Here is a 576,716-nt window from a genome sequence, read left to right as displayed (position 1 = left end):
AGTGTTGTTATTAAAATAGTTTTTTAATTATCTCTCCATGGAGGTTGAGGAAAGAAAAACAGGTGTCAGTTAATATATGAGAAATCTTCTCAAGAATATGTTGCATATTTAGCTTTCGGAATTATGGGAAAGTCATAATAGATGCTTTGAGTATCTCATATTGGTTACAGGCAAACTACAAAAATGCTGAATATGTTTGGGCTGGGAATGTACTCTTTTGAATAAATTAATTTGAGATTATGTTGTATTAGTCAGCATGATGTGGCCACAAAGATGATTTACTTCGCAGCATTGCTAAAATTTGTCTTCTCAAACAAGATAAAGCAGTTAAGCAACAGTAATTACAGCCCTGGGTCGCTCAAGTGGATTTTACAGAAAATGAACCAATGAGAGATAAGCTCTCAATTCACATTTAATAGTCATGGCAGAGATCCTCCCCTGCTCTGGAGGATGGGACAAGGGGTCTGTGTTAGAAGAGGGGATAACATTCTATGACAGCTCAGTCCCTGGAAGCTGGAGCTGTTCTGAGTGTAACTCATGGGATGTGATGTGTTTGTGTAAACTATGCTTTGCACACCTGAGGCTGGGTCATCCAGATGCCAGGAAAATGGTTATCGCCATCATGCCCATTGCCAGCCACATCCCTCCAGAAGGGAGGAGAAATAGCAGACCAGAATAGTGCCATGCCTTGGAACCAACATTAGGAGAAGGGGAGTGTATTAGTTCACTACGGCTACCATAACAAAATACCACAGACTGGATGGCTTAAACATCAGATATTTCTCACAATTCTGGAGGCTAGATGTCCTAGATTAAGGCGCCAACATAGTTGGTTTCCTCTGAGGCCTCTCTCCTTGGCTTGCAGATAGCCAGTCTCTTGCCACCTCTTTACATGGTCATTTCTCTGTACACGTGCATCCCTGACATATCCCTGTGTGTTCTAATCTCTCTTTTTAAGGACACTAGTCTGGATGGATTAGGGCACATCCCAATGGCCTCATTTTCACTTAATCACTGCTTTAAAGGCCCTATCTCCAAATACACTTATATTCTGAGGTAATGGGGATTAGGGCTTCAACATATGTATTTTAGGGATCACAACTCAGCCCATAACAAAATAAGGGAAAGGATGGGGCCACTTCTCATTTTTCCTTTATAGAACCAACAAGCATGTACCTTTTCTCCCTTTATTAGTCGTGGCTGCTAAATGTCTCATTTGACCTGTCTGAGCTTCAAACTGAGGGTATTTAAGTGGGTCACTCCTATTCTGCTAGCTAGCTCAGAGCTCATTGGTCCGGAACAAAAGCTGAAACTAAAGACAGTGTTTAAGGGGCTTCTACCACAGCTGTTTTCAAGGTTGGGGTTGGCAGTCATAACAGAATTACCTGGGGAGCTTCATCAAACTCCTTCCCCAGGCCTGCCTTTCTCATTGTTTGTATGGTATTTTGCTACATCCCCCAACTGAGAAGGACTACTTCTCGTGACATACATCCTTCCTGATCCTCAGAGACTTTTGCTCCTTTTAAGAAATCAGCACTGTGAGCCTATACTCCTGATCTTTTTCACCATGGCAGGTAGGTGAACAATAGGACAAAAGTCCTCAACATTGGCCAAAGGGTGCCAGACTGCTAGGGTTTGGTGGCATGAAACTCACAAGCTTTTCTCATTCTCCTTCTCTGCGGGAGCTTGACACCTGGTGAGAAATTTGAGAAGCCATTGAGAAGTCCCATATCTTTAACATAAGCTTGGCTGTAATAAAACAATTCCATAAAGGCCAGGTAAATGGCCCCTTAGTGCTAGGAGCACACTTTCTCATCATTACCCTGCCACACAAGAAAATAAAGAACCCACCGCTTGATGTGATACATCATGTTAATCATATTAATGATTTATTCAACCACAGGTCCTTATGTGTATTTTTAACCTATTCCTCAAATAATAATGACTTCTGTAATGATTCCTTTTCTAAGAAGTTTAAATGAAATCTGTCAGACAGCTTGGAAGTACTTGAGAATAAGGAAAAAGGTAATTTTGAGCCTGAAAAAAGAGATTTTACTAATTGATAACAAAAAAAGTGTTTATTGTTGCTCACTTTGTGCAAATACTTCGGATTCAATGACAAGCATTCTAAGTCTGCTAGAAAAAGATAAACAAATAAACACTTGCTATAATGCAATGTAGGAAAGGCAACGTTAGGAGTATACACATGGGGAAAAGGAAAAGGACATATTTCACATTTGATGTGACATTTGAACTGAATCTGAAAGCTGAGTGAGCAACGCAGAGCATTTCAGATATCCAAATGGGAAAGGTGGAATAAAAATATGACAATGGTCTGGCAACAGCGAGCAGCCAGGGTGGCTAGAGTCAGAGGGCTATAAAGTGTCAGCAGGTGAGAATGAATACAAAGGCAAATTGAGGCCCAATCTTGAGGAGCCTCAAATTCCATGCTAAGGCCTACAATAGCTATGAGGGTGTGTGGGGGTGCATTGAGGAGCTTTAGGCAGGATCCCATGTGTTAGGTAATGCTGACAGCACTACTGAAGATGGTTTAGAGACTCTGGAAGTCTATTTAGGAAGCCACTGCAGGGGTCTCAGCAAGTGCTGGTCAGAATCTAGAGCATTCCAGCAACAGTGGAAACAAACAAGAGCCAGAAGAGAGGGTTCATGGGGCTCACCACTAAGTACTCAGGTGACAGAGCATGTCAGTACATGAATCTCTGGGTTCCTCACTGCAAACACCTGTCACTGGCTACAGAATTGCATTTGGATTGAACAAAGTTCTCTGTAAGTAAAAGAGCTGTAAATGAGTTAGGACAGGAACCACTAAGCCTTTTTTTTTTAATTTTTTTATTATTATACTTTAAGTTTTAGGGTACATGTGCACATTGTGCAGGTTAGTTACATATGTATACATGTGCCATGCTGGTGCGCTGCACCCACTAACTCGTCATCTAGCATTAGGTATATCTCCCAATGCTACCCCTCCCCCCTCCCCCCAACCCACAGCAGTCCCCAGAGTGTGATGTTCCCCTTCCTGCGTCCATGATGAAATTGGAAATCATCATTCTCAGTAAACTATCGCAAGAACAAAAAACCAAACACCGCATATTCTCACTCATAGGTGGGAATTGAACAATGAGAACACTAAGCTTTGTCTGAAAAGGGGCAGAGAGAACGTCTTCATTTTTGCAGGCCATTCGATCTGTTACAACTACTCAACTCTGCCACTGTAGCATAAAAATGGCTCATAGACAATATGTAAGCAAATGAGAATGCCTTGCCTGCATTCCAATAAAACTTTATTTAAAACAACAAGTAGGGCTGAGTTTGCCAACCCCTAGGCCGAAATATTAAATGTGTATAATATTTTCTGTTTTCCTCCTTAATTAAATCCGGTTTGTCAATTGGAAATTGGGTACATGTTGAGATTGAACCCAGAAAAAAATTATGATTTCTGTTTGGCATGTAGTTGGTGGCTGTAGTCGATATTAAATAGAACAGGTGGTGGTCAAAGTGTTAATTCTCCTGCAAAGTCATGTAAGAACTTCAGGAAGGCTGTCATGAAATATATTTTCTGTGAATCAATAATCAACATTATTTTTGAAGGAAACAACTTTAACAGGAATATGCATTCTGCTCTCAGGGTTGCCTAAGAAAAACAAGTGATAGAGGAAAAAAATACGTATAAATCTTTAGACCTGAAATTGCCCCCAGCAGGACTGTAGGAAAGCATGGTATTCTGGGCCAAAGGCCCCAAGACAATTGTGCTTAAATGATGCACTTGAGGCTCCCTTTAAAAAGCTGAGCGCCATCATTGGTCATTCTCTAGTCAAATGGACAAGGTGCCCCAACGAATCTTCCTAACACTTTTTCACTTATATTTTAAAGATAAAAGGCAGCAGTTCTTTCTAACACATTTGATCAAAGATGCTGGACAAACAGAGAACAGAGGACAATAATAAGTCTGCATTTATCTACTTCTATGCCTGATACTGCCCCAGCCAATATTGATGGCTAAAGATTTCTAGGTGACTGGCTTAACTCCACAAGTTCACTACTCCAGCGAAGCTTCCACTTCCCCAAATAATAACAATAACCAAAAAAAGCTAATATGTTTTGAGAGTTTACTACCCATCGACATTGTCCTAGGTGCCTTATGTATATGAACTTATCATCATCATAATCCTAAGAAGCCCAGTATTAACATCAGCATGCCATTTTGCTCATAAGAAAAATGAGGACAGACAGGTGAAGTAACTTAAGATAACAGAGCTAGTAAGTGACAAAGTTGGGAGCTGGACCCAGCCAGTACAGCTCTGGTGTCCACTTGTGTTTACACTGCCTTGCCAAAGCACCTTGTTACCTTGCAGAACATCACCCCAGCTACAAACTGGAGGTACTTACTACCTCCTCCTACTTCTGTCCTTCTTAGTAGCAAACAAATGACTCTCTAGGCAGCTTCTTGTAGGTTTTTAAAACATAATTGTATTTGGATGTTAATCAAATTAATTAAAACCAGGAAGTTGGCCACATTTTTCTCTTTGTGATGCTTGTGTACTTATCCTCTCCCTCTGGACTTAAAGCCCTTTTGAGAAGGTGGATCATTTGGCAAAGGGAGCAATCATGTACTGAGAGCCTACTTTGACTGCCTTGACTTCCTGGACTTACACAAGTCCGGCTGCCAGGCACTGCGTTCGGCAGTTTGTAGAGAGGGATAATGAAAAAGATAAATAAGCACAGTCTCTGCAAAGAGCTGACATTCTAATCATAGTATTTTTCAATGCTGCCTGCACATTAAAATCACTTGGATTCAGATTAAATACCAGTGCCCTTGCCCCACTCTAGATCATCTGAATCAGAATCTCTAGGGTGAGGACAAGACAGAGGTTTTCTTTCTGGAACTCTCCAAGTGATTTGAATGAACAGACAGAGAAACACACATGTAAATGAGTAATAATAAAACCTTATGGTTAGGGTAAGAGCAGAGTCCTATAAATAGCATGAAGACAGAGCCACTGCTGACCCGGAACCCTGCAGAGGCCTTCACAGAGGAGACACTGACTGACCTGGTCTAATTGGGTGAACAAATGTTCACTGGGTAGAAAGGAAGGGGAGATTGGATATCCAGGAAGATTGAAAAGCAAGTCCAAAGACACAGAATTAGGGAGAAAAAAAAGATACATTTTGAAAAGAAATATGGTACCCCATGGCGAAACAGCAGGTGAGTGTTTCCAAGGCAGGAGCCAGATCATTAATGGCCTTGGGTGCCATGCTGGGTGCTGCACTGTAATCCTATAAGCCAGGGTCCTGGCTATTGTAGCCTAGGTATGAACCAATACCCTTCTTCCAATACCCTTTTAGGTCATCTAAAAGAGAGCTCAATGTTTTTCTATAGGAATTTTACTATAAAACTGAAGGACGAAAAATAGAAGTAAAACCAGAGAAAATCAAAGGTATAGACACTAATTTTTGCTATATAATGAATGTATGGAACACATATTTATCATCCCTGAAGAACTTTCGGGGGCAGGAGTCCTTATCAAGCAAGGACCATCATCCCATCTTTCTCATGGAGTGTCTTTTAGCTCATGTTAACATGTTAACCTCTAGAAGAAAGTAGAAGAAATTTCTTCATTTGATTTAAATTATCCTGCCTTCTCCCCCTTCTCCTTCTCCTCCTCCTTCTTCTTTTGAGACAAGGTCTCACTCTCTTACCCAGTGCAGTGGTGCCATCATAGCTCACTGCAGCCTCTACCTCCCGGGCTCAGGTGATCCTCCCACCTCAGCCTCCTGAGTAGCTTGGACTACAGGCACACACCACCATGCTCAGCTAATTTTTTTGTATGTTTAGTAGAGGCGGGATTCTGCCATGTTGTCTAGGTTGGTCTTGAACTTCTGGGCTCAAGTGATCCTCTGGCCTTGGCCTCCCAAAGTGCTGGGATTACAGGCATAAGCAGCCACGCCCAACCTAAATTATCCTGCCTTCTAATGATAATGCGAGGAGTCTCCTGTTTGTGGAATATGGACTGCTTCTAAACCTCATTTAATTTCTCAAGGAGGGATGATGGTCAAAGCCTTTCATCTGGGTTGTAGGGGGGATCCTATTGTTTTCAGTGCTCCAAGTACTTTTAGTAAATCTCTCCATGGGAAATGGGGGCCTTGCCAAATTCTAACTCTTAGAGTTTAATAATATGATTATTTTGCACCATCAGTAGCAACAGGAAACTATATTAAGGATGGTCATTCACTAGTTGCATGACTTACTGAAAGTCATTTCACCTCTTTGAGTCACATTTCTCAATTGCATAACGAGAGTTTATATTCAGCTCCTACCGGCTCTGAGATTTGGTGACCTCTATGGATTGTACATTTTTTCCAGCCTAAAGTTTGGTGATCAAAATCACTTCTGATATTAACTCACTATGATTTCTGACAGCCCATGAAAACTATTTTATACCTTGACACCCCACCCCCTAAGAAAAATCAACTTAAAATGTTTATCTTTGACAAAAACACAGGCTTAGAACTTCAAAATGCTGTCAGGTTGCATGCAGTTTGATGGAGCTGCTTAAGAAATCTGTCAACAACATCCTGGGTTAAATTGTTGAGCAAGCGAACTGATCCTGGCCTAATGTAGTTGAATATTTTCTGACAGCCTGCTATAGCTTCTTTGGCTCTTTGTGTTCTGTCAACTACTGGACAAAAAGAGGGGTGAGCCTTCGTCCATTAAAGATGTCAAATGTGGTTCAGTCACTTGCATTTCAAGGGCATTCTATGCTATGCAAGGCTACTCTAGGTCTCTGCTGGAAGGCTCACAATGGTTCTTCTACACCTTGTTCAAAAGAAAACTATTCTAATGTTTCTTCTGAGAAGATTAACTCATCTAAAGATTTGAATTTCACCAAAAAGGTTAAAATCCATAGCTATTGCTCAGTACCTGATTTGGGTGTCCCAGTATCTTACCCTGAAAGAGTTTCATACCCTACCTCCTCCATTCCTAGTGCCAAAGTGACATGATTACTACTATTCAAGTGTTTATGATAGGTCCATGTTCATGTAAGTGCTCCAGGCTCCTGTTACTCAGAGAGTGGCTTATGGACCACCAGTAGCAGCCTCATGCAAGACCTTATAAGAAATAATAAATCTAAAGCCCCATTCCACACCTGCTGATTCAGAATTTGCATTTTAGCAAGATGCTATGTGATTTGTAAGCACATGAAAGTTTGAGAAGTGCTTGCATATCGATTTTGGAGACAGGCTAGCTGTATGGCTAGGCAATGGAAATAAAGCTTGACACTTACTGAGGGCTTAGTGGTGCCAGAACTGTGCCCAAGTCACCCTTATAACACCTTTGAGCCCCTGTGTTTTTTTTCCATAGAACAAAAACAAACTAAAGGTATATAACTTGTGTGGCAAATAGCACCACCAAACTGTTCCATCCAAAAACCAGGCATCACCCTTTATTCCTCCCCTGCCCCCGACCTTCATCCAATCATGACTGCCCTGCCTACAGACTCTTTGAATCCATCTAATTTTCTCCATCATACAGCTAACAACCTTGTCCAAGTCATCATTATTCTTGCCTGGGCCACCATCTACTTCTCTCCCTCTGTGTGGCTAGCAGCTTAATCTTCATCATCATTCCCCTTGCCTGGACCACTGCAGTAACCTGTTGACCAGTCTCCATGAACCATCCATCTCAACTCAATCCATTCCTCACATAGCATTAAATATTAAAATATACATGAGTTAAAATCTTAAACACAAAATGTCACAGAAGCAACATAACATAAAAACCGATTTGTAGGATGTAATAATTTCCAAGTGTAAGCAAATTATCCTGGATGTAACTTTGGAAAGGCATATTTAATCAAGTTCTCATGGACTCTAGGAAAGGAGAGACCGAATTGGAAGAATCTGCACATGTGACTTCAGCCCCTCCAGGGAAGAGAGGCTCTGACCACTCTTGGATATAGTTGGTCTCGGTCTCGGTCTCTCTCTCTCTCTCTCTCTCTCTCTCTCTCTCTCCCCCTCTCTCCCTCCCTCATTTTTAAGATCTACCATGCTATTGAGTAGATGTGGATGCAGCAAGTTAGCCCTGAGACCAAGCAATCACCACCCTCACGCTGAATTTTTGCTATCTAGGCTGCATTTTGAGTATAATTTGGCTTCCCATGAAAACTCTCCTAAAGAAAAAAATGCACTAACAATCACCCTGTCTATCTCTCAGTCTTGCTACTTAGTATGTTAATAAATGTGTATGGTTTCATTCATCCGTCCTTCATGAGGTCATCCCCCCAACCCTAGATAATTGAGTACACTGACAAAATCATATTCTTGACATCTGTATTAATTTGGCTGAATAGCAAACCATCACAAACATGCAGTGGTGTAAAGCCACACTATATATTGAGCTCATGATTCTGTGGGTCATCAGTTTAGGTTGAGCTAAACTGGCTGGTACTGCTAATTTGAGCCAACCTGGCTGACCTCTGCTGAGGTCTCACATGGGCTCACACATGTAGCTGTAATTTACTGTTAAGCTGACTAGAGGCTAGCTGATTGTCAGTGGGGGTGTCTCAGCTCTCCTCCACATGGTATCTCATCCTCCAGCAGGCTAATCTGGGCCTGGTGGCAAGATTCCAAGGGCACCAAGAGGACAAGCCCCAGTGCATAAGCACTTTCAAATCTCTGCTTGTGTCGTGTATGCTATTGTCCCATTGGTCAAAGCAAGCCACAAGGCTAATCCTAGAGTCAATGTGGGCACTATTAAAGGAAATGAATACTGGAAGCCATGAACAAACTGAGCCATCCTTGCAATCAGTCTACCAAATACCCAAAGCTGAGAGCCAGGGCATAGTGATAACACCAAGGAAACATCAGGAAACATCCTGAAAACCAAGTAGCTTCAGACATTCTCGAATTATTGTCAATATTCAATACACCCAACAATTGCAATATTCTACATCATTTTCTTAAAGCAAGGTGAATTCAAGCAAAACAGCTCTTAAGCCACAGGAAGCACCACCACCTCTGTCTGCCCTATATTCGGGTGTTGTTACTGTGGACATGAAGTGTTAATGGCATGGCCCACATTGATGCTTCATCATCAGGAATGGGAGCAGGCAATGGAGATCCAATTCTACCCCTTGGCATATAAGGAACCACAAGTTTCAGCACCCAGAGAAGATGTCAAATTTTTCTGGCCTTTCATGAAATTTGATTCACTGTGTTATGCTACTAGAGCAAAAAGACTAAAAAAAAAAAAAAAAAAATGTATGTTTCCAAAATACAGTCGGTGAGGAGAACTCTGCACTAGAAAAACTAAATTAAAAGCTGTCTAAAGCAGTTACATCTGAACAACATGGCAGATTTCAAAAAAAATGAATTCAATAAAAGCTAGGTTATCTTCTGGAACATTCCATGAGTATTGTGCACAGGTGGGGGCACCCTGTGAAGTTTCTCCCCAGTGTCCTAAATAGGAGGTAGGACATGAATCCCCTTTGTTGGGCATCACCCAACAAACTATGTGGATTTTTTTACTAATGCATATCCAGCCATTAGCATGGGAAGAAGCAAGGATACTGGTGACTGATCTTTTCAACAGCTTTCTCTTTCCTTTGATCTTTCTCCCAGAACCTAAAGAACTTCCTGTCCCAGTGGAGAGGATGCATCTCTCCCCCATTTTCTCCTTCTTTGTGTATGATCTTTAATTCCTCCCATTTTTTCCTTGGCCATAAATCTTATGACTCACAAGAAGGTGGAAAGGGAAATAAATATATATTTTGAGTTATTGTTTTCAAAATGTTGTCCCCATCTGTTTACAAAATCTTATTGCTTTAGCAGAAATGAAAACATTTTCCAGGCACAACATAAAAGAAGAATATATGATAGCAAGAATATCCCAAAACTTGATGCTAAGTTAAGCCAGGAAAGTATTTTTGTTTACAGCCTCAGTCATACATCTTCTCCTCTTCATTTCTATTCCTTTTCACTCCCTTCCTAGATATTAATGAATGCAAAAGCTGTATACTGGCAAGAAGATAGCTGGAAAGCTGGCTTTGAATCTCAGAGTCTCAATTTGGTAATCATATGATAAGGAACAAATTCGCTGCATTTCCCTAAGCCTCAGTTCCCCCTTCTATAGTATAGTATAGTATGGAGATTAAAAATGCTTTCCCTTGTGTCATTGTGATGAAAAATGGAATAAGAAAAGGTATATAAGCAGATGCGTAGTTCAGGACCTGTCCTATAGTAGATGCTTAGTAAATGGTATTATTACACCTCTGGTTGATGGATTTCTCTACTCAAACCATAACGTCTAACATCTCCATCCATCTCATCCCATGACACGCCGTTCTTGTCTGCAGGTGTTATCAGTTTATGTCATCGACTCTACTCTTTTAACAGCTCAGCCTTTCTCTGCAAAGTCTTCCCAGCAGATCTGCACTCAAATTCTTCCCAGCACTTGAGCAGGTAGGAGGGATAGAGAGGAAATTTCTCACCACCTGCCTGCAATGTGGATGCCATTCTGTTTGTGTAATCTATTCCATGCCTCAGGTCCAAATAGCTCATGAAGCACTTTATAAACTTTACTGACTCCACAAAGCATGTGGCAAAGAGAAAATACTGGACTCACCACTGAGATGGCGCCCCTCCAGGGTACAGTGAAGAGGTTGCAAAACCAGGTACGGTAGCTCTTCCCAGCAATTAGGAAAGCAAGTGAGGAGAAATGCTCTAACTTAACCTCAGGGCACTAGGGAGCTGGAATCTTAGGAGGAAATGACCCTAGTTGGAAGTATAATAAGAAAAGAGAGATGCCTGGCTTTCATAACCACGGGTAGCTGAGAAATTAGTTTTGTGATGCACCCAGAGATTTAATTTGTTTTCTTGAAGCCAGCATAACACTTGGAAAAGAATAGATCAGGGTTTCTCACAGCATTGTTTGGGAGGGCTATAACAAAATCAGTTGGAGAATGTTTAAATATACAGTTTCCTGGGTTCTTCCCACGTTTCAGCCTTACCAGAGGCTTGATCCTGCGAATCTGCATTTGAAGACTGCCTCAGGTGGTCATTAGGTCCCAAAAGGTTTTGTCTTTGTTTTGTTTTCATCTCCTTATACCACTCTCAGGAAAGGGTGGGGGAGCAGCAGAGGAACCAGACAGACCCAGAGAACCCAAGAAGCAATACCAAGGCACTGAGTAAGGACAACAGAAATCAGGAAAATCTCTTCCCCCTCTCCCATCCCACCCTCAAGAGAAAGGGAACGTTAAAGAGTACAGCATTCTTCCCTCTCACAAATTAGGAGACTTTCATGGGCCTCCTCCATGGACATCTCTATTAGCCTCTTTTTATATTTGTATTTTCAAATTTCTTAATGTTTTTCAAGTCACAGAGTGCTTGAAACTGATGGAAACAATGAATCCTCTTCTCCCAAAAATGTGCATGAACACAATATTTAGCAGATAGCTTAACGTCTGGTGACTTAATGTATGGTCCCCACACCAGGAGCATCGGCCTCACCTGGGAGCTTGTTAGAAATGTAGGTGCTTGGTCCTCACTCCAGACTGACCAAAACAGGATCTGCATTTTAGCAAGATCACCAGAGGATCCATTTGCTCATTACATTTTGAGAGGGCTTGACTCAAGGTACAACTAAACCTGTGAGATTCAACCTGGGCCAGTGCACTGTTGAAAAGCTCCCACAGATGATTCTAGTGCACAATCAGGATGGACAGCCGGAGCTTTAAACAAGTGCTTGTCAAAATTCAGCAAGCTGGAAAAAACACAGATTGCAGGGCCCCACCCCAAGAATAATTTAGTATGGCTGGGTCAGGGCCTGAGATTCTGTGTTTCCAAGTTCCCAGGTAATGTTGCTGCAGCTGGTTGGGACTACACCATGAGAAGCACAATTCTAAGCTCATCGTCCATAGCCCAAAGTCAAACACAGTTTGAAGAAACAGAACGATTCTGGGGATAAGTAGAATTATCTTCCACAATGATTCTCATTCTCTCTGGGTTTCAGCTATGGCCACCAGCTCAGGCAGAGGGCAAAGTACCCTTGACTTGGAATTTGGCTGAACTAGAGTAACACTTATATTGCACAGTTAGGACTCCATATGATACAATGGAAAACAGCTTCATCCCCTCCACACCCACACTGTTACTATCCAGAGAGCTGAGATTTTTCTAGCAGGTTGAAAAAATCCAGTCCTGGGCCAGTGATTTTCTTTATTACTCTTAGATATTTTTAAAAAGCATCTTCTGGCCACTTTAGTCCCCCAAACAGTATAAGTTCAATAACTAGTACTTACAGTCTAGCTTAATAATTGAAATGCCTCACTTCACTTACAGCCTTGCATTTCTAATTCTAGAAATTAGGAACTACTTTCTAATTTCTTTCCCTTCCCTCAGCTCCCAACTTTCCTATAGAGAAGGAGCTCAGTTGGCTCCTCTCAATGCCCCTACCTGACCCCCAACCTGCCTTTTCCTCTTCTTTCTCCAGCCACCCACTGAAGGCTGCCTCTGGCTCCTCCAGGTTTGAAGGAGTATGGGTAGAGATGAGGGACAGGAAAGGTCTCAACCCATACTATCACCATCAGGCATTAAAGGGCTCTGTGCTTTAGAAGACAAAATTCCAGGAAGTACCACTGAGGTGGAACACAAAATAAATACCTGCCCCCACCTCTGGGAGTTGAGAGCCTGTACTTTCCTGATATCGACTGTGTCCTCTCCCGCTGACCTCTTGAGAAACCTCCTCAGCTCCTCCTCAAAAGCATCTTACTGATGGGGCTCCCTCTACCCGGGAAGCTGCCCTCTTGGCCATTCCTTACGGGAAATGCCAGCCCAGTTCTCCACTTGGATACCAAGAATGTCATTCATTCTTATCACATCATATAGAATGGCCTGCTGTTCCCACAGATGGCATAGCTCCCACCTCCCCCATAAGCAGCTCAAGCCACTTATTTTTAATCCTTTCAGCATGAGTCAAACACCTATTACTTTGTACCCTCATATTTCAGAGCATTTTATTATTGCCCTCACCCCACCCCCAACGTGGCTGCCTGTAGTGGAGTATGAGGTATGGTTGGCTTCTCTCTTTTCTCTGTCAGTTCTCTATGCACCTCACCAACTGTGGACTTGGATCACCCGAGGATTGGAGAATGGAGAAGCAAGAGCAGGAAAGAAGAGAGGTAAGAGATGGAGAAAAAACTTTTTCTTTCATGGGGTTCTTTGAGGGAGTCCTTGAAAATTCCCTCATAAGGAATCTGCATTTCATTGCTCCTGACCTGGGTAATATATGTCTTCTGGTTGATGGCTTACAGTGCTGAACCCCAGCCCCTGTGCTTCCAAAAGTCCACATTTGGGCAGAGCTTTTAAAGGCAGCTCCAGGCTGACAAAGATCTGGTTCCCAAGAAACACTTAATTTTCTCCCCTTTGGTAGAGATACAATTTGCTCAAATGGATCCCTGTTCCTCTGTTGCCAAGGGCCATCTTATGGGTCAAGCTGTGTCCCTCAAAAAGATATGTTGAAGTCCTAACCCCCAGTACTTCAGATCATGACCTTATTTGAAAATAGAGTCATTGCAGATGTAATTAGTTAAGATGAGGTCATACTGGAGTGGGAGGAGGGCTTAATTCACTATGATTGGTGTTCTTATAAGACAATATGAGGCAAGAGACAAACAGGGAGAAGACAGAGGCAGAGTTTGGAATGTTGCTGCTACAAGCCAAGGAATACCTGGGGCCACCAGAAGCTGGAAAAGGTAAGGATGGAGTCTTCCCTAGAATCTTCAGATGGAACATGGCCCTGCTGACAACTTGATTTCTGACTTCTAGCTTCCAGGACTGTAAAAGAATAAATGTCTATTGTTTTAAGCCACCCTGTTTGTGGCACTTGTTACAGCAGCCCTAGGATACTCCTACAGGCTACTTCAGTTATCCCCTTGACTATATTCTTTCTTTCATCATAGGTCTGGCTTCATTCTCTACATGGTCTGATTCCAGAGGACAGGAGGAACACTCTAAGAGGTGCCCATGATGCCCCATCGCTGACTGAGGTGAGGGTGAAGCGTCTGCCTTCCCCTTCACCATATGATAAAGAGGAAATGTCACACAACTGCAGAGTCCAAATAACTTCCCTGCCCCACAACCACTTCTCAAGCATTAATCCTCTTATATATTTGAGTTGATGTTGAACAAAGAGTCCAAAACTCTATGTGTGTTGGTGGGGGATGTGCATGCTAATCTGCACCCCATGTTGAAACATTAGAATGTGAGTGTACTTGATGCTTTTTATTTTTTGTTACCAGCCTTTGAGACATAAGCTAAAACTAAAACAGATAGAATCCCATTTTAAACTCCTGATACATTGGAGGGCAAACACCTTGGTTTTCAGTTACCTTGGAAACTACTTTCTAATTTCTAGTCATGAGAAACTTAAGTGAAACTATGATCTGCAGCTAAGGTCCTCTCGTTAATTGCCTAAGTCAAAGAAAATGAAATGGTATTCTGAAAACACCAAAATTCATGCTCCCATGAGTTCCCATAAAAATCACTACATCCGCATGTTCTGCACATATATCCCAGAACTTAAAGTAATCACTACATCCACTGAATTCATAACCATGTACTATTTATGAAGTGAAGTCTTTAAGTCCAAAGGATAAAGAAAAAATATATATTTTTAATAAGAACCATCTATGACAAACCTACAACCAACATCATACTGAACAGGCAAAAGCTGGAAGCATTCCTGTTGAGAATAGGAACAAGACAAGGATGTCCACTCTCACCATTCCTATTCAACATAGTACTAGAAGTCCTAGCCAGAGCAATCAGGCAATAGATAGAAATAAAAGGCACCCAAATAGGAAAATAAGAAGTTAAATTATCTCTTTTCACTGACGATATTATTCTATACCTAGAAAACCCTAGAGACTCTGCCAAAAGGCTCCTAGACCTGAGAAATGACTTCAGTAAAGTTTCGGGATACAAGATCAGTATACAAAAATCAGTAGCAGCTCTATACACCAATAACATTCAAGCTGAGAGCCAAATCAAGAATGCAATCCCATTTATAACAGCCACACAAAAAAATACCTAGGAATACATCTAACCAACGAAGTAAACCATCTTTACAAGGGAAAATACAAAACACTGCTAAAAGAAATCATAGATGACACAAATGTAAAAATATTCTATGCTCATGGATTGGAAGAATCAATATCATTTAAATGACCCAAAGCAATCTACAGATTCAATGCTATTCATATTAAACTACCAATGTCATTTTTCACAGTATTAGAAAAAACTATTCTAAAATTCATATGGAACCAAAAAGAACCCAAATAGCCAAAGTAATTGTATGCAAAAAGAACAAAGCCCGAGACATCACAGTACCTGAGTTCAAATTATACAAGGCTATAATAACCAAAACAGCATGGTATTGGTACAAAAACAGACACACAAAACAATGGAACAGAACAGAGAACCTGGAAATAAAGACTCACACCTACTAGTATCTGATCTTTGGCAAAGCCAACAAAAACAAACAATAGGGAAAGGACTTCCTGTCCAATAAATGATGCTGTGATAACTGACTAGCCATATGCAGAACAATGAAACTGGACTCTTTCTCTACACCATACACAAATATCAACCCAAGATGGATTAAAAACTTAAACATAAGACCTCAAACTAAAAATCCTAGAAGAAAACCCAGGAAATACCCTTCTTAACATTGGCCTTAGCAAAAAATGTATGGCTAAGCCCTCAAAAACAATTCCAACAAAAAAAAAATTGACAAGTGGAACCAAATTAAACTAAAGAGCTTCTGCACAGCAAAAGAAATTATCAACAGAGTAGACAGACAACCTACAGAATGAGAGAAAATTTTCTCAAACTATACATCTGACAAAGGTCTAATATCTAGAATCTATAAGGAATGTAAACAAATCAAGCAAACAAACAAACAAATAGCCCCCATTAAAAAGTGGGCAACAGACATGAACAGACAGTTCTCAAAAGAAGACATACAACAAACATGAAAAAATGCAAGTCAAAACCACAATGAGATACCATTTCACACCAGTCAGAATGGCTATTAAAAAGACAAAAAATAACAGATGTTCACAGGGCTATAGAGAAAAGGGAATGCTTATACACTGTTGGTGGGAATGTAAATTAGTTCAGCCACTGTGGGAAGCAGTTTGGAGATTTCTCAAAGGACTAAAAATAGAACTACCATTTGACCCAACAATCCCATTACTGGGTACATACCTAAAGGAAAGTAAATCATTTTACCAAAAAGACATATGCACCCATATGTTTATAGCAGCACTATTCACAAAAGCAAAGACATAGAGTCAACCTAGGTGCTCATCAACAGTGGATTGGATAAAGAAAATGTGGTACATATACACCATGGAATACTACATAGGCATTAAAAAAAAACAAAATTGTGTCCTGTCCAGCAACATGGATGCAGCTGCAGGTCATTATCCTAAACAAATTAAGGCAGAAATGAGAAATCAAATATTGCATGCTCTCACTTATAAGTGGGAGATAAACATTGGGTACACATGGCCATAAATATGATAACAATGGACACTGGGGACTACAGGAAGCGGAGGTAGGGATGGGGGCAAGGGTTGAAAAACCACCTACTGAGTGCTATACTAACTACCTGGGGGATGGGTTCAATCGTGCCCCAAACCCCAGCATCACACAATACCCCCATGTAACAAATCTGCACACTTACCCTCTGAATCTAAAATAAAAGTTCAAAAAAGGCCAGTGCGGTGGCTCACGCCTGTAATCTCAGCACTTTGGGAGGCCAAGGTGGGCAGATTGCGAGGTCAGGAGATCGAGACCATCCTGGCTAACACAGTGAAACCCATCTCTACTAAAAAAACAAAAAATTAACCAGGCGTGGTGGCATGCGCCTGCATTCCCAGCTACTCGGGAGACTGAGGCAGGAGAATCACTTGAACCCAGGAGGCAGAAGTTGCAGTGAGCCGAGATCACACCACCACACTCCAGCCTGGGCAACAGAGTGAGACTCTGTCTCAAAAAAAAAGAAAAGAAAAAAAAAGAAAAAGTTTGTTTTGTAAAATGTGCACGAGTAGTTTCTAGTTTTTGTATAGGTTGTGTTCCAAGAGTTTATTTGTAAGGTTTTTGAAATTTAGAACACATTTTCTAATAAAATAATGTCCATAAAAGTGATTAATTTTTTCAGATTAACCCCCTAAACTTAGTGCAGTTTGATTTTGTTTGCTTTGGTGCAAGAAATATATCTTGAGCCACAACTTTGTACCAGGCACCAAACTAAGCATTAGATTGTAGCAATGGCTGCTGATGTCCCATCCCATGTAAACTTGGCCCACCTCTGAGTTCTCTACAGCCACTTCCCACGTGAGGCACTTAAATCCTCCAATTCTCTCCCCTGGGACATTTTGCAGTATCTGGAGACATTTTGGGCTGTCACAACCGGTGGTGAAGGGGTTACTACGGGCATCTAGTGAGGAGATGCTACAGATGCTACTCAGCTTCCTACAATGTAAAGGACAGCCCCCTACAACAGAGAATCATACAGCCCCAAATATCACTAGAGTCAAAGTTGAGGTATTCACAGGCACACAACTTGGTGATATGCCCTCTTTCTTCTGTCTGACTCCAGCCACGCCCTTGCTCCACTCCACTTCCAGCATCTTTAGGATCATGGAATCTTAGTCTTGAGACTTAGCTTGATTCCCCCAGAAGAAGAATTCAAAATGACGTTTGAGTGTTAGTTATCTGGGAGGTGGAGGAAACAACAGGAGCATGGAAACATGAGATGAGTCAGGGAGCAGGAGAAAGCTAATAAAGGATGAAGAGTCAGCTGCCAACGTAGAGCCAGAAGCCAGGGTAGGACATGCCTCAGACTTATCCCACCTTGGGACAAGAGAATATTTATCCATGAAACCACAGCAATCAGGAGTTGAGGGCTGCTGTGGGGGTTGTTGATTCCCTGGCACCTTCTGTCTTCCACATGAGTGGTAAAGTAGGATGGGAGCACAGAGAGCCATCAAGCAACAAAATGCAAATGCTAAGAGTTGGAAATTGGGCCCATGTGCCCTGAAGAGATAAGAGTGATGGGTTAAGGGCATGACAGCAACAGCATTTGCTACATAGCTTTGTCTCCATGGCTTTCCTCATGAGCATGGGCTCTGGAGCCTGAATGCTTGGGTGAAAATTCTGAATGCATCGTTGCTTGCTCTGTGACCTTGAACAAGTTACCATTTTAACTTCAGTTTCTTCCACTGTAGAAGAGAGATGACAGTGGTGCTAACCTCATAGGGCTGCTGTGAGGATTAAACAAGAAAATACAAGTGAATCACACAAAGTGCCTTGCTCAGACAGCCTTAGCTATTATGGTGATAGGTCATAATAATAGCTAACTACGGTGGAAATTTACTTTGTGTCAGGCACTCTTTTAAGTATGTGGCATGCACTAACTCATTTCATCTTTCCAATGACTGAGATAGAAACCATCATTATCCCTGTTTTGCAGGTAAATACAAGGCACTAAGAGATCAGTCAGGTAAAGTTGTGTTGACTGAGATAAGATCTGAAGGTTGAGAGCCATTCATTATATAAAGGAGAAAAGGACATTCCAGAAGTTGGAAGTATGCTGTGTTCACGTATGCTAAATCAGAGTCCTCTTTAAAGTCTTTCCCTCTTCATGTGGTGACAAAGTCAGACACTGTGAAATACGACCAAATATTTCCTGATGATCCAAGTGCCAGGTACAATCATTCACTTGAATTGCACAGTGACATTTTCCCCAAGCCCTGTGCTCTCCAAAGCAATCGGTGGGTGGCAGCTCATTCCTAAGGAACGTGGTCTTTTTTCACCATAGCCTGCAATTACAATGAAACCTGACCTTTGCAGTTTCATTTTCAGGCTTTTGAAATGAAGATGTCAGGATTCAAAATTGGGCAACGTTGTCAGTAGGGAGACGCCTGGAAGCAGAAGAATATTTATGGTAATAAAAAACTTGAGCTCTCAAAGGACCAGCTAAATTACAGTTGGCACAAGGCATATTAGAGCTTGTCCAGATTTACTGTCAGCCCTCTGAATTCATGGCCTTAAAAGGCAATAAATTGTTGGAGGAATACACCGCTTAAGCAGATCAGAGGTAAAAATGAATATGGAGAGCTTATAAAATGAAAATTATTGAATTCCAAATTTTTCTCCTAAATGTTGTCAAAATGTAAGATTCCCTGACATGAACCAAGGTGTTATTTAAAAGCTGAAATGTCCGTTGCCATTTTAGTACTTAATCTAATTCTCCCCTACACAGACACTTTATCCCCATATAGGTGGAAGGAGATGGGTCTCCAGCTGTTTGAGGAAGAAAAAAGATTGAGCAGGAGCCAGCAAATGAGTTAAGATCAGTTTTCTCATTTCTCCTATTCTACTTTTGCCCTTCAGTGCTATAAAATTGTGAATACTAAATCTAAAAATTGAGAAATATTTTTAAAAGGAAGGCTCAACATAAATATCCTGTTAGACATTATGATATTAAGCATAGATTTTATTCCCTCATGACACACCCGTCTGCAATATAAATATCCTTAATTTGCAAGTAAATGTAACACATTTATCGAGTGAGAGAATACTGTATCAGCCTTATATGCAGTACAATAAGGAGATGATAATTAAACATCTATTCACACCACCCTTAATAAGCAAAATGTTTCTCCTAAGAAAGAAGCTAAGAAGAAAAAAGGTGAACATAAAAGAATGCAGAACAAAGTATAATCAATGGTGAAAATCCGTATCTTAACCCTGCTTAATAGGATGACAGCCTTGTGCTGCCTCAGCTCCATATATCCTCCTATGAAGTATAAACAATCAGCCAACCTGTCTTCGCTCTTTCTCTTTCTAAATATACACCATCCGAGTTCTCTAGCAACAGTGCAAGCAAAGACAAAAAACACAAGATAAATAAGAATCATGAACAGCCTTAAAGCATATTTCACCTAGGATAACCATGCCCAAGGAGTCAAAAGTGATGAAATTCAGTCCAGTTGGAGGAATGTAACGATAAAAGCCCTTTTTTTCCTCATAGCAACTCTTGGGAAATGAGATTTCACATCCTCCCATTACAACTCAATCCAATTTCTAACAAGCAGGACCATGAAAGAAGGTCTTCCTTATGTCTAAATTAAATCCTTAATCTTGCACTTTAAGCCACATTTCCCTTTGATTGTCTTTACTAGAAACAGAGAAACTTTCATTTACCTAATGTCTATTCTCTTACTTTCTTTTATCTTCTCTGAACCACTTAAGTTCACTGTTATTCTTATTCTCCTACAATCTAGGCATTTTCTGGGCTGCGTGTGAACTCTCCAAATCCTAAAATTTCATCAGTTTTGGAGTTCAGAATTATACAGGTTATTTAAAAGAGATATTAACCAAGATTCTATGTAAGTTCTTTTTATTTCAAATTTATTATAGACACAAATACATTCATTTTGTCAAAAAATCAAACAGTATAGAAGCATATAGTTTAAAAAATAAAAGTCCCATTTCATCTCAAACTACTTCCCTTCCTGGAAGTAACTACATTTAAAAATTTGATATGTATCTTCTTGGAATGTTGTCTTTCTATGTGCAGACTTGTGTATGTATATAAACATATATGTGTTGAATTTTATATAAATTATTTTACACTTTTTATATCATTTATCTGTATATTTCTTGGCAATTTTATTATATTGGTACATAAGATGTACATGTTTGATGCTAAAATTCATACAACTTCATAGGTTAGGAATTGTGTTCAGCTTCTGGGAACAGAGGCTAGAAATAACAATAGCTTTTAAAAAAAACTAAAATATCATTTCTCTACCATGGCAAAAACTGGCTTGTTGTTTTCAAACCATCTTCCTTTTCCTCCTGGGCACACAGTTAAACTACCCTTCCCAGAGATAGTGGGAGGGTGAGGGGAGAGGTGGGGATGGTTAATGGTACAAAAAAGATAGAATGAATAAGACCTAGTATTTGATAGCACAACAGAGTAACTATAGTCAATAATAATTTAATTCTACATTGTAAAATAACTTAATGTAATTGGATTGTTTGTAACACAAAGGATAGATGCTTGAGGGGATGGATACTCCATTTGCCATGATGTGATTATTATGTATTACATGCCGTATCAAAACATCTCATGTATTCCATAAATATATATACCTGTGTACCCACAAAAATTAAAATAAACTACCCTTCCCAGACTTCTTTACAGCTGGACACATCATGTGACCAAGGTTCGCCAATGAGCTATGAGTGAAAATGATGTGTGCTGTCTTCCGGACTGGGAGATAAAATCCTCCCAGAGGGATACTCCACTTTCATCTGAATGGAGTGGACTCTAAGACTCAGAGGATAATGGAGTCTTAAAATAGAAAATCAGATGCCTGTGTTGCCACTTTCAAAGAATCTGTCAGCAAAGTCATTCAACCCAAACACCTAATTTGGACATTTACATGAGTGAAAATAAACTTTCATTGGGTTAAACCACTCAAATAGGGTTGTTGTAGCAGTTAGCCTACCTTGAATAAGATATACACGTACTAAAGAAAACCTAAGTTGAGCAGTCCAGGACTGGTGTGATGGCTCAGCAGAGTCATGAGAATTCTGCACTTTTATCATTCTGCTTCACCATCCTTAACAAGTATGGCAGAGCTTAGCACCGTCTGTTCTGCTTAGTCTCTGGACCTTGTGGGGGCCTCCAGGCTATTATCCTTTCCACGATTACAACATGTCTGAAACCTATTTATTATTATGTAACCTGTGAACAGTATATCAAGATGATATTCATAGCATAGAAAGAAAATGTAGGTGAGTCACATATAATCTCAAAAAACTGTTTAGAGTCTTAGACTGACATCATTGGAGAGTATAAGAGACTTGGCAAAAATTTTTTGCTAACGATCCAAGCTTATCTCTCATGAGAAACTGAGGAGACTTGAGAAGGCATGCTCACAAACATCACCTAATTTTATAACATTTGGTGACAATATATCTTATATACTTAGTACAGTAAAACTTCAATTCCTATAAAATTTATGTCAATACACTCTTTCACCAAGCTACCAAACCTATCCTTGATGAAAGTGCTTTAGCTCAGGCTTCTTCTATAAAGATTGTCTCATGGTCTTAGATGTCAGCTAGAGCTCCAGCTATTAGATCTAAATTCCAGGAAACTGAAGCAGGTTAGGAGGGAGATAATCTCAAAAGACAGAGTATTGAGTGTCTTACTGAAATACTTGCAAATATTAAGTTCCAGATAGCTCTCAAAGTCACGGTGACACACATATAAACCTGAGCCCTTCCCAAGTGGGTAAAAGGGAGGAAAGTTACATACAGTGAATGCAGAGAGGACTCGACTTCCTCGGTATTCTTAGACTCTTTAAAACTAAACATGAAAAATTTCAGAAAATCTACAGAAGAAAGAAATTTCAAGGTATACTGATCACATCTGTGCAGAAGAAAACTCCCAACAGCTTTAAGGCACACTAGGAGAGAAGTCCTTGCCCAGAACACTTACATTCTTTTATTTTTAATAGCACACCTTCATCTTCAATATATCCAGGAAACAATGTTGGCCTGCCCACCAGTGGGTGCCCTCATGCTGCCAAGATGTTTCATTGGTCACACTACCTAAATATTTGTATCTTTTAAATCCAAGTGTTTTGCTGAGCTCTGAGGACAAGCCCAAACCTCCTCCATGGGTATACTTGCATTGCTGTCAAAGAAAACAAGTTTTGAATTAAGAAACTGCTCACTTTGTCATGGTCATTTGTCTTACTGTACATTTACTTAATGATATGAAAACATGTAAAAATCCATTTCTAAAATCTCAGCAGGGAAGAATTTCTTTCTTTTCTGAGGCTATGTGAAGGATAAATATGTCACCTATTTATTCTAGTTAGACTCATGCATAAAATAAATCCTCAATTATCATTCATCAAACTTTGTATCATCTGTGTCTTCTCAACTTGAAGAATACCTCATTCATATAACTAAAAGTTCTAGCCATAAATCCTCATCCCCGAAACCCTTGCTTAAATTCAAATCTTGTCTCTATCATTTAATAACTGTAGACTTTGACAAGTCCCTTCACCTTTAAAAACATCAAATGGTGTAAAAAAAAAAAAAACCTCCATCTGTAAAACAGGCATAATAATTATTATCAACATCATGGAGTTGTTGTTGCAAGAACTGTGAATGGTCTGAGATTTGATCCTACTTTCAAGTTAAATGGCTAATTTGCCACTGTTTCATAGAGGCAGACAGAAGACATGTGACTCCTGAATCACGTGAAGACTTCATTACTCAAGATACAGAATATAGCATGAGCTTCATTTTCGCATGAAACTTGTCCCGTTAATTCCTCAGGGTGCAATGCAGAAGTGGGTCAAAGTAGATGTTACCTGTACAGTGAGTTTTTGCCACAGATGAGGAACTCCAAATTGAGAAAACCACAATTCTTTAAAGGTCCTGCAAGTAAATCTGTCCAACATTTGTTCCAAATGGAAACATTCTCTTTATTATCCTGGCCAGCAAACAAATATACCCTCTTCTTCAGAAGGAACTACTATATCTATCTTTTAAAGCTATAAGCTATTTTCGACAGAAATCTTCTTGGAAAGATAGTCTGAAACAAAGAAAGCCAGTGCCTCTGCCTGTAAGACATGCAGAAATGCAAAAGAACTGTGGAGAATTGTCTCCCAACAGTTGTGAAGATTAGAGAATGTGGAGCAGTGTGATGTTTTCTATTAAGTGTCAACTTGATTGCATTGAAGGATGCAAAGTATTGTTTCTGGGTGTATCTAAGTGTTTCTGGGTGTTGCCAGAGAGATTAACATTTGTGTCAGTGGACTGGGAAAGGAAGACCCACTCTCAGAAAGCCCCACCCACAATGTGGGTGGACACCATCCAACTGGCTGCCAACATGGCTAGAAAAAGTCAGAAGAAGGTGGAAGAAGCTGACTTGGTGAGTCTTCTGGCCTTCATCTTTGTCCCATGCTGGATGCTTCCCTCCCTCAAACATCACTGGACTTACACCAGTGATTTGCCAGGGGCTCTCGGGCCTTCAGCCACAGACTGAAAGCTGCACTGTCAGCTTCCCTACTTTTAAGATTTTGGGACTTGGACTGATCCACTACGGCTTCCGTGCTCCTCAACTTGCAGACAGCCTACCATGATACTTCACCTTGTGATTATGTAAGCCAACTCCCCTTAATAAACTCCCTTTCATATATACATCTATCCTATTAGTTCTGTCCCTCTAGAAAACCCTAATACAACCAGGTAAAGCATTTAGCACAGTTTCTGATGCACAGTAAGCACTAAATAAATGTTAGCCATTATTATTATCCCAGGCATACAAATTATTTCAATGTCTTGAGGTTCCTATTTGTAGTACATTGTCAAGGAATCTTCCAGGGTCCAGAAACTCTTGTACTGCTGAAGATTCTCCCTTAATCTTTTCTGCAGTCACTGCTGATGTCATCAGGAACATCCAAGAAGCTCCAGAACAATTCACCTGTCTACCTCTTCATACTCTAGGAGCCCCTCTTTTGCCATTTCTTTTCAGAAAGCTGCTGGTGAAACACAAGGGAATTGTGGTCCATGCATGTCAAGGGTTTCCTGTGCCCTGCCTTAAGCCATGCCCTACTTGAGGTTGGCCTTCAGTATTATGGCTATCCCAGCCCCTGCTGAATAGTCTTGATTCCTAGCTCCTCACCAAGGGCATAAACTCAGCCGTCTATGAAGATGTTAGCTTTCTACTCATATTTAGTTGTGGCAGAGATTGGCAAGGTGTTCACCAAACCCATCCCCTCTTCTTCTTGGACACAGAGCTAGACGACATTTCCCTGCTTTCTCTTGCAGTCAGGTGTGGCCAAATGCTCTAGTTCTGGTCCATAGATTGTGTCGAATGGAGGTGTACCACTTTTAGCCCTGGCCCATAGAAATATCCTACAGGAATCCTCCACACTCTTTCTCTTTTTTCCTTCACGTTCCAGCTGGATGCAGAGGATATGGCAGAGGACTCTGAGACCCTAGGGAACAGTGGAGCCACTAAAAGGTAGAAGCTCGGTTCCCTCATTTATTGAGTGCATTCCCATCAACATTTTATTATGTTAAGCCACTAAGATTTGGGGGGTTATTTAATGTAACATTTAATGTAACAGCTACACTGCCCAGAGTATTATATGTGCCTTACCCTGAGCTTATGGCCCTATGTACCCCAGCTAGGTCCCAGGTGATTAGGCTACCAAGAAACTCTTAGTAGAGAAAGACAGCTCACACCCCAAAGAAATCTATTATTTCCTAGCATGGAGCGGGGAGGGGGCGCGTTCATAGAGAATTCTCTGAGTTCTATTCCACAATCCAAATATGATGCAGCAGAGTATCCTTCTGGCTGTTGCTTCCAATATCTGACCACTTTCTTCCCACCAGGGCCCTGAATCTACATTCTCTGGGACCCCAAAGTCTTGAACAACATCTTATCATTTGAAATAAATGAAATAAATGTTCCCACTCCCTTACAGCATCAGACCACACTCCCCTTTGTCATTAAACCTACTCCTGGAATATTCAATTTAGGAAAAAGGGGCTGCTCTGGGCATGATCTTCATTGGGCTTTCAATATCAAACCCTTCTACTCAGCAAACTTTCCCTTCCTGTAGGGCGCCCTACAATCTAATTCATAATTTAGCTATTTCCATATGTAGGATAAGTCCTGGTTTCCATCGAAAAATGTGATACAACCACCATTGTTACTCACTCCCTATCTCTCCTTCCCCCGGGCTTACATTTCCTGTGTCCTTTTCTGAGTGAATATGGCCTCCACCTGAGGATATCCATCAGCTTTCTAAAAAACATGGACAGATTTTTCATGCCTAGATAAGTAAAAAGTTGTGAGTTAAGAGTGAGAGGAACAATTAAGACATTTCAGGAGGGAAATAGGAAATAACAGATGAGAATGACTTTTTTAAAAGAGAGACAGAATAGATGTTTATATACATGCAAAACAAAGACCTGAAAAAAACTCTCTCAGGACCAGATAGCTTGCCTAAATCATATACCAAATCATATCCTATGGCTTAAGATGAATCACTATTCTTATTACATGTTATACCCCACCAACAGGTATAAAGTTTTATGAGAGGGCTAAAGTGTGACTCAATAACAAACACCTGGATTAGTGGTTTTGGCAGTAGATGAAGGTAGTAGGATCACATTCTGGCTCTGCCATTTTTTCACTGGGTGATTTTGGACTAATTAGCTACTCCAACCCTCATTTTTACACCTTAAAATGAAGATAAAAATACTACTTATCTCATTGGTTAAATGAAATAATGCCTATAAAGTGCTTGGAACAGTGATATGCACAGTTAGTCCTTATTAAATAAATGAGCTATTTGTGGTCGAGACGTTTACTGCCCTCTGAATATCCATGTGTTCTCTGATTTTTCTTAGTCCTTTAAAGTTGGAGAGACTATGTACCTATTTCTGTCCAACGGACCATAAGCATGTAATGTATGTCACTTCTGAGCCAAAGCATTTGAGAACGAATGTGTGACCTTTTGGTTCTCTTTGTCTCTGGAGAATTGATCATAGAGGCGACAAGACAAGCTGGCAGTGGCACAGGATCGAAACAGTCTTGGTTACTTGGTCTCCACATGGAGGATGGCTGCCTTGAGAAGTCACCAGTTCTTATCAGATTTTCTGTGAATGGGAAACATGCCTTTGTTGGGTTAAGTCACTGAGACTTCAGGATTCGTTTGTTACTGCAGCATGACGTAGCTTACCCTAAATAATACTGTTATAATACAGTCATATCTTAGGCACAATTAAACAAATTCAATTATATGAATTTGGCCAAAAAAATGAGAAAGAAGGAAATAGCATTTTGCCCCCTTTTCACTCAGTAAGTGCATGTCCAGGTGTGAGTATCAGATAAGAGAGATCAATGTATGGCTGCATCCTCATTTGGCCCTTATTTTTACTGCTTCTTATAGTGTAAGCATCTCACTGGCTAAATATAAACCTAGTTTTTAAAGATACATATTTTTATATACAATACAGCCCCTAAAAAGACAATTCTTTTATCCCATGTTCAACGGAAAAGCAAAAATTAGAATTCAGGTTCAGGGCTGAAGAGAAATATGGCTATGCTGTGCTTAGTAAGAGAAAGGAAACCTCCCCTAGTGTGGCACTTTTCCTAAGTGATTTTCAAGGAGAATTTTTACCAGTCTTCCTAGCTAACTTTAGACCCAAACCTCAGTGTGAGATATAACTGCACTTCATTCATGTAAGCATTAAATTATAATGATGAAATTAGATACTTATATAGAATTACTGGAATTGAGTAGACACTCGATAAATGTTAACTTCTAAACTTTGCCACTATATTTAATGAATGACATATTTCAGAGACCCCAAATCAGTGGATGCCCTTCTGATTGGGGCTACCAAATCCAAGGTGGGATGGAAGAAAAATGTTTATGTCATTCCTCGGCATCAGTACCCACCCCCCCACACACCCCCACACCCCAACCCCGGCAAAACCACCTCGCTTTGTGCTAATGTACAAGAAGTGACTTCCAGCCTTTTTGCCTAATGGCCAAGAGTTAGTGAGAATATCTTCAATCTCTCCCTCTCCCCAAAGACTACTTCTAACAAAAGGCATGAAAACCCCAATTAAAGTCTAGGACATTCATAGAGTGATATTTTTCTTAATCAATAGGGTATTATGTTATCCCAAAGGCCAGAATCCAGTCAAGTACTTTCTGTCTTTGTCCTTTATGAGCTCAGGTGGCATTTCAGAAAAGAGATCTTCATCTTTATATCTCTCACCCATGGGATGGGCCCTCCTAGACAGGACTTCTCTGCGAAGAAGCAACCCTCCATTCCTTCCTTCTCAACCAGCCACTCTGTGAATGGGGCAGGCCTGCATGCTCTGAAGTAGTCTGGGTTCGTGGACATAAAGACTGCCCTGTAGACCCTACCCTTTCAATAGGGAAATACAAGGGCCTGGGTTCAAGATGGAAGCATGAGGCTCCACATTGGGCTTCTAATATGTATTCTCCATTCCAGAGAACTCCACATTGTACATTAACAGAATTTTGTCCTGCCATGAGTAATGATGACACAATTTGCCTTGTGGTACTTTGCTTGTGTTCTCCATCACCCAGAAACTTGCAAAGAAGAGTGACTGCAAACCTCACCTCAATCTCTGGCATCAAGAAAGGCACACCTAGTCTTGGGACATAACCTGTTACACGTTTCCCTTATAAACTGCCCTAGCTCCCTTTCTTATCCTTTGCAGAATTACAGAGCTATGATTAAAGATTCATCTGCAAATAAGTTATGATAGCTACATGTAGTCAAACTCAGTCTCTTTCCTAAAAATTGTTATGGGAAAGGGAGCCTCATATGTGGTTACACAGTGAAGTCTGTAACTTACAAAAAAAATTATATTGCCATGTTATGATGCATTTCTTTATTGCACAATAGAATAAAATATGTAAAATCTGATATATTTGATGTGCACAAACCAAAACTGTTTCTGCTTGGTCTTATTATGAAGATAAATGCCGCAGAAATGGGTGTTTATATATTTCTATTATATACAATAAAATGTATAAGTATACTTATACAGAATACGTAAAAAGTATTTTGGTGAGTCATAGCCTAAAATACCTAATATAGCAAAATGAGCCAAAACTTTTATGTTTTTATGAATTACATGGAGCTCATCCTCAGATTAAATCATGATATAGCCATGAGGGTCATGGAGGCAACCAGTATATTTCAAATGAGTTCATTTTAAATCACCACTACATGCAAAAATCCTGAACTATGAATCTGTAAAGTGTTCATTCCAAGGGTAATGTTGCATATGTATTTTTAATCTCATGTGGTAAAGGAAAAATAAAACATACAAATGCATATTTTATGAAAGCTACGCCATACACCTTATTAAGAAATTACAGGCTCTGTAGTACACGCTCCAAACCTGTGGGATTTGCTTTATTTATTATGAGGTAAATTGCTATCTTATACAAGTTTCTAATAAGATTATATATGCCAGCTGATTCCTGGCCCTCCCCAAACGCACCAGTGATTGCAACAGTCCACATACATCTGCTGATTTATTTTGGGAGAAAGGTCAGTTTCCATTTGTGATAAACTACCTCATGTTAGTTAATATTATGCCATATCCAGTCAAATTTCTAAAAATACACCGGTGACTATTGATTGTATTTATCACATTATGTTGTGACTAAAGTCCACTCAATTTCTTTTTTCTTGAAAGGAAATTTTCTTTCTTGTGAGCTCAGAGGAAATTTTCAGAGGAAAGCTAGTAAGAAGCAGTATGTATGAAACAGGAGGTCTGCAGCCCCACCCTCTGGAATCTCTACCTGAAGCATAAATAATACCCATGTACCCATCAACACACCTGAAGTCCCCAGTGCACCCTTCTCCAATTTCATTTGTCTCTCTCCTCTGCCCCCATAGAGTCACCACTCTACTGAAATTGGTAGTCAGCATTCCCATGCATTTCTTTATGTCTTTACCATATATGTATCTATAAGCAAAATGTTATTGCTTTGCATGTCTCTAAATGCTACATAAATAGTATCATAGTTTGTGTATTTTTCTACATCATGCAAACTCAGCCAGGACAATATTGCCCCCAAGGGGGTGAAAATTGGTTCTTGTTGGGGGGATCTTACTCTTCCGATGTATAAAGCACAGATATACATAGAGTACATAAACAGCTATGCAATATATCTTAGCTATTAAAATTTCATGGGGAGGATTAGAAAAAAGTCTAGAAAGGCTCTTTGGGAGGTGATAATGAAAAAAAGGTTGACAAACATTATTCTACATTTTACTATTTTCTCTTAATTTTGTGTCTGTGAGGGGTGTCCATGTTGATATATGTAACTCCAGGTCATTCCTTTTCCACTATGCAGAGCATTCCAGTGCATACATATACCAGGAATTATTTCTCCATTCTGCTGTGGATGGCACTGTCGGTTGGTTCTGTAACTGAGCATTCTCCAGCATGTCTCCTTGTACACACATAAGTGAGTTCCCCTGGGATGTACATCCAGCAGTGGCATTTCTGGGCCCTGAGTAGCTGCACAATCAGCCTTACTAAATGTTGGTCAGACAGTCACAGAACCTGCCCAGACCCAAGGGAAGAGACACAAACCCCACCTCCTGAAACTAGTTTCAAAAAATTTGCAGGTATCTTTAATTTATTCCTGGGGTGGGGTGGGGTGGGGCACGGGGAAGACTTTCTCTCCACCTCCTCACTGTCCCACAGCACGAAATAAAAGAAAAATCACTCCTTCTCTCAACCCTATCTTCGCCCAGTCACCTATTTATGTAGACATTGTATATGTATGTTTGTATGCATGTCCTTAATAGTGGTTTCTGTGTATAGAGAAGAATATTCTGTGTGTGTGTGTCTGTTTTGAAAATCAACATTCTATTTATTAAAGTTACAAATTCAAAAATCTAATTATTTAAGTTTTTAAAGGCTTAAAATTGTGTTCTATGTATAAGGTACTAAAACTTAGGAATAACCTTTTAAAAGCCCTTGAAGAGTGTTGGTTCCATGTAAAACTTAAATGAATGCTTTTAAGCATTTTAAACTAAATTTATAAATTTATAGATTAAATTTCTTCCTCTTTTTGAAAACTACAATTGTCTGGTTTTGCAAACCTTTCAAGTACTTAAGTCATGCTTACAAATCTAATAAATTAAGCTTATAAACAGAATACTTAAGCACATTAAATATTCTAAATCAGCTTATAAACTTATTAAGATTTCAATTTAATATCACAAATCTAAATTAATTACTCAATGACATAGTTTAAAATTGGAATTAAAAGGCTGAGCCAACACTCTAGAGAGATTAAATTTTTTTAAACATTAAAAATACTTTAAATTCTAAATATGTAATAATGCTTTAAGACAAAAATATGATAATATTACTATTCCGATTATCTGAAACACTTCTATCCTCAATCCTAAATTCTCCTGGAGTTAGAGGCTACTAATCCACTAAAGAAGTTTATGTCACTCCACACAATTTGGAGATTCACTTCCCATGTAATTTTTGGGATTGGCCAGGACATTACTGATTTTTTTACTGTGATGCTGATGGGACTAACCAGGCCATATTTATTCTAACAGCAACTTCAAAACTTTCAAATGGACTGGCACATCCTATTCGTCTGATATAAGTCACATTTTCAAGCCAGATTAGATTTTGTCACCCCCACTGAGGTAATTTACCTCACTTGATTTAATTTTGCACATCTTTGGCTCATGAGATAAATGCATACACTTTCCCTCTAACTCAGAAAAGCTTCGAACTTGATTCTGTTCATGTAATTCTCATCTCCTAGGACCATACTCCTTTGCAGAAATTGAAAACTCCGCTTGATGAACTCTAGATCTCTCATGAGGTTATCTGACCATTTGGTCACAGGCCCCAAGATCACTCTACAAAGGCAGAGCCAAGCTCCTCTGGGCCCATGTATGGGGCCTCCCAGATGGGGCAGAAGAATGACCCCAGTCCTTATGCAGTGGTAATGGTTTCTAGACACACACTGCAGCTCACTGCCCCCACCCTTCCTTCCTCAACAAAGGTATAGGGAAAAGACTATACTAATTGTCCAAAGTGTTTCAGAAGTGTACGGTTTTCCCTGAAATCTCCACGACCACTTTCTTTGAAAATCAGTTTTACAAAATGAGTTAACTTTTTTCTGGCTAAGCAACAAACAGAACACTGACATCTAGGGGGTGGGGGGAGTAATTTACTGAATTTATATCATGTACCCAGCTCTATGCTTTAGACACATCCTCTCAACTTTACATTTACACTAGCCCTATTAGGTAGATACTCTCCCACTTTTACAGAAGAATAAAACTGAAGCATGGAGAGGTATATCATGTGAAAATAGGTCCAGCAAATCTTATAATTGATGACTAAAATGAAACAGATTTTATCTAGGTAAGGCACATTTCATCAAACTGAACAATTTTTAAGGTTTTCAATGTTTTATCTTACCCTTTAAAGCAGGATTCGCCCATTCAGATGGGTGAATTTTATGGTATGCAAATTATACTCCAATAAACCTTTTTTTTTAATCAAGTAGTTAACTTCTGGTTTTTAGATGGCATAAGCACGTGCACTGGCCACTAACAATTCTTCTTACCTAGAATGAGCCACCTCTTGTCTTTTTATAAAGCTCTTCTTCAAATATATTTATGATCTGTTTCTCTCAGGATCATCAGAAAAAGCAACAGAAAACCTACTGATGAACTAGACAACTCTGCATGCAAAAGATGTGGCCTGGTAGTTCCTTGTTGATACTTTTTCTTAAATGTACTCCTTTGGCTAAACAGAGACAGCCAAAGCCATATGGCGAGATAGAAACAGTTCTGAAGGATTCTTCATCAGCTCACCTATGGAAGGGAAAATTCATGCTTATGACTTGATGTCTATGACCTCAGCAGTAAATATCTGTCACCAAACCACATGGGCATATTTGATCTTTTTGAAGCAATTAAATACGAATCTTTGTTTTCATTTATAAATCCCAGTGCATGATAACTAAGAGTCACAGCGTGGAGCTACTTTCACTTTATTTTAACATCTGCTTGGCTGAGTAACAAATGTAAAAAATATGTAGTTTAGCATAGAAGGTATTCCCTTTATCCTTATAGAACTCTAAAAGATACATAGAAAGGTTTTAGTCTCCTCAGGGTATAGCTCAATTGGTGGCAATTAATGAGCATAGAACATTCAGCTGCTTCCTTCAAGGGTATTACTAGCTGGATCAAGGAAAAGGGGTAGCTTTTTCTGACTTTTCCAAGTTAGAGTTGTATAAAAGCTCCTTGAAGAGTGAGTGTGTCTCATCAGTGGAAAATGCCAGAAAAGAAGCATCAGGCAACCTCAAGAATATTGTCAGTCTCGGGCCTCTCCTACAAACTCACCAGGGTAAGGTAAAGCTTCAAAAGAAAAGGAACAGAGAATCTCAAAAATCATTTCCCCTGGGCAGAAAGCAGTGGTTTTCTGTCGCATCAGATGCTGGTCACTTCCCAGTGAGCCCTTATCAGGCTGTTAAAACAAAATGAAAGAAAACAGTCTCATCTTTGTAATTAATGTGCTTGTTTCCTTACTTAATCTGCACTGCCCAGGCAGTTAATCTTTGCACGATATCCTTTTGTCTTCTCATGTAATTAAAATCTCCCTTCTATGTTTAAAGACTCAGGGCGCCACATGCTGACTAGGAGAGCAAGCATCAAGGCTTGTGGAAGATGAAAAATGATAGAGGGCAGAAAAGAAGTGGGGAGAGAAAAAAGGAAATGAAAGGATGATGAGGCTGAGGAGGTGACAAGGGAGGGAAAGGAGAAAAGTTGGACTTTAATAAAAGATACAACATCAATATTCTCCCTGATGGACCATGTATTGGAAGCCAACCCAGAAGAGATTTTTAAGAAAAGCGTTACCCCGGCCTATAGGTGACCACTGGGTGGGTGTGCCTACCACCGTGCAGAATCCAAATAGGTTTCTTTTCAAGCAAATATTCAAGTTTCACAACAGAAAGTTGAAGTTACCCCTGTCTCTGCTTATTTCAAAGCATCTGAATCCAACTACATTGATAACATGGAATCTCTGCATGCTGACTGCTTGCCAAAGAGGACAGCTACACTGCTATGGTTTGAATGTGTTCCCTCCAAAATCCAGGCATTGCCAATGTGATGGTATTAAGAGGTGGGGTCTCTAAAGAGGTGATTATGCACTGAGGGCTCCTTCCTCATGAATGGAATTAAAGCCCTTATAAAAGAGGCAATGTTTGGTTGGCTTGCCCTTCTATGTGAGGATCATGGGAGGACACAGCATTTCTCCCTTCCAGAGGATACAGTGACAAGGTGCCATTTTGGAAGCAGAGAGCAGCCCTCACCAGACAAGTGAACCAGTCAGTGCCTTCATCTTGGACTTCCCAGCCTCCAGAACTGTGAGGAAATAAATATCAGTTCTTTGTAAATTACCCAGTCTCAGATATTTTGTTATAGCAGTACAAATGGACTAACACAACCATTCACTTAGCAAAAGTGAAATTTTAAGAAATAGTATTTATAGATCATTGCCAGCATGCTCTGCTGTTTATTTTACTGCATGTACCCTAAATTTTGTTCTTGGAGAAACCAGATCAGACTTGTGCTCTGCATCCATTTTATTTTGGCTCTTCCTAGTCTTAGATATACAAAAACTGAACAGAGTTTTGGTATAAGCCATCAAGCAAAGTCAAAGGAGTTGATAAAAAGTGGCCCAGATTGCTTTAATGGTGGCTCAAGTTGTGATTATGGACCCAACTCTCTTAGCGTGCTGGATGCTATAGCATGCATTTGTATACTAAAGTCATCCATAGTTTCATGTCATTTTTTTCTACCAATAATTCCTTTTACCATAATATTTCTATCAATCTTAGTGCTTACTTTCTTGAAACAAATGAGGTACATATGCATTGTAGAAAGTATAGAGAATACAGAAGAGAAAGAAGAAAAATTATCACCCTCCTTCTCTCTCCCTTCATTCCTCACCCCTCAATACCTCAGTTAACATTTTGGAGTCGGGGAGGAGCCAAGATGGCCGAATAGGAACAGCTCCAATCTACAGCTCCCAGCGTGAGCGACGCAGAAGACGGGTGATTTCTGCATTTCCATCTGAGGTACCGGGTTCATCTCATTTGGGAGTGCCAGACAGTGGGTGCAGGTCAGTGGGTGCACGCACCGTGCGCGAGCCGAAGCAGGGCGAGGCATTGCCTCACTTGGGAAGCACAAGGGGTCAGGGAGTTCCCTTTCCTAGTCAAAGAAAGGGGTGACAGACGCACCTGGAAAATCGGGTCACTCCCACCTGAATACTGCGCTTTTCCGACGGGCTTGAAAAATGGCGCACCACGAGATTATATCCCGCACCTGGCTCGGAGGGTCCTACGCCCACGGAGTCTCACTGATTGCTAGCACAGCAGTCTGAGATCAAACTGCAAGGTGGCAGCGAGGCTGGGGGAGGGGCGCCCGCCATTGCCCAGGCTTGATTAGGTAAACAAAGCAGCCGGGAAGCTCGAACTGGGTGGAGCCCACCACAGCTCAAGGAGGCCTGCTTGCCTCTGTAGGCTCCACCTCTGGGGGCAGGGCACAGACAAACAAAAAGACAGCAGTAACCTCTGCAGACTTAAATGTCCCTGTCTGACAGCTTTGAAGAGAGCAGTGGTTCTCACAGTATGCAGCTGGAGATCTGAGAACGGGCAGACTGCCTCCTCAAGTGGGTCCCTGACCCCTGATCCCCGAGCAGCCTAACTGGGAGGCACCCCCCAGCAGGGGCAGACTGACACCTCACACGGCAGGGTACTCCAACAGACCTGCAGCTGAGGGTCCTGTCTGTTAGAAGGAAAACTAACAAACAGAAGGGACATCCACACCAAAAAACCATCTGTACATCACCATCATCAAAGACCAAAAGTAGATAAAACCACAAAGATGGGGAAAAAACAGAACAGAAAAACTGGAAACTCTAAAAAGCAGAGCGCCTCTCCTCCTCCAAAGGAATGCAGCTCCTCACCAGCAATGGAACAAAGCTGGACGGAGAACGACTTTGACGAGCTGAGAGAAGAAGGCTTCAGATGATCAAATTACTCCGAGCTACGGGAGGACATTCAAACCAAAGGCAAAGAAGTTGAAAACTTTGAAAAAAATTTAGAAGAATGTATAACTACAATAACCAATACAGAGAAGTGCTTAAAGGAGCTGATGGAGCTGAAAACCAAGGCTCGAGAACTACATGAAGAATGCAGAAGCCTCAGGAGCCAATGCGATCAACTGGAAGAAAGGGTATCAGCGATGGAAGATGAAATGAATGAAATGAAGCGAGAAGGGAAGTTTAGAGAAAAAAGAATAAAAAGAAATGAACAAAGCCTCCAAGAAATATGGGACTATGTGAAAAGACCAAATCTACGTCTGATTGGTGTACCTGAAAGTGACAGGGAGAATGGAACCAAGTTGGAAAACACTCTGCAGGATATTATCCAGGAGAACTTCCCCAATCTAGCAAGGCAGGCCAACGTTCAGATTCAGGAAATACAGAGAACACCACAGAGATACTCCTCGAGAAGTGCAACTCCAAGACACATAGTTGTCAGATTCAACAAAGTTGAAATGAAGGAAAAAATGTTAAGGGCAGCCAGAGAGAAAGGTCGGGTTACCCTCAAAGGGAAGCCCATCAGACTAACAGCGGATCTCTCGGCAGAAACCCTGCAAGCCAGAAGAGAGTGGGGGCCAATATTCAACATTCTTAAAGAAAAGAATTTTCAACCCAGAATTTCATATCCAGCCAAACTAAGCTTCATAAGTGAAGGAGAAATAAAATACTTTACAGACAAGCAAATGCTGACCGATTTTGTCACCACCAGGCCTGCCCTAAAAGAGCTCCTGAAGGAAGCGCTAAACATGGAAAGGAACAACCGGTACCAGCCGCTGCAAAATCATGCCAAAATGTAAAGACCATCGAGACTAGGAAGAAACTGCATCAACTAACGAGCAAAATCACCAGCTAACATCATAATGACACGATCAAATTCACACATAACAACATTAACTTTAAATGTAAATGGACTAAATTCTCCAATTAAAAGACACAGACTGGCAAGTTGGATAAAGAGTCAAGACCCATCAGTGTGCTGTATTCAGGAAACCCATCTCACGTGCAGAGACACACATAGGCTCAAAATAAAAGGATGGAGGAAGATCTACCAAGCAAATGGAAAACAAAAAAAGGCAGGGGTTGCAATCCTAGTCTCGGATAAAACAGACTTTAAACCAATAAAGATCAAAAGAGACAAAGAAGGCCATTACATAATGGTAAAGGGATCAATTCAACAAGAAGAGCTAACTATCCTAAATATATATGCACCCAATACAGGAGCACCCAGATTCATAAAGCAAGTCCTGAGTGACCTACAAAGAGACTTAGACTCCCACACATTAATAACGGGAGACTTTAACACCCCACTGTCAACATTAGACAGATCAATGAGACAGAAAGTTAACAAGGATACCCAGGAATTGAACTCAGCTCTGCACCAAGCAGACCTAATAGACATCTACAGAACTCTCCACCCCAAATCAACAGAATATACATTTTTTTCAGCACCACACCACACCTATTCCAAAATTGACCACATACTTGGAAGTAAAGCTCTCCTCAGCAAATGTAAAAGAACAGAAATTATAACAAACTATCTCTCAGACCACAGTGCAATCAAACTATAACTCAGGATTAAGAATCTCACTCACAACCGCTCAACTACATGGAAACTGAACAACCTGCTCCTGAATGACTACTGGGTACATAACAAAATGAAGGCAGAAATAAAGATGTTCTTTGAAACCAATGAGAACAAAGACACAACATACCAGAATCTCTGGGACGCATTCAAAGCAGTGTGTAGAGGGAAATTTATAGCACTAAACGCCCACAAGAGAAAGCAGGAAAGATCCAAAATTGACACCCTAACATCACAATTAAAAGAACTAGAAAAGCAAGAGCAAACACATTCAAAAGCTAGCAGAAGGCAAGAAATAACTAAAATCAGAGCAGAACTGAAGGAAATAGAGACACAAAAAACCCTTCAAAAAATTAATGAATCCAGGAGCTGGTTTTTTGAAAGGATCAACAAAATAGATAGACCACTAGCAAGACTAATAAAGAAAAAAAGAGAGAAGAATCAAATAGGCGCAATAAAAAATGATAAAGGGTATATCACCACCGATCCCACAGAAATACAAACTACCATCAGAGAATACTACAAACAACTCTACTCAAATAAACTAGAAAATCTAGAAGAAATGGATAAATTCCTCAACACATACACTCTCCCAAGACTAAACCAGGAAGAAGTTGAATCTCTGAATAGACCAATAACAGGATCTGAAATTGTGGCAATAATCAATAGCTTACCAACCAAAAAGAGTCCAGGACCAGATGGATTCACAGCCGAATTCTACCAGAGGTACAAGGAGGAACTGGCACCATTCCTTCTGAAAATATTCCAATCTATAGAAAAAGAGGGAATCCTCCCTAACTCATTTTATGAGGCCAGCATCATTCTGATAGCAAAGCCTGGCAGAGACACAACAAAAAAAGAGAATTTTAGGCCAATATCCTTGATGAACATTGATGCAAAAATCCTCAATAAAATACTGGCAAAACGAATCCAGCAGCACATCAAAAAGCTTATCCACCATGATCAAGTGGGCTTCATCCCTGGGATGCAAGGCTGGTTCAATATACGCAAATCAATAAATGTAATCCAGCATATAAACAGAGCCAAAGACAAAAACCACATGATTATCTCAATAGATGCAGAAAAGGCCTTTCACAAAATTCAACAACACTTCATACTAAAAACTCTCAATAAATTAGGTATTGATGGGACGTATTTCAAAATAATAAGAGCTATCTATGACAAACCCACAGCCAATATCATACTGAATGGGCAAAAACTGGAAGCATTCCCTTGGAAAACTGGCACAAGACAGGGATGCCCTCTCTCACCACTCCTATTCAACATAGTGTTGGAAGTTCTGGCCAGGGCAATTAGGCATGAGAAGGAAATAAAGGGTATTCAATTAGGAAAAGAGGAAGTCAAATTGTCCCTGTTTGCAGACGACATGATTGTATATCTACAAAACCCCCTTGTCTCAGCCCAAAATCTCCTTAAGCTGATAAGCAACCTCAGCAAAGTCTCAGGATACAAAATCAATGTACAAAAATCACAAGCATTCTTATACACCAACAACAGACAAACTGAGAGCCAAATCATGAGTGAACTCCCATTCACAATTGCTTCAAAGAGAATAAAATACCTAGGAATCCAACTTACAAGGGATGTGAAGGACCTCTTCAAGGAGAACTACAAACCACTGCTCAATGAAATAAAAGAAGATACAAAGAAATGGAAGAACATTCCATGCTCATGGGTAGGAAGAATCAATATGGTGAAAATGGCCATACTGCCCAAGGTAATTTACAGATTCAATGCCATCCCCATCAAGCTACCAATGACTTTCTTCACAGAATTGGAAAAAACTACTTTAAAGTTCATATGGAACCAAAAAAGAGCCCACATCGCCAAGTCAATCCTAAGCCAAAAGAACAAAGCTGGAGGCATCACACTACCTGACTTCAAACTATACTACAAGGCTACAGTAACCAAAACAGCATGGTACTGGTACCAAAACAGAGATATAGATCAATGGAACAGAACAGAGCCCTCAGAAATAATGCCGCATATCTACAACTATCTGATCTTTGACAAACCTGAGAAAAACAAGCAATGGGGAAAGGATTCCCTATTTAATAAATGGTGCTGGGAAAACTGGCTAGCCATATGTAGAAAGCTGAAACTGGATCCCTTCCTTACACCTTATACAAAAATCAATTCAAGATGGATTAAAGACTTAAACATTAGACCTAAAACCATAAAAACCCTAGAAGAAAACCTAGGCAATACCATTCAGGACATAGGCATAGGCAAGGACTTCATGTCTAAAACACCAAAAGCAATGGCAACAAAAGACAAAATTGACAAATGGGATCTAATTAAACTAAAGAGCTTCTGTACAGCAAAAGAAACTACCATCAGAGTGAACAGGCAACCTACAAAATGGGAGAAAATTTTCGCAACCTACTCATCTGACAAAGGGCTAATATCCAGAATCTACAATGAACTCAAACAAATTTACAAGAAAAAAACAAACAACCCCATCAAAAAGTGGGCAAAGGACGTGAACAGACACTTCTCAAAAGAAGACATTTATGCAGCCAAAAAACACATGAAAAAATGCTCATCATCACTGGCCATCAGAGCAATGCAAATCAAAACCACAATGAGATACCATCTCACACCAGTTAGAATGGCAATCATTAAAAAGTCAGGAAACAACAGGTGCTGGAGAGGATGTGGAGAAATAGGAACACTTTTACACTGTTGGTGGGACTGTAAACTAGTTCAACCATTGTGGAAGTCAGTGTGGTGATTCCTCAGGGATCTAGAACTAGAAATACCATTTGACCCAGCCGTCCCATTACTGGGTATATACCCAAAGGACTATAAATCATGCTGCTATAAAGACACATGCACACGTATGTTTATTGCGGCACTATTCACAATAGCAAAGACTTGGAACCAACCCAAATGTCCAACAATAATAGACTGGATTAAGAAAATGTGGCACATATACACCATGGAAGACTATGCAGCCATAAAAAATGATGAGTTCATGTCCTTTGTAGGGACATGGATGAAATTGGAAATCATCATTCTCAGTAAACTATCGCAAGAACAAAAAACCAAACACCACATATTCTCACTCATAGGTGGGAATTGAACAATGAGATCACATGGACACAGGAAGGGGAACATCACACTCTGGGGACTGTTGTGGGGTGGGGGGAGGGGGGAGGGATAGCATTGGGAGATATACCTAATGCTAGATGATGAGTTAGTGGGTGCAGTGCACCAGCATGGCACATGTATACATATGTAACTAACCTGCACAATGTGCACATGTACCCTAAAACTTAAAGTATAATAATAAAAGAAAAAACAAACAAACAAACAAACAAAAAACATTTTGGAGTAAATTGTTTCCTTCTTTCTTCAATGCATATGCATATATAAAGTTCTTTTACAAAATATGATTAGGTCATAATACTGTTTTATAAGCTACTTTTGAATACTTTCCCATGTCATTATGTATTTTCATATAGCATTATATTTAGTAGTTGCATAGTATTTTATTATTTATCGAATCTATCATCTTTTGCTGGATATTTCAATGGTTCCCAAGTTTTCACAAAAAAGGTACTACAGTGAACACCCTTGTAGCTATTTCTTCATATATGTTCAAATTCATTTGCTTCCTCTTTCGTAATAAAAATAGAATTGCAGACCCCAAAAGGATGCAAAATTTTAAAGCTTTTGATATTTTTGCCAAATTATTCTCTGAAAGGGTTATATCAATTTATGTATCAATTGACAGTATACAAAAGTATCTGTTTCTTAACCTTTGGCCACACTACATACTTTCTTGTTTGCTAAGCAAAAATCCATTTCAAAGTTATTGGATTTTTCATCTCTTTGGTAATTGGTAGGAATGAAGTATTTTTTCATTTTCAATTTTATATTATATATTTTTCCTATTACTTACCTGCTGTTACTATCCTTTGTTCATATTTTTCCATTGAAATGTTCCTCTTTTTCTTATTGATTTACAACAGCTCTTTATATGCTAAGAATCACAATCTTTGTCTGGCATACACATTACAAACATTTTTCCAGTTTGTCATTGTTAAAGTCAGATTTTGACAGACAGACCTTTAATTTTTTTTACTCAAATCATCAATTGTTTATTATTTCTAGCTTTTGTGTGATGCTTATATAGTTGGAACTTGAATAAGAGTTTTTCTGTGGCCAGAAATCAACACTGGAGCCAAAATGCTAACTACTCCCTATTCTAAAGAGAGCCACAAATACTTAGAACCAGACACCTCCCCACAGAGCTTCCTAAAATGGAGCTGAACTGCTTTTGCTGCCCTCTGTCTTCAATTCCTCTCCCACTGTCCCTTACAATGGGAGAAGATTGCGGAAGGGTGGGGGATGGGAGGGCAGGTGGTAACTGAGTCAGAGCACACAATAGCTTTTTCCTCACTTCCTCCATGGAGATCCTCACCAATTCTGAATCTAAATGAGAGACAGGCACAAAGAGGACCACTGGTTGCATGTGCGTACAAGAAGAATGCAAGGAGAAGAGACTGGCATCTGAATATTGGTTGGACATGTGCTCAGGCAGATGTGCTTTTCTATCTTTGGTTTACCCAAGCAGGGGAGAGAAAACAGGAGGGAGATGCCAGGAAGCAGGCAAGGGGCTAGCTAGCCCCCTTGCTGCCCTCCATTTTGGTGGTCAAGTGAATATGGCCAACCCCAGAAGGCAAGAGGGAAGCCAGCAGCAAGTTGCTGTATCTAAAAGGAAAAATACAAGAGAATGTGCTGGGTTCAGATTGCCACATCAGAGAACTGTGCAGTGAAGTTCACATCAGTGAACTGCACATCAGGGAACTGTACAGTGCCCATGAAAGAACCCATTGGTGCCCCATGGAGAGAGCCCAACCATTGGGATGTATGTCACACAGATGACCCAGAAGGAGAGTCAGTGTTGGCCAAAAAACAAGCAAAACCATGAGAAATAACAATTGAAAACAGTTAGGCAAAGAGACTTTGTCTCTTTCCTTTTCCATCTTCGTTGATGTAACAGGCCAGAGGGGTCATGGGAAAGGGAGACAAGGCATCCCAAAGAAGAAAATCTTCTCTGATCTTGTTTTCCATGTTTCACATTAGCGCCACTCTAAAGACAAGGCATCTGTTGTTGGGGAGATATGATATTGCTAACAGGCTAACTCATTCTAAAGGATTAAAATCCAGTTAATACATCATGAACATTTTCTTGAGGAAGGGGAGGAACCTGAAAAAATGGACACAGGCCAGGTATGTTTTGATGAGGAAAAGAAATCCAACTAAACCTGATCATTTTCCAAGAAAGGGAGGCAGACGAGAGCCCTAAGACAAATGTGCCCTGCCTCCTAATTCTGGCTACTGCTAACCCTGGTAAAAATGGCTGTCCACAGGACACAAAAGTCAGGTTTGACTTTATGGGTTGTGAGATTGGGCACGTGGTGTTTTTTACTGAACTGTTTATTCAGGGAATTCGCTTTAAATGTAACCCACAGAGCACCTGCAATTGCCTGGGGTCTCTGTGCTAAGCTGGCTGATGATGCCTAACCCACGCCATGGAAGCAAAAGGGAATGTTCTTCAAACAAAACAATTTTATCAGAAAGCAGTAAACAAAAGACAACAAAAGTGTTGGCTCTCATCGCTCCACTTCTCCAAAGGCTGTTAACCCTGAGATATAAGAGTAATGTGGACGCTCAAACTCCAAGTACAAAGCAACTTTAGTCTGCTTTTTTCTGCAGCATCAAAGGAACTTTTTCCCTGTGCCCTCCATGTGCATAATGGGTAGCAATACCATCCTTTGAACCCCTAGAAGTTATCAAAGTATCTTCCTCATAGGTTTGTTGGAGGGTTACATAAAGCATTTTACATGTGTGGCACAGCACCTGGTATATAATACGTCCTCGATAAATATTATTATAGTATCATTAGCTCTGCTCCTGTTCCTTTAAGAATGACCTTCCATCAATACAAACTAGAATAATCAATGACCCTCCAGTGCTTTAAATAATGTCAAAACCATGTCCTTTGCAGCAACATGGATGCTGCTGGAAGCCCTTATCCTAAGTGAATTAACACGGGAACAGAAAAACAAATATATCATGTTCTCACTTGTAAGTGGGAGCTAAACATTAAAGACATACAGACACAAAGATAGGAACAATATACATCACAGCTTACTTGAAGGTGGAGAGTGGGAGGAGTGTAAGGACTGAAAAACTACCTATCAGGTACTATACTCACTACCGGGGTGATGAAATCATTTGGTATACAAACCCCAGTGACACACAATTTACCCATGTAACAAACCTGCACATGTACCCCCTAAGCCTAAAATAAAAGTTGGAAGAAAAAAAATAAAGTGAAAATAATGCTGGGCCTTGTTAGGAGGACATGGTGAACTCCTTGTGATCTATTTCCATCCATGTGTTGAACCTCATCTCTTGTCACTTCTCACCTCAGATTCTAGTTCTATCCAGGTTGAATAACTTGCACCTAATTGAGAGGGCCATGCTTCTGAGCACCAACAGGCCTTTGTATATTCTACTTTCTCTGCATGTCACTCCTCCCTATGGAACCCTTCCCTTTTCAAATTCTTGTTCCCTTGCAATTTCCTGCCCTCCCTGCCACCATCAACTGCCGTCGGCAGACAAGGGTCAGATAGTGTTACAATGTGATCCTCCAGCACTCCGTGTTTATGACTGACCTGACACTTCTTTACCTGTTGTCCTCAGCTTTTCACTTGCCTATGTTTTCTAGCCAGCTACTTCCTAAACTTTAATGAACACAAAGATTACCTGGGCTTCTGGTTGAAATGAAAATCCTGGGCCAGGCACAGTGGCTCATGCCTGCAATTCCAACACTTTGGGAGGCCGAAGGAGGAAGATCACTTAAGCCCAGAAGTTTGAGACCAGCCTGGGAAACATAGCAAAACTCCATCTCTACAAAAAAAGAATAATAATTAGCCAGGCATGGTGGCATGCACCCTTTAGTCCCAGATACTCAGGAGGCTGAGGCAGGAGGACTGCTTGAGCCCAGGTTTTTGAGGCTGCGGTGAGCTGTGATCATGCCACTGCACTCAAGACTGGGTGACAGGGCGAGACCCTGTCTCAAAAAAAAAAAAAAATCCTGATTCAGTACATCTGGGTGGGGCCTACAAGCCTACAGTTCCAACAACCTCCCAGATGACATTGATGCTGCATTGATGATCACACTTTGAGTACCCAGGTGCTAGACAGTGAGCGCCTTGATGTCAGTGAGCTCCTTGATGACAGGAATCCTGCATCCTGAAGTCTTTATATCCCCAACACCCAGCCCATTCTCCAATAGGTAAAATCTTCTTGCTGAATGTGAGTAAAATGAGTATATGATTGAATGAACACACCGGGATGCTCTGTCCCAATTACCTCACTTCTGCAACAGCTGAAGACTTTTGCCTCAGCTTCCTGTACTTGCCCAGGAGTGTTATAAAAAACATTTACTGCTATTGTGCAGCTCACTTCATATCTCATTCTCTTGTTCCAACATGTGATTCCCCTTCTCCAATTACTATCAGTGAGAAGATGAGAGACAGGACAAACTGGGATAGACAAGCAAAAGAAAGAGACATGGAGGAGAAAAGGAAGAGCAGGTGGGGAGTATAGATAAAAGGAGAGGAATAGAGAACGTTGGAGGAAGGAAAAATAGCCACTTCCTCCCCTCATATAATTTCAGCTCACACACTCATTATCTTTACACACCTGGACTCCCTCTCACATACCTTCTCCATATGCTGATCTTGACTTTCTTCATTTCTTCATTTATCCATTCATCACGTCTATCTTGCATCAGCCACTGAGCCAGGAATATATTCATAGGCAAAAACTAATGTAAACTTGGAGTTTACAACCCAGAGAGTAAGTAGAGAAAAACACTAATGAAATAAACAGCCAATGTAAAATTACAACAATGTTAAAAGCAAAGGAAGAATATGGAGAAAGAGTCAGAGAAGATTTCTCCGGGAAATAGATGGTTGAGCTGAGAGCTGATGGGGAGCAGCAACTAAGCAGGTGAGGAAGGGAATGGAGTTTCATGGGCAGATGGCACCATATGTGTTAAGGCACTGTGGCTAGGGTGAGCATGGCACATTAAAGAAACAAAAAGGCCAGAGAGTGTGGGGTCCTGGAAAAGAGGACTGGCCAGACAAGAAACTGTGTAGTAACCAGCCTCCAAGATGGCAATCAATGATCCCTACCTCCTGGTATTCACACCCTTGTGTAGTCCCCTCCCAATTGTACCAGGGTCAGTCTGTGTGACCAACAGCATGCAACAGAATTGATGGTGTGGCACTCTCGAGATTAGGTTATAACAACTATGGCATCTATCTTGGCCACTTTCTCACTTTCCTCTCTTTTACAACACTCACTCAGAAAAGCAAGCTGCCATGTTTTGAACAGCCCTAAGTAGAGGTCCACATAATCAACAGTCAGCAAGGAACTACATGAGTAAGCATAGAAGCAGATTCTACAGCCCCAGTCAAACCTTGAGAAGAAAGCAGCCCTGGCCAATAGCTTAACTGCAATCTTGTGAGAGACTCTAAGCCAGATCCACCCAGCTAAGCCACAACTGGATTCCTAATATTCAGAACCATGTGAAAGAACAAATGTCTGTTGTTTTCAGCTGCTAAGTTTCAGGATCATTTGTTACACAGCAATAGATAACTAATGCAATAAACCATGAAGTACCTCTTTAGCATGTTAAAGAGTGCAGGCCAGGCACGGTGGCTCATGTCTATAATCCCTGCACTTTGGGAGGCCAAGACAGGTGGATCACAAGGTCAGGAGTTCGAGACCAGTGTTGCCAATATGGCAAAACCCCGTCTCTACTAAAAATACAAAAAAAAAAAAAAATTAGCTAGGCATGGTGGCATGCCCCTGTAGTCCCAGATACTGAAAAGGCTGAGGCAGAAGAATCGCTTGAACCTGGGAGGCAGAGGTTGCAGTGAGCCGAGATCACGCCACTGCACTCCAGCCTGGGCGACAGAGCAAGACTCTGTCTCAAAAAAAAAAAAAAAGTGTGCGGGCCCTTGTTAACTTTTTTCCATGAGGAAAAAACAGGATATGGCAGTTAGTATCACTTCAGAAAACAGAGCGAAGCTCCTGGAAGTTCTGGGGGAAGTGGCAAGCCTATTGTGAATACAGAGTTAACAGTAGGGCCCCTTCATTTGTTCCCTGCAGTTCATCATCATCCATCAATCTAGGTAGAATCCAGGTACCATGAGCTCAAACAAGTTACAATAAAATATGTCTTTCAAAAGTTTAATATCTTTTAGTGGCTTTTAAAACTTACTTTAGTAGTTAATCATAAGACCCTAAGTTATAGTATTGAAATTTAAGCAAACAAAAGGATAGACTGTTGCAGTTGTTCTACACACATGGTGTGTGGGAAAGGACTGCTAGCTAGGGGTAATGCCTGCAGATCCCTTAGGGCAGAGGGAGTACACCTGTAACACCTAAAAGGAAGGGCACCAAGCGACTCAGTAGAATGGCACTCTCTCACCTCACTAAGGGTTGTCACTTGCAAAGCCTGGAGCTGAATGTCTGGATTTTAAGGAAAAACTTTAACAGCTTGGCATCATAACAGCTATGAATCCTTGAGGAATCTTCCACTTACTGAAGAGAAAGAGAGACCTTGAGGAGATAGCTCACTTTCAAACTGATCCCTTATTAAGTCTTATTAACTCAGATGTTAGAATATTCTTCAGCACCCCGCACCTTTTCGCAGGACTTTAGGCTCATTTTTCTGCCTTAGCGTTCACTTTGAAAATGAACTATCTCCTCAAGGTCTCTGTTTCTTTTCAGTAAGTGGGAGATTCCTGGGAGTTGAACAATGAGAACACATGGACACAGGGAGGGGAACATCACACACCGGGGCCTGTCGGGGGGTGAGGGGCTAGGGGAGGGATAGCATTAGGAGAAATACCTAATGTAGATGATGGGTTGACGGGTGCAGCAAACCACCGTGGCACGTGTATACCTATGTAACAAACCTGCACGTTCTGCACATGTATCCTGCCCCCCTCCAAAAAAAAGGAACCAGATTTATATCTGTTAACACAGACACATTTCAAAATATGTACTTTTTAATATAAAATCAAACTGTATAACTATAAGAAAAAACTAAACCTATCTGTAAATCAAGTTGAATTCAGCTGTTTTGTGCAAAAAGTAAATTCCCTTACCTGTGACTAACGATTAAAAATCCTAATCACCAGTGAACTTTGAAACATGCACTAGAAACTTTATCATAATGGGAGATTTTTATTAAACATTTGTATTAAATGTTTCTATTTTTATTAAATATTTCTACCTAGCAGTAAAATTAGTTTTCACTGGGGAGAAGAGCACCATAGGTATAAAGATACTCAAGACGCGTATATAAATCTTCTGACGCTAATAGTTCTGTTCAAACCCTCACTTCCAGGTCAAAAAGAAAACCACGGCCTTGATAAAGACCCCACTGGAAGACTTTTATAATAAATTAGCCAATGTATGGGGTATACTGCCTTCATTCCCAAATTCTTCTGTTTGGAAAAATAAATTCTATAACACTTCACTCATATGAGAAAGGAAATGGGTGTGACAATTGTACAATTCTGAGAAATAGAAGCTCTTAAGAGTAGCTTTTTAGATATCCATTGAAATCATACCCAATTTTTAGGTCACATTTTTTTTCTGGCTCTGTCTCCTTTTCAAGTAAGAGTGATTGGGTTGAAGATGTGGCTTTGCAGAGTTTGACTGAAGCAAACCTGCTGTTTCTTTAGTCATGTGCCTATCCCGATCACCACCTTTCCCAGATCCTTATGCCTAAGGTGAGAACTCACAAGGCCAGTGAAATTAAAAGCTATAGTGGACCACTGGCGTTTCTACAACAGTCTCTGAGCAGAACCGTAGGGTCCTCAGCAAAGCAAGGTATCTCCTTAGCAGTGGTGGCTTTGAGAGGACAGGTAGAGCATAGCAGACCAGACAAGGAAAGAGAAACAGGTCAAGCTTCTGCTGAAATGCTTGTGTTTATTTTTTCCTTAGAGGCTCAAGATTTTAGTTTTCCATAATTAACCACGATACCGCTCCTCAAAGACGGAAAATGCCTAGGGAAATTGTACTTAGAAGGAAAAATCTGTAATGAATAAAATTTATTTTACATGGTAGATTACTGGGAAGCAAGAAAGTAAAAGGTACCGTTACTTCCGAGTTACAAGGAACGCAAAGATGTAGCACGTGACCTGTCCAGGGACATGCAGTGGTGCCTGTGCATGGTTTTCCAACTTGCAAGCCTAATGTTGTGATAGGTACAGTTGCTAAACAGTCTCTCGTGTTAACTGCTGACGTTCCAAATGAAGGCGGATGCAGGAAGGAATCAACCACGTTCTGCAGTGATCTCTGGCGGACATCTGCTGTCACTGCACCTCAATTATTCATGCGTACACTGGAGTGTACCAAGGGAAGAAGCATTCTGTGAAGACCAGAACTGGACGACGCCTTAAGATATGATCGGGTGTGAACCCCTCATTTTACAGAAGGAGAAAAATCAACTCTAGAAGAATGGGATGCTTCAGGGATGATTTAAAACCTTAAATAGCTTAGGTCTCTTTACCTCTTCAGGTGGCAAACTATCAAGTAACAATAGGTGTACTGCTTCTACCTTAGGGACTTAACTATTTCCTCTAATCCTGCAAGGTGGATATTATTATTATTTTATTCCCCCAAATAAATTCACCTGGGTATAACAGTGAATAGGAATCTTTCTTCTACCCTGTCTCTCTCTGTCCCTTTTTTCTTTTCCCATTTATCTTTTCTCTGTACTTCTCAGGCATACTAAAGGTATAAATGGCTATGCTGCTCAATCCATGTGCCCAGATATTGGAAGGTGAGATCACTAGGCTCTGCTTCCCTGTAAGTGGTCTTTCCTGACATGGTGGCAAAGATGGCCTCTGGCAGTTTCAGATCTTTCTACCACTTTCATAAGCATAGTGGAGAAGAAAGCATTTTTCCTGAGCAATCCCCAGAGTCCTGCATAAGACTCTCCTAGTTCAGGCCTGGGCCATGTGACCACTCAGAATCAAGGCATGGGTCACCCTGTCTGGACCACATGGCTCCCCAACTGTACGCTGAGCAGGCGAATAAAAAATTACCTACTACATTCTGAGAAGTATAAAGGTGACTTCCACTCTGTTCTCCTAGGTGTTTTCAGGTCAAAATCCCTTCACGCTACAATTTAAAATTCCTCGGCCTTGATGCCACCCTTCCAAGGAGGATCAGGTGTGCTCAACCATATCAGATAGCATCAAGGGCTAGAGAAAAAAATGGGCCAGGTATCTAAACCTTAAAGAATAACCAAGCAAAAATATTCATATAAATTAAAGTTTATATTTCTCACTGTACCTCTGAATCCACCAAATGGTCCGGACGTGGAGAAAGCTGGCTGGAGGGTCATAGGAAACAAGTGACATCATCACTAGTAGAAAACCTTTAGGCTGGTTCACACAAGAGACTTTTTCTCCTTTTCCACTCTGTGCCAAGTGTACTCTGTGAAAAGCAGTCACTAGCCCTTCAAGCCAAAACTCCAGCCACACACTGGCCTAAACACTGAAGAAATAAGGCAAACTCTGGCGAAGGACACAGACAAGGACACCTATTTTTAACATAGAGGCATGGAGGGTCACAAGAGCCTAGAAGAGGATGGGGTCGTGTCTGTCTAGAGATGAGATCAACAAACATTTTCTCTAAAAGGCTGGATAGTAAATATTTTAGCCTCCGAGTGCCATATGGTCTCTGTCACTACTCAACTCTGTTGTAGTGAAAAAGCAGCCATAGACAATATGTAAACAAATGAGCATGGCTGTGTTTCCATAAAAGTTTGTCTGCAAAAACAGGTGATGGATCAGTTTTGGTTGATGAGCTGTCATTTGCGAACCTCTAGCCTAAGGGTGAGTTTATTTTACATTTGTGTTTCATATACGAAGACATTTTTGGATCTTTGACATATTATGACTCTTCATTTAAGCCATTCTATAATTATGGGGAGTAGACTTACTGCATGTAAGTTCTATTGTTTCCTGCAATATTTTCAAAAGAATCCCTCCCTCTGGCTGCCACAACTTCATTTATAACATGACTTTGCAATGTTGTGTTTACATGTTCCTGTCTATTGTGTGCCCCTTGAGGGAAGGCTGCATGCCTCACTCACGTTGTCTTGCACAGTGTCTGACCACTGCTCAAAAAAATGTTTCATGAATGAATGGATGGATAAATGAATAAATCCTAGTCAAGCCTCATGAGATCATGAGATGAGGTCATCTGTTATAAACTTACAAAATTTTATTCAAAGCTAAACTAAAAATCACGATCACTTTTAGGAAAACGTGCATTGTCCCAAAAAAACAAAGCCTGTAAATTGCCAAAACCATCCCATTTTACTAAGAGAAGGTGAGATACAAGAATGATATTTTTGTCTTTGGAGATAGAAGATATTTCGCTATCACAAAACTCCCAAACAGCTTTAAGCACCAACTGGAAAGTTAATTGGCTTAACTGAAGATTGAATAATCTCTTTACCTAGATTACAATGACCCTGCCCTTTATTTCTCCCCACTCCAATTCGTCCTTCCTACGAAAGAATGTCTCTCCTCTGCTTAAAGAGTTCTATGGGCTTTAAGCAGACAGGAGACAGGCAGCATGCCACATGGGGTTATTTGCAATCCTGGCTCTAACCTACTGCTCCATTTTATCTCCTTGCATTCATATCCAAAGAACAAGGACACTCCTCTCCCATAATATTGAGCTTTTCACCATTTCCGTACTACAGCCTGAGGCTCCACATGCTGGTGTATGGAATACTGCAGCAGAATCTGCTGTTCATTGACTCAATATCCCTTTCTTCCTTTTCTATGTTTATGGAACCCCGATTATGTTTTGGGTTAGAATGAGCCTAGCTAAGTCTACCTAGAACAAGGAAAAGGACAAGGTGTTAAACTCCTTGCTAATGACTAAATTTTGCTAATGAATAAATTTTGAGTAATACATAAAAAGTAAAAGAAACTATCTGTTTCTTACCCCTGACTCAGAAAACTGGTATATTCCTCCTTTTAAATGCTGTTCAGTTTGGACGGGGGGCGGGGGGGTGATAGTAATGTTCATGACTTTAGCTGAGAAAAGGAATATTTTCTAGACTTTGTGTTGCCTGGAGGAATCCATGAAATTATTTAGAAGTATTTTTGCCCCATGAATTTCCCCTGCATTCCACTACAAATGGCATCACATTGAAGGGCTTAGATAAAATACTTCCTTTATCAAGAAAAGGTTGCTTGGCCAAGACACTCAGCAGGTAGAATCGCTGCTATCTGATTCTTTCATGTCCCCTACAGTTCAATTACATCAAGTTACCTGTAACTTCTAAAGTTACATTTTTTAAAAAAGATTGACTTTAGCATTTTTATCGAGTGGTTTCATGAACAGTAAGCATGCCATAAGAGCGAGTTCTACATTTCAAAACTCTAAAATGGATGGAGCAAGAATTTGGAAAGCAAAAAATCTAAAAGCACTTTATTCAATGAGGTAAAGGAATCCAGGCAGTTATTTCAAGGAAGCTGTTTTTCCACTTGAAAAGCAGAACTTACCCAAGCTCTCCAAAGCCAGGCCAAGCAATTTATCAGTATCGTCACTTCATTTTAGAATAAGTGATAAATGATATAGTCATCCAAAGGTCTTGGGAAGAGTCAACTTTTTAAGGATGATAAATCTTCTGATGCTAACAGTTCTGTTCAAACCCTCACTTCCAGGTCAAAAAGAAAACCACCGACCTCGATAAAGACCCCACTGGAAGACTTTTATAATAAATTAGCCAATGTATGGGGTATACTGCCTTCATTCCCAAATTCTTCTGTTTGGAAAAATAAATTCTATAACACTTCACTCATATGAGAAAGGAAATGGATGTGACAATTGTACAATTTTGAGAAATAGAAGCTCTTAAGAGTAGCTTTTTAGATATCCATTGAAATCACACCCAATTTTTAGGTCACATTTTTTTTCTGGCTCTGTCTCCTTTTCAAGTAAGCGTGATTGGGTTGAAGATGTGGCTTTGCAGAGTTTGACTGAAGCAAACCTGCAGTTTCTTTAGTCACGTGCCTATCCCAATCAGCACTACCCCAAACTCTCAGGCATATTAGCTTTGGCTTTAATGCTATGGTACTATGGAGAGTTCCAAGTTCACCAGACATCTTGTTGAAATTTGATGTCTCCATGTCGTGGTTTTTCATCACTAAAGTTTTTCATCACTAAACCACATTGTGGTTTTTCACCGATAAAGAGGTCAATGCATTGTAATTAATTAACTATTCATATCATACCTTTTAGATCATCCTGAATGCAGTTACCAATATCAGCAATTCATATTTTGGGGCACATAGTTGCAGCTTATAAGAATATTAACTACATCTGGAGGGGAAAATATATTAGACCCATCAGGGGAGCAAAATGCTCTTGAATGAATAATTGTACTCCTAGTGTCTGTGAGATGTAGAACTCTAGATGTCATATATACTCTCTTTATTCAATAGCAGCTGAACAGGTTAGTAGAAGAACTAAAAGATAAAGTGATGCAAATAAAATATGCACCTCAAGAAAATCCTACACATTGAGTTTATTGGGTCATTGCATTTGTCCCTAAGATAACAGGCTTATAAAAACTGATTTTATGAGACACATGGGCTATTTCACCATTTCAATTACATTTAGTTTTATGACTGAATAATGAATGATGTTTATGGTTTGGGAAAGATTATAAATACTACTTGAGTTGATATTTTCAAGAGGTCAACATATTTTAATTGCTATGTATAATTATTCTCATTTTCACAAATGAGACATATGATCCACAAAATAGTAGCCCCAAGTAAAAATGATATGCATAAAGAATCATTTTTCTCTTGAAAATGTGACCATCGTGGTAATATATTCAGAAGTTGGCATCCCATGAGGCATATCTTGGTCTCCACCCAAAGGAATTTATTTCCATACTGATGTTCGAAAATGATCTTGTAAAAGAATATCTCATCTATAAATAAGCCCTACAGAACACATAACATCAATATATGACTGTGAGACTTGAGTAAATTTTTTAAAGCATTGCTAACAATAAAACTTTTAGGGAGAAAGAAAAAATATCAGGGCCTATCATTAAGCCTTTATATTGGTTTGGAAATTTTTTTCATCCATCTGAATGAACCCCCTCTGTGAACCAAGCACTATCAGATACTTTATCATAACCTTTGCCTAGTAAGCTATCTCCATCTTTTGCCCATTCCCTATGGATTTTTACAAATTTTTTGCAGAGATGGGATCTCGCTATGTCACTGAGGCTAGTCTCAAACTCCTGGCCTCAAGCGATCCTCTCGTCTTGGCCTCTCAAAGTGCTGGAATTATAGGCATGAGCCAACATGCCAGCTGGCTTCCCTAATATTTATATGCTAATCAACTCTTTCTGCCTTTTAGCTACCATTTCCTAAGCTTACTGAACTACACACTTATTCCTTCTCTCCCCCTATCTTCCACAAAACCACCCCTATCACTCAAAGGTCTATTTCAGAAATTAGCTCCTCTGAAGCTTTCCAGCTTAACCCCACTTAACTGCGAACAATCTTACTTCTGGTTTCCCTGAACACTTCTTTTAATTTGCAAAATACTGTTTTGTGCTGGGTAAAATACTCCCTCCTCACAAAGACCTTCCCTAACACAAATCTAAGTGATTTTCTCTACTGTTATATTCTGATCATTTCTTTCATTGGATGTATCATAATTCATAATTGTATTTTCATGTTTACTTAGTTATTTTATGTCCAACACTTAGCACAGTGGCTAGTGTATAGTAAACACATGAATAAATAAATAAATGAATCCATGGTCCTAAAACTATTACCTTTGTATTTTATTGGACCCAAATTCAGTGGCTAATGTGTCTTCTTGAATATTCTGTAACCCCCTCCCATTACTAGGCATAAGTAGGCATTCAACAAATGATTAAGAAAACACCTATATTCAAACTATAACAGTATTAATTGATACATGCCTACTAAGTACCAAGCAGAAAACTAGATGCTTTAAAAACATTGTGCCTGAGATTCTCAAACTGGTATCTTAGGACCTCCTTGGACACGTTATAAAGGGTCTGCAAAGTCTGGAAAAATTTAGTTTTGTGTTTTATTTAAAATAATAATGTATAAAATTTTAGTATGCCGCATTTTAGATCAGAGTGTCCTCTTTAAACCAGAAACTATCTCTTATTTTCAGATCTTTTGTTTTTTCACCATCACTTTGGCCTCCAAGCAATTTCCCAGAGTTAACAGTGTTTAGCTTGCAGTGTGTTGATAAGCAAATCTGGCTTCCTCTGGGTTGGCATGCCCTTAATGTTCCAATGACAGCAATCAGCCCACATCTGCCTTTTGAAGTCATCCTTAATTCTTGTACTAAGGAGAAAGGCAAAACTTTATATTGTGGTAATAATTTGTGCTTGAAAGACATGTTCATAGAATTAGACATTTGTTTCTAGAGTGCTTGTTTTTTAGAAACTAAGACTTTGTTTAACATAATAAAATTTTCATAGTGTAATGGAATAAAGTATGACATTAATAGTCAAGAGTTAATATGAAAACAGAAGAATTCATTGGACTTTCTCAATAAAGGATAAACAGCCTCACAGGGCACTGTAGAAACAAAAAATTTTGAAGCAATTTAAAAGAGAAAAATGGTGGGAGAGTTGAAATAACACTCAACAGTAATAGAGTCAAAGCTGTCAGTGTTCACAGATTCATGCTTAGGAATGATATGTTGCTCGAGTTTTCTTTTTGTTCATACCAATTTACAACATTTAGTATTAAATGAAATAAAAAAAATAAAGACTTTTTTGTTAAACCAATTCTTTTTTTTTTTTCTCAAGACAGAGTCTTGGTCTCTTGCCCAAGCTGGAGTGCAATGGTGCAACCTTGGCTCACTGCAACTTCCACCTCCCGGGTTCAAGCGATTCTCCTGCCTCGGCCTCCCAAGTAGCTGGGACTACAGGCATATGCCAGCACGCCCAGCTAATTTTTTGTATTTTTAGTAGAGATGAGGTTTCTCCAGGTTGGCCAGGCTGGTCTCCAATTTCCTGGCCTCAAGTGATCTGCCCACCTCAGCTCTCAAAGTGCTGGGATTACAGGCATGAGCCACAGTGCCCAGCCGACACCAATTCTTTTCAATTTTTCACTATTGTATTTTGAGGTTCAACCCAAATTGATTATCACATCAAAACAATGAATTAAGTTTATTATTAAATAGGAAAAATAATGACAACAACTATAATGACCTAAGTGATGATCTGTTATGCTTTAAATATAAAGAATCAAATCAAGTAAAACCTGTCATTCCAATGTCTTTCAGCTATTATATACAACATCAGTAAATTGATTACAGCAAAACTTGATCCACCCAGTTTATTTAAAACTATTAATTTAGATTGTATTGGTCTATATCTACTTGTGTTGGTCCACATCTACTTTTATTTGTATATGCTTAAGTGTAATCCTGTGAAAGCTGCATCCTATGTGATTCAGCCTCAGAGCATACCAGACTCAAAGAATCCCAGTGCAAATATCCATTCCAGTCTTTGCCCAAGGCTCTTGAAAAACTTAAAAGATATCCACAAAGAACTTCTCTACACTTATTTTTAAATTTCTTGGCTTCTCCTATTCACTAATATCTCAAAACTGGTGAAGTTCTCACTTTACCACCTCGGAAGACATTTCTCCCTTCTATTCATGAGTTCATCTCCAAAACCTTTCACAATCACCTCTTCTCCCATTTCCTCTGCATTTAGCCCTTTCTCCTAAAGTTTTTCAGCTAGTTTCATCCCTCACCACCACTATTCTAGACTCCTGAAGTGAATGCTGAACACACAGTTTCTCCCACCCTGAGAACATTTTTCTCCATGATTCACTCTTGTAAGGGTTGGGAGACAAGGTACGCACATTGGAGAATCAGAATTGTTTTAAAAGGGCAGAGACCAAGTTGACACTTTATTGAGCAGGGGAAGAAAAAGGCTGAGACTTATGAATCCCATCACCTAGATAACATTATAATCTTAAAAAATAGTGTTAGAAAATACCCATGGGAATTTTCTTTTAAAATAAGTCCATATGATCTCCTCCAAGATATACAGTTAACATTTATAAATTCCAAGGTGCTAAACAATACTAACAGTATGCTAACACTTGTACTTCTAAAAGGAATGTATATCAATATATATTTTCATTTAGATAGCATAGCTTTGCATATATACCAAACAATGGTAACAATGGTGGCCTCTGAGGAGGAGAACTGGAGAAATGAGGGTCAGAAATAGGAAGGAGACTTACTTTTTATCATATGCCCTTTAATATTTTCAAATATTTTATGACTTATATGTATTATCTATCCCAAAATAAAATTGCTTTAATTTTTTTAAGGGAGAGTGTTATCCACACATTGTTACTCAAGTTCTGGTAACATTGTGTTCTGTTGGATAATATTCATACCAACTAGACAAGATCAATATGATCATCCCCAATCTACCGACAGAGAAATTAAGGCTTATAGAGTTTAAGTGACTTGGCTAATTTACACAGCTAACAAGTGACAGGACAGGAATTCAAACTTGGAGCCAAAGGGCTCCAAACATTCTAAACTCACCTCAAGAAATGGAGAAAATACATTCTAAAGAAGTGTGGTAGATTTACAATAGCATCAGAAACTTGAAGTACCTAGGAATAAATGTAATAAAAGGTATAAAGCACCTATAGCATGAAAATGGTAAAACATTCTGAGAAAAATTAAGGAACACTTGAATAAATGGAAAGCTACACCACGTGCATTGATTGAAAAACTCAGTATTGTTGTCAATCCTTTCTGAATTGACCTACAGATTCAAGGAAATCATAACTTAAAACCCAGCCCATTTTTTATAGAAATTGCAAGCTAATTTTAAACTTTATACAGAAATACAAAGAACCAAAATTCCTGAAAAAGAAAAACCAAGCTAGAGAACTTATATTCCTGACTCCAAGACTTACTATAAAGTTACAGCAATCAACACAATGTGGCATTGGCATATAATCTACAGATATATCACCAAAATAGCATAGAGAGAAGAAAGAGCCACACACCATGATCAAATAATTCTTGACAAAGGTTCCAGAACAACTGAGTGGAGAAAGTACTTTCAACAAATGGCACTGGAACAAGTGGGTGTCTGTTATGATCTTAATGTTTGTGTCCTCTCAAAATTAATATGCTAAAATCCCAACCCCCAAGATAATGGTATTAAACGATAGACCTTTTGGAAGGTGATTAGGTCATGAAGGTGGAATGCTCATAAATGGGATTAGCACCTTCATAAAAGACCCTAGAGAGATACCTCACCCTTTTAGCCATGTGATGTTACAGCAAGAAGGAGCCATCTGTGAGGAAGTGGATGTCTCACCAGACATTTAGTCTGCCGGTGCCTTGATCTTGGACTTCCCTGTCTCTAAAACTATGGGAAATAAATCTCTGTTGTTTATAAGCCACTCAGTCTATGCTATTTTGTTCTAGCAGCCTGAATGGACTGAGACAATAACCATATAAAAAATGATGAACTTTGTGCACCATACAGAAACTATCTCAAGATGGATTGGAGACCTGAAATTAAAGGCTAAACAATAAAGCTGCTAGAAAAAAGGCAAAGAGTATTTAAACTGAATGCAAAAAGCCCTACCCTTAAAAGAAAAAAATATCCTTCACCCACTTTTTGATGGGGTTGTTTGTTTTTTTCTGGTAAATTTGTTTGAGTTCATTATAGATTCTGGATATTAGCCCTTTGTCAGATGAGTAGGTTGTGAAAATTTTCTCCCATTTTGTAGGTTGCCTGTTCACTCTGATGGTAGTTTCTTTTGCTGTGCAGAAGCTCTTTAGTTTAATTAGATCCCATTTGTCAATTTTGTCTTCTGTTGCCATTGCTTTTGGTGTTTTGGACATGAAGTCCTTGCCCATGCCTATGTCCTGAATGGTAATGCCTAGGTTTTCTTCTAGGGTTTTTATGGTTTTAGGTCTAACGTTTAAGTCTTTGATCCATCTTGAATTGATTTTTGTATAAGGTGTAAGGAAGGGATCCAGTTTCAGCTTTCTACATATGGCTAGCCAGTTTTCCCAGCACCATTTATTAAATAGGGAATCCTTTCCCCATTGCTTCTTTAACAAACAACCCCATCAAAAAGTGGGCAAAGGACATGAACAGACACTTCTCAAAAGAAGACATTTATGCAGCCAAAAAACACATGAAAAAATGCTCATCATCACTGGCCATCAGAGAAATGCAAATCAAAACCACAATGAGATACCATCTCACACCAGTTAGAATGGCAATCATTAAAAAAGTCAGGAAACAACAGGTGCTGGAGAGGATGTGGAGAAATAGGAACACTTTTACACTGTTGGTGGGACTGTAAACTAGTTCAACCATTGTGGAAGTCAGTGTGGCGATTCCTCAGGGATCTAGAATTAGAAATACCATTTGACTCAGCCATCCCATTACTGGGTATATACCCAAAGGACTATAAATCATGCTGCTATAAAGACACATGCACACGTATGTTTATTGCGGCATTATTCACAATAGCAAAGACTTGGAACCAACCCAAATGTCCAACAATGATAGACTGGATTAAGAAAATGTGGCACATATACACCATGGAATACTATGCAGCCATAAAAAATGATGAGTTCATATCCTTTGTAGGGACATGGATGAAATTGGAAATCATCATTCTCAGTAAACTATCGCAAGAACAAAAAACCAAACACTGCATATTCTCACTCATAGGTGGGAATTGAACAATGAGATCACATGGACACAGGAAGGGGAATATCACACTCTGGGGACTGTGGTGGGGTGGGGGAAGGGGGGAGGGATAGCACTGGGAGATATACCTAATGCTAGATGACGAGTTAGCGGGTGCAGCGCACCAGCATGGCACATGTATACATATGTAACTAACCTGCACAATGTGCACATGTACCCTAAAACATAAAGTATAATAAAAATAAATAAATAAATAAATAAAAAGATGTGAGGAAGCAGAAATTTATTTATTTTATTTATTTATTTATTATTTTTCAGAAAAAAATAATAAATGAAAACCACACAAATTTGAAACTTCTACTCATCAAAAGATACCATTAAGAAAATGAAAATGTCAGACAGTCTTAGAGAAAAAAATAATACATATATCCAACTTGTATCCAGAATGTGTAAAGAACTCCTGCAAATCAATTACAAGAAAAACAAACAATTCAATAAAAAATGAATAAAAGATTCAAATAGACATATCAAAAAAAATTCATATGAACAGCCAATAAATGCATGAAAAGATGCTCAAACATTGTTAGTCATCACATAAATGCAAATGAAAACCAGAGACACATGACATAGTCACTACATATTCACTAAATTTTAAATTTAATTTTTTAGCATAAAATTTAAATTTAAAATTCAAAAACTAACAATACCAAACAAACATTGGCAAGGATTCAGAACAATGGGAACTCTCATACATTACTCATGGGAATGTAATATGATAGATCCATATGGCAGTTTCTTAATAAAATTGAACATAAAAATGCCATGTGATCCAGCAATGCCCAGGCACTGAACAAACAAAAACATATGCCCTCAGAAACTCTCAATTAAGAGTGTTTATTGCGGCTTTATTCATAATAGCCAAAAACCACAAACACACCAGTTGCCCATCAATAGGAGAATGGAAAACAAATTGTGGTATATCTATATCTACACTATGAAATACTACTCAGCAAAAAAGATGAACTATTAATGCATGCAACAACACGGGTGAATCTTATTATACTGAGTGAAAGAATTCAGACACCAAGGAGTATATGCCCAATGATTCCATGAATATGAAGTTCTAGAACAGACAAAATTAATCTATGGTGATAGAAATCAGAATAGTGTTAGCCTGGCAGAGAGGAGAATTAATTTAGAAGGGTTACAAAGAAACTTTCTGGAGTGATGGAAGATTCTATATCTTGACTGGAGTGTTGGTTATGTAGGTGTACTTATTGTCAAAACTTATCAAATTGTACACATAAGACTAGAACATTTTACTGCATATAATTATAGTTCACTAAAAAGAAAAAAGAAAACAGAGGTGTGGTAGGAACAGCTGGTAAAACATTTTTTATGACATTGTTCCTTGTGTTTTTTATTTTTGTTCAACTGTGGTAGTCCTGTGAAATGCTACTTTTAGAATGTAAGTCACAGAGGTAGGAGCTACATCTGTTTAACTTGCTTCCATAATACCAATTCCATTGCCAATTACTGAAGAGGTTGTATGGTGAGGGGAAGGAAGATAGCTAATGATTAAAGAACAGAAACTTGCCTTTAGTGTAGAAAAATAAATTAGCAGAAATTGAAATGATAAATATCTTAGAGCATTTCAATTTAAGGTATATCACTTACGAAGCAATCTGCAAAATCCAAATATGCAAAACATCAGTTAAATAGTTTCTAATTGTGCGAGTAAGTTTACATTCCATTTCTCCTCTACTTCTGTTGAGTTCAAACGGTACCATCTGTTATTTGAGTTTAAAACAGATGTCTTTACCACCACAAGTGTCTTATGTTCTCTATCAGAAAAGGGGGAGGGAGTGTGGCAGGTAATACACTGATGATATTTTGATGTTGTTTGAGAAGTAAAACATAAAAGCCTATGGCCACTTCTTCCTAAAAATATGGCATAATTAAATGAAAATGATCAGTAAAGCTCCTGACCAACTTGTTTGGTAGTTCATGACCAACGAAGCTTAAAAATACAAAATGTTTTGACTGGGTGGGCTACGATTGCTTAAAAAGTGAGAGTGAAAATATCTGTAGTACTATTAGATATCCATGGTAGGAATTCTATCTTGAGATAAGAACAAGGTCAACACTTATTCAATAAGCCTCAAAGGCAATAGAAAACAGCCAAGCAATGCAGATTCATGACCCACGGGTAAAATTAAGTATCTATAACAGACAAAAACATCATGGGTGAAATTGAGTATCTATAACAGACAAAAACATCAGAGTACAGTACCTGAATCCTCAATCCCAGGGGTGTCAATAGAGAAGAGATGTGAGGGGAATCTGAAAACTTGCAGGTGTTTGTGGAATCTCCCCCTAAATACCAAAGAGAGCCTACTATAGAGGGATACATCAGAAACATAGAAAATGGGATTAATGAGAATGTCGATGACAGAAGCTCTAGTTGTTTTCTCAAATTTCCACTGAGAGATAAGCTATTGTAACTCAGGCAAGTGAGAACTGTTCCTTAAATGATGTGTACAGAAAAGGTAGTAGCAAAACAGCATAAGAAAACATGTATCAGTCCATTATACTAAAAAAGAAAATGGAATCATCCTGTCGAGGAAGAGTACCAGATAAACGTAAATTACTGTTATTATTTTCAATAATTCTGTCAAACTCATCTTAAAAGATCCTTCCCGCTATAAAGGCACTTTGGTATATTTAAATTTTCTAGTTGTGATAAACAAGTGGTAACATGTGTCGTTATGATGGGTTATCAGTAAAACAGAGTGAAAAGCAGCACTTTGCAAACTATTTTCGGATCTGCCTTTAGAAAGTTTGCCCACAGGTAGAAAAGGATTACAGTGAATCTCAATTCAAATAGCTGATGCAAAATTTTATAGCTAAGGCAGTGTGTAACAAGACCAATAAACATTCCTATATATTTTGAACAGTAATTATACACTAAGGAGTATATTTTTAAATTAATCAGCAGAAAACAAATAGTAAGCATAAAGGTGTTTATGCATCAATAATCAAAGTAGAAGAAAACTAAAAATAACGTATGCCTAACAGAAGAATAGTTGAAAAAAGTCACAATATTTCAATTTAAATACCATTTGGCCATTAAAAACTATCATACTAAAGAAATATATAATACAAGAGATTTTGAAATACCATGAAAAATGCACAGTTAAGTAAATAAAGATATATATATACATATATGATGCAAATGCATGCGTATATATACAGAGAAAGACATAGGGAAGTACTCAAAAATTGATATAATCAGGTTTCTTCTCTTTTTAAAAAATTTAATGCTATTTTATATTATTTTGTAATAAATGTTTATAAATTGGTATTTAAAGCACAATTATGACATATTTTGTTTAAAATGTTGACTGTAATAGACACAGTGCTAAATTCCTGACACAGATAATTTACCCTCTAATTTAGTCAAACCTCCGAGGAATCCAATAATAATTTAAGGCATATCCTGCTACATCTCTCACCATGCTGGCATACAAACACATGTATGTGGGAAAGAGGGCCTATTTTTTTCTACAAAACTTATACTCTACATCTTCCCCTGAAGACAGTTTTCTCCCCTTACTTGGTAATATATCACTGCATCTCTCCAGGTCAATATACATAATTTTTCTAGTAATAATTCACACTAAGAATTTGCACAATGAAAACGGCCATTTTTCTATTGTGAAACATTCAAGTTGTCTCCAAGTTTACAGCTACAAGAAAAAGCTGCCTGGATATACATATACCTTACGTTATGGTATGTTTAATTTAATAGGATACATTCCCAAAGCTGGGTTGCTAGATCAAAGACATATCCATTTTTAAAATTTTGACAAATATTAAAAGATAACTTTCCATAAAGGTTTTTTCATTCACCTTCCCATCAGCAATACACAAATGTCTGTTTCCTCAAATTGTTACTAATACTGAATGTTACCAATCTTTTAGGTTTTGCAATTGGACAAGTTAAGATTGTTTCTCAAATCCACATTCCCTTGAATATTAAGGAGATTAAGCCACCTTTCATTTATTAACCATTTGCATTTTTCTATAAATATGAACATTCTTTTTTATTGTGTCATTTTTCCAATGTATTTGTGCAGGTTCCTTGTAAATTGAAGGTATTAACGTTTTACCTGTCATATGACTGCACATATTTGGCCCAGTTCATTTGTCTTCTCGTTGTTTTATTATACATTCTTGCATTAAGAAACATTTTTAAGTTTGTACATCTATTGATCGTTTTCTTGATTCCCTCTAAGTTTCCCAACTTGATTCCTAATCTCTACTCACCCACAAGTTTACAGAAACAAATATTTTTCTAAATTTTCTTCTAATATTCATAAAGATTTCATTTTACATTGAGCTATATTAATTCACCAGGTATATATTTTTATAAATGGTATAAGGTAGGCATTTATATTAGTTTCCTTCCAAATGGATAGCAAAATTATACCAACATAATTATTTATTTTCCTATTGAATTATAGTGCCAGATTTTCCAAGATTAACTTCTATATTATTGGATATGTGCTGAGGTTCTATGTCCCATTGTCCTGGTTATTATTTCTTATGCCATTGACATTTTGTTTTCATTACCATAGAATTATTATAAGTTTTATCTGATAACACAAGATCCTTACCCCAATTATTCTTCTGAAACATAAATTTTTTTGGCAACTATCATTTCTTCTGCCTATAATTTTTCTCATTCTAAAAATGTCTTCATTTGGATTCTGATAGGAATTATTTTGCGTTTACATATGCTTGGCAAATAATGACATTTGTATAATAATGTCCTTATTTAATAATTAATAAATGTCAGTATTCTAAGTCTTCCCAACAGTACATGGTGTGTTTCTTCATTTATTTAGGTATTGTTTCATGTCCTTCAATAAAATGTTAAGTTCCTTACTCTTACTATCTGATATAATGTAGATATTTTATAGCTTGAAGTAATATTGTGAATTAAATTTGTTATCCATTTCTTACAAGTTAGAAACTGATGTTTTAGACTTGTATTGTGCCTTGTTCCTACACGCATAGACAAGACCAGTTCAGCAAGAGGGCCAGTCTAGATATGTACCAGTAAGTGCCTCATCCCAGCTAGGATACCCCTCATCTATCTTGGAGTCATATGATTTACATTTGGTTACTGAGCAAAGAATAATACAGAACACTCAGGCATGAACACAAACCCCATTCATCATGCCCAATGTCTGCAGTCTGCCAGATCAGCCTGGTCTAAGTACTGTTCTGGTCATAGTTCTGTGCAACTAGAATGAGGGAAATTTCCCAGAAGTACCTGGGAGCATTGCTAACTAACCAGCCCTAGACTGGCTGTGGCAAGATTTCATATAATCATTTGTTGAAAAGTTCCTTCTCTGTTGGTTTTGAAGCTATTAAGTATGTTATATGTGTGTGTGCATGTGTGTGTTTACTTCTAATATAAAACCATTTTGGGGATCTATTATTAGGGGAAAAATCAGCAACCTGGTCAAAAATTCATTTTAAAAAAGACTAAAGACATTTCACCTAAATGTCTAAAAACATAGAAGTAGTTAAATAAGTTATGGTACATCCTTCCAGAGGAATATGATATATCCATACAAAGAATAATTTCAGTCTATATAAAAGATATTTCAAAGAACATTTCACAGTATTGCAAATGTCATGCTAGCATATTAAGTTCAAGAGAAATCTTTCAAAATTGCATATATAATTTGATATGCTTTTAGAGATAGAACAGAAAACAAAATAGGAAGTGTATACTAATATGCTATATGCAAAGGGATCAAAGTACTTTTCATATGTGTAAAGGGATTATACTGCTTTTTATTTTCCCAATTTTTACAATAATCATAATTAGGAAGAAAAAACTTTAAAGGATGCACTGTCTTTTACATTCATACTTATAGGATGATTTGGGCTGTTTGGACTTTCACTTAATCTTTTTTTTTTCCTCATTTACAATATGTATTAGTTTCCTAGGGCTGCCATAACAAAGTACTGCAAACCAGATTGCTTAAAACAACAGAAATGTATTATCTCAGTTCCTGAGACTGAAGTCTGAAATCAAGACATCAGCAGAGCCACGCTCCCTCGGAAGGCTCTAGGAAAGGGTCCCGCCTCACCTATTCTAGCTTCTGAGGCTTGCCAGCAACGCTTGGTGTTCGTTGGTTTATAGATGTGCCATTCCAATCTCTGCCTGCGTCTTCACATGGCTCTCTCCTGTGTCTGTGTCCAAATTTCCTTCATCTTATAAGGACACCAGTTACTGGAGTAGGGCCCACCCTAATCCAATATGACTTCTTCCTAACTTAATTACACTTGTGAAGACCGTGCTTCCAAATAAGGTCACATTCACAGATTCTGAAGGTTAGATTTTAACATATCTTTAGAGAAGACACAATTCAACTCATAGCATCCCACCCTCTTGCCCATCAAAATTCATGCCCTTTCCACATGTAAAATATGTTGAACCCATTGCAACATCCCATCTCGGGGATTTGGGGGTCTCTCTCTTTCTCTTTCTCTGTCTCTCCTAAATTCTTGTGATTGAATCTGTAAACTAAATGCAAACATGACTATGTCCAACTACTGGACAACCAATGCCAATATAATCAGATCTTTATGAGACTAAAATTAAAGCAGAATGGTCAGCCCAGACCTTTGCTCCCAGAAAAAAACCACTATTTCTGTTAGTGATATAAAGCCAAGGGTGAAGTCCTCACTTGGCAGAAGCCCTCATCTCTCTCAAAGAACTGTGGAAAAAATTTTATCAAGGGCTTCATGGGCCAGCATGAATAATGTGGATTTGCTATCTGGGCCACTAAGCATTACTTTGACTATTTGGCCACCAAGCAGTTCTCCCTGATTTTAAAATCATACTGTTTAGCCAAATGTTTCCATGTCTGCAGAAAAATTAATATCACCCCTTCAGGAAGGGGGTTATAATTCACAGTTCATTCCTGACAGCAGCATGAGCTAATTAGCCAAACTCAGAAACAAAATAGAGTAGTTTTTATTTTAAATCTATTTAATAAATATGATATCCATAGCTGCTGAGGAAATAGCCACAGCTAGGATATTATTATGAACATAAGTTAGCAGAGCAGTTTGTCTAACCCACAGGTAAGCAAGTTTTTAGATTGTTTTTAAAACAGAAACCAAAGTTGTCAAGGCAAAAATTACATGCAAAAATGCTGAGGTATTGGTACAGAGCCAGGAAAGTCAAGTTTTTTAAAATTAAGTCAACAGATTACAAGGTTGGATACAAGTTACAGGTTTCAAGATTGATGGAAATATGTTGCAGTGTACCAGAAATTAGAGTAAACTCTAAGTCAGGAAGCACTAAAAGCCACCCAACTGCACAAATTCTATGTAGCCTTGTGTAAGCAAGGCAAATGCTCCAGGCAGAACCAGCTTCATAATTTGTGAGACCCAGTGCAAAATCAAAATGCAGGGCCCGTTGCTCATAAATAATTAAGAATTTCAAAAAGGTTGAAAGAGAACATTAAACCAAACACAAGGCTTTTCTAAGCACAAGACCCTGTGTGACTGCACAGGTTGCACATGTCTCCAGGTTTCAATTTTTTAATCAGTGAAATGGGAAAAATCAAGATTATATGTGCCTTGCCTCCTTCATGGAGTCATTGGGGTGACAGAGATAATATTAGTAAAAATGTTTTGCAAGTTTTAAAGTTCTTTATTCAGGCCAGACATCATGGATAGATAGCATGAAAACATAAGTAGGGGAGTCCCTTGGAAACCCCCTGCCCACTAACAGGAATTTAATAATTTAATAAAGAATAGCCAAATACTTCACCTATATTTGGTGCTTTATAATTCACAAAATGGAGATTGAGTCCACTCTAAGAAGTTTTCACTGAATCAAAATAAACCAGCTCACTAAATTGTAATGTGATTCCTTGGATTGGATGCTGGAACAGAAAAAGGATATCAGTGGGGTAACTGGTGGAAACCCATAAAAACTCTTATGTTATTGTTAGTTAACAGTAACATAGTGCTGTTAATTTTTTTGTCTTGACAAGGCGCTAGAGCCATATAAGATTTTAACATTACAGAAACCTGGGTGAAGTTTGTGCAGGAATTCTCTGCACTATCTTTGCAACTTTTCTGTAAATACAAAATTATTCCAAAATAAAAAGTTTGACTAAAAAAATAAAACTAGTCCAGTTTCTGCGTAACTGGGAGGAAATGATGATTCTTATTTACTTGATGGCAAAATAATGATTAGCTTCTTTATTAGAATATAAAAACCTCTCCTAAGTTATCTTAGATAGCTGTTTAAATTACATGTACCTAGATACAGAGATTTGATTGATAGATAGATAGATAGATAGATAGATAGATAGATATGGGGAGGGAGTAGGGGGGAGAGGAAGGGACAAGGGAGAAAACATAAATGGATGATGGATAAACAGAAAAATAGAAATGGCTTCAAGTTTTACTGTGCAGGTGTATACTATACCTTTGAAATATTTCTAATTTACCCAAAGATTCTTTAATTCCACAATCTTCTTCCTTTAACAGGCATCACTTTATATTTTCTATTAATGTTTTTCTACTTGCAAGATTAATTCCTGCTCATTCCAAAAAATACAGAAACAGACAATCCTCCCAAAATTATCTATAATCCTATCCCTGAGAAGTCGACCCAGTCAACATTTTAACTCATTTTCTATTACACCCTGTGTGTGTGCATGCATGTGTACATCAAGCATCCTGTAGAATAATGGAGGCCATTCTGTATAAACTGGCATTTACAAAATTACATTTCATGGAACATTGGGTTCTGGGGACAAAAAATTTGAGGACATGGTGTACCATATTCTTCCTCTTGAAGATTCACTCTGCAAAATAGCATAGTAAAAGCTATGCTGCATAACTTTTTAAACTCAGATTTTTGTCAATGTATGAAATTCCATTATCCAACAGAATAATCCTTGGGAAACTCTAGTATATATGGTTCTGTTCCAGATTTTTTCCACTTGATATGATGTTATGAGTATTTTCCCGTGTTACCATAAATTAATCGCAAATATCATTCTCATGGCTACAAATATCACATCATGTAAGCATACCATTATTTATTATACCAGCAGTTGGCAAAACATTTCTGAAAAGGACCAGGTAGCAAATATATGAGGCATGATGGGCCCTATGATCTCTGTCCTACAAGTCAAGTCTGTTGTTCAAGTGTGAAAGTAGCCATAGACGCCGGGCGCAGTGGCTCACGCCTGTAATCCCAGCATTTTGGGAGGCCGAGGCGGGTGGATCACCAGGTCAGGAAATCGACATCATCCTGGCTAACACGGTGAAACCCCATCTCTACTAAAAATACAAAAAAATTAGCCAGGCGTGGTGGCGGGTGCCTGTAGTGCCAGCTACTCAGGAGGCTGAGGCAGGAGAATCGCTTGAACCCAGGAAGTGGGGGTTGCAGTGAGCCGAGATTGTGCCACTGCTCTCCAGCCTGGGCGACAGAGCGAGACTCCATCTCAAAAAAAAAAAAAAAAAAAAAGTAGCCATAGACACTACGTAAACAAATGGATGTGGTTATGTTCCAATCACACTTTCATATAATTTTCATGTCATAATATAATATTTTTTTAAATTTTTTCAACCATTTAAAAGTGTAAAAAACCATTCTTGGCCCACAGACTGCACAAAAACAGGTGGCAGAGCCTATTTGTCCTGCAGACCATAGTTTGCCAACCTGTGTTCTGTTTTGTTCCCCAATTTTAAAAATTATTATGTTGGGCATTTTGAAAAATAAATCTGTGTCTGAATTTCCAATCAGTTCCTTTAAATAGATTCCTAATAAATTTTTAGAAGTGAACAACTAGGCCAGGGAATGTATGAGGAACTGGATGCATGTGGCTAAACTGATTTATTGAAATGATGTACAATGCTCAACAGCACTGTCCAGAAGTGTCTGTCTCACTGTAATCATGCCAGTTCTATTACCATATTTTAACTTTTGATAATTTGATAGATGAAAATTAATATCATGTTTTACCATTCATTTCTCTGATTACTAGTGAGGTTGATCAACTTTTCACATTTATTGATCATGTTCACTTCCTCATTTGTGACTTATCTGTCATATTCCATTTTCCCATGTGTTACTAAAATATTGTTTCTTTGTTAAAGTTTACATGAGTTTTTTTTTAATATACTGGTCCTATTATTCCTTCTTATCCTTAGCAAATGCCTTTTTTTTTTTTTTGAGACAGGGTCTTACTCTGTTGCCCAGGCTGGAGTGCAGTGGCATGATCACGGCTCACTGCAGCCTCGACCACACAGGCTTAAGCGGTCCTCCCACCTCAGCCTCCTGAGTAGATGGGGCCACAGGTATGCGCCACCATGCCTGGCTAAGCATTTAAGTATCTGTAGATATGGGGTCTTGCTATGTTGCCTAGGCTGGTCTTGAACTCCTAGGTTCAAGCAATCCTCCTGCCTCGGCCTCCCAAAGTGCTGGAATTACAGGCATGAGCACCCAGCCAGCAAATACTTTCTTAACCTGTCAACATTTTGAGTTTGATATTTTCTGTTGTAGAGATAATTTTGAACTTCATACATTGATTATAGATTGACTACAGACATGAACTATAGATTGATGTACATTTATAAATCTATCAGTTATTTCCATCTTGGCTTCTTCCTCTGTTTTTATAGATGGAAAATAATTTTCTATCAAAGATTATTTGAATAGTTAACCAAATTGTCTCAATTTTATTATAATTCTGTATCTTACATTTAATTCTTCCTATCGTCTGGCATTCATTTGATGCATGGTGTGAGGTGAGGTCCTAAACTGGTTTTCTCTGAATTGCTTTTTTTAATTTTCCAAATTCAGTTTTCCCACCACCATTTATTATATAATCTACCCTTTCCCAAATGACCATTATTTTCTCTTATGTAAATATAAGGGTCTAAATACAGGTAAAAATGAGATCTAAGATGGGGGTACATACAAGAGGCATATTTGAGCCATCCCATTTATCTATCTCCCCTTCCTTACCATAGCTCAACACTATTTCAGCTATTGTCACTTAAGTATACATTTGAACATCTGTGTTAAAATATATGCTAAAAGACCACTCTACTAATTACTCCAAGTTCTTACTTCTCAGAAGAAATTAAGGGCATCTTGGGGGTATTTGTGTTAGGGAAGACATTCCCAGCATATTAATGAATAATATGTGACAGAAACCATGCACAGATAATTGGCATCAAGTTTACTAAGAGAAAAGAAACAGACGTGAACTAAAACAAACAAACAAACAAACAAACAAACAAGAAAAGCTGAGAGTAAGTGTAAAGGACACACATCATCTTGGGAAAAACTATTTACCTATAGATAACAGTCAATTTTTAATTCCTCCAGTTAAATCTGCTACCAAAAAAAAAAAAAAAAAAGTGGCTAGAACTCCATGAATCATCAGTCCCATGTTAGCTATAACTTTACCCTAGTCCTTGGCCAAATGCATTAGCAGAGTCAACAGAAAATGTGCTCTGTGTGAACAGTATCTTTTTCTTCCCTGGTCACTTTCCTTGGGTAGGTTATAAACACAGAAATCCTCAAAAGTGTATCAGCAAGAAAGGAAACAGCAGCAACCCTGTCCTGACCAAACCTCAGATTAATTGTGTAGACCTGGACTGACAAACTATGACCCCCAAGCCAAATATGGCCCACAGCCTATTTTTGCAAATGAAGTTTTATTGGAACACAGCCATGCTCTTTCATTTACTTATTGTCTGTAATGGTTTTCAAAATGCAATGGCAGAGTTGAATAATTGCAACAGAGACTTTATGGCCTACAAAGCTGAAAATATTTACTATCTGTCCCTTTACAGAAAGTTTTCTGATTGTGTCATGGAACATCTCCTTCCCTACTTCCCACTAGTGCAGGCCCTCACAAATATGCTTCACTGATTATAAAGACAGATTCTTATTTCTCTTTTACTTTCACCTCAGTAGTTCCTGTCTGCTTTTAATTAAAATCAAATCCAGACCTCAGTCACTCACACAGAAAACCAAAGGGTAATGCAGTCACAACTTTTAATTTCCCTCCACTATGCTGCAATCAGCTCATAAATTAAAACAGATTGTCAACGCCTGAGAAATGCTCAAGCTGTGGCCCAGAGAAATAAAAGTAAAAGAGCTGAGAAAAGGGCAAGATGCCCCTTTTGTTGTGCTATTTCTGATGCATAACAGAAGCCTAGACTAAGGTGAGAATAGCAATGTGGAAACGTCCACGTTTCTGGATCTCTAAAATAGATGCATTATTTTTAAGCACATTTCTTCTGCCACTCTGAAACCTCTCCAGTGTAAGAGCCAAGACATGTATAGGCCTTTGATATCAGCAAGGTAATTGCTGCCTCTGGCCCAAGAAGCTCAGTCCCTGAGCCATAAATTGAGAGACACTTTTTACCAGTAATCTTGTTTCCACAGCAGCAAATGAGAATAGCAACAGACCAAATGATAACGATGTTCTCAGTCTTATACTGCATTTCAGACTTCAGTTTCTCAGCATGTAAATTATTTTTTTCAAATCCTTTCCTAAGAGGTCGTGTACAACATTTGGTGAACAAAATTATAAGAATGCCTTGCTTAGTCTACTTTATGAGAAAATGAGCTGTTTCATATAGTTTCCAAATAAATTTGAAAGTTCAGAACTTTTTAGTCATAATCACCTTGAAAAGAATTTTTTCCAAAATATATTATTTCACTTTGCATTAAACGCAAAACACTAGATTTTTCAGTACCTAAGGGCCATCATTTTGAACATTTAAGGCTCTGCCCTCAGACAACTTATCCCTCTCCTCAAGGAGTTTATAGTTCAGCAAATATTTTCTGTAAAGAACTAGATGGTAAATATTTTACACTTTGCAAGCCACAAACACAGTCTTTGTTGCATGTTCTCTGATTGTGAAGAAATAAAATTCTACCTGGAAACATCAGGCTTTTTGGAGGACCTGAGTTGAATCTTCAAAGAATAAGACTCTTTGTTTTCAAAAGTAAATATATACCTAGAATACATAAAGAACTCTTTCAACTCAACAATAAAAAGGCAAACTACCCAACTGAAAAATGGGCAAAGGACTTGAACAGACATTTCTTTGAAGAATATATACAAGTGACCAAAAAGCACATGAAAAGAAGTTCAACATCATAGTCATTAGGGAAATGCAAACCCAAACCACAAGATCCCACTTCACTTCACATTCACAAAATATGGAAAAGAATAAGTGTTGGAGAAGATATGGAGAAATTGGAACATGTAAACATTGCTGGTGGAAATGTAAAATGTAAACTGTGGAAAACAGTTTGTTGGTTCCTCAAAAAGTTAAACAGAGTTATCGTGTGACCCAGCAATTCCTAGGCATATACCCAAGAGAACTGAAAAAAGGCAGTCAAACAAGCACATGTACATGCATGTTCATAGAAGCTCCATTCACAATAGCCCAAAGCTGGAAAAAGCCCAAATGTCCATCAACAAGTGGCTACCAAGAGCAGCGGGAAGAAGGGAATAGTGAGCAACTACTTAACGGGTACAGACTTTTGTTCTGGAGTGATGAAACTATTTTGGAATTAGATACAGGTAGCGGTTGTACAACCTTGTGAATGTATTAAGTGCCACTGAAATGTTCACTTTAAAATGGTTAATTTTATGTTACGTAAATTTCACCTCAGTTGTTGAATAACTAGAAAATAAATATACAGGTAGTCATAAAGTCAGGAATCATAGATGTTATTATATTGTGATATAATATCGACAATCCATTATGTATGTATATTTGCCTGTATTTTTAGGTTTTGTGGCCACTTTGTACATGCATTTTTTTTACTATTAAGGTAATTCATGTTTGTTGTAAAAATTAAAGGCATATAGAAAAATGTCATAATGATTACTAAAATGTATTAAGTCCTGGCTATTTGGTAACAGTGTGCTGAAATATAACAATACATATACACATGAATCCTCATAAAGGCCCTGGGATCTAGACACTGTGTCTATGCCCAATTTGGAATATGAGAAAATAGAGCAGAAAAACAATTACGAAAAAGATCTAAAGATAGGAAGCTAGTAAACAGCAGAGACAAAATTTGAAACTCCACAGTCTGACTCCAGAAGTTTGTCTCTTAAACACTGCCTTCCATTGCCTTGAAAGAAAAGATAGCATCTTCCTTAATTCCACTCCCCAGAAGGAATCACCATTGACTAAGTATCTTCAGGTTCTTTTTTTTTTTTTTTAAGAAAATAAGTATCTCACTATAGCCAATATGCCAAAAGCCAGTTTTTAAACTTAATATATCAGAAGCATGTTTTCATGTCTATATATTTATTTCATCTGCATGATATGCTATTGAACAGATATATCCCCATTCAGTTATCCAATCCCCTAGTGTTGGGCGCTTGTTTCCATTTTTTCCACTCTTACAGTGTTATGATAAAAATTCCAATATCATTATCCATTTGCTTGATAATGTTGTCAGGATAAATTTCTACAAGTGAAATTGCTTGGGTAAAAGGTTATGTCTATTAGTCACAGTGATGAATGTCGCTGAATTGTCCACCCCAAATTTGATATGGTTCTAGATTCCCACCACTAATGTGTGAGAGGGTGTCTTTTCCTCATACCATCACCAATCCTGGGTATTGTTGATCTTTTTAGTCTTTAATAACTGATAAGTCAACGTTTGTTAATAATGAAAGAAATGCAAACTTATTTAAGTTTATGTTAAGTTACTTAAGTTCACATTTCTTTCATTAACAAACTTGAGCATACACTCATATGTATTTGACATTGAACTGCTTTTAAGAATTGCTTCTTTGGCTGGGCGTGGTGGCTCATGCCTGTAATCCCAACACTTTGGGAGGCCAAGGCGGGCGGATCACGTCAGGAGTTCAAGACCAGCCTGGCCAACATAGTGAAACCCTGTCTCTACTAAAAATACAAAAAAATTAGCCAGGCATGGTGGCGCACACCTGTAGTCCCAGCTACTCGGGAGGCTGTGGCAGGAGAAACGCTTGAACCCAGGAGGTGGAGGTTGCAGTGAGCCGAGACTGCACCATTGCACTCCAGCCTGGGTGACAGAGCAAGATTCCGTCTCAAAAAAAAAAAAAAAAAAAAAACCATAAACAAAAAGAATTGCTTCTTTATGTCCATCCTTTGCTTATTTTTGTATTCAGCATTTGTTTTATTTATTTGTAAGACTCTTGCTACATATTATAGATATTAAATCCTCTGGTTTTGTTCTGTCATATAAGTTGCAGCTTCTTCTGTGGGCTACTATTTTTCTTTTAACTTATGGTATTTTTAGCCACCTATTAGGTTTATTGTGTTTTTTTAATGAAGTAAAATCTCTCAGTATTTTAATTTAATGTTTCTACCCTCAGTGACATGCTTTAAAGGAGGGCAGAGGGCTCCAAGTCAAGATTATGAAAATATTTTTTTCTGTTTTTCAGGAACTGTTTTACTTTTCGTAGTTAAGTCTTAGCACACCTGAAACTGATGTTTGTATGTGGCAAAAATCAGGGCTCTAACTTGAGAGATGAGGACAGCAGAAAAGATTATTCTGATTTTGCTTTGTATTTGATTGGTTGGATGGTTAATTTGAGTTTTGAAATTTGGTTTCGTTTTTGGAGGAGTGAGTTTTTTTTAATTCTAATTTTTTTCAATTCTCTTTGTGCATTTGTTTCTATGGAGAGTGATTTTAATTGCAATTCACAACAGAATTTATTCAAGAATAAAGGTCAGAGCCTAATTTTGCCTATATTGTACCCCGTTTTCCTTTCCATGGATGTGTTTTATGATTCCAGATTTGGTTCCTTGGGACTCGAACCAAAGTAGAGAGTGTAGATGTGAATAAAATCAAGATCAGATAAAAGAGAAAAAAGGAAAAATGCCTGAGGGGTGACACTATGATTACATGGTATTGACACTTACCTACAATTCAGGTCTATGCTCACATGACCAAGTCTTGCAAAACTGGGTCTGGGGCCAAGTTGACTCGGCCACCCTCAGAGCTATTCTGAGCTTGTAGTGCATTCAGTGGAGATAAAATATTGGCTGACAAGTTCATCTTTGCTTGTGATGATTCTTAATTCACAGGTGTCAACAAGGAGCTGGAGAAAGAACAACACAGTAATAGTGGTAGGTTCCCAGAGTCCACAGGGAACACCTAACTCCTCAGAGATGCCAACTCCCCTGGCTGGAATTCCTGTGCAGGACAAGGAAGATCAATGAAGAAGTGAACCCATAGTCCTTCAGGCACATCTGGCCCAACTGGCAGACAGAATTCGTGTGTCTCTCCTTTACTCCTTTAGTTTATCACTCCCCCTGTGAGATTCAGCACCAGCCTACTTGAGACCTGTCACTGTTAATACCATTGCCTTGCTTTATTTTCAAAGCACTTTCTGAAATTATTCATCTATTTTTTTTACAGGTATACATGTTGCTATGGGTTGAATTGTGTCCCCTAGAAAGATATGTTGAAGTCTTAATCTCTGATTCCTGTGAATGTGATCCTATTTGGAAATAGAGTCTTTATAGAGGTAACTAGGTGAGGTTATACTGGAGTAGGATGGCTCCTCAATCCAATATGACTAGTATGCTTCTAAGAAGAGGGAAATTTGATATGTTGTCATTCCACCCTGAATGTGTCCAATCTTATCTGATCTTTGAAGAACAGGGAAATATGGTCACAGACACAGAGAGGTAATATGGTCACGTGAAAACAGAGGCAGAGATGGAGATCAGAGTTATGCTACCACAAACCCAGGAAGGCCTGGGGCCCAGAAGCTAGAAAGAGACCAGGAAGGTTTCTTTTCTAGAGCCTTTAGAGAAAGCATGGCCCCACGGACAACTTGATTTAAGATTTTGCTAGTGTACACACAGGAATCTAATACTCATGTTTACAATCCATCTTTCACCCCTGCCCTCAACACATACACCACAAACAAACCGAGGGCAAGGACCGGTCCTGTATCTCCAACACTTAGCACTATGCCTAACACATAGTTGGTACACAATATTTATCGGAAAGAAATTATTGTAGCATGCTTTGGCTCTGTACCTGAGAAGATGTGGATGTCACTTCCTGCACTATCCACCCCTCCCTCTTGCCTGTCTTCATGTCCCTTGACTCTTCACAAATTTGTCTCAAGACCTTTGCTGGAGAGCTTCCCATGACTGCCTCTCACTGCCTCTTTATAGCTTAGAGCTGTGCTGCCCAGGTCAGTGGTGACTAGCCACACATGGCTGTTGAGCACTTAAAATATGCCTAGTGCATCTGAGGAATTGAATTTTTAATTTTATTCCATTTTAATTTAAATTTAAATATAAAAATAAATGCTCAATTCAGTTACCAGAAAAATTATAAGTGTGCCTCAAACATGTGAATCTCCTTTTTCAACTGTAATTTTAATGAAATCTAAATATGAGCTAAGTATGTTCAATAAAAATTTAGCATCCAAATCAAGATGTGCATTGAGTGTAAAATACACACTGGGTTTTGAGGATTCAGTATGAAAAAAATGTAAGAGATCTTGAAAATGTTAATATTGATTATATTTTGAAATAATATTTTAAATATATTGGGTTAAGTAAAATATATTATTAAAATTAAGTACACCTGTTTGTCTTTAGTTTTTAATGTGGCTACTAGAAAATTTAAAATTACAGATGTAGTTCACATCGTATTTCTATTGGACAGCGCTGGCTTAGAAGTTAAGAACTCAGCATGTAGTCAATCAGAGCCTGGTTTCAGTCTCTACTTACCAGGTTTATGAATTTGAGCAAATGTCACAACTTTCTGTTTTTTTGTATAAATGTAAGGGGTACAAGTGCAATTTTGTTACAAGGATATATTGCCTAATGGTGAAGTCTAGGCTTTTAGTGTAACCATCACCCAAATAATATACATTGTACCCATTAAGTAATTTCTCATCTCTCACCTCCCTCCCATTCTTCTCACGGTTCAGTCTCCAATGTCTATTATTCCACACTCTATGTCCTGTGTACACATTATTTAGCTCCCACTTATAAGACAGAAGATGCAGTATTTGACTATTTCCGAGTTGTTTTACTTAAGATAATGGCCTCTGGTTCCATCCATGTGGCAGCAAAAGACATGATTGCATTCTTTATGGCACAAATGGCACGACTTTCTGAGTGTCAGTTTTGTCATCTATGGCTTGCAGGGTCTTTGCTAAGCTTAAAAGAGATAAATAAGGCAATGTGTACAGTGAGTGGCAGGTAAGAGCTTAAAAATGGTAATTCTTCTTAAAATTTTATTATCATTATTACTTTTCCTGATGTGAGCATTAAAATGTTTCCTCATGCTCTGACCTGCTATAGCAATCTCTCTATTTAAAATTATCTCATCTTGGCAGGGCGCAGTGGCTCATGGCTGTAATCCCAGCACTTTGAGGGGCTGAGGCGGGCGGATCACTTGAGGTCAGGAGTTCGAGAACAGCCTGGCCAACATGGTAAGACCCCGTCTCTACTAAAAATACAAAAATTAGCAGGCAGTAGTAGCGCATGCCTGTAATCCCAGCTACTCAGGAGGCTGAGGCAGGAGAATCGCTTGAACCCAAGAGGCAGAGGTTGCAGTGAGCGGAGATCGCACCACTGCACTCCAACCTGGGCAACAGAGCAAGACTCCAAGAAAAAAAAAAAAAAAAAAAAAAAAAATATATATATATATATATATATATATATACACACACACACATATCTATATATCTCATCTTGACCCAGGGCTGGCTATACAATTTGTAGAGCTCAGTGCAAAATAAAAATGAGGCTCCTTGCTGGTGTGGGCGGGGGGGGGCGGCGGGGGTGAGACAGGAAAAAGTGCTCTTAACGTTATTATAATATGAAACTTTTTTTTCCCTTCTTCACAGTTTCTCTCAATCCGTGGTGGTAACTTTTATTTGCTATTTCACACCAGGTTCAGGCACAGGGTAATGAATAAGGTGAGTTACAGCCCCTCTCAGGCTCCAGGGCGGGGGTAGGGATGGGGGGCGTCTAGGTTGGCTGGGTCTCAAGTGTCCTTCTGGCGGGGATCCATCTCCCCTTCCCACTCGACCGTCATAGCCACCCACTGCTGAAGAGCAACCCCCTCAAGGCATGAAAAGCCAGAGGCCAGGACCCCCTCAGGCCCAGGGCTACTGATGGGTGGGCGTCCCACCCCTCCTGACGGGCCAAGGTCCGTGATGACGGCAGCCACGCCTCACCCGCGAGACATCGCGGGGCCTGCACTCAACCCAGCCCTCTGCACGCCCACGTGCTAGTGCCCCAAGCAGAGGGTGGCCGATGGGCAGGGCAGGTAGGCGCGGACACCAGGGACTGGGAGGTAGGGCTGCCCCTGCCCACCCCCATGCTCCGTCGTCTCCCCCCAACTTCGCTTACAAAACACATTGCAAGAGATAACGCTGCAGGCTTCAAGATGGCAACTGCAGAGGCTTGAATCCCAAGGTTCTTCGAAAGGCAGGGCCCTGTGCTGCTGCGGTGGCTGCAGGCCCCTGAAGTCGGCCCTTCCTTGACCTAGAAGTAGATACTGTCGTCACACGGCCTGCCCCTTTCAGATTCCCTTTCTAGGACCCGTGCTTCCATTGCCGGGTCCCAGCACTGTCCCTCGACTTCTGTAGCCACTTCATCGTCTCGTCCAGGGAGCAGAAATGCCTGGGAGCTCACTTGCTCCAAAAGCCAACTGCAGCCAGCAGTGACCGTAGGAATATGGAGGCCTAGCTCCCTGGCCTAGAGGCTCTGAGCCTTCATTGATCCTCCAGAGCTCCCCAAGGATCAGGCTGAGGCAGGGACTTCCCTGGCCTGTTCTCCTGCCCTCACTTCCTGAGAAACTCACTGGCTCTTAGATTCTCCTGTCAGCGTCTGCTGCCGGGGAACCTGACTTCAGACAGACTTTTCTTTCACTGCTTTTAGATAATCGTATCATTTATTCAGCGCTGTCGTGTACCAGGCATGGCGCTGAACGTTTCATCCCATGAGGCAGCCCGTGTCTTCCTCGGTGTGCAGCACAGCAATCGATGATTCGCTTGGAATGAATAGCGCAAACGTAAGAGAGCAGTCGTAATTTACAGAGCTGAATGTTTGCATTGAGGGAGTGGTGTGACTCATCTTGGGTTAGCAAGGCGCTTCAGATAAGGAATTGCCAGTCATTAAGGTTCTTCTTTCAGTGTTATTCAGACAGTCAGAGTGCTCCCTAGCTAGGATTTAAAGAAGCTGAAGACTTCATTTGCTGCCTTTAAGCCAAAATATTAAGATAAGCATAAAGTCCTCACTTAGACATGACCATATGTGACACCAAGGAGCAGAATCATTTATTTTGCTCTAATGGAGTAAGTGAAAGAAACACCATCAAAAACAATACACTGAATGCAAAGGCACAGTGCACTCTGTTATTCTCTTAAAAAGCCACGTTTTATTCAGATGGATAATACTAGCTATCCTAGAGAGAACAGAAGGTGGGGAAAGGCCTCTCTTAAGGAGGCAATTGGATCATCAAAGAATGTCTTTGATTCGCAAGAGTTTGCTTGAATTATGGAATTATGTCTTAACACTCTTCACTCCTGTCATCAGACAATGTCATTTTTCTCCTTTGAAGTCAAAGCCTGACTTTTCCCTTTTCAACACCAAAAGTTAGCAGCTGTTCCCACATGAAGGTGAAAATGCTGAACAAAATGCTTTTTAAATTGAGTCATAGGTATATTTTACCTAAATGATGACTACTTACAAAAGTTTTAGTTATGTTCATTTAATAAGTCTATATTTTAGCAAACTTGGAACATATAATCCCATAGAAATAGGATTCAAGGGCAAGACAATCAAAAGGCCAGTTTAATCCATTAGGTAAAGAAATTTAATATGATAGTATTATTTTGACTCCAACTAATTCCCATTAATTTCTATGGGATATTTGTCCACAATGTCCACATGATATGCCCCAAATCTGGCTTCTTGGCAGTAGCACCTTGAAACAGAAGGGTCATGGGGTACGGTAGACAGATAGTCCAAGGCAAAAAAAAAAAATGTTTAACCATTTACATCTGTATAGGTATTATGTAGATAATTTTTAATTTTTGAATACATGCTAAATTTCCAAGGTTCAAAATTCAAAGTTACAAAAGGGCATACAGCAAAACGTCTTCTCTCAGCATGCCCATACCTACCCAATGTCTTTCTCATGTTTCTTGTTTTTCCTCCAAAGATTTTCTCTGCATGCCCAAGCAAATATGAATCCTTTTTATTTTCTTTTTATATCCATACTGTATACACTGGAATGTTTCTTGCTCTTTTCCACTTAAGGATAATGGCCCATTTTAATCAGAGGCCACATCAAATTTAATGCACTGCCAAAACAGGAGTTACTCAAAGTGACATCCACTGTACAACCAGTATGAGAATCACCAAAAGCAGATGCCTGGACCCAGCTTAGACTTACAGAATCAGAAATATATACACACTAGAATGTGTGATCTGAGGAAGTAGAGAAAAGTACATTGGCTTTCAAGTCAGATCTGAATTGGATTCAAATCCTGTTACTGTGGGTGCCGCTTGGCACTCTCATCTGAGCAATGGGGATAATGATGTCTACCTTTCCATGCCACTGGGAGGAAGAGAGATAAGTTGCATATTTCAATTAGGAACAATCTCAGGAACTGGTTTATGAATTCACAGGCACCCATACCCAAAGGTTGGCTCTGCCTTTCCATTCCACTCTACTAGACTTTCCTTTGCCTCCCAGATAAACTGCTTGCATTCAAATTCTTGTCTCAACAGTCTTCTAGGGGAATCTAAGCTGAGACAACACCTTTCCATAGCAGGAAGGATGAAGAAGGATGCTGTGAAGATTAAAAGAGTGAATGTCTATAAAGTGTTAGAAAGTTGCCAGGTATATAATAAGCACTACATGTGTTTGCTTCATTAGTATTATACTACTATTATCACTACATCTTCATTTTTAGTGGTGGCAAGCTTACTCCTAATAATTGTCCCAAATGCATCCTACCTTGTTTCACTAAGGAATAGTTTGTTCACCAAGCAATTGGACATGGCCCATCATTTGCATTCCCCATGGGCTATAGCAGGCATTTATCCTTGGTGATAATTCATAGAATTTCAATCGCATGTATCTGAATTACATTATTTTGTTGTAATCAGTCTCCAAAGCCTTCACGCTCTTCCCTCTCACTCAGATATGGGGCATGCATTATTAATTAAATGACAAAGTTATTACAGCCAGTAATTGAATTACTCCATAGCTCCTGCCTGCAGTAATTAACATCTATCAAAATAAAAGAGGAGGAGCTGTGTCACCCTTATTACAAATGGTTTGGTTTCATGGGTTTTTGATCAAATTAAATAGAATCAAACTAACAAGCGATTGGATTAAGCCAAAAGTCATTGTACTTATATTGCCTTTATTTGTTCCTGGGCACAACTGAACACTGAGAATCCACTTTATAGGCTACATATTTTTCCTTAACAAACTTCCTCCTTCTCAGTGCAGACTCAAGAATGTGACTGGGCTTTCAAACTGATGAACAGTATTCTCATCAGACTATATTCAGTAGCTGTTTTGCACACAAGAAACTATTTAAAAGTAAGTCAAGAACAACCAATTAAATCTAAAAATGATTCTGCAGCCACTGTACCAATTATAGGCATAACCAAGGAGCAGTTTATGTACAAAAATACTCATAAAATCAGAATCATGTCAGAGTCGTTCGACAGCTATCAATTGTTATTAGTGTACAGAAACAGTAATGCCGGCAAGTGCTGAGCAGGCCAAAAAATGAATCAAAAGGATGTTTTCTCATGAATAGGCAAACAGATTGTCTCTCATAAACAGACACACAATTACATGCAGGAAAAGGATGGAGAGAAAGGGATAAAGGAAAGGGAAAGGAGAGGGAGCCCTAACTGTTGAGTGATACATGAGAAAGAGAAGATATACCACCCCCCCAAAAAAGAGCTGTCCATCAAAGCATATCCCCACCAATATTCAGAGCATCACAAACCACAAAAAAATAAAATTAAATCTGTATTTGTAACAATATTCATGACAGCTATAGACCTCAACAAAAACGTGGACTACTTTTGCTCTTTACTGCAATCCACAAAGACAAAGCCTGCTTTAATTGGAATCTTCCTCTTTTTAGATGCTGTTCCCTCACCCCATTCTGGTGCATAGGCAAACACACATGCAATCCCTCAACAGTTGGCTAAAAGCAGCTTACATAAACTTGTTCTAGTTTAGGTTGCCTGGGATAGTACTGTTTATGGCTATTGTGTCAGCTACATTACTAATAGTAGCATTTTCACTCTCACAGGTGTTCTGGTTCAGAGGCTGGGGATGAGGAATTAGGAGATGTTGGTCAAAGGATACAGTTTTAGTCAGATGGGAGAAATAAGTTCTGGAGATCTATTGTACAGCAAAATGACTATAATTAATAATGTACTGTATATTTAAAATTGCTAAAAATAGATTATAAATGTTCTCAACACAAAAAAATCATAAGGATACGAGGTGATGAATCCAATAATTAGCTTGATTTAATCATTTCACTATATATGTATGTATGTATATATATATATATAAATATATAGTGCCCCATAAATACATACAATTTTAAAAAGTAGTCTTGGTTTGGAAAATAAGTTATTTTCTCCTATTGTGTCAACATTAAAGGCCTCCAATGTATATATTAATTCTCTTCTGATCTGGTATAATAAAGAGTTCTGAATCCAGTCACCATTCCTGAACATCTCCAAATTTCCTTTGGAATTATCTCTCAGGTTGTATTAGTCCGTTTCCATACTGCTATAAAGAACTGCCTGGAACCGGGTAATTTATAAAGGAAAGCGGTTTAGTTGACTCACAGTTTAGCATGGCAGGGGAGGCCTCAGGAATCTTACAATCATGGCAGAAGATGAAGGGAAAGCAAGACACCTTCTTCACGAGGCGACAGGCGGAGAAGTGGCAAGCAAAGTGGGGGAAGAGCCCCTTATAAAACCATCAGATCTCGTGAGAACTCACTCACTATCACAAGAACAACGTGGGGAAAACACCCCTGTGATTCAATTACGCCCACCTGGTCTGGTCTCTTCCTTGACACATGGGGATTATGGGGATTACAATTCAAGATGAGATTTGGGTGGAGAAACAGCCAAACCATATCACAGGTGCTAGAGCATGGGGGGGCTTGCAAAATAAATTAGAGGAAAAGAAAGGGCTTGGAGATCAGAAAGTAAATGATAAAGGAATGAGAGAAAGGGATAAAGGAAAGGGAAAAGGTAGGGTGCCCTAATTGTTGACTGATACACGATGCAATGTTGTGATTCTCTATTTGTGAACACCTGTTCCTCATAAGAATTTGAGATAATTCATACAAGTTTCTTGACAAGTTATTTCCTCCCTAGTTAATATGTAAAGGACACTGAACTAAAGGCAAAGCATCATCATGGAGCTGAAGTGCTTCATGCTTACAATTTTTAGAAATAATAACAGGAATTTGACATTAAAGAAAGTAGCGTTTCACACATGCAAACAGCTCTTTAATTTCATTTTAGAAAATAGAATATTTAAACTATAAAAATATTACTGATCTAGCAATAGGATCAAGTGAGTTGAAGAATATTTTAGAAGTCAATAACCTCAATTTGTCCTCAACATAATAGTATTCCACCTGGCTTTTACCTGCCTCAAAGAGATCTTCTAAGTAATCATCCATCAATATGACAAAGTATTATAAGAAGTTGGCTAAAGAAGTGGTAAAGCCTGGCTCTATCCCTAGATGTATACCAGAAGAAAATAAATAACCACCCCTCCTGAGTGCTACAGACATCAATCTTTTGGGTCAGCTTATTGTTCAAGTTACTTTCCAGCCATACGAAATCTATAATTCATTGGAACTTTGAAATCCTCTGTAGGCAATATGCTAATACAAATGTTAGAGCATTAAGTACATTCAGAGAAAATGTGACCTTGTATGGACATAAATTTGTAAATAGCCAAAATATTAAAGAATATTAGCTTGCCAGCTCAAACAACGAAACACAATTTATGTCTTAAAAATATATTCTAGTTATCCAAGAAATGCAGATTCACTGGGAAAAACTTGGAAAACACAGATATCTCAAATAAGAAAACAAGATCATTCCATTCCAACATGGTTAACATTTTGGCTTCTTAGTGTACTACTGGATGAATTACGATATACATATAAGTAAACTCCACCCAAATCAAGAACTACAAGATTCCCACTCCCCCAGAAGGTTCCCTTATGATTCCTTCTAGTCAATCCCTACCCTTCATAGGCAAACACTATTCTGATTTCTATCACTGTGGACTAATTTTGCCTGTTCTTGAACTTCACAAAAGTGGAATTACACAACATAATGTTACTGAGATCCATTCATGTTGTTGCCTGTGTATGTATTTAACTCATTTATATTGCTGAGCCATTTTCCATCATATGAATATAGTAATATTACATTGTATTGCTATGCCACATTTTGTTTACCAGTCTCCTAGGGATAGCGAAGGGTGAATAGACTCTAGAGTGGGTAGTAGAGGAAGGCGCCGATAAGTGTCCGTTGTGGCCTCAAGAACAGCTGCAGAAATAAAGACCATAGTGAAGATTCACTAACCTTCATCTTAAAAGTTTTTGCAGGAAAGGAGACCAACCAGCCTTGTAGAGGAGCTGTTCCCAGAACTTGTTGTAAAATGCAAGGACATCCAAGTGGCACAAAGGGTGGATGAGAGTGAATGCTCTGAAGCACCAGCCAGATCCCCTTTAAGAACTGAAGCACTAATTTCCCCAGCTGCTGGAAGTGCTGGTAGCTGATGGCCCTCAGCTGAAGAATGTTGACTCACACAAGCTTGTAGCCTCTCCCTGACGGAAACCAGCAGCCAACGGGTGGTCGAATTGAGGGTATAAAAGTCAGCACCTGCCCCCGCATGCTTGCTTCAAAGAAGGGCAATTATCTCAATTACAGGGTTCCCTGAGCCATGGACTGAAGCATCCACTGTAACTCGTTCACCATTCTATTTCTTCCTCTGTGTAATCATGTTTTTTTCAATCCTCACAAGTGTTATTACTGAGAGCAATTTCCAATAAAGTTTCTGTCTACAAACATCATAGTCTCAGAACCTTTTCCTCATGAAATCTGACCCACAACAAGCACGTTTTGAAGTAAGGCCTCCAACTTCATTCTTCTGTTTCAAGATGGTTTTCGTAATTCTAGGTCTTTTGCATTAACATGCAAATTTTTGAATCAGCTTGCTCATTACTACCAAAAGCCTTTTGGGATTTGAATTAGAATTGTGTGGACTCTGTAGATCAATTTTAGATTGAGGTTCATCTTTTTCCATATGGATATCCAGTTGTTCCAGGCCATCTGTTTAAAAGACTATGCTTTCTCCCATTAAATGACCTAGGCACGATCATATCATCTGCAAATAGAGATCATATTTATATGCCTTTTTTGTATTTTTCTTGCCTTATTGCGCTCTCTAGGACATCCAGTACAATATTGAATACAAATTGCAAGAGCAGATATCCCTGCCTTCTTTCCAGTCTTTGGGGGAAGCATTGGTCTTTTACCAATGAGCATGTAATTGTAGATGCTCCCGCCCCACCACCAACTTGTAATACTGTCTTTATTAAATACCAAATTCCTCTATGTTCACAGGTCTATCTGCATTGATCTGTCTTTTCCTTCACTAGTACCATAATGTTTTAATCACTATAGTTTTATAGGTCAGTTTTATGTCAGGAAGAATAAGTTATTCTTTTTAATTTTTTTGGTCATTCTCCGTTTATTCTTCTAGATACACTTTAGAATGCTATTTGTTTAATTTGTCTCGTATGTTTTTGTTGTTGTTTCTTTCTTACTTTCTATTTGATTAATCAAATATTGTTCTATTCCATTTTAATTCCTCTATTGACTTTTTATCTATACCTCTTTGTATTACTTTTAGTAATTATGCTAAACATGACAATACACACCCTGAATTTATCAGAAACTATGTGGATTTAACATTATACCACTTCACATCAAACATAAGAACGTGTAGCAGTGCAATTTTATTAACCCCCTTCCTTGTTACCATTGTTATGTATAAACACATATGTTAGAAACCGCAAAATAAAATATTACTTTTGCTTTGAAAAGTCAGTTGTATTTTAAGGGAATTAAGATTAAAAACAAAAAGAGAAAGTCTCATATTTATGCAAATACTTCATTTTTAGTTCTTTTTATTCCTTCTCTTATATTTGAGATACTATTTGATGCCATTTCCTTTCAGCCTAAAGAACTTCCTTTTTCATTTCTTGTAATTCAGTTGTGCTTGGAACAAATTCTCTCAACTTTTCTTCATCTCAAAATATGTATTCGGCCGGGCGCAGTGGCTCACACCTGTAATCCCAACATTTTGGGAGGCCGAGGAGGGCAGATCACTTGAGATCAGGAATTTGAGACCAGCCTGGCCAACATGGTGAAACCCCCATCTCTACAAAAAATACAAAAATTAGCTGGGTGTGGTGGTGGGCGCCTGTAATCCCAGCTACTCAGGAGGCCGAGGCACAAGAATCGCTTGACCCCAGGAGGCAGAGGTTGCCGTGAGCTGAGATCATGCCACTGCACTCCAGCCTGGGCGACAGAGTGAGACTCCATCTCAATAAAATAAAATAAAATAAAATAAAATAAAATAAAATAAAATAAGTCATTCCATTGTCTTTAGGTCTTTATTATATCTGATGAGAAACTGGCCAATATCTATATCATTGTTTTCTGATGTGTCCCTCTCTCCACCAGCTGCTTTTAACATTTTCTCTTTATCTTTGATAATCAGCAGTTTGACTATGATGTGCCTAGGTGTGGTTTTATTTGTATCTTTTCTACTTAGTGTTCACTTAATTTCTTGGCTCTGTAAATTGATTATCTTCAGCATTGGGAACTTTTCAGCCATCATTTCTTCCATTTTTTTTCTTCTCTTCCTTTCTCTCCAGTCCTTCTCAGACACAATTACACATATGTAAGATCACTTGATATTGTCCCACCTGCCACTGAGACGTGTTCATTTGTTTCAATCTTCTTTCCTCCCTATTCTTCAATTTGGGTAATTTCTATTGATTTTTCGTTAAAATACATTGATCCTTTCTTCTGCCAATTCCAAGCTGCTGTTAAGCCCATCTGGTGAATTTTTTATTTCTGTTATTGTATTTTACACTTTTAGAATTTCATTTGGTTCTTTTTTATAGTTTTTATTTCTCTGCTTTGGTTCCCCATCTGTTTACTTGTTATGATTTTTTTTCACTTAAGTTCTTGGATGTGAGCATAATAGCTCCTTCAAAGTTCCTGTATATGAATTTAGTCTGTTTATATTCACTGCTTTCTTTCCTGACCTTAGGTTATATGTTTCTGTTTTCATGCATATCTTGTATTTTTTTGTATGTTAGACATTGTGGATGGTATGTTTTATAGAATCTGGTCTCTCTTACTCTCTATAAAATATTATTGATTTTTGTTTTATCATGTAGTTAAATTACTGGCTGATAATCTTGAACTTATGGAGACTTCATTTTATACTTTGTCAGGGTAGATCTGTTTTGATTTGTCCTTAGTTTTAGGGTAAATCTTAGTCCTATGACAAAGTTTTAACACCCTAAGTATGGCCTTTCTGGGATTTCAAAGAAAATCCAAAGTACATACCAAGCTGACATAACTTGGCAGGACTCAAATTCCAATCTTTATCTCCCTTGTTTGGGCAGAGGCTTAAATCCCTGCTCACATTTTTCAGCCTTCCAGCTTCCTTTCACTGGTACCCTTGGATTCTCCTTAAGGCAAGTTCAATTCAGGGATCAGCCTGGGACTTAAGAAGAAATTGTATGCAGATTTTTATGCATATATGAGATACGTAGATAGGACTTAATGGGAGATTATATGCAGCCACCTCTGTGACTTCCTCCTTTCTAGAATTTTACATTCAAATTCTAGCCACTTTTGCATCTCCTAACTCAATCCTCTGATACCTCTAGCCAATGTGACATCAGCTTTCTGCTTGAGTTTTAACCTAGACTGGAGCATCCCTTCAGGGGAAAAGCTATATAAACTTGGATTTTTACCCAGTGCAGTTCTCTTCTTTCAAAAGCCAAATCCAATTTCTGCCTCCTTTTTGTCACTCTCTTTTGCCTTCCAATAATTATTTTGCTAATATCATGTCAAGAATTTAATGTAGTTAGAATTTTCTTCTACAATATAGTTTTTCAGGTTCAGGCATAACTTGAATGGATAAAGAAAACATGATATATATACATAATGGATTACTACTTGGCTATTTTGAAAAGTATGAAATCCTGTCATTTGTGGCAACATGGATAAACTTGGAGGACATAATGTTAAGTGAAATAAGCCAGACACAGAAAGACAAATACTGCATCGTTTCACTTATACAAGGAATCTAAAAAAATTGAGCACACAAGAGTAAAGAGTAGAACAGTGGTTACCAGAAGCTGCGGAAGGGAGGGGGGAATGGAAGAGGTTGGTCAACAGGTACAAAGTTTCAGTTAGAAAGGAAGAATAAGTTCTGTTGTTCTACTACATAGCATGGTGATTAGCAGCTAATAACAATATATTATATATTTCGAGATAGCTAGAAAAGAGTATCTTAAAAGTTACCACCACAAAGAAATGATAAAGGTTTGTGGTAATGGGCATGCTAACTGCCCTAATTTAACTATTATACAATATACGCATGTACTGAAATATCACACTTACCCTATAAACATGTACAATTATGCATCAATTATAAACAAAATTTAAAAATTTTTGAAGTATAAAAAACATAATGTTTCAAATAAACTTACTACATTTGTGTCAGAATTGTGGAAAATACTAAAATACCTAACTTTAGTTTTCTTAGAAGATTATGATGATAGTCTGGTTTGCAGCACCATAGAGATGGCAAGAAAATATTAAGTGACCTCCGTGAAAATTCAGAACTTTACAAACTATTCCACTGAGACAAATAACTTTTGTGTGATTTCTGCCTTCTGAATGTACTTTGGCTGATATACCAACCTTAAGGATATTCAAAAACTATGACTCAGGTTCTAAAGAGAACCCCTCCCTCAAAAAATTAAAAGCTCTATGCATCTTTCAGGTATTTTCCCATTTCTTAGCATGTCTTCCCTTTACCCACAAGTGTTTGCCTTATGGGAGCTCTAGGTAAAAGTGTAGGAAGAAATTGACATTAATAGCAACTCCTAACCACACATCAGAGCTCACCATTACTTGATATTTCAAGTGCGCTCTATGACTTACAAACACAGTAAAACAAGAGAGCTTGACAGAATGTGTTAAGTCTGTGGGGGACCTCTTCATACATAATACTGACAGATAAACACCCTATCTATCAGAAACAAACTGAGGTGCTTTCCCTAATATACTGTTTGGCAACGCTCACAACTTACAGTAAAGATTTCAAGCATTAGTTATCAGTTCTGACAAGATTTATATTCAGGTTTTTTTTTTTTTAATTCAGAGTTTTCTAGGCAATTCCATCTCCTGGAAAAAAATATATTCCTTCACAGTTTGTGCTTGTGTTTATTATTCACCATGGAGAGTAAACAGCTGAAATGAAATGACTACAAAATGAGGTTTCTCTTTAGTCATTTGAATGTGGGACACAGATTTTCCTGCATTATCATTCTGCTATTGGGGGTTCAGAAGTGGAGCTGTGATTGTCTTTACTCAGGACACCTGAGCCCCTGTATTAAAAAGCTACACATACTGGAAAATACAAGATTTCCCAGGCCTCAAATCATTAAATACTCAGTACCAAATCTGCAAAGATCCCACTGCAGCTCTCCATTGCTTGGATAGAAGTGCTGGCTGAAAATACAAGTAATAAATGTGATAAATTATATCATGGTGCTTACTCTAAGCTTTTTAATAAGAAACATACATTTTGAGGGACAGAAGTCATGTTTATCTTTATTTCAATCAGCACACTTTCAATTAGCCACATACACGGATGAGTGGCTTGGACGAAACACCACCACCACCACCCAAAGGTAAAGTAGCTGAATTTAAGGCAAGGTAGTATCAGGGATGAATAAAACACTTTTAATTTGAATCTTCAAACTTTAAGTAATCATGCTATCCATGAGGAAAATCAGACATCTGTCTTGTGGCCACTAGAGTATCCCGTACACTCTGAACTTTTTTAAGAAGCTATAGTCAAAGCCCTATAATTCTAGGAATTTTTCTATCCTACTCTCACGAATAGGTTCATTCTTATGTACAAGAATGATCTTCAGGTACTCGCTTGACAACAAAACATAGGCTAGAATAAAAAAGAAACACGCAAAAAAAAAAAGGTGCAAATAACATATTTTTGCCAAAGGTAGAATGTACTGAATAGGCAATTCATGGTACTTGAAAAGCAGAAGTAATGACAACAAATGGAAATAAAGGCCACTGGCAGAAGAAACAAGGACAAATGATTGGGTAAACAAGACCCCCAAATTGGTTAAAATTTATAAAAGTGGGGCTCATAAGTGTACAGCAATAAGCCCATGTGAGTTATAAGAGAGAGAAAAAAAACTGAGACATGGTTATGGATAAAGATGAAAGACGAGCCTAGATATTATAAACAGCAGGCTAATATAAGTGCTGTACTGCTGCATGTCAGTTCACTGTTCCTAGAGGTGATACCCATATGCCATACAGAGAAGGGGAAGAAGGAAAGACCTCATATGTCCCAAGAATTTTCTGGGGCCCGTCTGCGTTTACAGTGTAAAATGATATAGCTCCAATAGGGTCTAGAAGAAGATTCCCTTCCTAAGAAGGAAAAAAATATGGCATTTGGGGAATGCTCACTGTGAATCAGGAGCTTCACATGTTACTTTACTTAATCTTCAAAAAAAAAAAAAAAAAAGGAAGAGTATTACAATAGACCCTTGAACAACATGGATTTGAAATGCAAGGGTCCACTTATTTGTGGATCTTCTTCTGTCTCTGCCACCCCTGAGACAGCAAGACCAACCCCTCCTCTCCCTCTTCCTCCTCAGCTTACTCAATGTGAAGACAAGGATGAAGACCTTTGTGATGATCCACTTCCACTTAATGAATAGTAAAAATATTTTCTCTTCCTTATGATTTTTAATAGTGTTTTCTTTTCTCTAGTTTATTGTAAGAATACAGTATGTAATATGTATAACATACAAAATATATGTTAATCAACAGTTCATGTTATCAGTGAGGCTTCCAATCAACAGTAGGCTATTAGTAGTTAAGTTTTGGGGGAGGCAAAAGTTATACATGAAATTTTGACTGCAGGTGGGGGTTGGTGCCCTAACCCTCATGTTGTTCAAGGATCAGCCATATATTCATTTTAAAACCATAAAACTAAAGCTTTATTAAGCTCTTACTATGTATAAGCACTTCACAAGCATTATCTCATTTTATCTTCACAACGATCCTTCAAGTAGGTATTACTGTCTACAGTTTACATACAAGTATTAGCTGTACTGACCCTTGCTTTTGAGATTTATGTGAGTCTGAAGTGAACCCCCATTTTATGAAAAACAAATGTTAGCTACAACTTTCTTAAGGGCTTACTTTATCATGGTTTCCTCTGCCTCTTAGCTCCTGCTTTACTGAATTTGTTTAGCTTATTAACTGTCTAATCACTCCATGTTTTCCCTTTTCCATTCCATTGTAGTCTAAACATTAGGCTTATTCCCTTTACTTAATACACACACACACACACACACACACACACACATCCAACCAAGACATTTATGTTTACAGCAAACTTGACCCAAGGTTTGGAAAAACAGCATGGGTTCACAACAGTAATACAAGTAACTGAAAACTAATATTAGCTCTCCCTATTCCTAAGAGTCCTTTTGCCACCCCCAACATTCCATGTAGCCCCCAAACTTTCTTACTGGCTCTTCTTTCCCTTTCTTCCCTTACTCCTCCTCACTCAGAGCCAACAATAAATGAATAATTTCTCCCATATAATTTCTTATAGAAAATGACTTGGTCCTTCTTGAGTTCTGCATTTCTTCTCCAGACCCTTCTCTGAAGCCTTGGTTTTGATGGCCAAATTACCTATTGAGATATTTTTTCAAACAAGGACAGTTCCGTCTCTAACAGGAATTCTGGTGCCAGCACACAAGAAATACAGATGAGGGAACCAAGGCTTGGAGGTGTCTAGAAACTAACCCTGTAAGGTTTGTTCTTGAGAGCTGCTTGTTCAATATAGAAGCCACCAGCCTCGTGTGGCCACTCAAATTTAAATTGTACTTAATTAAAATTGAATAAAATTAAAATTTCAGTTATTCATTCTCATTACCTCATTTCAAGTGTTTGAGTGCTCTTGTGTCTAGTGGCCATTGTACTGGACAGTGCAGATGTAGAGCAGTTCTACCAACCTGGAAAGTTCTATTGGACAGTGACACTTCCACAGTAGCCGTGTGGTTCCCAGACGCTGCTATCTCTTGTCCATGTGCCACTGCTGAAGATGGTGACATATCCCTCTCCTTCTTTTTATGTTGGACTGCCATCTGCTGTGCCATTTCTAAATGAAAAGAAATACACTGTCCAATTACAAGTATGGAGTCTATGAACAAGTCAGCCGATAATCTCTGCTGTCTGTGTGAAGGCCGCCTCTTACGCTGCACGGTGTCCTGCCTTCAGATGAAGAAGTCCTCAGACCATACTCTGCCAAGGTTTCTACCTGCCCTGGAGGCCCATTGAGACTGCTTATCCTCCAGAAACAAACGCCTTATTTCATAATCAAGGCACAGACCAATTTATGAACCTGAAGAAGCAGCAGGTCTTTTAAAGAGTGTTGGTGTTTCCCGTTCACCCACCACACTCCCCAATCCTGGCTAACCTTTCATTGATAAAGTCTGACTGTCTCAAAGAAAAAGTGCTGTTAATGGTGTTACCTTGGTGATGATGCCCCAGTCCACTCCCTCTGTAACAGTTCTCACTGAATCCTTTCTTCTGATCTTTGAATTCTACTGAATTCTCTGATTCAGTTATTCAAACTGCCACCATTTCTTCATTGTAAGCTATGATAGCAAAAGAGATGATTCATCAGGATTGAATGCCTTTAAGCCAATGGTCTCAGTGTGGCTGTACATTGCTGTCCCCTGGGAAGGTGGGAAAAATCCAGATGCTTAGGCACACTGAAAACCAATGACATGGGAATGTATAGGGTTGGGATCCAGGCAACAGCATTTTTAACACTCACCAGATGATTCTGATGTGCAGCAGTAAGACAGGCACCACTGACTTAAGTGGAATGACTGTACTATAGAGATCCTCAAACCTCTGTAAGCAGTGACTAAGAAAGCTTTGCAAAAATACAGACTCCCAGGCTCCTCACCCACCAACTGAGTCACAGTCTTAGGACTTGGGATCGAGCTATTTGCATTTTTCTAAAGACCCACAAGAGATTCTAAAGGGAAGACAGATTTGTAAATACGTGCCTAGGTGCAGTTGCAGCCCTGCAGATATCAGGGCAAAACTGCAAGGCGAGAGAATTCTGCCTCTCTCTCTCTCCTGCACCTCCTCTCCAGCACGGTGCAAGAGCCCGCAGAGCCCTTTCCCACCTCCAGGTTTGGGTTTCATCTCTACTTTCTAAAAAGGGAAACAAAAATAAAGCTTGAGTCTAGAAAATCTTCAGTTTGAAAGTTCCTAAGCAACGGATCCTTTTCTGTTTATAACTTTCCTGCTTCAGGATCAGCCTTTCTCTCTAGCACCCTGCCAATTTTGTAATTGAGTTCATCATGCCATAATCTTGCCTTATATGCAGTAGGTGCTCAATAAATGTTTGAATGTGAATTATAAATGTGTAGAAGTAGTCCTGTATTCATAATTTGACATTCAATGATTTTTTTAAAGGGCTGGATTTTTTTCCAGGAAAATAAAATCTCTTTTGTGTTGATCAAATTAGTTTAGGAGAACATCTCTGCATATGAAAGAGATAAAGCAAAATTTAGGGAAATTATTGAAATTAGCAGAAGATGGACCCTACAAGCTGTCTAATTAATGCCTTGGGAATTAACATCAATCCTATTTTAAATCAATTTTCTGAAGTAAGTGGAAGAGCCCACTGAAACTTTCTTCCACGTATTTGTATGAATTTTGCTCTTAAATACATCTAAACTAACTAGAAGACCAAATGAAATAGAAGATGTTACTTTTCTCTAAGGGGATTTCCTTGGAGAAACCCCAGCAGTTTCAGAGCTCATGTGGCATTTATTCAAACTGTCCATAGGTTTAGGAAAAATGCAACTTTTCCTAAAATTTCCAGATCTAAGCCAAGGAGGGTGAGGATCAAAATACTACCTATCAGGTACTATGCTGATTACCTGGGTGACTAAATAATCTGTACACCAAACCCCCATGACATGTAGCTTACCTACATAACAAACTGCACATATTCCCCTGAACCTAAAATAAAAGTTAAAATAAATAAATAATAAAACAAAAAAAATAAGAAAATGGCAATGATTTTCTCATTCCCAGGAGGGGATTTTTCTTTTATTTTTATGTATACATATTTTTTGAAACAGGGTCTCGCTCCCTTTGTTGAGCAGGCTGGTCTCAAACCCAGAAAGAGATTTTTCTTTCCTTCCTTTTGCTTATATTATCTGGCTTTCATACAATACAAATCCATGTTTAGGTAATAATAAATGTAAGTGTACCATCTTAATAGTGAATATTGGCATACACCTAAGTTTAGTTTTATTCAAGTGAAGGCAGGGAGAAGCTATTCATCTCCACTCAAAGATGGGTTAGGTAGCCAAACTAGTGTTCACTGCCTGTTTGAAATTCTCTTTTGGGGAGCTTTCTCCCAGTTTAATCCTTTAATGATAATTATTAATCCATTTTACAAGTTTCTCCATTACACAAAATTTTCCAGTTGCACATTCCTTTATGCATTCTTCATGGACAAAGAAAGACTTCAAAATAGACCTTGAATGTGGCTTTAAAAATAATCCATTTATCTAATTTTTGCTTTTGTTGCCTGTGCTTTTGAGGTCTTAACTAAAAATCCTTGCCCAGCTCATTGTCATCAAATGTTTCCCAACGTTTTCTTCTAGTCATTTCATAGTTTCTGGTTTTACATGTAAGTCTTTAATCCATTTTGAGTTAATTTTTGTGTATGGTAAAAGAGGTAGGGATCTAGTCTCATCCTTCTGCATGTGGATATCCAGCTTTTCTAGTACCATCTTTTGAAGAGACTATTCTTTCCCCAGTGTGTGTTCTTGTCACCATTATCAAAAATCAGTTTGGTCATAAGTGCATGGATTTATTTCTGGACTTTCTGTTGTGTTTCATTTGTCCGTGTGTTTATTTTTATGCCAGTACCATGCTGTTTTGGTTACCACAGCTTTGTAGTATATTTTGAAGTCAGGTAGTGTGATGCCTCCAGCTTTGTTCTTTTTGCTTAAGATTGCTTTGGCTATTTGGGGGTCTTTTGTGGTTTCCCATGAATTTTTGGATCATTTTGTTCTATTTCTGTGAAAAAGATCATTGGTATTTTGATAGGGATTATACTAAATCTGTAGATTGCTTTGGGTGGTAAGACCATTTTAACAATATCGATTTTTCCCATCCATAAACATGAGCTATCTTTTCATTTATTTGTGTCATCTTCAATTTCTTTCAGTGTTTTATAGTTTTGATGTAGAAATCTTTCACCTCCTCAGTTAAGTTTATTCCTATGTACATTTTATAACTATGCTAAATATAATTGTTTTCTTGATTTCTTTTTCAAATCATTTACTATCAGCATTACAGAAATGCTACTGATTTTTGTATGTTTGTCAAACTAAGAAGCTTTTCCACAGCAACAGAAACAACAGAGTGAAGAGACAACCTATAGAATGGGAGAAAATATTTGCAAACTATACATCTCACAAGGGGCTAATGTCCACAATATATAAGGAACTTAAACAACAGCAAACAAAAACATAATCTGATTTTTAAATGGGCAAAAGACCTTAACAGACATTTCTCAAAAGAAAACATACAAATGACCAACAGGTATATGAAAAAATGCTCAGCATCACTAATCATCAGGGAAATGCAAATGAAAACCACAATGAAATGTGACCTCATTCTAATTAGAATGGCTATTTTCAAAAAGATGAAAGAAAACCACTCTTGGCAAGGATATGGAGAAAAGGGAACCCTTACACAGTGCTGGTGGGAATGTAAATTAGTAGAGTCATTATGGAAAACAGTATGGTGGCTCCTCAAAAAGTTAGAAATAGAACTACTGTATAATCCAGCAATCCCACTACTGGATATATATCCAAAGGAAATGAAATCAGTACATTAAAGAGATATCTGCACTCCCATGTTTACTGCAGCACTATCCACAACAGCCAAGACTTGGAATCAACCTAAATGTCCAAAAACAGATGAATGGATAAGGAAAACGTGATATATCTACACAATAGAATAGTATTCAGCCATTAAAAAGAATGATATTCTGTCATTTGAGACAAAATGGACAAACCTGGAGGATATCATATTAATACATGAAATGAGCCAGACACAGAATGACAAATACCACATGATCTCACTGTTATGTGGAATCTAAGAAAAAGTGATCTCATAGAAGTAGAGAGAAGAACAGTGTTTATATCAGAGACTGGGGAGGGAATGGGGAAGGGCAGGATGAGGAGAGGTTGGTCAGTGTGTACAAAGTTAAAATTAGGCAACAGGGATAAGTTCTGGTGTTGTATTACACAGTAGGGTGACTATGGTCAATGGCAAAGTATTGTATATTACAAATTAGAAGAGAGATTTTTTAATGTTCTCACCATAAAGAAATGATATATGCATGGGGAGATAGATATGCTAGCTACCCTGCTTTGAACATTATACAATCTGTACATATATCAAAGCATCAAATTGTACATCACAAATATGTACAATTATAATGTATCAATTAAAGAATAAAAAGTTTTAAAAATAAAATAATCCAAATATTTAAAAATCTACATGCAGAAAAATCTACTTATAGTGGTAAAAAATTAGAAACAACTTAAATATCCCCACATAGAAGAAAGACCTAGCAAATTATGATATAGCCATTTGAAGAGACATTTTGAAGCCATACTAAAAACTATTGAATTGTGTATTTTAAATTGGTGAACTATATGGTATGTGAGTTATACCTCAATAAAGTTGTTATAAAAACATGCATAGTTTTGTGCACACTATGAGTACAGGAAAGCATATGCATAGAGAAAAATTCAAATTGTGTGATATGATTATATAATTATAATGACAAAAATTAAAAATGAATCTGATTCATGGACAGCAATCGACTTAGGAATTTTCTACCTAATTTTGTGAGCATTCCATATTGTCTTCAGTAAAGATTCATTTATTAGTTTCAAGCCAGATTCAGAACACTTGGGGATGAGGACTGTGAATAGGAAGTGACTCTCCCTAAAAGCCAAATGTAGTATAATAGATTAGAAAGGTGACCGGCAAGCACACAGTAGGTTTGCACTAACTATTAGCTGAGCTTTATTTCTCACATTACATCCTGAGCCCTCTTCTCTCTTCTCCCTACAGTCTCCCTTGAAATCTCATTCTTTCCCATAACTTTGACTCCTTCTGTAGTAATAAGTCCCAGATTTCTATTTCCAACACAGAGCTTTTTTTTCCCCGAATTTCAAACTCCTGTTGCTATCTGCTTCTTGTTAATAATAAATATAAAGTTTACAAATAAACCGTGTTAATCAGAAAACCAAGCACCACATATTCTCACTTATAAGTGGGAGCTGAACAGTGAGGACACATGGACACAGGGAGGAGAACAATACACTGGGGCCTGTCGGGGGATGGGGCCGAGAGCATTAGGGAAAAGAGCTAATGCATGCTGGGCTTAATATCTAGGTGATGGGTTGATAGGTACAGCAAACCACCATGGCACATGTTTACCTATGTAACAAATCTGCACATCATGCACGTGTACCCTAGAGCTTTCAAAAATAATAATAAAATAATAAATAAATAAACTGTGCTCATTGCTGTTAAGCACTTTCCCTTAGAACCTGTACTTACAAGAATCTCTTTGACTTTTATTTGGCTGAATACAAGCTTTTTATTTGAATACTCCAACCCAATACAATTGTCAAGCTAGTGGTGAGCTGGGGGAGGAAAGTGAAAAGTGGGAGAAGGAATTTAACAGTGTGCTGTGTAACTATCTCCTCTGAATTCCCACTTAAAATTGAAAGCATGTACATGTTCAAAGACAACTCCAGCCTCCAACCCCTTTTTCTCTTCTCCCACTGAACCACGGAATATGAACTCAGATTATCAAGAGATATATCAAACAAATTATCTCAGGGATACTGACAAAAGGCCATAAATGCCCCAGAACAGAAAGACACATATTGTGGTAATAATTTGCACTGTATTAATGCTCCAAATGCATTATCCCATTTAAACCTCCCATCAACTCCAAAGTGGGTGTTAATAATATCTGCATTTTCACATGGGATTCAGGCAAGAATACATTGAGTAAATTGCTCAAGATTACACAGTTAGGAAGCAGAGAAATAAGACTTTGAATGCAGTCAGACTCTAGAGCCTCACTCTGTAGATCAGGGTTCCTTTACCTCAGCACTAGTGACTTTTGGGGCCAGATAATTCTTTGCTATGGCTCTGTCCTGTGCATTGTAGGATGTTGAGCAGCATCCCTGGCCTCTACCCAGTAGATGTCAAAAACAACTCCCCAGCAGTAACAATCAAAAACATCTCCAACATTGACAAATGTCTCCTGGTGGGAAAAAATTGCCTCCAGTTGAGAAATACTGCTATAGATGGGGCAGGGGGAAACTTGCTTAGAGATTAAATACATTGCCAATCTATGACAACTGGTAAATAGCCCAATCTGCATTCAAACTGAGAATGACCTGACTCCATATGCCATTATGCTATATTGATCAACTTGGCAAAAATAAAACAAAATGAAACAAGAGCAAAGAAAAAGAGATAGGAATAAAATAAAACAAATAAACTATTATTTTGGAATGATTTGCTTCCATTTAAAGAAAAAGAAACAGAAACAGTCCCTAAAGACTGTTTAAGAAAAAGACTGTTAATGATTGTTAAAGAAAGAGTCCCTGAAATACTTAAACTTAACTAAGAGTAAGCAGAGATGTTCTATAAAGTAGTATTTCTCAAAGTTGGCTACATATTAGAATTATCTAGTGAGCTTTAAAAGTACTGGTATCTGGGCCTCATCCCCAAGAGATTCTAGTTTAATTGGTCTGGGATGTGACCTGGGTTTGGGATTTTTAAAAGCTGTTCAAGTGTTTCCAATATGAATTCAAAGCTAAGAACCACTGCTGTAAAGGATTCAACTAGTATTTTATTTCTATGGGTCTTATCAATCATGCATATTAAATTGATTACATACATTTAGTTTAATAGAAAACCAATGGATACCTAATAAATTGAGAGCGTACATTACCCTTAACATTCACTGAGCTACTGATCACCAAATTTGTAGATGTTTATAGGATCATATAGCCAGAAGAGAAAGTATTCTCTAGTTCCTAACCTTTGGACCATCTTGTCCCCCATCATCATTTCCAACAAAAAATTAGCCAAAATTTGAAAGGGTACTGTTATTTCATGATTATTCACAGTGCTTTCAAAGTGTGATGGAAGAATATTTTTTCAGTTATTGGGTAAAATGTGATTTTGGAATGGTTTCAAGACTCTAAACACTTTATTTTGGCTTATTCCAATATGTGTGATTAAGTAATTTTTCCAAACATTAACCTTGTCACTACCACCATGAATAATTCAGAATTCAATAGATACATTCATTTCTAATATGTAATATGCTCAGATAACAATAAGACACCTTAGGTTTTCATTACTGTAGCCATCAAACTACGGAAGTGATAACATTTGCTTAAATGGCTTTCTATAACAATGACCAGCAAATCTAGCCTAATGTAGACAACACTGTTATTCACTCCAAATATACTCCCTTTCCTTCCATAGACAGTCTATGCCTGCACATGGCAAGCAATAAAACAGTATGAACATTCAGATAATTTATCCAGTGTTGATGATCATTTCTAATTATACTGTATAATAATTTGTCCAGTGATTAGCATTGATTATTACAAAATGGTCACTTCTCAAACATTAATCTAAGCTGACAGGCTCAGAACACAATACCCCAAAATACAGTAGCTTGGCAATTGAGAAAATGGCAGAGGCAGGAAGGTCTCTCTCATCTTCTCCCACCATTCTCCCCTGAAACAGGCCATAGAATCTAGGAAGGTCAGTCTCTGACCCTCTCCTTCCTTTCTCCCCTGAAGACCCTCATATGACAGGTGTCCTGCCCTATACCTAGAGGAAAGAAATGTTACACAGAGAGGCCAAAAAGAATCTGAACAAACAGGCCTTGCTAAGTTCCCCCAAATTTACTACCACTATGTGATATTATTTTGTCCTCCAATCACACTTCTGCATGACTGTCCACAAAAATACGGTTTTCCCTTAGTCTCTGGGTTTTCATTTCTGAAGCTTCCTGTGTTATGTAAAATTTATATTAAGTAAACTTGCTATGCTTTTCTCCTTTTAATCTGTCATTTGTTATTGGGGTGTCAGCCATGAAGGAACCCAAAATATTCCTGTCTAAAACACTGAGGACTATTGACCTGAAGAAGGTTAAAACACCAGAGGACACTCTGCCCCTCCCTCTGCCTGCCTGATGACAGGACAGCAATTTACAAAGACAAAGGTCTTCCTGTCCTCCTCCCTGACTTTTCCTGCCTACACTTGCTTATCAGCTGAGAGACAACAGTGCCAGAGGACCTAGGAACAAACTTGACTCTTCCCATAAGTTTACCTTCCCACATTTGCCCACCTTTTGGAAGCCTGAAAATGCTCTCTTCTTTGTCTTGTCACTATAGGATTTAAGGCTCTTTGTTGAAATACTATTTAAGCAAGTCCCCTAAGCCACTGCCTTAAGAGAGAAATACTTTTGAACAGAGGCCTCTCCCAAGTGATGGGTACAGAACGTGTCAATAAAATTCTGCTGGTTTTTCTCTTGTTAACGTGACTTTCGTTTTCAGGAGTGTCTCAACTAAGAGAGGGGTAAAAATAAGAAATTATATTTTCTCCCCTATAGTCATGAACCTTATAATGAGTGAGGAAAGACACTCCTTCTCCCCTACAAAGTGTAGATGACTTTTTATACATTGATCCTTGGAATCTGTAAGGTTCTTGAGAATTAAGCAATAGAAACCAAAAATTATGTCCCATTACAAGTTATCTTCCAACCACCATTCTGAAGATTAGGAGGTGGGTTTGCTTATTCGTTTTGTGGTTACTGCAAATTTTGTTGGGTATTTTTTTTTTTTTTGGAAGAAAGAGAAGGCTTGGAAGTGTAATAAATTTTCCCAAGCCCTGGAAGTGCATAAATACTTTCAAGAGCAGGGTGAAGCTCAACAAATTATAGTATAAACTCTCTTCAATAAAATACCCACACATCCATTGTGGCTAAGGTTGAACTGGAGTCTTATTTTAGACAGCAGAACTAAAAGAAAATAGCACTCACCCTGGGTAGCAGAAATGCCTGAGTTTATATAACACCTATATTCACAGAGTTAATGTACAATTTAGTGAAATTAAATTAATTAATTTTTAATTGCACAGAGGGTCCACTCTACTCCTATTTTTAATTCTTTTGTAGGAAGGAAAAAGAAAGGCTCCAGTGAGTTGTAATTGTGCCACTGCCCTCCAGCCTGGGCAAAAGAGTAAAAGCTTATCTCTAAATAAATAAATAGGCCAGGCAGGCTTGGTGGCTCATGACTGTAATCCCAACACTTTTAGAGGCCAAGGTGGGCAGATTGCTTGAGCCCAGAAGTTCGATACCAGCCTGGGAAACATGGCAAAAACCCATCTCTACCAAAAATGCAAAAATTAGCTGGGTGTAGTGGTGTATGCCTGTGGTCCCAGCTACTTGGGAGGCTGAGGTGGGAGGATCACTTGACCCTAGGAGTTCGAGGCTGCAGTGAGCCGTAATCGTGCCACTACACTCCAGCCTGGGTGACACAGCAAGACTCTATCTCAAAAAATTTTTTTTAATTAAAAATGAGTGAGGGTAGGGAGCATAAATACATCCTTCTTTTGAGTCTCCACAGCACCTAGCAACCTGCTTTACACATTCAAAATATGTCTTATATATTTGAAATATGGGCTATTTATTGATTGGCTGAAGGAAAAGATCCTTGAATTCCATAAATTATGATTCTCTAATTTATCTTTTATCATTTCTTCTTTTCCTCATTCCATTGCTTCTTTCTCAACTGGAGGTAAATTTGTCCCAGGATGAAATCTATGAATGGAATGGATGAAGTGTCATGGAAACAGAATGGAGCAAATCCAAGTGTGGGGTTTTTTTTTTTTTATATAACTATTGATTTCTTGACTCTGCTTTCAGTTTCCATTGATTTGTTGGTGTTAACTGGATTTATGACTACTATGCTTTGTTTCTGTGAGTCAGTATTCTATTTTCCCTGAAGCAACATGTCTGTTGTACACAGGCCATCTCCCTGAGACCTCAACGCATCCAGAAAACAGCCAAGAGCTGAGAAGTAAGCAAAATATCTCTGAACAACCAAAACAGGTATCACCATGTCTCCACTGTCCAAACACTTACATAAGATGGAACACCTTTTGGAGCTCTCTGCACATAATTCTAGTCAATTCGTTTGTGTGATTTTCCTAACAAGGCATGTTAGAAGCAGCAAATTTGTTGGCAGGTTAGGAAGGATAGGTTGCCAAAGGCTGGAACACTGACAATCATTAAAATGACACCTGATAGACTAAAAGTGAGAAAAAGAACAAACAACAAAAAAAGAAAACATGTAAAAATAAGAACCAAGGAATCAAAACTCAAAAGAGATTTGATCATGCCATGTAGAGGCAAATAACCCTATATTTGTATTGCTCGTTGCATTCTAGTGTGGGAGAGAAATTGACATTCATCATGGTAAGCCTGAGATATAAAGACAAGAATAAAATGTGCTCAGGAAACTGTTGGAGAAGACAGGAAAGTACACAATAGATTTTAGAAAGATTTCTAGCCAAAATGGTTTTGTTGTTGTTGTTTTTGTGTTTAGAGGAGTAAACATCAGTTAATGGGGAAAAGAAGATTCATAAGTCATTTAAATAGGCCACTTCTTTCCTAACAGACTGGACAAATTGGGCATTACTGTATTTCAAACAAAGCACGAAAAATCTCTTTAGAAGTGTCTCATTCTACAAATATACTATAACCGCAATAATGTGATTTAGGAGGGAAAGAGAGAGACACACACACAAAGACTGCTACTAACTCCTGGACAGGTTAGAAGTTATTACCATTCCATCTTTCTTGCCATTGTTCCCCAACCACATATATTCTCAACTTTTACATAGCTATTAACATAATATATGATTTATTTTGCTTTGATTTGACTTATCATTCATCACATACTTTCCGTGTGCCTATATAATATTCATAATTTTCATTTTGATGGCTGCCTAATAGTCCATGTTCCTAAATTGCTTTCAATTTTACCAATTATCAATAAACAATACTGCAATAAACACCTTCACATATACGGCTATTCTGTCCTTGTGTAGTTTTGGATTACTATCAAACAATAAATTCACCAAAGTGAAATTAGAAATATATCTAAATTAAGAAATGTATTTGAACAGTGACTTGCTTTACAAGGTTGTGGTGAAAATGAGGTTGTAATACCAGTCAAAGCCCTCCTCCCCAGATTAGCAGAAATTTAACTCCTCACTTGACTCTCCCCTACTTCCCTGAATTGCCCAAGAACCCAGAGATTCATTCAGTCAAACTCTTAGCAGAGGGAAAACTAGAGAATCTGACCACCGTCCAGTGGACACTTCTTGACGCCTGCTGTTGCTTCAGTTACTCAGTTACTCCTGTCCTATGGCACATGCATCTAATGAGTGGATATCCATGGCTCTTAAACCATGAACTCACAACACCCATGTGTGAAGAGGGCCCCGTGGGCATCATTGTTCCTCTACTAACAGATGAAGATAGGCAGGCTCTGAGAAGTAGTGACACAACCAGGAAGGGACAAAGACAGACCTTCCATCCCTCGGACAGGGATTCATCCATTTCACCGTGCAAGCTCATCATGTACAAGATCCATGCCAAGAAAAATCTGACAGTATACAGGGACAGGACCTGATTTTTTTTCTTAATGTAGAAGGGTGATTCTGCACAGTATATGTAGTTGTGCTTCTATGTCAATGACCCATAAAATATCTTGTGAGGACAGAAAACATAACATATGTAAAATTATGCTCTAAAAAAGCCTTACACATTGTTGGCCTCAAATTATTTTAGCCGGTTGAAATGAAAATTATTTAGAGATTAATTTTAACCTAATTCGGATTTTGTTGAAGATGTAGTAACTTTAAAAACAATGTGAAAGAATAGAGCTGGAAACGCAGTAGTGAAATATCATCTAAAAACAATACACTATTGAATTTTAGATGTATAGAGTCATTTACATGTGACTGACATGTGTCACTACAGCCTATGACTGAGAGATTAATGCACTTCCTTTTAAAAGCATTTCTCCAATACTTTGTACAATTGTGCCCTCTGCTGGATGCACATGGGTATTATTTTACAGGGCTATACATAGGAAACAATGCTTTATAATCACATCTTTCTAAAGTAAAACTTTTCAATACTTGAATTCTGTGTATATTTCAGCAATTAGTTGGTTCTATCCCACACAAACTTCCTAATCCTCTTTTTAAATTACTGATAATCTCATTTACAGAAATTCAAAACATTGTTAAAGATTAGCTCAGTACTGTTTAGTGCTGTCAGCTGAGTAAATTGTTACTTCTCAAAAAAGAACTCATAATTAAATATAAATATGGATAAATCTCTTGAAAGTTTCTCATATCTCAATAAAATGCATAATGAAACCATTTATTATCGTATTTAAGTTTACAAATATCCACCCAATTATTGTCTCATTTCGTTTCATTATTTAAAAATATTTATTCCCATGTAGCATACTGGATTTCAATGATACACAACAAAATAATATGTGGTCTCAATTCTCAAGAATTTTGTTATTAAATGGAAAATGGTGAGAAGTAAATGAACAACTGCAGAGTAGCACATGCCATGAACACTGGGATGTTCCAGATTCCCCTTCAATGAGGAACTTGTGGCTCCAGTCACAGAGAGCCTCCTTACGCAATGTCTCACCCCTTTTCAGGAGCCCACATCCAATGACTGATCCATGCTGGAGAAAAAAGTGCCCACCATATCAGCCCAACTTTCTACAACTCAGAAGGGCCATTCTGGCTCCCTAAATCCCCTGGGGTTTACCACAGTTGTTAGGCACACATCCAAGCTCAGCCCTTCTCTCTACCCCAGTGGTTTTCAACTGAGGGCAATTTGCTATCCCCTCCTTCCCCACCACCAGCATATTTTGCAATGCCTGAAAACACTTTTGGTCATCACAACTGAAGGGGAGGGAGGTGTGTATGTGTGCTACTGGCATCTAGTGGATAGAGCCCAGGGATACTGCTATGCATCCCATAGTGCACAGGAGAGCCCCACAACAAAGTGTTACACCTAGTCTGAAATGTCGTTATGCCACAGTTGAAAAACCCTGTTCTACCCAATCTCGTGCTTTCCTTTCCCTTTCATAGGTGTTGGTCTGAGGTCATTCTTTTTTTTTTTTGCGGGGGGGGGTGTTTTGGTTTTGTTTTTCAACTTTTGTTTTAGATTTGGGGGTACACACGCAGGTTTGTTACAAAGGTGTATTGCATGATGCTGAGGTTTGCAGTACAATTGAAACCATCACCCAGGAAGTGAGCATAGTACCTAACAGGTAGTATTTCAACCCTTTCTCCCCTCCATGTCTCCCTCCTCTTGTATTCCCTGGTGTCTATTGTTCCTATCTTTATGTCCATGTGTGCCCAGTGTTTAGCTCTCACTTATAAGTGAGAACATGTGAGATTTGGTTTTCCGTTCCTGCATTAGTTCACTTAGGATAATCACCTCCATCTGCATCCATGTTTCTTCAAAGGACATAATTTCATTATTTATTATGGCTGTGTAGTATTCCATGGCGCATATGTACCACATTTTCTTTATCCAATCCACCATTGATGGGTGCTTGGGCTAATTCCATTTCTTTGCTATTGTGAATAGCACTGCAAAGAACATACAGGTGCATGTGTCTTTTTTGGTAGAATTTCTTTTCCTTTGAGTATATACCCAGGAATGGGATTGCTGGGTCGAACAGTAGTTCAACTCTCACTTCTTTGAGAAATCTCCAAACTGCTTTCCACGGTGGATGACCTAATTTACAGTCCCACAAGTAGTATATAAGCATTCACTTTTTTTTTTTTTTTTTTTTTTGTGAGGGGAGACGGAGTCTCGCTCTGTCTCCCAGGCTGGAGTGCAGCGGCGCGATCTCGGCTCACTGCAACCTCCGCCTCCTGGGTTCAAGCGATTCTCCTGCTTCAGCCTCCTGAGTAGCTGGAACTACAGGCACGCACCACCACGCCCGGCTAATTTTTGCATTTTTAGTAGAGACGGGGTTTCACCATGTTGGCCAGGCTGGTCTCCAACTCCCAACCTCAGGTGATACGGCCGCCTCAGCCTCCCAAAGCACTTTCGCAGGCCCACCAGCATCTGTTTTTTGCCAAGGTCATTCTTTACCGAACATCCTGCACCCTAAACTCCATCAAAGAGTTGGCTTTCTGGGAAACAGTTACAATAGTATCCATAAGAAACCATTTGGTCTTATACGTGTGTATGAGAGAGACAAAGTAGTATGTATGTATATAAATTTATTAGTATGAACAAAACTAGGAGGACATACGCTAAATATAAAGAGTGGTTATTTCATTTTTTAAATGTTTTGTTTTTAATTATTGTGGGAATATAGTAGGTGTATGTATTTATGGGATACATGAAATGTTTTGATATAGGCATGCAATGTAATTATCACATAATGAAAGATAGGGTATCCATCCTCTCAAGCATTTATCTTTTGTGTTACAATCCAATTATCCTCTTTTAATTTAAAATGCACAATTAAATTATTATGAATTATAGTCACCCTGTTGTGCTATCAAATACTAGGCCTTATTCATTCACTTTATTTTTTGTGCCCATTAACCACCCCCACCTCCCCATCACCCCCCACTATGCTTCCTAGCCTCTTGTAATCATCCTTCTACTTTCTATCTCCATGGGTTCAATTATTTTGATGTTTAGGTCCCACAAATAAGTAAGAATATGCAATGTTTGTCTTTCTTTTCCTGGCTTATTTCACTTAACATAATGACTTCCAGTTCCATCTATGTTGTTGCAATCTCATTTTTTTTTTTATGGCCGAAGAGTACTCGGTTGTGTATATGTACCACATTTTCTTTATCCATTCATCTGTTGATGGACACTTAGGTTGCTTCCAAATCTTGCCTATTGTGAACAGAGCTGCAACAAACATGGGAGTGCAGATATCTCTTCGATATGTTGATATCCTTTCGTTTGGATATATGCCCAGCAGTGGGATTGCTAGATCATATGGTAGCTCTATTTTTAGTTTTTTGAAGAACCTCCAAACTGTTCTCCATAGTGGTTATACCAATTTACATTCCCAACAACAGTGTATGAGGGTTCCCTTTTCTCCACATCCTTGCCAGCATTTGTTACCGCCTGTCTTTTGGATATCAGCCATTTTAACTGGGGTGAGATGATATCTCATTATAGTTTTGATTTGCATTTCTCTCATGATCAATGATGTTGAGCACCTTTGCATATGCTTGTTTGCCATTTGTATGTTTTCTTTTGAGAAATGTCTATTCAAATCTTTTGCCCATTTTAAAAATCAGATTATTAGAGTTTTTTTTCTGTAGAGTTGTTTGAGCTCCTTATATATTCTGGTGATTAATCCCTTGTCAGAGGGGAAAATATTTGTGTGCAAATATTTCCTCCCATTCTGTGGACTGTTTCTTCACGTTGTTGATTGTTTCCTTTGCTGTGCAGAAGCTTTTTAATTTGATATGATCCCACTTGTCCATTTTTGCTTTGGTTGCTTGTGTTTGTGGGGTATTACTCAAGAAATATTTGCCCAGAATGTGGTCCTGGAGAGTTTCCCAAATGTTTTCTTGTAGTAGCTTCATAGTGTGAGATCTTAGACTTAATTATTTAATTCATTTTGATTTGATTTTTGTATATGGTGAGAGAGATAGGAGTCTAGTTTCATTCTTCTGCATATGGACATCCAGTTTCCCCAGCACCATTTATTGAAAAGATTATCTTTTCCCCAGTGTATGTTCTTCCCCCCTTTGTCGAAAATGAGTTCACTGTAGGTATGCAGATTTTTTTCTGGGTTCTCTGTTCATTGGTCTATGTGTCTGTTTTTATGCCAATACCAAGCTGTTTTGGTTACTATAGCTCTGTAGTATAATTTGAAGTCAGGTAATGTGATTCCTCTAGTTTTTTTTTCTCTTATGATAGCTTTGGATATTCTGGGTGTTTCGTGGTTCCATATAGATTTTATGATTTGTTTTTTCTATTTCTGTGAAGAATGTCATTGGTATTTTGAAAGGGATTGCATTGAATCTGTAGATCACTTTGGGTAGTATGAACATCTTAATGATATTGATTCTTCCAATTCATGAACATGGGTTTCCATTTTTTGGTGTCCTCTTCAATTTCTTTCATCAGTGTTTTATAGTTTTCATTAAAGAGACATTTCACATTTTTGGTTAATTCCTATATATTTAATTTTATTTGTGGCTATTGTAAATTAGACCACTTTATTTCTTTTTCAGTTTGTTCACTGTTAGCATAAGAAAAGCTACTGATTTTCGTATATTGATTTTGTATCCTACTACTTTACTGAATTTATCAGTTCTAATGTTTTGGTAGATTCTTTTGAGGTTTTTTGGCATGAAAGGATGGTGAATTTTATCAAATGTTTCTTCAGCATCAATCTAAATAATCATACGGTTTTTGTCCTTCATTCTGTTGATATGATGTATCACATTGATTGATTTGCCTATGTTGCATCCCAAGGATAAATCCCACTTGAGCATGATGAATGATCTTTCTAGCGTTTGATGAATTCAGTTTGCTAATATTTTGTTGAGGATTTTTGCATCAATATTCATCAGGGATATTGGCCTGTAGCTTTTGTATTCTTTTTGTGTTGTTGTTAGATGTGTCTTCGTCTGGTTTTGGTATCAGGGTAATATTGGCCTTATAGAATGAGTTTGGAAGTACTGCCTCTTCCTCTATTTCCATTTGTTTCAAGACATTTTTCAATTTCCTTCTTAATTTCTTCATTGACTCACTGGTCATTCAGGAGCATATTGTTTAATTTTCATGTATTTGAATAGTTTCCAAAATTCTTCATCGATTTCTAGTTTTATTCCATTATGGTCAGAGAAGATGCTTGATATCATTGTAATTTTTTTGAATGCTTTAAGACTTGTTTTATGACCTAACATATGGTCTATCCTTGAGAATAATCCATGTGTTGAGGGAAAAAAATGTGTCTTCTGCAGCTATTGGATAAAATATTCTCTAAATATCTATTAAATATTTGGTCTATAGTGCAGATTAAGTTTGATATTTCCTTGTTGATTTTCTGTCTGGAAGATCTGTCAAATGCTGAAAAGTGGGGTGTTGAAATCTCCAGCTATTATTGTAATGGAGCCTATCTCTTTCTTTAGCTCCAATAATATTTGCTTTATATATCTGAATGCTCCAGTATTGAGTGCATATATATATATATAATTGTTATATCCTAAAGAGTAGTTATTTTAAAGTAATGGCATTGCAAGCCATTCTTGTTGTTTTCCTTTGTACTTAAGTGCCTCAGTTGTCCAAGATTTGTGTTTTTATTATTGTATTTTTCTTTTTTGCAGTAAGCACATGTTACCTTTGCAGTCTGGGGAGATAAAATCTTGTAATTTTAAAGAAAAAGGGCATGGACAATAGTATTAAATACTGCAGAGAGGCCAAAGTATAGTAGATGGAAAGTCAGCCGTGATGCCAGTGAGACAGTTGTACCGGAATGGACATGCCTGAAGAGAAACAGCTGTGGGATGAGTGGAAAGTAGGTGAGGAAATAAAGGTATCTCACTTTTTACAGAAGTATAACCAAAAAGAGAGGTGGAAAAATAGAAAGGTGAGGAGAGGAGAGTGAAAAATCTGCCCAAATGATTTTAAAGATCAGAGAACCTGAGCAAGTTTGATGCTGATGGGGAAGAAGCCAGGAAAGAGAGAGGCAATGATACGAGAGGTGTACAGTTGAGGGTGTGAGGTGCCTGTGAGGACATGGAATTGGATCCAGAGAACAACCCTTGACGGGGTTGGCCTAAGCACAAGCAAAGGCATTCATCATGCCTCTTTAAACCAAGAGGCATGGTGAGTGCAGATGGCAATATATTTCAAGGTGATGAAATCCATGCCTGGTCATCTCAATTGTGTCAATAGGAAGTGGTCATCTGCTGAAACGAAGGGTCTGGGGCTGGTGAGGCAGGGGCTTGAGAAGGTGAAATCAAAGAGAAATTATGGCAGAGGACCTGAGCCGGACCTGAAGCGAGGGCCTGCTAGGGGGTGCTCCTGGGAAACTGCTCTTTCCTTTACCCAACTTCAAAGTAAGAATTCAGGACTACTGTTTGCAGGTGGTTTAGCACCATTTACTTGATCCAGGTAAGGGGACTGGTTCCCAAGCTGTTTCTTCACAACACTTAGGTGGCAGATGGGTCCCAGCTGGGGGACAGGGGAGGATCCAAAAAGCCCCATGAGATTAGCTATGGCTTCCCACAGCTGGCAGGATTTCCACACCTGGCACCTGAACTTTGGGGCCCCAGTAACAGAGTTTGAGATTCGTCTGTGCTACTTCCTGTGTTAGGTAATAACCTCTATATATTTCCTTACCATAGGGCCTTTAAAGAAACTACATCATGTAGCCACGCCTTTTGGCTTCTCTCCCTCAATCTCATCTCCTATGGTTGAGATAAACAGGAGCGAAATTCTCCAAAGTGTAAACCAGAGGACACGTCCTGCTGCATCTGGTGCCGTTTTCTCCCAGCACTGCCTCCCAATCCTTTCCAGACACACCAGGATACACTGATAGGGGACTACTATGCCTTAACAGGCACTGGGATTTTAGATGCCTTGTTTCAAGGAGTGGTTCTCAACCAGGAGCCATTCCCCACACCCTCACCCTAGGGACATTTGGCAATGGCTGGAAACATTTTTGATTGTCACAAATGGGGGCAGGGAGGGACATCCAGTGGGCAGAGGCCAAGAATGCTTCTAAATATCCTACAATGCACAGAATAGTCCCCACAATGAATTATGCAGCCCCAAATGCCAATAGTGCAGAAAGTGAGAGATCATGCTTTAGAGTTCGTCATCTGACAGGATTCTTTAAAGTTTTGCTATAATCCATTTAAAATTTGAAGCATATGCCTGAGAAAAATTTAATACTGAGGAATTGCCATTTGTAAATTTCCACCAGCTGGCGCCAAATGACAAGTGAAAATCCAACCTCCTCTAGCCTCCATTTCAAAATTCAGTTTCTCTCCCTGGTTAACCCCCTGGAGTAACAATCCCCATTCTTTTCAAATAGGATTGTCGCTCCTTAGGTGCTTAGTGTTCCCCACCACCAGTATTTTTATGCAAGTGAGTTAAAGTGAGTAATGACTAAAACTCAGATTTAAAGATGAAAAGAACAGGACTACATCCTCAATCAGCTACAGAATTTCCATTCCCTGCAGCAACAAGGGTATGGGAGAATCAGCTAGTTTCTTTTCTTCTTTAGTCAACTTTTAGCTGGGCACTTGGCCATCTGAAAAAGACAATTCCAAGCTCCTGCACCCTTAGGAGGGCTAAGTAATGAAGTTCAGGCCATTAGTAGGAAGTGATCAGAAGTGCTGTGTGCTGCCTCTGGGTAGTACTCTTAAAGCAGTGGTTCTCAACTGGGGGTGACTTTGCCCCCTCCTCCCCCAGCCCAGGAGACATTTGGCAATGTCTGAGGACATTTTTGGCTGTCACAACTGGGAGACAGTACTGGCATCTTGTGAGTAGAGACCAGAGATGCTACTAAAACTCCTACAATGCACAGGACAACCCCCAAAACACAGAATTATCCAACCCCAAATGTGAATAGTGCCAAGGTGGAGAAATCCTTAGAGGGAAAGGGCATGCCCTTGGCTTTCTCTTTCCCACTGGCTGAAAGGTGCAGTGGCGCACCATCTTGGACCATGTGGGCCAAGGCAAGAAACCAGGGAGGGTGGAGCTATGAGACAGGTGGAGCTGCCATACTCTGGACTCCTTACACCCAGACTGCCATGAGATAGAAATACACTTCTCAACAGTTTGAGCCACTCCTCTTCTGGGTCTCTGTGACGGCAGCCAACTAATATTCTATCTAATGCCATAGTATACCATATATATTGTATTTTTTCATTCATAGAACCAGGAATCGCTCTACCTGAACTATATCCACTCTAGGCCTGCATCCTTCTGCCTTTCCCAGGAACCCCCTGAGCTCTTTCTCCCTATCTTACCCCTCTCCATCTTTCTTTCCTGCCTCTCTAGATGCTGGCTTCTTCCTTGAGGTAGAGATTGCACCAGGCCCCATCTGACTTATCTGTCTCAATCCACACCTGACTTTTCCCACAAGACTTCACCCTCCTACCATCTCCTGCTTCTATCCATAGATATCTCATTTCCTCCCACATCCATTTTCTGAGGTGGAGGAATAATCTTTTCTAAAATAATCCCCCTCTATATACACATACTTTCTGGCCCTTACCCTGCTATACTGTCTTCATATAACTCACCACAACATACAATTCTATTTATCTGCTTATTGTTTATGTTCTACACAAAAGATTTAATTTTATGAGCCCCAAAACTGTATTGTTTACTACTGTGTATCCGGTAAATAGAATACCACGGTACAATAGAAATGCAATGCATGCCACATATATAATTTTAAATGTTCTAGTAGCCACACTAATAAAGTAAAAAGATAATTTTAGTCTTTAACCTCAATAGTCCTTCTCTAAGATGTTATCACTATAAAGAAATTGAGATATTTTACATTTTCTCATTCTTCTTCAAAATCTAGAGTGTAATTTACCCTTACAGTATATCTCAGTTCAGACTACTACAATTCAGGTTCTCAGGGCCACATGTAGTGGTTACAATGGACAGCGCTAACATAGAATACTTGGCACATAGCCGGCATCCAGTAAATATTTGTTAAAGTTAATATTCTTCTATACCATTTTAATTCTTCTGTAGTCCAGGAATAATACAGTAATGTCACGTCATTAATACCACCCAATTGACTTAGCCATTTCCTTGTTGGGCATTTAGGTCTTTTCCAATTTTCACTTTTTAAAATAATTCTGTAATAAACATCTATCTGGTTCGTACCTGTTTTTCCTTGGAATAAATTCCCAGAAAGTATTAAATATGGTAATTGCCCCAGAAATGATATGTCACGTAAGACTTCTAATTGTTTATGCTTGGTTCTTGTTAATGACTCTTGTGATGTTAACAGGGCAGGTATTGCTGTGATGGTTATAATTACAAACATATTAGTACTAATGTTTTGTCTGCTGCAATGCGTCAGGCACTCTGCATTAGGTTATGCATATCTTATAGATGAGACACACGAGGCTTGGGGAAGTTACAAACTTAGCACTGGACTCGCACTCAAACTGAGATCTGGGTTAATCTATTTTCAAAGACTGGGTGTTTTACGCTGGGACAAATTAAGAAACTAAAACTGTTTTAGTTAAGAAAGAAAACAGAAAGGAAGAAAGAAAAGGCTAAGTAAAGACAAGGGAAGGAAAACGAAGAAAGCTGAGGAAAGGACAAAAAGTTAAAGGCTGGAAACCCGGGCGGTGCAGAAGCGACCCTTATCTCGCCGGTGCAGAAGCACCGTCCGACCCCCGGCGCGGGTGCCCGCCACAGTCCCAGTGCCCCGCCCGGTGCAGCTCCCTCTCCGCCGGCCCCGCCACCCGCAGCCATCCCACGCCTGCCGCCCCGGCGCTCCACTCGGGGTAGCCGATTAGCAGGCAGCTTCCGGCCTCCAGCACTGCACCGCCTGCGGTGCGAACGTGACGTCCGCGACACAGGGGAGGACTTCCGGCGCGCCGCGCCACGCCACGTGTTCCGCACCGGAAGCGCGCTTCCAGTCGCCCCGGCAACAGCCGCCCCCCTCGCGTTCCCCACTCCCCCTCTGTCTCTCCAAGGAAAACTAGGCCCCTGCGCGGCCAACGCCCAGGATCCGCAAGCTGCGCGCCCACGAGGTGACTTCGGGGACGGCTGGGTTTCCTTTGGGGAGGGAGGGAGGAGCTTAGACGCCCCGGGCCCTGGCTTCTTCTGATGCGCAGAGAGCCGAGGTCTTGGACGTCACATTGCTCTCATAATTATCTTAATCCCGCGACAAAAGGTGGGGCCGGAGGCCCATGAGATTCTTAAATCATTGCAGGTTAATTGTGAGAGGGGACCAGTCCCAGAGGCTCTCAGCTCTGCAGTGCTTCCGAATCACTGGACGACTCTTTAAGAATTCTGATCCCCGGGCCCCCATCCCGGACCAATGAAATCAGAATCTCTAATAGTGGGGCCCTGGCATCGGTAGTTTTTAAAGCTGCCCAGGTGATTCTGGGGTGCCGAGAACCACCGTGTTAAGGTCTATAGGTGAATTCGGATTTTGCCCGTCCAGTCCAGTATCTGAATAGAAGATCGCCCAGGACAGCCACATACTTGAAGGATGTCTAGGATATTGCCCTCTCTGCTCAAAAATTCGGGTTTCTTTCTTTTCTCTTGCACTTTAGCCTCTGCAGGAGGTCAGCTTTTGGTGGGAGTTATCTTGAGACATCTGGCGCCTACAGTTTATGGGCCTTGTGTCTCTGCCCACTTATCAGTAATGAGCTGTAGTTGAACCAGTGGCCAACGAAGTGCATTTTAGCTCTGAAATCTTGATGTTTCCTTAGTACAGATCAGATGGTTCTGAACAATTTTATTTTTTTCAGGAATGATGTTTTTAAACTCGTTTGACAGGCTAGCCTGTGTATTCAGCTGTTTTTCATCTCAAATCAGAACAATATTACTTAAAAAATCTAGACTAAAGATTAGTAACGCAACACTTCTAGGATTATTTATGCTCACAGCCCCCATGAATTGTGGGATGAGAGCTACCCTTTAAAAATACTATTTTTGCTAGCATAATTTATCGGAATAACAGTCTCTTTGTAATTTCAATATGAACAGAAACCATATATTTTTAAAGACTGCTGGTTAGTAACTTGGAATAAGCATAACTGAAAGCAAGTTCACAGGTGTATAAATCCCCTCTGTGTGTTCATTGCTGTGCTGGGGAAGTATACAAACTAAAGTTCCAGAGAGAAATGTTCATTCTGAAACTGTTCTATAGATGGTGATTAATCATTTTGGGTTTTTTTTTAAAGGATAGGGTGAGATGAGAATGACGGGGGAAAGTTTTGAACAGTTAAGGCTAGAGTGTAAATTGGAGAGTTTGCAAAGTAGGTACAGAACTTTTTTTGAACAACTTCTCTACAAGAGGAAATTCAGCCACGGAACAGCTGGACACGTGAAAAAAGAATGTACTTGATCAAATATCAGATGAATTGAAAAGATCTTTGAAAACATAATGTATTTAAATATTTGCTTCCTGAAAAGATTTGGTGCTTTATAGTCAGTTTTTTGAGTTACTAGGTCCTCAGAGATTTTGGGGAGTAGATGCAGGAGGAGACAACGTTATCAGGAAACAACAGACAAGCTCAACAATTTCAGCAGCATCTAAGAGCATGAAATATTAGCTATTATTTTTATGCTGGAAGGAAAATAGGAAACTTAAAAGGAGTAGATTGTAGAATCCATGCCTACAGGTAACTGAGTAAGTGCCCAAGTAAATGAGGCATAGTGAGTGCCTATAAATTCAGAAAAGAGAGATTAACATGGAATTACCATGAATATGTTTATAGAAAAAAGTAAATCTGAAATAAGACGCCTGAAATGTACAAGCGATCTTAACTACTTTAAACTAGCCATGGTTTTTGCTGTTATGCTCTTAATTTGCAGAACCTGCCTATTCAACCCTTATTACCTTATAGTCACACTAGGTTTTGCTTATGAAGGACATGCTTGCTGTGAAACAAACTTATCTGTTTCCTCTTTTGAACTATGTTATCATTATGTCATTCTCAGTCGTCCCATTGCTTGTTGTGTTCCTGAGTCAGAGGGTAACTTTGTTCCTGGCCTCATATTTCACTTTTGATTCTGATATTAGTCACAAGGGGATTCAGAGAACTTGCAAATAAATCCATTCACAAATTCATCACACTTGCTGACAAATTAAACAATGCCCTTCTGTGGGTGGAATGTCATTTGTATGAAAAAAAGAATTGTTAACTGCATCCTTTCAGTCTTACTCCTTCCCCATGCTATGCCTTCTTTGTGACAGTACTTATTACAACATCCAGAAGAGGGTAAATTGGGGTTGGGGATTGAGGGAATGAAAAGAAAATAAAACTCAGTTTTTTGGCTCCCTTGCCTATCAGTTTTAACTGTAGCTATTATAGACGGGGAGGTGCAGGCTTTCTGAACACAGTGGCATGTGCACTTGAATAGGCCTGTGTCCTGCCCAAGATGGAGCTTGGATGTCTGCAGGTGGAAGAAGGCCATTTGGACTTGAGCCATCTTTGATGTCCAAATCACTAAGCAGAGACCATGCAAAGACACAGGAGGGAGGCCATGAGGGCATCAAGCCAGATGAGCTTGCCAGCCTCAGCAACCAGCCAGGGATGGGGGCAGGGCTGCCCAAGTAGGTGGGGCAGGGCTGCCCAAGTAGGTGGGGCAGGAAGCCCAGCCCTCAACAAAACCCTATTATATTCTTTGTCTTAGTGAGGAAGTTCTTACTGTTGTGTGTATTATTGGAAGACATCTTCTGTGATAGGGTTATTATTGCATGTACAGAGAGATTCCTTGGAACCGCATATGACTCAATCTATCTCACTCAGATTTCTCACCATACCTTCACTTATTTTGCTGCAGTGTCCAGCAGATCTCCTTGAAACAGTGTGTACTGAAGACCTAACTAAATCCTCCAAATTACCTGGTTGGTTCAGAGAACCAAATCACTGGAGCTTTGTAGGGAAGGTTTGAGTTTCAGGGCTTTAGCCAGAGTAACTTATTTAATGATTGGCTTTTAATGTGTTTCTGTGCAAAGATCAAAGCAGGTGAATTTTCATGTATTTTTAGAATTCTAGTAGAAAAGGAAGATAGGAAAATCTAGTTCAAGTATACATTCTAGTTTTTAGGGGAATTTGTGTTTTTATTTTACTTTTTTGGTTGCTACGATTTGTCCTATATTCTATATTTATAAGAACATAAATATGTAATTAAAAGAATATATTTGATGGCACTACCTGTCAACAAAGCCACTTATTTGTGAAATTTTTTGGTAACTTGATGGAAATAGTCAGCTTTTATCCATTGAAAACTACAAAGCTCTTATCTATTGTTCTTTATGTATATTTATGCATTAAAAATAGATCCTGCAGGATGAGCAGATGTACTGAAGTGTAAATCCGTTTTTTAAGAGAGGCTATATGGAAAAATATATCATTCAAGACTCAGTCTCTGCCTTGCCTGTAGGCCTCGTCAGTGTTTAGTGAATGACCTCAACCCTGTTTTTTTCCTTCCTTCTTTGGTGGTTGAGGACAGACAATGAATGGTCTCTGTACTCGCCTGGGCTCAGCTGGGTGGTGGCCATTATGCCATTGTGCTCACTGGAGAGGGCTGCCGGGTTTGTAGAGCTGCGGATCCCGGCCTTCCCTGACATTGCCAATCTCTTTTCTTTCAGCTCCACCAGCCCATTGGAGAAAAGTTACTGTTCAGTCCCTGAAGGCTTGTGCCATAAAAGAGTGGGAGACATTCCCAGGGAAGTGAGGAATGAAAGATCGAATTAAAGACCATTAAAGACCAAAGGGCATCTAAATCTGCAGCAACCATCAGCTCTCTTTTCTTTGAGAGGTAGTAGTCTCTGAAGGTGTTGCTGTAATGTCTATAATTATTTAGATGTTGGCTTTTCAGAAACCCAGGCATTCTTATTAGCTCCTTAAGTTCTCCATGCGTGAAGAAAATAACCAGCTTAAAAAAGCTAATCGGACCCATCTCTAGAAGAGGACCTCTTCTTCCCTTGGGAGCTAACTGATATTAACTGACTAACTGATTGCTTAGCAGGAAAGAATATATATTCTTTCCAGGGAATAGAGATTCAGAGCTCTGTCCTGTTTGCTTTCTAAGCCCTGCTGATTGATATGGTTTTGCAGAATTTTTATTGTTATTTTTAGTTAAGTCTTTAAATGTTTATGTGGATATTTAAGAAAAGATCCAATTTCCTTATTTAGTCATGGAGAGTGTTTTTTTGTCCCACATATTAGCAACCGGTCAACATGATTGCTATTGGTCATAGTCAGTTTTCTTGCCTCCACTAGTCTTTCTCCAAACCTAATCATTTATGAAACGTGTGAGAATCGTGAAGTTCGTCTACTGATTCCCAAGTGGAAACTGAGGAACAATCAGGATGCTCAGTATATTCAGAGAGAATCTATACAACTTCAAAATGTGTTAACATGAAACAGGGGTGGGCAAAATAAAAGCCCACAGCCTGTTTTTTGTACTTCAGGAAGCTAAGAATTGTTTTTACATTTTTAAAGGGTTGTTTGGTGTGTGTTTTTGTTTTTTTTTTTAAAGCAAAGAACATGAAGACTATGCGACAAAGACTGTATGTGGCCCACAAGCCTAAAATATTTATCTCGCCCTTTACTGAAAAGAAATTGCTGGCATAAAGTAATAATACTGGAAAGACCTAGCTAAAAATAATTATAAAGCTCTATGCAAGTTGCTATTCCTTTAAACATGTTTTTCTATGCCTTATTTGACTTTTGAGAGACGAATGTGTAATTCTTCAAGTCAGTTATTCAAATTGGTTAATTTGAATGTAGGATTTTAGGAATCTTAAAAAGACTTAAAATATAAAAGGCTATTACAAGTACAAGTACGTTTTGGGATTTAGGGAGAGAAAATGATAAAGCCAAGAGTGAGATGAGCACAGTCTACATACAGCCTCAGGACTTTAAACTTGATGGAAGATGGCAGCAAGTTTGATTATAAATGTCCCAGTGGTCAAAACTGTGAGGAAAGCATAATCAAAGCAAAGCAAAATTGCCTACAGAGTTTCTTGCACTCCATCATTAACATAAATTCATCCTTTCATAATGTCCTGGGTCTTAAGAGTCTAGCACCTTAGCTGATGAATTAATATATTTAATTAATGTAGATAGTGGGCACTCTGGGCTTATTCTGAACTGCCTCTGGTTCAGAAGCTGGAACTGGCTTTCTTCAGTCATCTCAAATGATTCTCTTGGCTTCTTTCTTGCATAAGTGCTCAGGATGTACCTGGGTGATCTCTGAGGCCTTCTAACATAGCAGCCCTTCTACCAGATGATTTGTTGGATCAAAGTTACCTCTCCTCAAACTAGTGCTCCCTCCCTCTTCTTTTTTTTTTTTTGTTTTTGTTTTTGTTTTTGAGACTGAGTCTCACTCTGTCACTCAGGCTGGAGTGCAGTGGCACGATCTCAGCTCACTGCAACCTCCACTTCCTGGGTTCAAGCAATTCTTGTGCCTCAGCCTCCCAAGTAGCTGGGATTACAGATGTGCGCCACCAGACCCAGCTAATTTTTGTATTTTTAGTAGACATGGGGTTTCACCATGTTGGCCAGGCTGGTCTTGAACTCCTGACCTCGGGTGATCCACCCACCTCGGCCTCCCAAAGTGCTGGGATTATAGGCGTGAGCCACAGTGTCTGGCCCCTCCCTCTAAATCACAGCCATTGACATTTGAGCAGCCTGGAGAACATCATCAATTACCCTTGAACTCCTTAAAATGGTAGTCTACTTTATCTCACATGCCTAAACTTCCAGCTTTGCAAAATGGAGCCTCTCTTAGCCGTCTGGTGGATTTTCAGAATATTGGTGCTACAACCTTTAATACCACACTGGATTTTCCCAATTATAACTAAAAACAAGATTTTGTCTATAGTAGTGTTTGATCTCAATGGTGTTTATTCCATATTTGAGGCTATCACACTTCCCAGTTTGGAATAATTGATATTTTAGTTGACCTGGTTCTAAATGCCTTATGATGCGTAGAAAGAAGTCTGGATTCAAAACACTTAATTTCCAGAACACATGCAGATGTCTCCTAGACTTTTCTAATTTAATTCCTGTGCTGCTTGTTAATCTATAAAACAAATTTGATTAAGATACACATGCAGTTTGCGTTAATGTCATTATGTGCTGCAGGCTCTCAGAAAATTATTCAGATTTTAGTGATAGAAATATAAAACCTGGGCCAGGCACGGTGGCTCACGCCTGTAATCCCAGCACTTTGGGAGGCCGAGGCGGGCGGATCATGAGGTCAGGAGTTTGGACCAGCCTGGCCAACATAGTGAAACCCCATCTCTACTAAAAATACAAAAATTAGCCAGGCATGGTGCCACGCGCCTGTAATCCCAGCTACTCGGGAGGCTGAGGCAGGAGAATCGCTTGAACCTGGGAGGCGGAGGTTGCAGGGAGCAGAGATCATGCCATTGCACTCCAGCCTGGGTGACAGTGTGAGACTTCGTCTCAAAAAAAAAAAAAAGGAATATAAAACCTGGTTCTAGTGAATTAGCCACTTAAAGGCTGCACCTTACAGTTTTGCTCTTAAGTACATACTAATTTCTACATAATTTCAAGTATGTTTTATTTCTCTGAGTGGTAAGCCACCTAAGTATTAACTTTTATATTTCTTCAGTGGCCTGGAAAGCACATAGCAGTTAGCTAGGTTTTCAGGTACTTGTTCATGTTTTAAACCTTTAAAACATTAAAATTATAGATTAATGTGAACTTAATTTACACTGCATTTGTTAACTTTTTCAGTTTATATTCGTTGCATGTATGCATAGTATTGAATTTAAGACAAGGAACAGGAACTATGGGCTATGTTTAAGATAAATTTACAGAAGGTTATGTCAGCCCTCTTAGAAGTACCCTATTTGAAAGTTTATTATATTCAAAAAGAATGTGAATGATTCTCTTTCAGCTAAATCTTAAAATATAGAAGTGGTTGATTTAGCATCTCAGTTCTTAATATAACCATAGCAAAACATCTGATAGAGATTATAAAACAAGTAAAGTTTGTTTCTTAAGGGTTGGGGAATGTTTTAATTCTACCCTATAGTTAAGTGAAAAGGAAAAATAAGACTGCTTTGGTATCTGATTTCCAAAGTTTCAAAACCTAAGTAGTTGTTTGCTCAGCATTACATTGTGTTAGTGGTTTTGTCTCACAGAAACTTAAATTATCATGCATTTTTGGATATTTTTGTTTAACTTTTTTAAAAGTACATTCTGGTGTGGCTCTGAACCTCTGAATAGAAAAAAAAAGTCTATTTTAAATAGATTGAAAAAGCTACAGCTGCAGATTAGCCATTACTTTTGGGTATTTCATGCATCGAATCAGCAAATCACAACAGGTGGGTAGAGAGAAAAGGAGTAAATCTCAGCAGAGCAATGCTATTTGCCAGAGGCAGTCTATCTGGTGCCTCAGTAGAGACTCCATGGAGTGTTTTTTTCTCCTGTGAAGAGACAGGGTGGTTAGGCAAGGAGAGTGTGATGTCACATGCTGGCTGAGAAATGCATATTGCAATCAAAATGAAAACAAAGCCCATTTGGGGAACTTAAAGCCCAGGGCACAACTGAGGCTGGAGAGATGTCTTATTCTCCAAGTCCCAAACCTAAGGCAAGACCCAACAGAGGTTTCTGGTCATTTGGAAAGATGTGTTCCCCTCAAGCCTCAGGAAGACCCAGGGTTAATTTAAGTAAGCATTAGCATGAGTTAAGGATTAGTAAATAAAGTAATAACTGTAAATTTTTAGTTCATGTTTTGTATATTGTGTATGTGTGTATATATATATACACACACACATATATATACACATTATGTGTATATATACATGTGTATACATACATATATGTGTATATATACATTATATATACACACATATATATGTATATATACATTATATATACACACATATATATGTGTATACATACATATACATGTATATGTGTGTATATATACATTATACATTATACATATACATTATCTGGGACTTGGAGAATAAGACATCTCTCCAGCCTCAGTATATATATCAGTATATATATGTGTATATATACTGATATATATATATATATATATACACACATTAACTACTAAATATTTATATGGTCATTTTCATAGACTTTACTTCCTATAGGGAAATAAGTAATTGAACCATGCAGGATTTTTTGACCCACTTAATCAAACCTAAGTGGATCCCTCCTTTTCAGACCACAAAGTCATAGCCCAGGAACCAACGTCATATAGATAGGTTGCATGAAATCAGGCATGGTCCTGGGAAGAGGCAGTTCCTTGGGAGCTGCCTCACAAACCACAGAATAGCCACAAATATCACACAGCCATACTGATCAGACGTTTGCACTGTGATTCTTCTTTCCTAGTTTCAGCACCCATTTGGACTTTCACAATCAGAGATGGCAGCGGTAAAGGTAAGATTTTTATTTTTTTATTTTTTTTGAGCTCGTAAGTAAAAAAGGTCAACTTTAGTCTTTTTTTTTATACTTTAAGTTTTAGGGTACATGTGCACAACGTGCAGGTTTGTTATATATGTATACATGTGCCATGTTGGTGTTCTGCACCCATTAACTCGTCATTTAACATTAAGTATATCTCCTAATGCTATCCCTCCCCCCTCCCCCCACCCCACAACAGTCCCTGGTGTGTGATGTTCCCTTTCCTGTGTCCATGTGTTCTCATTGTTCAATTCCCACCTGTGAGTGAGAACATGCGGTGTTTGGTTTTTTGTCCTTGCGATAGTTTGCTGGTAAACTTTAGTCTTTAAAGTTTGGTATTCTCATTCCACGATGGAGAAGACCTAAGAAATACAAAAGTAAAAGCACTATTGGGTGCATTCCTAGACATCTCTTGCCCCAGGCATTTAGGGGTGGCTCAGGCCAGCAAGTTAGTTTAGGGGGCAGAAAGGGAAAAACTAAAGTCTGTCATGCTTGTCAGTCTAGTGTGGTTCTTAGCAGGCCGTTGCTCAGTTGGCAGTAGTCATTTAATTACAGTGGGTAGAGAGGGCTAAGGTGATAAACATCCAGTCTTCTCTCTCCCTGCGTCTCATCTAGAAACGATCACTAGCCTTCATCCCCACATTATAATGCTCCATAGCTTTAATTGGCTGGCTTGTGCATACCTCATGTACATGGACTTAGCAAGTGTGCATACACTTGGTGTCCACTGTGGGCCTGGACCTATCTCACACAATTTTGGGCCCAGTAGCCTCCTCATGTAGAGTAGGTATTTAGCAAATACTAAGTAAATACCTGTTGGGTAGCAGATTAAACATTTGAAGATTTCTCTTGAGGATAATAAACACTTTGGTGTCCACCCTCCACCTCCTTTCATTTTGTAGGCATCAACATCGAAAGCTACCAGGCCTTGGTATTCTCATCCGGTATATGCAAGATACTGGCAACATTATCATCAAGCAATGGCTTGGATGCAAAGCCATCACAATGCCTACAGGAAGGCCGTGGAATCCTGTTTCAGTCTTCCATGGTACTTACCTTCTGCACTTCTTCCCCAAAGCTCTTACGATAACGAGGCTGCGTATCCTCAGTCCTTCTATGACCATCATGTGGCCTGGCAGGACTACCCCTGCAGTTCTTCACATTTCAGAAGATCTGGCCAGCATCCGCATTACAGCAGTAGGATCCAGGCATCCACAAAAGAAGACCAAGCTTTGTCCAAAGAGGAAGAAGAGGTGGAGACTGAGTCAGATGCAGAGGTAGAATGTGACCTGAGCAATATGGAAATCACTGAAGAGCTCCGCCAGTACTTTGCAGAGACCGAGAGGCATAGAGAAGAACGACGTAAGTTCAGGCCTCTGTGTCTTCATGCTTCCTTTCCTTGCCCTGCCTTTTACATTTTTTTTCTCTAATATATAAAGTAATTTTATAATTCTTCATTGGCTAGGGTAATATTCCAAATCCAGTCCTAAGCCTGGAAAAGCTATGGGGATGCTGTACCTTGCTTATGTTAGTTTCTGGAGTTGTTTTAGTATAAGACTTTTTTTTGTCCCAGAACAAAGCTTATCCTAATAGTAGTTCTACTATTTATTAACCATTAGACACTCTACCAAATGGAGCGTGTATGCATGCATGCTTCTGTGTGTGCGCGCTCTGATCTACACAGCAGTCCCTCAGAGTATTAAACTCATTTTATATATGAGGAAAGTGAACCTTAAAAAGGTTAATTGACTTGTTCCGTGGTACACAACTAGTAATTTGCTGTTAGGATCCAAACCAAATCTGCCTACCTCTACTTCCTGTACTGCTTTCTGTATACTAGGACTTGTCCCTGAGACTGCTAGGTTCCTAAAATACTTTTGCCATTCCTCTGGGACACATCTTGGAGATGTCCTTGGTGCTAGAGGTCCCAAATCTTAAATAGCATGAACCTAAACAGAGTAACGAAATGCCTGGCACTTACAACTTTCCTGTTGGTTCTGCATTGAGGCCCTGTCCATGGGGTCAGAGAATTATGATAAAGGTCTTATGTCTTCAGTCAAAAACAGGAATTTTCTTTTTAAATTTCTTACCACCTTACTAGAAAGAACTAGAACAGCTTTTGTGCTCTCCTATTAAAATTCACCAGACCATTTCTAAGTACCTCTAACTGAGATACAAATGCTTCTCTCCCTATTATAACCAGTATTCATTCTCAATTTTGTTTTAAGTGAGGCCTAATTGTATGACATTTTACCTACAATTTTCCAATGACACAGAAGCGTAGAAACCTGGGAATGGGAGTTTCATTCCTGTCTGTCATTGTCAGCATTTTCCTAATGATGAATTAGCTTTTATTGATCCCCACTGGATGCCAAGAACTGAGCACTGGGCTTTGTATAAAATATTATATCCTTTAGTATCTTCGTCCGTGATTCTTCACTAAACTACTTGTTCAGATTTTTTTGACTTCCTTTCTTTTGTTTAAACTGTGTACTTCTTTAAGCATATTAGAAAGTATATCCAGCCAGGTGTGGTGGCTCACACCTGTAGTCCCAGCAACTCGGGAGGATGGCTTGAGCCCAGGAGTTTGAGGCTGCAGCGAGCCACGATCACACCACTGTACTCCAGCCTGGGCGACAGAGCGAGACCCTGGCTCAAAAAAAAAAAAAAAAAGAAAGAAAAGAAAGAAAAGAAAAGAAAGAAAGAAGTATATCCAAACAAATACTTTTAAGACAGTACTTTCTATTACACACAGAATACTTTTCCTTGATCTCCAGAAATAAATTTTACCCTTTTTAAAAATATAGATACGAAACAACCATTAGTCTAATATATACAACAAATGAGAGGCATTGGAGCATGTCCATGTTTGAGTTGGAATGCTGTTTGTTACAGCTTTTGACAGAGAAAATGGGATGGAGATCGAGTTTATTACTCTTGTCCTTACCAGAAAGTACAATAACATGTTTTGCCCACTAGAGGTTGATACTTTTATGATGGAAATTGTAATTATGGATGGAAGCAAATCCCAGTCATCTAAAAGGTGACTTTGAATTATCTGCTGGTTTAAAATAAACTTGAGTTAGTCAATAAAAAGTAGATATGAATAAAATAAAGATAAAACAATGAAATGTGTCCTTGCACCAAAGAAAAAAAAATGTGAACGGTTCAGTTACAGATATTGTTAACAACCATCCCTATTCCTCCCTCTTGCCATTGTTAGGTAGAACTCTAGGTAGGTAAACAAAATCATGAAAATTACCTGCTAAGTCATACTTGCCACTTAATATTATTTTGAGTGAATAAATGAAGTCTTTCAGTGTGAATTAGAAGCCTTAAATCAGAGGTTGGCAAATCTTACCCATAGAGTGCTACACTTGCAGTGATTCTGTGGGACATTTTACAGAATGAGCTAGGCCTTGTGTGCATTATAAACTTGATAAGCTTCATCTCTGTGTTTCATATTATTTCCAAATCTGTCTAGTTACTTTACGGCTCCAAATTGCACTTTCATCATCTGGGTTGAATTGTATCTCCCCAAGAAAGATACAGTGGAATCCTAACCCCCAGTTCCTCAGAATGTGACCTTATTTAAAGACAGGGTCTTTCCAGAGGTAATTGAGGTTAAGTGAGGTCATTACAGGGATCCTAATCCTATGTGACTCAGGTCCTTATAAAAAGGGCAAAATCCGGACACAGAGACAGACACACATGCAGTGAAAACACCATGTGAAGATTGACATTATGTCGCCACAAGCCAAGGAACATCCAGAAGCTGGGAGAGGCCTGGAACAGATCCTTCCCTAGCACCTTTAGAGGGTTTATGGCCCTGCCAACACCTCGATTGCAGACGTCTGACCTCCAGAGCCATGAGACAATACATTTCTGTTGTTTTAAACCACCCAGTATATGGTACTTTGTTATGGCAGCCCTAGGAAAGGAGTACAATCACCCTGGGAGAATTTTCTTTGTCCCCAAATGCAATCTGTGACTGGGACATAAAGTAAACCCACAGTTCTTGTCATCTGTCTGAAAAAACTGTATTACTTATTTGTTTTACCGTGATCTAGATAGCAAACCATCATAAAAGGGAATTTTATGAAAACCCTTGCAACTTCCGTCTTGAACCTCATTTTCCATATTCATATTATTGCTGGCAACAGTGTATGGAGGCAGCTGTGGCAGAACTGCTTGAATCACAGAGGTCCAGCCTCACTCTACCACTCGCTGATTAGTGGTTCTCGTCCTCCTGTAAGCCCCCTGCCTTCACCATTCTTTGACTCAGTTGCCTCACCTATGAAATAGGATCCTAATTAGTGGGTAGTAATTATGAAGAATCCCTAATGGGTAGTAATTGTGAAGAATCCATGAGATAATATGAGAAAAGTTATAGAATGGTGCTTGGTACCAAGTTGGTGCCCAATAAATGTTATTGTTACAGTTAGTTGCTAGTAACCCATCCTTTAACATGGATTATTAACCATAAATTGGTTTTTCTCTGATACCGTTTGCCTTGATTAGTGCTTGATTGAGATTCTGTACATATATATATATATATTTTTTTTTTTTTTTTTTTGAGACATATTCTTACTCTGTCACCCAGGCTAGAGTGCAGTGGCGCCATCTCAGCTCGCTACAACCTATGCCTCCCGGGTTCAAGCGATTCTCCTGCCTCGGCCTCCCAAGTAGCTGGGATTTCAGGCGCCAACCACCACACCCAGCTAATTTTTTTATTATTAGTAGCGATGGTGTTTCACCATGTTGTCCAGAGTGGTCTTGAACTCCTGACCTCAGGTGATCCACCTGCCTCGGCCTCCCAAAGTGCTGGAATTATAGGCATGAGCTACCGCACCCAGCTAAGATTCTGCATATTTTTAATAAGATGTTCTGTGACTTCAGAAAGGTCATATTTCTGCTCTGGGTGTCACCTTTCAAACTTTTAAACTGATTTAGAATATTAAAGACATGAAAGAATGAAAGTTTTGGTGTCTATCAAATTTAGCAATTAACACAGTTTTTAGTTCTGTTTCAAGGATATTCTTGCTTGATAAAATTTAATGCAGTAAAGTACATGGACTGGGAAAATTAACCCACTTCAATATTACTAATAATGTCCCTAAACAAGCTTTCAATTCTTTGTATTTTTAAAATGTGTAGTTACAGCATGATTCAAAACTACTTTTCTTAGCGTCTGTGTCATGCTCCTACAGCCTTCCCTGAATGCATTAGCTGGTCCCAGGGAGATGTGAGAATTGTCTGGTGAGGGTGAGAACAGACTGTGGTGTCAGACTGGAATCTAAAGACTTTGTCTATATTAGAAGCAGCTGCCAGGGCCCGATCTTGCACCAATAAGAAAATAATGGGCAATAGATCACTAGCATTATTTTTTTCAGCAGCACTTTTGGTGGGTACAGGATGAACAAGTGTTCCTTCAAGCGGTAATGAATGATGGAATTCATATGTAAGTAATCTGAGTGCCCATGGCGCTTTCCAATTCATTACCTTCACCAGAAATTTTCATGGAGGGTTAGTTACATACACTGTTGGAAAAAGCTTTAATAAAGAGATAAGGGACCTGGGTAGTATGAATAATTGGTTCAAGTTTTTTGTTTCATTTTGCTCTCAAAACCACTAGAAGCTACTTATTCAATAAGGACATTTTCAGCTTTGAACATGAATGCTTTGAAGAACACAGGATTTTAGAAAATGTTACTAGCAAGAGGAAATGTCACTAAATTTGAAAGATTTAACTTTTCAGTATTATTCACTTCCACAGGAACATACAAGTTATGCAATTCATCATCGCCTGAGTCTTGTTTAATATTTTCTTAGGATAAAGGCCTTCAGATTGGACAGTATGTTCTTGTTTGTGATTGCTACTCAGATTCCAGATAGTCTCTACTTTAACATATTTCAAGGATAAAAAACACCAAAAGCTTGACTAGGATAAGAACTCCTTTTGTACAGTGGGAACATGCATGCTTTTGATTATGTCTGTCATCATTTCCTAACAAGATATTTCCGTTACTTAAAGCTTCAATGGAAAATAACTTATGAGAAAGTTTACAGTTATGAAGTTTTAAAGGTCAGCTGTGTTTTCAATTATTTCTTAGGAAAAATGTTTATTATTAGGTTAAGAAAAATACCATTTTGTAGTCATAAGTGACCACCGGTCGAGACTGCAAGGTTATATTGCTAATACTTAGAGGGAAAATGAGTGGAAGTCACCCTCAAAAGAGAGTAAGGCCCTCTGAAACAAACACCACCACTGTTTTCTCGGGTTTGAGCCAATCAGGTATTTATGACCTATGTTTTGAGGGTGTTGGGTCAAAACAGGGACATATTCTAAAAGCTTAAACCCCACTGGGAGGAGGAGACAAAATGAAATGTAAAGTGACACATAGAAGAAGAGTGTCTATGGTGTGGTTCATGGTTATACATGCACATGAGGGGTAGAGCCAGTGACCCAGGCAGTCAAAGGAGGAGCACCGCGGGGCAGCTGTCAAGAAGTAAGGTATGCACTAGGCCAATTTGAGGGATAGGGTCAATTTGGAATGAGAGAAAAAAGGACTTAGTTCACTCCCGGCTTAGACACTCAAAGTGCTGTTCCTACCAGAGAGCCCAGATGTGGTTTTCATATGCCCAGATGTGGTTTTCATACGTTTGAGGGGAGACATCTGCTCCATTACACTGTGTCCATCTGAGTGGGAAGGCTGAGACTGTAGTTTTCATAGTGAACCTTTAGTCAGTCAAACCTAGAGAGAACCCGGTGAAGTTTATGGCCCAGTATTTAGTGAGCTGTCTTGCTTTAGTCAATGAGGTTGAAGGATGAAATTGCAGTGATTGAGCACAATCCTGACATGCGTGTGTGTTTCATCTGGTGCAGATATTCACAGGTGCACAAAACCGATCAGTGAGATGATATGTGTTAATGGCTGTAGAAAAGTGGAAAGGAACATGAAAATGCACTTCTGTTGTAAAAGTAAAAATGGCGGTTGTCCAGTAACTTCAGGATTACATTTGTCATGGGGCAAGGGATGTGCGACGAAGAGAGAAGACCAGTCTGAAATGGCTCCAGTTCTGCTGGCATGTACCTGTGTTCTGGGTGGTTGCTGACAAGCCAGAAATGAGGCATTCATGGCATACATCAAGTTTGTGCTTTCCCTCGGTTGTGCTACAATTATTCATTTTGGCAAAATAGCAGAAAATATAATCAGAAAGATGTACTAGTCCTAGGAAAGTGAGGGAAAAAAACATTCTTTGCCACTTGCTGCCTCCATGCTTTATCCTCTAACATGTTCTGCCTTTGGGCTCTATGTGTGGAATAATCTTGGATGAATGTTTTCCTGCTATATAAGATTCTTTGAAGTCCTGGTAACTTTCCATGATATTTTTTTTCCTTTATGGACTATTATGTGATGTGACATTGGTCACATCATGTAGACAAATAGATTGATGTGAAAAATACCAGGATTATGTATCCTGAACCCAGATGGAATCCAGTAAAGCTTTTCCTTAATAATACATGCCTATTGTTCTTGTTTTAACCTATATGCATATTAACCCTTGTATTAGCCTCCCAGGGCTGCTGTAACAAATTACACAACCTGGGTGGATTAAAAAAAAAAAAAAAAAACAGATTTATTCTCTCACAGTTCTCAAATCAAGCTGTCAACAGGACCACACGCCCTCTGAAGGCTGTAGGGCCTCACCTCTTCCAACTTCTGGTGTTTCCTGGTGTTCCTTGGCTTGTGGCAGCATCATTCCATCTCTGCCTCCATCTTCATGTGGCCTTTCCCCTGTGTCTGTGTGTCCTTTTCTGTCTCATACAAGGACTTTGTCATTGGAGTTAGGGTCCACCCTAATCCAGTATGATCTCATCTTGATCCTTTAATTACATCTACAAAGCCCTATTTCCAAATAAGGTCACCTTCTGTGGTTCCAGGTGGACATGGATTTGAAGTGACACTATTCAACCCACTACAATCCTATTTTGAAGCTGGAATAGAATCAAAAAAGATTTCTGATTCATATTAAAACAAATTATCTTGCCAAAATACCATATAAAAGTGTATGGCAACATTGAGTCCTACAGCTGTTTCCAATAAAAATGACCAAACCCTCCATGACAAGGCAACTGTTCATTGGCATCTGAAGTGTGATGTCCGTACTGGTCTGCTTTGGTCAGATGATTTTCCATTTGGCTGGCTGAGCGCTCACCTTGTTTTGACAGCAAGGAAAACTGCCAGTGATTGAGAATCCGTTTTCGTTGAAAGGAAGGAAGGAAGCAATAAATAGAAAACAGAATGAGTGGATGCCTTCAAACTCTGATACTCCATTCTGAGGTTTACTTGGTCCCCTAAGTCAGTACACGCTAAAGTACTTTCACATGCTGGCTGTGACCATCAGTGCACAGCCTGTCTGCAGTTATTTGGTTTTAAACTGACTGGTTTTCAACTTGTAGCCTAGCCTTAGAACTTTTTAAAAAATTGTGTGAGTAAGTAGAGGCAAAGCAATTCGAATGTAAGAGAACAGGGTCTGACCCCAACTCATTGGTGCCCCCCCCCCGTAGCCCCTCTGCCTGGGAGGTTCTGAGGAACCCACAGGGAAGGGAGTTCTGCCCAGCACCTAGTGAGATTTGAGCATCTGTTTCTCAATCCCCGAGTTGTCATTATTGTTCTTTAACAGCATCTGGAAGGAAAAGAGCTGTTTACAAAAAAATCATGCATGGCCTTTGAGCATTCATTTGACAGTCACTTCCTGAGCATCTGCTTTGTGTCAGGCATTGTGTCCTCTCAGGTCTGGGGGTACAGCTGTGAGTAAAGGTGACAGTGCCCTTCCACCATAAATGACCCCCACAGGGTAGGTCGCAGGTGACAGGCTTCTTGCCCTTTAGTTCAGTGTTTTAGGGCCACTGTTCACTATGCAGGAAACCATTAAACCTCCAAATCTCTTGAGAGGCAAGGAGGGGATAAGGGTTGGGTCTTAAATTTTCATGAGGGGCCAGGCATGGTGGCTTTACGCCTGTAATTCCAGCACTTTGGTAGGCCAAGGCAGATGGATCGCTTGAGTTCAGGAGTTCAAGACCAGCCTGGGCAACATGGCAAAACCCCATCTCCAAAAAAAAAAAAAATACAAAAATTATCCAGGCGTGGTGGCACACACCTGTAGTCCCAGCTACTCAGGAAACCAAGGTGGGAGGATCGCTTGAGCCCAGGAGGCAGAGGTTGCAGTGAGCCAAGATTGCACCACTGCACTCCAGCCTGAGTGACAGAGCGAAAAAAAAAAAAAGATTCATGAGGAAGCCTGAATGGGAATGAAAAACAAATAAAAGCAGAGGGCTGTGTCTTTTATTTTTGTATTCTTACACCGTATGAACTTTATTAAGAACTAAAATCATGTGATGGTAACCCATGGGCACACGCTGAGTACAAAGTTGGAAAATTGTACCAGCATCATTAACTGGGGTTGCTTTGTGTTAACATTGTGTATCATTCACAGATGTCAACAATAAGAGAACACATCTCTCTATATATAATTGTTACAAACATTTTAAATTATAAGGAAAAGAAAAAAAAAGATGCAAAAGTTCAAAGACTAAACTCACAACATCCTACCGACAGAGAATACTTAGGATAGCTAAGATCTCAGTGTTCATTCAAACTTCTAAACTCAAAGACTCGGATTTATGCAGGAAGTTGAACATGTCTTGTGTCACCAGATCTGTCAGTGAAGCTGATTATAGTCTTGGGACAAATTTGAGAGTAATGTGACAGTGGTCTGGGAACTCTGACTGTGGGCTCTGCCCTCTGGATGCAGAGACTCCAAGGCACTCAGCAAACCCACCTGTGGGATCGTCTCCTCCAGATAGACCAAAAAAAAAAAAAAAAAAGAGCCATAGGATTGGTAATGGGTACAAGGCTGCTCATAGATGGCAGAGGGACTGTGTTGTGCTAATGTGGAAATGCCAAGCCTTCAGAAAAGTAGCCCTTGAATGAGAGATTCTTCAGCCAAATTCTACCTTTCCTGGAAAGCCTGGGCAGTGCCATCAGCCCACCCACTGCCTGCTCAAGGTTCCTAGAAAGAGGCAAGTGGGAAAGGCCTGTATGAACTTAGTGACTGAATATATCTCACCAGTCTGTACTGCCCATACCAAGACCCAGTGTCCTAGGTCACCCCCGCTCTTCCTTCTAAAAGCACGAAGCTAAGCTTTCCTTCAAAGTCAGGTTCAATCATCCCAGGACAGAGGCAGGAGAAAAACAGAGATGCCCCCAGGGAGAAGCTAGTCCCCAGCGGGGCTTTCACCCTGACCTGAGTACCAGGAACACACTCTTGCGGAAATAAGAAGCTGTCATGGAGGTTGTCGAGTGCTTTCTCTAACCCACTGTTTGGCTCATCCACTCCCACGCCACTCCAACACAACTCAGTTTAGGGGGCATAGAATTTAAACACCTGTGAGAACTGAACAACTTATATGCTGATGTTTCAAACTTGGCAGAAAGACCAAAAATTAGAAACAAATGCTTGGTGGCCCCCATTCATTTGCATATTAGGCCAATATTTTGGTTTCATTCTGCATTGCCCAATGAGTGAATCATATATTTTTTCCATGGGTGAGGTAGCAGTTACGCAGCTTTTATTGTGTTTGATAGTCATTGGGCTTATTCATATAAGCCCTTAGGTAAAAATAAACTGTGGATGTTCCAAGACAGCAATGGCCACATACATTTTTAATAATGTTTCCAAGTTTATAAAACTCCTTCCCTCCAATGCCATGATGATGCTTATAAAGAGCAGGATTTATGCGAGCGACTATGCATGGCCTTATAAATATCTTTCCATTCACACTTGATTAGCTCACTACCATGTTCTGTTCCATGTATTAGTACAGGGAGGACCAACAATGGAAGAATGATTTATATGATTCTTTTATTTCCCTACAACCATCTTCACTCCTTATCTCGTGGTGTTTCTCTTGATAGCCATAGTAGCCGTGGATATGTGTTCTCTGCTATCAATTTCTCTCTTGACAGAGTCGCTTACAAGAGCTATGGAAATTGGCTAAATTTAACCTTATGCAGCATTGTCTTACTGATACTTTTATGTTGTTGCAGTTTACATAAGAATAAAAATTATGATATTGGGACTTGCCATAGTAAAAAACAGAGGGAAGAGTAAATTGAATAGATACTTCTTGCTTTACAAGAATCCATTTAAATTAGTAGGATTAAAAGTATGTAATGATACCACTTGCAGTTTAACCTAGGCCAACCTATGAAGTGGAAAGTCAAATCCCGTAGTGAGAAAACCAACCCATTATTGCAGATTTTTTGATATAGCGGGAAGATTAGAAGTCAGAGGCCTTAATTCCATTTGTAGAATTGCCCTTTCCTCACCCTTCTTCCTTCAGCAAGTGTTGACTCATTTAACTTTTCCTTGCTTGGTATGATTTGCATTTCGAATCTGTGGAAGGATAATCAATCATCCATCATCATTGCATACTGTGCTTGCTAGCACTTGTTCTTTTCCAGGTTACCTAAAATCAATACCTCTTCCAAAGGAGTGATTTTTTTCCCCCCATATCACCTCATTCATGGTGGTAAGCACTGCTCGCAACACTGGACTTTCCAGGAAGCTTTTTGTTTCCCTGCTGGCCTGGGGCAGTGTTTGAAACCAAGCAAGCTCTATCAGCCATTCCTAGCTGGGCAGGTGGTGAGTGGGCCGTGCAGATGAAAAGAGAGAACCTCAGGTGGGTTCATTTCTTTCCTGTGTTTTCAGGGCTTGTTGCAGAGGTTTGATAGTTTGGAGTGATGAGTTTCCTTGTGGCTCTTCACCATTTCTTTTTCTTTTTTTTTTTTGACACCGGGTCTGGCTTTGTCACCTGGGCTGGAGTATAGTGGTACACTGCAATCTCTGCCCCCTGGGCTCAAGCCATCCTCCCACCTCAGCCTCGCAAGTAGGTGGGACTATAGGCACTCAACTCTTTGTCATTTCTCTCAGTGTATAATAACCCCTTGGTAGGTGAATGATGATAATAATCTGCAGGTCTTGCCTCGAAATCTGGTAAGCATCTCATCTGGAACACTTGGGCCTGGTTTCACAGTTGGAAAGGGAAAGATGAGGGACCTTAGGGGGCTGCAGATGGCATGGCCAGCAGCAGCAGCACTCACTGGGCTCCTTCTGCAGTGCACACACGTGTGTTTATGTTCATGTTCACGTTCGTGTTTGTTCTCAGGGCGGCAGCAGCAGCTGGATGCAGAGCGCCTGGACAGCTATGTGAACGCTGACCACGACCTGTACTGCAACACCCGCCGGTCGGTAGAAGCCCCAACTGAGAGGCCTGGTGAGCGGCGCCAGGCCGAGATGAAGCGTTTGTACGGGGACAGTGCTGCCAAGATCCAAGCCATGGAGGCCGCGGTGCAGCTGAGCTTTGACAAGCACTGTGACCGAAAGCAGCCCAAGTACTGGCCGGTCATCCCCCTGAAGTTCTGAGCTCAGGGCACAGGGTACCCAGCCTCTCCTTCTTCCTTTTGGGTACACGCTCTTTATCTCTCCTTCTGTACATTTCTTAGGGAAAGGGGACTTTGTACTGGGGTACAGGCATGTTCACCACAGTCCCAGTGGGCCTGTCACGGGGTGGATGTACTATGCCAGCCACTTGGAGGTCTGCAGGACATGTTCTGTTGCCAACATGATAAATTTTCTCCTGACATAAAATAATTTTGCATATACTATACTGGTTTTTTATGTTGTTGGTAACAGTTCAATTCATTAACGTTCTTGCCTAGAGATACTGCCTGGTGTTTTGCTTTTTTATCTTTTCTTGTCTTTAACCTGTCTGAACTACACAAATGCCTTTAAAAAACCAGATATCCTCTCTGACTCTAGCTCCATTAGCCCCCACTAAAAATGAGCCAAGTGTGTAGTGGGACAAATACCACTTCCTGTAGTGGAGAGGGATGCATGTTCTATAAAGGGCCAGAGAGTGAATATCTTTGGCACTGCAGGCCACACGGTCAGTGTTGTGACTACTCAACCCTCCCTTTGTAGTGTGAAAGCAGCTGTAGACAGTAAGTAAACAAATGGGTGTGGCTGTGTTCTAATAAAACTTTATTTATAAAAACAGGCGGCCGGGCGCAGTGGTTCATGCCTGTAATCCCAGCACTTTGGGAGGCCAAGGTGGGCAGATCACGAGGTCAGGAGATGGAGACCATCCTGGCCAACAGGGTGAAACCCGTCGCTACTAAAATACAAAAAATTAGCCGGGCATGGTGGTGTGTGCCTGTAATCCCAGCTACGTGGGAGACTGAGGCAGGGGAATTGCTTGAACCCAGGAGGCGGAGGTTGCAGTGAGCTGAGATCGCGCCACTGCACTCCAGCCTAGAGACAGAGCAAGACTCCGTCTCAAAACAAAAACAAAAACAGACTGCAGGCCAGATTTGGTCTACAGATGGTAGTTTGCCAACTGCACCTCTCATGGAATGAAAATCACCTGCCTGACATTTTTATTCTTGTTATCTCATTATGTCTACAGAGCTTAGATGTCATACAGAATTGAGAGCAAAGAACAATAATTCCGGCCCGGCACGGTGGCTCATGCCTGTAATCCCAGCACTTTGGGAGGCTGAGGCGGGCGGATCACGAGATCAGGAGATCAAGACCATCCTGGCTAACACGGTGAAACCCCATCTCTACTAAAAATACAAAAAATTAGCCGGGCGTGGTGGCGGGCACCTGTAGTCCTAGCTACTTGGGAGGCTGAGGCAGGAGAATGGTGTGAACCCAGGAGGCGGAGCTTGCAGTGAGCCGAGCTCCAGCCTGGGCAACAGAGTAAGACTCCATCTCAAAAGAAAAAAAAAAAAGAACAATAATTCCCAAACCTGCTCACTGCTGCAGTCACCTCTGTTGCAGAAAACGCACAGTTGATTTCTTACTATATACAGCAAATATTGATTTGATAAAGGAATACATTTCTGAAAATGAAATCTAAAAGCTGATGGAGCAGGTCATTTATAAAAGCCAGCTGCCTTTTAAATAAGTTATTACAGTACATTGCCAGGGTGAGCCCATGTTGACCTGAGAAGATTAGCACATCCATCAAAGGCTGGTGAAAAGATTTAGTATTGACATGTTTCTCTCTAAGAACAGTTGGCTTCACATTCAGCCCCTGCCCTGAGACAAATGCATTATTTTCATCAGCCCTGGGTGCTTATTTTTCTAAGCTCTCATTTTATTACTGGAGTCACAATTTGTGTGTAGGTGTTGCCGACAAAAATGATAATTAACTTTCCCTTCAGGTGACACATAACTAAAATTTCAAATCTTTAGTATTTCTCCCTTTCATTTTAAATTCATATGCCTAACTATAAAATAACTGTGACTGAGATACAAGTACAAACCAAAGCCTGGAATTGCAGCAGGTGCTGAGGCATTTGAAAGTGAAATGTTTCTCTTCACAAAGGACTCTTATACCCTCCCCTAAAGAAATCACCATGCCGGTCTCACCCCTACTGGCTTTGTTACCTAAGGCTTCACCTCTCAGTGCTTCTGGTTCCTTCCTTATCCTTAAAATGAGTGTTAATAATTCTCTCGTGGGGTCATTGTGCGGACCACATTGAGTAGTGCCTGTAAAACAGTGCTGGCTACACGGTAAATACTCAATAAATGTTGACACGTTTATTCCCTGTCTTTAAAAATCACTGGGAAGTGCCAGTGGGAGTCTTGAGTATAAAATTTCTAAATACGGAGAAATGTTTCCCTGTCAGCTCTCCGAATGGATGCGCTGGCTTCTGGACACCTCATGCCAGCCCATCCTTCCTCCTGCTTGTCTCAGATAATTTGTGATACAAGGCACACGTGACTCGTTTGTTTGTTTATCCAACAAATATTTGAATTTCTTCCATCACAGTTAGTTAAACCATAGTCTCTTCCCTCAGGATTTTTTTTCTCCCTTTTTTTCTTCTAAATCCTACTTTTGCTTCTGTCTGTTGGTGACAGTCTGATGGCTATTCTCCCTGTGTCCCTGTGTATGTGAGAGTAGATGGGCATGCAGAGCTTATTAGATGTCTCTAGCTCAGGCCAGGAGCGGTGGCTCACACCTGTAATCCCAGCACTTTAGGAGGCCAAGGTGGGCGGATCGCCTGAAGTCAGGAGTTCGAGACCAGCCTGGCCAACATGGTGAAGCCCTGTCTTTACTAAAAATACAAAAATTAGCCAGGTGTGGTGGTGCACACCTATAGTCCCAGCTACTCGGGAGGCTGAGGCAGGAGAATTGCTTGAACCCAGGAGGCAGAGGTTGCAGTGAGCCGAGATCGCGCCATTGCACTCCAGCCTGGATGACAGAGTGAAAAAAAAAAAAAAAAAGTGTCCCTAGCTCTTTGGCCAGTCACAGAAGAATCTGTGGATGCCTTCACTGATAGGATCACATGGCCTTTTAACAAGGCCACCTTTGCCACCGAGGGGAACGTGTTGGAGGCACCAATGTCTGATGGAAAAAACAAACTTCTTTTTCTCTACTCGCACTCAATACAACAGAGAGCACTTCTGACACCAGATGTCAGGGGGCTTTTCCCTACACATCAAGCAGTTTCTCCAGGGGCCACCAACTGGGTGTCCTATAATTCATTTCTGACACTATCTGGAGGTAGCATCAGATCCCACAAGTTAAAGGCCCAGTCCCACAGGATTGCCCCCGACTTCAGATGCCAATCACAAGTAGTAGGTTGTCACGTATACTTCTGACCGAACAGCTATCAATTAGGGTTCCCACGACCTCCTCTTTGGGTTCAATTAATTTCCTAGGAAGGCTCACAGAACTCAGGCTCACACTTCTTGAGTTTACCTGCTTACTAAAGGATAGTATAAAAGATACAGATGAACAGTGAAGAGATGCATTGGGCAAGGTATGTGGAAAGGGGTGCAGAGTTTCTTTGTCTCTCTGAGCACACAGCCCTTCAGGAACCTCCACATGTTCAGCAATCCAGAGGCTCTCCAAACCCAGTTCTTCTGGGGTTTTTATGAAGGCTTCATTACATAGTCATGATTGATTAAATCATTGGCCATTAGTGACCAACTCAACCATCAGCCCATCTCCCTTCCCTGGAGGTTAGGGGGTGGGCCTGAAAATTCCAACCTTCTAATCATGTGGTTGGTTCCCCTGGCAGCTGGCCCCATCCTGAAGCTGTCCAAGAGCCCACCAGGAGTCGCCTCATTAGAACAAAAGACTCCCATCACCCAGGAAATTCCAAAGCATTTAGGAGCTCTGTGTCAGGAACCAGGGTCAAAGACCAAGTATTACAACAAAAGACTTTCCTAGTGCCTCTATCTACAAGAGTTTCAGGGGGTCTATGTCAGAGACCAAATATATATATTTTTTATTATCTCACAATATCACACAATGGGGGGCAGGCAGACCACTTACAAGCCTATTGCAGAAAAGATGTTCAACCTCACTGGTAACCAGAGAACCACTAATTACAATAAGAGTGATATTCCATACCCTTCAGATAGGCAAATGTCTAAAAAGAATAAAAATGCTGGCCAGTCACGGTGGCTCATATCTGTAATCCCAGCACTTTGGGAGGCCAAGGCGGTTGGATTGCTTGAGGCCAGGAGTTCGAGACCAGCCTGGCCAATATGGTGAAACCCCGTCTCTACTAAAAATACAAGAAAAAAATTAGCCAGGCATGGTGCCATGCACCTGTAGTCCCAGCTACTTGGAAGGCTGAAGCAGGAGAATCACTTGAACCCAGGAGGCAGAGGTTGCAGTGAGCTGAGGCCGTGTCAGCTTGGGCAACAGAGTGAGACGCTGTCTCACAAAAGAAAAAGAATAAAAATGCCAAGTGTGGCAAGGATGTAGAGAGATGAGAACTCACATTGCTATGGGAGTATAGGTTGGTCCACCCTATTGAAGGGCACGGTGGCATTTTTCTTGCAAAGTTAAAACAGGCACATATGACCCAGCAATCCTACTCTCAGGTATATGCCCAAGAGACACTCTTCCATGTGGGCACAAGGAGGTGCACAAGAGAGTGGGCACTGCCACATAATAATAGCAAACAATTGGAAACAAATTAAGTGCCCATCTACAGGATGTGGGTAAGTAAACTGTGGAGTGTTCAATGATGGCATACTACAGGAGCCCTTAAGAGAAATGAGCTAGACTACATGTATGAAAATGCTAGTGTCAAGGTGAAAAAGGAAGTTGTGTAGGTATAGCATGATAACATTTAGCCATAACTTTAAAAAATACACACCATGCACGCATATATGTACTAAAATCTAGAAACATGCATGGAAAAGATTCACACACATACACCCCAACTTCAGAATAGTGGTTAGTTCTGAGTAGGGAGAGGTTGAGACACCACTCAAAGGGGGTTTTTCTATCTGTCTAATGTTTAATTTCTTCAGAACAGAAAAGCAATGGTAATAACCCAGCTTTGATGGAGGCCCCTAAGTTTATCAAACTCTATTCTAACAAAGTAGTTTATCTTTCACTTCATTTCTAGGGTTAAATGTTACAGGAAATGTTTACTTTATCAAACACTTAAATAGAGCTTACTATAAGCTTCACACTCTTCTAATTGCTTTACAAATACTAATTTCTTTAGCAATCTATCTATGACAAACCTATGAGGTAGCTATTACAGGTACAAAACCTGTTTTCCAAAACCCTTAGGTCATGTATGTTTCAGAATGTAGGCATTTTTGTACTTTTGAAAAGTAAAACAACATATTCTAGAACTTGGCCCAGTGGGCTAGGGTAGCCTGCCACCAAGATAGCTGGACTATAAAATGGAAGAATATTCTAAGTATGATAAATACAGACCATAAATATCCTCAGTTCCATCCAGGTCAGGTTTTGTCATCAAATCATTAAGGTCAAGTCAGGTTGTGCTGCCAAACAAATTTTAAAACAAGAAAAACCCTTCCAGTTTTCAGAGCTTTGGGAATTTCAGAAATGTGTTGAAGGAATATTATTCTCATTTTGCAGATGAGGAGACTGAAGCACAGAGAAATTAACCAACATCACCAAATTCACTTCAAGTGATGGATGTGAGCTTCAAACACAGATATTCTGACTCCTAACTTCCCTGCCGTTAGCTGCTCCAGCATGCTGAAATCTGGTTCTAACAACCACATTCACAGGAAGTGGAAGGTACATGTCTTCAAAGCACAGGAGCTGAGCTGAATCTGGAGCTGAGCATGAGGTTAGGGTCTAGTCCCTGCTGGGCTTGAGAACGTGTGACTCTGGATAATGCAGTTGCATTCTTTAACTGAATTTTATAACTGAGGCTAAGGCAGTGAGAAGAGGGGACACATTCCAGAGACACCAAAGAAATAGACATCCCATGGCTTGGTGACTTGGGCCAGGTGATGAACCAGCCTAGGATGGCTCAGGTGTGTGTCTTGGATGGAAGTTGTAGTCACTGAGGTAAAGCGAACAATGAGAAACAGGTTTGAGAGGGACAATCAATTCCATTTGGGACATAGTGAATTTGAGGAGTTCAAAAAACATCCAGTGACATCCTACCACTCACTGGCTATTTGGGTTTGGAACTCAGTAGAGAGGGCCTGCATTAAAAATACAGATGTTGGCTGGGCGTGCTGGCTCATGCCTGTAATCCCAGCACTTTGGGAGGTCGAGGTGAGTGGATCACCTGAGGTCAGGAGTTGGAGACCAGCCTGGCCAACATGGTAAAACTCTGTCTCTACTAATAATACAAAAATTAGCTGAGCATGGTAGTGCACACCTGTAATCCCAGCTACTCCCGAAGCTGAGGCAGGAGAATCGCTTGTACCAGAGAGGTGGAGTTTGCAGTGAGCGGAGGTTGCAGTGAGCCGAGATTGCACCATTGCACTCCAGCCTGGGCGACAAGAGCGAAACTCCATCTCAAATAAATAAATAACTAAATAAAACAAAAATATAGATGTTTCAGCCCTCGGCCTTAGGAATGTGGAAAAAGGGACAGTATGTAAACTAAGAGGAATTGACCTGTGACAGTGGGGCCCTGAAGAACTCTATCTATCTATCTATCTATCTATCTCTACCCATCTTATCTGTATATCTATCATCTATATTTGCAACCGAAATCTAATCAAGACTCTATGTCTAATTACCAGTCACAGGAAGTTCAGGGAGAAGACCAATATATTAAAAGACACTGAAGATGTCATCAGCCAAATCCAGAATGTGAGAAATTTCATAGGATGGAAGACCCAGTTTCTTTAACAAACTTTTTTTTTTTTTTTTTTTTTTTGCTGGAGTGCAGTGGTGTGATCTTGGCTCACTCACTGCAACCTTCGCCTCCTGGGTTCAAGGGTTTCTCCCACCTCAACCTCCAGAGTAGCTGGGATTAGAGGTGCCTACCACCACGCCCGGCTTTTTTGTATGTTTAGTACAGACGGGGTTTCACCATGTTGGCCAGGCTGGTCTCCCAACTCCTGACCTCAGGTGATCCGCCCACCTCGGCCTCCCAAAGTGCTGGGATTACAGGCGTGAGCTACCAAGCCAGGCCACAAATGGACTTTTAAGAAGCACATGTTGGGGCCAGGCATGGTGGCTCACGCCTGTAATCCCAACACTCTGGGAGGCCGAGGCGAGCAGATCACAAGGTCAAGAGATGGAGACTATCCTGGCCAACGTGGTGAAACGACAAAAAATACAAAAATTAGCGGGGTGTGGTGGTGCACACCTGTAGTCCCAGCTACTTGGGAGGCTGAGGTGAGAGGATCACTTGAACCCAGGAGGTGGAGGTTGCAGTGAGCCCAGATTGCGCCACTGCACTCTAGCCTGGCGACAGAGTGAGACTCTGTCTCGGGGAAAAAAGCGCATGTTGGAGAAAGAGTGATGGCGAGGGCGAGGAGGTGTTATGTGATATGGTGTGGAACTTGTATGTGTCCTAACTTGGACAAATTGATTATTAAAACACTTCTAGATCATTGAAGAAATTTGAGTATGGACCGAGTGTTAGACGATATTAAAGACTTATTAACTTTGTTAGGTATAATAATTATTTTATGGTTATGGGTTTTTTGTTTCTTTGTTCGTTTAGTTTTTATCTGTTAAAGACACTGAACTATTTCAAGTTGAGCTGATATGATACCCGGGGTTTTCTTTAAAGTGCTCCAGTGACAGGGCATGGGAGAGGCAACAGTTGAAATCAGATCAGCAAAATGTTGAGAATTACTGAAGCCGAGTGATGGACACGTGGAGATGCAGTATGCTATTCTCTCTAGTTTTGTTTTTGTTTGAAAATTTCATAGTAAATTTTTCAAATGAAATAGAATTTGAAGGAAAGAGGTTTACAGTACTAAATGTTACGGAGAGGTCTGATAAGCTGAAGAGAGAAAAGTAGACAATCTAGAAACCATTGTCATCTGAAGGACCTTAAAGCAATTTCAGTGTATAGATGGGGAAGAAAACCAAGTTTTACATTAAAGCTAATATACTCAAAACAAAATAAAAGGATGGCGGCATGTCAAAGGGGCACAGAAGCCACTCCCGGAAGAGCTCCCAGTGGCCAAACTGGACAGCCTGAGCAACAAAATAAATAATATGGTGTTAGATTGTAACCCAAAGTATAACATAAAAATACTTGAGTCTATACTGATAAACGATTGACTAATAAATAAATATATGGAGAGAAGAGACAAATCTTCCTTACAGAATAATTCCAAATAATAGCTATAGATACTACCCCCTCCAAGATGTGGGACTCACCCTCCATCTCCATCTTTTTTAAATTTTTTTTTTTTTTCAAGATGGAGTCTTGCTCTGTCACCCAGGCTGGAGTGCGGTGGCACGATCTGGGCTCACTGCAAGGTCCGCCTCCCGGGTTCACGCCATTCTCCTGCCTCAGCCTCCCAAGAAGCTGGGAGTACAGGCGCCCACCACCACGCCTGGCTAATTTTTTTGTGTTTTTAGTAGAGACGGGGTTTCACTGTGTTAGCCAGGATGGTCTCGATCTCCTAACCTTGTGATCCACTCGCCTCAGCCTCCCAAAGTGCTGGGATTACAAGCGTGAGCCACCGCGCCCGGCTTAAATTTCTTTTTTAGAGACAGGGTCTTGCTCTGTTGCCCAGGCTGGAGTACAGTGGTGTGATCTTGGCTCACTGGAGTCTCAACCTCCTGGGCTCAACCAATTCTCCCACCTCAACACTTCCAAGTAGCTGGGACTGTAGGCATGAGCCACCATGCCCAGCTAATTTTTTTTTAAGAGATGGGGCCTCACTATATTGCCTAGGTTGATCTCAAACTCCTGGGCTCAAGCAATCCTCCTGCCTCAGCCTCTCAAAGTGCTGGGATTACACGTGTGAGCCACCATGCCTCACTCTCTCTCCCCCATTTGAGTGTGGGCTAGACTAGTGACTCACTTCCAAACAACAAAGTACAGAAAGGGGAAAATAACAGCTTTTGGAAGAACCTGGCAGATACCATATTATCCAAGTGATCAAGGTCAACATCACCAGTCGTAAGTTCTGCTGATGTTGTGGACAACCTGATATGATATGATGAGAAGGGAGCTTTACCTCTGTGGGATTCTCAAAACCCATAACCCCAATTTAAACATGAGAAAAATATCAGATAAGCCCAAATTGAGGGGCATTTGACAAAATACCTGACCAGTATGAGTCAAAATCCTCAAGATCACAAAAGGCAAAGAAAGACTGAGAAACTGTCACAGAGGAGACTAAGGGGACATGACAACTAAATGCAATGTGGGATCTTGGAGCAGAAAAAGGATATTAGTGGAAAATCTGGTAAAATCTAGATACAGCTGGCCGGGCACAGTGGCTCACGCCTGTAATCCCAGCACTTTGGGAGGCCGAGGCGGGCGGATTACCTGAGGTCAAGAGTTCAAGATCAGCCTGGGCAACACGGTGAAACCCCGTCTCTACTAAAAATACAAAATTAGCCGGGCGTGGTGACACATGCCTGTAATCCGAGCTACTCAGGAGGCTGAGGCAGGAGAATCACTTGAACCTGGGAGGCAGAGGATGCAGTTAGCCGAGATCATGCCATTGCACTCCAGCCTGGGCAACAAGAGTAAATCTCCATCTCACCAAAAAAAAAAAAAAAAAAAAAAATCTAGATACAGCCCGTAGCTTTATTTAACAGGAATGTGCCAATGTAAATTTCTTGGTTTTGACACATGTACCATAGTTATGTATAATGTTAACAATGAGGGTAACTGAGTAAGGGTGTATAGGAACTCCGCACTGTCTGTATAACTTTTCTATTTGAAAATAATTCCAAAATAAAAAGGCTTTAAAAATAAAAACAAAAATTTAATATCGATTTTTGCAAGTTGTGTTTATATCAGTTATACTTGTTCCACTTTTCAAAGGGAGGAGATATATTTTTATCTGTCTAAAAAAAGACTTTACAAAGCCTTTTTTCTTCTTTTGAGTGCTATAGAATCTGACAGTGACACCAGAATGACAAGTCAGAAGGGAAAGTGAAGGATTCAGCCTTTACAAGGTATGTAATATGTGTTATAGTGCTAGACAACTTACACACATTACCTGCCTTGTATTCTCCTAACCACCTTATAAAGCATAAGCCCCAATTTTCTGATGAGCAAGTTGGTTCAAAGTAAGTATAAGAAGCCAAGTGCAGTGGCTCATGCCTGTAATCCTAACACTTTGGAAGGTCGAGGCAAGTGGATCTCTTGAGCCCAGGAGTTTGAGACCAGCCTGGGCAACATAGTGAGGTCCCCTGTATTAGTCTGTTTTCACACTGCTATAAGGACATACCTGAGACTGGGTAACTTATTTTTTTTTTAATATGTTTAATTGACTCACAGTTTCGCATGGCTGGGGAGGCCTCAGGAAATTTACAATCATGGCGGAAGGCAAAGGGGAAGCAAGCACGTCTTTACCATGGTGGAGCAGGAGAGAGAGAGCACGAAGGGGGAAGTGATACTTTTAAACCATCAGATCTCGTGAGAACTCAATTCACTATCACAAGAACAGCAAGGAGGAAACTGCCCCCATGAGCCAATCACCTCCCACCAGGTCCCTCCCTTGACATGGGGATTGCAATTTGAGATGAAATTCGGGTGGGGACACAAAGCCAAACCATATCACCCCCTCTCTATAAAAAAAATTTAAAAATTAGCCAGGTGTGGTTGCATGTACTTGTAGTCCTAGCTATGTGGGGGACTGAGGTGGGAGAATCACCCGAGCTTGAGAAGTCAAGCGGCAGAGAGCCGTGATTGCACCACTGCACTCCAGTCAGAATGACAGTGCAAGACTCTATCTCAAAAAAAAAAAAAAAAGCAAAAATGGTAAGAATAAGTAACATACCTAGGGTCACATTAGCTGAAGTGTGGATTTTCCTTCATAGAGGTTAAATTTTCTCCTAATTTTAAAAATACGTCGTGACTGTTAATTTATTCTTGCCTCCAGGATTTTTAAGATACATCACTTCTATGATTTTTTTTTTTTTTTTGAGACAGAGTCTTGTTCTGTCGCCCAGGCCGGAGTGCAGTGGCATGATCTCGGCTCACTGCAACCCCTGCCTCCTAGGTTCAAGCAATTCTCATGCCTCAAGCCTCCCGAGTAGCTTGGATTACATGCATGCATCACCACACCTGGCTAATAATTTTTGTATTTTTAGTAGAGACGGGGTTTTGCCATGTTGGCCAGGCTGGTCTCGAACTCCTGACCTCAGGTGATCCGCCCACCTCAGCCTCCCAAAGTGCTGGGATTACAGGCGTGAGCCGCTGCACCCGGCCTCTATGATTCTTTTGATCAGAAAAATTGCCCCTTATGTAAGTTAGCTTTTGTTACATAACAACTTGTCCCCAAACTTAGTGACTTAACCATTTTTTATGTGGGTTGGCAACTTAGGCTGGGCTCAGCTAGGTGGGTCTTCTGCCAGTCTCCCCTGGGCTCACTCTTATAGCTGCAGTCAGCTGATGGGTCAGCCAGGGGCTGGTTAGTCGAGGATGGCCTCAATCACATATCTGGGGTTTGGAGCTGGCTGTCTTATGGTTATCTGCTAAAGTAATAGGAGCAACTGGGCCACATGTCTCCAGCAAGCTAGCCTGGGTTTGTTCCCATGGTAGTTATAACAAGGGTCCCAAAAGCAACAAAAGAGGACAAGCCAGCCGGGCACGGTGGCTCATGTCTGTAATCCCAGCACTTTGGGAGGCCAAGGTGGGCAGATCATGAGTTCAGGAGATTGAGACCATCCTGGCCAACACAGTGAAACCCCATCTCTACTAAAAATGCAAAAATTAGCTGGGCGTGGTGACGCTCACCTGTAGTCCTAGCTACTCCAGAGGCTGAGGCAGAAGAATCGCTTGAACTCGGGAGGTGGAGGTCGCAGTGAGCTGAGCCGAGATATCGCCACTACACTCCAGCCTGGCAACAGAGAGAGACTCTGTCTCAAAAAAAAAAAAAAAAAGACAAGCCACAGCATGCAAGCATTTTATAAGCCTCTGCTTTCTTCACATTTTCTGATGTCCCATTGCCCAAAGCAGATCACATGGCCAAGCCCAGATTCGAGGGGTGAAAAAATAGGCTCCACCTCTTGATGGAAAGAGCTTTGAGTCACATTGCAAGAGGATGTGCATACAGGGATGGGAGAAATTATTGCAGCCTTTTTTGCAAGTAATCTACTGCACCCCTTTTGTGTTCCTTTTCACGTGATAGCTTATAGAATTTTACTGCTTAGGGTATAGGATTAAGATTCTATTTCTTTGCCAAGCTCCTATGTAACTATGGATATTGATATGGTTTGGCTGTACCCTCACCCAACTCTCATCTTGAATTCCCATGTGTTGCAGGAGGGACCCAGTGAGAGGTCATTTAATCATGGGGTCAGGTCTCTCCCATGCTGTTCTCATGATAGTGAATAAGTCTCACAAATCTGCTGCCATGTGAGACAGGCCTTTCACCTTCTGCCATGATTGCAAGGCCTCTCCAGCCATGTGGACCTGTAGGTCCATTAAATCTCTTTCTTTTGTAAATTGCTCAGTCTTGGGTATGTCTCTATCAGCATTATGAAAACGAACTAATACAGATATACAATTAGCCCTTGTCTTATGACTTTGAGAATCACAGAGTTGGAAGGAGATTTAATGGCTAGTCAATTCAATATTATACTTAATAGAGGACCATCTTGTGGACACAGAAGCACAAGATCGCATCCATGTGGTAGGCCTTCAAATCCTTAAAAATAGTAGGTTCTATGATATCTCTTTTCCATTTTAAATATTCCAAATGTCGTAATGTCCCCATTTTATATAATGGACATACAAGACAAGCATTGCAGATTTACCAGATATGCTGATCTTCAGACTGCTCTTCCTCATTGCCAGCTAGATTTGACTGAGCTTCACATTAGCTTCAAACAGAGTGGGAAGTTAGAAAATGACAGGGTAGGCATGGATGTTGACCTACGTGGGTCCTTGAGATGGTGTGATAGGCCCCCCAGTGTGTCCAGCGTTCCACAATGTGGAACCTGTGAATACATTCCTTTGCATCACAAAAGATTTTGCAAATGTGACCAAGTTAAGGAGCTTGCCATGGAGAGAGCATCCTGTATCCTCCAAGTGGGCCCAATGTCATCACAAGGGTCCTTATAAGAGGGAGGGAGGTGGGTCAGAGTCAAAGAAGGAATGTGAGAAGCAGAGGTTGGAGTAATGAAAGGAAGGGGCTATATATCAAGGAATGCCGGCAGTCTCTAGAAACCAGAAAAATCAAGAAAACGGATTCTCCCCTAGAACTTCCAGAAGACATGCAGCCCTGCCAACACCTTGATTTTAGCCCAGTAAGACCCCTTTCAGATTTCTGCCCTCCAGAACTATAAAAGGACATATCTGTGTGCTTTAAGTCACTGAGTTTGTGGTAATTTGTCACAGCAGTAACAGGAAACCAATAGAGATGGGAAATGTGTGATTGGTTAGTGATGAGTGTAATAATACGAGCTTGCTGTGCACTGAACACTTTACATATGCTACCTTATTTCATCCCAGCACAACACTGGGAGTCAATTTCTCATTTCCCAGATACAGAAATGAACTTAGATTAAGTAACTTGTCCAAAGCCAGCAAGCTAGAAAGCGTCATTGAGGGGTGAAGATTGAACCCAGGTTTCAAGTCTTTCTGAGCCCTTGCCTCTGTGCTATACTTTACCATCCTAATAGGGAGTTGAGCCCCTGGCTTGGGAGATTGGGGGTAATGTCGCCATTGAGTGAGCTAACAAATTCAAGAAGAGAAAAGGAGAAGAGGAGGTTTTCCTATAATTGCAGGTGACAGAACCAGCGTGGTCCAGTGGGCACTTAAGTGCACTGTCGCCTTCCCTACTTTTGAGGTTTTGGGACTCTGACTGATCCACCACTGGCTTCCTTGTTCCTCAGCTTGCAGACAGCCTGTTGTGGGACTTCACCTTGTGATTGTGTGAGTCAATTCTTCGTAATAAACTCCCTTTCATATAGACACCTATCCTATTAGTCCTGTCCCTCTAGAGAACCCTGACTAATACATGCAGAAATCGTGTGGTTTGTAGTATTTCTTAATTTTTATTTTCTGGTCAAAGAACAGTTGTTCTATAGAATGGTATTCATATATGCTGACCACAAATACTCCATGGGACACAGTTTGAGGAACAGTTTTTCATGGAATGAGGCCTCATTTTAACAAGAGTACAATGTAGGGGTCACATTTGGCCACAAGTGCCATAGCAGCCACCCATGAGGTTTCAATAAAATGTGAATTCTCTCCAATGCTACTGGAACTGTTCTTTCACCACAAACATATTTTAAGCATCCATCCACCATTTTCTGGGTCACTGCAAAGATATAAAAGAGATCAGAAATGGATATTACACCAAACATTATGTAGTAAGAAATTTTTAAAGTAACAAAAGTGAGTAACAAATGTGACAAAGGTAGTAGAGACTTTGGTTAGTGAGGACAGTGCAGCTCAGATGCAGCAGGAACTGAGGGGAGGAGAAGCTCGGGGGCCAATGTGTGTGGGAGTTGAGTCTGGGCTCAGCTTCCCGGAATGAATAGAGTTGGCAACATGGAGATGGCACAAACAAGCACTCCAGGAAGAGAGAACAGTGCAAGGCAGAAAATACGGCTGTGTGTGGGAAACAGAATGGAGATCCGTCTGCCAGCTTGCGAGGTTCTCAGACCTGGCTGCATGTTAGAGTCACTTGGATCCCACCCTAGACCAATTAAAGCAGAATCGCTGGTCATCGGGGCCCAGCCATTGCTGGTTTTGGTTTTGTTTTTTAAAGCTTCCCTGGTGATTCTTGTACAGCCAGAGTTGCACCCACTAGGCTAAGTTGGCTGTTCTCAACTATGGTGTGGGGACCTACTGATGTTTAATTTGAGGTATGACAGGTACTACTTCTCAAACTTTAGTATGTGTTAGAATATCCTGGGGAGCTCATTAAAACACCGATTCCTGGGCCCTGCTGTCAGAGATTCTCATTCAGTAGGTCTGGGGTGGGGTCCAAGAACATGTATTTCTATCAAGCTCCCAGGTGATGCTCTGGTCTATAGACTTCACATTGAGTAGCACAGATGTAAATAATTTGATATAATGATAAAAGAACAGTGAAGGAAAGTTTACAAATGGTTTGCTTTCTTAAAGGATATACATCCAGGCCAGGCATGGTGGCTCACACCTGTAATCCCAGTAGTTTGAGAGGCTCGAAGTGGGAGGATTGCTAGAGGCCAGGAGTTCCAGACCAGCCTGGGCAACATGATGAGACCTCATCTGTATAAAAAATTTTTTTTTTGTTTAATTAGCCAGGCATGGTGGTGCATGCCTGTAGTCCCAGCTGCTCAAGAGGCTGATGTGGAAGGATCACTTGAGCCCAGGAGGTCATACCACTTCACTCCAACAGAATGAGATCCTGTCTCTTTAAAAAAAAAAAAAAAAGTATACACAACAAAAGCAGATTAAAGCATTTGACTGGGAGACAACGTGGTGGCCTTAAGGTGACTGTGCCAGTGTTTGCAAATATCTCACAGCTCAACACCCCCTATATCCTGTGCATCATAATGGGGAGACAGTCATGAAGCCCTGGGCTAGAACAATTAGTTCATGAAGCAGAGTGATGACATAGAAGCATGGGGAAGAGCCAGTTCATGAAGGGTCCTCCCTGCTAAACCATGGATGCTGTGAGCAACCACAAGGTCTTTACAAAGGTTAGGAATGAACAAAGCCATTTCTCAAGACAAATATGTTTATAGTATCTGTTCAAAGGCGATGACAGTAATGCGAATTGATGGGGCCTACCCTGGAGAAGTGGCAGTGGAACTGGAGAGAGAAGATAGATGTGAGAGATGGTGCAGAAATGGCAACTCCACCCTTCAAGGTGCTCAAGCAACTCCTTTTTCATGCCTCCAACCAACCTATCAGAAAGCCTGCTGGATCTCCCCACTTCTCCCATCCCACCACCTCCTCCTAGTCCAAAGCATCACCATCTCTCACCTGGATTAGTTCCATAGCTTCCTAACTGCCTTTGCCCTCCTACAATCTATTCTAAAACATAAGCCAGATCGTCACTTTTCTGCTCCTGTGTCACTTGCAATATGAGCTCAAGCCCTTACAGTGGCCTACAAGCATGGCACGATCTGGCCCCCTATTATCTTTCTGTCATCGGTTCCTTCTACTCACCCATTTCTCTCATTCTGCTCCAGCCCCATTGACTTCCTAACTTTTTCTAGGACCTTGCTTCTCAAAATGTGGCCCCTAGACCAGTAACATCAGCATCAATTGGGAGCTCAATAGAAATGCAGAGTCTCAGGTCCCTCTCCGGCCCCACTGAATGAGAGTCTGCGTTTCATCAAGACCCTCAGGGGATTCCTCTACCCCTCTATGTGAGGAGCAGTGATCCAGAACAGCCCAGAACACTCCCACCCCTGGACTTTGACATTTCTCTACCTATACAGCTTGCCTGCTGGGTATCCATGTAAATCACTCCCTGCATCCTTTTCTTAAATGTCAGTTTCTCAATATTCTACTTAAAACTGCAATGCCTCCACAGCAGGGCACTCCTTAACCCCTCTGATGCCTTTATTTCTCCCACAGCATTTGTCACCACCTGAAAATGGTGACCTCTGAGAGTCAGAATAAGGTGGAGAGGTGAGGCACAGGACTACTACTTTTTTAAGTCTTAAGTTTGTGAAGGATTATTTGACATTTATGTTGTGTACATGTATATCTTTCACTTGTTTATTGGTAGAGATTAAAAACTGCCAGAGAATAAAGTCTGAGTTCCCATCAGGCTTCATGAATGAGGATGTTGAGTTCAGCCTCAGCTTCATGGCCAGTAGACGAGTACTGTGGGCAAGAAATAAATCTTTGCTGTTTCAAGCCACTGACATTTTGGAGTCATTTTCACAGCCAACTTCAAGCTTCTCTTCATTGCCGCAGGAAGAGACAATTGAAATGGAAGAACATGGTTTTTGAAAGAGTCAATAGGGATTAGGCTCAGTAAACAGTCACAACAGAGCCACCTCCTTTCCATGGAGGTTATAACTCAAATTTATAGGATGTCACCTCTTGCTGAAAGGCTGCAAGTAGTCCACAGGTGTGGTTTATCTGGTTAGGATAGTATTTGCTTAAATGTTTAAACAGGGGAGATGGGAAATGTGTGTGTGTGCGTGTATGTCATTTATTCTCCTCTTAGCTATAGTCCCCACTACTCCCTATTACTTAGGACAGCCTCAATTGACTCATTTACTTGCCTGAATAGCCCTGAAGACATTTGGATTTGCAACACTGGCCTGTCCACGCATCAAACCCATTGAGAGGAGGTAGAACAGGCATTAGCATACTCACCTAATAGACAAGAAGACAGAGGCCCTGAAAGTCCAAGAGGCTTCAAAAATGACACAAGTCAATGGCAGAGCTGGGGCCCCAACTCAGGACTTCTGATGCCTCTGTTCAGGACAAGCTAAGGATGTCCCCCCTCAGAGACAGCTGCCATCTGCTGCTGCAGTCATCCTAGGAGGTTAATGCATTGATTGTATGCTCTATTGTCTAATCAGCCCACACACTGCTTGAGTTTATCACCAAGCAAATTCTCATTTGTTTTTAACAGGAAAATCACTCCATCCCAAAATGCCTTAAACCAAACTCTGCAATCTCAACAAACAGCTTGCCTTTTAAATCCATAAGCTAAACACAAGGCTCTTTGCATTCCTTCAGCCAAGCCATTGCAGCTCTTTTCTCTTTCAGTCTGAACTTGTTTGTAATAAGTACAGCCAAGAAAAGGAGTTAAAGAAATGACTCCAACAGAGAATCTCCAAGGTATATTTTTAAGTGCAAAAAGCAAAGTGCAGGCCAGGCGCAGTGGCTCACACCTGTAATCTCAGCACTTTGGTGGGCCAAGGTGGAAGGATTACTTGAGCCCAGGAGTTTGAGACCAGCCTGGGCAACATAGTGAGACCGTGTCTCTACAAAAGATAATAAATTAGCTAGCCATGGTGGTACATGCCTGTAGACCTAGCTACTTAGGAAGCTGAGGCAGGAGGATGGCTTAAGGCCAGGAGGTTGAGGCTACAGTGAGCCATGATGACGCCACTGCACTCCAGCTCTGGACTCCAGAGACCCTGTCTCAACAAAAACAAAAAAGCAAAGTGCAGAAGAGTATACATGGAATAAGCCCATTTGGATAAATGGAAAAAATACATCTCTTTACATATATGCATTTATACTTATGTATGCAAAAGTGTCTCCAAGGATGCACATGATACATTATGGCCATGCCTGGAGAGCAGCCTGGGGGTCAGGAGTGAAGGAGGCAGGCACTGTGGGTGACCCATGCACTCAAGCCCTGCCAACTCCAACAATTCTCTTCTGTGACTCTTCCTGAAGGTAAAAGTGCTGAGAAGCCACACACCCTGGGGCAGCCATCAATCAGTGATTGGCAGGAATTCATAGAGAAATATACCAACTCCTTCACCTCTTGGGTGGGATGATTCTGAGGTACATGCTGTACATCTGTTCCCAGAGTTCCCCAGCATGACTCAGCTCCAGTTGCCCCCAGAGCAAATGCGCTCAACAACACAGCCTTTTCTGGCTGCCTTTGTTTTCTGTCTCCCTTTCCCACACCCTTACTCTTCCAAATGAATTTCAAGTCCTATCTCAGGACTGGTTTCTGGAGGAATAATGCTGTCCAATAGAAATTTCTTCAATGATGGAAATGTTCAATGTCTGCACTGTCCAATACAGTAACAACTAGCCACATGTGGCATTTAAATTTAACTTAATTAAAATGAATAAAATTTAAAATGCAATTCCCTGGTCACATAGCCACATTTCAGGTGCCCAACAGCCACATGGACAGCACATAATAGTCCATTTTCATGATCGCACATGGCTCTATTGGACAGTACTGGTTTGCAGTGCATTGGAGCAAATGAGTGTAGACTTGTACCACATGTGTCAAGAAGCAAGAAGATGTTTTCAAAGGGGAAAAGGATATAATATACTTCTATGAGTGTCTCTGAAATCTGTGTGTGGGATCTATGTGTGAAGCCTGACTCTCACTCAAGTACTCCTCTAAATCTATTACCTAAACCTTAACCCTTTCTGTTCTCAGCTAAGGCGCAGGCTGTTTCAAACCCCTATGGCATCTTTGTGCAAATAAGACCAAGGCGCCTCTCTTCCCAGAGGAAGCAATCCCATGTCAGTGCACACTGGATCTGAGCAGTGCCACCAAACAGGGCCCACCTAACAACGCTGCACAAGTCTGGCCTAAGGGCCAGGATTTGAAATTTAGAAGGCAGGAAGAGGTTCTTCATTGCTCTGTGTTCTGCTTCTCAATACTTCTTTTAGCAATGAGTGCAGACAGAATGACAGGGCTTGAGTTTGTGAGTTGGCGGGAAGGCCAAAGGATAAAGGAAATACCAAGAACAACAATTTTTTTAAAAACACTAATAATACTACAAGTCAAAAACATGGTCTTTGCTGGGCACAGTGGCTCATGCCTGTAATGTCAACACTTTGGAAGACTGAGGCAGGAGGATAGCTTGAGGCCAGGAATTTTAGACCAACCTGGGCAACATGGCAAGACTTCATCTCTACCAAAAAAAAAAAAATTTTTAATTTAAAAATTAGCCAGGGTTGGTGGCATGCACCTGTAGTCCCAGCTACTCAGGAGGCTGAGGCGGGAGCATCCATTTAACCCAGAAGTTTGAGGCTGCAGTGAGCCCTGATTGTGCCATTGCATTCCAGCCTGGGCAACAGAGAAAGACCCTCTCTCAAAAAATTAATTAAAAAGAGAAGAGTTTTGCTCCTCATAGGTAAGCTTTAACTCTCAACCTGCTCTTACTCAAACTATAACAATTTGCATTAATTCAAGTTCTATAACCCAGTTCTACCATTTTTCCAAAGTATAACAATTTGCATTAATTCAAGTTCTATAACCTAGTTCTACCATTTTTCTGTTGGGCACCGTAGCACTCACTGCAGAAAATCCCTTCCATCTTGAACATTTTCCAACTTTGACCCTTTCTTTCCATTCCCTTTCCGTGAAACAGGCGTGACTTCTTAATCCTGTATTGACATGGAATGATACTCTAGTCATCTTGGCTTGATCTAGTGTGCCTCATTGTCCTGATCAGAAAAATCAGAAACTTTGGGGGACCTGAAACATCATCTCTCTGGACTTGTTGCAAAGGTTAGTGTTCAATCTGTTGACTTATTTAATAGCTCCCTTTTCTGCTCCTAGGAGAGGTTCTTTATCTTTTTAGTTTGTGACAAGTTTGGCCACTTGCTAAGTGTCAGGTGTTGGGGATACAAGGGCAAGCTTCTGCCCTCAAGGAGCTGCAGTCTACCTGGTGGTACAGATGAGTGTGATGAGAAAATATTCTGCCCTGTAACCCTGCCCCTGCTCAGTTGTTTATTAACTGAGAGAAGGGATGAGATCTGGAAACGGTGAAAATACGATTCACCTCTGGGCTTTTGAGTTCCGAAAGCCTCATGCTCAGGAGAGACAGATAGAACTCATATGTGGAAATACCATCAATATTGAAGAATATAAAACAATGCTTTGCCACCTTCTTCCAGCCACTCCTCCCCACCAGATGACTCCCTGTGGGAGGGAGGTTGTCAGAGGGGCAGTTGTACGTGCGCAAGTATGCTTTTGGTCCTAGAATTGCTACGCCCGCATCCCACCCCCAGAAGATTCTAGGGTAAGGAGAGGACAGAAAGAATCTGTGGCAGACACTATTGGCTGTCCTTAACCCTAATAGTATTCAGACAGTGGGTGACAATGTACTGAGCCCCAGGGAATGAATCATGATTGCTCTAAACCAGCCATTGTAATCCAGTGACCCAGTCCTGCCCAATGACTTGTGAAGGGAAAGGGTATTGTAAAGATTTTTCCTTCTTGAAAGAAAGTGAAATACCATTTCTTGCTGCTTTGGATGGTCAGGAGAGAACACGGTGCTTGGCATCACAGCAAGTATGTTATAACTAAGGGGGAAGCCAAGAGATTGGCTGAGAAAGCTTAACAGAGCTAACTACCTGAATTAGCCTGTCTACTTCCAACCTTCTTGCTATATAAAATGATTCAATCCATACTTTTAAGCCATTTGACTTGCAAGCAAAAGCCTTCTACAACATGGGCCTATGGTCTCTGGAAGAGGGGTCTCACATAGCCATGCATGAGTGTGCCAGGGTGTTCCCCATACATTAGAGGTTGGCAGAAGAGGACAGTGTCTTAGGGAGCTCCACAGAAGTTCCTGTGACCCAGCGCAGTGAGAACACATCTGTTTATTCCCATGTCCCCCAGTGGAAACTGGAGAGCTGAGAGAAAGCCTGGCCAGATAGGCCCTTGACAATGGGATGAGGAACAGAAGTCATGGGGAAGGGTGACAAAGAGCCAAGCAAGAAGAGGACACCTCAGGTGATGCAGAAGTGAACAGAGGACCCAAAGCCCAGATCCCTACCTCCACCACCCCCAACTCCAAACTTAGACCCAATGCCACAGAAAAGGGAAGAGTCATGATTCTAGTAAATTTACATTTCCTCACTCTGCTGAATGATGGGTTGAAATAGAAATTAACATGAAATGCAGAAAAATAAGGTTTTATTTCTGCACCTTAGAGCTTGAAGACCAAGATTTGAACCCACTACCCAAGTCAACAGGCCATTACACCATCATGGGAAAAGGGACTTGAGAGCACTCAAGTGGGGTGCCTGTCAAAGACTGAGGAAGGGGCTCCCTGGAGTGAGTGCAGTAGAATGCCTAGAACACAAGTAGATTAGGAGTAAGGACACAGGGTAGCCAACGACAACCACATATTCCCATCCTGATTTCAAAAAGAAATAACATTTTAACATTAAAAAGTCCATGAGACATAAAGGCAAGATAAAGGCAGAATGAAGGACAGTTCCTTAAATAAAACTATTAAAAAATCTGTACTTTGCACAAATTTGTTTACATTTCAATAGAGCCTAGTGAATACTTTCTTGTTGGTTGGCAACAGTCCTTAGAACCAGCATTTGGGAACAACATATGGAAGGTACATCCCAGTGAACAATTTCTGGCCCATTGTGGTCATCCCCCAATATCTAAGTCCCTTCTTCCATAGTAGTAGAAACCTTGGTTTTCAGCCAGGGACATGTAAAGACTACATTTCTCAGCCCCTGTTGCTGCTAGGTGTGGCCATGTGGCTATGTTCTGACCAATGAGGTGTGAGCAAAAGAGCCCTGTGGCTGCTGCCAGGCACCTCCTTTAAAAGACAGCTGGTGCATGCCCATTCCACAGTTTTCTTCTTCATCCTTTCTCCTCCTGCTGCCCAGAATTCTGACATAGTGGCTGACCTTCATTCTCCACCATAGATGGAAGGTAACACCCTGGAGACGGTAGAGCATTGAGACGAGAAGAGTGTGGGTCCTTGAAGACTTCATGAAACACAGCAGCCACACACCAGCTCTGGACTGCCCCACCCTGACTTTGACATTAGAGAAGTAAACTTCATTTTCTTGAGCTACTGTGATTTGAAGTCTTTGTTACCTACAGCTGGGGCTAATCCTTTCTGATACACGTGGCCACCAGCCATACTATGAGAAAGCCCCAGGTCAAGAGTGAGGATCTGGGCTATTGAAGATGTAAGACAGGCATGGCAAATCTCACCCATCATTGACTCCCAGCTCACATCCTCTGTCCACCTGAACCACATTTATAACATGCTTAGTCCAACTTTTCCATTTCCCTAGTCAATTTTCTTTCTACTTTCTGTTAGGGCCATTTCATAAGATGTTTCAAGTTTGTTGTTGTTGTTGTTTGTTTGTTTGTTTTTTAGCACAGTAGAAATAGCAGTAGTTACTAAATAGAAACAACACAAATAGCAGAGAATCTCATATGTATGAATGTCATTATGCATGAAGTAAAAAAGAAACTTGATAAGAATCAAGTTTCGAAAAAGAAACCATAAAAGGCATTACTGTTCACTCATATATGGCTTCCTTCCACTTTCTCTGGGGGTAAATGGCACTCCCTGTGCAAGTCTCTTTTTATGGTAGACATGCATATCTGTTATTTATGTTTTAGGATATAGTGTGTCTCTCTAGGTCACAAAAGGCCATTGTTGATCAAGTTATGAAGAGAAGAGTATTAATACCTCATGAGCATTTTTCAGTACACAGCACTTTTCTGTCATCTTTCCAGAAAAAGAGTTGTGTGTACTAATTGGAAAAGTAGGTTTCCAATACAACATTCAATACTCTGTACTCAGTCTTGTTTCATATAAGGAAACTATACTGAGCAAATATAGCCACAATACATCCATCCCACAAATTGGGCACTGGTTGAGTTTTTCACAGTAATTTGTTAGGTTATATTAAGAACGTAAGGAAGTCAGTACATAAAAATAATAATAATCTGTGGAGTTTAAGAGCCTAACAAATTGCAGCCCTCTTTTCTGCCCAAGTTCAGGACCAATTGAGAAGTCCAACCAGTGGAGAAGGAAATAATCAACTTTGTTACTAATAAGATGATTAAGGAGCATAGCTTTAAATCCAGCTCCAAATGGACTTCCTAATGCAGTCCCATTGACTTGAACTTAACTATGGGCTCCCCTGTTTCTGGGGGCAGTGCTTACCCCATAAGCTCCTTTCATAGTGGAGAGCAAACCAGAATGGGCCCTTTATGTGGGCAGGCAAATTTGGAAGAGAAATAACCCAAAAAATCCTGAGCCAAGCATGTTCATTTCCTTCTACCAAATTCACTAATTAGAGGTGTCACACCTTTTTCTCTGGTGAGAGGTTGTTACAGAGGTGAGGCAATGGAGAGAAGTTAGACTTGTCCTCAGGTCCTTTTCCTCCTGTAGCAGACCCTGTCCCTGCCCCACCACTATCCACCAGCTTTAATTTTGCCAATTAAAGCTGCCTGTCACCATCTTTTTGCCCGAAGGCCTTCTTCAAAGCCGTGGAAGCAGCAGTCCTCAACCAATGACTGACCCAAGTTGATAAATAAATACCCCAACTCCCTTGCCCTAGTGGCTATAGAACTCTGAGGTGCATGTTCTATACTGTTTCCCAGAGCTTTCTGGCAAAACTAAGCCCCAGACACACACAATGGTAGCCAGCTCAATAATGCACCCTTCCTTGGCTTCCTTCCTTTACCTGTCTCATCTTCCCACTTGCCTAGTGTGTCCTGGAATCACCACTCAAGTATTTACTGAGAGTAAATCCTTGCTCTCAAGTACTTACTGAGAGTAAATCCTTGCTCTCAAGTACTTACTGAGAGTAAATCCTTGCTCTCAAGTACTTACTGAGAGTAAATCCTTGCTCTCAAGTACTTATCTCAAGGTCTTCTTTTAGATCAGGGGTCAGCAGATTTTTTCTAGAAAGAGCCAGATATTAATGTTTTAGGCATTGCAACTGCACAACTCTAGCATTGCAATGTGAAAGCAGTCATAGACAATATGTAAAGAAATGGGCATGGACTGTGTTCCAACAAAACTGTATTTACAAAATCAGGTGGTAGGCTGGATTTGGTATCTGAGTCAGGCCATAGTGTGCTGACCCTTATTCTAGAGGAATTTGAGATAAATCATTCCCTGAATTTGTATTTTTATAGCTGTGTAACAAATTATCACAAACTTGGCAGCTTAAAACAACACAAATTTATTATCTCACAGTTTCCATGGGTCAGGAGTCCAAGCACTATATAACTGGGTTCTATGTTCAGGGTCTCACAAGGTTGAAATAAAGCTTCCAGCTGAGCCACGTTCTCATCTAAGGCTCAGAGTCGTCTTGTAACTTCACACAGTTCTTGGCAGAATTTAGCTCCTTGCAGTTGTAGGACTCAGATCCCAGTCTTCTTGCTAGCTGTCAGCCAGGGACCATTTTCAGCTCCTAAAGGCCACCATTCCCTGACACACAGCTCTCTCTGCAACATTACAATTTGCTTTTTTTTTTTCTTTTGAAAAAGATTTATAGACAAAAAAGGGAAGTGAGGCACAGAAATCGGAAGTGAGGTACAGAAACAACTGGTTTGGTTACAAGTTGGTGTTTGCCTTATTTGAACACAGTTTGAACACTCAGCAGTGTATGAATGGTTGAAGTACGGCTGCTGGGATTGGCCGAGACTCAGCTATTGTTACAGGCACATACTCCTAAGTTAGGTTTTCAGTCTTGTCTACATATTAAGTTAGGTTGCAGTTTGTCCACAAGGACTCAAATATAGAATTATGGAGTCCTTCTCAGGCCACATTTAGTTTGCTTTAACAATTCCCTCTTTTCGGTCATTTTCTCAATTTTGAAAGATTGACCAAAACTTTATTTTATTTTTATTTTTATTTATTTATTTATTTATTTATTTATTTATTTATTTTTGAGACAGAGTCTGGCTCTTGTTGCCCAGGCTGGAGTGCAATGGTGCGATCTCGGCTCACTGCAACCTCAGCCTCCCGGGCTCAAGCGATTCTCCTGTCTCAGCCTCCCGAGTAGCTGGGATTACAGGCATGAGCCACCACGCCCAGCTAATTTTTGTATTTTTAGTAGAGACGGGGTTTCACCATGTTGGCCAGGCTGGTCTCGAACTCCTGACCTCGTGATCCACCCGCCTCGGCCTCCCAAAGTGCTGGGATTACAGGCGTGAGCCACCGCACCCAGCCTGACCAAAACTTTAGTCACTGATGTCACTGTTACCATCGTAACTGTACTTATTTGGTCTTGAAACCCACTGGGAAACAGTAGAACAGTGAGTTTTGCAAAGGTAGGAACAAGGACTGAGTAGAAGTCACCCCATCATGCTAGAACATACTGTTTAGAGGAGAAAAACAAAACCTGGTCTGTTCCAGGATCTATGTGTTTCCTTAAAGTATTAGTTTGGTTATGTCACATTTAGCATGAGCAGCTCCATTTTGATTGGGTTTTGTGCGTTGGGATATAGTGCATGAGCTCAGTCCAAAACAGTGGCCTCCCATAATGCTGTTTTTTAAAAAAATTCCCCCTTTTTGGTCAGGTTCTAGCTTAGGTGAGAGTGTGACAAAACTTACGGCCTTAGTGCCACTCTCAGTTACCAACATTTTGGGTTTCTGGTCTCAGCATGACATTCATGGGTTACAGTGACCTCATGATCATACATTTCTTTCAGCTGTTGTCATTCCAGTTGAAGAGAGGCCATTTGGCATTCTAGAGGTGGCTGTATGTAAACATTTAAAAACTTGGAGAGAATTTGGCACACCAGGGAGACTATTATTATTACTATCAGGAGGATAGAGTTTGGAGTATGCTCCCAAAGAATGAGCTAGGTAAAGAGTCTATTCACTTTACTAAGCAATCTCATTAATCCCCTGCAACTGAATCTCTATAATACCTGATGTTTTCTCCATAGGGCATAAGTGCCAGCAGCTGCACAGATACTTCTCTGTTTAGCCAATTCTATTATTTAGCATAACTTTCACAAAAGAATTTAAAGTCTGTTGTGTAACCATAGCCTTTACAGTAGAATCTCCTATAGAGCCTATCACGAGGGATACATTTCTAATCATTGCCTCTTTTATTCCAAACCATGGAAAAAGGACCTAACAAATGATGCCCTTCTAGAAGAGTGAAGGCTTCCTGGCATTTTTTTTAAACCCATGATGTGGGTTAAGAGGAGTGAATCAGTGTTCTGTATTTCACTGATTATGAGGCAACGTATGTACCATTAAAGTTTCTCACCTACATTGGGCTTTCATCTTTTATCTATCAAAGTATAAGTTTATCAATGTATAAGGCTGGCCACAAAATCCTTCACAAATAAAAGTATACCCCATAAGTGCACATAACAGACCCCCTTTTCATTTCTGTTGTTCATAGAGGCATAAACAAGGAAAAATATTCAAAGATAACAGTCTCATGATAGTAGAGAAGTCTTGCTCCATGAACTTGGGAAAAGCTGTTCACATCAAGAATGTCATCTTCTTCTGGGGGGAAGCTTCCCTGGTTAGGTTTACCTTAAGGTTCCAATGGGTGTACAGTTCCAAGAGTGTGGAGGGACCGTTCTCAGTTTCTTTAAAACCAGCAAGAGAATTATTTTAAAGAATTCGCTTGATTAGTTCAGGCCCTCCCAGGATTATCTCTCTTTTGACGGACTCAAAGTCAACTGATTAGGAACTGTAATTACATCTTTAAAATATTTTCACCTTTGAGTTATAATGTAACCTAGTCACAGAGCTAGTCTGCAGTGAGGTAAGAGTTAAACCCAGAATCCTGACTCCATAGCTCATGCCGTTAACCACCTTTTCATACTGGCTTGCCTCTGAGATTTTACATACAATTCCCCACATACCCAACACAAGCCATCTAAATCAGACACTATTATGCTGCATAGCTTTCTTAATATTTAAAATTTGGCCAAGCAATCCTTCAGCCTTTTTAAAAAAGTCAAGCAATATTTGCACAAACTGGGCTTTGGGCAAACCTTTCCTAAAGCTAGAATTAATCAACTATGCCAGATATAAATGAAAACTCAAGACTCAAGTTGGAAGAAATGATATAATCAACATTGCCTTCATTATTGTTTGCTTTCTCAGACGAAACAATACTGTGAAAGTCAATTTTAAAAAGGGAAGAGGAAGGAACCAAGTATTAATAGAGCATTGCATTCATTATTTCATTTGAGTCTGACATCACCCCTGGAAAGCCTATTATTGTTGCAGATGAAACTAAGCTTAAAGAGTAGAAAAACGCTTCAAACTGTCGCATAATGTCTAATCTCCCCTTCTTCATGAGTAACAGAAGGCTGGATTTATTCAGGGTAACAATGTCACCAGCTAAAAGACTACATTTCCCAGCCTCCCTTGTGGCTAGGTGAGATTATGTGACAAGTATTTGGCTAATAAGAGCTAAGTAAAAGTGTGTGGGCCCTCTGGGAGGTTGCTTAAAGAAAGCGAAATCAATCAAGACTTGACTTTTTTGTCCTTTCTTCCTTATACCTTCCTGCTATTTGGAACTCTGGCATTATGGCTAGAGCTCCAGCTGTCACCTTGAATCCTGAGGCAACCTTGAGATGGGAGCAATCTGCTAAGACATGGAGCAGGAAGGTACGAGGAGTTTATATCCCTGATGATCATGGAGCTAGAGCCATCATACCAACCCTGGGGTTCCCAGCTTTGGAATGATTGTTTTGCAAGACAGGAAAAAAAACATTTAACACTTTTAAAACCCTGTTATTTAGAGTTTGTCTTACACAGAGCTTAATAACTGATGGAGATGACCTAAATAACCTTCCCTAGGTCACCCCTTAGTAAGAAGATGCATAATGCAAACCTTACTCTCTCAGACTACTGTATGCTTGGGGCTAATCATCTATATGTTTTGTTTGGAAAGTGGGGATGTTACGTTGGTTGGGAGATGAAGATAACCTTATCTGACCTCATGGACTTCAGTCAAGTTACTATTTCTTTTATGTATGTATGTATGTATTTATTGAGACGGAGTTTCGCTCTTGTCGCCTAGGCTGGAGTGCAATGACGTGATCTCAGCTCACTGCAACCTCCACCTCCTGGGTTCAAGCAATTCTTCTGTCTCAGCCTCCTGAGTAGCTGGCATTACAGGCGCCTGCCACCATGCCTGGCTAATTTTTGTATTTTTAGTAGAGACGGGGTTTCACCATGTTGGCCAGGCTGGTCTCGAACTCCTAACCTCAGGTGATCTGCCCGCCTCAGCCTCCCAAAGTGCTGGGATTACAGGCGTGAGCCACCATGCCCGGCATTAAGTCTCTATTTCTTAGATTCTCTTTTGAATCCAGCTTCCAGCCTCTGCAAAGTTCCTTTTATTATTGCTGACAAAGATAATATGAGTCCATACAATTTATAACTACCTTCCACAGTTGGACCTTAGTCCTCTACAATTAGAACCATGTTTAGAGTATAATTTAACCTGTTTTTACATTGTTATAATAAATCTAACACATGCACATTGAAAAAATGAGAACCAGGTCAGGTGTGGTGGCTCACGCCTGTAATCACAGCATTTTGGGAGGCCAAGGTGGGCAGATGACTTGAGCCCAGGAGTTTGAGACCAGCCTGGGCAACATGGCAAAACCCTGTCTCTGCCAAAAAAACAACAACAACAAAAAAGAAATCAGCTGGGTGTGGTGGCACGTGCCTGTAGTCTCAGCTACTCTAAAGGGTGAGGTGGGAGGATTACCTGAGCCCAGGAGGTTAAGCCTGGGTGACAGAGTGAGACCCTGTCAAAAAAAAAGAAAGAAGAAAGAGAAAGAAAGAAAGAGAAAGAAAGAAAGAAGAGAGAGAGAGAGAGAGACAGAAAGAAAGAAAGAAAGAGAAAGAAAGAGAAAGAAAGAAAGAAAGAAGAGAGAGAGAGACAGAAAGAAAGAAAGAGAAAGAAAGAGAAAGAAAGAAAGAAAGAAAGAAAGAAAGAAAGAAAGAAAGAAAGAAAGAAAGAGAGGGAGAAAGAAAGAAAGCAGGAAAAAAAGAAAGAGAAAGAAAGAAAGAGAGAAGAGAAAGGTAAAGTTTTTCCTCCCCAAACCTAGACTCAAGTCCCACTACCCAGGTGTAACATAATGAATCTTTCCAGAAAGTTTTTGTACGTATACAATAATATATATTGATATCCATTATATTACAAATGAAAATACACTACATGCATGGTTTGCATTTACTGGGTCTTGTATCATATAATCACATATAAGCCCCCGGGTCATTTATTATATGGCTATAGAGCATTCCATTGTATGGGTGCAAAATAGTTTATTTAACCAGTATTTCCTTATTACTGGACAGTTAGTTTTTGTATTTATTTATTTATTTTGAGAAGGGATCTCACTCTGTCACCCAGGCTAAAGTGCAGTGGTGCAATCTCAGCTCACTGCAACCTCTGCTTCCTGGGTTCAAGTGATTCTCCTGCCTCAGTCTCCCAAGTGCCTGGGATTACAGACACATGCCACCACACCAGGCTAATTTTTGTATTTTTTGTGGAAACAGGGTTTTGCCATGTTGTCCAGGCTAGTCTCAAACTCCCGACCTCAAGTGATCTGCCTGTCTCAGCCTCTCAAAGTGCTGGGATTACAGGTGTGAGCCACCACGACTGGCCAGTATTTTCTTTTTTTTTTCTAGATATACAATCATGTCATCTACAAACAGGGACAATTTGACTTCCTCTTTTCCTAATTGAATACCCTTAATTTCCTTCTCCTGCCTGATTGCCCTGGCCAGAACTTCCAACACTATGTTGAATAGGAGTGGTGAGAGAGGACATCCCTGTCTTGTGCCAGTTTTCAAAGGGCATGCTTCCAGTTTTTGCCCATTCAGTATGATATTGGCTGTGGGTTTGTCATAGATAGATCTTATTATTTTGAGATACGTCCCATCAATACCTAATTTATTGAGAGTTTTTAGTATGAAGGGTTATTGAATTTTGTCAAAGGCCTTTTCTGCATCTATTGAGATAATCATGTGGATTTTGTCGTTGGTTCTGTTTATATGCTGGATTACGTTTATTGATTTGTGTACGTTGAACCAGCCTTGCATCCCAGGGATGAAGCCCACTTGATCATGGTGGATAAGCTTTTTGATGTGCTGCTGGATTCGGTTTGCCAGTATTTTATTGAGGATTTTTGCATCGATGTTCATCAGGGATATTGGTCTAAAATTCTCTTTTTTTGTTGTGTCTCTGCCTGGCTTTGGTATCAGGATGATGCTGGCCTCAAAATGAGTTAGAGGGGATTCCCTCTTTTTCATTGATTGGAATAGTTTCCGAAGGAATGCTACCAGCTCCTCCTTGTACCTCTGGTAGAATTCGGCTGTGAATCCATCTGGTCCTGGACCTTTTTGGTTGGTAAGCTATTAATTATTGCCTCAATTTCAGAGCCTGTTATTGGTCTATTCAGAGATTCAACTTCTTCCTGGTTTAGTCTTGGGAGGGTGTATGTGTCGAGGAATTTATCGATTTCTTCTAGATTTTCTAGTTTATTTGCGTAGAGGTGTTTATAGTATTATCTGATGGTAGTTTGTATTTCTGTGGGATTGGTGGTGATATCCCCTTTATCATTTTTTATTGCATCTATTTGATTCTTCTCTCTTTTCTTCTTTATTAGTCTTGCTAGCGGTCTATCAATTTTGTTGATCTTTTCAAAAAACCAGCTCCTGGATTCATTGATTTTTTGAAGGGTTTTTTCGTGTCTCTTTTTCCTTCAGTTCTGCTCTGATCTTAGTTATTTCTTGCCTTCTGCCTGCTTTTGAATGTGTTTGCTCTTGCTTCTCTAGTTCTTTTAATTGTGATGTTAGGGTGTCAATTTTAGATCTTTCCTGCTTTCTGTTGTGGGCATTTAGTGCTATAAATTTCCCTCTACACACTGCTTTGAATGTGTCCCAGAGATTCTGGCATGTTGTGTCTTTGTTCTCGTTGGTTTCAAAGAACATCTTTATTTCTGCCTTCATTTCGTTATGTACCCAGTAGTCATTCAGGAGCAGGTTGTTCAGTTTCCATGTAGTTGAGCAGTTTTGAGTGAGTTTCTTAATCCTGAGTTCTAGTTTGATTGCACTGTGGTCTGAGAGACAGTTTGTTATAATTTCTGTTCTTTTATATTTGCTGAGGAGTGCTTTACTTCCAAGTATGTGGTCAATTTTGGAATAGGTGTGGTGTGGTGCTGAGAAGAATGTATATTCTGTTGATTTGGGGTAGAGAATTCTGTAGATGTCTATTAGGTCCGCTTGGTGCAGAGTTCAGTTCAGTTCCTGGATATCCTTGTTAACTTTCTTTCTCGTTGATCCGTCTAATGTTGACAGTGGGGTGTTAAAATTCTCCCATTATTATTGTGTGGGAGTCTAAGTCTCTTTGTAGGTCTCTAAGGACTTGCTTTATGAATCTGGGTGCTCCTGTATTGGGTGCATATATATTTAGGATAGTTAGCTCTTCTTGTTGAATTGATCCCTTTACCATTATGTAATGGCCTTCTTTGTCTCTTTTGATCTTTGTTGGTTTAAAGTCTGTTTTATCCGAGACTAGTATTGCAACTCCTGCCTTTTTTCGTTTTCCATTTGCTTGGTAGATCTTCTTCCATCCCTTTATTTTGAGCCTATGTGTGTCTCTGCACGTGAGATGGGTTTCCTGAATACAGCACACTGATGGGTCTTGACTCTTTATCCAATTTGCCAGTCTGTGTCTTTTAATTGGAGCATTTAGCCCATTTACATTTAAGGTTAATATTGTTATGTGTGAATTTGATCCTGTCATTATGATGTTAGCTGGTTATTTTGCTCGTTAGTTGATGCAGTTTCTTCGTAGCCTTGATGGTCTTTACAATTTGGCATGTTTTTGCAGTGGCTGGTACCGGTTGTTCCTTTCCATGTTTAGTGCTTCCTTCAGCTGCTCTTTTAGGGCAGGCCTGGTGGTGACAAAATCTCTCAGCATTTGCTTGTCTGTAAAGTATTTTATTTCTCCTTCACTTATGAAGCTTAGTTTGGCTGGATATGAAATTCTGGGTTGAAAATTCTTTTCTTTAAGAATGTTGAATATTGGCCCCCAGTCTCTTCTGGCTTGTAGAGTTTGGCCAGTATTTTCTAATGTAAATAATGCTACCATATACATCTCTGAACATGAATCTTTTTTGCACACTTTTGTCTCTGTAGGATAAATTCCTAGAGGTGGAATTGCTATATCAAAGAGCAGGTCTAGCTTTGAATTTTGCAGTTATTGCCAAAGTGCTCTGCAGAGATTGCTCAAAATTGCACTGCCCCCGACAAGTGGATGAGTGTGTCTATTTCTCTTCCCTGCCCATATTGGCTATTAACAAATCACTGGATCTTTGTCAATCTGAAATTCTTTTAATGTACTTTCTTGATATCTTAATTTGCATTTTAAAATTATAAATGAAATTGTTACTATTTATTGACCATTGAGATTTCTTGTTCTGAGAACTGCTTACTCATGTCCTACCCCAATTTTCTGTTAGGTTCTTTATCTCTTTCTTATAGATTTATAAGAGATTTTTGTAATTTTAGGAAATTAATCCTAAGTCACATATGTTGCAAAGTCTTCACTAGTATGTGTTGTTTTCTAACTCTGTTTATGATGATTTTCCCTGCAGAAGCTTATTTACTTTTAGTGAAATTTATTAACCTTTTCCAGATTCCTGACCTCAGGATATCTTCTTAGTTTTATGTCATGCCTCAAAAGACTGTTCCCAAGTTAATTTCTTTGAATTTTAGTCTTGGATTTTTTTGTGTGTTTTATTTTTTATTTTTGTTATTATATTTTTTGAGACAGAATCTCACCCTGTCACCCAGGCTGGAGTACAGTGGTGCAGTCTTGACTCACTGCAACCTCTGCCTCCCAGGTTCAAGCAATTCTCCTGCCTTAGGCTCCCGAGTAACTGGGATTACAGGTGCCTGCCACCACGCCCAGCTAATTTTTGTATTTTTCATAGAGACAGGGTTTCACCATGTTGGTGAGGCTGGTCTTGAACTCCTGGCCTCAGGTGATCCGCCCACCTTGGCCTCCCAAAGTGCTGAGATTACAGGTGTGAGCCACTGTGCCTGGCCTATTTTTTTACATGTATATTATTGGTCCTTTTATTTAAGGAGAGATGTAGTGACTTCATTTTGTTTTTCTCCATATAACTAGAGAGGTATTCCAAAGCTATTTATTGGATAACCCATCTGTTTAGATTTGATACGTGACTTGCATTATATTTTAAATTATCATATGGATTTGGGTCTATTTATGAACTCTTTGTTCTATTTTGTTCTACTCAATTTATTCTTGGTCCAGAAACCAAACTATGTTACTTTATAACATATTTTACTAGCTGGTCAAGCTAATAACCACTCTTTACCCATTAATCACTTTCCCCCAGAGCTCCCTAGCCATTCTCACAGGTTTATTTAAATCCGTAAATGTTGACTGAGCACCTATGAAGTACCAGGCAGCAGGGCTAAGCACTTAGGATACAGCAATGAACAGAAAAGGGAAGATCCCGGTCCACAGGGTGCTTACATTCCACCTGGGAGAGAAAGACATAAACAAATCAGTCAAATTGATACAGTATCCGAGGGTGGCAACCCATATGGAGAAAGACAAAACAGGGAAGGTTCCTATCTAGGAAGTAGGGGAAGTACAGACCCAGGTAGTCAGAGCAGACATCATTGAGAATCTGGCAGTTGAGGTGAAGGAGTAAGCTGCACCAACATCTAGGGGAAGACTGGCGGGAACAGCACATGCAAAAGCCCTGAGGTGGGAAGTCAGTGTACCTGGAGTAAAGTGAGTGAGAAGAACGTGAGGGCAGAGAAGTAACAGGGAGTGACATCCAGGAGGGCCTCGCAGGCAAATGTAAAAACTTGGGCTGTTTCTCCGAGCAAGGTGAAAAGCCTTTGTTGAGCAGAGGTGCATCATGAGCTAACTTAAAGTTCCAGAAATTGATGCTATCGGTATTTTGGTTGTGATCACGTTGAATCTTTCATTCATTTATGGAGGACTGATATCTTTATAATCCCGTGCCCTATCCAAAAAATCAGACATGTGGCAATATTATAAATGTATAAAATGACAAAAAGATCCACTTCTAACAATGTATTCTACAGATAGACTTGCATATGTGCAAAGTAACTTATGGAGAAGCGTCATTTATGATGACAAAATACTGGAAATAATGCAGACATCCAGACATCCACCCATAAGGATTAAGTCAATTATGAGGCATGCACATGACAGAATACTATGCCACTACAAAAAGAGTAAGAACTTTTATGTACTGATATGGAATCATCTCCTTGATAAACTCAGAATAAAAACAAGGTACAGAATGGTGTGTCTAGTACACTATCATTTGGGTAAAAAACAGAAAAATTATATTATATATGAGTTTGCTTTTGTATGGATAAAATATCTCCATAAGAATACATATGAAACTGCTAGCAGGACTGATCAGTAGGGAGGGGAACTGAGTAGCTTGAAGACAGAGATACAAATGAAAGGTTTCATTGTATACACTTTTCTATCTTTGGACTATTGAGCCATGTGAATATACCACCCATTAAAAAACAAATAAGTATAAATTTTAATGAAATAAAGTATGCATTTATCTCAGGGCCATTTTGGAAATGTATCCAACAGCTGAAACAGAATTAGCAGAGACCTAAATCATATAGCAAAGATGACCTATATGATGTATCTTTATATGTCAGTTTTAATAAATGTGCAATAAATATACGAATCAATAAATAGACAAATGTAAGGCTGAATACATAAATGTGCTCATTTCTCTGCCAAAATAAAAGTGTTTTGGAAGAGGACAAATGGCACAAAATGAAATTTGCACATTATCATTGTGCAAGTGAGTTAGAAGAGCTCAATCTCTTGGCCAGCCAATTGCAGATTAAGGCCTGTGATGAAGAAGGGTGCTGTATAGTCTGCCCAAGGTAATTCATAGATTCAATGCCATCCCGATCAAGCTACCAATGACTTTCTTCACAGAATTGGAAAAAACTACTTTAAAGTTCATATGGAACCAAAAAAGAGCCCGCATTGCCAAGACAATCCTAAGCCAAAAGAACAAAGCTGGAGGCATCACGCTACCTGACTTCAAACTATACTACAAGGCTGCAGTAACCAAAACAGCATGGTACTGGTACCAAAACAGAGATACAGACCAATGGAACAGAACAGAGCCCTCAGAAATAATACCACACATCTACAACCATCTGATCTTTGACAAAACTGACAAAAACAAGAAATGGGGAAAGGATTCCCTATTTAATAAATGGTGCTGGGAAAACTGGCTAGCCATATGTAGAAAGCTGAAACTGGATCCCTTCCTTACACCTTACACAAAAATTAATTCTAGATGGATTAAAAACTTAAATGTTAGACCTAAAACCATAAAAACCCTAGAAGAAAACCTAGGCAATACCATTCAGGACATAGGCATGGGCAAGGACTTCATGTCTAAAACACCAAAGGCAATGGCAACAAAAGCCAAAATTGACAAATGGGATCTAATTAAACTAAAGAGCTTCTGCACAGCAAAAGAAACTACCATCAGAGTGAACAGGCAACCTACAGAATGGGAGAAAAATTTTACAATCTACCCATCTGACAAAGGGCTAATATTCAGAACCTACAAAGAACTTAAACAAATTTACAAGAAAAAATCAAAAAACCCCATCAAAAAGTGGGTGAAGGATATGAACAGACACTTCTCAAAAGAAGACATTTATGCAGCCAACAGACACATGAAAAAATGCTCATCATCACTGGCCATCAGAGAAATACAAATCAAAACCACAATGAGATATCATCTCACACCAGTTAGGATGGCGATCATTAAAAAGTCAGGAAACAACAGGTGCTAGAGAGGATGTGAAGAAGTAGGAACACTTTTACAGTGTTGGTAGGACTGTAAACTAGTTCAACCATTGTGGAAGACAGTGTGGCAATTCCTCAAGGATCTAGAACTAGAAATACCATTAGACCCAGCCATCCCATTACTGGGTATATACCCACAGGAGTATAAATCATGCTGCTATAAAGACACATGCACATGTATGTTTATTACGGCGCTATTCACAATAGCAAAGACTTGGAACCAACCCCAATGTCCAACAATGATAGACTGGATTAAGAAAATGTGGCACATATACACCATGGAATACTATAAAGCCATAAAAAAGGATGAGTTCATGTTCTTTGTAGGGACATGGATGAAGCTGGAAACCATCATTCTGAGCCAACTATCGTAAGGACAGAAAAGCAAACACCGCATGTTCTTACTCATAGGTGGGAATTGAACAATGAGAACACTTGGAGACAGGGTGGGGAACATCACACACCGGGGCCTGTTGTGGGGTGGGGAGGGGGGAGGGATAGCATTAGGAGATATACCTAACGTAAAGGACAAGTTAATGGGTGCAGCACACCAACATGGCACATGTATACATATATAACAAAGCTGCATGTTGTGCATGTGTACCCTAGAACTTAAAGTATAATAAAAAAAATAATAATTTTAAAAAGGGTGCTGTATAGTATATTAAAAGATGAAGCATCCTAAAAATTTAAAGAAATGATTCCAGTAAGAGGGTTAGAGATTGTGGGATGGATATTGAGATTGAGAATGGGCTGTACAGATCTGAATTGGTTGGTTAGGGAAGGTTCACTGAGAAGTGATATTTGGGGAAAAACATGAAGATGGGAAGGGAGCAGCCATGTGTGAGAGAAAAGCATTCTCCGTAGAGGAAACAGACAGTGCAAAGGCCCTGAGGCAGGAGCATGCCTGGCCTATAGGAAGGACAGCAAGGAGGCCAGTGTGACTGGAGCAGATGGAGTGGGAAAGCATAGGTGGATAGGAGGGGCAGCAGATCCCACAGGGCTTTGTCAGCTGTCCTAAAGGCAGTGCCTTAATGAGTTGGGAACCCCTGGAGAGGAGGGAAATTGACTCTTTTAGATTATATACATATATGGGTGTTTTTTGTTTTTGTATTTGTTTTTTTGAGACAGGGTCTCACTCTGTTGCCCAGGCTGGAGTACAGTGGCATGATCATAGCTGACTGCAGCCTCAACCTCCTTGGCTCAAGCAATACTCCCAACTCAGCCTCCTGAGTAGCTGAGATTATAGGCGTGAGCCACCGAACTTGGAGAATTTTCAAAATTGTTTTGTAGAGACAGGGGTCTCACTATGTTGCCCAGGCTGGGCTCAAACTCCTGGGCTCAAGCAATCCACCTGCCTCAGCATCCCAAAGTGTTGGGATTACAGGCGTGAGCCACCGTGCCTGGCCAAAAATTCACTCTTATATTTTAAGAACATCCCTCTGGCTGCTGTGTTGAAAATGGGTCACAGGAAGTCAGAAGTAGAAGCAGGGAGGCCAGTGCCAAGATGATTTCCAGTTACTCCTCACATGACCGCCCTCTGAAGCAGATTCTTAGAACTATTCAAAGTAAATGTGTGTAAAGAAGCTACATTTAGGCCGGGCGCGGTGGCTCACGCCTGTAATCCCAGCACTTTGGGTGGCCGAGGTGGGCGGATCAGCAGGTCAGGAGATCAAGACCATCCTTGCTAACACGGTGAAACCCTGTCTCTACTAAAAATACAAAAAATTAGCTGGACGTGGTGGTGGGAGCCTGTAGTCCCAGCTACTCGGGAGGCTGAGGCAGGAGAATGGCATGAACCCAGGAGGCGGAGCTTGCAGTGAGCCGAGATTGCGCCACTGCGCTACAGCCTGGGCGACAGAGCGAGACTCCGTCTCAAAAAAAAAAACAAAACAAAAAACCTACATTTAGTACACAAGCAGTTTTTAAAACACAATCCTTCTCCTGATTATAAAAATAATGTACAGTCATGGTAGATAACTTGAGAAAGCCAGAGGCATATTAATAGATAAGAAAAAAATTTACCAATAGAATACCTCCCAGATACAATACCTTTAACATTTTGGTGTATTTCCCTCTCAGTTATCTGGTTTTATATAGCTAGATTCATAAAACACATATACTGTGGTATGCCACTTAATCACTCAACCTAATATAATTAGCATTTTATCACTAAAAGAATTACTTATTCTAATGGAAACATAATATTCTATTTTATGACTATATAAAATTTAACCAGTCCACTAAATTATTAGTCTTCTAGGTTATTTCCACTTTTTCACTACTATGGATAATGCTTTATTATTTATAAATAATGCTTCAATGAAGATTTTTATGCATAAATTTTGGTCTGCATTTTAGATTTGTTTTCCTTAGAACAGATTCCAGAGGTGGAATTAGCAAGTCAAATGGAGAATATATTTTAGGTTTTTGATACTCACTATCAGATTACTCTCCAAAAAGGTCATGCCTATATAAATCCCCATAACTTTACTAAAGTCATAGACAACTTTTAAGGAAAAAAAATTCCCTAATTAGTATCATCCTCCTTTAAAAAGATTTTTTTTGAGCGAGCCATAATTTCACACATCATATGCATAGCAGAGAGAGTGAAAAATAAGATTCTGAGTATGAAGGAGTCATTAGAATTTTAAACCAAAGCTGCAGTTAAATTATGATCCTCCTTGAGGAGTACATATGAAACCCAGTGCACATTGGACATGCTTTATAGGCATCGAAGTAGTCATTACTAAATATACGTGGTTGCTAAGATACAAAACTGAGAACTAAGAATTAAATTTAACATGTTCTCCTCAAATTGAGTTATTTCAGGACTAGCCTTCTCTTCTTTATAAATGGCATAATATGGAGACATTTGTGACAAATTGGTGTTCGGCCAGAAGAAAAGAAATGGGCAGAATTAAGAGGAGATAAGTAGGAAGATGTGGGTTCTAGAACAAGGCCTTACTTCCTAATTTCATGTCAGTCATTTGACCCTTTGGGTCAAGTATAGTGGGAATAATATTGCTTGTCTTGTCTCATCTACCTCACAAAGCTTTCTGAAGGTCAAATATGCTAATAAATGGCAAAGTGACATACAACGAGAGGGTGTTATTACCACATTGAAGTCTCAGGCCCACTGCTTTGGAAACTTACGTGTAATGAGGTTCTTTAAATTGCTGTTGCTGGGTTTCTTTTGCATTCAATTAAAGAAGATTAAATGATCTGTTTTTGGTGAAATCCGTTCAAAAAGGAAAGAATGGTAATGCAGGCCATAATTCTGAGCCCCCGATTAGACTGAAGCTTCCTAAAGGGAAAGGATTGTATCTCATTCTCCCATGCGAACAAGTGTCCAAAACCCTGTTAGGACAAAGTAAGATTATACACTCCTGCTTTGTCTTGTTTCTCAATGGTGTATTATAGATGAGGACAAGAAAGAGGCTCATGGATTAATTTCTTTCCTACCCTACCCCTACTTGCTTTTCCATATTCACCCTGAGCTGCCAGGCAAGCTACTGCTCATCACTCAAGTCAGCTCTTTCCCTGATCCCATCAATCCAGTCCCAGTCTTCCATTAGTGCCCAGTTCACCTGGTCACAACACCGTCTCATTGGATGCTATGATGCTTTCTTCCTCACTGGCTGACCAGGCTCCACGGACCTGCCCTGCCATGTTATGCCCCTTTGTATCTGCTTCGGTGCCTAGCACAGGCTCAACACATGACCTCCCAGTAAAGGAATGGCTGGGTTTTCAAAGGCCTGGGCCACAAAAAAGGCAAATGCTCACCTGATGAAAAAGAAGTCATTATGTATCTTGGTTCCAGAAACATAGCCATGAGCCAACCTCTACATAGATACATTACTACTTACTTACATGTGTTTATGTATATATATATCCAGGATTCTCTTGGTAACACAAAATGTTGAGAATAGTAACAAGTTGAGGTTACTGAGGCCTGATACTAATCATGTTGAGGTCTTACATGTGAATAGAATTGGAGTATAGTCAGAAGGGCAGAGGATTTTTTAATCTGGTTCTTTTCAATTTTCTATCAGAAACCTAATTCAGTGGTTCTCAGTCATCTGATGATTCTATATAGCAGTGGAAACTTTAATAAATAACTGATGTCTGTGATTCAGATGTAATTGATCTGGGGTAGGACTTGGGTGTCCGTACCTTTCAAAAGCTCCTCAGGGGATTCTAATGTGTAGTCAAGACTGAGAACCATTGCTCTAAAGTGTCTGGGGTGGAGATGACTCATCGAACTAATTAAACCTTCAGGTTGAACACACTAGGCTTCCTGGGCATCTGTATAAAGTTTCTTGATCGCTCCCACACTCTCCCTCTTTCACTCCCTCACTCTCATTCTTTCTTCTATTTATCCAATAAATTGCTTTGGAATGAGTCTCCCGCTTTTCAATTCAATCAGGAAGAGCCCAGATCCTGATGGTTCAAATTGAAGCAACCTGGGATCTTTAAGGCCCAGGACATAATGGTATAAATCATGGACTGTGAAAGGATGAGACAATGCCATTGGCTCCCTCTCCTACTTCAGCTTGTGTTATATGGGTGGCCTTAATGATGGGAGGGCATTGGAGAAGCCCAGAGTAAACACTGATATGCTGGGATTTACCAAACCTCCGAAAAATTTCACTCTTGGAATCAGGCACAGACTACGTGAAATATCATCTGACTCCCATGTGATGAATACTGTGTGGCCAATAAGTATCCTAAGATTCTCTGAAGCAGGCAGTTCCTGCAATTTTCTTTCGAGTCCCATGACTCTTGGGGTAGGGTGGAGGATGGATGGAGATGTGTGTCTCAGTGTCAGTGAAACAAAAGCACTCTTTACGTAACTCATCCTTGCACAGGGGGAGCCAATCGTGGCCAATCTCTGACTGTAAGTTCCCAGAGGGCTTAGTTCTTTTTTCCGATGGTTCTGATCATCACTGCCTCTTACGAACAGATGATCACCCAGCAGACGCTCAATGAATATCTACAAAACAAACGCCCTCTAGCTCCTCGGTATTTCAATAAACCATTGACGCCCCATGATTTGCTTGTTCTCAAGTCAGAAATTGTTAACTTAGAGACACACAGGCCCTGAGGTTTCTTCCACTGGCCTTTTTAAAGGTGTAAGGTATGAACCACAAGGGTACAAGGGGCAAGACTGAAATAACATGGGTGCCTTCCTGGTGCCATGTCTCTCTGGGGAGGGATGGTGCTCTCCTGGAGTGTATTGATGAACCAAGAGGTCTCAAAAGACTGGCCTGCAGGCTCGCTGGCAGCCACCTAGCTGGGTCCTGTCCCACGGTCCTACATGGATCATCTCCCTGACAACCAGCATCTTAGCATGATTCCGATGAATATTACTTCTAAAACCCTGAGCTTCACAATTCTCCCAAAAAATTGCATTATCCTGGGAGCTGATTCAACTGATGATCCACTCAAATTTGATTGCTATAGTCACAGTCTCAACTATCATGAGGATTGAAGAAGTAAAAATCCATGCAGATCATGATACTTTTCAGAAAACATCAAATAGCAATTGTGCCATGTCTTTTATCTTGGTGTGTTGGTTCTTTTTTTGTCCCACTATTTCTTTTTTTGTTATTACGTCACATAACCAAGGTTTTTTTTGTTTTTGTTTTTGTTTTTGTTTTCTAAAAGAAACGATTACAAAAGATTGCTGTTTCCGCTGCCTATGAAAACAGAGGAAGCTAGTCCTAAGGCTTCTGCTGGAAGGAAGCCCTATTTCTATTTTCGTTGGAAGGTTCTCAAAGCAAGTTAATGAGGATTTCTCAGGGCCCGATGTTTGCCTCTTGCCCTCCATAATGTCAGCCAATTATCATGCAGATATACTTCATGAAATTCCATGGAATAGATACATTTCATGGAGCTTTTTCCTACAGCATTTTTTTTTTTTTTCAAATCCTGGAACAGGCCATTCCCCCAACAGATAGCATGACTTTTAATTACACCAGACAGCCTGACTCCAAGCCACGAGTGCCCGGGCTGAGCCGCAAGAATGCCAGCAGAGGCCTCTTGACATTCATGCTCATTTCTGAATCGGATATTGCACCAGTTTTCCAGCTTCCGATTTCTGTTATAGCATCAGATTTTGGTTTTAATTGGCTGCCAGAAATAAGCAAGCATTTTTACAGGGTAGGAGGCTGTGGAGTTTTAGGAAACTCTGCCATGATGAGTTTAGAAAAACTGTCAGACAAAGCAATGTATTGTTTCCTTTCTGTCTGATGTTGAATTTAATTCCTAGATTTATAGGCTATTAAATCAGCCTACCTGAACTCGTTTGCAGATATTGCTAATTGTGATAATAGTGGCATTTCTCAAGCATTCCTTCCTTATGAACTAGGCATTCATATGCCTAAAAATCCCGTGTCTTGGGCAGGGGTGAGCCTGCTGGACAGGGAGCCATGAGACCCAGGCTGTAGCCTTGATCCTGCCACTCCTCGGTTGTGCTATTTTGGGCAGGCACTTTCCTGAACCTCCTTTTCTTTCTTTCTTTTTTTTTTTTTCCTTAAACTTCTCTAAATCTCTGTTTCTTCTTTATAAAGTTATGTGTTGGGCTGCATGGTCTATTTCAGGTCCCTTCCAACATCTACAGTACTAAGTAGATACAAATTCCTAAAACCTCACTCAGCCCAATTTTTAAAAATGAAAGACACAAGAAGAGAAAAAGAAAAAAAATTAAAAAGAACCAAATAAATAATTTGGGTATTTTTTTGCTCTTGCTAAGCTTTTAGTTCTGTGAGTACCAGTTTTTCCTATTATGTTAGTGGGAAGGATAGAAGGGCTTAAAAAGAAGAAAAGAAAAAGGCAGAAATAGAAAGCAGAGGCGCCAAAAAGGGACGAGGCAAAGAGAAAGAGCCAAGTAGCGTGGGACAGAAGCCGCATCCCCCGGGCCTGCTGTTCCCGTCTTCTGCCAGTAGCCCTGAGAACTGCGACAAAGCACAACAGCGCGAGATGCTGGCAGCATTTCCCACTCTTATGGTCATAATATAATGGGTCATAATATAACTTGCTTCAACAAATAATGAGAGATCCCCTCTTCATATTTGAGGAATGGCAGTCTCAGGCCTCCGGAACTTGCAAGGAGATTGGGGAGAAAAGATGTTCACAGAGAAAACAATTTCAGGAGACAGAGAATTCAATCCAAGGTTGTGTGGTAGAGACAGGATGTTGTGGAGCAGTAGGAGAACAAGCGGACCTGGATGGACTGAGGAGGTCTGAGAATGCAGGGGAGAGGTGGAGCTGGATTGAACTTGAGAGTTGTTTGCAGGCAAGAAAGAACCGGAAGGACCTTCTAGATCCATCCATTCTTTCTCCTGCCGCTGCTCCATCATGTGGCGGGGGCCTTTGGGGCACAGCTTCCCTACTTTTCTTCAGGTATTCAGTTATTGTTTTAAATCAACCTGCATATATCTGTTATTAATGAAAGAATCAGCACTTTTCTTCAGACAGAACCATTTGTCCAACACATTAAACATTTCTATTTCCTACTAATGTGGGTCTAATTTCCTGAAAATTTTTATTATTTATGTTTTTCCATTAAGACCTCGTTCTGCAGTGGATTTCACCAGGCTCAATTGATGGACTCATCCTCTCATTTGGAGTTTTACATTGTTATTTGCATGATGATCCTACTAAAGTGTGAATGATTTATTACTTCTTTTTTCCATTCCTCCATCTCTGGAGATCTGTGTTTAGGTAGGGAGGCTAGGGGGCACCAAAGAGAGAAAATAAACTCCTTTTTACAGGTGGTTCAGTTTCACTCACTGTAAGAATCAGCCCCTCAGACTCAGGCAAAAAAAAAATGGTCCGATTTCTGCTCTAGGGGCCCATTTCTAAAAGATGCCTAATGTCTGGATTTCACACACAGAAACACACACACATGCACACACACATATCAGAAAACTATGGCTTAGAAAAAGACCAAATCTAGATCCAGAATATATAAAGAACTCTTGCAACTCAATAATAATAACACAAATAACTAAAATAATGGGCAAAGGAGTGGAATAGACATTTCTTCAAAGAAGATATACAAATGACCAATAAACAATGAAAGCTGTTCAATAACATTAGCTATCAGGGAAATGCAAATCAAACTCACAATCAGATACCACTTCACACCCACTAGGATGGCTATAACAAGAAAGATAGACAAGAACGAGTGTTGGTGAGAATGTGGAAACGATGGAACCCTCATACACTGCTGGTGTGAATGTAAAATTATACAGCTGCTTTGGAAAAGACTTTGGCAGTTTCTCAAAAAGTCAAACACAAAATTATCATGCCACCCAGCAATTCTACTCCTAGGTGTATACCCAAGAGAAATGAAAACATATGTTCACACAAAAACTCGTACACAAATGCCCATAGCAGCCTTATTCATAATAGCCAAAAACTGGAAACAACTCAAATGTCCATGAACCAGTGAATGGATAAATACAATGTGGTCCATCCATAGAAGGGATATATATTATTTGGAATGGAATATTATTCAGCCATGAAAATAATGAAGTACTGATTCATGCTACGACATGCATGAACCTTGACAACATTATGCTAAGTGGAAGAAGCCAGTCACAAAAGGCCACATAATGGTATTCCCATTTACATGAAATGTACAGAATAGGCAAATCTATAGAAGCCGAAAACAGATTAGAGATCGCCTGGTGTGGGGAGAGAGGGGGTGGCAGCTGGGTTGGTGGATAATTGGAAGTGACTGCTAACTAGCCTAATGTTTCTTTTAGAGGTGATGAAAATGGTCTAAAATTGATTATGGTGATGACTGGTACTGAAAACCATTTAAATCTTACACTTTAAGAAAAGGTGTTCCAGAAAAAAGAAATTCCAAATATTTGTCCCACTTTTGCTTGCTGACAGGCATGAAAAACGAAGGGACAGAAATCAAGCGACAATGATTCAATTGCTGCTACTTTCTAACACAATGCACCAAAACAGTTAAAACTGGTGCCCATATATTTCAATGAACCAGTCCTGTTGGCATAAATGGTTATAGGGCACATCTCATAACCTATGACGGAGGACATCATCCTGGAAGAAAAGAATCCTTGGTTGGGAGCAGGTCATCCCTCCGCAATGTCACTAGGCATCTTCCAGGACTGGCATCATTTTCACAGGCTGAAACCAGGCCGAGTTGTTCAGGAGGCAGAGGTGAGGTATTATCACTCTGTCGTGGAATCTAGATGAAAAAACAGATTTCTGTGCTCAGAAAAACAAGTTCCCGGTTTAGACACACTTCCAGACAATGTAGCACTGATTTCTTAAAATGTTCTTTTTTGAGTGTTAATTACCAGGAACCCAGCAATTCCACTTTTGGAAATCCATTCTAAAGAAAATCTTAAATTAAAAAAAAGTTATGTGCGCTAAGACATTTATCACAATATTGTTTACATTGGTGAACAGTTGCCCAAAAATTGGGGAAAGGTGAAATGAACCATTCCACAAGCATAATGCCATTGAAGTAATGGTGGTAAAACTGATTTTAAGACAACGTTCATTGAAAAAGCATTTTAAAGGAATGTAGAGCATGATGTGGATGTACAGTATATGTATATGAAAATATACCCATTGTAAAAATAGTGGTTACATTACATTAGAGTCTTAGGAAAGAAGGTGATATTTTTCTTTTTTATCTTCTCCATTTTTCTATAATGAGATTTAATTACTTTTAGGATAAAACAATTAATTTTTTAATCATTGGAAGAATTAAAATTGTACTTTTTCCTTTTAGAAAGCAATTATAGGCCTGGCACAGTGGCTCACGCCTATAATCCCAGCACAGTGGGAGGATTGCTTGAGGCCAGAAGTTCGAGACCAGCCTGGGCAACATAGGGAGATCCTGTCTCCGCAAAAAAATACAAAAATTAGCTGGGCGTGGTAGTGCATGCCTGTAGTACCAGTTACACGGGAGGCTGAGGTGAGAGGATCACATGAGCCCAGGAGGTTGAGGCTGCAGTGAGCTGTGATCACGCCACTGTACTCCAGCCTGGGCAACAGAGCAAGACCCCGTCTCAAAAAAATATATATATGTAAAATAATAAAAATAATAAAAATGAAAGCAATTATGGCTATGAAATACTGTCTGTATTTTCTGGTTGTCCAGAAGAGGACTGTTTTTTTTTTGAGACAGAGTCTCACTCCATCGCCCAGGCTGGAGTGCAGTGGTGCAATCTTGGCTCACTGGAACCTCCACCTCCCGGGTTCAAGCAATTCTCCTGTCTCAGCCTCCCGAGTAGCTGGGTCTACAGGCACCCACCACCACACCCTGCTAATTTTTGTATGTTTAGTAGAGACGGGGTTTCTTAAGCTTTAATGTGTGTGCAAATCACCTGGGATCTTGTTCAAATGCGGGTTTTGACTCAGCAGGTCTTGGGACATGAGATTCTGCATTTCTAATAAGCTCCCAGGGCTGCTGCTGCTGCCCCATGTTCTTGGTCTATGCAGCACTCTTGGAGTAACAAAGGGCCTAAGAGTTTCTTCAGAGAAATTGTCCACAAAACAAAAACAGACTAAAATAACACTGAAAATCATTAAATTCAGGAAACGGTTTCTATAAAATTGGTAGCGTGGACATCCAGGTAGCCAAACTTGCCCCTGGGTTTTTAAACTGAAAGGCCAGTTTTTGTCCCTATTCAGTGACTTGAGTTTAGTTCAGAGATCTTGGAAGCAATCCATGATTCCTTCCCTCTCTACAAATTGACCCCCAGCTGTTGACTTTCCAAGAATAAAGCAATCAAAAGTCGGTAGACCTTTTCCGTGAAACGTTGTACAATACTCACTTTTCCCCTGGGGCTTTCACTGGGTCACTGGGCAATAACTTGCCTGAACTTTCTCCAATCTGCCAACTATACTAAAAAGTAGAGACGCTTTTCTGCTCTGCATCCCTCAGGTACAAAGGCTCATAGCCTTTACATGCTGCTGCTCATGGTATTGCCACAGTGTTCAGATAGTGATTGTATTAGTTTCCTGCTTGTGCTGTAACAAATTACCACAAACAGAAATGTATTTTCTTATAGTCGTGGAGTTCAGAAACATAAAATCAAGTTGTTGGCAGGGCCATATTCCTTCTGGAGGCTTCAGGGGAAAATCTTTCCTCCACTGGCAAAATGCATCATTCCAACCTCTGATTTCATTGTCTATTGTCACATCTCCTTTTTCTACTTCTCGTCCTCCTGCCTCTCTCTCTCTCTTTTTTTTTTTTTTTTTTTTTTTTTTTTGAGACAGAGCCTCACTCTATTGCCCAGGCTGGAGTGCAGTGGTGTGATCTTGGTTCACTATAACCTCTGCTCCCAGGTTCAAGCGAGTCTCATGCCTCAGCCTCCGGAATAGCTGGGACTACAGGCACGGGCCACCACACCCAGCTAATTTTTGTAATTTTTGGTAAAGATAGGGTTTCGCCCTGTTGACCAGGCTGGTCTTGAACTCCTCACCTCAAATGATCTGGCTGCCTCAGCCTCCCATAGTGCTGGGATTACAGGCATGAGCCACTGTGCCTGGCCCCACTTCCCTCTTATAAGGACCCTTGTGATGACATTGGGCCCACCCAGATAATCCAGTATAATCTCCCTCCTCAAGATCCTTAACTTAATCACATCTACAAAATCCCTTTTACCATATAATGTAATATAGTCAAAGGTTCCAGGAATTAGGATATGGATATTTTTGGGGGGTGATGTTGTTCAGCCTATCACAGCAGTCTAAATGCAGCCCATAGCTACTTGCCCTTTGTTGAGTATGTTTCCTTCTTTCTATTAATTGTTTGGTTGACACCCAGGGTTAGCCATAGCTTACCATATGTAAGCTCAAGTAAGCGCACTGTGTTAGTTTTTTATTACTACATAACAAATTACCACAAATTTAGTGGCTTAAAACAATGCAAATTTATTACCTCATAGTTTCCATAGGTCAGGAGTCTAGGCATGGCATGGCTGGATTCTCTGCTCAGGGTCTTTTTAGTCTGAAATAAAAATGTTGGCAGGCCTACATGACGTTTTGGAGGCTCTGGGGAATCATGTTCTTCCAAGTCCACTCAGGTTGTTGGCAGAATTCATTTCCTTATGGTTGTAGGACTGAGGCCCCCAATCTCAGCAGGCTGTTGGCTGAGAGCCCCTCTCTCAGGTCCTTAAGGTGCCCTGCATTCATTTCATTCTTGTGTAGCCCCCTTCAATCCTCAAGCCAGCAATGGTGAGGTTTCAAATCTCTCTGGCTTCTTTCTGCCTTCCTCTTGTCCAACCAGCCAGAGAAATTTCTCTGCTTTTAAGAGCTCATATTAGGTGATATTAGATGAGACTATCCAGGTCATGTCCTTTTTTTTTTTTTTTTTTGAGATGGAGTCTCGCTCTGTCGCCCAGGCTGGAGTGCAGTGGCACGATCTCAGCTCATTGCAAGCTCCACCTCCCAGGTTCACGCCATTCTCCTGCCTCAGCCTTCCAAGTAGCTGGGACTACAGGTGCAGTAATGTCCCTTTCAAAACTCAGCTATACCACATAGCATAACACAATCACAGGAGTAGTAGCTCATCACATTCACAGTTCTGGGGATTAGGGAATATAAAATCTTGGGGGATTCATTTTTAGAATTCTGTCTATTTTACTTATGCACACATAACTCTGCAACTTCCCATCCATACATCTTGTAGGTGACAAGAGAAAGCCTCAGTGAGGTAGAGTGACTCACTGTAAAAAATACTGTTGGTGCCCCACCTATATCACTGGGGGTCTTACTTCCTCAATGATACCCACCAGCCAACTTCTAACTGCCAGTGTCCACATCTCTTTGCCTATAGTCTTTCCCTAAAGCCAATGAAGGTGACTCAGCCTGAATTGCTGAGGAATTATAACCCTCTGGGAGCAGACCTCAACTAAGACAGAGTAGCTGGTAGATAAAGACCCCAGCTCCCTCGGCCTTGGGTTAACCCTGAGACATGCATTTTATACCAGAGCAGATTGGTTATAGCACTAGCAGCAACAGCATCAAGGAAGCTTGCCTTAAATGCATATCCATGGGCCTCACTCCAGACCCGCTGAATCGGAAACTGTAGAAGTGCAGCCCAGGAATTTTACAAGCTTTCCCGGTGATCTGATGCTTGCCAAAGTTTGACCAAGTGACTAGAGGAGCATCAGTTCTTTCGAAGTGAGGAGGTTCTTAGAGTTCAGCCTGAACTCTAAGAGGTCCACAGCAGTGCTAGTAAAAGCCTGACTCACAGATTGGCAATATCACCCACATCACTTTGAGATTGTTAGAATGCAGATTCACGGGCCCCATCCCAGACCTGTTGAATCAGAAGCCTATATTTTAACAAGCCCTTCAGATTATTCTGATGCACACTAAAGTTTGAGAAGCACTGCTCTGGTCATAATAGAAACCATCTATAAGGGACTACAGCAAAGCCACCTGCTGTGTGGCTTTAGAGTCAAAATGGCTGCCTCACATTGCTCTCTATCTCAAGTTAGCTGTGTGAGTGTGGGCAAGCTACTTGTCTGCCCAGTGTCCTAGTTATCTGACTTTTAATAGGAATGATCTAACCATGCTTACTGCTCAGGAGATTGTTCTAGAGAATCTCTAAGACAATCCCTTAACAACACCTAGAATATTGAGGTGCTCATTCAAAGGGACCTTAGGGATTCCTCTCACTAACCTTTGGAATGGCATGGATTCGTAGGATAATTACACCCAAGACCTTCGATAAATGCTGGTCTGTTGGCTTTGAGGTGACACAATTTACATATTTACAAGGAGCTTTTCAGATACTGCCTGTGGAAGGCTGAATAAAGCCCCCTTACCAACCAAATATGTCCATGTCCTAATTCCAGAGGCTGAAAATATGTTGCCTTATATGGCAAAGGAAACTTTGCAGATGTGATTAAGGATTTGGGGAAGAGGAGATGATCCAGGTGGGCCCAATGTCATCATAAGGGTCCTTATGAGAGGAAGGCAGGAAGAGATGGAAGAGAATGCAATGTGATGTCAGAAGAGATTAGAGTGATGTGCTTTGAAGATGGAGGAAGTGGCCACAAGTCAAGGAATACAGGCGATAACAAGAAACTGAAAAAGGCAAGTAAAAAAATTCTTCCCTGGAGGCTGCAGAAGGAACCAGTGCTGCTGACACTTTGACTTGATCTCAGTGAAATTGATTTCACTCTTCTGACCACTGGAACTTTAAGGGAATACATTTTGGTTGTTTTAAGCTTGTGGTAATTTGTTACAGCAGCCTTAGGAAACGAATATACTACCTTAACCTAGACCAACATCAGCATGCATCACAATCACCCAGAGCCTGGGCACAACCTCCAGAGCTTCTGATGCAAGAGGTCAAGGATGAGGCCATGAATTTGCATTTCTAGCAAGCTCCCAGCTGATACTGTTGCTGCTGGTTCCACTGCTACTCTGAGTAGCAGTGACCCAAAAAACTTGTTAAAATCCAGACCCTGGCAGATAACTTTTGATTCACATGGTCAAGAGCATCCCCAACTAGCTGTGAGTCACACTCAGAGACATGAAACTTAACCTGAGCAGCTCAGAGCATGGGAACACCGTGCTTTGGGCAGGCCAGTGGCAGAGAGAGGTGTTGAGGCTCCCTTGAACCAACTAATTCATCACACAGAGGGGTCACTGTATTAGTCTGTTTTCATGATGCTGATAACAACATACGCGAGACTGGGAAGAAAACGAGGTTTAATTGGACTTACAGTTCCACATGGCTAGGGAGGCCTCAGAATCATGGTGGGAGGTGAAAGGCACTTCTTACATGGCGGCGGCAAGAGAAAACGAGGAAGATGCAAAAGCAAAACCCCTGATAAAACCATCAGATCTCGTGAGACTTATTCACTGCCATGGGAACAATATGGGGGAAACCACCTCCATGATTCAAATTATCTCCCACCAGGTCCCTCCCACAACATGTGCAAATTATGGGAGTACAATTCAAGATGAGATGTGGGTGGGGACACGGAGCCAAACCATATCAGGCTCTAACTGTGCTTGTGATTTGGTTTACCCAAATGACCATCCAACAGGTCACCAGGGCCACCAGTGTGTACACAGAGGAGACATTTACAGAGAGCAGAGACCACTGTCCTGTGGGACCAATAAGCACACTACATCACTTGGCCTCATCCCACCAAAAAGCAGAGAAGGCTGGGAAGCATCGACTCAAGGCCACGCTACCCTCTGGCTCTGTACAAAGCAATCTCTGCAATGTTTGGCTGCTCCTGGTTAACACAGAGAACAGCATAAGAAAGGAAAACTGGGGCTGGTGGGAATTGAAGGAGGAAATGGAAACCAAAAAAAAAAAAAAATGAGGCGGTGGAAGAATAAGAAAAAGGAAATCAGGAAAAAACAAATTGAGAACAGTCAGTGATTATGAGTAAGATGTGGGAACAGCAAGGGAGACAACTGCTGTGGGTCCAAGCCAAGGACACAGTGGGGGTGGGAGAATGGGGTTTAAGCAGCCGGTGGCTTCTGTCAAAACAACCAGGCTTTGCCATTAACTCGTCCTCCACCTCCCCTTCCTTGGAGCCCCCTTTATGCACATGTGGACATCCCTGCTACATCACCTTCAGTGGGGAGCAATGAACTGCTAGATGGTTTGAGCTCATAGGGAGAAAAAGCTCTCCAAAGCAAACTTAAGTTAATGCTGGGTTTAGAGCTCCATTCCAGGAATTCCTTTTTCCTTCTGATAAAATCTATTTTTTTTTTTTTTACTTTTTTATTTAAGTTCAGGCATGCAAGTACAGGTTTGTTATATAGGTTTGTTGTACAGATTATTTCATCACCCAGGTAATAAGCATAGTGCTCGAGAGGTATTTTTTCCGATCCTCTCCCTCCTCCCAACCTCCACCCTCAAGTAGGCCCCAGTGTCTGGAAATGGAGACACAAAAAGCCATGCAAAAGATCAACAAATCCAGGAGTTGGTTTTCTGAAAAAATTAATAAGATAGACCACTAGCTAGACTAATAAAAAGAGAGAAGATCCAAATAAACACAGTTAGAAATGACAATGGGGATATTATCACTGACCCCACAGAAATACAAAAAAACTCAGAGACTATTATGAACAGCTTTATGCACACAAACCAGAAAATCTAGATAAAATCTTAATAAAAGGAGACAACCAAGAAAAACATCATTTAATGCTACCAAAAGGGGAGAGGTGTCAATATTTATATAAGTAAATATACATAAATACTTGCATGTATATCTCCACCTATTTATATATATACATCAAGTGGAAGTCTGGAGGTCACTCACAGTTAAATGGTGTCCTTGAGACACACACAACCCCACACAAAATAGCATGAATTGACAAGCAAAGCCTTCTGAAGAAGCTAAGGAGTGAAGATGAGCTAGGTTTTGCCCACACTGGGTCCTTCCAGGGCCGCCCCAGCTGCTCAGTAACCATAGTTACTGTTTATCAAGAACTTTCTGAGAGTGAGGCTTGGCACTACACCCTAAAGAGTGCCAAGAGTTCATTTCATAGCAAACCTTTTAAGAGAGGCAGAATTCCTCTCCCATTCTAGAGAGGAGGAAGGGCTGCTCAAACAGGTTCAGGTCATTCAAAGTTTCACAGCATGCGTGAAGCCAGGGGCAGAATTTGAACCTCTGTTTCTTAGCTGAAATACTGGGCTCAATTTTTTTTTTTTTTTTTTTTTTTTGAGACAGAGTCTTGCTCCGTCGCCTAGGTTGGAGTGCAATGGCGCGATCTCGGCTCACTGCAACCTCTGCCTCCCGGGTTCAAGCAATTCTCCTGCCTCAGCCTCTCCAGTAGCTGGGATTACAGGTGCATGTCACCATACCCAGCTAATTTTATATTTTTAGTAGAGACAAGGTTTCATCATGTTGCCCAGGCTGGTCTCAAACTACTGGCCCCAAGTGATACGCCCACCTCAGCCTCCCAAAATGCTGGGATTACAAGCATGAGCCATTGTGCCCAGTCGACTACTGGGCTCACTTCTGAGTGGAGTGTAGTTTCTTGGAGCAGACCAAGGACCACTTACCATCACCACTTGCCCTTCTTGCTAGGATTTGATAATTAACTTCTCCAGAGAAGGAGCTGGGCTCAAGTGGGCCAGCAGGCAGCGAGGTGAGACACGACCACACAACAGGCATCAGGAAGAGTGGGGAGAACCGTCCCCAAAGGACCTGGCTCTGAAGGCAGAGCCAAGACACCAAGCTGTCCCCAGGGGAGGTGCAGAAGCCCTGTGCACAGCTGCTGCAAAGGGACATCTCTCCCCCAGAGAAGGAGCCTGGTTTTCTAAGACTGCCAATCTGCTCTCACCACCCACACAAACTTCTTAGCAAAGCAAAAGCCGAAAACAGAGAGAGGATTAATCCTACTTCAATAGCCGCACTCCTACATACTTTTTCCTGGCCCTTTGCTGTGGCACAAAGATGTACACACCCAAAAGTCGATTAGCAAATTGGCTTCCTAAATGGCATTTCCAATGGTTAGGTTGACTCACAAAATTGCTGTTTCCCAATGCACTCAAGGGAGAAAAACACAGTCAACTGTGGGGGATAATGGGCATGCTATTAAGTGGTGAAAAATAATGCAGTGATTTATCATTGCTTCAGAATCAGTCATTTGACAGAACAAAGAAAAAATTAACAGAGTTAAAATCCCTTTTGGGTATGTAATTATGATTATTCTAAAGCAATCATTATTCATTTTACATATTGGGAAATTGCTCCCAAAATGTGACCTGTTTGGAGATAGAAAGCTACTTCAGTGTAATTCCCCAAGAGGATTTTGATTCTTTATCTCAAATTCAATTGCATTGCAAGAAATCAAAAGAAACGTAACAGTTTTTAGAATTAGAATTAGGTGTTTTTGATTGCCTTACTTTAAACAGGACATTATGTAGCTTGACTGATTGGCTAATGTTTTATCCTTGTGTGTGCTATGCTTTCGTTTGTGACCCACAAAGCACAAAAGATATTTTAAAACTCATGATTAGATGAAGGAGGGACCAAAAAAATGGATGGAAGTGCGGTTTGGAGCAGATCAGATGGCAGGGAGAAGGCAAATCTATCTACTTCCTCATTTGCTTCTACCTTTGACAACGAGCAAAATAATGGAAAGAAAGAACAAAATGTAAAGAGGATACCATTATGAAAGGGGGAGAGAGCTGAGGTTAAGTTGAATGTGGGAAAGAGAAAAATACCAAGTAGCTATGATATAAATCCTCCTACCAACCCTGTAAGGAGGCTATTTTCTTCACTTTACAGATGGGCAAACAGAGGCTCAGCTTTTAAGGGCCCAGGGTGAGATTTGATCCCAGGTCTGTCTTCTCTTTATATTTATCTATTCATTCATTCAATAAACATTCTGTGAGGGACTGAGGACACAGAGGACAATAAGGGGAAGGGTTTAGCCAGTCTTGAGAGCATTCCAGGTGAGCTGGGAATGAGCACTCCACTGTGGGCTGAATGATGCACCCCCAAAATTCCTATGTTGAAATCCTAATCCCCAAGATGATGGTATTAGGAGGCTTTAGAAAGGTGATATGGTCAAGATGGCAGAACTCTCCTGAATGGGATTAATTCTCTTATAAGAGACCCCAGAGAGACTCCTCGCCCTTCTACCACTTGAGGATACAGTGAGAAGGCGCCATTTATGAACCAGGAAGCGAGCCCTCACCAGACACTGAGTCGGCCAGCGTCTTGATCTTGTACTTCCCAGAGTCCCCATCTCAAATAAAAGGAGACATTGATTCAACAGATCATGGCAATACCAACAAAAATAGTAAGCCTGGAGGCAGGGCTTTACCTTAAACCTTGTGTTTTCAAACATCCTTTTGTGAACCTCCTCAAACTTCCACAGAGATAGCATGGGCCAATGGTATCATTTTTTGGTTTGTTTCTGGGACGGAGTCTCGCTCTATTGCCAGGCTGGAGTGCAGTGATGCGATGTCAGCTGGCTGCAACCTCCACCTACCGGGTTCAAGCAATTCTCCTGCCTCAGCCTCCTGGGTAGCTGGGACTACAGGTGTGCGCCACCATGCTCAGCTAATTTTTGTATTTTTAGTAGAAACGGGGTTTCACCATGTTGGCCAGGATGGTCTCAATCTCTTGACCTCGTGATCCACCCGCCTCGGCCTCCCAAAGTGCTGGGAGTGCAGGCATGAGCCACTTTGCCCGGCTGGGCCAATGGTATTCTTATCTGCCTCTCAAAGATGAGGAAACAGGCTCAAAGGGGTTAGGTAATTTGTCCAAAAGAAAACAGCAGGTCACCTAGTTAGTGCATCACACTTCTAAGTGGATGCTGATATTGGTAGGCGGGAAGGGAAATTCACAAGGAGTCCTTGTGACTGGAGACTTAGAAACATAGCTAAGGCACTCTCACACTGAATCTTAATTTTCTCTTCTGCAAAGTTTTGATAATACTTTTCCTGCCAATCTCTATTTCACGAATACATTGGGGAAATATATGGTGATGTATAGGGTACATCTACAAATGTATGGTGGATTTACCATACAACTAAGGTCTCTGTGCACATTTTAAAAGAAAGAGATGATTATAGGGAACCAGAAAATATCAAATCACAGCAGTTGGCTCCTCACCGTCAACTTCATTGCTCTCCTGGATAAAGTTTCTAGGTGGGAGAATAGAGACATGTTCGTCCTCCTAAAGTCTGGACTTTAGAAAGTGCTAAAGCAGATGAATGGTCATTCACAAGAGAGAAGAGTCCTGAAACCACATTTAATGGCCTCATTAGAGCAGCAGAAACTGTTGCACTGCAGGTGTTCCTTGACCTTGCTTAGAATATGGTACAAGAGCTGGTTCCTACTCCATGAGGCAGTTTCTGGGCCTTGAAATATGCAGCGGGTTGCATAATTGTTACATCTGTTCTTCTTTCTGGGGTTTAAGTGGGACTTGCTCACAGTGCATTTTGGAAATCACCCTGTTAACAGGTGCCTGTCCCAGCTGAACAGCTGAATAAACCTAGGACTTCGTGTGTGCTAAACAGACGGTGGCCTTTTTCCACAACAGAAGTTGTTATTTCCTTGTGGACAATATACAGAAATGTGTGCTGAGTGTCAGCACAATCAAGGATTACCAAGCTGGCTGAAAACAATTGTGCTCAAAGAATGCTGATCAATGAATTGAGGTCACCCTGAAGGAAGAAAGATTGTTAAGATCTATATTTTTATCCACAAGGTGGATGAAAATTTAGGAGTGTTTGCCAAGAGTAGATGGGGCTAGCTAATACACTAGGTAGAAGAATCATAAATTAATAAATCCAAACGGAGGAGGTACTCATTCATTCATTTAACAAAGACTTGAGCATCTGATACATTCTGCACGCGGAGGATACAGTAGTGATCAAAGCAAACAAGGTTCCTGCCATGTGGATCATCCAATCTACTAGATGAAACTGACAATAAAGAAATAAACCTAGTCATGACAAAATCACTTTAGGTAGTAGCAAATAAGACTGAGAAATTGAATCCAGTGAGGTCGAAGGAAAGCCAGGAATATGTGGGTTTATGAAAGCCAAGATAAGAACATGTTTCTACAAGAATGGACGCAGGAGGCACTGCAAGAGTTCTATCTTGTCACATGGCGACTGGTCATTTGTGTCCTTGACAAAAGCAGTTTCAGCGAAATGATGGGGACACAGGCTTATGAAAGTGGGCTCCAGAGAGTGGGAGGTGAGAAAAGCACAGACAAGTACGGATGACTCTTCCAAGAGGTTTTGCTAAGAAGGGGAGTGTGAAAATGAGGCAGTATCTAGACATGTGTATGAACCAGTGGGACTGGCAAGTTAAAAAGGAGATATTGATAATGCAGGAGAGATAAGACTATTATGCAGGAGCAGAATCCTGGGAAGGAAGAGATGGGACATGAATTTAGAGAACTTTATGTTCAAAAGACTTTCGGATTTTAGTTAGCCACAAGTTCAAAGTCTCAGAGGTTCCCCAAAATGTTTTTCATTCATTAATTGGCACATTTTAATTGTACTTGCACTATAGTCATGGCCCAATGGAGGAGAAAAACAAATATTATGTATTCACATAATCCAAAGTTAAATTGCAACTGGGGCAGGTCCTAGGAAAGGGAGGTATTTGGTGTAATGAAACTCAATTGGGTCATTTGACCCAGTGGGGAGGTCAGATGAGGCTTCTTTGGAGAAGTGATGCTCAGGCTGAGAGCCAAACGATGATTGGGATCTAGCCAGGCAAAGTGGCAGTGGGAATGGTATGTGCAAAGGTCCTGCATTTGGAGAGAGGGCCTGAAAGCAAGGTGAGTGAGGCTGGAGCAGGAAGAACGGGGGCATGCAGGGGGAGATTAGGGTTGCCCTGGGCGGAGCCTTGGAAGCCATGGCAAGCAGGTCTTAAAAAATAGATCACTTAGGCCAGGCGCGGTGGCTCACGCCTGTAATCCCAGCACTTTGGGAGGCCGAGGCGGGTGGATCATGAAGTCAGGAGATCGAGACCATCCTGGCTAACACGGTGAAACCCTGTCTCTACTAAAAAAAAATTATAAAAAATTAGCCTGGCTTGGTGGCGGGCGCCTGTTGTCCCAGCTACTCGGGAGGCTGAGGCAGGAGAATGGCGTGAACCCGGGAGGTGGAGGTTGCAGTGAGCCGAGATTGTGTCACTGCCCTCCAGCCTGGGCGACAGAGCGAGACTCCATCTCAAAAAAAACAAAAACAAAAACAAAAAAAACCGATGACTTAGAATACTACTTCATACCCACTAGGATGGCTGTAATTAAAAAGATGGAAAATAACAGGTGTTGGTGAGGATGCAGAGAAATCAGAACCCTCACACACTACTGGTGGAAATGTGAAATGGCACAGCCACTGTGGAAGACAGTATGGTGGTTCCTCAAAAAGGTAAACATACAATTACCACATGATACAACAATTCCACTTCTAGGCATATACACAAAAGAATTGAAAGCAGGGACTCAAACAGGTTATCTGTACACCAATGCCCTTAGCAGCATTATTCACAATAGCCAAAAGGGAGAAGTAACCCAAGTGTCTGAAGGACAAATGGATAAAGAAAATATGGCCCAACCATACAATGGTATATCATTCAGCCATAAAAATGGAATGAAATACTGCTACATGCTACAGCCTTACGCTCAGTGAGAGAAGCCAGACACAAAAGGCCACGTGTTGTATGATTCCATATATATGAAAACCCAGAAGAGGCAAATCCATAGGGAGAGAAAGCAGATTAGTGTTTGCCAGGGACCAGAAGAGGGGGTGATGGAGAGAGACTACTTAATGGACATGGGATTTCCCTTTGGGCTGATGAAAATGTTCTGGAACTAGACTGTGTTAATGTGCCCAATCACACTGGGAATGTACTAAGTGCCACTCAATTCTACACTTTAAAATGGCTAATTTTATGTTGTGTGAATTTTACCTCAATAAAAACAAACAAACAAAATACGTATTACCAGAGTGTTACCAACTTAAGAGAAGAAAGAGTTTCAACCTAACCAGCTGGAGATGTACATCTTATCTAGAGCCCCCCACTTGAAGAGGAATTTTGATAAAATTAGACTGTGTTCACTGCAGGACAATCAGGAGGCTGATTTTCTAAACTTTCATTAAAAGTTTTGAAAAATCATAGACACTTTGATTTTGTTGTTTGCTTGTTTGGAGACAGAGTCTCTCTCTGTTGCCCAGGCTGAAGTGCAGTGGCATGATCTCGGCTCGCTGCAGCCTCCACCTCCTGGGTTCAAGTGATTCTCCCATCTCAGCCTCCTGAGTAGCTGGGATTACAGGCGTGCACCACCACATCCAGCTAATTTTTGTATTTTTATTAGAGATGGGGTTTCACCATGTTGGCCAGGCTGGTCTCGAACTCGCAGCCTCAAGCAATCCACCTGCCTCAGACTCCCAAAGTGCTCGGATTACAGGCATGAGTCACTGCACCAGCCTCATTTTGCTCTGTATAACAGAGGAGCTTGACCTAGCTTGGAATAAAAGGAGCCTCCCTCCAGGATAGGTGGTGGAGGTTGAAAACACAGTAGCTGAGGATGGAAAACATTTTAACAATCACAGTTGTTGAGAAATAATAGTGTTGAGCTCCCCATCATGAAAAGTACTCAAATATACCTGAATGACTAATGGGCATGGACAGACACAAGGGATTACTGAACGTGAAGAATGGGACTGGATGAACCAAGTTCCCTTTAACTCAGAGATGCTTTGATACATTTTTAAGAATCACTTGGGGGCCGGGTGCAGTGGCTCACGCTTGTAATCCCAGCACTTTGGGAGGCCGAGGTGGGCAGATCACGAGGTCAGGAGATCGAGACCATCCTGGCTAACACGGTGAAACCCCGTCTCTACTAAAAAATACAAAAAATTAGCTGGGTGTGGTGGCAGGTGCCTGTAGTCCCAGCTACTTGGGAGGCTGAGGCAGGAGAATCACTTGAACCTGGGAGGCAGAGGTTTCAGTGAGCCGAGATCGCACCACTGCACTCCAGCCTAACAACAGAGCAAGACTCCATTTCAAAAAAAAAAAAAAAAAAAGAATCACTTGGGTGGGGAGATAGCAAAATTCTAGCCCAAAGTGACATTCCTTTTTTCCAACAGGGTACCAAATTCATTATTACTAGGCAATTGGGAAGTGTAGAAGAAGTAAGAGAAATCATTGTCAGCTAATACAGGTGAAGGGGTATTTCAATACCTATTGAGCTCTTTGCATGATTCAATTTTCAGTATCATCTGTAAACACAAGGACACACTGTCAGATTAGCTATAATTTTTGGCATTCATTGCGAGTTCCTGATGCACTGCTGTGAACTCTGTTCTAGATTCACATATGTGGGTAACATAGCCACAGTGCAAAACTATAGAACATCCCATGAAAGACACAAGCTTTAGAGGTAGACATAGCCCAGACTTCGGGATTGAAATGCTCAGTAAAAACCAAAGGAAAATCACTTGCCAATTGCTCTGACTCACAGGAGACATCATGAAATGACCTGTGTTTTAAAGGCAGGATCTGCTTTTAACCAGCTGTGAATTCCAGAGGCCCTTGGGATGCTGCTATTTTCTTTTTTGCCTGCATTCTCCTCACTTCTGGCCTGCAATTCCATAAGATACATCACAGCATGTAGGCCTTTTCCCTGTTCTCTAAATTGCAGCCAAACTGGACCTAGATTCTGAAAGTGGGCCCTAGAATGTAATCCTGGCTGAGGGCTTCCACCTGTTCCTTGTAGCCCAGACCAGCAATCCTACAATCTGGAAACATCTTCTACAGAGAGTAACATGGTAGAGTAGACGGAGTTTAGATTTGGATAGAGGTGAGCCCAAATCCAAATCTAGGCTAGGGGTGGTGGCTCATGCCTGTAATCCCAGCACTTTGGGAGGCCAGGGCAGGAAGATCACTTGAACCTACCATTTCAAGACCAGCCTGGGCAACATAGCAAGACCCCCATCTCTACAAAAAAACTTTTTTTTTTTTTTTTTTTTTTAGATTTGTTGGGCATGGTGGCTTTGTACCTGCAGTCCCAGCTACTTGGGAGGCTGAGGTGGGAGGATGGCTTGAGCCTAGGAGGTTGAGGCTGCAGTGAGCTATGATCAGGCCACTGGACTTCAGCCTGGGCAACAGAGCAAAACCCTGTCTCTAAATAAATAAAACCTAAATGTGCCATGTACTCAGTGTGTGATCTGGGACACACAATCTAATATCTCCAAGACCCAGTTCCTTCATTAAAGGAGCACGAGGAAAGATTCAGACACCTTAAGATAACCAGAAAAGTGTGAGAGGGAATCTAGGGTCCTCACCTGATGCTCAGGAAGATCCTCAGGAGAAAGCCAAGGGCACAGAGAGCCAGGACACCTCACTCTGTCACCTGCAGATGACTGGAAGAGCCCCCAGAAGAGTTACAGAGGTCCTGTTTTCTCCCATCCCAGAGGACAATTAGCCCCTTAAACATCTTGTAGTCAGAAATTGCATTTTCTCCTCTTCCGTCCCCAAGTTGAACATAGTAAAATGTAGGAGAAGGAAGTTGATCGGGTGCTTTATGTCAGCTTCCTCTCCAAGGTCTGGCAGCTCCTCCTTGTAGGTCTTCCTGGCTGTCTCCATGCCGGGCGCGGGCTGCCCAGGCTTCCTAGAGCTCTATAATTTCCCTTGTACTTCCCGTCTTTCCTTCTTCCATTAAAGTTGCCTACTCTCAGGAAGGCTGATCTCAAGTAGGCATTTCCAAAGCCATCTAAATTCACACTCAAGGTGTGAGTGATCTTTAGTGTTCGGGGGCATTTGTGGTCTTAAGATGTATGTATTTAAACTCAAAGTATTTTTTTTTTTTCTAATTAAATGATGGACAGTCCCACAGCATAAGAAAGTTATCTTTGTTAATTGCCTGTTGCTTCTTGCTACTTTGGGCTACTTTTTACTCACTTAACTACTCAAGACCTCCTGACCTCCGCTCCTCACCAATAGGTAGACAAACAAACAAACCACTACATAATAGAAGAATGGAAATCAGCAATTTCTTTCCACCTTCCAGAGCAGATGCACAGCCAAGGGAGGGCACCCCCTGCCTAAAATAATATGAGACAAAATTTCAAACCAGGAACATTCATCCCTTTCTTTACTGCAAAAGCTTGGAATGCCTTTGCCCTAAAGCTGCTTTCTGGCTACCCCAGGGACCCCTCTGGCTCCCCAAGGTAAAAAGAAGGGATAATAATGATAACATTAACAACAACAAGATCCGCATCAATAGCTACCATTTATTGAGTCCCAAATGATAAGTGCTTTACTCATATTATCTCCTTTAATCTCTACAACAATAATACGAGGTAAGGATTAGATTATACCCATTTAACAGATGAGGTATGTCGGGAAATAAGGTCTTAGGGGCCCAGAAGGAATAGAAGTAAACATTCAATAGACTCAGGTGCCTTATTTCTTTTTATTATTCTACTTTAAGTTGTAGGGTACATGTGCACAACGTGCAGGTTTGTTACATATGTATACATGTGTCATGTTGGTGTGCTGCACCCAGTAACTCGTCATTTAACATGAGGTATATCTCCTAATGCTATCCCTCCCCACTGCCCCCACCCCACAACAGTCCCCAGTGTGTGATGTTCCACTTCCTGTGTCCAAGTGTCCTCATTGTTCAATTCCCACCTATGAGTGAGAACATGCGGTGTTTGTTTTTTTGTCCTTGCGATAGTTTGCTCAGAATGATGGTTTCCAGCTTCATCCATGTCCCTACAAAGGACACGAACTCATCCTTTTTTATGGCTGCATAGTATTCCATGGTGTATATGTGCCACGTTTTCTTAATCCAGTCTATCACTGATGGACATTTGAGTTGGTTCCAAGTCTTTGCTATTGTGAATAGTGCTGCAATAAACATACATGTGCATGTGTCTTTATAGCAGCATGATTTATAATCCTTTGGGTATATACCCAGTAATGGGACGGCTGGGTCAAATGGTATTTCTAGTTCTAGATCCTTGAGGAATTGCCACACTGTCTTCCACAATGGTTGAACTAGTTTACAGTCCCACCAACAGTGTAAAAGCGTTCCTATTTCTCCACATCCTCTCCAGCACCTGTTGTTTCCTGACTTTTTAATGATCGCCATTCTAACTGGTGTGAGATGGTATCTCATTGTGGTTTTGATTTGCATTTCTCTGATGGCCAGTGATGATGAGCATTTTTTCATATGTCTGTGGGCTGCATAAATGTCTTCTTTTGAGAAGTGTCTGTTCATATCCTTCGCCCACTTGTTGATGGGGTTGTTTGTTTTTTTCTTGTAAATTTGTTTGAGTTCTTTGTAGATTCTGGATATTAGCCCTTTGTCAGATGGGTAGATTGCAAAAATTTTTTCCCATTCTGTAGGTTGCCTTTTCACTCTGATGGTAGTTTCTTTTGCTGTGCAGAAGCTCTTTAGTTTAATTAGATCCCATTTGTCAATTTTGGCTTTTGTTGCCATTGCTTTTGGTGTTTTAGACATGAAGTCCTTGCCCATGCCTATGTCCTGAATGGTATTGCCTAGGTTTTCTTCTAGGGTTTTTATGGTTTTAGGTCTAACATTTAAGTTTTTAATCCATCTTGAATTAATTTTTGTATAAAGTGTAAGGAAGTGATCCAGTTTCAGCTTTCTACATATGGCTAGCCAGTTTTCCCAAGGTGCCTTATTTTTTAAAAAATGTACATATATATGTAACGCATATGCATGGTAAAAATTAAATAGAACACAAGGACTTATGATAAAAAACAACAGTCTCCCAGCCCTCCTCTCCTAGCCAGTGGTCTCCCTCCCAGAAACAATCTCTTTTAACTATTTCTTGTTTTGGTTCTTCTGGAAGTAACTTCCACAGTCTAGACTCATGGAAGTCAGGAAGCTTGGATTTTGGCATGAGTGTTTTTAGTTGTCACGGTGAGGGGGTGTGGGGGAACTACTGGCATTTAATGGGCCCAGGACAAGGTGACAGGCCTCCTGCAATGCACAACATGGTCTTGAACAATGAAGACATGTTCCCATTTCTCACCCAGCTTACTGTCCTCTGGACATTCATATAGATGAAAAATCTGCTTCTAATTATCAGTATATCTCCATCTCACATATAAACGTGAGATATTTGGGGGGTGGTTTTAAGACATGGTGATTTTTTTCCAGGGAGGCAATTATCTTGTAAATTGAGGGAAGATTGCATTTTCTTTTGCTGGGAAATTTACCAAGTTGTTCTCTATTTTGGAACATTGTGACTTTGATGGCAAGGCCACTCTTGGTATTTGAATTACAAAACAACACATCTCTGTAGGTGGCCTTTGTCCCACTCATGGGGATTCTATAAGTAGGTTGCTTGTTAGGTGACTTTATTACATCTTCCACTGTCATTGTACCTGAGGACTTACACATCAAGATAGACACTATGCATGCAATTATTTTCAGTTATCCTTCATAGTTAAGGAATTATATTGAGTTTTTTCTTTGATTTGGATTTAAGGAGCGCAGAAATGGCATTACAAATGTTTGTTTATAAGCAACATCAGATCCAGTGGGGTTGAGAACAATGGCCCTAGCCTAAAAAATATGCTTAGTCCTCTCTTTCTTGACTTAGCAACTTTAAACAGTATCTACTAACTCCCTGACATAAAAGATGAAGATTTATGTTACTTACATTAGCCCCCCTCCCAAATCTCTATTTTCAATCAAAATTTGACAGTATCTTTTGACTTCCACTTGAGAAGCTGAGGATATTAGTGATGTTGCTTTTTTTATAATGCACTTCATGTTTTTCAGAGCAGTTTTAGATTCACAGTAAAACTGAGCAGTGTACGGACGGTTCTCAGAGACCCCCTGCTTTGCCATGCATAGCTTCCCCCACTATCGATATCCTGCATCAGAGTGGGACAGTTGTTACAATGAATGGATCTACACTGACACATCACTTCACCCAAAGTCCATAGTTTACATCACGATTCACTCTTGATGTTGTATATTCTGAGGGTTTTGGCAAATGTATAATGACATGGATCTACCACGGTAGTATCATACAGAGTGGTTACACTGCCCTGAAAATCCTCTGTGCTCTGCCTACTCATCCCTCTCTCCCCACTAACCTCTGGCAACCACTGATCTGTGATGCTGCTTTTTCATTCATATTCTCCTGTGTTCCACTTTGTGTCAGCTACACTTTTACATTGTCAAGGTTTGCTAACATTTTCATTTAGTTGTACAAATGGAACTGTCTTTTTTCATTTTGTCCATAGGTGACCAGTTCATGGACCTCCCATTGGCTTGAGAAAGTAGCCGTCTTGCTGAGAGACAGGAGAGAAGTCTATAAAGGATATAAACCGGGCCAGGCGCGGTAGCTTAAGCCTGTAATCCCAGTACTTTGGGAGGCCGAGGCAGGCGGATCACCAGGTCAGGAGATTGAGACCATCCTGGCTAACACGGTGAAACCCCGTCTCTACTAAAAATACAAAAAATTAGCTGGGCATGGTGGCAGGCACCTGTAGTTCCAGCTACTCAGGAGGCTGAGGCAGGAGAATGGCGTGAACCCGAGAGGCGGAGGTTGCAGTGAGCCGAGATAGTGCTGCTGCACTCCAGCCTGGGTGACAGAGCAAGACTCCGTCAAAAAAAAAAAAAAAAAAAAAAAAGGATCTAAACCATGCATGATATGCTGAGAAAGGAACTAGAGTAAGCAGGAGGTAAAGAGATTTGTAAGAATCAAACATCAAGCCAGGTTTCTGCCCATACAGGGATTGTGCTGGAGAGACAAGATCCCTGAGTGCTTATTAAACAGGAAGGAGTGAGGCACACAAGTGAGTAAATGTCCCCCAAAAGATTATAGTTAATATCACTGTATTGTATACCTGAAAATTGCTAAGAGAGTAGGTTGTTGTTTGTTTTTGGACAGGGTCTCACTCTGTCACCCAGGCTGGTGCAATCTCAGCTTACTGCAACCTCCACCTCCCAGCTAAAGTGATTCTCATGCCTCAGCCTCCTGAGGTGCTAGGATTATAGGCGCACACCACCATGCCTGGCTAATTTTTTTTTTTTTTTTTTTTTTTTTTTGTAGAGACAGGGTTTTGCCATGTTGCCCAGGCTGGTCTTGAACTCTTGGACTCAGGTGATCCACCCCCCCTTGGCTTCCCAAAGTGCTGGGATTACTGGCGTGAGCCACTGCGCCTGGCCTAAGAGAGTAGGTCTTAAATGTTTTCACCACACACATACACACACACACACACACACACACACACAGAAATAACTAGATATGGCGATAGATGTTAACTTGATTGTGATTATCATTTTACAATGTATACACATATCAAAACATCTCGTTATACATGGTAAATACATACAATTTTAATTTATCAATTATACTTCAACAAAGCTGGATAAAAAAGATTGGAACAGGCTGGGCGCAGTGACTCACGCCTGTAATCCCAGCACTTTGGGAGGCTGAGGTGGGCGGATCATGAGGTCAAGAGTTCGAGACCAGTCTGGCGAACGTAGTGAAACCCCGTCTCTACTAAAAATACAAAAAATTAGCCAGGTGTGGTGGTGTGTGCCTGTAATCCCAGCTACTTGGGAGGCTGAGGCAGGAGAATCACGTGAACCCAGGAGGCGGAGGTTGCAGTGAGCTGAGACTGTGCCATTACACTCCAGCCCAGGCAACAGTGCGAGACTACGTCTCAAAAAAAAAAAAAAAGATTGGAACAGACAAAATGCATCCTTATGGTTTATAATTATTTTGTACTCCTAGATGAGGTATCGAAGTTCTGCTAAACCTCAATTTTTTGTGTGTGTTTTGTTTTTTAGAGACAGGGTCTCGCTCTGTCGCCCAGGCTCAAGTACAATGACACCATCATAACTCACTGCAGCCTCTGCCTCCCGGGCTCAAGCGTTCCTCTTACCTCAGCCTCCCAAGTAGCTAGGACTACAGCAGTGCACCACCATGCCTGGCTAAGTTTTTTGTTTTTGCAGAGACAGGGTATCACCACATTGCCCAGGCTGTTCTTGAACTCTTGGGCTCAAGTGATCCTCCCGCCTCAGCCTCTCAAAGTGTTGGGATTACAGGCATGAGCCACTGCATCTGGCCCCTCAATCAAATTTTAAAAATTAGTTGGAAATATGATTTTATTGATAGTTTAAAATCAAATTATTAGAAGACTGTATCTACTGTGGAGTAAGGTATGCCTGCGTTTTCCTCATTATAAAAGTAATTCTTGCTCATTATAGAAGTCCGGGAAAACACAACAAGGTATACAAATAAAACTAACAATTCTATTAATCTCACATCCCAGAGACAAACCCTGTTAATATTTTGGTAGAAGTGAATATATGGATATATTAGTTAGGGTTGGGTCGCTGTTATAACAAATAACTCCCAAAATACATAATGGCTTAAACATAATAGCAGTTTATTTCTGGGTCACAAACATGTCCAAGTCAGTTACAAATTGTCAGTGTGTGGAGGAGGACGGAGGCAAAGTCATTCAGTGACCTAGGCTGATAAGACAATTTCAACTTCAACCCGTGGCTTCCAAAAGCACCCTAGGGGTCAACGTCTCATTCCTGCTGGGAGAAGAGGAAGGCATGTAGAAGCGATATGTTTAAGGTTTTAGGGATAAGCCCGGAAGTGGTGGACCTCACTTCTGACCTCTTTGGCTATAACTCAATCAGGTAGCCCCATTTAACTGTTAAGGAGTTAAGGGGAAATGGAGTCTGGCCGTGTGGCCAGATAGAAAAAAATGTTGAAAAAGTAATAGTCTCTACCATAGTGTATTTTCTTTGTGTTTTTCAATACACACACACAGACACACACACACGTACACACGTATACACTAACATGACTAGGATTATGTTGTATATTCAGCTTTTTATTTGGCTTTTAAAACATCTCTGAGCATTTTTCTACATAATTCTTTGCAAACAAGGCTACATGATATCCGATCATACAGATCAGGGTTTCTCAACCTCGGCACTATTGACATCTGGGGCCAGATCATTCTTTGTTGGGGGGAGGGGAGCTGTCCTCTGCACTGTAGGACATTGAGCTGCATCCCTGACCCTTACCCACTGGATGCCAGTAAGCCCCCCACCCTATCCCCAGTTGTGACAACCAAAACTCTCTCCAGACACTGCTAAATGTCTCCTGGGGGCGAAATTGCTCCCAGTCAAGAACCCCTGAACTAGGTCGACAATCATTTATATAACTAATTCCCTTCTGTTGAGCAACTGTTGCTTTTTTTGTTTTGTTTTGTTGTTTTTTGCTATTACATCTCACTCTACAATAAACCTCCTTTCACATTAATTTTGATCAAAACAGTTGTTATTTACTTAGGAGAGAGTCCCAGAAGAGGGATTATTAGGTCAGAGGCTGTGAATATTTTTAATTCTCTTGGTAGTACAGCCAAATGGCTTTCCAGAAAGGCTAGACCAATTGACTCACCCACCTGCAGGTGTAGTCTTGCTTTAATTTTTAAAGATTTCAGTTACTTGAGAAAAATGGTTTATTATTTTAAGATAGCATTTCTTTGAATAATAGTGAAATGAAATATACTTACTAGCCATCATCTGCATCATCTATAGCAGCCTTCACTAATTTCCCAAATGCTATTTTTTTTTCTTAAGGGTTTTAGGGACAATTGCTTGTTGAAATCAATCCATGATACTCACAAAGTGGGGAAAATTTTCTGTTAAAATGTGGCTTTCCCCTGATTGTATACACAATTGTTAGAACTCAGTTTTTATCACAGCATCCATTGTGGCTAGCTCCAATATTTAGACAGCTGTTCTTTCTTTGGGGAAAAAAAAAGACAAAACAACAACAACAACAACAACAACAAAAAAAAAAACCTAAGACTTCTAGGGAATGACAGAAAGTAGACCAAGGAGTTTACTTTCATCTCAGTACATAAAACCTTAGAGTTCCTCGTTCCAGAGAGGCTCATTAAGGTCATGTCTTGCCAAAGTACTATTTCAGATGGTCATGCCTGAGTTCCCTTCTGTTGTTTTCAGGGTCTCCTAGGAAACCCTCAAGATGTAGGAACCGACCAAACTCACCCTTCCCTCAACTAGGACTTAGCATGAATTCCTCATTGCTCTCACCCAGTCCACCTTTGTCTTCCTCTCCCTTACAGGCAGCCTCTGTTATTGTTGGATTCCTACATACACTTGCACTCAGGAATGGCGCAAATGGATTACTTCCTCTTAACAGGAGGACAACAAGTTATACCTATGAGCTCCCTGTTGTTTTATGACTGCATGAAGATTGGTTAGAAATTACTATTCCCGTGGGATTGTGAAAATGAGCCACTGATCCGCCTAGCACAAATCTCTGTCCTTTCATGTAAAATATTATTAGGCTTTCTAGAGCTCTGCCTTGATAAAATCTTTCCTAATCCAATAAATTTCAATAGATGAAATGTTTGCCTCCTCCATCCTTTCTCAGTCCTAAAGCCTCTCTTTTGGCTTAAATGTCCCTTAAGTGTACTATCTATTGTCACTGTTTATGTAACCCTCTGTTCAAATAACATGATGTATTTTCAGAACAATAAAAGAACACAACAAAAAATATCAGGGGGGAACATCAGGCTCAGAAATGTCACAGAGAGCGTTAGTCCTACAAAAACTGCAAGGGTCTCATGACTCTTCTAATACCTTTGGAGACAGGAAAATTCTTCTCTAAGGAGACAGAAGGAATTTAAGCCCTGGACACTGTTAAACCATTTAATTCACTTAAAGGCTCAAGCGCGAGGCCTGAGCAGCGGGAGAAATGGTTGACTGGAGCTAGCCTGCAAAGTCTCCAAGAGCCTTCCAGGGGTGGACTTCCAGGAATCAAGAGGGGTGATAACGGACACCAGCAAATCTGGCACCACTCTAGATTGGAGGGTGCTACCTGTGTCTTTCTAAGTCATTAGCCACCGACAAGTTACTTATGTCAATGTTTCGCAACCTTGGATGCACATTGGAATCACCTGGGGAGCTTTTAAAGAACGGATGCCTGGGTCCCACCCGCAGAGGCCATGATGAAATCCGGTTTCCAGAAGCTCCCCAGCTGATTTCTCCTCTGCAGCCAGGGTTGAGACCACTGAATTAAGTAACGACTCGTATCTGAACAAAAGGAACTGAGACTGTGGATTGAGGCAACGCTAAGTACTAAGTGCCCTTGGTCCAGTGTCCCGGGCCTCAGTTTCTTTATCTATACAACGGGTGTGGCTAAGACCTCAAAGCCCCCCGCTCCCCCCAACCTCCCCAGGCCATAATAGTTTTCATCTGGGACGCGGATCGCCGCCTCCGCGATCCTAGAAGCCCACTCCCCTCTCTACCCATCCCCCTCGCTGGCTTTTCCGGTTCCCGCGCCCCTCGGCGCTCGCCCGGGGGTCCCAGAGGAAGCCGCGAGCTTTGCCTGCAGACTCCGCGCGCCCGCTGCCCCCAATCGGGCCCTAGCTCCGGGCGCACAAAGCCCCCGGCGCTGACGTCAGGGCCCCTCTCCGCGCGGCCGGCCCCCAGTGCAGGCGGAGCCGCGCCGCGCTCCCACCCCGGCCGGGAGCTAGGAGCCAGCGGCCAGCCCCGCGCAGCGCAGCGCAGCCCGCAGGAGCCCGGTCAGCGCACGTGCCCGCGAGACCTGCAAACTTGTGCCACCGGCTCTGCCCGTCCCCGGGGAGCCCGAACGCCCGCAGCCCTCACCCCTCCCGCCAGTCTCCAGCCATGGGTAAGCGAGCGCGCTGGCTGCGCGCCACGGCCACGGTCTCGCGCCCCCGCCCCGGGAGGGCGCGCCCTTCCGAGGGTCCCGCCCCTCCCCCGCTCAGGTGGCGCCTCCTCGGCCACCTCTGCGACGAAGCCGGGACGCTGGAGGTGGGAGGGGCGCGGCGCAGGTGTCCGGAACGCCCAGGTGCGCTTCCCTGTTGTATCCTGTGGGGGGGTGGTCCCCGCTTCGGCTGCGGCCAGGCTGCACCCTCGCACGTGCGGCTCGCGGGAGCCTAAGAGCTGGGTACCCGGGAGGGGTTGCAGAGAGAACAGACGGCGCGTCCCGGGCTAGTGCTTTATTTTAAGGGGCCAGTGGAGAGTCGCTTCTTGCCTGTTTCCCGGGACGCTCTCCCTGTCGCCCGAGCTCCCAGTCCAGTCCTGCCCCGCCCCGCCCCGCCGTGGTTCTGTTCTCCTTAAGCCCGCGCGAAACAAACACCCGGTTCCCCAAGCCTGGGGTCTTCCGGGAGCTCATTTCGAAACCATGACCCTTGAAACCAGCAAAGTGACAGGAGAGAGGGACAGCATGGGACGGAGGCTGAGTCTCTCCTCTTTGTCCCTTGTTCCAACTATCAAAATGCGGCCCGGGTGCAGGTGGAGACGGTGTGCTGAGCGGGTTCCAATGCGACGGGGGAACGACTAGCAACGGCAAAAGGCTCAGCTCCGGAGGGTTAAAATCTGAAATCTCCAACCTGGCCCGAGGCTGGTGTAAGGCGGCTGTAGGATTCTTTTTGTCACTTCCTAACACCCTGAAATGCTGCCGTCAGCAACATGTCTTTAAGTGGGGACTCTGTATTGGGAGGAAAACTCGTAAAGAGTGCTGTGGAAATCAGCCTCATTCCGCAGCACTCCTGAAAACGTGTGACAGCTGTGCTTGGGAAAGGGTTTTTCTCCTCCTGCTCCGTTATCTTTCTCTAGTGACAGACTCCAGCCACAAGCCACAAAGACTGTGAAGAGCATTCCTAACGAGGACGTCAGTGGGTTTAACCATTGCGAGTTAATGGTGAGGGCTTGGGAATTGCTTGCCCGCTCCTCCGCTTCCCCTAATCATTTATCCCCCTCTTTCACATTATCTCTGCTATTAATTGTGTGTGGGGGGGCGATAATTTTGTACTGATTAAAATTTTGGTGAGGAGTAAAGGGGGCACTTTTTTGCATTTCAAAGGAAGCTCAAATAATTTTCTAGTTTACATTTTTAAAAAATTTACTAGGTGATCAAAATATGAAAGGAGATAAGGCCCACCAAATCCAACAGGAAAATTTCTTTCTAAAAAGGCAAGAACTAGCATAAGATCCTTCTAGAAAGGGCAGAATCGAGTGGCCTGTAACTCAGGTTCCTACTTCTCTTAATGTCCCCCATGTGAGCAGTCAAACCATTCAACCTCCGTTTTAAATGAGGCTCATACACAAAATGAGGCTCAGAGGATGACTGCTACTCAGCCTGTGATCACTTTGGTGATAATTGCCACCAAAGATGTTACAGTTACGAACAAGTGTGGTATTGAGGAAAGCATCAACTACTTTTTCTGAAATCGTTATTTTAATTTAACGCTAGGCGTTTGGATTTGTACGTGGAATTATCACACGGGGACCTTCTCCAGAATAGCTTTCACAATACTTTGGACTGATTTAGGGGTAGGGTGGGCTTCATTTTTAAACAGGTGTGGAGTTGGGTGCAGTTCTCATGAAGCAAAGGCCCGAGCCAGAGACCTGTTCTTAAGGAAGTACTTTGTGTTTTGGACAATTGTTGGCTCCACATTTCAATTGCCAATTTATGTTAATTTGTGCATACTTCACTGGTTCTGGCAGTATCCTTGGTTTTGGTTTTAGTTTTTACATTAAAAAGAAAGTTCCCTTCATGTAAAAAAGGAAACATACTGATTTCCTTTGGTAGACTCTTAGTAAATACACCACAGGGCCATGAACTGGTTTTATTTTTCCAGATGTATTTAATTACCGTACATCCTCTTATGAATGTTTTAATTGAAATGATTTAACGTTGGGAAAATTCTGACCATTGGCCCATTAAGTCGGGACTTTGGTTCTTAATACAATTAGTTCCTTAACCAGGATCAGTTAATTTACTGGTAAAATAAATGAGGTTTGTAGAAATAAAAGTCCCTTCAGACTCAAATTTTAAGGTATTTGCAATCTTTAACCTAAAAATAAAATAATGAGTAGTGGTGATATGTATAATTTCACTTTTCATTACATCTTGAAAGAAAACATGTGTTTTTCATTGTTAAGCCAGTTTTTTTATAGCCTTAAGATGTAATTCACATATACAATTCACACGTTTAAGTATACAAGTCAGTGGTCTTCAGTATATTCAGATTTGTGCAGCCATCACTACTATCTAATGTTAGAACATTGTCATCAACCCCAAAAAGAAATCTTGTACCCATTTAGCAGTCACTCCTCATTCTCTTCTCCCCCCAGCCCCTGGCAACCACTAACCTACTTTCTGTGTCTATGGATTTGCCTCTTCTGGAGGGTTCGGGTAAATGGAATGAGCCAATTGATGTTTGAAGTGTATTTGACTGTTCAGTAACTTTGGTTGTTTTGCACAATGAGATGTTGCTGTATTGTGTATGCAGTACGCTACCTAAATGAGTGTGTTGAAACTATTTCTCTGGCTGAAGGGTTCCATGTTTGGCTGCACATATTGTGAAGGTGAGTGAGAGTGCACACACACAGCACACAGACACACACACCCTTCAGTGTTAACTCTGGTTTTATCTGATAGGAACTTGCATTGCCCAACAGAATTTTGATTCTGTTACCTTGTTCATAGGCCTGAAGGCATAGCAATTAAGTGAATTCCATGTAATAACCTCTTATAAGGCATTTGTGGAATATCCAAGCTGCTTTAATATTGCTTATGTATCCAGAGAGAAATGCGGATTTTGTTTCTTTGCCTATAATTTTTTTATTTTTATTTATTTATCTTTTGGAGACAGGGTCTCACTCTGTCCATGCTGTACTGCAGTGGCCTGATGTAATAACTCACTGTGGCCTGGAACTCCTGGGCTGAAGCAGTCGTCCCACCTCAGCCTCCCAAGTAGCTGGGGCTACAGGCATGTGTCACCATGCCCGATTAAGCTTTACAGTTTTTTTTTTTTTTTTGTAGAGATAGGGTATTTCTATGGTGCCCAAACTGGTCTCAAACTCCTGGCCTCAAGTGATCCTCCCTCCTCTGCTTCCCAAAGTGCTGGGATTACAGGCGTGAGCCACTGTGAGTGGCCAATTGCCTATCATTTTAAATGGAAACTGTATACGAAATGATCAGATACAACAAAATATTGAAATAATTGTTTCAACCCATTTTGTGGTAAGGAAGTTTTTATAAGGATTATGTATTTAAATGTCAATAATTTCACTAAATAGCATTATAAAAAATTTTGGTCTAGAGCAGTTCTTTTTAATATGTGTACAGATCATCTAGCTATCTTGTTAAAAAAGCAGTGTCTGATTCAGTGGGCCTGGGTGGGGCCTGAGTTTCTGCATTTGTAACAAGCTCCCAGTGGGTGCTCATGCTTCTGGTTCCTGGAGCCAGGAAGCAAAGAAGGCTGTTAAGCAGAGAGGCCCTGGTGCCTGCCCCAGCTTGCCCACTAGTTTGCTGTGTGATCGTGGGTAAATCATTTTCTCTTCATAATTTTAGTTGACTATAAAATAAAAGAATTTGATGAAATTATTTCTTTGGGTCTTTACAGGTCAACCAATATGTAATTTAGAAAAAAAGAAATGAGAGAGTAATGTTATGCTTGAAAACCACGAGAAAACAGCTCCCTGATGGTCTAAACACTACTTGAATGCATGAAGCCAGCATCAGAAGTGTCACCTGTAGTTGGGTTAAATGCTGGCATCTTCGATGTGCATGCTTCCAGTATGATTGGCTCTTCTCCAAGGGAACTGGTGGAGGAAGCTATAATGTTCTCCCTCTTTAACACTTCCACCTTTGGCTTCTCCTGACCTCTTCTCCTTAAATCCCTTTCTTCCCCGACATCCAGGCTCAAGCCACCCTCAGAGGCTGCACTCAGAAAGAAGCACGCTGAAGACCCATACATGCAATGCTTGGTTCTGGAAGCTTGCTCAGGAATTCAGATGCAGTGGGAGACAAAAAGGAATGGAATCCTGCTGAATAACTGGGCAGGAAGTGATCCCAGAATATGCTAGCTTCCCTCCCTCTGAGTCTAAAGATCTAGTAAGGAGCCCACCCTTGGATCTTGGAGAGAGCTCCCTTTTAATATTGGGACACAAACCGACATTTTGAGTAAACCTCATAGTCGAATACCACGGAGTACTGTTTGTGACAAACAGGAAGTCATTAATTCTTTATTATATTTTTGCTCTACCGAAAGCTGTTGACCAAACCACCTGGCTTCTCCGAGAAAACCCTTATCTGCTACATCCAGGACCAAGCAGCTGGATGGTTTATTGAAAATGCCAAAGGGATGAATCATAAAACGTGCCACATATGTAGCCTAAACATTTTGTTTAACTTTAAACATTAATTTGCTGATATTTTATTGTAGAGTCAAGGCCTTTGCTTTGAGTGCAAGGACCTGATTGGAGTTCCTAGAAGTCTTTCTTACATTAAATCACAGCCAAAATTCATTGGCTTCTGATTTTCAGCTTCACATTCTTACATTAAAGTAGAATGAAAACCTAAAGGCATTGGGAACCAATCTCTGGGCAGAATCCCTTTATATCACCTACCCCACTCCCCTTAAACCTTTAAATTTGCCCGTACTTACTTTTGCAACTATTTTCTCAAGTGACTCATTTTTGTTAAGACTCTCCAAAGTAATCAACCTGGTTTTCAAAGAAAGGAAAAAACTCTCTCTTTTGGCACTCCTATTTTATTAGTTTATGTAATATCAAATTAAGTTTCATAATTCTAGTAACAAGTACAACTGGCATAAACAGGTTTGGGAACAAACACCACTGACTCTTCTTAAGTACACTACTTGGGGGAGAAGCAGTACATAGATATATTGCAAAAGAGCCTACAACCCAAGTTCTGGACAATGATCAGTATGGTTTAGAAAAAGAATGGAGGATATGGGGTAAATGGGTGGGGTCCTTTAGGTAAACATTGGTAAGAGAGCATCTGGTATATTTTGAGCCATCATCATCCATTTAATAATTTTAACATGATGGCTGGCTTGTTAGTGTTTTTCATATGCTTCTTTCTGTTCAAATACCAAATTTGTCAAGAGCAGAAATCGTTTTATTCATTGTTATACCCCGATGTTCATTGGAATGATTGGGATATTATAGGTGTTCCACAAACATTTGTTTAAAAATGAGGATACATATGCATTTTATTAAGGTCTGTCAACATTAAAATTATAGATTTCAAGGTATTTAAATTAACATTGATGTACTGCAAACTCTGGTAAACTATGCTAAATTAAATAGGGTAAATTACGTAAATTATTGTTCTTTAATAATAATACTTTTATCACAGAATAACAATTTCAGAGCTTGAAGTTGCTTTAGAAGTAATTTGATTGCTGCCAGGCATACAGACACAAAAACAATTGAAAGAGCAGTTTGGATGTTCTTTCATTAGCTTTTTTTTTGCCTTGAGCTTTTTTTCTTCTGCTGCTATAAAATACTTTTCTTTCTCTGGTGAAAAGTACTTCCGTCTCATCAGGTTTTTGAAGTTCTGGAAAGATTGGGGTTGAAGGCTTTGTTTCCGTGAAACTCATTATTGCCCTGAGGATTAAAAGGCAATGGCAGCTTTGTGTTTCCATCCTCACCATGTGTATTAGGGTTAAACGAGTACCTACCACAATATCATGCAACTAGCATGTGCCAGTCTCTAAGCCTTTGAATTCCTGTCACATGTCCATCACCATGGGGCTCTCAGGGGAGTATTGGACAGCTGCTCACTCAGCAAGCATTCACAGAGTCCTGTTCAGATGAGCCAAGTACTGTGCTAAGTCTTGAAGCAAAAAATAAACAAGACTCTGTTCTCAAATAACCACAGTCATTTCTGAAAGGCAGATAAACAACTATAATAAAAGTACAAGATCCTGTAGGAAAAAGAATATCTGTCTGAGGAAAAAAGTGGGGAGGTGGTATTTCAAAGAGGTATTCCCTAGGGAGGCAGTTACTTTAAATCTGAGAGTCTTCAAGCATGAGCAGGAAGATAGGGGTCAGGGTGTCCAGGTGTCTGGGAGAGGATGGTCCAGGCCCTGGATACAAATGTGTAAAAGCAGGAGCCGTGGCAGAGGCTGCTGTGTGGGTATGTTGAGTTGGGAATGGCCTCAATGTGGGGGAGTGGGGAGAGCTGAGGCCAGATTGTAAAGTACCAGGAAATAACTTGGTCATTACCCTGTTGGTCACAGAGAATCAGGAAGGGATTTTAAGCAGGCACATGGCAGCTGGAGGGAAATGACAGTCTCCCCAAGGGGATAAAAGAAATCCACTGAGAGAATCATTTGTGTCTAACTATAAAATTCCAGATAAAAGTTTAGAAGTTCTGATAAAGGTAAAACTTTGTGGCTTATATGAAGTTTCCAGTGGTGACTTAGATTTGAGGAGTGTTGAGAAGGGTGGAAGGGATTAGGATAACCCATGAAAGAGAGGTAGGAGTGAGCAAGGTTTGTTGGGGTAATTCTGAAGAAACTGACCTGGCCATAGCAGAGAGTAGGTATGGGAGAGAGTAGGAAATACGATTTGGTCAGGGAACTGAAAGCCAGATGGGAGTAATGAATTTTAGTTGATTACAAATGGACACATATAAATGAATCTTACAAAAATGTTTTTTTGTAAGTCCATTGTTTCATCCCTCCTGAGAAGGAAGGGAAGTATTAGCTTTCTGGGATGGAAAGATATTGGGGTGATCTTTGGCGTGACTACAGAGGGGTTGAGGATTGGAACAGAACCAACTTCCATGTCTATTTATTTACTCGATTATTAATTTTATTTATTTATTTTTCTTTTTTTCTTTTTTCTTTTTTTTTGAGAAGGAGTCTCGCTCTGTAGCCCAGGCTGGAGTGCAGTGGTGCGATCTCGGCTCACTGCAAGCTCTGCCTCCTGGGTTCACGCCATTCTCTCGCCTCAGCCTCCAGAGTAGCTGGGACTACAGGCGCCCACCACCACGCCCTGCTAATTTTTTGTATTTTTAGTAGAGATGGGGTTTCACCATGTTAGCCTGACCTTGTGATCCGCCCGCCTTGGCCTCCCAAAGTGCTGGGATTACAGGCGTGATGGATTATTAATTTTAAAAGTGGGATTTGTTGTTGTTGTTGTTGTTGTTTTGTTTTTGTTTTTTTGAGACAGTCTAGTTCTGTCACCCAGGCTGAAGTGCAGTGGTGTGATCTCAGCTCACTGCAACCTCAGCCTCTTGGGTCCAAGCGATTCTCCTGTCTCAGCCTCCAAAGTAACTGGGATTACAGGTATGCACCACCATGCCTGGCTAATTTTTTGTATTTTTAGTAGATACAGATTTCACTATGTTGGCCAGGCTGGTCTTGAGCTACTGACCTCAGGTGATCTGCCCGCCTCAGCCTCCCAAAGTGCTGGGATTAAAGGTGTGAGCCACTGTGCCCAGCCATTTTTTTTTTCTTAAATATTTGCAAGAATTTACCAGTGAAGCCAGTTGGGTCTGGAGTTTTCTTTGTAGAAATGTTTAAGTTATGAAGTGTATTTCTTTAGCAGAGGAATATTCAGACTTTCTCTTTGTTTCAATTTTGGTAAATTGTGGCTTTCAAGGGCTTTGTCCATTTTATCTAAGTTATTTGTTGGCATAAAGTTGTTCATAATATTTTGTATTATCTGTTTAATCCTGTTATCTATAGTATCTGTAGTGATGTTCCCTTGTTCGTTTCTTTTTTTTTTTTTTTGAGACAGAGTCTCGCTCTGTTGCCCAGGCTGGAGTGCAGTGGCACGATTTCGGCTTGCTGCAAGCTTCACCTCCCGGGTTCACGCCATTCTCCTGCCTCAGTCTCTCGAGTAGCTGGGACTACAGGTGCCCACCACCACGCCTGGCTAATTTTTTGTATTTTTAGTAGAGACGGGGTTTCACCGTGTTAGCCAGGGTGGTCTCGATCTCCTGACCTCATGATCCGCCCGCCTCGGCCTCCCAAAGTGCTGGGATTATAGGTGTGAGCCACCGTGCCCAGCCTCCCTTGTTCATTTCTAGTGATGTAGGTAATTGGTATTCTCATTATTTTTCTTGATCAATATTTCTAAAATTTATTTTAATAGCTTGATACTTACATGTAATAATTATATCTGATAGGTAAGTTGACCACTTAATGAAAAAGGAGTACATTTTCTAGTAATCAAAAATAGAATTTAAGTATCTAAAAGTAAGAATTGCTTACTTGGTTAGAAAAAAATAAAATCTGCCAAAAGAAAAAGTATTTAAACCTGATCTTTGGAATTTTACTCTTAATGGCTGTATATAATTCAGTATATTTGAACTTGGTATAACAAGATCTATTATAAACAATCTTGAGTTAGAGTAGATCTTGAGTTGAGCTTAGTATTTGCTTGGGTATTTATTTGTTTAGTTTTTGTAGGACTGTTAAATTCTATTTTCTTCTTTGGACCAACTGGAGATAGATACTAAAATAAAAGAAGTCTTTTTTTCTTCCTTTCTAAGTATAGTTTTAGAGCAGGGTTTCTCAACCTCAGCACTATTGACATTTTGGGCTGGATGATTCTTTGTTGGGGGAGTATGAGGGCTGTCCTGCGCATTGTAGAGTGTTTTGCAGCATCTGTGTTCTCTACATACTACATGTTGTAACAGTCCTCTAGTTGTAACAACCAAAAATGTCTCCAGACATTGCCAGATAACCCAGGGAGGGAGGAGGGGAGCACCATATTGATAACCACTACTTAAAGGGTAAGAGGGATTGAAAACCTTTTGTTTCTCACAATATCATAAAATCTGAGTAGTAGCATTGTTGAGAACTTGGTTGAGCACATCTGCAGAATGGGAGGATTTCTTGTCTAAAAGGTTTTTCCTTCCAAAAGGAATGCTTGTTTTTTTTTTAGTTGAAGGAAGTTTTTTTTTTTTTAATCTTTTTCTTACGTCATCAGAGAATCTGGAGATATAATGAGGAGCTTTGCAGACCACCTAAGTCATTCTTCCTTGGAGTAAAATGGTGCCTAAACCATCTCGATAATGAGGCCAACCTCCTGGGGAAATAGTGTGCCTGGCTTTCCTTGGTAACTTCTAATGATTAGTGCACCTTATCTCTGAAAGGACTGAATCTGTGAAGATCCTTTTGCTTACTAAAATAGTTTTCATCATCTTTTGTTCTCATTAAGTGGAAAGACATGAAGGATCTAGTCACATCCTTAGTTACCTTGATGGCCTTTCCAAATTTAGAATTCATCTTCTTAGCTGTAATCAAATCTAACCAGATTAAGCCCTTAAGGCAACCTTCCTGCACGTTCCGTCCTTAGTCATGTCTTCATTATGTTTGTTCATGTGTTTGAGAGATGCAGGAGTTGGAAGAGAAAGGACTGATTTCCCCCTTGTTTAGAGATCCGTTTTCTATAGCCATTGATCTCTGCCATTCCTACATCCCAGCCCCCACAACCTAGACTCCTCCCTGCAAATGGAGACTATAAGTCAATGTTTTCTGAGACATCTGACCATACTTGCAAAATAGTTCCAGCGCAAAAAGAACAAGAACATTGGAAGCGAGGGTCAGAAGGAGCCTAGAAAACCTGCTATATCGTATGTGCATTGGGTCACTGTTTTAGATTTAGAAATGTTTCACAATGTCTTCCTGAAAAGAATGTTTAAATGGTGGATTTTAAGATGGGTGCTTAAATTCAGGCATCTGTTCCTTCACACAATGGGCAAAGAATGGAAATGTAATTAGCAATGTAAGTCAAGCTCTTAAGATAATGTGATTTGATGCAGTACTTTATATTTTCCTTTTTGTTTTCTCATTTGGCATATTCTGACAGTTTCCATGGTAATTAAAAAGAATTTGGGACCTTAAAGGGATGAATTTCCATCCTATGAATTCTTACCATTTTGCAAAGCCACTGTACCGGTTTACTAAAAACTGTTTTGAGCTCTATTATATGATGTCACAAATATTTTTAGATGTTTTGTAAGAGGCACAAATATTGTAAACTCATTAAAAATTGTTATTGAAGTATAATATGTGTACACGAAAAGTGGGCAAATCATAAGTGTACAGCTTAATAAGTTTTTATAAATGTAACCAGCAGTTATAGATTAATAAGCAGAATATTACCAGCCCCTTAGAAGCCTCCTCAGGCTGCCTTACAGATATACCTGATCAAGGCTAATCACCCCTAATTTCTGTCAGCAGAGCTTTGCACTTTATATAAATGGAATAATACAGTATGAGCTCTTGTGACTGGTGTGGCTTGCCCAACATTTGATAACATTATTTTGAAACAGGAGGATGTTTTCTGTCTGGAAAAGAGATCTGCTTCTAAATCATTATGGTTAAAAGCATTTATTAAATGCTTTCGTGTGTAGAACCGTACTAGGAAGTACACATATCATTGGTTCCTACCCTCTATTTTAAGTGGAAAGCATTGACACAGCAGCTGTGAGAAGGACTTTGAAAATCCTTGATGAAAAATGAGATAGATACATGAAAACATGTATACAGCTGGAGAGATTACAAAAATAAAGTGTCCCCATTATCCGCTTCAGAAATGGAAAGTACATTTTGAGGAGTTGTGAATGAAGACAAAGCTGTAAGTGTTGCATACCTATTCAGGATTTGATCAACGTGAATGCTTGCTAACTTCAGGACTTAAGGATGTAATAGATGTTGAGGCCTGCCTCCTCCCAATTAGTTTCCTGTAGAAGGTGAAATTTTAGGAATTGTTTGAATTAGCAGTAGTTAGTGAATCTTTGGCTAGTGGATATTCCAAATGGAGTAGAGGTGTGGACAAAGGCCCAAAGGCCTGGGATGATTTTTGGTTCTCATCCTGAAAATGGAACTACATAGGAAATTGTGGTTTGCCAGTTGACTTTTCTTCTCGTTTGTTTGGACTTAGACAATAATACTTTGCCTATGTTCCTTCAGTGAGGAACTTTGTCATCTTCTTAACCAGAGTAAATGATGCAGTCAGCAAAATGAATGCTTTGTCACCACACTGAACTAGCTTTAAATCGTATGGTGTTACCACTGCTTCTCAAGTGGTGGTATCAATTTATACTCTCACCAGGAGTGAATGAACATTCCAGCTTCTCTGTATCTTTACCAGCATTTGCTATTGTCACATTGTTTATTTTTTCAAATATCTGATAGGTGTGAAGTGGTATTTCATTTTTTTTTTTATGCTGAATTTCTCTAGAGAGGTTGAAAGTTTTGTGTAGGTTATTGGTCATTTGGGTTTTCTCTTCCATTTAGATCCTTATTTGTATTTGTCTTGATTTGTAGTAGTTCTTTATGCCTTCTGTATACTAATCCTTAGTTAAAATGTGTTTTCAATATCATCTTCCTCTCTATGGCTTATCTTTTAACTTTGTTGAATACATCTTTTGTTGTACTAAATCTTTTTTATTGTAATAAAGTCCTAATTATCAATCTTTTCCTTTAATTTTTTATGACTTGTGCTTTTTATCTTTGCCTTGTTTTAAAATTGTTTCTATCCCCAAAGTCATGAAAATGTTCTTCTAATCCTCAGTATTTTCTAAAAGAAAGTTTTTCTAAAATCACGCTTTTCACTTTTCAGCCTTTATTCCATTGGGATTCAATTTTTTCGTATAGTTTTAGATAGAAAGCTATTTTTAAATTTGTTTATTTCCTATACAGAAATACCATGCACTTAATAATTCACTCTTTCCTCCCGATAATATCTATATCTGTACTTCCTTACTATATGTGTGAGTACATCTATGGACTTCATTCTGTTCCTTGATCTGTTTTGGCATCTCTGTGCTACTATTACACTGTCTTCATTACTATAGATTTAGAGTAAGCCTGGCTATTTCTTAGGAGAAATTTTCCCTTTTTGCTCTTATTTAAAAGTGACCTATTCTTGATCCTCTGCTTTTTTTTTTTTTTTTTTTTTTTTGAGATGGAGTCTCGCTCTGTGTCACCCAGGCTGGAGTGCAGTGGCGCAATCTGGGCTCACTGCAAGCTCCGCCTCCTGGGTTCACGCCATTGTCCTGCTTCAGCCTCCCGAGTAGCTGGGACTACAGGCGCCCGCCACTACGCACGGCTAATTTTTTGTATTTTTTTTTTTAGTAGAGACGGGGTTTCACCGCATTAGCCAGGATGGTCTCGATCTCCTGACCTCGTGCTCTGCCTGCCTCGGCCTCCCAAAGTGCGATCCTTTGCTTTTGGAATCAGCGTTTTATGCTCCACAAACATACCTGTCAGGATTTTGAGTGGGGTTGCAGTGAACTTACAGAATAATTTTTTTTTTTTTTTGAGATGGAGTCTTGCTCTGTTGCCCAGGCTGGAGTGCAGTGGCGCGATCTCGGGTCGCTGCAAACTCCGCCTCCTGGGTTCACGCCATTCTCCTGCCTCAGCCTCCTGAGTAGCTGGGACTACAGGCGCCCGCCACCATGCCTGGCTAATGTTTTTGTATTTTTAGTAGAGATGGGGTTTCACCATGTTCGCCAGGATGGTCTCGATCTCCTGACCTCGTGATCCACCTGCCTCGGTCTCCCAAAGTGCTGGGATTAGAGGTGTGAGCCACGGCGCCTGGCCAGAATAATTTCATGATAGTCAATGTATTTACTATATTAAGTCTTTCATTTGTGTATATGGTATATCTCTTCATACATTTAGATTTTCCTTTGTACCCCAAGATGTTTTTGCATACCTTTAAAAATTTTATTTCAAGGTCCCTCATAGTTTTTGTGCCATTTTTTAAAGGTAAAATGTAAGGTAATCCCAGTGCTTTGGGAGGCCAAGGCAGGAGGATCACTTGGGGCCAGGAGTTTGAGCAACATAGCGAGACCCCATCTCTACCAAAAAAAAAAAAAAAAAAAAAAAAAAAAGCCAGACATGGTGGCACCTGCCTGTAGTTCCAGCTACTTGAGAAACAGAGGTGGGAGGATTGCTTGAGCTGAGGATTTTGAGGTTACAGTGAACTATGAATTGCACTCCAGCCTGGGTGACAGAATGACACTCTGTTTCTAAAAAATAAAAAAGTAAAGCAATTAGGGTTAAATCTAATTCCATGCAATGCCATGGTTCCCTTCCATAGACCTGTGACTTCTGAAAGTCCAGCTGGATGCACAAACTTGTTCAGATTAGCATAGAAACTGTGAAGGGAAGCTGATTCTGAGTTATCACATACCAGCCTGGTCATAAGAGCTGTATATGGTAACTCTGTGACTATGTCCCAGAACCTGCTGAGTAGCAAACGTATGGGATGCATCATGGGCTAGATCCTTTGAATAGAATTTCATCTCTTCCTGGAAGAGAACAGAATCCATCATCACTCAGGGAAAACTCAGTTTCTAAGCTGAGTTTTAGCTGCTTGCTTGTGCTATATTTTCCAACTAGTAGTATTTTCATGAAAGATATTGATTTCATTGTCATATTGATGCAGAATGAGAAGTCAAATCAGTTCTTCTACTAATTCAAGAATAAAATCTGTTTGCCAATGGAAGACAAAGCTAGTGGGTAGCATACCACAATTAATTTTGCTTACCTGATATCTTCTCCAAGAGCAGGGAGCCCATGAGTCCTGGGAGTCACATGTTGAATGTTAAAACTTCCAAACAGTGATAGAGTTCACAATTTAGCTAAGAAGGGACCTCATCAAAGTCCACAGGAGTCCTGAAGATGGGATCCTGTTTTTAGATATTTATGCAGAATACAAGAAAAGAGGAAATAGAGTTTGAGTTAGATATTGGAATATTCTTCCATTGAAGGTGGTTGTGGCCGGGCATGGAGGCTCATTCCTGATCCCAGCACTTCGAGAGGCCGAGGTGGGAGGGTCGCTTGAGCCTAGCAGTTTGAGACCAGCCTAGGAAACATGATGAGGCCCTGTTTCTATTAAACTAAATTTTAAAAATTAGCCTGGCCGGTGATACGCACCTTTAGTCCCAGTTACTCAGGAGGCTGAGGTGAGAGGATTGCTTGAGCCTAGTAGATCAAGGCTGCAGTGAGCCATGATTGCGCCACTGCACTCCAGCCTGGGCGACAGAGTGAGACCTTGTCTCAAAAAAGAATAAAAATAAAAAATAAAGGATCGATTTTATCCATTCACCAAATACTTATTAGACTGAGTGCTAAGCTTGTAATAGAAGGATGGTTAAGTCATGATTTTCACACCCGGTAAGTGATTTGGTCCCATGCAGGTGAATTAAGGTTATATGCAGATGAGTCTGCTGTGTAGCAATTGTACTCTGTGTTGGCTAGTGATGACGTGTAACAGTTTCTGCCCTCAAGGCACTCTGCCTTCATTGAGGATAGTTAACAAGGTAACACCTGTCATGATCCCATGTGGAAAACGTTACGGATAAAACAGGTGGAAGACCCACAGTGCCACTCAGTGGAGGTAAAATGCCCGGGAGGAGCCTTGGAGGGTGAACTAAAGTGAAATGAGATATTTTTACTTAAACCAACCTTCACCATATCATAACATAAGAAAATAAAAAAGAAAATAAAAATCCTTAATATGTTAAAATGCAGATTTCTTCTATAAGAAAAATATGACTCGATGTGCACCATTACAGAGACCAAGTTTACATTCAAGATGCAAATTCTTGGTTGAAAGAAAGAAAAAAGGCCAGTTTTTATTATCTTAGAGCAATACAGCTAAAGTAACCCAGGAAAGATTTAATTGGAGCTCTTCTGTTCAAACATTACTTCCATGTTTGGAGATGTTATTCATGATAATGAAATTTCCTTGGTCGATTCAAGATTACCTAGTTTCCCTAAGACATTTAATGGAAAACTTCTCCTGGCAGATTTTACATAGCTGCTCACCCTGCGAAGAAGGGGCCGGCACTTGGGCTGTAGCAAGAGCTTGATTTATTCCGGAAAGCAGTTTATTCAGCTGTCAAATGAGATTATATGTGTGGCTGTTAGCCATCACTTCACAGAAATATTCTTATTCCTCAACAAGGCCTCAAACTTTTGTTTATTTAAGGGCAACAAAAATCACAAATGTAGATTCTCCTAAAACATCTCTTTGGAAATGTGATTTTTCACAGGGTGCTGCCATTCCCTGTCTGCTGATGATGGCTACAACCAAACTGGACTGCCAGACATTTTCTACATGTCACCTGCTGTCCCTGGGCAGCAGTATCCCCCACTAGCCAGCACACTTAGGTATGCTTAGGTTTTTTTTTTTTTTCTGAGACGGAGTTTCACTCTTGTTGTCCAAGCTGGAGTGCAATGGCGTGATCTCAGCTTATTGCAACCTCTGCGTCCTGGGTTCAAGCTATTCTCCTGCCTCAGCCTCCCAAGTAGCTAAGATTACAGGTGCGCACCACCACACCAGGCTAATTTCTTGTATTTTTAGTAGAAATGGGTTTCACCATGTTAGCCAGGCTGGTCTCAAACTCCTGACCTCAGGTGATTTGCCCGCCTCGACCTCCCAAAGTGCTGGGATTACAGGCGTAAGCCACCGCACCCGGCCAGGTACACTTAGGTTTGTGTAATCCTGAAAGGCCTCAGGCATAAAAATCCCTTTTTAAAATTAACTTCTTTTGTCATATGTTTCTGTCTTGGGGGTGGTCTCTCAATGTAGAAACTCTAGAATTTAAAATTGAAGTCTAAATTTGGATGTGAAAGTGAAGTTTATTTTTTATCTTATTTTAGCATTTAGGGATTTGAGTAAAAGTGGTGGTATTTCTACTCTGTGATTCAATTGCAGTTTCCTCAGCCCAACATGACAAGTGACATAGCATTAAAAAGAAAAACTCATATGTGAAGTAGCTGTGACGTAGAGTGGGCTGTTGATTCAAAAGGTCGACCTGGTTGGAGGCTTGAAGGCGTTGGGCTTTCCGCCTGGCAGTCTCTCCCTCGTGTACCTACAGGTAATGTTTGGAAAGTCAAGGACTGGGGAGAAATTGAGACTTCAGATTCCTTAAGAAGCAAAGGCGAGGTTCTTTTTGTCTCAAGAAGAGTTTGTCAGTTAGACTCATGGTTCTCAACTAGGGTGGATTCTGTCCCCCTCAAGGGACAGTTGGCAATGTCTGGAGACCTTGTTGGTTGTTACAGATTCGGGGGATGGGGAGGTGCTCCTGGCATCTAGTGGGTGGAGGCCAGGGTTGCTGCTAACCGTCCTATAGTGCACAGGACAGCCTCTCCTCAACAAAGAGTTATCAGGCCCCAAATGTCAAGAGTGCTGAGGTTAAGAAACACTAAGGCAGACTGAGTTTTGAAGTGAGGTAGAAAGCGGGACTCTACTCCAGAGACAGGCTCAGATGCTGGACCAAATTGAGGACTAGGTAAAACAGGGCCAGGGTGGAAGCAGCTTTCTGTAAGACATGCCCACTAGTGTGCCATGTCAGCTTACCATTGCCATGGCAACACCTGGGCATTACCTCCCCTTTACATGGCAATGACCTGATGACCTAAAAGGTACTACCCCTTCCCTAGAAATTTCTGCATGTAATACCCCTTAACCTCCATATTATTAAAAGTGGGTATAGGCCAGGCACGGTGGCTCACGCCTGTAGTCCCAGCACTTTGGGAGGCCGAGGCAGGTGGATCACGAGGTCAGGAGTTTGAGACCAGCGTGACCAACATGGCGAAACCCCGTCTCTACTAAAAATACAAAAATTAGTTGGGCATGGTGGCACACGCCTGTAATCCCAGCTACTTAGGAGGCTGAGGCAGGAGAACTGCTGCTTGAACTCGCGAGGCGGAGGTTGCAGTGAGCTGAGATTGCGCCACGGCACTCCAGCCTGGGTGACAGAGTAAGACTCTGTCTAAAAAAAAAAAAAAAAAAGGGGGGGGGGTTATAAATGTGATTGCAAAACTGCTCTGAGCTGCTACTCTGGCTATGGGGTAGCCTTGCTCTACAGGAGCAGTCACAGAGCTGTAACATCTCCTCTTCAATAAAGCTGTTTTTTCCTCTACCTCTGGCTAGCCCTTGAAATCTTCCCTGGGCAAAGCCAAGAACCCCTGTGGGCTAAGCCCCACTCTTCTACTAAAGTAGTGTAAGACCATCATTGCAAACCTTTAAAACATATAACCTGTAAGAAGGTTTGGGATTTGGGCTGGAATAGGGCAAAAAATTCTAGACAGCAAATAAAGAGACCCAGGTATAGATAGGAGTTGCCCAGTTCAGGAGGTACTTTCTGAAGGGCATCTTTCAGGACAAATCTTTTCCTGATGCAGACAGACGTAGTACTGGTTTTCATTCATTACTATTGCTGATGTGGGCCTACTTGTGTAAGTCAGTTGATATTCATTAAACTCTTACAAGGCATTCTTTATGATAATGAAACATAAATGATGATAGCATATATGATATAAAACTGAATTGTAATTAGCTTTGGAAAATAGTACTTGGAAGTTTCTATTTAAGCCTCTTTGTAGCAAACTCTCAAATATTCATGTAACAAAAGAAGACAGCATAAAACATTGAAGTGAACTGTTTTTTTCATTTACCCATTAATTTCTTTTTCTTTTTTTTTTTTTTTTTTTGAGGCGGAATCTCACTCTATCGCCCAGGCTGGAGTATAGTAGCGCGATCTCGGCTCACTGCAAGCTCTGCCTCCCGGGTTCACACCATTCTCCTGCCTCAGCCTCCCGAGTAGCTGGGACTACAGGCGCCCGCCACCACGCCCGGCTAATTTTTTGTATTTTTAGTAGAGATGGAGTTTCACCGTGTTAGCCAGGATGGTCTCTATCTCCTGACCTTGTGATCTGCCCTCCTCAGCCTCCCAAAGTGCTGGGATTACAGGCGTGAGCCACTGCACCCGGCCTTACCCATTAATTTCAAGCAATAGGTTTAATCTTTTTATTTTCTTCTAAGAGCTGCTAATGAATAGTACAATGGCTGGTTTATGTATCGTGTTTCCCTGGCTTTCCCAATCCTTGGTGAAGATGTTAGGTTCAGATTATGAAATAGACAATATTTGACCCTTTGTGGTATACAAATATAGCATTTTCATGTGGTTCTAATAGAAGAAGGTAGTGATCTAAATACAACCCCACCACCCCTACCAGGGCCGTTTCCAGCCTGATACTGAAGTAGGACAAATAAATTGCCTATTTTTCTTTCTTTTTTTTTCTTTCTTTCTTTCTTTTTTTTTTTTTTTTTTTTTGAGACAGAGTCTTACTCTGTTGCCCAGGCTGGAGTGCAGTGGCCCAATCTTGGCTCACTGCAACCTCCGCCTCCTGAGTTCAAGTGATTCTCCTGCCTTAGCCTCCCAAGTAGCTAGCTGGGATTATAGGTGCGTGCCACCACGCCTGGCTAGTTTTGTATTTTTAGTAGAGATGGGGTTTCACCATGTTGGCCGGGCTGGTCTCGAACTCCTGAACTCAAGTGGTCCACCTGCCTCGGCCTCCCAAAGTGCTGGGATTACAGGCTTGAGCACCTGCGCCTGGCCTCTTTTTCTTCTGAAACTTTGCAGATGTAGCTATAGTCTCATTCTGACCAGTCTTCAAAGGACTCTGGCTTTAGACCTGGGGTTTCTCTCTGAAATACTTAAGAGCCAGAGGATGCTGTCCTTCAACAGCTCCTTTGGAGAAGCAAAGACTCATCCCCCAGTTTCTCTCCTCTGTAAGTATTGATTTCTGTGTGTTCTCTTTTCTGCAGGCGTATGGTATTCCTGTTTGGGTAATTGTTAAGGATGACATGGGAGAAATTCTCGGTTATGTTCAGTCTGTCATTCAATTTATATTTCATAAATGCTTCTCAGTAACTAAATATAGGTGTATAAAATTGATTGTAATAGATATTTGCAGGAAAGTTTTCACCCATATATTTAGTTGAAGTCAGTAAAAATGTCATTTTCAGATAATTATTCAATGTCAGGTGCTTATGTTTATACAGTTTACTTATTCCTAAATATATTTGGATCTCTATCTTACTATAAATTTTCAGTTGGTGCATCTTTAACATCTTTGTGAGAAAAATTCAATATAATCTCACATACTACAGGTTGTTTGAAAGTCTTATTTTTTCATTGTTTATGTAAAACTGTTAAACATTCATGAACATTATTTAAAATAAAAATGTTGGTCTTTGAGGATGAAATTAAGAATGTAGAAATGCATACCTTGGTTTCCCAGAATTGAGTTCATCCTAATATGAAACAGCAAGAAATCAGAACCCTGTTTATTATAGTATTATCTTTGTATTTGAAAGCAGGTGTGTGTTCTTGAAAATATTAAACAAAAGTCATAGAGCTACATATTGGCCAGTCAGGAAACTCTCTTCTTCTTACCTTCCATCCCACCTCCAGACTGTTTGCCTAATCCCGCTTTGTGATGTCTGTTGTGCTGGTATAACGATATTTGAACTCTCTGATGAAAACTTTGGCCGCAATTGACCCTTCCCTAAAGTTGAAGAGATTTCTCCAAATAAGGAAATGAAGGGAGTTAAGAGGGTAAGTCATACAGTTTGGATGTGTATCCCCGCCCAAATCTCATATGGAAATGTAATCCCCAGCATTGGCAATGCTGCCTGGTGGAAGGATTGTGGGAGTGGATTTGTCATGAATGGTTTAGCACCATCTGCCTTGGTACTGTCCTCCTGATAGTTCTCATGAGCTCTGATCTTTTAAAAGTGTTTGGCACCTCCCCGCTCTCTCTCTTGGTCTTGCTCTGGCCATGTTAGGTGCCTGCTTCCCCTTTGTCTTCTGCCGTGATTGTAAGTTTCCCGAGGCCTCCCCAGAAGCCAAGCAGATGCCAGCATCATGCTTTCTGTACAGCCTGCAGAACCATGAGCCAGTTAAACTTTTTAAAATAAATTACCCAATCTCGGGTGTTTTCTTTACAGCAGTGTGAGAATGGGCTAATACAATAAGTGAGAAAGAAAGGAAAATTTGCCCAACTATATATCATCTTTCCCAGGTAATTGGGAGTTTTCTGTGCTTTCATTCCCATGAGGAAATGTCTCTATACATGCTACAGAAAAGATCTACTCTTTTGTGATTGTCATAGTCAGCTACAGTGATGCCTCGGGAAAAATAAGACTGCCACAGCTGAAGCCCAAGCTCTTAATGACCAAGGTAGTTATTTGCTGTGATGTTGCTGCTTTTGTTGATACCATCAAAGGCATTATTTGAGGCATAGCTTGCTTTCCTAGCCAGCTTCCCAACTTTCGTTGTGCACGTTCATTGCCCAAGTGCAATTGCAAGTGCAGGGGCTACAGTGATGAATAAGACAGTCCTTGTCCTTGAGGAAGAGCCCACAGTCTGGTGGGCAGAAAAATTATAAGGGTTATAAGCAAAACAATAGCAATTTTTATTGTGTTCAAAAACGCACTTTCTTCTGGTGACAGGATAGTCCTAATACTGGTCTACATTTCTACCACATATGAATATGTAACATGCATTTCTCTTTTCTTTTACATAGTAGCTGGCTATCTTAATGACTGTATTAACAATTTTCAGATTTTAGTTATATCTAAATGTCGCTACTTTTGCAAGTGAACATCCTGCTGAAACGTATTCAGTTGGGAAGAATCTGGCCTTTTTGAAAGGGCATTTTCTGAATGTAGCAAATTACCACTGATAGTTTAATGCAATTAGGAAAATGGAAGTGAATGGCAATGAAACTGATTAAAACCATGAGTTGTGTCACAGAATAAACCATAAATGATATGAGTAACTATAATGCCATAATAAGACACTGTCATTACTTGGTACTTCCTTCTTCAGAAGCCTGGTAACAGCATCACAGGAGCCTGAAAATGGATTAAGTCATTGTTTGAATGTGGACATATTCTAGTCTCACATATTTTAGTCTCAGATACGATGCTTCATTTAATTATGTCTATAAATTTATTACCTACAGACATTATCTTTAGGGTCAAGGAGACAAGGTATATGTTATTGTTCCCATGGTAACTTTGTACTTAAAATGGCAGGCTGCGCTTACTTCATTTAAAAATATCTACAGTTTGATTGCTGTAAAAACCTGTGTTCATAATTTGCTCACGTCCAGTGACTCACTCCTCATTTAACTGGCATTTCAGCAAATGGCTTGATCACATAAATTGTTTGGAGAACTAACAGAAGGTTATTGCTCTAGGGCACTAAAGATATTTTAGATTTCTATCATTTAAGATTTTGAATTTTAAAAAATAGTTTACATGTGTTTTTGCCAAGTTAAGAGTGAAACAACCTTAGTGGAATGTTTCTTTTCTTTTTGAGACAGGATCTCACCCTGTTGCCCAGGCTGGAGTGCAGTAGCAGTGATTATGGCTCATTGCAACCTCGGCCTCCTGCGCTCAAGCGATTCCCCCACCTCAGCCTCCGAAGTAGCTGGAACCACAGTTGTGCACCACCACATCTGGCTAATTTTTGTGTTTTTTGTAGAGATGGGGTTTTGCCATGTTGTCCAGGCTGATCTCGAACTCCTGAGCTCAAGCTGTCTGCCTGCCTCAGCCTCCTAAAGTGCTGGGATTACAGGCATGAGCCACTGGACCTGGCCTCATGTTTGTTGATAATTCATGGGCACAGTGATGAATTGTACTTTGGTATGATATGGGGCATATTAAGCTAGCAGAAGTTATGAGGCAGATGTGCCTACTGGCTTTTCACTTGAATTTATAACAGTGGACTTGAAAGTTTCGATCTATTTGTATCTCTCCTCTGCTGTCACAGAAGTCCCATTTTAGCCAACCTGCTGCCTTATTTTTTAAGATGGAGCCTCCTTATACACACACACACACACACACACACACACACACACACACACACACATTAATAAACTAATACATGTTCTTTTCAAACAAACTTAAACAGTGCAGACATGCTGCATTAGTTTCCATCCAATAGCTTGGCGTGGGTGCCTGGGAACAGCTCTACCTCAGGAGGAAGGTGCTGGGCTTTGTGGCTGCCCTTAACCACTGAGAGTCTTTATACGTGACTATTTTGCAGATGACTGGGGTTTCCAACGCACTTCAAATTTGAGACAAGCAGGGAATAACAATTTATGTAGATATATCTGAGCCTGAATTGCATTGTGTATCCCCATTGGTGACTCCAAAGTCTCCTACTTTGGAGACGTGAGCAATGACAATTCTGTGTTGGTTTTTTCTTTCTGTTTAGATATCCATTCCAAAAACCTGGGGACAGTGTAGGAAGAGAACTGCTTCCACTGTGAGCTTCTCTTTTATCCATCTCTGCCTTTATGGCACTCTTTCATTGGCAGAGTGTGTGTGTATTTCTGTGTTGGCATCTTTTTTTGATGGCTCAGACAACCTCCCTTGGTCTCTGAGAAAATAAAATTATAGCTCTAGCCTCATGAGGCAGGCCCAGAGACTGCTGCCTCAGGCGCCCTTCCTGCTGTATACCTCCTGAGGTTGGATAGAGCAGCTGAAAATCCGGCCGAGCCTTTCAGAGCCTCTTAGGGGATGTTTAAGTGGCAGATGCACTTAATTATTAGACATGTTCCAAATGCAGGAGAATGAGCTTTGAGAGAGTTTTGAATTTGGGACAAAAGGATGCTTTTTATGAATCAACTTGATTTTCACAGAAATCAGAATGTGTATATCAGTCAAGAAATGAAGGGATATATACACACACATATACGTAATACATATATACATGTACATACATACCTATTATAAAATGGCAGATATGCAGGCAGACATGCATATACAAGTATGTGGTGTGTATATAACAACCATTTTACACATATATACATATTATATGCACATACACATGATACATATATACGCGCAAAAAAATTTACTGAGTCCTTACTATGTGTAAGTCCTGTTTCACCTGAATCAACTAATGTAATCCTCATTGTATCACAGATGTGACAACTGAGGTCACATGGCTAGGGAGTGGCAAGGCCAGTATTTAAGCCCAAGAATTCTGGCTCCAGCTGTGTTTCTCACCTCCTCCTGATGGAGGGGGTGCAGTCAGTGTCATTTAAAGGCATGATTGATTTGGTTTGTTGGGTGTTGGTGTTCATAACCACAAAGGGACCTGCTGAGAGAGAGAGAGAATGGAGAATGCCATTTTTCCTACCTGTTTTCATCAGCCAGTACAGGAGAGAGAATAGGGGAACTTGTGGCTCATTTTAAAATGGTACTAATGATGGCACAGGCACACCTTTTTTTTTTTTTTTTTACACATTTTTTAGAGACGGGGTCTGGCTCTGTTGCCCAGGCTGGAGTACAGTGGTGCAGTCACAGCTCTCTGCAGCCTCAGATCCTGAGCTCAAGCGATCCTGCCACTTCAGCCTCCCAAGTAGCTGGAACTACAGGGGCACACCACCACGCCCAGCTAATTTTTGTATTTCTGGTAGAGATGGGGTCTCACTATGTTGCCCAGGCTGGTCTTGAACTCCTGGGCTTAACTGATCCTCCTGTCTTGGCCTCCCAAAGTGCTGGGATTACCGGAATGAGCCACCGTGCCCAGCTGTGGCACACTTTTGTTGGTGGGTTAGATCTGGGGAAAGTAGTCACAATCAATTGGGCCAGATCTGATGAGTAAGGTGGATGACACCCCAGAGGTCTGTCATTTTAGGATTCAGTAAAAATAATATAAATTGTTGATCCTCTCTGGAGGCACTTCCAAAGGAAGAGTGGGAGCATCTTTGGCTGCCAGGTGGCTTGAAAGAACAGTTTGTTGTATGGATGCTTTTGTAATTATTAATAAAACACACCTAATTTCATTACTTCATTATACTCTGTTAGCTACAATATAGATTTGTTTGCTCTAATAGAACCCCCCAAAATGTTATTCAGCATGCCGGAAGTTTCCATACCTCTGATGTGGAAGTCCAAGCTGGCACAGGGACACTCCTCCCCAGAGGGGTCAGAGACCTAGGCTCTGTCTTATTCTATCATACTCAACACTTGGCTTCCATTTCATGATCTAAGACAGCTGCTGCAGTTCCTGCAATCACCTTCACATCCCTGCTCATAGGAAGAAGAAAAGGGAGTTTAGGCCCTTCTCTTTAAAGGCCATTCTGTGGACGTTGCCATCTGTCACTTTTCACATCCCAGTAGCCGGAACTTGGTCATAGAATCACATCTAGCTTCAAAAGACTCTGGAAAATGTAATCTTTAGCTGGGCAGCCAGCTAAAAATATTATTACCATAGAAGATGGGGGAGTAGATATTGGAAAACAGTGAAGAGCATCTGCCATACTTGTGTATAAAAAAAGTAAAACTAGTAAAAACATATCACATGAACCTTCAGATTTTTTTAAAATCTCAGATGTTAGAATAATTTGATTTTTCTTTCAGAATAATGATACACTGGCAATTAATGTTCCACATTAACATTGCAAATGTAAAACTTTGAAAGACCCATGTAGCTTATGGTATAACTATTAAGAAATCCATGATGAGGCAGGGTACAGTGGCTCACATCTGTGATTTCAGCACTTTGGGAGGCCAAAGTGGGCAGATCTCTTGAGCCCAGGAGTTCGGGACCAGCCTGGGCAACATGGCGAAACCCCATCTCTATAAAAAATAAAAAAATTAGCCAGGCATGTTGGCACATGCCTGTGGTCCCAGCTACTCGGGAGGCTGAGATGGGAGGATTGCTTGAGCCTGGGAGGTTGAGGCTGTGGAGAGCCGTGTTCATGCCACTGCACTCCAACCTGGGCAACAGAATGAGACCCTGTCTCGAAAAATTCACGATGGAGAAAAGGGAGAGTTTTTCACATAGTTGAGAGTATGAAAGCATGTTGAGTATAAATTTTGTTATTTTGTGAAATGCTCCAAAATTAAGACCGAACAAGACAGAACAAGAAGATACCCAACTGTTTATGGTTAGCATTTGAAGTTGGTTCACCCTCTGCTTTTGATTCATGTTTTGACCAGTGTAAATTGAGAAAGGATATATTTCATAATATGAGATTATGCTAGTTTGAAGTTACATTGAACACTGAGGCCTAACCCTACCTCAAGGTCAGGTGCAGTGTAGTGATCTAAAAAGAATGGAGGCTGGGCATGGTGGCTTACGCCTGCAGTCCCAGCACTTTGGGAGGCTGAGGTGGGCAGATTGCTTGAGCCCAGGAGTTCGACCAGCCTGGGCAAGATGGTGACATCCTGCCTCTACAAAAAAAAAATACGAAAATTAGCCAGGCATGGTGGTGCATGCCTGTGGTCCCAGCTGCTCAGGAGGCTAAAGTGGGAGGATCACTTGAGCCCAGGAGGTCGAGGCTGCAGTGAACCAAGGTTGTGACACTGCACTGCAGCCTGGGCAACAAAGTGAGATCCTGTCTCAGATAGATAGATAGACAGACAGACAGGGAAGACTGGGACGTGCTATAATTGTCTTGAACTTTTTATTCAAGGTAATATCTAATATTTTCCTATGTTCTAATTATAAGCATATGGCTCTCAGCTACACAAACTTTTGATTACAAATATTTAATACTTTTCATCTAAATAAAAGGTAACTAAAGTATATGCTGTATTTTCCTCACACTGACATAAGATGGATTCAGTGATTTTGCAGATGTCAAGTGGAGTTTTCTTCAGGCCAAGATACGGAAACAAAATAAACAAACTGGAAATTTGTAATTTTCCTCCTATAGTAACCATATGGGGAGTCATTTTTAAATAGCCAAGATTGTATCAAGTGCAGAAGGCGATGATTATCCTAGTGGCACTTGTAAAATGAAGTGACAGTTTCTTACAATGTTCCAACCTTCCACTGAGGAAAAGTAGGAATTCCTGCCCTCCCTAAGCTAAGTGCCCCAACTATTTCTTTCATTGCCTGAGCAGTTCTCTCTTTTGCCTTCACATTATTGGCTCTCTATTTAGATTAACATTTTAATTTTTTTTTCAAATTTGAAAAAATACTGACCTTTTTCCAGTTGTATCTATCAAAAGGATTGCTTCAAAAGCATCTTGTTCCCTAGTCTTTTACCAAATTATTCTAGGCACAAACCTCATATTAACATCAAAATCATAAAGAACAAAAGTAATGGAGGAGGTCAGATGATTTGGGGTGTTAAAGCAAGTTTCTGCAGTTGGGTTTTAGATGCTATTAAAGCATTCTGTGTACGAAGTGCTTTAAACAGTAACAACAATTACATCTTTTATTGGTTCAGCATCTCTTGGCTGTCTGAACTATAGAGATTTTGCAGCAGTGGAATATGCATCCCTAGAGAAACTACACAAAAATTGTACTTTCTTTAGCAGTGTTTTTGGAATTGAATTTTAGAAATAGAAGTTAATATTTTGGATTTTATTCTTGGATTCACTATAGATGAAGCCTATTCACTATAGATTTGGTAAGTTTGTTCACCTTTGTCTTGGCCTCAGTTTTCTGTTCTATGAAAAGAAAATAGTGGTAGGACAAAGGAAATAACGCCCTATGTGGTTGGAGCCTAGGGAAGGGCGTCTGGTGGTAATAATGTCTTAAATGTCACAAATTTGTGACAGTATTTCAGGTCAGCCAGGAGATTGGTTATTGGTGAGTGGAGTTCACATTTGCCTTACCTTGAAATGTTTTCCAACACTTTGGTAGCAAACTACATCCTCAGTGTGAAGGGAAATGTGTAACAGTTTTTCTTTGGGAAATATTTTTATTGACTTAGCTCCATTTTGTGAGTCACATATTCCAGCTTATAGCAGAGCCTGCTGCAGTTAGTTGGCCAGGCAAATACCCAATAAGATCACAGAGCTCAAGCTTGTATTATGTAAACCTCTTGGTGTGTTATTTTATTTCAGGAGGGCTTGAGACAGACTGATGAGCTGTTACATGATCGTGGAAACAGAGCCTAGTTTTAGAAGTAAATTTAGTTTGAAAAGTAATTGTAAAGGCCAAAATTGATAGACCTTTCATGGTCTGTGTAGCTGCCTTTCCAATATGATGGTCACTAGCCGTTTAAATTGAAATTAGTTACAATTAAGTTAAACTCAGTTCTTTAACCGCAGTAACTACATTTAAAATCTTCAGTGGTGGCATGTGGCTTGAGACTACTATGTTGGACGACAAAATACAGTATATTTCCATCATCACCAAAATTTCCTTGCTGGACAGCATTTGTCTGTAGCCACCTAAGAAAGAATTATGGTATAGCAAGGAGGAGGTTTGAGATGGAAGTTAAGAGATGACTCTATTCTAATTTGGGCCCTTAAAAGTTCTGTGACCATATATCTGAACCACTCTAGGCCTCAGTGCACACATCAGTACTGCAGTGACTTCTGTGTACTTTTGTATATTTATATTGCAATGCTAACATGAAGATCGGATATACTAGTATCATTTTATGGTTTAGAGAGTGGACTTTGTAGTCAGACTGCCAGATTTAAAATACCAGTTACTTCTAAATTAATGTCTGGGCCTTGATTTTCTGATCTGAAAAACTGGAGCAATAAAATACCTCCTTTGCATGATTGAGTGTTAAATAGTTTCATACATGTGAAGCGCATAGAACAATTCCTGGCCCATGGAAAATAGTGTTTTAACTATTATGTATATCATCCATTGAAGAGTATAAGGTGCTATCAAAAGCTTTTGTTACAAATGCTGTTTTCAGTTTGCCGTTACTTTCTGGGTCTTTGAACCTCCTTGTAACATGTTATATAGGAATGTAAATGTGCCACATGGTAGCTTCTTAATGCTTAGTTGTCCTGCATAAATTAATCCCCTTTAGAAAGTAAATTACGTACAATTTAGAATGGCATACTCATGGTTTGTTCTTTAATCCACCTGTATAATTGGTTCTTCTCCAAAGATATTAACAAGCTTGACGTCGATGCTGAGAAATTCTAGAGCAGAAGAGCAGACTCTCCCTTCACTGTTATTTGTGTTCCTCTCTCTCCAATTCCTTAGATTGTAGGACGAAGTAAATCACAAGGGCCAGTGTCTTGTTTGGAAAGGTTTTGTCATACCGCACAGGCGGCCTGCATCCGTTTTCAGTGGGGTGGTTTAACTTGATGAGGCTAATGCCAAGATACAGTACTCAGAGTCCACCGTGTTTGACATAGTCATCAACGGTCTTCCTTTTGGACTTCTTTTTGGATGAGGGGAAATGTGCATTCGCCCAGTGGCTCTCACCCTGACTGTACAGTGGAGTCACCTAGAGAGCTTTAAAAATGCCGATGCCTGGCCCCACTCACAGAGGTTCTGATGTAATTGTGCAGGGTGCTGACTGGGCTTGGGGATTTTTAAAAGCTTCCCAAATGATTCTGATGTGTAGCCAGGGTTGAGAAGTGCTAGGATGGCCTGCACTGAGTGATATGGAAAGGATACTTTTTGAAATATGGCCCAGACATTGCCGGTTAAGGGGCAGCCACACCACCCTCCAGGGTGGAGGTAGCTGGTGGCTTTTCTCCGGGTCTTGTCCAGTTCCACAGTTTCATCAGTAATAGGAATCAGTGCAAAGTATACTGATCAGACCCATGGATAACGCGGTTCACCTGAAAGGGGAGACTAGCTGTTAGGTTACAGGTGCCAAAGGCCTTATTGACGGGTAGGAGGGAAAGATGAGTGAATCTAAGGGGAAGGCAAACCTTTTAGTTACTTTAAATAAAACCAACTGAGCAGGTATAGGATACAGAAAGCTTAGCTCAACAGCTGCATGGAAGTTTTGGTTGACTGACAGCTGCAGTAGTTAAGAGTGTATACTTAGAAACCAGTCCTGTGTTTGAATCTGGCTTTACTGTTTTCTCCTGGGGGATCTGGAGCATGTTCCTTAACCTTTCTGAGCTTCGGCCTCCTCTTCTATTTAGTGGGAATAAGAAAAGGCACCCACTTAATTTCATTATTATGATAATTAAATGAGATGATTTATGAAAACTGTGACTATAATACCTGGCCCATAGTCAGTACCATGATTATAAATAATAAGGGCATGATTAGCATCATGTTGATCTTCGTCATCATCCTTGTAATAAGCCTGTCTGAAGAGCCTGTGGCATCAGCAATGACATAAATTGAAATATCTGGCATGGAGCATCTTCATTGTTCAAATATACCATACTAATGTAAGATATTAACAATAGGGCTGAGCACGGTGGCTCACACCTGTAATCCCAGCACTTTGGGAGGCCTAGGTGGGCAGGCGGATTACTTGAGGACAGGAGTTTGAGACCAGCCTTGCCAACATGGTGAAGCCCTGTCTCTACTAAAAATACAAAAATTAGCTGGGTATGGTGGTGCACACCTATAATCCCAGCTACTCAGGAGGCAGAGGCACAAGAATCACTTGAACCTGGGAGATGGAGGTTGTAGTGAGTTAAGATCATGCCACTGCACTCCAGCCTGGGCAACAGAGTGAGACTGTCTCCAAAAAAAAAAAAAAAAAAAAGGATATGAACAACAGGGCAGATTAGATGTGAGGTATGTTATGAACAATAGGGCAGACTGGGTGTGAGGTATGTGGGAACCCTCTGTACCATCTTTGCAATAATTCTGTAAATCTAAAAATGCTTTAAAGGTTAAAAATGTTATTGCCAATGTAGTACTTGGCTTAAGTGGGAATATAATATTTTTTTGTTCATTTTCCAACAAATATTTGTGTGCTAGCTTTGTGTTCAGTAAATCTGAAGTTTAGCCCTCTCATGAAGAACGAAAATGTTTTTGTGTTAAGTATTTCTGAGGCAGACGTTTCTAGGATATGTATCTCCATATGCATGCTGAACCAAATTTGATCCATTTAAAATTTCTTTATTTTGAAATAATTTTGGATACAGAAAAGTTATAAAAATAGTACAAAGTTTCTGTTAAACCGTTCACCAAGCTTCCCCTAACCTTAACAACTTACATAATCTTAGTACAACTGTCAAAACTGGGAAATTGACACTGATAAAATGCCAGTAACTATAGCATTTACTTGGATTTCCCCAGTTTTTCTCTTTGCTGTGGCAGGATCCAATTCAGGATCTCACATGGCATTGAGTTGTCCCATCTCCTTAGTTTCCTCCAACTTGTGATAGTTCCTAAGTTTTTCCTTGTCTTTTGACTTTGACTCTTGAAGAGTACGAGTCAGGTATTTTGTAGCATGTCCCTCAATTTGGATTTGTCTGACATTTTCTCATGAGTACATTAAGGTTGTACATTTGAGGCAAAAATGCCACAGATGGGATGTTGCACCCTTTGCAGTGTGTCATATAAGGGGGCACATGATGCCAATATATCTCACTGCTGGTGATATTAATCCTGATCATTTGGTTAAGGGGGGCATCTGCAGGTTTTGATCAATTTTTTTTAAGACTTAATGTTTTCAGAATAGTTTCAGGTTCACAGCAAAATTAAAAGCAAGGTACAGAGATTTCCTATATACTCACTGCCCTCACACATGCATTGCCTCCCCCAAGTTTTAATGTATTTTTTATAAGTATCTTTGATAATAGATACCACTCATGTGCCATATCACAATATAAGAGTGAGATGGGAGGAATTATGCCAACACATTAAGTGGTTTCAAATAGCTGTGCTTTTGACTTTTTACATGTAATTTCCATAATTTTCTCTCTTTAATCTCATTTGTGCTCTCAGTAATGACTTCTCCCTATTTTCAGAGTTGTGCCACCAGTAGCAATTGATAAAGCGGAGAAGCTGTTATAATTGTGTGTAAAGTAAAAGTGAATAGGCTATAAATCAAGACTTGAGAGAGTCCTCTGGAAATAAAGTACATTAATAGGTGTTATTTGAAGCATTTTTTTCTGCCAATTTTAAAAACGAAGTGCAATCTTTAATAGTCCATTTTAACATTAAACAAACCTGGATTTGAATCTATAAGTTTGTTTTTGTTTTTTTAGAGACAGAGTTTTGCTCTTGTTGCCCAGGCTGGAGTACAATGGCGTGATCTCGGCTCACTGCAACCTCCGCCTCCCGGGTTCAAGCGATTCTCCTGCCTCACTGGGATTACAGGCATGCACCACTACACTTGGCTAATTTTGTATTTTTAGTAGAGACGGGGTTTCACCATGTTGGTCAGGCTGGTCTCGAACTCCTGACCTCAAGTGATCCACCCACCTTGGCCTCCCAAAGTGCTGGGATTACAGGCATGAGCCACTGTGCCCAGCCGAATTTAACTATAAATGGTTAAGAGTAATTTGTAAAGTCAGACAGACGAACCTGGGTTTAAATCCTGGTATTACCCCTCACTAGCAAATTATTTAGCTTTTCCAAGCCACAGTCTCTACAACCAAAAAACCATCTCTTGGGTTGTCATAAAGAGTAAATGAAAAGATGTAGGGAATGTGCTAGGCTCTGTGTCAGTACATGGGAAGTACCCAATCAATGTCAGTTGCTGTCTTTGATATTATCCCCCATAGGGCTTTTGTGGTCGCTTAAGAGTTGACAGAGCACAAAAGGATAAATAATTAGCTTTACACCCTAATTAATCTGTAATTGTGCTGTAGGACTACCAGGAGACACAGAAGCAGAAAAAGCATAGAGACTATTTTGTATATTTATTCCATCATATTTATGTGTTAGTTGAGATCATTCTAAAGTTAGTGGTCTTGCTTTTATGACCATCATTCCTGAATCAATCTGGAGATGACCGGAGAACACAAGAGCATTTTGCTCCATAACTACCACATAATTTACTAGTAAAAGAGGGATCTGTTGAGATTAGCTTATGAAAATTGTCCTTTGGAGTCAAGTTTGGGAATATCTGATCATTAAAAAGAGTTTATGAACTTGGGTGATTTTTCCTTCCCAATAATTCTTTGAAGTACTAGATATTTCTAATGAATTTGAGCCTAAAATATGAAGATCATATAGGCTAGACATTTCTTTTAAAACCCATAAAAATCCTATATTTGCTCTATGTCTAGAAAGGTAAGGTCTAGTTAGGTTGTGGTTTGAAAGATATGAGTTACAACATGAGTGATATAGAGTACATCCATTGAGTTTAAAATTTCATCTAATCACAATTATTTCAAACTGATAATCTTTTAACAGCCTAGCTCTATGGGTAGCCGTTAAAGAAAAAATGTATCAAATCTCCAATACTTAGTGACCAGTAGAGTCAAATTCAGCTATCCTCCCCACCCCCTTCCCCCAATAGGGACATGGTGTCCTAGAAACAGCCAGACCTATACTGGATTCCATTTTAGTGCTGAGCCTCCAAAATGGGTCTTTAGAATTAAATTTGGCTATTAGCCCAGACTTACTCAAATTTGTAACAAGCAGTGCTTTGTATTTCAGCATGCTCCCTAGCCCCCAACTTTGTAACTGGTTAGGGGAGGGGAAGTGGGAGGAGGTGCATGAACAAAAAACAAAAGCAGCTGCTGGAGAGAAAACCCAGTGAAAGGGGGTGAAGAAAAACAATTCGGCCACAGCAGCTGTTCAGATTCTCAAAAGAAGAAGCCTTCACTTTACATTTGATCTCTCTAAAGTTTTTGAAGGTTTGGAGATGTTCTTTATTTGGGGAGAAATGAAATGAAGTCTATGAAGCTGGTGGATTAATGTATAAATGAAATTGATTTAGGAGACCAGTGACTCTTGAATTAACACAGCCCTTGCCTCTTTTTACAATTCTGAACTATTGTTTAATATTCAGCATCAAGATGGATTCAGAGGGTTTTTTTTTAATCCCATTGTGTCACGAATGGAGGATATAACTGGCTCAGACCAAATCTTCTCACGTCCAAGATCAAATAGGGGTTTTTAAGCTTATGGCAGTAGAATAACAAGTACATGTGGTACAAGGCTAGGAAACTGGGAAGGCAGGCAGCAGTAGAACCTTGATCTATCTTTTGGGAAGCTCTTATGATAGCTAATTACACATATTGCTGGTCTAAAAAATCAGAATTACCCAGGCAACATGGAAGAGGCAGAATGGTTGGCTGGACTAGAAAACTCCTTCTTGGAGGCGGTCATCTTCATGTTGTACTAGAAAAATCCTTCTTGGAGGCGGTCATCTTCATGTTGTACAGATGGCCTACGTATGTGCAATATTTACATCATTGCGTTTCTTAGCACCACGGGCGAGTTTGGCATTTTACAAGGTAGCTCACTCTGAAAGGTAATTTTATCATAGTATTTAGGAAATATTCCACGTCAGCCACTGAGTTTAAGAAACTGTGTGAAGAACTAAAATTCTTCATAGAGCCACATTTGAGTATGGAATGATTTGGTATGCTAGAGGCCATAGCACATCTTTGAGCATCAAATAATTGGATTTTTTGAGCATCAAATAATTGAATTTTTCTTTTCTTTTCTTTTCTTTTTTTTTTTTTTTTGAGACAGGGCCTCACTCTGCTGCCCAGTCTGAAGTGCAGTAGCATGATCACAGCTCACGGCAGTCTTGACCTCCTGGGCTCAAACGATCCTCTTACCTTAGTCTCTTGAGTAGCTGGGACTACAGGCGTGCACCACCATGCCTGGCTAATTTTTTAATTGTAGAGATGAGGTCTCGCCATGTTGCCCAGGCTGGTCTCAAACTCCTGAGCTCAAGCAATCCCCCTGCCTTGGCCTCTCAAAGTACTGAGATTATAGGTGCGAGCCACCACATCTGGCTTGATTTTTCTTGAAGGCAGATGTGGGCCTGAACTGGAGGAAGCCTGCTCTGAGCCTCACTCTATCTTGATCCCAGAAATAAATTTATTGTATAGCCTTAAGTTTTAGAGAGTTCAGGACACCTAGAGGATGGTTGTGGTGTAAACTGCTTGCCTGGTCAAACCTTAAGGATCTGCTTGGACTCTTCAGGACACATACCCCGAGAGTGTCAGGCCTGAGCCCCAGCTGGTCCCAGAGATTTAATTCCTAGCACACCTAGTTTGTCTAACGTAGGGGTCTGCAAACTGTGTCTGCAAAGAGCCAGATAGTGAATATCTGTTGCAAGTAAACGGTGTTGTCGTAGTACAAAAGCAGCACTAGATGATACGGAAGTGAATGGGTGTGGCTCTGTGCCAATATAATTTGATTTGTGCTATAGTTTGCTAACCCCTGATCTGGAGAGAGGGCTCCCAAACAAGTGAGTCCACATGCCTCCAACAGGACTGTGGGGGATAGAACTCAGGAGGGATTGGGATAGGAAAAAAAATCTATCTGTATTGTCACTAACCTCTAACTGAAACAGCATTTGTTCTCTTACGAATACAGGCAGCAAACCAGTGACTTAGCAATACTTGTGACTTTGGTCATTAATAGAAATCAAAGGTAATTTCATATCCCATTACAGTTATTGCAGGTATCTCAAAATATCATTAAACTCATCACTACTTTGGAAGTGTATGTTATACCTCCACTAGCATTAACAGAACATATGTATTCTACATTTATATAAAATTAAATGATTACATATATTTATTATATATTATGTATTTCAAACTTGTTTTTTATTTTGATGTACTTCAATTTAGTTTTCTTTCTAATGCTATGTATATTTTTTCGTGCATTTAAGAACACTGTTCTGTAAAGGAGATCTGGAGGGTTCAGCTGACTGCCCAGGGAGTCTAAGAAGCCCTGTCTAACTGGTGTCTTCATAATGGGGAGAACCTCCCCTTCCTCAAATGATCCTATCCCTCTCCTCCCAGCCACTGAGGGGCAGTCATCTCTAGCTCTACGGAGATGCCCCCACCCCATTTTCTCATATCATATTCCACGCAGCCTTCAAAGCCCTGCATGAGTCCACCTAGTCCTTTGTTCCTCTGGCTCCACCACCCTGGCTGCCAGACACAGGCATTCACCCCCGGCCCGTCTCATGGGGTGTTCTATTTGTTTAGTTTATGTTTCAGCCCTAGTGAGAGTCAGTTCTGGAATCCAATGGATCTGTGATTCCTTGTTGGAAGGAACCACTTCTCTTGCGCTGAGTAACGCATTGGTGTTGGATGACGGTGTTCATGATGACGAACTTATGCTGTCCTGACCATGCCTGGAGACTGGCCCTGCATTGGAGAAGATCCAAGAGTCTGCGTGGTAAAATGATAATGAACGTGAGCTTAGGGGCAGAATGCTGATGTGTTTATTCTGCTAACTATGTGCTTTGGGCAAGTGCCTATACTTATTCTCCCTGAGCTTCAATTTCCTCATTGGTAAATTGGGGATTATACTTACCTTTCAGGATGACATCAAGAGTAAATAATATACTGACTCTAAGAAAAGTGCCTGGAGTGGTGCCTGGTGCATGGCAAATGCTCAGTACCTGCGAGGTAGTATTTGCCTGGGCTGGTTGATGGTTGGGCGCTGGGGGTTAGCCTGGTATAAATCGAGATTTTGAGGTGGCCCTGTGAACCCAAAGATGCCTTGAGACCCTGCGTGGGAGACAGATGGAAGGAGGTCTAGGCCTGGTGTCAAGGTGCTCTCACCTTGCAGAGTCACAGTGGGCAGTGGTGGACCAGGAGAAGACCCCTTAACAAAGTATGGGAGTGAGTCTGTCTAAGTCAGCTAGCCCTTAATGAGGTCCTCCTCGAGTGAAGCTCTGATTCTGACACCCATGTTAGGTTGTGGTCATTTCTAGGACCCAGGGTCCAGCCCCAGAGATTCCTAGATAGTTCTAGGACCATCTGGTGGAATCAAACTATGGATAGACCCATTAATATCCAACTGGGTCCTCTTTCCTTGAGTCTCCCGCCCTCTTGAGGGAGACTGATCTTTAGTAACTTCTTTATGAGACTGGGTCAGGTGGGCCTCCTGTTGTTGTCTGTGGTGCTGCAGGTCATGTGCTTTGGTGGGCACCAGTAACTGTCATTGGAATTGCCAAGGTGGTGGGAATAAAGAGAGATGGGCTTCTCTGTGATTGAATTGAAGTTTGGTTGTGAGTGTGGGTCATGAGCCCTGACCGGGTAGGAGACAGAAGCCTGTGGTTCTTCTGGTTTCCTTAGGGATTTTCGGCTGGCTCTTGGGCAGCTCCTTCAGGTGGTAGCTGTTGTGGCAGAATAGAAGAGTGCTGGACTGAGGAGCAGAGACCTGGGTCTCATGAGATCATGAGATCAAACCACTTAAACTCTGTGTGCTTAAGTGACTTCGTTGGCAATAGAGTAATACCCTCCCTGAAGAATAAATGAGGCGATGTTGAGAAAGCATTTTATGAGCAAGCCATTTTCATTAATGCAATGGGGGAAACATGCTATGTCTAGCTTAGAGGGCTGAAACGGTCAAATGAAATAATCAACGTAAATGCTAAAAAAAAAAAAATCCAATCCACATTTATGGAATTGCCTTTAATGACAAATTGAGCGAGGGTAAACATTCGTGTATTTAAGGCATGGAGTGTTTCCCAGTTGCTTTTGAAGGTACCCATTGTCACAAAGGAGTAAAGACCTTACTAAATGGGATCTTATTTGTATTTCTGTAGCAAAGGATTTTTGTTAAAGAAGATTCAAACTCAGAGATGGTAGACTGAGTCTGCCAGGAAAACCACACACTTATACTCCTGTTCCATAGTCAACTAATATTCTGCTTCTGCTACAAACTTAATGATCATATAGGAATTATGAATTTAGACCAACAAATGCCAAAACTTGAACTATACAAGTGTATAGTTTTAGTGTAACTTTGTGTTGTCACTTTTTGCTTCTGTGTGACACTTAGCAATTCTTTTTTTAAAATAAAACAACATTAGAGGTCATTTAATTGTAATGACAAATAAAATCAGCAGGTAGACTTAGGATTTCAAAGCATCTCTTTCTTGGTTGGGAAAGCTCCCTGGAGGTCCAACTTGTAGTCCTAGGTTGAGTAGGGATCAATAGGAGAATTTACTGAAGGGGCCCTATGCTCAGTTTCACCAAGTTCACAGCCAGGTTCTTATGATCTGCATCCTTCAGGTACAAGTGTGTGTTCTCTACTCCAGTAGCAGACTTGAACCCAGAGTCCCCAGTACAAGGAAGCACATATTTTTGGATTTTGCCATGTGACCTTGTCTGGCTGGCTGGACTTTAGGAACAACTGGTCCTCATCCCTGGCAGGTTTAGGGGGAGAGTGAAACCAAGTCAGATGACTCTGAAGCTCCTTCAAACACCACGACAGAAGGAATGGATTGAGCAAGAATAATTTTTATAGACTTGGAAGTTTGAGTCCTTTTTTTAAAAAAAAAAAACAAGGAAGTGGGGCATTCCAGATGGTAACACAAGAAACCAGGGAGATGAGAGCAGATGAAACCTTGAGGGAGAAAATGAAATTCTCTCTGAATTAGGAGAAGCGGCTGCTTTCCCTCACATCTTCCTGTGTCTGTAACTAGCTTAGTGTTTGGGATGCTTATTTTCTATTTTCTCTTCATTTTTTTAGCTGCCTCAGTGACCACTTGACCATTTATGCCGAGGCAGTAGTGGATGTTTCCAATTCAGTGCTCCTTACCTCTTAGAAAGAGAAGGATTATGCTTTCTTCATGATTGTGAGTCAGTCTATGTTCAGATTTACATTCAACTAATATTTTTCAAATATTGGCCCAGATAATTTCAAGATATGCTATCTGATCCTCAAAACAATCTTATAAATGAGGCTCAGAGAGGCAAAGGGACATTGCAAGTCATACAGGGGTTTGCATATAGCCTCCTCTCTGTAAGTCTAGAACCATCTCTGCAGCTTCCTCCTGTGTTCACCATGTTGTGTGACTTTTGTAAATACTTGAACTCTATGGAAACTCAGGAATGATGTGAAATGTTATTAGTTGGAAGCCTTGTCAGAGAAAAATGGGCTAGAGAGTTCCGTTTGCAGGCTTGAGACTATAGTTGATGGGTCTGATTCTGAATTAAAACATCCTTTAGAAAATAGATCCCGCTTTTTTTAGAGACTATCCAAGATTTAAAAGTTAAGCAGCTTTGGAATATAGCAGGCAGATAGTTCTCCTGTAATGCTTGCTTTGAAACCATGAACAATATGTGCATAATCAGAATCTTGGATTTGCTTAATACCATTTTTTCTTGCTGAAACATTAGGTGAATGCAGAAAACTGCGCCCACCTGAACTACATGACGTCAGAATACACAAAACACGCACGTGGCACAACCTCATATGTCTACAGCTACCTCAGTTTACCCCGCGTGTTAAGAGCCACACCTGTCCATACCTGGTGTTATGACCGTCCCTCCAATTTCGAGTAACCCTCCCTCCAGCCCTTCCCAGTAACTCACCAACCGCAGCCCTTCCGACACCCACCCCACAGCCAACTTCAGGCCTTTTTCTAGGCGAAGTGACACATTTATTGTTGTGTTTATGTATTTCTTAACTATTTAATGTGTGTAAAATGGTGCTACTATTTTTATTAGGTTGCAATCTTTTTGTAAATGTCACTGATTAAATTTTTGAGTGTTGTTTTCCTAACCCCATTTTTCCCATAAGCCCTGTGTTTTTTATTGTGCATTTTGCAAAGAGTGATGATTTTTAGGACCACCTATGAGGCATTACAGAACAAGTGACTGTGTGAAGCTTTTGGACTAAACCTTCCATCTAACTTCACTCTATTAAATGAGTTATTTTCAGGATAAGACAGTCTCATCTATTTACGAATACTTTATCATATAATAAAGTTGTACTTATGATTTATTCAGAATCCACACAAGAAGGCATAGATTTGCTCAAGGAACAAAATTAATGACATTTAAAAATCTTACAACTGGAAAGGATGATTAATGGGAAAAGAGCTAACATTTCACGAAAACTAGCTTTATGCCAGGTCCTGTTGGATGCCTTCCAATAATGACTGCATTTCATTCTCATGTCAACCTGCTCGGGTGGTAGGGAATTTGGGCATGGAGAGAGTGAAAGTTGCTCAATGTCCGTACAGCTCCTAAGTGACTGGGCTGGGAGTCACCACTGAGGAGCAGCCCATCTGGAGGTATGATCACAGCAACATGGGCTCCAGACTGTTCTTGGTCCTTGTTGTTCATCGTCTTTCCCATTCCATACTTGCGTGTTTCTGTCTTCTGACACAAATAGACTACTAGTGGGTTCCTGTGGGTTGCTGCTGACAATCCATCCATTTACCCAGGCTACATTTTTGTATCCATTTTTTTCAACCTTTTAATTTTTTATCACCCCACAACCTGGGAGACTTTTTAAGCATTTTTTTTCCTAATTGCCTCCCTATGCAATCTTTTTTTTTTTTTTCTTTTTGAGACAGAGTCTCGCTCTGTCATCCAGGCTGGAGTGGCACCATCTCGGCTCACTGCAACCTCTACCTCTTGGGTTCAAGTGATTCTCCTGTCTCAGCCTCCTGAGTAGCTGGGATTACAGGCGCCCACCACCACGCATGGCTAATTTTTGTATTTTTAGTAGAGATGGGGTTTCACCATGTTGGTCAGGCTGGTCTTGAACTCCTGAGCTCAAGTGATCTGCCCACCTCAGCCTCCCAAAGAGCTGGGATTACAGGCATGAGCCACCATGCCCAGCCCCTATGCAGTCTTAACACCCCAGATACACTGCATATCTGTCTATGTGCTGTGTGTATATTTGTGCTTTATATGCATTAAAGAGTAAAGTTGTTTTTGCCCCTCAAGAAGCCATTTTCATCCTATTGGGGTGATCTTGCCTGTGTTGAAAAGGCATGTTCTGTATCTTCACTTATTTTTAATATGTAGATCCGCTTTTAAAATTAGTATCATGCTACCTTAGAAGCATATACCTGAGTTTGTAGAAGACAAGCCCCCTTGTCTGGGCTGTGATTCCTAGTATCTTATGATGAGCCTGACAGGATGACACAGCCAGGTGACTCACATAGAGCTAAGCTCTGTGAGAAAGCGAGGCCTCAGAGGTAGCACATGATTTCCCTTCTTCCAGTTTCTCTATATAAAGAAATAAAGAGCACACATCAAACCAAACATAAATGGAAAGAAATCAATGGTTGAATGACACATGATTCTGGCTTGTCAGCCCTAGTTGGCACCTTTCGCTCCAAATCATCATCTTTCTAAGATACTAAATTATAGATTCCAACCAAGGTGATTAGTGCTGCTCACACTTTAATGTGCATTGGCATCACCCATGAATCTTGTTAAATTGCAGATTCTGATTCAAGTAGGCCTGGGATTCTGCATTTCTGACAAACTCCCAGGTAATACAGCCACTGCTTGGTCCCAGAACCATACTTTGAGCAGCAGTAGCCTAAGAATACACAGAGGCAATTGAAACTAGCCCTCAAACTATTTTAAGAATTTCAGAAAGCCGAAAGCAGTGGTTCTCACTCAGAAGCGATTTGTTCCCCAGGGGCCATTTGGCAATGTCTTGCAGACATTTTTGGTCGTTATAACTAGAGGATGCTACTGACATCTAGTGGGTGGAGGCCAGGGATGCTGCTAAATAGTCTACAATTCACAGGACAGCCCCCATCAGAAAGAATTATCTGGCCCAGAATATCCATTGTGCTGAGGTTGGAAACCCTTGCCTAAAGGAAATCACACACTTACTCCCAGTAAAGCAGCATGGACAAATACAGATACCCTCTCTCCTTGGCAAGAGTGATATTCAATTCAATGTGATAGCCCCAAATAGTTTGTAGTGGTCAAGCTCTGCAGTTGACATTAATAGATTACTCTAACTGATATGGGGAAGTAAGTTAATTGTAATATAAAGAAATGCAGTTAAGCAGATTAAAAGGAAAACACTTTTGGAGTCATGAGCTGTCAGAGGAGATTTACATGTAGCAAAGGAGACCCTGCTGGTTGAAGGATGGGAATGCCTGTCCCTTATTGGGCAGGAATTGGGTGGGCTGACCAGGCTGTGTACGCCTGGCTGGCACTGTTTATTGGAGTGGTGTTCGAGCGAGCCCATCTGGACATTTTTGGAACAAACTTGGGACATTCCTTTGGCCTTCTGAATATGACTTGCAGCTGGGTAGGGAAATAGTGCAATATTATCCACAGATTGAAGATTCTTTCAAACAACAGAAATATTCAAGAATTCACTGTGGAGGATTTTCCCCTCCAGAGAGTAACAGATAGATTGATGCGTAGATCTAGGTATGCTTATTAACAAACCATTCCTGTTTCATGGGATGTACATGTGGCAGCATCTGGATTATTTAATGTGTTAATATAGTCAGTTTGTATATGAATAATTTAAAACAGTAGCAAGAGATAAAAGTGGCTCATATGAAGAAGGGTTGTTTGAGAGCTTTTTTTCTGTCAAGTATAATTTTACTCTCAGGTTAAATGAAATTTATTAAGATGCAATTTGCTCCTGGGAGGTATTTGTGAGTTTAACCACAGTCTGTCTTGGAAGATATTATGACAGTAAGTAAATGTCACCTGGATAATACTGATCCATTCATAGAAGGGAGAAAAGGTGTGTTGGGTCAATTAAGGTGGTTTAAAAATGTGTTGACTCTGAAGAAGAAAAGCATCTAAAGTACACAACTCTAACAAATCTCAAGGCCAGTGGGACTTTACAGACTGAGCCCAATTGTGTTGAGTCTGTGTATTGTATATACTCAAGACAAGCAAATATAGACTTTTTCTACAAGTGAAAACATGTCTGCTGAGCAGTTGACTCAGTCATCTGGAATACATGTTCTTTATTTGTGTTTCCATGGGTAAAATCAAGTTAATGAACTGAACCATCACAATTTCTCTTATTTAATTTTTAAAACTCTAGATTACCCTGTCTTCTATCTCTATGTAATTCCTGTGTTAGAGCAAACATAGGAAATTGTCAATATGGCAGAGTGCGGTGGCTCATGCCTGTAATCCCAGCACTTTGGGAGGCCGAGGCAGGTGGATCACCTGAGGTCAGGAGTTCGAGACCAGCCTGGCTAGCATGGTGAAACCCTGTCTCTACTAAAAATACAAAAATTAGCTGGGTGTGGTGACACACACCTGTAGTCTCAGCTACTTGGGAGGCTGAGGCAGGAAAATCACTTGAACCTGGGAGGCAGAGGATGCAGTGAGCCGAGATCACACCACTGTGCACTCCAGCCTGGGCGACAGAGCAAGACTCTGTCTCAATTTAAAAAAAAAGAGAGAAATTGTCAATATGGGGCCATGTTTTACCTACAAAACTAGCAATTTCATGTTGTCCTGTCTAATATTATTTAGGAACATTTTAATTCTTGCATTAAAAAGTAGCTTTTATAAGCATGAGGGTTAATATCTAGGCATAATGTGTTTTCTGAACAGCTGGCTCTGTTTTTCGTCTCTGTGCAGGATATGATTTCACACCAGTAACCCTTCAACTTGGGGTGACACCTTTCATAGGAGTCATGGTAGTTCTTTTCTGTTATTTTTCTAGCCATATGGAGGTCTCATTTCTCTTAATTCTTAAAATGATGGACTACCTGTCTTCTAGCTGTATATTATTTACTTTTTTGTTCATAAGCACCATACTTAAGATTTTTTTCTTTTATTTTTAAGGAGAAAAAAAGGCTGCAGTGAGCTATGATTATGACACTACACTCACCCAGGATGGAGTGCAGTGTCATGATCATAGCTCACTGCAGCCTTGACCTCCTGGGCTCAAGAGATCCTCCTGCCTCAGCCTCCCAAATAGCTGGGACTACAAGTGTATGCCACCACACACGGTTAATTAAAAAAAAAAAAAATGTTTTTCTAGCAACAGTGTCTCACTATGTTGCCCAGGCTGGTTTTGAACTCCTGGGCTCAAGTGGTCCTCCCATCTGGGCCTCGCAAAATGTTGGCATTACAGGAGTGAGCCACCATGCCCAGTCCCATATTTAAGATTTTTCTAAAGCCCTAATTTTAAGATTTTCAAAAATGCTAATTGTATCCTAGTGTTTCTGCCCCAAGAACCAGACACCTAGATCGCAAGATATGGACAGGTATTTATTGGAAAGAAATGAGGATTTTGAGGTCATAGAAGTGTCTAAAACATCAAGATTTATTAAAATGATTTTTTACAGCTGATGTTCTAACATTCATTATTGTTTCCTATGATAGAGATACAAATTGAGTCACTTTTCAAACATACTTTACTGTTGAATACCTATAAAAATCTCATGGAACTAGCAGTCCTTAGTATACAGTCAGGAAAATTCTGTTTTACACTAGTCACTTTCCAGAAAGGTTTATTAATAACTGGCTATATAATTCTGTCCCCAGAATATGTTGTTCTTTGTGGGTTTTTTCACCCCCCACCCCCAGCTTTTGGTCTATTCCAAAATACACACGGGCTTGACCTAAGAATTTTGCTAAAGGAATTATTCTCCTCTAGGGAAATGAAGCAGCATGTTTCAACACAAGCTTAGAAATCTTAAAACAACTAAAAATGAAGAAAAAAAAGTACCAGGTCGTTATTATGTTCTGCAAAAATTAGATTTACGGGTTTTACTGTAGCCATTGTCAATGCCTTACTGAGGGATAGGATCATAGCAGAAAGATGCTAAGGAGCTTATGGTCCCCCTGGGCTGTTGTGATTATGTGGATATATTTAGAAGCTACAAAGAAAGCAGAGCATCAGCTGAGATGCCCCAGTAGACACTCTCAAATTCAGATCTCTCCCATTATGAGAAAAACCCTCAAAAGAAAATATTCACTTGGCAAGGAATGAAGAGCTTTTTTTCTCACCAAAATGATGTTGTAATGTTTCAGGGAGAACAGTGACTGCGACTTACTTATTATTGTCATTTATATCTCCTAGGGCTGAACAGTTGTCAGAGAGGATAAGAGATAGGGGGAGTGTATGGGAGGCCCGCTTTGGTTCTCTGCTTATATAAACCTCCACATTTTAGCAGATTTATGTTTCATCCTTAAAATGAGTTAAAAACAGCAGACCCTTTCGTTGCAGATGCAAGATATAACATGTAAAGTGGTTCCATAGCAAATTGCTATTTAGAAAAGAACCCAACGTTATTTTTAACCAACTGTTTGATCTCCTGTATTCTTTCTTATGTGGTTTTATGAATTTTTGTTTCACTTGTAAATAATCGGTAGCAAATGAGTGTGTGAGGCTATGATTTAATTTGTAACAAGGTACAATAAAATACCTCAGCCTGTGACTCAACTATTTTAAGAGGACAAATATGCTAAATAGGAATATTCGTTTCTAACCCTATAGTAAATGAAATGTACCTAAGATCCATGGCTGAAAAAACCTGCCTTATACAAATTCACATAAGAGAGATCAAATGTGGTGAAGGTTGCTTGATAAACTTCTATTGTCTAGCTTGTCTGATGAGCTAGATTTCACAGTATTATGTCCAGATTTACCACAATAATACTGCATAGTTTTTTTCAAGTCTTCGATCTAAGAGTGAGGTTCTAGTTTGAAGAGGAGGGGTTCTGTGTCATTCATACAGTGGCTGTGATGCACATCCGTTTGATCTGTGGGCTCATTTAAAGGCTTAGTGGACTGAAATGTTTTGGGGTCACCTGGAGGGGATCAGTGTGTCTGGGCTTTGCTTCCCTGTCTTCCTTACGTATGTGGAAACGGTGAGTGTTGTTCCCTGAGATGTCCTAGAGAGACAACCTTTTCCCAAGTGACAGTGAGTTTCCGTCTTGGAATCAGCTTTGCTTATCCCGGGGAGGATCCAGGCCTGGCGCCAGCAAGTTCTCCCCATGAGGTCTCTGAGGATGTGGAGAGAAGGAATGCCCTGCAGAGTTTCAGCCTGTTACTCTAAACCTCCAGGCATGTTTAAGACCCCTTGGGAGAAGAGGAGGGAGACCTCCATCCGTTTACAACATCTCTGCACAGAAGGCAAATTCTCTTCTCTTGCATAGTACCCTAATGGCAAAGGCATACATGCACCAGGCTCAATTACTTTTAGTGAAGAAAATAAACCAGATCTGTGGAAGGCTTCCCTTCAGTGACTTGGGGAACTCTAGTTTATGAGTGAAAGTAAAGATACGAGCTAGTAGGTGACTTTTGGTGTATGAGCCCTTATTTGTGGGGTATTAAAAACCATGGGCTATCCAGTAACTCAGTAACTCAGGACACACACAGCATTTTGTGGTCCCTGATGTCTTTCTTTGTTTTGGCTGCTGCTTTGGCCATTCAGTCAAATTTGACCATTGGTTTTCATTAAGATTGGCCCTCAGATACAGAGCAGGGAAAAGAAATGAAATTTAAGCTTGCACATGATATAAATTGTCATCAACTCCATTAATGTGTTGGTCAGAGAGAAGGCGGAAGCCAATATTTGACAGGAAGCATGTTTTTTTTTTTTTTGTAGATTCAGTGTGACCACCACACCGTCTCGTGCTTGTAGGTAATTTAATTTAACCTAGGAGGAAAATCTAGTCATTTGAGAAACTAAGATAATTAATTATATGCTTTTAAGATGGAGTTCTTAGATGTGAGATCTTGGAGATCCCTGAGACCATGTTTAAGAAATGCTACATTTGTACTGAAAATCTTTGACTTGATATTAAGTTATGATAAACACAACTGCCAATTCAGGTATGTAATTTAGGGATGAAATCTGATCATAAAATGGCCGTCTAGATCAGAGTTTGGCAAAGCATGACCCATGGACCAAATCTGGCCCGCTGTTTTTGAACAGCTCACAAGCTAAGAATGATTTTTAAATGTTTATTATGTATTTGTTTTTGAGTCATGGTCTTGCTCAAGTCACCCAGGATGGGGTACAATGGTGCAATCATAGCTCACTGTAACCTTCAACTTCTGGGCTCAAGCAATCCCAAGTAGCTGGGACTACAGGTATGCACCACCATACCCGGTGAAGGTATTTTATTTTTGTAGAGACACGGGATCTTGCCCAGGCTGGTCTTGAATTCCTGACCTCAATACTCCTGCCTCGGCCTCCCAAAGTGCTGAGATTACAGGTAAAGATTTTGTTATTTGCAAAGAGCTTTTCAGAGGAGGGACTAAAATGATAATTCACCCTGTATTTACTGGGTAAACAGTATTAAGACCCCAGATTTTGCCAGTAGCAGTGGCATGTGCCTGTAGTCCCAGCTACTTTGGGAGGCCAAGACAGGAGAATCACTTGAGCCCAGGAGTTTGAATCCAGCCTGGGTGACAGTGAGACCCCATCTATTAAAACAAAACAAAAAACAGATTTTGTCTGAAGAAGTGAGTATTCTTGGACTTCTCAAAATGTCAGTTTGGAGACAGTTTTGGTAGGCCACTTGGTATATAAGCATGGACAGAAATTGTGTGTGTTGTATTAGGTTGGTGCAAAAGTAATTGTGGCTTTTACCATTAAAAGTAATGGCAAAACCCGCAAATATTATGATCTATGTTAGTCCATGTGAGAGCATATTTATGGAGAATACTGACATGATTTGTCAAGTTAGTAGACAAATAATGACTGAACACTCAAAGGCAACATGATTATCCTCCAGCTGTGCCTAGGAGATTCTTGATACCATTTTACTATGTCAATATTCAGCTACATGGACAACCGCTATTGTTTTGAACGCTCGCTTTTCCTTGAGAAAGGGATTTCCAGAAAAAGAAATTCTGTCATAGCACCAAGAGCTATGCTGGACAGGAGGTTCAAATGTTCATTTTCCTGGCCCTGAAATGAAATGCTTCTTAGGTACACAATTTGCTGTCCAGGTCTAGAGCCGAGCCCAGCAAGAAACATGCCCAGTGCATGGTAGGCAGAATTTTCTGCCTGTGGACTTTCACAAGGCTGCATTGTGGGAACAGAAGCTGCTCAGATTGTTCATTGTTCTGTGGCTCCTATTTGGCAGCCAGTGGAGAATTCATTATGCAGTGACTGGCATACTTTTCTTCTGTTTTTTCCCTGCCCCGAGTACAGCAGTGCATCCGTGCTCTCTGTAACCCCTTGCTTCACCCCTTACTGTTCTAATCTTCCCCTCCTTGCCTTCCTCCAGCCTCACTGCTTTGCAAAACCTAGAGACAAGCAGACTTAAATCATATGGACTGATTAGGGGATCAATTTCCCCCAATGCTGAGGAAACACACTTTGTTCTCACATTTGGGTGGGTGAGCCTGCCACCAAATATTAAACACCCACGGAACACATAGCAGTGCGTCGGTTCCCTTTTTGGGGACTGCAAGCTCAGACAAATGTCCACAATGGCGAACATGCCACATTTCTCCCTCTGTGTTTCCGCCCCCAAAAGTGTGGCCTCCTGGGCTGAGAGGAAGAAAATTGAGAAGCAGCTCTTTCAAAATTACCATTTGCAGGGTTTGTTGTTGTTGTTGTTGTTTGGTTTTTTTTGGTTTCTATCTGACTTGCTTTGTAAAGCTGGAAGAAAAGATTAGCATGACTCCGAAAGCACTATTTTTTATGAATTCCAGAGCAGCAGTTCTCAACCTTTAAAATGTATTTGAATCACCTGGGGGTCTGGTTAATATGCAGATTCTGATTTGTTGGGTCTGGGGTGGGGCCAGATTTCTAATGACCTTCCAGGTAATGCTGAGACTACTGGGCCATGGACCACCACATTGAATAGCAAGTATTAGGTTGGTGCAAAAATAATTGTGGTTTTTGCCCTTTTTTTTGAAAGTAATGGCAAAAACTGAAATTACTTTTGCACCAATCTAAACACTAGTTCAGTGGCTCTCAACCTTGGCTGCATGTTGGGATCACCTGGGGAGCTTTAAAAACTACTGATGCCAGAGCCCCACCCTCAGAGATTCTGGTTTAACTGGTCTGGAGTGTGATCTGAGCCTAGGGAGTTTTTAAAACTCCTCAGATGGTCTCAATATGCACCATTGTGGTTATATTGCAGCTTTACAGGTGTAAGAATCGGATTTGTTCTCTTAAAAGGGAAGATAAGTCTTCTTTTTGGTCCTAGGTCAATCTGAGCTGAGTTCTTCAGCCCTTGAAGAAAGAGCATCCTTCTAACTCACCAGTTCTCAACCAGGGGACATCTGGCAGATGCGTTTGGTTGTCACAGCTGGAGTTGGGGGTGCTACTGGAATTAAGTGGATAGAGTCCAGGGGTGCTACTAAACATCCTACAGTGCAACAGCTCCCCACAGCAAAGAATGAAAGGGCCCCAAGTATCGATGGTGCTGAGACAGAAACCCTGGTATAGCTTACCTCACTCCCGCCCTCAAAAGGCTGGGAAGTTCAACACTTCCTTCTTCAATGACTATTGAGAGTAACTAACTAATAGTGTTACAACAAAGGGGTCCCAATCCAGATCCCAAGAGAGGGTTCTTGGATCTCATGCAAGAAAGAATTCAGGGCGAGTCCATAGAGTAAAGTGAAAGCAAGTTTATTAAGAAAGTGAAGGAATAAAAGAATGGCTACTCCATAGAGCCATTTTATGGTTGTTTCTTGATTACATGCTAAACAAGGAGTGGATTATTCATGCCTCCCCTTTCTAGACCATATAGGGTAACTTTCTGACGTTGCCATGGTATTTGTAAACTGTCATGGCGCTGGTGGGAGTGTAGCAGTGAGGACAACCAGAGGTCACTCTCATCACCGTCTTGGTTTTGGTGGGTTTTAGCCAGCAAAACTTTACTGCAACCTGTTTTATCAGCAAGGTCTTTATGACCTGTATCTTGTGCCGACCTTGTATCTCATCCCGTGACACAGAATGCCTTAACCATCTGAGAATGCAGCCCAGTAGGTCTCAGCCTCATTTTACCCAGCTCCTATTTAAGATGGAGTTGCTCTGGTTCACATGCCTCTGACAATAGCACGTAGCTAATAGCATTTCTTTCATGTCTAATTCTGTTTTACAACACACTACTGTCGCAAGTATTCTGAACTGGAAAGTCAGTCTTCCTCCCCTGTAAAATTAGGCTATTGAAATACAAGCTTCCAAAGTCCTTTTCAGTTAAAAAAAAAAATTATGTGATTGCCAGGGGGAATGGGGAGTAGTTATTTCATGGTTACAGATTTTCTGCTTCTGGTGATAAAAAAAAAAAGTTCTGGAAATGGGTGGTGAGAGTTACATAACTTTGTGAATGTCGTTAATGCCACTGAACTGTAAAGTTCATGTTATGTATAGTTTACCACAATTTTTTTTAAAAAAAACCATGATTCTGAGATCATTGGTTGAACCATAAACCATATGCTTGCCTGCATCTAATGTGAAACCATCCCTGCTCCATGTTCTTAGCATCCTAGGTTCGTTTCCTTCTTGGCACTCACCGTGGCTTGAAATCACATGGATTTATGTGATTATTTGAGTAATGCCTTTCCCCACTAAACTGTCAGCTTCATGAAGGTAAGAACCAAGTCTGTTTTATTCTTCATGGTACTCCCAATGCCCAGCACAGTTTTCCTGGGATTTAGTAGGCATTCCACAGATATTTGTTGGGTAGGTGGTTTTACTACTAGTACATATGTTAACCTCCCTAGGAACAGGAATTAGCCATTATCCACACATTTGTATTTAGTATCATCTGTCTCCTAGCCCTTTGCTACTGGAGGAATTGTGGAATGGAGAGGTTATGGCTAAGTACTATTTTATGATGTTATTCTCTGGGAATTGGCTTAGATTAGAATCACCTGGAGTAGTTTTATAATTATTAATGGCCACATCACAAGGATTCAGGTTCTTCAGGTTCTGTTGATCTGCGGTGGGGTTGGGCATCAGTAGTTTATAAAGGTCTCCAGTTAATTCCAACGTGCATCAAGACGGAAAACCACCGTGTAACTCCTTGCTTCTCAAAATGTCCCAGGACAAAGGCCCCAGGTAAATTGTTTGTATATTCAAGCCTGAGAAACCTACAGGTTCCTTTCTAGTTAAAAGCCCATTGTTCTAGTTGGCCTAGAGAGCTGTTGACTCCGCAATGAAGGAAAGTGTTGTATATTTCTGGAGGCAGAGAGAGGTCTGCAATGCAAAAATAGTTTACAGAGAAAGCGGTATTGTTACCATCAGAATCAGTTGTGATTCTATTTTAGATCATTGGCTTCAGAGGAAAAAGGCAAAAAAACATTTTTTTCTACTTCATTTCTAGTCTTGGTTTTTCACCACCAAACAAAACAGGAAAAAAAAGGGGGTGGGGGGTTGGTGGTGGCGAGGGACTGCAGGAACCAAATGGATAGAATAAAATAGTCTTGTCTCATGCAGAAGAAAAATAAAAGACAAGTTACATCTTTTTCTGCTGGAGACAAGAATGTGTTTCCTGTTTGCCCTCGCCGAGAGCCTGGGCATAATGCGGCAGTGTGCACAGAGCCGCTGAACAAAGAATACAGAAATGGCTGAGAGGACAGAGTTTGAACCGCCAAATACTGGCTCAGTTAGAAACCATGTGACAGATGCAGCTTCTGATTTCATTTACTAGGGCGAAACAGAAATGTGTATGTGTTTCTCTATATCCTTGGAGGCTTTGAGTGAAAGAAAATGGAAGGTAATTAATTTTCCCTTCCAGAGTTTTGCATGTACATTGGAAGATCTGTTATGATTGAAAGCCTTTTAAATACCAAGCTTGTTAACCAAATGGCTTCTGCAAGAAAGTGGGCTTTATAATAAGCCCTGGCTGCATAAAGAAATGTTCCCAAACCATGACGTTTTCCGTTGGTGTTTATAACATTCCATAGATTATGTGAGATGCTATTCGAATCACTGAAAAATAGTTGGGTACTGAAAGTGTCTTTAGGGATCATCTAATTCAGTGGTTCTCAATCTGTTTTTCTGTCCTCAACACACCCATAGAATATAAAATTCTGCAATTAGCAGCGCCAGCTGTATGTCTTTTTAAGCTGGGTGTGGGGCATAGCAGAATCAGGAGGGGTGGAGAAGAGGCCATTTTATAACAAAAAATCCTCAGTAGTTCTGAGATGCCCATATCCCACTGGTTCTCAAACTTCACTGTACATTGGAATCAGCTGAGGAGCTTTGCAAGCGACTGCTCTCTGGGTTCCATTTGCAGAAATTCTGATTTAATTTTTCTAGGGTGCAGCCTAGTGAGAGACTATGAAACTCTACCCAGGTGATTCTAAGTGCAGCCAACTTTAAGTCTAATTTCCTTAAAAACCACCACTCTTTTCTCCCTCCGTTGCAAATGGCTGTATTTTGAATACTTACAGAGGGGAGAGGTTGTATGTTTCCTCTTGTCCCATTTATTTGCATCTTTGTCTCTTTGATCTGGAGTCCTTGGTCAGGAATCCAGGCTCAGTTATCTAATGTCTGTGGGAAAACGCAGCCCACTTAATTATAACTTCAAGGAGGAAAGTAAGCCCAGGAGGCTCAAATCTGTGACTGGTCTGTGGTAAAAACAGACTGGTGGGCTTCTGAGACTTTCCTGTGGACGCTGTTGCCTCTGCAGCCACTGGAAGAGATGTGGTGTCCTCTTGTTACCAGTGTGTCTTGTGTAATCAAGATGGTATGCCATGCTATTCACTCCAACATGCTTTTCTGTATCTTCCCCCAAGATGTCCCTACAGGCCCTCCTGAAGGAGAAACCCAAAGTGATTAACTTAACTCTTCCCTCTTTAGTCCTCATCATTTGAGGTTATCTTTTGTCATTGTTACCAGCAGGGAAAACACAAAGCATTTATCAGTGGACAGATTGGCATGGATAGGATGGCAGTTAATGTCGTTCAAAGATGAAGGCTCGGGCCAGGCACAGTGACTCAAGCCTGTAATCCCAGCACTTTGGGAGGCCGAGGTGGGCATATCACTTGAGGTCAGGAATTCGAGACTAGCCTGGCCAACATGGCAAAACCCTACCTCTACTAAAAATACAAAAAAATTAGCTGGCTATGGTGGCATGCACTTGTAGTCCCAGCTACTCGGGAGGCTGAGGGAGGAGAATCACTGGAACCCTGGAGACAGAGGTTGCAGTGAGCCATGATCGTGCTACTGCACTCCAGCCTGGGTGATAGAGTGAGACTCCATCTCCAAAACAAAAAGATGAAGGCTGTGTTAGAGGGGGCATTTGTAGACTGGTACCCAACATCATACATCAAACACTGAGAACAAGAGTTTCTAGATTTTTTTTTTTTTTTTTAGTAGTGACTTAAGGTAGAGAGAGGTGGCACTTAGGAGATGTCATTCTCTTTGGTTTGATGTTGATGGTCAGTCCTGTTCAGGGCTGGGGAAGTGACCATGTCAGCAGAAGAACGACTGCTTAGGGTTTTGTGGCCTCTTTTCATGTAGGCTAAGAGAGGAAATGTCTTGAAATTCGGGTATAGAGGTGTGGAATGACTGGGATTATATAGGGACTCTATCCCTTCCATGCCCTGTAATGTCCATAGTGCTGGGAACTTATAAATACTGCCTTTGTGTGGAAGCGTTTTTCAGGTACTCAAGTAAAGTAACTCTATCCTGATACTCACAGTACTATAAACATAAAGATGAAAAAATGCAGGATTTAGGGGAAATGTTTTCAGATTTCACTGGAGAAAAATGTAGTAGCCTACAAAGATAGCAATTGAGTTCCTAAAGGCATTTGGGTTAAATTAATCATTGATTAAACGTGAAACTTCAGAGTGAGATTTTGCTTTCTGATTCATTAGCTTAGATTTGAATACATTTGCATCCCTGCATATGTAGAAAGCTAATTCAGTGAGGTCTTTTTGCAGCACATAATGAAAAAAATGAATGTGTTTTATGCTTAGGAGTTGTAGAATCAGGAGAAAGTGGTAGATAGGTCAAAATTTTATTTCTGTTGCTAACTTAACATATTACAAGTATATCGCAAAAGCATACGTATACATTTTGTGCTTCTTAGGCATTCGTTCTTTGTGTTTTAGCTTAACAAAAAGATATGTCAGTTTTTCATTTGGAGCCATTATAACATTGGAAAGCAGTAGGAGTGAAAAACTAAAACCACCCGAAACTCAAACATAAAATACTATCAGACTTCCTCTCTAAGGCAGCCTTGTTTCTCTGGCACGCACCCTTTGCTTCTCCGCCCATTCTTGCGGTCACTGACTGCCTTGACTGTACTTCATAGGCACCATCCATCACGCTTGTCTGCAGCAGTGACTTAAGATGGAGGGGAGTGGGACCACAAGATGCCTGGCCCTCGGTGGGGCGGGGGCGGGGGGTTGTTGTTCATACAAAGGACCTTTGCATCCTTCCGAAGCGGGTGGCACCTCCCTGCCATCACTTGGGCATCCTCCACCAGCCTCTGAAGATTTCGCTGAGGAGGAGGGGCCAGAAGTAGCAGGGTATAGGATGGAGGCCAGGGCCACCTCTAGGAGCCCTGGCCCGCTCACCCCAATCAGACTTTACATGCCTTCTTTCACTATTGAGAAACTGTAAGGGTTAATTTTGGGGATGTCATTTTTGAATGCTTCTATTTGCCAGGGGGAAACTGATTAAAAGGAAAAAAAAAGAGAGATTGAGCTTAAACTTCCTGAACATCTATTTAAACAGCTAAGAATTCCTTTTTCTAAGGTGGCAAGTAAGATAATTAATGGAATATTTGGTGCTTATGTTATCTAATATGTTAGTTTGGGATGAAATAAAGTCACAATGAAATTTTATTTTTTATATGATACCTATATACTTTATAGTAAACCAATCCTCCGTGTATACTTGATAATTTTCCTTATGCACAGTTTAGGACTTTGTAAGAAAAGTGGTACAGATAGTTGTTTTCAAATGTCCTGTTCTGGGAATGCAGAGTTGGGGAACAAGATGCCTTCCTGTACTAAGAAATTACTGGATGTCTCCCTCGATGAGGTGACATATGAAGAATATATAGAGATGCCCAACAAATGTTATTTTCTACCCCTTTTTCTGGGTTTTTCGTTTTCTCTCCTATAAATTTTGGGCAGGCCGTGTGCTCTGTTGGGTCGTGTCATTTGAGTCCATCACTACATAGAACCTTCTCTCAATATTTCAAATACTTACACAAGCTAGAGGTTGTATGTTTCCTTCTGTCACATTTATTTGCATCTTTGTCTCTTTTATCTGGAGTCCTTGGTCAGGAACCCAGGTTTAATTATCTGATGTCTATGGGAAAACTCAACCCACCTAATGACATGCTGCATTATTTTGTAGCTCTCAGGGGAAAATGTGGCAAGAAAATGGAGACTGCTTATTATTTCTTCTTACGCCATGGTTCCAGAATCTTTTCATGAGAGTAAATAAAAGTGAGGTAAAATCTGCAGAATCCTTAGGTTAGAGAGTTTGCATTATCGATTGATAGGTCCTTAAAAACATTTTCTCTTTATTTCAGAACAATGGTTTATGACAACCCCATTCACTACTCTTGAAACTGATGAGGAACATCAGATTATGTAATCTTGTGCATTTGGCTAAGTCAGAGGAGGCCTGGTGAATTCATTTGTCATTCAGAGTCTAGAGGAATCTAATATTTGTTTCCAGATAAAAACCTGACTGAGAAAGTATATATTTCTGACATGGAGAACTATGCTAGATATTTTATATAATATGAACTATTCTAGAGTATTCTAGACCAGCACTGTCTGATAGAAATGTGAGCCACATATGTAACTTTTTTAAGGTTAGCAGCCTATTGAAAATTATTTGAATGGTTAAAATCAGGTGAAATTAACTTTTTAAAATTTATTTATTTTTTGAAATGGAGTCTCACTCTGTCGCCCAGGCTGGAGCGCAGTGGTGCGATCTCGGCTCACCGCAACCTCTGCCTCCCGGGTTCAAGCCATTCTCCTGTCTCAGTCCCCCTGAGTAGCTGGTATTACAGGCGTGTGCCACCACGCCTGGCTAATTTTTGTACTTTTTAGTAGAGACAGAGTTTTACCATGTTGGCCATGCTGGTCTTGAACTCCTGACCTTGTGATCTGCCCGCCTTGGCCTCCCAAAGTGCTGGGATTACAGGCATGAGCTACCACTCCTGGCCGTGAAATTAATTTAACAATATATTTTAAAATTTTTTTTTTGGTTTAGAGACAGGGTCTCACGCTATCGCCCAGGCTGGAATGCAGTGGTGCAATCATAGCTCACTGCAGCCTCAGACTCCTGAGTTCAAGCGATCCTCCTTAGTAGCTAGGACTACAGGTGTGTACCACCACGCCTGACTAATTTTTTTTTTTTTTTTTTTTTTTTTAAGAGACGAAGTCTCGTTATGTTCCCCAGGCTGGTGTCAAACTCCTGGGCTCAAGTGATTCTCCCACCTTGACCTCTCCAAAGTGCTGAGATTATAGGCTTGTATGCCACTGTGCCTGGCCCTAACAATATATGTCATTTAACCCAGTATTTCCAAAATGTTATTTCAACATGTGACCAATATAAAAAATTACTGAGTTGTTTTACATTATTTTTGAAGTCCAATGTAAATTTTACACTTAGAGCACTTCTCATTTGGGATTAGCCCCAATCATATGCCCACTGGTGACATGTGGCCAGCGGCTACCATGTTGGACAACACAGCTTTGGACCTTCATTCCTAAACCCAGGCACTGAGAGATTGATAACCAATCAAGACTCCTGCTCCGATTTAGAAAGAGGACTTAAACATTGAGAAAAGGAGCTCTCTGAAAAAAAAAATATGAAAGACTCCTTCAAATAGTTGATATTAGAAACTAAACCACTTTCCACATAAAATCTGTGTTTTTGTCTGAAGAGCGCAGTGGGGAACTAGCAATTTGTAAAATGTTTCTATGTGAATTGGAAGAACATTCTGCCTTCAGATTGTGCTTCTGGAAAACCAGATCAGGATGACATTGAGAGGCAGATGATTGTATTGTAGCTTTTAAGAGAATAAGCTCTGTAGCTTCAATGCCTGGATTCACAGCCAAGCTCTGCTATTTAGGTTGGTGCAAAAGCATTTGCAGTTTTGGCCATTGCTTTTGATGGCTAAAGCCGCAATTGCTTTTGCGCCAACCTAATACTTGCTCGCTTTGTGATCTTTCGCAGATTCCTCTTCATGTGTACTTTTCCTCACCTGAAGACTCAGGACAGTAATAGTAACTATCTCCTAGGGTCATGAGGATTAAATAAACTAAAACAAAGGCCTCAGATTGGTACTTAGCAGTGAGCTATTCTATTACAGCATTAGCTATTAAATCATCATCATCGTCACTGAAAATTGTGCTCTTATATCTCATTCTTTTTTTTTTTTTGGTGACAGGGTCTTGCTCTGTCACCCAGGCCAGGGTGCAGTGATGCAATCATGGCTCACTGCACCCTCAGTTTCCTGGGCCTAAGCGATTCTCCCACCTCAGCCTCCCAAGTAGCTGGGACTAGAGACATGTGCCACCATGCCACGCTATTTTTTAAAAATATTTTGTAGAGATGGGGTCTCGCTGTGTTGCCCAGGCTGGTCTCGAGCTCCTGGGCTAAAGCAGTCCTCCCACCTTGGCCTTCCAAAATGCTGGGATTACAGGCGTGAGCCACGTGCCCAGTTCTGTATTTCACTTTCGCACTCTCTATGCTCCACTTAGTGTTTCAGTTGCCTGTTTCAGTTGCTGGGCCTATAGTGGTGGGCAAGGTAGACAAGATTCCTGTTCTCACATCTTACATTTTAGGGATGGGAAATAGGCAATAAACAAGACAGGAGAACAGGCAAATGAACAAGGTATTTCCAGAGTGTGAGCAGAGTGTTCAGAGAGTCTCTAGAACAGGTTAACATGACCATGAGAAGCTGGAGGTGATGTTTGAGCCAAGACATGCATGACTTGGTGCAAATTTGGGGCAGAGCATCAAGCCCAGGGAACGGCAGGTTGCAAAGGCCCCATGGAGAAACCGGTGTAACGTATTTGAACACCTGAAAGCTGGCTCCTGTGTTTGGAGTGTAAGAAGGGGGTAAAGATTGGAGATGAGGTCAATAAGCAGGCAGGGGCTGGAACCTCAAAGGCCTTGCAGAGCTTGATAAAGAGTTTGAAATTTTATTCTAAGAGCCTTGAAAGGTTTAAGGCAGGGAAGTAATAGAACCTGATTTGCCTTTTTTTTTTTTTTTTTTTGAGATGGAGTCTCGCTCTGTCTCCCAGGCTGGAGTGCAGTGGCACAATCTTGGCTCACTGCAAGCTCTGCCTCCCGGGTTCACACCATTCTCCCGCCTCAGCCTCCCGAGTAGCTGGGACTACAGGCGCCCGCCACCACGCCCGGCTAATTTTTTGTATTTTTAGTAGAGACGGGGTTTCACCGTGTTAGCCAGGATGGTCTCGATCTCCTGACCTGGTGACCCGCCCGCCTCGGCCTCCCAAAGTGCTGGGATTACAGGCGTGAGCCACCGCGCCCGGCCTGATTTGCCTTTTTAAATGGTCACTCTGGCTTCAGGAGATTTAATGGGAGCAGGAGAGAGAGGACCACTACTATCTGCTTTCAAGAATGTAAGATTGGACATAGCTCTCTGTCCCCTGCTTTGAGCATAGCTGATTCCTCTACAACAACCCCATCACTGGCCTTGTGTTGTGAAAGAGATCATTTTCTGCTTGTATAGGAGAGTAGAGAGACCTTTACGCTAACGTGGCCTGCCATTTCAGACTATGACATAACCATGCACATGCTCACACATTCCTAGAAGAATCCGTGTGTTAGCAAAAAGATTGTTGTGTTCTTTGCGAAGCAAGAGCAAAGAATCCCTCACAGAAGCTGAAAATTGCCACTGATGAGTCAAATGGCCATGCTCTGGTCTTCATAAACAAAAGGCAGGCTCTGATTCCTCCAAGTGCAGCTAATTTTCAGGTAGTACTAATGGGTTTATACTAGCGGTTCTCAAAGTGTGCTTCCTGGACGAGCAACATCAGCATCACCTGGGAACTTGCTAGAAATGCAAATCCTCAAGTCCCACCCCAGGAGACATACTGAACTCTGAAGTGGGCCCAGCAATGTGTTTTAACAAGCCCTCCAGCTGATGCACCTCAGAATTTGGGGAATCCCTGTTTTTTGCTGATAGAGATGATTGCTCAGAGTAAAAAGCACTACTAAACATGGCTGGGGAGCAGAGTGATATTCCTTTCATTGTAATCTTTTTAATGTAAATGCTGAGTATTTGGGTAGCTTTTGGAATCAAGTGTTTGAACCAAGCCTTTTGTGTTTGAAGCTATTCATGTTTTATTTAGGTTCTTTTGTTGGATGCTGCTGTATGGTATAATATTTACAAGGTTTCTGGGCTGGCTTCTCCTTACTGGAATTTTCAGAATTGATGTAATTACATCCTCCCTGAGTCGAATTTAACAGTCTAAATTGGAAGAAGCCTCTGGCTGTCCTGATAGAAAGTTCCCACTGAAAACAACCAGCAGCATTGTATTTGAATCTTTGTTGTCCACAGGTAGACTGTCTATACTACAGCTTCCCTTCAGTGAGTTTTTAACCCCTGGGTGGCTCATGCTGCCAGCCAATCTGTTCTTATGTGGATCTTCACTGTAAGTTATGACCTGCTTACGGAAAGCAGACAGATTTTTAGTTTAGATACATCATAAAAGGTATATCTACTTGTTGGGGGAGGGAGGGAAATAAACATTCCAAATACAGTACTGTTGTCAAAGCCAAGGATGTTCTACTGTGGGGCTGTTCTTATATCCCTGCTGTATCTGTTTCCTGTGGCCGCTCTAAGACACTACCACAAATTTAGTGGCTTAAAACAATGCAAATTTGTTATAGTCCTGGAGGTCAGAAGTCTGACGCAGGTCTCACTGGGCTAAAATCCAGGTGTAGATGAACTGTGTTTCTTTCTAGAAGCCCTAGGGGAGAATCCATTTCCTTGCCCTTTCCACCTTCTAGAGGCTACATGCATTTTTTGGCTTGTGGCCATTTTCCTACATCTTCAAAGCCAGGAACTGTGGGTTAAGTTTTTCTCACATCGCATCACTTGGACCTCTTCTGCCTCTCTCTTGTACACTTAAGTACCCTGTGATAACGTTGGGTCTACCTGGATGATTCAGGATAATCTTTGGTCATCTGATTAGCAACCTTAATTCTATCTGCAACCTTAATCCCCCGTTTGCCATGTCATGTAATTCACAGGTTCCAAGGATTAGGATGTGGACATCTTGGGGTGGGGGGTATGATGCTGCCTACCACAGCAGGCCACTAAACTTCCTTACAGCCTCAGTTTCCTTATCTGCATAATGACATTAGTAAAAAATTATTGAAGGCTCTCCTTGAGCATTACAGGAGATACATGTGAAATTATTTGGCACAGAGCTGCCCTTCAGTAGATGCTGGTGGCCTAACACTATTTTATGTTCACAAAGTGTCTACATAGATTCTTTTAAAAATTATTTGAATGCTTGCTTCTCACTCCCAGACCCCTCTGCTCTGTTCTTTGGTACCCCTTCCCCCACCTTCCCATTGGGCGGTCTCCCTGACCCATGCTGATAGGAATAATTAGAGCATATGCAAGTGGAAAGGGTAGGGGAGAGGAAAAAAAAAACCTTCTTGTCTCTAATCAGTTACTATTTTCCCCCATACTTTAAACTCTGAATAGAATATTCGTAAGAGTTTGGGAGATTCCTTTGATTTTTTTTTTTAACAGCTTTATTAAGGTATAATTTTCCATTTGTCGTTCTCTACCTTACTAGAGTTACTTCTGACCTTGTCAAATCCTGGTTCAATCAAACCAACTGTCATTAACTATTTGGGGGGATAATTGTTGAAATTTGAATATAGGCAGATCTTGGATGATATTAAGAAACATTAACTCTTGTATGAGTGATAATAGTGTTGTGCTTATGTAAGAAAATGCTTATTTTTTCTTTCTTTTTTTTTTTTTTTTCCAATTTAAAAAAAGCTTTTATTCTAAGGCTTTTGATGCATTATATAAATCTTTAAAATTCCTATCACCCACATTTTAAGACATACATCTATACTTTAATAAGGCACTCTTAAGATATAAAACAGTTTTAAAAACAATGACATTCTACATTAGGGCTAACCCATTCCTCTGCCATAGGGATGGAGTGAATTGTCTCTCTGAATCAAGTCAATCTCTGTGCACCAACACAAACAGGCAGGTGCCTTGACCCATTCTGAATTTATCTGAGTAGCTGAATTTTAGCAATGGGAATCTCCCATCCACTAGTCGCGGAGTTACACAAACAGAATTGCCCAAGTTTGATAATGAAATTTAAAAACATTATCTCCTTTTTTCTAGAAAGGCTTCCTTTGAACATGACTGTTACTTCCATTAGCTCCTGTCCATAAAGAAAAACACAATGGAAGATAACCAATGATTCCCCATATCCTTCAGTTTTCCTGATGGGACAGAAATATAAAGGAACTTTATTTTTAAATGACAACCTAATAACTGTTAATAACATGACATTTTAGTTGTGTGTCTTGTATGTATTTATGTCATTGGTGCTAATAGCTTCCACTTCTAAATGACACACATTTGAATCCTACCATCCCTATTGCTAATTAAACAAACACCAAAGCTTACAATATAGTAACGCAACCTCTAAGACTGTAACAACACAGAGAAATTTTAGTGGAGTTTCCACTCTTTCCTAAGTAATGGAAGAAAATGAAGAAACCAGAAAGGTCAGACTAAGCCTGAATCACAATTTCACTATGAAAAAAGGGTAACAAATGTCCCATCAGAGCGAGAGGAGTTAAAAAATGTGGCATCGGGAGTGTATCAGATATTTTTTCAAGATACTTACTGAGATATTTAGTTGTGAAATGTCAGAAGGACTTAAACTGGGGGGAAAAAAAGGCGAAGCAAATATGGTGAATTTTTTTTTTTTTTTTTTTGGCAGAGTCTGGCTCTAATGCCCAGGCTGGGGTGTAGTGGCATGATCACAGCTCACTGCAGCCTCAACCTCCCTAGGCTCAGGTGATCCTCCCACCTCAGCCTCCCAAGTAGCTTTGACTACAGAAATGTACCACCATGCCTGGCTAATTTTCAGGGCTTTTTTTTGTAAAGATGGGATTTTGCCATGTTGCTCAGGCTGGTCTTGAACTCCTGGGCTCAAGCGATCTGCCTGCCTTAGCCTCCAAAGTGCTGGGATTACAGATGTATGCCATTGTGCCTGGTTCATTTTTTTAAAATATTAGATACAATCAAGTGATGCAAAGGACCCAGGTGGCCAGATGTATAGTTTCTGGAACAACTTCTTTTTCTTAATACTGCACTTAAATGACTTGGTTCTCTGTGAACTTTACCAACTCTAGTCCACTCACTCCCAAACTCTGCTCTGTTGACATAGCTCATGCTTTATCAGATGTCCTAAGGAAACTCTACTTCACTATCCTTGTCAAGTTTACATGCTCCCACACCTTTTGGTGGAACATAATTTACATTTTAGAGAACATTGGGATCTTGTTAGGTTTGTTTCGTCCCGTATCACAATCCACTCTTCAACTGCTAGATGATGCATCCCACTTCTAGAAAGAGAGCCTTACTTAGTGGGACTGAGAGCTGCTCTAATCATCTGCAGTTCTAGCTGTTACGCGTTTCCCAGTGGATCTTGAGCTGCCTTGGGGTGGTGAGGGGCTGTTTTGTGGAAGTGTAAGGTCAGGGAAGTGTCCTCTCCTGCCCTGTGACCCAGGCCTTGCAATGATACTGAAATACAGAGCTGGAAATTGTGTGATCCAAAAAATGGTCTTGTCTGTGCACTTGCATGAACTACAGCCCTGCCCCCAAATTCGGGAGTTGAGATGGTGTTCCCAAATTACTCCAGTGAGTTGTCTGTTATTCCAGGAGGTGACACAGCATCATGGTATGTGCATGATGTCACCTCAGACGTTGCCAGACAACAAGCCCACTCAAGTCGGACATACAGCACTTTATAATGGAGGCTGGGTTCCACCGAGAACAGCCATTCTCTTGTCCGCTGTCCCCAGTGATTATAGGCAGATGTGCTGTGACTTGAGCTTGCACAGGCTTAAAGTTCCTTCTGCCTTCAGAGTCAGCAGTCAGCCATCTTCACAAATGGAAGATTGTTCCAGACCATCATTGACCATCTGGCTGGATCCATCCCACCATCTGCCCTGCACAGTGGCCTCTCATTTCCTAATGTTTCTCATAAACAGCTTAAAGTTCCCTGTGACATTATCTACTGCAGCAGGGCTTTTGGTACCACTCCTGGGCATGCCAGGAACATAGGGCCTATGGGTATTCATCAGAGAACATTTGTATGTCAAAAATTTTAACAAATGAGACTTCCATTTTGAAGATAATGATGCAGACATGTTGTACGTTCACTTATGTGTCTTCCTTGATAACCAGTCAACAATTTATCAGTGATCCTTTATGGACATATTAATACACTTATTGGTGATCTGGAAGTAGTGTAGGACCTAATCTGTAATCTTAAGCTGTGCAGAGCCTTGAGGATGGCCATTGTTTGTTGGTTATGGTGTCCTCCTTGATCTTTGATGAAAGAAAGATTGCCTTAGGTGCTTATATCAAGTTAATCTCATCTCTGTGACAATTGAAATTACCATTGGTTCTCTTCTTTCCACATAACACATCGTTGTAACTCAGCATGTCTTTTTCGTTGTTGTTCTTGTGGAATTCTTTTAATTTAATTTATCGTGGTAAAATATGTCCAACATAAAATTGATCATTGTAACCATTTTAAAGTGTACAATTCAGTAGCATTTAGTACATTCACAATGTTGTACAAACATCACTATCTAGTTCTAGGACATTTTTGTCATCCAAAGAAAACCCTATACCATTAAGCAGTCACTCCCCATCTCCTTCCCCCACCTCTGGCAACCACTAATCTGCTTTCTGTCTCTATGGATTTGCTTATCCTGGACATTTCATATAAATAGAATCACACAACATGTGGCCTACCGTGTCTGGCTTCTTTCACTGAGCATAATGTTGTCAACATTCATCCATGTCGTAGCATGTGCCAGGAGTTCATTCCTTTGTATCGTTGACTGCTATTCCATTGTACAGATAGATCACATTTCATGTATCCATTCCTCAGTTGATGGGCATTTGGGCTGTTTTTACCTTGTGGCTATTGTGAAGAGTGCTCCTGTGACCATGTGTGTACAAGTGTTTGAGCACCTGTTTTCAATTCGTTTGGGTATGTAGCTAGAAGTGGAATTGTTGGGTCATACAGTAATTGGATGTTTAACTTCTTGAGGAGCTACCCGTGGCCTTTTGCTCATGCCAGTCCTCCTCTGCCATATGATGTCTGTTCTCTTTCAAACCTATGTTAGGACTCGCCTCCACCTTGATTCCTTTTCCTGATAGTCCCCTGCAGCTTCCCATAATTCATGCATCCTTACTAGTCCCTGTGAGCACCCCTCATTCAGCTCTGCCTGGAGAAACTTCACTTTTGCCTCCTCATATATTCATTTGGGGTTACCCTACTTCTTTTGGCTTTGAGGATGTTTTTCCCACTAACTGCATCCAACTGTCACCATCTCAAGGATGGAGATGGATACTCGTTCTCTGTGCTCAAAGGCACTTGTCACTATTTTTGCCTTTCTATTGTTGGGCTATTCTAGTAACAGCTGGAAATTACAGAAATAGGTTTTGATTTTATTGCTCATCAAGGTCAGGTTTCCACTGAAATACAGGCATCATAGGGCCTATCCTGTTTGAAATATTAAAATGTCAGAAGATTCAAACAGGCCAAAGAGGGAGAGTTTGAAGCGGGGGTGGGGGGGGATTGGTATGTGTATGGAGTATAAATAAAGAGGTTCAAAATAACAATAATAGCATTAATGCAACCTTCTTGAGTTTGACCTCGTTTAGTCTTCACAACGACCATGTGAGATGGAGATTTAGTGTGCATGGCTCAAAGCCACACATCCCTTATGTGGCAAAATCAGTATGTTTGACTCCAGAGTCTGTGTTTTTTTGTTTTTGTCTTTTGTTTGTTTTTGGAGATGGAGTCTTACTCTGTCACCCAGGCTGGAGTGCAGTGGCATGATCTCAGCTCACTGCAACCTCTGCCTCCCAGGTTCAAGGAATTCTCCTGCCCCGGCTTCCCAAGTACCTGGGATTACAGGGATGTGCCACCATGCCCAGCTAATTTTTTTTTTTTTTGTATTTTTAGTAGAGATGGGGTTTCACCATGTTGGCCAGGCTGGTCTTGAACTCTTGACCTCAAGTGATCCACCCATCTCGGCCTCCCAAAGTGCTGAGATTATAGGCGTGGGCCACTGCGCCCACCCTGGGCCTCCCACTTTAAAAGTTGCTCACCAGTTCTTGTATCCCTAGCACCTTCCAGAATGTGTTGAGTATAGTCAGTGCTCAGTGAATATTTATTGAATCTAATTGTCAAGGAATATGCCATTTGCTGTGTTAATTTTCCCCAATATAGTTTTTGTTGTTACATTTTTCTCCTTAAGCCCTAGAAAAGTGTAGGCTTTTTAAAAAATGAAAATGTTTCATTTTATTTCAAGAAAGGAGCCTTAATCTTTATTTGTATCTATTTACAAACTGTTAAAGATTTTGACTGCCTCCTAATGTCTTTCTTAATCTCACACTTTTTGAATAAAAAGTGTTAATATATCCATTGTAAATTGCTGGCAGCTCAATTTGAAATATCTTTTTGCACAATATGTACTATTAAGTATTCTCGTGTTATTGCTCAGGGTAAGAAAAGATGACTGTTTTTTTGCCATTTAAAGCAGTCGTCTTTTTTTAATGCTGTATTTAATTTTTAAAAGACAAAGTACAGCTTAATGAAACAGGAACTTGCTGTTTCAATGTGAAGGACATGATACTCCAGACACATTCTAAAAGGAAATACATTTTTAAATATAAATGTTTGGTGTTTAATCATTCATTAGGCAAAAATGGAGACATTTGAGTTGTCTGGATCCCTTGAGCACATTTTCATGGCACTTACATGTAATGAAGCAGCTGGCCCAGGATATAATCATAATCAGTGTCACTGGAGGGCTTACCATATGCCAGGCTTGGTTCTAATTGCTTAATGTGGATTGACCCATTTAATCCCAAAATAACCCTACAAAGTTGATGTAGTCATCCCTCTTTTAAAATTGAGATTAAATTTGCATAGCATAAAATGAACCATTTTAAGGTCAACAATTTAGTGACATTCAGTCCATTCACCACATTGGGCAACCACCAGCTCTATTTCCAAAACATTTTGATCACCCTCAAAGGAACCCCATAATCCCTCGTTTAAGAATCGGGAAACAGAGACATGGAGATAAGCCCCTTTCCTTAAGTTACCCAACTGGGAAGTGATGGAGCCATGTTTGAGCCCGGACACTGGGACTCAAGGCCACTCTCTGTCGCTCTCTGAAGATCTATACTTTAGTCCCACTGCCACCTTACCCACCTCCTACCAACCTCCAGTGTAGTGGGGGCAAAGCACTTCACTTCTAACTTCAGGTTCTTGAAGTGAAAAGCAGTAAGATAATGTGCTGGTTGCCAAGACCTCGGGGCTGCAAAAAAAAAAAATTCCTTACGCTATTCTCCATGGGAATCAGGCCAAAGCTTTTCTTCATCAAATTTCCCGACCCCATTTCTGCAGAACAAACAGCACACCAGGCAGGGACTCCCCTCTGTTTCTTGATATCCCACTTCCACATTTATCTATTATCATCACTCTCTCATTCATGTTTCAGAAGATTCCCACCTCTTCACTAGGGTCGAGACTAGCATAAAACAAAAGAGATGACCAGGGTGCGAAATGGAAGGGGGCACTCCCTCTCAGGGTCCTGTAAGCCGAGTAAGTACACTCTGGCCTCACGTAGTCCTGGTCCTGCCCCACACCTCCTCCAAGATCATGTTCAGTTGCTACTCCCTCTCATTCCTTGCCTCCCTCTAAAGAATTCTAGGATCCTTTTCACTTCTGACTCCTCGTCCTGTCTCTGACCATTTATGTCCCTCCTCTCTGGAGATCCTCCTGCTCTGTTCGCCCTCTAAATTGTCTTTTTTTTTTTTTTCTTACTCTATATCCAGCTGGGTCATCTCGTCCGCTCTGTGTGCTACTGTCTTTGTGTTAACTCTCATACCTGCAGTTCTCTTTCACCCTCAGCCTAGGTGACCATATGTCCTGGTTGGCCTGGAAAGTCCCAGTGTATGCTTGTTGTCTTGGAATCATTATTGGCAGTGCCTCTTGTCACTCTCAAAAGTGATATGTAGGCTTGGCATGGTGGCTCACGCCTGTAATCCCAGCACTTTGGGAGGTCAAGGCAGGAGGATTGCTTGAGCCCAGGAGTTTGAGACCAGCCCAGGCAACATAGTGAAACCCCGTATCTACAAAAAATAAAAAAATAGCCCGGTGTGGTGGCACATGCCTGTAGTCCTAGCTACCTGGAAGGCTGAAGGTGGGAGGATCATGAGCCTGGTAGGTTGAAGCTGCAGTGAGCTAAAATCACGCCACTGCATTCCAGCCTGAGTGACAGAGTGAGACCCTGTCTAAAAAAAAAAAAAAAAAAAAAGTGATGTCACATATTGCAGCCTTCTCCCCAGCACTCCTATTCTGCTAGCATGTTTCTCAGGCATACAAAATGCAACAGATCAGAAATAAAACTTCTCAGGGTCTTGCCTAAAGGCTGCACCACCTCGATTTTCTCTATCTTGACTAATTATATCCACAAGGAAAGCTGTTGGCTCTTCATAAACTCAATCTCAGTTCTCCAAGGCTGAAGGAAGACCACCACACCTGGAAGAACAGCTGGACCCAGCAGTCTGCACCTCTGTTCCCTGTCACCCTTCCTTGGAATCAAGGGCTACTGCTCATTTAATTCTCTAGCCCAGCACTTCCCAGCAGCTCTTTCCGCCATGACAGAAATGCTCTATATTTGTGTTGTCCGATTTGGCAGCCACTAGCACATGTGGCTATTGAGCACATGAAATAGGGCTTGTGCAGCTGAGGAACTGACTTAACAAAGTACAAGTAGCTAGTGGCTACTATATGTTATAGAGCAGCTCTACCTCAGTACTTCTCAAACTTTAACATGCATACAAAACACCTGGATCTCACTGAAAGGTGCAATCTGCTTCAGTACATCTGCAACAAGACCTGAGCGTCCCCATTGTAGTAGGCTTCCAGGTGAAACTGACACTGCTGGTCTAAGGGCCACACTTTGAGGAGAAAGGCGCTAATCTAACTCGATTCTCATCCGTGGCTCACATGAGCCACACCGGGGAAGGTTTAAAAATGTGTCAGATGCCCAGGGCCTTTCCCAAGTCAATTAAATCAGGACCTCAGAGAGTAACCTGGGCATTGACATGTTTTGAAAGCTCCTCAGGTGATTCTAATGTAAGATGAGCCCAGACTGAGCTGCTCAAATAAGACTTTACTAAAGATTTAGGGTTAAGAAGATGGAATTAACCAGTGAATACAAGTCAGTTAGCCACTGGGATTTCTGTGTGGCACCTACTCATCTTCAGCCTGAAGTCCCTAATAGAGTCTCTGTATCTGCCTTCTCCCCCAGATCTCCTGAAACTGGCAGAGAATGAAACAGCTCTAACTTCTTTGTTTTGTTTTGTTTTTGTTTTTGTTTTTGTTTTAGAGATAGGGTCTCGCTCTGTCACCGAGGCTGGAGTGCAGTGGTGTGATCATGGCTCACTGCAGCTTCAACCTCCTGGGCCCAAGTGATCTACTTCAACCTCCCAAGTAGCCGAGACTGCAGGTGTGCACCACTGCACCTACCTAGTTTTTATTTTTTTTTGTAGAGACAGGGTCTTGCTATGTTACCCAGCCTGGTCTAACTTCTTTAAATAGATCTGGAAGGTGCCAGACATAGCCTCACAGTTGTAAAAGATTTCTGTCTTTGCAAAGGGCTGTTCTAGACAATGTGGCTTTTCTGACATATTGCATACATACTCTTTGAATTACTTTATACTTTTCTTCACACACATGTTCATTGTATACTTTTTAAAAAGCAAATACAGAGACCAGAGCTGTTTAATAGTTGAGGACCTCCCTGGACTCAGATTCTCCCTGAAGCAGTGTTAGGGGCTCTGTTTTCTGTGTTCATACAACCCTCAGTCCATACCTTGTTGGAATGGTTGTTATTGCTTTATGATTTCTCTATTTGTACTTCTTTCTAGACTGAGAGCTCCTTCAAAGTAGGGCCACTGCCCTATTTCTCTCTGCCTGTCTATCCCGGCCACTATCAGAACCTCCTGGGGAATTCCTCCCTCAGACCTACTGGTTCAGAATCTTAAGGGGATGAGCCCTAGAATGTGTATGTTTAAAAGGCTTCACAGATGATCTTTATTTTCAGACAGGAATGAACATCATTGCCTTAGAGACTGACATTATATCTGGAACATGGTAAACATTAAATAACTATTTGTTGAGTGCATGAAAATCAGTCTTAAATTCGACTTGTGGCATCTCGAGGCAGATGCCACCTTAGCCAAGTGATCAAGGTTAATGTCATGAGTAACCTGCATCAATACCATTTGCCCCCCATGCAATGCATTGCAAAGGATACAGTATTACTACTCTGGTTTCCTTCCAAGTGATGCATAACCCCAGCTGAATCATGAGGAAACAGCAGACAAACCCAAATTGAGGGATATTCTACAAAATTTGTGACCAATACTCTTCAAAAGAGTCAAGGTCATGAAAAACAAGTAAAGACTGGGGAATTTGCACAGATTGAAGGAGACCAAGGAGACAGGACAACTAAATGCCGCACAAGATTCTGAATTGTATCCTGGAATGGAAAAGGGACATTAGTGGGAAAACTGGTGAAATCCAAATAAGTTCTGTGCTTTAGTTAACAGCATTGTGCCAAGGCTAATTTCTTAGTTTTGATAAATGTTCTGTAGTTATGTAAGATGTTAACATAAGGAGAAGCTCAGTGAAGGATGTATTGGAACTCTTTGTAATATTTTTGCAACACTGCTGAAAGTTTGAATTTATCTCAAAACCAACAAAAGGTTAAATTTAAAAAATGAATGGAAGATAATTGAAATGTCACTGAACATGGGCATTCTGGAAGGAGAGTAAAGAAGTCCAAGGGGAGACCATTGGTTCGACAATCGGAACCAAACTGGACCATCATAGATTACAAGTTGATGCCCCTATGGTTTTGTCAAAACTCCCTCATGTTTTTATAGCTATTTTGAGGTATAATTTACATACCATACGGTTCACCCATTTAAAGTGTATAATTCAGTGTGTTTTAGAATATTTACAGGGTTGCACCACCATCATCACAATCTAATTTTGGAACGTTTTTGTCCCCTTTAAAAAAAAATAAACAACCTATATCCATTTGCTGTCACTCAATATCCCACCCCACCACCTGCTGCCAAGCAACCATTTTTTCCTTTCTGTCTCTATAGGTTTTCCTATTCTGGACATTTATTTTAAATTGAATCATATGTGATATTTTGTGTCTGGCTTCTTTCACTTAGCATGATGTTTCTGAGGTTTATCCATGTGGTAGCATGTGTCAGTACTTCATTCCTATTTGTGGCCCAATAACATTCTGTTGTATGAATACGGACCACATTTATTTATTCATTCATCAGTCGATGAACACCTAATACCTTTTGGACTATTATTCTGATGGGTTTGGTTGAATACTAGGGTAGACTGCCCTTCCAGCCTCCCATGCTCTATGCATCCATTGCTCCAGAAGATAGACTCTTAGGATAAAGAGTTGACACCATCTCCAAGCATCCCAAACAGCACTGTGTACTTATATACATGATTAGCCACTTTGGAATGTCTTTAGTGTTAAGGCAAGAAATGTCCTTAGAGTCCCAGAGAGGGAAAAAATGTGGGTTATGTTATGTCCAAATCCATAACCACCACTTCAGGGAGTTGTGCAGTGAATTGCTTTATTGAATAAGTGTGAGAAAGGAAAGATATTAGTTGTCCAAGAATGCTATTGCCAAACTTTGTGAAAACAGAGTATTTTCTGTGGAAACAGCATACATTTTATTCTGTGCCATGGAATTTCCCCTCATTTGACCCAAGGGATAAAGAAAAACTCTTATGCAACCATCCCATTTTAAAAGTTATTCTTTTATATGTAGGCTGGTTAATAACCAACAACAGACAATTTTATCTAAGATGACTAAGATCTTGCATTTCGCTTTTAGTGAGAGCTGATTTACATATCTAATTCATGTTCTATTAGCAGAGTTATGGGAATATAAGGAAATGCAAGAAAAACCCAGAACTTGGATCAGATTTTAAAGTCCTACAGTTATATACAGTTGTGAAGATGTCCTTCAAAATCCAGAAACCAAACAGACTCTGTCATCTTACTTTTTGCTGAGGTGTTGGCCTTTTATTTTTGAAATCTAGCAATTTTCACTTCTTGTTATCTAAAAGTTATTAATACAAAGCATTTCCTCCCATCATTTACATAACTCTTTTCCAGCAGTATGCACGCGTACACACACACACACACACACACACAATTTAAATGTCTATGAGCAACTTTTGACTTTCTGGAAAATTCTTTCCCCAGCTTGAAACTTTCTCCATATTCTGCTGTTTCACCTGAATGTGAAATGAAGACATTTCACAGAATCTAAGAGTTCAGAAAGAGGCGCCGTGCTAGATACTCATGTGCATAGTTTCTGGTCTTCTCACTGGCCCTTCCAGTAACTTGTGGTTATTCTAGAAGTCCATGTCCAGAACAGAACACTGAGCAACAGATATCATCTGGGATCCATGTTTTTGGTCTAATTGGCCTTTTGGGTGAACACATCATTTGGGCTCAAGTTGATGATTGTATCAAGTAAGCCTTTTCAGTCTCTTCTGTGCTGCCACTGAGCCTGTTCCACCACCACCTTCCCTCACCCCCATCTTGAAATCATGCATTTGGTTGCTGAGACCCAAGTGTAGGATACAACCGTTTGTTCCCATGACCTTTTCAGGTCCTCCTCATCTTTCTGGTTTGTCTTCCTTTCAGCATCTGGTAATTTTGTTGTTGAATGGGTTGGCCTCACTTCCTAGCTTCATGTTACCTGCAGACTTGGTCACGAAGATGTGTATAACTTCATGTGAGCCATTGATAAGCAGGGCAAAATAGGGAAAGTGCCACCCCCACACCATGCCCATCACTGGAGACTGCTCGGCAGTTTCATACTTTATTACCCCTGAGATCTGTTGTGAATCAGCCTCACTAAAGGTCTTCCCCTCTACATTCCCTTGTGAACAAGAATAGCTGGAAAGCCCTTACAAATGCCTTGCCTGCCAGGCACAGTGGCTCACGCTTGTAGTCCCAGCACTTTGGGAGGCTGAGGTGGGTGGATCGCTTGAGCCCAGGAGTTTGAGACCAGCTGGGGCAACGTGGCAAAACCCCATCTCTACAGAAGATACAAAAATTAGCCAGGCGTAGTGGCACACACTTGTAGCCCCAGCTGCTTGGGAGGCTGAGGTGGGAGGATTTCTTGAGCCCAGGAGATTGAGGCTACAGTGAGCTGTGATTGCTCCACTTCACTCCAGCCTGGGTGACAGAGTGAGACCCTGTCTCAAAACAAAAACAAAAATAAATGCCTCTTCATGATTCCCATGGTTTGTGTCTAGAGATTTCCCTCAGCCTAAGAATCTAACCATACCAAGTGAAAGCAAGAGAGGCTGATCTTGCATGTAATAGTCACTGAATGTTCTAAGTGCTTGCAGAATATTCTTCAATTGTCTCTTCTAGACTCTTGACTAGGATGTATATCAGATTCACCAATCTGTGGTTTTTGAAGCATGTTTTTTCCTTTTCCCTTTTGAAAACTGCAAATGCATTTCTCTGACTCCATTCGTATTACAGGGGAAGATTTAGTTATTTTATCTTCAAGTTCTCCAAGTATCTGGGTATAATTTGTCTTCACTATAATGCTAAAATTCATTTAGAATATCTTCTAATCAATTTGGGACCTCAGTTCTCTCTTCCTAGATTTTTTTCGTCTACTCTTCCCTGGCTGAAGCTCATTGTTTTTTTAAAAATAGATATATATTTTTAATTTTTAAATATTTGACATGTAATAATTGTACATATTTATGGGGTACAATGTGATATTTCTGTACATTAATGCATTGTGTAATGATCAAATCAGGGTAATTGGTATATCCATCACTTCAAACATTTATCACTTCTTTGTGGTGAGAATATTCAAATTCCTGTCTTCTAGCTTTTTTGAAATATGTGTTGTTAACTATAGTCATTCTAGTGTGCATTAGAGCACCAGAACTTATTCCTCCTAACTGGTGATGTTGTACCCATTGAGTGACCTCTTCCTACTTTTTTGAGACGGAGTTTCACTCTTGTTGCCCAGGCTGGAGTGCAATGGCGCGATCTCAGCTCACCGCAACCTCCGCCTCCCAGGTTCAAGTGATTCTCCTGCCTCAGCCTCCCTAGTAGCTGGGATTACAGGCATGTGCCACCACGCCCGGCTAATTTTGTATTTTTAGTAGAGGCGGGGTTTCTCCATGTTGGTCAGGCTGGTCTCAAACTCCCGACCTCAGGTGATCCGCCAGCCTCAGCCTCTCAAAGTGCTGGGATTACAGGCGTGAGCCACTGCGCCCGGCTTGACCTCTTCCTACTTCTAACTCCCCTCACCATAACCCTCCATAGCCCCTAGTAACTTCTATCCAATTCTCTACTTTTATGAGCTCAAGTTTTAAAAATTCCACATACAAGCAGGATCATGAGGTATTTGTCTTTCTGGGCCTGGCTTATTTATTTCACTTAATATGATGTCCTCCAGGTGTATCCGTGTTGTCAAAAATGACAGGATTTATTGTTTTTTTATGGCTGAATAGTAGTCTGTGTTTTTATCCAAGCAGTCAGAAGCAAAGTGCAGAAGAGAATGGGGTTTTTTTCTTTCATTTTTTATTTTTACTTTTTCTTTTTGAGACAGGGTCTTGCTCTGTCACCCAGGCTGGAGAGCAGTGGTGCAATCTCAGCTCACTGCAGCCTTGACCTCTTGGACTCAAGTGATCCTCCTGCCTCAGCCTCCTGAGTAGCTGGGACTATAGGTGTGCACCACCATGCCCAGCTAATATTTTTCTTTGTTTTTTTTTTTTTTCTTTTCTTTTTTTTTTTTTTTTGGAAGAGATGGATTTTTACCGTGTGGTCCAGTGATCTGCCGGCCTCAGGCTCCCAAAGTGCTGAGACTACAGGCATGAACCACCGTGCCTGGCTGAGAATGGGGTTTTCTTTGCCTATTGTAATGGAAACATAAATCCGTGAATTTGGCCCGTGACCTCTTTGCTGTTTTTTATCACAATGTCATGAACTGCTTTGCAGTTTACAAAGTGCCCGCATGTGCATGTGATCTTTACAACCACCTTGTGAGCTAGTGAGTTTACTACCTATATTTTAGAAACAAAGAAGCAGAGTTGAACTTGCATTTAGTGACATGGAGGGTTGGGTGACTTTTCCAAGTTGTGGAGCCTGTTTATGACCAAGTTGGATGCCTCCCAGCTTGTTCACTGTGCAATCTTTGCCACATTTATCACATACAGTAGTCCCCCTTTATTCACGGTTTCACTCTCCATGGTGTCAGTTACCTGTGGTCAACAGTGGTCCAAAATAGGTAAGTACAGAACAATAAGATAAGAAAGAGAGACTACATTCACATAACTTTGATTACAGTATATTGTTATAGTTGATCTATTATTAGTTATTGTTGCTAATTTCTCACTGTGCCTAATTTATAAATGAAACTTTATTGTATGTATATACAGGGAAAAACACTGTATATAGGGTTTGTTACTATCTGCAGTTTTAGGCATCCACTGGGGGTCTTGGAATGTATACCTCATGGATAAGTGGGGACCTGTACTTTACTATACGTTGGAAGCACACCTTTCTGACTTTCTCCCCTGAAATCCTTGTTTACTCTTTAATTCATGCCATTCTCTGTCTTTCATACACAGTATGTGGGAAGGGTGATGCCCATAAGCCACTCTAACTTCCTGCACTCCCTTTCATTTCTCTGTGGGGCTCACCGATGAGTATATTTCCAGAACATCATTTCTGACATCATCCAAATCCTCTAAAGCAGCCTTCCTTTAAAAACTCCAACCCTGGAATCTAATCTGCATTTTTGGAACGTTTGGAATATGCTGAAGTCAGAGCTACTCCCTTTGTTGTGCCCCACGTGCCTGGGCACCAGCCCCTCGGCTCCACCACCTGATGTGCAAGTCATGTCAGTGTCCTCCCAAGATTCCTTTCACTTCCCCAACTTGGTGCCCAAGGGGGGTCTGCACTGGGTCTAGTGCAGCATCCCCCCTAACGTGCTTTCTACAAGAGGGAATTGGCAGCAATGCTAGGCAAGGCGATTCAGAATCAGCGACTCTACTTTTTCGCTGAATAAGACACTGCAGATCTACTTCGCTGATTTATTTACATTACTCTGCATGTCCTTGGAGAGATGGCAGAAGGTTAAGGGACAGCATCGATTCTTTCAGATTCCTCAAGGCTCTTGCAGATTTCCCATGGTCCTTTGTACTACAAAGTGGAGAATCAAGCATCAGATGACCTTTTCAATGTTACTCTGTTGGTTCAATCTGTAACAACTTTTTCTCTTGTCTTCACCAACCTCTCACTGCTTTCCACAAAAAATGAACCATGGCCTGCTATTATTTGTTTTCAATTCTGAATATAATAAAATAAGATACCATAAATTGCTTTCACGAAAGTACTGATTTGATTATCACTTATGATACAAATTATGAAACTGCAACATGAGTGTTTTCTCTCTGATTCCTTTCACCATTTCACTGCAGACTTGAAAAGGGACCAGAATGGACCAAAAAGAAATTATTTCTTTGTTGTTTTGCCAAAGACCTTTCCTTTCAAAATGCACACATCCTGGAGTTTTGAAAACTGCTATAATTATCACAAGGCAGTCTTTCTCTGGGAAGAAAGTGAGTGAATTTCCCATTAGGAGATCATGGTTAAAATAATCTCTCGGCTCTGGGACCAAATGGAACTAGAAAGTGTGTTCAAAAGCTGCATTCATTTCAGAAGGGAGAAAGAACAACCTTTCTCATAATGAGCCCTGGGAAGCAGCCAGCGTGGAAAAAGGTCACACAATTGCCACTTTGGTATCTGAATAACTACTCCTAGCTTACTTTTGCTTGTGGTGTGATAGCTTTTGTGGTTTTCTCTGGGGCTGAATCCCTGCTGTCTTCAAGCATAGTTTTCACTGAGTCTGTCTTGGAAACCACTGTGCGTGTGGCATTGTCATCTACCATTTTTATAGGAGACAGAAACAGTTACTCTGACCCAAGTGACTAAAATGCAGCTCAGTAATTTTTTTTCCCAATAGTCTTAGCATGTGGATAGGACATTTGTTCTTATCCAGAAATGAAATGTGTTAAGATTGTGTGAAATTATCTGTATCTTTTGCTGCTCATTTTTCAAAGGTTGCCCCTGGAGGGTGTTTTGATGAAATTATTTATGGAATATGTAAAAATGTTCAAGACCCCTTATCAGAACAGAACTGAGGAGGATGCTGTTCCTGAAGATTCTGCCTACTGCCTATCCAAGATGCAAAATATTAGTGGTATTGAAGATAGATGAGAGGGGAGATTATTTTAAGGTTATGTGTCTTTCTACAATTATACCAATTTTTAAAGTGTATTTCCAGCTGGGCATGGTGGCTCACACCTGTAATCCCAGCACTTTGGGAGACCAAGGTGGGAGGATTGCCTAAACCTTGGAATTTGAGACCAGCCTGGGCAATGTAGCGAAACCCCATCTCTACAGAAAAAAAAAAAAAAAATCACAAAAGTTAGCCGGGCATGGTGGCATGTACCTGTAGTCCCAGCTACTGGGGAGGCTGGGGTTGGAGGGTCACTTGAGCCCAGGAAGTCAAGGCTGTAGTGAGCCGTGATTGTGCCACTGCACTCCAGCCTGGGTGGTAGAGACCCTGTATCAAAAAAATAAAATAAAAAATAGTAAAGAATATTTCCACAAATCAGAAGTGAAAGAGACAGCTCTTGGAGAAGGGTTCATATTCATAATACTTTTCTCATTGCTTATTTTCCAAAAGCTCTAAAATGGACTTCTATGTATTACCACTGCTTCATATTGCCCACCTACCCACCTTGTTGCTCCTGTCATCTAATGTTATGAAAATACTGTTTGGGATTTAAAGCGGAAGCCATGGGTTGATTTTTAAGAAGTCACAGAAGCCAAGACTGCTGAGCACTCTGGTGTCATCAGAATGAACATTCCCTGACTCCAGTGAGTATCCTGACGTGTGTAGTTAACTCTCACAAACTCAGGCACGTGAATGATCTCAGCAGAAGAGAGAGAAGGGCCAGTGGTTTACCCCATTGTCTCTCCCCTCTTTCAACATAGGTCTTGACTACCTTGCTTCCAGGAAGCAAGGGTGACAGCTGAAAACCAACCGGAAGCGTTGTTTTTTTTGTTGTTGTTGTTTTTTGTTGTTGTTGTTGTTGCTGTTGCTTTTGAGCCTCCAAAGACCAAGATCCGCTTAATAGACCGTGGCATTTTTGCCTTATCTACTGACTTAAGAACTTAATCCATGACCCTGTCACTACACCCCCTGCACCCCCACCCATGCACATTTACATGCTCACTCGTACACTCATTCACACTCACCTCTACCTTTAGATTTAACCCACTGAGCTGTACTGAGCCAGATGAACTGGACTGTTGATTCTCGCCATTTCTGGATCGTGGGTTCCTGAAGAATCTGGTGAGAAGTTGTAAACCCTCTTCCCTGAAAAGTGTCTATACAAATGTGTGCAGATTTGGCTTATGATTCTGGAGGGATTCATGGCCAGGAAATCCATGTTAGGGGATTTACTTTTCACTATATACCCTTTGTTTCTGTTGTGAGGTTGTTACTGTCTGTGTATATTACTTCTGTTAATTGAATCTGTCTAGGTTACTTTTTCAATTAACAAATTAATTAGAAGACTAAGAGCCTAAAAGAGATTTTTCTTATCTGATTAAGTTCAGTATTGAATCCTGAGAGTCCATTTGAAAGCATAGTATTTGTCGGCTTTTTCAATTGCAAAATATTTATCGTGATTGCCAAGAAATATTGCTGAGAGCCAAAATAATAATAGAGGAAATGATCTACAGTTGAATTTTTATCTGAATTATTTTGAACATAGAAAATGAATTTTTGTAAATAAAAAAATAATAGATGTTGGTGTGGATGCAGTGAAAGGGAACACTTCTACACTGCTGGTGGGAATGTAAACTACTACAACCACTATAGAAATAGTGGGGAGATTGCTTAAAGAACTAAAAGTAGATCTACCATTTGATCCAGCAATTCCACTACTAGCTGTCTACCCAGGGGGAAAAAAAATCATATGAAAAAGATACTTGCACGTGCATGTTTATAGCAGCACAGTTTGCAATTGCAAAAGTATGGAACCAGCCCAAGTGCCCATCAATCAACGAGTGGATAAAGAAAATGAGGTGTGTGTGTATATATATATGTATGTGTGTATATGTATATATATGTATGTGTATATGTATGTGTGTATATGTATATATGTATGTGTATATATGTGTGTATATGTATGTGTATATATATGTGTGTATATGTATATATATGTATGTGTATATAGATGTGTATATATATGTGTGTGTGTGTGTGTGTATGCACATTCATTCTGTGGAATACTCAGCCATATAAAGGAACTAAACAATGGCATTCGTGGCAACCTGGATGGAATTGGAGGCAATTATTCTAAATGAAGTAACTCAGGAATGGAAAACCAAACATCGCATGTTCTCAGTTGTATGTGGGAGCTAAGTTATGAGGATGCAAAGGCATAAGAATGATACACTGGGATTTGGGGACTCGGGGGGAAAGGCTGGGGGTGGCAAGGGATAAAAGACTACACATTGGGTATAGTGTACACTGCTTGGGCTATGGGTGCACCAAAATCTCAGAAATTACCACTAAAGAAGTTATTCATGTAACCAAACACTACCTGTTCCCCAAAAACCTATTGAAATAAAAAATAAAATATTAAAATGAATTTTTGTGTTAATGGTCTCATATTCAGGTGGGAAAAATCTCCTTACAGTTGCCAAAAATGGTTACCTGGTAGTATGAAAAGGGTAAGAGTTGATAATCCTCGAGAATAAGGATACCTTCCTACAGTGTTTTCAGCATAGCTTATTTTGTGTGATTCTTTGAGAGCAAAAAAAAAAAAACCCACGTTTTGGGATTGTAGTGACTGCTTTGCCTTGATTGGGCTCCTCATGGGAGCCATTTCTTATACTGAATCTTTCACCATACCAAAGAGTGTTATAACCTTCATGTACATTTTAAATGACAGTCATATTTTACCCTTCCCAACAGGGTTTATGTAACATCTTTGTGCAGTATGCTTAAAATCCACAAAACTAAAATATCTCAAAGGAGAAAAGAGAGGTTAGTGATGAATAAAAATTGTAGTGAAGATTGTCTTGTTTTTTCCTTCTAAAATTCCTTCCTGTGTAAAAGCCGCCTGGCCAACTGATAGTTTTTCTTTCAACTCACTGTGAAATATTTTTCTTAGCTTGCGTGTTAGCACCAAGTGATGTATCCATTGTCACTACTGTGTGATATCAGTTGCTGAGGTGATAAAACATGGATTTCTTTTTTAACCTGGTACTGGAATGGAGGATGGGGAAGAAAAGAGAGTCAAGAAAAGGAATGATGCAACTGACAGGCATACATTAGTGAGGTGCCCTATTCATTTATTTCAGTAGCTGTACATCCTTACTTTCCAGCACTATTGAATACTCTGTGGGTGGTAGGATCGTGTGGGGGAAAGAGCATAGTTATAATAGCTGACGTTTATTGAACATTTGCTATTCTAAGCACATTATTTATATTAACTCATCTAATCCCTATGACAACTATATGGATTAGCTGGGTTCAAATCCGGACTCCTCCACTTCCTAGCTGTATAAACTTGTGCAACTTCACTTTTTTTTTAGATGAACAAAAACTATCCATCTCTTAGGGTAGATGTTAGCATTAATTGAGATGGTAGTTCTATTGCATATATAATCATGTCTGGTATATAAAAGAACTCAAATGATGTAAAAAAAAAACCTCTGTACACAAAGACTTCATGGCAGCATGATTCATAATAGCTCCAAACTGAAGACAGCCCAAATGTCCTTCAACTGGTAAATAGATTTAAAAAAGAATTGTGGTATATTCATAGTATGGAATATTACTCAGCAATGAAAAAAAGGACATGGATACACACAAAAACATGGAAAAATCTCAAACATTATGTTAAGTGAAGAAATAGAAACACAAACATACTGTGTGATTTCATTTATGTAACATTCTAGAAAAGCCTAACTGTGGCAACAAAAAGTAGATCAGTGGTTGCCAGAGGTTGGGGAAGGAGATCAGCTGCAGAAAGATACTAGGAAACTTTGTAGAGTGGGGGAACTGTTCTGTATGTTGATTGTGGTGATTACACAACTGCATATGATTACTAAATTTCGTAAAATTGTACACTTAAAAATGGGTGAAGCTTAATGTATGTAAATTATACCTCAAAGCTAGAAAAACACTTTCTGCAAATTGTAAGGTTGTATAACATTAGACTTTCTCGTATTTTAGAACAGTTGAATGGGTTTTATGCAGCTTGGGTTTTCAGAGCTACTTAGATTATCTCAAAGGAAACTTAATGCAGGTGCTATTGAGCACGCTTCATACACATGCCTATGAAAGGTACAATGGATGATGCCAAAGGGACCTGTGATAGTCTGTATTAGAGAAATTGTAGAGAAATTGCAGACGGTTTATATACACTAAACCATCAAGAAATCCCATGAGAATTGAGGATATGTGTCGCAGGTGAGTATTGGGGCAGGTCAGAAAGAAGGGAGATAATTTAGTAGGGATAGGGGTGGTCAGGGAAGGCCTCTGACAGAAATAAGACTTGAAAGTGTTGGATAAGTTTTCTGGAAATAATTTGAGCAGAGATGTGGCAGTTACAATACATACTTAAAAATGGCTGGACTGGAGTATGTTGGAAAGACTCGAGGACTTTGAGGTCTGTCAGCTTCACAAATAAGGTTGCAGAGTGTTCCCAGTTCTCCAGCCTGGAGCTTGTGTGTACTGGTTCTTACCCTGATTATGTCCTCTTCCAATTCTGAGTTTAGTGACGTTTCATTTATTGCCTGAGATTGGCCACGCTGGGAATATTTACAGCGTGCAAATTGACAATCATTTTGGAAATCTGTCTCCCCCAACTTCCTACCCACCCCACCAGCCAGTTGTCAACCATTCACCAGCACACTACTGATTGTAATCCTGAGAATTATGAACTTCAGAGAGGAGAACGAACAGAAGATCCAGAGGTGGCTGGAGAGGTGTAGAGAGAGCCAAAGGGGAAAAAGATACTCTTAAGGGAGATGACAAGGCACAAATATTCAATGCTGAAAGAGAAGTAGGATTTTTGTTGTTGTTTCCAAGAGAACTGAAGCAGTAGGATGCCTTATCACAAGCACACATGTAAAAAGCACCTCTCATACAAGTCTTTTCAGACCTTCAGTAAACAGTGCTCCTCCTTGCCTCAACTTGTCTGATATATACACAGCACTTTGATGGTCAATGCATGCAGTGCAGAATTAGGTCCTCCCTTCTCTGTGCTTCCTGGTATTCTTTCAGTTTCTGGCACATGGAAGGCAGTCGTAGTGGCTGAATGAATGAAATCATGAACTAATCCTTATTGCGGTATTGCTCATACTGTATGCTTGCAATACAAAACCTTGCTTACTTGTTTATCTACCTCATTGAAGTGCAAACTTCAGAAGAACCAGGAATTTTGTATCTTGTTGTACCCTAGCACCTGCCACTGCACAGTTGGTGCTCAAGAAATGCTTATTGAAATAATGAAATTAGGCAATTTCAGTTTTAGATAACATGCAATTACCAAAAGATCAAATAGCATTCTGTTCCATGAAACAAACCCATGTCCTTTCTTAAAACATTCAAAAGAGGTGCTATTGAGTTATGTAAAACATGCTAGTCTCTATTGTGGGAGGGCATTAGTCTGCCAACATCTCAGTTTCTTTTTAACAGTACAGAAATTGAAGCAACTTACTATCAAAGTTTCTTCCAGATCTAAGATGCTATGATTCTAAGAGGAAAGAAAATTCAGACCTTGTGGGCTTAAAACCAGGGGTCCTTTATTGCTTTCTGTTAAGGTGGAAAGTTATATATGACATAGACATTTTCTGTACTTTTGGCTTCTTTATATGGATTCTATATAAGTGATAAGTGATTAAGTGAGGTTGGCTAGTAATTATTGCCTCACTCTATTCAATTTCTCTTCTGTCTTATCTGTGGTAGGCTGAACAATGGCCCCCCTAGATGTCCAGGTCATAAGCCATGAAACCTGTGAATATGTTCCCTTATGTGGCAAAAGAGACTTTGCAGATGTGATTAAGGATCTCAAAATGGGGAGATTACTCTGGATTATCTCAGTGGGCCCAATGTCATCACAGCATCCTTATAAGAAGGAGGCAGGAGAGTTAGAAGGAGATGTGAGGATGGAAGCAGAGATTAGAAAGACAAAGATCGGAAAGATGTTATGTTGCTGACTTTGAAGATGGAGAAAGGGGCCACAAGCCACAGATTATAAGAGGCGAGTAGAAGCTGAAAAAAGCAAGGAAATGGATTCTCCTTTAGAGCTTCCGTAAGAACTCAGTCCCCCAGTGTGGGCAATATGGCAAATCCCTGTCTCTACAAAATATACAAAAAGTAGCTGGGCATGGTGGCGCATGCCTGTAATCCCAGCTACTTGGGAGGCTGCGGCAGGGGGATTGCATGAGCCCAGGAGGTCAAGGCTGCAGTGAGCTGTGATCACATCTCTGCACTCCAGCCTGGGTGACAGAGTGAGAACCTGTCGAAAAAAAAAAAAAAAAAAAAAAAAAAAAAAAAGGTGCAGACACCTTGACTTCAGCCTAGCAGAACTGATTTTGAACTTCTGGCCTCAAGAACTTTCAGAGAATAAATTTGCATTGTTTTAAGCGATTAAATCCGTGGTCATTCGTTACAACAGCCATAGGAAACTAATAAAACATCTCTTCTGAAGATTTAAAAATAGCATTCTTTGCTTTCCAAATTTCACTGTGCATAGGACCACCTGGGGATCTTGTTAAAATGCAGATTCTGATTCGGGGGGTCTGAGGATGGTCATGAAGATTTACAATTGTCTTGAGATCCCAGATGCTGCTGCTGCTGCTGGTTGTAGCCCACACTTTGAATGGGAAAGCTCTAGAGGAGGTATTCATTGTCTGGGCTTCTCTTTCCTTTATTGCCTTTGGTCATCATTACTAAAATATTGTATCCTGTTGGGACTCTTTGGTTTCTGTGAGCATGTAGAGAATTAGAAAGCCACAAAGACTTGGAGTAGAGCCAACATGGGGAGGATTTTAAAAAGCTGCAATTGTTCAACCTGAAGAAAAGACAGAAGATGATTTAATAATGATATGTAAGAAACCAGAGAGTTAATATGTGGGAAATGGTGATTAACTGCCCCTCATCTTTACTTTACAGGATAAAATAGCAAGAAGAATTTGGGCTTAAGAACTCCATACTGGCAGGGAGGTGGTGGTTCTCTTTGACTGTTAGAATTGTACAGCTGCAAGGGCCCTGGGATCCATCTAGTTGTACCCACTCATTTTGTAGATGAAACTGAAGCTGAGAGTGACCTTTGGAAGGTCATAAGCAAATGACAGAATCTGTACTAGAACTGGTGGCTTGGCCATGTTCACTGCACCACCGCAGTGGAGGCTGTGCCATGGGGTTTAGATAATTGGTAGTTGCTCATCACTTTGAAGTGATTTAAAATTGGGGCTGTCCCAGGGAGCCTTCTAGGGTGACAGAAGTGTTCTGTATCTTGCTCTTGGGTTCAGTTATACAGGTGTATGCATGTGTGTGTAAAACTCATCAAGTTGTAAACTTGACCTTTGCATACTTGACCGTACACTGATTATTCAGCAATTTTGAAATTTTTTGCTAGCATTTAGAGAATGAAAATGCTGAACTCTTCGTTGTAGCCAAACACTGGAAATGATCCAAATGTCCTTCAAATTAGACTAGATACATAAACTGTGGCAAATTTATAGAATGGATTTCTATATAGCAGTGAGAGTAAATGAACTGTACCATACAGCAACATAGATGAGTCTCACAAGCATGTTGGTGACTGAAAGAAGCCAGACACAAAAGAGAACATTCCATAGGATTCTATCTATATAAAAGTCAAAACTGAGCAAACTTAACAAGGCCTTAAAAGTCAGGGGAGCCGGGCGCGGTGGCTCACGCCTATAATCGCAACACTTTGAGAGACCAAGGTGGGCAGATCACTTGAAGCCAGGAGTTTGAGACCAGCCTGGCCAGCATTGTGAAACCTCCTCTCTACTAAAAATACAAAAATTAGCCAGGTGTGGTGGCACGCGCCTGTAATGCCAGCTGCTTGGGAGGCTGAGGCAGGAGAATCGCTTGAACCTGGGAGGTGGAGGTTGCAGTGAACCGAGATCGCACCACTGCACTCCAGCCTGGGGACAGAGTAAGACTCTGTGTCAAAAAAAAGGGGAGTGGCTAACTATGAGGGAAGTATTAGGGACACAAGGGGGGCTCTACCTGGCTACATGGTTATATCCACTTTGTGAAAATGAAGCACAGTGTATTCATTTGCACATTTTCTTTATGTACATTTCAATTAAAAGTTAAAATTGGTTGAGAGAGGTTGGGAGAAGAACTTCTCACAAACCTGTATACTATTAAGCTTTGAAGAATTTAGGTTTTTTAAAGCTTTTTAAATTGACAAATAATAATTGTTCATATCCATAGAGTACATAGTGATGTTTCAATGCATATAATGTTTAGCAGTCAGATCAGGGTAATTAGCATATCGCTCATCTCAAACATTTATTTCCTTTTGTTAGGAATGTTCAATATCTTCTTAGCTATTTGAAATGATATATTGTTAACTCTAGCCATCCCAGAGTGGTATAGAACACTAAAACTTATTCCTCCTGTCTAGCTGTAATTTTGGTTTCATTACTTATTTTTTAAAAGCACAGGTGGAGGTAATTGCATTAGAAAACATGTACTTTCATAGAATCCCTGGAAGATAACTTGCTGTGGAGAGAAACCTTCAGTTAAGGAGTCTGTATATTTAAATCTCAGTTCTAAGCCAAAAGCCATCTCTTCTCTTGTCAGCTTTCTCTCTGAGCTAGTACAGTCTTTCTTTCATGAAAATCTATGAAGCCAGCACCATCCTCAGATCCTTTTTGGCCCTTTGTAGTTCTACAGAATGGGGGCATTTTTAAAAAGAAGCAGCTTGAAATAAATAGTAATTTTGTTAGGAGACAATGTTGTCATGCCAGGCACACTTCCCTGCAGCAGTGCCTGGAGCGCCACAGTTGGTTTCAAATGGTGTGAAGCGGTTCCAGACAAGCAGCCGACCAAACAGAACTTGTCACCCCAAGCCAGAATTCCCCCAAAGCCATATCTGCTTCCTGCCACTGGTGATATAGTTTCAAACCAGCTGGCTAGCCTACCTGAGATAATTTCATCATGTGAGGTTGTACAGAAAAGGGTTGACTTGGCCAATCTGAGACTATCTTGGACAAGGCCAGCTTGCAAGGTTGGCCCTTGGCTGGCATCGGGAACTTGGTGGTAAGCAGTTCCCTGCAGTGATAAGAACTTTCCCTAAGTGATAAGGCTGGTTCAGGATGGCTAGACTGTGCTAACACTATGGCTTATGCTGAACACCTTTCCTTCCTTCCTGGAGTCTGGAATTTCAATATGTTTAGGCAGAGGGTGCCTCCATGACCAGCCTGCCTTTCTAACCAGCTTTTCTGGGCAGAACTGTCACACATATTATTGTGACTTCATTGGTAAGGGCAAAGTGTGCCCATGCGATATCTCCTGGGAAGAGAGAGCATAAGGAAGTCTGCATGTGGATTCTTCCAGACTCCACGTGTGTCTTTTTCCCTTTTTTTTTTTTTTTTTTTTTTTTGGAGGTGGTATCTCACCCTGTCGCCCAGGGAGTAACCTCAGCTCACTGCAACCTCTGCCTCCCAGGTTCAAGTGATTCTCATGCCTCAACCTCCCGAGTAGCTGGGATTACAGGCATGCACCACTACGTCTGGCTAATTTTTGTAGTTTTAGTAGAGATGGGGTTTCACCATGTTGGCCAGGCTGGTCCTGAACTCCTGACCTCAAGTGATTCACCCACCTCAGCCTTCCAAAGTGTTGGGATTACAGGCATGAGCCACTGTGCCCGGCTTGTGTCTTTTTCCTTTATGATCCGTGTATCCTTGTTAAGTTGCTGTAATAAATATTGGCTCTAAGTACAACTATATACTAAGTCCCATGGATCCTTCTGTCGAATCTCAGAACATGGGGTGGTCTTTGGGACGCAGGTACCTAAGTGAATATTTAAAGTAGTTTTCAGCTTTTTTCCTGATGAAAATAAGGTGAGAAGATACTCCTGGGTGCTTCTGGTGGGAGTACGAACATGGAACAACCCTTGTCGAGGACATGTTGTCAGTTTCTAGCAGATCATACATTCATTGACCCTTTGATCCAGGATTCCCACTTCTGGAAATTTATCCTGTAGCTGTAACAATACCTGTACAAAATGATACACATAAAAGGTTTTTGGCTGGGCATGGTGGCGTGCACCTGTAGTCTTAGCTACTTGGGAGGCTGAGGCGGGAGGATCACTTGAGCCCAGGAGTTTGAGGATCAAGGCTGCAGTGAGCCATGGTCATGCCACTGCACTCCAACCTGGGTGACAGAGTGAAACCCAGTCTTTAAAAAAAAAAAAAAGTTTTTGTTGTACTCTTCCCCCAGCCTTTATTTGTAATAGCAAAAGACCAGAAACTAGTGTTGTCCTGTATGGGGCTGCTGAGTCTCTGAGGGTACATTCACACTAGGAATGACTGCAGCTAGAATAGAACGAAGAAGTTGTATGTGATTAATAGAAAGTTTTCTCATGTGAATTAAATCAAAAGCAGGGTACAGAACAGTTAAGTCTAGTACTGTGTGCTCCTTTTCTGGGCGAAGGGTGTGTGATGCTCTGAATAACTATTAAAAGTGGTGACCTGTAGGGGGCAAGTTAGACAGCGAATGAAGGCAGAAATGAGAACTCTGTGTATACTTCCTTATATTGCTTTCATTTTTGTGTCAATTACCTATTAAGTTTTTTTAATTGAAAATGAAAAGAGCTGAGAGGAGGCAGTCTGCTTGAGGTGAATCAAAATCAAGGTATTATAAGTGAAATAAAAATTTTACATACTTAATTTTCTCTTTGTTTACATCAGGTATGGCCCATGAGTCAGCCACCTGTTTTTGTAAATAAAAAAATCTTGGAACACAGTCATGTCCATTGTTTTACATATGCTCCTTGGCTGCTTTTTTGCTACAGCGGCAGAGTTGAGTCATTGCAAAAGAGACCAGATGGCCCACAAAACCTAAAATATTGACTATTCTGGCCATTTACAAAAAAGTTTGATGACCCTGCACCTGTAGTGTTTAGTTATGGCTTATATCAGTGTTGATGCCCTGCCTAAGGATATCAGGATGGATTGGAATTTGATTCATCTGTAGTAGGTAAGACCAATGGTAGTCATTTGAAAGATGCCATTTTTTATAAACTCTGAGCAAGTCTCCATGGAATTTGGTATGTGTTACATGATTGCTGGGGGGTCAGGGGAGGGGGATTTTACTCTACAAAGACACATTAGTCTATTTCTAAAACCTGCCAAGAGAAATTTTAAGAAGCAATGAATGATCTCTTTTCTAAAGTGTGGTGCCTCTGAGACAATCTACCTTCCTGGCAATGATACCCTAGCTAAATGTTGTCTGAAGATTTATATCATCAGAATCATGGAAACTGGACCTCTCCAGGAGAAACTGAGGTCTGCACTGTGCAAGATGGGATCATTGTCCCTCGATTTCAGCTGTTTTTTTTTTTTCATTGCATGCCTGAGGTGACTTTACCCATCCTTCCAGAACAAAATGGATTATTCTTTGAGATGTCTGGTGATTATCATAAACCATTATCATATGGTTCTGTGATATAGAACCGTAAGCAAGGCATTTGAATAATCATGATTTTATATGAGTAATGATGATAGCTACTGTTCACTGAGGGCCTACTGTGTGTCAGGCAGCGTGTAACGTGTTTTATGTGTATTACATCTATTTAATCTTCCCCTCAACCTTCAGGGATTGATATGATCATTTTCACTCTACAGGTAAGGAAACCAAGGCTTAGAGTTTAAGTTACTGAAGAGGTGATGTTGCTGGTAAGTGGCAGAGGTGAAATTAGAACCCAGCTCTGGCTCAGAATCTATATTCTGTTCCATACTTCAGTGACTTGGAATGGGAATTAGTTACGAGGTAGAACCCCATTCAGATTAACTAACTTTTTTTTTTTTTTTTTTTTTGGAGATGGAGTCTCGCTCTGTTGCCCAGGTTGGAGTGCAATGGCACAATCTCGGCTCACTGCAGCCTCTGCCTCCTGGGTTCAAGCGATTCTTCTGCCTCAGCCTCCCGAGTAGCTGGGACTACAGGCATGCACCACCGCGCCCAGCTAATTTTTGTATTTTTAGTAGAGATGGAGTTTCACCACTTGGCCAGGCTGGTCTTGAGCTCCTGACCTCAAGTGATTTGCCCACCTTGGCCTCCCAAAGTGCTGGGATTACAGGCACGAGCCCCCATGCCTGGCCTAGATTAACTTTTTTTCAAAGAAGTGAGTTCAATATAGTTTTAATTTATTAGTAAAATGAATCATTACAAATATTTTAAATAACGATACCAATAAAAACAATGCTTTTATTCATTGCATGTCCTAAAGACTACATGTAGTTTCATTGACGTCTTCCATTGACTTTGTGAAAGATATTTAGTATTCTCATTTTTTCAAAGAAGCTGGATATTAAAGAGCTTAAGTATATTGCCCATACTCACATGTATGGTTCAACCAAGGTCCAGACTCCCATCCCCTGGAACCTGTTCTGTCTACTGTGCTACATGGATTTAAGGCTTGAATTAGTAACTTGGCAGACTGACTGTCCAAGAGACAAACATGCTGTTCAAAGTATTTGTCCTAGTCCATTTGTATTGCTATAAAGGAACGCCTGAGGCTGGGTAATTTATAAGAAAAGAGGTTTATTTGACTCACAGTTCTGGAGACTGTACAAGAAGCATGGCACCAGCATCTGCATCCAGTAAAGGCCTCAGGAAGCTTCCACTCATGGCAGAAGGGAAAGGAGCTATCACATAGAGTGTGAGAGAGGAAGCAAGAGAAAGAGGGGAAGGAGGTGCCAGGCTCTTTTTAACAACCAGCTCTCTCAGGAGCTAACAGAGGAAGAACCCACTCACTCCCTTCCACTCAGAGAGGACATTAATGTATTCATGAGGGATTCACCTCCGTGACTCAAACACCTCTCATTGGGCCCCATCTCCAATATTGGCATCAGATTTCAAAATGAGATTTGGAGGGGACAAACATCCAAACTATAGTAGTGTTCCTATATTTTATTTATTATTTTTTGAGACAGAGTCTTGCTCTGTCACCCAGGCTGGAGCGCAGTGATGCCATCTCGGCTCACTGCAGCCTCTCCTTTGCAGGTTCAAGCGATTCTCCTGCCTCAGCCTCCTGAGTTGGTGGGACTACAGGTGCGTGCCACCATGCCTGGCTAATTTTTGTATTTTTAGTAAAGATGAGGTTTCACCATGTTGGCCAGGCTGGTATCGAACTCCTGACCTCAGGTGACCCGCCCCCTCAGCCTCCCAAAATGCTGAGATTACAGGGATGAGCCACCACACCGGGCCTATATTTTATTACTCTCCCCCCCACCCCCAAAATAACATATATTAAAAATGTTGCTTTTGGCCAACTCCCTGATTCTGTTTCTATTCCCTTTTTGCCATCAATTATGGTAGTTATGTTCTAACAAATTGATTTTTACTTTCTTGTGCTGATGACTTTAGCAACTCCTATGTGAAGGTAATTGCTAGTTTTATTGTCTTAACATTATGCTAACTGTTAGTGTAATCCAGAGTAATCAATGGTATCCAGCCTGGAGCTGATTATGTTCAATTGTTTCACCAATCATTTGTCTGTATTTATGATACACCCATGTACACATCTGGCCTCCAGGCAATGGCAATGACAGTGTGTATGAAAGAATCAAGTGAATGTAATGTAAGGCAGTGTGTGATTATGTCAAAATGGATGGGACAGGGTGTTGGTGCCGTAAGAGTTCACAGAAAGCTAAAGTGGTAAGAAAATGCCTTGTGGAAACCCTGATGATTCTATCTTCTTGGCGTCAGCCTACTTTTGAATTCAGCCTACCTTTCTCAAATTCTGTTTCTACCTGGTCCAAGTCACCATCATCTCTGATGTGGATTACTATGCTTACTCCCTATTTCTTCCACATTTTTTTTAAACAATTGTATTTTGGTATAATTTACATATTATAAAATTTACCAGAATATTTCCATCACTCAGTAAAATTCGATGAGCTTATTTACAGTTAGTTCCTATTCCCATCTCTAGTCCCAGGTTCCTTGAGGAACCATGCATCAAGTTTTCATCTCTACTGTGTGCCTGTTTTGGACATTTTATGTAAATGGGCTTACATATGTTCTTTTGTGTCTGGCTTTTTTCTCTGAGCATGGTATTTTTCAGGTTCATCCATATTGTACCATGTATTAGTACTTTGTTTTTATTGCCAGAAAATGTTCCACAGTGTGGATTGACCATATTTTGTTTATCCATGTACCAGTTGATGGATGCTTAGATTCTGTGAACATTCATGTACAAGTTTTTGTGTGGACAGAAGTTTTTATTTCTCTTGAGTATATACCTAGGAGCAGAATTATCATATGATAACTCTTTAACTTTTTGAGAAACTTCCGTATTGTTTCCCAAAGTAGCTGCATCATTTTATATTCAGTGTATGAGGGTTCTTGGTTTTCCACATCCTCACTAACACTTGTTATTGTCTTTTTTCTTATAGCCATTCTAGTTTGTATAAAGTTGTATTTCATTCCCTCTTTCAGTCTCTAAACAACCGGCAGAATAATTTTTTATTGTTTTTTTACAAATGCATATCTGCTATCTTACACCCTGACTGAATCTCTTTAATGGCTTCCATCACATGTAAAATAAAGTCTAAATAAATTCTTTGACCTGTTGTCACAGGTCGGGTTCCCTAGGAAGTACACTCTGAGATGGAGAGGTTTGTTGAGGATTGCTTTCAGGGTAAACACCTGTAGGGGCATGAAAGAAGCAGGACTGAGCAGAGGGAGAAGTTGGGCTGCAGCATCATCCCAACCAAGGTCTCAGCTTATCCTATTGGAACCTTCAGAGGTGGGAAGGCTCTGCAAGGTTGGCTGGACAAGGGATCTGGGTCTTTATGCACCCATATTGACCAGTCACTGAGTGCCAGATGCCCCTGAGCCAGGGACATGACCATGGGCAAGACGGCTTTCTTCAGTAGAGTACAATCACTAGGAGGAAGTCCTCAGCCACAAGCTGTCATCTGTCAACTTTGCCAGCAGCTGGGGGTATCAGTATATCAGTCCGGAAGGAGGGGAATCTGGGTGATATATTACAGCATCCACTATACCTGAGCTGAGAGCCATCACATTCTGGTCTTCTCTACTTATCTCTTAATACTTCTTTTCTTGCTGTCTGGGCTCTAGCCACACTGCTTTAAATTTCTTTATGTTCTCAAGTTTCTTCCAACCTTAGGATCTTTGCACATACTATTCCTATTGGTTTATGGCCATACCAATTTAAACACCTCCAATCTCATCTAGAAAGTGAGAGCATTTTAAAAATCAGTGTTTAAATCGTATTTGTAAAGTTGCTTGAAAAAGGACTAGGCTATTAGGCTAGTGTTAAAGCTGTCATTTGGAGGGCCTTTTTAGCTTTATTATAAATTCCAATATTGGGAATTGCTCATTTGACATGATGTATAGGAGCCATTTTCTAATGGACCAGCATTAATCCACTTATAGCTGAGTGGCCAACAGATGAGCAAGCACTTCCATTTTCTATAAAGAAATGGATATTGTAAAGGCCTGGGTGATGCTGAGGAGGAGGCTCAGTAGGATCATATTTCTTGTATTCAAACTGCAAAAATATAAGTAGGATTAATGTTATGTTAGAGTTTAGATGGAGGTATTAATACATTGCATTTAGAAATAATACACTGAAATCTATAAAGAACAAGAGTATTTGTTTAAAGTAGACTTTGGAGAGAAACTCATTGGTAAATCTTGAAATTTGGTCTCTAAATAATTATATTAAAAGTTGTTTGGATTTTTAAAAAAATTGCCATGTTTCCCTCTTAACTGATTTTCTGCCAAATTTTCCTGTTCAGCACTCAGAACTTGGGCAGCAGTTGGTGTGTAAGGGATGTTTGCAGACATATAAGATGGTTTTTTTTTCCTTCATCTCTAATGATTTCATAAGGTCTCAGTTCTATATGACATTTGGATTTTGAATTTATAATACCATGTTTATATATTTAACATGGACACATGGCAAGTGCTGGGAATTAAAGCTAAATATAGACTTGTTGACTGAACAATCAAACTATCTTCTTGTCTTAGTCCATTAGTAGTAGTTTCACTGGTATGGTTGATAGAAAGCACTCACCCTCCTCATACGTGCATGAGACGAGGCCAAGAAGTGATTCCTGTTTAAATTGGCAGCCATGACAGTAATGATGTTTGCCTAAAACATGTGTCAGTAATAGGAAAGATGATTAGGCAAAGAAGAAAAAGTTAAAAAAAAAAAAAAGGCCGGCGCGGTGGCTCATGCCTGTAATCCCAGCACTTTGGGAGGCCGAGGCGGGTGGATCATAAGGTCAGGAGATTGAGTCCATCCTGGCTAACATGGTGAAACCCCGTCTCTACTAAAAAAAAAAATACAAAAATTTAGCCTGGCATTGTGGCGGGCGCCTGTAGTACCAGCTACTTGGGAGGCTGAGGCAGGGGAATGGCGTGAACCCAGAGGGCGGAGCTTGCAGTGAGCCGAGATCACGCCACTGCACTCCAGCCTGGGTGACAGAGCAAGACTCCATCTCAAAAAAATGAAATAAAAAATACAAAATAAAAAAAAGATGGTCGAGGGAGAGATGCGTATTTGCTCTGAGTGTTCAGAGATTTCCTTACACTTCTCTATATAGATAAGAAAACAAATATGAGCCCACAGTGGGTATAAAGCAACCTTTTTCTAAGAAGTGGACTGGAAATAAGTCTGGTTTTTGGTTCAAGGAGGGCCTGGGAAGTATCCAGCATGCTGTCCGGGAACACAGATCAGAAGTAGACAACTGAGCCTAGAAATGCTGGGGTTGAGTGGGAGATGGGATGGATGCATGAGTAGGTGGGTGCGTGGGTGGGAATTCAGAATTTCGTAGAGGAAATGGAAGTAGGGAAAAGGGACAGCACTCAGGTGGGAAACTCAGAGGTTTAGCTGTCACTGGGAGACAGCCAAATGGGAGAGGAAGGGAAAGGTGGAAAATGAGAAAGAGAGAAAGGAATGCAGGATGGAGAACGGGGTTTTGGCATTCTTTTCTGTCCTTGCTTGTTCTGCCTGTGATAAAGAACCCATCAGTTTGGACACAGTGTCCCTTCATGGCCTGGCAAGAATCCTCAGTAGGACACAACCTCCTATGTGGGAGTGGTGATTCAGAGAAAACACATGGTGAGGATAATTAATTTGGAGGTTGACCATGTTCTGTGTGGGTGTTTACCTCTTTCAGAACATGTAGCTGAAAGTTCAGCGTGTACTATTGAAAAGCTCTCTTGCAACGTTGCTGGCTGTCCTTGGTCTTGAGACTAAAGCATCCCATAGAAGTGGTGGAATGCTAAAGATTGAAACAAACCACTGAAAATTGATTTATAAATATATAACTAGTTGTAAGCTGAAGACTAAAGCATCCCATAGAAGTGGTAGAATGCCAAAGATTGAAACAAACCACTGAAAATTGATTTATAAATATATAACTAGTTGTAAGCTGAAATCTAAATAACTTTTTAAGTTAAATATAAATACAAAAATATTAGAAGAAGGAGAATTTTCACTCTCAACTCATTCTTGCATAGAAAAATAAAATCTATCATCTCTGTATATTAGAAGCATTTTGTTTTTGGAAGAGGTTGTTGGAATAGGTTATATGGAAGGCCATTTCATTCAAATGAACAAAAATTATGTGACATGGAAATTGGCAAATTTATCCCAAGTAAATACTGAAAAACCTGGAAGCCTTTCAGGTGCTCAGATTTCCACTATAGAAAAGAAAACATTCTGGCCAGGTGCAGTGGCTCATGCCTGTAATCCCGGCACTTTGGGAGGCCCAGGTAGGTGGATCACCTGAGGTCAGGAGTTTGAGCCAACCTGGTGAAACCTCGTCTCTACTAAAAATACAAAAATTAGCAGGGCATGGTGACGTATGCCTGTAGTCCCAGCTACTCGGGAGGCTGAGGCATGGGAATCGCTTGAACCCAGGAGATGGAGGTTGCCGTGAGCCAAGATCACACCACTGCATTCCAGCCTGGGCAACAGACCGAGACTCCGTCTCAAAAAAAAAAAAAAAAGAAAAAAAAAACGTTCTGAAAATAAATAAAAAGAAACATTCTGGCACATATTAGAAGGTACCAGAGTAAGAGAGGCAAGATAAATCCCAGCTTTGTTGGTCATACTGCATATCAAAAACAATGAATTGTCTTTTCTGTTTTCTTATTTTTGTTTAGAGCATAGTCAGTGGTTCAAGAACTCTAAGCCATAGATAGCTCAGACACTAGGAAAGATGTTGGCTGACTTTGAGGGGGAACCACTTGTAGCTATAGACAACCAGAAAATGCTGTGGTCCATACCATGAAATATTTTGTCTTACTGAAGTTTGAAGATCCTTCTAGATCCCAGCATTGATCTGGAGAATGATATTCTCCACATACTTGGGCTCCAAGTCTTTGTGTCCAGGGCTTGGCAATTACCTTATTGTATCCAGTGGATTAATAATTTTGATGCTATTTGTTCAAATAATTCTGAATGTACTAAATGGATGACATTGTTAAATGGGACATTTGGCTGTTACAGGATGTGTGTGTGATTGATTAAAGCAAATTTTAACTATCAGAAGATGAAGGCACTAAAAGTTTTTGCCATCTAACAAGCATCAGTCAGATATGAAAATAGGTGTTTCCAGTCACTTTTATTAATAACATAATCAACATTTGTGCTAAACTAGAGTTCTTTCAAAATGGAATTTGGCAATGCCAAAATAGCCAAAACTACAAAGCTACCGTGTGGTACTGGCCTAAGAATGGACATATAGATCAATAGGATATCATTGAGAGTCCAGAAATAACCCTTATGTTTATAGTCAATGGATTTTCATCAAGGATACTAAGACAATTCAGTGGGGAAAGAATACTCTTTTCAATAAATGGTGCTGGGACAATTGGATATCCACATGTAAAAGAATGAAGTTGCACCCCTACCTCATATACACAAAAATTAACTCATGATGGATCATAGACCTAGATGTAAAAACTAAAATTATAAAACTGTTAGAAGAAAACACAGGAGTAAATCTTCATGACCTTGGTTTAGACAGTGGTTTCTTAGATGCAACAATAGCAACAAAGGAAAAGAATAGATACATTGGACTTTATCAGAATTAAAAACTATTGAGCTGCAAAGGACACCATCAAGAAAGTAAAAAGACAACTCACAGAATGGGAGAAAATATTTAAAATCATATATCTAAGAGACTTGCATCCAGAATATATTAAAAATAATAAGACAACCCAAAATAAAAATAAAGGATGTGATAGGCATTTCTCTAAAAAATTTACAAATATCCAATAAGCTTATGAAAGATGTTCAACATCATTAGTTGGGAAATGCAAATTGAAACCACAATGAGATATCACTTCACACCCACTATCATGGCTGAAATCAAAAGACAGTAAATACATGTTGGTGAGGATGTGGAGAAACTGAAACCCTCACATGCTACTAGTGGGAATGTAAAATGGTACAGCTGCTTTGGAAAACATAATGGCAGTTTCTCTAATGGTTAAATATAGGATTACCATATGACCCAACAATTCTACTTTCAGGTATATACCCAAAAGAAATGAAAACTTATGTTCACACAAAAGCTTGTACATGAGTGTTCATAGTAGTAGTGTTCATAATAGCCAACAGGTGGAAACAACTCAAATGTCCATCAACTGATGAGTGGATCAACAAAATGTGGTATATCCTGCAATGCAGTATGATTCAGCAATAAAAAGAAAGGAAATACTAACACATGCTACAGCATCAATGATCCTTGAAAACATTAAGTAAAAGACTCCAGTCACAAAGGACTACATATCCATGTGTCCAGAAAAGACAAGTTTATGGAGAAAGTAGAAAGTTTATGGAGAAAGCTCCTAATGGTTGCTTTGAACCAGAGTTGAGGGGTGAGGGTAGGGTAGGGAGGAATACAGATTGACTGCTAATGGGATCTTTTAGTAGGGACTGAAGTGTTCAAAATTAGATCGTGTTAACAGTTGCGATCATATATTTTGAACAAGTGGAAAGGGGGGAATATATTAAAAATTGTACACTTAAAATGGTGAATTGTATGGTATGTCAATGATAATAAAGGTGTTTGTTAAAAAAATGAGTTTTGGCTTCATCGTAATCAGTGAAAGAAATATGTTGAGTAAATATTAATACATTATTTTATGCTGTGTCCATTGACTCATATTTTAATCTGGGAAATACGCATCTTTAATTACTGCCATTGTGTGCTTAAGGCTGATGTGTTTGGGTAGCTTTTAAAAAATTTTTTGTAGACATGGGGGCCTCACTATGTTGCCCAGGCTGCTCCTGAACTCCTGGCCTCAAGCAATCCTCCCATCTCAGCCTCCCAGAGCACTAAGTTATAGGCATGAGCCACCAGGTCTGGCCACAGATCTTTTTGACAATGGAAATGGTTGTTCTTTGGTCAGGTCAATAAAATAATTACTGCTGGCAGAGGGTTGTGCCTCCTGTTCAATGTGGAGGTCATTAGGGGCCCCTGGGCTTCATAAACCACAGGGGGAAATTGAGAACTACTTAGTGTTTCTATGCACTGAGCTCCTACCAACGTAATGTGTTAGGTGTCTAAATTTGCACTTTATGATATATTTCGCCAAATTTTCTCTCCCTGGCAATGAAGTGATGTTTACTTAACAGTTTCTTAAAAGGGATGGTATTCTGTGATCCATTTTTATTTATGATAGGAAAATTATACTTTTATTTTAAAAGCCAAAGGTCATAGCCATTGCAGATATTCTAGTAATTATTATTTGAGAAATCAGTTCTCACTGAATGCAATGACAATTTTCTAAACCTAGAATAGGTGCTGTGGCGTGGTACCAGAGGAGTAACATATGTGGCCCTTGTTCCATGAGAGATCAAAGTCTTTTTGGAATGTAAAACTTAAACACATGAATATTTTGGAGAAAAAGAATGTCATATTGTAGTAAATTGGGGGGACATAGACCTATGACATGGTGAGAATCGATTCATTGAGGTTTCCCACAAGCTGTAGCCCTTGAGTTGCACCTTGAAGATGAATAGAATAGAATTAGAACAAATCGAAAGGGAGGAAGAGTGAGAAGGAAACTGGTCCAAGAAGCAGAGGTGAGTAGGTACATGGGGTAGCCAAGAGAAACATGGTGGGCGAGCATGGCAGAGAGTCCAGCAATCCATGAAGGTCGGTGATAGCCAGCCCATCTATTAAGCAGGGGTTCCATTGTAGATTGGTTGAACAACTCCATGAAAGTGTTATTTCTGGACAGATAAGCCTTGGCCTGTGATTTGAAGTGGGAGAACATAGAAGTAGAAAACCAGGTAGATTGCCATTACCTCCACCCAAGTCTGAGGCCAGGAGGAGAGGCTGAAGAAAGGGGCGAGGGTGGATTTAAACTACTGACAAACACCTCCCACCACCGCCCCCACACATGTATATTTGGTGACTAATCAAATGTGGGGAAACCATAGCTAACTCATGTATTTTAGAGAGAACATGCCTACGATATGTAAAGGCATTCTGTAGATCTTGGATGACTGCTCCAGACTCTTAAGGTGATGTCAAAATATATTATGACAAACATCATACAGACATCCAGAGGGATGGAAGTGAGATAACTTCCCATAGCGACCTAGCTGGCAAATGGCAGAGCTGAGGTTCTGAAGTCTTGAAATGAAGATGTTGGAAGGGTAGTGATGCCTTTGATGGGAAGGACAGCCTTGGGAAGGATGACGGAGGCATCTGCTGGGGAGTGGGAAGATGAACTCAACTTATCATACTGAGTTTAGGAGGATGTGAAATATTTAAGTGAAAGTATGTGTACGTATAAATGTGTATATGTGCATGGATACATATGTATATGTTATGTATATATAAATGTGTATGTGTGGGCACATGTGCGTTCATGCATGCATGTATATATGTTTATTCATATGAATGTCTAAATTATGCAGGTATGCCTTATACATGTATATATGAGACATGCACATACACCCATGCATGCATATATGCAATCACATACTTTCACTTAAATATTTTACATCCTCCTAAATTCAAAATATTCTAAGCTGAGTTCATCTTCTCTGTCCCTATCCGACACCTCCTTTGTGCTTCCCTTCATATGTGTGTATATGTGCATATATGTAAATGTGTATATACCTACATACACACACACACACACATTTGTGTGTCTGTGTGGTAAATGAGCCATTAGAGCTTAGAAAAGAAATCATGGCCTAAAATTTAGAATTGAGAGTTTGGGGCCAGGAGGAATCATGTGAATCTATTATAAAGGGTAATGTCCGGGGAGAGGAGAGAGAGGAGCCTTTTGAACATTCACAGATAGATCACAGGGAGAAATGGAGATGTAGCCACAACAAAGGAAGATTCGCTGGGGGTGGAGGAATTCCTTCTTACTTGGGCAACTGCTCTAGGGAGTGCTAGCTTCCAAGTAGGAGCCCAAGAAGTATCATCTGATGTTTGTCAGTATTTTAAAAAATATATTTATTGTGCTCCTACTATACACCAGTCAACAAGTGAGGGGATGGGGACACCAGGAAATGTCAGGCGCGTGGTGTCAGCCTTCCCGGAGCCCGCAGGCAGGGAGGTTGTGCTAAAATTGCTAGCATAGCACACTGAGGTGAGCTGTGGCTTCCCAGTACAGAGCAGCTTAGATTGCTGTAGGTGGGTGGCTGGAGGCAGGGGTTACAGAAGAGAGCATCAGAGCTGAGCCTGGAGGGTCGGTGGCATGCTGCTTAGTCAGGTACTCCTCTTGGAGGACAGGAATGAGGTATTGCATGTAAATTCCTTAGCTAAATGAAATATGTCTTTAAAACTTTTCGTCCAAGTATTACATGCCTTCTCAAGCTATCATTTTAATAAGGTCCACATTGCCAGTTGTTTTCATTTTGTGGATTGTACTTTTGGTGTTGTATCTAAACACCTTTGTCAAAAGCCAGTTGACTACATTTCTGTGGGTCTATTTCAGGGCGTTCTATTCTGTTCTACTAATCCATGTACGTCCATTTATCACTACCACACTGCCTTGATCTGCATAGCTTTATAGTTGTCTTGAAATCCAGTAGTCTGAGTCCTCTTTGTTCTTTTTCAGAATAACCTTGGCTATCCTAGATTCTTTTCCTTTCCGATAAGAACTTTAGAATCAGCTTGTCAGTATCTACAATAAGGCTTGCCAGGATTTTGACCTGATTGCATTAAATCTATAAATGAAATAGAAAATGAAACCCTCATTTTGAACATCAGTTTTCCAGTTGGGCTTTAATTCCTAGAAGACCTGGAATTAGGAGAGGCCCAAATTGAGACATGATCCAGGCCAATGAAACATCACTTAACAGGGAAAGAGGGGCGTGTGTGTGCGGTACATGAGAAAGCAAGATGGAAATCAGAACCAGAAAGAGGCTGAGCCAGGATCAATGACTGGAGACTCGGTCCCACAGGCATGGATGTTGGTCCCAGTGTGGTGTATCGCTGAAAAGAGTCAAACTCTGTAAAAATATTTAAAGAAGTTTATTCGGAGCCAAATATGAGTGACCATGGCTCAAGGCACAGTCTCAAGAGGTCCTGAGAACATATGTCTAAGGTGATTGGGTAATAGCTTGATTTTAAACATTTTAGGTAGACAGAAGTTATAGGCAGACATCAATCAATACATGTAAGATTGGTTCAGTCCAGAAAGGTGGGACATCTTGAAGTTGGTGGGGCAGAGTCCAGACCATAGGTGCATTTAAAGATTTCCTGATTGGCAGTTGGTTGAAATGGTTAAGCTCTGCCTTGAAGGGTTGAAATCAGCAAAAAGAAATGATAGTAGTTAAGATAAGGGGGGTTGTGGAAGCCAAGGTTCTTCTTATATAGATGAAGCTTCCAGGTAGCAGGCTTCAGAGAGATTAGATAGTAAATGTCTCTTATCAGACCCTAAAAGGTGCCAGGGTCTTAGTTAAATCTCTCCTGGATCAGGAAAAGACCTGGAAAGGGAAGGGGATTCTCTATAGAATGTAGATTTTCCCCACAAGAAACAGCTTTGTAGGGCCATTTCAAAATATGTCAAAGAAATATATTTTGGGGTAAAATACTTTGATTTCTTTCAGGACCTGCCACCTGTCATGCGAAGCTGTACTAGAGTCAGGTTGGAATTTGGTATATTATTGCTACAAATATTCTGTTTGGTCCATTCTAAGATCTCTGTTTTAATGTGAATGCTGGTCAGTTGTGCCTTATTTCCAAATTGGGAGGAGGGTATCATGAGGCATCTTGGTCTGAACTAGTTTTTCAGATTTACTTTGGAATCCCCTTGGCAGGAGGGGTCCAGTCAATAGGTTGGGGGCTTAGAATTTTATTTTTGGTTTACAGGAGGATGGGCAGAGCTGAGCACCTAGGCCTGAGGGAGAGGGACAATGTCTAGGCCTCTAATAAAGGCAATAGGCTACAGTAGTTCTGCAGGGACCATGTGTAGGATGCCAAGCACATGGTCCCTTGCCATCAGGTTCAGCTGCCTCCTCTTCCTCCCTTTGGGCAGGGGAAGGCAGGAATGCATGGGCCTTCCAGAGCCAAGCTCAGCCCCCAGCTGGTGCCTGGTTCCACCTTGGCCCTTAGGAGAGCTCTGACACTCTGAATGTCACTGGCCTTGTCTTAGGGGCCTTAGAAACCAATGGGTGATAATTAAGGAACTGGAGCTTGTATGAAGAAGGTGCCACTTTAAGTGTCCCTGATGGTTTTGAGTTGCCACTAAAGAGCTCAGAGCCCTTTCAAAGAATTCAGTCTGAGCCAGATGAATCTTAATTTCTCACCCTCAAATTGAGATGCAGTCCTTTGGAGAATTAATATTTAGTGGCATGGAACACAAATCATTTCTTTTGCTGGACTCTTAAAGATGTACTAGATTGATTTTGTTTTTATGATCTTTCAAAAACATCGCAGTCTGTTTTGCTAGCTCCAGCCTGTTGAAGTTTTAGAACTCGTCTTTAGCAACATCAAAGGTGACAGGGACAGCCTTTGAGAAAGGTACGCATGAAGTGATTGCTGGCATCCCATAGTCAAGTCTCAGGATAAAGCATCCGTATTGCCTTTTTTTTTTTTTTTTCTTTTGTTTCCTTTTTACTAGTGGAGATAGGAAACCTATAAATAAGCATGGCAGAGGTGTCCCCTCTGAAGATTGCCCCTTAGTAAGTATTTACAGTAACTGGATTTCTTTATTTTGTCAGTTTCTCCAGGAAGAAAGGTGATGTCATGCTCCATAGCAAGATGAGAGAAGGAGTTTAGGGTTTGTAATTTTTTTTAATCAAAGAATTTAATTGCAATTTAATGATGAGAGAGAGGATGTTTATTACACGGTGGTCCAATAAATACTTTCTCATAAGTTTTTAAGCCATTTGAGGGAAGGCTTGCTACAACAAAATTGACAAACAGGCAAGCCGCTTTGAAGGAAGCAAATCCATGAATTTCAGACACTGTTGCTAAGCGCAGCCTTGCTTTCCCCTCTGCTCCCCCGCCCCCCCCCCCCCACCAACTTGCTTTGAAAAAGCAAAGCTTAAAAGCCTCTATTGTGTGGAGGGGGGAAATATGCTAATTTGCAGCACATTTCCCATCAGACTCTTTTTTTGGCCTGTCATAGCTGAGATATGAATGATGATAAAGAGAGGAGAAGGTGGCATTATGAGGGTTCGGGGTTTTGTTATTGTGCAGAGAGAAAGGGGATGAATAGGGTGGCACCTCCAGTCACCCGTGAAGCCCCCCCGGGTCTGCGGGCTGCCTGGAGTTGAGTGGGTTCTCATGGGTCTGTTCTGCCCTTCCCCCAGGCACTGCCACAATCTACTGGTGACTCAGCGGCCCCCTGGGGGAAGGCCGTGTGTGTAAAATGAATAAACACGCCAGGGTGGGGAACTTCTACAGGGGACTAGGAAAGGGGACTTCTACCTCCTAGATAAGTCGTAACAAAGAAAAAGAGAAATCAGTGTTTTGACATGGCAGTAACAACTTTATGATGTCAAGGTTGTGATTGAAGGGGTATCTAGATACATATCCCTTCAAAGCTGTCATGTCGTGGTTTCATACAATTTGGGTTGCGTTTATTTTTGTCAAGTCTTCAGCTTATTCAGTTGGCTCTCTTGCCGGATAACTAGATATGTAGTTAAATTTTTATGCATTAAACATTGATTTTTATGGGGCAAAGTTAGCTAGCATTTCTGAACAATGAGACAACAGTATTGGATGCTTACTCCTGTGTTCAACAATATGAAAAACATGTTTTCCTTCTTGCTCTGAGTGGTTGATTTTTTTTGCAGGAAAGCGCATTGATTTTGTTCCTCGTGAGCACTCCTTAGCTCAGTTTTTTAAATGTATGAATTTTATAACTGAAGAATAATGCATGCATTAGCAAACAGCTATTAAGACCTGCAAAAGTGCTTCCAAATTGAAATTTCGCATGAGTCATTGGAGGCAATTTGTATATGTCAGGTACACACGTAGTGTGTTCTGTATAGTTTATGAAAGTGAATCGTTTGAAGCTAAAAAAGGAATGTTAATTGCATTCTAGGTTTGTGTTGAGTACTTAGTAGATACTGATGGTAGTATGCTTTAGGTGTGAAACAAAAATATAGGATGTCTTTACTGCAATAGTAAGGTGCTTTTAAAAATAAATACATAAATAAATAAACATAGCATCTTTGCTTCTCTTGACTCTAAATTCTGAACAGCTAAAGCATGACAAATCTTTGCACTGTAAAAATGGGACGTTATTTATATCCACAGAACTTCATTGGATAGAAACTAGGGTTAGAGCTCATTCATTTACCTCTACAAATAGGTAGCTCACTTATCCAGATGCATGCAGGTATTAAATGATTAAGCCTCTGTAGATTTTTTTCTTCCTTAAATTAAGGTCTGGAGTCTTCTGTTTGGTGAGTCTTTCACTGGTATGGTAAGCATGCTTTAGCATTAGAATCACACAACCCATTAAGTTACCATTAATTTTTTTCTGATTGAAGTTGTAGCAGATCAAGGATATCATCGTGAAGGAGCAGATCAGCCACCTGTATGAGTGATTTAAAGTGCAAACTGCTACTGGTTGTAAGCCCAAGACTTGTCTCATTCAAACTCTGGCAGATCACAAAACGTTTAACACATCTTGCTTATTAACCTCAACAGGTGGTGTAAGATTAGCATTTGAGAGCCACGTGTTCTGAAGACCATCCTGCATTTGTTTGAGTCAGCTTTGGCATGTGGCTAAGCTGTCACTCTGTTCATATCTTCAGAAACTAGAAGCTAATACATTGTCTTGCCAAGCATTTTTCACATCTAGCACTGATGGTGTACCTCTGTGTTTTACTATAAAATGTAAAAGTTGAATGAAGTTGGGAGTTAAGCAGACTCTGAAAGTGAGACTTCTTGTCACTGATTTGAAACTCAGGGATGCACTAGCCCCTCTTAGTTCTTGATGTTTCAGGCAAAACCCTGATGATGGTGCCATGACTGGAAAAAAATCCTGTATAGACAGCTTTTTAAAAGGTACACGTAAGACTAGCTTTTATCTACATGTTGTATTTAATACTTAATCTAGCCAGGAACTCTTCTCATCTGTTTACTACATCCTTATTTAATCTTCCCAGTCACTTGAAGGTGGATATGACTAAATATTACAGTGTACAGGTGAGGCTCTGAGGCACCAAGGAGTTAAGAAACTTGCTCCCATTGTAGAGTTGAAGAAAAAATCCTAGCTTTTTCACTGGGGTCTAGGACACCCCCCCAAAAAACTGAAATTCCTAAAAGTGTATCAGATAGAGAACTTCTGATTATTTCTCAAGTACCCATTCAGATAGTATTTCTTCTAGGAAGCCGTGCTTGCCACACATCCTCTGCCCCTTCCAGCTTTTATTGGCCATTCTTGCTGGCAGAGTTAAGCTTGACTACATACTTGCCCCCATGGTTCCACTCATCCTTCCATGGGTTGTGTGAGTTTGGGAAGGCTGAGGACCAGATGGCTCTTGTTGGCCATTTAGCAACACCAATAATAGTTGTCCCGGGCTAGATGCTGGGTCTATATTGGTGAATGAATGAGACATGGACCCAACATTCATGTACTCATGCACGGTTTAGTCTGCTGAGATGCTCTGTGGTTCTAGCTGCCATGACAGTGGCACCACTCCCACACACAGGGAAACAGGTAAATATTTGCTGAATAAAAAAATTAATGTTTGTGTCCCTCTGTTCACATGAGCCCATTAGCTCCTCCAGTGAGAAGCAGTCTCCACTCTTTTTATATCCACAGTACCTGACACAATCCTTGGCACATGGCTGGTACTTGATAAATATCCATTAAGTAAACAGATGAGTTATTAACTGACAGCTAAGATGTTTCGAACTGGTATGTCTTAATACGATGACAAGTATCCATTTATTCTTATGTACCACTGTTGCTGCCTTCCACTGAGAAGCTTTCCTGAGAATGAGTGGGATCTCAGGTTGAGAGCTAGAAATTGCTTATAATCCAAGGTTCTCCCCTGTGAGTGGGTGGAGCAGGTGACCATTATCCATCTACTATACTCTGACAGAGACAGGTTGACAAGCTCCATCCCAGAGTTTTATTGCCTTCATGAAAAAAACTTTTAAGCCCTACTCTGGCCTCGCCTATCAATCATCACAACTACTTTTTATTGACTGTTCCTTGGTCTTGAGCAAAGCCCATGGCATGCATTCGCTTACTTAATTGTATGGCATGGTTTGTCAGTGGCTTTTCATTAAAAAGATAAATTGACATTAACAAGCATTGATTTCCAAAGACTTATGTTGTCTTCTCTATTGTGCTCTCTCTTGGCCCAGTAAGATTTTACTTTTAAAAGGCATTTTGTAAAAATACAGGAATGTGGCTTGGCAAAGATGTAATGTATATCTTTAGGAAGAATTATCTCTGCCTAGTGAATATATTGTAGATTTGGCATTTGAGCCTTATCCTAACAGAATATTTGCTTTGCTAACTATACATCAGGTGAAAAAAGAGCATGTTTGGGTGGGAATCAAGAGACTTGAATTCTTTAGTCCTATCCATCCTGATTACAGACTGGAAAAGGAAAGATGAGCTGGATGGTTTTAAAATTTCCCTCCTGTTTTAGAATTCTGGGCACATAATGTTTATTTCAAATAAGACCGGATAATCAGAAGAATTGAACAAAATTCTTCTCGTTGTAGTTTCTGGGAAGAAATCCTAGGTTGTTTGACTCCAGTGCCTTCATCTTAAATGTCTGTGTGGTAAAATGAAGGTACATAGCCTGCCCTCTCAGGGCCCTGGGTGACATTGTCACCTTCATGGCATGAACCAAAGACAAAGCCCAATGGCGGAGCACTAGAAACCTTCCTCTCTGAATTGAAAGCCATCACTTAGTTACCACTTAGAAAGCATGTTAGCCCGTTCTGATTCCACTTGAGTGTATGACTAACTGACCTCAAATTGTTTGTACATTGAAAGCACAGATGAACACAGTTTTGTTTTTGTTTTTTAATAGGGTGTCTCTTTGTCACCCAGGCTGGAGTGCAATAGTGTGCTCATGGCTAACTGCAGCCTTAAACTCCTGGGTTCAAGAGATCCTCACCCCTCAGCCTCCTGAATAGGACTACAGATGCATGCCACCAAGCCTAGCTAATTTTTTTTCTAGTTTTTTTTTTTTTTTTTTTTTTAAGAGATAGAGTCTTGCTCTGTTGCCCAGGCTGGGCTCGAACTCCTGGGCTCAAGAGATCCTCCCACCTCAGCCTCCCAAAGTGCTGGGATTACAGGAGTGAGCCACAGTGCCTGGCTGACACAATTTTTAAAGTGTACCATTATGTTACTAACATTGCACTATCTTATTCTCAAATATATGGAAAGAGGTTTTATCAAATAGCTTGTGAGGTCAGCATAGACAATAGCATTCACTTGATCTAGTAATCCTATCTAAAAATAGAAAATACATTTGTTTCGGCAATACAGTATGTCATTGATGTAGAAATTATGAATGTACAATTACAGGATAAATTAAAACTGCCCAGCCCTTAAGTTATTATGGGTTAATGCGAGTGGATATTTGTCATCTGCTGTATGAATGTCAGCGTCATACACAGATTTTTAGGGAATGCTGAATGTCAGACAGCTCACAAAGAAGCAAAGATCATAACTCACTATAACCTCAAACTCCTGGGCTCAAGTGATCCTCTTGGCTCAGCTCTTGAGTAGCTAAGACTACAGGCCTGAGCCACCAAGCCCAACTGTTCCTCAGATTTTGACTTTTCCTCGGAGATGATCTAAATCTGCAGATTCTGTGCTATGAAAACATTGTGTGCTTTTTAATGACTTAAAATATTATTGGTAGATTCCATGAGATCACCGAGATTTACTCTTCATTGGTTGCCCTTTCTACCCAATAGGATATTTTATGTTTGACCTGGCAGGGATCATTATTTCAAGTTGTCCCAATGCTTTTCAATTTTCAAAGGCCACTGACTATTTAGTGGATTAAAGGACCTAAATGACTTCATCCTACTTCTAATTTCCATCCTAGAAGATAAACAGATGAGACAATTGAACAAAAGATTGCATTTGAATAATGTGAATATATTTTAAAATGTGTGGCCTTGTCTTAGTGTGAATTATCATCAGCAATAGACCAAATGAAATAGCTCCAATTTTTGTGCAGTTTGTGTTTTATACCAACCGTGGCCCACCCAAGCAGCTGACCCAACAAGGCACTGGTTTTCTGTAGACTTTAGTCTGAGGGCCATTGACTTACATATCTATAAGTCCTGGGTACTTTCCTGAACTAGCAAAAGCAAGAATGCTAACATCAGAAAGTAAATTTCGGATACTTCAACAAGCCACATGTTGGTAAATTTCAAATATTTTGTCTAACTGCGTGTTGGATAGTCACGTTCTTCTGTAAATTAATGGTTTTCAGTCTTTGGTGTATCTCAGAATCACCTGGTGTGAGGCTGCTGGGTCTAGGATGTTCATCTCCCTTCATTTGAGTAGGTAGCTTCATGAAAGTCACACTTGCAGTAGAGTCAAAGGAAGGTGACAACTACATGCTCACTCAGATCACCTGAATCCACCCTGCCAGTTAGAGGGCTGGCAAATATATTCCTCCTAGTCTATCAATAGCCTGTTTTTTTAATTGTAAAAAGTACATAAATATATTGTTTTAATTATATTTAACAAATTGTAATTCCCAGTTCGTGAAAAGATCTTAACCAATCTTAAAACTCTCTATCAGATTTCTGTTGAGGGTGGGGAAATACATTCGAATGTTAAGTTTGGTTTTTCAATTTTTATATATTTGATAGCACTAAGTTTTATCCATTTTGTTTCTAAAATACATCTCCAAGCAGATAACAGAGCCTGAATTTTATTATAAAATATCTTTGTAATGGTTTTATTGGTTTATCTTTTCATTTTTTGCTCTTAGCAATCTGAAGATAATAATTTCAGTGTAACTGCTTTGAGAGGTTGAAGGGCACAGGTTAGTAAGATCAATGCTGAGAAAAACTTAATTGCACCATATACTTTCAAAGAAACAGTTTTGACATCTTGCCCCAAAGAACGCCAGGAGCCCAGTGGAATCCATCCCAGGGTTGGATGATGTTTAGAGGTCAGTAAGAGCAGGTGCATAGTCACTTGACCTGCACAGTCAGAGGATGGCTTAGGTCAGTAGGAGTGGTGATGGAGCTGGGGCCATGCCTGCTGGGTTGCAGGGCTTCCTACCTGATGTTCTTTTTTCCTTATAACCATCCTGCTGAACTGGTCACTTAAGACCTAGCGTATCTTAGAGCCAGGACAAGCTCTATAAGCATCTTGTCCATGGCCTCGTGACTGGCAAGTGACAGAGCCAAGATTAGAACCTTAGAACCCAGACCTCCCAATTCCCATCCCAACCATCAGAGCCAACCATCTCAATAGATTTTTGAGACCTTAAATGTTTAGACAGGGCCTGATTGTAAATAAACCAGTTTCCATGTGGGTTCCCCAAGCCATTTCTGTGTGTGTGTGTGTGTGTGTGTGTGTGTGTGTGTGTGTGTGTGTGTGTGTACTGAGCTCTTCTACATCCCTTTACTCACCATATATTGGTGAGTAAGCCTGTGCCTGCCTTGTACTATAGTATCCATAGCTTATTTATGAAATGTCATCGAGCCAGTAAGGGGAAGGTACCAGTGACCTGCCACAGCAGCAAAAGAACAGACTCCTATAGAATCATCACATACACCCTTAATCCCACTGAAATTGCATTAGCATGCCACCACATGGCCACAGCGACCCCTGCCCCCTTTCCCTTGCAGTGACAATTTACTGGATCAGGCCTTGCAGTGAGGGGCCAGCTTCTGAACTTGCAGAGCCAGGTACAAAATGAAAATGCAGGCCAGTTGTTCAAAAGGCAGGAAAAAAGGGCCATTCACGATACAAAAATAAAAACGTTTCCCTTTCTTCCAGTTTCTCTCTCGATTTGTCAAGACATTTTTGTTTGCAACTTAATGTCATTTTAAATTATTAGTGTGAATCTTACCAACCATCCTTCAATTGTACAGTGCAAATTTTAGATGCAAGTATAAGACCATTTGCTATGTATGTGGGATCACTGACACACAATTTGTATTTTGTAGCTAGTACATACGTGTATTTTATACTAACTAGAACAGTGGAAATGCTGCACAAAGTTAACTCAACTGTTTTGATTTTACTTATTGATATTAGCACATCCTCAACACTCCCGCCCTGTGGCTTGCTAGTAAGTAAGGAAGAACTGAAAGGAAAAGGAACTCGGTTGCCCTATCTTTCCCTTTCCTTCTGGATTATTTTCAGTTTAAGTGCTTGGCCAATACAGGGAAGTAACAGGAGTAAGGAAGGATATGGTCAGGTTCCTTGGTCATTCATGTCTCTTAGAACTCCAGTACCTTCTTTCTGCATTTGAAGCAAGTTGAGCTTAGAACAGAAAGTGTGACCTTTAGGACTGTTCACACCAGTGCTTACTTAGTCATAGGTGGAACATGCTTACCTTTTACGGACTTTGAGTCCTTATTGAACTCCCCATGCACCAGGGATTCACAAGAATTCTGAGCTCATGGGACATCATGAATGTGGTATGCAACTGAGGTGGCAAGGAGCACGTAGCTCCTTTGCTCACATGCGTGCATCATGGTCCCGTTGGACTTCACTTGAAAACACAGGTTCGAAGATAAAATGATTAAGAATTTCAAGACAGTGCCATCAGAGTATTAAACCAAGCTTCAGGCCCTTCTGAGGGCAAGGCTCTATGCACATCACATGCCCCTGTAGCTGACCCTGCTTGCCTGATTCTCTGACATGAAGAAAGAAATTCCACTGTGCTTTAAAAAAAAAAAAAAAAAATTCAGGGCAGATTTAATTTGGACTTGAGTACCCAGGTGTTAGCAATATCCTACAGATTCCAGAAAACAATTTAGTCCATTGTTGAAAGAGTACCCTTGAAGGCATGTCTTTTTTTAATCCCATTATCTTATTCATCTCAGTTCCTTTTATTTATTTGCAACTTAGTCAATCTCAGGTCTCACATCCAAACTGGACCTCCTCAGGGAGGACCATGCTACAATTTGAGGACAGAGCACAGGTCTGGGGTGGGACCGGGTAGAGTGGGGAGTGCCCCTAGAAATCCAGGCCAGGCAAGGGCACAGAAATGAACTTTTCAGGGTCAGGGAAAGATCTAGAAGGACGTGAAATCACCAGCTAGTCTTTCCTCTCTCTACCTCTCCCTGGGACCTGTATGATGGTGGTGGGAGCATAAAGGACTTTGAAAATAGAAATAGCATTTTGTAAGTGTCATGTAGGAGGTATCGTGCTGAGGTGCTGCATGCAGTGTTACACTCCTAACAATAGCCTTATGGGGGAAGTTCTCTTATGAGTCCTTTTGGTAGACAATGAAGCTGAAACTCAGGAAGGTCACATGGTATCATAAGGCTGGTAAGCATTGGAGTGGGGCTGGCAGGGATGCTGGACAAGGTTGCAGACATGAGAGCCTTACTGAGTTGCGGAAGTGTGTGGCCCCATGTTTTATCAGAGTTTGAAGGGGAACTCCAGATTACTAGGTTTTGGGGAGATAGTTGCAAGTGATGGAATAGCCATTCTGAGTGAAGCTTTCTTTGGTGGTGACCTGGAATCTCTGAGTTCAACAGTTGATGCTGCTGATCACCTAGTCACCTGGGGCCTTATTGAGCTTTCGTTCCTGCCATCATTGTTGCCTGACTCTTGGTTTCCCTACTCTGGCATCCAATGGCCTGAGTCAAGGTTCAGCTCAGCTTCTGACCAGCTTCTTGACCACCTTGGCCAAGTCCGTGTGCAGTTCCCTTTGGTCTTTGTTTCTTCATCCATGCAAGGGGGATGGTGATGCCCAACTCTCAGTACTGTCATGAAGGCAAAAATGAAATAACTTGGGTTAAAGTTATTGTAGTAGTGCTGGTGCTGAGGAGACCCTCAGCTTTGAGTGTTGGCTTCTGTCCATTCCTCCTGGGCTACTGTCACATCTCATGTGGGTGCAGTGGGTCCTCTGGACACAGCGTTGAGCCCAGTCCATGAGTTCCTCATACAGCCAGCACCTTGGCCTGTAGCAAATAAAAACAAACCACTTGAAAGGAACTCGCCAAGTATCCCTGATAGCTGGCACTCACAGTTTGTTTGTGTGATGACTTTGCATATTAGTCATTTTCCTGTTGCTTATAACAAGATACCTGAAATTGGGAAACTTACAAAGAAAAAAAATTATTTCTTACAGTTACGGAGGCTGAGAAGTGCAAGGTCCAGGGGGCTGCATCTGGTGAGGGCCTTCTTGCTGATGGGGACAGTCCCAAGGCGGTACAGAGCATCGCATGGCAAGGGGGCTGAGTGTGCTAACTCAGGTCTCTCTTCCTCTTCTTATAAAACCACCAGTACCCTCCCATGATAATCCATTCATCCATTAACACATTAATTTATTAATCATGAATGATTAATAAATTATCATGACCCAATCACCTCTTAAAGGACTCACCTTTCAGTACTGCCACATTGGGGATTAAGTTTCCAACACATGAAATTTGGGGATACGTTCAAACCATAACAGTTGGTGATAGTTGCAGAGGAGCATGTACAAAGATTAGAAAAATATAACCAACCCCTGGGTTTGTTGGATGCTTTCTGTTGCTCAGATCATTGTGACATGAGCACTGTAGGAGGGGTGGATTTGAAGGGGTCTGGTTCCCCAAGAGGTATGTGGGCATCTGTGTGCCTGCATGAGAAAGCACCTTTCCTGGCAGCCCGACAGGTAGAAACTCATTAATCCACACATTGACTCTATTTCAGGGAAAGATGACGTCAACTCCTGCATGTTGAAGGCAGGGAGTGGCTGAAACAGCATCAAGGCGTGAAGGCTTCCCTGAGCCACCCTGAGTTCTCAGAAGGGTTCTTAAAGAAGTCACGTCATCTTTATCGCTACTTCTGCTGCACTTATCCCATAATTTTCCAACTTCTGTTGTGAGAACTTTTACAGCCCAAGTGTCCTGTGATTTAACCTTCAATTTGGTAATGTCTGTCTTCCTTTAGCAAAGCAGGCTGAAGGTGTTGAGATCCGCCTACCTTGGGAAGCTTTCCATGGTGGCACAGTATTGAAGGTTAGGCCTCATCCAAGTTGGCACAAGCCTTTGTCTCCAACCTGGGTGGGAGGAAGGTCAAGGCAGATGAGTGTCCTTTCAGTGCAGGGAACTGCCATCCAGGGAGGCTTGCATTTATAACTGAGAGACAGCGGGGTGAGTTAGAATGCTAAGAAGGGGGAAATAGGCTGGGCGTGGTCACACCTGTAATGCCAGCTATTTGGGAGGCTGAGACAGGCAGATGGCTTGAGCCCAGGAGTTTGAGGCTGCAGTGATCCATGATCGCACCACTGCACCCCAGCCTGGGTGATAAAGTGAGACCTGGACTCTAAAAAAAAAAAAAAAAAAAAAAAAAGGAAGTGGGTAGTTCACCAAGGAGGCTTTCTAAAGGAGATGGACTTTAGCCCGTGCCTTTCAGGAGGGGACTTGGAGATGGGGAGACAGTGCAATTGGGATTTTGGCAGATGATATAAGGCAAATCTTCAGCAGAGCACCCCGGGTTCCCCCAGCTTTGTGGTTGAGTTGCAGACTCTTTGAGTGAGAGAATAACCCAGCCCCGGTGGTTTCTGCTGAACCGAGAAGGAACTGCTCCAGAAACATGACAGGGATTCCAATAACGGCGGTTAAACAGCTAACAAAGAGGAGTCTGGAAGGCTGGCCCTTGTTCATGTTGGCTGGAACATGCTGGGTAGATGAGTTAATTGGGGGCCCTCACAGGGAATGCTCATTGTGCCACTCTTAATGAGAGAATCCAAGCGCCCCATGGGATGTAATAATTAGGAAGCATGTTGTCAGTAGATCAGCTGTCTGTCTCCTGATGTATGCCTTGTGTACACAGGAAGAAATAGAAGCTTTCCTTTAAAAAAAAAAACAAAAAAACAAAAAACCAGGGTCTCACTCTGTCACCCAGGCTGGAGTGCAGTAGTGTGATCATAGCTCACTGCAGCCTCCAACTCCTGGGCTCATGCGATCTTCTCACATCGGCCTTCTGAGTAACTGGAACTATAGGTGTGCCCCGCTACACTTGGCTATCTTGTATGTATGTATGTATGTATGTATGTATGTATGTATGTATGTATGTATGTATGTATTTTAATAGAGGCAGGGTCTTGCTATGTTGCCCAGGCTGGTCTTGAACTCCTAGGCTCAAGCAATCCTCTGCCTTGACCTCCCAAAGTGCTGGGATTACAGGCATGAGCCACACTGTACCTGGCCAGAAACTTTCTTAAAGCTAGTTTAAAAACCCATCATTTGGTCCTCATTTCCCATTTTGGCTTTGTTTCTTCAGCGTGGCTCTGTCATGTTGGGGCCCATTCCCCTCAGGATGGTGAGACGTAAGGTAAGGGTATTCCTTGTCTCCTTCACTCTACCTCCCTAGGGTCTCTGTGCCCCTGGAAACTCAGCCCCACTCAAGTCCCCGGGCAGTCTAGACTCAGGGCAATCCACCTACCTCACTAAGACCCAAGATCATCGTGCCTTCCGTTTTGTCACCCATAAAACAGAGCTGATGCTTTCTCCTTCTTAGGGCTATGAGGTGAACTAAATCAAGACACAAATGTACCCTTCTCAATGCTGGACAGGTTGCCCTTTTAACCTCTCCATCCCTACTACCTCTTCTAAGATGAAATTCCTTAAATCTTGGAGTTGGATGACTTTTCCTTTTCCCTCTATTTCCTCTTCCTCACTTCCATTTCAGAAGGAGAATCATCACATCCTGCCACCCACAGCTGGCCCTCTTCCTCTCCTGTGATCTCCATTCATCATCTGTACATCTTCACCGGCATCTTTTGAAACCTGTCTTTCAGTGGCCGTCACTGCCTTTTCAGCATAAGACATGTTTGGGCCTCTCTTCCTGACTGTGTTTTTCTCCTTAAGCTGCCTGCATCTTTCTCTGGCCTTCCCCTCACCACCAAATTTCTTTAGAAAGTGGGCTGCCCCTGCTTCCTCTTCTTCACTTCCCAACCGAACTTCTGTAGCCCCCCTGTAAAGTGGTTTCCATTCCAGGCTTTGCACTGATGCTGGCAAGGACATCGGAATTTTCCATTTCAGTGGCCTTTGCCATGTCCTCGCCTTCTGGTTGCCTTGACTGTGGGGACACCCCCTCCTTCTTAAAATTCCCTCCTCCTCTGTGACAGGGCCCTGTCCTGGATCTTTGCCAACATCTTGTGCGTCCTTCGAGGGTGGTTCTCCCACTAGAGATCCCCTGAATTAGGAGGCACCTGAAAGGTTTTCTCCTCTGTACCTTCTGCCTTGGCATCCCACCCACTCCTGTGATGATAATAGGTTCCTCTCTGCTGATGGTAACGCTCAAGTCTTCATTTCCAAACTCTGCTTAGGTTGAGCAGCTGCACAGACACCACCCACATGGCTTCCAAACTTGATAGTCCTTCTCACTCTCCTTATCTGGTGTGGGTAGGATTGTGTCCCCCACCCCCCTCAAAAAATATGTTGAAGTCCTAACTCCTGCTACCTATGAATGTGGCCTTATTTGGAAGTAGGGTCTTTGTAGGCATAATCGAGTTAAGATGAGGTCATACTCAATGAGGGTAGGCCCCAGTCCAATGTGACTGGTGTCCTTATAAGAAGAGACACAGACATACACACACAGAGAGGACACCATGTGATGACGGAGGCAGAGATGGAGTGATGCATCTGCAAGCCAAGGAACGTCAGGATTGCAGGCTGAAAAAAGGATCTTCCCCTAGAGCATTCAGAGAAAACATGGAAAACACGGCCCCGCCCACACTTTGACTTTGGACTTCTCAGCTCCAGAACTGTGAGAGAATAATTTCTGTTGTTTAAAGCCACCCACTTTGTGGTACTTTGTTCTGGCAGCCCCAGAAAACCAATACATCACCCGATCTCTCCAGTTCCCTATGGGACTCACTATCCTTTTAGGATCCAAGCTGAAAGTCTCAGGATCAACCCTGAATCTCTCCCTCTTGCCTTAATACCCAGCTTTTCATTTCTGCCTCAGCTGAGTATGCAGTCCCCACCTCTTCCCTAATCAAGTATGGTCGCCCTGACTCTGCCCTCTTCAGTCTCCTATCTGTCCATCCAGCTGCCCTCTGGACAATTTTCCTAAAACAGCTGTGATTGTATCACCATCATCGTAGCACACATTGTCTGTTTCCCTCCTGCCTCCAGCAGTTGGCTGCATATTGGAATTACCTGGGGAGATTTGAAAGCTCTCATGCCCACCACACAACCCCATCTGTCAAATCAGAATCTCTGGGGGTGATGCCCCAGCATCAATATTTTAAAAACTTCCCCTATGATTCCAGTGCACAGCTAGGCCTGAGAACCGTTTGCTGATAGAATATCACAATAGCCAGACGAAGCTTAGGGAAGAAAAGATAGCTCTAAGGCAATGGTTCTCAACTGGGGATGATATTACCCTCCAGGAGACACTTGGCAGTGTTTAGAAACATTTTAGGTCATCAGAACAGGGGTGGTGCTCCTGGCATCTACTGAGTAGAGGCCAGGGATGCTGTTACACATCCACAATGCCCAAGACAGCCTCACAATAATGATCCAGCCCCAAACATCACTAGTGCCAAGGTGGAGCAATCCTGATTTAAGAGCGAGGAGAGGAGCAGCAATACCGACCTTGACTTTGGGACAGACAGATGCAGTAGACACCAGTGCTGAGGAGGCACATGCCCCCTCATGCCGCAGTACTGCCTGTGCTGTGCCCATTTGGCAGCCCAGTATGTTGAAACTTTTCATGCAGCACCAGTTTCAATCACAGGAAGCCTCAGCCTGCTGGTGCCAAACTTATTCTCTTGCTCTCCTTTTGAAAATGAGGTTCAGTGGAAGCTGGGTGCGGTGGCTCATGCCTAATCGCAGCACTTTGGGAGGCTGAGGCAGGCGGATCACTTGAGGTCAGGAGTTTGAGACCAGCCTGGCCAACATGGCAAAAACCCTTCTCTACTAAAAATACAAAAGTTAGCTGGGCATGGTGGCACACGCCTGTAGTCCCAGCTATTTGGGAGGCTGTGGCAGGAGAATCGCTTGAACTCGAGAGGCAGAGGTTGCAGGGAGCCGAGATCATGTCACTGCACTCCAGCCTGGGCAACAGATCAGGACTCTGTCAAAAAAAAAAAAAAAAAAAAAAAAAAAGAGGTTCAGTGGAATGTTTTTGTCAGGAGAGAAAGGGTCATTACAACTCAAGTTGGCTTTTGCCAAACTCAGCAATCACTGTTTTGGTGGCTCCTGAGGCTCCTAATGAGGACACTGACAGTCGTTAAATAAACAAGTGATTAAGTTGAGAAGAGACTGGCTAACAGAGGTTCCATGTGTGCTCATTGTCATCGATGTTAGCCAGTTTCATGACAGTGACCTGCCTGGGCTCCACCTCTACCATTAAAGAGAAACACTAGCAATGATGGCTTATAGTTCACGTAGCTTTACCATTTATAAGCATTTTCCTATACACCAACCAGTTTGATTTGTCTTTTCAACTCTTAGCTTTATGCAGTGTCATTTCCTATAAAGGAAAGTATAGCAAATATACAAGAGGTACTCAGAAAATACAAGAAGAAAAAAACTAAAAAGAGTAAGGGATCAAAAGATATTTTTTTAAAAACCCACATTGGATGAAAAATGAGAAATTTAATTCCGGTAATGGAGGACAAAGTCTTTGCCAAATTGATAAAGCTTTGGGAAATTCTGATTATGGAAAGGACCCAAATGTAGACAATCACATTCTAAATTCCTGGCTCCATGCTATGTGTCCAGTTTCTGTGTTTTTAAATGTATGCAGCATTTTTAACATCACAGAATTATTAATATGTTGAATATCATTGCTACTTTATATAAAAAGTATCTTTTCTGTCTCCTATTTAAGAATTCTTGCTGTATTCATCATTCTGTTTTCTCCAAGTAGACAGAGGGCCGATGTATTTGATACCAGAACACATCTTTGATTTTGTCATGGGGAGCAGTGTGAAAATAGGAGTCACAAGACCAGGCGTGGTGACTCATGTCTGTAATCCCAGCACTTTGGGAAGCCAAGGTGGGCAGATCACCTGAGGTCAGGAGTTTGAGAACGTCTGGCCAATATGGTGAAACCCCACCACTACTAAAAATACAAAAAAAAAAAAAAATTAGCTGGGCGTGGTGGCCCCACGCCTGTAGTCCCAGCGACTGGGGAGGCTGAAGCAGGAGAATCGCTTGAACCTGGGAGGCAGAGGTTACAGTGAGCCGAGATTGCACCACTGTACTCCAGCCTGGGCAACAGCGCGAAACTCCGTCTCAGAAAAAGAAAAAAAAAAAATAGGAGTCACTTAACACAAACTTATTTTAAGCACAATTTATTTACAATTTAGAAAAAAGAAAAATTGCTGTGTAATGGGGCTTGAAGAGAAAAAGAAAATTTGTTGAGGGAGGTGTGAGCTTGTTCTGGGTATTGATTTCCTTTGAGGGGCAATAAGGAAGGATTATGCCAGGGTGTTTCTTGTTGCTTAAATGTTCCATGAAACACCAAAATTGCAGAGGTATTAGTAGTTAGAAAGAATGTGGAAACATCCCTCCTTCTGATTAATGACTGCCCCCTGAGGAGTCCTTCAAAAGCCAGAAGAAACCTAAAATATCATCCTAGAAAGTTGGAAGGAGGCATTTGACAAAGTCTTTGCTAGCTATGTGACTAGGATAAGGATGTGTCAGTATATCATTATGCAACTTGATGAATTCTCGGTCAGCTGAACAGTCATAGTCATATTAGCATAGAATAGTGATTCGGGTCCGGCACGATGGCTTATGCCTGTAATCCCAGCACTTTGGGAGGCTGAGGCAGGCGGATCACCTGAGGTCAGGAGCTCAAGACCAGCCTGACCAACGTGGAGAAACGCCGTCTCTACTAAAAGTACAAAATTAGCCAGGGTGGTGGTGCATGCCTGTAATCCCAGCTACTTGGGAGGCTGAGGCAGGAGAATCACTTGAACCCGGGAGGCGGAGGTTGCAGTGAGCCGAGATCACGCCATTGCACTCCAGCCTAGGCAACAAGAGCAAAACTCCGTCTCAAAAAAGAAAAAGAAAAAAAAACTGATTTGATTTCTGGCCTTTAATAGGTGCTTAATGAATCTTGGATGAATAAACGAATGAATGAACAAAGAAATGAAAGAATGAACCAGCCAACTGACCAGGACGATGTCCATAGAGGTCTACATGGGATTCCCTCACCTTGGTCTTGTTGTGTTCAACATTTCTATCAATGATTTGAATCCCAGACACACAAAGCATATTTACTATACTTGGAAACAGAACAAATCTGGGAAGATCATTAATGTAATAGATCACAGAAGAAAAATCCAATATGATCTTGCCAGGTTAAAAACAGGGCCAAGATGTACAGGCATCAGCCAAAGCCCTATGTATGAGTTTAACATGTCAACTGGACCTTGGGAGCCTCCTATTTTGAGGGTGATCGTGAAAGAGACTGGGAAGTGTTATATCCTTCCCCATCATTCAGCCTTCTCACAGAAGTTCCAAAGGCTATTTGGTGGTAAAACTCCTTTCTGCTTGCTAGTCCTCATCCTTTTTCCTCCTTTTATGGTATTTGACACTATTTTACACTGTTAACTTGATGCCCTTCACAGAACCTTTCTCGAATTTCATGATTCCACTTTGGTCTCATTTCCCTCGTTTTCTAATTTGTCCTTCTTTGTTTCTTTTACCCTCTTTTTAAAGTTTTTCCTTTACCTTTACATTTAAAAGGTAGTGTACCCTAAGCTCTAATCTTGGCATACTTGAAATCTGTATCTCTCCCTGGTTGTTTAACATTCATTTAAAATAGATTTTGTTGAGAACCCGCTATGTGCCCAGAAGTGTTCCAAGAGCTCTTAGAATGCAGTGGAGAATAAGACAACAATTTCTGCCTTTAAGGAGCCTGTATTCTAGGAGGATGGGAAGTGATGAACAAATAAGTGAATAACAGTGTTGAGTCGTGGTTAAAGCTATGATGAAACTCAAATCCAGATTAAGGGGACCAGGAATGTCAGGGCTGCTATTTTAGACAAGAGTCAGGGAGAGTCCCCTGAGAAGATGGCATTTGAGCAGAACTGGGCTTCTTGTACTCCCAGGGCTACCTCCACACTGAAGACTCCCGGATGCTGCTCTCTGGCCAGCTCCTCTCCTCTGGAGCCATATTCCTGAATGCCTCTTAGTCCCTGCAGGATGTCCTAAGAGCACCTTCAACCACGCTTGATAATCTCCCCTACCAAACTTCTTCCTTCTCTTTGGTTCCCCATATTGGTTCCCAGCATGACCATCTCCTCATTCACCCAAGCTAGAAACTCTAGCCTCCCCTTCAAATCCTCCTCCACCTCTACTCATACAGATCTAATCCGATGACATCTGGGTCCTCACTTCCTCCCCGTGCCATAGTTCAGGTTCACACTATCTCTTACTGGTACTGTTTCAGGAGACTCCTGACTAGTTTGCCAGCCTCTAGTCTCATCATACTCCACCCACCCTGTCTTCCACATTACCAATAGAATGACCTTTGTAAAGCACGATCAGCTCTGCTCTTGAGCCTTCTATCTCTACCTACTGCCTCCAGGGCTAGCAAGGTGTTCAACCTACCTGGTTCCCAACCTACTGGCTCAGCCATCTCCCTTCAGTCCCTCTGTCAGAAAAATCACTTCCTGACCCTTTGACAGTACCCTCTTTTTCCTCTCATATGCCCTTCAGTTTTTCCTAGAACTCTTTCCGTTCCTCTTTCCTACTTTTCCCTTCCCTACCCTACCCAGCAGGTTTCTAAGCATTACTGCAATAGCCAACTCAACTCTGCAAAGCTTTTTTCAAATTCTCTTCCCCCTCCATCCATTTTCTTTGTTGTGATACCATAGTGCTTGTGGCAGGCAGGAGCACCCTGTTTTAGAAGAGTTTTCTGTGTCCCATTAGCCGTGGGTTACCTGGAGACAGGCATCGTCACTTGTGCATGTCTGTGCTGCTTGTAGATGTTGGCACTAGGGAGGTTACTTCATGCATGTTTACTGAGCTGGCTGCAATTATACAGAAGACTTACAAACATATAAGTCAAACCACGTGAAACTGCTGTTTTTCTTGGTCAATATCAGCAATTTCATATGTTTATTCTAATCTGTTTTGTTCAGTATTTTGTATTCCTGTTTTGGCTTTCAGAAGTGTTCTTACCTTCAACCAGACTGCCTTAGAGCATGGGGCTCAAAGAAATATTTTCAGCTCTGGAAGACATTTTCCATCCTACTTCTACATATAGAACTTTTCTGGCCAAAAATGGATGCATATCTCAGAAATGTAATAAGCAATACTCTTCTCTCTTCCTCTTGACAATTGTTTTTCAAATGGTTTATCATAAACATCAGTGAGATCTTGAGGCTGTTATAAAGTGATATAATGGTAATTTCTAGAATTGTAATACATTATCCTAGTGAAAAGAAAATGATGAAGTTGTGAATAAGGCAAAAGTGATGAATTGCTCATTTCCATGTAGTTTTTCAGGCGGAAAGTAGGTGCAGGTATCGACTGGAGGATGTGTGAATATTTTGTCTAATGGTTTTGATCTCGATATAGAACTAGAGTTGTTCTTAAATTAAGAATGTCTTTCATATTCTGCCTTTTCAGCAGCATCACTATTAAAATAATATTCTTAAGCAACAGCCAAAAAATTATTAGGATCTGCTGGTTCTATAATCAGATGATTTTGCTGGACACTTTAAAAACCAATAACAGCTAATCACAGTGTCCTCTTTTGTGCTGAATTGAATTTTGTTTTGGTTTTAATTCTCATTCGAACTGCTGGGAAAGCAAGCCTGTTACATACCAACACTTGCCACCTTTCTATATTTGAATGGACCTAAGTAGTCTTTGCAAAAAATGTCTAAGACTGTCCTATCCGGACACACCATAGGGTTTTCCCATGGAAATAATTATATCACAAACGAATCTTTTTTCTAAAGTCTGTGGTTTTAGGCTGCCATACTTCTCAATCCCCTGACCAGGAGACAATAAAATTGGCTGGGGCCTTAATTTGAGGGAATACATATTTGATTGTGGGCGTGGTCTTCTAAGACAATGGTAAAGGGAAAAGCAAGATGTAAAATTAAATGTTGAAACAAGCTAAACTGGTTTTCAAAATCTTCTCGACTGTAACACATCTAGAAGTTCTAAATATAAGAAGGTTTGAGGGATTATCTAAAACCAAGGTATTAAAAGATCAGGTTTTTAGAAGATTTTGATTCAGTACCTTATACTTTTTTTTCAAGGAGTTGAGCAAGAAACCATCAAAACTTAGGAGAGTGATTTTAGGAGAGGGTGGTCTCCAACTTGTCTTTATGTTTGCTTCCAAGATAAGTGTTAAGCCCAACGAACTAGCAGACTATTCATGATCTGGGAATCCTATCAGTGGTCATCCCTGTATTTGACTTGAGTCTCTCTCATTTTTTATAGGGACGGCGAAGGCCAGTTGGTCAGCCAAATGCATAAAAAATGGTGCAGAAATTAGTGATGCTTGGAAACATGGCTCATAATCATGATAAAGGCTTATATGTTGGTATGGGTTGAGAATGTTGGCCTCATGGTATCTGGGTATGCAAGAAGGCAAATCATTATTGGTATACTAGCCTTTATGTTGAATATTTAGAGAGCTCTTGAAAACACCCCTTCGATTTGGAGCGAGGAATTCTAATGAGTAAAACTCCATGTAGAAATAACCATATCCGATTAAAAAACTATTTTGATTTTCATTCCAAGAAACTACCAAAATGTCAGCTAGATATACTTGTGAACATGTTATGCTTATTTTTAAATAAGGAAGGGTGCCTTTTTACAAATTAGGCTTGAGTTTCTCTTACTATCATGTATATTAACTATAGACAAGGGAGTGGGTTCTAATAACAAATTGCTACATTGCTATCGTTAAATCCATGTTTGAGTTTTCTTCCCTCTAATGTATTTTCTCCCTCTCTTTAATTTATATTTTTAAAAAGCAATGTACTTATCTAGAAATTGTATGAAAGACAAATATTTAAGAAAGTAAATAGAGACTATGGGCACGTCCTTTGAATATGTTTTGCCAGGGTCGAGGGATAAATGAAATAAACTGATACATCATAAATGGACCACACAGGAAAGAAAGTGTCATGCCTATGCAAAGACATGCATTCTCCTTAGAGACGACATATATTGCTGTCGACCAACAAAGTCACGTGGTGGGAGGGGGCTCTTTTCTTTCTCCTTCACATCCCCTCCTCTGATGTCACAAATCTATTTTTTCCTGGGAGAATTAATTAGCATTCATTGGGTGTACTTGGCTAGAAGAAATGAGGTGGGGAGAAAGAGAGAGAGAGAGAGATCGAGATTGAGATCTTAAGAAAGAGAGCAAGGAGGAAGAGCCCGGTGGGGAGCAGGTCCTTCTCCCCCACCCCCCTACCCCCAACTCCCACCGGAGCCACATTGAGACTGTAGGCACCACCGGGTGCCAAATGGCTGTTTTCTAACTGGGATCCTCGGTGACGTATGGCTGCCTGCCCCTTGGCAGCTGTCTTTATGGACCAGTAGGCAGAGCGAAATTGACGCTGACAAGACTTTTGCATCTTGGAAGGGACTGTAATCTACTGTAGTGAAGAACAGAGCCTCTCAATCAGACGGGTGTAAATAAGAGACGGAGGGGAGTCCAAAAGAAAAGGAAGAGGAGGAAAAACAAGTGTGTGTTGGGGGGAACAGGGGGAAAAGCATTTTTGGTGGATGGTATGAAGCCAGCCATGGAAACTGCAGCCGAGGAAAATACTGAACAAAGCCAAGAGAGAAAAGGTACCCAGCGCTCTGACAATAGCCTGTTTAAAGCTTTTCACTGGGGGGTGCTTAAAAAGGGTTAGCTGGGTTTTGTCTCTCTTTTAAAATGGCTCTGAGACAATCCCTATGGCATGGTCTTGCTTTCAGGGTTGATTTTTTTCCTGTGGGCTGATGTTAAATTAATAGAGCAGCCTTTCTTCAATCCATTCCTGTTCCAAATCTTTCTACCGACGTGATATTTCATAGAGGGATGTCTATAGTTTGTCACCTTGGGCTGATGCATTGGGGAAACTGTCTTTTTTTATTAATATAATTAATCGTAACTTAGGTCTTGTGTCCTGCATGTTATATTCCAGGAACGTGGAATGTGTAGTTTTCTGCTAATGCTGAGGAGGAACTGGAGGGGCATGCATGTTAATTCTGCTTTGGTTCCGCTAATGCTGTAGTGATTTGGGCATTCTCTAATTTTCTCATTCTAATATGATTGCTCTTTCTTGTATCAGGCCCTGACTACGACATGTAATAATCATTTACAGTTGGAGCTTCAGAGAGGGGACATCAGCTCTGTCACCCAGTGCTGATGGAAAGGCAGGGCGGGGGATCTTCTGCTAATTATGACTTGGAGACTGGGGGGAAGAAAATTGATAAAGGTCCTATTTCTTAAAGAGAATCTTAGAATGTACCACAATTTTCATATGCAGAATGGTTTTTTGGAGGAATAAAGTGTTTTTGCAGTAAGAAAATGGCAGAAAGTAGGAACTAAAATTAATCTCTTTTTTCTAAATAATGACTGATTTCAAGTTTGATGTCCCATAGAATCGACTCAGCCACTGTTAGGTTAATGGATCTCACTGCATTGTAATTTTCCCTCACTCAAAGTCATAGACTGTCATAAATGCCCAAAAACATATTCTGTAACCGCAGTGGCTCTAATATAAAAAGCCATCATGCTAAGGTTATTTCTCACAGCCCTTGCGTCCACTGATAGTCACTAAAGAGTAATTCTCCAGTACGGGGACAAAACTTCGTTTTATTTATAAAGATACAGGCTGAACCATATGAAATTGCTGATAGTCAACCATTTTAAACCTACAAAAACGGCAATTACATGTACTTCAGCTTCACAGTATGCTGGGGTAAAGACTGCTTGTTTTTATATAAAATTTCTTTGGTACACAATAATATTTTATCCTAAACAGAGCAATTTTACTTTTTAAATTAATTTTTTTAGGTATCACACAATACACATAACATAAAATTTACCATTTTAAGTATACGATTCAGTGGCATTAAGTACATAGCACCTTAATTTTAAAATCGTTTGTTTAGTTCAATCCTCTTACCAAATCTACACCTCCCCACCAAAAACCCAGCCTGTATTTTCTTGTGTGTCTTTAAAAAAAAAATCTTCATCAATGACCAAATAGCTATAAGAGAAGCTCTTGGGAATATTTATCAAGATGAAGAAGTGAGATCAAAGTTTTTTCCATGATGACTAGAGACTAAGTTGATTGCATGTTGTCGGGGCATGATAATGTAATAGCATTGTTCCAAGGAAGCCTATCACGATTTTATCCTAAAATGATGATTTTACTTAGTACATACTTTTAATTTTTATTAATGTGGTATTCAACCATGGCAGATAAAACCGTTTTGGTCTTTGCAAAAAAATCCCTTTTTTAAATTTCTCTCTGAAAGGAAGCAAAGGTCATAGAACCAATATAAAATCATTACTACACAACTGTGTATCTTATCACTTAGTCTTATGGACTGCTATTATTTTATGTCAATTAAATCTTATTTAATAACAGATCTACAGGTAGCTAGTACATCCCTGACAACCTGTATATGAAAAGTCATTAGTTGTGATTTTAGAGACAAAATTAGAAGCAAAAGATAATTTCCGAAGGAACTTTAAAAATTACCTAAATGTATAAACACTAGCTGCTTGTTAAATAATTCAAAAATATCACACTACCAGAAGCTAGTGTGACATGTATGGTACATGCTTGAATAAGAATACAAGCCAGGGGATTTGTTTTTCCTGATCTACAGCAAGAGGGGTTGTGATTGTTGTGTGACCCACCATAATTGTTGATCTGGAGGGTGGCTTATCTAATCTGCATTTAGATGAACAAGTTCATTTGCTGGCTACACAAAATCAAAGCCCACACAAGACACTTTGTAGTTTCCCAATTTGCTCACCCATCATCATTAAGGTACACATAGGATAAAATGATAGCCACAAATGTTTCTGCGTGATTGTCACATCAGTATTCCTTCAGATTTAACTTTAAGTTTATTAAAAAATTATTTTTCCATTGAAATTAACATTTGAAAACTTGACATAATTATTTATAGAATGTGTTATATAATTCTTGAGCTGGTGGATCCGTTTTTTATGTTTTTCTTTTAAGCCTTTCAGCAAAGGATTTTATTCATTAAATTTAATCCTGTAAATTTTGTCACTTTACGCAGAGTTTTTTATGCACATATATTTTTTTTTCCTGTGTTTCTCCTTTCCCATCTGTTTTCAATGGTTGGTGATGGAGTGATGCCTGTCTCTTAATTTGGGGCATTATTGCCCAATGGCTAATACCCAATAGCATGTGAATTAATATCTTTGGATAATTATTTCAGTGTCTATTAAAAACTAAGAATGTAAATTAAACTTAGCTTTATAAATTGACCTTGCTTTTCTAGTTGGGATCTTTCCTGGGAGTTTCAGCGGGACAACACAACCCAGCTATTGTGATTCACTAACTCCTACAAAGAGAGCTCTTTCTTTAAACTTAATCACAATGACTTTGTTTCTACTTTAGACAAAATTAACATGTCCTTAAAAAAGGAAAGCATTTGTGTTTTTTCAGTCTCATAGTTTTCATCACAGCATGCTACCAGATACCAAAATTCACAAGAAGTATTTAGTAGATATTTAGGGATTTTTAAGGAAAACAAGCAGATTTTCTTAGATGGATGTAAGAAATGCCAAATTATTACAAATGATAGTTTTTAAATTAAAAGCATTAAAGTGTGAAGATTGAGTAAGCAGATTCACTGACATGGAATAAGCAGAGGAAATGAATAAGACAGAATCAAAAGAAATAGATCATGGAACCCAATAATAAAAAGATGGAGAGTCGGTTTCCATTGATTTCAGTGGAGTATTACTTGTTGTCATTTCATTTGTGAAAATAAATGCATCTGAAATTGCTGAGAGTGGATAATCACTGAGTAGAAAAACAATTGAATCATAACAACTTTGTATGCTCTATTATGGGGGAAAAATCTATCTGTTATGAAAATTATTTTCATTATATGTAGGTAATTGAATTCTACTGAAACAATTACAGTCAGGTTAGTTAACTTCCTATGAATCATTGCTGAAATAAATTACAGGCATCAAATTAAATTCCTAACCACACAGGAAGAAAAATATAGTGAATGGGAAACAATGTGTAATTTAAAATAAATTACAGGATATAGTCAAAGTAAGAAATGAATTTAAATTATTGACTTCCTTAAAAAATTAATACATCTATTTTAATCTTTTTGATCAAATAGATACAATTTCTTATGTTTTTTTTTTAATTTAGCAAAATGTATGCACTTTTGGCTCTCATTTTTCGTTTAGGAAGAAAAGCACTCCTCTAGAATATACGACTTGTGTGATTAAAAACCCAAAGGGACACATAACACACATCACACTATTCCTGATGATCTGCCAATTATTGCATTTTGAAATTTGTGTTGACATTTTCTAACTTGGCTATATAAATATGGTACAGAGGAAGTTTTAGATGCAGTTATTATCTGTAAGAATTTGCCAAGGTGGACATCTGAAGAGTTGGTGTCTGGGGAATAGGCTGTAGAGAAAAGTGGCTGGCCAGATGGTGCGGAACATATGTGGTAGGTATGATACAGCTTCCTTTGATTTTTTTTTTTTTTTTTTTTAGAACATTTAAATGTGGAAAAGATCTCAACGAGCCATTTGGTACATCTTCTACTTTTACATTATTAATTCCATTAGGATTTTTTTAAAGACTTGGCCTTGCTATTTCGTTAGAAAAAGAATTCTGGGCCATTTTTGGAAATTTAGATTTGCCTTCCCTGAAATTGAGTGTAAACCCTGAATTAAGATTATTATGATTTTCAAGATCACATTTCTCTGTTATTTGGAAGTACAGGGTCAATTTAGACTAAATGATCTTAATAAAGTGACTTAGTCTTGATGTATCTGAGAACATGCAAAATAACCAGTGTCCCCATGACTTAAACTTCCCCTCTCTGTGACTGTGATGGATTGGATTGGATTGTTACAAAGACACTCTCGCTTTTTTCTCCTTTGGACCAAATGTACATACATGGGAGATAGTTGGCCAGGAGTAGGGATGGCCATGGAATGGAGGAAGAAAGTGACCACACCGACTGTTTTTAAGAGAGGAAGGTTACAATCCCAGTTTCACAAATGTGCTTTGTTGTTCATTCATTGATTCGTTTAATGGTGTTCTCTGCCGGGTGTGGTGGCTCATGCCTGTAATCCCACCACTTTGGGAGGCCGAGGCGGGCGGATCAAGAGGTCAAGAGATCAAGACCATCCTGGCTAACATGGTGAAACCCAGTCTCTACTAAAAATACAAAAACAAAATTAGCCGGGCGTGGTGGCGTGTGCCTGTAATCCCAGCTACTCAGGAGGCTGAGGCAGGAGAATGGCGTGAACCCGAGAGGCGGAGGTTGCAGTGAGCCGAGATAGTGCCGCTGCACTCCAGCCTGGGTGACAGAGCGAGACTCTGTCTCAAAAAAAAAAAAAAAAAAAAAAGAAAAAAAAAGTGTTCTCCTTTGAAATGTCATTCTTCCTCTGTCCCTTCAGCTCACGTTACAGGAGTACAAGGGTGCTAAGTCATCGTAGGGACCATTAGGGGTAGTATAATCTTGGTTTTAATAATAATTTTGCTGATTGGTGGCAGATTAAATAGCAGACAAAATGCCATAGACGAGAATTTTGATCCTTAGCCAGCTGAGTGATATTTCTCGTCAAAGAGTGTATAAGAGAAAATGTAATAATTTCCTATTTGATAAGCTGATTTTATCAATTGCATTAACTGCTTTATGTAGCCAAGCCTTACTATGGTATATTTAAAATCAAGGGTCAACACACTTTTTCCGTAAAGGTCAGATAGTAAATATTTTAGGTGCTGCAGACCACTCAGTGTCTGTTGTAACTATTCAAATCTGCCACTATAGCATGAAAGCAGCCCTAGATAGTATGTAAACAAATGGGTGCAACTGTGTTCCAATAAAACCTTATAAATAAAAACAGATGGCTATAATTTACCAACCTTTACTATATTTATAGCATTGTTATGGCATTCCTTAATATTTTAAATAATAGCTAAAAATGAAGGATAATAAATATAGCTTTGAAAGACCTTGCTCAGTGAATATGGTCTTTCTTGGAAGCTCAGTGTTTGTCACTTAGTTGCTTCCGGTGATAATTTCCTAGGTGCTAAGAAGCATGACAGTCTGAAGTTCATTTGTTCAGCCTTCTCACTAAATTACATTAAATAAGTAAATGGGGAAAAATAAACAAGGCATTGTTTTGCTTTCCTTTTTGCAATTTCCCCTTGTTTCATGCCCACCTTTGGCAATGACCACTCACAGCTGTGTCTGTCTTCATAAGCCACCACTGGTCACCTCATCTCTATCTTCACTCTCTTAGGGGGAACATTTTGCAGTTTTCCCTCTGCAGGGCATAAACCATTTTCCCATTTCTTTCCAGGTGCCCAGAATCAAGACATTTTAAAAGACCTTTTGAGCCAAGGCATCCTCTTGGAATCCTGTGACTGCCTTTTAGGTGTTGGAATCCTGTCCTTGGGATTAAAATGTATACTGTGTTTTTTGAAATTTTATAAATAACTTTATATTTAATGCCTTTATTTAAATTTGGCTCAAAAATATAAAATAGAAGTGATTTTTCTTTTCTTTCATATCTAAAGATTTACTGTTGTAAAAAGGCCCCTCCAGAAGTGTAGGTCCAGGGGATTTGGAACACATCCATCCAGTTGCCGATCCCATCGGTGTGTCTTCTGGATCTATTCTTTTTTTTTTTTTTTTTTTTTTTTTAATCCTGAATTAAGGGTCTTAGGCATGGCTGCCATGTTTTTCTCAGAAAACACGTTAACATTGAGCAGTCCATGGTTTTTCATTGTCATTGCCTAGCAGCCTGTGCTTGCTTGCCTGAACATCTGGAGACTTATCCCATCCATATGAGGAGATGAGCACAGAGCATGGATGAATCTTCTGCAGAGATACCCTGAATTGCATGGCCTGGCTTGGGTAAAAGTCAGCATGGTGGGGGATCTAGAGGTCCATTTCTGGTCCACAGGGTCCCAGGGTGCTCCCTTCCTTTCAACCAAATATTTATTCAGCCAGCGTTTATTGGGCACCTGTGTGCTGAGTATATAGAGACAATTTTTTTAAAAGGATAAAAATTTCCAGATCAAAAGTGATAGAACTACTTAGAATCCTCTTGCTTAGGGGTCTATGTGGAGGGCTCATAGCCCCCTTTACCAAGAGGAAATCAGATCATACCATGAAGTGCCTTGACCTTCTGTTTTTTTTCTGTCAGCCCCACTGGGTTTTCTTGCCTTTGAAGAATGTAGCAACATCTATTTCTGAGAGAGAATCTCCTGAACAGTAAAGCAAAAATCTAAATCTGTTTTTTGGGGGTTTTTTTTCTTTCTTTTTTTGAGACAGAGTCTCACCCTGTCACCCAGGCTGGAGTGCAGTGGCATGATCTCAGCTCACTGCAACCTCCACCTCCCAGGTTTAAGTGATTCTCCTGCCTCAGCCTCCAGAGTAGCTGGGACTATAGGCGTATGCCACCATGCCCGGCTAATTTTTTTTTTTTTTCCTGAGATGGAGTTTTACTCTTTTTTTTTTTTTTTTTTGCCCAGGCTGGAATGCAGTGGCGCGATCTCAACTCACTGCAACCTCCATCTCCTGGGTTCAAGCAATTCTTCTGCCTCAGCCTCCCGGGTAGCTGGGACTACAAGTGTGCGCCACTATGCCCAGCTAATTTTTGTATTTTTAGTAGAGACAGGGTTTCACCATGTTGGCCAGGCTGGTATCAAACTCCTCACCTCAGGTGATCTGGCTGCCTCGGCCTCCCAAAGTGTTGGAATTACAGGCATGAGCCACCACACCTGGCCAATTTTTTTATTTTTTTTTATTTTTAGTAGAGACAGAGTTTCACCATGTTGGCCAGGCTGGTTTTGAACTCCTGACCTCAAGTGATCCGCCCGCCTTGGCCTCCCAAAGTGCTGGGATTACAGGTGTGAGCCACCGCACCCAGCCCACAAAAATCTCAATCTAAGGAAGACTGAAAGTTAAGAAATTTTAAGAAGCCTGAGATAACATCAGTAGCTTAGGACCTGGACCGTTTCTTTAGGAGACACAGAAGCACAACTCAACTGCAAATGCACCTCAGAAAAACTCTCATTGGGTTAACTGTTGCCTCAGCAGAAGAGTAGAAAATTGCAATACATGCAGAGGTCACAGTAGGATGTATGGTGGTTTCCAAAGTGTGCCCTCTTGAGTGAAATTGCTAAGGTTCACATTCAGGCTTCTCTACCTCCTGGCTGAAAGATCTTGGGCAAGTGATCATTACCTTCTCCTTGCCCTCGGGTTGTTCCCTTGTAAAAATGGAATAATAATAGTACCTATTTCAGAGGGTGGTTGTGACAAATGTAATAAGTACCACATGCTGAGTGCAGTGCATAGTACATCATAAGCACTCCATAAATTTTTGCTGTCATCATCATTGACCACAAAAATAGTTTCATTGTGCAGTTCTGATCTTATCCCAGCATCTTTTCTGTACCTCCCTACCCTGGTTTTAAATGAGTTACGTATACCTTACCTTGAAGTCAAATAGATTTTTTCTAAAACACTCTAGAAAAGCATGTTTCTGCTTCCAAACTTGAAATACCTTACAAGTTTTCAGAGATTGTGGAGAGTGGAGTTGGGATTTTATAAAGGCTTTGTGAGGTTTTACTTGCCTCACACTGTGGCTTTAGTAGGTTCTTCTCCTCAGAGACCTGAGCTGCCAGATGGTGCATTATGACCTGATCTTCTGATGGAATCATTACCCACATCAATGGCACAATTTTTTTTTTAATCCTTAAATATTTGTGGTGCCCCAGAGGATATAACCCCTTATTAGGTTTTATGGGATTCTCGGAGATAAACTGGCCATAGCGACCTTATGATCTCTTTGAGATTTCAAGATTGTAATTCAACTAACTTTTATGAGAAGCCTACTCTGTGCCAGGCAAATTGGTAGGTATTTTTCTTTGCAATCCCCTAAGAAGTGGGAAATATTGTATCATATTACCAGATAGAGACCTGAGTCCTCAGGGAGTGCCACCTGTCACCATGTGTGTAATTAAGCAGTGGTTCGAGCCCAAGACCAGTAGCCCTTTCTGTATAGCACATGGGAGAAAATTGGAACAGGATTTAATCCAGAACATTCTAGACTCTGACGTTCTGAGTTTAAGATAAGGTGACAGACAATACTGCAGACGTCAATGGGAGGACAAGCATTTCATCCAAGAAACAGCAGACCATTGGGTTGTTTGCCAGGTTTTCTGGACTAGAGCTGGGTACCCTTACAGAGAGGGAGCCTGCGTTCACCTTTGCTAGTGCAGCTGGCAATAATTGTAGTGCTCTGTTAGTGTTCTGTTGGTCTGAAAAGGAAACAGAAAGAAAAATATTATTGTGAGAAGCCAAATTTTCACTATAAATAGTATCTTCCCCAAATGAGCATTTTAAGAAGCAGGATATGGTGTGTGGGGGGGAAAGATGTAGAAAATAAAGATCATTTTGGTGATTTACATAAACTTCAATTTAGAAATGGAGGACATTCTCAATGGATCATGCTGGTACTGAAGGGTTGCATTTCAATAGCATATTTTTTAAACTCCCCATTTCCTTTCTATGGTAAAGAATAAATAAAAATGCTGATATAGAATCTTTGCTGGAGATAGAGACACTGACTCTTTGCCACCTGAAATTGGCAGTGAACAGCAGAGCTGAAATGGAAATTGGCAGGTACCACTGGATGTACCCAGGCTCAAAGAACCACCAGTACCATCCCGTGCCAACCCTGGGGGACAGGGCTAGCCCCTTGAGCAGTCCAGGTAAATACAGCCTTGGGGTGAATTCTAATAGCAAGTCAACTGTTATCTTTAATATTATTTGTAATGGCTCTTGCAGCTTGGTGATATTTTATGTTTTGCTTGGTGCATTAATTTGTTCACACGGGCATGGGTGGAATTCGCCCTATAAACATTTTTTAATCATCTTTCTTTTTCTCTCTCCCTCTCCATTCCACCCCATCTTTCTCCACTTTCTTCTCCTTCTTCCCTCTTCCCTCTTTCACCTTCAATCACTTCTTCTCAAAGGGAACAATGTACAGTGAGATATGCCTTTGGTTAACCATGAAATTTCCAATGCCTGAACCAATAATGGGGGAGGGGGGCCACCCACATCCCCCATGTGGCCAAGAACTGGGCCAGGGCCTTCAAGGAGCCTTGGCTCTGAGAGTACTGTGAGTGTCCCCAAATGTCTTCCCAGCCCTGCTGCTCTGCACCACCCTCTCACATCAGTCATTGCCTTTGAGAAAGAGAAATCAAAGCTGTGAAAGTAGGATTGGATAACCATGTACCCGATTCCCATCAGGTAGGTTCAGTGGGTCCGGTTTCCATTTTCCTTGCTCGTGAGGAACATTGGCCATTCAGAACCGCTAGGTGCTGGATCTGGGTGAGGTGTGCGACAGCTGATTTGGGGACCTAGAAGGGGCAAAAGGTGAAGCAGTATGAACATCCAACCTCCCACGTTCCCAAAACCAACACAAGTTGTAATGCCCAGCTCAGTTAGCTAAAACTCAATGATTTTGCCAGTGTACAACCATAGTTCAAACTACATAAAATGCAGACATAAAGGGCTGGTGGTAGGTCGGATAAACACAGTAAGAGGCTTAAAGTATTTCTGTGATTTTGCATCAATCCATAACATTTCTCCCAAATGCTTGCTAACTTTTTCAGGAGTAAATGTAGCATGGTACAGCTCCAGAAAGGGCAATCCCAAGGTACAATGTAAGTTACCCATTGAATTACAAAGTCATAAAATCCATGATTAATAAAACCTTTTCCTTTAAAATCTAAATTGTGTTGTCAGGTTAATTAAAATGAAATCTGACGTTGGATTTAGTTCTGTCTTGGGTTATGCATTCCTTCATCTGTCCTATGGCTATCAGGTGTTGGTTCTGTGTGTGCCTGTGCAGCGCTGGCTAAATAGGGTGAGCATGAGGTGACATCAGCCATCCATTCTCATGGATCCTATAAAGAATATGGAGGGTTCTGGAATCTTGATTTAAAAAAAGTCATTAGACGTGATATATCCATACAATAGCTACTATTCAGCAATAAAAAGGAATGAAATATTTGTGCATGCTACAACATGGATGAACCTCAAAAACATCATGCTAAGTGAAAGAAGCCAGACACAAGAGACCAAATGTTCTACCACTCTGTTTATGTTAAATTTACAGAATTGGTGAGATAAGAAGTAGATTAGTGGTTGCCAGAGGCTGAGAGAAGGGAGGATTGGGGAGCAACTACAGATGGGTACAAGGGATCATTTTTGCTGTGATGAAAATGTTCTAAAATTAGATTGTGGTGATGGTCACACAACGCTGTACATTTACTCAAAATCATTGAATTGTATAGTTGAAACAGGTGAATTTTATAGAATATAAATTATATCTCAATAAAGCTGCTTTTGAAAAAAAAGCAGCAAAAAAAACCATGAGATGTGCATAATTCAAGGGTGGGGAGCGGGGAAAGGGGTATTTTTTAACATGACAAGAAGCCCCCAAGTTATCAGAAACTACTGCTTGAGGGAGGAGTCCCTCTTCATCTTAAGAGTCTTTAAGAGTCTTCATTTTAAGAGTGTTGAATGACATCAGGCCAGCTGGAAACCCAGAAAAATACTTATTCTTTTCTGTATTTTAGTTCATTAAACTGGTAAAGAATAAACACAATATCTTATTGGGGGGGAATAAAAGAAACCTCTATCAATTGCTCTTGAAGAGTTTTCTCCACTTGTTGAGCAGTTCCCTGTAAAAGCATTGCAATAATATTTGTGTGCTTTTGATCCTACGGTGAAACACCAGAATCTGGGCATTCATAGCAGCAGTGGCAGCTGAGAAGAAAAATACGAGGCTCCATTTTCTGTTTTTCTGAAACTGATTTCTTTCAGAATTCCAAAGAATTTGGGTTTCCAAAAGATAACATAGTGCATACATCATGTACTGCATGATACTACCACTGAGTGTCTCTGCAGATCTAACTCATTAATCTTTCTGGAGAGCCCAAGACTATAAACAACTCCTTGTCCATTCAGGTGAGATTTTGGCACCAAGGAAGATGAGATCAGAACAGGTTTTGCTGCCAGATGAGTTAGGGGAGAAAAAAAAAATTACTTTTCAAGTTTTTTGGAATTCCATAATGATATGATGAAAGATTGTGGAAGTCTAATAGTATCAGGTTGCTGGTGATACTACTGCAAGCGAGAATTCCATGAACTAACAGGTTCTTGCCTGAGGGGGAGAAACAAAATCACTGAATTTGATTTAAAGAATTATCTTCCCAGATCCTGAAACAATCTCCACCTACACATAGTTTTAACTTTTTGTGTGTATTGATGGAAATAATCGGAAAAAAGATGCCTCCACGGGGACTGTTAATGTCTGGAGCTGTCTGCAGAGACCTTATGTGTGATAGTGTAAAGCCTACAGCGCAGGCCACAGAGTGAAGGGACCCACTCCAGCCATGCCATCGCCTTTCCAGACACTTACAGATTTTGTTGGGTCCTAAATCAATGCCGTTGCCATTCTATACTTAGATCTCCAACCCCAACCAGATGGTACGAGGCAAAAAATAGGGAATTCTGTATGGCTCTTTTTTTTTTTTCTTTTTTTTTTTTTATTAATTTTTTTGCAGAGTTGTCAGCCTTTTTCCATGGGGGAAAAAGAGGTTTTGATACAGGCTGACCAGGAAATTTTTGCCAAAGGAAAATGCCTCTCCCACTCATGCAGTTACTGTAGCGGAGACTGCCCTTCTCCAGGAACTTCCTTATTCCCCATTGGAAAGGTCATGGCGGTTCCAGGATGGTTCCAGGGTCCTTTTCATGGTTTTCTTTTTCTTGCTACTACTTCCCAGTAGAATTCCATCTTTAGGGGTTAGATAGTTATTCTTTCCTTATCTCTTTTTCCTTTTCAGTTTTTAGCTGCGTTGGACATGTAGTGTCCACATCTTTTCTGCCTTCAGGAGATGAAATGATATATGGCCACATGGGCTACCCCCCCCCCCCCCCCGCCCATCCATGATGCTGCCCTAGGGGCCTGGCCTGAGGTGGTGGTCTGAGATGCAGGCAAGCGATGAAGCAGGAAGTAGTTCATGCTAAGTCTCCAGTCAATGGAATATTGTGCTTAACATTGGAGGGAGCACTTCCAGACTGTTGTAGATTGTGTTACACAGGCTCCAGAGGATAGCCTAAGAAAATCTAGATTCTCTATTCCAAGTGCGGGCTGTGGACCAGCAGAATCAACACCTCCAGGAGCTCGTTAGAAATGCAGAGTCCCAGGTCCCACCCAGCCCCACTGAATCAGAATCTGCATTTTCATAAGACTTCCAGGTAGTTCCTATGCACATTAAAGCTTGAGAAGCAGTAATTAAGAGCAAGGTCCAAGAGCAAGAAGGGAGAAGACAGGAAGGAATTGATTATGTGAATTTACCCTCAAGAGATCTAGAAATCTTTATCTTTGGAAAAGATAAAGAATTGCTCAAGGTATTCATCCTTTCTTCTTTCCGTTTCTATTTAGGGAGAGGCATGTCTAAGCAATGCCAAGGCAGTCATTAATCTGTTGAGTCCTGGCTGCTTTGAAAAACAGTGACCTTGCTTCTCTTACCTGCTTGTCTCATGAGGGGGTTTGGGGAAGGGGCAGTGAAGGTGAGAAAGGTTTGTTTCTTTGTGGCAAAGTGAGGGCCAGAGGAGAAAGTAGTTGATGGAAGCTTGGGAGAAATTCTCAAATGTCTCTCATCTCCCTCTTTAATATAATCCAGTGACATGCAAGATGCCATGACTAAATATAGGCTGCCATTTTTAGTGGACTAAGAATGGTTCTTTATATACAGTTAAATCTGTAATTCAGAATTCAGTCTCACAAGGAAGGAGTAGAATAACCACCCACTTCACATATCACCAATTTCCCCCTCTCAAATCCAAAATGCTCTGATGTTTCAGTTAAAATGGCCACAGATAATTCCAGAAGTCGGGACAAAGAGCACACCCTCTACATAGGGACTGTCACAGAGGATGTCGGGAGAGGAGGGCCCTCCGGAGTGTTGGTATTTAGCAAGAAGCCCAAGTGTTGTGATTTGCACCACAGAGAATGGATTCCTGAGTCGCCACGGGGTTGTGGGGTGGGGGCGGGTAGCAGACTGACGGAGGGCCCAGCACTGCTGTTAACTCATGTTGCACCTTGTCTGCCCAGATGTAACCACAGGCTGGCTCCTGGGAACTGCAGACTTTATCCCTTGGCCCCCTTCTAGGCTGAGCCTGGGACTTCTCTCTCACTGATCTGCTTTGTAGAGGGACACCTGTACCTATAAGTCCTGGGAAATGCTACTGGATTTTTGTCATTGTTCTTTAGTGTCACTCTTTCCTAACCTAAGGTTGTAAGGCCACTAAGTTCGAGGTCTTCTCCCAAACCACTTGAAATGTATTTTAAGGGGGAAGAAAAACCCTTAATCCTTCTGCGTGTACCATTCCACCTCTGGCCATAGTTGGGTGTCGACCATAAATGACAGTCTGGTCGTGCCGTGTGGGTTCTGCTGGTGGTATCATTCTGTCCCCAGAGGCTGGTTGCAGAAGCTTTTGTAGCTTATCCAGCCTAAGCCAGTGGGTACTCTCAGTCTGTCTGATGCCTTCCAGTTACTCAAGATATTTCTGATTGCATAGAGGTAAATGGTGAACACAGTGGAAGCACATTGTAGCTCAGGCTCATGCTGTAAAGTCCCTGAGATTTTTAGAGTACTTTGCCTTTTGTTTTCTGAAATGTATCAATTCTTTCATTTTCAAAGCACCTGCAGTTTTCACCAAAAAAGTGCCATATACAGCAGTTAACGATTTTATAGTTTATTTACTGACTGCTATGGCAGTCTTTATATATATATATATAAAATAATTTATATATAGCTGTAAACAAATACTTATCGATATAAGTAATTTCTTGATTGTTTTTGAACGTTCCATTGTTTATGCGCTATATTGTTAGTCTGTGATTAGCACCTGATTATGTAACAATGGCTTACTGTGTCTGTGACATATCAGCTCCCTTTGTCTTTTGGTCTCACCTTTGCTTCTCACCTTAGAGTAGGCAGACAGAGAAAGCAGAGATAAAAAGCAGATCGATGAGTATTGAGTGTTGATCTCGGGCTTTCTGTCAGACATGTCTGATTGTAGGGACACTGACTTGGATTATTCAAGACTGAGTACTTCTCGGTCTTTGAGAAGTAGTGTCATCTGGTCTTTGCTGCCTTTGAAATGTCCCTTATGTTATATGTTTTCATATAAATCTAACTAGAGTCCATTGAAATTAATTTTGCTTTGAAATCTTTTGCCACCCTTAGAGGTAACTGGAATTACTCTGAAATAGCTGGGGAGTAGCTGAAATCAGCCACTTAGGTCTTCCCACCTCCTCAGGCTGTGTCCTTTTGGGTGCTGAAGTTCACTCCCAAATAAGCCACATATACCCCCACCCCCTGAGTGCGTCCACGTCTATGAAAAGCTTATATGAATTGGCTTTTGTACTAAACGGAATGCTCTGGGTGTCAGAGTCATTTAGGTGGGACAAATCTTCCTCTGAAGATCATCATGCTTGTATTTTCTGGAGACTTCCATGAACAATGCTTTCACCCCCAACGACCAGCTCTAGGGGTGAAATGTCAGGCTGGTAGGAGAGGTAATGGGATCGAAACAAGACTTCCTGTGTCTTGAGAAAACTTTGTTTATATTCATGTGCTGTTTCCCAGTGGCAATAAATCGACATTCCTGTGAGGATTTGACAGACGAGGCTGGTGATGCCACCCACTGTTTTTGTAAAGAAAGTGTTATCGGAACCAGCCAGGCCCATTTGATTGTCTGTGGCTGCTTTCGTACTCCACTAGCAGAGTTGAGAAGCTGCAACTATACACCCTGCAAAGCCAAAAATATTTGCCATCTGGTCCTTTACAGAAAACAATTGCCAATCCTTGAATTAGAATTTGCAAAGTGTGTCAAAATGCAATACTCTATCTACTGATGTTAGGCAACACCTAAAAACTTTGCTCGGCACTCAGTTTCCTAAAATCTTCTCCATCAAACATCCCTCATCCTCTGCCCTCCAGGCCCCAGAATCCTTGTTCTCTGTGGGGAATAGGGACTCCCTGCTCACAGGCTGTCAACTAAGGCTCAGCCCTTCTTCAGAGAATTTCTTGGTACTTTCTAGAAGCTCAGCCCCTCTGGCCTCTTTCAGGTCCTTCTCTGAGTTTTCCCATAATAAACCAAGTCCCGTTAAGTGGATACTGTGAGCTACTTTCATCTAGTGTTCTATTCAGTGCACTTTAGCAAGTTTTATTTCCTGTGTATAGAAAAGATATTTGTGGTTTACTAAATGTAGTGTTGGGGATCATTTCTTTCTTTTTTTTTTTTTTCCAAAGTATGAGGTTCCAATGCCCTGAATCGGAATCGCCAAGAATGCTGGTTAAAAATTCAGATTTCATATGGGCATGGTGGCACACATCTGTAGTCCCAGCTACTTGGGAGGCTAAGGCAGGAGGATCACTTGAGCCCAGAAGTTCAAGTTCAGCCTGGGCAACATAGCAAGACCCGATCTCTTAAAAAGAAAAATCAGATTCCCAGTCCCCACCTACCCTCTCTGCGATGGGTCCCAGAAATTTGGCCCATTTTAAGAAGCTCCCCCAGGCAATTCTAATGCACAGTAAAGTTTGACCACCACTGCTATATACATAGAAGGCCATAACCCCTCATTATAACATCTTTGGTAAAGTATCGTTTCAGTTCAGCCTGTGTATGTATATGTTCAACCTGTATATGTATTTACAGTTAAGATGCTCAAAGTCAAACCTCCGCATCCTTAGCAGACAGTACTATTGAATTTGAAGTAAATTCCTCTTGAAGTAATGTTTCGCTATTGCCACTATATCTTTGTGTATAAGAGCCAATGCAAAAACATTATATTGTAAAGCTGTAGGCAAACATCAGAGCTCAGGCTGTGTTATCAATTGTTGCATAACAAATTCCTCCAAAACATAGTGGCTAGAAATAAAAATGTATATTATCTCGGCTTCCTTAGGTCAGGAGTCTGGGCTCAGCTTAGCTGTCTCAGAAACTCTAATGAGATTTCAGTCTCATCTGAAGGCCTAACTGGGGAAGGATCCACTTCCAAGCTCATTCATGTGGCTACTGGCAGGACTTGGTTACTTTGGGACTGAGGGCCTCAGTTCCTCACAAGCTGTTGGCCTAAAACCTCCCTTGATTTTTTTCCATGTGTGGGCTCTCCATAGCTACTTCATGACATAGCACATGACTTCATCAGATAGAGAGAGCAAGTGAGCAGGTAAGAAAATGTGCCAGCCAGAGAGACAATGCTAACAGGACAGAAGTCAATTTTTTGAAACCTAATCAGGGAAGTGACATCTCATCACTTTTGCCATATTCTAGTCCTAAGAAGTAAGCTACTAGGTCCAGCCCACATTCAGGGGAAGGAATTACACAAGGCCATGAATGTAGGTTTATGGGGATCATTGGGGGTGGTGTCTTAGCTGCCTGCCACAGTCTGTATAAACATTTCACAGTGCAAATGCATCCTCCATCTCCTTAATGATCATAACCTCTTCACTTTCTCAAAGCCTCACCTCTCAGAGAATGTATCCTGGGTTAAATGAGTACCTGGCAGGTGTTTGACGGCCTTCCTGAGGTACTAGACTCTAAGCTCTCTGTGAGCAGAGGTCTTCATGCCTTGCTCCCTGCTTTGGCCTGGCTCGGGACCTAGGACCAAGAAAGCAGTCGTTCATAGTGTTGAATGATGATCACTTTATTTTTAGCACTCATGATGTGTGACTCTATATGAAATTGTCTAATTTTAGTGTCCATTGTGTACATGGCTCATTTCCTGGGCCAGGCTGGTCAAGACCTTGCACTCTGAGAGTTGCATAGGAGCTCAGCAGGTATTTGTTAAGTAAGTTCAGATTGGCTACTCGTTGTCAGGAGTTTGAGACCAGTCTGGCCAACATGGTGAAACCCCATCTCTACTAAAATAATAATAATAATAATAATAATAATACAAAAATCAGCCAAGAGTATTGGTGGGTGCCTGTAGTCCCAGCTACTTGGGAGGCTGAGACAGGAGAATCACTTGAACCCAGGAGGCAGAGGTTGCAGTGAGCAGAGATTGTGCCACAGCACTCCAGCCTGGACAACAGAGCAAGGCTCTGTGTCAAAAAAAAAAAAAAAAAAAAAATTAGGTTGGCTAATCGAGGTTTCTAGAATCATCTGCATGTAAATAGGGTTAACTTTGTGGGATGATTTTCTTGAATAAGAAGTTCTCAGCCTGAGCTTCACAGTAGAACCCTGGAAGGAAGGGGAGGTCTTTTAAAATTCCGAAGCCACATCCAGACCAAGTCATTCAGAATCTTGAGGGTGGGACCCAGGCATCAGTGTTCTTGAAAGCTCCCCCACCAGGTGATCCTCTGTGCAGCCAAGGTTGAGAACCACTGTGGTAGACCAGTGTTTCCCAATCCGGGGGGGTTTCTGCCTTTCAGGAGATGCCTTTTAGGCATCTAGTGGTGTAGAGGTCAGGGATGCTGCTAAACATCCTACAGTGCACAGGACAGCCCCTCCCCAACAAAGGATGGCCCATGCCAATAGTACCAACAGTTGAGAACCCCTGGGCTAGGTCCTACGCTTTGAGTCAGGAAATTGGTTCTAAGTGAAGCAGTAGAAGTCCGTGGGGTAGCTTTGTCCCAGATGTTAAGCTTATTGCAGGCATGGATAGCTTGATAAGTCTGGAATATTATATACAATCTATGTATCGGTGTTCCCTGAAGAGAAACTCACTCTTTTAAAAGGCACACAGTGCATAAACCAATACATTTAAACCTACATATATTTATTTATGCAACATAATAGCATACACGTGTGTTTGCATATAGCACGTGCTATAAACACCCTATGCATATAGAGATGTATGCAGGGCATATGAGTGTGTTATTGTGGTTAGAGGAACAGGTATGTCTTCCTCAGCGCCGTTTATTTTCCTTCCACCTCACTGTAGCCTCCTGCCCTCTGCTTGTCTAGTAAAAGCCCTAAGGCCTCCCTGACCCTTGCTGTCCTTACCCTCAGTCCAGAGGATGCCTCTGCTGTGCCTTGCTGCCTGGAGGGTTCCCATCACCCAGGTTAATGTGGCTCTTGGCTTTCACCACCAATCCTTAGTTTCTCAAAGGGGTTCACAACCTTTTTAAATTACTGGTGTGTTTTGTAGAAATTGAACTTCACAAACAGGTCTTTTGAAAACGCTTTCTTGTGGTGTAATTGATATGCATATGGTGCATCTCTTTAAAGTGTCTGACAAGCCTTGACATACATGTGTGCTCATGAAAGCAGCACCATGAGCAGAACGGCAATGTGGCTGCCACTCCCCACTCTTTCCACCCTTCCTATGCTCCCACTCTCCCCAAGCAACCACTGATCTGCTCTCCTTCTCTGTAGATTAGTTTGCATTTTCTAGAATGGCCCTTGTGAAGATGTGTTCACATAAATTCTCTCACCCTTTCTCACCCGAATAGAAAATGTTGCATGATGTTGATTGCTTAATAGCTCCACAGCTTTGTCCAATTTTTATCCTTCCTGCTTTTACTGAAGATGTCCTGCCCCCATGAATAAACCTCAGAAGACCCATTCTGCCACCGCCTACCACTGAAGAGTTTAGCTTGCACCCACTCCAATCCAGCCCACACACCAGTGCCAGATTCATCTCTTAAAAGCACATCCTGAATCACGTCTCGCCTGCTCACAAACCTTCCCTCTTTTCCCCTTGCTGCAAAGTGAAGCACAGAGGCTTGAGGCTGGCTTGGACATCTTCCATGGACCAGGCAATGGGGGGACCTACCTTCCTGACTTCTCCCCAACATTACCCTGGTGTCCTTGATGAACTCGGCTACACCCTGAACGCTCCCCACGTCTCCCACACCACATTGGTCCTGCTGTCCTTCCTTTGTGCTTTTCATGGAATCCTTCTGTTCTTCAAGGCCTCTTCACCTCCTGCCATCCATAAACCTTTGCCTTAGCAACCCACACCAACCAAGGAGATCTGTCCCTACCTCACTCCCCCATATCCCTGTGTCAGCACTCTCTTTATTCTACTTTAGTGATACCTTATGTGTCTGTGTGTCTTACCGCCCCCTCACCCCACCCACAAGGATCAAAGCCAGGAGGGCACACTTGCAGACCCCACCACAGTGGCTTGCACATGGCAGGGATTGGACAGACACTCATTGAATGGAATGGAATCCAGGAAAGTAGAGACACTGTCGCCCAGATGGTCAAGGAAACTGATTGCTGCTAAAGCTCAAAATTGCAGATATTAAATACTTCTCAAATGTCTGGAGTAGCCTCCAGATTGCTGTGCTCTTAAAATCTGTGTCATCTGGACTTAGAGCTGGCTTCCCCTACTCTCCATTGATCTCCATGATTCCTTGCTGTCCCACTTTACCAGGCTAAAAGCCTTTGGCAAAACCAAAGCCAGTTCCCACAAAAGGCAAAGGAAGAGACTAACAAGTATCTGGTTGTTGGATTTGTTTATTCCCAGTCATGGAAGCGTATCATTGCTTTTATTGACTTGCTTATCTTCTGCTAGTACCATATTGCAAATGTTAGAGGCTCATCTATTTTAAGACTTCCATAGTGTTTTCAAAAAAATGAAAATCCCTTATTAAACAGATTTTAGGACAAGCTTCTAAAAGGACCTGCCAAAAAGTGATTTCCTTTCTATCATTAGAAATAGTTTCCACATTCTTATCGTTATGTAGTTGAACTTTTATGTCCAGGACTGCATGAAAGACGTGAGAACTGAGAAGCAACCTATATTTGATTTCGCACTTTGTTCTTGGACAGGAAGCCCCTGTCAACTGACTTCACATCTTTTTAATGCACTATATTAGTGGTTCACAGAACTTTCTGGGTGTTAGGTCCCTTTACGTGCTTAGAAACAGTTGACCCCAAAACGCCTTTGCTCTTCTGAGTTGTGCCTATAAATATTTTCTATATTAGAAGCTAGAACTGAGGGCTGGGCATGGTGGCTCATGCCTGTAATCCCAGCACTTTGGGAGGCCAACGTGGGCAGATCACCTGAGGTCGGGAGTTCAAAACCAGCCTGGTCAACATGGCGAAACCCCATCTCTACTGAAAATACAAAAATTAGCCAGGCCAGCCGGGCACAGTGGCTCACACCTGTAATCTCAGCACTTTGGGAGGCCGAGGTGGGCGGATCACCTGAGGTCAGGAGTTCGAGACCAGCCTGACCAACATGGAGAAACCCCGTCTCTACTAAAAATACAAAATTAGCCAGCATGGTGGTGCGTGCCTGTAATGCCAGCTACTTGGGAGGCTGAGGCAGGAGAATCGCTTGAACCTGGGAGGCTGAGGTTGCAGTGAGCCGAGCTGGCACCATTGCACTCCAGCCTGGGCAACAAGAGTGAAACTCCATCTCAAAATAAAATAAAATAATAAATAAATAAATAAATAAATAAGCCAGGCATGGCAGCATGTGCCTTAATTCCAGCTATTTGGGAGGCTGAGGCAGGAGAATCACTTGAACCTGGGAGGCGGAGGTTGCACTGAACTGAGATCGTGCCACTGCACTCCAGCCTTTGAGTTTTTTAAGATGGAGCGAGACTCCATCTTAAAAAAAAAAAAAAAAGGAAAAGAAATTAGAACTGATAAGTTTATTACTTAATAATAAACTTAGTCATTTAAAATAATAGCAAATCCATTATATGTCAACCTAAGTAATGTTTAGGAAAGATAACGATTTTCAAAAAGAAAATAATATTTTAGTGTGAGGAATAGGACTGTTTTACATTTTTGCAAATCTCTTTAATATCTGGCTTAACAGTAGACAGCTGGACTCTTACATCTGCCTCTGCATTCATTCAGAGGCATCTTGGGGTATCTTGCTTTGGTTGAAGTATATGAAGAAAACTCAAATTTCTCACAGGTATGTGCTTGGAGAATGGAGGAGTGTTTTAATGGCCTTTGCAGATAATTATGAAATTCTTCCTTGATACTACACCGAAATTCAGCAGCTAGTGGTTTCTTAAAGACTACTTGTAATGTGGAATCTGAAACCATATTGATGATATTTTTGTACTCTGTTCCACTAAAATTCATTGCTTGATCTTGCACTTTGATTGACTCTTATATTCAAGAATTATTTTCCCTTGGCTATTTGGAAAATATTGGTTCTCTGAGTTGTGCAGATCTTCCAGACGTTGACACATTTAATTAAACCATGTCAAAAAAATTTCATTTGTTAATATCACCACCGATTTCATCAAGAAGTCTGGTAAGTATTTGGAAGCTGTCAGTCTCACTATGGCAGGTACAAGTTTTCCAAAATTGATTGGCAACAGATACTATCAGTTGTTTTCTTTGAAGTGACAAGCTGTTCATTTTTGAGAAAGTTTCTGCCAAATACTTAAGTCTAAAAAACTATATCTTGTCAGGCATTCTTTCAAGAAAGGGGGTGTTTGCCCCCAGAAAGGTACAAGTTTGGCTCATAACTCAGTTACATAAGAATGTTTCCTGCAGCCCACTGTCACACGCTGGTTTGCGGCAGAAGGGCTCTCTGCATCCTCTCACTCATTTCATTACACAAACTGTTTGAAAGGCACATACTCGGGGGTTGAGATTTAATCAAATTAATAATTTTTTATTGCATCGAGGACATTTGGAAGTGAAACTGGCTTTTTAATTTATTTTCTTGCAAGCGCATGGTGGTGAGGAATGTGTTCCTGCTAAGTACACTATGGAGCCACTGCCCGATTCACGCTCAGGCATCAGCAGTTTTACTGTGCAAATGTCAAGCAGTGAAAAAAGTAAATAACATCTTGGTGCTATTATAAAAAGTTTTGGCTTCACAGTCCTCCTGCAAGGATCTTGAGGTCTGCCGGGGCTGCACAGACCGTCTTTGAGGGCCCACTCCTGGCTCAGAGTGAGACTGGTGGGCAGGCAGGATAGAATCTCTTGGGAGCTCAATGTCCTTTCCAGACCTGCCTGAACAGAATCTGCGTTTTAATGAAGTCCCGAGGAGATTTATACGCAGGTTAAAGTTTTCCTGTAGTCCCAGCTATTTGGGAGGCTGAGGCGGGAGGATGGCTTGAGCCCAGGAGGCAGAAGTTGCAGAGAGCTGAGATTGCACTGCTGCACTTGAACCTGGGTAACAGAGTGAGATTGTATCTGGAAAAAAAAAGAGAGAGAGAGAGAGAGAACCACTGCTCTTTAACAGAGGTCTGCAAAACTTTCCTTTAAAGGGCCACATAGTAAATACCTGTGGCAACAACTCAACCCTGCCTTTGTAGCTTGAAAGTAGCCATAGACCATATGTAAATGAATGAGCGTGGCTGTGTGCCAATACAACTTTATTTATAGACACAGAAATTTGAATTTTGTGTACCTTTCATGTGTCACAAAATAGGTTTTTTAATATATTCTAAGCGGTTAAAAAAGTAACCACTTAGAATCATGTCAAAATCATTCTGAGTTTGCAGGCCATGAGGAGAGCCAGATTTAGCTGGTGGGCCACAGTTTGCTGACCTGTTCTATATAACACTGAGTGCTCATTGAAGTTACCGGGGGAGCTTCAAAAAAACAAACCCCAACCCTCTAATTCCTGAGTCCCGTCCCCAATAAATTCTGATAAAATTGGTCTGGGGTGAAGCCAGGGCGTCAGGATTTTCAGATGCTCCCCAGATTATTCCAATGTGTAGGAAAAATGGAGAACCTCTGCTCTATAATGTTTTCCAAGAAAGTTAGTTTTCTTTTAAGCATTTCTTTTTAAGATTTTAGAATTTGGCAGTGTCACCAAATGTCTGAGACCAGAATTATGTATTGTAACCTTAGAGCAGGGTTTCTCACTCTTGGCACTGTGAACCCAAAGCTATCTGAGATAGGTCTCAATCAATTTAGAAAGTTAATTTTAGCAAGCTTAAGAACCTGTGACACAGCCTCGGGAGATCCTAATAACATATGCCTAAGGTGGACGGGGCACAGCTTACTTTTATACCTTTTAGGGAGACATGAGACATCAATCAATACCTGTGAGATGTACATTGGTTCAATCTGGAAAGGCAGGACAACTCAAAGGGGGTCAGAGGGTGGCTTGCAGGTTATAGGAAGATTTAAAAATTATGTAAAGACCTGGAATCCATAGAAAGGAATGTCTGGGTTATGATGATAAGGGGTTGTGGAGACCAAAGTTTTATCCTGTAGGTGAAGCCTCCAGGTAGCAGGCTTCAGAGAGAATAGATTGTAAATGTCTCTTAGCAGATTTAAGGTCTGTTGATGTTAATGCTGGTTGGCTTTTCCTGAATTCCAGAAGGGAGGAGGGTATAATGAGGTATGTTTGACTCTCCCTTCCAATCATGGCCTGAACTAGTTTTTTCAGGCTAACTTTGGAATCCCCCTGGCAGAGAGCAGGAATCTATTCAGATGGTTGGGGCTGGGGTGGGGGGTGCTTAGAATTTTTTTTTTTTTTTTTTAAACGGAGTCTCGCTCTGTCGCCAGGCTGGAGTGCAGTGGCGCAATCTCAGCTCACTGCCACCTCCAACTCCCTGGTTCAAGCGATTCTCCTGCCTCAGCCTCCCAAGTAGCTGGGATTACAGGCATGTGCCACCACACCCAGCTAATTTTTGTGTTTTTAGTAGAGATGGGGTTTCACCATGTTGGCTGGGATGGTCTCGATCTCCTGACCTCGTGATCTGCCTGCCCTGGTCTCCCAAAGTGCTGGGATTACAGGCGTGAGCCACCCGCCCCGGCCCAGAGTTTTATTTTTGGTTTATAGCACTATTGGCATTTTGGGTGTGACCATTCTTTATTTGGGGATGGGGGCTGTCCTGTGTATTATAGGAGGTTTAGGAGCATCCCTGGCCTCTACCCACTAGATGCCAGTAGTGTCCCCCACCCTCAGTTGTAACAACCAAAACTCTCCAGACACCGCTAAATGTCCCTGGGTGGCAAAATTGCCTGGATTAGGAACCAGTGGTCTAAACGATGTAGATGTTTTTTTATGCTACTTCAGAGAATCTCCACATTGGAGCTATTGACATCTGGGGCTGGGTAATTCTTTGTTATAAGAGCATATTCTGTACACTGTGGGTGTTGAGCAGCATCCCTGGTCTCTACTCACTAGATGCCAGAAGCACCCTCTCCCCCAGCTTTGGCAACGAAAAATATCTCCAGATATTGCCAAATGTCCCCTGAGGGGCACAGTCACCCCCTGTTGAGAATTGCTTGGCCAGCTCAGAATCAGGGAAGCTTCTGTCCACTGACATTCACTGCTGCTTCTCTTAGGATTTTCGCCCTCTCCATTTTCCCATTGCTTGTTGCTTGAAAGTTGTAAAGCTTGGTTCCTGCATCTTTTCTTTTTAATTTTGTGGCTCATTAGGAATCAGTAATATAGCAAGGAAGGCCCCATGTAGAGAGGTAAGGGGGTGGTTTTTTTGTGTGGTGTTTGTTGGGGGGTGTTTGGGAGGGTGTGTGTGTGTATGTATGTGTGACATTCATTCCCTGGGGAAGAATCTGAGCCCTTGTTCCTGCCAGCCCTACGTCTGAGCCAGCATTAAATCTGCAGCCAAGATCACAGACAACTTGGGCAAATCACTTGGCCATTATGAACTCACAGCCATGGCAACGGCCATCCACAAGCCTGAGGACAAAAGGTGTTTTATTCTGTTGTTCTGCACAAAAGGTTCTAGGGATACTGGAGACAAAATAGCCTTTGAGAGTTAAAGGCATTGATGTGTATTTTTTTTTCTCCCTACTACATGGCTTATATTTAAACTGTCTTAGGCTAATGTACACTGTAATTTTTGTGTGAATCAAAACCTAAAATTCTTTTTATCCAGAGGCCAGCTAAATGAAGGCATAAGACAGCCCAACAGAGGCTTTTAGGGTTTGGTGAGAGGTATTGAGAATTACTAGTAAAATGTGCTAGAAAGCCTGGCATTCTAGCCTGGCCAACATGGCAAGACCCTGTCTGTACTAAAAATACAAAAAATTAGCTGGATGTGGTGGCATGTGCCTGTAATCCCAGCTACTAGGGAGGCTGAGGCATAAGACTCACTTGAACCCAGGAGGTTGAGGCTGCAGTGAGCGGAGATCACACCACTCGCTCCAGCCTGGGCAATAGAGTGAGACTCTTTCTCAGGAAAGAAAGAAAGAAAAAAACCTGGCATTGATTTTTATTTTTTTACATGAATACATCACAGTCATCAAAAAAATGCTTTCCTTATTTTTTCTCGTTCACGTTACCCAATGTTGTCATTGCTGGTTTGAAGCTTGGGAAAATTCAGTCTGTGGATTTATAGGAGCATCCAAGAAAAGCACTGATCTTCCTTAGCTATCGTAAACTTTTAACAGCATGGTGTTCTGCTGGTACTTGGCACCACCCCTATATTTAAAAACATCAGCTTGCCTATGACTACTAAGGACAGCCTGAATCCCAGATCTACTTCCTTTTTGTGCACAGGCACTCCCAGCACTGCAGGGGGTTGGAGTGTGTGTGTTTAGAAATCTGCTTTCTCAGGTGACTCAATTCCCGTCTTCTCAGACCCTGTCTATGGCATGACACTAAAGCATGAAAAATTCCAAGGTTAACAGTACTTGTTTGGCTCACAAAAATGCACTCTAGCTGCACTCTTTTCAAGATGGCTGGACAACTTGGAACATTTTGTTTTTCTTAACTGTAGTCCTTGGAACTTGCCATTTGATTCACAAGTGACTGGAGGGTTATGGCCAAACCCAGTGGGCCACGTCTTAGAGAAAAAACATCACACACCATTGAATATGAAAGCAGGCACTTCAAACAGACTCAGGATGCCACACCTGAGACCGGGAAGATGCCACTGTTGACTAGAAATGGGCTTCTCAAATTTTCATGTGCACACAAATCACCCCAGAGGCCTTGTTAAAATGCAGATTCTGACTCAGTCTGGGGTCACTTCCAACATTCTTTATTTCTCACAAGTTCCTCCCTGCTGAAGCTGACACTGCTGGTCCAATGAACACACTTTGCAAAGCACATGGAATTGACAAATGACAAATGGTCCACTCATATCTTTTCTTGACCTCTGATAGTTTTCCTTGTTGCCCAGTAGAAGCTGCCAGCATCCAAGTTCAGCTCTTCTCAGCTACAGATCCATATATCCCTTCACATCATCCAGAGTGATCTTTCACAACCCCAATCTGTTTCCCATGCTTAAAAATGCTCCCTGGCAGACCAGGCATGGTGGCTCACACCTGTAATTGCAGCACTTTGGGAGGCTGAGGCGAGAGGATCACTTGAGCCCAAGAGTTTGAGAACAGCCTGGGTAACATAAGGAGACCCTGTCACTACAAAAAATTTAAAAAATAAAAAATGAGCTGGGTGCAGTGGCATGGGCCTGTGGTCCCAGCTACTTGGGAGGCTGAGGTGGGAGGATCGCTTGAGCCAGAGAGTTCAACACCGCAGTGAGCAGTGATTGTGCCACTGCACTCCAACCTAGGCAACAGAGCAAGACCCTGTTTCAAAAAACAAAACAAAACAAAGAAAAAACCGCAGTGGCTTCCCATGATTTTGTTTTTTTTGTCTTTTTTGTTTTTGTTTTGAGATGGAGTCTTGCTCTGTCACCCAGGCTGGAGTGCAGTGGTGCGATCTCGGCTCACTGCACGCTCCGCCTTCCGGGTTCACGCCATTCTCCTGCCTCAGCCTCCCGAGTAGCTGGGACTACAGGTGCCCACCACCACGCCCAGCTAATTTTTTGTATTTTTAGTAGAGACGGGGTTTCACCGTGTTAGCCAGGATGGTCTCGATCTCCTGACCTCGTGATCCGCCCGTCTTGGCCTCCCAAAGTGCTGGGATTACAGGCGTGAGCCACGGCGCCTGGTCAAGGCTTCCCATGATTTTGAAGATAAAGTCCAGAATTCTTAAGGTGGCCTGGAAAGCCCTAGGTGGTCTAGCTCCTATATTACCTATATCCTCTAGCTCCTAAATAAACACATTTAGCTTTTTCTTACTAACTTTTTGCAGCAGTTTTGGTTCCTCTAGGATGAGTGTGTGATATGTGACTAAATTGCCCAGTGTTCAAAGATATCATGCACACTGTGACCAGAGGTGGCTTCTATACTGACATAGAAGATACAGTGGAGAGTGATCCATTTATAGATTGTTGGATATCTACCACACATGCAATCTTAACCCTGAAGATAACTGGTCAACCAAGCTAGAATAAGCTCTACATCCAGCTGTATTATGTCCTATAAATTTTTCCCATATTTTATGTCACTAGCTTCTAGTCATGTTGGCTGGCACAGTCCATAAGAGTTTTATCTGTGCCAGTGGAGCAAAGATGGTGATTTCTGTTCTATAGGAGCCAGGGTTCCTACAGCCACAAATAAAATCATCTGCTGAAAACCTAAGAGCATTGGCATCTGCTGAGAGAGCATGATTCATTGAAGTGATCCCCCAAATTCTTGAGTTCCTGGTTTTCCCTGCTGTTATAAAACTAGATCCACAGCATGAGGTATATACAGAGTCCTTGAGAGATATAAATTGGAGGGAAACTTTAGCTTTGATCTAGTATTGAATTTGGGATTGAACAGCATCATTCTTCTAACCCCACTTGTCTTTTTGAGCCTGGGAGAGCTGTGATATTTCTTTGGAATGCTCTAACCATTTGGATGAAAGACTGTTTGAAGTGGCAACTGTGGATTTGGAAGGATGAGTTCTATCATTAAAGGGCGAGTGTGCTGCACCATAACACCTAACCCTAACTCCAAATGATGAAAAAGGGTGTGGGTTTAGTTTAAAAATATATATAGATGTATACATCTATATATACACACAGAGAATTAATGAACAATTTTATCTGGTTATATATCAGTGTCACCACATCAGCTGTTTAAGTATTCTGGATACTAGATCTTTCTGTAGAAGGACCCATCCAGTATGAATTATTTGCCCTTCTGATCTTCCCTGTCCCCCTTCTCTCCACTCTCTTTCCACTGGCTCTGCAGGGGTCTGGATCTTTGCCCCCATCATGCTGGACTATAATAATTGTGTTACTTGTCTGCCTGCAGTATTGGATTTATCTTGAAGCCAGAAAGGTATCTTATTTCAGTTTTGTGTACTTGGCACCCAGTAGGTCTTCACAAAGTACTGAATTAATGAAATCCAACAGAAAACCCAGTTAGAACCCAGCTCCTGGGTTATAGAAAATCAAATATGTGACAATTCAAAATGTATCTTCCAAAGCAGTGTTCTGTGATGATGAAATGTCCTATATCTGTGTTGTCCAATATGGTAGCCACTAGTCCATGTGGCTTTTGAGCATATGAAATGTGGTTTGTGCAACAGAGTACCTGAATTTTTCATTTTATTTAATTTTAAATAAACGTAAATAGCTACATGTCTTAGTGGCTACCATTTTGGACCACACAGCCCCAAGGCCTCACATCTTTATCCTTTAAGAACCAGATACAACTTTGTTAGCCAGGAAAGCAGGCATTCATCTTTTTCTTAACATGATCATAGAGGCTGAGAATGTGGGGAGGTTGTGGATGATACAATACCCATGTCTGTTTTCTCTTTATAATGAGATACACCAAGGCCAAGGATTCTAGTTTCTCTTAGTTTGGGAACCTGGAGAGAATTTGGACTTTGAGTTGCATTCCTCTCACCTCAGTCCCCAGAAAGTCATGTGACAAAATAAGATTGAGCTCTAACATCTCTGCTCACAAATCCCAAGTGTCTGAAGCTCTTTAAGATACTGACTTGCTAGTGAACTTGAACCATATTGTGCACTGGTTCCCTTTTTCTTTTTTTGAGACGGAGTCTTGCTCTGTCGCCCAGGCTGGAAGTTGAGTGGCGCAATCTCGGCTCACCGCAACCTCTTCCTCCTGGGTTCAAGCGATTCCCTTGCCTCCGCCTCCCAAGTAGCTGGGACTACAGGTGCCCACCACCACACCCGGCTAATTTTTTGTATTTTTAGTAGAGATGGGGTTTTACTGTGTTAGCCAGGATGGTTCCCATTTTATATAGTTTCCCCAGTCCACTTCAGGGAAGTTGGTCTTCCTAAAAACAGCTGCTCATCTTTTGAAATTAAAGGAAGCACAGCTTTCTTATGAAGCCCTGATATTTTTTATTTTCTAATGAACTAAAGAGAAATCTAGTAATGAGTTTTCATAGTCACTTTCCGTAGGTTTAAGCGAATGCTAGTTTAAAAGGAATGCTCACTAAAATGAAAACATTCATCTATGGTGTTTTATGCTGGGTTGTCATTCCATGACAACTATGAAGACCATTTGGGGGATTTTTTTTTTTTTTTTTTTTTTTTTTGCCGGCATAATGTGCTTGCCCTAAAGTAATGAAGGGCCCTTGATTGCTGCTAAACACCATAATGCGTTTAAAGTTCAATTTCCCCGACAAGCCATTTACTTAAGGGTCTGGATAATATAAACAGAGACGGGAGGTTAGGAGAGGTACTGACATTATCCTGAGGCCAGTGCTGCCTTTACTGAAACATAAATGTCTCCAAACTGAAAACGTCACCTGGCTCTGCCCCTGAGGCAGGTCTTTATGGACATCTCAAGTAAAAGTTTATTTTAAAAATGAATACAAGTCTCATCTTTTCAAGATTAAGAGTGACTTACGGCTGTCTCTCCTTCATTCCACTTCATGGATGTTCATTTTGGTTTTGTTTTTTTCTTCTGTTCTTTTTTCTCCTTCAAGTACTTAAATATCACCCACCAGTTCTGGGTTCTGACTCTGAACGTGTGTGTCGGGGAAGGGGGCAGGTGGAAGCCGGGGAGGAGGAGGACTGTGAATGAATTGCTTGGGCTGACTGGGCTGGGGGGAAGCATTTTTATTAAAAATTTGAGATAATTTCTGATGTCAACTTGAATGAAACTTGAGTAGACCCACTTGAGTGGCTCTTGGTGACTTTGTTCTTCACTGAATTATGGACCAAAATACCTGTGACCTTTCCAAAACAATCACCTTGCTATTTGTTTGAACCTGGCGACGGCATACGAACCTGGCGACGGCATAATTGCTGTATCAGATTCTCCCAGTTGCCCCGGAGGTCCAGGGCTTGGGGAAAGCCGTTGGTTGCCACAGCAGCAGACGTATTGAAACCCCAGAACTGTGAGGCTGGAGACGACCTGACTGTTGCTTTTCTTCACAGAGCTGCAGCTTTACTGCTGTCCTCTCTTTTGACTGTGTTAGTGGAATGAGTGCTTCTTGTTGGCACTTGAGCGGGGCTCTCCCCACCACTCAGTCGATCAGGAAGCTCTAGAACTGTAACTACCTTATAACTCTTTGTCAATTGACTGCTCTGCCATTCACTACCCTTCCAGATTCTGAGCAAATTAGGTTACATTCCCTTTTGGAGCCTCAGGGTCCTCACCGCAGAATGTGAGATCACGGTAACTACCACACTGGCCCTTGGGATGTCGAACTATTAATATTAACCATAGAGCCTGAGAGGGGAGATGGAAAATTATAAGCCTTCTCTGTGAATATGGGGTATTCTTGAAGACCAGAGGTGTTCTTGCCCATAACGGCTATATTTTCTCTCCTTTGGGTTCAGGCTGCTTTGAATGCTGCATCAAGTGTCTGGGAGGAGTCCCCTACGCCTCCCTGGTGGCCACCATCCTCTGCTTCTCCGGGGTGGCCTTATTCTGCGGCTGTGGGCATGTGGCTCTCGCAGGCACCGTGGCGATTCTTGAGCAACACTTCTCCACCAACGCCAGTGACCATGCCTTGCTGAGCGAGGTGTAAGTATCCGGTTCCCTTTAAAAATGTATCTAAGGCCTGGCGTGGTGGCTCATGCCTGTCATCCCAGCAATTTGGGAGGCTGAGGCAGGCAGATCACCTGAAGTCAGGAGTTCAAGACCAGCCTGGCCAACATGGTGAAACGCCACCTCTACTAAAAATACAAAAAAAAATTTAGCTGGGCGTGGTGGTGCGTGCCTATAATCCTAGCTACTTGGGAGGCTAAGGCAGGAGAATCAGTTGAACCCAGGAGGTGGATGTTGCGGTGAGCTGGTGAGCCGAGATGGCAACACTGCACTCCAGCCTGGGTGACAGAGTGATACTTTGTTTAAAAAAAAAGTATTTGAGATGCAACCACCTCATGATGTTTTTCAGAAAGACTACAGTGTGCTTTCCTAGCAGAAGATGAATGCTTTTACTTAAAGCTCACTTTATGTAGTTAGAAAAAGGTTCATGAGAGAAGGAAAAAGAAAGGGCCTAGAATATGGTAGGTGTTTAGGCCCCAGGGTGGAATGTTACTTGGGAATGGTAAGGTGCACACATAGGACACTCCACACATGGTAGCTGTGGACATGGGGAGCTGTGACATGGTGATAGGTGATGCTGCCGATTGTCTCAACAGAATTGTGTTGTTCCCAAGATGCCTCCAGCTTTCTCCCAGGAAGTGACCATCCCTGGAATGGTAGGAGCCCTGTTGAGGACTGACCCCAACTCTAAGCCTACAGGAGCAGTATTTTAACATTAACTCTTCCAGCAGAAGAGCAGATCCCAGGGCATCCTCCATTGCAGAAGAGAGGAAGGTCCAGGGGTTTAGCAGCAGATCTCTGCCTTTCTTTCTGGAAACATTCTCAATGGAGTCGCAGTGACTCCCACACATAGATTCTTGTAGCTGTGCAAGCTCAGCAGCAATCTACTTATTTCCTTCACATGTCTTCCCCTTTCTCCATTTCCTTCTACCGTTTCTTTTCTTCCCTTGAATCCCAAAGTTCCAGTGTTAATGTGTCTTATGATTATAAGAAACTTCTTCACCAGACTGAAAAAGACATGAATGAATTTTTATGGAATGGTCATGGAGTCATGTTGGAGACTCTTCAGTCCTTAGGGAATTTTATTCTTTCTTATCTGTTCACAAATGACCTCCAAAGAAATGAACACAGGTTGGGGAGATTATAAGGAGGGCTCAAGCGGGACAGGGGACTCACTGAGTTCCAACTATGTGCAAAGAAGAAATGTTTACCAAGACTGAACCTGGGAAAGGTGTGTTGATTTAATTAGGTAGTGATCTCAATCTGTGGCTCTCAAACTTCTGAGAAGCTTTAAGAAAATCCCCATGCCTTACCCCAGACCAATTAGGACATAATCTCTGGGGGCGGGATCCAGGTACCAGTATTTTCCAAGCTGCCCAGGTGATTCCAGTGGGCAGCCGAAGGCTGAGGACGTCATTTGTCTTTGTTAGCTTTTGTGGGACAAACTGCATTGTGAATTAACTTTCTGTATCTTAAACCTACTCGACCTACTACTATTTGTGTGGTGGGAGTCACAGTGCAAAAGACATCTCCCCAGATTACCCCCTAAAGAAGCCCTGAGTGCCTACTTAGGGGTTTTATCAGAGTGACATTAACCACTAGGCCTGGTTGGGAGGCATTGTGAAAGGGCAGAAAGAACATGTTGTCCATTGGGCCAGGGTTCAGATGCTGGCTTTGCCACTAACTGTGTATCCTCCGATGAGGAGCTTAACTCCTCAATGCCTGTGTTTTACTTATGTGCAAAATGAGGATTCTAACCCTGGCCGCCCAGGACTCAGGTAAGGATTAAAAGATTACAACTGGATGCTGCCCTGAGCAAAGGAAACATCATTCCCACCTTGGAAGGAAGGCCCAGGTTGCTAGGACATGGGCAGGGATGCCGCCCAGGATGCCCCACAAGTCCATCAAAGCCATCAGTGGGGCGAGTGACGCACTCACAGGAACATCCCCCTCATGTCCTCTCTCCAGCGTCCAGAAACATAGTCACTACCAGGCAGTGAATTTAATGGTTCAGGATCTCTTCTTCTCTTTGTAGGATACAACTGATGCAGTATGTCATCTATGGAATTGCGTCCTTTTTCTTCTTGTATGGGATCATTCTGTTGGCAGAAGGCTTTTACACCACAAGTGCAGTGAAAGAACTGCACGGTGAGTTTAAAACAACCGCTTGTGGCCGATGCATCAGTGGAATGGTGAGTTGAACCTCTGATAACTGATTGTTTGATATACAACCAGAGCCATGGCTTGATGTATTTCCTTGTATTTGGCAAAAGCTACCAGGTATCGAGCGTGAATGGAGGGTCCATGACACAAATATTGGCCTTACCAATTTAGAGTTAGGACTATAAAAACCTTCAACATGTTATTGATAGTAAACTAAAGTCTATGGCTGGCAGAAATAAATCAAATGTTTTCATCAGTGTAAAGGTGAAAAGGGTGCTGAAGATTTTTCAAATGCCAAGTTCCCACTATAGAAGGAGGTAACTTTCATGTGGTCTCAGTGCTCCCCTTTGGTTGTCTTTAAATATGGATCATGGCCATAAAGACATACATGAACCATGGAAAATCGTCCTGATCCTTCTGTAAATACTTACCAGTACCTGCTGTACAGAGCGCCTAGCTGGGCTTTGCTAGCCACTAGAGGTGCAAAGATTAAAACACAGGCTGCTTTCTCAAGCAGCTTATAGTCTAAGACAGGGGTTAGCCAACTAGGGGCTGTGGGCCAAATTTGACCTACTACCTGTTTTTGTACAGCTCAAGAGCCAAGAATTTTTTTTTTTTTTTTTTTTTTTTTTTTTTTTTTTGAGACGGAGTATCACTCTGTCTCCAAGGCTGGGGAGGGCAGTGTCGCGATCTCCACTAACTGCAACCTCTGCTTCCCGGGTTCAAGCGATTCTCCTGCCTCAGCCTACTGTACAAGTCAGGGGAATGGTTACTTTTGTAGGGGAAGGAGGCAGCTGTTAAATAAAATGCCTGTGGAAAGCAGAGGGAAAATAGCCACAAAAAGTGGGAATCCTCCTCCAAAGGAAAAAAAAACCAAAAACACCTCCTCACAGCTTTAAAATGACAGCTTTCCCCCTCACTTCTACCCATCAAGTTTCAAAAATAGAGGTCTAGTTTCCACCAGGGCACAGCATTAAGTCATCCACTGCCTGATGTTTAACATATTTGGATCCTTTGAGCATTGGTCAGGACACAGTACATGGTGGAGAGGAGAGGAGCTTGTTTGTACTTGAGCTAGTGGCACTTCACCTAGAGATGGGGACACTGTGAGGGATCCACAGCCCACCTAGCATGGCCCGCTTTTAGCTCTTCTGTCAGATTTTGTTGGAGAAAGTCGAAAGCCCCCTTAGACTGGAGAGGAGCTTGACCATCTTGCTTGATTTCATTGCCAGTCATTCATGCGCTGTCTGCATCTCTGGCCACTGGCACCTCATGTGCTTCCGTTTCATCCATACGCTTAACAGATCACAATGCTGACCTGCCTTGGAGGGTGTGAGGAAGATGCAGGTGACGGGGCAGGGCTGAGGATGCTGGGGACAGAAACAGGACAGAAAGTCATGTGAGGTGGAGAAGGTGGATGAGATCTGCCCGCTAGGGAAGCAAAGCTGCCACTCCATCACCAAAGGCCTTTGTCTCCTCAGTCCTGTGAACCCAAAAGTATCTGAAACAGGTATCAGCCAATTTAGAAAGTTTATTTTGCCAAAGTTAAGGATGCACCCATGACACAGCCTCAGGAGGTCCGGACAACATGGGCCTAAGGTGGTCAGGGCACAGCTTGGTTTTATACATTTTAGGGAGACGTGAGACATTTATCAATGAATGTAAGATGTACATTGGTTCCGTCCAGAAAGGTGGGGACAACTCGAAGCAGGGAGGGGGCTTCCAGGTCACAAGTAGGTGAGAGACAACTGGTTGCATTCTTTTGGGTCTCTGATTAGCCTTTCATTGAATATACAATTCACATGGGAGAGGAGGGTAGAGGAATAGTCACTTATGCCTGGTCTGGCTTGGTGAAAAGACAGGGCAGAGGAAGCAATCAGATATGCATTTGTCTCACATGAGCCTCAGAGGGATGACTTTGAGCTCTGTCCTTTGTCCACGAGGAATTTCCTTGTGGGCAAATTGTGAGGGAGGTATGTAGCTTTATCTTTGTGCTATCTTGTTTAGGAATAGAATGGGGGATTTGCCTGTCGCAGTTCCCAGCTTGACTTTTCCCTTTGGCTTAGTGATTTGGGGGTCTGGAGATTTTTCTTTCGTAGTCCTGTGTGGGAGGTTTGTGCCCAGGAACTCACTGAGGAAGCAGCTCTGGACGCTAGAGGCCTCCATGACAGGGCCAGCTCGCAGCGGGGACCTCTGGGAGGGGGACAGTGGCCTTCCCTCTGGAGTCCTGGCCTCTGACAGAAGGGAAGGCTCACTGAAGCCAAGAACCACCAGCTCCCTCCTGCTCAGGTCCTGTTTTCTTTTGAAGGGAAAGAAACCTAGTCTGGAGCAGCAGTGGGAGGAAGTGGGAGGTGGAACTGCTGAAATCTGCTTCTCTGAATATTTTTGGAGGTGCAAATGCTTCCTTGCAGTGCAAGGGAAAGTGTCTCGTTTCTGCAGTTTCCTGGCATTGTGACCATCAGGAGGTGGCCTCCAACCGCCCAGGTATCTCCTGCAGCACAGAAAGTTAGGGGGGACCATCAGGTCTCCACCATCAGCTTCAAAATAGAAAAGCCAAACTAGCACTCCACACCCTCTGTGGGCGCGCCTTCTGAGAACACAAATACCACGTTTTTGAGGCCGCCTCACAAAGCTCTCTGAAAAGTGGTCAAGGCAGAGGAAAGCCAAGCAACGGGATTCTATTCTTCCTGGATTGCCCATGACAGTGTGTGGGTGAACACCTGAAGCTTTTTCCCTAAGCCGTTGCTTTGCTTGCAAAGCTGCTGTGAATCTTAGAGACAAAAGAAAACTAGAGGAAAATGAGAATTTTATAGATCGAGCATTAAGCTTGTATTCGTGATTATTTGAAACTTTTGGTAATTTTGCAGAATCAGGAAACTAGCAAAGTTCTTTTTGAGAGAGGGCTTCTTGTGGCAATTGCTATTCTCTGTGAGCCAACCTGTTACGAAAAATAAAGGTAACTTTTGAGAAATTAATATGAAGTTATAATTCAGTGGTATATGGAATACATCCAGAATCTATCCCATGTTAAGTAGCATGTTCTGCATTTTCAGAACGGCTATTTAGAAAGAGCACCTCTTGAGAGGCTGCCACTGATTAGCTCTGTGACCTTGGATGAGTGAGATCACCTCTTGGGGTCTCCTGTCCTTGTTAGTTAAGAGTGACCCGAAAGGTCCTGACATTGCTTCGGGCACTCCAATTCTAGATCCTCTAGCTCTGGGGAATGTGGCTGGCTCTTACTTCCCCTGCTCCAGTGCTGGCTTTTCCTTCTTGCTACCAATGCCGGGGCGAGGGTCCCCACAGTGTGTTCCACAGGTCAGTATTGGGCCTGAAAATGCACAATCCTTCGACTCAGGGGACACACATCTACCTGTTTCAGTGATGATTGTCCTTCCTCTTGTTTTGGCCTAGTTCGTTTTCCTCACCTATGTGCTTGGAGTGGCCTGGCTGGGTGTGTTTGGTTTCTCAGCGGTGCCCGTGTTTATGTTCTACAACATATGGTCAACTTGTGAAGTCATCAAGTCACCGCAGACCAACGGGACCACGGGTGTGGAGCAGATCTGTGTGGATATCCGACAATACGGTACTTCCTTCTAATTCACCCCTCCCCCAGTTATTTCATTATCCTCTCGTGCATATGTCTGGACCTAATTATTACATGCGCATCCTTTTAATTGTCATGATCTGTTTCATCCCTTCTATTAGAGTAATTTTATACTTTTCCCTTCAATATGCTATTTTCTGGGTGGAAACTTTAGGGAGGCTTTTAGCTTGCTAGGTATCAAAATTTTGTTATATTTTCATGTTAAGTGTGTAGTGAAAGAAGCTTTTCTTAATATGAAACTACTTTATAATGCAGTTCAATCAAAAAAGACTTCTGGATCTCCGCTATAAAAAGATTATATTTTTTCTTTATTTTCAGTTTTATAACATCCAACTTTCCATTCAAAATAATATTGCACACATTGTATAATTCAATTAATTTGCACATCCAACTTCTCAAATCTGGTCTTTTTAAAATGACCAACTGCCTAAACTTCATCTGTATTGAAAAATACAACGTTAGATCCAGCCATATTTTAAAGTCATCAGAACATACTCTATAAAAATCATTATCAGCTGTTAGAAACCAGTTCAAACATTTTCTAATGAGTGAGATCCTTACAATGGGGATCTAAGGTTGGTTCATTGTGACAAACCCCAGAAGAGACCACTGGCTCCTCCTGTCAATTAATTTGGGACGCGACTTCGCTGCTGAGTAAGAGAGGGCAGCTGAGTAAGAGGGCAGCGTCCTAAGGGAGGAGTCTAATTACTGCTTCCAGCCACGATGGTAGGAAATCTTTTCTTGGCAGAAACAACCGGGGGTGGGGGGGAATAGCTTTCATCAGAATTGAAGAGGAAATAACTGTCCTTCCAGAGCGTTTCTGAAGAGAGATGACTATTTCATTTTTGCTGTTTTTCTCATGTGGCTTAGTCTCAACATCTTACATTACAACATAATACTAAATTTGCTTGAAACTACCTATCAGACTAACCTCTTCTCACAAAGACCAAGGCTGAACAACACTGTTCTTTATGATAGAGCTAAAAACGGAGCCTAAAGTTGGCTGTTAAAGTTATTTGTAAATGAATATCTAAATGTATATCATTCTCCTATTCCTTAAAAGTAAGTGTTTTGCCACAAATTCTTGGTAATCAGCAATCATCTTTTTAAACCCTCTATATTTGCCTATTTATTGTTATAGTTACTGGTTTCACTGATAATTTGGGGTAATTTCCCATGCTTCTGAAGTATAAAGATGTACTCTTGGCCCGTGTCAAGGATGAAAGGAATAAGGATTTTTTTTCTTCTAATACTCCTTTCCTTAACCTCCTAGGAGTGTTTAATATTTAAGCACAAACTTACGCATTAAAGGGGAAAAAAAGCAGCAGCCCACTGGACAACTGTCATTGCAGAGGAGCCTCAGGGTTTAAGTGAGAGAGAAATCATAGACTCTGCTTGTCCCACCCTCTGGGGTAAAGGACAGTAGTGTTTTTCCTTTTAAAAAATTTCCGGCCAGGCACGATGGCTCATGCCTGTAATCCCAGCACTTTGGGAGGCCGAGGTGGGTGGATCACGAGGTCGGGAGTTCAAGACCAGCCTGGCTAAGATGGTGAAACCCCGTCTCTACTAAAAATACAAAACTTAGCTGGGCATGGCGGCAGGCACCTGTAATCCCAGCTAGTTGGGAGGCTGAGGCAGAGAACTGCTTGAACCCGGGAGGTGGAGGCTGCAGTGAGCCAATATCGCAGCACTCCACCCCAGCCTGGGCGACAGAGCAAGACTGTCTCAAAAAAAAAAAAAAAAAAAAAAAAAAAAAAACCAATTTGATTTTCAGTCCAAAAATATTTTCTAATATGTTTATAAGACATAATAAAAATGAATATAAAAACAAAGACAAAGTACAAATCCAGAGTTTTTTATTGGATTCCCACAAACATAAATTACTCTGTCAAATTGCCATGAAAGTTTGAGTGTATACTTGCAATTTTGGAACTTAACTCCTGGCAGACCAGTAACAGAGCTTGGACAGCAAGGCCACAGACCACAGCATTCATGAGGAAATGTATTTTGACCTCAACGTGATAAAATGCTTTATGAGGGGGTTGTCCTGCAGTAACTATAGGGAAAGCCTGGCTTTGAAAATTAATCTTTACAAATATGAACTTCCAAATGTGAACCCTCACTGAATAAAGCACAATTTGTAGGGGGAAAAAAAATCAGGCTGTTTAAATCTCTTATGGACTAGTTGGCTTTGCTTTTGGCCTATTGTTCAAATGGGGCTATTTATTCCAAAATGCTTGTTCTGCAGACAGCAGATCCATCAATTCTTAATGAAGAACATAGCCTACAATTACACTGTAACTGGCATCCAAAGTGGTGGGGTCTATTAAGAACATGAGGCACTATAGTTTGTACTAACATCCTATTGGGGTTCATTTTACAGGTATCATTCCTTGGAATGCTTTCCCCGGAAAAATATGTGGCTCTGCCCTGGAGAACATCTGCAACACAAACGAGGTAAACTCATCACAGTTCAGAATAACCCTTGAGTATTAGGCTGAGAAAAAAGGGTTCTCCCAGCTGTAGAAAGAGCGAGAGAGATGGTTAAAATGCCATTAAGGAAAGCTCCTTGTTTAGAATCTTTAAGATAGAGCTATATGTAACCATCACTATTCAGCCATTTTTGACCTACAAAAATGGTCACTTCATATGGTCCAACACATTTGGTGAAAATCCTTAAGAAGTGGAGGGCTTTTCCTTTGGGCAATAATTTAGAGGTGATCCCAAACCTAGAAATCTAATAATATATCTAGGGCAATAATTTAGAGGTGATCCCAAACCTAGAAATCTAATAATATATCTAGATTCTTCTCTCACCTCTTCTACTTCTACTCTTTCTACTTTGAAAGATTTTCAAAGTAGAACACCTGTCACAGAACGGATGTAAGTTAATTTTCATAGAGGAGTCCCTCTATTTCATAGAGGAATTTGTGTATATACCCAACTTTTAATAAATGAGGCCACAGTTAATCATTTATATTTCTGGAATGACTTGCTACTTCTCTAATTCTCATTCGTCCTTACTAGGGAGTGTGTCCTAACACTTTGGTTTAAATTGTCTCAGCCCTAGAACATTTCTTCAGTCATTGGCTTGTAACTGTTTATAAAGGAAAATTCTTAAATGCATTCGTAGGTGCTTGTATATTTAAGAAAATCCTGGCAAGCTTTTAAGAAGCAGTGAGTTACAGAAATAATCAGCTCCTACCCTATCTGACTTGTCAATTTGTATATCCATAATATGCAGTGGCTTGAAGCAGGGCTCCCCACCGTGGCTGCATGTTACAGCCATCAAGGCAGCACTATGTTATACTGATGGCTGAGGCCCAGCCCTTAGGTATTCAGATTTAATTGATTTGGGGGGCAGTCTGGGCATCAGAAAGTTTTTAAAGCTCCTCGGGTGATTCCACCATGAGGCCAGAGCATGAAGAGAAGGCAGGCCTGTGCCCAGTCTTGCAGAGAATAGCTGCAAAGGAGACAGATGAAGCAGCACCCCACAATGAGTGTAGGCCATTTCATTTAACATCAAATGCTTATGTTGATGCCCTGTTCTTTTGTAGTTCTACATGTCCTATCACCTGTTCATTGTGGCCTGTGCAGGAGCTGGTGCCACCGTCATTGCCCTGGTGAGTAATGGCCCCAAGACCACCCTAGTCTAGCCTCCTCCCTCCAGCCTCTAAATGACAGATTTCCCTTCCAGCTTTTACCAGCCTATTGAAGCCAATGATTCTGGCACTCAACCTTGGTTAACTGGCGCCTGTGTTAACTTACCACATGTAGTTTACAGAAAGTATTAGTTGGTTACCTTGGCACTGATTGTAGGTGATGTAATTTGGACTCTGGAAAGAAAAGAGGGTATCAACACCTATCAACTAGGCCTAGCATATTACCTTGTTGCACTGAGCACTTAGCTTCATGACTTCAGTCGCAGACAGATGCAGTGCTCACGTGAGGCATTACCCATTTCTTTGCCAAGGGATATTAATTTACAAGTGGAGATATGCACATATACATACATTTATATAGTCACTCATACAGGGTAGCTGTGTTCCATAAAGTCACCTCAAGCACTGAATTAGCGAATGCTGGACCACTGCTCCTAGGGGAAATACATGGCTAGGTTTCTGTGAGCCTCTGGTCACATCATTTTCAGCAACCTATCAACACATAAGCTTGTTTCGTGTGTTTCTGTGTAAATACACCATATTTAATATATATTGTTGATTCCTTAATATTGAATTCATGGCCAATAGCTCTATCCCTATGCCTGAATGAAGCTTCTCTAATGAACATTTTCTCTGGTCAGGCAGTTTGCAACCTTCTTGCACTTAGGGACTCTAGACAGCACTGCAGCACTATGCTTGGGAGCCATTTTAAGCAGCAAAATCACCCACAAAATGCACAAAAATGTGAAAAACGTGGCACTAAATATACTTCGAGTATACTTATTTACAGTCTGAGAGCTGAAACAAGAAGGCAGAGTATTGCCTTGTTCAGCCTCAGCTGGGAATGTGCATACCAGGCAACTCAACTTTCACCGCTCTGCACATGTCTGCTAATAACTGCGAAAGAAGTGCCTCAAGTATTAAGGATTACAAATGAATCTTAGCAAGTAGGCAGTCACAAATATGGAATCTACAAGTAATGAAAATCAACTGTATAAATACACGCTCTTATGTATGTATGTTTGTATACATGTAATTTTGGAGGGCTTGGTTTGTGATTTCAGGAAAACCAACTAAGATTGGTAGAGCAAGGGAAAAATCTCAGCTGCTTGTAAATTATTCATTCCCAGTTTTTCTGACCATTAAATCCCCTTAGAATCTATGAAAAAAACCACCTGTAAAATCATGGGGTGACCTGTTCTTTTGGTTGAGCAACAGGTAGGAAAGATAACTGCCTGCTGCTGAGCAGGTGGTTTTGGAAAGATGAGAGGATTAAGGCATTTAGCTTCATCCTTCTCATGCTGTTGACCCAGCTCTCTGTCTTGTTATTCTTGAAACACATCCAAGTCCTTTTAATAAACTCACTGAGGGCAGAACCAATGACTTACATTGTACATGTGTGATGAGAAAAAGTCTGTGTCTGCTAGATAGGAAAATTGTCTGTTGTGATTTTAAGTGGGAAAAAAACACCTTAGACTATGAGCAGGCACCCGTCCCCACCCAAGTTTAGAAGTGTCATGGCATCGGCCCTCACTGCCTGTATCTTACTGTCCTGTTTTGTTCTCTTCCACCAGCTGATCTACATGATGGCTACTACATATAACTATGCGGTTTTGAAGTTTAAGAGTCGGGAAGATTGCTGCACTAAATTCTAAATTGCATAAGGAGTTTTAGAGAGCTATGCTCTGTAGCATGAAATATCACTGACACTCCAGACTAAAGCAGAGTCTAGGTTTCTGCAATTTTGTTACAGTAATTTGTAAATAGCTTTAGTAAACTCACCTTGCATGGTAGATTAATAAGATGACTTACTGTACATGAATTACACAATAATGAGATCTGGCTATTTCCACATTTTGAAAAGGATTCAGTTATTTACTGACAGTGGTGAGCATCCTTTTTAAAATAATGTTCTCATACTTAAACATTAGAGAGCAGTATCTTTAAATGAATTATTAACACTTTGGAATACTTACATTTTCTGTTATTTTTGATTGCCTGATAACCAGTTTCAATGATGAAAATGAAAACAAGTGCTGAAGATGAAATGGAAGAGAACCGTTTTAATCTGGATTTTGTTTTGTCACACCTTCTGGAAAATACTTTGCAAATATGTTCTAAATTTAAAACAATTTTTTTATGATCACATGCTTCACTACCAAATGACCCTCAAATAAGCCAGATGAAAATTTGAAGAAAAAGGTCACCCAGTTCTCTGAAAAAAAAAAAAAAAAAAAGGATTTATATGTGGGTAGTTTTTTTTTTGGTACAACACAATCATTCTGTTAGAGCCCACAAAATTGGTAACCTTAAATTGTGTGTTTTGGTAAGTAATAACTGTTTCCTCATAGCTAGTTCTCAAGCTGCATGTAAGATTTTAATGGGAAGAGAAAATAGGCCTGGACCTGAAGGTCTCAAATATGTTGAGAAGGAAGTATGAACTATAAGGAACTTGAGATGTAGATTTATTTTGCAGGAAATACGAGGAAAATAGGAAAGAAGTGTTTGCCGCATCAGGTGTAAAGAATGATACTGAGGATTTTTACATTTTATGAAATGAAATAATGGCATTTACAAAATGAAAAGTAGTTTCACAACTAAATTTTGTTAACAGAGACTGCATGCTTTGCTTATAGTTCTTAATTTTGGTTTTGACATTCATTTAGTTTTTTCCATGTTAAATATGTAGTTTAATTATTTACCCAAAATAAACATTGTTCATGCTTTTAGGCCTTTGGGGGAATTGATTTTTTATCCACAGGTAGAAAATGGTCTTTGCACACACTACACTTATTTCAAATATACAATGTGCTCCCAAACTTTCGCATTAGTCTTTAAAATTACTCTCAAAATGGTATTAAAAAAAAAAAAAAGCACCCTCTCGTATTTCATTTTTGCTTTTTCTTAACAATACCTTTGGCCATTTTTTTCCAGTTCACTATGTTTGTATACTAACTTTTCTTCAGCCTTTTAATGCGAAGCCAACTAGTAGAGCATGCTTTCAGGATCTGACAGCTCTGCTAGTAGAGCGAGTATTAATACTGAATTAACCTTCGTCCCTTTAAAGTCAAGTCCGTCTAATCTAACTAGCGCCTCGCTTTGCCTTCTCACATGCTCACTAGCCATCATGCTCACCCTTCTCTTCCAGATCCACTTCCTCATGATACTGTCTTCTAACTGGGCTTACTTAAAGGATGCGAGCAAAATGCAGGCTTACCAGGATATCAAAGCAAAGGAAGAACAGGAACTGCAAGATATCCAGTCTCGGTCAAAAGAACAACTCAATTCTTACACATAAATGTTTGCCAGAGTGTTTCGGCCGACGTATTTACAGCTCTGACAAATCATCAGACAGCTGCTCTGCAGTACAGATGTGTATCCCACCAAACTAATGTAGATGTACAAACACTTCACTGTCTGTCTCAAGCTGCTGGGATGTATCTCTAGGAAAACCTTCCAGTGGGTAAATCTTTTTCTTTAGAACAAATATTGGAGGTTTCATGTTAGCCATTTTAAAAGGCAACACTTTGACAAAATGATCGTTCATACTTTGGGAATTTGTGGCATGTTCACATTTATTGCTAGGGCAATTCTACCAAGACACTCAATGGAATATGTCACACTCCTTAATAGGGACCTGTGACTCCTTAATAAGGACCTGTGACATGCCAGCATCAAGGGATAAGACCGTAAATTCACATATATGCCATCTGTCCTCAAGTGTTATCTACATAGGAAATAAAATGGAATTGATGTAAAGTTCCATTTCTGACAGCTGACATTTATTAAACTTTGGATCAAAGATAATGTGATTCTTATGATTGATTTCTCAAATTAGCTTTTCCCTCCCAAGTCCAGGACCCATTAATTTCCTGAGCCAATCAGAAATATATTTTTCAATAATGCTAAAATTAGCTACAATTCTGCTGACCCTACTATTAAAGAATCTGGATGCTGGACTCATTGACAAGCTTTCCAGAAGCAATTTTATAACAGATTTCATTTTAACAAAATACTGATCCAATTTTCATTATTCTTGAGAAATGTCAGCTTTGCCTTAATGAGTATTTGCTTTAAATTTCTAAGAATTTATATCATCACTAGAGACCCAAATATCTTTCACAGAATTTTGTTCCATAAATGTTTTTCTTAATTAAGAAGTGTTACCTTATTAAAATGACCACCATTCTAAACCATTTTTCAGTGGTCTGGATACTAAGTTTACAGTTTCATACCAACTATCTAAAACCTAATTGCAAATTGACCACAGACCTCTAACCTCCTACTTTTATAGACTTGAATACTTAAGTAATTTAAATTAGGGTTGGTATTTCATTTTTTTCTTATCTATATCTTAGTTTCCTGGAATAATAAAGTTTGATGTTCAGCAAGAAAACTGCTTGAGTTTAAGCCATTTTCAAAAGAAAATTGCCTTTTACATTATTGTGTTCCAGAACATTAAGTGACTGTAGGTACTGGGTATTAGTGATGGTAAACTTTGTGTTGTTCTTTATGAAATGATCCATATAACTGTTGGGTGCATCAGTGCTTTTCAAAGGGGCTGCTTACTATAGGGTTAACTATGTATATTCATTGTTAAGAGTTAACTTGTGGTTTGGCTGTTTCCTGGATTTTATAACATATACATGTGCAGAAATGTATTCAAATGAAAGGAAGCATACCTTTATCAAGATGCTATTAAAATTGAACATCAAGTATAATATTTCATTTGGATTCTCTTTTTTGGTTAATGCCTAAAAATGCCTATTTGGGATTTTTTTTTTTTTTTTAATTAAGAGAAGCTCTCTTCTGTGTAGAACAGTTGTTCCAAAATAGCTTAGTGTTTTGTTTTCCTGTTGCATGACAGATTTAACTATTCTTTCCAGCAGTGGAGGTGCTGTCAGAGTCCAGTGTTCTAGAAGAGGCAGTGTCTAAAGCCTAATTTTACTTTTCTAATTCTGGTAGCTATTACCAGGAATTTTTGAAAGTTTTGTTTAAGTAGTCTAATATTTTTTATGTAAAGAGCATTAAATTTTGCTATGTATAAATTTTTGTAACCTAACAGTGAATCAATATTTTCTATCAGTGCCAAGGGCTTCCTGTAGTTCTATTCAAGTGTTACAATAAATATTTGTAGATAATAGTCAATACTTGTGTATGCTTATTTTAAAGATCTATTTAGGTGGAAATAGTTGTGGATGTACTAAGAGTAACGAAATAAAATTATAGCTTCATTCACTTGCCTTTTTACCATACATAAATCCTATCTTTCTTTGTTCTCAGTATGGTTTCACTTTTGAATAATGTGCAGAGTCAAGATTTCACATTGGTATGGAAATCAAATCTGTGAGTGCCAATTGTTTTATTTCTGGCAAAAATCTCTTCAAAGAAAATATTAAATAATCCACTGGGCTGTATTGGGCATAAAAGTGCCACTAGCACGTCTGTAGTTCTCTATAAAGTAAATTTTTCTGACTAGTTTTTCAACAAATAAATGCCATCTACCTATAGGATCAACAAAGCTTAAACTTGGGCAAAGCAGAAACAAAATAAGGGCATGTGTGTAGTTATTTTTCAAACCAAAGGTACAAAAGTCTATTGAAAGATTTACTCTGGAATACAAAAAAACCTAGTTCTAACAGTTGACTCTCTAGAGTAGCCGAGCTAAATATGTTACTTAGGATTTTATTTTATAATCTGTTTAAACTCTTATCTCTCAACATGATTATGCATTTGGATTCTCTGCGTCTGACCTTTCTTAGTGAGGCCCAGTCTTTGTCACTATTGACACATGGCCATTCCTAAATGAGGTGCTGACTCTAGATCATCACCCTTCCTTCATGCATGGCAGAACAATCAGGAGGCTCAATTAGTGTGCTATTTGTCACACTACTTAGTATCTTCTGTTTAAGTAGCATTTTGTGCAATTATTTAAGTCACATGAGTCACCAGAGGAAAACTGTAAATAATGGTTAGATAAAATCACAAGCAGCCTCTTAATTATCCATAGTGATCCTGCCACAAAACCTAGGACCCTTTAGAGGGTTCAGTAGAGATTTTTTTCCAGTTCTGCCTTGTAAAACTTGATTTTTTAAGAGATGAAAATGAAGTCAATTATAGGGAAGGAGCCCATTCATTTAAAAACAAACGAAATACTTGAAGCCCATTCATTAAGTATGAGGACCAAAGGTTCCATAATAAAGATGCTATCTCAGTCTGTTCCTGCTGCTATAGCAAAATACCTTAGACTGGGTAACTTACAAAGACCAGAAATGTATTTCTTACAGTTTTAGAGGCTGGGAAGTCGAAGATCAAGGAAGGCACTGGCAGGTTCGATGTCTGGTGAAGGCCCGGTCTCTGCTTCCAAGATGGTGCCTTGTTGCTGTGTTCTCCAGCGGGGATCAATGCAGTGTCTTCAAATGGTGGAAGGGCAAAAGGGCCTAGCTAGTTCCATTGAGCCCTTTTATAAGGTCACTAATCCCACTCTTAGTCACCTGCAAAAGGTGCCACCTCTTAATTCTATCACACTGGGGGGTTTAAATTCCAACATATGAATTTTGGAGGGACACATACATTCAAACCACAGACATCAGAAGTAAAGACCAGAGGCAGTATCTTTCTTACTATTTCTAATGCCTAGAAAAATCTGTTTTTATGTTCAGGGACAAAACAGGAGTGTGCTAGGAAAAATGACCTCCTGTTTTACAGGTGGCAGCCCAACTTTGGAGAGAAAAGAACACAGCTTAAACTTCCAAAATGTAGGCCTGCAGTTGAGCAATAAGATAGGTTATACTCATTTATAAATTTAAGACAAAAATAAGGAGGTTAAAAGCCAGTTACTTTTATTATAATGAATGAGAAATACTATGACTGGAGAAGAGGTTTCACGTGACTCGATTATTCTTGGTTCACACACTATGGTATCAAAATTAATTATGGAAAAAACCCACATTGGATTACACACATTTTTATTGAGTTTTGTCTGATGATAGGGAAACATTTACAAAGGAGTAAATGTTATGTAACTTCTCACGGTATGTAAGTTAGAAGCTGGGCAGCAAACATGGTTACCAAGAGTCGTCTAGTTCTTCATGAGAAAAGCCTGTTAAACTAAATTAGGGAAAGATAAAAATTAAAATGTAAAAATTTGTGTCAAGTTTATTTGCTATCTTCATAATGTTCTCAATTCCTTCCCTGGGGGGTTTCTGCCCTAGTTTACAATTTATATCAGGATCAATTTCACAAGTCAAAAAACTCAATTGTTTTTATAGTCACTAATTTTGACTGATTCAATAACTTCTTACAGGCAATCTCAAACATCTAACTGTTTCTCTTGGCTGACAAAATGAGCAATTAACAGTTTGTGTATGAAAGTGTGTAGGGAAAACAGGTACCTTTCGACTTTGTCACTAGATTGCAGCATGTCCACTAGGGAGCCTTCTTGGACCATCTTTTTTGAGCTCTGATTACATGGAGAGGGTGGAAAATTTTGAAATTAGATATGCATTAATTTTATGAAATACTTTAAGAACCATTTTTGAAATATATATGTAATTTAAAAGTCTAAAAAAGAGGTGACTTTTAAACATGAAATTTAGCAAGCACATCAAAATAAACTATAGGGTATGCATTTAACACCCATAATACTTCAGGCCTACATAAAATATTAATGTCAGTATTAATGCATTTGATAGATCTTTTCTTTCTTAATGAGCCACCCCAACTTTTACAAATTAAAATCTCTTAAATCTTTTACCTTAAGCAAAAAAGCTATGAATTTTTGTCAAAAGAATAGTATATTTAAAAGACTCAAGGTTCCATTTGAACTTTGGATTTTCTATACTTTTCACCTTTTTGTCTTCAATGGAGAAGACGGATTCCCGTCCCAAGAAGTTAAGCCATGGAAGCCCTGGATGTCCCCCACCCACAGATTGCCCTGCCCATGGCACTGGCACCTTATCTGCCGACTCCTGGTCTTGCTCCTGCTGGATGATTTTCATGTATTTCTCTAAAGGATTTTCACTGTGAGCAGATTTGTCTTTTATTTCTTGATTACTCATTTCTAATTCATTTTCCATTTCTAATTCCTTTTTTATTTTAATCTTCAGTGATTCTTCAATCATCTTCTATAAAACAGGCACCAAAACAGAAAATACACAAATACATTTGTAAAACTTTTAAGTGTTTTAAAAATGCACTAATATTAATCCCGATCCTCCAAGTACAGCCTGTATGCCAGAGGACTAATTTTTAAAATTGAAGTCATTGCTATCATCAAAGGAAGACAAATATGTCATCTCAATGAAGGAAGGTATTAATTGGCAAGTGTCCTGTGCTTTGGACTTGAATTAACCAAGAGTCCAAGGAACATTCATATGTTAGAGTAATTCAAGCAAGACTTAGCAGGTGTGTTAAGTGGACAGAGTAATCCATCTGCTAGGACTAGAATTGGGACACAGAAGGCAAGAAGAGAAATAGAGAAAGGAGGGAGGGAGTGTGTGCCCCTGGAAGCAACTGTGAACTGGCAGCCATCTCCTCCTCCCTTGGGTTCTAGTCCCAGCTAGCTGGCACTGACAGTCTCTTCTTTAAACCCTGTTTTCAAAGCAAAGTTCTGCAGCAAAGCACAGTCTACCTTTTTTACAGGCTTGTTTTAAGGATCAGATGAGAATGTACAAAAATTACCTTCAAAAACTATCCTTTACTACAAAACTCCTAAGCTTCACATTCTGTGCAGCCTTTCCCACTGCTTTTAAGACAAGGAGAGGACAGGGATGCCTTTTAAGGCACCTGCCGCACCTCTGACTTTGTACACCAATTGACTCCCCTCCCTGAGCTCAATGTACTTACGAAAGGTGTACAATGGAGCAACCAGTTCAGAGAATCAAGTCATACTTATTACCCTTTCCTGATACAGTTTTTCCAGTTCTCTTCGTTCCCTTTCTAAAACTTCTTGTAGGTTACTCTGCCTTCTTTCTTCTCTCTGCCTTCGTTCTTTCACTTGCTGTTCCCGTATTTTTTCTTCTTCCTTTTGTTCTTCAATTTGTTTCTGATCTACACCTAATAGGACAGAAAATAAAGAGTAGCTTCCAGTATCAGATTATTCAAATGAATGCAGGACCAGTCTGCAGGAGCCCTTGCCAAGACCCACGGAGACTCTGCTTGGCTTTTAGTTGACTCTGTGACCTGCTTCAAGTCACTATTTCATTTTCACTGACTTCAAGCTCCCGACCCCACTCCTTGAACTGTACCCTACTTCACTTGACTGAGACAAATACGTCACCCTCACCATAACCAACTCCAACTGTCCTCCTTCCATGTCACATGTTCTCATCCTCTTCACAGATCTCCTCCCTCCTTTCCAAGGCAAACCTGCATTTCTGCCTCTGCCTTTGATTATAATCCCTCCGCTATCTTTAGGACCCAGACTGAGCCATTAATCCCTATTTCTGTACACAGTAGTTTTAGAAGTCTTACTCCCATCAAGATGCTCAAGTCTGTCCTACCCCAACAAAACAGAACAGAAATCACACCACTGCCCTCCCCCTGCCATTCCAGCCATCTCACTGTTCATTCCCCACTTCCTCCAAACTGACGGCAGCCCTTCCTGGGGTTTTAGCGATCACTTGTATATGGATCCTTTCCCTATCTTTTCCTCTACTCCTGGTCTCTCTCCCTAGCCTCGCGTCCACATTTCTGATAGTTCCTTGCCATCCGCATGTGGAAACCCCACGGCACTAGCTTCATCCCGGGCATGATCATCCCGGTCCTTCGATCATGCTCTTTCTACCCTCTATCCACTCAGCCACCAGCGTTTGCAGGTTCACACTCCCTGTCCTGTGGCTGCAACAGGGGCCCTTCTCACCATCTCCCTGGACTACTGAAACAGCCCAGTCAAGGCTCTTCCTGAAGCCAGTCTCTGCCTTCCAACAACCTGTGGTCATCTGCACCAGGCATTTCCTGAGGGGAAGATGTGGATCTGCTGTGCAGCATCTCCGCTAAGAGTCCTACGCCACGGTAGTCTGGGCTCTGACAACCTGCCCTTTTCTTCCCAGATTGATTTCCTACATCACCACCAACTTTGTACGAGAAATATTTCATCTGTACCAACCCACTCACTGGGGCCTGGCCGTGGCTCTATCTTCCTTGCTTGACATTCACCTTCACTGTCTCCTCAGCCTGTAGCACTCCCTTGCTCTCACAAAGTCTGAAATGCTATTCAAGACCCAACTGAAATGCCACCTCCTCCTTATTCCTGAAGTGACAACTAACCACTCCAGCATCTTACTTGCAGGATATCTTGTACCTGATCTGTCAAAAACTACATGTACTTGTTTCTTCCACTTCTATTCCTTCCAGGCAAGGCCCATACTTTAATTACTTGTCTGTTCCCTCTGCATCTTGGCACAGGTCCCTATATCTCAAAAGTTTTAATTAGACCCCAATCCCAGAGACAATTATGCTGACCTTTCTCTTCTGGCTCTGACCCATAACCTACATTTTTTTTTTCAACCCAAGCAATGCTAATAAGTAGAAAAATTCATAGGTTCAGCAGAGGACTTTGAACCTTTTTGCTGTGCCTTGTTCTAAAGTGATCAGCAGGAACTGAGTTTTACTAATAGGAGAGAAGCAACACAGTTTCTTCTCTCTCTCCCCCATCTCTTCTGAATCCTTCTCATGAAATTAAAATACCAGAGGAGACAGCTGATCATTTCCACAGGCAGAAATGCAACTTCCTCCTTGCTAGAGAAGAAAAAATAGTTACTCCTAAACAAGATCGCTTTCTTATATGGAATAGTAATCTCAAAATAGGAATGTTGTTTAAGCACCAATTACAAAATAAAGAGGAAAAGTGAGCTGCTTCTCTACTCTGGTGTATATTTTGTAGCTGCAGGGTGGTATACAGAAATCTCTTGGACACAAGGGGAAAGGAAGGAAGCATGTCCACGGGGCACCTCCGAGACACCAAATTTCACCCTTTTTGAATTCCCTTTGTGCCCAGATGAAGAGATGAAATGACAAATATAACAATTTCTCAATAACCAAAATGTCACTCGCCATGCTGCTTAATAATTTTTAAAGCAAATATTATAATCTATGTTCCATCTCAGCGGCAGAACACCTAGTTACTCAGTTGATTTCCCTTATCCTATCACGTTATTTGTATTCCCTCGCTCAGGTCTGTGCCAAATGAGTGCCTGTAGACACTCCCTCTTGTGGCCACGGCCCCTACTCAGCTGCTGCAGCCCCTCCCTGCTGCGGTCCTGGGTGATGGCCTGCTGACCATCTGCCTCCCCTGCTAGAAATCCAGGAAGGCGAGGGCTTGAGCTATATGCTCAGCGCTGAGCAAAGTGCCCAGCAGAGACAAGGCTTCTAGATCATGTCTCACTGAATGCTTTCCAAAGCAGATTTACTCTGGAATCAGCAACATCAACCCTCTCAAAATCTCTTGCCTCTTTCAGTTATTTTATATGTTCCTGGGCACCATGACTAAAACCAAGAAACTGCTAACAGGGGTTTTGGGTATGATGTTTTTCCAATGTTTGGGAGGGACTAAGAGGTGGCTTTACTTGAGAAAATTCCTTTCAGATTTGAGGATTAAACACTTGGTCCAAGAAGAAAAGGACCTGGCTGTTGGCTGAGCCCTGGAACAAAGCACAAAGCTCCCACGGCTCTCTTCCCATCTCCCTCCACCCGCAGGGAGGGAAGTGGGTAATCTGGAGGAGAAGAGGAAAAAGAGGAAGTGGGCCAGAGAAGAGAAGTCTGATGGCCAGTTTTCCTCCAGTGCTACGCTAACTCGGTGTCACAGCTTTTCCAAAGATTGAAATACGAAGTTTTTCTGTCCTAATTTCTTAAGACACAAAGGAAACAAGTAGATAGAAAAATAAATAATATTTAAATGTTACAATCATATTAAAGATATATGCTGGGAGTTAATTATTATTTCAGTTTTTCACTGTGATTTCCCAAACTTTAAGGTTCCCAAGGAACAGTTTTTGCAGAAGAGTCTTGGGGAAAAGTCCAACTACTATGCCAGGCACTGAAGAGTAAATGAAAACACTTTTTAAGCAACTGGCCTGGGAAGCCTAAATGAGAAGCCTTTCCTTCCAACGTGTCCTTTCTCAGCACTGTCTTTACATGTTCACATGGGAATTACTTCAGAAATGTCATTAACAATATAATGACACCTATAACCCCCAACCCAAGATTCTGACTAATTTACACCTACAAGATGACTTCAGTGATACATGAAATAATTCACAGAGCACACGGACTGGTATTTAGTATGCGACCCTGCTGACTGTTAGTTCAAAAAAAGAACTTACTTGGGTGCTGATATGAGAGGGGCACAGCAGCTGCAGCAGCGTCCACATGAGACATATCCCCGGCAGGAGAAAGCCCGCCCATTTCCAACTGCCTTGGCACGTTCCCTGCAGCTGCATGAGGCACAATTGTCCCATGAGTCCTTAATAATAACACCAAGACAAAGAAGGGCAGTGCAGTGTGGGGGCAACTGACTGGAGCACGGGAACTGAAGCCAAAGTAACTGGGTGTGCCCTTTCCTAACAGGATTCTATGAAGTTCCCAACATAACCACTTGGCAACATATTTGCTTGTCAGAGTGTTCTCGTAGTTGAAAGAATTAACTTTGTTTACAAAATTAGATTCGTTACCCAACAGGAAAATCAACCCAGTGACAGTGAAGAATTCAATTGGCTTGCTGATCATCATTTGAATTCTATTAAAATATCAATGATTTAACACAAAGACTTTAACAAATATTCACAAAATTTACCAAGCCCTCTCATTTAACTGTTCAAAATATTAACACTTTCAGATTTGAAGATGAAGTTTACAAGGCTAACCAATAGCTTATATGCAAATATAAAGATTTCTCAAGCTGGAAAGAACCTTAGAGATGATAGGCTCTACATGCTTATTTTACACTTACAAAGTGGCTACAAAGTAAGACAGTCTAAGGCAGGGCCATAGCCAGGACACCAGTTTCTGGACTCTTAATATTCTTTTATCTCTATTCTTTTACTAAAAATGAGGTTTTCTAAATCTGAGGCAATCAACTGAATCAGTACATTTAAAAAATAACATCCTTAGGCCGGGCGCAGTGGCTCATGCCTGTTATCCCAGCACTTTGGGAGGCCGATGCAGGCGGATCACTTGAGGTCAGGAGCTCAAGACCAGCCTGGCCAATATGGTGAAACCCCATCTCTACTAAAAATACAAAAAAACTAGCTGGGTGTGATGGCATGCACCTGTGGTCGGTCCCAGCTACTCAGGAGGCTGAGGCAGATGAATCGCTTGGACCTGGGAGGAGGAGGGAGATTGCAGTGAGCCAAGATCGGACCACTGTACTCCAGCCTGGGCAATAGAGAGAGACTCCATCTCAAAAAAATAAAAATAAACATTCTTGTATTCCATCAAAGGAAAAAATAAAGAAAAATCACTTATTTAACATCTGATAAGTTAATAGTTCATTTATAAGCTTAGCTCAAACTCTGAAATTATTAGTCATACTGAAGTTTTTAAAAAGTAAACACACACATGAAAATCATCATGGTAGAAAAATGAGGTGATACATCTGTACTTGTGGTTGTATCACAAAATAATGACCCAATTTGTAACTGCTTTTCTTTTTAAACCAATGGATACGTTTCACCAAAACTAAGCTTTCTAGATTTTCAACATATAAAAACTGGTATTTATATTTGAACTTACATTCAAAAGATGATTCAAACTCCTCATTATCCTTAAAAGCTAGCTTGTCCACATCTGAAAATTCACTTTTGTCTTGAAGTTCAGTTTGTCTTCGATAAAGACTAGATTGGAAGGATAAAACTCGTGAAGTTTCAATAATGGAAAACCAAAGAGTACAAGGTGACAAAAAGCCTTTTGTGACTCAAGAAAAGGCTCTACAAAATTCCCTTTCTCTGTCTTGTAAATAGCTCCACCTCACCACCACCACTAGGCATTGTTCTCAGCAATTAATACCTGTTTAATCAGTTACTCCTTGTAACTATTTCATGCTGTGAAGTAGGTACTACAGTTGTTAATAAAGAATAATGTTGTACTCTGAATGCTATTCCTAGGAAATAACCATAAAACATTTCTGAAAAAAAATTCTGCACACTATCAGCATGAACCAGATGAAGATGCAACACCACAACCTTGAGTGAGCAAAGCGCCCTAACTCAGCATATGTGTGTGTCTTATCCTTCCTTTTGGCTTATCACAAAAAAAAAAAAAGCTTTAGGACTATGACAGGCCCATGTGGCAGAGAACTACATTAACATGCAGATGCCCGGGATCGAGCCTGGAGCTAAGGAGTCAGTTCCCTCTGCTGTGGGGCCCAGGTATGGGTAGGAGTCTGCTCATGACTCAAATCATAGCCTGGCTGACCCAGTGGCCTAGTTTCTAAAAACATCCACTCCTTCCTGTTTCAACAATCATACACCAGAGCCCGCTACCACGTTTGAATTTATTTCAATGATATGCAGGTCAGAACCTTATCTGTTTATATTTCAATGCCAAAATATTTTAAAAATGACTTTTTAATGATGTGTAAAATTGTTCCAACTTTAGAAATAACCTCCATTTGTTTGCTTTCAGATTTTGTACATTTGTTTTTTATCTTAATAAACCAAATCTATTCACAGAACTAGGAAGATGCTTATTAATACCAGATTGCATGGTCCATATATCAAGTTTAGCAAATAAGCATTATCCACTTATTTGCTAAAAGCAATCTTTTTCCCTCCAGGTAATTTAGATGATTCTCAAAGATGACATATCATTTTGCAATCTGATTGCAAATTCTATACTGCCACATGATCTATAATAATTATCTCAAAAAAAAAAATCCCAGTAAAACAAGTGAAGGCTGACAGAGCAATTAACATTATTCAGCTGAAGCTAATCAATCAGAACGTTATACTTACCCCACTTTCTGCTCCGGAGGGCTGGAGACAGGAGGGATGGAGAGGCTGTGCCTAGACTCAGTGGGTGATGGTAGGGGCATTCTGTCAGGACAAGGACTGGGGGAAGCAATGTGTGATCTGCCCAGACCTAAGGTGCAGAAAGAACCAAGGCAAGAATATTACCAATTGCACGGAGAAGATACCAACGTGGTTTCTAAAGAGCTCTATTAGTTTGAAAATAAACTGTTATCCTCACAAATAGCCAATTATGATGCATAAGATCCACAAAACTCATGATTCAAGCACCTAAATTAAATTGCAGTGGCAATAATAAAATGCAGGAAACCAACAGGCAGCAAAGGCAAGGCAACTATCACTCTCTAAACAGCTCTGTGTGCCAAACACTAGACCTTGCCACTCTGGCCCGCTGACCCTCACGGCAACCCTGTGTCGTGGGCAGGGTGGCTACCCAACTCCAGAGCACCCCGCAACCCTTTGTGCGGGTGGCTTACCTCCCAGATACATTTCACTTTCGAGGCTTCTTTTTGCTTTTGGAAGGGGTGTGGAGGAGAGGCGTCTGGAGGAAGTGCCCCCGCGGAGCCTCGAGGCTGCACTGCCTGTCAGTGCTTCCACGACGTCATTCCTTTCTTCAAGTGTGCCCACTTGAGGCTGCTCAGAGACAACTCTGTCCTCTCCAAAAATATGTCTTTCCGGGGAACTGGAAGTAATGTTTTTGAAGGCTTCCAGCAAGTGCAGAGATGGTGGGCTCTTTGCTGCTAGTGGGCTTTTGGCAGAGTTTTTAATGACTCTCCGATGGTAACTTCTGAAAGCCTTTTCCAAGCGTTCGGCCTCTTGCTGAAGCTCTTTGACCCTTGCCTTAGTATTGGCTACAAACTCAAGCTCAGAATCAGGGGAACTACCCTCCACCCATGCAGTTGGATAATTTGTGATCCTTGATGCAACCATACGTGCTAGAACATTTTCCTGTTTAAAAGGATTGTTCAAGAAATCCCCGCTTATCTCACCATTGCAAGGCACCACATTGCCATTTATTAATCCATTGACAGAACGATCGATCACAGACTGCTTTGGATTGCAGTACACTTCATTCTCTAGGGCTGCAGGGTACAAAAAGCCAATTTCAGAAGTAAGTGGACAAGGCAGAGAAGAAAATATACTTGAGAATATTATTTTTTTGAAAAATGGAAGAGAGTAATAAGGACAAACTTGCACTATACAGTTTCTGAAGCCATGGTAACGATAACCACTAACATTTACTGAGAGCTTATTGTACCAGCTACAGCTTCGTATGTCTTTTGTAACACGATATAATTTCAGAATCCATTATGCACAATTTTGAAAGCCACAAGGCTCTGAGAACTGAAAATTTATTCATAATTTATTTGGTGGCAAAGCCCAACCAGACTTGAACTCATTTGGTTGAAAAGTTTGACCTGAACTGATGTAAACCCATTTATAATCTTTATTTATCCCAGCATGAATATTCATACAGTTGACTGCAAAATAATTAATGTGCTTTACTATAGGATGCTGTTCAGAACTCCCAGGGCTATTGCGAAATCCACAGCATATGGCCCGAGTTTCATATAAGGAAGTGAGGACCTGCATTCACAACAACACTGTGGTCAAGAAACTCTCACTGCTCCCATTTTACAGATGGGGGACTAAAGCTTACTGAGGCTGGGTCACACGGTTAGCAAGTCTAAGAGCTACTGGGCTTTCCTAATGCAAAGCCAGTGCACCTGCCCCTCTCTCCTGCAATGCCTCCCCGTGATGCTACAAGAAAGAAGCTTGCCCTCGGCAACACATGCATGCGAAAGAGTTCTATCCTCATTCAACTATTTTTTATTGATAGGAGACTGCTATGATTTCAGCTGTGAGAAGTTTCACAAACAGAACTGAAAGAAAATGAGGAACAGAAAAAAGCAGAAACGAGTAGAGATAAAAATAAAACAAGTGCTGGTAGAAGAGAGCAAGGAGCTGATGAGGAAACAATGCAGGTGGGAACAAGGAAGGCTCAGACCCAGTTGAACTGGTAACACATACGTACTTTCTTTGAACTTGAAAGCAACTGAAGAATAAAGTATCTGAACTTTAATATCCTTCTTACGAAGTAGGAAGGGGCAGAGATGCATCCACAGTGAAGACACAATAATAAAATGATACCAATAACCATTTCCTGAGTGTCTTTTATGTCCCAGGCACTGGACTGAAACCCATTTCATCTTTTTCATCATGGCTCAGTAGGTATTATTATCCCCATTACAAATGAGGAGACTGAGGCCCAAGGAAGTTAAAGTAACATGCCCAAGGTCAAACAACTTCAAAACGGGTCCAAAAGAAGAACAGTTCTCTGATTCTGAAGGCAATATTCTTTTTGCTAAACCACCCTGCTTGTCCTGTATATTTATATATCTATCAAGGAATCCGTAAAACTACTGAATTGGTGTTAACATTGGGGTAACAAATAAAAAAGGAAATCCTAGAATGAATGTGGGGACTTCTATGTTACCACCACGCCTTTCCTATTGGGGCATGAGACTCTCCCAAGCCATGAGGCACCTATGAAGCAAAATACTTTTGCTGATGATCCAGATGGTATTACCAAAATGGATAGGGAGTTTTACTTCTAAGATGACACATATTTCTATGGCTTTTCCCCTAAAACAATAATTAATATTCAATAAATTATGATCATTACATTTTCACAGACACCAGAAGCTTTATACATACAAAAATATTTATGGGTTAAAACGTCTCTAACCTGTCTGAGTTTGCTTCAGTTGCAATTTTAAATCGGCAACCTGAGTAGTTAAACTCTTTACAGAAGCTTTGTAACCTAGAATCTGGGCCTTCAGCTGTGCAGAATGCTCAATCTGAAAAGATTCAGAATAGGAAAAGAAATCAATGTAAAACAAATCACAGCTTGCTTCAAAAGGAAAAGTTCTCTTATCATGTTTGTACTCTTTTTGTTCTGCCAATTCCAAGAAGCTTTATGACAGTAAACAACAGGGTCCCTGTTAAAAAAAAACACAAGCAGAACACACAAACAAGTTCTTCACCATCTTTTTCAGTCATATCAAAGAACTCTAGGGCATGCAGGCAGAAATCAGAAGACAGTGAATGTTTGTAATACTTATCAGGATGAGAATCAAGAGATAACAGTGGGCACCATCAGGCACTCAGAAAATTTTATGTTTAGGTGAGTTTGCTTTCTTCTCCATTTTATTACTATTACGAATATAAAGTCACGTTATCACTGCAGAATTTTCTCAGATGAGAAACGATACCTTTAGCATATTTGGGGGAGTAATGTTTGATGTTAAATCTGATTTACACTAGTGTGACTTGTGCCAAGTTTACGTAACTATGAAGTGTACTGGTATCACACTAGAACTGAAGAAGAGCAATACTCACTTCGTCTTGCAGTTGTTTGTGCAGAGCTTGCCTGCGGCTTTCGAACTCCTCATGCTCAACCACTATAGCCTTTTCGGCTTTCCGTAGTTCTTTCTGAAAGACTGCAAGTTCAGGAGCCGGCTGAGCTAGGCCTAAGAAGGTAAAAAAAAAAAAAAATCCTAGTCATTACCAACCTTAAGTTTTCTTATTTAACTTAACAAAAACAGTTAAAGGGGTTTTAAAGTGTTCTTTGCTTTGTACTGACTCAATAAATATGATAATAATTCTATTAAATGAGCTCAGAGCAATCCTGACTCTCAAATTTCACAACAAAAGAATTTAGTGCATGTTAATGCAAACTTTATTACCCTTGGAGTCCTACTCCAAGTAAAAGAACTCTTTCAAATTCTCAAATTAACCTGAAAGCCTGTTTCTCTCCTCTACTGTGCACAGAAGGAGCTCTCTATCTGTTCTACCTGTTGATGACAGCCCTGGGATCCAATATGATCTGGGCATCTGACAGCAGCAGTTGGGATCCAGGCAGAAGGCAGATGGCTCTCACGGTCAAGGTCATCTAAGAACCCTTTAATAAAGGTTGACTTATTCAGGGTATGCACAAAGGATGGTGGAGTTCCCTGGGTGGGCTAGTAACAGGGCCATACTGTTAGCGCTCCTTGGGCCTGGGGAATCAGAGGAGGGAGAAATTCTCAGCACTGGAGACAGGGAGGTGGTGCAGAGCACTTGGAAGAGGTAATCGCAGGCACTATGGCCTCATTTGGCCATGAGGCACAGTGGCCAGCCTAGGGCCACTGTATGTAGAGGCTGGTGTCCCCACTGGCCAAACCCAATCAGCAGTCAGAGGGCAAGGGAAGCTTTGATACCACCTAGAGGCAGGTTTGCAGAGTTTAATCCAAGAATCTTAATTTTATAAATCTTCCCAATGTAAGCCCCCTACCTTATACAAGTACAAAGCATAGTTTTATAATACTGACCTAATGCGAATTACTAAAACATGCAAGTCAGAAGAAAAGAAAAATAACATACGGTTTAGGAGACGCAAGTTTTCATTTCTACTCTCTTCCAGTTGTTGTTTAAGTAATTTATTTTGTGCCAGAAGCTCCAGTTTCTCTTCTTTTAGTAGTGAATAATCACTCATCTCTTTAACCTTTTCATTCAGCATATGGTTTTGTTTTGTTATTGCCAAAGACTGGGCTTTGACAGACTCTAATTCAAGCTAAAATTCAAAAAGGAAAATTTACATTTGAATAATGACTTTATAGTACTGCAAAAGTAAAAGCTGGCAGGCTCCTTTAAGCATGGTGTCACAATTTAATTAAGGTCACTAGACAGAAGTCTGATTCTCTACAATAAGACTCTAACTACAATAACGAAAATTATCTTCCGCCCTACAGTTGGGGCAGAACTTTTATAGGCCCCATCCCATGAAGCAAGTCCTTCTAAGATTATCATCCCATTTTCCAGAGGCAACCAAGAACCCAACAATAATCACACATCATAGCAATATATATTTTTTAAATATGAAAGGTAAGATAAAAATGGCTGAGCATGGTGGCTCACGCCCGTAATCGCAGCACTTTGGGAGGCTGAGGCAAGAGGATTGCTTGAGCTCAGGAGTTCGAGACCACCCTGGGCAACATGGTGAAACCCCATCTCTACTAAAAATACAACAATTAGCTGGGTGTGGTGGCACATGGCTGAAATCCCAGCTACTCGGGAGCTGAGACATGAGAATCACTTGAACCCGGGAGGTGGAGGTTGGTTGCAGTGAGCCAAGATCACACCACTGCACTCCAGCCTGGGCGAAAGAACAAGACTCTGTCTCAAAAAAAAAAAAAAGGAAAGAAAGGAAAAAAGATTCTGTAAAATGTTGTGAAGTGCTTCCCTTTTCTTAGTATATCTCATATTTGAGTAAAAAGCCTACAAAGTTCTCACATAAGTCACAGTTGCTAAAATAAATTTTATATACAAAATATGTTGTAAGTACCTAAAGTTCCAGCTTCATCCTTCAGACAGCAAGCACATGAATGAACAGAAAAGTAAAGAAGCAATGATATGTGAAAAATGTACCTCATTTTGTTTTAATCTGTAAGATAACAATGTAATGACAGGAATTTTGTTTACCTGCTGCTGATAGAAGGAGACAACAGGCTGATGTAGAAACTAATAGTAATGGCCACCTGCTATGAACTAGGCACATAAGTTAGCTTACTGAATTCCCTCAACAACCCTATAATGTGGAAAACATCCTAGTTTACAGCTCAGGAACCTGCAGTCACAGAACTTACCTAGCGACACACAAGCAGTTAGAGACACAGACAGGATGTGGGCAGGACTCCAGGACCCAAAGCTCTATCTACACTTTCCTATGTGACACTGACTGAAATTAAGAACTATTGAATTAACTTCAGCCAACACCTTCTTAGCCATATAAATGGCAGTCCAAACATCTCAACGGGATGACTTAGGATAAATTATGTATGACTAAAATTTCATATATTGCTTAAAATCTATTTCAAAAACCAACATGCTTAACAATTACCTCAAGTTCTTTCACACGATTTACAGATTGATTGAGTTCCTCCTTTTTTGAATTAATAGCTATGAGCTCCTCTTGCAAATGAACAGCTTTTTCTGAAAAAAAGAGCCCACCAATTAAACACCATAATGTTTTCCTAGTGAATACAAAAGCCATTTAATATTTATGACCAGTATGTCAGACCTAATGACCACTGTTTCACAATCCAAATAGCAGATGTAGCGGGCAAGTAAGAAATAAACCCTGTTACCCAACAGGTGATGTGAAGCTATAACTGTCACATATGTGGTGAAATTCCACTTGCTATACATGCTAACCAGAGTTATACCATCTGCTCAAAGCACAGGGCCCTAATACCCACAGCTCTTAACTTCCTTGAAGACAAAGATCTGTCTGTTACTATATTGTAGTTACTATTTTGTAGTTTTCACTTCATCTAACACAAGTCTATGTAGATATATTATCAAACCATAATTTGTTACATACGTAATGGTATTAATGCATAAAAGAAGTATTAGTCTCCACAAGATAGTAAAAGGGGCTGGGCACAGTGGCTCACGCCTGTAATCCCAGCACTTTGGGAGGCCAAGTCAGGCGGACCACCTGAGGTCAGGAGTTCGAGACCAGCCTGGCCAACATGGTGAAACTCTCTCTCTACAAAAATTAGCCAGGCATGGTGGCGCACACCTGTAGTCCCAGCTACTTGGGAGGCTGAGGCACAAGAATCACTTGAACCCAGGAGGCAGAGGTTGCAGTGAGCTGAGATTGTGCCACTGTACTCCAGCCTGGGCAACAGAGCAAGACTCCGTCTCTTAAAAAAAAAAAAAAAAAAAAAAAAAGACAGTAGCCACACATTGGGTATCTGGTCAACATCAACTATCTAACCCTGGTTTCCTCCCAAGAATCTACTTGAAATTTCCACCAAAACTTCAACTTCTTGTTACAGCAATTTCCTAGGAATACATTGAAATGGGTCGGGCGTGGTGGCTCACGTCTGTAATCCCAGCACTTTGGGAGGCCGAGGCGGGCGGATCACGAGGTCAGGAGATCGAGACCATCCTGGCTAACACGCTGAGACCCCGCCTCTACTAAAAATACAAAAAATTAGCCGGGTGTGTTGGTGGGTGCCTGTAGTCCCAGCTACTGGGGAGGCTGAGGTGGAAGAATGGCGTGAACCTGGGAGGTGGAGCTTGTAGTGAGCCGAGATCGCACCACTGCACTCCAGCCTAGGTGACAGAGCGAGACTCCGTCTCAAAAAAAAAAAAAAAAAATACACTGAAATGTAAAACATCTGAAGATTGAAAAATTATTCAACTTCCATAGTCTCAGGCCAATGTACACAAGAGTTCAGAAGGTTATACATCAAGTAAAAATATTATAAAGCATAAAAATATATTAGAAGCAAAAGAAATAAGAAACTAGGTCACAGAGGACAGAGAAGTTAAAGTTTTCCGTAAGTGAAAAATAAAGTCTCTCATGGTTAGGAGTAATACGTACTTGACAGCAATAAGTTGCTGCTACGTTCTTGACAATTGCAGATTTATCAAAATATATGAAATAAAGTTGGATAAAATATCCATGATAAATCACTGGCCTTTGTGAATATACAAACTATTAAACATGAAGGTTCCTCAAAAGGCAGTGAAGACCATGATTTTTTTTTAATTTATAAAATTAAAATTACAAAAAATGTGTAATTTTGTATGAACAATGAAGTGTAAGCTGTATTTTTTAGAATATAGAAAAGACCCAACTTGGGAAGCTAATAACCTACAGCAGAACTGAAAAATACAGCTTATTTCCCCCCCAAACATCACCTTTATTCTTCCTTTCATCTTCAATCAGTCGATTAGTTCTAATGATGTAGTCATCCTTCAGTTCAAGTTGATACCTGAGAATCAGAGTGACTAAATATGAGCTCCTCAGTCATTTTTCTGGAAAGACTGTTATCAGTGCAGGAGCTTATCTATGGCACAGGAGCACCTGAGGGCGCTAAACATGACAACGTGTAAACTTCAAAGTCCTCAATACTAAAGCCAGGGATATAACCCCTGAACATAAAATGCCCAGTAAAACCCTTCCTTGATCCTATAAACTGGGTCCCAAAACTCAAATCACACAAAATGAAGCGTCGTGTTATCATAAGGTTACTTACTGAAAGCAATCACTTTTCAGTTGGTCTCAACTGACACAAAGAGCAAAGGGGTAAATTAAATTTACACAGCACACAACAGACTCAATCCCAAATGATAATCAGACAGTCACTTCCAATCCACCTGTACCATCTGCCCACCCCCAACCAAGGTAAGAACTTTTGTGCTCAGGGACTAAGCGCAGTCCTGAGAGCCAACTGCCAAGAGCATTATATCCGGATTAGCAATACCAAAAGGCACATTTTCACAGTTTCACTTCCCTTTCCCAGCTGTTACCAGCTGCCCTTTTGGTTCCAAAAGGAAATAGAAGCACTCCTGTGGCGAAGAGCCTCCAAACTCCAACACCTGCCAAAGTCATATGAGGATTCCCAAAGCCAGGCAGACACCATGCAGCCTGTGGAAGCTGTCACAATGACACCAAATAGTTCACTAGCTCCATAACTATGTAAAATTAACACACATACTTTAATTCATTTATTCCTAAAAATTCAGCAACTACAGACACTTCCATTTTAGCTATTTTAGTATAGAAACTGACACAGAAGATGTGGGTAAAATACATCATTTCAAAATCAATAGATAAAAAAGCTGCCATATTTTTTAAAAATAGGATTTGTTTAAAGGATTACCTCAAGAAACCTTTGCAATACTATGTAATGGAATATCGATGACAAATTATGAGGAAGGCAATAAAAGAGGCCAAATAAGAAATGCCCAGAGCACCTGAGTTGAATCATTTCCTCGTGACACATTTACAACAAATATTAACTGAGCACTTTTTATGTGCCAGATGCTTTCCCACACACTGAAGAGAAATGTTACCACATGGGCATAATGTTGTAGCACTGAGATATTATTCACTGATAGACAAAACTCAGACTACAGAAAAGCCAAAGTTACCATAGTTGTCCATATTTTCCTTTCCCTATATCACTTTTTGCCTCACATAGTTAATTTTAGCTCTTTTGATTCTGGCTTTGCTGAATCTTGAAGGAATACAAGGCACATGTTCACTGACAAATACTATGACCACTAGTATAATTTATATATTGTCAGATAACCCCATCCTTGTGACTGTATGAGTGAGGTAGAGGAAAAGATAACTAAAAGTGGTTATAATTCCAATTTTACAGCTTATCAACTATGCAAGCTAAGCAAGTCACAAGGTGTCCTGAAAATTAAAGCAAATCACAGCCCACAATAAACGTTAGAGAAGCCATAAGAAGCGCAGAGGATGTGCTTCTCTGTATTTTTTTATTGTTGTTAATTTTTGAGATGGATTCTCACTGTCATGCAGGCTAGTAGAGTGCAGTAGCACAACTTCAGTTCACTGCAACGTCTGCCTCCCGGGTTCAAGTGATTCTCCTGCCTCAGCCTCCCCAGTAGCTGGGATTACAAGTGCCCACCACCACACCCAGCTAATTTTTGTATTTTTAGTAGAGATGGGGTTTCACCATGTTGGCTAGGCTGGTCTTGCACTCCTGACCTCAGGTGATCCGCCCACCTCAGCCTCCCAGAGTGCTGGGATTATAGGCATGAGCCACCACACCCGGCCCTTATCTTTTAAAAACTATCCTAACTCAAATGCAGGAAAGGATTGACTGTATCGATAAAACTATGTTTTTTTTTTTTTTCAAACACTAAAGTTTGCCTAAGTTACAGACTACTTTGTCAGTTTTTGTTATGTTTCTACCAACTTAATTTAAACATATTAGTTATTTAAAAATGCTAAACAATTACTTTAGAAGTTCATTCTTGAGCTTTCGGTCATAGGTCTCCTCAAAACTCTTTATATTCTGCTCCTGTCTCCTAAGTGCCTCAGTTATGCTTTTATGTTTTTCTTCCTGGAGCTTCTGGTTCCTGAAATTAACAAAAATATAAAAAGTAAATAAACTACCATAGCTGAGCTAACAAATTTAGGAAAAAATCACATGTGTCTAGTTCCACAGACTAAAACTGCTACATGATATCACTACTGGGAAGTAGAAGGAAAGAGCCAGAAGTCCTCAGTGTATTTTATGAACTGACCTAGTTACAGCATATCGAAACTAGCAGAACTGACTGTGCTTTGGGCTGAGGGGAGTGGGAGAGTCTCAAGAGGGAAGTGGTTTCTCACTGAAAATAAACACTCAAACAATGGTTATAGGTGATAAATAGCCAAAATCAATCCTGGGATGAAATAATGATATTATTAGTTACAAAGTAACAAGTAAGTGTACTTATGTGCTTAAATCTTCTATAATGCTGTTTCTAACTGTGGGATTTAATTAATTAGTCCATACATATTCAAGGTACAATATTTGTTTTTGTCATTTAATAACCAATCAGCTTTAGCCAAGTGTGGTGGCCCGCACCTATAATCCCAGCTTTTCAGAAGGCTGAGGCAGGAGGATTGCTTGAGCCCAAGTGTTTGAGACCAGCCTGGGCAATACAGAGAGACACAGTGTCTTAAAAACAAAACAAAACAAACAAAAAACCCTATTGATTGAATATTGAAAAAAGTACCAAAAGAGAGGGCAAAAGATAGATGGATCAATCAGGGCTTCCAAATACTGAAAAATAGAATGGTCTTCATAGTGAGACTTTAAATCAACCATAGCGCCAACTCCTTAGCCAGGGAGGTAGGTTCACGGGTGGTGAGATCCAGCCATCCTGAGAAGTGCTACAAAATGCTGACTAGTCTAAGAACAGGTAAAGGCTCTAGGTATTAGCTCCCTCTGCTGGTAATCTGGAAAGCCATGGAGAGGTAAACTACATTTATTTAGTTTATATGCTGAGAAGGAGGGAACAAGAGTAGAGAAAATGGAGGTAAAGGAATGATGAACTCTCTCCGCCCCAATTTTGTGCCTATTTTCTCTCTCTTGATCAATTTACCTTTTCATTATTGCCAAAAAGAGAGTAAGGTAGACAGAGAGTTGAAATCAAACAAATCAAGCCTATAGAAGTGAGAAAAAAACATTAATGGAGACAAATTCTTTAATGAACTAAGATTCCTGGAGTATCTATGGGTGTCAATAGCAGATTCCCAAAGGAAGAGAAGGCTTATTGCACAAACTATAGACAGGTGAACTTGCCATCAATCCCAGGTAAGATCTCAAGGATGAAACATTTGTGAGCACTTAGAAAAAGTGAGTAACAAAGAAATGGTTTCACCAAGTACAAGTCAAGTTGGACCACCATACTTCCTTTTCTGAGCACACAGCTGGTAAAAGCTGCAGGCCTGGATATATGGAATTCAGTTACTATACATACACACACGGAACTATCAGATCTGAGGGACTGAATGTAACTGCAAAACATACGATCTGTTCCAGTATTAACAGCTTCTCCAAATAATCTGTCTGGTCTTACTGTAGCCTGATGATAGCATCTCATTCGTCTTTTCATCTTAATGTTTAATATTTCAAAAACAAAACCCTAGTGTTTGTTCCTCTTAATTTGTACCTTCTAGGTGATATCCCCTTTACAAATAAGAACTCTACTTGGCAATGAACATTAGAATATTTAGACATATATTTAGTAATTCTTTTTAATCTCATCATTCTGAATATCCAAAATGAACATGCATTACTTACAATTCAAAAGCTTCAACTCTTTGCTTCAGCTCTGCTTCTCTTCTTCTTAGCAAATCCATATCTTTTAGTAAAAGTTGCCTTTGAGCATAAATTTCTTTTGTTTCAATCTGTATAGAAAAGCATTAATTTTTAGCAAGCAAGCTAATGAAAGCAAAACAGATTTGAATGAATATACTGCTTCCTACATTCCAAAAAGCAAAGTACAGACATTTAGGATAACAATTTCACCTTCAAGAGATTCCGACTCAAGGTATACTTTTTGCGTATTCTAGTTGCATAAAAATTTACTCCCCCAATGACTGTTAAACTACCATTACCCTACAGTCCTAACATGCCATGTGAAATTTATGCTATTTAGTTCTTTAACATCTCTCAGTCCCTTATCTAAAAAAATTTTTTTTTTTTTTTTTTTTTTTTGAGACAGGGTCTCACTCTGTCACACAGGCTGGAGTGCAGTGGGGTGATCTTGGCTCACTGCAACCTCCACCTCCCAAGCTCAAGGGGTCCTCCCACCCCAGCCTACCGAGTAGCTGCAGGCACTACAGGCACACGCCACCAAGTCCGGCTGATTTTTTGTATTTTTGTAGAGATGGGGTTTTGCCATGCTGCCCAGGCTGGTGTCGAACTTCTGGACTCAAGCGATATGCCTGCCTTGGCTTCCCAAGGTGCTGGGACTACAAGCATGAGCCACCACACCTGGCGCCCTTACCTAAATTTTGGCAAGTTCCCCAGGAAGAAAAATTAAGCAAAATGTACATTCAGCAGTAAAACTCCAAAAGAATTGAATCCCCATGGTTTTTAGTGGTGGTGTCGTCTGAATGTTTCAGTTCACGGGTCATTCTGACTCAGAGTTAGCAAGCTCATATGAACTCCTAAAGAATGGGCCATCCTTCCATTTGTGTGTTCACAGAGAAAGAATTTACTAACTACCTATGACATGTCAAGCAGCATACTGGGAACTGGATATAAAAAGGTAGACAGATATAGTCCTCATCTCTAAAGACCTCACAATTTAGTCAGGGAGTGAGAAACAATCACACTAAGATGTGATGATTTTGTAACTGAAGTACATAAAGACTGATGCAGGAATGAGGCCTAAATGGGCCGCTCAGTGGGAGTCAGGGACGGCATCACCCAGGTGACATCCAAGCTGGGTCTTGAAAGACACTATGGTTTTTATCAGGGAGAGAAGGGGATGGACAGTCCAGGTGAGGGAATAAAGATATGGTGCTTCTTATGAGGATGACAATCTTCTTCAAAGCCTTCAGATGATCAGATAAATAAACAGGGATCTAGTCAGTCACCTATCTTGAAGGTTGAAGTTATTAGTCTAAACACAATCCAATCATCTCAAAGATATGTGCTTCTGACATTCATTTTTATAGCTGAAGCAAACCCAATTCCCAGAAATGCTATACAAAATTTTAGAGGGGGTGCCCTTAGCATTAAACAACTAGGTCTTATTGAGAAGCCCCAAGCAAGAGTGGACACTAGGGGGAAGCATTCCTACTTTCAACATCTGACAGCAGTAGTTCTGGATGTATGTTGGAAATAGTGCTGTAAATCTAGTTTGGTCTAAGACACGCCCTTGGGAAAGGAATATGATTTAAAGGAGTAGATCCAATCCTGCTTGCCAACATGGACTCCCTCTCACTCCTCACCCTCTCTGTCTCCTGTCCAGTTACTTTCTGGGGTGACAAGATCAAATGGTCACATGGATGACCCTTGTGGTGACTCCTTTACCCCAGGGACCTTCACCCTTGCTCATTTCCATGGCTCTCTCCAATGGCAGCATACTGCATTTGGTTTCTAGTCTCCACCTGAAACCTCATCCTGCAATTCTGTAATCTTGGACCATCCTCATTCTTCCACCTACCAGTCTATCCAGATCGAGTCCTTGATCACTGAGACTGCCACTCAACCCTCCCTTTCCCCCTAGGTTAGCAGCCACCTGCCCTCTCCTCTGCTTCCCTTCACTACCCAAGAGAGCCCCAGAATCTTCGATTAAGTAGGCTGCCTTTCTCTAGTCAAATAAGGCTCTGAAAAGCTCCACTTCCCAAGTATCTCCATCTTTCCACCCTCACTGAAAGGGACAGAGAGATACTTACAAATCCTCCCCAGAACTAGAACAGAAAACTCACTTACAAGCATCTGGTTTGATCTCTCTCAATTCCAGGCTCCCCCAACCACAGCTGAGCCCTCAGTACAGGTGATCAGTCCTCTCTGCTTTAAAGGGCTGTTCTTCCCTTACCCACAGGAACTACTCTGCACCTCCAATCTGCTCCTAAAACCCAAGATCTAACCCTCTAATCTGCCTGAGGAGATGGAGCTTATTTAGGGTGTGTTTCTCATAATCCCAACTTGATTGTTCACCTCCACAGTTCTCGCCTTTCCATCAGTCTCAGAGGAAGCAAATTTGTGTATCCTTTTCAAGGACCATCCTTCTATTTGCACTCTTGGCCCCAGTCCCTATTGCTCTTCTGGGGCCTTGTTCCATCAACTGTACCATCCTGTTGCTGGATCTCGAGCCAACCTACTAATAGCTGCAGGAAATAGCCACCCATAAAATATTTGTAAATACCACCTCTTGGTGCTTGTGAATTCTTTCAAGGGTACTCTTTTCCCGAAGAACGAGAGCTTCAGATTTTGCTTGACAAGCTTTTTCAAAATCATTCTGGAACATGGTTAACTCCTTTTCATACTTTTTTTTTGCTTCCATTTTAATTTTTGCTATCTCGGTATCTTTAAAAAACTTCAACTGCAAATTGATCACAAAAAATTAAAAATACCAACTATTATACTATAAAAACAGGAACAAGTTCTCTCTCTACATCTAGGTTTAACATTAATGCTCTGTCCAAATATATTTATTTCATGTTAGTTTTATCTCATTCACTGTATTTGTAGGATTCACTCAAAAGGCATAAACAAATGTCACCAGAAATAAAAAAAAAATTGCACAACAGTACAGTATCCCATTCGTTATTAAAAGTTCTAGATATTTTCCCATATACCTATGGTTAAGACTTTAGAAGACAAACAAAAACATCACTCTTGTTTACAGTAACAAGATAAAGCTTACCTTTTGACACATTTCTGCCCGAAGTTGCTCTTCTATTTCTCTCTTATACTCATTTAGCTTTATTTCTAAAGATTCGAACTTGATACGCTGAGGGTAAGCATCTGCAAACTGATCATCAATAAGCTGAAGCTTCTCAGCTATTAAAAAATAACACATCAAATTAGGACATAGAAACATCGTCAGGTGCGTAAGACGCCAGACCTCTGGTTCAAAAGTAAAGAGGATACTTAGGGGAAAGTGTAGGGATTATCTGCAACTTACTTTGAAATACAAAAAAAGGAAGGTGGATGAATGGATGGACAGATAAAAATGATGAAGCAAGTATAACACAAGTGTAATAGTGACATCTAGGTGGTGGGTATACAAGTGTTCACTAAAATTGTTTCAACTTTTCTGTATGTTTGAAAATGTTCATCATGAAATGTTAGAGGAAAAAGAAAGCCAAGAGTACAGTTTAAGTCAGAAAATACTGGAGTCTCTTCCTACTCTCTAACTGCTAAGGCAGAGAGCTCTTTATTGGACTCTGGTTAAAGCTGACTTACATATTCAAAACAATAACTTTAAAAGAATCAAAGATCACGTATGTCAACCCCTCCCCTTTACAGATAAAGAACAAATGCTGATATAGCTTAATAAGTGACTACATGACAGCATAACCAGGATTAAAGTGAGGTCTACTGACTCTTCCCTTAGTCCATGGCCCTCAAACCAACTATGGATCAGAATCAACCACATAGCAAAGTGCAAATCTGAACCCAGAGTACAATCTCAACCGTGTATAACGCCCACCCAAAAAGTATGCACAGAGGGGAAAAAGGCTGGCAGAAGTAGATTAAAACATCGATAGTGTTTATCTCTGGTAGGGATGACTTTAGACATGTTTTTCCATCTACTTTTCTGTATTTTCCAGATGCTGTCCAATACAGGACTCTCCAGCCACATGGGGCCATTGACACTTCAAATGTGACCAGACTCAACTGAGATGTGCTTTAAATGTAAAAAACACATGAGATTTCAAAGACAGTGCAAAAAACAAATGTGAAATATCTTAGTATTTTTTATATTGAATATATGCTGAAATAATATTTTGCATGTATTGGGTTAAATATATTATTAAAACAAATTTCACCCGTTTCTTTTTACTTTTTTCAACGTGGCTACTAGAAAATTTAAAATTATGTATGTGGCTCACACCACTGAACAGCACTGCTTGATAATTAGCAAGTAATATGTTTCTAATTGAATTAAAAATACACTTAATTAAAGGCAGTCATATAATACATTTTATGAATTATGAACTTATCTTCTTGCAAGTTACCATTTAAGAGTAAGGAAGGGCCAAGAAATCCATTAAGCATATCGTTTTAAACAGCTGTTTCCCATCTCTACTGAGCACGAAACTGACAGACAGCATGGTACTGCAGACCAGCTGGATAGTACAAAAAGCTCCAGATCATGGATGGGAGAACTTGGACTCCACTATTAGTTCTGATGCAGACTGAGTGTTTCCAAGTTGCTCTTCCTCTGAGGACCTCAGTTTCCTCAACTATAAAATGAAGTGATAAGTCACTGACTTCTCTAGTACTTTGCAAAGCAAGTAGTTTATAATCTTCTAACTGGGTGGCTGTAAAGTTAGACAAGACACGAGGAAGAACCTCCCAGTTAAGAGAAGTCAAACTCAACAAACAAGGAAGAATATGGGCCTTTGAATCCCTGCATGATTTGGCCAGTGTAGCCCTGGCATTCATGAGGCTAGGGAATGACACTGGAGAGCACTTCCTGGTCCCCCAAGATGATTCCAGAAATGAATTCCCTTGTTGCCTGCCGGCTGCATCCCTCCAGTTCAAGGAGCAATCACACAATATGGTAAATCAGATAATTTCCTTCATTCAAAATGAAAACAGCAGAACTGAAATTAAGAAAGAAGGCTATAATTACCCAGAGAATCTCTGTTAAATGTCGAACTTGTCTGAGTTTCCATATTACAACTCTCTTTAGCTTGATGATATTCTGCCAATTCTTTTAAAAAATGCATAAGAAAACCTAAAAAACATATGCATACAGTTTTGTTTCAGAACTTTCAACCACTGCTCAGTCACTGTTTTTACAATCTTAGTTTTAGGACATTATCATTTTTTACATTATATATCTTTCCTTTTTTTTAGAGACAAAAGTCTTGCTCTGTCACCCAGGCTGGAGTGCAGTGGTGTAATCATGGCTCACTGTGGCCTCGACCTCCTGGGCTCAAGCAATCCTCCTACTTCAGTCTCCCAAGTAGCTGGGACTAGAGGCGCACACCACCACCCACCATGCCCAGCTAATTTTACTTTTTGTATAAACAGGGTCTTGCTATGTTGCCCAGGCTAGTCTCAAACTCATGGCCTCAAGCAATCCTCCTGCCTGGGCCTCCCAAAGTGCTGGGATCACAAGCATGAGCCACTGTGCCCAGTCATAGCTTTTAATAAATCTGAGAAAAGGCCTTCCCAAGCATGATACAGAACCTGGAAGGAATAAGGAGAAATATTTATCAATCTAACTACATAAAAACTGAAAACTTACATATGGCATAAAATAAAAAATAACACACTGGGAAAAATAGTTGCAATAATATGGAGGCATAACCAAGACTAAAGTGATGACATTTTCATAACATCAAAGAACTCTTACAAATCAGTTTAAAAAAAAAAAAATCAGAAAAATGGGGAAAAACACGGGTAGTTTGCAGAAAAAACTACATTGTCAAAGATGAACACAATTTTTAGATGCTGAATAAACATGAACAAAATCATAAATGCAAATTAATACAACAGAGAAACCATTATTTTCCCTATAACACTGCTAAGATTAAAACTTGTATAATGCTAAGTGTTGGCAAGGGAGTGGATATATAGCTATACTCATTCACTTGGAAGAGAAATTTGTCAGTGCTTATATATATTCGAAATGCATGTGCCCTTTAGTCATTCCACTTCTATGAATTTACACAGGTATACTTTCACAAGGGCACAAAGGGTGCACACTGCACATTGGTTACCTGTAATGGCAAAAAGCAAACAATAAAACAACCAAATCTCCATCAATAGGGAGTTAAATACATTATTTAAAAATAATTAGTCTATACTGCTACAGAAAGATACATTGGTGGATTAAAAAAAGCAAATTGCATACAGTATCTATGATATAATCCCAATTGATTGTGTTTTAATTACAAATACATAGTTTCAACCTCAAACAATTCTAGAAGATAAACAAGAAACTGTTAATTCTAGTTATCAGTGGAGTGAAACTGTTAATTCTAGTTATCAGTGGAGCGTGAGATTAGAGAACATGGGCAGAAACTGCTACTTTGCTTTCACTTTATATCCTTCTGAATAGTTTGAAACTTTGTTTTAAACCACAAGCATAAATTACTTAAGAAATGTTTAGTTTCTTGGAACTAAAAACAGTAGTTAGCTCAGCACCTTTTCCCCCACCCCCACTCCCTTCAGGAAGGGGATTAGATTTTGTCACAGTCTGCATACCATCCTGGGATCACCTGACCTAAATTTGCAAACATTAAGGTTCACTCTTGATGACATAAAGCTCTATGGGTTTTGACACTGGGTCTTTCATTCTCTTAACAGCGTCTTTTGGCAGGGTGCAGTGGCTCACGCTTGTCATCCCAGCACTCTGGGAGGCTGAGGCGGGCGATCACCTGAGGTCAGGGGATCGAGACCAGCCTGGTCAACATGGTGAACCCCATCTCTATTGAAAACACAAAAAAATTAGCCAGGCGTGGTGGCAGGCGCCTGTAGTTCCAGCTACTCAGGAGGCTGAGACAGGAGAATCACTTGAACCCAGGAGGCGGAGGCTGCAGTGAGCCGAGGTCACGCCACTGCACTCCAGCCTGGGTGGCAGAGTGAAACTCCGTCTCAAAAACAAAACAAAAAGAACAGTGTCTTTCACAGAGATGTTTTTAATTTTAATAAAGTCTAACTGATCTACTTTTTTCTTTCATGTATCTTGCTCTTGGTGTTACATCTCATCACGAAACCCAAGATCACATAGACTTTCTACTGTTCTCATCTGGAAGTTTTATAGTTTTGCATTTTACATTTAGGTCTATGGTTCATTTTGAGTTAGTTTTTGTGTAAGGTATAATAAATAAGATCTGTGTCTAGGTTCATTTTTGCGCATATGAATATCCAACTGTTACAGCACCACTTGTTGAAAAGACTATCTTTCCTCTATTGAATTGCCTTTGCACCTTTGTTAAAAAAAAAAAAAATCAATTGACTATATTTGTGTGGATGTATTTCTGGACTTCCTAATTCTGTCCCCATTGATGTATATGTCTTATTCTTTTGCCAATTGCAGATAAGAATTTTAACTTCCAAAAAGCAAAGGGCCAATGTCCAAATTTTCTTCCCTCATCCAAATTTTGTGCACATCATTTTCTGGATATTGTCAGGCCTCTGAGCCGAAGCTCAGCCATTGTAACCCCCGTAACCTGCATATATACGTCCAGATGGCCAGCTAAAAAACCACAGAAGTGAAACAGCTCCTGCCTTAACTGACTGACCAACCTTACGACATTCCACCATTATGACTTGTTCTGCCCTGCCCCAACTGATCAATCGACCTTGTGACATTCTTCTTCTGGACAATGAGTCCCAAGATCTCTCCACCATGCACCTTGGGACCCCCTCCCCGCTAACAATAAATAACCACCTTTAACTGTAACTTTCCACTGCCTACTCAAGCCCTATAAAGCTGCCCCTCTCCTATCTCCCTTCACTGACCCTCTTTTCGGACTCAACCCACTTGCACCCAAGTGAATAAACAGCCTTGTTCCTCACACAAAGCCTGTTTGGTGGTCTCTTCACACAGACACGCATAACAGATATCATTATCTCTGAAAGGAAAATTAGCAGTGGGAAGAATGGGTGACTAGAATCTAGGAGGAAAAGTACCAAGGCCATTCAACAGCTTAGCACCCTCTGAGCATAGATATGGTAGGATAAGACCATAGGTCTGAGTCAGGGGACAGACAACGGTTAAGTACACAATATCTTCCTACATGTTTTCTGTTAGCTAATTAGAAGACACCAATTTTTAAAAAAATTTTATCTTACCAGGAGCTATTTTGTTAGCTAAGAGTTCTATCCAAATTTTGGCACTAGGATGCCTGACCTATCTGCTACTCATAGTTTTTCTGGCTTCCAGAAATTTTACTGGGATGCTAGGTGAAGCTGGTAAGGGCTGTTGGCCAGATGTCTTTCTGAACCAGATGCATTTAAAGAGACTGTGTAAAAACTATTTTTTTTTTTTGAGACGGAGTCTTGCTCTGTCACTAGGCTGGAGCGCAGTGGCGTGATCTCGGCTCACTGTAACCTCTGCCTCCTGGGTTCAAGCGATTCCCCTGCCTCAGCCTCCCAAATAGCTGGGACTACAGGTGCACGCCACCAGGCCTGGCTAACTTTTTTTTGTATTTTAGTAGAGACGGGGTTTCACCATGTTGGCCAGGATGGTCTTGCTCTCCCGACCTCGTGATCCGCCCACCTCAGCCTCCCAAAGTGCTGGGATTACAGGCGTGAGCCACTGCGCCCGGCCATGGAAAAACTACTGTTAAGGATAATGTATCTATAGTAACTACATAGATTTTTTTTTTTTTTTTTTTTGAGATGGAGTCCAGCTCTGTCACCCAGGCTGGAGTGCAGTGGCGCTATCTTGGCTCACCGCAACCTTCGCCTCTCTGGTTCAAGCGATTCTCCTGCCTCAGGCTCCCAAGTAGCTGGGATTACAGGCACTCACCACCACGCCTGGCTAATTTTTGTATTTTTAGTAGAGATGGGGTTTCACCACGTTGGCCAGGCTGGTCTTGAACTCCTGACCTCAAGTGATCAGCCAGGTTTGCCCTCCCAAAGTGCTGGGATTACAAGCATGAGCCACTGTGCCTGGCCCATAGATTATTTCTTAATATCCCTTCAAGCCACAAATTTCCTTTTGAAGTAATAGTTAAGCAAAAGATACTAGCTATATACCTCAGAATTATGCTAACATGGTAGTCACTATGCACGTGTAGCTAATTAAATGTAAATTAAAAATTCAGTTATCCAGTCACACTAGCCACATTTCAAGGCTCAAAAGCCACATGAGGATAGCAGCTACCACATTAAACAGCATAGATACAGACATTTCCATAATCACAGAGAGTTACACTGGACGATACTTAGAGTACAGAATATAGGATCATTTACCATACTGAACTTCAGTAGAGATGGTCTAGTTTGCGGGCAGTCCAGAATATCTTGTGCTCCAATTTATTTATATTCTGCTAACATTACTACCAAGAGACTTGGCGATTAAGTCACAGACTTAATGGCTGGCAGAAAATAAGTATTCAAATGATTAAGTTCTAAATGAATTGGCGAATGAATGGATGAATAAATGAATGTCCTTGTGGGGATGATAGTGCAGGCAACAGACAAAATCCAAGGGTGTACCAACACAAAAGGACTATTACTAACAGATTATTTTAAAAGACCTAAAGAATAACTATGCATCAAAGCCAAGTTGCCAGCTTATGTTCGTGCTACAAAGCCCATCATCAAGTCTAACCAATGGCCTGAAACCCACAGTAGTTATGGACTCTATGAATGGCTATTATCAAGGCCAAAATTAAGGCAATTTATTAGGTCTATATAAACATTTTTTTTTTTTTTGAGACGGAGTTTTGCTCTTGTTGCCCAGGCAGGAGTGCAATGGCGTGATCTCAGCTCACCGCAACCTCTGCCTTCCGGGTTCAAGCGATTCTCCTGCCTCAGCCTCCTGAGTAGCTGTGATTACAAGCATGCGCCACTACGCCTAGCTAATTTTTTTGTATTTTTAGTAGAAACGGGGTTTCTCCAGGTTGGTCAGGCTGATCTCGAACTCCCGACCTCAGGTGATCCACCCGCCTCAGCCTCCCAAAGTGCTGGGATTACAGGCGTGAGCCACCACGCCCGGCCTGTATAAACATTTAAGAACAAAAGATATATAACACATTACTGAACACAACTCTCATTCTTTAAGGAAATATTAATACATCTAATACCCTACCAATTATACTTGAGAGGGATACCTAGTATACAAAGACACTTGGCCTAAAAGTTGTTTTTTTTTTTTTTTGCAGAAATATTCCCAACAGTGGGTATTTTTACAAACAGTATCTTTCAGCCTGTCTGTAGGGCCTTTGATACTGTCTGCAGTTTTTTTATTTGAATATCTAAAAGTTATTACAAAAATGGAAATATAGGGGAAATGACCTGCAGAAATCAAATAATTTAAATCAAATTAAATTTTACTCTTCTCCCTAAAAATTTGCTTCATTCTTTTAGAGGAAAAAGTACATAGAAAACTGTTGCTGTTCTCTACAAAGATGACGGCTCCTACCTTTTTGATTTTCTTTATCAGATCCTGAAACCTGTTAAAAGAAAATATTTCACTTTTATTCAGCTATTCAGTTATAATTAACAAACCAAAGTAGATTACAGAAACTAAGCCATCTTACCAGTGATTTGTAGAGACTGGAAGTAGGGTTGATTTTAATGAGTTGTAATAGATCCTGCATAGTAAATACCTTAAGAAAAAATAGGTTACTAAGTAGACATATTTTTATATCAGTGTTTAAATGATAAATTAGGATATGTTTCTGAATATGAAATTAAGAAACATCCTTCAGATTAAATAAGATTATAACTATGCTAATAAAGCAAATTTCAAGCTCTTTCTTACACTGTTAAATAGATTACTATAAACATATCAAGGTCAAAAGGATAAAATATCTTTATCATCTAATTAACTTCTAAGTACTTCACATCAAAGATGATATGCCTAACAGAAATGTTTAATGCCTTACAGATGACACTGAAATATCTGATGAACCAATGAATACATGACTGAGTTCCTGGGTCATTCAATTACAATTTTTTAAAAAGTATTCATTGTTTAAAAATGTAAATAGATTTTTACTGTCCTTAAAACCGTAATTAAAATGTACTTAAAATATTGTTAAACAGACATTTTGGGTAGCTATTAAAATATATTTCTACTACAGTATATACCATTCACTATGTCTGCTCTGAGAACACTGATATTTGTTTTCAATTGGTTTTCCTTTAAAGTAAATATTCTGCATGGGCATTTTACATTAGTAGAAACCGTTAAGTTGTATGAATGGGATTAATTCCTGCTATATAATTGTATTATTGACTATTACACAATAAGTAAAAGTATAAAGTGATTAGAAAGTTAGAGAATGATGTATCAAAAATGAATTCCAGGCCAGACACGAGGGCTCATGCTTGTTATCCCAGCTCTTTGGGAGATTGAGGTGGGCAGATCACCTGGGGTCAGGATTCGAGACCAGCCTGGCCAACATGGTGAAACCTCCTCTCTACTAAAAGTAAAAGAGTTAGCCAGGTGTGGTGGTGGGCACCTGTAATCCCAGCTACTTGGGAGGCTGAGGCAGGAGAATTGCTTGAACCCAGGAGGCAGAGGTTGCAGTGAGCCAAGACTGCGCCATTGCACTCCAGACTGGGTAACAGAGCAAGACTCTGTCTCAAAAACATAAATTAATAAATAAATTCCTAATGCTAACAAATAAAATTCGGTTGCTTATGAAGAAATGCAAATTATTTTTCATTCAAATACTGTACTAAGCTTGTGTCACTAAAACTTTGGAATATGAAACTTTTGGATAATTACAGAAAACACAAAGAAAGTAAAAACGTATGAACACCACCAAGAGTGAAATTTATTTTATTTTTGAGACAGTCTCGCTCTGTCACCCAGGCTGGAGTGCAGTGGCATGATCTCGGCTCACTGCAACCTTCACTGTAAACTATGGCCTCTGGGTGATAATGACATGTCAGGGTAGGCTTATAGATTGTAGCAAATGTACCACCTTGATGCAAGATGTTGACAGTGGGGGAGGCTATGAGTGTGTAGGGGCAGCAGGTATATGGGAATTCTCTGTACTTCCCACTTAACTTTGCTGTGAACCCAAAACTGCTCTGAAAAAATGAAGTCTATTAAAAAAAAAAAACACGCACATATCCACAGGGAAAGTCTGCTGTATCTGCCTTTAAAATAATAAAGTAGTACTAATGTTCAACAGTAATGGTGAAGAAATATAGTTAAAATAATTAGAAAAGTAGTAAAAAAAAAAAAAACAAGTGTTTTTAATATTTGAGAACTTTACAGATTTTTTAAATTACGTATTTCTCACTTATCTAATTACAAAGAAGAGAAACATCTGAAGAAACTAGTGCAGGAAAAAAAGAGCTCATGTTAGAGATCTAGATTTACCACCCTGCATTGTCACTTAAAAGTTACTTGATGTTGGGCAAATTGATTCACCTCTCCAGAGTCTGGTTCCTCATCCGTAACACACAAAACATCTGCAGTGTGCCTATCACAGTGCCAAGCTTACAGCAGACATTCAGCAGATTGGCAGAGTCTTATTAGACAAGATAGAGGATAGATAGATCAATTATAGGTCTGAAACATTTAGAGATTCTATACATCACTGTTTTACGTGAGACTAAATGAGATGCCAAGAAATTAATTTCAAATTTAGTACCCACTTGTTATATAACAAATATATTATGTGCAGGTACAATGTGAATTCAAAGAGGAAATAGAAATGGACCTAGTCGAGGAGCACTTAGCTATCATACAGCACTTTACTGTCAGCAGAGGAAGAACCTGTTAATAAAAACTTCAGAAACAGAAAAGGAAAGACTTTACCTTTTCTTTTGCCAAACCACTTTCTGGAAAGAAAACAGAAAGTGAATATTCATAGCCACATCTTTGTAAGTGATCTGCCACTAAAGAGTTAGAGGCGCCTATTAAGAGGGAGCTCCCTTCTACTGAAATGGACCGAGGCTGCAGTTCTCCACTCAATACAGGGTGCATCAACTCATGAATTAGCTGGTTTCGAAGTTGTGTCTAGCATAAAATAAAAACAAAAATAAAAAAGAAACACAAGGGAAAGAAATTTCAGCAGGATTGTTTCATTAGATATATACACAGATGAGCTACATTCATTGGAAACCTTCCTTCTATTTCCATAATGGTTCTAGATCCATGGCCAGAAGTTAGAAACCTTCCCCTGCACACTTTGTCTTACCCCGTGAGACAAGCAGTCCAGTGGGTTCTAGAAAAAGCTTTCTTTCCCCAGCTTCCAAATGAAACGGGTGGTTAGCCAGATCCGCTTGCAGACTCATAACTTCACTTCCCTAGAAGCCCATTTCAGCAGCTTACGATTGGGATATTAAGTATAGGAAAAAATTCTGCCACTTCATCACACCTCTGTGGACTGTTGGAGAATATAACCAAAATATTCAACAACAGGGGACTGCTATATACATTACAAAAATATCCAAAGATAAGCCTGTTGCCACTGAAAATGAAGATTTCAAAAAACTTTTAAGGAAACAGGGAAATGCTCACCATATAATTTAAATTAAAAAAGGATACATACACAGGATATAGCTACATATTTTAAACGTAAAATATGCTTTTGAAATGCATATTTCAATGAAAACACGTTGAGCTAATCCTACTCCGGGCTGTTAATCCAAATATAAAGCATACTAATAGGTATTTTCTGCCCAAACTAAACATTCATACATTTCAATATAGTTTAAAGATGAAATTTTTCATTTCCCAAACTATTATTAAGAAGTACACTAGTATTTTCTATATGGTGTCAATGTCCTTCATCCAAATGTATTACAAACCCACTTATTAATTTAGGAACCTATAAGCCATATTTATAAAACAAGCCTAATCTTACTGTGTTCATTATATAAATATTTCCTTCTCCTATCTTATTGTCAGTTCAATTAATTATTTGAATATGCTCCTTTAAGACGACTCAAACTCAACATTTTCTCAAACATTTTCAAGAGACTGTAATGTTTCAGGATACAGAGTTATTCGGGAATATAAAAATGTAATTCACCAATACAATCTATGTATCATACGATTATTAAAACCTAAACCTTGATTGAATTTGAACTACCTGTTACAGGTTACACTTGTAAAAGTTGACACAGATACGCCTAAATCCGATACCTTGAGTGTATCCAGTATACCCCGATCCTTAAACGTCTGGTATAGCTTTTTGCGCAGTTCATCTTGACTCAACACATCAGCCACGGTGAACATGTTGGACTAAAAGACAAAATGGTTATAGGTTACCTGCGGGGCAGAGGGAACGTGAACGTCTGAAAACAGACCAGTGGCCTCCGGGGAAGCCATAAGAGGCCTAGCGGCGAAAGTTTAACGAACACAAAACAAGACTTTATTTCCGCCCGAGAAGGGGCAGGTGTGTCTACCTGCGCCATCATCAGGCGTCAGCTCCCTCCGGAGCCCGCCTCGCTCGCCCCGCCGCGGCCCGAGTTTAGTGCCCAGCCCGGGCGGTGGGGCCAAGACGAGGGGGAATCCCTGCCCTCAGAACCCTGCCTCTGTCCCGAGGGTTCGGGAGGAACAAAGGTGCTGAACGTTCTCTGCCTCGCACTCCCAACTAGGTTTCCTAGCAAACACGCGAGCTTCCTTTCTTCGCGGTTCTGAGGCAAGGGCGAGGACCCAGGCACGACTCAAAGGCGGCTGGAGGGCGGGGACCCAGACACTAGGGACTGAAGGCAGCGAGGCAGGACCGCCTCACAGCCAGTCCTGCAACTTCCGGAAACCTGCTAAATATAGCCTTCCCGAGCTGAAGAGCTACGGCGCATGAGCTTGGTTGCCCAGCACCGGCCGGAAGCTCCACCTACGTATCGCGAGAGCACATCCCAGGGTATCGCGAGAACTGCTTCGGCGTTCTGGCTACAGGTTCGGGGCGCGGGTCTCTTCCGCGGAAACTGACATTGCGTTTCCGTTGTCGGCCTCCCACTGCAGGTAGGGAATGGAGCAAGTGAGGCGGGGGGCGGGTGTTTTGAGTCCCTGGAGGACTTCGTAGCCCCTGCGTGACGCGGATGTTGGTCCTGTACCTCCACCCCTCCCCGGGGTGGCCGGGCCGGACCTGCCAGCCCTCCGCTGGCTCATCCGCGCAGCCGTTCCACCTGCAGACGTCCGCCCTCTCGGGGGCTGTGGTTTCGCGGTTCACTGGGTCATTCAGCTAACCCAGGGTTTCTTAACGGCTGCACTGTTGCCTTTTGGAGCCGGAAGATTCTTTGTTTTGGGAGGCTGTCCTGTGCATTGTAGGTTTAGCTGTATCCTTGCTCTCTATTTTGTCAGTATCACCTTCTCCCCCAAGTGTGACAACCAAAGATGTCTCCAGATATTGCCAGATGTCCTCTTGGAAGCAAGATCGCTCCGGGTTGAGATCCACAGAGCTAAACGTTTTAGAGTACCAACCATTGTGTGCTGTGAGGTAAAGGTGAGCCAGTCCTCATGATGCTTAAATGTAATTAGAAAGGAAAGGAACCAAACCTCTCAGAAGCGATAATGAAAATGTTACAGCCAGAGAATTGAACAAGAACTAAGATACATTGTAGACTGGATAAAGAGTTTAAAGGGGAGGTGGTTGAAGATGGAAGTGATCCAGATCATCTCTGTGGAAAAAGTGTGTCTTTATCGGGGCCTCGATGGGTAGGATTCGGGTGGTGAGCAAAAAGGAGAACATCACAGGAAGGGGAAAAATGAGCAAAGGAATCATTAAAAGAAAAAGAAAAAAAAAAGCCACGACCTTCTTGGGAGCAGTGAGGAATCTAGCCTGACTCCAGAGTTGTGTGCTGGGAATATAAGCCTTATATGGTATCTAAGTCCTGTGAGGACAGAATTGGATGTCAGCTTTGTGTACAGCATTGAAGATGAGTACGATGAGTTTTGATCTCTGGCTGTGAGAAACTTAAAGTATTTAAGAGGCAGTAAGAGTGACAGGACTTCATAGGAGGTGGAGAACCTGTAAGTTTTTGTTGGAAACAATGGAAAAGGAGGAGAGGCTTAGTTGGATTTTAAAGGATGGGTAGTGGTTGCAGACAGAATAAAGGAGAGCATTCCAGGCATGAAGAGAGAAATGATAGTAGCTCTGAACTCGATACAGTCAAAGTGAATTTGGGAGAAAAAATAAGTAAACGAGTCAACGCTAGCAGAGGTGGAACAATAGGGCTGAGAAAAGACACGTGGAGCAATGTGGGAATCTTGAATACTAGTACATGATCCTGTAGCTGAGATGCATCAAAGGCTTTTGAGTGGAATGATGAAAACAGTGTTCTAAAAAGATGTTGATATGTTGTAAATGTTGTTAAGTAGAATCACTTGTCCACTGTTTAAAAAAAAAAAATGTTCCTGAAGACCCCCTTACTCCCACCTCCACCTTTGGTCCCACAGTTGAATACATGAATATAATTAGATAAAATGTTCTCCAAAAACTAGCATAACTTCTAGGGGAGGGAGAATTGCTTATAATATTAATAGAAAAATGTCACATTAAAGACCTATCAGTAGTATTCCTACTGCCCCTCCTCATTGTAATAGACATGTCCCATGCCATACCAGTTTAGTCTCATGACCCCAGGTTTATGGAACAACTGAAATCACTGCTCTCGCGAGCACAGGGCAGTTTTTCTAGAAGCTCTTCTATAGAGGTTGTAAAGAGGCATGCTACAAAAATGGATGTCTTTGGAACTGGAGTCCATGAGTTTTATCTTGCATTTGTCTACAACTTAAGAGAAGAGACTTCCAAGTTCACTGAGCATCCTCCCACTCTGGCACTGTTGGTGTTCCACCCACCCCTTAGTTTCTAGTTTCCCAGTGACTTCAAATGAGCAGCCCTGGGCTTGGCCTATGGAACGGTTTGGAATAAGTCTGTGTAGTCCAGAGTCAGCAAATACTTGGCCCTCCTGTAGGTACTGCACTTCCCCAAATTCATAGCAGACATGGATAATTGATCACAGCATTCTTTCCTGGTGACCACATTTAGTCTCAGAATCTTTCTCAGCGCCAGTTCCTGGCAGTCACTACCAGTTGATTAGAATTCGCTTATGAAAGGAAACTCATTTGCCATCCCTAGCCAAGTCCCTTTTTCATTAGATAGCTTATCGTATTTAAAGATAGTACTGTGCTGTACCCCACTCCCTTTCCACCCCAAAAAGGTCTCCCCTACTCCGTTTAAACATCCTCTGTTACTTCAGTTGCTCTTGTCTGGTTTCCAGAGCATTTCCTAGCCTAGATCCTGCCCTCCCTTCCCCTGTAACACACAGAGTTATTGATCCTTTTACAATATGATTCCCAGAACTGAGTACCTTCCCCAAAGATGATAATATTATTGAAGAGGACATCAGCATTCTCCCTGACCTTGCTCTTAATGCCACCTAGAATTGATTAGCTTTTTTGACAAACCTATCAGACTTTTGCCTCTTACCGAGCTTGCAGAACTTTTGGGTTGATGTAGATGAACTGTTCTTAATCTAGGTTTCCCTTGTCCTTTTGTACAGTTGATTTTTAAGCCCAAGTACAGGGCTTGCTTTCTTATCCTCTTAACTTCTATCTTGTTAATTTCACCTTACTCTCCTAGCCATGGAGATCTTTTTTAATCCTAACTTCTGCCTTCTAATAAGTTAGCTGCCCTTGGTGTTATCTTTGAATGTGATAAGTTATCTTCATTCAAGTTATTGATTCAAATACTGAGCTAGACTAGGTTAAGGTCAACCTCAAAGCCTTACTAGAGACCCTGTGCCATAAATTGACACGGAGCACCCAGTGTTCTCCGAGTATTGACACTCAAGTCGGCTATGAGCCACCCCTCATTCAGCAAATAATGAGTGCTTTTTGGGTCCCTGGCACTGTTGTAGCTCTAGGGATACCATAGTGAATGAGACGAATGGTGTATCTGCTCTCATGGAGGGCAACATTCTAGCAAGACTGTATTTTCACTCAGGCTCCAGGACTCCAGTTTGTTCTTAGGTAGATACCAAAATATTTCGTAAAATGACTTTCTGTTTACCTACCGTATCTCCCTTCAGAAACAAAAAATGTAAATTTGGTATGACTTGTTCTAGTACAACCAGGAGTATATGAATGAATAATCTGTTTTTATCTAGGGATTCACATTAAATGAATTAATGTATAATAAAAGTGCCTGGCATGGCATCTGACTGAAAATAAACATTTAATACACGTTTCTGTTGGTGTTCTAGTCGCTCTGAATGTACCCTTTTATAGACTAGGAGATAAGCCTTTTTCCTGTTTCTGAAAATAGGAATAGCATTTAACCTAGCGGATGATATGGCATTTTTCTTGCAATTTCTCAAATGTCACTGATCAGCAGTTATGCAATCACATTTGTTAATCCAAGGTATATAATTTGTCAGGACCTGATGACTTGGATTTATTGAAATGTCTAGATGTTTTCTTTTTTTTTTAGTTATACTTTTAAGTTCTAGGGTACATGTGCACAACATGCAGGTTTGATACATAGGTATACATGTGCCATGTTGGTTTGCTGCACCCATTAACTCATCATTTACATTAGGTATTCCTCCTAATGCTATCCCTCCCCCAGCCCCCCACCCCCTGACAGGCCCCAGTGTGTGATATTCCCTGCCCTGTGTCCAAGTGATCTCATTGTTCAATTCCCACCTATGAGTGAGAACATGCAGTGTTTGCTTTTCTGTCCTTGTGATAGTTTGCTCAGAATGATGGTTTCCAGCTTCATCCATGTCCCTACAAAGGACATGAACTCATCCTTTTTTATGGCTGCATAGTATTCCATGGTGTATATGTGCCACATTTTCCTAATCCAGTCTATCATTGATGGACATTTGGGTTCATTCCAAGTCTTTGCTATTGTGAATAGTGCCACAATAAACATACGTGTGCTTGTGTCTTTATAGTAGCATGATTTGTAATCCTTTGGGTATATACCCAGCAATAAGTTTGCTGGGTCAAATGGTATTTCTACCTCTAGATCCTTGAGGAATCGCCACACTGTCTTCCACAATGACTGAACTAATTTACACTCCCACCAACAGTGTAAAAGTGTTCCTATTTCTCCACATCCTCTCCAGCATCTGTTATTTCCTGACTTTTTAATGATTGCCATTCTAACTGGCGTGAGATGGTATCTCTTTGTGGTTTTGATTTGCATTTCTCTAATGACCAGTGATGAGCATTTTTTTCATGTGTCTGTTGGCTGCATAGATGTCTTCTTTTGAGAAGTCTCTGTTCATATCCTTTGCCCACTTTTTGATGGGGGTTTTTTTTTTCTTATAAATTTGTTTGAGTTCTTTGTAGATTCTGGATATTAGCCTTTCGTCAGATGGGTAGATTGCAAACATTTTCTCCCATTCTGTAGGTTGCCTGTTCACTCTGATGGTAGTTTCTTTTGCCGTGCAGAAGCTCTTTAGTTTAATTAGATCCCATCTGTCTATTTTGGCTTTTGTTGTCATTGCTTTTGGTGTTTTAGTCATGAAGTCCTTGCCCATGCCTGTGTCCTGAATGGTATTGCCTAGGTTTTCCTATAGAGTTTTTATGGTTTTAGGTCTAACATTTAAGTCTTTTTTTTGTTTGTTTTTTGTTTTTTGAGACGAAGTTTCACTCTTGTTGCCCAGGCTGGAGTGCAATGGTGCAATCTTGACTCACTGCAACCTCCACCTCTTGGATTCAAGCAATTCTTCTGCCTCTGCCTCCCGAGTAGCAGGGATTACAGGCATGTGCCACCACGCCCGGCTAAGTTTGTATTTTTAGTAGAGACGGGGTTTCTCCATGTTGGTCAGGCTGATCTTGAACTCCCTACTTCAGGTGATATGACCACCTCAGCCTCCCAAAGTGCCGGGATTACAGGCTTGAGCCACCATGCCCAGCCCTAACATTTAAGTCTTTAATCCATCTTGAATTAATTTTTGTATAAGGTGTAAGGAAGGGATCCAGTTTCAGGTTTCTACATATGGCTAGCCCGTTTTCCCAGCACCATTTATTAAATAGGGAATCCTTTCCCCATTTCTTGTTTTTGTCAGTTTTGTCAAAGATCAGATGGTTGTAGATGTGTGGTGTTATTTCTGAGGCCTCTGTTCTGTTCCATTGGTCTATATATCTGTTTCGGTACCAGTACCATGCTGTTTTGGTTACTGTAGCCTTGTAGTATAGTTTGAAGTCAGGTAGCGTGATGCCTCCACCTTTCTTCTTTTGGCTGAGGATTGTCTTGGCAATGTGGGCTCTTTTTTGGTTCCATATGAACTTTAAAGTAGTTTTTTTCAATTCTGTGAAGAAAGTCATTGGTAGCTTGATGGGGATGGCAGTGAATCTATAAATTACCCTTGGGCAGTATGGCCATTTTCATGATATTGATTCTTCCTATCCATGAGCATGGAATGTTCTTCCATTTGTTTGTATCCTCTTTTATTTCACTGAGCAGTGGTTTGTAGTTCTCCTTGAAGAGGTCCTTCACGTCCCTTGTAAGTTGGATTCCTAGGTATTTTATTCTCTTTGTAGCAATTGTGAATGGGAGTTCACCCATGCTTTGGCTCTCTGTTTGTCTATTATTGGTGTATAGGAATGCTCGTGATTTTTGCATATTGATTTTGTATCCTGCGACTTTGCTGAAGCTTAAGGAGATTTTGGACTGAGACCATGGGGTTTTCTAAATTTACAATCATGTCATCTGCAAACAGGGACAATTTGACTTCCTCTTTTCCTAATTGAATACCCTTTATTTCTTTCTCTTGCCTGATTGCCCTGGCCAGAACTTCCAACACTGTGTTGAATAGGAGTGGTGAGAGAGGGCATCCTTGTCTTGTGCCAGTTTTGAAAGGGAATGCTTCCAGTTTTTGCCCATTCAGTATGATATTGGCTGTGGGTTTGTCATAAATAGCTCTTATTATTTTGAGATATGTTCTATCAATTCCTAGTTTATTGAGAGTTTTTAACATGAAGGGCTGTTGAATTTTGTCAAAGGCCTTTTCTGCATCTATTGAGATAATCATGTGGATTTTGTCGTTGGTTCTGTTTATGTGATGGATTATGTTTATTGATTTGCATATGTTGAACCAGCCTTGCATCCCAGGGGTGAAGCTGACCTGATCATGGTGGATAAGCTTTTTGATGTACTACTGGATTCGGTTTGCCAGTATTTTATTGAGGATTTTCGCATCAATGTTCATCAGGGATATTGGTCTAAAATTCTCTTTTTTTATTGTGTCTCTGCTAGGCTTTGGTATCAGGATGATGTTGGCTTCATAAAATGAGTTAGGGAGGATTCCCTCTTTTTCTGTTGATTGGAATAGTTTCAGAAGGGATGGTACCAGCTCCTCTTTGTACCTCTGGTAGAATTCGGATGTGAATCCGTCTGGTCCTGGACTTTTTTTGGTTGGTAAGCTATTAATTATTGCCTCGATTTCAGAACCTGTTATTGGTCTATTTAGGGATTCAACTTCTTCCTGGTTTAGCCTTGGGAGAATGTATGTGTCCAGGAATTTATCCATTTCTTCTAGATTTTCCAGTTTATTTTCGTAGAGGTGTTTATAGTATTCTCTGATGGTAGTTTGTATTTCTGTGGGATCGGTGGTGATATCCCCTTTATCATTTTTTATTGCATCTATCTGATTCTTCTCTGTTTTCTTCTTTATTAGTCTTGCTATGGTCTATCAATTTTGTTGATCTTTTGAAAAAACCAGCTCCTGGATTCATTGATTTTTTAAAGGGTTTTTCGTGTCTTTATCTCTTTCAGTTCTGCTCTGATCTTAGTTATTTCTTGTCTTCTGCTAGGTTTTGAATTTGTTTGCTCTTGCTTCTCTAGTTCTTTTAATTGCGATGTTAGGGTGTAGATTTTAAATCTTTCCTGCTTTCTGTTGTGGGCATTTAGTGCTATAAATTTCCCTCTACACACTGCTTTAAATGTGTCCCAGAGATTCTGATACTTTGTGTCTTTGTTTTCTTTGGTTTCAGAGAACATCTTTATTTCTGCCTTCATTTCGTTATTTACCCAGTAGTCATTCAGGAGCAAGTTGTTCAATTTCCATTTAGTTGAGCAGTTTTGAGTGAGTTTTTTAATCCTGAGTTCTAATTTGATTGCACTGTGGTCTGAGAGACAGTTTTTTGTGATTTGTGTTCTTTTACATTTGCTGGAGTGCTTTACTTCCAATTATGTAGTCAATTTTGGAATAAGTGCAATGTGGTGCTGAGAAGAATGTATATTCTGTTGATTTGGGGTGGAGAGTTCTGTAGATGTCTATTAGGTCCACTTGGTGCAGAGCTGAGTTCAAGTCCTGGATATCCTTGTTAACCTGTCTTGTTGATCTGATATTGACAGTGGGGTGTTAAAAGTCTCCCATTATTATTGTGTGGGAGTCTAAGTCTCTTTGTAGGTCTCTAAGGACTTGCTTTATGAATCTAGGTGCTCCTGTATTGGGTGCATATATATTTAGGATAGTTAGCTCTTCTTGTTGAATTGATCCCTTTACCATTATGTAATGGCCTTCTTTGTCTCTTTTGATCTTTGTTGGTTTAAAGTCTGTTTTATCAGAAACCAGGATTGCAACCCCTGCTTTTTTGTGCTTTCCATTTGCTTGGTAGATCTTCCTCCATCCCTTTATTTTGAGCCTATGTGTGTCTTTGCACATCAGATGGGTTTCCTGAATACAGCACACTGATGGGTCTTGATTCTTTATCCAGTTTGCCAGTCTGTGTCTTTTAATTGGAGCATTTAGTCCATTTACATTTAAGGTTAATATTGTTATGTGTGAATTTGATCCTGTCATTATGATGTTCGCTGGTTATTTTGCCTGTTAACTGATGCAGTTTCTTCATAGCATCAATGGTATTTTACAATTTGGCCTGTTTTTGCAGTGGCTGGTACTGGTTGTTTCTTTCTATGTTTAGTGCTTCCTTCAGGAGCTCTTGTAAGGCAGGCCTGGTGGTGACAAAATCTCTCATCATTTCCTTCTCTGTAAAGGATTTTATTTCTCTTTCACTTATGAAGCTTAGTTTGGCTGGATATGAAATTCTGGGTTGAAAATTCTTTTAAGAATGCTGAATATTGGCCCCCACTCTCTTCTGGCTTGTAGAGTTTCTGCTGAGAGATCTGCTGTTAGTCTGATGGGCTTCCCTTTGTGGGTAACCCGACCTTTCTCTCTGCTGCCCTTAACATTTTTTTCCTTCATTTCAACCTTGGTGAATCTGACAATTATGTGTCTTGGGGTTGCTCTTCTCGAGGAGTATCTTTGTGGTATTCTCTGTATTTCCTGAATTTGAATGTTGGCCTGCCTTGCTAGGTTGGGGAAGTTCTCCTGGATAATATCCTGAAGAGTGTTTTCCAACTTGGTTCCATTCTCCCCATCACTTTCAGGTACACCAGTCAAACGTAGATTTGGTCTTTTCACATAGTCCCATATTTCTTGGAGGCTTTGTTCGTTTCTTTTTATTCTTTTTTCTCTAACCTTGTTTTCTCGCTTTATTTCATTAATTTGATCTTCAATCACTGATACCCTTTCTTCTACTTGATCAAATCAGTTATTGAAGCTTGTGTATGCATCATGAAGTTCTTGTGCCACGGTTTTTAGCTCCCTCAGGTCATTTAAGGTCTTCTCTACACTGTTTATTCTAGTTAGCCATTCGTCTAATCTTTTTTCAAGGTTTTTAGCTTCCTTGAGATGGGTTCAAACATGCTCCTTTAGCTCAGAGAAGTTTGTTATTACCGACCTTTTGAAGTCTGATTCTGTCAACTCATCAAAGTCATTCTCTGTCCAGCTTTGTTCCATTGCTGGCGAGGAGCTGCAATCCTTTGGAGGAGAAGAGGCGCTCTCATTTTTAGAATTTTCAGCTTTTCTGTTCTGGTTTCTCCCCATCTTTGTGGTTTTATCTGCCTTTGGTCTTTGATGTTGGTGACCTACAGATGGGGTTTTGGTGTAGATGTTGTTTTTGTTGATGATGATGCTATTCCTTTCTGTTTGTTAGTTTTCCTTCTAACAGTCAGGTCCCTCAGCTGCAGGTCTGTTGGAGTTTGCTGGAGGTCCACTCCAGACCCCGTTTGCCTGGGTATCACCAGCAGAGGCTGCAGAACAGCAAATATTGCTGCCTGATCCTTCCTCTGGAAGCTTCATCCCAGAGGGGCACCCGCCTATATGAGGTGTCTGTCGGCCCCTACTGGGAGATGTCTCCCAATTAGGCCATACGGGGGTCAGGGACCCCCTTGAGGAGGCAGTCTGTCCGTTCTCAGAGCTCAAGCACCACGTTGGGGGAACCACTGCTCTCTTCAGAGCTGTCAGACAGGGATGTTTTAAGTCTGCAGAAGTTGTCTGCTGCCTTTTGTTCAGCTAAGCCCTGCCCAGAGAGGTGGAGTCTAGAGGCAGTAGGCTTTGCTGAGCTGCAGCGGGCTCTGCCCAGTTCGAGCTTCCTGGCCACTTGTTTACCTGCTGAAGCCTCAGCAATGGCAGACACCCCTCCCCCAGCCAGGCTGCTGCCTCACAGTTCAATCTCAGACTGCTGCGCTAGCAGTGAGCAAGGCTCCGTGGGTGTGGGACCTGCCGAGCCAGGCATGGGAGAGAATCTCCTTGTCTGCCGGTTGCTAAGACCTTGGGAAAAGCACAGTATTTGGGTGGGAGTATCCCATTTTTCCAGGTACAGTCTGTCATGGCTTCCCTTGGCTAGGAGAGGGAAATCCCCCAACCCCTTGCACTTTCTGGGTGAGGCGACGCCCTGCCCTGCTTCAGCTCGCCCTCCATGGGCTGCACCCACTGTCCAACCAGTCCCAATGAGATGAACCAGGTACCTCAGTTGGAAACGCAGAAATCACCCATCTTCTGCGTTGATCATGCTGGGAGCTGCAGACCGGAGGTGTTCCTATTTGGCCATCTTGGAACGGATCCCTAGACGTTTTCTTAATATACCTATCTTGAGGTTCGCAGCCTGCCTAACCTTGTTTCTTCCATGCTTGCTATTTGAAAAGCCATTTAACAGAGAAAATGGAAGTTAAACAGATCAGCATCCACCATTATTTCAGTGTGTGGCAAGCGCTTGAAGCAGTTGACCCTTCTCCCTTGCTTTTTCCTGATCGTAGCCTAAAAAGCCTCTTTTTTTTTTTTTTTTTAATATATATCACACACTTCAACTCATTGTAGGCCTTTGCCCTTCTGATGCTAGCCTCACTGATTTCTGGTCCCGTTTTTATGTTCATTACTAGTTAGTGTCCTACTTCTTACATCTTCCATGTGGCCTCTTTAAATTTAAGGTAGTCAGAGAGCTCTTTGTATCACCAAGTTTATTTCTTTAGTCTTCTCCTTCTCAAAAGCCCAGGTTTCCCTAGCCACTGAAGACAGCTGCTGTTTCCACCACAAGTGAGAGTCCTGGCTCTCACTTGAGAGCCAAACAAGAATCTGTTTCCTTGTACTTTCCAGCTTCTAGGGGCCTCCTGCATTCCTTGGCTGTGGCCCCTTCCTTCATTTTCAAAGCTGTCAAGATCACATTGCTGTGACCATTCTTCTGTCACTTCCCCCTGACTTTCCTCTTTTGCTTCCCTATTCTACTTTTAAGGCCCTTGTCATGACATTGGGTCCACCTGGATGATCCAGGACAATGTTCCTATCTTAAGGTCAGCTGATGAGCAACCTTAATTCCTCTTTGCCATGGGCCCTAACATACTCACAAGTTGCAGAGATTAGGATGTGGACATCTTAGGAGAGGGGCCACTGTTCTGCTTGTTCACCTCAGCTAGACATATGGAAACCATCCTAGATTCCCCTCTTGTCCTCAATTTCCCAGTTTAATGTATTCCCAAATTCTGTGTAGCTACCTCCTCAACACCTCTGGGCCAAGCCTCTCTTGGAGATGCTTCAAAGGCCCCTATTTAAGGTGATGGGAAAATCGAGCAGACCATACATACACAGTCATGTCAACGCAGGTAATTCAGTAATGGCAGTTGCTTTATCTGTATTATATATTGGAATTCTAAGTAATACTTGTTTTTGTTGGTGAAGGGAAGGTGGAGGAAGTCACAGAACTTTTATAAAACGTTTGGAATCAGGCCGGGCATGGTGGCTCATGCCTGTAATCCCAGCACTTTGGGATTACAGCTGTGCTGTCTAGTACTGTGGCCACTAGCCACATATGGCTATTTATGTTTAATTAAAATTCAGTTCTACATTCTCACTAGCCACATTTTTTTTTTTTTTTTTTTTTTTGAGATGGAGTCTTGCTCTGTCACCAGGCTGGAGTGTGCAGTGGCACGATCTTGGCTCACTGCAAGCTCCGCCTCCCGGGTTCACACCATTCTTCTGGCTCCGCCTCCCAGGTTCACACCATTCTTCTGCCTCAGCCTCCCGAGTAGCTGGGACTACAGGTGCCCACCACCACACCCAGCTAATTTTTTGTATTTTTAGTAGAGATGGGGTTTCACCATGTTAGCCAGGATGGTCTCGATCTCCTGACCTCGTGATCCACCCGCCTTGGCCTCCCAAAGTGCTGGGATTACAGGCGTGAGCCACCGCGCCTGGCCTACACTAGCCACATTTCTAATGCACACTAGCTCACATATTGGACAGCACAGGTGTAGAACATTTCTGTCCTCGCAGAAAGTTCCATAGATTGGACAGCGCAGAATCCTAGCGTGTGTCTTACCTTTGCTCCATACCCTCAAGTATTTGCTAAGTGTTTGCAGCTGTTCCCCTCCCAAGACAATGAGGTCATTTTCTCCCAGGGTTTTCAGTTCTTCCACTTCACCTGTCAGTTTTTCCTTGGCAGAACTGAATGAAAAGCTACAGCCCTTCTTGCTTCTTCAGCTGTTTACAAAATCAAATAATTGGCAGCTGAAGTCAAGCATGGAATGTATATAAAGAAAGCTCTGTCTCATCTTTTGCGCAGCTGGGTAGTTGGTAACAGCATCCTCATGCAGTCGGTCTTTGAGTTCCCTTTCTGTCTTCCTGCTGACTTAGCGCCATGCTGCTTGCCCATTCGTGGCTTTCCATATAGGGGTGAGTGTGGGGATGCATGTTATCTTGCTTATACATATATGTACATATATTTCCTTCTGCTGCTGCTTTTGCTTTTTTTTTTTTTTTTTTTTTTTTTTTTTTTTTTTTTTTTTGCTGCTGCTTAAATGTGCTGAAGAAAGTAAGAAGCCCTTCCCTTGGCAAACTCCAGCTCTGAAATCTAGTCCAGCAAGAATTCATGATATCATTGTTTACTTGGTTCAAATTTCAACTCCCTGTCCTTCCCTTCACTTTGGAGAATTATTGCCAGTTCTTCTAGTTTTGCATAGCTTTTTTATCATTCCAGCTCGTCTTTGTTATCCACTTTTTCTGTTTGGACCTTTTTCTTATCTTTCCCCTAAAACAGGGGCAAACATTTTCTTTAAAGGGCCAGATAGTAAATATTGTTGGCTTTGTGGGACAGCTGGTCTGTGTCACAGGTGCTTAACTCTGCCATTGAAGCGTGAGAGCAGCCTTAGATGGTCGCAAAAGGATGGGCAAGGCTAGATTTGGCCTGCAGTCTATAGTCCCCCACCCCTCCACCCCTGCCCCAAATAGCATTTTAAATCCTACGTCATCATGCCAGGAGTTCTGATCTGCCTTTTCTTCCATAGTCATGGCCTTCCAATTCTAGAGTTAAAAGTGCCAGCTGTGCCTTGATTTCCTTTATAAAATGTGTCATTCATTAGCAAGTACATATCAGATTTCTTCTGATTTCATTGTGTGTTCTGTGTGAATCAGCAGAAGGCCCAATGAGGCTTGCTAAGTCTTGGCTTCTAACACACCTCAGATGTATGTTCTAGGAGACTGACTGTAACTCCCGGTTTACTTGATTTCCACTCCGTGTTGAGAAGTTACTAGTCACCACATCCCAGTGTGCATACGGTCTCCCATGTTATTCCACATAACATTAATTGAGCATGTACTGTGGGTCAGACACTGTACTGGGTACTTTACATGCATTAGATTGTGTGATCCTCATAAGTGCACCATAAGGTGCTACAGTGTTAGCACTATTTAACAGATGAGAAAACTGACATTAGGAAGTTAAGGACTGCCTGTGGTCACACTGCCAGTAAGTAGCAGAGCTAGACCTGAACCTAACTTTGACTCCAAAGTCCTTGTGTTAAAAATACACACCGTGGGGTTACCTTGGGGTAAATCCATCCATGCCCCCACCCATCCATCATTCATCTGGATTTCAATTATCTGTGCTAAAAGCCATGGAATCACTTATATTTTTCCCCCCAGTTTCTCATAGTTTCATCTCTTCTGCCAATCTGTTTTTTTTTTTTTTTTTTTTTTGAGACAGGGTCTCATTTTGTCACTTAGACTGGAGTGCAGTGGTGCGATCTTGGTTCACTGCAGCCTTGACCTCCCTGGGCTCAGGTGATCCTCCTGCGTCAGCCTCCTGAGTAGCTGGGACTACAGGCACATACCACCATGCCTGGCTAATTTTTGTATTTCATGTAGAGATGGAGTTTCACCATGTTGCCCAGGCTGGTCTCGAAGTCCTGGGCTGAAGCAATCTGCCCATCTCAGCCCTCCAAAGTGCTGGGATTACAGGCGTGAGCCACTGCACCGGGCCCAACATGTTAAACTTAGTTCCAAGATCTTTCAGTGCCTCAGAATGTCTTCCTTTATGGATTATTTCTTCCATCTTTTCTAGAATACAAAACTCTTCCTTTCTTATAAATTGGTGTATAAAGAGGCATATCATAGGCTCTTAGATTTGCAAAGACTTACATTTATAGCACACATACTTCAAGTAGAAAGAAGACAAATACAGCACACGCAGTCTGCGAATCAGTGATACAGTGTCTGTCCTTTCTAGGTAAGTGACATGAGGTAGAGCTGGTTTTAGCTTCCCCCGACGGATGCCTCCTGGAAATTTCTAAGGCAAGGTAATTACTTCCTTGGTCTTCCCACTACTCTGTATTGTCCTTGACTTACCACCACCTTCTGTTAATCCTTCTAGGTGTCCGTGCTGCTACTAACTGGTCCAGTCCAAATGAAGCCCAGCTTACTCTACCAGACACTTAGGGCCCCTTGAGCTGAATGAGCCATATTTTCAGATCATGAGAATGTTGTCTTTGTGATTTCATGTTAGAGGTCTTCCAGTTTACTTATGAAAATACATTAGATTCACAGAGTCATATCATAGATACATAATTTGTTTATTCCAGAAGCTACGTATCTTCGCTAGTATACTGGAAACTGCCAAGCTTAGTAGCATCTTCCTCTACAATGTCAGGTTTAAATTAAAAAAAGAATTCTACACTTCCCATTAGTCATTTTTTAATTTGAAGATTGACTACTAAAAATGTGTACTATTTTTCACTTAATTAGGAGCCATATATTGAAGACCATGTCTGGGAGCTTCTACTTTGTAATTGTTGGCCACCATGATAATCCAGTTTTTGAAATGGAGTTTTTGCCAGCTGGGAAGGCAGAATCCAAAGTACGTAAGAATTTTTATGCTATTGTAATGATATGGTATAATATGATTTTAGAACTGGAAGATCTGGACAGATAAGGTAACTGAAATCCACCACAATTAAATGAGGCTTGCTCAGGAGCCCACAGACTGATAGAAGCCAGCCAGGGTATGTCCTTGGAGATGTTTATTCATCCGTTAGTTCAGCACAGACTAGCATGACGCTCTGGCATTCCCATCATACTCAGTTCACTATGTCACCCACCATGAATTGCTGTTGCTTAAGCACATAAAAACATAGTTCACCTGTAGTGGATTGCCGCCTTGAAATACCATGAAAGTCCAGGCTGTTTTCATGAATCATGTTTTTCATCAGGACCTACTGGGTTAGAAAAGACCCTTACTTCCCTGTCTTCCTGCTGCCACTGGGTCTGCAGCACCTCACTTCAGGGGCCTTCTGCAGCACTTCCTGGCTGGGTTGAGCCTGTATGCTCCCCTCCCCAGTGACACCTTGGCCATACACAGGAAGCTCAAAAGCAGCACCAGAGGTGATAGCACCCGACTTGCTTGTCAAGAATGGTTCCAAAAACCAAGCTTAGCTCGAGGACATATTGCCATTCAGACCCATAGAGTATTTTTTTTTTGTTTGAGACAAGGAAATGGACCATATATTTTAAGAAAGATTACCATCCCAAATGCTTAAAATAAAACCATTTGGATCTTATTTATTTATTCTTTTTGAGACAGAGTCTTGCTCTGTCGCCCAGACTGGAGTGCAGTGACACGATCTCAGCTCACTGCAACCTCTGCCTCCTGGGTTCAAGCAATTCTCCTGTATCAGCCTCCCAGGTAGCTGGGATTATAGGTGCGCACCACTGTGCCAGGCTAATTTTTGTATTTTTAGTAGATACAGGGTTTCGCCATCTTGCCCAGGCTGGTCTCGAACTCCTGACCTCAGGTGGTCTGCCTGCCCTCGGCCTCCCAAAGTGCTGGGATTGCAGACATGAGCCACTACACCTGGCCCAGACCTGTAGAGTTTTGACACGAGAAGAGCCCAGTTCTTTCCAATTTCTGTTTCTAATAAATTGCTGACAAGTTTGCTATGTCTCTCCCAACCTCCAAAAATTGGCTTTAATGTCCTTTAAGGAATTGATGTTTTAAGTTAATTGTAATGCATAATATATGGTATTTTTCAACTATTCAGGCCTTGCCACCAAAATAAGATAGGCATTTGTTTACGGGATTCTCTATGAGGTGGAGTTGTGACATTATTTTCTCATATTATGAGAACACTACTCATTAAAACTTGTTTTGAGGTATCTCTGTACCAGTACTGCTTTGTGGGATGCAGCTACTTGTATGTAATTTCTGTGCACTCCACTGCCCTTGTGTTGGACAAAGCACACATAAAAATACTTGGTTGCATAACTTGATTTTAGTTCTTTCTCCTGCTACCACTCACTTTCTTAAAGCGTTTTCAGTTTGCTCCTAATTCTTCAGGATTGATCATCATTGTAAAAGAAAACACTGCTGTGAGCCAGACACAAAAACATCCATTTCTCTAAGGATTCACTTAGCTTTGTCATGGCAACATGAGTGAAGTAAAACATGCTTTAACTATGCGTGGGATTCCACGGCAACGGGCCGCCCTCCTCCAGCCCAGGCATGAGAACAGCCTCCTTGGCAAGGAAGCCGTCTCGGTTTCCTATGGCTGTTGTAACAAAGTACGAAAAACTGAGTGGCTTGGGACAGCAGAAATTTATTGTCTCAGTTCTGAGGGCCACCATCTGAAATCAAGGTGTCAGTGGGGCCATGCTCCCTATGAAGGCACAAAGACAAGGGTCTGTCCAGGCCTCTCTCCCAGCTTCTGGGAGTTCCTTGGCTTGTGGCAGCATAACTCCAGTCTTCATGTGGCATTTTTCTCCCTGTGTGCATCTCTAAATGTTCCCTTTTTCTAAATACACCAGTCCATTGGATTAGGGGCCCACCCTACTCCAATGTGACCTCATCTTAGCTAACCACATCTGCAACAACCTCTTTCCATATAAGGCCACATTCTGAGGTACTGTTGCTTAGGACTTCAACAAAGGAATTTTAGAGAGGAAACACTTCAACCCATAACAGGTATTCTTTGAAAAATGGCTTGGGTTTTTTTGAGACGGAGTTTTGCTCTTGTCCCCCAGGCTGGAGTGCAATGGCGTGATCTCGGCTCACTGCAGCCTCCGCCTCCCAGGTTCAAGCAATTCTCCTGCCTCAGCCTCCCGAGTAGCTGGGATTACAGGCATGCACCACCACAGCCGGCCAATTTTTGTATTAGTAGAGATGGGATTTCACCATATTGGACAGGCTGGTCTTGAACTCCTGACCTCAGGTGATCCACCTGCCTCAGCCTCCCAAAGTGCTAGGATTACAAGCATAAGCCACCGCGCCTGGCCAAAAAATGTATTTTCAAAGAACTACATTGGAGTAAGACTGCATTCCAAGTTCTGAATTCCGTCTTCACATTATGGTCAGACAGTCCCACCTTCTGTTCACTTAAGCCATTTCAGCCCAGGAAAAGGACACTCCCAGCTCTGACAGGACTGTGTCCTGCTATTGACACAGGCGACTGCTCACAGCTGGGGCTGAGCATCACCTCCCACTACTCCTAGGTCCCGCTGTCATGTAAGCTCCATGCACTGGAAAGAGGCCTCTGGCAGGCCGTTATAAGCGCCATTTCAACTGTCTCTACTGCTTACCTGGTGCCACTGTGCAGGAAGCCCCACCCTCTCAGTTTCCTCCCAGACCTTGAGGCCTGGTGTGAATGGCACCTCTTCTCCACAGGATCTTGTTTTTTTTTTTTAACATAGTATCCTTTTTTTACATGTTTAGATGGTTACAGAATTTGGTAACTTCCTTCTTGAAACATGAAAAAAAATTTATATGAAAAAGATTTTCAATAAATGATTTTGTATAAATCCTCTATATATACATTTCATTTATTAATTGGCTGTTTCTGTTGAGATGTAGATATCAAATTTAAAAATAGAATATAATATGAAAACAGATCTTTTATAAGTCTCATGACAATAACAAAGTATAAAAGCAAACTGTTTTCTCCCCACAAGAAAACCATCTATAGAATTTACAGAATGAAATGTCAGCATTCTCGATGCCATATGCAAATGTTAATCTGTGGTTGCTCACACTGTCATCTAGGACGACCATCGTCATCTGAACCAGTTCATAGCTCATGCTGCTCTCGACCTCGTAGATGAGAACATGTGGCTATCGAACAACATGTACTTGAAAACTGTGGACAAGTTCAACGAGTGGTTTGTGTCGGCATTTGTCACTGCGGGGCATATCCTTACCTTCTTAGTAAAGGTAACTAACTAAAGTTTGGGCTCACAAACCAGAAGAACATGGAACATAGATGCCAGGCTCTGAGTCTGTAGACTTCACAGTCAGGTGAAAATGTAAGTTTCCATTTATGGGGCTACTTTTCTTTTTTTAGGGGGGAAAAACATTTTGTTTAATAGCTAATTTTAAAACTAAGTCTCATACACAAAAAGAGTTTATCTGGACCCTATCAAGGGTGATTTTACTTTATTTTATAGTTATTTTCTAACTTTGAAAGCTTATGTTCTCTTTATGATAAAACTAAGCTAATTTTAAACCCCGTTTATATATTCAACTTTTCCATCACAAATACACTGCATGTGACTAATTTGAAGAATACTGTATCAACGAACTGGTTGCTTTTTGTTTTTCATTTCTAAGAAAGATTATGCCTTAATTATTTCACATATGAGGTTTATTATGCTTCATGACATAAGACAAGAAGATGGAATAAAGAACTTCTTTACTGATGTTTATGATTTATATATAAAGGTACGGTATGTTCTATAATTTTTAAATTCTGATGAGAAAGGATTTGACCTTTGTCAGGAAACTGGCCTATTGAAGTAACTCCCTTAGGCTGCAGTTTACCTTTCAGACTAGCTTTCCCCCATCAGAACTCTCTCTGGCAACTCCCTCCGCAGGTAAGTCTTCACAGCCAGGTGAATATGTATTTAGGAACACAACTTCATGGTAGTTACCTTTAGATGATTGTGAAGGTAAATTGGTTTCATTCTTCACCTTGTTGTCCTCATAGCTGATTTTATTAGGGATCCCTAAAGACAGCAAGAAAGCAGCCTATATAAGGGAAAATTACTTCATAATTTAATCTAAAATGTTTCCATCTACTTTACAAATAAGTTACAGTGCAATAGAGATCATAAACTGGCAGGAAGTGATTTTTATATGATCAAATAGCCACTCAAGAAGAATGGCGCCACTTGCATTTCTTGATTTTGAAAAATAAAATAATAATAGGACGTCATGGTTACACTGCAGTGATAACAGTAGTATGTTTTGTTTTGGAGACAGTCTTGCTCTGTCACCCAGGCTGGAGTGCAGTGGCGTGATCTCAGCTCACTGCAACCTCTGCCTTCCAGGTTCAAGCGATTCTCCTGCCTCAGCCTCCCAAGTAGCTGGGACCACAAGTGTGCACCACCACACCCAGCTAATTTTTGTATTTTTAGTAGAGATGAGGTTTTGCCATGTTGGCCAGGCTGGTCTCAAACTCCTGACCTCAAGTGATCCACCCGCCTTGGCCTCCCAAAATGCTGGGATTACAGGCGTGAGCCACCATGCCTGGCCCGTATGTTTTTAATAATTTAAATAAGTTCTGTATTTGGACAGAATTTCTTGCATATCAGCACAGTAATACAATTTAACAGTATTCCTAGTCAGAGGTAGTAAGTAATATTTAGCCCTCTTATAAAGATGAACAATGTCAAGTGATTAAGGTATAAAAATCAGCAATGCCTTTCCTCATTAGAGATTCCATTTAATGATTTTCTGTCATGCGTTATGATACACTAATTTGAGAAGCTGATCATTTAGCAGTCTTGTGTTAAAGGAGAGTATTAAAAACCTGATTGTTAAAAGATTACCACACAAGAATAGCTTTTTCTGAACTCTGAGCACATGGCAGATTTTTTTGTTTTATGTAGCCAAAGGGCCATAGAGATTAATCCATTTATTTATAATGAATATGAGTATTTCACACACAGGGTAAATTCTGAAAGTTAACTGACACAGGCAACATTTATCATACTGCCATTAGTTTTGCCACAGATACTTCTCAAAACCAAAACACCAAAATAAAAATTTCCTTAAGAGGATGTTATTAACAATGCAGCATTTTCAATAAAACTTAAAAATGTGGTCTTTAGACTTTGGAATGTCTTTGGTTTTTAATTTAAAACTTTAAAATGATTTCCTTTCAGAAACTTAAGATTTGTCAGCTTTTTTGCTTCACTAATACTTTCTTCTTTCCTAGTTTTCAATGAATCCATTTTATGAACCCAATTCTCCTATTCGATCAAGTGCATTTGACAGAAAAGTTCAGTTTCTTGGGAAGAAACACCTTTTAAGCTGAATGCAGAAAATTCCAAAATAAATGATGTCACCACAATGGTGTATACTCAGGAATGTGTACATTGTAAGTTACTTGATTAAATAGCCTGGAAAACTTTTGTGTATTCTCAGCTTATCTAAACCTAATGAAATTCCTTTTATATTTAAAAATAGTACATTCTGTCTCATGTCACGTATCAATAGATCAATTGGTATTTCCTTGTGAACAGTGTTATTTATAAAGAGTTCATTATCAATAATCATGTTTTTTTTTTTTTTTTTCTGATACAGAGTCTCACTCTGTTGCCAGGCTGGAGTGCAGTGGCGCAATCTTGGCTCACTGCAACCTCCGCCTCCCAGGTTCAGGCGATTCTCCTGCCTCAGCCTCCAAGTAGCTGGGACTACAGGCGCGTGCCACCACGCCCGGCTAATTTTTGTATTTTTAGTAGAGACAGGGTTTCACCATATTGGTCAGGCTGGTCTTGAACTCCTGACCTCGTGATCTGCCCGCCTTGGCCTCCCAAAGTACCGGGATTACAGGCGTGAGCCACCGTGCCCAACCATGAAATATTTTTACTTAAAAATTGGGAATAAGCTCGCTTTTTTTTTTTTTTGAGATGGAGTCTTGCTCCTGTTGTGCAGGCTGAGTAGAGACAGGGTTTCACCATATTGGTCAGGCTGGTCTTGAACTCCTGACCTCGTGATCCACCCACCTCAGCAAGTGCTGGGATTACAGGCGTGAGCCACCACGCCCGGCCATGGAATATTTTTACTTAAAAATTGGGAATAAGCTTTTTGGTTTTTTGTGGGTTTTTTTTTTTTTTTGAGATGGAGTCTTGCTCCTGTCGTGCAGGCTGGAGTGCAGTGGCACAGCCTTGGCTCACTGCAACCTCCACCTCCTGGGTTCAAGCAATTCTCCTTCTTCAGCCTCCCGAGTAGCTGGGATTACAGGCGTGCACCACCACACCTGGCTAATTTTTGTGTTTTTAGTAGAGACGGGGTTTCGCTATTTTGGCCGGGCTGGTTTCAAACTCCTGACCTCAGTTGATCCACCCGCCTCAGCCTCCCAAAGTGCTAGGATTACAGGCATGAACCACCGTGCCCGGCCAGGAATAAGCTTTTGACTTGCCCAATTCAGATAGGTTGATCTTTGGGGTTTTTTTTTTTTTTTTTTGAGATGGAGTTTCGCTCTGTTGTCCAGGCTGGAGTGCAATGGCAGTTGTTTCACCGTAACCTCTGCCTCCTGACTTCAAGCAGTTCTCCTGCCTCAGCCTCCCAAAGTGCTGGGATTACAGGTGTGAGCCACCGTGCCCGGCCCAGATAGGTTGATCTTAATGTAACAACCCAAAAATAAATGTCATAGTCAAGATTTGGTAGATAAATTTAAAATTAAAATATTCTGCAGTTGGGAGTGAAATGTGATAGCACATACGTTGACATTATGCATTTAGAGATGTTATAAAAATGTATAGGCAGTATACACAGCACTACTCAAGAAGCCAAAGAAACACTTGTGCAGTGCTAAGTGTCACATGTCTGCTTCCACCAGAGGCTAGGAATAGTGATCCTGCTATAATGTGAGAACCCAAATCATGTTTATAAAATAGGAGGCTGGGAGCAGTTGCAGGCCACAGTGAAGTGTGTTGCTTCTGTCACTTTATATTCTTATATTTCCTTTCCCTCAGACAGTAAACTGTTGATACTCGTACTTGTAAAAAATTGTAAGGCAATTTTTAGTATTGTTGTCAAAGAAAAGCTTGGATTACATTAACATTTGTATTCAGCCTTTTAGGTGATACACCAGAGGGGGCTGGGAATTGTCTCTTTGTTCCTATAAGTAGATCTTAATGTAAAATAGTAAATGTCCATTGAAAAGCAAGTAATACAGCCTGTGCTAATTGGGAGCACTTGAACAATTTTGTTCCATTCTGAATAACTTTTGAGCAAGTAATTCTAAGCTTTGTCTTGTATCCTTGTGTGAAATTGCATAATTTTTACCCTATTTGATTTCTTAAATAAAGATGTTTGCTCAAGATCGTGGTAGTTTAATATCCATTTTTAAAGTGCTGCTTTCGTCCTATTTCTCCTATTGATAGTCTGCAAACTAATATGACGTCTTCACCTGTTATAGAGCTCAGATTGACTCAAACTAGATGCCAGAGCTTTGGGAGCAGAAAAATTTACATACTCATCTAGAAATCTAGGAGTGATTTCAGCAAACGTGTATTTTTTTGTATATAGTTGGCCCCTCCCTCAATGAGCATATCATCCAGAGGGCTGTGATGCAGGGCAGCCAAGAGCAGCAGGGTGATTGAGAGCAGGAAGACTTGGCTCAGCTGCACAACAGTGGTACCCTGAAAATAGCCTTTTCTCCAGGCTGGTGAAGGTGAGGTAGGCACTAGTAATACACTTGTGAGTATATTACTAAAGTTAAATGCCAAATTTCATGTGTGACTGAGTCTTCAAAGGAGCTGGAAGGGAAGTGGAGCATTGAGTGGGACCTCCAAGGTAGGCTGCACAGGAAAGCATTGCAGGTGTGAAGGTGTGAAGAGCACTTGGGCACATGGGTGGAACTGACAGCTGATAGATAGATAGGAGCTGATCATGAGGAAAGCTAAGCTGGCAAAGCTTGGATCTGGTAGGTGATGTTCCTTGAAGGTTCTGGAACACAAGAGCAATGGGGTGAAGTCAGTCGTAAAATCAGGCTCTCCTGAGCACATGTATGTTAGCACAAAGTTGGTTATCTGCTTTAGTGCTCCAAAAGTGATCCAGATAAAACGTACACCGAGTTTTGTCATCTTGCCATAGCCAGAAACTTACTAGGATGCTTCCTTTGGCATGGACATAGATCGTCTTAGTCTCTGCTCTGCCCATGCTATTACCCATGCGCTTTAATTTTTCAGTCACTTCAACACTTCCTGGTTGACAGTCCAGAGTTCCAGAAACCACTGACTCTCCAGACACCACCTTTCACTGGGTACCACACTGGTGTGTTTTTCTACTTAACAAACACTTTACTACTCTACAAGACACGGATATTGTGTGAGAACTTGCATGGTCGTGTCACAATATTAAAATGAAAAGTTTGTACAGAAATATAAAAAGGTTTTCTTCTAAGACAAGTAATAGTAGGAATGTTTTAACTTCAACTAGGAAACTTTCCCCAAGGGTGAAAAATAAAAACATTTAGTCCATTAATGAATTGTAATTTTGTATCTTCCACACAGCACATTGTAATTGTTACATCAGTTATCAAACGCAGGTTTGTCTGTTCTCCAGTTCAGTAGTTTGCTTTTTTTTTTTTTTTTTTTGAGCTGGAGTCTGTCACCAGGCTGGAGTGCAGTGATGTGATCTCGGCTCACTGCAACCTCCACCTCCCGGGTTCAAGTGATTCTCCTGCGTCAGCCTTCCGAGAAGCTGGGACTACAGGCACGATGCCCAACTAATTTTTGTATTTTTAGTAGAGACCGGGTTCACCATGTTGTCCAGGATGGTGTCGACCTCTTGACCTCGTGATCTGCCCGCCTCGGCCTCCAAAAGTGTTGGGATTGCAGGCGTGAGCCACCGCGCCTGGCCTTGCCTTTTTTCTTAAAACCGAACTGTATCTCTGCTGGGGGCAGTGGTTCACTCCCTACATGACAGTCAGCTCCCCTCACCCAGCATGTCCTTTGATATCCCCATCACTCCCCAGTTGAGGGTCTCATCCACACTCAGTCTAGGCTTTGGTTAGCCTCCATAGAATCAGATAGTCACCAACCACACAGCATATGAACTTCATCCACAAAAGACCACAATTTGCTTTATCAAGTCTGATCATTGCAACAAGTCTTTTTGTAACAAAAAATCTCCTTGAGAGCAAATCACTAAATGTTCAGTAATAGAGAAGACACTAAGTAAATACATTGCCGAATAAAGATGTCTTCGTTTACCCTCTCACAAAGTACAATCCTTCTTAGTATTTCTTCTGAGAGTGATAAAAGTTAGCTTGTGTCTTGTGTTATAAAGGAATGTTTTAACTTCAATTAAGAAACTTTCCCCAAGGGTCAAGAAAGTAACAAAAATATTTAGTCCATTAATCGAATTGTAATTTTGTATCTTCCACACAGTACATTGTAATTATTACATCAGTTATCAAATGCACATTTGTCTGTTCTCCAAGTTCAGTAGTTAGCCTTTTTCTTAAAACTGAACTCTATCTATGGAAAGGCTTTCCATTCATAGACAACTTGAATTTAGCTGGATGTATTACAGACTGTATGAAGCAACTCTTGTACCACTGGGGGCCCACCCTCCCCCTGAGACTGTGGAACATGATTTATGGGGGTGGGGGTGCATGAATGGCACACAAATGATGAGTAATTACTAGTGAGAGTAATTCTAGTATGTAGAATGAAAACAGGAATGGTTAAATCATTTTGAAGAGAATGAAGAAGTAAATTAACAATGCATTGCAAATACATTAGATTTTAATCTTTAATATCTAACATTATTGCTTTAGGAAAGTATTTCCCTGAACCAAGAATACAATGCTAATTGCATAAAAACATACACATATAAAAAGTAGTTCTCCATTTTCCCAGGAAAAAATCCAAGTATAACTTCTAGAATAGTCAAGTTTCTTATTTTTATTATAATTAAAGTCTTGGTCATTTCATTTATTAGCTCTGCGACTTACATATTTAAATTAAAGAAACGTTATTAGACAACCGTTACAATTTATAAATGTAAGGTGCCATTATTGAGTAAATATATTCCTCCAAGAGTGGATGTGTCCCTTCTCCCACCAACTAATGAAGCAGCAACATTAGTTTAATTTTATTAGTAGATGATACACTGCTGCAAACGCTAATTCTCTTCTCCATCCCCATGTTGATTTTGTGTGTATGTGTGAGTTGGTTAGAATGCATCAACAATCTAACAATCAACAGCAAGATGAGCTAGGCTTGGGCTTTCGGTGAAGATTGACTGTGTCTGTCTGAATCAAATGATCTGACCTATCCTCGGTAGCAAGAACTCTTCGAACCGCTTCCTCAAAGGCTGCTGCCACATTTGTGGCATCTTTTGCACTTGTTTCAAAATAAGGATAGTCGCCGTTGTCCCTGCACCAAGCTTGGGCTTCTTCTGTAGACACCTGCCGTTCGCTTATGTCAATCTTGTTACCCAGAATCACAAAAGGAAAGCTCTCAGGCTCTTTCACATCTGCATAATATATGAATTCTTTCTTCCAGTTACTTAAGTTCTGGAAGCTTTGTGAATCATCGACACTAAAAGTAAGCAGGCAGCAGTCAGAACCTCTGTAAAATGGTGTCCTCAGGCTTCGGAATCGCTCCTGACCTGCCGTGTCCCAAATCTGCATGGTAACAAAATGTCCATCCACTTCCAAATCTTTATTTAAAAATTCCACACCTATTGTATGGAAGAGCTGGGTATCAAACTTATTAGTTACATATCTGTTCATAAGTGAACTCTTCCCAACTCCACCATCTCCAAGGAGAATTACTTTAAAAAGTGATGATTTTCCTGCCATCGTTAATCTCAAAAGCTTCAAGAACCCTGTAAAATAAAAAGGCACCATTACATTCCTTTATACCTACACATTCTTCTACATGATTCTACGAGTATCAGCATTTAGCTGAAATAAAACATATGGCCCCAGGGAATACCTAATAATAAGACTTGTTGTTTACTGAGCACTTAGCCATGTGCAGGCTACTATTCTACCATTATTCTCTGAAACAGCTGGGAAGGGCTCACTCTTCCCCTTTCTCAGGTCACAGTTGACTGTGAAGCTGGCACTCAAGCCCAAGTCTGACCCCAAAGCCCTTGCTCTGAACCGTTACTCTATGATAAGCCCCTCTCTGCTCATAGTAAGCCCCACCATTTGTTAGAGATGGGTAGGAGACCAAAGTTCGCATGTTGTTGTTGTTGTTGTTGTTGTTGTTTTGGTTTTTTTTTTTTTTTGAGACAGGATCTCGCTGTCACCCAGGTTGGAGTGCATGGGACCATCCTGGCTTACTGCAGCCTTGAACTCCCAGGCTCAAGCAATCCTCCCACCTCAGCCTCCCAAGTAGCTGAAATCACAGGTGCACACCACCATGCCTTGCTAATTTTTCTATTTTTTTGTAGAGACAGGGTCTCAACCCCGTTGCCCAGGCTGGCTTCAAACTCCTGGGCCCAAGCAATCCACCTGTCTTGGCCTCCCAAAGTGCTGGGACTACAGGCTTGAGACACCATGCCCAGCCCACATGTTTCTCTTAACAACTTCAAACAGCCCTTCAGTGCACAGTGATGGTGTTCACTTAAGGCCTCTCTCCTACCAGGGACTTTCTCTACTACTCCCTCCACCTCTCTTCAGACACAGGTGCTGTTAACCAGGAAAGCCAGAGACAGAAACTGACTTACCCGGCTGTGAAATAAAATATGAACCAACCACTGAGTAAATGGACTTTATTCTCTTCATTAAGAACATTATTTTGAATTTGTTCAAATTAATGTCAGCAGCAATGGAATTTTTAATATAATCTAGCACATTCTATCCACAAGATTCACTTGGGCAGTTCAAACACTTAAGGAACATGAGACTGCTGCTACTTGTGTGTTTTCAGGTAGAATGAAATAAACCTTAAATGAAAATGTGGTACTATATGTGTTCTTTAGAAGTCCTGTGGCAGGATTAAAAACTTTACTACACTACAAGGGCCAGCCTGTGGGGGGTGAGATTTCAGATGCCCGTTGACAGACAGCTACTTCTAGGTGCTGGTGGGAGCACAGTTCCTGGTTAATCCTTCTGCTTACATTTTTATTGTGAAAAATGTAAAACATGTACAAAATTTCTATATAATGAGTACAATACAATGAGCTCCCATGAACTCTAAACCCAGCTTCACAATTATCAACTTATGGCAAATCTTGTTTCCTCCATAACCCCTCCAACTCTCCCTTCTCCCCAGTTATTTCGAATCAGATTATATCATTTAATCTGTACTTTAGTATTAAATGGTTTTTAAGTATACTAAAATGTATATAAGAAGATAACTATTAGAGCAGCACTGTACAAGAGAATTTTATGCAACAATGGAAATGTCCAATACAGCAGCCACTTAGCCGCATGTGACTGTGGAACACTTGACATGAGGCTGATGGAAGTGAAAAACCGCATTTTAAATTTTATTCAATTTTAACTAAATAGCCACATTTAATGAGCCAATTGGAGAGCACAGATCTAGAGCAAATTTGGTCAATAACCTTAAGAGGAAAGTAGGTATTATGAATCCCTCCATGGGAAGGCAATAAAGACATGAACAATAATTGTTATATTGACCAGGATGAATTTGTAAAATCACTGCAGTAAACATTATCTGGCTGTCTCCTGGTTATATGCAATGTGAGCAACTATAGTGTAATTGAACACTTACTGTAACATGTAGGAATTCTGCACTTCTAGCCACATGCTCCACTGTTCTGATAAAAACCTTGTAGTCGCTTGTATAGTGAGAAATCAAGTGAATGGGAAATACTATTAAAAAATGATGGGACATACCTTAGTCCCTACCTCTTACTGGTTCTTTCAAATTACTACTACAGGCCAGGCACGATGGCTCACGCCTGTAATCCCAGCACTTTGGGAGGCCGAGGCGGGCAGGTCACTTGAGGTCAGGAGTTCGAGACCAGCCTGGCCAACATGGTGAAACCCCGTCTCTACTAAAAATACAAAAAAAAAAAAAAAAATTAGCTGGACGTGGTGGCGAGCTCCTGTAGTCCCAGGTACTAGGCTGAGGCAGGAGAATCCCTTGAACCTGGGAGGCGTAGGTTGCCGTGAGCTGAGATTGCACCACTGCACTCCAGCCTAGGTGACAAAGCAAGACTCCATCTCAAAAAACAAAACAAATTAATACTACAGTAATTACTACAATTAATATTATTACAATTTAAACTGTCCAACACAAGTGTGTGGCAGTTAAGGTGCATACCTTTTGAGAGACTTTTTCAATTTCAAATGTATTGCTCAATATCCAGACTATTAATGTTAAAGAGGAAACTGCAACAGTCCCAAGCCCCTTACTTTCCTGACATAGGTAACAATGTGCTAAATTGACTGCTTTAATTCTTTGGCATCTTGCTTCAACAACTTAAACTTAAAGAGAAAAGATTGAAAACCATAAAAGCAAACCAACTATTTTGACATAGGGGAACCATCTATCTAATGTCTCCTCAGAATTCTTCAGTGGGTTGTTTCCCAGAGATCCAGGACTAAGTCCAACTTCTAAGGCAAGACACCTGGCCCCTGCTCTTGGCCAGCCTCACTCTAGCCACCTTCCCCTCACAGTCTCTGCTTCAGTCATTCTGAATGCACCATCACCCGGAACTAAAATTCAATTCCACTCACTCAGCACACCCCACACCCTCTTGCCTCCACCCTGGCATATGCTGCTCCTTGCTGGTGACCCCCCCAATGAACCGCTGTGCCTTCAGAACTGCTTAGCATGGTCATCACCTCCACTGGGAACCCTGCCCCAGCAACTCTCCCAATGTTGTTCCTTTCACACAATTTCCATGTTGTGTTATGAGAGTACAACAGACATAATTTATTCCAGTATTTTAATAAGTCTCTACTGATCTAACAGCCTTACCAGACACAAAGTTTTACTGTACATCACTGAATTTTTAGCATCTTTATATCAAATTATAAGCCAGATCATGCAATCTAACAAACTCCACCCAGACTATTGGTTGCATATATCTACTAAATTAAGTTGTAGAAATTCCTTGAAAGTGGTAATTTGTAATTTTTCCAAGACACTTTGACAGTTTTTTCATAATAATGTGGGACTTCCTAGTTTGTCTCATTCTGACCAAATGAATTTGGGGTATGCCAGCCCACCAGGAAACAGAGTATAGGGTACAATTTTTTACATTTCCCATCTACAGTTTGAGGCCTACCAGATATTCCTATTTGGGAATATATTTGCATTTGCTAAAATAATTAATTTCTACATGAATATCTCTCTAACTCTAGAGTTGTATAAAAACACACATGGTGATATAAATCATTGTACACACCATCTTATTTACCAGTGACATCTAACAAAAGCCAGTTTCATTTGATCTATACATTAATATAACCACAATCAGCTTATGGACATTAAAAATATTATTTTTTCTTTAAAAACACTAAAATCCTTTGAAATTTCTTTAGTATAAGTTAAATAAATAAAGGGATCCTACTATGTTATTTTCAAAATTTGCCTAAAAAGGTAATGTGAAGTCTCTTATACTTCACAGTTTAAAATGACTGTCCAAAGGCAAACAATTTTCACCAAGGTTAAACATTAGTAATTCTGCTAAATTCTATAAAGAAATCTGAATAAGGGGCCAGGCACAGTGGCTCATGCCTGTAATCCCAGCACTTTGGGAGGCTGGGGCGGACAGATCACTTGAGGTCAGGAGTTCGAGACCAGCCTGGCCAACATGGTGAGACCTCATCTCATCTCTGCTAAAAATACAAAAATTAGCCGGGCGTGGTAGCACATGCCTGTAATCCCAGCTACTTAGGAGGCTGAGGCATGAGAATTGCTTGAACCTGAGAGGTGGAGGTTGCAGTGAGCCAAGATTGCACCACTGCACTCTAGCCTGGGGGACAGAGCTAGACTCTATCTTAAAAAAAAAAAAAAAGAAATCTATATAAGAAAAGCATATTACATAGGTCATAAATTTTACCTTAATTTAATTGTTCAATTCAAGCATCATTATCTACATAAAAAAGTTAGAAAGCTCACCTTAGCAGTGTATGTTTTCATAATTTTAAGAGTAAAATGAAGAATTAAAATGTTAAAGTACAGTATCTGACTTCTATTAACAGCCAGATTCTTAACTTAAAAACCTGAATACTATCCATGACCTTTCTCAGCCCAAAAAAGTCATACAATCAATATTCTACTTTAATCATTGCATTTTTCAAAAAGTTTTTCATCTACCCATCTTCTTTTCTAAGTTTTATATTCAGAGATAGCTATGAAATTATATCAAGAGGAAATGTGTAATATTTCATTCATTCTTCAAAACTTGCCCAAATTTTCGGTGGCTCAGAATGAGTCATATTCCAGAGAATAAAATAAAGATAACACAAAAGGGAAGACAGAAAAGGGCCATGTGAGGGAGGGGCACCAACGTGATATAGGAAAGGTCAAGCTAAGGCTCAAGGTAGCCCACCTTCAGGGCAGCCAAGGCAAAAATGAAAACGCTCTTGTTTCTGTGCAAATCAAAGCACACTGTCAGAAAAGAAAACTTGTTCCTGGCACCAAATGCCATGAGCACAGCCCCATGGACGAGCAATTTAACATCCTGAAGCCTCATGGGAACAACAGTGACAACAGTACCTACCTCCTAGGGTTGTTGAGAAGATGCACTCAAACGACACGGGAAAAGTGTTTCATCACAGTGCCAGGCTCATTACAGGAGTGCAAGAGTGTCTGTGAAATGAATACATGAAGAAGTCTTCACTGGCAGTTTTACAGACAGGTTCTTTTTATGGTCATGTCTTATATCAACCTTCAGTAAGGGCAACAGGCAGAACAAATTAGAGGATGATACAGGCCTACATTAGGAAGCTGAAGGATCCTAGTCCTACAGATCAAATTCAATGTCAAGGTCTCCCAGTGATCACTATGTGGAACTGTGCTAAAGTACTAGCCTCTATTGGTCTGAAGCAAAGGTTTCAACCACCCTCCCCACCCACCACTTTTTAAAGCAAAGGGCATTTTTGTGGGACTTACATATAGCAGTCCTTAACTTATAAATTCAATCAATAATAAAATGAGACTTCAAAATCCTGACATTTGGGGTTGAAGATGAAACGACAACAACAGCAGCTAGCCTTGAGCCCAGTATGGTATGCAAGCTACAACACTGTGTTTATTCCTCACAAGTTTCTTAGTACCTATTACACATGACGATACTGACTCAGAGAGGTTACATACATGCTCAAGGTCACACACCTACTAAAAGGTGGGAGTAAGATATGAACATGGCCGACTGACTCTAAAGCCCAGGCACTTAACCCACTAGGCTACGTCAATCCCAGCTGCCTATGCATCTGTTTCTGAGATTCTACTGTTGTTGCTGCAGGTAGAATGAAAATAAGCAATTGCAAATGGTAAGAATCTTTCAACCACTTGCTTTATTTCAAAATCTGCTCAAGAGCAAGGTTAACCTGACAGAACTAGTAATCTCCAATCTTACTGACATGTAGCATAAAGCACATGTGAGTGTCTATGCTTTATTAGAGTTTAAGTAGTTTAAAACATGTTTTACATGAAATGAGTCAAATTTTGCAGAAGCTTACCATTTGGTAGAACGATTGGGAAAGGAATTTTTCAATAAGTATTTAGTGAGTGCCTACTATGAGCCAGACCCTGAGGATACAAGCCACACATACAGTCCCAAGTTTGTGACATCCACACAAAAATGCATTTAAGTCACAACTGTACCTCACAAAATGAGAGGTATATGGTACAAAGTACAACTATTCACACTCAACCAAAAATCAAAGAACACCTTAAAATAGTGCAAGGGATTCTGCCCACCATCTCCCTCAGTGAGTGAGACACACAATGTGTAAACCTGGGGCTCTCTCAATCACACTCAGATTCCCCATGCCACTATCTTACGGAGTTGCCTGAGTCCGTGAGAGTCCAGCCACCTGGGGGACTTAATTTACATGCAAACATGATCCTGTAACACAAGCTAACTATTTCACTTGCTGAGCTACAGTTAAGGAAAAAGAGGTAACTTCTAATACCAGAGGTAAACTAGGCTGTGTTACACTGTGTTAATGAGAGACTGTACATCGGTTTCTAGTGTGATGTGTTCCAAAGCAATGTCTCCATGATCATTTTAGCCACGTGCTGCCATGAGAACACAGCCCTCACTAAAGTCTGATTCTGCTGGAGGGGGATTTGACCCAGGGGAAGTAGGTTTGACCACAGGCTAAGCTCAGCAGGAGAAAGAGAAAACTATGAGAAAAGAGGAGGGAGCAGGAACCAGAAAGTGGAACCAATCCATGCCAAAGCCCTGCCAAAGAAGCCTGGCCCTGGCATGAACTGGGAGAACTCAAGGTAGGCCCGAGCACCCGGAGGCTAGAGAGTGAAGAGTATGCTACAAAGACAAGACTGAAGGAAGAGGCCCAGGAGCAGGGAGGCGAGTAGAAGCCATGGAAAGGATTTCTGCCTGTACTCTAGGAATGATGGGGACCCTCTGAAATAGCTTCAGCAGTGGGTGACCTGGTCAGATAAGGAGTCCAGAAAGCTAACTGGATGCAATGGGAGAAGGGCTGTGGGTGAGGTGGGGAGGAAGGCCTTGGACAAGCTGGGATGGATGCTGCTATGATCCCTCTCCACTAACAGTGTCAGCTGGGCTTACGAATGAAAATTGAGGTGGTTATACCTCACACTTGATCCTCCAGTAAGATATTTACTATATGACTTCGTGTTTTACCTTGTTCACATTCAAATCCCTGGCCCTTTACCTGTCTAACTCCTAGTCAGCCGTGTGGATGCAGCTAGACCTCACCTCCTCCCGAACACCTACTGGACATCTCCAACTGAACCCCCTTCCTCGACACTCTTAACCATCTTGTGCGTGCCTCTACCATTTACCATAAGGAATTCTGTAATTGACATGCCTACTATGTCTAATAAAAGTGAAACATGCTCTCTTAACCCACATTACATGGATGTGTACTATCCAATTACAGAAATGTCCATACATTTCTGAGTTGTCAATGTTTTAGATTGCACCAAAAAAATGCATACCCATACTATTATCAAACCACCTTCCCCTAAAAAGAAAGACAATGTCCATCAATTAATGAATGGATAAATAAAATGCGTCATACATCCATGCAATGTTGTAATGTAGATAAACCTCAAAAACATTATGCTAAGTGAAGGAAGTCAGAACAAAAGGCTACCTATTGTATGATTCCATTTATATAAAATGTTCAGAATAGGCAAATATGGAGATAGTAGATTCATGGTTGTCAACGGATGGGGCGGGGGGCAGTGGCAGGTAAAGGAGGAGGGACTGCTAATGGGTATGGGGTTTTTTTGGGGGGGGTAATAAAAATATTCTGGAATTAGATAGTAGTGATGGTTGTACAACTCTGTGAATATACTATAAACACCAATCAATTGTATACTTTAAAAGGGTGAATTCGGCCAGGCGCCATGGCTCACGCCTGTAAACCCAACACTACGGGAGGCGGAGGCAGGCAGATCACTTGAGCTCAGGAGTTTGAGACCAGCCTGGGCTACATGGTAAAACTTCATCTCTACAAAAAATACAAAAATTAGCTGGACATGGTGGCGCATGCCTGTAGTCCCAGCTACTCAGAAGGCTGAGGTAGAAAGATCACCTGAGCCTGGGGAGGTCAAGGCTGCAGTGAGCTGTGATCACATCACTGCACTCCAGCCTGGGTGACAGAGCGAGACCCTACCTTGAAAAAAAAAAAAAATGTTACTGTATGTGAAAATATATATGCAAATCTCCTGAGAATTAAAAATATGACCCTAGAATTAGATTTACACTACTAGAGCTACAAATGTTCTCCTTGTCCCTTCAGCAGCATCCCTTTAAATAAATCATTTACATGTACAACAGACACTACTTTAGGATTCCCACACCACGTGCTGGTACCAACATATGCTGTATGTGTCATACACTAATCCGAATGTAAAGGTGGATAAGCAGGTCACTGGCAGGAAAAAAAATGAACCACATTGCCAGCAGATACAGCAAAATTCAAAAGACAAAAGAACATTTTATGTTAACCCTTTCCTTCTTATAACACTATTTTCCCAACTTTTCCATTATGTACTTTTATCTTATACTATCAATTGTTCATGAATAGTTTATCAGTAGTACCCTTTTCTCTGGCCTTCTCCAACCCCTTGCTGGCTTCCAAAGCCACATCCTACAATAAACCAAGGGGAAGAATAGAAAGCCTCAAGGTCCAAGCATCAAGAATTTAAATCTGCTGGCCACGCACGGTGGCTCATGCCTGTAATCCCAGCACTTTGGGAGGCCGAGATGGGCAGATCACTTGAGCCCAAGAGTTCAGGAACCAGCCTGGGCAACATGGTGAAACCCCATCTCTACAAAAAATACACAAATTAGCCAGGTGTGGTGGTGCATGCTTGTAGTTCCAGCTACTTGGGAGGCTGAGGCAGGAGGATTGTTGGAGAGGCAGAGGTTGCAGTGAGCCGAGATTGTGCCATTGCACTCCAGCCTGGGTGACAGAGTGAGACTCTGTCTCCAAAAAAAAAGAATATAAATCTCTAATATGACTGTGTATGTGACTGAAGTTAGACTTTTTTTATTGGTCCTGGATCTAATTGTCTCCATTCTTACAGATAACTAAATTCATTTATTTATTATTTTTATTATACAGGATTTTGAGCATGGCATTCAAAGAGCTATCCAATGTCAGTTACAAGCCTGTCCCAATTATATCCCTACTACTCACCATCCCCACACCTATCACTGGCATTTTCTGTCCATATCTTTGCTCGGGCTGTTACTTTGGCCTGGGAGGCCCCTCCCTACTTCGACAGCTATGACAATCTTAGTCATCAGAAGCCTAGTCCAGATTACCTCATGTAGGAAGCCAGGGCCGCCCCAGCAACCTAATCTTTCTCTTTTCTTTGCTCTCATCATTTCCACCTCTTTACAGCTCTCATTTACTTATGCTCTAATCACCTTCAGTTGTGTATGTGTCTGCTTCCTAATTACAATGTCAACTCCCTGGGAGGGACACACAACACCTAATTGCATCCATTCACTTGTCCCTTTTTTGTTCTGCCACTTCTCGTACAATGCTCTACATTTGGTGAGGTGCAAATAAATGCTAAATTGAGAACGAAGAGTATATTACTTCCTCTTTTATTCTTGTTATTCTATTATTATTCTATTTGTGCTTTCTGTACCTAAAATTCTTTGTTTCTCTATCAGTTCTCCCCGCATTCTATTTTTGAGGTCTATTAAAATGTGTGGGTAGGAACAAAAACATTGATTCTCACTTGCAATCCCAATGAGAATCCCACTTTAAAATAAGTACTATTGATTGACTGCGACAGGGAGCTGGCAAATGCTGAAAAACGACTACATTCCTTAATAAGCTGCCAAAGGGAGAGCAGGCATCATTTGTAAACTGCCTTCTCAAAACTTGAGATTTTAAAACACATACTCTGTAACCCCTCCAAAAACTTCAAATGAATTTATCACTCCTGGTTTAAATTTAGGAACAGATTTTTTTTTTTTTTTGGTCAAATTCACAAGTTCCTTTGGATTCACCCTGAATGTCCTACTTAGAGGTGTACTTACCACTTCATTTCACTTCATAGCTTGAGGAAATGAGGTTCAAAGAAAACCAGGGAAACAAAAGCATGGATAATCTGAAAATTATTTCTATTTTTGCTGGAGCTGTATTTATTTCCTCATAGCTTAATTTAGGCGTGTCTCACTTAACAGCCTAATTGGTTCCACTGTTTGTTTCTAAAAACTTCCTGATTGTCTTACAGAAATTTATGAGCAAGAAGCAAGTCAAGGAAAGTCATTATGTCTAATGGGTACCAGCTCTACAGCAAGAAATTACCAAGAAAAATAAATAAAGAATTAAGAAAAATACTGTCAGAAAATACCATATTTAGTGTGCAGGAAGAAGCAAAAGAAAGAAAAGGAAATACCATAGGAATAGGCCAACTTGGAGGCAAGACCTGCCAAGGTGAAATAAATTATCTAGTCCTATCTAGTTAATCACTGAGCATTACCTCAAGAACAGGAGGCAGCTAGAGGAGAAAAACTGTATTATCAAACCATACTATCGCTATGTCAGAGCACCTCCCCTATTGAAAGAACTTATTTCAATTAAGTAACTTTTTTTGAAGCTGAATCAGCTAACTTAACTTTTAAGAAATATGTTAACATTTTTCTTAAAACAAGGCACCTCTGTAGGTATGTTAACTAATCACTAACAGTGGTGGGGGGAGTGGGAAAGGAGGAAGTGAGAAGGGCCAAAAAAAAAAAAAAAAAGAAAAAAAAGAAAAAGAAGACTTAGTTAAGGAACTAAATCTTAAACCATCATGAAACTATATAGTGCAGCAAAATCCAACAGACCCTTCTGCAATGACGACAATGTTCTATAATCTGCACTGTCCAATATGGTAGCCACTAATCACATGTGGCTATTGAGCACTGGAAAGTAGCTGGTCTAACTGAAGAACTGAATTTTTCATTTAATTTTAACTAGTTTAAATTGCTACATGAGGCTAGTGGGAACTGTGTTGGACAGTGCAGGCCTAGAGTGTGGTTAATTGGGAGTCCATGAAATGAGCTTCAGGGAGAAAATACACTCCCTAGAATCACATGTGAAATAAGGATGAGAGCATTGGTGGAAGCTTGTGTGCTTGCGCTTTTTTTCTGGAAAGAACAAAAAATGTTTCATCAGATCTTAAGGAGTTTGGACACCAAGAAATGATTGCTACATGCCTGCATCATTTGTATGTTATGTGTGATCCATTTCTGTAGCTCATAACACCCTTCAAGAGTTTCTGTCTTTAGCAGAATTTCCTCTTTTTCTCCCTCACCCATGAGACTTTTATGAATATCACACTTTGACCATAAACTGTGATAGTTCAGTGAACAGCCTTACTCATGGGAAACTGCTAGTCCTGAGAAGTGAGAATAATTTTTTTTTGTTTTGCTTAAGTTTTAAGAACCAAGCATAAATCTACCTGCGATGACACTTACCTGTAAAAGGTACTTACAATACTTTTTGACAATAGAGTGCACTTTGGAAGACAGAATTAAAATGCAAAGACATAGATAAAAGTCACAAGATGAGAACATGGGGAATTAAAGGTAGATATTTCAGGAAGAAAAACAAATTATGAAAGGAATGAATTTGAACATATATGTCAGAAAAATATATTAAAGCAGCAAAACACAAATCAAAAATGATCTGCAACGTTCTGCTATCACCTAAAGAAACATTGGTTCTGAGGCCTCCCTTCCAGTTAGATAAGAAACCAAATGTCTTTAATTTACAGCAGACAAAGCTAGGGGTTGGGGAACTATACAAACTCACTGAGTGAGGGGCTCCACAAGGCACGGAGCCACAGCAAAAGGAAACTTCTCGACTGTTAGAGAAGTTAATTACAAGGAGTGAGGATTTCCTAAGAAGATATATTTAAAGAGGGGCAGCTATGTCCGGTATATAGGACTCGACTAGACTAGAGGCTCCCAAATACCACTCTGCAGGGAAGTTGTCACCAGCTCAACACTGCAGGCAGCTCTTCATCAAGTTCAGTTTATCCAATGTAACTGTCACTTTGTCAATGATCCCCCAGGTCTGCCCCTATCGAAGTGTTGAAACTGACTTTTCTCACAAAAAGCTTTCCAAGCCCAACCTCACTCTGCCCATCACTACCCATTTCTCAATGTGCCTGCAAACCTGATTAACTCTCTGCTCAGTTTATAGGACACCAGGGCTCCCACCCCATCCTTTCCCCCTGATTGTCAGCAAAAGTCACCAAAGACCTCCTAATGGCCAATCCAATGGCTTTTTCTCAGTCCTCATCTGAATGCCCTACGGCACATACAATCCTAAGGTGAATACAGGGAAAAGTTCTTCTCTCAGGACTTCATTGTGTATGTTTCTAGAAAACACCTGCAAGTTTGACCAGCATCTCCACCTGAGGCCCAGCTAGTATATAGTGAATTCTCTCAGGTGTAGCCATCTGTCTGAATGTGCATGAACTAAAATCTTGGAAGGGTACCCAAGTCTTTTTTCTTTTTTTAAAAGACAGAGTCTTTCTCTACCACCCAGGCTGGAGGGCAGTGGCATGATCATAGCTCACTGCAGCCTCAAACTCCCGGGCTCAAGTGATCCTCCCATTTCAGCCTCCAGAGTAGCTGGGACTACAGGTGCATACCACCAAGACTGGCTAATTTTTTTTTTTAATTTTTTTTTTTTTGTAATGACAAGGTTTCACCATCTTGCCCAGGCTGGTCTTGAACTCCTGGGCTCAAGCAAGCCTCCCTCCTTGGCCTCCCAAAGTGCTAGGATTACAGGTGTGAGCCACCGTGCCTGGCCTCAAGTGTTTTTTAAAAACAAATAAGGAAACAGGTCTAACTGGGAAAGTGTCTTACACAGGATCACACATCTAGCTAGAGGCACAGGGGAGACCTTCAAGTCTGAGCCAGGACTTACCACCCATTACTGCTTCTATCAGGTCCAAACAGCCTGGCAGTAATCCTCTTGAAAATGTTTCCTAATTGTCCATAAAACCACTCTGATAATAGGTTCTGCTCTCTCTCCTCCTTGGCCCCTTAGCTTTCTTCAACATAGACAGCTCCCTTTCCTGACAAGCTCTTCATGAAGCTATTTCACGAGACTGAAACCCTTACCTGTTTCCAGATGGTATCTCCCTGGGCTATAAAAATCAGTGATTCCTAAAGTCTACCTCCGCATGTCTGAGCCAGACAAGAATTTGCAACCCCTTGTATAGTATGTTCATCTGGTACCCTGATGGTAGTTCAAATTCAACATATCTAAAACTGAGCTAATTATTTTCTCCATTTCGAAAATCTCTTTCTTTTCTCTTATGCACTTCATTCAGCCACACATGAAATATGTCCACTTTTCGCACTACCTATTGCTATTGCCTTGCTTGCTCAAATAATAAATGCTATGGCTGTAATTATATTAGCAGCCACTATTAACTGAATATCTACTAGGTACCTGGCATATAGCACCTTAAAATTACCTGCAAGTTGGACACTATCATCCATGTTTTATAGATCAATAAATAGAAGTCCACAGACTTCCCCAGGTCTAACTAAATAGGGCAGGTCAAGTATGTGTTATCTTCACTCCGACCCAGTGACAGAAAAGGTCTACGTAAGGTACAAATCCAAAAAGGACACCAAGAAAGAACAACTGTAGATGCAAGACAGCAACAAAATTTAGAAAGTGGAAAGCAAATGGTCCGGGAGTGACAGAGTGAAGAGACAATGAAACCTAATGCGGAAAGCAGCAGCCAACAATAAGAAAGCTGATTCCCACCAGAGAACTAGAAAAGAACTGAACAGCACACGGGCACTTCTCGAGACTTCTCCAGACAGGCCGGGTCCGGAGGCTCGAGGGGTCCCTGAAAGGCTGTAGATTCCATGACCCACATCCTTGTGCTACCCTAGCAGACCCACTTCCTAAGGAATTGCACCCAGCAGAAAATGGAGAGAAAGCACAAAGGAAAGTGGAGCTGGAGGGACGATTTGCACAGGAAACCTGAACTGCAGTCTCTTTCCTGTCTGTCCCTCCCCTCAGCCTAGCAACTAAAAGGGTAGCATCCCAAAACTGCAAAGCTCTGGGGGAAATGAGGGGCCCAAGGGAAAAGCTTACAGATACTGGAAGGGGGGATGGAGAATTAAAAACGGACTTTGATGCCTTTTCTCCTCACCACTATACCTTGTAGTCCATAAACTAGAGCCAATAATACCAACTTCTAATCCTGAGGTTCCCAAACTGCATGCTGAGGTGCCCCAAAGCATCACGGCAAATTCACAAGGGCAGGGTGGGCTATTTTAAATTTCTGAGGGAAACATAGATACTTGACATTTGTAGGGCACCCCACTGGAGGGGAGTTAATTAGATTGCACTGCATTCCTTTCGATGACATCATATCTTCATGAAGCTAGGTTTTCCAGGACTGCTGTGATAAAAATCAAGTACTGGGCACAAATTAAAGTGGATTATGAGGGTGGCAACTGTTTGCTCCCAAACAACTATTTTTAAATGTTATTTAAGAATACTAGCACTCATTCCAAAGAATGTTCTGCATTCACCAATGGGTAGTCCTCAGGCAGTTCTAATCTGACTTCCAACCACATTATGTATGTATTTCCAGGTATATACATCTGATCAAATACACAGGTGTGAAACTGCACAGACCAGAGCAGTCACCTAGCTGCGTAAACACTCCTATCTGTTAGAGTTCTGCACACCAAGTTGTAGAAACAGAGGTCTGTAAGGCTTTTTCTTTTCCCCAGGTTTTTCTAACTCTGAGAACATAGACAGTCTTATGGGCACTAACCTTTTGGAAATTACCTTAGCTTCTGTACCCAAAAATCTAATCCAATTCACAGGAACTTGAAATTAAAATACAGTAGTCAGTTCAACTCCTTTATACTGTTTTGCTCTCTGTCACACTTGAATAAAGAATGTGGCAATGAAATGAATGTGTCCAGTTGTTCTATAGTGTTTCTCCATCCCCTGTCAAACAACAGAATATGTTTGTACGAGTCAGGCCTAAGACAAAAGTGGAGTCTGTGTCCACAGACTCCCAGAGAACTCCTGGAGAATGCAATGAGCTGGCTTCCATGCAGCCAGAATGTGAAGCCTGAACAGCCTGTTTCACTTCTCCATTTTTTTTCCAAAATACACACCCAGTCTCTCTCCACCTCAGGCAGATCTAGCTGTTACCTTACATTCATTTACACCTAGTCATCCTCACTGTATTCATAATAAGCAACATAATAATAACGCCTGAACTCACCATGGTCAAAAATTAACAAAAGGATTTGAAAAATCCAGAATGTGGAAATACCCAGAGCACACAGCTTCACAACACGCACAGTATCAAGAGTCATGGTGAGAAACAGAGATTTCTCCTCCAAGTTATCTAACTAGCCCTGGCACCCCTGGGCTCTCTGGCAACACGGCCTGGGACCGCCTCCGACCTCCCTCCCCTCTGCCTACACACCTAGGTGGCTCCACGTCTCCTCCCTCAGGCATCCTCGCCTTCCAATTGCATCATAGCTTTCCACCAAACTCCCTGAAACATTTTTTGAGTTCACCCTCACTCCTCTACAAAAAAGTCCTTAATAAATGTTCTCTGTTGATGGCCTACTTAGTCACAAATCCTATTCTCTTATGCTTGGTTCTGACTGAAGAGTCTATTATCTATACACCTTTCAAGTTAGATGCGTTGCCCAAACACACACACACTTCCATTTGGCTTACTTCCTCCTGCTGCTTAACTAACACATTGCCTGGGCAGAACTACTTGGAAGCTAATAATTTGCTGCCTCTACTTTGTGACATATAATCTCCTAGAGATTATGAAGCACAGCCATCTCATTTTACCCAGAAGGAAATGTGGTGACCTAAGTTGGCTGGAGGAGCAAGCCAATTAATGATCAAACAAGACAACTGTAGCACCAATTTATCTCGACCTTTCCCAGAATAAAACACGTCACTTTTGTTAGATTCCATGTGTATGCACTAGCAATCATTTTGAGGTGTGTAACTCAACATCCTCCCTACCCCACAGCAGACAACTCCTGATAAGAGGCAGAGAAATCTATTCATCAGCAAAGAACGTGCTGTGCATTGGCATGAGTCAAAAGCCAAAGCTACCGACAAAAAGATGCCATGTTGATTGCGTGAATAACACTCAGTGATGCCTAAAAAGAGATGCGATCCTTTTTGACTGCTCCAGTCAACCACCCCCTCCCAAAGTTCACCTAACAGTTAATACTGACACCAGAATGAAGCAGTACATATTTTGAAAGGCCTGATCTTAGACAGGCACGAAAAAGAGACCAGAAAACACCAGAAAGTTATGGAAAAGCCATTAAAAAATTCATCATTTCTTTCTCGATTCCAGCGATAAAATGCAGGCATAACTATTTGTCTGGTGAGGTGAAATTTAAGGATGAATTTTATGCTCAACAAGAATGGCTTCTCAATTTGATTCTTGTAAATATTCACACGTGGTTAACCGTACAAAACTATAACACACACATCAAGTTTTCTCCATTTTATTTAAGTCTGCCCACAGTAAACACCATGACACAGGTACTTCTGTGCCGAGTGTGGAGTTGTTTTCTTTAATTATTGTTATTTTTTTAGCGACAAGGTCTCACTCTATCGCCGAGGCTGGAATGCAGTGGTGTGATCATGACTCACTGCAGCCTTGAACTCCAGGGCTCAAGTCGTCCTTCTGCCTCAGCCTCCAGAGTAGCTGGGACATGCACCACCACACTGAGCTACGCTAATTTTTTTTTTAATTTATTTTTTGTAGAGACGGGGGTCTCACTATGTTGCCCAGGCTGGTCTCAAACTTCTGGGCTCAAGTGATCCTCCTGTGTGGGTCTCCCAAAGCGCTGAGATTACAGGCATGAGCCACCACACTCAGCCTGTTTTGCTTTTTTTTCCTGTTTTGCTTTTTTTTTTAATGAACACCTGGCCCCTGTCCTTGAGTAGCCCAGGCAATAAATTCTGTTCTAGGATGATGTCAGAACCTAATCTTATGACTGTGATTGGACTGTAAGCTTCAGGAAGGTTGGGACTCCCCACTGCCCTTCTCATCAGCACCTTTGTATCAGTGCCCCACAGGCTGCTCAGACAACTGAAATAATGCAGAAACTAAACTTTCTAAGTCCACTTTCATGGCTCTGAATAGCTCTAAAGTTCTTTTTGTCATTTTTGCCTTACAACAAAAAACAGATTCTGCTACCAGAAATTATTTGGTCTTTTTTTTTTTTTTTTTTTTTGAGATGGAGTCTCATTCTGTTGCCCAGGCTGGAGCGCAATGGCGTGATCTCGGCTCACTGCAACCTCTGCCTCCCAGGTTCAAGCGATTCTCCTGCCTCAGCCTCCTGAGTAGCTGGGATTACGGGCATCCGCCACCACGCCTGGCTAATTTTTGTATTTTTAGTAGAAACGGAGTTTCACCATGTTGGCCAGGCTGGTTTCGAACTCCTGACCTCGTGATCCGCCCACCTCGGCCTCCCAAAGTGCTGGGATTACAGGCGTGAGCCACCGTGCCCAGCCACTCACTCTTTAATCTTTCAAGTGAATATGCTTCTCAGTAGAGAGAATTTTCCCCTGCTCACTGTTAAAATGATGAGGTATCCCAAATAGGAAAACGACATTGCATTTGAAAAACTACAAAAGCAGTTGAAATGTAAGCTCTGGGGTTACTTGGACTGCTGAAAAGGAGGGTTTCTCAACCGTGGCACTAGTGACATTTTGGGCTAGACAACTCTGTTGCGGGGGGCTGTCCTGTAGGTTATAGAATGTTTAGCAGCAAAATTTAAAAATTAAATAACAAAAATAAAAATAAAAAAGAATGTTTAGCAGCATCCCTGGCCTCTACCCACTAGATGTCAGCAGCACCTCCCTTGCCCCCAGGTGTGAACCAAAAATGCCTCCAGGCATTGCCAAATGTCTCCTACGAGGACAAAATTGTCCTCTCTTCCAGTTGAGAACTACTACTCTAAAATTACCCAGACCTGCTTTGAATCCCCGCTCCACCCCATCACAACCTGGGTCATCTTGGAAAACAGATTGAACCTTCCTATGCCCCCCCAAATTCCTCAACTGTAACATGGCGCTCTTACTGAAGAAATGCTATGAAAATTAAATAAAATGATGTACGTACAGGATTTACACGTACGGAATATTCGCCGCAGAGTGAGTGCTCAATAAATGGTCAGAAATGAGGGGAGGCTAAAAAAAAAATTTCGAGAACTCAAGGATCTTATCTTTAGGCCTCCAGAGTACTGTAGTCCAGACAGAAGAAATGGTTGAGATAGAAACAAAAAGAGATGAGAGAGGTTGGAAAAGAAGTGATAGCACTAAGGTATTATTTCCCTTATCTCTAAAACCCGGCTTGGAGTCAAAGCCAATGATGTTCTACTTAGTTTTTGCCTATCTACTTTAACATTCCAAATAATAAGCGAAAAAATATGCCCAGATCCCAAAAGTCTCCAGAAGAGAAACTTTGTAGTATAAACGAGGAATTTACTACAGCAGACACAAAAATACTAAAAGCACCAGACTGCCACAGCATTGTCTTAGATTTAGGAATCCAAATAACTACTAAAGTTCTAGAGAAGCAATCATGATAACTTCATAATCTTCTAAAGGAAAAACTAAAGGCTGGCTTCTTAAAAGTTCCTAACTGAATCGTTCCAGGTTTCTTTATCTCTAGTTTTGCTACACTGGACAGCTTCTGAGAGTACAGGCAATGTAGGGATTTTCCATTACAATGGTGCCAGAGACCGAAGGACAAACACATTTTTAAAGAAGCAATCAAATTCTGCCCATTGATTTTTATCAGGACGCTAAAATCCTATGAAAAGATTGTGGTCACGTGCCGATTTGGAAACTAGCAGAAAAGTTATTCCTCAAAAGAACTGTAGTCACGAGATGTGTCATCCCTTACCAAAAAAAAAAAAAAAAAAGCAATACGTCCACCAACTATTTATTAAGTTCAGCACTTAAATTTCTCATCTTGCCTTTTTACTTACCAAGTTGGAAGAAAAAAGGGAACGCGATTGTGAAACGTTAGCCAGCGTCTGAATCAGATAATGCCCCCAAACCGCCTGCAGCCTCTAAGATTGGCTTTACTTTCCGAATTCCTCACCCGAGTGGTCGTAAGACATCGAGCAAACACGTTCTGCTAGGTGGAACTTCAGAGGTCGCCAAAATCAAGTCATGGGAGCGCCTTTGTTTTCCCTACATTAATCATTCGGGTGTAGGATTTGGTTTGGGGTCTGTGGATGTGTGTCCTGGAGTGGTTGGGGAAAGGCTGGCGTGTACGTGTGTTCCCAGGTGACCGGGTGTATTTCTCCGTGTGTATGTGCACGGGTGTCCGGGCTTTTGTATCTCCCTTTCTCCAGTGTTTGTGTGTGTTTCTGTGAGTCCCTCTCCCCCAAGGGTGTGGGGACCGTCTTTCCTCCTGCGTCAGAGAGGAGGCAGGGAGACAACCAGCCGTCCTCTCTCCCGGGGCGGCCTTGTGACCCGCGCTAGCCCCGCGCGCACCGCACCCCGCCCCAGCTGCCCGAGGCCCGAGCCGCCCCCTCAGACCCCGACACCCGCGCACTCCGCCCGGTCCCGAAGGAGTCCCGAGTCCCGCTCACCTCGCGGCCACACGAAAGACGACCCGGGAGCTCTGGGCCGGCCCGTCTGGGCGCAATGAGGACAGAGAGAGGGTCGGGGACCTGCACAGCAGGAGGCAGCCGCGGTAGCGCAGCCAGGCTCCCGCTCCAGCTGCTCCCGTCCAGCGCGGAGGGAACAACATGGCGACGGGCCGGGGCGGGGCCAGGGAAAAAGCGGGGCGGGGCCTGGAAGGCGGGGTCCCGCGGCCGAGACCCTGGGGGACGGGCGCGGGGAAGGTGGAGCCGAGGCAGGCGGGGCCTGGATCGTGCTTTTCCTTCGGGTCGATTGCTCCTGAAGTGTCCTCCCGTCTGCGTTCGGGCGACAGCGAGTACGAAATAACTGTCATTTTGAAAAGTTTACGTAAAGTGGAAATAAACAGACCTCATGAGCACAGTCACAGGATGTCGTGATTACAATGATAAAAACGACTAGTCAAACGGACAAAGAACAAACAGGTGGATGAAAAATGAAAACAGTTGTGATACTGTGGAAAAACAAGAACTTTTTAAATGAAGCTATTAAAACTTTCCTTTAATCTTGTTAAAATACTGCCTCTGTCATCTCTGAATAGAAAGCGATGGTGCAAAAGGTGGTATTGGAGAAGCTCTCCTTAAGTCCTTGCTTTATGTATGAAGTTGAGTGCATGGATCCTATGATACAGAACCCTACAGGCGGGAGGGACTCATAGGGACATCTCAGTACGTTTTGTACGGTGATTTAGTTTGTTTATCAGAAAACCAAATACTGCGTGTTCTCACTCATAAGTAGAAGCTAAATGATGAGAACTCATGGTCACATAGAGAGGAACAAGAGACACCAGGGCCCACTTGAGGGTTGAGGGTGTGAGGAGGAAAAGGAGCAGAAAAAAACTAGGTATCAAGTACTATGCTTATTACCTGGGTAACTAAATAATCCGTACACCAAGCCCTTGCAACAGGCAGTTTACCTACATGACAAACCTACACATGTACCCCTAAACCTAAAATAAAAGCTTTTTAAAAAAGATTTAGTCTGTTTATTTTCCAAGACAAAGATCTCACTTTTATGATGCTGGGGCTCACAACAAGTTAAATAATCTCCAGCTTTTGGGGGAGTCATTTTCAGGTAATGACTTTTCATTCAGCACTAGAAAGGTCATATTTGAGAAAGTTCCTCACAAATTAAAAAGGCAATTTTAGAATGCTTCTGAAAATGACACATAAGCTTAAATAATTGTTTTCTCATAAACAGAAATCTATTCCTTATCTGCAGGTCATTTCCCCAAGGAAATATGTATAAACGTTTATAAAATACAAATCTGTTAAATTGGGGGGAAGAAGAAATATACACTATCTTGTTTTAAAACACATATTAAAAGTACACAGTAAAACATTATATATGAACACTAGAGTTAATTTTCCAATAGAAAAAAAAGTCATGTACATTGGGTCAAATTGCAACAAGCAATCCACAGGGTAATTAAAGAAATGCCACCTGAAAATCGTATATCCTAACCATAGTCAAGGAGTGATCAAATAGGAGTTTATCTGTGCAACTGCTAATGCCAACTAGCTATTAACAAGTGATCTCATAAAATTATTGTATTTTGAGTTAAAATAAACCTTGACAAACCCAACAGCTTTCATAAAAATGTTCTAAGAAGGTTCCATAAGTGACTCTTAGGCTGTTCCAAAATGTAAGAAGGCATTCAAACATATTTGAGTGTAGCTTATAGTACCTTAAGAAAGAATAAGGAAAGTTACTTTCTCTAAAATTACTATCAGTTGGATACTAGCCAACTGACATTTAAGAATGTTAGTATATTCTGGTCTCTTCCACCATTCACTTCTTAACCACATTTCTATGTCAGTGCAAGAGTAAAGTGGGTTAAAAGATTTTTCTCTGAAGGGCAAGTTTGGGGGATTTTTGTTGTTGGATGTGTGTGGTTGGTAAGCTGATGCAAGTTGGATAGACAGTTGCTATCTCTCTTGCTCCATAAACTTGTTCCTTGATGAAAACATTAAAGAACTAACCTAGTTTGACTCCCTTCATCTAACGAAGATTTTCATCTTTATATTCTGTAAACACCAATGCATCACTCACGGGAGAGAAAGAGGCCAAAGTTGCTATGCATAAATGATTCTTTTACTTAAATAACACCTACTTATTACTATAAGTACTAGGAGTTAATACCCCATCTCAAGCTGGAGACTGAAAGAAATCACTTCTGGCATCTCTGATGAAAAGCTACAAGTGGCTGGGCGTGGTGGCTCACGCCTGTAATCCCAGCACTTTGGGAGGCCGAGGCCGGTGGATAATGAGGTCAGGAGTTTGAGACTAGCCTGGCCAACATGGTGAAACCCCGTCTCTACTAAAAATACAAAAAAATTAGCTGGGTGTGGTGGCGTGCGCCTGTAATCCCAGCAACTCGGGAGACTGAGGCAGGAGAATCACTTGAACCCGGGAGGTGGAGGTTGCAGTGAGTCAAGATTGCGTGCCACTGCACTCCAGCCTGGGCAACAGAGTAAGACTCTGTCTCAAGAAAAAAAAAAAGCTACAAGTAAGTGGGCCCTAGACTCGGGTACAGTAAATACTGATGATAATTGAACTGCTTTTATTTTCACATACAAGGAAAAACACAGAACTCAGTTGTAGACCATTTCACCATTATATTACATATGTAAATAGTCACAAATTTGATATTTTTCCTAAGTCGTTTGGCCAAATAACAGATTTGGTCGTAATACTGCATAGATGTTCTTCTATAGCTGTACTAAGAAGGGGAAAAAGCATAAAATATACATAAAAGTAACCCAAAATTTGTTATATTTGGCTTTAAAGTCAAGCCGGAGTGAAAATTCATAACAACATATGTTAAGTGAAAAAGAACATTACCAAATAGTATATGGAAGAAAAATCCCAATTTGGTTGAGGAAGCGTTTTTTATAATATATAGCTTTTCAACATATATTGACGTATTTAATAATGCATTTATTTATATACTTACATATTTATATAATATATACATCTTCAATATTTTATACCAATGTCACACTTACCCAGTTTGCCTAGATACTAAGTTCAGCATGTTTCTTGCACTAATATAGAACTTTTGATAGTGATTCTTAAGTCAGATAAAATTTCAATGTATAAGGAAATGCCAGAAATTGGATTTCTTCACTGCTCCGCTTAAAAAGGAGTTCTCAAGCAAAAATGAATAGGAGCATCATCCTTAATCCATATATCACCAGTGAGCAAATTTCAGAATTTCCAGACTCAGATTGATGTAAGCAAATGAAAATTCTGGCCCTCAATCAAATAAAACATATATTCTTTCATGAGTCCCATGAATTCTATCCAGTGGACACTGTCAAATGGCAACCTGGGCATCAAAAGCCATTGCCATGCTTCCTTCTGTCAACCTACACACTGTCAGAAGGGAGGTGGGCATGGCAGGCAGGAGCCAACACAACTCACGCCTCTCAAGTTTGTGGGTAACCACCACGCTCACCCAAATCCCTCCAATGCCTGCAGCATAGACACACGTTTACTGTCTCTTCCCTTGGGTGATTTTAAGATTTGCAGGAAATGAAAAGTCAGTTCATGTTAATACTTATTTATTCAACAAATATATAGTGAGTGTGTACACTGTGCTAGGTGCTGAGAATACAGAGTAAATAAGACACAGGAGGAATTCAGGGGGCGTCCCCAGCCACCATCCCCTTCTCTGAGGACAAACACCCTCCTCCACATTTTGGCTCCCATCCACCAGTTTTTAAAAACAAGTTATGTGACTTTTTCTTGGTGAACAAAATAGATTCAGTTCCTTTTCTAGGAGAGCTTAGAGAAGATTGGAGGAGACATTCAATAAGTAACTAAACAAACGTGTAGTTACAAATGGACTGCAGAAAATAATCAAGGTGCAGTAGGTGGGAATATAGGGCGATGATACCAGAGAAGGCAGGAATGAGGAGGTGACTCATGTTGAGCCCTAAGAATGAGCAGGCAGCAATGGGAAGGGCTGTGGAAAGAGTAGTACAAGCTTAGCAAACAAGGTCACAAATAACTTAGCACATAGCAGCTTTCAATAAATCTTTCTAAATAAAGAAAACAGGCAAACTATTATTAAATTTTCATAACTGGTGGAAGAACTTAAAATTGTAATGCTTTCTCTAGCGATGCAAGATCTAATGTACTCTCTTAAAAATAATATGTGTATGTTGAATAGTGCTGCACTTTCTCAACCACACTCTAAATATAGCTTAACTCAGTTAATTAAAAAAATGGCAAAATGGAACAAGCATTAAAATTCAGGAATGAAGTGAGGAATTCAATCCCTTTGCTGATTTGCTGATGAACATGAGTCAAAAACTGAACTTAACCTTTAAAGGCAATGGAAGGAAAATCGCATACACACCATGGTTACAATTATGTAAAAAGTATATGTGTGTGTTTGTATGAGTGTGTATATATGAGTGCTTATATACAAAAGAATGGAAGACAGCAAGGAAAATCAAAGCAGTTGAATTATTATGGCAGTAGGATTCTAGGTAATTTTTATTTAAATTTTGAATTCCATGTTATATTATTATTTTGGGAAGTAAGTGGAAGTTTTTCAACGAAGCAATTTTAAGAAAACTTTAAAAGTACTTCATAAGGCCTCGCAATTTAATCTTTGCCTTAGGCTATAATGGTTAGTGCAAGGCAAAAGTCCAGTTATCTTGCCAACTATTTCCTTCAGACATAAGCCCACACAGACATGTCCAAAACCATATGTGCTGCTCCTAAGACTCAGGATAGTGATGCTGAAGTGTTCCTCTTCCAGCCGTGCTGTGATCTTCTATCTAAATACCCAGTGCTCATTTGCAGCTTTCTTTACTTTTTGGTTTAAGAGCTGAGACCGCCATCACCCTCACATAACCAGCTTCTTATCCTCTCACCTCCCCTACCCTCACTCCATCCACAGGAGTATAAATAATCCAAGCTGGTGCTGGATCCTAGTCACAGCTACATCTAGGCTCCGGCTAAACGAAATCCCTGATTAAATTTGATAAATCCCTCACTCTATCTACCTAAAAGTGGAAAGGGTGAACCCTCACTGGTGGAAGACATTATGTGGACCATTTCTGTTTCATTTATATACTATGTCCCGCATGCAATAAAGTGTTAGATATGCAAAGAGGGAGGAAAAAGTGACTAATAAGAGAAAATAATAGAATTTCATTTGTAATGACTAATTTGGATGTACCTCAGGAATGCAAGGGTAGTTTAACATGAACAGTTCAAAGGGAAAACAACATGCAGTCAACTCAATAGGTGAAGAAAAAATTCATTCAATTAAATTCAACACCCATTTGTGATAAGTAATCTCTTAGCAAACCAGGAATAGAAGGGACTTCCCTAACCTCATAAGGAATATCTACTAAAAACCTATACCAAACATCATTCTTAATGGTTAAAATCCATTACGTATGCCATTTAAAATAGAAAAAAAAAAAAAGATAAGAATGTCTGCTCCAACCACTCTCTTCAACATTGCATGGGAGGTCCTAGGACACAGCAATAAAAGCAAAAACGTGTGAGGACTGCAAAGGGAGAAACAAAACTTATTAAACACAGACAATATGATTAGAAAATCTAAATCACACTATAGAAAATCTATCATTGAAAGGGTTTAACAAGGTGGCTAGATAAAAAGTGGTTAACAAAAATAAGTTCCCTTTATATAACCAACAAAACACAGGAAACATCGATTGTTTTTTTTTTTTTTTTTGTTAACTTTTGCCCACTTTTTTTTTTTTAATTATTATTATACTTTAAGTTTTAGGGTACATGTGCACAATGTGCAGGTTAGTTACATATGTATACATGTGCCATGCTGGTGCGCTGCACCCACTAACTCGTCATCTAGCATTAGGTATATCTCCCAATGCTATCCCTCCCCCCTTCCCCCACCCCACAACAGTCCCCAGAGTGTGATGTTCCCCTTCCTGTGGCCATGTGATCTCATTGTTCAATTCCCACCTATGAGTGAGAATATGCAGTGTTTGGTTTTTTGTTCTTGCGATAGTTTACTGAGAATGATGATTTCCAATTTCATCCATGTCCCTACAAAGGACATGAACTCATCATTTTTTATGGCTGCATAGTATTCCATGGTGTATATGTGCCACATTTTCTTAATCCAGTCTATCATTGTTGGACATTTGGGTTGGTTCCAAGTCTTTGCTATTGTGAGTAGTGCCGCAATAAACATACGTGTGCATGTGTCTTTAAAGCAGCATGATTTATAGTCCTTTGGGTATATACCCAGTAATGGGATGGCTGGGTCAAATGGTATTTCTAGTTCTAGATCCCTGAGGAATCGCCACACTGACTTCCACAATGGTTGAACTAGTTTACAGTCCCACCAACAGTGTAAAAGTGTTCCTATTTCTCCACATCCTCTCCAGCACTTGTTGTTTCCTGACTTTTTAATGATCGCTATTCTAACCTACTCATCTGACAAAGGGCTAATATCCAGAATCTACAATGAACTCAAACACATTTTTTTTTTTTATAGACAGAGTCTCACTCTGTCGTCCAGGCTGGAGTGCAGCAGTGCAGTCTCGGCTCACTGCAAGCTCCACCTCCCAGGTTCATGCTATTCTCCTGCCTCAGCCTCCCGAGTAGCTGGGACTACAGGCGCCCACTACCACGCCCTGCTAATGTTTTGTATTTTTAGTAGAGACGGGGTTTCACCGTGTTAGCCAGGATGGTCATGATCTCCTGACCTCGTGATCCACCCGCCTCGGCCTCCCAAAGTGCTGGGATTACAGGCGTGAGCCACCGTACCCGGCCAAAACATCGATTTAAAACTATATTAACTTCAATAACAAAATTATAAAATACTTAGGAATAAATCTAACACAAAAAGAGAGAAGACGTTCATGGAGAAAATTAGGTGTGGTACCTGAATGGACTAGAATTGTGCTGTTCAATATGGTAGCCAAGACGCACGTGTGGCTATTTAAATTTCAATGTAAACCAATTAAAATGAGATAGCATTCGGAATTCAATTCCTAAGTCATATTAGCCTCATTTGCACTGCTCTATTTAGGCACATGTGGCTAGTGGCTACCCAACTGATGGAGTAGATATAGAGCGTGTGCATCAGCACAGAAAATCAGACAGCACTGGACTAGAATATGTCCATCCATCACATATACTTTCAATTAGAATGCAATCATTTATACTACACTGCTTATGTCATACCTCTGTATTAGTCTGTTCTTACGCTGCTAATAAAGACATACCTGAGACTTGGTAATTTATACAGAAAAAGAGATTTAATGAACTCACAGTTCCACATGGCTGGGGAGGCCTCACAATCATCGCAGAAAGCAAAGGAGGAGCGAAGGCATGTCTTACGTAGGGGCAGGCAAGAGAGAGTGTGCGGGGGAACTGCCCTTTATACAACCATCAGACCTCCTACGACTTACTGTCATGGGAAAAACCCACCCCCACGATTCAATTACCCCCCACGACATGTGGGGATTATGGGAGCTACAATTCAAGATGAGATTTACGTGGGGACACAGCCAAACCATATCAACACCCATAATGGAAATGCAGAAGAGAGTTGTAAAGTTTGCTTATCTTCTTTTTCTTTTCTTTTTTCTTTCTTCTTTCTTTTTTTTTTTTTTTTTTTAGATGGAGTCTGACTCTGTTGCCCAGGCCAGAGTGCTGTGGCACGATCTCGGCTCACTGCAACCTCCGCCTCCAGGGTTCAAGCGATTCTCCCGCTTCAGCCTCCCGAGTAGCTGGGATTACAGGCGTGCACCACCACGTCTGGTTAATTTTTGTATTTTTAGTAGAGACAGAGTTTCACCATGTTGGCCAGGCTGGTCTTGAACTCCTGACATCAGGTGATCTGCCCACCTCGGCCTCCCAAAGCGCTGGGATTATAAGAGTGAGCCACTGCGCCCAGTCAAGTTTGCTTATCTTCTAAGTTTGTGGGGGATATTTGTCTTTTGTAGGGGATGCGGTTTGGTTAGCATCTGAAAGTCCTTCCGACACTTAAGAAACCAACTATCTTGTGAGTCTTTTCATTATAAAAGTCCCAATGGAGAGACACTTGCTCTTCCAGTACCCTGACAACAAAAATACAGGCACGAGACCCAAAAGACTAGCCAATCAGATACTCTCTTTGAAGAGCTGAGTCTTGGGCAAGCAACAAAGAGATGCTGCATTAGTTCAGGGTTCATTCTGGCACAGGTAGTGGTAGCCTCTTGTATCTAGTGACCACCATTGGTGCTAGTGTCCAGAATGCCAGTGGCAGTTTCCAGTACCTAACAGTGACAGCATCTTAATCAGGTCATTCACGTTCCGGCCATGGCTGCAGCTCCAGCCTCGTGGATTCCCTTTGGTGCCTGCCCACACTCCAAACTTCAGCCTTGCCTCTAAGAGCTACTTAATATCTCCCCGAATAAATTCCTTTTCTAAGTTAGAAGAAGTAGATGTCTTATAGATTATCTAGTCTAAGCTTACTGGGATTCATAATATAAATGCAGGTAAATGGAATTCTATCTCTCTTAAAACTTATTTATCTGTCAGCTTAGGCTAAGTTACGCTGTGGTAAAAAATGACCTCCACAAACCTCAGCGGCTTATAAAAACAAAGATTTATTTCTCACCTTAATGTCCATTATGGGTCAGCTGTGGTTCCCGTCCATGTCATCTTCCCTCTGGACCTGACGAACCTGAGCTAATGGATCAGCCTCTGTCTGATATATTGCAGGTATCACTGGTTGAGAGAAAAGAGACCAAAAATAAGACCCCTGCTGGCTCTTGAAGCTTCCACACAGAAGTGATGTTCATCATCTCCCCTCATATGATGTTCACCAAAGCAAGTCACACATCGTGATGTATAATCTTCCTAAAGAGAGGGACATTGCAAATCACATGGAAAAGCTTGATCTGAGTGATGTGGTATCCTACAATGGTCCCACCGGGAGGGTCATCAAATATTTGAACAAGAATACAATCTAACACAGCCTGTTATGACTCAGGGCTTTTTTTTTTTTAATTATACTTTAAGTTCTAGGGTACATGTGCACAACACGCAGGTTTGTTACATATGTATACATGTGCCATGTTGGTGTGCTGCACCCATTAACTCTTCATTTACACTAGGTATATCTCCTAATGCTATCACTCCCCGCTCTCCCCACCCCACGACAGGCCCTGGTGTATGATGTTCCCCAACCTCTGTCCAAGTGTTCTCATTGTTCAATTCCCACCTATAAGTGAGAATATGCAGTGTTTGGTTTTCTGTCCTTGTGATAGTTGGCTCAGAATGACGGTTTCCAGCTTCATCCATGTCCCTACAAAGGACATGAACTCATCCTTTTTCGTGGCTGCATAGTATTCCATGGTGTATATGTGCCACATTTTCTTAATCTAGTCTATCATTGATGGACATTTGGCTTGGTTCCAAGTCTTTGCTATTGTGAATAGTGCTGCAATAAATATACATGTGCATGTGTCTTTATAGCAGCATGATTTATAATCCTTTGGGTATATACCCAGTAATGGGATGGCTGGGTCTAATGGTATTTCTAGTTCTAGATCCTTGAGGAATTGCCACACTGTCTTCCACAATGGTTGAACTAGTTTACAGTCCTACCAACAGTGTAAAAGTGTTCCTATTTCTCCACATCCTCTCCAGTACCTGTTGTTTCCTGACTTTTTAATGACTGCCATTCTAACTGGTGTGAGATGGTATCTCATTGTGGTTTTGATTTGCATTTCTCTGATGGCCAGTAATGATGAGCATTTTGTCATGTGTCTGTTGGCTGCATAAATGTCTTCTTTTGAGAAGTGTCTGTTCATATCCTTTGCCCACTTTTTGATGGGATTGTTTGATTTTTTCTTGTAAATTTGTTTAAGTTCTTTGTAGATTCTGGATGTTGGCCCTTTGTCAGATGGGTAGATTGGAAAAATTTTCTCCCATTCTGTAGGTTGCCTGTTCACTCTGATGGTAGTTTCTTTTGCTGTGCAGAAGCTCTTTAGTTTAATTAGATCCCATTTGTCAATTTTGGCTTTTGTTGCCATTGGTTTTGGTGTTTTAGACATGAAGTCCTTGCCCATGCCTATGTCCTGTATGGTACTGCCTAGGTTTTCTCCTAGGGTTTTTATGGTTTTAGGTCTAACATTTAAGCCTTTAATCCATCTTGAATTAATTTTGTATAAGGTGTAAGGAAGGGATCCAGTTTCAGGTTTCTACATATGGCTAGCCCGTTTTCCCAGCACCATTTATTAAATAGGGAATCCTTTCCCCATTTCTTGTTTTTGTCAGGTTTGTCAAAGACCGGATGGTTGTAGATGTGTGGTATTATTTCTGAGGGCTCTGTTCTGTTCCATTGGTCTATAACTCTGTTTTGGTACCAGTACCATGCTGTTTTGGTCACTGTAGCCTTGTAATATAGTTTGAAGTCAGGTAGCGTGATGCCTCCAGCTTTGTTCTTTTGGCTTAGGATTGCCTTGGCAATGCAGGCTCTTTTTTGTTTCCATATGAACTTTAAAGTGGTTTTTTCCAATTCTGTGAAGAAAGTCATTGGTAGCTTGATGGGGATGGCAGTGAATCTATAAATTACCTTGGGCAGTATGGCCATTTTCACAATATTGATTCTTCCTATCCATGAGCGTGGAATGTTCTTCCATTTGTTTGTGTCCTCTTTTATTTTGTTGAGCAGTGGTTTGTAGTTCTCCTTGAAGAGGTCCTTCACATCCCTTGTAAGCTGGATTCCTAGGTATTTTATTCTCTTTGAAGCAATTGTGAATGGGAGTTCACTCATGATTTGGCTCTCTGTTTGTCTGTTATTGGTGTATAGGAATGCTTGTGATTTTTGCACATTGATTTTGTATCCTGAGACTTTGCTGAAGTTGCTTATCAGCTTAAGGAGATTTTGGGCTAAGACCATGGGGTTTTCCAAATATAAAATCATGTCATCTGCAAACGGGGACAATTTGACTTCCTCTTTTCCTAATTGAATACCCTTTTTTTCTTTCTCCTGCCTGATTGCCCGACTCAGGGCTTTGTTATTAATCTGGTAAATTTTAAATTCCATAACATGAATGAAATGAATTTATCTTGAAAAATCTATTTTTCTGGAGATTGGGTTTGAAACATTAGTAATAGTAATATTTGATCCCATTTATTAAGGTTAGATGCAGGGCTTCCAAAGTGTGACATCACTGTACAAAACCAAAGCAAAGATGAGGGCATATTGAAATTCTACTGTAATTTGAAGTAAAAATCTATTTTGCAAAATTGCATTAAGCATCTGCCAAACCTAGAGTTAAACCTTGGGGCTTTGAGGGGATGTAAATCTCACTACTAAGACCTGCATAGGAAACTTGATGGGCAATTAAAGAAAAAAAAATAAAACATGTTCACAAATAATATAAAGCAGTGATAAGATAGAGCAGAGATGGAATAAAGGAAGTCCATAGGATGGGCTAAGTATGGAATTCTGTAGCTTAGAGATATAATGGAATTGTGTGAGGAACAGATTACTTTTCAATAAGTCATGCAATGCAAACAATTGAATACCACCCCCACACACACGCGCACATACACACACATACATATGTATATTTTTTGAGATGGGGTCTCACTCTGTCCCTCAGGCTAGAGTGCAGTGGCACAATCTCAGCTCAACAAGCAATTCTCTGGCCTCAGCCTCCCAAGTAGTTGGGACTACAGGCATGAGCCACCAGCTAATTTTTGTATTTTTAGTAGAGACGGGGTTTCACCATTTTGCTCAGGCTGGTCTTAAACTCCTGAGCTCAAAGCAATCCACCTGCCTTGGCCTCCCAAAGTGCTGGGATTACAGGCATGAGCCACCATGCCCGGCCTACATATTTTATACCACAGGATATGTATGTTTGGGAGGAGACATACAGGGGAGAAAAAAATTGATCCAACTTCTAAGCATTCCTAAATTTTGTCCTTACTAAACACAATGGCTCTAGTGATGAAATTTCATTAAATTCTTTTTTGCCAAATAAGTTACAAAACTAGGGTAAAATATCCTTGCTTCCTTTTTTTTAAAGAAAAAAAATCTTGTGACCTTCATCTGTAGATAACAGTGAGTATCTGAATTTCAAAATGTCAAGTTTTGCATGTGGTTAATCAAAAATAATTTTTGACACAAAAGTTGGAAGGAGTATAATTGTGACAGGTAGAAATGTCAAATTATTTATGCAAATTCAGCTAAAGATGTACTTTAAGTAAAGGTCAGTATAGTTTATTTGGTTAGTAAAATATGGTTTACTTCTTGAGTTAAGAAAAAAGAAATGATGTGAAAGAAGCCAGACACAAAAACCTACATATTGTATGGTCCCATTTGCATGAAATGTCCAGGATAAGCAGATCCATAGAGACAGAAAGTAGGTGGCGGTTGGGGGGCTGGGGGCTGGGAAGAGGGTGGAATAGAGAGTGGCTATTAACTGGTACTGGATTCCTTCTTGGGGTAATGAAAACATTCTGGAATTAGATAATGATGATAATCGCACAACTTTGTGAATATACTAAAAGCCACTGAATTATAACAAAAATAAATGCATATAAACTTTAAAAAACTCGTAAGTTACAAATAGTGTTTATGTATATGATTTGGGGAAAATTATTTTCAAAGAGTCACTTCTAGAATTACTAACATATAGCCAAGTACAGTCTGTAATGCATGCTAACAGACAACTAAGTCAACAACCACAAAATCACCAAACAATTTTAATAACCTTTTCAACTATATTCCTTAAGTACTTGCAGGGTCTTCCGGCAAGTAAAACAGTGAACAAATAGAATTTTTTAAATCTCCTTTTCTTTCTAACAATGCTATTGAACATTAAAACAGAAAATAACACACAAGAAAGGGAAGGATTATAAGACAATTGAACAATTAGCTTTATAATAGAGTTTGAGCATATATGGCCTAAGACTTTATAGTATATGTGATGTTTACTCAAAGATACTACATACATGGAGAAGAAAAGCTCCAAAATGTTCTGGGGAAAAAAAATGCTCTCTCTTTTCCAATTGCCCATTCTTTCCACTCTCAAATTGTTTTGTCTGTCATAAACTACAATCACTCCCTCTGAGCTTGTTTTCAATCTTTTTAAAAATTTTTTTATTTATTTTTTTGAGACGGAGTCTCGCTCTGTCGCCCAGGCTGGAGTGCAGTGGCATGGTCTCAGCTCACTGCAAGCTCCACCTCCCGGGTTCATGCCATTCTCCTGCCTCAGCCTCCCGAGTAGCTGGGACTACAGGCGCCTGCCACCACGCCTGGCTAATTTTTTGTATTTTTAGTAGAGACGGGGTTTCACCGTGTTAGTCAGGATGGTCTCAATCTCCTGACCTCCTGATCTGCCCGCCTCGGCCTCCCAAAGTGCTGGGATTACAGGTGTGAGCCACCGCGCCCGGCCTAATCTTTTACCTAAATGTATGTATGTGTTGATCTGTCATATTCCTGGCTCTTCCAAATTTCTTAGGTGCACTCATTCAACAAATATTTCTTGAGGGCACTCTGTGTGCCAGAACTATTCTAGGGGCTGGAGATAAGCTGTGAACCAAAAAGACAAAAATCTCTGACCCCGTGAGCAAGAGCAAGGCATTGTATTTCTTTCTTTCTCTTTCTTTCTTTCTCTTTCTTTTCTTTTTCTTTCTTTCCTTTCTTTCCTTTCTTTCTTTCTTTCTTTCTTTCTTTCTTTCTTTCTTTCTTTCTTTCTTTCTTTCTTTCTTTCCTTCTTTCCCTCTCTCTCTTTCTCTCTTTCTTTCTTTCTTTTTTTTGACATGGTCTTGCTCTGTCACCCAGACTGTAGTGCAGTGGCATGGTCTTGGCTCACTGCAACCTCCACCTCCCGGGTTCAAGCCATTCTCCGGGGCCTTGGGCTCCCAAGTAGCTGGGATTACAGGCACATGCCACCATGCCTGGCTAATTTTTGTATTTTTAGTAGAGACTGGGTTTCACCATGTTGGCCAGTCTGGTCTCAAACTCCTGACCTCAAGTGATCCACCCACCTCGGCCTCCAGTGCTGGGATTACAGGTGTGAGCCACCACGCCCAGCCAGGGCATTGTATTTCAATGGTGAATAAGCTCTATTAAGGCATGGGCAAGGACTTCATGTCTAAAACACCAAAAGCAATGGCAACAAAAGCCAAAATTGACAAATGGGATCTAATTAAACTAAAGAGCTTCTGTACAGCAAAAGAAACTACCATCAGAGTGAACAGGCAACCTACAAAATTGGAGAAAATTTTTGCAACCTACTCATCTGACAAAGGGCTAATATCCAGAATCCACAATGAACTCAAACAAATTTACAAGAAAAAAACAAACAACGCCATCAAAAAGTGGGCGGAGGACATGAACAGACACTTCTCAAAAGAAGACATTTATGCAGCCAAAACACACATGAAAAAATGCTCATCATCACTTGCCATCAGAGAAATGCAAATCAAAACCACAATGAGATACCATCTCACACCAGTTAGAATGGCAATCATTAAAAAGTCAGGAAACAACAGGTGCTGGAGAGGATGTGGAGAAATAGGAACACTTTTACACTGTTGGTGGGACTGTAAACTAGTTCAACCATTGTGGAAGTCAGTGTGGCGATTCCTCAGGGATCTAGAACTAGAAATACCATTTGACCTAGCCATCCCATTACTGGGTATATACCCAAAGGACTATAAATCATGCTGCTATAAAGACACATGCACACGTATGTTTATTGCGGCACTATTCACAATAGCCAAGACTTGGAACCAAGCCAAATGTCCAACAATGATAGACTGGATTAAGAAAATGTGGCACATATACACCATGGAATACTATGCAGCCATAAAAAATGATGAGTTCATGTCCTTTGTAGGGACATGGATGAAATTGGAAATCATCATTCTCAGTAAACTATCGCAAGAACAAAAAACCAAACACCGCATATTCTCACTCATAGGTGGGAATTGAACAATGAGATCACATGGCCACAGGAAGGGGAACATCACACTCTGGGGACTGTTGTGGGGTGGGGGGAGGAGGGAGGGATAGCATTGGGAGATATACCTAATGCTAGATGACGAGTTAGTGGGTGCAGCGCACCAGCGTGGCACATGTATACATATGTAACTAACCTGCACAGTGTGCACATGTACCCTAAAACTTAAAGTATAATAATAAAAGAAAAAAAAATCAGAGGCCAGGCGTGGTGGTGGCTCACTCCCGTAATCCCAGCGCTTTGGGAGGCTAAGGCAGGTGAATCACGAGGTCAGGATATGGAGACCAGCCTGGCCAATATGGTGAAACCTCGTCTCTACTAAAAATACAAAAAATTAGCTGGGCGTAGTTGCAGGTGCCTGTAATCCCACCTACTCAGGAGGCTGAGGCAGGAGAATTGCTTGAACCCGGAAGGCAGAGGTTGCAGTGAGCCGAGATCATACCACTGCACTCCAACCCAGCAGACAGAGTGAGACTCCATCTCAAAAAAAAAAAAGAAAGAAAAAATCAGAGAGGGTGCTAGGGAATGTAGGAAGAGGCTAGGGAAAGCCTCACAGCCTCAGGTGACATTTGAGCTAGGGCTTGAGAGAGGTAAGTTAAGTCATTAGGAATCTGGGAGACTGGGTTCAGTTGTTCACGCCTGTAATCCCAACACTTTGGGAGGCCAAGGTGGGAGGATCGCTTGAACCCAGGAGTTCAAGACTAGCATGGGCAATATCATTGGGACCTCATCTCTACAAAAACAATTTAAAAATTAGCCGAGCATGATGGCATGTGCCTGTAGTCCCAGCTACTTGAGAGGCTGAGGTGGGAGGATCTCTTGAGCTTGGAAGGCAGAGGTTGCAGTGAGCTGAGATCATGCCACTGCACTAAAGCCTGGGGGACAGAGCTAGACCCTGTCTTAAAAAAAAAAAGGAATCTGGGGTATGAACATTCCAGGCAGAAGCAATAGCCAGTGCAAAGGCCCTGTGGCAGAAATGTGCCTGGTATCACCAAAGAGCAGCAAGGAGGCCAGTGTGACTGAATGCAGTCTCCAGCAAGGGGGTAAGTATTAATAGCAGGCAGGGAGCTCAGAAAGGTAACAAGGAGGGGCCAGATTAGTGAAGCTTTAAAGACCACTATAAGAACTTTGTCTTTCTCTTGGAGACAGGAGCCAACAGAGAGTTTTGAGCAGAGAGGTAACCTGATCTGATTTGCATATTCCCCAGGATCACTCTGGCTGTTGTGTTAGAGATGTACTTGGGAGACAAGAGTGGAAGTCAGGCAACCACTTAGCAGGTGGTATCTGTATGACAATTGGTCATCCAGGTGACAGTCAGCCAGGTGAGGATGATGCTGGCTTAGAACAAGACAATGGTAGAGAACATAATATGTGGTCATATTCTGGATATTTTTAAACAGTGTTATTGAGGTATAATTTACATATGATAAAATTCACTTGTTTTAAGTACACAATTCAATGATTTTTAAACAGATTTACAGAGTTATTTAGCCATTACCACAATCCAATTTCAGAACATTTCCATTACTCCAATAAGGTCCCTTGTGCCCATCTGTAGTCACTCCTCTTTTCTCCCACCAGCCCCAGGTAACTGTGAATCCACTTTCCATCTCTGTAGATTTGTATATTCCAGACACTTCACATAAGTGGAGTCATTCAATATGTGGTCTTTTGTGATTGGCTTCTTACATTTAGCAAATGCTTTCAAAGTTCATCTGTGCTACAGCATGTATCATTACTTCACTCCCTTTTATTATGGAATAGTATTTCTTTGAATATCTATACCATATCTTTTTGATCCATTCACCAGTTAATGGACATTTGGGTTGTTTCCACTTTTTGGCTACTATGAATAGTGCTGCTATGGATGCTCACAGATGAGTCTTCGTGTAAATGTATGCGTTCATTTCTCTTGTGTACACGCCAAGGTGTATAATTGCTGGGATGTATGGTAAATTTATGCTTAATTTCTTTTATTTTTATTTTTAACCGAGTCCTATGTTTACTATGATGCTTAACTTCTTAAGAAACTGCCAGGCTGGGCGCGGTGGCTCACGCCTGTAATCCCAGCAGTTTGGGAGGCTGAGGCAGGCGGATCACGAGGTCAGGAGATCGAGACCATCCTGGCTAACGTGGTGAAACCCCGTCTCTACTAAAAATACAAAAAAAATTAGCCGGGCGTGGTGTGGGCGCCTGTAGTCCCAGCTACTCGAGAGGCTGAGGCAGGAGAATGGCGTGAACCCGGGAGGTAGAGCTTGCAGTGAGCCGAGATCGCGCCACTGCACTCCAGCCTGGGCGACAGAGCGAGACTCCGTCTCAAAAAAAAGAAACTGCCAAACTGTTTCCCAAAGTGTCTGCACCATTTTATATTCCTGCCAGTAATGTACAAAAATTCTAATTTCTCCACATCCTCACCAACACTTGTTATTTTCTGTGTGTGTGTGTGTGTTTTGTTTTGTTTTTTTCTAATTATGGCCATCCAAGTGGGTGTGAAATGGTTTCTCGTGGTGGGTTTAATTTGCATTTCCCTAAGGACTAACCATGTTGAGCATCTTTTCATGTGCACGTTGGCCACTCTTGTATCTTCTTTGCTCTTCTTTGGTGAAGCGTCTATTCAAATCTCCTGCCCATTTTTAAGTTGGGCTTCTGGATATATATTTGAAATAGAGCCAATATGATTTGCCAACTGATTGGAAGTATGATATGAAAGAAAGAGCGGAGTTAATGATGACTCCATGTTTCTTTAGCTCAAGGTACACAAGGATGGAGTTGCCATTCAGTGGAGAAGGAGGCACTGGAGAGAAGATTGGAAGCTTGATTTTAAACATGTTAAGTTTGAGATGCTCACTAGACATGCAAGTAGAGTTGTCAAGTTGACTGTTAGGTTTCTGGATCTGGAATTCTGAGGGGGAGATGCAAGCCTGAAGATAGACAGCGGGGAGGTCCTTAGCATGGAGATGATGCAGGAAGCCATGGAACTAGAGAAGATCACCAAAGGAGTGAATGTAGATAGAAGGGATCCAAGGATTACATTCCAGGACATTCCAGTTAAAAAGTCAGGAAAGATGAACCAGCAAATGATACTGAAACAGAGTGACCAGTGACAGGGAAAACCAATGAGAGTGTAACCTACTGCAAGCCACATGAAAATGTTCTCAAGAAGGAAGCAAGCATGTCAAATGCTGTAGATAGGATTCAAGGCTGAGAACTGTCCCCTGAATTTAGTGACGTAGAGGGTGGAGGTCATTGGTGACCGAGGCAATCGGAGAGATCCATGTTAGTTTCCATGCTAGGATCTCAGGCATTTCATCCAAAGGTATAAGCAGGAAGGCAGACTTCATAGGGCCAGCTGCTGTGGACAGTTAATATGCAGTTGATTGCTGAGGACTTGGTGAAAAATGTAGATTCGGATTCAGTAGGTCTGGGATGCGGCCCTTGTTTTGGTATTTGCTCCCAGGTGATGCTGATGCCATTGATCCCAGGGCCTCAATATGAAGGGCGAGAGTGCAGGGCTGATTTCATTTGTGGTTATTACAATTCTTTTCTGAGTATAACTCTCACTGGGAACGAAAATGTCAACTGTTTGGGGTTGATTCTAGAGGATTTTTTATTTTCCAGGGGTTTAATATCATTGATAGTTCAGCTCAGATCTGTGGCTTGAGAAATGGGGAAGAAACACAAGGACCGATGATTTGGGATCCCCGTTGAGCCCTGTAAGCTGTGTGAAAGCAGGTTTTATGCAGAACCGCAAATGCTAGAGCCCAGGAAACTGCCCTGACAACTTTGAAGGCATTGGGAGACTCACTCTTTATCTGTCAGTGATGTGGCTGGGGCCTCCAGAAAGCCCCCTTTGAGAAAGACTGTCATTACGAGCACGTATAAATTGGGACTAAGGTTCAGAATGACTCACTGAGATAAATATCCAATAGAGACCCTCTCTCCAATTTCTTCCTTCCATTCATCTGATTTTTTTGGGTAACAGCTTTATTGATATTATTTATACTATACAATTCACTCATTTAAAGTGTACAATTCAGTGATGTTTAGCATGTGCATCCATCACCACCACCAATTTTAGAACATTTTTAGCACCCCCAAAAAGAACCCCCCATGTCCTTTTTGTTTTGAGACAGAGTCTCCCTCTGTCACCCAGGCTGGAGTGCAGTGGCACGATCTCAGCTCACTGTAACATCCGCCTCCCGGGTTCAAGCAATTCTTGTGCCTCAGCCTCCCAGGTAGCTGGGACTACAGGTGCGCACCACCACGCCCAGCTAATTTTTGTATTTTTAATAGAGACAGGGTTTCACCATGTTGATCAGGCTGGTCTCAAACTCCTGACCTCAGATGATCCACCCGCCTCAGCCTCCCAAAGTGCTGGAATTACAGACCTGAGCCACCGCATTCAGCCTCATTTTTAAATGTTCATAAAAATCCACTAAGTCATTTGGAAACTTTCTGCTGAGCAATTTGTGAGATTTCACAAAGCTGGGGGACAAAAGCCCATCTGCTGAAAGAAAACAAAACTGAAGGAATAGAAATCCTCGGTCTGAAAAGATAAGACAAAACAAGATGGCCTGGTGGACTCATAAACACCAACACACAGTCCATGTAAAATCTTCAAGTCCTTTTCTGCTAGACATGGGTGAACTTTGACTTTTAGCTCTTCCCAACTGACACGCACATGAAGTCACACGCCATGGGGAAGAGCTACGTGGGAAACTGTTGGACAAGTGCCTGGGTGTGCTGTGGTTAGAGAAAAAAAAACAAACTGAAACTGGTTTTGCAGCTCTGTCTTCAATCATTCACAGATAGGCGCATTAGGTGGAATCCAGCCAGATGACTCAGGGCCTCACCGGCACCTTGGAAATTTCTGAATTTTTTGTTTCAGTCTACAAAGGGGAATTTCGTGAGTTACGACATCACTCTGAAGCTGTAAAAGTAGCTGCCGGGGAGCTACCTGTATCTGTTTACCTGCATTTCAAAAGTGAATATGGTATATTCCAAAAATAAAAAGTAAAGAAGTTTTTGAATGGGTGAAGTTTTAACTTGCTTATTAATTGGATATGTAACTTTACCATGGTTGTTTTAGATTTTTTAAAAAAATTTGCCACCATTTGAAAAAGATTAATGACTACTTGGAACCTACCCCTATTTGTATCTCATTTACATTTTAAAAGAAAGCAAGAGTATGTCCAACAAATTAATTTTAATTCTATTTTTGACTCTCTGTCCAGGAGGGTACTTACAATAATTTAACAAAGGATTCTAAATAACTATTTTTTCATAATTGATTGTTATTTTCCTAGATCATACAGGCAGAACATGAAGATAGAAAGGCCCTATATTTGGCGGGGTATGGTGGCTCACATCTGTAATGCCAGCACTTTGGGAGGCTGAAGCAGGTGGATCACATGAGGCCAGGAGTTCAAGACCAGCCTGGGCAACATGGTGAAACCCCCGTCTCTACTAAAAACAATACAAAAAATTAGCCAGGCATGGTGGTGCATGCCTGTAATCCCAGCTACTTGGAAGGCTGAAGCACGAGAATCACTTGAACCTGGAAGGCAGAGGTTGCAGTGAGCCAAGATCGCGCCACTGAACTCCAGCCTGGGTGACAGAGTGAGACTCTGTCTCAAAAAAAGAAAAGAAAAGAAAAGAAAGGCCCTATATTTTATAGGAAATGATACCTGAAACTGCATTTATATATTTATAGTCTTCAAATTCATAAAAATATATAAACATGTAAATATCCCTTAAAAAGCAACATGTTCTTATACTGTCAAATTTCAGTATTTTAAAAATTACTTACTTTTCAGAAAACTGGATAAACCACATGGATGCCACGAGAAGGTGTCAGAAGAGCCAGCAATCCTAGCCAGGTGGTCCCTCCCAATCTCTCCATCATCAGGAGGAGTGCACAGTACTGGGGTAAGGTGGGATCCATACACCACATGCTCCTGTCATTGAAAGAACAAACCACAATTATAAAATAGCAGGACCTCACCTGGAATTAATAGGAAACCTGCTGTTATTTCTAGAAGCAATCTGACATGCAAAATAAACAAATAAAACCTACCCACTTTGTTATGAGTTAGTCCTGGCTTTGTCTCTGTGTACCCTTGGGCAAGTAACTTAATCTCTCTCAGCCTTAGTTTCCTCACCTCTAAAATGCTGTGCAGCAGGGTAGTTGTGAAGATTAAAGGAGATGCTATACATAAAGTGCCAAGAATCTAGCAAATATGGTGCTGGAACAGACTTTCCCATTTCCTCTGCCTGGCCATCTTCCTCTCAAGATTTGCCCTAAGGGTCACGGCCTCTATGAAGCTTTCCCTGACCCTCCCACACTGGGTTAGTTGATCCTCTGGGGTCATCTGCACCCCTTTCCAGTGGGTGTCTCTCTCAGAGCTCTTAAAAGGTAAAATGATTGCTGGCTGCATAGCATGGCGCTTCCCCTGCGTTTCGTGGGGCTTGAGGCCTGGGATGGTGTCTTAATCATCTCTTTGCTCCCGGCACCTGGAAAAGTGAAAGCAATGTGCAGTCATGAACACAGAGCATTTCTGATGATGCATGCTAACATTTGTGGAAATCTATTATTATTATTATTTTTTAGATGGGGTCTGTCTCTGTCACCCAGGCTGGAGTGCAGTGGTGCAATCATGGCTCACTGCAGCCTCAATCTCCTGGGCTCAGGTGATCCTTCCACCTCAGTCTCCTGGGTAGCTGACACTACAGGCACACACCACCACGCCTGGCTAATTTCTATATTTTTTGTAGAGACGGGGTTCAGACTGATCTCCAACTCCTGGGCTCAAGTGGTCCTCCCACCTTGGCCTCTCAAAGTGTTGGGATTACAGATGTGAGCTACCACGTCTGGCCAGGAATCCCAGTTTTAAATAATAATGCAAATGGGACTATATGAGGTTGTCATCTGGTCTCCCTTCTGATTGTGGGGCTCTTCTGAAAGCCTAGGTACTTACAGTATCTGAGAGATACAAAAATAACTACTTTAGTAAAATATTTTGCATTTACTGGGAAGTTATAAATAACAAAGCAGTCTGACCCAGAAGATGAAGGCCCAGCCCTTGCCAAAGCAGTGGAGCACTGCCAGCTGCAGGCTTCCTGACTGGTATTTAGAATGGTAGTGGCGAATGAAAGGAGCCTCTCATCACAGGAAGTGCTCAGGGAAGAGACAGAGCTCCAATTGTATCCAACTTTTTATCTCAGAAAAGTAACACAGACAAAAGGAGAGTGATGTGGGAAAATCCATCAAGAGTCAAGAGAGCGCTCCTACATTCAGGTATAACAACTGGTGTTTATGCCCTATGCAGGGACTCCCAGTAACCATGGCAACCCGAGTATAGGATATACTTGTCCAATGCTGAATTTCTGCATTGTCTATTATTGTTTATTATGGGCCATGGGTAGGGAATTTGGGATTTAGTGTATTTTATGAAATATCCATTTGCAAAGTTGTCAAGGACTTTGCTGACTATAAGGATTCGGGGAGCCCAGACTCTGTGTACTCTTGCTTGAAGCCAGTTATTTGACATTTGGATCACTGCCAAGGGTCACCTGTTGTCCCTGCATGCATCCTTGCTTCCTTCTCTTCTAATTCAATATAACAGCCAGAGTGATCCTTCCTAAAGGGTGTTAAATCTCATCACCACAAACTCCCTAGCTTCAGTGGCTTCCCATCATGTTTTAAGAAACCCTCCCAAATCCTTACCATGGCCGACCGACAAGAGCCCTCACGATGGCCTCTTTGACTGCATCTCTCATCCTTGTTCCCCTTGCTCACTGTGACTTAGCTGCCGTGGACTCTTGCTGGAACTTGAGTGTATCAGGCACTCTCCTGTCTCAGGGTCTTCCATTTGCTGTTTCTGTAAAAGTGATTTTAAATTAAAGAGTCTTGGCCAGGCACGGTAACTCATGCCTATAATACCAGCACTTTGGGAGGCCGAACACTTTGGGAGGATCGCTTGAGCCCAGGAGTTTGAAACCAGCCTGGCAACATGATGAAACCCTGTCTCTACAAAAAATACAAAAATTAGCTGGGCATGGTGGCACGTGCCTGCAGTCCCAGCTACTCAAGGGAGTGGGGATGCTGAGGTTGGAGGATTGCTTGAGCCCGGGAGGTTGAGGCTGCAGTGAGCTGAGATGGCGCCACTGCACTCCAGCCTTGATGACAGAGTGAGAACCTGTCTAAAAAAAAAAAAAAAAAAAAAAAAAAAAATCTTTACCCTGCAGTCAATTTTAAAGAAAGTCCTTTCCTTTTAGGGGAAAGGACATAGGATGTGAAAGAATTACCTATAGGCAGAAAATGTAATGCTGTCTCATTAACCAAAAGAAAAACACACAGATTACTATTTTCCTATCTCAAGTTGCAAAACTCACGAATAAAGATGAAATGAAATGAGGAAGACCACGCAGATTGGTTTTTTTGTTTGTTTGCTTGAGGTGGAGTTTCTCTCGTTGCCCAGGCTGGAATGCAATGGTGTGATCTTGGCTCACCGCAACCTCTGCCTTCTGGGTTCAAGTGATTCTCCGGCCTCAGCCTCCCGAGTAGCTGGGATTACAGGCACCCGCCATCATGCCCAGCTAATTTTTGTATTTTTAGTAGAGACGGGGTTTCACCATATTGGCCAGGCTGGTCTTGAACTCCTGACCTCAGGCAATCCGCCCGCCTCGGCCTCCCAAAATGCTGGGATTACAAGCATGAGCCACCGCACCCAGCCAGGCCATGAAGGTTTTTATATTTTGGAGAGTAAGGAAATTTCCATTTTAATTACTTTTATTTGTCTGAACATTTAGTTTACCAAATTCCAATATAAATAAAAACTACACACATACACACAAACCCCCAAAGCAAAACATAAACACCGACTTGAACTAATCAAATTTGGTTTTTATGTGCTGTGCTCTTTCGTAACCACTGAATAGTTTTTCAGATTATTCCAAGTCATATGAAACCACACTTTGTGAAACTTCAAGTTTTAGATGACCTTGCAAGTTAAGGACTAAACATGTTGCATCACAAAAAGCAGCCCTGGGAAGACACGGGAGCAAGTATATCAAAATAGATTTTAAACTTGATGGCATTGAGCCGACTCTTCCAAATTATTTGAAAATACGAACATATTTTACTTTTATGCACGTTTTGGAGAATTCTGTCAGGCAGGTAAAGTGTACACACAGTTAGGCCTTCAGAGCTCCAACAAAGGAAGAGAGTTAGGAGAAAAGAACTGGTGAGAAAGTGAAATGGTAGGTTTGTAGAGACCGCCAAAGTAAACTTTTTAAAACTATAAAACGGTGAACATTCCATGAGTTTTTTAAGGAAAAAAAATCAGCCATAATCACATAGAAGGCGTGTTGTAGTCAAACAATTATATAAACTGGTTAAACACTGTTTGCAAAGGCCTCAAAGAGGTAATTTTATCTTCAATTCATTTATTAGATAAACGTCTGTTACTACATTCAAAGGCTAAAGTGATGGGCTTCCTCTGACAGACTAATGACCATTAATGTCCATCTCAAGGACACTTGTCCTTGAGAACATGAAGACTCCTGACATCAGAAACTAAACATCCTAGAGTTTACATACCCCCGAAAAACCTGTTCACAGGGGGAAAAACAAAAACAAAAACAAAAACAAAAAACAACTACGAAACTCCTTCAACTAAGCAAGAGGGCTCCAAACAAAATTCTAACTGCGGGATGAGTTCCAGGGTGACTTTTGTGGTTGAAGGGAGACCTATAAATGAGAAAAGAGAGGGGAAAAGAATGAAGATCTAGTCACTCAATGTTGGAGTTTAAACACATTCTTCATTTTGTCCCCGACCTCCAGGAATACATTTCTCAGAAGTCGATATTGAGCCAGTCTCAGTGAGTCAGGAGGGAGAAAATCTGGGATCTGTCAGAATTGGTACTATTTATGGTTGTGTCACTTGGACATGTCACCACACCTCTGTGGACCTGTTTCCTCATTCGTGAAGTGCCTGGAATAACATTCTTGTCTTAGAGCTGTAAAAAGGATCAAATGAGAGCCTGTTTCTGAGTAGTTCTCAACTCTGACTGCATCTTAAAATAACTTGAGGAATGAAAAAAGAAATGTTGATGCCTGGGTCCCATCTCATAGGTTCCAACTGAATTGTTCTAGGGTGGGGTCTCAGCACCAGTGGGTTTTCAAAGCTTCCCAGATGATTTTAATATGCAGCCACTGCTGAGAGCCACAGGCCTATTGCTAAAGTAGCACTTCTCAAACTATCCTATCCTGGAAGATTACCTGGGGAAGGTGTCAAAATGCAGATTCGGATTCAATGGTGTGAGGCCTGGGAATGCATTTCCCACAGTCTCCCAGTTTATGCTGGGCTGTTCTCACCCACACTCTGTCTACAGTAAGGTACTAAATGGCCACAAGGCACAATATAAATAGTCATCCACTCCCTCTCCCCAAACTGTAACTTTTAGGGATGGTGGTGGCAGCTTCAGCTAATGACTTTCTTTCCTCCTTTTTCTGTTTTAGAGAGTAGTGTGTATAAGATTTTTAAAAGCACAAAAGGGTTGTACAAATAAAAGGTATCACTCCGGTTATCTGTTAAGAGAACACTGATTTACAGTTACAAGCACACCCACTTGCTATGGTACCACTGCTCCCCACATTCGTTACAAATTACATAAGTCATCATTTGTTCATCTGGGTTTGAATTCCGCACCCAGCTGGGAAGGAAAAGTGTTCCTCTGTCAATTACAGTGACTTTGCAATTGTATTTTTCACAGCGTCTGCATTTTATTTTATTTGTCTGTGTGCCATCAATTACTTGGGGAAGGTAATGTTCCTGGATACAAGATTCCGTGTAGGAGGCTCTCAACTGCTTCAGTTCCTTATTTGCCATCTCCATGACAGTCATTTCAGCAAATTCTCGTGGAGACGTGGTCCCAGAGAGCAAGTTTTGTTGTAAATGAGAATTTCTGGGGTTCTTCAAATTGGCAACTTTGCTTCTGATGCAAGTTTTATATTTTTTGATGTTCTTTGAATAAAGGGTAAAAACATGCTCTTCAATTTCTCTTGCAAAGTTTTGCCACAAACCAGCTTTGGGTTGATCTGTGGAAGAACTAGTTAAAGCTGCGTAAAGAAGCTCTATGCATTTAGTTCTCATGGGTGTTGTGGGATCCAGCAACTCACTCGATCTCTTGCCAGTGGATTCAGGGTCACCATCCCCAAAATGCTCTTCCTTAGGTTTCAATTGAGTGGCTCTATTTTCAGGCACAATCATTTCACTGAGTTTTGCAACGTCTTGGGAAGACAGAGAATTCGAGCTGCAGATGCCCAGTGTCTCATTCTGACTTGGGTCATGAGAAGGTCCTGAATTTTCTTCTTTATTATCCCTCACAGGAAATAATTTAGGGCTGTTCCTCGCTTTGGAGTGAGTCTGTTTATAAACAGCTTTCCACTTTGATAGCAAACACTTGGCTTTCTTTTTCAAAGCCACAGAGGGGCAGTTTTTGAGGACTCTGTACACAGCTCTGACCACATCTGTCTCCTGGAGATGCTCCTTAGTCACATAAATTGTTTCTAGCTCAGTAAGGTGGTTGCCAAGATCCTCAAAATTCCTTTTGGACATCAGTTGCTCAATAAGAGAAGCTCTGGCAGCTATCTGGTTCTTGTCAGACATCTTTACAGCTGCAAAGAAAAAAGAGGTTTCAGTTTTCTTAAGTTTGCCGTTGCTAGTCGCAGCTTCTGGATACTAAAATAGCACTTTCTGTCAGTTACCTAGGCAATGTTTTCCGAAGGAGTCATGTAATACAAATGTATGCGACACGCTAGAAAATGGAATCTTTAAGGTGGCATGGTTTACTCTCAAGAGTTTAATTCCTAAGAGTGAAAAACAAACAAACAGTATTGCAGAGCCTCTACATAACATCTGCTTAAGAGGCTTGCCGGAGGATCTGCTATAGCTTCTCCACCTCCAATTTTACAAATCAATGATCTTTCTAGATTAGTCAATCCATTTGGGTGGAATCCGGTGGTCATGTTGGAGATGAAATCATGCCGGTGTCAGCATCAATACGGCAATGCTGAACAGTGCTAGACAATTTTTCCCCAGAGTCAGCTATATAACTGAACTACTTGCTCATTTCATAATCTTTAAAGTGGTACTCTTCTGAAAATAAAAGAGAAACAAGACAGAAAGGGTTTGCTAATGTCTCAAGCAATCTAAGGAAAATGTGAGACAGCACAGGTTGAAAAGCAGCTAGAGATATGTCTGTGGGTCCCAAAAGCCAACAGGCTACACTGTGCTGCCTTAGGAGTCTTCTGAACAAGGGAAAGGTTCAGACTCAACGATCCAGATGATTTATGACTTTAGACTAACTGGTTCTTACATTTTGGTTTTGTTAATTTTTAAAAAATTTTTAAGTGTAAAGAGTTGCTCAATGATTATGTCTGTGTGAATTTCATCCTAGGCAGGCAAATGTTTACTTTTATCTATGCAGTCTATTTTTTCCCTCCACATAATGTACATAATCTTGTCTATATAATACCCTTGGATCTATATTTATCTGTCTGGTCTAAATGTGAACATAAGCATCTTGATGGCAGGGACTGTGTCTTTTCAAAAATCCATGGGCTCTGTTTTATAGCACTTGATATTAAATAATCACCACCGAACATACACAGGCTAAGAACACTGAAGTGTTTAGAGAGAGAATTCACGCAATCTTCCCAGACACCATATGACAAGTGACATAAAACATAATGACCTTTTAGTAATTCTACTTCCATAAATTTACTTTAAGGAAATGAGAGATGTGGAGACTGCATATGTAAGAATTTTCTTCTAAGGAGAAATTGGAAGGCCCTCAAATGGTTAAATGGAGAATGGTTAAAAATATGGCACACTCCTAGGATACAATAATATAACCATTTAAAAATCATGTATTTAGATAATATTTAATGACATGGAAAAATGGTCATAAAGTTAGATGAAAAACAATCAAGATGTAAAACTATATAAAAGATTAAACAGTTAACATATGGGCCGGGCATGGTGACTCACCCTGTAATCCCAGCACTTTGGGAGGCCGAGGCAGGCAGATCACGAGGTCAGGAGATCGAGACCATCCTGGCTAACATGGTGAAACCCCATCTCTACTAAAAATACAAAAAATTAGCCGGGTGTGGTGGCGGGCACCTGTAGTCCTAGCTACTTGGGAGGCTGAAGCAGGAGAATGGCGTGAACCTGGGAGGCGGAGTTTGCAGTGAGCCAAGATCGTGCCACTGCACTCCAGCCTGGGCAACACAGCAAGACTGTCTAAAAAAAAAATAATAATAAATAAATGAATAAACCAGTTATCATATGACCCAGCAGATCCAAGAGAAATGAAAACATATGTCCACACAAAAACTTGTATACAAATGTTCATAGCAGTATTATTCACAATAGCCAAAAATGGGAAATAATCGAAATGTCCATCAACTGATGAATGGATAAATAAAATGTGATTTATCCACACAACAGAATATTATTCTGCCATGAAAAGGAATGAAGTATTGATACAGTTACAACATGGATGAACCTTGAAAACATTATGCTGAGCAGAAGCAGCCAGACAGAAAAGTCCACATATTGTATGATTTTATTTACATGAAATGTCCAAAACAGGCAAATCTATACAGACAGAAAATAGATCAGTTGTTGACTAGGTAGGGTAGGGCAGAAGGGCAGTGGGGTGAAGGAGGAGGAGCAGCTGATAAAGTTCAGGGATTTTCTTGGGAGGTGGTGGCACACATAAATCTTCTCAAGATTTATTTGTGGTGATGGGTTATACAACTGAGTATACTAAAAAACACTGAATTGTACACTTTAGGTGAACTGTATGGTGCGTGAATTACATCTGAATAAAGGTGTTATTTAAAAATAGAATTTGATCCAAATTTTATTTAAGAATTACATGTGAAAAGACTGAAAAGAGATACACAAAATTTTAAAGAGGGGCATTTTCTGAATGGTAAGATTTTAGGTAATTTTCATTTGTTATTTTCCTCTTCTGTATTTTCTGTGATGAGCATGTATTGCTTTCATAATCAGAAAAGTTATTGGTCTAACGCAATTTCATGATAAACTATATGCACTTAAGATATACCTACTGAAAAATGGTATGAGCAATGAATCAATCACCTTCTACCCACCTCCCCTCTGGAACGAGAATGTACATAACACTACTGAACTGTATACTTAAAAAGGCTTAAGACAGGCTGGGCGTGGTGGCTCACACCTGCAATCCCAGCACTTTGGGAGGCCAAGGTGGGTGGATCATGAGGTCAAGAGATCGAGTCCATCCTGGCCAACATGGTGAAACCTTGTCTCCACCAAAAATACAAAAAGTTAGCTGGGTGTAGTGGCGCATACCTGTAGTCCCAGCTACTCGGAAGGCTGAGGCAGGAGAATTGCTTGAACCCGGGAGGCAGAGTTTGCGGTGAGCCGAGATCATGCCACTGCACTCCAACCTGGCGACAGAGCGAGACTCTGTCAAAAAAAAAAAAAAGGGCTTAACACAGTAAATTTTATGTTTTGTATATTTTATCACAATTAAAAATTTTTTAAAGAAATATGAAGAAAAGGTCAATAAAAGAACATATAAAATGAAGAGCAAAGTGCTTTTTGGTTGTTTATACATAAATACATTAACTTCTATAGATTTACTCATTTTGCTGGTAAGACAAATTGCTGCTTTCACCCCACTGAAACCCCGAAGCTATAATTACAATTCCCTTTAAGAATTACCTTGAAACTCAGACCTTCAGTTGAGAAATTCTGACCTGAGTCAAATATTGCTTAACTTCCTTTTGGGCGCTGTAGGCCCATCTCTTATTCACCATCTTTCTCAATGCCTAGCAAACCTCCATCCTGATTTCAATAGTAATGCATATAGAATGCAGGCACATTGAATGTTTCTTCTTTGTTAGGAAACTTTTCAACGAGTCGGGGAGGGCTCAAGTATATTGAATAGCTTGAAACTTTATCACTGTGACACAACTGCGTGACTTCAAGATCTGAAGCAGACAATTCTGAGAGAAATGTTCGCTAATAGAGGGTGTGAATATTTTTTATTTTTCTGTGCTGTCTTACCTGTTGTTTATTGAGAGTTTGATTCTTAGGAAGACCTCTTTTACTGTATGCAGTCTTTAAAAGTGGAATTTTAAAAAGGCAAAAAAGAATTATCTTTTAAGTGCTGGTTCACAATAATTAGGAACATTACATAAGATCCTGAATTGATGGCCCTTTGTGAAACTAACTTTAAAACAAAACAAAACTGACTGCCCCAGGTTTTCTACATTCCAGCTCCCTCTGGTGGTTAAAAATGTAGGACTCAGAATCTTGGTTATGTAAGGGTACTTAACTCTTCATATTTGGGGATAAAGTTTGAGGGGAGATGCACCTGTTTGAGATGCAGTAATCGATTTCTGAGGCAATTATGAATACTTATCTGAATGCAAAGCCACAGGTGATATAGCCACTCTTAAGAGACGATATTCACATTTCAGAGGGAAGGTGGGTAGAAGGTGATTGATTCATTTCTCACTATACCATTTTTCAGTATGTATATCTTAAATGTATACAGTTTATCATGAAATTATATTAGACCAATAACTTTTCTGATTATGAAAACAATGCATGCTCATCACAGAAAATACAGAAAAGCGTAAAAGAACAAATGAAAATTACCTAAAATCTCACCATTCAGAAAATGCCCCTCTTTAAAATTTTGCGTATCTCTTCAGTCTTTTCATATGTAATTCTTAAGTAAAATTTGGATCAGATTCTATTTTTAAATAACACCTTTATTCAGATGTAATTCACATACCATACAATTCCCCTAAAGTGTATAATTCAGTGGCTTTTAGTATATTCACAGTTGTGTAACCCATCACCACAAATAAATCAACTTTAGAAGATTTATCTGTGCCACCACCCCCCAAGAAAATCCCTGCACTTTAGCAGCCACTCCTCTTTCTTCACTCCACTGCCCTTCTGTCCCACCCCACCAAGTCAACAACTAATCTTTTTTCTGTCTGTATAGATTTGCTGTCTGGACATTTCATGTGAATAAAATCATACAGTGTGTGGTCTTTTGTATCTGGCTTCTTCTATTCAGCATAACGTTTTCAAGGTTCATCCATGTTGTAGCATGTATCAGTACTTCATTCCTTTTCATGGCAGAATAATATTCTGTTGTGTGGATAAACCACATTTTATTTATCCATTCATCAGTTGATGGACATTTTGATTATTTCCCATTTTTGGCTATTATGAATAATACTGCTATGAACATTTGTGTACAAGTGTGTGTGTGTGTTTTTTTTTTTTTGAGATGGAGTCTCGCTGTGTCACCCATGCTGGAGTGCAGTGGTGCAATCTTGGCTCACTGCAATCTACACCTCCTGGGTTCAAGTGATTCTCGTGCCTCAGACTCCTGAGTAGCTAGGATTACAGGCATGTGCCACCACGCCCGGCTACTTTTTGTATTTTTAGTAGAGACAGGGTTTCATCATGTTGGCCAGGCTGGTCTCGAACTCCTGACCTCAGGTGATCCACCTGCCTTGGCCTCCCAAAGTGCTGGGATTACAGGCATGTGCCACCACACCCGGCCTGTGTACAAGTTTTTGCATGGACATATGTTTTCATTTATCTTGAATCTGCTGGATTATATAACTCTGTTTAATCTTTCATATAGTTTTGCATCTTGATTTTTTTTCACTTAGCTTTAGGACTATTTTTCCACATCATTAAATATTCTCTAAAAACACGATTTTTAAATGGTTATGTTATTGGATCATCCTAGGAGTTTGCGATAGTTTTTAATCATTCTCCTATTTGGGGCCTTCCAGTTTCTCCTAAGTTTGAAGAAAATTCGTACATATGCGGTCTCCACATCTCTCGTTTCCTTAAAGTGAATTCACAGAAGTAGAATTACTAAAAGGTAAATATGTTTTATGTCACTTGTCATATGGTGTCTGGGAAGATTGCGTGAATTCTCTCTCTAAACACTTCAGTGTTCTTAGCCTGTGTATGTTCGGTGGTGATTATTTAATATCAAGTGCTATAAAACAGAGCCCATGGATTTTTGAAAAGACACAGTCCCTGCCATCAAGATGCTTATGTCCAGCACTCTTTTCATCCTCCCAAACTGAAAACTCTGCACCCATTAAACAACTCCTCATTCTTCCCTCCCTCCAGCCCCTGGCAATCACCACTCGACTTTCTGTCTCTATGGATGAGACTACTCTAGGTACTTCATGTGAGTGGAATCATACAGTATTTCTCTTTTTGTGACTGGCTTATTTCACTTAGCATAATGTCCTCAAGGTTCATCCATGTTGTAGCATGTGTCAGAACTTCCTTCCTTTTTAAGAATGAATAATATTCCATTGTCTATACATAACACATTTTGTTTATCCATTCAAATGTCAACGGATACTTGAGTTGCTTCTGGCTTTTGGCCATTGTGAATAACACTGCTGTGAGCACTGGTATACCAATCTCTCTTTGAGACCCTGCTTTCAATTCTTCAGAGTATATACTCAAAAATGGAATTGCTGGATCATATGGTAATTCTATTTTTAATTTTTTGAGGACCCACTGTATTGTTTTCCATTCCCTTCCACATTTTTAACAGGATTTAAATCCAGTCAAACTTTCTAGTCCTCTGTGGGACCATCATGTGGATATAAAGGATTTATTGCCCTAGGAGGGTATAATGTGGAAGCCATTGAAATACAAAATTCTGACAATTGCCATAAAAAGACAAAGTAAGGCATATGTCCAGCTTAGTTCTACATAGTTCATTCAATAAATATATATTAGGGATTGAGTATGTGCTAGATGCTGAGCCTAAAGAGACAGTCTCTGCCTTGAAGGAGCTGATAGCCTAGTGGAAGTAATACTGGCAAGAAACTGGCCAGTTACAACACCTGTGGAATTTCAACATGGACAGACACTGGCTGCTAGGGGAAACACACGCAGGATGGTACCAAACCCTATCTGGGCTCGCCATCATCTGGACAGCTACAATTTGCTTCTTTACTGCCTTCACTCTACTTCTGGTACTCACAAGGCCCAACTGTGAGTCTGGCACTTTGTTAGAGGGATCATCCTCTAGTACAGATCTCAGAAAGATATTCCCTCATTTTCCTGCTGAAAGCCCTTGAGAGGTTTCCCCTTGCTTTCATGATGGAGCCAAAGCTCCTTGGCCAGTGGCAAAAAGAGCCCTAGCAGGCCTCCCTCTTGACTACTCTCAACCACTGATGGGCACGGCTCTGTGCCTTTGCTCAAGCAGCATCCCGAGCCTGGCTGATCTCTCACCATTAGTGGTTCTCAAGCCTGGCTGCACATTAGAATCCTCTGGGGAAATTAAACAACAAAAAACAAAAACAAACAATGGCAGGGCCTCACTCCAGATAGGATGAATTAGGATCTCTGAGGGTAGGGCCTGCATATTGGCTCAGCTCTCCAGGGTGACTCTGATTTAAACCACACACAGGCATACAACCCTCTTCCACACCCCAGCAGGACCTGCCAGTTAGGCTGCCATCAGCCCCAAAGACAGCTCTGGTTCTGCTCCTGGACCGAATGCAGACAACTCTATGACTGGTTTTTCTAGATGAGTCCCATTCAGTCAGAAAAGATTTAAAACACCTACTGTGTACAATGCAGCTGACAACCTTCTCTACAAATTACAAATGACAACTGTAATATTTTAAGTGTCATAATGTACACAATTCCTGATATTCACCCTCTCACTTACCTCTTCACAGTGGAAGGCAACATATATTTATTGAGCAACTCTCCAGGCCATACACACTCCAGTCATCTCAATCCTCACAACACTCCTGAAATACAGATAATGGCTTATTTTCATCTTACAGGTGAGGAAACCTGCTAAAAACAGTAAATAATTTGCATGTTTTTTTTCATGGTGTTAATCACATTTAAAAAACGTTTTTACTGCCTTCCCCACAAGACCATAAGAGAAGATCCACATGTTTTATTCACCTATACACACCTAGCAAACACCCAGTCAGTGCTTACTATTACTTAACACATTTTTGTTGTTGTTAAATGAGTAATGAGCATCCAGGATGCTCTCTCTCTTCTCTGCTTGTGAGCTTCATTTCTTTTCACTACACACCAGCTTGCTTGTACTCATTGCACCTAAGCCCAGTGCCCCTTGGCTTCTTTCGTAGGAGACCAAGCCCATCTCGATTCTAGTTCAAAAAAATCATTCAAAAATTCTAGTTCAAATAAATCTTGTTAAAAAAAACAAAACAAACAAACAAACAAACAAAAAAACCATGGTGCCCACTGTGGGCTAATGAAGTGGGTTTGAGGGGTCAAAACATTTGCATAAGGAAAGTCAAGCAGGTCCAGTTCCCAGAAGTGAGGGGTGCTGAGCAAGTTGGATAAGTTTCTTGACCATTCTGTGCCTCAATTTCCTCATCTACAAAATGGGAGAAATCCAACATCCTAGGATTAATGAGAATTAAATGAAAGTCTTGATAAAGTGCTTTGAACTATGGCTGTCACACAGTAAGTGTGAATAATAGGATGTGAATCTACAATTAAAAGGCTTAAAAATATCTACCAAACCAGGCATTGTTCTACAGCAGGGGGTCAGCACACTTTTTCTGTTAAAGATCAGAAGGTATATATTTTAGGCTTTGTAGGCCATACAATCTCTATGGACTACTCAACTCTGCTGCTCTTGTAGCAGCAACAGCAGATACAGAAAATAACATAAATGGATAGGCATGATCTTGCTCTGGTAACACTTGTTTACAAAAACAGGCAGGCTGGATTTGGCTGCAGGCCATAGTTTGTTGACCCTTTTCTAGAGCAGGGCTGTGCAACATATATATAACATGTAAAACACAAATATGATTTAAAATTTTCCAGTAGTCATGTTAAAAAATAAAAATTGGTGAAATTAATTATACATTTTATTTAACCCAGTGTATCCAGAATAGTCATTTCAACATGTGATTAATACAAACAAATTGAGATATTTTACATTCTTTTTCATGCTAATTCTCGAAAATTCACTGTGTCTTACACTTACAGCACATCTCAATTCGGACTAGCCACATTTCAAGTGATCAAGCCTTATGTAACTAATGGCTATCATTATTGGGACACCACGGTTCTAGAACTGATGCTAATATGGATAATGCTTAGGTGCATACCTATACCAAAAAGTGTATACAGTGCCAGGAAAAGTAGGCACGAAATATGGTATTGGATCCATATAAAAACTTATAAAGATTAGCTAATATTATAGTAAGCAAGGTGCACACATCTGCACAAAAATGGCCTAAACCCTGAGAAGAACGAGAGGAAAGGTCTGGAAACAATGTTTCCAGAAGTTTGTAACAAGTCAAAAATAACCTAGATCTGTTCAGATCTTTAGATCTCTTTAAAGCCTAAAGAGAAACTGTAACTTTCTAGCCCTAACCCACTTAACAGCTCCCCAGCTTCACAGGGAGCCCCGCCCTCTATGGAGAGAAACGATGCCAAATGTTGGCAGCGGTGTAGCGGTTACTGAACAGCCACTCAGCACTGCACTAGGGCCATTTCCCTTAATGGTGACCCCTAGTAAAGGCGCAGCGAGAGGAAGGGACCAGCCCAACTGCCCGGTCTAGCCCGGGTTCGAGTTCCGGTGGGTGGGGTCGAGCAACATGCAAAGCCTGCCGCTAATCATCTTGGGATGACGGCCCGGCACCCAGCACACAAACAGCGACAGTCCCGAGGGTTCAGCCCACTCTGGCGACCTCGACAGTCAGAGAGGAAGGGGCGGGGGTGCGAGCACCTTCGGATCTACGCCGCCCAGGGCGCACCGGAAAGCTGCCGCGAGCCGGGGTGGGCTTCCGCTGGGAATAAGGGCTCGCCTTTTTGCGGGACACAGGCCCTGGCAAACCTGAAGCATGACTCACCGAAAAGCGCAGGCGCAGTTCCGGAGCCTTCAGCCGCCCAGTGCCCACGGAGAACTTCCGATCACCCGGACTGGGACAACGTCAAGGCTCAGCCAATCCAAGCCCACAGGCCGGCGCACGTGGTCCTGGGACCCAGTGCATGCGCGCTAGGGAAATGGCTGCCGTGGGACTGCGCTCGCGCGGCTTCCTAGAGGAGGAGCCATGGCCCCGCCCCGGGCCCGAGAGAAAGAAACTGCACTTTCGTTTTTTAGCAGCAAAGTTTGTTGATGTACTTTACAACTTATCTTTTCTGCTTCTACTCAGGACAGTCAAGACAGTGCTCAGCTAGATGTTCACATAACTGTAGACATAAATGTGAATCTATTTAACGCAGTAATTAATTCAAAAAGTGTTTTTAGCATCCTAGCATGCATCAGTTGATATGAAAGTAGTAAATGTTAATTGAGTGGTCTTGTGCATCCTGGACTTCTCATCTGTGCATATTCTCATTCTTTGCCTGCAAAGGGCCAGTAAAAGCACAGTGATGGTTGAACGAATGTGACAGCCTCCTTTGCTGATGCCTTACCCCAAGGTAATTTGGGGAAAGGTTCAGGGAAACAGAGTATCCAATCCAATACTCTGGACTGGGTGCTGGCAGGAAGGAGGGCGATTGTATGATTAAGTATCATAATAAATCTTACCTAAAAGGAGGGGAGACAAGACCAGTGACTCATTAACTGGGATAGGGGATGTTTGGTCATTTTTGTGGTTTGGACAATGTTTACGTTTTTTCAGCATTCCCACGTGATTACAAAGGAGTCTTGTTTTTGTCTTGATCCATCTGGTCAAAGAGTGGCCACGTCTGATGGTGTTCTGTGAAGTATTTATGTTCCACGCAGCACCAAGGCCCAGCTGTGACTGCCGGGGCAGCTCAGAGCTGTCAGGGGTTACTTTTTTCTTGCTGTCTATTATAGGGCTAAAATGTTTAAGGATTATATAATACCTTTTTAAAGAAAAAATTATTTGGCTGGGCATGGTGGCTCACGCCTGTAATCCCAGCACTTTGGGAGGTCGAGGCAGGCGGATCATGAGGTCAGGAGATCGAGACCATCCTGGCTAACACGGTGAAACCCCGTCTCTACTAAAAATACAAAAAATTAGCCAGGCGTGGTGGCACGTGCTTGTAATCCCAGCTACTTGGGAGGCTGAGGCAGGAGAATCGCTTGAACCCGGGAGGCGGAGGTTGCAGTGTGCTGAGATCGAGCCATTGCACTCCAGCCTAGCGACAGAGCAAGACTTGGTCTCAAAAAAAAAAAAATTATTTAATGACACTTGTCACTTGTTAAAGCATGGTAAGGAAGACTTTTTTCAGGACCACTGAGATAGACATAGGTACCACTGCAACAGGGTCTTGCAGTGGGGAAGAGAGATTGGGCTCAACTTCAATTGTAGCATGGAAAAGTGAGAATTTATAGCCAAGGAGCAAGGTAGGGGGGGTCAGTGGATGGAAAATTATTAAGAGGAAACATCAGGGGTAAGGGGGATTCTGTCTAAACCAACCTGACAAGATTCTTGCTGAAGACGGGCCAGGGTGATCAGATGTCACCTGGAGGTTGGTGGAGGATGAGGAACCAAATCAGATATTAAGGGTGATCAGATATTGAGGGTGGTTGCTTTTGGCTAAACTGATTTATGAAGGCTTTTTGCTAAAACTGGATTTTACAAGGAAGTGCACAGATAGGCCTAGTCAGGAGACTGACTAAAGTTTGGTTGGAAAAGAATGCTTGATAATCTTTACTTTTGCCTGTTAAAATAAAAAAAAAAATTGACGTAATTTAAATTTGGCAGAGTTTATGTGAGCAAAGAATGATTCATGAATCGGACAGCACTCAGAATCAGAATAGGTTCAGAGAGCTTTGTGGGCCGTGAGTATTTATAGACAGAGAATGGAAGTAAAATACAGAAATAGGCTGATTGGTTGCAATCAATGATCAGATCATTTGGATATGATCTGAGAAGTTGGCAGCTTGTGATTGGCTGAAGCTTGTCTGCTTGTGTTTGGCTGAGACTTGGCTGTTTATTATACTCTTCCTTAGGTTAAGCTTTCAGTGTATTTATGTACTAAGTTAAATTGCAATTCATTGTGTAGAAAATCAAAGTACAGAGACAGCCTTGAGCCAATAGCCTCCTGCTTATTTAATTTAACATGCTTTAATGGTATTTCTCTTCTCATTGTTACTTTTTTGGTTCATTTTATGAGTACTCTTGCCCCACTTTGTAAACACTGATTTAAAAATCCGAAGGACTATTGGCTCCTAGACCAACCATCTCTAGTTTTAGACAGTTACCTAGGAAAAATACTTTCTTTGTGATCAGATTTGTAACATGCAATTCTTAAAATATCTGATATTTCTCAAAACAATGGCACTCAAACTATGAAAGGCTCAATCTGAAGGAGTCAGTTTGGAAACTAGAAGTTACTACAGAAGTGGTCATTAGAGCTTTGAGGCATATTATAATCAATTTCTTATGAACTCTATACTGAAGAAAAAAACAGAAATTACTCAAAAGTCTAAAATCAAAAACAACCTAGTGTTTTCTCTGGTGTGAAGGATAAGACCATTATTTCAACTAAGAGGCAAGCTATAATTACTGCGTAGTCCTGCCCCGTCTACTACAGTAGCCACATGTGGCTATTCAGATAAAATTTAAACTTCAGTTCCTCAGTTGCACTAGCTAAATGTCAAGTTCTCAATAGCCACCTGTGGCTAGTGGGTACCATATTGGATAGCACAGATATAGAACATGCTCATTGCTGTAGAAATTTCTGGCTGAGTTCATCTGGAATGAATCTAGGGCTGCCAGTGGATTCTAAAGAGGTTGCTGAAAAGTTTGTTCTTTTGGGCAATTTAAAAATGGAATGCCTATAAAAGTACTCACATCTATGATAATTTATCATGCATAGTTTTCAGGCCTTTGTTTTAAAATCATCTTTCAGCTGCTTCAATACTCTGGAATTCTCTTTGATAAATTTCCCTTAGTGCAGCGGAAACCTCTTTTCAATCCTTATTAAGTGTCCGAGTGGCAATATATTAATAGATATTCTGAGCTCATGCAGACAGCCCTTTCCTGCGAATTCCCAAGGAAGAGAGACAAAATCTTATGGGCCTTCTCCAGAGGCTAATGTTACACATTGCTGAGGGAACAGTTACAGATGTTTTCCATGGAATGAGGTCATAGAAACTGCCTCTTTCTGGGTTCTGAGGTGCCGGCCGGTGTTCATTTCCTGATAAAACACCAGGACCAGACACTGGGCTTAACTGGGGATGTTCTTATAAGTCACAGTACATAAGGCATGGGATTAAAACGATGAAGAGTTCCCTTGAAATCTCAGGAGTTACAGAATATTAGGAAATAGAACAAAAAGTCATACATTATAGAAACAGAAACCTTATGTTTAAGTTCTGCAACGTATTTCTCAGACTTATGCAGGTGAAATGACAGAGAAGCAGCGAACATGGTATCTCCAGTGAACATCCCCAGAGGCTTCCAGAAGAGCTAGTTCCACGGGTCAGGCAGTCCCTGGCTGGTGGGCCACAGATTGCTTAAACCAACCTAATACCTCTTTTGTTCTTTGGAGGGGCCCACTTTGGAGATTTTTTGGAGGACCCTCCCTTTGCTGGTAGCCCCTTATTACCCATTCCATGGTTCAGATGCTGCACCCTCTGGTTAACCGCTGGCTCCTGCTTTTGGTAGCACATCCCACACAAACTTTTTCTGTCGGGTTACCTCACCTGCAGGCCTGCTGGTCAGGGTCCTTCCAAGACAGCCTAGGCCCAGCTGCTTGCTTGATGTGCACTTAGCCCATGGGAACAACCCAGCGGCTCTGCTCCCCGCCCAGCCCTGGAAGCAGGGCTGTTCCCTCTGCAGCCCTTCTCGTCATCTTCACAGTTGGTCTTAGGTAGTTCTAGCTGGCTTCTCGCCTATTCATTGTTTTTTGTTGTTGTTGTTGTTTTTTTTTTTTTTTGGAGAGTCAGACACCATTCTACAACAGGGGCACCTGTCAATCTCTCTGAGTGGTTCTCTCAAAGTCACCCTCACTTGCCTTGGAGTGGGGGTGGGAAGGAAGCTTCCAGAACTGTAACAACCCTCTTTCACTGTTGCCTTCTCCTGTACATAAGCTGAAGAGTGGCAAACGGGCATGGGTGACAGGAGTTTTTGGCTCATCATTTAGTAAGCCCTGGGTAAATGGTCTAACATCTCTCATTAGAACCAGCAGACACTTAACTTTGTGCTCTCACCTTTGGGGCCTTGGACAAAACTCTGAGTCAGGAAATATCCCATTTAACACCTTCTTGTACCTGTAGTAATCTCCAGATCAGTTCCATACCTCTTATTCTCCTTTTCTATACCATTTGTCCATTTTGCTAATTTCTCTAGAAGGTATGTTATTCTACCGTAGATTTATGGCAACATTTAGTGGAGGAATGATGAAGGACCAGAAAGTCTGGCTTCAGTCACCTCTTGGTTGATATGGTTTGGCTGTGTCCCCACCCAAATCTCATCTTGAATTGTAGTTCCTATAATGCCTATGTGTTGTGGGAGGGACCTGGTGGGAGGTAATTGATTCATGGGAGCAGTTACCACCATGCCGTTCTTATAATAGTGAGTTCTCATGAGATCTGATGGCTTTATAAGGGGTGTTTCCCCTTTTGCTCTGTACTTCTCCTTGCTTTCACCATGTGAAGAAGGATATGTTTACTTCCCCTTCCGCCATGATTGTAAGTTTCCTGAGGCCTCCCCAGCCCTGCAGAACTGTGAGTCAATTAAACCTATTTGCTTATTAAATTACCCAGTCTCAGGTATTTCTTCACAGTGGTGTGAGAATGTACTAATACATTGGTGCATATCATAAGAGGAAAATTCAGAGGCAGTGCAACATCTTTACTATTTTGTTACTAGGGATTCTTCAAAATTCTCTTTAATCAGAAAAATATAGAACACTTACAAAATGAAATGGAACAAGGGGACACCAACTCTACTCAAAGACCTCTGCCTGCCTGCGCAGTTGCTGTTTCCATTGCTATGAAGAAATCCAAACTGAGGCCTGTCATCTGGGGTTTTGTTCTGCCAGAGTGGCTTGTGACCAGGAGTAGTACAGTCTGGAGGTGATCCTGACATGTGGACTGCCCCATGAAATGCCTCACTTCATTTTGGTTTTTGAGTCTTTGTTTTAAAGGGAAGTAGTTTTGTAACAGCAGTTCATCGGCATAGCGAGACATAAGCATTAAACATTGAAGCGTTGGTCTGTGCTGCTTCCTTTATCTTTCGTTCTTGCACCGCGTGGCCTCATGACTCATTCTCATGGACTGACACTATACACACCACCCACAGCTGTCCTTTCATGATATGACCTGACATGCTGCCAGGAGGGCCTATTTATCAACAGTGACAATATAAAGGACAGCCATGTTCTCTTCTTAGTCTTCAGTGGGAGACACATTTGGCCAGAAGTATACCATTCTGATTTACAGTGCCCAAGAGAAGCGCTTTGCCATTTCAGCCTCATTTTCTCACAAAAACCTAGTACATGGAGTTGCTGCACTATTTGGCTCATATAATAATGTTTTTTTTAAAAAAAATTTTAGTCATTTATTTTTGAGACGGAGTCTCACTCTGTCACCCAGGCTGGAGTGCAGTGGCGTGATCTTGGCTCACCGCAACCTCTGCCTCCTGGGTTCAAGCAATTCTCCTGCCTCAGCCTCTCGAGTAGCTGGGATTACAGGCAGGTGCCACCACACCAGGCTGATTTTTTTGGTATTTTTAGTAGAGATAGGGTTTCACCATGTTGGCCAGGCTGGTCTAGAACTCCTGATCTCAAGTGATCCACCTGCCTCGGCCTCCCAAAGTGCTGGGATTACAGGCGTGAGCCACTGTGCCTGGCAATAATGTTTATATTAGTTGTTCTTCATTTCAAACCTTGACTCAGACCCCACCTAGGTTTCTGGTTGCTGAAGAGAATGAAGTTGTCAACTCTTTTGTCGTTATGAGAGTAGATCTATTACACTGGTATGTGGCCTGGGATAATTACATGTACTCGATCTCAGATTTGCATGATGGGGTTCATTCACATGGTGGGCTTTGGTGAGTTTGGACCACCCAGCTTCAGCACACCTTCCAAACAGCCAGTCAGGTGCCTATTCTGCCCTAGCCAGGTGGCAGCCAGATGACCCCAGCTGGCCCGATTGCACATCCTCCCTGGAATGTGAATTTTAAGCAGAATGATGTGGAGTCTAAACATGGTGAAAGATCATTAAGGTGAGGGTGGTGTCCTTATGAGACCATTCCTCCAATGGCTCCTTTCCCACAGTTCTGCTTCTAGCGCAGCGGCCCATTTCCAAAGCTGGCTGGCTGGTCTCTCCCTCCACCTGTACATTCCTGCTATCCTTACTGTAACTTCCCTCTGCTGGGTCTGTTTTGGTGGCTTGCTAACAGTAAACACTAACTGACACAGCCTGTCTTAATATGGCTGTGTGATTTGAGGGACATCAGAAGAGAACCCCTGACCTTACCATGGTGCTAGAATTCCTTTCTTACTCATTCCTTTGGATGATGACATTGAAAGCTGCTATTATAAAACAGCAACTATTACTTAGGAAAGGTTACACTTGAAGCTGTTTATTTGCTATGCCTGAGTTATATTGTAAGGATCGTCTCCCTTGTCAGAGACCAATGGAATGGGACATAGGATAAGTAAATGTTGATGGGGAGAATTGGGAGGGAATGAAAGGTCTGAAAGATTGGATTCTTCGAGATCTTAAGGGTGACTGAATTGGAAGGTTCTGGGTACCCAGAAAGAAGCATGAGTTCATAAAACACCAGGGAGGAGAAGAAATGGAGCAAAGAGGGACTAGGAGGAGATCCTGGAAACAGCTCTGCTGTTTGCCTGGTGGCAGCCACACACATGCAGTCACAAGGGGGCACTGCTGGAACTCTGAGAGAAGACTCCAAAAAACTGATGCAAGTGGAAAGCCGTTCACATTCAGCAGGAGAGCTGGGTGAGGTTAGCCTGGACTAATCCTAGGAGGAAAAAGACTTTTAAAAGAAGTAACAGGGATAGAAAAGGGAGACGTAGAAACTTCCATCATTGTCCAGAAAGACTAATAGATGTGGGGCAGGTGAGAATTCCAGGCTCTTGAGCAGCAGGAATATTTCCTCAAACTTCAGCCCCTGGGCCCGTTGAACTTCCTCTCCAGATTCCCATGCCATTCACCTCCAGCAGCCTGGATGGCAGGCCAGTGAACACCCACAACAAAAGTCATCCGTGGCTGGATTATACCTGAGTCTGTGTAGCTTCAGCCACAACCTACCTGGCGCTGAGAGCTGAATTCACTCTAGGTGTCCCGAGTCATTCAGCACAATGTCAGACAGAAGAGGTTCATCTTAAGGGGTAGGGGGAGTAATACTTTTATTTTTGAAAGAAGTTCTTACTGAAGTATGACACATATATAGAAAAGTCAGTGTACAAATCATAAGTGTACTGCTTGTTAATTTTCACAGTGAACATGTCCATTCAAAAGGCACCATGAAGCAGAATTACCAGCCCCCCAGAAATTCTCCCCTTGTGTTCCCTTCCAGCATCCCGCCCCCACCACGGGTAAAAGCATAAACAGAATCCCAACTTTACCGCTATAGATCAATTTTGCCTGATTTTGAAACTTAAGTAAATGGAAGTGTACAGTATGTACTTTCTGGCTTCTTTTGATCAATTACATATTTTTGAAATTTGTCTGTGTTGCTGTGGGTAGCGTTAAGCTATTCATTCTCATGTCTTCATAGTCCTTTATTGAATGAATACACTACAGTGCATCCATTCTAACAATGGACATTATGGATATTTGGGTTGTTCCACTGGGACTAATACAAATAGTGCTACTATTCATTTCTATTAGGTATATACCTAGCAGTGGAATTCTGGGTTGGTAATGCTATTTTTGGTCATAAATGATGACCAAAAATTTTAACCATAAATTGACAATGCCAAGTCTCTTGTATGATTTGTGTACCTGAAAAAGGCAATTTCAAATGTGTTTTGAGCAACATTGTCATTAAAATAAATATATAGGCCGTCAAAGAAATTATTGAGAAAGAAAGGGTAATTAGCTCTTACCTAATGACATTCAGCACTCTTAGTGGCCACAGAGTGGAGGAAACCAAACCAAACAAACAAATAAGACAACATAGAAATGTAAAACAATTTATATGACACTACCAAATTGATTAAAGATATACACAAGATAATTATTTTGGTCAAAAATATGCATATGTAACCCCTCTATCTTATGCATATGTAACCTTTCTGTCTTAAGCCCACTTAGGGGCAGCTCTTTCTGGCCCCAGGCAGACTCACCACCACACCATACTACTGCCTCCCAAGATGTAAGTCTATACTACTGCCTCCCAAGATGTAAGTCTATACTACTGCCTCCCAAGATGTAAGTCTATACTACTGCCTCCCAAGATGTAAGTCTATTTTACATCTATAAATCATTTTACAGATTTTTTTCATGTGCATATTAATACTAGAATTTTTTATGAAGCATAGACATGACATTTAAAAATGCCAGATTTCTAAAAAGGTCAACCTAGAACCCCATTCTCCACACACAAAAAGGACCCTTGCTTGTATGTACAAAAATCCCAAAGTTCATATTACCTTACCATTCCTTGACCAGACAGAATGATGAAGCTGCATCTACACAACTCCAGGACAACACTTTGAATAGAGACAGAACACAGCTATTTGGTATCTGTAGTCACGGTCTGATGGAATTAAAGAGAAAAAAGTTGAGTTCATTTACGTTGGTTTTTTAGATGTTGACCCAGTCTAAGCCTTTTTGACATTTTTAGAGGGCCTCAGACTTGTCAAAGGAGTTTTTTTTTTATCCCAATTAAAATCAATGTACTGAGATAAATTCACCAACATTCAATAAAAGCCAGTTTTAAAAATAGAAATGTGTCTAGCCACTACCTCTACCCCCTATTCCTTCTTGGGGAGAAACTATCGGTGCTTTAGATTGTTAGGCTGATAGCTTTCCACCTTCCATGAGAACTGCCTTTACCCGAAATTATGCTAAATAGTCATTATCCAATTCATCCTGTCAGGTTTCCAAAACACGTTAATTGTTCCAAGAGACAAGCCCATTCGACTCAAAAAACAAATAACCACTTTTAGAGGAGATTATCAAATTATAACATGTTCCAAAACTGTGATACTTCTCCCTCAAAATTTGGAATGATTTCACTCTATGTTTGTTTCTTTTGCAGAAATTAAATCACCTAACTGATATCTTATGGTCTGATTGGAACAGGATTTCAATAGCAGCCCTGGGAAAGTAAGTTCCAGAAAGTATACTTCTCTTCACTCAAGGAAAGGTAGCTGGGCCCATATAAGGGGAGAGTGTTATTTGCAATGTTACGGATTTGTGAGAGATCACCATTCCTATCAAATCTTTCTGTTGTCCCCTCATCTAATGAATTCTAGAAAGTGAAGAGTCTATGTTAGGAAGTGATTCGCCATAGGTCTGCCCATCTTATACACATAAGCCCTGGCAGCCTTTGTTCTGAACTATCTTTTCTTTTCTTTCTTTCTTTCTTTTTTTTTTTTTTGTGAGACGGAGTCTCACTCTGTTGACCAGGCTGGAGGGCAGTGGCAAGATCTCGGCTCACTGCAACCTCTGCCTCCGGGGTTCAAGCAATTCTCTGCCTCAGCCTCCCGAGTAGCTGGGATTACAGGTGCCCACCACAACGCCTGGCTAATTTTTTTGGTATTTTTAGTAGAGATGGGGGTTTCACCATCTTGGCCAGGCTGGTCTTGAACTCCTGACCTTGTGATCCATCCAGCTCGGCCTCCCAAAGTGCTGGGATTACAGGCATGAGCCACTGTGCCCGGCCTCTTTTCAAGGATGTTTGTATAGTGAACAGCCTCAGGGAACAGGGATAGCATCTTCCTTTTGGGGGGCAGACTTGGTTCTTGACTAAGATGATAAAGGTATTGTCTCCTTCCAGGACAAAGTTTGGGAAGCTTTGCTCTCAGCCCTCTTATTAGATTGGGGCTTTCCCAAACTCAGGGCTCAGCTGTGGCACAAGCCGACTGTGAATGCTGCACTCTGTGGCCCAGGCTGGAGTGCAGTGGCACGATCTTGGCTCACTGCAACCTCCACCTCCTGGGTTCAAGTGATTCTCCTGCCTAACCCTCCTGAGTAGCTGAGATTACAGGTGTGCACCATTACGCCAGGCTAATTTTAGTATTTTTAGTAGAGATGGGGTTTGGCCATGTTGGCCAGCCTGGTCTCGAACTCCTGACCTCAAGTTACCTGCCTGCCTCGGCCTCCCAAAGTGCTGGGATTACAGGCATGAGCCACCATGCCCAGCCAAGCTGTGTTTTTTTTACCAATATCTATGAAACCAGGACAGGACAACCTGCTAGCTTGTAATTCAGGTAAAACATCAGCCTTTTCACGGTTCTTTTTTTTTTTTTTTTTTTTTTTTGATGTTAAAGCCCATGGGCTAGTTCATATACGTCTTTATTTCTTTTTTTTTCTTTTTTTTAAATTATACTTTAAGTTTTAGGGTACATGTGCACAATGTGCAGGTTTGTTACATATGTATACATGTGCCATGTTGGTGTGCTGTACCCATTAACTCGTCATTTACATTAGGTATATCTCCTAATGCTATCCCTCCCCCCTGCCCCCACCCCACGACAGGCCCCTGTGTGTGATGTTCCCCTTCCTGTGTCCAAGTGTTCTCGTTGTTCAATTCCCACCTATGAGTGAGAATATGCGGTGTTTGGTTTTTTGACCTTACAATAGTTTGCTGAGATTGATGGTTTCCAGCTTCATCCATGTCCCTACAAAGGACATGAACTCATCATTTTTTATGGCTGCATAGTATTCCATGGTGTATATGTGCCACATTTCCTTAATCCAGTCTATCATTGTTGGACATTTGGGTTGGTTCCAAGTCTCTGCTATTGTGAATAGTGCCGCAATAAACATACGTGTGCATGTGTCTTTATAGCAGCATGATTTATAATCCTTTGGGTATATACCCAGTAATGGGATGGCTGGGTCTAATGGTATTTCTAGTTCTAGATCCCTGAGGAATCGCCACACTGACTTCCACAATGGTTGAACTAGTTTACAGTCCCACCAACAGTGTAAAAATGTTCCTATTTCTCCACATCCTCTCCAGCACCTGTTGTTTCCTGACTTTTTAATGATCGCCATTCTAACTGGTGTGAGATGGTATCTCATTGTAGTTTTGATTTGCATTTCTCTGATGGCCAGTGATGGTGAGCATTTTTTCATGTGTCTTTTGGCTGCATAAATGTCTTCTTTTGAGTAGTGTCTGCTCATATCCTTCACCCACTTGTTGATGGGGTTGTTTGTTTGTTTCTTGTAAATTTGTTTGAGTTCATTGTAGATTCTGGATAGTAGCCCTTTGTCAGATGAGTAGATTGCAAAAATTTTCTCCCATTCTGTAGGTTGCCTGTTCACTCTGATGGCAGTTTCTTTTGCTGTGCAGAAGCTCTTTAGTTTAATTAGATCCCATTTGTCAATTTTGTCTTTTGTTGCCATTGCTTTTGGTGTTTTAGACATGAAGTCCTTGCCCATGCCTATGTCCTGAATGGTATTGCCTAGGTTTTCTTCTAGGGTTTTTATGGTTTTAGGTCTAACATTTAAGTCTTTAATCCATCTTGAATTAATTTTTGTATAAGGTGTAAGGAAGGAATCCAGTTTCAGCTTTCTACATATGGCTAGCCAGTTTTCCCAGCACCATTTACTAAATAGGGAATCCTTTCCCCATTTCTTGTTTTTGTCAGATTTGTCAAAGATCAGATAGTTGTAGATATGCGGCATTATTTCTGAGGGCTCTGTTCTGTTCCATTGGTCTATATCTCTGTTTTGGTACCAGTACCATGCTATTTTGGTTACTGTAGCCTTGTAGTATAGTTTGAAGTCAGGTAGCATGATGCCTCCAGCTTTGTTCTTTTGGCTTAGGTCACAGTTCTGACCTATGAAGACATCTCCAGGTAAAAAACATTCCATAGCCAGCCCACAAGTATTCTGTGTTTTCAAGTAAAAAAGAGAGTACAAAAAAATGCAGGCTCCCAGCCTGGCGCGGTGGCTCATGCCTATAATCCCAGCACTTTGGGAGGTTGAGACAGGTGGATCGCCTGAGGTCAGGAGTTTGAGACCAGCCTAACCAATATGGTGAAACCCCATCTCTACTAAAAATACAAAAATTAGCCGGCTGTTGTGGCATGTGCCTGTAGTCCCAGCTACTTGGGAGGCTGAGACAGTGCTGCTTGAACCCAGGAGGTGGAGGTTGCCGTGAACCGAGATCACGCCACTGCTCTCCAGCCTGGGCGACAGAGCAAGACTCCATCTCAAAAAAAACCGGGCTTTCTCAGGCTAGGCTGGAAGCCAGTGCTGTCTTAGGGAGGCATCAAGTAAGTGCCTGAGCAGTGGGGATACAGGGGTCATCCAAGTCCCAGCTGCCATCTTGCAGAAGAGGTACAGCATACACCCTCCACGCTGGGTGGAAATCCCCTGAGGTCTGTAAGGGAGGGGCAGGACAGATATCCCCAGCCACAAGGAAGCTTTTCCCAGCCTCCAGAGCTGATGGTGAACATCTGAAGCGACCCACAGGTGAGGCAGAGGCCTGACAGGTTGGGTCAGGAAAAGAGGATGTGAGGGAGAGCCAAGACTGGGCTTCAGAACACTGGTGGTGACTCAAGGATAAAAAGACATGATCACGAAAGCAGAAGTATAGGCAGCCAGTGGACCTGCCAAGATGCCCCATCTCACCGTAATCAGCAAGGAGCCGGTGTCTGCCCCCAGTGAGGTTGACTACAATGGTTTGCTAATATGAACTGTGTGCAGAGGGTAAGGGAATACTACTCTCACCCCACTGCTAGTGGGCCTGTGAATTGGTGGAACCACTTAGGAGGGGAACCCAGCAGTAACTATTACAATGAAAAAAAAAATCTGTGCATGTCCCATGGGAGAAATGTGCACTGGAGTTCAATCAGCACCCTCAGAAGCCAGGTGCTTTCCCCTTGAAAATGGGAGAAAGAGAAGCTCTGTAGATGACATCTCCATGACAGCAGTGAGCATGTCCAGGCCTGATGACATTTTGTGCCTTGGGGTTTTACCTGGTTTGGGGTAGGCTTCCATGTTGCCATCCTCATTTGGGAAAATCTGAGGCAGAGAGAGGGTAGGTAACCTCCCCAGGGATTCTCACTACTTGGCTCTCAACCACTGTACTCTGCTGTGTGGCAGGGGAGTGGAGGGAGGCCACTGTCTTGTTGGAGAGTTAAAGTGACCCTCCCATAGATCCACACATCTTACAGATACTGAGCCTCCGCCCCAGAGCCTGCCCATAATTGTGCTGCTGTGGTAGCAATGCCAGCTCTGGAACCATCACTCCTGGCCTGGTCTTGGTTTGGAAGGCCTAGAGAAGGCCAGTGGGAAATTGATTCTCCCAATTGCTAGGGGATTACTAGGAGAACATTTTCCATACATCTGAAGGTTTAATGCTTCAAGATCCAAATGGTGGCCAGGCATAGTGGCTCATGCCTGTAATCCCAACACTTTGGGAGGTTGAGGCAGACAGATCACCTGAGGTCGGGAGTTCAAGACCAGCCTGGCCAACATGGTGAAAACCCATCTCTGCTAAAAATACAAAAATTAGCTGGGTGTGGTGGCACATACCTGTAGTCCTAGCTACTCGGGAGGCTGAAGCGCAAGAATTGCTTGAACCTGGGAGGTGGAGGTTGCAGTGAGCCCAGATTGCACCACTGCGCTCCAGCCTGGGCAACAGAGTGAAACTCAGTCTCAAAAAAAAAAAAAAAAAAAAAAAAAAAATCCAAATGGTTTCATTTTAAGCATTTGTGATGGTAATCTTTCTTAAAAATACATGGTCTATTTCCTTCTTGGTTTGTTTTTTAATGTTTTACTGTGGAGAATTTGAAACATACAAAAAAGTAGACCAATTAGTATTCTGAGACCCCCATCACTCAGTTTTGTCAATTATCAACTCATGGCTTTTCTTGTTTCCTCTAGACCAGAGGTCAACAAACTACAGTATTTGGCCTCAGTCTGGCCAGCTACAGGCTTTAAAATTAACTTTATAAAGAATGCAGCCACTCCCATTCGTTTACATATTGCCTATGGCTGCTTTTGTGCTATAGTGGCAGAGTTGAGTTGTGGTGACAGAGATGTCTGGCCCACAGAGCCTGAAATATTTACTATATGCCTCATTCCAGAAAAAAATGTTTATCATCTTTTCTTCTAGATACCCTCATCGACTCCCTCCTCTCCCCTCCATTGTTTTCCAAGCAAATCCCAGATCTCATGTAATTTCATTTAAGTAGTTCAGTGTGTTTCTCTAAAGGGAAGAATTCTTTCTTTAAAAAAAGCATAACTGCAGTACCATTATCCCACCTAAAAGTATTGCTTAATATTGTCAGATATCCTGCAAGTGCTCAAATTTCTACTTGTCTCCTTGTTTTCTTAAACAGTGAATACTCAACAACTACATGCGGAGCCAGTGCTCAAGTGTCATCTTCTTGCTTTGCTCTTAGAGATAATGGAGGGACATTTGAAGGTTTTTCACATGTGACAAAGTTCTGAGACCAGTCTTAAGGTTATAGCAACACGGCTCAGGGTTCTTTGTTCTAGGAGTGAGTTACCTAACTAAAGGTACAACCCCTCTCCAGGGCCCCCCATTCTGGACAGTTTTGGATCATTTCCTTGGTTAGGGTCAGCCTTCAGTCTGGGGAAGAGTGGAGGCAGTGTTTTGAAGAAGGAGTAGTAGCCCTTCTCCTTGGTCATGTGGCTGGACACAGCCACCCCTTTGTGAATTATTAGAAGAGGATCCTCACAGGCCAAGGACTACCCAGCCTGTTGCAGGCAGGCCTGTTCTCCCAGTTTGTTTCATATCCTCAGAGGGAGTGAGTGACACAGCCTGTAGAATAGGGAGAGGATCATGCCACAGCCTGTAGAATAGGGAGAGGATCATGCCACACAGGTCACATCTGCTGACAGTTGCCTACCTCCTTGCCTTTGAGACCTCCAAACAGTGTCATTCAGTACCCATCCTTGCTGTGATAAAGGCCCAAATGTGATCTCAAAATCCTCAACTCAGGGCTTTAGGCAGAATGACATTCAGCCTTAGCAGGCAAAAATGGGGGGACATGTCATTGTTATTTCAGTAGTTAATATTAACTTATGGGGCTGTAGGATGTGAGGACATGGTGCAGGAAGTCAGGGACCCTGAACAGAGGGACTGGCTGGAGCCGCGGCAGAGGAACATAAATTGTGAAGATTTCATGGACATTTATCACTTCCCTAATAATACTCTTATAATTTCTTACACCTGTCTTACTTTGATCTCTTAATCCTGTTATCTTCGTAAGCTGAGGATGTACATCACCTCAGGACCACTATTGTACAAACTGATTGTAAAACATGTGTGTTTGAACAATATGAAATCAGTGCACCTCGAAAAAGAACAGAATAACAGCGATTTTTAGGGAACAAGGGAAGACAACCATAAAGTCTGACTGCCTGCGGGGTCAGGCAGAATAGAGCCATAATTTTCTTCTTGCAGAGAGCCTATAAACAGACGTGCAAGTAGGGAAGATATCGCTGAATTCTTTTCCTAGCAAGGAATATTAATAATTAAGACCTTGGGAAAGGAATGCATTCCTGGGGGGAGGTCTATAAACAGCCGCTCTGAGAGCGTCTGTCTTATGCGGTTGAGATAAGGACTGAAATACGCCCTGGTCTCCTGCAGTACCGTCAGGCTTATTAGGGTGGGGAAAAAAAATCCCGCCATGGTAAATTTGAGGTCAGACTGGTTCTCTGCTCTCAAACCCTGTTTTCTGTTGTTTAAGATGTTTATCAAGGCAATACGTGCACAGCTGAACATAGACCCTTATCAGTAATTCTAATTTTGCCCTTTGCCTTGTGATCTTTGCTTTTGTCCTTGCCCTGTTACCTCAGAAGCATGTGATGTTTCTTCTCCCTTTTGCCCTTTGAAGCACGTGATCTTTGTGACCTGATCCCTGTTCATACACCCCCTCCCCTTTTGAAATCTTTAATAAAAACTTGCTGGTTTTGTGGCTCAGGTGGGCATCATGGTCCTACCGATATGTGATGTCACCCCCAGAGGCCCAGCTGTAAAATTCCTCTCTTTGTACTCTCTCTTTATTTCTCAGACCGACACTTAGGGAAAATAGAACCTATGTTGAAATACTGGGGGTAGGTTCCCCCCATAGGGACATCCTGGTGAATGTTACTTAGTGTGTACAAGCAAACAGCCAAGCACTGCTCAGTGGTAAATAATGTGGGCAGCACTACAGGTTTGTGGAAGGTTGAAGATCATGGTTTTGTTGAAGGCTCAGCCTGCACAGTTGTATAACTTTCTCTAACCATGCTTAGCAGCCTGGAGACACGATGGAGAAAAGAAGGCAGTTGGGTTGATTGAGGGCTCTTCCTGGTGGCAGTGGAAGACACACGAGCCTGGGACTTGAGGGGCATTGACAAGAGTGTCTTTGAAGAGATGATGGGCCTCAGAGTCTAGGCTATGTTTTATTAGAGAGGAAAGTCAAGCCAAGAGGAGGCCAAGAGATAGGAAGAAAATGGAGCTGTCAAGGGAATGGAGGTCTCAAAAAGGCCAAAGAGTAAGTGTAGGGGGAGTAGGATGAGGAGGAAGCCAGAGAGACCAGAGAGTGGGATGTTGGAGTTCAAGAGTTCAGAGGCAATGATCAAGTCCAAGGGGTGGCCATGGTGCAGTGACTGAGGAGGAGGTGATGGTAACTGGGATAGATGAGGTCAAAGGACTCTGAGGCTAGGATCCTGGATTGGTATTTGCATGGATATCGCCATGCTGGTCAATGACAATGGCTAGCCAGGACAGAAGGCTGTAGTACTACTTAACTGCATCTCCAAAGAACAGCAGCTTTCACATTACAGAAATAAGAGGTGGTGAATAAGAGTGGAGTAAGGAGAATGCCACCCTCAACTTTAGACCCTGCCATGTGTGGAATGTGGGAAGATGAGTGGTTTTCATTTGATAAGGCTGCAGGGGGAGAGGTGTCCCTGGGAGAGAGCTCAGTTTCAGCTAAGCTTGAGAAATGCAGGAAGAGCCCTTTAAGCATGAATTAAGATGGAGGGGGATTTGTTTACCAGACAATGGATCATGTGTGATGGGGGTAGAAATAGTGGGGAGAAGTGCCAAGTAGAGTGGGCCCATAACAGAGTGGGGATGAGAGAGGGGGAGATGATGGGTGAGAAGAGGGAGAGTTTGCATGTTGGGTGGTAGCCAGGGGCAACAGATACGGAAGTCATGGCTGAACTAGCTGACTTAAGTTCTGCAAAGGAATCTAAGTATGGTTTAGTGCTGGTGCAGGCTAGAGCTGATACCATAGGCTATTGACTGGAATTCAAAACAATATGTTGCTATTTAAGGATCTAAGAAGTTAGTCCATAAGACTCTCCCAGGAGAGTGATCACTTGGGTCTGCATTGTGCTGTTTGAAATCCTAGATAGGCCAACAGAGGGCTTTTCTCTTACTTAAGAAAATGTCCAGCAGTGACTAGTCTGGGATAGGGGTAGAGACTTCACAAAATCATCAGGGACCCAGGCTTCCTCCAGTTATGTACTTCACAAGGTGAGGGCCTTGCCCTCTTGATCACAAAGTGGTTCATGGACCTTCTGCCTTTACAGCCACATTGCAAGCAGGAAGGAGGAAGGGAAATGCCAAAAGAGGGGTCTGCCAGCTGGAAGCCCCCTTTAATGATCCTTCCTGAAAGCCCCAAGAATGACTTCAGCTTCCATCTCAGGGGCCTCCCCATCTGTAAGAGAGGCTGGGAAATGCAGTCTATTAGTTGATCACATTGCCTACCTCCCCCTGCTAAAAATCTATTTATATGTGGTCATACTGGTAAGGAAAAAGATGAGAATGGATATTGTGTAGGCAACCACGGTCTCTGCTGCAGACTTTAGAGAAACATGAAACTTAACTGAGCTTTGTGCACTGATTTTCTATCCATATGTAGCAGAGTTCCCAGGTCTCCTTATTTCATTTCTGGTTTAACGTTTCTTCCTTTAACCTAAATCACTCGGGCACTGCCTTTCATTGTAAGTTCTCCCCTCCATTGTCCTTTCTTTTTTTTTTTCTTTTTGAGACAGGGTATCACGCTGTGGCCCAGGCTGGAGTGCACTGGTGTGATCACAGCTCACTGCAGCCTCAACCTCCCAGGCTCAGGTGATCCTCCCACTTTAGCCTCCTGGGTAGCTAGGACTACAGGTGCAAACCACCATGCCCTGTTAATTTGTGTAGTTTTTGTAGAGATGGGGTTTTGTCCTGTTGCCCAGGCTGGTCTTGAACTCCTCGGCTCAAGAGATCCACCTACCTCCTCCTCCCAAAGGGAGTTGCTGGGATTACAGGTTTGAGCCACCATACCCGGCCCCATTGTCCTTTCTTCTAAGCCACATTGTGCTCTCAAATGTCCTTGGTCATGGAAGAGACAGGGGGTCTTCTTCAAGTTCTACCACAATATCAGAAATCACCTATATCAGTTAACTTTTGTTGTGTAGCAAACTACCCCAGAATTTTGTGGCTTAAAATAACCATTTTTATTATCTCTTAGGATTCTGTGGGCTGATTTGCCTTAGCTGGGCAGTTTTTCATCTGGTCTCACCAGAAACACTATTTTTGTGGTTTCCATAACTAGCAGTTATCCTAACAGATACAGTTACAGTCCTATATAGATTTTGTATGCCCAGATTCTCTCACACTAGGGATAAACAATGTGGTCCCCACCCCATCTTAAAAGGTTGTGTGTGTTGGTTGTATTAAAGAGAACATTGTTGAAGAAGAATTACTTAGGGTTTAAGTATTTAAAAACCTTCAAGAGTGGGGTTTTAATTTTGTATTAAAATTAAATTTTAAAGATTAGTAAGTGGATCACCTCTCTTTTTTTCCTACCATGGTTCAATGCCTTAATTGCTTTAGGTAACAGAGAGCAAATATCTGGAGAACCTTCTGTTTGGAGGGTGTCTTAGACCTGTTTCTAACCCAGAATCTTAAACATAATATAAAACCGTCCTCAAGGAATACACTCAAGATTCCTACACAAAGCTCTTCCTGAATTTGGAAGAAAAGAGTAAGACAAAGAAGTCATCCATGTTTCTTTGAGTCCTGCTACCTGCTCATTTAGTTTTAGGTAGTCCTCTGAGGCTTTGAGCTCAACAATATATGCTGGCTGGGTGCGGCGGCTCACTCATGTAATCCCAGCACTTTGGGAAGCTAAGATGGGAGGATCGCTTGAGGCCAGGAGTTCAAGACCAACATGGGCAACATAGCAAGACCTCATTTCTAAAAAATAAAAAACAAACAAAACCCCAATATATGTGAATCTGCTTTGCAGTTATAAGGCCTAATAAAGCAGTCATATTTTCCCATAATAGAAAGTACCTTTAAAGAATATGAAGTAATAGTGAAAAGATAAAAACTACATTTTTCAGAAAAGCAAATAATCATTTACATAAGTAAACACAGAATCAAGAACATATTTTCTTACCTAGAAAAATTAAACCATGACACAAGATGATGATTTTGATATTATTATTACAAAGAATTTAAATATACAAGTTTGGCTATGAAAGACCCAGCTAAGCCACTTAGGCAAAAGTCTATCTTTGATGTCATAGTTTCCAAGAAGTATCATAAGAGTCAAACAGTTAAACATTTCTCTGTGCTTTTTTTCTATTTTCTAGAAATGTTGTAGAGAGAAGCTCATCAACTTACTTATACAAATCAGATATACTGAGGAGGGGAGATAAACTGACATTTCCATATTTTATAATATAATGTGGAAAGATTCAGAAATGACTGAGAAGATACAGTGATACGATATTTAAAGCAAATATTGGCATATCTTATACAAGAAAGGCATCTTACAATAATATTTCTGTTGGTACATTACAATTTTTCAGCTAGTAATTCTAAAATGCCAGAGGTCCTATGATGCAATATCAAAAAAACCAGGGAACTGACATACAAAGTCAAATATAAAGATAGTAACATTCAGTCATCCACAGATAAAAGGCTATCTGGACATAAGCCTGAAACAAGCAAGACGCCATCCACTGCGATTTCGCCGGTTTTGCCCTTGCCACGTTCTGCTTCAAAAATGATCTAATAATGGAGAGAGAATAAAAAAATTACTCCAAACTGTTCAAAACAATGATATAATCAAGCTATTTAATAGCTATTAACTCGTGTCCCTATTTCATAGAAACCGGCTTCGACATTGAATATACTGTAATAGATTATTTTTTGGATGCCAGGTGTCTGCGCTGAGAGAACTACATTTGGTGAAAACAAGGTCATAGCAAAGCCCACATAGATTCTGAAAAACGCCATAAAGCTGAGAAGAATAAGATTTAAAAGGAAATTTTGGAATTCACATTTAAAGAAAAGCAAAACAAAAAATAAAATATGGTTTTCTTTACAAAAACCAAGTGAGAAGAAATTTGATATTCCCCTTGAACATCTAATAAAAAACTATATAGTCAAGGCCGGGCACGGTGGCTCACACCTGTAATCCCAGCACTTTGGGAGGCCGAGGCGGGTGGATCACGAGGTCAGGAGATCAAGATCATCCTGGCTAACACACAGTGAAACCCCGTCTCTACTAAAAATACAAACAAATTAGCCGGGCGTGGTGGCGGGCGCCTGTAGTGGCGGGCGCCTGTAGTCCCAGCTACTTCGGAGGCTGAGGCAGGAGAATGGCGTGAACCCGGGAGGCGGAGCTTGCAGTGAGCCGAGATCACGTCACTGCACTCCAGCCTGGGCGACAGAGTGAGACTCTGCCTCAAAAAAAAAAAAAAAAAAAAAAAAAACCAAAAAACAAAACTATATAGTCAAAGATATATTTAGATTTTGGTAGTTTATAAGAGTGTAATTATTTTTCTTTTTTTTTTTTTGAGACGGAGTCTCACTCTGTTGCTGGGATTACAGGCGTGAGCCACCGTGCCCGGCCTAATTATTTTTCTTAAAATATTGGTTAATGTATTTGGAGATTATCTGGAATGTTGTTTTCATGTGTTGAAAATATTTCATAATATGCTATAATCACTTTTGTCTAATAAATTTATTAGTAATCAAAAGAGAAACAAACTTCTTTATAGTTTAGAAATTTCTATATAGAGAGAACAGAGGATGAATACTAAAAAAATTATCTTCAAATTGGACACAAAATGACAGGGGACTCATTTAACAAAATTAAGGATATACAGTGACTATTTTATATTCATTCATTTATCCAAACATGTTTTCAAATAAATATAATTAAAATCAATATTTGCTGAATGAAGGTTTTGTTTTATTTATTTATATTTATATTTATTTTTTGTGAGACGGAGTCTTGCTCTGTCACCCAGGCTGGAATGCAGTGGCACAATCTCAGCTCACTGCAACCTCTGCCTTCCAGGCTCAAGTGATTCTTGTGCCTCAGCCTCTGAGTAGCTGGGATTACAGACATGTGCCACCACGCCCAGCTAATTTTTTAAATTTTTTAAATTTTTAGTACAGGGTTTCACCATGTTGGCCAAGCTAGTCTCGAATTCCTGGCCCCAAGTGATCCACCCACCTAGGCCTCCCAAAGTGCTGGAATTACAGGCATGAGCCACTGCGCCCGGCCTGAATGAATGTTTCTTCAATATTGTAATTTTTTAAAAAAAAATAGTTCATGTTAATTTTATAATCAGATAAAACACTAGAAATATTTGTTAAATTCAATAATTATGAAAATAATAATAGCTACAATTTATGGAGCACCTATCCAGTAACATTCACTCTAAAGAGAAGTATGTCTCCCATGCCTCCCATAAAGAGCAGACTAGGCCTAGAGGGTTTCTACAATCTTCAATATCCGAAATAAGCAGATTTAGAGGACAACAAAATGATCCTGATTCAAAGATGACTAAAGTTACCCTGGAACAAACATAGAGGGAAAAGAATATTTCATTTGGAACATGGTATTCTTTAAAATAACATGCACATATAGCCTATCAAAATGAAATTCAACAATAGCCTACGTATACTGCAGTTACAGATAAATAAAAATATACATTCATGTGCAAAGTAAAATGTGAAATATAAAAGCACTCATGTTACTGTAGTATGATTATGAATCTTTTCTTATTTTCAAAAAAGTAATTTCCTTTTGTCATTTCTAAACTTTTTAAGCTCAAACTTATATAAATTCAAACTTGTATAAATTGGCATTTTAAAGAAAGACCCTTTAAGAATCATGCTCACAACAATGCCATCATGCAATTATTCACTATCCCCAGCACCATCTCTTTTTTGCTTAATAAAGAATCACAGAATAGTCTTCAGAAATGAAGCAACTTTAGGCTTGCTGTCATCACCATAGCCAGTTTTCTCTGGCTCTCCAAAGAGGAGAAACCTCAGGGAACAAATGGAGATGACAAGGGTCTATGACTGCTCAGTACCTGGGCTGCTCTCTTTTGCTCTCAATCTGAGTGCATTTTCTTGAGAACTATTGGAAACAAGTTATTACTAAGCAGCCAGTGATAGCACAACTGGGTATAGAAGTTTCTTTTTCCTCTAGTCTCAGGAGGGAACTGCTTTCAGAAAGATGTTCCTTTTGCACCCAAAGGAACTTTTTTTAAAAAGTAGGGGTGAGCCAAACAGCAGACCCCTCACAGCAGCTGCAATGGGTGGGATAATGAGGGTGGCTATGTCTACATCTTGGCATATGGTGGCTTTTCCAACACTAAGACCCCTGACTGATAACCACTGGATAACTAGAAATAAATGTCCGGATAATTAATTGACATACTAATTTTGTGTTTTTCACTATATTTTTACCTCCTCTATCCCCCCCAAAATTAGGCAGGATTTTAATGTTCTTTTTTATCAAGGAGATTTGGGATATAACAATCAAAAGCAGACTTTTCTGGAAGATGGTCCCTTTCCTGACGTTTGTTACCCACAAGCTTAACTTTCTGAGACTGTGGCTGAAGTTAGAAGGTTAAAAGGAGAAGTGGTGAGGGGAGCCATGAGATTCTCCAGGACTAGGATGCTGTACCACTGCATCTCCCTGGCAGAGCCCTGGGCAGAAAATGGTTGCCTGATGTTCCTATTGAGGCTAGATTCTCAGCAACAAGATTCCAACCCCAGTAAAGGTTTCTGTGTCTGGGCCTGGCATGGAAGTTGAAGAGATGAGTGACTTCAAGGGCCACGTAGGTGCAGAAGATATGGGTATCCATGGCCCCCATGATGAAGTAAAGATGTGTTGCCCCCTTCTTAATGTCTGGACCATTTTTAGCCTTTCAAAAGCACAGGCTACCCTAGGGAGGGGGCCCCTATTCCAACCCTGAATGAGGAAATAGCCAAGATTAAATTTCCCCCCCAGCCTAATGGGATGGGGCTTTGGATTCAGAAATAGTTTGATTTCGAGAAAGCAATGTGACTTATCTTGTATGCCCAAGTTTATGCAGCAAGAGTCACATATGTTACAAATGTCCACAGCCAATATGACATTGCTAAACTGGAATATATTCTTTAGTCTGGATTAGTCAGCTTCCTTACCCTTCAATATCCCCCCATCAAGATTTCCCCTAGAACTAAAGAATTCAAGGAACAGATGCCTGGGTCTGAGAATGCCTCTTATGAAAGCACTGCTGTGTTCCAGTGTGATTGCCGGCCAGGCTCTTTGGGGGCATGTCTACAGAAATGTGCATTTAAAAAAAAAATCACTGTTTTGCTAGTATACCCTCCCTGCAAGCTACCATGTTATATTAAAAATATTCTCCATCACATGAATTCAGTCAACATGAAAGTAATTATGAATGCTGTGCAGAGGCATGTTTCAATTCTCCAGCAGGGGATATCATCCATATATAGCATGGCTCAGTGCCACAGTCCCCAAACCATGCTGCAAACACAACAAGAAAATACGTGGATTGGATTTGTATTGATTTAAATATACTGCTATAAGAATAAACTCAAATTAATGCATGTGTCATTCCTAAACAAGCACTGGCTGCTTTTACCTCAGAGGGGAAGAGTGGTTAGGAAATTCATTAACTGGTACCCAACATATACTTTTATTTATAGTCATGTCTCATGACATATTTTAAATAAGATGTTCTGCTTTAATTAAACTATGACATGTAAATGAAAAGATGTTAAATTTGCATTAGTCATCTTTCACAAGCAAAGTATAAATGGAATCCCAATACATGGATCTACTAATTGCTCTTCCTATTATCACCACTTAATGTACCTTTTTCTAGCTTTCACCCTTTTTCCTTCCCACCTTGACCAAACTTTTCATTTGTTTGTTTTTTCGGGTTTTTTTTGAGATAGAGTTTCACTCTTGTTGCCCAGGCTTGAGTGCAATGGCACAATCTCGGCTCACTGCAACCTCCGCCTCCCGGGTTAAAGCAATTCTCCTGACTCGGCCTCCTGAGTAGCTGGGATTACAGGCTTGCACACCTGGCTAATTTTGTATTTTTAGTAGAGATGGGGTTTCTCCATGTTGGTCAGGCTGGTCTTGAACTCCCAACCTCAGGTGATCTGCCTGTCTCGGCCTCCCAAAGTGTTGGGATTACAGGCGTGAGTCACCTCGTCTGGCCTACCTTGACCAAACTCTTTATAACGTCCACAGTGGCTGCCTTCAGGCTCTGATCCCTTCTCTTTTCATCTTTCTGAAGTGTGACCTTCGACCCTTCCCCTCCAAAGAAAGAACTCTTGCAAAGGTCACTAGCCACCTCCTGATGGGTCAAACTGAATAGACTCTTTGCCATTTTTATTCTGCTTGTTCTTTCTCAGGGTTTCATCCACTTGACCAACTTCCTCTTAAAACTCTGTTTCCTTTTCCTTTATTAAACCCACTGTGCAATAAAAGATTAACTCAGTAGGTCTGGGTTGTCCAAACCATACACATTCCAAAGAAAGGTTTGGCCCTTGACTGGTTCTTAGGAGATAACCTCTAAGCCCTTGTAATACCCTCTTTGATTAAGAGTGCCTTTGTTTACCTGAGGCCTTGGGCCATGCCAGATAGTTTATGGTAACAATGTGACTTATGGTGGGGGCCTTGAGTCACATGGTATCAACTTGACCACTAGAGAGGCTGGAGACTAGATAACTAAAGTCAGCTATGCAGGTGATCACATGGGCAGACTGACCCCCAACAAAAACCTTGGACATGAAAGTTTGGGTGAGCTTCCCTGGTGGGCAATACTTTGTAAGTGTCATCATGCTTGGTTGCTGGGAGAATTAATAGCTGCCCATATGACTCTACTGAGAGACAAAAACTGCAAGCCTCTGCCTGGTCTCTCCTGGATTCTGCCCTACGTGTCTTTTCCCTCTACTGATTTTAATCTATACAAACTGTACTTGTGAATATAACAGCTTTTCTGACTTCTGTGTGAGTCCTTTTATGGAATCACTGAACCTAAGGGTGGTCCTGGGGACACTGACAATAGCCACTCTCTCAGTTCCGTTTAAAAAAATATTTTAAAAAAATCACCTTCTAGCTGCCATTAATTGTAGTAAGTTCTGGGCATAGAATGAATGAGCATGACATTCTTTTACATAGTACGGAATGTATAGCATGTATAGCCTGATTTGGAAGGACGTTGGTGAGAGGAGCCTGACAAACAGGTTATTTCCATAGAACGTGATATGCATACGCCAGATAAGTATCCATGAGTTGTGCCGATTAATCACCTTGCCTATTCAGCTCCAGAACGTATTCTTTAAGTGTAGGGAAAAAGTCTTATCGTTGTATCCTTAATGCCTACATACTTCAGTAAATGTTTTGTTTCATTTGTTAAATCATTGCAAAAGAATGCAAATATTGAGTTTAATCATTTTTTTCCCACTTACGCTTTTGGTAGCATCAGTTCCTTGATACAACTGAATTTTCCCTGTCTTCCACTTTTCATCCTCACTCGTGGTCTTCTCCCATGCCAGGGCATTGTTACTGTTTTTCACAAACACTCGAAGTTTCCCGACTTTGTCTCCGGCCAGCCGGTAATCAAAGAGCAAACAGAAGTTGCTTTGGGGTTGCAGGTCAGGTAGGAGAAGTTTCAATCGGCCAATGTCTTTCTTGTGACCTGCCAAGGCTGGAACTGCCATATAGAAGCCAATAGCTTTAAGAGAAGGGAAAAAATGCACAATTAATGAGGCAATTGTAAGGAGTTTGGCTTTAATGTATAAAAAAAGCTATAAAAAGTAAACAATAGTCTCCTATAGGGAAAGCTGAAGTCCTTTTCATTTTGAACATAGGAATAAAAGTTTCATGCTAAAATGGATTTTAGGGATCACACAATTGAAATCTTTTGTTATATAGACAAATTGATGGTCAGAGAAACCGAGGAATTTTTTGCATACACAAAGCATACACAAAGATATGGGGTAAGAATCTAATTAAATGATCCTTTAGCACTGCAGGTAATCTGCAGTTGATGGAGAACTTGTGTTCCATAATTTCATTTCCATTTTGGTGACTTGAAACTTAGAATGCACTTCCCCACTGAGTCAATGACATGTAAGATGATCAGCTCCTTAAATGGGTCCAGAGTGTGGTGTTTAATCCAAAACACACCTGCACCTGTACTAGTGGTTTCATGGAGCTCAACTACCATGTGTAACATATCACTCCAATTTCTGATTTAGGATGACAGGAACACTCTCCTTCAAATCCTGCAAATCTTCTAAGTATCTTTTAACCTGTGGTGTAGTGGACTTTTGCTCATATCCAATCTTCAGGTTGTGGCTTTGATGAACTTGGGCAAAAACTCTCAAAGAGTAGGGTATGAAGAAGTTGATAAGAAGGAAAAATTTCTATAGAAGCCAGGAAGAAGACATTGGGGAACGGGTGGTCTTCTGCTACTGCAAGTCGGAGATACTTGCAGGACCCAGGCTGACATTGCCTTAGTTTTCAATGCATCCAGAATCTGGTCTTCTTCCCCAGCTAGTAGGGTATCCAGATTTAGCAAATAAAAATATAGGATGCCCAGTGGAGTTTGAATTTCAGATAAAGTACATGTCCAAGACATACTAAAAAGTATTAATTGCCTGTCTGAAATATAGCCATCCTATATTTCATCTGGCATCTCTTTCAGCTACGCTTTCTGTCACCTACTGTGGCAGGTTTCCCTTTCTCTCCCAGATAAAGTCCGCTTTGAGCTGTCTTTGTGGTTTTATCCCTCTAATAATGCTAACTCATTCATGTCTCTTTTCTTTTTTTTTTTCTTTTTTGAGGCAGGGTCTCACTCTGTCACCCAGGCTGGAGTGCAGGGGTGCCATCATAGCTCACTATAGCCTCAAATGCCTGGGCCCAAGTGATCCTTCCACTTCAGCCTCCTGAATAGCTGGGATCACAGGTGTATGCCACCACACCTGGCTAATTTTTTTCTTTTTCATTTTTTTGTGTTTTATTTTTTATTTATTTATTTTTTTGGAGATGGAGTCTTGTTCTGTCGCCCAGGCTGGAGTGCAATAGTGCGATCTCAGCTCACTGCAACCTCCGCCTCCCGGGTTCAAGCGATTCTCCTGCCTCAGCCTCCCAAGTAGCTGGGATTACAGGCACACACCACCACGCCCGGCTAATTTTTGTATATTTAGTAGAGACAGGGTTTCACCATGTTAGCCAGGCTGGTCTTGAACTCCTGACCTCAGGTAATCCACCTGCCTCGGCTTCCCAAAGTGCTCCCAAAGTGCTGGGATTACATACATGAGCCACCGCACCCAGCCTATTTTTTTTCAATTTTTTGTAGCGATGGGATCCCCCAATGTTGCCCAGGCTGGTCTCAAACTCCTGGGCTCGAGTAATCCTCCCACCTTGGCCATGTTTATTTTTCATATTTAGCTGTACAGAGGGAATGAAAAGCTCACCTAGAAATCCAATGGAGGTGCAGGAGGAGCAGGGGTATGATTTGAATGATGCAGAAGCTGAGAACCCTGGGGTTATTTGTGAATTGAGTGTTTGTAAATAGGGAACTTCCCTCAGACAGAAGACTCAACTTAAGACTTAACATAACCTTATATGAGCTGTGGAGGTCCTGGAATAACCTATGGGCTCCCAATATGATATAGCTCTGGTAGACATAAATTTAGAGATGCCATTATGGAAGAAAAGAGAAACTCAGTTAGTTATCAACAAGATAGCTTTTCCAATGATATGATGTTTTCAGCCTGGTTAAATTTGCCCTTTGCTTACACTGAATCTTTAGTAAAAGTCCCATTCACACAACTGCTGTGTGAGATGTAACCCCTCTCCCCTAACCCCAAGTTCAAAAAGGAATTCTTGTTAGGGGATATCTAGGTTTTCTGATTGCATGTGAGGGCATGAAAGGAAAGATGTTGGAGAGGAATTGGTCTAGAGGAAGGATCTAAAAGAAAGATCTTTTAACTGAGGGCTGAGCCTATACATCCCCAAAGAAATAATTTGATTGATAAGTAACTGGAGTCCTTGAAGGTGTAACAGTTGTCTTTAATTATATAGTCAGTCTTCAGGAGACAGAGATTCAATTTGTGCTCTAAATGGGATCTGCAAGACAAACACTAAGGGGATAGTTAGGGTCCGTCAATAGTGTTTAAGTAGGCAATGGGAAGAGTGGGAAATCCGCAGCTCACAGATAAGATTGAGAAAAATTCAAGGACAGGTGGCTCAAAAGAAATCCTCAAGCAACAAACAGAAGGGAAAGCTCAGTTCAGGAGTTCAGGTCATTGACTTGATGTTCATTATGGTTTTCATGCTTTGAGGGGCCACTCTACTAAAACACCAGGTTTAGGTGGAGGTTATATTTCCTTTCAAGATTTATTTCCCCCATGAAAACAAAACAAAAAACAAAAACTACAAGATGCCATGGCTGGTAAACTGGGAAGAAGAAACCATTTCTTTCTACCTTTTCCCTAACTCTCCCAAACTTTATACAAATCTCAACATCTCTCCCTCAGCAGCAGGAGAGTGAATATGGAAGAGGTTTGCTCCCATATCCTTTGTGGTGGCAGGTGTGTGGGAGACGGATTAAGCAGGAGAATATATGCTGGACCAAGTTAGTCATCTATCAAGGGAGAGCTCAGAAGGTCTAAAAGTTTCCAAAAATGACAAACAACCCTGCTCTGATGAGTAATGGGAATAACAACCCATCACTCATGGAGGGCTTTCTATCCCTTCACCATATTGCAGAACATGAAACTGTCAAATATAAATACCATTATCTCGATCAGCAGGATTCCAGTCAAAATCATCTTCTCTATCCTGTTTCCAGTCACAGATCCCATGATTGAAGCTGCAGTCAACCGAGATATTTAAATCTGCTAAAAAGAAAGAACATATTTCATAACCCCTAAAAGCATTAGGAAGATGTCTAACATTTGGGGCTTTGGAAGGCAATACCTTGTTTTCAGTCGCACAGAGTACAGATCATGACATACCCTGTTTTGAGTTATGTCTGTGAAGCCATTCTGAACAAATTCAGTTGTGATCTTAAAAAAACAAAAAGCTTTGGGAGGCTGAGGTAGGTGGATCACGAGGTCAGGAGTTCAAGACCAGCCTGGCCAACATGGTGAAACTCCGTCTCTACTAAAAATACAAAAATTAGCTGGGCATGGTGGCAGACACCTGTAATCCCAGCTACTCGGGAGGCTGAGGCAGGAGAATCACCCAGGAGGTGGAGGTTGTAGTGAGCCAAGATCACATCATTGCACTCCAGCCTGGGTGACAGGGTGAGACTCTGTCTCAAAAAAAAAAAAAAAAAAAAAAACCCAAAATAAAACAAAAACCCTTTTTTTAAAAAAAAAAAATAATAAGTAATGGGCGAGAACCCCATGCACAAAGAGAAACAGAATATAAGCAATTGTTTATCGAATTCAGGCCAGAAAATAAAATATCTCCTACCCAAATAAACCAGTGAAGACCTTGCCGGAACTTTCTACTTTCTTTTTCTTTTTTCTTTTTCTTTTTTTTTGAGACAGGGTCTTGCTCTGTCACTCAGGCTGGAGTGTAGTGGCACAAACACAGCTCACTACAGCCTCTACCTCCTAGGCTCAAGTGATCCTCCCACTTCAGCTTCCCGAGTAGCTGGGACTATGGACACATGCTACCATGCCAGCTAATTTTTAAATTTTTTTTTTTTGTACAGATGGGGGTCTCATTGTGTTGCCCAGGCTGGTCTTGAACTCCTGGGCTCAAACGATCCACCTGCCTTAGCCTCCCAAAATGCTGGTATTCCAGGTGTGAGCCACCGTGCCTGGCCTCTAAACTGTTAATGACTGCCTTGTTTAGATGTGTCAGAGAAATATAGGAGTTCATTCAGCTAGTTTTAAGTTTTGAACCAGTGCCTGTGGTTACTTTTATGTAGATCCTGGCCCACTGTCTGTTTTATAAAGTTTTATTGAAACACACTATGCCCATTCATTCACATAACATCAATGACTGCATCTGAGCTACAATGACGGAGTTGAATAGTTGTGAAAGTAGTTTATGGCCCACAAAGCTTAAAATATGTACTATCTAGCCCTTTATAGAAAAAAGTTGGCTGACCTCTGATGTAGATAAATACCACTGGGAAAGGGCGGGGGTGAAGAATGAGATATTTTTTATTTATAACTAAGGCTAGCCTCTGGCTCTGATTTTGGGGCTTTATATGTTTTAATGCTGGGGAAGAAAGGAATGGTAAGGAAAGGGAATAGGGTAAAAAGAAACACAGCAGCAGCTGATTCTTGACTCATTTTGATTTGCCAAATATTTTATATCATTTGATTAGGTTGTTTAAAAAAACGTCTAGCATCAGACTCATTTTCAGGAAACTAAAACTAAGGCTCAAGTTCTGCTGACACTGAATGCTGGAGTTGGACCTGAATCCCAAATCAGACTGCAATCCAGGACCTTCCATCTTGCACATATCCTAAGTGAGCACATACGGTCCCTTTCCTCACTTTCCTTTCTTCTTAACTCCCTATTTTTTCTCTGTGCAGCAAATATATTTTCTTTCTAGTCCCAGTTTTAAAAGTAAAAGATGCCAGGTAATACTTGCTTCCAGTCTTCAGTATTCTTCAATGAGTGCTAATACTAGTTAGATAGTTGATGTTATTATCCCACAAATAGTGGAATATCAGCTTTTCAGTTGGTTTACAATTGTGGTGGAATGTTTCTCCCAAACTCTTCCCCTTCCTCCACATGGGGAAAGCGAGTGTGTAAATTGGGATGATGGAATAGTATATAGCAAACTATTCCATACAGAGATAAAACTCAAGGCTTTGGTCTCACAGGCACATTCTTTCATTTGTATAGCACTTCATGGTTTGGAAAGTGCTTTCACATATATTCTCTGGTTTAATCCACACCTGCCTTGAAGCAGATGCTGTTGGTGCCACACAAATATCTGTCAGTACTTATATTCTCTTGCAGGCATTTGGCTTTCTACTGGAAACACTCACAGCTCTCTGTGTGAGGGTGTTCTCTGGCTGGAGCATTCTTGGCCCAACCAGGTGAGCTAGAATGCTGGGAAGTTATTTTCCCAGGGACAGCCCTCAACCAGTGATGGACAGGAGTTGTTGGATAGATACCTCCATTTCCTTGCCTTTGGAAAGGACCACTAAGTGCTGGAATTGAATGTGGACTAAAGTCAGTTTGGAATTCAGGCTTCCCCTGTCTTGTCGAGGGTCCAAGTGGGATTGAGATCAAGTTGCCCCAGTGGTGCCCTTCCTTGCTTTCATGCCAGGCCAGGAGCACCAAGGAATCAGCACCCTCCTGGGAGCAGCCTTCAATCAATGCCAGATGGGAGTTGGTATATATATGCCCCAGCCTCCTTACTCCTTCAGTAGGATAATTATGAGCCATGTGTTCTACACTGGCTTCTGGAGTTCCCCAATGGGATTGAGCTCCAGTTGCCCACAGTGGAAACTTGCCTGATAACATACCCATTATTGCCTCCTTGTCTCCCCATCTCACTTATGTACACCCCCAACCACCATTTCCTGGGATCATCTTCCACATAAACCACTTGCACACAAATTCTTATCTTGGGGTCTATTTCTGGGGAACCCAGCCTAAGACAGCACCTAAGAGATGAATATTGCTCTTATTCCAATTTTATGTATGAAAGCAAGGAGGCACTGCAAATCCAAGTGACTTGTCCAAGGCAAACAACCAGTGGAAGAGTTGCAGTATGCATCTGAATCTCCGATTGGGACTGAGCTTTCCAAGACAACTTACTCAAGGACTGTTGAAATTACAGGGTCATATGGTCATGTGCAAAATTTTAACCTTTCTGTGTTTCATTAGGAATCATGGAATAGAAAGTAAACTAAGAAATCTGGTGGTTTGGGGATCCAAAGAGGAGTCAACGGATTCCTTCATGTCACTTATCAAGGGTAGACAGAGCTTGGGCAGAACTTGTGAGCACCTGGAGAACGTAGCTTACCCCCTGTACAATGAAACATTTTCTTTCTAACCAGGAAAATGGGCAATAAGTTGTCTAATGCAGAGAAACAAAAACATAGAATACTTAGGAGAAATATGGAAGAAAACAAAATGCCTGTAGGAGTTGGGTCATAGGTTACTAGGCTTTGAAGAGTTTTAGTAGAAGCTTCTCAGATACAATTTGGAGGACTGAATTAGAGAGGTACATTTTTTTTGCGGTAGAGATGGTCCTGTAAACCAAAGTGATAGAACTGGGCAATGCACTCACGGGGTAAACACAAAAGGGAATCAATTAGCACAAGGTTATGCTAATCTTTTACTTACCACATGTATAGTGGTAAGTAAAAGGAAGTTTGAAAAGGAAAAGGTTATGCTAATCTTTTACTTACCACATGTATAGTGGTAAGTGAAAGAAACTTTGAAAAGGAAAGAGATGATCAAGGCATTCATACTTATACCAAGTGAAAGGGATAAATATATAAATGGGCTTTTCCCTGAGGTCTGTGTAATTTGTCATGAGTGGTGAATGTTCTAAATAAACCAAGAGGAATTAGGGATCATGCCTAAGAAACTCCAGATTATGAGGCTTTGGTGGAATGATCGCAAAAATGGTCCTGATTTTTATCCCTCTCTGTATCCACACTCTTTGTATGACTTCACAGCTCCTTCCACAACCTTGAAGTCTACGCTGGCCTTGTGACTTGGCTTGGCCAATAGAATATGGCAGAAGTGATGTTGTGCCATTTCTGGGCCTAGACCTCAAAATATCTTGTGTGCTGCTGCTCTCTTTCCTGAAACCCTGCTGTTGCCTCATGAGAAACAGTTTGGACTAGCCTGCTGGAGGATGAGAGACCACATGGAGCAGAGCTGAGTGAGTCCAATCCTCCCAACTGAGGCCTCAGGCATGTAAGAAAGCACAGCCAAGATCAGCAAAATCACGAAGCAGGCCCACAACTGACTGTATGTGGACACATGAGTGAGCCCACCCAGCCTAGCTCAGGGCAGCAGAACCGTCCAGCCAACCCATAGACTCATAAGCAAAAATAAATATTTATTGCTGTAGGCCACTGAGGGCTTGTGGTTGTTTGTTACACAGCATTATTATGGCAATAGGTAACTGATACAGGCACTTTGGGCCAAATTTAGTACATGAGGACTTTCAGGTTGTGGGTCCTCAGGCAGTAGAGTTGAAGAAAATATGTAAGTTTCTCCCATCTCCATATATACAGTCTGCTTCAACCATTCACTCTCAGCATCAGGTGGGAGTGGCGGGGAGAAGAGAATAGCCTTACTATATTTCAATCATTAGTACCAGTCACACAAGGACCTACTATTTTAATACTGGCACTGTGTGTGTGATGTAATGATTTTTCCCTTGGGGGTTTACGAATGAAGCAGGGATTCATAAACAATCATTTCACTGTATGAAGAAATGAAAACGACCAGGACAACGTGAAAGAGCATACACTTGGGAGAAAGAATTATTTACCTTTATGTTCCAGTTTGGAAGTTAGCGCTTTCCTTTGGACCAGAACCAGGCCGAATTCACCTGCTTCATTCACCTTAGGGACTAATAAAGAACACTTGGTCAGTTAAGAAAAAAACCTTAAAGCCCACATGCTCAGAAGGTATCAATCAAATGACCAAACAAAGAAGGTTAGATCATGTATTCTAATTACAGAATATATTAGAGCAGCGTTTCCCTAACATTTCCAAATAATTCACATTGGATCCAGTTTCCTCATCTAAAACATCTTTTCCAGACGTTTCCTTGGGTAAACTAAGCATCTACACTCTTGATACATCCCTTCATACTAGGTTTTGGAAATATGTTTTTTTTTCTTTTTTTGAGATTTTTCACTCTCTATTAAGGCAGAGAATGTCACCGGATGCTAGTTCTTGGATGGGTGGGCCTGTGTCTATTTTTCCTTTGGTTAAATCCATCTGGCATTTGTATATATGACCACCAGTCACAGAGCCGAGACTAGATAAGGCAAAATATAGAGGGAGCAACAAATGCCCAGCCAGAATGAATGGGAAAGTCTCAGTGTAGAGATGCAGGGTGGGTTAATATGGAAACCCTCCTGGGGGGACTGAGCCTTATGGTGGGTTCTGCACAGCAACTAGTGAAAAGGGAGTTACGGCAGTTCTCTAGTTCACATAGAAAACTTAAGCTCCACTATAAAATTTGTCCTCCTACATTTGTCGATTTTGGCTTTTAAAATCATAACCACACAACTGTGAGGTTCCATTTTCATAGACTAGGCCTGTAAAAGTGCCTTCAAGAAATAAAAAGGTAGAGCTTAGCAGATCCATGTGGTGAGCCTCTCTTTGATTTGGGGGCATGCCGCATGGAGAGCTGGGCAGCCAAACCACTGCCCTTGCAGGACTAGCAGGCTTCCTTGGCTGGAAGCTAGAAGAGAAGGTCTGTGTCAAATAGGAAACCCCCCAAGTAGGGGAACAGGACTTCCCCTCCTTGGTTCCTAGAGCAGCAGGTTTGATTGGGTATTTGCAGAAGGTATTCGTTTCTAGGCATTACAGAGAATGTTGCTTCTCAGGACTTAAGACCCAACCCATTTTACTTAAGCTGTGAAACCGGCTTTTTGTCTTCTTTCATTTGCCAGGAGAAATTGCAATTCATTTTTCATAAAACATATAAAATAAAAATAACACTCACAAAACACATCTCCTCGCAGGCTTCGCTCCTCTATGTCATTCTTCAGGGCTTTCTCTTCTCTTTTCTCATCCTCAAGCCCCTCTTTCATTTTCTCTTCATTCCCTTTTTTACCTCCATGAGAGTTCCCACCTCTGGAAACTATCTCTTCATAGTTGAAGGGCTGCAAGTTCACCTTAGGGGTAGGAGTCCTGGTGGGTTCTGGGGTAACATTTTTAATTTTTACCTTCTTTTTCATGCTGTTTTTGTGAGCAAGCAACTTCTTGATTCTGTCTTTGATGGTACCAGGTGCTCTGAGGACTTCCTTCACAGAATTTTCAGGGATAGCTAAAACAAATAAGAGGCAATATGTTCCAAATTGGAAGATAATTAAATTACTCACAAAATGGAGCATTTAAAAAGTGTTAAAGTGTAGTAAGTGAATGCTTCCAGAATGAACCCACATGAGGCTCTACTATTTGATAAATTAGGAAGAACTATATTTGTATTGTTTTAAGCAGTTCCACTGTTATGGTAGTTATCTTAATTACCTTTTGTTGCTTTTGTTTTGCTTCGGAGACCACTTTAGTGAAACACTTATTACTACCCAGTTGGGCTACAGATCCCAAAGACATGGATTTGCCATGTTCGTCTAATATTTCTGCTTTCATTGTGGTATTCTTCAAAAACTGGTATTGTCCTGATAGCCCTATAGATTTGTCCAAATTTGATATTCAAAAATTACAGCTACAGCATTAGGTTGAACCATATAAAAATTGCTAATAATGGACCATTTGTGACCTACAAAAATGGTGACTTATGGTGCAATATACACATACCCAATTTTCTTTCTCTCTTCTCTCTCCCTTTTGAATTTTTTCACCTCAGTCAACCATTATCTAAAGCTAAATGAGTTTATTTATTAAATATTTCAGAGAGGCTTCTATACTTACTATTTTTCATTCATTTTCTATTTCCCACCACAAAAGTAAATTACTTTAAAAATGTACCTCTAGATCAATTCTTCTTATCCCTCAGTGGACTAATGACCCTTGGAGGAAAAATGTTGGTGTCGAAGAACGCAAGAGGTACAAAAAAGTTCATTTAGTCCAGGACTCTTGTCTTGTCGATGAGGCAACTGGGTGGTGTTAAGTGACTTGCCCAAAGGCACTCATCATGTTAGGGACGGAGCTAAGATTTGGCAGTAGAGCATATGAATGACTATTTTTCTTTTCTTTTCTTTTCTTTTTTTTTTGAGACAGAGTTTCACTCTTGTCACCCAGGCTGGAGTGCAGTGGCACGATCTCGGCTCACTGCAACCTCCCCCTCCTGGGTTGCAGTGATTCTCCTGCGTCAGCCTCCCCAGTATCTGGGATCACAGGTGCGTGCCACCACACCTGGCTAATTTTTGTATTTTTAGTAGAGACGGGGTTTCGCCATGTTGGCCAGGCTAGTCTCGAACCCCTGACCTCAGGTGATCCACCCACCTCGGCCTCCCAAAGTGTTGGGATTACAGGTGTGAGCCACCATGCCTGGCCATGAATGTCTCTTTTTTCCAGTCCTATTTCTATGATAGATTTATTTCTGCTTTAAGATTAAGGTTACTTTTCTCTAGACTGTTTCAAATTCCTTGAGATCTATAATTCAAAGATATATGTCTCCTTTTCAGGGATATACTCATGATAATTCAGAATATCCAACTGATGTAAAGAAGTAATTAATTTTTAAAAAATTAAATACACTGATATTTGAAATCAAATATATTGTCTCACTATAAAATATCTACGCATGTACTAATCTAAGACTAAGCAAGAAAGGGTCTAATAACACCTCAATCAATTCACTTAATTCTATTATTTGGACATAGTTTAGAGAGAAGTGAAACAATGGAGTAGACATTAATTTTGATGCCAGAAAAGAGTACTATAAAAAATTGGAGTGGGATTTTATTAGAATATTTTTCTTAACAATGTTTTAACCTCTTCTCCTGCTTTGTTCCTTCTCCATCATTTGGCTGATTCAATCTATATCAAAGTAGTAGAAAAATAAACAAGCAGAAGTCCACAATATTTGGGGTAACCAAACGGGGGAAAAATGCTTTGAAAATATGTATGCTCTTAATTAATAATTGCTTTTACTTTGGAATCAAAAGAGCAACATTTTTCTTTTCAATGAAATATTCTAGTTATTTATCATTGTGACAGCCTGACTATAGGTAGAAAACCAACAAGCACTAATACAAGTAATGCATCATTACTCATTTTCCTGACCTTCAGATAGCCTGTTTCAGCTACTTTGCCAGAGATTGCATGTTAAGTTATGACCGTAATGTGTGATCATATATAGACCTTCCTCTGGAGGCCCCACTGTAATTCTATCCATGGTCGACTGCATCTTTCTCCAGCACCTGGCAAGAAAAATTAACAGGAAACCCCTATTCCCTGCAAATTTCCTTTTTGCAATCAGTAACATAAAACTAAAGACCTTTAATAAATAATGAGGAAAGGGTTTCAGCTCACACCAGGCAAACCTAAACATCTGCTTTCAGTTTCTGCTTTGAAGTTTCAAATGTTCCTATTGAAAAGAAACAAAAACTAAAACATCATAATCTTGATAGTGTTGACAATTTCATTCTCTTAGTATGTAAACAGAAAGCTGGGCAAGGATAAAAATGCACTTTAATGATATGCATATGCATAAGTAGATTTGGATTTATCTAGGTATTGCTGTTTCAAATTTGACATTATGACGGTTTTCTCTTAAAGATTTATTGATTATTGCATCATCTTTTTGAGAATATAAAAATGTGGGAGGGCCCAGGCATGGTGGCTCACGCCTGTAATCCCAGCACTTTGGGAGGCCAAGGCAGGCGGATCACTTGAGGTCAGGTGTTTGAGACCAGCCTGGCCAACATACATAGTGAAACACCGTCTCTACTAAAAATACAAAAATTAGCTGGGAGTGGTGGCAGGTGCCTGTAATCCCAGCTACTCAGGAGGCTGAGGCAGGAGAATTGCTTGAACCCAGGAAGCAGAGGTTGCAGTGAGCTGAGATCATGCCACTACTCTCCAGCCTAGGCAACAGAGTGAGACTCCATGTCAAAAAAAAAAATATATATATATATGGAGGGAGTTGCAGTAGGAGGGTCTTTGGCACATTTGGGGAACTCAGATATAAAACTTAGGAATTTCAAAGTCTTCAGGTTCACAGTCCAGTTTTTTGTAAAGTTGACAATTTCTCTTGGGAGGTATTTGAGATTTCTCCAAACACCCATGTTGTCAAACACTTCTATCAACCTGAAAACCCTAATTTTAATTTCATATCTTTGGAATAAAACTTTATAGAAGATCACTCTTAGATGAGAATATCTTACCCAGGAGGAATATGACTTTGACATTCATTCAACTGTGCTTAGTGCATTAGATGATCTATCATCTGGGAGGAGAAAAGTTCTACTAATCTGAGCTTTGGACACAGTCCTGGAAGAAGCAGCTTAATCACAGATGAAGAATGTGTTCCAGCATGGGACCCAGGAAACAGGAAGGGGCTAGGACAGAACAAAAGATGAGCCAAGAGAGTTTGCTGAGGGCAAACTCTGTGAGTTCTCCATCACAGAGGATCAACCAATTGGTCATGAACACACCTGTCCTGTGTTTAAGCACATAATCCTGAAGCCCATTTTCCTGAGTTTGACTCCTAGCTCCCACGTCTTCTAGCCATATGTCCTCAAATGAATAATTAACTTCTCTTTGCCTCAGTCTCTCCATTTATAAAATTGGGATAAGAACAGATTTTTTTGGGAGGCTTAAATGGGTGAACACACATCGATTACTAAGATTAGTGCTTGGCACACACTCAGCATGTGTGCTATTATTTTTAGCATTCATGACCAGAATGTTTAAAATCTTTTCCAGAGTTAGAAAAATTCCCAGGCCATACCTCCACATTTCTAATGTTTATAATTGAAGAAAAAAAATGGGGATGGCCTGGTTGTAGCAAAACCCATATTCTTGAATACACACTCTACAAACTGAATTAAGCCATCAGCATATTTTTAGTGACTAAAGAAGCTGCTTTTCAACAGAAATGACTGTTGAATTTTGGTAAGGAGGGCTTTGTCACTATTACTCCTACTCCTAGCACATACTTATTGAACATTTCATATATTCTGGGCTGGTGCTAAGCTCTTTAGATGGACGCTCACTTATTCTGTGTGAATAAATTTAATCATCAAAACAATATTAAGGGCTAGATACTATCATCCCTATTTTGCAGGTGTGGAAACTGAGGCACTGAAAGGTTGAATAATTTGTTCTCACTCCACAGGTAGTAGGCTAGCAAGTCAGGAATCAAGCTAAGGTAATACGATTCCAGAAGCTGTGCTCCTCATAAGCCAATGACAGTTTCCTTTCCTAAGTTGACTGTTACTCCCCAAATTGAGTATTATCTGGGTTTTGATTTTCTTAGAATGAGGTGTAGCTGCTGTCAAATCAAGACCAAATTATCTGGCAGTATATTATTAATACTCATATTAGAACAGTGGAACATATACACATCTACATTTAGGGTGCTTCTTCCTTTAGGTACAGAGAATGGGTTAGGATAATCTAACTCTTTTTCCATATTGCAATGTAGAGTCTGAAATTTTCAAAACAATGAACTTAATAAAAGTTGCTACATCAATGCCATATATATGACATATATATATATGTATATATTTATGGAGATGAAGTCTCGCTCGGTCGCCCAGGCTGGAGTGTAGTGGTACGATCTCAGCTCACTGCAATCTCTGCCTCCTGGCTTCAAGCAATTCTCCTACCTCAGCCTCCCGAGTAGCTGGGACTACAGGAGCACACCACCATGCCTGGCTAATTTTTTGTATTTTAGTAGAGGCGGGGTTTTACCGTGTTGCCCAGGCTGGTCTTGCACCCCTGAGCTCAGGCAATCCACCCGCCTCGGCCTCCCAAAGTGCTAGGATTACAGGCATGAGCTACTGCGCCCGGCCTATGCCCTAGATTATATAATAACAATTTATGTGCATACAAATGTATTTGTAATATAACATTTTATAATGTTTTATAATGCTGAATGCTAACTAGATGCAATTCTCTCATTTTTGTTTTTATGACTCTTGTATGTACATAAGCGTGGATTTTGGCCCGGCCAGCCGCCCCGTCCGGGAGGTGGGGGGCAGCCCCTGCCCGGCCAGCCGCCCCGTCTGGGAGGTGGGGGGTGCCTCTGCCCAGCCGCCCCGTCTGGGAAGTGAGGAGCCCCTCTGCCCGGCCGCCACCCCGTCTGGGAGGTGTACCCAACAGCTCATTGAGAACGGGCCATGATGACGATGGCGGTTTTATCGAATAGAAAAGGGGGAAATGTGGGGAAAAGAAAGAGAGATCAGATTGTTACTGTGTCTGTGTAGAAAGAAGTAGACATAGGAGACTCCATTTTGTTCTGTACTAAGAAAAATTCTTCTGCCTTGGGATGCTGTTAATCTATAACCTTACCCCCAACCCCGTGCTCTCTGAAACATGTGCTGTGTCCACTAAGGGTTAAATGGATTAAGGGCGGTGCAAGATGTGCTTTGTTAAACAGATGCTTGAAGGCAGCATGCTCGTTAAGAGTCATCACCACTCCCTAATCTCAAGTACCCAGGGACACAAACACTGCAGAAGGCCACAGGGTCCTCTGCCTAGGAAAACCGGAGACCTTTGTTCACATGTTTATCTGCTGACCTTCCCTCCACTATTGTCCTATGACCCTGCCAAATCCCCCTCTCCGAGAAACACCCAAGAATGATCAATAAATACTAAAAAAATTTAAAAAAAAAAGAGTGGATTTTGGGGCATCCTTCTTTAAGCAATGAATGTTAAGACCTTCTTAAGATGAATTTTCAATAGTAACATGGCTGTTTATTTTATGGAGAATTAGAGAATTAAAGCAAAATGAAAAGGGTTGGACAAGTAATATAGTAAATGACCCAAAGATAGTTTTCTCCTTTAAATAAACATTCCAGTGAAAGACTAAAGAAATAATTTAGCTGCAGAATGGATAACAAAATGCATAATTTTCAGATATTGAATAGAACAGTGTGATGAATTTGAGGTTTCAAAGAATAAAGACAAATTTCTTTTATCCCAAAATAAAGTTGGATGGTCCAAGAAAAACAGACATTTTCTTGACACAAGAAATGTTTGTGTTGATGTGGGATTTACAATTTCAAAGCACTGAGTTACAATATAGAAAACACAGGCTGCAAACATCTAATTGCATGCTTAAAGATGTTGCCTTCATTTGAACATTAATAATACATTGCAGTTTAAGGGGATCAAATGACGAGGAAGAAAGATGGCTCCAGGTTTACTCTGGGCCTTCAATTCCCCTCTAGGGGTAGGAGAGTGAGTATGTGGGGGTGAGTTGCCCACTTATTGAAACAAATGCTTTCCTGAGGTGTTTTTTGTATGCACAACATTTTCATATTTACCTTTGTGAAATTTCAGAGTGGGTGGCCCTTAACAAACAGCTGATTGAAATGATACTAATAACAATAACAATCACAGCTAACTTTAATGAGCATCTACTATGTGGTCCCGCTAAACTAAGCTCTCTCTCTATATTACCTCATTTAAACCTCACAATGAACCTCTGTGAGACATATTTGTCTTAGTGTGGGTTCCTCTAAGCAGAGCCTGAGACAAGGATTTGGGTGCAGATGACTTATTTGGAAGGTGATTCCAGGAGGCAGAAACTGGGGAGAGGAGACAGTGAGACAGGAAGGGAGAAAAGCCAAAAGATGGTGCTTAGATGGACAGGTAATCTCTGTGGGTAAGTGGGGCTCAGTCCTGCTGGGGACATCTGGGAGCCAGTGCAGAACACACCTCAGAACTGTCCCACCCCGTGAAGTGGAAGCTGGAGACTCCTGTCAGAGAGAGCACTGCTAGAGATACGCATGCAACTGTCTACCCTACCTCAATAGGATTAGGGAGCTCCAAGGGACTGTGGACTGGCCCATTACAAGAACCCACCACAGTACTACCATAAACCCCATTTTGAACAGGAGGAAACTGAGCTTAGAGAGGTTAAGAAATTTGCTAAAGGTCACAGCCAGCATAGGGCAGAGCTAAGATTTAAATTCAGGCCTTCCCAACCTGGAATGTGCATGTTCAAATTTGGTGGCATAAAGGAGCTTTGAGCACAGGTCCCTTGGGCACTCATCCAATATGGAAAGCTGATTTATTCAGTCTCCTCTCTGGGGGCCTCCCAAGGTTATGGTGTCCTTCCCCCCAACCTACCTATGCACAACCCTGCCTGGGCAGCCAATCTCTCTCTCTGAATCAAGTTTCAGAAGGACATCATTGGATACTTCTATCTAGAGGGATAGAAACCATGGCATCCAGTTGCTGGACACTAAGTGGTCATTTAATACCATCTCCAGCCCAATGCAGGAATCCGTCTCAGAGCCCCCAGCCTGCAAGCCAGGGGCAGTGGAATGTCCCTACTCCATGGGGCTCCCTGCTGCACTCTTCAATACCTAGCAGCCATTTTTAAGAGAGAATGTAACCTCCACCCACTGGACTTAGTTTGCTTGAGAAAGCCACTTTTATTTCATATTTCTTAAAGTATTTACAGGCACAATTTATGCTTTTCCATACTATATTTCCCAGACTAAATGCTGCCCTGTTCTTTTGGCAGTTCTTCACAGAATTTGATTTCCAGACTCATTTTCTTTGGTTATATTCTTTTATACATACTCTTGTCCAGTGGTGCTCAACAACAGCCCACTGGGGTACTGTGAACCTTTTATGGGTGTGGCGCTAAATGTCTAGCATGGTACATATAGTTTATTTTTGTATGACTGAGTAGATACTGTTACAGTCATTTGCATCATTGGGAGCATTGGCCAGATGGGTGTATGGAATGTGACGTAAGTTAGGGTACACCTTGCAGCCATATTTATTGAACATGCGGGAACTCTGCTAAGGGGTATATAAGAGAGTTGAATCAGGGCAGTCAACAAGTCTAGTCACACTATGAGCTAGTGCTAAAAGGGTCATGACCAGAGGGATAAACCTGGATGACTTTATTTATTTATTTATTTTTTAATTTTTTGAGATGGAGTCTTACTCTGTTGCCCAGGCTGGAGTGCAGTGGTGCGATCTCGGCTCACTGAAACCTCTGCCTCCCAGGTTCAAGCAATTCTTGTGCCTCAGCCTCCTGAGTAGTTGGGATTAGAGACGTGCACCACCATGCCTGGCTAATTTTTTTGTATTTTTAGTAGGGACAGGGTTTCACGATGTTGGCCAGGCTGGTCTTGAACTCCTGACCTTAGGTGATCTGCCCACCTGGGCTTCCCAAAGTGCTAGGATTACAGGTGTGAGCCGCCACACCCAGCCGAACCTGGATGACTTTCAACATTGTAAGATATTGTTAGGGAAGTGATTGTGCTGTAATCATAGCTGCCTTGCCTTGGAAGACATTCCTGGTATTCACCAAGATTTCTAGTTTTCTTCTCTTTTGGGGCACACAGCAAGTTTATTATTATTTTTGTCCCTTGAAGTTAGATACTTCCAAGCTGAATAAACTAACAGCTGGTGCATGACTGTTCATGCTTCTTTCTCTGCTGTGACAAACCTTAAGGCCTTGAATTGAGACCATGGTACCATAAAATGATGGGGCCTCTGTCAGCCTGTGTCCTTAAGTGATTTTATTGAGAAGAAACCCCTGAAAAATTCTCTTTGGACATATTACATGAGTGAGAAATAAACCTTTATTGTTGCTGTAGTTATTAATAACAGTGACATTTTATTGTTAGATGTCTGGTTTATAAATTTAAAGTTTTAACAAAAAGTATTAAATAATTCACCAGCAAGAACAATGGAACTCTCTGCTATATACGTTAAAACAAGTGGATCCAGCGTTGAGGATGACAGATAAAGTAATGATACTTTAATGAAGATCAGCTTTGCCATACTTTGTTTTGGTTGTGCATTCTGGAAAACGTCCGGATTCACTTGGTTAAAAAACCTTTGTGGTTTTAAGCCACTGTTATTTTAGGTTTGCTTGTTACTGCAGCATAACTCAGTCTATCCTGATAGATACATTTGCTCAGTGTCTTTTGTCCTTAAATGTTATGTTCAGTATTTGAAGTATGGCATGGCCAGAAAGATATTAAGTACCCTTGCTGTTCTTTAAGTTTAGTGCCTACAACTTCAGTGAGTATTGGAGACGTGGTCCAATTAGCAAAGAGGAGAAGGCTGAGGCAGAGAGTTAAACACTGCACACACACACAGAGTGAGAGTAAGGGAGAGAGAGAAGGCGAGGAAGACAAAGAAAGGAGAGAAATAGAGGGAGGAAGGAGATATGGGGAGAATGCTTCATTGGGAATAGCTAAGACACCATGACCAAATGCTACTTACCAGAACACCGAAGTCCATTGCCTTTATATCCCTGCTTGCATTTACACTTGAAGGACCCTTGGGTATTGAAGCAATTGGCATGGTGGCTGCACGTATGGCTATCCATAGTACATTCATTTATATCTAAAAAAGAACATTCCAGTGAACGACTCTGTGGTACAGGGCTTGCTGAAAGACTCACCCTTACACTTGATCAACTGTAGGGCCAAGCACTAAACACCCCTGACAAACCAAGCATTGCCTGAGAACTGAGAGGTGTTCAGAACTGCAGGCTCATTGGCCAGCAGCCCTGGCTTTGTTTGCTGCCTGGTATGTAGGGAGTGTTTGCTGCTTCCCTCCCCCACAGCAATTTAATCTCCTGCTTATCAATGCTATTGAAATCTGTAAGATGTTTAGGTTTTTCTCTTAACTTTTTCCTCTAACTTAGAACTAAATAACAATATCAGAAAATCAATTCTATATTCAGAAGGTCTTGAAACTCCTAACAAACAAAGGCAAGATCAACTAGGAACCGTTGACATCATCTAACTTATAGGCACAGGCATTTTGTTCTAAGACTGCCAGGAGAAAGGGTCAGGCTGGCCTGAGCTTGTCTGCTGGGTTTAGAGGAGGAAAATTTGCCAAGTTCCAGCCAAGCGAGAGGTTTGTTTGCCGTATTCTCCACCCCATTTTCTATCTACGCATTTGTAGACATATATGTACAAAATAGTCTGTTGGTTTTAATTTAGCCACAAAGCTGAGCTCAGATGTTAATCTTAGTCACCTTTAAAGTCTCAAAGATTTGTTTCCTTTTGAACCTTTCCATGTGAATTCCACCCTGTTCTGTGGAACCTCCCCTTAGGTATCAGGAAACAGGATTAAACTCTGTAACACAGCATCATAGGATTACTGGGCTGGTTTGGTCTGCAGGAGGGCATGGGGTCCAAGTCCACGAGAAATATGGATTTTATGATCCTCTCTAGGATGGACTTTGTGTTTGAAATTTGAGGGAAGAGTTGTAGAGGCTTCACAAGACGGTTCGAAACCCAGCAATTGTGTGTTGTCCCAACATGATTACACAAGATGTGTCCTGGGAAGCCCTGAGTATAGGGTTGAAAGAAATCCTATTTTTTCTCAACTATTAGCCTTCCATGTCATGCATATAGCTTTGTTACACGTGTTATGGGCAGAGAAATCCACAGAGAGCCCGAATTTCCCTTCACTATAGGGCAGGCCCCATCCTACATTATATAAAGGGCAATGGGAATGCATCCAAGGTCTCCCCAAATACCCCACCTCACTTGTTCATGGAGGCCTGAAATTCATTCACTAAGGAATAAAATATTTATTTCACATAGATTAGGACAATAGCTGACTGGTACCAGAATCTTATCAGAGAGAAATTTTGGTAACTGTGGAAAGGGAACATTATATTTGGAGCTTGAACTATGAAAGGGCTGAAAGAGGGGAAAGTAAAGAGCATAGGCCTTCATGTCTCTCATACATTTCTCTAAAGCCACCCCTGATGGAGACTGTTATAAACAGATCACTGAGATCAAGATTAGATAGACCTTGTTATTCTTCCTTTTACCAAATATAAATACTGCTTTATTGTTCCGATTTTTAGATGTGTAACTGGAGATAAAACAAAAAATATAAACAAAACAAAAAGCCAAATTAAAGAGAGTCCCACCAGAATCATCTCGAGATAATCGTTTCCACAAGAGAGCTGTATTCCTTACTTTAAATCTTTATTGACCTAGCTTTATAATTGATGTCATTGGAATTCCCTAAATGCCAGACACCTAAAAAAATAACCTTTCCTTATTGTTAAGCTGGTCAGCACAGTAGATTGTTCAACTAATAGCTTGAATTGACATCAAAATATCTGCAGAGAAGGCTCAAAAGTTTGGTGGGGACAGGAAAAAAAGGAAAAGGTGCCATCGAATCTTACCTATACAGTCATATCGTCCACTGATATATTGTAGTTCGAAACCAATGTGACATTTGCAGTAGTAGCTTCCAAATGTGTTCACACATCTTCGATTGTAGGGACAGATGACTTTACCAGAGGCACATTCATCAATATCTAGGGTGTAAAAACCAGAAGGTGTCAGTGATAGCAAGAAAAGTAGCCACATACATGCACGCATGCACACTCACAGCTACTTTTCTTTATCTGGGAAACTGATAATAGTATACTGGTGCCAACATCATATCCTCTGGCAAGTGTTCTAGATCCCCCAGGCACACACACAGCTCTTCGCTTTATGTATTTATATTATTTTATACCTTTTTAAGATGCATTATCTTTCCATAATGTCATTACTTACATTCACATCTTCTGTTAGGCCCTGGCTGTTCTCAGGCAGGGAGCATGTGTCTGACACTTGGTACCTATACATTACGTGTGTGCTGAGTGAATATTTTCTCCAGCTGAGTGAATATTGTATATTGTATAACATATACAATTTTTGAAACTAGAGTCAGATAGCTATACTTTAAGTAAACCAAACACACAGACTTTTACAATTTGCATTTTACAAAATAACTATTTCATGAGTAAGACTGTCCAAGGCCCCTGCAATATTGACTCACAGAAATGTGGTTGTGAAGGCATGCACTTATGCATAAATTGTGGGTCAGGTGTAATTATGTAATGATGTAATTTTAGCCAACAATAGGTGTGTTGTTCCTTTTCTACCATTGAAAGTCAGGTAACAGAGGGGCTGACAGCTATGCTGACCAATCCACTAAGACTCAGGCTTGGTTTAACTTTCAGATGTCAAATCAAATAGATGTTAGTTTGTTCTTCTGAACCTGGCTTAAACCGGCAAGTTGATGTTGTCTTACTATTTCCCTTGCAATCTTTTTTTTTTTTTTTTTTTTTGAGACAAGGCCTGGTCTGTCACCCATGCTGGAGCATAGCAGAACAATCATGGCTCACTACAGCCACAAACTCCCCAGGCTCAAGTGATCCTCCCACCTCAGCCTCCTGAGTAGCTGGGACTACAAAGCATGTGCCACCATGCCTGGCTATTTTTTATTATTTTTTTTGTAGAAATGGGGTCTCCCTATGTTGCTCAGGCTGGTCTCAAACCCCTGAGTCCAAGCTATCCTCCCACCTCAGCCTCTAGCATAGCTGGGACTACAGGGGCAAAGTTTTTTATAGAGATGGAGTCTTGCTATATTGCCCAGGCTGGCCTCTTGCATTTTCCAAATAATAAATAAGTGTTGGGTTGAACAAAATTATTTTTGGTGATCATTTTCATGCACATCACCTTTCCCTTCCAATAAAAATGGCACCCAACAACTCAAAGAGTTGGGTGGAAATTTGTATTCAGTTTGGTCAATAATTAGCCTTGTCATATAAATCTTATTATACTAAAAAGTAGTAAATCCTGTGAACCTAATTAAACCTTTGATTATTCTCAGAGTAGAGACAAAATTTTAATTTACATGTATATTTTTAAAAAGTGTTTAGCTAATTTAGGATCCATTTGGCTGAGCTTTCTAAATGCAGTTTTTTTTACATTATGTATAGTTAGGATAAATAAACATCTAGCACCTTGACTGAAAAATATTTCTATTGTAGTGAAGAAGATTATGAAATCATACTGATATGTGCTTCTTTAAATCACAGATTAAGAACTCTTTCAACATTCTGATTTGGTTTGACATCCCTCATTAATGCTAAGTGCTCACTTACTCTAAATATTATGTATATTAGGTGCAATGTAATTAAGTGTTATGAGTATATACAATTTGATGGCAATTTGATGGTTGAACATAATTCAAATCCACAAAGGAACCAAAGCACAAAGTGAAAAAAGTGTTGCTTCAGTCACTGAGGGTGCCCTGTGGGTGATCCATCCATAGCTCCTCAGCACTCAAGTTTCCATACCTGCCAAAGGCTGCTTGCTGCACCTACAACATTGTGCTTTGCTCCCGACCCAGGCTAGGCTGGGAGTGCTGGGGGGTCATGTCCCAGAGCAGCCTCCCATCAATGAAGGGCAGAAGTTGGTGGATGAATATCCAGCACTCCTGCCCCAGAGGGAAAATTCAGGGGCAGCTTCTCTCTGCCTCCCAGAGGTGCCCCCAGCTCATTTAACCTGCTCATCAGATTTACCCAACACTGGTGCCTTCCTTTCCCTGGGTTACTTCCCTACTCCTCAACCAGAATCTTACTCATAAGATTCTGGTAACAGTCAGCTATTGCCCTAATCTATGTGAAATAAATATTTTATTCCTTAGTGAATGAATTTCAGGCTGGGATCACCTCCCAAATCAACTACTTGCTCAGGGTCAGCTTCTGTGGAACCCAAAACTAAGACACAAAATAAGACAAAGGAGAACAAGAGAGGAAAGTTCTAAGCCAATGAATTTGACTAAATTCAAAGTTATAAACAAATAATTTTTATGTTCCCTTAATTAATATTATGGACTTAATCTGCTCATTTTCTCCAGTTAAATTAATTATACTTAGTTCATATAACTTGGAGCAAGTTTTAAAGACAACATGAAATTTATTACATGCTAATGTAAATTATATAGAAGGTGTATACTATTTTCAATAATGTTATATCTAAAAAATAAGTAAATATAGTTTTTCCAGAAAATATTAGCTAGAACCCAGAATAAAACCCAATGGTCCTTAGGACCTTACTCATTAAATGACAAAATATAAGTAGTGGAGTTTATATTGGATGGTAATGTAAATAAAATGTACATAGTAAATATACTAAAATTATCCATTTTCTACTATGGCATTAAGGCAATACAAAATAATAGAAAAATGCATTTTTTAGCATCCCAAAGTATGTTTAGAGCATATGTGGCTAAAAGTATCTCAGAAACTGATATAAATCTGTACTTTTAGAAGTTTCCAATGTCTAGTCAACAAGCTGATTGTGATGAATGAAAAAAGATTCAGTAAAAGGGGAGTCAAGGGAGGAGAAGGAGGAGTAGAGGTGATTCCTGCTGTTGTACCTAGACAGTCTCTTCCATTTGGGGCCAGGCGGAGTCCTGAGGATGGACACAGGCACTGTGGCCCTTCTTCTGTGTCTTCACAGCTGTACTGACAGTTTATCATGGCACATGTCCTAGAGTCTGAAAAAGTAGACAAGGATTAGCCTTTCTCTCTTGAGATGATAAAAAGAGCTTACTAAGAAACTATCACCAAATTCTGGGCCATTGAATGGAACACGTTGCATGGCATTATAGGACAAGTTTCATTGTTTGAGTCCCAAATGGAGAGCCAAAAGGGATCAGTAGGGGTGGCATCTTGGTGGCCCTGGGACTGAATCCTACTCATGGTCTGCTTTCTTGGCCACTTCACTGAATTTGACTGTCTTTAGGCAGAGCATGCACCCCTCAAACTGTATCACTTTCTCCACTTGTGTGTGCTCTAGCCACTCTTTTATGTCACCTGGCTGGCCTCAGTAGGTTGAAATGCAACTGCTGATGGAGATTATCAACCTGAGTAATCAGGGTAAAAGAATCTACTCTGGAGATCTCTCCATACATATCTAGCCTCAGTGAGAGTCACTTAAGTCACAAGACTCGATCTTTTAGGTGACTGAACTAAAACGTGTGGCAGATATAGCTGATCAGCTATCTGAAAGCCATTCTGGACTCTTCTCTTGCCATTCCCAGCACTGAGGCTTTTCCCAGCTTTCCTTCAGCAAGGAGTGGCCATATGATGCAGTGTGGCCAAAGAGATACAAAAATAAGTCCACTGGAGGGAGTGGGACTTCTGGAAAAGATATTACTGCATGATAAAAAGAGACAGGCATGAAAGAGGCATTGGTTCATTGGCATCACCCGTACCCACTTAGTTTTGTCTATTTTCCATGTGTGTGTGATGTCTGGAGCTAGGGCAGCCATATTGTAACCATGAGGCCACAAGTGTGAGAGTAAAATCAATACTCTGAGGATGACAGAGATGGACTTTTTCTTGAGCTGCTCTGGAACTGCTTGCCTTCAGCTTTTAAAGTAAATGAGACAATTTACTTGGCTTTTTTGTCACTTGTTGCTAAATATAACTTATCTCACACAAATGCATTTTCATAGCAGCAGTCCAGTATGTGTGGATTAGAAATGCAGGGGGGCTAAGAAACTCATATGGTTTCAGCCCAATGTCCATAACAGAGGGGCATGGTGAATGTACTCCCTCCCTCCATCCCCCTCCAGAACGTGCCAATCACCCAGCTGGACAAAAGAGACCCAAGGGGCCTGGTGGAATCCAATCAGCATCCAGGAGAGAGTTCTAGGGCTATCTGGACACTTTGAGCTATAAACAGGGAGGCACAGGTAACCCCTAGATATACAGAAAGAGACCCAATGTATTGTAACAAACATCTACCTATGATTATATTACTCCTTTATTCTTTCATCTTTTCTCTTTAGTTGTCTTCTTTTAAAATTAATCTTCAAAATTAACCTAATTCTATCTTTCCATTTGAGGAAAGATATCTTTTTTGGCACTGACTGGGTTTTCATGGAATGTTTCAGAAACATCCATTAGCGTACATCTTTTTTGAAATTTTAAGTGATTACTATAAAAGCCTGGATAGTGGTTCCCTTTAGGGAGGGGTGGGAGGAGGAGGTTCTGGCAGAGTTCTATTTGGTGATGATTACAAGGGTGCTTGACTTATAAGAATTCATTAAACTATGCATTTGTTTCCTGTGAGTTTCTGTTTCATTTATAATAATAAGGATTTTTTAAAAAGGCCCTTCCAATGCCCATTTTCAAATGCTTGCTTGCTAGCAGAAGATCTACGTGACTGGTGGTGTTGGGACACTTTGCCAAGGAGAAGCCCGTGCACTAGGCAGGATTTTATAATCTCGGGAAAACCCAGGATGGGCTGGGGAGTCTGTGCAACTCCGCAACCACAGGAAGCTGGCTGAAGGCACAGGCTCTGGGTTTGTTGGGGGCTGCAAGGCAGAGGAAAGAAAGATGGAGAGAGAAAAGGGGAGAAGGGAAGGCAGGCAGGGAGGGTGGGTTTCCCTTTCAACTGGAACATAAAACCTGAAAAGCCTTCCCTCTCAATAAATGAATAGGTATAGACTCTCACTCTCCCACAGGACATGGGTTTTTCTTTATCACAGAAGGGCTTTTCTTTCAAGGAATGTGAGTAAGTCGGAATGTATTTCCAACAAGTATCACTAATCTTTGGTAGTGGGGCAAGGGGCGTGAGAAAGTTAGCTGGTGGGAAGAATTGATGTTCCGAGAAGGAATTTAAATGTATCACTTCCCTAAAACAATCTGCTTATTTTGTTCAACGTGCTTATTTTCATGAGGAAACTCAACAGGGCTCTGCATATATATAGATGCAGATATAGATATATAATTTATTTTTCTTCTAGTTTGCCTTTTTATTTATAAAGTAAGCATCCAGAATAGGCAAATCCCTAGAGAAGGAAGGCAGATTTGTAGTTGCCAGGGGCTGGAGGAGGGGGAGTGAGGAGTGACTGGGTCTGGTTTCCTTTTGGAGTGATGAAGATCTTCTGGAACTCGATAGGGGTGATGGTTGTACAACACTGTGAATGTACTAAAAGCCACTGAATTGTTCACTTGAAATTTAAAATAATGTGAATTTCACGTTATTTTACCGCTTTTTTTTTTTCTGAGATTACAGGTGCCCTACCATGCCCAGCTAATTTTTGTATTTCTTTTTTTTTTTTTTTTTTAGTAGAGACAGGGTTTCGTCATGTTGGCCAGGCTGGTCTTGAACTCCTGACCTCAGGTGGTCCACCTGCCTCAGCCTCCCAAAGTGTTGGAATTACAGGTGTGAGCCACCGTGCCCAATCAGCATTTACTTTTTTAAAAAAATTATGGAAGCTGGGCATGGTGGCTCACGCCTGTAATCCCAGGACTTTGAGAGGCCGAAGTGGGTGGATCACCTGAGGTCAAGAGTTTGAGACCAGCCTGACCAACACGAAGAAACCCCCTCTCTACTAAAAATACAAAAAGTAGCCAGGCGTGGTGGCATGTGCCTATAGTCCCAGCTAGTCGGGAGGCTGAGGCAGGAGAATTGCTTGAACTCAGGAGGCAGAAGTTGCAGTGAGCTCAGATTGCACCACTGCACTCCAGCCTGGGTGACAGAGCAAGACTCTGTCTCAAAAAAAAAAAAAAAATAAAGAAGAAGAAAGAAAGAAAGAAGGAAAGAAAGGAAGGAAAAGAAAGAAAGAAACAAGTGCCACAAAACATTTTAGCTGGGGGCAATATTAGAGATTTTTTAAAAAATCACTGAAGTCAGCTTTTCCCCAAGCATCAAATGGCAAAAGCCAAGCCTTAAACATTGACTGAGATCAGCGTGGCTGTTGAAACTTACTCACACACGTAGCATCTGGCATGAGCATGTGGCCACTGAGGCAAAAGCACTTGTAGCTTCCGTGTGTATTCACACATCTGTGTTGGCACGGCCGGGGTTTCATTCCACACTCATTCACATCTGCAGGGACATTTAGAAAACAGGGAAAGGTGAACTGAATCAGGAAACTTCCAGATGGGGAATATTAGACCCTAGTCTTGGAAAGGACAACTGGGTTAGCTTCCCTGAACACCACCACTTACCCACCTTCTCTCTGACCATCAAATTCCATTTTAAAGGATTGGCGACAATGTGTAGCAAATGGAATAATTATACACCACTGGAAGGAATGTAAATTGGTACAACACTTTGGAAAACTGCTTGGCAGAATCTACTAGAGCTATATTTAGACATACTCATGACCTGGAAATTCCAGTCCTGGGAATATACCCAAGAGAAATATAGATTTTTGCCCACCAAAAAAACCCCTACATACTAAAATGCTCATAATAGCATGATACTAGATAGCCCCAAACTAGAAGTTATCCAAACACCTCCCAACAGAAGAATAGATAAATGACTTGTATATTCACACAATGGAATACTATATAGCAATGAAACTGAACAAATGACAACTATAGGCAACAATGGATGAATCTCACAAACATGATATTGAGTGGAAGCTGGATATAAACATGTATATACTGTATGAGTCCATTTATATACAGTTAAAAAAATAAGCACAGCTAATCTGTGATATAAGAGGTCAAGATATGGTTCTCTCACTGGCAGTGGAAGTGACTGGAAGGTGTGTGAGGGAGTCTTCTGAAGGGCCAAGTTTCTGGCTTTTGATCTAGATACTAGTGACATGGGCATTTAGAAAAATTCATCGAGCCATACATTTTTTATATATGCACAATTCTATGTGTATACTACTTGAACAATAATTTAGAAATAGATAATTTATATATTTCTGCCTTTCATGCTATCCCAAGCAGCCACTGACATAGGCTGACAGCACAGCCTCCTGTCAATTATTATTTTGGCTGGCCCCTGCACTGGCCAAATTGCCTTGGCTCACATTCCTCTAGAGGGAGCCCTGTCAGACAGCTCTTAGTGGTGAAGTTGGAGGACAATATTTAATCCTAAGTAAAGATGTTCACAGGATGACATTTGGGCTGGATGATTTAAAAAAAATATATATATATATGAATTATATATATGTGAATTATATATATGAAATATATATATGAATTATATATGTGAATTATATATATGAAATATATATATGAATTATATATGTGAATTATATATATGAAATATATATATGAATTATATATATGTGAATTATATATATGAAATATATATGAATTATATATGTGAATTATATATATATGAAATATATACATATGACGTTCACAGGATGTTAAGTGATAAAAGAAGGTTACAAAACTCTGTGTACAGATCATTCCAAAATTGGTTTAAAATATACATAGGAAAAGAAAAGCCTAGGAGGGTATGCTCTAAATGCGACTAATGGTTATCTTCAGGTGGTAAGATCGAGGGTGACTTTCTTCTCTGTGCTTTTTTTGTTTTCTAAAACAACAACAACAACAACAACAACTTAAGAATAAGTAACATTTTTATTAAAATAAAAAATGACATAGAAGGAAAATAAAACTTTAAAAAGGATTATCTGTAGAGGATGTTGACTTTGGAAATGTGGTCATGTGAGGGTTTCATATCTTAACTCTACCAGGGAACATACAGAGAGGAAAAAAACAAACAAATTCCATGGAAGGCAAAAGGTCAGCATGGTAACAGATTCTTGAAAATAAGGAGCTGCTTTCATCTCTGAAAATATCCTTATATGGGGATTTTCCAGCGCCCTAGCTGGACATTTGAAACCCTCTTCTCCACTGCCTATCCCCTTTACCCTACCATCTCCCTCATAGAACCTAACCTCTTCAAATGGGGAAATTGAAAAATGCTGATTGGACATAACGGGAAACCCAGGAATATCCCATAGCTTGCCCTAACTCTGAGGTGACTCACTCATTTCTTGGAAGAGTGTTTTGGGAAAGACATGAGTTGAGGGCTGAGGCCTGTCACCATTAATGGATGTACGTGGACTTTGATCAGGCTGCCACAGGGCAGGGAGGCTGTGGGAAGAAGACAGACTGCCTCAAAACTTGATCCAACTGGACCACTCCCTCAACGTTAATATTTTGCTGAGACTTTAAAACTAGCGTGGAAAATATTGTCTCTATTCCAAATCTCTTGAGACAGTATCTTGGTTCAGAATCCAAAACATATGGAAAACCAAGTTTTCTGCTGTAAAACCTCTGGTGAAGGGTATAGCTGAATTATTACTTATGAAAGCATGATTTTTTTTTTTGAGATGGAGTATCGCTCTGTTGCCCAGGCTGCAGTGCAGTGGCGCGATCTCAGCTCACTGCAACCTCCACCTCCCAGGTTCATGTGATTCTCCTGCCTCAGCCTCCCGAGTAGCTAGGATTACAGGCATTTGCCACCACGCCTGGCTAATTTTTGTATTTTTAGTAGAGATGGGGTTTTGCCATGTTGGCCAGGCTGGTCTCAAACTCTTGACCTCAAGTGATCCACCCACCTCAGCCTCCCTATGTGCTGGAATTACAGGTGTGAGCCACTGTGCCCACCCTGAATGCACGATTCTTGAAGCACCTCTCTCAAGCAATTGCATGCAATTCTAAGAAACATCTCCAGGGCTCTGGCCTCTATGCTGGTGGCAGGACGCAGAGAGCCAGATTGCTCTCCGAGACTGTAGGGCTGGCAGCTCAAAGAGCGGCTATTTCAGTTTATGGGGCTAACCTCTGGGCTTGGCAGCAAGGGCTGGGAGTGGTAGAGTGGAGTGGGTGTCCAGTCTTCTCTGAAACTCCATTCTCCAAGGGCAGCTGAATTTGATTTACTGCTCTTTGTTCAACTTCCTTATAGGACTGGGGACCCTTTCTGAATTATTGAAGATTTCTTCATGCCAGGGTTTCTTAACTTCTGTTGACACAAATCATTATTTGTTGTGGGGACTGTTCTGTGCATTGCAGGATGTTTAGCAGCATCCCTGGGCTCCATTCACTAGATGCCAGGAGTACCTCCCACATCCAGTTATGACAACCAAAATTGTCCCCAGTCATTGTCAAGTATCCCGTGGATGACAAAATCACCCAAGTTGAAATCTGCTGATCTATAGCAAAGACCATATCCCTTGCTCCAATGAGGCACTTTTATTCACCACGTTTAGAGCAGGGTTTTTCAGCCTTGGCACTACTGACATTTGGGTCTGATCATTCTTTGTTGTGGGTACTGCTATCCTGTGCATTGTGTAAGGTGCTTAGCAGCATCCCTGATCTCTACCCATTAGACACCAGTAGCACCCCCTTCAAATGTCTTCAGACACTGCCAGATGTTGCCCGGGATAAGGCTCCCAGATTTGGCAAATAAAAATACAAGATTCCAGCTGGGTGTGGTGGTGTGTGCCTGTAGTCAGGAGTCTGAGGCGAGAGGATTGCTTTGAGGCCAGGAGATCATGGATGCAGTATAGTCACTGCACTCCAGCCTAGGCAACATAGTGAGACCCCCATCTCTAAACAAAACAGTAAAGGATTCTCAGATAAATTTGAATGTCAGATAAATGACTAATACTTTTAAAGTATACACACTTCTCATATACTATTTTGAGAGCTTGTTTGGAGGTTCTAGCAGGGGAGCACAGCTAATATACCCTTGACTGAAGGTAAGTCCTCCTCTATCGGGGATGGTCGTCCTCTCCACACGAGCGCGCAGCTTCAGGAGGGACACACATGGAGCAGTGAGGGAGGAAGGGGACATCTGCCTAGCCAGCCAGATCAGCCAAATCAACCCAGGTGAGCAATGGGGTGACAGATGTCACAGCTAGATCACCCTCACATCCCCTATATACTATTTTGAACAAACATATACTATAAAATTATTTGTTGTTTATCTGAAATTTAAATCTAACTTGGTATCTGTATTTTATCTGGCAACGCTTCGTGGGAGACAAAATTACCCAGGTTGAGAACCACTGTTATAGATATTATCATCTCTTTAATGTTTTCAGACAAACAATCTAGGATGAAAGTTATAAATTATCTGTTATGATATATCAAGGCCAGGTGTGGTGGCTAAGCCTTTAATTCCAGCACTTTGGGAGGGCAAGGCGGGAGGATGGCTTGAGCCCAGGAGTTCAAGACCAGCCTGGGCAACGTAGTGGGACCTCGTCTATACAAAAACTGTAAAAAGTAGCCAGGCATGGTGGTGTGTGCCTGTGGTCCCTGCTACTCAGAAGGCTGAGATGGGAGGATTGCTAGAGCCCAGGTGGCTGAGGCTGCAGTGAGCCATGATCACGCCACTGCACTCTACCCTGGGTGACAGAGCGAGACTCTGTCTCAAAAAAAAAAAAAAGTATATGAAGTATAATAAAAATATGCACGTTGTTCAACCCAACAATTCCACTTTTAAATATTTTTCCTACAAAAATATTCATTCAAGAAAGCAGGGCTATGCATAGAACAATGTTAGATTTAGCACTGTTTGTAATGGCAAAAAATTGGAGACAACATAAATGATAATGGTTAAATAAAGCACATTTTTGCACAAAGGATAAAAGTATTCACACTAGGGACTAGGATACAGCCTTAAAAAATGTAAAGTAGTTCTGTGTGTGCTGACATGCAAAGATGCCTATGAGAAATACTTACATTTATACTATCACAGAAAAAGACTTCCAGGATCTAAGACAAACTTAACTATGCTTATAGTAAAAACTAGTGGTGATCACTCTCACTTTTAAGTTTATATTTTTTTGCACTGCTGGATTTTTAAAAATAAAAATATACTTATAATACATAGGTAGTTTAAAAAGCAATAAAATTATTTACTTTTTAAAAACGCTCTTTTTTTCTGTGTTACGGAAAGAGATGAAATAAAAAAGTAAAAAATATAAAAGACCTTTAGCTTATTTAAAAAAGTTAAAAAAAAAAGAAAAGAAAAAAGGCCTTTTATTGGGCATCTTGACAAAAACATCAGACTTTTTACATTTTTCAAGGAGAAGAGATTGAAAAACTTGTCCTGAAAGCACCTTCATTTGAAGATTTGACTTTAAAAAAACCCTAAGAAATCCTGCGTACCATGTTGAGTCACCAGCCCTGCTGCAATGATTGAATTTGAACTATGACCCTGGGCTACCTTACTGACCTTGACTGCAGGTTTTCCCGGTGTATCCTGGAAAGCATCTGCATTTGTTTGGTCCCACGCACTCACCAAACTTACATCCAGGTTCGCATGCAGCTGTGGAAGGAAAAGATGTCTTGATGATAAAAGAACAGTAGTTAGTGTAGTGAAATGCACGCCAAACTTCGCTGCGTTCTGTGTGGCAGAGAACTCCATGGGGACATACAGAGGACAATCTGCCTCCCTTTGAAGGGAGGCAATACCACACTTCCAGTGGTATTCAATGAAATATAAAGCCTTCCAGATCACAGTCAGCCAGTTTTGCATGCAAACACAAAAGATTTAATAAAATAAGTATAATGTTGGAACTGGAAGAGACTCCAGAGTAACCCTGGGCAAATGCCAACGTCATTCCCCTTCCTTCTGTCTCTTGCCTCATTTCATCTCCTCCATATTTTCTCCATTTCTCTTTTAAATGATCAAAATCTTTTAATGCTGCACATTATCAGTCAGACTGAACAACCAACAGATTGGAGGGAGGAAGGTGCTACTTCTAGCCCTAAGGATGGGAACTAAAAGCATCGTGATGATGATGAGGATGATGATGGAGGCATGAGAAAGCATGACAAAGGTAGGATTTGTTTTTCTATTTTATTCACTTCTGTATCCCAACTCCTGACACAAAGTAGACAATAAATATTTGTTCAATGAATAAAGTGGTAGAAAAACAACAGGGGTAGGATGTTATAACCGATTCAGTTGGGGGCAAGAAAACAAACAGTCAAAGATGATGGACAGTTTCATTCCAGCTCACAGGGAGGTTATAAGGAGAAAAAGCAGTAGATAGGAAAAAAGGAAAATGGGAAAGCCTCAAGAGTAGAAAGGGAGAGGATATAATATATGAGAGAGAAAGGAGACTTTTAGGGTATCAAGGACTCTCAGCAGTTTCTGGATATAGTAGGAGCTCAAGAAATAGCCATAATAGGAAAGAATGACTCAGCAATTGCCCAGGAATGGTGCCTACTTCTCCATCCATCAATTCCCCTGGCTCACAGTAGGTCCACCTCTAAGAAAGCCTATTCTTAAAGATACCAGCATCTTTCCCTACAACCCCAGATCCTATTTTTTGTTATTATCATCATTCCTCTACCAGTTACCTGGACTCAAAAAATTCAGTTGTCTATTTTTTCTTGTCTCCAGACCACTCAGTTGCAACATCCTATCCCTGTTTCTACCACCAACTCATTCATTGAACAACTATCTATCTAGCTAATGGGAACTGCCTTGCCCACAGATACTTGGAAGATGATGCTGAATCCCTCTCCCTGCTTTCCCCACCACAGCTTGTGACCAGTGCCTCACTGATGCGGGAGTCTAACAGCCTAGTTCCTTGTTTCTTGGCAGGACAAACTCTGGTGCAATTAACCCCCTAGAGGTCCCTGTGGGATCAGGCTGAAGCTAGACTTCTTCTGAAACCATATCTCTGCCTAGCCCCTTCCCATGCTCCCTCACTCCCTTGCAAATTGCTCCTAAGATACCTTTCAATGGAATATTTGTACAAGAATCCCCCTTTCAGGCTCTGCTCCTAGCAAACTTTACGTCAGACACGACATTAAACTAATAGTCCAAAAGCATAGCTCTGATCATGCCACGCCTTGCACAGAGGTCATAATATAATCTTTGTTCCCTCCTGAATACAGTACAGGTATCATAACCAAGTTAAAACTAGCATGATCTGGCCAGGCATGGTGGCTCCAGCCTGTAATCCCAGCACTTTGGGAGGCCGAGGAGGGTGGATCACCTGAGGTCAGGAGTTTGAGACCAGCCCGGCCAACATAGTAAAACCACATCTCTACTAAAAATACAAAAATTAGCCAGGCGTGGTGGCGGGCACCTGTAATCCTAGCTACTTGGGAGACTGAGGCAGGAGAATCACTTGAACCCAGGAAGCAGAAGTTGCAGTGAGCTGAGATTGCGCTGCTGCACTCCAGCCTGGGTGACAAAGCAAGACTCTGTCAAAAAAAAAAAAAAAAAAGAAAGAAAAAACCTAGCCTGATCTGGCCTCCACCTTCTTTTCTAGCCCCCCCACCCCCCCGACAAAGGCAACACTGTGGGCAAAAGATATTGCTTGCTATTCTCTAGACCTACCCTTTACTTTCTACCTTTTCCTACCCCTCCCTAGGATACTCTTCCCTGGGTTTCCAGTAGTTCATATCCTCCCCATTCTTCAAGGACCACCTTGCATGGCCCCTTCTTCTAAAAGCCTTTACAGATTTCTCCAGCCACCTGTGAATGCCCACTCAACTTCGAGAACTCCACAGAACTTTGGCAGGCCTCTCCTGTGCAACTGATCAGTTTTTGTCTTATTAAATAATGAGGCATATATTTGGCTACAGTGCTTGTCTTTCATCCACTACTTGTTTCCAAGTGCCTTCAGGACAGGGACTTAAACATTCATAATTGTTTCCCCTGTAGCATTTAATATAGTGTTGTAAACATGTTAAATATTTGAATATTTTTGAATAATGAATAAAGTAATTACTGTAGAACTTTTAATGGGGGAACATTTTATGGCCCTGAACAAATCATAAGGGAAAAATGCTTCCCCAGCAAGGTTTTTCCACTTTTAGAGACAAAAGAGAGAGAATTTAATTTCCAGTGTCTACTTTGTTATGGATATGTACTTGGAGTTGCAACTTTAAATTCAGATGTTAGAAAAATAAATCTTTTTTTTTTTTTTTAAGCCCTGAAGACCTCTAGTTGTTCCCTGGAAACTGATTTCCAATGTGGTCCAGACAGGAAAGCCCAGCATAAATGCCAAATAGAACATAGGAGAAATGGTGAATAATACCCTTGCTATAAGGTTAAAGCTTCTGTAAGATGTTTTCAATTTACAGTAACTTTGGATCTGTGACTTCAACAGTCAATCGACAGCAAGGGAAATTCAGTTTGTGTTTAAAATGGCCTGAGATTGAAGCATGATTTAGACAAAGTAAAAGTCTTATTTAGTTCTCCCCCAAACTTCTCTATCTGAAGCTTTTCATCAGGTACTTGTTTATGGACAATTCTGTATTTCATCTCACTGAAGTGGCATACATTTTAAGGTTAATGATATCGAACTGATGAGACCCTGCCTTGGGAGGAGATTTAGACAGGGTAGAGGCTGAGAGCTAGAAGGCTCCAGGATACATAGAGGCAGGGCTTCAAAAGGAGTGAAGGGCAAATAGATGGACAGAGGGGAAGGCCTGGGTAGACTGTGACCTCACAGCCTGGGGTCTGGCTCTCCTTGTTGGGGCAGGTTGATGTGTATTCTTATTATCATGCAACCCACAACTCTGGCTTAAAAATCAGAAACCCAGCAATCAGGGAATAACTACCCTGTTATTTGGTGCTTCAAGAAACATGACTTTACCATCAAGAAGGACCATGCAAATTGGATAAAACATGATACACATTTTAGATCTAAAAATCATTGCAATTTAAGACCTGAACATTTGACTGGAGCAGTAGGTGTGCTGACCGTCTCTTCAGCTTGCAAAACTTGCATAGTGAGCATTTTGCTTGAACCCCCTGCACTTGCCCTTTTAACACCTTGCCTTCATTTATTCACCAGCGACATGCTGGGTCTTACAAGTTTTATGGCAGTAGACGCTGATGTTCGTGCAACTGTAAGAGAGACTCTAAATCATGTGTTTCACGTGGTTTTTGCCCCTTTCCACCTGACTGACTTCAAATAAAAATGTGTTATGTTGTGTGTAGCAAAAGAATAAAGCCACATTTAATTCCCCCATCACCTGGTGCTTTAATGACGAGAAGTCTGTGATGAGAATTATTGGTCCTTCCTGAAGGAATGGTAATTTATGAGGTATTTTCTATGCATGCCAGGTAATGAACTCACCCTTTAATGCATACCTTCCTTACTCTCAGAGGTAGGTATTGCTTTCTCCAGGTTGCAGAGGAGGAAATTGAGCCTTAGCTAGCTTACCTTAGCTAGCTTGCCCAAGGTCACCCACGTCAGTCTGGTTCTCAATGCCCTTGATCATGACACTATCAATCCAATCAGGATGAGGACCCACCCTTTTAATTGACACAAGTCCCAGGAGGATATTCTAACTTCCTTTATCTAAGTGGGCAATGATGATCTTTGTTTTTGTCTAGTATTTTTATGCTCTTGTCATCTTGTCACAAGCAAACTATGATGGCAGAAGGTTTAGCATAATATGGAACATGTGGGAACGATATCAATGTTTTCTATTGTTTTATAGATTTTGGATATTATCAAGTTCTGACCCCACTTATGGTCAATCCAGATATTTTTTAACCAGCCAGAGAGAAGGAGGTTGGGGCAGGAACAGACTAGCAAAAAGAAGGTAGCATTGTTATTCCTAAAAATAGCTAACATGTTAGTGCTTTTATGGGACCTGCAATTGTGTTGTTATCCCATTTAATAGATAAATAACTTAGGATGAGGCACATGCTACCTACTGAAGGACACAGGGACAGTGAGAGTAGACTACTGCCCTGAAGGAATACACCCCTGGTGAGACAGTCAGGAGGAATGTGGATTTGGTTCTGCTACACTGCCAGTGTTGGTCGTTATGGAAAGTCATAAAAAGAAAAACAAGGCAAAAACTTTATGCTCATCTCTGCCCTCCCCAACCTCCTTGAAATGATCAGAGGCCTCTCTCGGAGTTCCTAACACATAGTCTGAGAAACAATGTCCAAGGCAAATTATGGTTCCTTGGTTTGCAATGTACAAAAAAATCAGCAAAATACTTAAAATCTTTGCATATATGCATATGTACCTTGAAAGCATTTAGAAATTGGAAGTATGAATTTTAAAAATGTGAGTTATAAATCTATAAGCTAAAAGGTGTACTTATTTTGTGGCTGAAGCCTACTGGTTGGGTGATTAATAATTAAAGTTTATTGCATTGGAAATCACTTAAACTATAATTAGAGGAGAAATTTACCAGCCTGCTTTTGCCCATCTTAGTTCCTTTAGATTAAAAAGAAAACCAAAAACAAACAACCCAGTCATACTCATTAAGATAATCACAAAAATAATTGACAAGACAGTCTTCTAAAATAAATCATGCCAAGTATGATGGCGTCAGCCACATTTTGTCTGGGAAGAGATCTCATAGGAACCCAGACCTTGGTTATTGGTAGTTATGCATGTCCTTGCCTGAGAGATCCACTGGCAATTTTGTGGCAGTTCATGGTATGACAGATAAAAACCGAAGGGCCCTGATCCAAGTGCAGGGTCTGAGTTTTTACAAAATTACCTTCACAGACTCCCTTGCTGTTTCTTCTCCAGCCGTAGCAGCAGGCCAGTTTAGTTCCATAGTGACAGACCCCAGGCTGACGTGCCGATGCTAACAACCCGTGATGCCTTGCACTGCAGATAAAGAACTACATGTTAGTATTGAGAAAATAGAAAAGACAACAGAAACTCTTCCCTACTACTAAAAGAACCAGAGATGTCAATTACCTGGTTAATTTCAACGAACCCGCAGTAAGTGCTAAATTAGATTTTGAAAACCTGAATTTTGGGGTTGCCAGCCAGCCTTCCTCAATAATTAGTTTCAACCATTTCCTTCTTCCCCACGGTTAAAAGAATCTATAAAACTAGGGCACATGAAGATGTCCAAAATGTATGTTTTTGAACCTTGTAGAGTGCCACTTTTCAGATCTGCTCTGTATATGCACAGCAACTATCCAGTTCTTTGTCTATTTCAGTCACTTTCTAATCCTGTGGCTTTGTCCCAGACCAGAGCTCTGCACTTTTATCCCACTGGCACCTGGGAACCATTGAATAGACTGGAATCAACATACACTATAGATGATTAAGAGCTGGAAGGGCTCGTTCAGCAAAGCCCTCTTATGTTACAGAGGAGGAAACTCCAGTCCAATGGAGTGGAGTCACATCCCCAGCAGAGCTGGGTGTTGGGAATTCTAGCCCAGGGCTCGTTCCCATTCCACATGACCTCCTGGAAACCCAATTTGCTAAACTGCTTAATTTTAGAGCAGAGATCGGCAAACATTTTCTGTAAAAAGCCAGATGGTAAGTATTTTAGGCTTTGTAGGGCCATAAGATATCTGTCCAAGTACAAAAGCAGCCATAGGCAATAGTAAACAGATGCGCATGACTGTGTTCCAATAAAACTTTATTTATGGACACTGTAATTTGAATAGCATATAATTTTCCTGTGTCATGATATAGTATTCTCCTTTTGCTCCATCTTCTAACATTTAAAAATGTAAAAACTGTTCTTCGCTCATGGGCTGTTTATAAAGAAGGGATCACCTAGCTTTGGCCAGCAGGCTGTAGCTTGCCTGATCTAGATGCCTGAAAAAGGTGAGCCCCCTGTCCCCCACCAAGTGCCCCCAAGTAGTGCCGCCATGGATGAAGCTCACTGCATGTTTACCTACTTATTGTCCTGGTATTGGACAGGGTTGCTACCAGACTTTGAAGGAAAATACTTGCATTGTATGTTTAGTGGAGGGCTGTGATTATTTCCTTACACATATTAAATACACTGTAAAAATGTTTCCTGGGCTCTTTAACAGACAAAGGAATGCACATTTTACCATGTGCTTTCTGCTACAGAACTGAACTTTATGCAAGTTAATAATATCTAAGTCAAGGTCGGGAAGTTAAACAACCTTGTAGATTTCCCTCAAGATCTGCCTCTCCCACAAATGTGATTACTCAGTTAAGAGCTATAAAGATATGGTCTGAGACATTTCATTTACTGAGAGCACCAAATGCGAGGATGATTTTAACATTTACTTTTTCTTGAAGGGGACTTTTTTCCATTTTTTAATGGAATTAATTTTAGGGATTCATAAGTCACTCAAACATTTAGAATAGGGTTTCTCAACTTCTACACAACTGATATTTTGGGCCAGATCATTGTTTGTTGTTGGGAGGTGTCCTGTGCATTGTAGGATATTTAACAATGGTCTTTATCTACAGTTGCCAGTAGCACACACTCCTCTAGTTCTGACAAACGAAAATGTCTCCAGACATTGCCAAATGTCCCCTGGAAGGTAAACTTTTCTTTCATTAAGTAGTAGTACTTTAAAGCAAAACATTTATTGTGCATTTGCTATGTTCCAAGTACTGTCTCAGGCACATAGAGTACAGTGACGAAAAGGGCCTGGTCTTTGCTCTCTTAAGTTCACAGTCTATTGGAAACATATGCATTCAAGTATAGGATAGCATGCTAAATATTATTAAAATGCTCTGCTAAAGAGTTTTGACTGAGAAATAATGCAGCCATGTGTCTAATCTAATTTGTATATTCTAACAATTCTGCAAGGGATACCACAATCTTGACCCAGTCTGCGCCTAACAGTTTCCAAAGAACCTATGATAAACTCCAATATTCTGTAGCACAGTAGGGTGACTACAGTTAGCAACAATGTATTGTAAATTTCCAGGTAGCTAGAAGAGAGGATGTCAAATATTACCAACAAATAGAAATGGTAAATACTCAAGGTATTTGAGTATTTGATGGGTACCCCAAGTACCACAACTGGATCATGATATAGTCTATGCATGTAACACTCACATGTACCCCATAAATATGTAAAATATTTTGTATCAGTAAAAAAGAAGAAACTATGGGCAACTAACCATAAAGTATGCTGAGTAAATAAGTGCCAGTCCAAATACAGTGATGTCCTTAATAATTTTTTTACTTTAGTATTTTAAAAATTGAGATATAATTTACATAACGTAAAATTCACCATCTTAAAGTATACACTTCAGTGGTTTTTAGTATTTTCACTATGTTATGCACTCATCACTTCTATTTAGTTCCAGAATATTTCCATCACCCCAAAAATAAACCCTATACCTATGAGCAGTTCATCTTAACTAACTTTTCCCTTCATTCCCTGGCAACCACAAATCTGCTTTTTGTCTCTGGACAAAAAGCCTGTTCTGGATATTTCATATAAATGGAATCACACAATATGTAGCCTTCTGTATCTGGCTTCTTAGTATGTTTTCAAGTTTGATCCATGTTGTAGCTTGTAACAGTACTGTATTTCTTTTTATTGCTGAATAATATTCCATAATATGGATATACCACATTTTATTTATCCACTCATCAGTTGATAGACATTTAAGTTGTTTCTACATTTTGGTCATCATGAATAATGTTGCTATGAACATTGGTGCACAAGTTTTTGTGTGGACATATGTTTTAATTTCTCTTGGGTATATACACAGGAGTGGAATTGTTGGGTCATATGGTGCAATGGACAGAATGTTTGTGTCCTCCAAAATTCATATATTGAAACCCTAATCCCAATGTGATGGTATTTGGTGGTGGGGTCTTTGGGAGGTAATTAGGTCATGGGGTTGGAGCCTTTATGAATGGGATTAGTGCCCTAATAAGAAAAGGCTAGAGAGCTTGAGAAGTCGGCAGCCTGCAACCCAAGAGTGCCCTCACCAGAACCTGACCATGCTGACACCCTAGTCTTGGAATTCTAGCCTTCAGAATGGTGAGAAATACATTTCTATTGTTTATAAGCCACCCAACCTATGGTAATTTGTTATAGCAGCCTGAACTGACTAAGACATATTATAGTTGTATATTTAACTTTCTGAAGAACTGCCCGACTGTTTTCCAACATGGCTATATCGTTTTACTTTCCCATCAGCAATATATGAGAGTTCCAATTTCTCCACATCCTCACCAGCACTTGTTATTGTTCATTTTTAAAAACTCTAGACATCCTAATGCTTGAGAAGTAGCATCTTGTTTTGATGTGCATTTCTCTGATGGCTAATGATATTAAGTGTCTTTCATGTGTTTATAGACCATTTATATATCTTCTTTGGATAAATGTCTATTCAGGTCCTTTGCCCATTTTTTAACTGGGTTATTTGTTTTGATGTTTTTAAGATTTGAAAACAAGATTGAAATTTGTTGGTAAAAACAACTATCCCCATACCTTGGTGAAAAACCCCTTCCACATAGATAAACAGTAAGTCCATTTCTTAACCATACACATCTGTGAGAAACCTTGACAAAGTACTACAATCTGCTTTTACCTCTTCCTTTAACAACATGAAGCTGATGCCTGGGGGAGCAGAATGGAGAGAGGAACTAACCTTGCTTGGGAAAGAGGAGGAAAATGTCACAGGGTAGGTGACATTTGAGTTGGATTTCAAAAGAAAACATGATGAAAGAAAAGCTGTATAGGGGGAAATTCTGCCTTTGGAATTTTAATTTCATATTTTTATAAGAAATGTGGGATTCATTTAATTAGAATTCAATCTAGCAACAAAATCTTAGAGATGATCTGTCAACTTCTTGACTGCAGGTTTGCAAGCAATATGCTCCCCAATCACAATAGGAAGGACCTTACCTATTTCCTGATGCCAAAAAAAAAATCAGTATAATCCTCAATAGGGCATTAATATGTATGGACTATAGTGCTAGGTGCTGAGGATACACTTATAATCCTGGCATAGAGGGTCCCCTACTCATGAGCTTTTAGACAAGGGGTTCAGGGTAACAGAGGCACTCAATATATTCAGTCTATTACAGAAGCTTAAATCAAAGGAACATAATCCAGTCTAAAGGGTCCCAGATGTTCCCTTTGAAGGTGCAAACTTTAAATTAGACTTAAGACAAACAGGGTTCAACCACATAAAGTGAAAGAATATTAGAGGCAAAGGGAATAGAATGAGTGCAGACTAAGAGGTAAAAGACACCATGCTTGTGCTTGAGGAATGAGTAGATGACCAGAGGATTAGAACAAAGGGAGGGAGGAGTCAGCTTGTGAGAGATGAGCCCCGAGAGGTTGGCAGAGGCTACATCACAGAGGGTCTTGTGAATCAAGTTAGGGCTTTGGGTTTTACATCTTAATGGCAATAGAACAGCACTGAAGGGTTTTAAGTAGGAATGTTATTTGATAAGGTTTTTCTCTTGAAAAACAGTACCACGAAAGCAGTCTGGAAGATAGATTGGAGGGAGACAGAATGGAAGAAAAGATACCAGTTGGCTCAGAAGATAGATTCTGGTTGCTTGGACTGGAGCAGAAGCAGTGGAGGTAAGGAGAAATGAATGGCATCAAAGTGGGACCAAAAGATTTGGTAATGGATTAGAGTCATTCATTCATTCATTCATTCAACAAGTATTTATTGAGTGCCTATAATGTATCAGACACTGGGCTAGTTTCCAGAAGTTCATCAGCAACCAAAAGGGAAATAAGATTTCTGTCCTCATGGAGCTTATATCCTAGTCGATTGGATATAGAGCGTCAGAGGGATGCACCATCGGGTAGATGTTAGCACTGTATTTCTGGAATGAGGAATATGGGTGGAGGAACACGTTAGGGAATAGGATAGATGATGAATTCTCTTTGGCACATGCTGATTTTGAGTACTCATTAGACGGACAACCTAGAAGAGGTGTTGAGTAGGAAGTTGGATATTTGGGTGAGGAGTCCAGGAAGCAGAACTATATTTGGGAATCATCTGCAGGTAGATGGTAACTGATTCTACAGAAGTGGATGTAGTGTAAGAAAAGAAGGAGGCTTAGGGCACAGTCCCAAAGATGCCAGCATGTAAGAGATGGACCAAAGAGCAGGAAGGTCCAGAAAGAGGCCCAGGCAATGCTCAGAGGAACACCAAGTTAGTACATTGTTGGGAAAGCCAAATGAGGAGAGTTTTTCTAGTAAGAGAGTGGGATCAACTCTGAATGTTGAGAGGCTGCATAACATGGTGGTCAGGACTATGGTCTCCTTCCTGGGTTTGAATTCTGGCTCTACTATATATTAACTCTGACCTTCAGCAAGTGACTTTGTCTTTCTATGCCTTAGCTATCTCTTTTCTAAAACAGGGAAAACAACAGTATTTACCTTAAGGGTATTTGTGATAATGAAATCATTAAATATATGTAAAGGGCTGTGAATGGTGACTAACACAGTAAATGCTCCCTAATTGATTGCTTTTATTATTCGTAGTAGTAGGATTAATATTATCAGATGTGTTGACCTTCAGAGGAGAGCCACGTTTCCCACAGAAGGACCTGCCTTAGTATCCCTGCCATGCTCAGTCATTGGTGGCAGCAGCCTGTGGGAGTTGCAGCCTCACTTAAAAGTGGTGCTGGATTTCCAAGAGCAGAGTAGTTGGGACCCTGGGTCAATTATGCTCCCTGCAGTTGGATGTCTGCGAGGCATATCCTCATAGCTGTCACAGGTTCCATGTGACTTGCCTTTTTTATGTTTGTAGGAATAACTGTTCATTCTAAGGGGAGATTATCATAGAATTTCACCTTAAAGAAAGCAACCTTAGATATCATCTGGTTCCAACCTATCATTTTGTGCATGAAGAAACTAAGGCCAAGAAAAACTGAGTATTTCATTGGTATTAGGAGCCAGAGGGGAACACACTTCACCAAACTATTCACCTACTCATTTGTCTACCCAAAATTTATTAAGTAACTACACACATCAGGCACTGTACTAGGCACTGAGACTACAGGAGGTATATGAGAGAAGCCCCATTATATTCCAACATATGACCCTACCAAAGGGGCAAGTTCTCAGGAGCTAGAGGGAGATATGGAAGTTAGTACATTGGGATGGGTGGGTGAGGGGTGTTCTGGAGGAAATGGGGCTCAATATGAATGGAACTTAGCCATGGAACTTAGGAGAAGTGGGAGGAGGCTGTATGGTGGGGAAGGTGTTCCAGGCAGAAAAAATAGCCTGTGCCAAGGACAGCACCATTAAGAACATGGGGAGTTGGTGGCCTGAAAATTTGAGTGTAGATCATGGTGTGTGTTAGGAGCAGGAGTGAGAAGGGCAGCAGGGGAATGGTGGGATAGAGAAGGGGCAGGGAAACAGCAGGGGGCAAAAGAAAAAGGCCTGTGTCCCTCCTGCAGGCTTCAGACAGTGACAGGTAGATTTCAAGCAGTTGGAAATATCAAGAATTTTGTAATACACAAAACAGCCTCCTTAGAAGTAGGGTGAGCTCACTAAGCTCCAACAATATTTCTGAAACAGTTAGATGTGAAATCACACAAAACCAAATAGAAATTTGTTGAAATCTGATATTTTTAAAAAGCCTAATCAGAAACCAGCCGCGAGTCCTTGGTACAGGTGGTCAAACCTACTTCATATGTACCAGTCAAAGTCAATTACTTGGGATTGCAAAGAATACTGCCTGGGGTTAACTAACAGGAGACAGTTACCAGAAGATAAAATTCATATACTGTTTGACATTACCACAACTCTCCAGAGAAATCCTCATTTTCTCAATCTTTATTGCTTTCACATGCCTGCTTTCAGGTGAAAAGGTGAAACTGAGAAATCTGAGGTGTATTAATTTCTCCCAAATCATTGTTTTTGATGTCGTATAAAGTGTTACTTATAAAACTCCCCCAAATGTTAATGACTAACACTTGGGCCATCAAAAATTTATTAACTTTGTTAATAAATTAAGATTTCTTATCTGCTGTAAGGAATTCCTTTCTCAGTCACAAAAGCATCTTAGTATTATAGTTCTGTCGAAAGATATAGGAGATTTGCCATCAAATCTACATCACTCTCATTTGTTAAAAAATGGAAGTAATTGTTTAAGAATCAACTTGGCCGGGCGCAGTGGGCCACGCTTGTAATCCCAGCACTTTGGGAGGCCGAGGTGGGCGGATCAAGAGGTTAGGAGATCGAGATCATCCTGGCTAACATGGTGAAACCCCGTCTCTACTAAAAATACAAAAAATTAGCTGGGCATGGTAGCAGGGCCTGTAGTCTCAGCTACTCAGGAGGCTGAGGCAGGAGAATGGCGTGAACCCGGGAGTCAGAGCTTGCAGTGAGCCGAGATTGCGCCACTGCACTTCAGCCTGGGCAACAGAGTGAGACTCCATCTCAAAAAGAAAAAAGAAAAAGAAAAGAAATAGAATATCTAATTTTGGACTGTGCTAATCCCATCAACATCCTCTGCCACCTTGGAAGGTCTAGATGGACTGGCCAGCTTCTCTCTCACTCTCTCTCTGTCTCTTCCTAAACAATATTTTGCAGATATGAGGCTCAGGGAACCGAGTCTTGAGACAGGGAAATGCTAATGTAGGTGAACAAGTCTCTGTGGATTGGAAGCCCTGAGCTGTGGGAGTCTTAGCTAAATGCTGAATTGCCCAGTTTCTTTAATGCATTATACAGCTTGCTGTCTACATTGATCAAATTAATCAGAAAATCGCCATCTCCACAGCTGAAGTTAATTTAAAAACATTCCAGGGATTGTGTAAGTAGTGTAGTATTTCTTCATAGGATTCCTTATTTTCTGCAAAAATATACTGTGCCAGAATTCTTAGTATGTTTGTTTATGGTCAGGTTCCAGAAAACTTCATGATATTCTCCAAGACAAATTGAGAAATTAAACTTCTTTTGCCGATGTTTAAATACATTTAAATATTGCCATATAAATGAAATAAAAGATTTTCTAAATAGGGATAACAAGGTCCAGCCATGAAGATTTTTGTTGGCGGTGGTTTTGATTTTTGTTATTTTTTTTATCATAGCTCCCAGTATGGCAAGTTCACTGTACTTAGCCAGTTAAAATTAAGTCTGGGTTCCCATCTACCATCAAGAAACAGAGTACAAGTCCAGCGGGTCCAGGGATACCCCAAGACATCTCACTTTCCCAGATGTGTAGGGGCTTATGTGCCCAGTGAAAAACTTGCCTGGGTTATAAAGCTCTCCTATACTAGTGTGTGTTGATGTGTCTTCAAATTTCTAATGCCATGACTGGTAGGGATAGTAGTAAACTTCAGGCAAAAGTTGGAACTTTCCATTGCTTCCTCTATTTCCCTCATTTATCTTCCAAGCTCAGGAGTTATGTGGAGATTGGGGATGGGGAGTGTCTTGGTTTTGGCTACCCCAGAAGCAGACCATGAGACAAGAATTTGCATGGAAGTGGTTTACTTAGGAGGTGAAGGGAACGTTGATAAAGGAGTGGGGAAGTGAGACTAGGAAGGGAAGGCAGTCAATAAAGCAAGTGTTATCAAGACAGCTACATTTATTCTCCCTCTCATTCATTCATTCATAGTAAGCATGGGGGAGAATGATATAAGATGGAAGATGGAGTTAGAGAAGTAGTCAAAGTCTAGGTCAAGTAGAGCCATTTATGTCATTTTAAGTAGAATGAATTTTATTCTTAATCTGGTGGAAAGTCACTGAAAAGTTTTAAGAAGAGGGCTGACATGGTCTAATTTAAATGTTAAGAGGAACAGTTTGGAGCATGGACTAGAGGGAGCAAAAGAAAAAGTAAAAGGAAGCTATTGTGGTGGTTCAGGTGAGAGATAATGGTGGTGTAGCTGGATGATGGTAGGCAGGGGCAGAGAGTGGGGATAGAAGGAGATGGACTTGAGACATGGTTTGTAACAGGACTTAGTAGCAGATGTAATACAAGTGGGGAGGAAGAACCCCACCTGTCAGCAATGATACCCCAGTTTTTGGCTTGAGCCAGTTTGGATGCTGTTTGTGCTGGGGTGGGGAGAAAGGGTGAAGTGGAGGGAAGCAAGTTCTGAATGATGATCAAGAGTTCAGTTTTGGATGTCTTAGGCTCAGTGAGACATCTCAATGAATAGGTCAAGAATGCAGCAGAAAGAGGCTGGGGCTTGAGATTCACATTTTGAAGACATGAATATATATATAGATGGCATTGAAAGTGCTAAGACTGGGAAGATAACCTGGAGAGTGTAAATAAGAAAGAAAATAGGGTCAGAGGTTAATCTCTGTGGAAATACAGCACTTTAAATCCTGTTGAAGAAGGGAAGAGTAACAAGTGTGGGCGAAGGCAAACCAGAATGTGTTGTATGCTGTGATGGTTTTAAAATATGTCCATAAATGATCTGATGCTCATCCTTTCAAAAGGTGAAGTTTAATTCCCCTCCTTTTATGTGGGGTTGTACTTAGTGACTGATATCTAACAAAGAATACTGTGGGAGTGATGGGGGTAACTTCCGAAATTAGGACACAGAAGGCATTGTAGCTTCCTCCTTGCTCTCTCTCTTGGATTAGTCACTATGGGGGAAGTCAGCTAACAGTTGTGAGAACATTCAAGCAGCCCTGTGGAGAGGTCCACATAGAGAGAAGCTGAGGCCTCCTGCCAACAGCCATGTGAGTACGCCATCTTGGAAGCAGATCCTCCAGCCAGAGTCAAGATGTCAGATGACTATAGCATTGATCAACAACTTGATTGTAACCTTGTGAAAAACTCCAAGCCCAAGCAGTATGGCGATTCCTCAAAGAATCTACTATTTGAGGAAATAGTAAAAACAGAACTACTATTTGACCCAGCAATCCCATTTCTGGGTATATATCCAAAGGAATATAAATCATTGTACCATAAAGACACATGCACACAGTGTTCATTGCAGCACTATTCACAAAAGCAAAGACATGGAATCAACCAAAATGCCCATCAGTGATAGACTGGACAGAGATACTGTGGTACATATACACCATGGAATACTATGCAGCCATAAAAAGAATGAGATCATGTTCTTTGCAAGAACATGGGTGGAGCTGGAGGCCATTATCCTTAGCAAACTAATGCAGGAACAGAAAACCAAACACCACATGTTCTCACTTATAAGTGGGAGCTAAATAATGAGAACCAATGGGCACAAAGAGGGGAACAACAGACACCAGGGCCTATTTGAGAGTGGAGGGTAGGAGGAGGGAGAGGATCAGAAAAAATACCTATTGGATACTAGGGTTAGTACCTGGGTCACAAAATAATCTGTAAAACAGCCCCCCATGACATGAATTTATCTATATAACAAACCTGCACAGGTACCCCTGAACCTAAAATAAGAATTAAAAGACTCCAAGCCCTTTTGCTATGAATCTAAAACTGCTCTAAAAAATGTCTAAAAAAAACCCCAAGCCCCATCTTGCTAAGCTGCTCCTGAATTCCTGATTCACAGAAAATGTGTGAAATAATAAATGTTGCTTTAAGCCACTAAATTTTTATTTATTTATTTATTTTTATTATACTTTAAGTTTTAGGGTACATGTGCACAACGTGCAGGTTACATATGTATACATGTGCCATGTTGGTGTGCTGCACCCATTAACTCGTCATTTACATTAGGTATATCTCCTAATGCTATCCCTCCCTCCTCCCCCCACCCCACAACAGGCCCCGGTGTGTGATGTTCCCCTTCCTGTGTCCAAGTGTTCTCATTGTTCAATTCCCACCTATGAGTGAGAATATGCGGTGTTTGGTTTTTTGTCCTTGCGATAGTTTGCTCACAATGATGGTTTCCAGCTTCATCCACGTCCCTACAAAGGATATGAACTCATCATTTTTTATGGCTGCATAGTATTCCATGGTGTATATGTGCCACATTTTCTTAATCCAGTCTATCGTTGTTGGACATTTGGGTTGGTTCCAAGTCTTTGCTATTGTGAATAGTGCCGCAATAAACATACGTGTGCATGTGTCTTTATAGCAGCATGATTTATAATCCTTTGGGTATATACCCAGTAATGGGATGGCTGGGTCAAATGGTATTTCTAGTTCTAGATCCCTGAGGAATCGCCACACTGACTTCCACAATGGTTGAACTAGTTTACAGTCCCACCAACACTGTAAAAGTGTTCCTATTTCTCCACATCCTCTCCAGCACCTGTTGTTTCCTGACTTTTTAATGATTGCCATTCTAACTGGTGTGAGATGGTATCTCATTGTAAGCCACTAAATTTTGAAGTATTCTGTTGCATAGCAATAGATAACTAATAAATGTGATATCCAGAAACCAAGCAGAACATACTGAAGAGCAAGGTGATGATCTTTGTTGATGTTTGTTGCTTTGGTATTTTGAGTTTTAATTTTGTACTTAAATTCATTAAATCTGAGATATCATAGATTATAAGCATTCTATTACTATGTACATTAGAAAAGAAAAATGCTGCTAATTAAACTAAACTATAGCTCATTACCTTAATAATTCTGTGCAATTGTGTCATAATTCTGTGCATGAATTAGTCACGATCGTGTTAACTTTAAAGAACACAGAGCCCGCAATGGCCTGTTTGCTTGCTATTGTTGTCAGAACCAAGTCCAAACTCCTTGGCTCAGTGTACTGGGCTCCTCACAGCCTGGTTCCAGCCTGCCTTCTTTGCCTCTTGGCAGCCACTGGGCTTATTACCTAAGATTCTGGCCAGTCCACTTTCTGTATCTTGGGCTGATGCTCACCTTATGCATTCTTTTTGCAGGTACGTATCTATCCATCCATTCATTTACTCTTATGCAATACCTACTAGGAATTAAGCATTGGAATGTTTGCTTTCTATGCCCATTTTATATCAGGTGGGCTCACATTTGCTCCATAAGAACACTATAAGTGTCATCCACTGTATTCAGTTTTCCCTGATTCTCTCATGTGGACTCAGTTTCTCTCTTATCTGTATTCTGTGGAATGTTTTATATGTTTATATATATATGTATATATATAATATGTATATATATACACCCTATATAAACTTATAGTTTTATATGTTTATACATATGCATATAGACATATATTCATTCTTTGAAATGCTATACTGTATGTGTGTGTGTGTGTATATATATATATATACATATTATTCATATATAAATAACATTATGTGTCTCTCCATCCCCCCTCTTTGGTCATTTATTAATTTACCTAACTTTTAATTCAGCACCTACTATGTGCCAGGCACTGGGCTAGAACCTGGACTTGTATCCTTCTTCCCTGGCTTCCCTGGCCAAAAAGGAAAGAAAGACATTTTGATGGCCCTATGAAGTTGTCTAGTGAGGGAGGCAGTAGTTATGAACCTCTGGCATTCAGAAGAATGTTTGGGCACATCAACTGTTCAGTTAATGTTGCATTAAACTGAATTAATTTTAACACTTTTTATATTTTTTTTTCATAAACAAGACCTTCACATTGAAAACAGGTCAGTTATTAAAACTTACCCACTGGGACCCAGCAAGTTAACTGATGAAACTAGAAGTACTACTGATCTCTCTGGGTAAAATATTTCATGAAAAGTGACTTAATCATCCTTGGGAAACACCATGGCTTTTAAATCTGTCACCTGTTCAATGTGAGATTCTGGGCAAATCATTTAACAATCTATCCTTTTGAAATTCAGTTTACTCATCTATATAATTGGAGATGTGATCTGTAATTTACGCATGGTCAACATTGCCAGTGGGACCTCAATCTCTGTTCTCCCCTTCCTTCTTAGTAATAAGACCCCTATTACATAGCTACTCAGAATATAGGCTACATTTCCCAGCCTTCACTTCAATAATATGTGGCCATGGAACTAAGTTCTGGCCAATGGGATGTAAACAGAAGTGCCATGTGCAACACTTCCAGGATGTGGCTGTGAAGGGAGGATGATGTTCTTCATTTATTTCCTCTTATTGGCTGGTGATATAGATGGGATATTTATCTCTCAAATCTCATGTTTAAATGTAATCCCCAAAGTTGGAGGTGGGGCCCAGCAGGAGGTGACTGGATCGTGAGGGTGGATTTCTCATGAATGGTTTAGCACCATCCCCTTGGTGTTGTCCTCACGGTAGTGAGTGTGTTCTCATGAGATTTGGTTGTTTAAAAGTGTATGAGTGTGTGGCACCTTTCCCCGCCCTTGCTCCTGCTTTTGCCATGTGAGACACCTGCTCCCGCTCCACCTTCTGCCATGATTGGAAGCTTCCTGAGGCCTCACCAGAGGCAGAAGCCACTATGCTTCCTGTAAAGCCTGCAGAACGGTGAGCCAATTAAACCTCTTTTCTTTATAAATTACCCAGTCTCAGGTATTTCTTTATAGCAATGCAAGAACGGCCCAACACGGCTGGAATTTGGACATGTTTGCTGAAGCTCAAGAAGCCATCTTAGGCCACAAGGGGAGGGCCTTCTGATGGAACCATAAAATGGCAGCATCTGGGTCCCTGACTCCATTGAAAGCCAGCCATATCAGCCCAACTACCCACACCTTTGTGAAAGAGAAACACATGTCTATCTTGCTTAAGCCAAGGTTATTTGAGTTTTCTATCACTTGCAGCAAATTCTGAAGGATCAAAAAGCAATGTTGCCATGCTAGTTAGCTGCTATGTGCCCATTATCCATATTCTGACATTTCCTGCTTAAAACCCCCAATGTCAAATAGCTTGTGAGGCCAGTTTTCAATTTGCATTCAACCGAAAATAAAGATCAGGTGGACTTTTGTTTTTTGATCCTATGCGGTTTCTATCTTTTCTGAACGTACCTTATGTATTAGTTTGCTGGGGCTGCCATAACAAAGTACCACAGACTGGGTGGCTTAAACAACACACATTTATCCTCTCACAGTTCTGGAGGCTGGAAGACCAAGATCAAGGTGTTGGTAGGGTTGGTTTCCTCTGAAGCCTCTCTCCTTTGCTTGAAGATGGCTGTCTTCTTTTTGTGTCCATACATGGTCTTTCCTGTGTGTGTGTCTGTGTCCTAATCTCCTCTTTTTGGCTTGTTTTTTGAGACAGAATGGCATGATCTCAGCTCACCGCAACCTCCGCCCCTGGGTTCAAGTGATTCTCCTGCCTCAACCTCCGGAGTAGCTGGGATTACAGGAATGCACCACCATGCCTGGCTAATTTTGTATTTTTAGTAGAGACAGAGTTTCTCCATGTTGGTCAGGCTGGTCTCAAACTCCCAACCTCAGGTGATCTGCCTGCCTCGGTCTCCCAAAGTGCTGGGATTACAGGCATGAGCCACCATGCCTGGCCTGTTTGTTTGTTTGTTTGTTTTTAAATAAGCTTTGGCAAGTTTTAGTAAAGAATAATTTTGTATGGTTTACCTTTCACCAGTCTGTTATGGCATGCTTCTAATGATATCAGAATCATCTGGATAAATGATAGCTAGTGTGCAGAATCTGTAGTATTTTCTGCATGCTGTGCACAATTCATTATTATTGCCACTGTAGTGATGGACACCAGTTTTGGCCAATATGCTGTAATAATGCTATTTCAGATTTCCTCAAAGCTGTACAATTGTTGGCAAGGATGACAGTTTCACTTTGCCTTGTCTGATCATCTTCAGAGTCTTCTTGTACTCCAGCATGTACTTTTCACTTTTCATAATGAGTTGGAGCCTACAGTTGATTGACTCCGGTGATTTTTTTTTTTTTGTCTTTTTTGCAGCCACAGTCTTCCTGTCTTAGGTGTGGGATGGCCCCCAGCCAAGAGCATCCACCAAGATGGCTGGGGAGGGAGAAAGGCCCTAATCTCCTCTTCTTATGACAGCAGTCATATTGGATAAGGACCCACCATAATGAACTGATTTTAATTTAACTGCTCCTTTAAAGACCCTATCTCCAAATGTAATTACATTCTAAGGTAGTGGGGTTAGGGCTTCAACATATGTATCTTGAGGGAGTACACAATTCAGTCCACATCACCTCAGGATACCTGCATGTCCTGCCCCCACTGTCCTCAGAGGAGTTTTTGTCCTGAAATTTGTCACCAGGAGCACAAATTCATCAGTGGTAGTTCCCTGTTTTACTGGCTCAGTGGCAAATAGCTGTTGGCACATTGTGGAACCTGACCAGCCTCATTTCACGATTCCTGAGAACTTTTTGTCTTGGCAGGAGCCAGCTCTTCCTGTGTGCACAGTAGGCTGAAAGTGCAGAATCCCCTTCCCCAGAAGCCCTCAACCAATGACTGTTGGGATTACAAACACCCCGGCTCCCTTGTCTTCACAAGGGATAACTAGGATTCTCGTGTTCTACTGTCTCCTAGAATTCCCCAGCAGGATTGACAGAGTGGTGACTTATTTTTACAACACTTCTTTCCCTTTTCTGTCCCACTTCCCCACTTCTCTACGAGAACTTCCTGGGGTCACCTCTCAAATAAATTACACACAGAGTCTGCTTCTGAGAAAATGCAAACTTAGAAAGGAAAGTGGTGGTACTGGGTGGATGGAGCACTTACTCTACATATGTCCCTTGAATGTGCTGAACTAGAGTCAAGCTAAACAGGATCACTGGTGATCATTTGTAAGAAAGCCCTTTGTAAAAATGTCAGCTTTTCTGTATTCACTTTTTTTGAGGGAATAAATTTGGAATAGTGGGACAACACTGGTCTTAGAGCAGAAGACCAAATCAAATGTAATTCATGGGAAATCACCTAATTTCTTCAAGTTTCTCCATTCCCTTGTCTGTCAAATGAACACAATACCCATTTCTTAGGGTTGTTGAGAGGATTGATTGAAATAACATTGAAAATGGTTGACACTGACTAGGGCCTCAATAATATCTGTTGAATGCCAATCTGATTTATGAAGACTAGGTAATATACTTATTTTCATTGTAATGTTTACATAGCCTTGATTTATGCTCATGAATTACACATAAATAGGACTTTAACACTTTCTAAGCCAGTGAAACTAACTATTGAAATAAGGCTGCCCAGAAATGATTTTTAAGTTGTAATTAGATGATTATTATTTCCCAGAAACACACAGCTCTTTAGTTTTGGGTACATTCTCACAAATTACAGCTTGAAGAATAAAGAAATAAATGATATACCAATCATTCGAAAATCACCAAAATCATGTTTAAAGATAAAATCTAGCCCATAGAAATAAGAACAACAGACTTACAGCTCAGGCTTCCTGTGAAAGGCTGAATAACGCCCCCACCCCGCAGAGGTATACATCCTAATCCCCGGAACCTGTAAATGTTATCTTATATATCAAAAGGGACTTTCCAGATGTGATCGAGTGAGGGATCTTGCAATGAGAAGATTATCCTGAATTATCCGAGTGGGCCTGATATAATCACAAGGGTTCTTCTTAGGAGGAAGAAAACAAGGAAGAATCAGAGAGAAGGCAAAGTGACAAAGGAAAAAGATATTGTGCCACAAGCTAAGGACTGTTGGCAGCCTCTAGAAGCTGGAAGATACAAGAAATGGATCCTCCCTGGAGCCTCCAGAAGAAACCAGTCCTGCTGATGCCTTAATCTTAGCCCCATAAGATTCATTATGGACTTCCGGTCTTCAGAACTGTAAGACAATAAACTTCTGTTGTTTTAAGCCATGGAATTTGTGGCCAATTTTTACAGTGGCACTTTGCTACCAGGGCTTTGAGAAAAATCAATTACCCACATAGCATGTGGTCTCTGTAAGTAAAGCCTCTCAGCAGGAACCTAGTCATTCCCTCCTCTCTCACATTATTTTTACTTGAATTCAGTAGAGAAAAAAATATAAAACAGAAATATGTTGTAAGGAAGGAGTTGCTCCAAACGTTAATCTCCAGAATAGCAAAGTTAATAATATATTTATCTTAGGTACTCAAGGCAAAAAGATCCCAGTGTTAGGACTTAGAACACTCGAGATGGAGTTCAGATCAATAAATGTTCTAGACCAGCACTGTCCAATAGAAATAAATATCCATATATGCCATTTAAAATTTTCTAGTAGCCACATTTTTTAAATGCTAAAGAAACAGAAGCAATTAATCTTAATAACAATTTTATCTAATGCAGTATATCCACATTACCATTTCAACATGTAATCAATATCAAATGATTAGTGAGATAGTTCCTGTTCTTTTTTTGAAAATTAGATGTGTATTTGATACTTTTTGCAGCACATCTCAACTTGGACTGGTCACATTTCAGGTATTCAATAGCCACTTGGGGCTCCTGGTTACCATCTTTGCTGTATTGGACAGGTCTAGGGTATCTAAATAGTTCCAATACCCAAAGGACATAAAAAATATAAGGCAAGCCAAATTCTGAAGCTTAAGGGCAGGTACATGCATGGAGCTAATGATTTATTCATTTGATGAGCATTAATTATGTACTATGCACTAAATACCATTTAAGAAGCACATAATTTTCTAGGTTATAAAATCATAGTGCAGTGTTTCAATTAAAAAGAACTGATGCTTATACTGGAAATCTCTATACAGCAGCCACAGTTTTTCCTATAAGTTGTGAAACCCCAGGAAATAACCAGTAGACACAGTTTTCTGCAATGGGTGCCTTGCCTTCTCTGTAACAGTGTCTTATCCATAATGTGGAATCTAGAGCTGATTAAACATGGGTCCTGGACATTCCTGAAGAGCTGACCACTTGACATTTCCAAGCACATTGAGCAAATAATAAACACACCAGCTCATAAACTTGATAATCGTCTAAAGAAACCATGGTTCACATCTTGAAAACTGCAGAATTGCAGAATCCTGACATGGATTCTCCAGTTTAATATGCTTTGGTTTATCCAGGGGCTTTTGGCTTTTAATTTAATTAGGTGGCACTTTGAAAGTGAAGCTCCTGGAGGTCAGTTTGCTGGCCGCTAAAGAACTATTAATCTCATCTCCAAATAGCATTTGGTCTTTTTTAAGTGGGCTTTCTAGCAATGCAAGAACCTCTAGCATTCAAGGAAAATGTGATTATGAGCAAATTGCATCTGCTTACATTTTTATCATGAAAAGGAAATTGAAACTTGCGATCATACATTCTAAGAACCTGGTTTGAGGTTTGTTCTGTTTTAACTTCGAAATCCTTTAATACCATGGCTAACTCTGATGAAATATTTTTTCCTGTAAGTCAAACAAAGATAGGCAAACCTTCGAGAAGCCTGTACCAAACCAAAGCTCTTATCCTACTCTCCTCAGGAATCATCACTGAAAAATTTCTATAGTTCAGCAGTCTCCGCTAGGAGCAATTGTGCCCTCCAGGGACCTTGGGCAATATCCCAAACCTTTTTTTTGTTGCCACAACTTGGTGGTGGTGGTGGGGGTGGGGGGTGGGGTGGGGTCAAGGTTGCTACTAGTATCTAGTGAGTAGAGGCCACAGGTGCTGCTAAACATCCTACAACGCACAGGGCAGCCCATCACCCCAACAAATAATTATCCAGCCCAGCCCGAAAGGTCAATAATGCTGCGGTGGAAAAACCATATTCTAGTGGACACCTAAGTAGAAAGCAAGACATCACAGTTAGAGAACCAGAAAACCTCTTCCGTTGCCGGAAGGCTGCCCTAGTGCCCTGGTGAAGAACAGACTTTGGGCCAGAATACCTAGGTTTGCACCCTGGCTCCATCTCTTACTGGCTATGCTTCCTCAGGCAAATTACTTTACCTCTCTGTGCCTCGTTTTTCTCTTCTACAACACGGAGATGATGATAATAGTACCTTACACACAGAGCCATTATGGCTTTGGGTAGGTTAATAGTCCTGAAGTGCTTAGAACAGTGCCAGGTCGACAGTCACCATGTAAGCGTGCATTTACTAAGCGTCTTTGCCGATCTCTGGAAAAAATATTTCAGGTCTCAGCTAAGCTTAAGGGCAGTAGGGAACGGCTTCAGAGTCTGCATTGCCATAGCAAGAATGAGAATGGTTGTCATCTGACAACCGTGTCCTTTCTTTCCAGTTCATCAACCCTAATCAGAGAGCAGTGAGGAGAGCAGCCCGGCTGGCTCAGCTCAAGAACAGTAAATGCTTTATCGTCCTCGGTTTCTTTCCCTCCTTCCCCAGCAAAACTAGCGACTGACAAGCACTTGGTGTCCTGTGAATAGAGTGGAAAACATAAAACCGCACAGACACAGAACCCACCCACCGACACGCATACCAACCCTCACACACCTGCCCCTACAGCAGGTCTGCAGACCATCAAGCCCGCACGCACCCACGGGTCTGCGTGCAGAGCCTCCCTCCTCCTGAAACCCTCCGGACGCAGCCAGGTGGGGCACAGCTGATGCAAAAGGAGCTAACTAGGTGCAAAGCCCCGCCACAGGAGAGCAGGGAGGAAAGCCCGTGGGCGCTCCCGGCCTGGTATCCAGGTTAAATCCCGTCGCAGCGCGCACAGGCACACGTGCACACTCACACCCATACACGCGGGGGTGCCTGCAAAGACATGGGGCCCCAAAGCGGGACCTCAGGCCGGGGGTGGGGGGAAGCCAATCGCCAGTCAGACACTCACCTGGCCGCGTTCCCGAAACCACCTGCCACCCAGGAGAGCAGCAGCGGGAGCGCAAGGCTCCAGGGCAGAGGCATTCTCGCACGGGTCCTCCTTCCTCCTCCTGAGCCCCCCTCGGGAGGGCGCCGGCCGGACCCCGTAGCAGCTAAGCCGCCGCCTCCTCTCTCCTCAGCCGCTCGGGTCCTCCGCTTCACTCGCAGTTACCGGGTGCTGTCCCTGCAGGCTGGGAGGGGAGGCCAGGCACCGCGGCAGGGGCGCTCGCGGCCTGGGGAGGGGCTGGGGGCGCCCTGGCAAGCCTGGCCGAGGCTCCTCTGCGGATGAAGCTGGACGGGGTGAGCGAGGCAGGGCGGGGCGGGCTGTGCACATCTGGCTGGGACCCGCCTCCAGCATGACCCGCGCATCCTCCGCGCTCTCTGTTCACCCAGAAACTTCCCCCAGATTCAGGTCACTTCACGCTTGTCAGAGTCACCATCTACTACCATGTATTTCAGGCATGGGGCAAATTTCGGTGATACCTGCACTCCAGGACTTAAGAATTTAGTTGAGAAGTCGAAGCAGGATGGAAGGATGCAGGTTCCTAAGACATGATCCCTCACTTCTCTTTGGGTTTTCACGTTCTCCCGGTTTTCTTCTACAAACTGCAAATAATGGGATGCTAGAGCTGGAAGGTCACTAAGTCCTGGGCAACCCTGTCATTTGGCAAGTAATCTCTCAGGCCCATTTGCAACAGCTTACTTACATGGGACCCCAGATGATATCCCAATATAGTAACCAGTGCAGAAATTCATGGCAGAAACATGAATGCTATATGAATTCAGATCCATTTGGGTACTGACACATTCTTTGTTCTGACAACGTGTTACATTAGAATGAATGACTGATCCCTTTCTGTCCTTCCTACGTCCACACCCTTTGGCTTCATGGTAGGCAGACACTGTGACCCCACACCTTGGCTTTGGACTTGGCCGTGTGACTTGTTTGATCAATGGTTTAAGGGCAGAAAAGTTGCAGTGTTCCAGTTCCAAGCCTAGGTCTTAACACACCTGACCCTCTATCATGGACATGAGAAGACCTTGCACCACCTAGCCTGGTGGTCCAAGGAGAATGAGAAACAGGTGAAAAAGCTACCTCGTCAACCTGCAGATCTATAGCTTGAAGCAGAGCTACTCGGTGGAGCCTCATGTATATTACCCAATCCACACGTATATGAATGAGCTCAGCTAAGGTTGCCCGGCACCAGCCAATCTACTGAGGCTTATTGTGATAGTCCTCTGACACACAGTGGCCCGGTGTGAGAAATGAAATGAAAAAGGATACAGAGAAAGAGGAGGTTTATCTTGATTGGAAGCTTGATTCATGGTTTTATAGGCATATGCCTTAATTCTGGCCAATGAAATGTGAGAAGTAGGGAGGGGGGAGATTCTTGCTGCAGAATCTTGCTTTACATTGTAATAGATGTTCTTATTGGTGCAAGCCATGTTTAGTTGGGTCTTCTATTTTACAGTTGAAGGTATCCCCATGGATTCAGTATTCTTGGGTAACTAGTTAGACCATTGAGCTGCTCGTAATTAATAGTGTCAGACCTTGTCCTAAACACATATGTTATCTGATTGAACATCCACAAGCCTATGGATGGAGACCATTAGTTCCCCCATGTTTGAAGTGTCAAGAAACTGAGTCGGAGAGGTTAAGCAGCTTGCCCGACCAAGGTCATACAGCTAACAAGTATAGAACCAGAACTGGAAACCAGGGCTTTTCCCCACTGGGCTCTGCTGCTGTTATATCAATCTCTTTTCTCATCTTCTCACGTATTGGCAGATTCACATGTCAGATGAGTATCATGAATAAGGTAATAAGATGAGCTCTTCAAGGTTGTCATCAAAACACTTTGAACTCTTCATACCATAACTTATTTTATTTACTGAAAATATTAAAACTAAAAGAAAATAATATAAGTTATGAACTCTATACCTGTGAGGATCTTAAAGAAAATGGAATATAAAATTTGTCTTGTTGTGGGTTTCCCCTCAAGCAGGCCCTGAGGCAAAGATTCAAGTAAAAGTAGTTTATTCTGGAGGTACAGAGAACACGGGTAGGTGAGTGAGGAAATGAGTTGGGAAAGAAGACAATATCAGGCATATATTAAGTTATCATTGTGAGCAACTGGAGGTTCATGCTGCTGGGGATCTCCCAGAGCCAGCATAGAACAAGCATCTCCAAATGATTTTACCTAAAAGGCAAGGGAACTGGGTATTTATACACCACTTCCATTCACTCATTACCTGAAAGCTTCAACTGTGGTACTGATCCTAGAACTCAGTCTTCTGTGCTGAAGACAGAGTGGGGCTTACAGCCAAAGAAAGCCCTCAGGCAAATGGCTAGAGATACTGACTGTTGAAGGTCCTACTGAAATGTAAGGCCTGAGGGGATACGGGTGGTGGCATGACATTGGCAGCTACCTAATATCTGGAACTTGAATCGAATTAAAAATTATGGATTTTTGCCCATGCCACTTCTCCCTTAACATTTGGATACTAATCACTCCCTCCTCCAAATAAACCATTACTCAAAAAAGTCCTAACTAAACATGATTAGTCTAAAA

The 576,716-nt window shown here is 40.9% G+C and overlaps 8 protein-coding genes and 1 pseudogene across 46 annotated transcripts; 4 read left to right on the top strand and 5 right to left on the bottom strand.

Moving 5' to 3' along the window:
* The first annotated feature begins 114,652 nt into the window (after positions 1 to 114,652).
* On the top strand, positions 114,653 to 158,236 carry GEMIN8 (gem nuclear organelle associated protein 8). Of its 10 annotated transcripts, none has more exons than XR_010154858.1 (10): positions 114,653 to 114,870; positions 123,190 to 123,237; positions 124,164 to 124,623; positions 135,497 to 135,795; positions 136,796 to 136,938; positions 141,257 to 141,421; positions 145,677 to 145,747; positions 149,528 to 149,675; positions 155,783 to 155,922; positions 158,091 to 158,236. XR_010154858.1 is itself a non-coding variant. In XM_016942796.3 (5 exons), the coding sequence occupies exons 2-4, from the start codon at positions 123,223 to 123,225 to the stop codon at positions 135,751 to 135,753; spliced, it is 732 nt and encodes a 243-aa protein (XP_016798285.1). In that variant the 5' UTR covers positions 114,653 to 114,870; positions 123,190 to 123,222; the 3' UTR covers positions 135,754 to 135,795; positions 141,257 to 141,275. The 10 variants fall into 10 exon arrangements, 7 of the variants coding, with proteins under 7 accessions (XP_016798285.1, XP_063660859.1, XP_003317404.1 ...); XR_008541929.2 differs by having other exon boundaries at positions 145,685 to 145,747; positions 158,091 to 158,219; XR_001713926.3 differs by lacking the exons at positions 155,783 to 155,922; positions 158,091 to 158,236 and having other exon boundaries at positions 145,685 to 145,747; positions 149,636 to 149,670.
* A 47,714-nt stretch (positions 158,237 to 205,950) lies between these two features.
* Positions 205,951 to 373,735, top strand: GPM6B (glycoprotein M6B). Of its 7 annotated transcripts, none has more exons than XM_009438780.3 (8): positions 206,108 to 206,277; positions 336,910 to 337,029; positions 358,858 to 359,044; positions 361,104 to 361,260; positions 364,643 to 364,814; positions 367,219 to 367,292; positions 368,393 to 368,458; positions 371,646 to 373,735. In XM_009438780.3, exons 1-8 carry the CDS (start codon positions 206,274 to 206,276, stop codon positions 371,793 to 371,795), a joined length of 930 nt encoding a protein of 309 aa, XP_009437055.1. In that variant the 5' UTR covers positions 206,108 to 206,273; the 3' UTR covers positions 371,796 to 373,735. The 7 variants fall into 7 exon arrangements, with proteins under 7 accessions (XP_009437057.1, XP_009437058.1, XP_009437055.1 ...); XM_003317354.5 differs by lacking the exon at positions 206,108 to 206,277 and adding an exon at positions 327,598 to 327,847; XM_003317352.6 differs by lacking the exon at positions 206,108 to 206,277 and adding an exon at positions 327,598 to 327,847 and having other exon boundaries at positions 370,072 to 373,735.
* OFD1 (OFD1 centriole and centriolar satellite protein) lies at positions 370,535 to 440,489 on the bottom strand. 15 transcript variants are annotated; one of them, XR_008541921.2, is made up of 25 exons: positions 440,404 to 440,489; positions 428,658 to 428,732; positions 409,315 to 409,413; positions 407,983 to 408,183; positions 405,743 to 405,811; positions 405,625 to 405,655; positions 400,150 to 400,254; positions 398,212 to 398,348; positions 397,714 to 397,887; positions 395,130 to 395,236; positions 393,295 to 393,414; positions 391,219 to 391,292; positions 389,405 to 389,496; positions 387,889 to 388,078; positions 386,866 to 386,996; positions 386,213 to 386,324; positions 383,940 to 384,545; positions 383,449 to 383,575; positions 382,229 to 382,329; positions 380,821 to 380,931; positions 377,397 to 377,554; positions 376,453 to 376,623; positions 375,892 to 375,959; positions 375,462 to 375,607; positions 374,783 to 374,991 (listed from the first exon to the last, which is right to left on the bottom strand). XR_008541921.2 is itself a non-coding variant. In XM_024353238.2 (24 exons), exons 2-24 carry the CDS (start codon positions 428,688 to 428,690, stop codon positions 375,565 to 375,567), a joined length of 3,060 nt encoding a protein of 1,019 aa, XP_024209006.2. In that variant the 5' UTR covers positions 428,691 to 428,732; positions 440,404 to 440,489; the 3' UTR covers positions 375,449 to 375,564. The 15 variants fall into 15 exon arrangements, 11 of the variants coding, with proteins under 11 accessions (XP_024209006.2, XP_063660853.1, XP_003953984.4 ...); XR_010154857.1 differs by lacking the exons at positions 375,462 to 375,607; positions 428,658 to 428,732; positions 440,404 to 440,489 and adding exons at positions 370,535 to 370,712; positions 409,578 to 409,983; XR_008541923.2 differs by lacking the exons at positions 428,658 to 428,732; positions 440,404 to 440,489 and adding an exon at positions 409,578 to 409,983 and having other exon boundaries at positions 376,453 to 376,620.
* On the top strand, positions 410,029 to 432,056 carry TRAPPC2 (trafficking protein particle complex subunit 2). Its single transcript, XM_063804790.1, has 4 exons — positions 410,029 to 410,136; positions 424,488 to 424,599; positions 427,774 to 428,448; positions 429,947 to 432,056. Exons 2-3 carry the CDS (start codon positions 424,507 to 424,509, stop codon positions 427,951 to 427,953), a joined length of 273 nt encoding a protein of 90 aa, XP_063660860.1. The 5' UTR covers positions 410,029 to 410,136; positions 424,488 to 424,506; the 3' UTR covers positions 427,954 to 428,448; positions 429,947 to 432,056.
* Positions 434,472 to 455,356, bottom strand: RAB9A (RAB9A, member RAS oncogene family). 3 transcript variants are annotated; one of them, XM_054676274.2, is made up of 2 exons: positions 455,008 to 455,356; positions 434,472 to 435,576 (listed from the first exon to the last, which is right to left on the bottom strand). In XM_054676274.2, exon 2 carries the CDS (start codon positions 435,548 to 435,550, stop codon positions 434,945 to 434,947), a length of 606 nt encoding a protein of 201 aa, XP_054532249.1. In that variant the 5' UTR covers positions 435,551 to 435,576; positions 455,008 to 455,356; the 3' UTR covers positions 434,472 to 434,944. The 3 variants fall into 3 exon arrangements, with proteins under 3 accessions (XP_054532249.1, XP_054532248.1, XP_054532250.1); XM_054676273.2 differs by lacking the exon at positions 455,008 to 455,356 and adding an exon at positions 440,404 to 440,492; XM_054676275.2 differs by lacking the exon at positions 455,008 to 455,356 and adding an exon at positions 437,564 to 437,681.
* A 23,463-nt stretch (positions 455,357 to 478,819) lies between these two features.
* Positions 478,820 to 491,107, bottom strand: TCEANC (transcription elongation factor A N-terminal and central domain containing). 7 transcript variants are annotated; one of them, XM_063804778.1, is made up of 5 exons: positions 491,033 to 491,107; positions 488,851 to 488,935; positions 484,455 to 484,571; positions 483,102 to 483,356; positions 478,820 to 481,726 (listed from the first exon to the last, which is right to left on the bottom strand). In XM_063804778.1, exon 5 carries the CDS (start codon positions 481,716 to 481,718, stop codon positions 480,663 to 480,665), a length of 1,056 nt encoding a protein of 351 aa, XP_063660848.1. In that variant the 5' UTR covers positions 481,719 to 481,726; positions 483,102 to 483,356; positions 484,455 to 484,571; positions 488,851 to 488,935; positions 491,033 to 491,107; the 3' UTR covers positions 478,820 to 480,662. The 7 variants fall into 7 exon arrangements, with proteins under 7 accessions (XP_063660848.1, XP_063660849.1, XP_063660851.1 ...); XM_063804779.1 differs by having other exon boundaries at positions 483,102 to 483,193; positions 491,033 to 491,104; XM_063804781.1 differs by lacking the exon at positions 491,033 to 491,107 and adding an exon at positions 490,909 to 490,996 and having other exon boundaries at positions 483,102 to 483,193.
* On the top strand, positions 490,782 to 496,285 carry LOC104003844 (uncharacterized). The gene has a single exon (XM_054676300.2). The coding sequence runs from the start codon at positions 490,807 to 490,809 to the stop codon at positions 491,221 to 491,223; it is 417 nt and encodes a 138-aa protein (XP_054532275.1). The 5' UTR covers positions 490,782 to 490,806; the 3' UTR covers positions 491,224 to 496,285.
* A 14,413-nt stretch (positions 496,286 to 510,698) lies between these two features.
* Positions 510,699 to 574,752, bottom strand: EGFL6 (EGF like domain multiple 6). 2 transcript variants are annotated; one of them, XM_528894.5, is made up of 12 exons: positions 574,118 to 574,752; positions 554,440 to 554,552; positions 549,176 to 549,268; positions 543,947 to 544,066; positions 540,600 to 540,719; positions 537,565 to 537,699; positions 535,632 to 535,754; positions 526,243 to 526,566; positions 525,055 to 525,135; positions 520,355 to 520,459; positions 517,019 to 517,284; positions 510,699 to 511,288 (listed from the first exon to the last, which is right to left on the bottom strand). In XM_528894.5, exons 1-12 carry the CDS (start codon positions 574,189 to 574,191, stop codon positions 511,178 to 511,180), a joined length of 1,665 nt encoding a protein of 554 aa, XP_528894.1. In that variant the 5' UTR covers positions 574,192 to 574,752; the 3' UTR covers positions 510,699 to 511,177. The 2 variants fall into 2 exon arrangements, with proteins under 2 accessions (XP_528894.1, XP_009437047.1); XM_009438772.2 differs by having other exon boundaries at positions 520,355 to 520,456.
* LOC107970925 (large ribosomal subunit protein eL30-like) lies at positions 568,990 to 574,027 on the bottom strand (annotated as a pseudogene).
* Positions 574,753 to 576,716: the final 1,964 nt, after the last annotated feature.

The sequence above is a fragment of the Pan troglodytes genome, chromosome X (assembly GCF_028858775.2).
Source record: "Pan troglodytes isolate AG18354 chromosome X, NHGRI_mPanTro3-v2.0_pri, whole genome shotgun sequence".
NCBI lineage: Eukaryota > Metazoa > Chordata > Mammalia > Primates > Hominidae > Pan > Pan troglodytes.
This window is presented reverse-complemented; position numbering and strand designations above follow the sequence as displayed.

Excerpts from the sequence above, each read along its gene's own strand:
- OFD1 (XM_024353238.2), bottom strand. The coding sequence starts at position 428,690 with ATGAAACCAATTTACCTTCACAATCATCTAAAG. Across the intron at positions 405,812-407,982 it reads GTGGTTTGGCAAAAGAAAAG|GTATTTACTATGCAGGATCT; the intron begins GTAAAGTCTTTC and ends TTTTTTCTTAAG. Across the intron at positions 383,576-383,939 it reads AAGTGAAATGTATCTGGGAG|GTCTGGGCAGATCACACATT; the intron begins GTAAGCCACCCG and ends TCTGCACCTTAG.
- GPM6B (XM_003317354.5), top strand. The coding sequence starts at position 327,787 with ATGAAGCCAGCCATGGAAACTGCAGCCGAGGAAAATACTGAACAAAGC. Across the intron at positions 359,045-361,103 it reads CATGCCTTGCTGAGCGAGGT|GATACAACTGATGCAGTATG; the intron begins GTAAGTATCCGG and ends TTCTCTTTGTAG. Across the intron at positions 368,459-371,645 it reads GTGCCACCGTCATTGCCCTG|ATCCACTTCCTCATGATACT; the intron begins GTGAGTAATGGC and ends CTTCTCTTCCAG.
- GEMIN8 (XM_009438788.4), top strand. The coding sequence starts at position 118,261 with ATGACCTCAACCCTGTTTTTTTCCTTCCTTCTTTGGTGGTTGAGGACA. Across the intron at positions 123,238-124,163 it reads CAGAGATGGCAGCGGTAAAG|GCATCAACATCGAAAGCTAC; the intron begins GTAAGATTTTTA and ends TTCATTTTGTAG. Across the intron at positions 124,624-135,496 it reads GAGGCATAGAGAAGAACGAC|GGCGGCAGCAGCAGCTGGAT; the intron begins GTAAGTTCAGGC and ends GTTTGTTCTCAG.
- EGFL6 (XM_528894.5), bottom strand. The coding sequence starts at position 574,191 with ATGCCTCTGCCCTGGAGCCTTGCGCTCCCGCTGCTGCTCTCCTGGGTG. Across the intron at positions 520,460-525,054 it reads TTCCAAACTGGAACATAAAG|CAGATTTAAATATCTCGGTT; the intron begins GTAAATAATTCT and ends CTTTCTTTTTAG. Across the intron at positions 517,285-520,354 it reads TCCTGCTGATCGAGATAATG|CTATTGGCTTCTATATGGCA; the intron begins GTATTTATATTT and ends CTTCTCTTAAAG.
- TRAPPC2 (XM_063804790.1), top strand. The coding sequence starts at position 424,507 with ATGTCTGGGAGCTTCTACTTTGTAATTGTTGGCCACCATGATAATCCA. Across the intron at positions 424,600-427,773 it reads CTGGGAAGGCAGAATCCAAA|GACGACCATCGTCATCTGAA; the intron begins GTACGTAAGAAT and ends ACTGTCATCTAG.
- RAB9A (XM_054676274.2), bottom strand. The coding sequence starts at position 435,550 with ATGGCAGGAAAATCATCACTTTTTAAAGTAATTCTCCTTGGAGATGGT.
- LOC104003844 (XM_054676300.2), top strand. The coding sequence starts at position 490,807 with ATGACGGCCCGGCACCCAGCACACAAACAGCGACAGTCCCGAGGGTTC.
- TCEANC (XM_054676299.2), bottom strand. The coding sequence starts at position 484,536 with ATGATCTCGGCTCACCGCAAACTCTGCCTCCCGGGTTCAAGCAATTCT. Across the intron at positions 481,727-484,454 it reads CCGAGTAGCTGGGACTACAG|CTGTAAAGATGTCTGACAAG; the intron begins GTATGCGCCACT and ends TTTTCTTTGCAG.